The following is a 576,716-nucleotide window of genomic DNA, read 5'->3' on the forward strand; positions in this document are numbered from 1 at the left end:
GTCAGAATATGTGATGTTTGTACTTCTGTCCCTGGCTTATTTCACTTAACATAATGATCTTCAGTTCCATCCATGTTGTTGCAAATGACAGAATCTTATTATTTTTTATGACTGAATAGTACTCCATTGTCTATAGGTATCAATTAATCTGATGATAGGCCTTTATGTTGCTTCCAAATCTTAGGTATTGTGAACAGTGCTGCAACAGACATGGGAGTGCAGCTATCTCTTCGATATACTGATTTCCTTTCTTTTGGGTATATACCCAGCAGCATTGGGATTTCTGAATCATATGGTAGCTCTATTTTTAGTATTTTTCAGGAACCTCCAAACTGTTCTCCACAATGGCTATACCAATTTACATTCCCACCAACATGGTGCCATGGGTTCCTTTTTTCCAGATCCTTGCCAGCATTTGCTATTACCTATCTTTTGGATAAAAGCCATTTTAGCTGGGGTGAGATGACATCTCATTGCAGTGTGATGCTCTTTTCTCTGATTATCAGTGGCGTTGAGCACCTTTTCATATGCGTGTTTGCCATTTGTATGTCTTCTTTTCAGAAGTATCTATTCAGATAGTTTTCCTATTTTATTCTGATTATTACACTGTTTTCCTATAGAGTTGTTTGAGCTCCTTGTATTCTGGTTATAAATGAATTGTCAGATGAATAGTTTGCAAATATTTTCCCCCATTTTGTGGTTTCTCTCTTCACTTTGTTGATTGTTTCCTTTGGCTATGCAAAAGCTTTTTAACTAGATGTGATCCCATTTGTCCATTTTTGCTTTGGTTGCCTATGCTTGCTTTGGTTGCCTATGCTTGCTTTGGTTGCCTATGCTTGCTTTGGTTCCCTATGCTTGTGGAGTGTTGCTCAAGACATTTTTGCCCAGATCAATGTCCTGGAGAGTTTCCCCAAAGTTTTCTTGTAGTAGTTTTATAGTTTGAGGTCTTACATTTAAATCTTTCATCCATTTTGATTTGATTTTTGTATGTGGCAAGAGATGGGGCCTAGTTTCTTTCTTCTGCGTATGGATATCCAGTTTTCCCAGTACCATTTATTGAAGATACTGTCTTTTCCCCAGTGTGTTTTCTTGGCACCTTTGTTGAAAATTAGTTCACGGTAAGTGTGTGAATTTGTTTCTGGGTTCTAGATTCTGTTCCTTGGTCTATGTATCTGTTCTTATGCCAGTACCATGCTGTTTTCGTTACTACAGCTCTGTAGTATAATTTAAAGTAAGGTAATGTCATTCTTTTTGCTTAGAATAGCTTTGGCTATTTTGGGTCTTTTTTGGTTCCATACAAATTTTAAGATTGTTTTTTCTATTTATGTGAAGAACTTCATTAAAATTTTGATAAGGATTGCATTGAATCTGTAGATTGTTTGGGGGAGTATGGGCATTTTAATAATATTGATTCATCCAGTTCATGAACAGGGATATTTTTGCATTTGTTGGTGTCCTCTTTAATTTCTTTCCTCAGTGTTTTACAGTTTTTCCTATAGAAATCTTTCACTTCTTTGGTTAAGTCAATTCTTAGATATTTAACTTTATTTATGTCTACTGTAAATAGGATTACTTTTTAAATTTCCTTTTCAGATTGTTCACTCTCAGCATATGAAAATACTACTGATTTTTGTATGTTGATTTTTGTATCCTGAAACTTTGCTGAACTTGTATATCTAATAGTTTTTTGTGTAGTCTTTAGGTTTTTGCAAATATGATATCATCTACAAGCGAGGATAATTTGACTTCTTCCATTCCAATTTAGATGGCCTCTATTTATTTATTTATTTATTTATTTATTTATTTATTTATTTCTTTCTTTCTTTCTTTTTTTTTTTTTTTTTTTTGTCTGATTGTTCTAGGTAGGACTTGTAGTACTATGTTGAATAGCACGGTAAAAATGGACATCCTTGTCTTGTTCCAGATCTTAGAGGGAAGGCTTTCAGTTTTTCCCCATTCAGTGTGATACTAGATGTGGTTCTGTCCTATATGGCTTTTATTATGTTGACTAAGTCTGATGTTTCTTTGTTGATTTTCTGTCTAGAAGATCTGTCCAATGCTGAAAATGAGTTGTTAAAGTTTCCAGGTATTATTGTATGAGGGTTGATCTCTCCTTTTAGCTCTAATAATATTTGCTTTATATATCTGGGTACTCCAGGTTTAGATGCATATTTAAAATTGTTATATCCTCTTATTGAATTGACCTCTTTATGATTATATAATGACTTTATTTGTCTTTTCTTAAAGTTTTTGTCTTGAAATCTATTTTGTCTCTACACTCTACTGCTCTCCTTTGGTTTCCATTAGCATGGGATATCTTTTTCCATTCTTTTATTTTCAGTCAATGTGTGTCTTTATAGGTGAAGTGTGTTTCTTGTAGGGAACAGATCAATGGGTCTTGTTTTTACATCCATTCAGCCACTCTGTGTTTTTGGAATGGAGAGTTTAGTCAGCTTATGATCAATGTTACTATTGATAAGTAAGGACTTATTCCTGCCATTTTGTTATTTGTCTTCTTGTTGTTTTATGGTCTTCTCTTCCTTCTTTCTTTTTTTCCTGTCTTCCTTTATTGTTCTCTGGTGATATGACTTAGCTTCTTGCTTTGTATTTTTCTGTATCCATTGTATGTTTTTTGGTTTGAGGTTACCATGATGCTTGCAAATACTATTTTGTAACCCATTATTTTAACCTCACAACTACATAACATTGTTTACATAAACAAACAAACAAGCAAAAAGAAAACTCATAAAAAGTCTACACCTTAACTTTGTCTCTCTGGTTTTTAACTTTTTGTTTTTTCTATTTATATCTTACTGTACTGTCTATGGCTTAAAAAGCTGTTGTTATTACTTTTCACTGGTCACTGTTTATCTTTCATATTTAGGATAAGATTAGTTTACACATCACAGTTACAATGCTATCATATTCTGTGTTTTTCTGTATATTTACTATTACCAGTGAGTTTTGTACCTTCAGGTCATTACTCATTAATGTCCCCTTTTTTCTCATTGAAATACTCCCTTTAGCATTGCTTATAGGAAAGCTCTTGTGGTAATGAAATCCCTTAGCTTTTGTTTGTTTGGAAAAGTCTTTATTTCTCCTTCATGTTTGAAGGATATTTTCACCAGATATACTATTCTTAGGTAAAAGTTTTTTCCTTTTGGCCCTTTAAATATGTCATGCCATCCTCTCCTGGCCTGTAAGGTTCCCATTGAAAAGCCTGTTGCCAGACATATTGGAGAGCCACTGTATGTTGTGTCGTTTTTCTTGCTGCTTTTAGGATCCTTTCTTTACCCTTGATCTTTGGGAGCTTGATTATTAAATGCCTTGAGGTAATCTTTTTGTGTTAAATCTGCTTTATGTTCTATAACCTTCTTGTACTTGGACATTAATATCTTTCTATAGGTTTGGGAAGTTCTCTGTTATTATCCCTTTCTATAAACTTTCTACCCCATCTCTTCCTCCACCTACTCCAATAACTCAGATTTGCCCTTTTAAGGCTACTTTTTAGATCCTATGGGTGTGCTTCATTTTTTTATTATTTTTCCTTTTGTCTCCTCTGACTGTGTATTTTCAAATACCCTGTCTTCAAGCTTACTAATTCTTTCTTCTGCTTGGTCAATTCTGCTATTAGAAGACTTTGGTGCATTATTCAATGTAACAGTTGCATTTTTCAGCTCCAGAATTTCTGCTTGATTCTTTTTAATTATTTCAATCTCTTCATTTAATTTACTAATTTATTTAATTTAATAAGTCAGACATAATTTCATTTACTAATTCATTTAATTTAATAATTCAGATATAATTCTGAATTATTTCTTTATGTTTACCTTGAATTTCATAGATTTTTGTCAACACAGCTATTTTAAATTCTTTGTCTGAAAGGTAACATATCTGTTTCTCCAGAATTGGTCTCTGGTACCTTTTTTAGTTCATTTAGTGAGGTCATATTTTCCTGGATGTTTTTGGTGTCTGGACATTGAAAAATTAGCTATTTAATGTGTTCTTCACTCTCTGGGCTTGTTTGCACTCATCATTTTTGAGAAGGCTTTCCACATACTTGAAAAGACTTGGGTGTTGTCATCTATGCTGTATTTGCTTTAGGGGGCACCCTGAGCTCACGAACACTGTGGTTCTTGCAGACTCACAGAGGTGACACTTTGATGGTCTTGGACAAGATCTTGTAGAATTCTCTGGATTACCAGGCAGAGCCTCTTGTTCTCTTATCTTACTTTCTCTCAAACAAATGGAGTCTCTATCTCTTCTGAGCCACCCAAAGCTGGGGGTGGAGTGACACATGCACTACTGTAGCCACCACCACCACTATGACTGAATTGGATCAGATCTGAAATGAGCACAACACTGGGTCTTACCCAAGGTCTACTGTAACAACTCCCTAGTTGCTGCCTACATTCACTCAATGCCCTGGGGCTCTACAATCAGTAAGTGGCAAAGCCAGTCAGGCCTGTGTCCTTCCCTTTAGGGCTGTGAGGTTCCCCAGTCCCTGAGTGGGTCCAGAGGTGCCATCAGGAAACAAGAACTAAGGTCAAAAACCTTAGGAATCTATGTGATATGCTATTGTACTGCAGTTGATCTGGCACTCAAACCACAGACACAGACCTTCCCACTCTTCCCCCCCACTTTCGAAAGGCAGAGGAGCCTCACCCCATAGCTAGCATTACCAACAGGCCATGGGGAGTACCACCAGACTACTGCTGTTGTTCTCTTAAGGCCCAAGGACTCTTAGGTCATCTTGTGGTGAATGCTGCCTGGCCCGGGAATTATTCTTCAGGGCAGTGAGCTCCCTTCTGGTCCAGGGCAGGTCTAGAGATGTCATTCAAGAGTCAAGTCCTGGAATTGGGGACACCAAGAGCCCACTTAGTAGTCTATCCCTCTGTGGCCATTCTGTACCTAACATACAAGATAAAGTCCCCTTTACTTTTTCCTCTGCTTTTCTCAGACAGTAGAAGTTTTGCCCCACAGCCACCACAGCTAGTAATATGCTGAGTCTCACCCAAAGCTGGCAAGTCTCAGAGGCTCACCCAAGGCCCTCGAGGTAGTACCTGAGTATTTCTCCTGGTTATTCAGGGTTCAAGGGCTCTTCAGGTAGCAGTTGATGACGCCAGGACTAGCTCCTTCCCTTCAAGGAAGTGGGTTTCCTTCTCACCAAGGGTGTATGTAGAAATGTCATCCAGGTGATAGGGCCTGGAACAGAAGCCTGTTGACTCTGACTGGTGCCCTATCTTGCTGTGGCTGAGTTGGTATCCAAGTTGCAAGATAAATCTTCCATAATCTTCCCTCTCCTCTCCTCAAATGGAAGAAAGTGGTCTCTTTTGGAGACATGAGGTGTGCAGCCTAGTGAGAGGTGATGCTAGCACTTTTAACTGCCCTAGGTGGTGTCTCAGTAGGTTGCATGCTTCCCAAGTCCACTGTCTCTGGGCTCAGTTCAGCACTAGGACTCACCTATGAGTTGCAGTCCTTATGGCCTAGATTGCCTTTCAAGTTTACTTACAGACTCAGAGAACTTTAGCTCATTATGACAAGGTTTGCAGGAATTTAAATTTGGGACTGGAGATTCCCCTCCAGCTAGAGCTGGTTTAAATTCTACATCAGCTGAGTTTGGTCCGGTTTTCCTTTCTACCCTGACAGAACATCAGTGAGTTTAATGCCTCACAATTGACAGGCTCTCCCGCACCCAGTGCCAAGCAATGCTTTCCACACCATGCAGCCACCACTGCTGGGTGTGGGGGAAGTGTGACATCAATGATTCAAGACAGTTTTTCTATCTCTTCTGTGCCTCTTTCAGTGATGCAGAGCTAACACGAGGTACCACAGGGATTACCTGATTTTTTTATTCCTAGGAAGGAATGTTTTATGCGTAGATTGGTGTTAAATTAGCGTGCTGGTGGTGGGGAGACAACTGGTGGAAACTTCTATTCCACCATCTTGCTCGCCAAGATATTCCTTATTCCCTAATGAATCACCATATTCCTGATTGAATCAGAGGAAAGTTTTAAATCATAACCTAACCTCTCACTTTAAGGCACTAGTAAAAAAAAAAAGGAAAGTACACTTAATGCAAGGATATGAGATGAAATAATAAAGATTGGAGTGAAAAATTAATGAAATAGAGAATAGAAAAAAGTAGAAATCAATGAAACAAAAAATTGGCTGTTTGAAAAAAATTAACAAAATTGACAAAACTTTGGCTAAAAGTCTGAAAGTAAATGAGCAAAGATTTAAATTATTAAAAGCAGGAATGAAAGAGGAGACATCACTACTCACCTTACATAAATAATAAAGATGATAAAGGTATGCTGTAAATAACTGTATGGAAAAAATAGGTTATGATAAAATAGGAAAATTCCTAAAAAGACAGAAACTACTGAAACTGATTCAAGACGACATAGAATATCTGAACAGGTTGATAACAAATAAAGAGGTGGAATTAGTAATAAAAAATTCCCTCAGAGAAAAGCACAGGCCCGCATTGTTCCACTAGTGAATTATACCAAAGTTTTGAAGAAAAGTTTGGTAACAGTATTAATGTTATTTTTCCTGAACAGCAATAAGGTTATGTAAGAGAATGTTTTTTGTTCATAGGATATACATACTGAAGTATTTAAGGATAAAGAGACATAATATAATACTCTGAAATGGTTCCCAAAACTCTCTCTGTGTGTGTATGTGTGTGTGTGTGTATGTGTGTGAAAGAGAGAGTTGGTTTGTGGGGGTAAACAACTCTATGTGTGTGTGTACGGAAAGAGAGAGGGACAAAAATAAACAGAAACAGAGAGAATGATACAAGAATGCAGTAAAATTGTAACAAATTGAAAAATTTAATTAGAAGTAGAAAGATGTTTGCACACTATTTTTACAATAATGCAGAGTAATTTTGAAGTTATTTTCCGATAAAAAGTTATTTTTATCGGAAGTAAATTTTGAAGTAATTTTGAAAAAAATTACTTCAAAAAGTAATTTTGAAGTTATTTCCAATAAAAAGTTATTTTCCGATATATTGTTTTTTTTTTTTTTTAAATACATATGATCAAGTGAGAATTTCATTCTAAGAATACAAGGATTGTCAAATATTAGGAAATCTCTAAAATAATGTATTACAGTAACAGAATTGAGGAAAGCAATTATATGATCACATTCATATGTGGAAATTTGACAAAATTTAAGTCAATCTTGAATAAAGGTTTACTGAAATAAGAGCCAATGGATATTTCTTTAACACAATAAAGAATCTATATAGGACTACCAGCTCTGCCAGATATTAAAACCTAAAGTAAATTTTTAAACATCTATATTTAAAACAGCAAGTAAATATTGTTGAATAAATATATGGAAAGACAAATAGAGAAAAATATACAAATAATAGTGGGAATTAAGTGTTTTCTAAAAATGTCAACATAAATCAGTGCAAGAAAGATGGAAATTTTAATAAATAATATTAGGTTAACTGAATAGTCATTTTGAAAATAAGTAAATATAAAGTAGATGTTATCTCAAATACACATAATGCATACATTTAGATTACAGTATTAAACATAAATTTTGAAACTGTACCAACAATAAAAGAGAATTTTATGATTTAGGAATGGAGAAATTATTTCTATGATTCTATGATTCAAATCTATAAATAACTGAAGATAGGTAAATTTTATTACATTAAATGTTTCTAAAGGCAAAAAATAAAGACAGCAAATATAAAAAACAAAAAGCACTAAAGAAAATTTAGTATGCAATGGGCTCCTAAAACCTGAGGAAGAGAATGAACAACCTAATAAATGAGGAAAGACATGACAGACAGCTTGCAGAATAAGAAGTAAAATCACCTCCTTAAACATATGAAAAGATACTCAACCTCACCTAATCAGGGAAGTTAAAATAAAACTACACGAGGTTCTCCTTCTCACCTACCAGTTTGACAAAAAATAATAATAATAATAATAATAATTGACAACCTACTCCCCTTAGAAAGCTGTGCAAAAATAGCAGTTTTATATTTTGTTGATGGGAATATAAAATGGTAAAAGCCCAATGGGGGGAGAAAAATTACATATAAATTACCTTTCTGATCTTGTAACTCCACTTCTAAAAATCTATTCCTAAGGTAAGCTGGCAAAAACAAGCCTATTTATGCACAAAGTCTTTCCTTGCAGAAAATTTTATAGTAGCAAAAGACTGTAAACAACCCAGATGTCCATCTTTAGGAGACATCTATGCAATAAAGTACTAGGCAGACTTTAAAAAGAATGAGAAAAATAACTATATGTTGAATGATTTTTAGGACATATTTTTAGACTAAAAAAATTAAATATGCCATTTTTGATGTAAAAAAATTGTGCTATATGAATATATCAAATAGAACAAATAAGGAAGAACTGACATCTTTACCATACAAAAGGAAGGTAAGTTGTGACTTCCAGTTAAATCAAAAGGATGTAAAACATAAATACATACATAGACATATATTTTCAGGTGGTCCCCGAGTTACAATGGTTTGACTTACAATTTTTTGACTTTACAATGATGCAAAAGTGATAGGCATTCAGTATGTTCCTCGACTTGTTTTGGAGTTACGTCCCAATAAAACCATCGTAAGTTGACAATATTGTAAGTTATTTGGTTTTATTGGGATGTAACCCTATCATAAGTCAAGAAACATCTGAACGAGACAGAGAAGAAACAGAGAGAGACTTAAGGCATTGGCTAATACACTCGTGGAAGCTGGAGGATACTCCGGCAGGCTGAAGACTCACAAATGAACCAAGGTTGCAGTTTGAGTCTGAAGGCAGTCTACTGGCAGAATTCCTTCTTGAGGGAAGGTCAATCTTTTTTCTTAAGGCCTTTAACTACTTGGATGAGGCCCATGTACTTTACAGAGGGTAATCTACTTAACTCAAAGCCTGCTGACTTAAATGTTAATCTTCTAAAAATACCTTCACAGAAACCTCAGAAACCTAGAAAAGGTTTCTGGGTACCATGGCCTGGAAATGTTGACAAAATTAACCATTACAATATTTATTTCTGCTCCTTCCAAATTAGTACCACATAAAACAATAGTAAAGGAGAAAAATAAAATCTATAAACTCCAAGTAACAAAAAGTATTAAAAGAAAGCAACAATAAAATAGAGATGGCACCACTTAGAAACAACAAATGGAAAGTACATGGAGGAGTTGTGCATTAGTCTGCTTGGACTAACATAACAAAGTATTATCCACTGTAATATAGTTTGGATATTTGTCCCCTCTAAATCTCATGTTGAAATTTGATCCCCAATGTTGAAGGTGGGGCCTGGTGGGAAAAATTTGTGTCATGGGGGTGAATCCCTCATGAATGGCTTGGTGTCCTCCCTTGAGGTAGTGAGTGAGTTCTTGCTCTATTCATTCACAAAAGAGTTGGTTGTTTAAAAGTGTGATACCCCTCCTCCTCACTCTTGCTTTCTCTCTTGCCATGTGACATGCCTTCTCCCCCTTCCCTTTCCACCATGATTGAAAGCTTACTGAGGCTCCCGCCAGAATAATATGCCAGCGCCATGCTTTGTGTACAGCCTGCAGAACAATGAGCCAAATAAACCTCCTTTATTTATCAATAAAGGGATACCAGTTTCAGGTATCCCTTTTTAGCAATGCACAATGGACTAAAACAGACTGGGTGGCTTAAACAACAGAAATGTATTTTCTCACATTTCAGGAGGCTAGAAGTCCAAGATCAAGGTTCTGGGAGATTTGGTTTCTGGTAAGGGCTCTCTTCCTAGCTTATAGGTAAGGGTTTTCTCACTGCATCCTCACATGGTTTTTCCTCAGTGTGTGTGCTCTCTAGTGTTTCCTCTTACAAGGACACTGATCCTACTGGATTAACCCTATGACTTCTTCTAATTCTAATTACTTTCTTAGAGGCTATATCTTCAAATATTTGCTTCATGTATGAATTTTGGGGGTATACAAATAGTCAGTCTACAGCAAGTTGTTATTAATTGAGCAGAGAAAAGAAAAATGAATTCTTCAGGTATAGGAGAATACCAAAGAGAAGCAAACAGTTTTGCCTTGCAGAATCCAACGAAACTCAGATCTGGAGGTATAGGTGAAAGTAAGGTGAGGGACAACACTGAAAATAAGAGAATTGATCCAAAGTCTCAATACTATTCAATGAGATCCCTGGTTGCTCTCTCCCCACCTCATGTAACCAGATGAACACTGTGCAGAAGACGAGAAATTTAATCTGTGAAAAAATCGAGACTGAGAAACTCCAGATTCAAAAACCTATGGGATGAAGCTTAAGAATGAAAATAAAGAGATTAAGATAAACCATAGGCACAAAATCTGTCCACTAGCAACCTTCTCCTACCAGGCACCAGAGTAAAAGCACCTACCCACTACCCAATCCAATGAATGAAAAGTGATCCAAAGCAAGGTACTCACCATAAGGTTCTAGAAAGAACAAGTCACATATCAAAGACGGAAAATCATAATGACTCAGGACTTCTCATTAACAATACTGGAAGCAGAAAGACAATGGTACAATACATTTAAAAACCTGGGGAAAAATAACTCCTAACATAAATTTTGTGCTCTGTCAATCATCAATCAAGTGTCAGAGTAGAATAAGCATGTCATCAGAAATAGAAAAAGTTATAAAATATACTTTCTATATTTCCTTTATACTTCCTCTATTTTCTTCTCCATCAAAACCAAGAGAACACTTGAAAATAGTGCTACATCTAAAACAGAGCAGTACATTCAAGAGAGAAAAAATTTCATTGGATGAGGGTGAAGGGAAGTCCCAGGATGAGTGTGTTGGTACTAAAGAAAAACAAATCAGAATTAGAGAAACATGATGAAAGATTCCCATGAGATAAAGAGAGATAAATATTATATAAACAGAATAAGAAAATTTAAAAAAATCAAAATAGATACAAACACCTGATTCATTTAGCTAATGGAAAAAAGTACTAAGAGTAGTTGTACATTTCCACTGGCATATTGGAAAAGAATTACTGATAGGTACAAGCAAAGCAAGAGTGCGAACACATTATACAATTATTTTCTTGAGAAAATAAACCTGATACAAGTAAGAAAATTGAATTATGTGATACCTTTTGGTCTTGCAGTGAAGAATATTTAGAAAAACACTAGCATGTAATAATTATGAACATTGATTTGATACCTCAATAATGGAGAAAGGAAGCACAGGACATAAATCCTCTTTTATGACAGTATAAACTCAGTAAATAATGTCTAAAATTGAAAAATTGGGAAATATGTATAAACATGTTATCTGAACATATGGAATTAAATGTAAAATAACAACTGTTAAGGGGTGAAAGTGGTTGCCTTTGAGAGCAGGTGTATTGGTAGAGATGAGATAAAAGACTGTTGGCTTTTGTTATGAGTTTTATGGTTTCATTTATCTTTAAAAATTATATGTAAATGTAACAAAGAAAATTTGAGCTGCAGTTTACAGTGACCTCTCAACACTGACTGTGAGGAACCTACACTAAGAGGTTCTTTTCTGCTTGAAATGAAGTCTAAGAAAACCAGGAACATAAGAAATTGCTCCCTTGAATGAAGCCACTTTGAAAATGTTTAGTGCAGTCAGTGGGGTTGTCATCAGGTCTTTGGAAAGGGTGTGTCCAGCATGACTTAGAGGAGAGGAGAGTGAAGCACGGTCAAGACAGAGCCATGAGTCTGCTGGATTTACGAACACCATTTGGTGGTCTTGGTGACAGAGGACTTTAATGTGGCAGTAGAGGTGGGAAGCTGATCACTGTGGATAGACATGCAAATAAGAAGTAACACAACAAGGATAGACTTGTTTAAAATAAAGTGTAGGAATGATCAAGCATGAAATAGAAGAGAATTTAAGGTCAAGTGACATAGTTTTGCTTGCTTGCTCATATATCTTTAATATGGAAGAGGCTTGAGCTTATTTCCATGCTGAGAGGGAGGAAAGATAAAAGGAGATTCTGGAGAGAAGATAACAGAAGGGGCTATTTTACAAGGTAAGAGGTGGTAAAATCCAGAGTTGGGGGAAATGATTCCTTTTTAAGTAGTTTGTAGCCATGGAAGGGTTTGATCGCCTCTCTCTCACACACATTTTCTCTCTCTCATATTTTCTCCTTTAATTTTGATTGTATCTTCAGTTTCCTAATCTGAATTTACCAATAATTTCAGTATCAGTATTGAATAGCCTCAGCCAACAAAAGTGTCTATTCACACTAGTTATGAAGACTTTTGTTTCTGTCCTACCACAATGGAAAAATCTTAATTAAAAAAAAAAAAAAAACTTTTTACTAATGTTGAAATAAAGAAAAGTCCTGTATTTTCTTTGTTATGCAATCAGCAAAAATTCTGAAACAATTCCAGACCTATGTTAGGTACTTACAAATATTATTAGATTATGAGAAGGTTATTAGTAACACAGCCATTTAAAAACAGAAAAGTCTCATCAGAAACAGGAGGTCTACTTGTACTGAGATCTGCAGATGACAAGCCATTTGATTTTGAAATGTGATGAATCAATTTTCAACAAAGATAAAGCAGACATATCCTGGTCGAATACCGGTTGATTTCTACTATAGAGTAATCAAGTTGACAACACCTAAGTCAATGACGCTCAAACTTTTCCTTTTCTGATTGCCCACTACCATCACCATCATTTTGCTGTAAGTCTTTCCTTAGCCTTTCTCCCAATCACAGTTAATGGCATCTCCCAAAAATGCAACCATACAAAAATTTTACTAGATATTACCTCCAAAAGTCCATGGATAACTTCAAAATCCTCATGTATTTTTCATAGCAGATCTTAAGAACTGAGAAGAAGAAAATATAGAAGACAAATGGAACCAGATTGTACTATCCATGCATGGTACCATCTAAAACATTATTTGGCTGCTTTACCCTTGATCTGATGGCCTGCTGAAATTCCCTAATAGGCTCTTAATTTTTCCCTTTAATTATTAAATCTATTCAAATACTAAAACCTTGCAAGCTTCAAATAAAATGTGTCAGGAAGACTCTACTACTCACCTAGTCTGGAATTCAGAATCAAGAACAACATAGGAACAATCCAATGACTATTCTCTGAAAGGTTCAAAAGAATCAGGAACTGGGTTGTGGATGAACAAAACACAGCATATATGCCACTTCAATCCTCACTTTCCACATTATCCAAGTCCCATACATCAAAAAAAAGTATAGCATGCTTATCCTCTGAGTCTGAACAAGAAGTCAGAAACCTTCTCAACTGAAGACTGTAGTCAACTTCTTCCAATTAACTGGAGTTAGTACTTATGATAAAACTTACTTGCCATCACTCGTCTAGAATTTGAAAAGAAATGATTTGTTATTTCCATTTTCAGGTACACAGAAAACTGAGAAAAAGGACTGGCACTTCTGCTGAAAGCAACTAAAGTATGATGAGTGAAGAATAGAAAAGCATCCATGATGTAGCAAAAGTGTGAAAATTCCTGGCTTAAAACTGACAGAAGGGAGACCCCAGAGAGATAAAAAAGGCACCAAAACCAATTTTCTCCTCAAAATCATTTACCAAACCAGACACACTTAACCACTGGCTTTTCACAAGCTAGGATGACCTCAGGGGCAGAAAACGAAGCCTAGAGCCTACCCAAGAGGAGTCGTCCACAAAAAGATTCCCATACTGATTCCACCGAGGCTTAAACACTTAATGTAATAATAATCCCATCTACTTCAAAGCATCTAAAATATTGCCTGTCTTGAATCTTGGTGCTAAGCAGAAAGGAAAATATATTTCCTGAGAATTCATAATCACAAGTCAGCTGCTAAAAGTTTATAGCCTAAATTCTTAGTTACTGGGTAATCTGAAAATTTTTGAGTGAAGATTCAGCTTAAAGTGGTCCCGAACTGGTAATAGCATCAAGCACCTAACAAAAATAAATACAAGTTCTTTACGTAAGATACTATTTTCATCCAAGACCTCAAAACATTTCCAAAGATAAAGTTCCAAGGGAAATGAACAACTTTCAGTCAAAATTTACTAACCCTGCAAGAAAACCAGGCCCATAGCATGAGAATAATAAAAAAAGCTATACAATTATAGAAATATAGAAGCTATAAAGTATAGCATTAGACATAAAAATATGCAATAAATATATTTAATAAGGTTCAAAATAAAAGGAGGCTTATAATATAATAAAACATATAATAGGAAGTAGATTTGTAAAGAGCCAAATATAACTTCAATAAACTGAAAATAAAATTGAAATTATATTTTTAATGGATACATTTAATAGTAGAACCAATAGACCCTGCAGGTGTGTCAAGAGACAAAAGCTAAAAGATAAGGCAAAATATAGTATCCAGAATGCAAACTAGAGAGAAAAATATGCAGAAAAAAGTGCAAACCAGAGAGAAAAATATGGAGAAAAAAAAAGACATTGGCATAAGTGGAAAATAGAGTAATTAATTACATTAATATCAGATGAAACAGACTTCAAAATAAAAAGTATTGCTAGATTTTTTTTTTTTTTTTTTTGGAGACAGAGTCTCGCTCTGTGGCCCAGGCTGGAGTGCAGTGGCCGGATTTCAGCTCACTGCAAGCTCCGCCTCCCGGGTTTACACCATTCTCCTGCCTCAGCCTCCCGAGTAGCTGGGATTACAGGCGCCCGCCACCTCGCCTGGCTAGTTTTTTGTATTTTTTTTAGTAGAGACGGGGTTTCACCGTGTTCGCCAGGATGGTCTCGATCTCCTGACCTCGTGATCCACCCGTCTCGGCCTCCCAAAGCGCTGGGATTACAGGCTTGAGCCACCGCGCCCGGCCGTATTGCTAGATTTTAAAAGGGTCAGATCACAATATTTAAAAGTTTCATTTCACCAAGGCATAGGATGTTAAATATGAAAGGATCTAATATATCACTTAAATAAAAAATCAATAGAAGAGTAAATCCAGCCTCATAGAGAGATATTTCTATACTCCCCTCAGTAAATATAAAGCCATACAGGCAAAAAATAATAATAATTTTGATGAAATAAACATATATTAAGCTCTGCAACCAGCATATGTACTGACTGTATCATTTTTTACCTTATATGACGTTTATAAAATTTGATCATATACTGAACCATAAAGCAGGTATCAACATAGTTCAAAGGACTGAAGTAAAACAGAATATGTTCTCTCACCAATATGCAATTCATCTAGATATCAGTAATCAAAAGATTACTATGAAAATTCCATAAGTTGAAATGTTAAGGAACATACTTCTAAGTAAACCAAGGATCAAAGAAGAAATAACAGTATACATTATAAATTATTAGAAATAAAGAATTTTAAAATACTACCTAATAAAAATTGTGAGATGCAGCACAAGCAGTATTTAGAGGGACTTGTATTGTCTTAAATGCTTATGTCAGAAAATAAGAAAAGTTACAAATTAGCAAGATAAGATTTATTTCAAGAAGTTGACAAACACAAAGAAATTAAAAGAAAAAAGATAAGGTGGAAAATAAATCAGAAAACAAGTGATTTCTAGAATGGAATGGATCACAGCAACCAAAAAAAGTGGTTATATATAAATCATAATACAATGTGAAAATCTCTTTTCAGATTTATTAATAAGAGAAGGCACAAATAAACACTATCAGAAAGGAAAAGGAACACATAACTACATATTCCACAAATATTAAATACGTAATTTATGTCAAAAAGTTAAAAAAACAGGTCAAATTCCTAGAACAATTTAGAAGAATTTGAAAGCCTGAATAATCCCATAATTAGAAATATTAAATTAGTAGTTAAAAATATGCCTATAAAGTAACCCCAGTCCCGGAGTTGTTTTTTATTGGATTTGTTAAGGTATAATTTGTATAGAGTAAAATACATACTTTCTCGGTATAAGTTCAATAAGTTTTGTCATGCACAGGCAGTCATGTAACTATTACCACAATCAAAATACAAATATTTCCATCATCCCCCAAAAGTTCCCTTACATGCCTTTGTAGTACACTCCCTTCTCACTACTCCAGCTCCTAGTAACCACTGACTTGATTTCTGAACCTATAACTTTGTCTTTTTCAGAATTTCATACAAATGGGATCAGACAAATGTAGCCATTAGTCTGGCTTTTTGTCATTTAGCATAAAGGTTTGGAGATTCTTCCATGTCGTTTTGTATATCACTGGTCCATTCCTTTGTAATGCTGAATATGCCACTGTAGGGATGCACAATTTGTTTATCTATGCACCAGCGGATGAACAATTGGATTGTTTCCAGTTTTTTGGCAATTATGAATAAAGCTTCAATAAACATTCTTATACAGCTCTTTGTGTGAACATATGTTTACATTTCTCTTGGGTAAATACTTAGAAGTGGGATTTCTGGGTTACATGGGAAGTGTGAGTTTAACGATGTAAGAAATTGCCAAAGTGTTGCTCCAAGTGGCTGTACCAATTTGAACCCCCACTAGCAGTTCCCGTTGCTCCACATTCCTGTCAGTGCTTAGCATGTCATTTTGTCCAAAAAAAAAAAGTTATTCCTATTCTGATAGGTATGTAGTGGTACGATTTTACTGGTGAATTCTACCAAAGAGTCAAGGAACAATATAATTTCAACAGTAAACAAAATCTTCTAGAGAAGCAATAAATGAAGACACACTCTTTGTTTTATGAAGCTAACGTGACCTTGATGCCCAAACATGACAAGCACAGAATACGGAAGGAAAATTGCATAACAAACTTTCTCATAATGTCAGAGGAAACTACTCTATACCAAATATTAGCAAACTAAATCCAGCAGTACATAAAAGGATAAAACAGATGACTAAGTTACGTTTATGTCAGGCTTATTAAGGTGCTTTAATATTAGAAAATAAACTCACATAAATTAATACAATAACCCAATTTTAAAAAAATAAAGTTTGGAAAACCTTTCCTAAAATTAACATTAATTCATATTAAAAAAAGAAACTTGGCAAACTAAGCATAGAAACGATCTTTTTTTTTTTTAACCAGATAAAAGGTGGTACAAACAAGGTACAGTGAACATCACACTTAATGGTAAATCATTATAGGCAATCTCTTTAAGATTCGGAACAAGAAAAGTGAGCTATCATTATTTCTGTTTGACATTTTACTGGGTTCCTAGCTATTAAAGAAAAGAAGAGAAAAAAATAAGGTTCAGGAAAGAAAAGTGATAACTCTTAATTATCACTTAAATAGTAAATTTTAATTAATTCATTAGTGTGCAAATGGAATGCTTAATCTTTCACTGTCCAAGATTTTACACAAAAAGAATGGGTTCTCATGTATGCTTCTGACACTAGCAGTTGTACCACGATGAAATAGTGATAAGTGATGAATAACACCAGGTTGTGGGATTCTCTGTTCTCTTTTATTCCCTGTAACCATTGCAGCCTGACTTTGCTGCACCATTATTTATTATGAGGCACTCAACAGGTTGCTGGAGGAAATTCATAAATCAGACCATAAAAGTAACATAATAAAGACAAAAGAGGAAATCTTGCACGTAAAAGGTTAACAGAGGAGGTTTTCTTGTTGTTTGCTGTTACAGGTTGAGAATCTCCTATATGAAATTCTTGGGACCAAGAAGTGTTTCAGATTTCAGATTTCTTTTTGGATTACTGGTCGAGCATCCCCAATCCAAATATCTGAAATTAAAAATGATCCTATGAACATTTCCTTTGAGCATCACGTCAGTGCTCAAAAAGTTTAAAATTCTGGAGTGCATTTCAAGTTTGGGATACTCAACCTGTATTTGTTTGCTTGTTTGTTTGCTGTACTTGGGAATTCTTGAATGTCTTAGAAAACATTGAAGTACAAGGAAGTTTATAAAATCTTTAAAAATCATCAATTATTTCATAAACCACAGAAACTGCCTCTTTGCTAATCTGCCCAATTTCAATATCCATGTTAGGATGTTAGAAAGATTCTCAACCTCTAAAATGACGATAAGTTTCCAGCCAGAATTCGGGTTTCCAGGGTCTAATAAATAAAAAAATTGGCTATAAGTACAACCAACTATGTAGCCTTTCATATTTTCTGAATGTGTAGCTATGATTATTTTAACATGTATGGTATTCAGTATCCAAATCTATTCACTTGCTTATTCAACAAATATAGACTGAATGCTTCCTATGTGCCCTAGAAACATAGGTGTGAATAAAACAGACAAAAATCCTTGTCTTCATAGAGCTTACTTCTTGATTAGGGAGACAGACAGTAACAAAATAAAAGAACAACATAGAAAATATCCGCTGCAAACAAGTTCTGTGAATGAAAATGAGATGGGGAGTAGGGAGGACTGAGGATGGTGTGGAATTTAAATTTTTGAAGGTGTTTTCGGAAAAAGTTTCACTAACAAGATCAAATCTGAGCAAAGACCTAAAGAAGAATTTAAGTCGTGCATTTCAGAAAACAGTCAAAATCAGAAAAACTAGATACCAGTCAGTCATGCAAAGTTAACAATGTAACTGTGCTTTTGACACCTCTGTAATTCAATAATTTGTGCCTCTAAAGTATTTAAATTGAAATTGTTGTACCCACTGACCCTCTCAGCCATAACAGCTGTAGCACAGATCAAGGGGAAGGTCTTGGGACCAGAAACAGGACATGGGGTGAGACTGGTAGACTGTATAGTACAATCAGGGTTGGGGGGTGGGTAAGGTGTACTAAAATTGAAACTATGCTCATTACTAGATCTTGTCTTGGACTGAAGATGCTTTATGCATCTCCTTCAGCTTTTTGACAGCAAACTGCTATTAGAATATATTAAAAAAAAGATTTAAGAGACCAAAAAGGCAGAAGCTAATACTGAAGTCTTAATGTCTATGCATGGACACTCCTGTGTACATGTTTTCATTCACTGGCTTCAGTTATTCAGGCTCTTTCTATGAAAAAAAACTCTCTTAGTTTGGATTTTCCTTCAGAAGATATTGAGACATGGATTCAAGTGCAAGTAATTTATTAGGGCAATGATTCCAGGAAAGTTCAGAAGGGAAATGGGGAAAGAGACAAAAGGTAGGTAGCCAATAGAGGGTTATGGAACAAGTTCCCACTAAGTCTATTGGAGCTTAATTCCACTGGGGAATTCTGGGAGCCAATGTGGGACATATCCTCAGAGTTATCCACCAACCTTTGCTGAAGGATGCCTAGAGGGGCATTCATTTCCAAGCACACTTGGTCACCCGACACTCAAGGGGAATGATCTTGACTAAAGAAAGTACTCACACAAATAGTTGCAGCTGCTGGAATTTGGATGTCAGATAGTGGGTCCAGAAATGTGCTGAGGGAATATGTGTACAAACAGCAACTGATAAATTGTTTAAGAGAAAAGACTCTAGGATTAAAATATTATTGGTCACCCTAATTCTTTAACTGATAATCTAATAAGTATGAGAGGAGTAACCATTATGCACAAGGCACTGAGTTTTATTTATTTATTATAAATTATTTTATTTTATTTTATTTTATTTTATTTATTTTTGAGACGGAGTCTCACTCTGTCGCCAGGCTGAAGTGCAGGGGCACAATCTCGGCTCACTACAACCTCTGCCTCCCGAGGTTCAGGCCATTTTCCTGCCTCAGTCTCCTGAGTAGCCGGGACTACAGGCGACTGCCACCACGCCCAGTTAATTTTTTCTATTTTTAGTAGAGACAGGTTTCACAGTGTTAGCCAGGATAGTCCTGATCTCCTGACCTCGTGATCTGCCCGCCTCGGCCTCCCAAAGTGCTGGGATTACAGGCGTGAGCCACTGGGCCGGGCCTATTTTATTTGTTTTTTTTAAGTTCTGGGGACATGTGCAGGATGTGTGGGTTTGTTAAATAGGTAATCATGTGCCATGGTGGTTTGCTGCACCTATCAACCCATCACCTAGGTATTAAGCCCAGCATGCATTATCTCTTTTCCCTAATGCTCTCACCCACCCTGCCCTCCCCTGACAGACCTCAGTGAGTGTTGTTCCCCTCCCTGTGTCCATGTGTTCTCATTGTTCAACTCCCACTTAAAAGTGAGAATATGCGTCCTTTGGTTTTCTCTTCCTGCATTAGTTTCCTGGGGATAATGACTTCCAGCTTTATCCATGTCCCTGCAAAGGACATGATCTTGTTCCTTTTTATGGCTGCATAGTAGTCCATGGTATATATGCACCACATTTTCTTTATCCAGTCTATCATTGATGTGCATTTGGGTTGATTCCATGTCTTTGCTATTTGGAATAGTGCTGCAGTGAACACACACATGCATGTTTCCTTATAATAGAATGATTTATATTCCTTTGGGTATATACCCCAGTAACGGGATTGCTGGGTCAGATGGTATTTTTGGTTCTAAATCTTTGAGGAATCACCACACTGTCCTCCACAGTCGTTGAACTAATTTAAATTCCCACCAACAGTGTTAGTTTTATAATGAGACTAAGAAGAGTTGGCCCCAGTACTCACTGCAATACTGCATATTGGGAAGGCAGACACATAAATGATCTCAGAAATAAATAATTGCAACTGGTGGGTGCTAAATAGAGTAAGACACGAAGAGGATGTATTATAATGTGGCCTCTAGCCTTAGAGAATCAAGGAAAGTAGTCATACAAAGTAATTTGTGGAGAGAGATAGGATAAGGAGTTCATTAAGTAATGGGAGAAGGGGTTAATGAGATAACGACAAAGAGTAATTTCTATCTATACCCAGCAAATGGAAAAGAACAAGGCATTAATTTTGACAAATAGTAAAAATATAACACAGTTTTGTTTGGTTTGTTCATTCACCTTTTAACAGTGATGAAGAATTCCTCTTATCTAATTCCAATGGTCACCTAAAAATCCTATACCTGCATATAATTATCCACCTGTCACCTTCAGCAGACCAGCAGAAAGCAAACACAGACACTGTCTTTCTCAGCGTCTGCCTTTCTTGCCAACAACATGCATCTTTGAAGCATCACTTCCTCTACTTGCCTGGGACAATCCTTCCCATTTCCGCTCCTCTACCATTCCCTCAATCTACTAGTATCATTGACATCCTATCTTCCACCAGTACAGTCTTCATCATTATTTCCCTGGCAATCTTTGAACAGGCTCACTTATTTGACCTATGACATCTTTGTTTAAAAGTTGAGACTCCTGGCAGTTTCCCAAACATCTACTCACTCCGCTTTTTCCCTTAAACCATACCGGGTCTTTCTGAAAACGGAGAGAGAAATGTGGTGTACTCTTTGCAAATGACAACCTTTAACCTCAAACAACTCCTCAGAAAACTGTCTTAATATAACGTGAAAGATAAAAGGCATAAACATTCAATTTCTTACTAAATGTAAGATCATTTGAGGCACTACCACCACATTGCCCTAATAATCTCTGTATTAGGGTCTGTTGTTAATTGAGTCCTCTATATATTTCAGTTGATAAAACACCATATAAATTCCTCATATTTAGGGATATGTGCGTTCCATCTTTCATTCAGCAGCAAATTCCCCCAGGCATCTGGGAGTAAACCTAGTAATTTAAATTTCATTTAATTGTTTTGAATGAAAAATAGTTGTTACTATAAATGTTTGATAAATCTACCAGAAGTGCTTTTAGTATTTGGATGAGTATTGTATCTGATTTGTTAAAATATTACTGGTATACATATACAATGGAATGCTAGTCAGCCATAAAAAGAATGAAATTCTATGGTAACATGAATGAGTTTAGAGGACATTTTGTTAAGTGAAACAAGCCAAGTGCAGAAAGACCAACACCACATAATACCACTCATTTGTGGAAGCTAAGCAAGCTGATCTCATAGATTTACAGAATAGTGGTGATCAGAGGCTGGGGAGGCTATGGGAGAGAGAGGGATGAAAAAAGATATGTCAATGGGTACAACATTACAGTTAGATAGGAGGAATAAGTTCTGGTGTTCTATTGCACAGTAGGGTGACTATAGTAAATAATATCATAGTGTATATTTCAAAATAACTAGAAGAGAGGATTCTGAATCTTCTTGCCACAAATAAATGACAAATATTTAAGGTAATGGATTTGCTAAATACCCTGATTTGATAATTACACAATATGTACACGTATCAAAACATCACACTGTTCCCCATAAATGTGTACAATTATTCTGTGTCAATTAAAAATAAAAAATTTAAATAAAATGATGACAAATATAAATGACAAATGTTACTGAGAACTCTGATTCTTGAGCAGTCATTACATCAATTTTTAATGTCCTATTTTAATGACTGTAGTTCATGTATCATACAATTATTGTTTGTTAGACTTTTGTCTATTAATAACAATATATGATCAATAATGCAACTTCTCTTTTATATATCATCTTTGAGTTTTAATATCAAAGAGGTAAAAAACTACTCAGCAGCATTCTGACAATTTTTAACTACTAATTTGTTAGTTTTGCTTGTATTTTTAAGGTATACTAGTAAAATTGACTCTCAACAATGCTGTATATTTTAACTTAAGATTTGCCATAGTGATCAATATAAAGCAGAAAAATTAGTGAATATGAAAATGTCCAGGGCATAAATGGGCTTTTTTTTTTTCTTCGTCTTCAAGAGATTCAGAAATTGTGGCAGAAAAATAAATGGAATATATAACACTAAAATCTGGGGATCACTCTCCTTTGTAAAGTGGCTGCCTACCCAACACCTGGATAAATCTTACCTGAGAAGCAGTTAGCAAAGGCATGCAGATAATTGATCCAGTCCCTTAAATTACAAGAAGTAGAGACCCACCTTGCCATTGCTTATAACTTTGAATGATCTAAGTCATCAAAGCACTCAGCCCCTTATCTCACAAGGGACTAACATCCAGAATATACAAGGAACTCAAACAACTCGACAAAATAAATAAATACATAAATAAATAAGCCCGTTAAAAAGTGGGCTAATGACATGAACAGACATTTCTCAAAAGGAGATATACAAATGACCAAAAGTTATATGAAAAGTGCTCAACATCACTGAACATTGGGGAAATGCAAATCAAAACCACAGTGAGATATCATTTTACCCCAATTAGAATGGCTTACTATTAGAAAGACCAAAAGTAACAGATGTTGGTGAAGACAGGGAGGAAAGGGAACTCTTACACACTGTTGGTGGGAATGTCAATTAGTACAACCACTATGGAAAACAGTATGAAAATTTCTCAAAAAACTAAAAATAGAACTACCATATGATCCAGCAATCCCACTATTGGGTATTTATCCAAAGGAAAATAAATCTGCATATCAAAGGAATACCTGCACTTGCATGTTTCTCACTGCACGGTTCACAATAGCAAAGATACGGAATCAACCTAGGTGTCTATCAACAGATGAATGGATAAAGAAAATGTGGTCATATGGAATACTATTTGGCCATAAAAATAATGAAATCATATTATTTGCAGCAACATAGATGGAACTGAAGGTTGTTAAGTGAAATGAGCCAGGCACAGAAAGACACATACCATATGTTCTCACTCATAGGTGAGAGCTAAAAAAATTGATTTCATAGATATATAGACTAAAATTGTAGATATTACAGGACTAAGAAGGGTGTTAGTGGGAGGGTGGGGGATAAAGAGAGGTTGGTTAGCGGGTACAAGCATACAGGTATATAGAACAAATTAGTCCCAGTATTTGATAGCAAACTAGGGTGACTATAGTTGGCAACAGCATATGGTATGTTTCCAAGTAGCTAGAAGAGAGGACTTGAAATGATACCAACACATAGTAATAATAAATACTCAAGGTGATGGATACCCCAAATATTCTGACTTGATCCTTAGACATTCTATGCATGTAGCAAATACTCACATGTACCCTACAAATAGGGAAAACATTTTATATCAATAAAAACACACTCTGCCTGCATTTGAATTCACCATCTCATTCAGGGCAGCTGTGAGCTGGTCTGGACATGCTATCTTTTCCCCTCAGTTTCATTCTCCAGCCCCCTCTACCCTGCACTGCATTCCAGGAGGCTGATCTGTATAGATTACATCAACTGATTCCCTTGTCTCCTGGCTTCAAGTTGAGTTTGACCAATAGGAGGCACCACTGGGAGACTGGAGGGCAAAAGAGGAGGTGGGAGTCCCTTGACTTGTGGGTCACCACAGGTTTGTTGCATCCCTTTGTAAAAAGCCACATTTTCTCTCATGTAGACTTCTTACACAGCTACAGGTACTCTCTCTGGATTCTGCTAACCATTTCCTCCATTTGTCCCTTTAGATCAAGGGGTGGCAATAACTCCCTGGTATTGCTAGCCCTTGTATACTCTACCCCTTATTGGTTGCCTTTAACCCTGACCATATTTCAGTAAAGAGTCATTTTATTAAATGATTCTTAATTAGCATGCTTCAGTATGCTATTTCTTTCTTGTCCAGACCCTGATCGAAACACTGCTGTTTCTGTCACACAAAGATTGAGGTCTCAGCCTTTGGTCCAATCCTGCAAGGAAGGGAAGGAAGTCTAATTAGGCAAGGAAGTCTAATGTATTCACTGCCATAGTCCATTACACAATGCTGCCTCCCATCTTGGGCATCACAGTACAAATTATTTACTTTTCATGTTATTATTGTAGGGATATATACTTCTCGAAGTGCTGATTGAAGCCATGACTGGCTACAGTTTATGACTGTGAACAGGTCACCATAAGCCTCCTGAGGTTCATTTATGAGCCTGTATTTTAAGATTGCAGATCTCTCTCATGTTGTTTGAACTCAAGAAGCATCCCACTCATCAACACCCATTTTCTCGGCATTTGTATTTCACCACCTTGTCAGCCCCATACTAAAAGAAAAGACGTGTTTGTCAAGGTAACACTGATATCCAAAAATGAAGAGATTTTAGGCAGCAAATTAATATTCACTGTCCATACTCAGTTAAATTTCTTACAATTACTTAACACTACATATGGTACTTAAGAATAAGCCTTGATAAGAGAAGTTCCCTAATCCTTCCCACATAGGCCAGAAGAGAAAGATATTAAAAACTTTAGTGAGTGAATTAAGATAAATATTAATACAGGCACACCTCATTTTATTTCACTTTGCTTTATTGTGCCTTGCAGTTACTGCACTTTTCACAGATTGAAGGTTTGTGGCAGTGCTGCATTAAGTAAGTCTATAGTACCACTTTTCCAATAGCATGCACTCACTTCCTGTCTCTGTGTCACTTGTTGGTAATTCTAGCAATACTTCAAGCATTTCTATTATTATTATATCTACAGGGGTGATCTGTCATCAGTGATCTTTGATGTTACTGTTGTGATTGTTTTGAGGCACCATGAACCGTGCCTATATAAGACAGCGGACTTAATTGAAAATTTGTGTTTGTGTTCTGACTGCTCCACTAACTGGCTATTCTCTCATCTCTTTCCCTCTACTCAGGCCTTCCTATTTTCTAAAACACAACAATATTGAAATTTGGCCAGTTGATAACCCTACATTGTCCTCTAAGTGTTCACGTAGTAGGAAGGATCACTCATCTGTCATGTTATATCAAAAACTAGAAAAAATTAAACTTGGTGAGGAAAGATTGTCAAAACTGAGATAACTAGACCTCATGGCCAAATAGTTAGACAACTTGTGAATGCAAATAAAACATTCCTGAAGGAAATTAAAATCACTGCTTTAGTGAACACATGAATCATAAGGAAGCAAAAACAGCCTTATTGCTAATCTGGAGAATGTTTTAGTGGTCTTGATAGAAGATTAAACCAACCACAGCATTCCCTTAAGCCAAGGCCTAATCCAGAGCAAAGCTCTAATTCTCTTCAATTATATGAAGGCTGAGAGAGGTAAATAAACTGCAGAAGAAAAGTTAAAGCTGGCAGAGGGTTGGTTCATGAGGTTTAAGGAAAGAAGCTATCTCCATAACATAAAAGTGCAAGGTGAAGCACCAAGTGCTGATGGAGAAGCTGCAGCATGTTATCCAAAAGATAGAGCTAAGATAATTGATGAAAGTGGCTACACTAAGCAACAGATTTTCAATGTAGATGAAACAGCCTTCTAGTTAAAGAAGATGCCATTTAGGACTTTCATAGCTATAAAGGAAAATCCAATGCCTGTCTTCAAAGCTTCAAAGGACAGGCTGACTCTCTTGTCAGGGTCTAAAGCAGCTGGTTACTTCAAGTTGAACCCAGTGTTCATTTGAAATTCCTAAAATCCTAGAGCCCTTAAGAATTATGCCAAATTAACTCTGCCTGTGCTCTATAAATGGAACACTAAAGTCTTAATGATAGCACATCTGCTTAGAGTATGATTTACTAATATTTTAAGTACCCTGTTGAGATCTACTACTACAAAAAAGAGATTCCTTCAAAATATTACTGCTCATTGACAATGCACCTAGTCACTCAAGAGCTCTGATGGAAATATACAAAAATGTTAATGTTTTTCTGCCTACTGACACAATATTTATTCTATAGTCCATGGATCAATGAGTAATTTCAACTTTCAATCTTATTATCGAGGAAATACATTTCATAAGGTTATACCTGCCATAGATTGTGATTTCTCTGATACATCCAAGCAAAGTAAATTAAAAACCTTTTGGAAAGGACTCACCATTCTAGATGCCATTAAGAACATTTGTGGCTGGGTGTGGTGGTTCACGCCTGTAATCCCAGCACTTTGGGAGGCCGAGGTGGGTGGATTGCAATGTCAGGAGATTGAGACCATCCTAGCTAACACGGTGAAACCCCGTCTCTACTAAAAATACAAAAAAAAAAAAAATTAGTTGGGCATGGTGGCAGGTGCTGTAGGTGCAGCTACTCGGGAGGCTGAGGCAAGAGAATGGCATGAACCAGGGAGGCAGAGCTTGCAGTGAGTTGAGATGGCGCCACTGCACTCCAGTGTGGATGACAGAGCAAGCCTCCATCTCAAAAAAAATGAAATAAAAAATAAAATAAAATAAAGAACGTTTGTGATTCATTGAAGGAGGTGAAAATGTCAATATAAACAGGAGTTCGGAAAGTTAATTACAACCATCATGGATGGCTTGAAGGAATTCAAGACTTTGATGGAAAAATTAAGTGCAGATGAGGCAGAAATTGCAAGAGACCTAGAATTAGAAGTTGTATTATTCCTTTCTCACTCTGCTGTAAAGAACTACTTGAGACTGCGTAATTCATGAAGAAAATATATTTAACTGAGTTACAGTTCCACAAGCTGTGCAGAATGCATGGCTGGGAGGCCTCAGGAAACTGATAATCATGGTGGAAGGCGAAGGGGAAGCAGGCACATCTTACCATGGCAGAGCAGGAGAAAGAGAGAGAGCATGGGGATAAGTGCCACACACTTTTAAAACATCAGATCTCATGAGAACTCACTGTCATGAGAGGAGAGCATAGGGGAAATCTTCCCATATGATCCAACCACTTCCTACCAAGTTCTTCCCCCAACATTGAGAATCACAATTCAACATGAGATTTGGGTGGGGACACAGAGCCAAACCACATCATTGCTGCTCTGGTGCCTCAAAAATCTCATGTCCTTCTCACATTTCAAAATCAATCATACCTTCCCAACAGTCCCCCAAAGTCTTAACTCATTCCAGCATTAACTCAAAAGTCCAAGTCCAAAGTCTCATTTGAGACAAGGTAAGTCCCTTCTGCCTATTACCCGTAAAATCAAAAACAAGTTAGTTACATCCAAGATGCAATGGGGGTACAGGCATTGGATAAATGCTTCCATTCTAAAATGGAGAAATCAGCCAACAGAAAGGGGCTAAAGGCCCCATGCAAGTCTGAAACCCAGCAGGGTAATCATTAAATCTTAAAGTTCCAAAACAATCTCCTTGGATTCCATGTCTTATATCCAGGGCATTCTGATGCAAGGAGTAGGATCCCTAGTCCTTGGGCAGCTCTGCCCCTGTGACTCTGCAAGGTAGAGCCCCCTTGGCTGCTTTCATGGGCTAGCATTCAGTGCCTGTGGATTATTCATGCACATGGTGCAAGCTGTTTGTGAATCTACCATTCTGGGGCCTGAAGGATGGTGTCCCTCTTCTCACAGCTCCACTAGCTGGGGCCTCAGTGGCGACTATGTGTGTGGGTTCCAACCCCACCTTTCCTCTGCATACTACCATAGTAGAGGTTCTCCATGAGGCTCTGCCCCTGAAGCAGACATTTGCCTGGACATTCAGACAATTCTATACATCCTCTGAAATCTAGGCAGAGCACTTCCCAAATCTCAACTCTTGCCTTCTGCACACCTGCAGGCCCATCACCATGTGGAAGCTACCAAGGCTTGGGGCTTGCACCCTCTGAGGTCATGGCCTGAGACAAACCTTGGCCTCTTTTAGTCACAGCTGTAGCTTGTGCAGCTGGGATGCAAGGCACCATGTCCTGAGGCTTCATAGAGCAGCTGAGCCCTGGGCCTGGCCCATGAAACCATTTTTCCCTCCTAGGCCTCTAGGCCTGTGGTGGGAGGGGCTACTATGAAGGTCTCTGAAATGCCCTGGGAACAGTTTTCTCATTGTCTTGGCTATTAACATTTGGCTTCTCTTTACCTATGCAAATTTCTGCAGCAGGCTTGACTTTCTCCCCAGAAAATGGGTTTTTCTTTTCGGCCACATGGCTGAGCTCCAAATTTTCCAAGCTTTTATGCTCTGCTTCTTTTCTAGATGTAAATTCCAGTTTCAAATGATATGTTTGTTCACACATATGAGCATACACTTTCAGAAACAGCCAAGTCACATGCTGCTTAGAAATTTCTTCTATCAGATACCCTAAATCATCTCTCTCAAGTTCAAAGTTCCACAGATTTCTAGGGCAGGGGCACAATGCCACCAATCTCTTTGCTAAAGTGTAACAAGAGTGACCTTTACTCCAGTTCTCAATAAGTTATTCATCCCCATCAGAGACCACCTCAACCTGAACCACATTGCCCATATCACTATCAGCATTTTGGTCAAAACCATTCAACAAGTCTCTAGGAAGTTCCAAACTTTCCCACATATTTCTGTCTTTTGAACAGTCCAAATTGTTCCAACGTCCGCCAGTTACCCAGTTTCAAAGTCACTTCCACATTTTCAGGTGTCTTTATAGCCATGCCCCACTTTCCTGGTACCAATTTTCTGCACTAGCCTATTTTCATACTGCTATGAAGAACTACCCGAGACTGGGTAATTCATGAAGAGAAGAGATTTAATTCTCCACAGGCCGTACAGAAAGCATGGCTGGGAGGCCTCAGGAAACTAACAATCATGATGGAAAGCAAAGGAGAAGCAGGCACGTTTTACCATGATGGAGCAGGATATAGAGAAAAAGCATGGGGGAAGGGGCCACATATCTTAAAACCATCACATTTCATGAGAGCTCACTATCATGATAGAACAGCACGGGAGAAATCTGCCCCCACGATCCAGCCACCTCCCACCAGTTCCCTCCCTCAACACCGGGAATCACAATTCGACGTGAGATTTGGGTGGGAACACAGAGCCAGACTGTATCTGAAGTGGAGCCTGAAGATGTGGCTGAATTGCTGCAATCTCATGATAAAACTTGAACAGATGAAGAGTCACTTCTTATGGATGAGCAAATAAAGTGGTTTCTTGAGATGAAATCTACTCCTGGTGAAGATGTTGTGTACATTGTTGAAATGACAGCAAAGGAGTTAGGATGCTACAAAAACTTAATAGATGAAGCAGCAGGAGGGTTTGAGAAGACTGACTCCAATTTTGAAAGAAGTTGTACTGTTTAAAAACCTATCAAACAGTACCACTTGCTACAGAGAAGTCTTGCATAAAAGGAAGAGTCAATCGATATGACACATTTTATTATTGTCTTATTTTAAGGAATTGCAACAGCCAAGCCAAGCTTCAGCTACTATCACCCTCATCATTCAGCAGCCATGCACATTGAGGCAAGATCCTTCACCAGCACAAAGATTACAACTTGCTGAAGGCTCAGATGTGTGTTAGCATTTTTTAGCTGCTAAGTGTTTTTTAATTAAGATACATATATTGTTTCTGTAGGTATAATCATTGGTAAACGTAATGGATTACAGTATAGTTTAAATGTAATTTTATATGCACTGGGAAGCAAAAAAATTCATGTTATTTGATTCATTTCAATATTCATTTTATCGTGGTGGTCTTGAACTGAGCCCTCTATTTCTCTGAGGTTCATGCCTGTAGTTCCAAATGTGGGTTCAAAACTTTAACCAATAGAAATTTGGAGCTGGGAATTTGGTTTGTCATAAAGTTACACAGAATTAAGTATTAGCATTATTATAAAATTGCTGTTGTTATGCCTTGGACATCTACAGGGTTCTTGGTGATGAATGAAACATCTAGAAAGGTGTGATATCTGATTACAAAGAACTACCATTCTAAAAAGCCACAGACCAAATAAGAAGGGAAACAAAAGAAAAAAAATATTATTTTCACTGTTCATTTTCTCATTTCCTTTTATCTTTTCTTATTACTAAGAACAGAGGTGGTGGGCAAAGAGCAAGTAACTGGCATATGCACACACAAATCCAAAGTGTCAACAATTCTTCAGCATCTATTGAGATTTGCATCCATCTAAAATGGTATCTCCAAATATGATGAAAACAGGCAATATATTCTGCTCAGAAATGCAATTGAACTGAGAAACAAAAATCTCAACAGAGACGTTCATTTGAGAAATTTTGCTATAGCAAAAATTACCAGTAGTCAGAAAGATTCCTCTAGATCATTGTCTAAACAATGCCTAAAAGCTAGTGAGAAAAAAAACAAAAAAAGTACTACTGTTTTTCTCCTTCCAATCTTTGGGCTTCCTTTTTGAAAAAACTCAAGGATTCAGAATTGATTTTTAATTGCAAACTTAATAAAGGGGAAACTTTAAAAATATATCTAGTGAACTTATGTAGTATAGAGTTGAATGCCTGGAGATTGTAGGCTCACATGAGGATGTGAGTTTTGGTTTTACTAAGAGACACAGGCACAAATAAAAGAGAGAGAATAAAGCATCATAATATGAAGCAATTTATAGTGTTTGTGAAACATACATTTATCTATAAACTATAATGTCAAATTACATACCAGTTAGAGTAAAGAAGAATGACTAAACATGATGGAAAGTAGAGGGATAACATTTGTTCTTTTTCTAATTTTTAAAAATAAGCCATGAAGAAGAAATATTATATCCCAGGAACAATTAATGTAGCTGAACAGGCATTGAATTTTGCTCCTAGGTTTACCAAGAAGTCGTTGGAAGGACTTTCCCTGAGGCCTTATTTTCTTCAACCTAGAATTTGGGGGAAGGGCGGTGAGGGGGTGGACCAGATGATCTTTAAGATCGCTTACTGTGCCAGAATCAAATGTATTCTAAATCTATCATAAGTTCCATTTTATACACATACGAATACACAAAAGAGATAAAAATGCCAGTTGTTATCTTTTTCCCAAGGCTTTGGTTTTGTTTCAGACCTTATTTTGGAAGGGGAAAAAATCACAGATGAATCACTGCAAATTATGATACCAGTCATGGATCTTATCAAAATTGACGACTCATCCATTTTCAGCAGTTTTGCTAGCCATAGGAAAAATGCAATTTTTTTCCCTTCCTCCTCCAAAGGCCAAAGGAACATGATTGCATCTTTTCTCCAATCTGTAAAAAAACAGCTATGATCATTTTTTATATTGTTTTGTACACTTTAATGTTTAATTCATAGAAAGCAAATTGTTTAAGTTAATTTTGAAGCCAGTCTTTTCAAAAGACTAATGTTTATGTTTTGATTTTCTGGCTTGTAGTCATAATATTTAATATAATGATTATTAATATTTATTATAATTTATTATTATTCATTTAAAGTTGTTTGATTTTAGTTTATGAAGTCCTAGTATTATATAATAGTAAGAACATTTAATTTGAGTCAAGGGCATACATATTTGTGTATATCTTTTCTACTTACAGTGTTGTGACCTTTTAGGTTTTTTTATTTACTCATTTATTCCTAATTTCCTCACTGGTAAAATGAAGAAACTGATAAAAACATGTCAAATTTACTATCTAAGGATATTGAAAAATCAAGTAAAATAATTATGTGAAACCATTTAAAAATTGCTGAGCATGATGCAACTAATATTTATCCTAATTATTATTCTCCTACTTGTTTTTGTACTCTACACAGTAATGGAATTCTACACATATTTCAAGTTGGGATTCACAATTAATTTTATAATTTCTGTGTACTTTTGAATTTATGGTTGTCCAGTTCTGCATACATAAATTCTTAAAAATTCAAAACATGTTCGGCTAATGCAGAACCACTATTAACATAAAAAGTGAAGAAGTAGTCCAACTGGCTCAGACAGCATGCTGATAGCTCCTGTGTATTCAGCACGACTAAATGTTCACAACTGGTGGTTTGTTCAAATATACGATATGGAAATATCCTCGTAGAGTAAAATCTTAAAGCAGCCAGAAGTACTACAACTGTGATGGCAAAATTTACAGACAGGGCAAATTTCCAAATGTAACCTTTCACTCAGTTCTGTCCAAAATGTAATTCTTTTCCATTCAGTGAAGTGACTATTTTTGCAGTTTTCCTGGGATCCCACAATGGAAGGAGTTTTTGATTATTGAGGTCACTATCAGGAAAATAAACTAAGAGTTGTGATTGCCATATACAGACCTATGGAGATCCTGAGAGTTCATAAAGATGGAAGATGCTATAAAGTGTCCATTCTATGTGATGTGCAGAAACATGGTGAGAAGGTTTGTTTTGGATTTCTCAAAGAAAATCATTTTAGCAACCTGGAAATTTAGTGTGGTTCCTTGAATTTAAGCAGTCTGGGGAATTATTGGTTTTGAATTACTGGCAATAGTGAAGAGGGCTAAATACAGTTTCAAAATGAAAATTAGTATTATGTTGTCAGGAAGTGAATGAGCAAAATGGTGCAAAGGCAAAAAAAAAAAAAAAAAAACACACACACACAAGAAAAAAGAGAGAGAGAAAGAGAAAGAGAGAAGATCACTGGGGCTGATACCAAAAAGTGCAACATAAATTCAGAGATGACAGAGCAGGTGGAGATTTTCAGTGTGGCCACGACAATGTCACCTACAGCTGAGAATCAAAGAAAGAAGGAGAGAGACAAAGCAAGGAAGCCACAGTGCAAATGTGAAGCAAGTTCACTTTACTACATTACCACTTGAGATCTAAATGAGATCTGATATTTTCTCTCCCGTCCCCTTTAATGCCCTCGTTAGAAATAGTTGAAAGGGCTAGAACCTCCAAAATTTCTGGAGAAAGCATAGCTGCAGTTCAGTTTTTTAACAAAAAGACTTAACTCCAAACTGCCTTGCCTGCAACATTGAAGCCTGGCTCTCAACAAATCGCAACATAACTTTTTTGATTTTGGTTTTTATTAAGCTTATGTCCACCCTCCAGCCAGGGCTCACAATTTTCCCTCTGGCTCAATAGAAGCTTCAGGGAGAAGGCTTCACATTTTTCATTCCTTGAAGTATTTCTGATTCTTTGCAATTCAGATATCCTGTCCCACAATTTTATTTTACAGGTTCGTAAATTGGAAATGACCCGTGGTAGTGTATTGGAATCAAAATCCTGAACTCAAAATGCTATCCTATGAATAGAGTGGCAATATACAGGTCATTTAATTTTTTAAGTTCTTTGAACTTCAGATTTTTCTCTGCAAATGGAATAAGCTCATAATTTGAAGAGATATTTTGGGGATTAACTGAGATATAATAATTAAATTTAAGAAAAGATACTAGACTAAATGTTGGCTAGCTTCTCCTCTGCCTGCTTCTTCTTAAACAATCCTTGGAGAGAACCGCATCAAGAAGTGAGTAAAAGAAAATCTTTCTGAATAAAAGCAAGGACTTTAGAGATACATAAACCTGTTTAGAATCCCAGCTCCACACTTAGTAGCTCTGTGAACTTTCTGGATTCTTAATCTCTCCGAATCTAAGTCTCCTCTTTTGTAACACGAGGATGGTACTTCATGTCCACCAGGATTTCTTTAAGTTGAAATCATTTATTCGATGTATTTGTTTTATTCATGCAACAAAATATTTTGGATTGTCCCAGGCACCATTCTAGGCACATGGGAATACATTAGTGAACAAAACAAATAGAAATCTCTTCCCCATGGAGTTTTGAGTTGTGGTGGGAGAAGACAAATGATAGATAATAAATACAATAAATAATTTGAATGGCACACTAAATGGTTGTAAAGGCTATAACAAAAAAGAAAAAGGAAGGGGTTTGAAAGTTTGGCAGGAAGTTTTATGAGTTGAAAGGAAGGAAGACCATGTTTCAGTGTGAAATGTGATGATCAGGGTGGGGCTCACTGAGACGTGAGATTAATGCAAAATCCTGAGGAGGGTCAGCAACTCAGTCAAGTGGGAATAGGAGGGGAAGAGCATTACAAGCATCAGGATCAGATAAGTAAAAATTCCAACATCAAGGAGGCCAGCGTGGCTGGAAATAAGTAAGTAATGAAGAAACTAGTAGGAAAAAAGTGAGAAGGGCAATAGGAACCAGATAACATAGGGTCTTAAAGGCCATTGTGAAGACTTTGATTCTGAAGGAAATGGAGACCCTTTGTAGGGTTTTAAGCAACGCAGTGATGTAATCCAATTGATGCTTTTGGAAAATCCTTGGACTGCTGTGTTGAAATTTTTTTAACTGGGAGGACACAGGACAGTAGTGGAACAACGGGTTTAGAGGCAGAATATGGAAGACAAGCAAAGCAAGCAAAAAATGGTAGAATGATGAGATGTTGTAAAAATGTAGATCTAAGTCAAAAGTAAAGCTCATAAGATTTCCTGATGTATTGAATATTACATGTAAAAGATAGGGAAGTGAATGAAGACCTCTAGATTTTGTGGCTGGGCAACTGGAAGAATGGAATTGCCATTAGCTTGGATGAAAAAGACTATGGGTTGAGCAAGTTTCAGGGCAGAGAGATTAGGAATTAAGTCAGGCGTAACCAGTTTCAGAGGTCTATTAAACACTCAAGAAAAGATGTCCAATGTACAATTGGATCTATGAGTCTAGGGCTCAACAAAGAGGTCTGAATTGGGTATTTCAATTCAGGAGTCATCAGCATTCAGAAATATCTAAAGCCATGGGACTGGATAAAATCAACAGGCAAGTGAGTAGAGCTAAAGAGAGAAGAGGACCACAGATCAGGAGAACAGATAAGTAACCAGTGAAGCAGGAAAGAATTCAAGGGAACACCCCTGGAAGCCAAATCAAGAAAGCATATCTAAAAGAAAGGAGGAAGCAGTGACCACAAATGCTGCCAGTAGGTTGTATAGGAAAAAAGGACTGAGAACTGCTTTGGATACATAAAGATCATTGTTAATTTGATAAGAGCAATTTTGGCAGAATGGTGATGGGGGTGGAGGATGCCTAATTATGCCAAGTTTGAAAGATAATAATAAGAGAAATGTTTGAGAAAATGAGAATAGATGCCTTTATCAAGAAGTTTTGCTGAAAATGAAAAAAAAAAAAATGGAATGACAAATGCTGTGAAAAGTAGAGTCAAAGGAAGGCTTTTTGAGGTGGATGAAATTAAAACATGATTCAGTGTTGATATTATATATGTCAAGCCCCTGTAAAAAGACTTGTCCCATGGCAGTTAGTATTATCTATATTTCCTATGTACCAGTTCTTTTTTTTTTTTTTTTTTGAGACAGAGTCTACCCTGTTTCCCAGGCTGGAGTGCAGTGGCACTATCTCAGCTCACTGCAAGATCTGCCTCCCGAGGTCACACCATTCTCCTGCCTTAGCTTCCCAATTAGCTGGGACCGCAGGCACCTGCCACCATGCCCGGCTAATTTTTTTTTTTTGTATTTTTTAGTAGAGACGGGGTTTCACCGTGTTAGCCAGGATGGTCTCGGTCTCCTGATGTCGTGATCCACCTGCCTTGGCCTCCCAAAGTGCTGGGATTACAGGTGTGAGCCCCCGTGCCCAGCCTGTACCGGTTCTTAAACTGAATAACCCTGGCTATCCAAAAATATTTATGTATTTATACTTTCCAGCACACAAGTACCTGTGAATATAAGTGACAAGATTGGCCTATACCTGAAAGGATAGGAAAGAAAAGTCTTTTCCTGATTTGGAAATCTCTATCCTATGTTCAAGACAGTCACACTATTTCAAGGAAAAATACTAAAAAGAGTTACTGTGTTTATTTGTAACCATTTTGGAGCCATCACTTTTGCATCAGGAGACATGTGATCTTCCTGAAACATCTCATTCTCTTATTTATAAAACAAAACACATTTTCTCAGAGATACAATGTCATAGTGATGCTTATATCCTTAGCTTAAGACTTCTAGCACTCTTCCAATCTATTCAATTCACAGTATAGTTGGAACACTATGGAAAGAAGAAGAAGAGAAAGAGTAGAAGAAAGGTTAGATCAAGAGGAAAAATAAAGTGATTAAGTAAGGTGAAGAGCTCCATATGAGTGACAGTAAGTGCTTCAGCTACATGGGTAACACCAAGTAATTTCCATTACAATTATTGAAGTTTATATAGGATTTGGTGGTGTTTGTTTTGTCCAATCTCAGTTTTCTGATAGTTGCGCCTTGATTTTTCCCTTGAAAACTATCATTCCATTATCGCCAACAGATTTGGTGGAATGTAGATCTAGTTGCCATGTCCTCTCCTTGACAAGCTGTAAGCAAAAACCCAAGCTGAAATATTAAACTCTTCATCTTGAAGGAAGTGGCATCAGGAAAGAAGAGTCGTCATTGTCTCCTTTCCATGAAAATTCCCTTAAGAGATAGTCTGTTGGGTCCAACTTCCCAAATGCAGGGCTCATCTTGAGTCAATATGCTCTGCTATGACTTTACTCATTGTTCACATAGGTATCCATTCCATTTGGTCAGTATCTGCACTGTACCTGCTGTTAAGTATTTTGTGTATAACATCTACATTGCCCTGGTCTCTGTCAATTTCAAGGCTCAGTTCTTCAGCTCTTCCTTTATATCTGTGAGTTATCACACATCTTACAAATCAATTCCTTCCACTACTTTTTTCCTTTTGAAGTCAGGTACAGCTACTTGCAACCAAAGAATGCTAGAAATAGAGTGGACTAGTCTGGAAACCTGACTGTTACTGAAGACTTTCAAAATGACCTATTTTTAACACACCCTTTCCTAGGCTTATACCTGTCCTTGTGTGCAACTTTACTCCTTTCACTACTTTTACACACTGACTTGATAAGATCTCTTACTATCTGATAACAGTTGGAATTTCTGCTTCTCCTACTCACCAAGTCCTCAATGGCACAAGAACAGATTAATGCTTAAAACTCTGTTCCCTTATTTTCCTTGGAATCAAGTAATGAAACAGCTAATGTGAACACAGAAGAATTCTTGAAATCATTTGTGCATTCTAGACCACCATTTTGGGAAAAAACAAGATCCTATGTCTATTAAAAATTCTTTTAAATATATAAAATGAAAATTAGTTATCTAATTTCATTAGATGCCACTCTCAAAAGCCTTTGCTCCTGGCTATGAAACCTTCATTTGAAAGCCTTTTCCTTTGAATTCTCTGGCACAGTTTTATGGGATGCTCAATGTAAACAGATGCCTCATATAAATTTCATTTTTATAGGTAGCTAATATACTAATATCCTACAGGGATAATTTAAACTCCCAGGTGTCCAGGTTTTAACTAGGCTACAAAGAAAATTTAGCCAAGGACAATAGGACAAACCACCTAAGCTGGAAATGTCATGGCTCTTTCACGAGGCATAAGGATTTTAGCAAACTTTAAAATAGTGTCACACAAAGAACAATCTGGATAGGGAAGAGACTCATTAACTGAGGTGAATCAAATTTAGAGATTTTTTGGAGCCATTTAGAAGCATGAAATCCTTGTATATATTATTTATATACAGAGTTCCACATTGGAACTTGGAGTAGTAAAATGTCTCATAATGAGATGGCATCAAAACATTAACTCTCCCTACCAGGCTGACTGTTCTGCGGTGATAGAAAAGGATCTATGCTATTTGAGATTGTAAAATACAAAAATATAAAGTAGATCAATAATATTCGTCACATATATACATATGTGTCTGCATGTAGTAAAGTTCCTGTTGAGATGAAATTTAAGAGGTCTGCAGGCACAGCTACCAGTCAAGCTTTGTATTGAGAAGTTAGCTGGAAGCAGATCTTTGTCTCTTCCCTAAACACAAAAGTGGTCTTTGTTATTACTCAAATATAAGTTTGGGAGTCATTCCTTGCCCTGTTGTAACATTCTTTTTTAGCTTCCTCCTCAATGTGACATGGAATACTGAGCTCAGAACTGGAAAGGAAGCTGGTACTCTGACTTGAAGGGCAAGAAGCTTATTGGAGGAAAGCAATCCCTTCCCTTTGAAGAGTAGCTATTCTAAGAAACTCTGGAAATTGTTAGCTTAGTAACAACAGTTTTACAAAAAGAATAGTAATGGAAATGGGGTGCTGGACTAAGGGCCAACGTAATACCTGGGATTTGCTGGTCCATGGGGTTTCTGCAGCATCTGTCCAGAGCCGCAGATTCCTTAGGCATAAAAGTGATGCCTTTGGGCTATGGTCCAGTATTAGAGTGTGAATGAACTAAAAGAGCTGTAATGCTAGTATGCAAACATAACACAATAATGCTACCTGTGCAGCAGCTGGACATCTGCACTGCAATGGGGAGCCAGTGAGTGAGAAGTGTTCAACCAACTGACCAAAAGGCTGCAACAGAATGAACAGCTGCTTAAAAGTGGACTGGATAAGTCCAACAGTCCTCTCCAGTATCCTCCAAGGTGCACTTGGAAAGCAAGATGAATTATTTCAGGAATGGAAATCCCTGGAGGTCTTGACAATTTGGGGGTACAGTTGGCCTGAACAAACAATTGCTGAATTTTCTCCTAATCTAATATGATGGTTAATCTTAGGTGTCAACATGGCTAGACTATGGTGCCCAGTTGTTTGGTTAAACACCAGTGTAGATGTTGCTATAAAGTTATTTTGTAGTTGTGATTAACATGCATAATCAGTTGACTTTAAGTAAATGAGATTATCCTCAATAATATGTGTGTGGTCTCCTCCAATTGGCTGAAGGCCTTAGAGAAAAAAATAAGGTTTGAAGAAGAAAAAATGTTGCCTCAAGACTGTAACATGGTACTCCTGCCTGAGTTTCCAGGATGCCAGTCTATGGATTTCGGACTTGCCAGTCCCCACTATTGCATGAGCTGATTACTTAAATAAATTCTTTCTCTCTCCCCCAACCCCCATAGACAGACATACAGAAGATACATACATATATTTTTATATATATATACACATATATAAATATACATGCATTTATAATATGTGTATATTCATATGTACATGCACACACACATATATATCTGGAAAAGTGAGTGTTTGAATCATTATTTGGGAAAATGCAAAATATATGACCTTGGGTATACCTCCAGGCTGGTAAGGCAGTCTATTTTGTTTACATACATATACACAGTTTATAAACATAGATTTATATTGTTCTATCACTATAATGCTCAAACTCTCACATGGAGTTAAAATGATTTATTTAGAGCTGCACATTTTGCCAATATAAGAATCACTCCTCTTTTGAAACATCCTTCATCTCTTCCTTTTAAAGTACATTTTCTGTAAATTATCTTTCTAACATTACACTCTACTCGAAACGAAACTACAAGAAAGGGGAATCTCAGGCAGGCTCTTTTTGTAACCATAAATTCAAATAACCCCAGAGCTTTGGCAGAATTCCTAAATTCTCTTTAGGTTGCAGAGACAAATAGGCAGAGACTGAACAAATGCTGGGAAAGAAGAGACCCAGTGCAGAAACTGAGAACACTAAGACCAAAAGAGAAAAGACAGAGGGCTATTGACCCGAAGAAAGGGAAAAGCCAAAGTTCAAACCTAAATAGAGCAGAGACCTTAACTCAAATTCATTCATTCATTTACTCATTCATTCAGAATGTATTAACCAGTTACCATAAACAAGACTATATGCTTGGTATTATGAAGTGGTTGGGGGAAGGATAGTACATGGGCTATGCCCTCAAGGGCTGTAAAGTCTTCATTCTGGTCCCAGTTTATACATGAAGAAACAGAGTATGAGAAAGTTGAAGAAATTTGTTCTTCCTAGAATGTATCCTTTAAAGTAAGACAAATGTAACAATAACTGTAATACAAGATAGAAACTATGAGATCTCATTGGTGCAGAAGGGAGGTAGTTGATGAGTCTATAGAGGAGCAATAATAAGGTGCGCTAGGATCGCAAGATGTAATGATGCCTTGCAAACAGAAGGTGGGTATCCGGAATTCAGAGTCAGGTTAAGATCTTTAGAGGCCCTAATCACCAAAGAGATTTATGGTGGTACCTATCTTCCTTCATCACTGCCACATGTAATTCTAAACAAAATAGTACTTAATGATTTTTAAATTAAAGAAATCCAGCCATGTCCAGATTTTTTTCTCCATGGTGATCACTTTATTGCTTTTCTTGCAGTAACACATTCTTGCAAAAAAATTTGGGGGGTGCTCCTATTTTGCTGTTCAACAAATTCATTCCTAGTCTGTCGATATCAGGATGCATAAAGTTTTATTGCTACACAGTCATGCCCGTTCATTTATGTATTATCTATGGCTGCTTTGCCACTATAATTGCAGAGTTCAGTAGCTGCAATAGAGACTGATGACCTGCAAAGCCTAAGATATTTACCATTTACTATCTGGACATGCACAGAAAAAGTTTGCCGACTCTTTTGATTCATAGAGTAATTCAACACAGGTAGAAATGCAGAAAGGTATGCAAGTAGTATTCGTTCACCTGGGAAGTTAGGCTAGCAACCTTATAAGAAGCCTCACAGGATGGTAATTAGGTAGTTAGTTAGGGAGGTACTTTACCTTCATGGACAGAACCTCCCAATTCAGTCTACTCCTGGGAGTAGATCACCCAAGGTTGAACTGAAAATTGATTAAACATCATGAAATTAATGTGTATGCAAAGTACATCACATTTATCAGACCATCGTGGCCACATGACTATCCCATCCTCACTTCACCCCAGTAAAGGCAATCATAGTCAAACTCACAGCCAGAAGATTGCTTGATCACCACAGATTCAGAGGGAAGGGCTGAACTGACTTGTAATGGAGCCATAATTCCAGAGCCCACAGGTTCCTCCACAGTGTGTGGATAGGCATTGCTAGGGTTTGCCTTTGTAATCTTCCTTTTACTATGTTGTTATCTTCCCTTCCTGTGAACACAGTCTTTCTTTGGAAATCTAAGTCTATTTAATAAGGCCACATTCGAGTTTTGCAAGCCTACTCTACAGTCCATGCAATCCCTTTAGGCCAAGATTTGCTCTCATCTATTGCTTTTCTTTCTTAATTTTCAAGGGCACCTCAATGTAGACTTGAAGTTCAACTCAGAGAGATTGATGGCTTTTTTTCTCTTCATTCACACAAGTTTAGAGGCGATTCAGCCATTCTCATTGTCATGCACCTCACTATGTGAGTAATTACTTCCTCAGGAACTCATTTGATGCCACGAGCATGTGTTCACCTATTCAAGAATGTAGACAAAGAGCTCATTTAAAGACCCTCAAACCTTATCAAATCCTGATTTATACAGGTAACCACATCAATAAACACATCAAAATCCTGCTGGGTAAGTGACAGTCACTAAATAAACCTGAATGTGTCTTTCCTGACTCTGATTCCGAAGATACAGTTCTCTCTCTCTCTCCAACCCCTTTTGGACTGTAGCACCTCTGCACTGGTGGAAAAGTCCCACTGACCACACTGTTCTACTCTGTAAGGCATATGACACCAGAGCTATTTGGAGTTTTTAGTCATTTCCTTGTGATGTGGTCAATAACTCAGGATAACACTTAATTATCAATTATCAGTTGCCTACTTCTTTTCATTATGTTGACATGGAGCGGTCTAGACTAACGGTTGCTCATTGAAGAAATGTTTGAAAGGAAAAAACGTTAACCTTCTTTAACCCTTTGAAAGATGGAGAAAAAAGAGAAATAACATATTTAAAGTCAGTCACTGTGTTAGATAATTTCCACGTAAAGTATTTACTTCAAAGCTCAAATCACATACCCATTTCATAGACTAAATTTGAGGGTCAGATAAATTAAGTAACTCACCCGAGTTTTCATCGCTAGTAAGTGGTAAATGCAGGAATACAAACCAAAATTTTGTTCCAAAGTCTAACCTCATTCCGTCGATGTGTTGCCTTTTTCCAACATCAATTAGTTGGTAGAATTGTTAGCTCTTGAAGCCACTAATGTGTTGTTACGAAAAGCATCTGGTTTAGAACTCATTCTTGGTTTTAGATTTCACAAACTTACCATCACACTCACAGCTCTGTTAATTACTTTCTGAAATAAGGTGGAGATCAACAACATAAATAAAATGATATTTGCATTATCTTTCCACAATATGAACTTCCTACTAGTCACCAAGGAACATCAGCTACCATCAATAGTCATTTAAATAGCTCAGCAGATATTTGTCTAGTACCTACTGTGGACCGGCCACTTGTATGGAGCTTTTAAACAGATTCTTGCCACAGATAGACCTAATGGCTGAACATAAAAACTAAAGAAAAGACAATGAGTGCCATATAGGCTTAAACAAACTAGAGTTCTGAAGATGTTGAAAAAGAAACATGTTTTTAAATCACTGAGATCTTTTAAATGTATAGAAAAAGCAGCAAGGTACCAGGGTATGATTAAAACTCTGTTAACTGCACAGTTAATCTGCCCCAAAACTCTGTTAACTGCACAGTTAATCTGCCCTCTACTCAGAGCAGTTGACACCAAACCTGCCCTGTCAAGAGATCCTGTTTGGTAGTGAATGTTCATGCTTACTAAATCACAGTCAACCATTTCCAGTCAAAAGAGTCAAGCAGACCCTGGCAATGACATCAGCACTTGATGATATCTCAGCTGCCCTTCTTGGAAGCTTTCTTTCTGTCTTCTGATATGTTTGGTGTGTGGTAGCCAGTGCTAACCTACAACATACCAGGATATTAAACAAATTAGATATGAAAGCAGGTTGAGGGGGCATGCACTAACTAGAAAGAAACTAGAAAGTTATTTGCTCTTTGAACTTCAGTATGTTTTTCTATAAAGTGGTATGGTACCCTTGTCTCACAAGGGCATCGAAACATAAATAAAATAATGTTTATTCATTTAACAAAAAATAACCAGACGCTTACTATAAACCAAATACTGTGCCAGGCACTGGGGATACAAGAGTAAACAAAACAGACACTGCTATGTGCTCATAGGTTTTTGTGTGTAGACAGACATTAGATGGATAGTCACAGAATGAGCTAAGTAATTAACATTTATCAAATAATATAAAGGATACAAAGTTCAGAATGCTAGAGGAGTATATAATAAACTCGCCCTATAACAGACTGAATGACAGCCACCCCCAAAATATCCATGTCCTAATCCCCAGAACCTGTGAATGTGTTACCTTACGTGGCAAAAGAGACTTTGCAGATGTAATCAGGTTAAGGATCTGGAGATGGGAAGATTAGCCTGGATATCTAGGTGAACTCAGTATAATTACAAGAGTCCTTAAAAATGGAAGAGGAAGGCAGAAGAACATTTGACTATAGGAAGAAGAGGTTGGAGGGATGATATAAGGGGGACTTAACCTGCCATTGCTGATTTTGAAGATGAAGGGAGAGGGCTACGAGCCAAGAAATGCAGGTGGCTTCTAGAAGCTGAAAAAAGAAAGAAAATGTTCCACTAGAGTCTCCAGAAAGGAAAGCAGACTGCAGACACTTTGATTTTAGCCCAGTGAAACCCCCATCTGATTTCTGACCTATAGAACTGTAAGATAATAAATTTCTGTCTGTTATTTTAAGGTACTTACTTTGCGATAATTTATTAATAATATGGCAGCCATAGAAAACTCACACAGTCCTAAACTTAGTGGGGCAGGAAGAGGAGAGGGACAGAAAAAGCCTCTGATGAATTTAACTGAAACTTATCAGGTGAGTTGGAGTTAGTCAGACAGAGTGCCATGCCCATGAATCCCCATCCCTCCCTCCTCACTTGATACCCCACAGCCTGGCATCAAGGTCCATGGCTTCCTCACTGATGGCTGCTGTAGGTTTTCCTGAAATAGCTGGTCCAGGAGGTCATATTCCTGACAGGGTCCATGGGGCTAGGTAGTTCTGAGACTGAGACCACTTGCCACCATAATCCCACAGTATATGCTTTATTCTTTCAGCAAGTATTTATTGAGCACTTGCTCTGTGCCAATATCTGTTCTAGATGCTGGGGGTATAGCAGTGAACAAAAGAAAAAGTTAATTTAATGTTCCTGTTGGTGAAATATAACTGAAGTTCATCTTTATGCAAAAGATTAACTCTATTTGATCATAAATATTTTTGAAAAGCAGAACCACACATGGAAAAATTGGTGTAATCTTAGAAAGTGCTCTAGTTTGGAAAGTGCCAAGATAAAATAAGTTTAGTTCAATAGAGACCTCATGAAAAAAAAAAAAATACAAGCCCTGGTAATTTAGTCTCAACAGCTAGAAGAATCAATTGACTTTTCTGTTTCCCAGTTTTTACCTGAATGTTTGAGCAATGTGAACTGCAGCAAGCCACAACTCTGGCTCTTGGAAGTGCCAGCGTTTACACAGGATCAGCCACTGGATTTACAATTGGAGTAGGCTCCTCCTGAAATCCTAGTGTTAAGACTTAACAATAGGTTTTATTCTAAATCTCAAAAGTGTGAAACTCACAGATAGTTGAAGAGATAACAGAAACAAATGTCACCACACAAAAGAGCTTGGCATAAACACTATTAAGATTCTGTGCAAACACCTACAAGAATTTTTTTTTGAGATGGAGTCTTGCTCTGTCACCCAGGCTGGAGTGCAGTGACATGATCTTGGCTCACTGCAACCTCCGCCTCCCGGGTTCAAAAGATTCTCCTGCCTCAGCCTCCTGAGTAGCTGAGACTACAGGTGCTTGCCACCATGCCTGGCTAATTTTTGTATTTTTAGTAGAGATGGGGTTTCACCATGTTGGTCAGGCTGGTCTCAAACTCCTGACCTCATGATCCACCCACCTTGGCCTCCCAAAGTACTGGGATTACAGGCGTGAACCACTGCACCCAGCAAGAATTTATTAATTCAATTATTTTGTAGCCAAAAAATTCATTGGAATTTTCAATACCTAACAATATTGAAGGGCAAGATTGTTTTAATTTTTATTAACTTGTTTCACTCATTAATATAACACTGGTCTAGCATAGTTGTGTGTCCTACGAAATGGACCCCCCAAAATGCCTACAAAATATGGAAGAGAGCATCTCACCCCAGTCCAGAAAACTGAGGAAACCGACTGAGATCTTGGTGAAGCATGTCCTCGTCAGACAGTTTAAAGCCTGTTGCAAGCATGCATAATGAAAGAAAATTCTGAAGTAGCTTCAACTGCCTATTGGTTTGAGAAGGTGACCTGCCAGTCCCCGGATACTTGGGTGGGAGACATTAATCAAGCATTCCTTTGTCAGTGTTCGTTAAATATAGTTAAATGATCCTATCTGCCTGGGCTGTTTAGACCTGTCAGAAGTAATCTGCCCCTTCCCGAGGATTGCCAAACAGGTTTTCATCCCAAGTGACTCAGTCATTTATTCCTGTTTAAATACAAATCATACTTACCTCTGTAAGTCCTGGCTCACCCTTAAAAATGCCACATGTGCTTTACATGCCACACCATATAAAGTGACTAGAATTGTTAGAGATTCTTCTCATTTCTTTGAATACTACAAAGAATGTGGCCAAATTTTTCCTCAGGGTTTGGGGAAAAGTAGAAAGTAAATTGGGGGCAAACGACAGAGGCAGTAAATGGGGATTCTCAAGCAAGACTTGGAAGGATAAATTTGCATGATTTTATACTTGTTGACCCAGAACCTAGATCAGGAAAGCAGGTGCTATCCAAGCAATGCACAAATAACAGGTAAAAAAAGCATGGTTAGGAAATTTCTGTTTGTACTACACGATGAAGATTTACAATATGGAAGAAAAAAATGAAATTCTTCTTCAGTGGGACAAGTACTCTTAATATTGGAACAATGAAAGAAGAGCTGTTCCGTTCATTCTTACAGGGGTACTGTTTCGTTTTGTTAAAGCCACCAAAGTGATTTATATTTCCTCCTCTTTGGCTCCAGGATATTTGCATAATGGGACTGCAGCAAGAGACATCATGGGTCAAGAAGCAGGCATTGACAATTCTTTACCCAGAATCGGCTTCTGGATACAAGAGCCTTAGCAAAGTTCATATGGAGCATCCAAAGAAGAGGAATATTCTGTAGACATCAAAAAATGTTTATAAGAAGTTTTAAAAACAGAAAACCAATTTGTTTTTACCCATTCATACTTTTCTGTACTTCTTTCCAGTTTTTCTATAAAGATCATGATTGGTCCTGGTTAACAGGAGACAAAAGGCATGAAGATAGCTGTGAGAGTTCTGACGTATAACATGAAGGACAATTCTGAACAAGGCTTCTCTTTAAAGCAGTTATGTGCAAGACTCAGTATTTATTCTTAGCCAACCAATTCTTTTGTTGTTGTTGTTGTCATTATTGTGTTTATATTTTATTTTAATTTATTTTATTATTTTTGGCAGGGATGTCTGTCTGTCACATAGGCTGGAATGCAGTAGCGTGGTCTCAGCCCACTGCAACCTCTGCCTCTCAGTTTCAAGTGATCCTCCAGCCTCAGCCTCCCAAGCAGCTGGGATTACAAGCATGTGCCACCATGCCTGGCTAATATTTGTATTTTTAGTAGAGATGGGGTTTTACCATGTTGGCCAGGCTGGTCTCGAACTCCTGGCCTCAAGTGATCCACTCACCTCGGCCTCCCAAAGTGCTGGGGTTACAGGCGTGAGACACTGCACCCAGTCTAGCCAACCAATTCTTAATCGCTCAATCATCTTTTATATGTGGCCATATTTAAGAGCTACCAGCTGATTTTGCCTCACCCATTATTTTACTTGTTTTCTGTCAGAAAAGCCTGATTGATAATTTATGTTACCCTCTTGGGGGGAGAAAATGTTGAAGGTATGATCTTCCACAATTATTTTGTTAAACAAGTCCTTTACTTCATGTGATACAATTGAAGAGGTCTTTTTGTTAGTTGGTACTTAAATAAAAGGAAAATTTGCATTTATATACCCACAAGAGTGGACTGAACTGAGAATCTTCAGATAAATACACTTTCCCTTTACTATAGCGGTTTTCATGCCTTTCTTAGTAGATTATAAACTTATGTTTGAATTGCTCATATTGCCCCAAACAAGATTTTGAATTCTTATGCTTCAACAAATCCTGCTAAACAAATAAATGAAGCCCCTGTTTCAGTGGGCGTCCATATTTTGGGGGGCTTCAAAAGTCATTGTTTAAATTTTATGCTGAATTCTTAATATTGTGTGTAAGTCAAAGAGAAATTCATGTGATTGAAGTGGAGGTGGGAGAGGACAGAAACTGAGGGTGACCATATAACTTATCATGCAAGCTAGGATACTCTTGGGAGGCAATATAAATAATTGCTTTGGGGCAACATATTTACAAATCATTCCTTTGTGCTCTAGGAAGACCACAAGTTCAGATTGACCAGAAGTAGTAAAGGAAGTAATTGAGAATTGTCTACATAAAATAAACATCCCAGTATTGGGGGCAGAGGATGAGCAGAGATACTATAACTGAAATGCAGAACCAAACAAGAAACTGAACAAAAGTTACACTTGGAATACAGAGATGGAAGGCTAATTTGGTCAATTTAGAAAGTGCTTGAACAAAACAATGAGGAAAAAAATGAACCGCCCCCAAATTAGCAAAGGATAGCTGCATAGGCAGCTTATAGGGGAGGAAAATACAAATGGCAATGGTCAATAAAAACACAAAAAGATGTGCAATTTTACTCATAATTAAAGAAATCTAAATCAAAACAAGAAATTATTTTTCACCTAAATAGATGGGCAAATGTTTAAGTGTGAAGATGTCTGATATTAGTTAGCCTGCAGAAAAGCAGTCTTTCTTAGCACTGATGATAAGAATATCCACAAGTTTAAATTTTTTAGATGGCCATTAGGCAACAGCTATTAAGATAAAAACATATTATCTTTGACCTCACATTAACATAGCTAGAAATTGACCTGATAGATACATGTGCAAAAGCAAATATATATATACAAGAAATACGAACCATAGTTTTTCATAGCAAAAAGAAACATGGAAACAACCTAAATGTCTACTATTTGGGGAAGGATTAAATATATTATAGAATAGAATGTCCACATAGTAAAATACTGTGTGGCCAATAAAATAAAAACTGAGGAAGTTTTATATGTGCTGGTGTGGAAAAATCTCAGATATCAGTAAGACAAAAAAACAAAAGCGGGCTCAGAACACTGTGTTTACCATGGTTTTTATTCTGTATATTATTAAGAAGGTACTAACAGGTATTATGTATGGGTTTTTAAGATCACACCAGAGAGCATTACCAGTGGTTGTCTTTGTTAGAGGGATTGGGTGAAGGAGTGAGGGAACCGGGGGTGGGGGAGACTTTTACTCTCTGTTTTGTACCTTTCTGCCTTGTTTGAATTTTCTAAATATGTTCACGTGCTCCTATCATAAATTTTTAAAATGTCAACAAAGGTTATCTGTGCAGTGGGATTACTCTAATAAATATTATAAAAGGTAGAGAAAGCTATGTGTGGAGAAAACAAAATGTTAAGCCCAAGTCAAGACGAATTCCATGCTTTCAAAACCATACTGCCTCCATTAACTGTGAAAGAGTTTGAAACAGAAATCCCTTCCTTTGCAAAGTATTTAGCACTTGAGCCATCCATTGGCCCAAATGTTTATTACCATACTGAAGTTACAAAGATGCCGTTTGTTGCCCTTTACTGAAAGAATGACAGAAATATGCATTAGGGGTTGTGGAAGCAGAGAACATTCCATGATCGATGTCAACGTATTCAAAACAGAGCCTGGAATATCAATTTCACCTCTATCTTTAGACCTGGCCCTCAGTAAACAGGAGAGACCACTATTTCTATGGAGACTTACCTAGTATCATTCCTTTAAAGCATAAAAGCCACTGTTATCCATAAGACCAAATTATTTGATCTATAGTACCTTTCTGAAAAGGTAGCTGCGAGAGATTGAAGTTAGAACTGGCAAATAGAGGCCTTCTCCAGTGACACAGTGAAGATCTTCTAGAAATCTACCAAAAGGACAGCTGCCTTCCAGAAGCCAGCCAGTGTAGATCACCAGCAGAACTAAGGATATTCTGTTCTTAACTAGGTCAAGAATCCAATGTGAGAGTGAGGGGAGGTCTAAATATGTTAACTTTTCCTTTGGTGAGAGAAGGGCATCTCCTCCTCTCTAGCCCGAACCCTTCATACTGAGCTGGGGCTACTGATGAGGAGATACCCCAAGCATTAAAGGGTAAAACTAAAGGGACTACGCCTTTTTAGATGTCCAGTTCTCCTTCATCTGTCACAGGAGACATATGACTTTTGACACCCTTCCATTTAATTTTTTTCAAACTAACATTCCTATCAGAAGCAAAATACTTGTATTTATAACATTTTTCTACAAGTCTTATTCCCAATTCAGTATTTTTTAACAAACAACAGTTCCTCAGCAGTCCAGTGATGAGGCTTTGTTATTCCATGAAATGAATGTTAAAAGTAATAGTCTTTGGGCATCTACTATTGCCCAGCACTGTGACAAGTGCTTTACATAAAATCACCCTGCATGCTCATGGATAGGAAAAATCAATATTGTCAAAATGGACATACTGTCCAAAGTAATTTATTGATTCAGTGCTATCCCCATCAAGCTATCATTGTCTTTCTTCCCAGAGTTAGAAAAACTTCTTTAAATTTTATATGGAACCAAAAAAGAGCCCAATTAGCCAAGAAAATCCTAAGCAAAAAGAACAAAGCTGGAGTCATCACACTACCTGACTTCAAACTATACAAGGCTGTAGTAACCAAAACAGCATGGTACTGGCATCAAAACAGATACATAGACCAACGGAACAGAACAGAGTCCTGAGAAATAACATCAAACTTCTACAGCCATCTGATCTTTGACAAACCTGACAAAAACAAGCAATGAGGAAAGGGTTCCCTATTTAATAAGCAGTGTTGGGAAAACTGGCTAGCCACATGCAGAAAACTGAAACTGGACCCTTCCTTACACATTATACAAAAATTAACTCAAGATGGATTAAAGACTTAAACATAAAACCTAAAACCATGAAGACCCTAGAAGAAAACCTAGGCAATACCATTTAGGACGTAGGCATGGGCAAAGAATTCATGACTAAAACACCAAAAGCAATGGCAACAAAAGCCAAAATTGACGAATGGAATCTAATTAAACTAAAGAGTTTCTGCACAGCAAAAGAAACTATCATCAGAATGAACAAGCAACCTACAGAATAGGAGAATATTTTTGCAACCCATCCATCTGACAAAGGGATTATAACCGGAATCTACAAAGACCTTAAACAAATTTACAAGAAAAAAAAAAACATAAAAAAGTGGGCAAAGGATATGAATAGACACTTCTCAAAAGAAGGCATTTATACAGCCAACAAACATGAAAAAAAAATCTCATCACTGGTCATTAGAGAAATGCAAATCAAAACCACAATGAGATACCATCTCACACCAGTTAGAATGATGATCATTAAAAAGTCAGGAAACAACAGATGCTGGAGAGGATGTGGAGAAATAGGAACACTTTTACACTGCTGGTAGGAGCGTAAATTAGTTCAACCATTGTGGGAGACAGTGTGACGATCCCTCAAGGATCCAGAACCAGAAATACCATCTGACCCAGCAATCCCATTACTGGGTATATACCCAAAGGACTATAAATCATTGTGTATAAAGACACATGCACATGTATGTTTATTGCGGCACTGTTCACAATAGCAAAGACTTGGAAGCAACCCAAATGTCCATCAATGATAGACTGGATAAAGAAAATGTGGCACATGTACACCATGGAATACTATGCAGCCATCAGAAAGATGAGTTCACGTCCTTTGCAGGGACATGGATGAAGCTGGAAACTATCAGTCTCAGCAAACTAACAAAAGAACAGAAAACCAAACACTGCACGTTATCACTCATAGGTAGGAGTTGAGCAATTAGAACACCTGGACACAGGGAGGGGAACGTCATACAGTGGGGCCTGTTGAGGGGTGGGGATTAGGGGAGAGATAACATTAGGAGAAGTACCTAAGGTAGATGACAGGTTGATGGGTGCACCAAACTACCATGGCATGTGTATACCTATGGAACAAACTTGCACGTTCTGCACATGTATCCCAGAACTTAAAGCATAATAATAATGTAAAAAGCACCCTGCAGAATAGGTACTATTACACCTATTTTACTGGTAGAAAAACTGAGGCTCAGAAGGGCTGAACCATTTGCACAAGATTTTACAGCTAGTAAGCAGCTGAGTGTCTAGTTAAATGCCTTATGGATGTGACAGAATGTCTCTAAAATTAAACTGAATAAAGATGAATTTTCCATAAGAGTCTGGCTTCCCTTGTCATACATAAACAAAAGACTGGACATTACACAACCAAGCAAATGTGAAAATCTAAGAAAAGAGACATTTCAGGTTCATTCAGCACGTAGGACTTTCTGCATTGATCTAAATGTTCTACATCTGTGCTGTACAATAAAATAACCATTAGTCACATGTGGCTACTGAGAACTTGATATGTGACTAGTATGATTTAAAAACTGAATTTTTAATTTAATTTAACTTTAAATAAACAAATGGCTATCGTTCATATTAGACAATGCAGTTCTAACCAAAGTCATTCAAGGAGTATTTATTTTTGATGAAATGGAATCAAAAGAAGAGGAAGTCGAGGGAGAAGTAATCATATAACATCACAAAGTATTTAGAGCTGGAAAAAACCTTTATGAGACCATCTCATCCAACCCACTCATTTACACAGATGAGTAAACTGAGACCCAGCAAGATCACACAATTTGCTAAGGTCACTCAAGTTAGTGAAGAGTCAGTCATAAACCCTGCCTTTTAATGAATTTTAAGCTATGCTGTTAAATTTCCAGATGTGGTGTTAATTGCATAGGATTGAGCTAAACTAAAAAAAAAATGATAAAATGATTTTCTCTTTACTCTTTTGGAAGTTTTTATGAAGTAAGGAACAAATGATAAACAGAGTCTTGGGCAGAATGACTTTCCTTGCCTCTTGCCAAATCTCTGTCAGTAAAAAACAATTTAAGGTAAAATTCCCACAAGGCAGGGAAGCATAAGTAAGTATAAAACTAACCTGCTGCCTAATTCCATGACCTTCTGTGAGGGAAACACTAAGCACTTTGGAATTGTATTTTGATGCCCCAATTCTGTTACCAAAAATCGGACTTCAAATTATAATATTCCCTAAACCATGCCCTCTTTCCCACCCTCTACCCACAAATGGGTAGAGTCCTGCATATCTTTCTCACTGAGAAGTTCTTCTATTTAATTAGGTTAATAGGTTACAGATAGGTTAATTGGGTTAAATCCTGGGCAGAGCAAAAGTGCTTTCTAATTGCTGCTGCCATTCCATTACCTGGAACTGAGATGGATCTTTAGCATATGCTAGTCTATATTCCACTCACAGGAGGCCTATTTAAGCACAGTACATGGTGGAGACTTACAGGGCAGTATCACTCCCCTAAACTCCTTGCAAAGGCATTTTTGAAAAGAGTGCTTTCTGCCTAATAAATTATTTCTTCCAGGTTTCCAGCGAAACAAGTCATTAAATTTTTTTTTTTTTTTTTTTTTTTTTTTTTGACAAATGAAAGGGGGAAAAATGCCTTTTCAAATCCAGGGCACTTGAAAGTTTCATTTTCCTGTTTTAATTTGTTTCAGCGTTTCAAGGGAATAATAATAGTTTTTTAATGCCAAAGGTGGCTTTCATCACTCAAAGCCTTCTAATTTCCTCCCTTATTGCAAGTAATGTGTTAATAGTTCCAAAATGAAATATTACCTAAAACACAACTTGGTAATTTTCCTCACAGTTCAAAGTTATTTGAAAAAGAAGCATCACCTTTTACAAATATTTACTTTGAGACAACGGAAGACGCTGCAAATTATCTGCAATAGCTCCTATTCTCTTCTTTTTTCGTGCTGTCTTTGAGTCTTTTGTTGGGAAGAAAGAAATAACTGGGAAAAAGGAAAAGAAAATCTCTCCCTTCCCTTTCATGTTCTGATACCAGGTTCCACCTAAGGACCTAAATTCTACCTTTACAATTAAATAATGTGTGTGTGTGTATATATATATACACATATACATATGAGAGAGAAAAGCTTGGTATTCATGGTCTCATTATAGAATATGCACACCAAAGAAAGGATGTACATAGAGGCCATAGAGAATTTAAAAGATTTATTTATGATGTATTACTGTAATTTTTAATTTAGACATGCAAATTTTTTAATTTGCACCGACTGCTTTGCCTTAATGGTTTTGATTAATACTTGGAGGTAGTGTTTGTGAAAGAGATTTATACTGTGATTCATCTGCAAAATAATCAAATCATTACCAGCTAATGACAAAGCTGTGAAAAATGATATAGATATTGTGTAACTTCCAGCTATGGCTGAGCACGTGGAGGTACCCAATCCTTCCAGCAAATGTGGACTTGTGTTAATAACTGCTGGGAAGTTCGCTCTAGGTCCACTCTAATTTGGCAACAAAAAACATTGATCTTAATAAAGCTGTCTGATAAAAGAAGCAGTGATTAACATCCCAAACCCTCCATTCTGCTACTCATGCCAAGGCCCCCCCCCGCCTTTTTTTTTTTCCAGGAATGAAATTCCACTGCACTTCCTGCTTATCGCTTCATCTCACCTCAGCCTTCTCTGACTCTCCAGATAAGGCTGCAGACAGCCCAAGGAGGGGGTAGGGAGCAGGGAGTACCAGTGGGAGCCCACACTGATGGCTGCAGGTGGCAGTTGCTGAGAAAAAAAAGCACAGCACAGTGAATTCCCAGAGTCTGAACCCCTCCAGAGCCAACACCCATTCCTTCCAGAACTCAGCAGCATCGCCTTTTCTAGCGGGTCTTGAAAGACTGAGTGACTCTTGCTAATCCTGACAGCATCATCAAAGGTGTGGAGGACGCTCCAGAGCATATACCCAAAGTCAGCAGAACCACTCTCCAACAGGTATCAGGAAGCAGAAGAGGGCAGGAAGCAGAAACCCACAGATAATCCCCAAAACTCGTGACAGCCGCTCCTGTGACAAGCTGCTCCACCCCATCTCTCATCCAAGCGACTAACAGGCAAATGGGCAGATTGGGATTTTACCTCCCTTCTGCCTTCCTCTGCACCACTACCACCAAACGATAAAAATTAACATTTCTTGAGGTACTTTTTTAAAATGACGATTAAAACTTGTATATGTTTTTCATGTACAACATGTTATTTTAAAATATGTATATATTGTGGAATGGCTAAATCAAGCTAACTATCTTGAGGTCTTACTATGTGCCAGACATTAGACCACTTCATACCTACTTTTTCATTAGTCCTCACCACAAACCTATGAAGTAGGTAACACTATTCCCATTTTACAGTTAAATAGTTCTCTTAATGTTAATTTTAAAAATTGCAATATGATGGAGGCAAGACTGATTTCTGGTACATTCTAGCATCATACACCCTGCCCCTCAAACCATGTCGTTATCTGTCTGAAGCTCTTAATAAAGAATAAAAATACCCGAAATGAGGGCACTCAGAAGAGAGACGGAACGAGGTAGAATAAGGGGGGGGGGGGGAAGGCACGTATCAGCCACAGTTAATACTGAAGCAATCATATTTTAACTAATTATCAAGAAATCTAGCTCCTTTTTTATTTCAGTATTCATAAAGGAAAGCCCCAGTAAGTTGATAATCATTAATATTTCATTGAATACCAATCCATATTTTCCACAATCATGACATAGACATTCCACTTCATCAGGAAGCCATTTTACAAAATTAGAAAAAGCAAGGCACCATTCTGGAAAGCACAAGTCGAGACTACTTATCATTATTATTTATTACTTACTGGGTGCCAACTGGGTCCCTACTGTAGAGAAAAGTTATAAAAGCCTCACGCAGAGGCAAACGGTCCCTGTTCACCAGGTTCACAATTCAATTCTCATTTCATGACTACAACAGACCCTGCATCTTTAATTACTGGTAACTGTGACTGCCTTGGAACCACAAAAGGAAGATCAAAACTTTCTATCACTTTCTAGACATAAAGATAAATGAGAAGGGAAGCAATAAGTATAATTAATTTTAACCATAGCTGGGAGAGGAAAACTTTCGGCTGTGGTACATAGAGTTTTATCAGGAGAGCCACTCTCCTAACAGAGCCCCTACCACTGATTCCCAGATATGAAACAGGCTGCCATTTCAAAAAGAGCCAGGAGAGGAAAACCAATGTCACATGGCTTTCATGGCATTAGTTCAGCTCCAGAGTCAGAAATAAGCATGTGATTTAACTGTACATGTTGCCCAGGAAAAGCAGGAGGAGTAAAGCTAGTAAGTTCAAAGCAAAGTTCCAATTGAAGCCATTCAGAGTGAGGCCACATTGTAAGTCTTTGGACAGATGAGCATCTTGTGTGATTCAAGCAAAAGATGTAGTGTAAGTAATGAGACTGAAGTGATGCAGGAAGGGGAAATACTCTCTCAGAGGTAAACTTGCAGTCAAGTCTTTGGGACTTAGCTGAATAATTTCCCCTAATGCTTAGACAAATAATGCTGCTAAATTCTTGGGAATCAGACCATGTCTCTACCCTCAGCTTCCAGGAGCTTCTGAAAACGGACTGAGCTAGCTGTAGGAAAAAATTAAATCCAAAATATATTCTTCATGATCATTTCAGAGAAGGGAGATACCCCCTATCTGTCCATACTGTGATAAAAGGGGCGAAATTTGACTCTATTTTCCAAATCTGGACAGCAATCTCAGATGTTTTTAAGGAAGGCCAGAGCTCTTCCTCAGGAAAAGTTTTACTGGCTTCACTTCTGCCACCAACTAACAGCAAATATTCTGAAATCCAGTCCCTGTCCTAGTTCCTCAGCTACCCTCCTCCAATATCATCAGCAGTTGGAGACTTTGCCATTGCCAAGGATTTCAGTTGTCTTTTATGTAATGTTTTCTACTTCCACCAACTCTTACGCAAGATTCTGCAAATCCTCAACTTTATCTAAAGAGTGCTGTCCAGCAGGACTTTGTGTGATGATGGAAATGTTCTATATCAACACTGTCCTATATGGTAGCCACCTGTCACATGGGGCTAGTGCTATGGGATAAAGTTTTAAGTTTATTTAATTTTTAATGATTTAAATTTAAATTGCCACATGTGATTATTGACTGCTATACTGTGCAGTACAGTTCTAAAGAGAGCAATATGGATTTTATCAGAGATGTGAATAGCATAAATGGAAGAAGTTTATATTGCACATACCACAGAACTCTCTTCCCCAAGCTCCCTTGCAGCTAGTTGTGGCCATACAACACAATTCTGTCCAATACAAAGATAGCTGAGGGCTACTGGGAAAGTTTATTTCTTATATGGAATCCAATTTCCTATTCGGCTCTTTGGCTTTTCTTCTTTATGGGTGTGTACATGATAATCTGCCCGTGTAGCAGCCACCTTGAATGCTAATGCCATACATCAAGATTGGCAGGGCAGAAAGTTGGTAAAAGGGCTAGCACACCTGGAACCACTTCACCAATCCTGGACTGCCAACCTGTGAATTTTTGTGCCATGGGACAAATAAAGCTCTTACTCATGTAAACTACTCTTTGCCTGTTTTTCTGTACTTGCAGAAAAATGCACTAATCCTCCTGGATGTAACTAGGTCCCGGTATAAACGTTTACTACATAATGCCTTGATGTCTACAGAACTGGTATAAAGTCAGACTGTAAAAGCTGTCTTATCCACTGCACCTACTCATTATCCTCACTGCTCTCTTTAAGGCCAGCCCAGGGAAGTGCTGTGAAGTAATGGAGCAGATTTTACCAAATTGCCCACCCCTCACTAGGCTTCCCTCCCTTGTGTTCTGTTTCTCTCCTGTGTTTCTCTTCTTAACTAATTCTTTGTATTTTTCCTCTCTCCCTTCAGCAGTGAGTTTATTATTATTCATTACTCTTGTGATACCTCCCTAAAATTGGGGCATGGAGGGAGGACAAGGTAAGCTTGGTCAGAGACTAAAGTCATTTTAGTCACAGAAGGGCAGGGAGAAAAGGGTATTTGGATATTAGGAAGGTGTTCCTTTCCATTAAAAGTACTTTCATGGCCAGGCACAATGGCTCATACCTGTAATCACAGCACTTTGGGAGGCCAAGGTGGGCAGATCACCTTAGGTCAGGAGTTCGAGACCAGCCTGACCAACATGGAGAAACCCCATCTCTACTAAAAATACAAAATTAGCCAGGCATGGTGGCACATGCCTGTAATCCCAGCTACTTGGGAAGCTGAGGCAGGAGAATCGCTTGAACTGAGGAGGCAGAGGTTGTGGTGAACCAAGGTCGTGCCACTGCACTCTAGCCTGGGCAACAAGAGTGAAACTCCATCTCAAAATATGTATATCTTACATTTATCTATTTATTTTTTTTTAACCATCTTTACATCCCTGGGATGAATCCCACTTGATCATGGTGAATGATCTATTTAATTGCTGTTGAATTCAGTTTGCTAGTTTTTGTTGAGAATTTTTGCAATTATGTCGATCAGAAATATTGACCTGTAGTTTTATTTTTTGGTTATATTCTTGCCTGGTTTTGGTATTCACTTCTGGGTACCTATTCGAATAAAATGAAATCAGTATGTTGAAGAGACATCTGCGTTCCCATGTTTATTGCAGCATTATTCACAAGAGCCAAGATATAGAATCAACCTAAGTGTCCATCAGTGAATGAATAGATAATGAAAACATGGATAAAGAATAGTTAAGGAGGCCAGGCGCGGTGGCTCAAGCCTGTAATCCCAGCACTTTGGGAGGCCGAGACGGGCGGATCACGAGGTCAGGAGATCGAGACCATCCTGGCTAACCCGGTGAAACCCCGTCTCTACTAAAAAATACAAAAAACTAGCCGGGCGAGGTGGCGGGCGCCTGTAGTCCCAGCTACTCGGGAGGCTGAGGCAGGAGAATGGCATAAACCCAGGAGGCAGAGCTTTCAGTGAGCCGAGATCCGGCCACTGAACTCCAGCCTGGGCGACAGAGCGAGACTCCGTCTCAAAAAAAAAAAAAGGGGGCCGGGCGCGGTGGCTCAAGCCTGTAATCCCAGCACTTTGGGAGGCCGAGACGGGCGGATCACGAGGTCAGGAGATCGAGACCATCCTGGCTAACACGGTGAAACCCCGTCTGTACTAAAAATACAAAAAAACTAGCCGGGCGAGGTGGCGGGCGCCTGTAGTCCCAGCTACTCAGGAGGCTGAGGCAGGAGAATGGCGTAAACCCGGGAGGCGGAGCTTGCAGTGAGCTGAGATCCGGCCACTGCACTCCAGTCCGGGCGACAGAGCGAGACTCCGCCTCAAAAAAAAAAAAAAAAAAAAAAAAAAAGAATAGTTAAGGACAATATGTGGACAATGGAATACTATTCAGCCATAAAAATATGAAATCCTGTCATTTGCGGCACATGGATGAACCTGGAAGGCATTATACTAAGTGAAATAAACCAAGCACAGAAAGACAAATACCACATGATCTCATTCACTTGTGAAATCTAAAAAAGTTTATCGCATAGAAGTACACAGTAGAATAGTCGCTATCAGAGGCTGGGAAGGGTAGAAGGAAGGGGATAATGAGGAGAAATTGGTCAACGAGTACAAAATTACAGTTAGAGAGGAGGAATACGTCTTAGTGTTCTGTAGCACAGTAGCATGATTATAGTAAACAATATTATAGTGTACATTTCAAGGGTTGAGAATTGGGGTGAGTCGTATTATACCATAGCCACCTAGTTTTAAAAGCACTGCAACTAGAAGAGGGGATTCTGAATGTCCTCTCCACAAGGAAATGTTAAATATTTGAGGTAATATGCTCAATACCCCGATTTGATCATTACATGACGTATACATGTATTGAAACATCACACAGTATCCCATAAATTTGCACAATAATTGTTTCAAATAAAATTAAAAATTAAAAACATTTTAAAACTATTTTTAGTAAGTACATTTCCATCATGTGTCTAGGAAAAGGCTTCCCTCTTCTCACTTCTGAGATCCTGTTCACTCATCTTTTTTTCTGACTGATGACTCTTAGTTGGGTACCTGGCATGTACTAAGACTCTGCTTGGCCTTACATCTATGTTATTTCTTTTTAATCCCCAGAACAATCCCAAGAAGTGAGCCTGCAGAAGAACTTGGGGACGGGGTAGACTTTTAAGGGTTTTTCAAGACCGCACTCTGTGGATACACATACCATGAATAGCCCTTCATCTAATTTCTTCAAAATCCTTCCTCTCATGTGTATGCCAATTGCATTATTGATCCCAGTTTATAGATGAGGAAAGCAGGTTCAGAGAACAAAAGTACTTTGTCTGTAATAGAGTGCCAGGATTTGAACCTGGCATTTCTGACTGCAAGTCCAGGGCTTTTCCACAGGAAGGAATAGGGTACTTGCGGTTTATTTTTTCATGTGAACCTTTCTATGGCAGCCACTGAAAGAAAGGGGTCAGCTTCCCTTCTTAGAAGAGAATGGGAATGCTAGGGTGAGACCTGAATAATCAGAGAAGTCAGGAAGCCAGCTCTGTGCCCTGTAAGAAGGGCATTCAGCCTCTGTGTCCTCCAGGATGTCAAAGGTGTTAATAAGCTTCCTCGCCTCACAGGGAAGTTGTGAGGATTAATCTTATTTAAAAGCAGTTTGCAATCCAGTGATGAAAGATGTTCTTAGTGTGTTTTTTGGTCCTTCTCATTCTTCCTGCATGAATCATGACTTACAAAAAATAATGGAACAATACGTAAGGTGCAGGGAACAATGGGGACAGGTAACTGACAGTGAGTTGAAAGCAGAATAGGACAGAATAAAAACAGCAGTGTCAGTGGTTCTAAAATTCATAGACTATGACCAGGAACCACTAGAAGAATATGCTCAACTAATTCCCCTTTTCAATAGTGGAACAAATATGCTCAACTAAACCTGGGCACTCAAAAGTACAACAACGGTATCTTTCACCCTTTATATCATCCCATCCCAAAGAAGGAAACCCAGTGTCAACTTTTGAGAAGTGCTTTTTAGGGGCAAAGTTTAGGTAATGTCCTGACTTCTGATTTTTTCCTGTTCTTTGCCCATTGGTAGATCTTGCCTGATGAAAATGAAAAAAAAAGACAGGTCATTCCATTCTAGGTCATTTGGTCACTTGGGCTTAGGTGTGTCCCCAAGGCTAAAACATCTTCTTTAAAAGCTTTCAGAAAGTTGAAGCCTTCTCTACATTTTCCCCTCCTTCTCTCTGTCTACCATGGCATCTGATTTTCTCTTTTTCTAATTTAAAAGGATGAGGGTGGAAATAGAAGGGCAAATTCTTTTCAGGGTCAACTTAACATCAAAGTGTCTCAAACTCATGTCTAATGAAGGGATTCAAGAATAGAACCCCAGAGAGAGAGAGAGACCTTTAGGGACAAAGTGGCCTTTGAGAGCTTTTCAAATCCACATACTGTATCTATGAATAGCCCTTCACTAAATTTGCTGATAATTCAACCTCTTATGTTTGAACCAATTGTATTTCTATCCCCAGTAGAAAAGTGTTACCTTGCAGTCATAGACTATGAAACAAATATATCTACCCTCCCAGACACTAGAGAAATGTGAACGGAATGGAAGGAAAAGAAAGGTTGCTTTCCTTCTGCCCACAATATGACAAATGCCATCTCTAGGACCTAAAGTGGACTGTATTCGTTCTTACTGTGATCTTTCAATCCATGTGAGCAAGAAAAATACACAATTAATCATTCAACAGACATTTACCAAAGACATTCTATGTGCTAGCATACATGAGATGCCCAATAAATACAAATTAAGAACAGAGGAGCAGAGAAAAAATATTTTGTTTTAGGATCAAAATACCCTTGACCAATTTGAAGGGAAAGGACAACTAACTCAGAGGCTAAAACTTTAAGAGAGAGAGATCAGGATGCCCAAAGTAGAGGCACCATTCTTATTTGGGCAAAGAAGGGGCACCCCTGGCTTAACTAACATATCCTGTGTCTTGTTCCTCAGTTTGTGCACTGTCCTGAAAGACTAGCCAAGCATGAGCTGGTACCGGGATTCTGCCTGCTCTGGGATTTTGCCAAACAGAGAGCCTATGGGCCACATCTGCCCAGACATGACAACTTTTACTCATTCACACAATGACATAGTATATGGTGTTGGCTTGTTTTCCTAACTAAAAAGAAAATGTCCCTGCTACAGGTTCATTTTTCAGATACAGTAACGATCCTGTATGGACCAGAAGAAAAGAAAATCACTGCAATACATTTCTCAATTGGTGAATTAAACAAGATGTTATATCATTGATTTCTGAGCACTAAACAATCCAGAGATGTTGCCGGTGTCTATTTAATAGAACTGCCAAAAGACATTTAATTTTTCATGTGAAACACACCCAGAAAATTGAGCAAATTTCATCCAAATGCTTAAGCACTAGAAATGATTCAAATCTAATAGAGCATTAAGGCCTTGCTTTGTCTGTATTGCACATGTGGCAGATCTTCCATAAACAACACAGTTGGAACCTAGTTTTTAATTCTTTTACATAAAATTAACAGTTTAGGTTCTGCTGGGAAACCTTTTGGAAGGGTCTCTTTGTAAATAAAGCAACCAATTCCTTAAAATAAAGTTGGCTGGTAGTACGGTTTCTTTGAGGTCTGAGCGGAATCTTTGCTGATCAAATGCTGAGGCAGGCCTGTACAATCAGCTGTTGTAACAGAATCTGTTGGTGTCTGCCGGCGCTCTGAGTGACAGCAGTGTGTAATCAAAGAGACACGCAGATACACATCAGACGGCAAGAACACAGAAATAAGCAGTGGGATGGGAATATTTTGGAACCTAAATGGACCTTGGCACAAAACACTTTGAAACTGCCATTTTGCAGAGTCTGATAATTTTGGTTTGTTGCACTTGGAATCCAGAAAGGGAAGGGAAAGGAAGAGAGGGGGATGAAGGGCTAATTTTTATGGAGCACATCCTACACTCCAGGTGCAGAGGACTTTGCTTATTTCATGGGATCTAATCCTCATACTCACAATATCATGTTAGTTGCTTTATTCCTATTTACGGATAGGAAAATCAAATCTTAAGAAGTGAAATAGCCTGCCTGAGGCAACACTGCTAATAAGTGAGGGAGCCAGAATGCCAATCCTGGTCTGTTAGACTCCCAGGTCCATACTTTTCCACTTCCTTTATTTCCACGTTGTGGTACAAATCGGGGGGAAACACTTCCTTTATCCAGATTTTAGGGTTTCTCTGCATCTGGTGCTTTCTAAGTATTCAAGTGGAGCTGTCCTTCAGCAAGTACTCTTCACCTTGTCTGCCCTACCATACAAGAAGGGGAATGCGTCTTATTCGAAAAGTAAACTCCAGTGAAAAGCTTGGCTAGGTTCAATTGGACAATGATCAAACAGTTTCTCTAATCAACTTTTGTGGAGAGTGGGGGGCAGAACACTACGATATGAAGTTCAAGAGTGTGACCAGTCCCCTGCTCTGGGCAGTTCTCTCAGCATCATCTTCTCTACATTTACATAAGAGGAGAGATTAAAGCAAAATTCTAGCATGCACAACACCTGCAGGTTCTAAGAGTACAAATCAGTCATGAAAGCCAGGTTCCCCCTCTCTGAGCAAAAGAGAAGATTTACAAGAAAGCCAGTGATGTTCTTTGAGGGGAGTCAACCCACTTTATGTAAACCTGAAAGATCGGTTAGAGTTCCCAGAATTCACCCCCAGAGTGTGCCCCTGAAGTCATCAAGTGGGGGACTGTGAGAAACAGTATAAATGGACTCAAAACAAAACAAGACTCACCTGATTACAAGTTTCATTATGAACCTCGGGTTTTTTAGAGCTGGTGACATCACATTGCTTTGAAAGGTTGAAAAGGATGGGGGCTGGTGTCCATGCTCAATGTTCACGTGAACTTAGCATATCTTATAGGCTTCTCCACTGACATCACACAAAGCCTCATCCTCACTCAAGGCCTCATTAGCTTTCTAGGCCACCCCTGCCCTGCTCCCCTATAAGAGGTGGTAAACAATCAAGGGTGGACTTTGTTATTTTCAAAGGCAGCTTCCATTACCTCCTGATAGCATAATCATCCTCAGTGAATGCTCTGACTGTGAGCAGTGGAAAGGAAGCTCCAAAACCCATACCAGTCTCCATCCCCAACACATAATTTGTATTTCAGGTAATATGAGTTTTGCTGCTCAAAGTATGGTCATGGATATGCAGAATTGGCCTCAACTGGGAGCTTGTAAAAAATACAGAATCTGGAGCTCCATTTCAGATCCAGTGGATCAGAATCTGCATTTTTGTAAGATGACCATGTGATTCATATGCATATTAAAGTTAGAAAAGTACTGAGATAGACCAGTGGTTCTCAAAGTGTGTCTCCAGGACCAGCATCAGCATCACCAGCAAGTGTGTTAAAAACACAGACTCTCACATCTACCCAATCAGATTTTTTTTTTTTTTTTTTTTTTTTTTTTTTTTTTTTTTTTTTTTGAGGCAGAGTCTCACTTTGTTGCCCAGACTGGAGTGCAGTGGCACAATCTTGGCTCCCTGCAACCTCTGCTTCTGGAGTTTAAGCAACTCTCATGCCTCAACTTCCTGAGTAGCTGGGACTACAGGCACGCAGCACCACACCTGGCTAGTTTTTTGTATTTTAGTAGAGAGAATGTTTACCATGCTGCCCAGGCTGGTCTCAAACTCCTGAGCTCAGGCAATCCACCCACCTCAGCCTCCCCAATGCTAGGATTACAGGTGTAAGCCACTGCGCCTGGCCCAGAATTTTCATCTTAATGAATCCCCAGGTGTTCTGTACCCACATTAAAGTTGGAAAAGCACTATTTTAGTTTCAGGCAGACCTGGCTTACAGTCTTGGCATCACCTCTTACTAGGGGGAATAATCTTAGGCAAAGTATATAACCTCTTGGAGTTTCAATTTCTTTAACAGTAAAACAAGGCTAATAGAACCTTCTATCAAAAAATTCAAAAGGATTGAATTAGGTCACATAGGTAAAGCTCTTAGCACAAGGCTAATGTATATTAAGCGCTTCGTAAATATTTGTTTTTAGCCTTTGCTGTTTGTTCCTTTTCCGTTTGTCTGTCATTCTCTACCCTAGAAATATTTCCATGAGATCTTCTTGGGTCCCTTCCAGCTTCAACATGGTCTGATTTAACAATTAGTTCTTTAAAAACAAAAAACAAAAACTGCTGAGTAGCCAGTAAACCAAATCCTGTAACTGTAATAGAAACAAAACTGGATTAATAATTAGTTCCTCATATATGTACAGATTTCTTTTCTTGCTGAGTTCGGTTTTCTCCAGTGTAGAATGGAAGCAGCAGGAGGACAGACACCATAGCATGTGTGCTAAGCAGTTACCACACACGAAGCACTCAGATAATCATACAAGAGGGAACAGAGCAGTCATGGCCCCTACCCTTGTGGATTTTCCTTATTTTACCATGGAACTCAACAAACAAACATAATTGCAACTGGAGTAAGTATTGTGAATGAGGACGGTATGAGCCAGGCTAGATGGATATTAAAACTTAGATGGTGAAGGCAAAGTGAAGTGGGTGGAACAGGAGAGATAACCTCTTGGAGGGAATGATATGTGAGCTGATATTTAAAAAGGAAGAGTAAGAGATAATTAGGAGAGAGAAAGAACTACACGCATACGCGACTAGAAGTGAGAAGAGCCTGAGTCAGAGGGTACTTTGGAAAGTCAAAGAGCCCAGGAGAAGGTGGGTTTGACTGGAGGCATTCAGTGAGGGGACTGCTTCCTAGAGAGGCTGGGAAGGTAGATGGAGCCAGATTTTGGCTCTTAGCAAACCAGTTGTGTTATAACGTAGAGAGGAAAGGGCAGGACACTGCAGCAGCAAACTCATGAACATAGGTGGTTGAAACAAATTTCACCACTAACTGCATTAATGAAAGAGCTCCTAGAACCTAGGAGGAGCTCAACAATATTTGTGAAAAAGGAAAAATGAATAAATGGGTGAGATATACAATTCAGAAGGGCCAATGATATAATTTAGGCAAATGTTAAAATGCAGGAAAAGTGTTTTGGGAAAGAACACAAGGCATTGCTCCTCTAAATGTTCCTACTTTCTCCTGCGTTTTAAATTTTTCTTGCTCTGCTGGATTTTCTTATCCACCTACAAACTTGTTGTAATATCTCATGTCTTTAAAAATAACCTTGTACGACTTCCACATTGCACTCCCGTTACTGCTCATTTCTCTTGTATCCTTTGCAGAAAAATCTTGAGTTGGTGATTCTCCCTTTTTCCACTTTCTCTCTTCCTTTTTCTCTCATAGAGAAGCCACATAATATTAGTACACAAAGCAATATATGTGATGTATAGGTATATCATTAGCCTTGATGATAAAAGTGGACACCCCACAGTGTTCCACCTAAGTATTAGAGCCTTACCGATTCCACTGAAATGACTTGTATATCAATCTCCATTCCACTCCCTGCCTCCATTCACCAAAGCAATCACTTGAATTTTGTATTCATCATTCCCTTTCTTTTATACATAGTTTTGTCACAAATGTTTATATTCCTAAACAACATGTATTTAGTTTTACCCCACATTTTGTACTTTATAAAAATGAAAACTCAATCACACAAAATCCGTTCTAACTGGAATTGCCAATGGCAAAATATTCAGATTGTGAGGTGAAAATAAAGGACAGTATCTTTACAACTTGCAATTAGAAAAGGATGTTTTAAACAAGACACCAAAATCACTAATGGTTAAAAGAAAAAATAAAAACTCTCCTCATGCATAAACAATGTCTTCTCCCATTCTCTCTGAGATGTTACACTGCCAAGCAATTGAACCATTAGTAGCTCATTATTTTCAGTTAAACTTAACCCTAACACTATGGTGTCCTCTAGAAATTGATAATATATTACGTCTGTGCTATACATTGGATTTTCTGGGAAGCAGTCTCTAAGACAAAGATTAGCATAGATAAATTATTATTATAATATTATTATTATTATTACTATTATTATTATTTTAAGGAGGATCTTGAGATCAGCAACTACGGAGGAATGACTTTGGCAAGAAGGAAAGGCAATAGGATTAGACAAGGAGAAGTTGAGCTGTGATGCAGTCTCAACGGAGGCCTCACCCTATGCCACAGGTAGTTCAGAAGCTAGAATGGCCCCTCAGAAAATTTCCAAGTTGAAGCACAGGGGCCCTTATCTCCTCATCTACTAGGCATTGGAGGCAGTCGACCATGGGCATGAAGGCTCTCTTCAGTCAAGCCAGGTCCTTTAGGGATTGGCAACTGGGTGATATTTGCTGTCAGTACTTCCAGAAGCTGGGGGTGTGTGTTATTCCTGAAGGTAAATCTGGATGGCACATCACAGCATTCGCCAAAGTTCCTCACTCCTTAGACTGGTTGAGTGTATCAGATATCTTCTTGAGCCCAGAGAGATCTAATGGCAAGAGAACACCAAGAATGGGTGGATTGATAAGGGAATGAGAGAGAAGAAAGCAGCTCTGAAAGCAACTTGGTACATGTTGAGAAGGGAACACTTGCTGGGTCATTGGTATTAAGTCAGGATTATGAGCATACCAGCTTCAAAATATTTCCTGGGATCCACTCTGATCCTTGCCTGTAATTAATACTGAATTACCCAACAATCAGACAAGTATATTCTTAGAGAACCAACCCTACAGGAAAAACTATACACCTCACATACACCCATTCATCTTAAAAAGTCCGCTTTGACAAACTTACCTAGAATTTTGCAATCAGAAAATCTAGAAAGGAGCTATTTTCATTTCAGCATGAACAAAAGTGTTGAATCATTTCAAAACATAAAATTTTGTACTTTGAATTACCAGGTGGGAGAGTGGCACTGAGCCAAGGGAGTAACCTAACCTTTCTAGCACTTTGACTCCTTAGTCTCTTAATCAGAACCATGCCTCAAATGGAAACCCTGAGCTGCAGGTAACAGGGAGCAAGAGCAGCTCTAATGAGGTAGATGCAGGCTTACAGTAGAAGCCATAATAGAATCCAGTGCCCTCTCAACAGATAGCATTGCAATTATCAGCTTCCACAGAACTCTACTTTACAATTTTTGAGAAAGAAGATTCTCAGCAATTTTTAAAGACTGACCCCAAAAAGAGAGCAAGACAAAGCCATCAGGAAATAGCCAGTCCTCCCTTTATGCTTATTTAATGTTGCTTCATTCGGGCTGAATAGGTAGAAACAATTGCAACTGAACGTGAACATGCAGAGGGTAACATGAACTTGTAATTGTTCTCCAGAATGTTAGCGTTCAACAAACAGCGTTTTTGCAAGATAGTAATAGGTTTCTTACTTAAAGCTGGGGGAAGATCTTCCAAGTACATTTGGGAAATTCTGTATATTGCACCTCTCTTCTGCATAGTCACAGTGCCCATTAGCTTATTGAAAGATCTGAGAAGTCCTGCAGCAAATAAACCTTTTCCATCTTGTTGGAATGTGTGGTCCTCAAGAGTTAAGCCCAGAACACGCTTTCCCTGGAACACCCATCAACATCTTGCCAAACTAGCATATGAAGCACTCATTTGGGAAAATGCTGTTCTAACCTACCCAATCTATTTATAGAAAAAGAAGCCCGAGGATTGGAGAGGAAAGGGGTCTTTGCCAAGGTCATCACAATTATTAGAGGTGGAGTTGAGACAATAACCCTGGCTTCATAGCCTTCCAACCAAGGTTCTCTTTCCACTAACTACTGGGAAGAAACTCAGATTTGCTATTTTATAATATGGCTATTGATTTAAGGTTGACCTAAGATGGCTGCAAGGATTCATCTTAAACAGAAAACATTTTCCTTGTTCTGGTTACTATGGGTTTTTATATTCTTAAGAGTACTTTCAACCCTGGTCTGGGAGAGAAAGAGACAAAGAAGGCGTAAACATACTCAGCTTGGTAAGGGGAAAGAGTGTCTTACCTAGGCCATTGAAGTCTATGTGTGTCCTTCAAGGACTTTTTAGATTTCCTCCGGGAGGCTGAATGACCCAGTTGAGATTTAGAGAGGTAGGACCTAGAACGGAGAAAGGTGAAAATAGGAGAAAGCAATGGGACCCCAGTGATGCGACTGCAGAACAGGCTCCTGGGAGAGAAACCACCATGAGAGGCCTCCCTGTGATGGACACTAGGAAAGGAATGTCTGCTTCCCAGTTTGATGTGGCCTCCTGTGGAGCAGTGCCCCTCTTTGATATGCTCCCCACTCCCAAGCTCCATAAGTGAAGGGCAATACGTAGCACAGATAAGTGCCAGCCCTGGAAAATGCTACCTTGATGAATGCAATGTGGGTCAGATCTACATTTGGAGTGCAAAGCATAAAAAAGAAGGCTGAAGCTCCAGAGAGAGTGGGGTACTGGAAGCCACAGGTAGTCAAAGGAGATCCTGGAATAAGAGTTTGGAGCAGGAGTTGGCAGGAAGCAACTGCATCTGTAAGAATTTGCCTCCCAACCAAGGGGTCCCTAGATACATTAGAGAAAGAGCTGAATGTCTTTATTCAAAGCAGGATAGAGCCTCAAATAAATTTATTTCAATATTTAGGTAAAAGGTGAGCCAGAAGGCTAAATGGGACATTTAAGATAAGCAATGAGATAGGCACAAAAAAATATCATACGAGAAAATCTCTCAACATGGCTCCTAATTTATTCAATTGGAAAGATCACTACTAGCTTCCTGTCACCACCTACCCAAGAGGCTTCAGCCGCCTTTGCTGCATTTAATTGTTCAATGTGGAGCCAGCCCCACTACAGTCACTAAAGCAACAAACAGATACTGGGCCAATCCTACATACTCCTTAATCAAATACCCCTAGGATTAAGTAGCAAGATCAGTGGGGAGTGGGCACGGAAAAGACTAAGAAAATGCACACATTCAATTTTTAAGACTGAAATGCTACCAAGATTTCAAAATTAAAAATCTTTAAAATCCTAAGGTGTCATGTCACAATCTTCTAATTGGCCTGATACTACACACTGCTGGCATAACAGTTCTGACTTAAGTTTTAATTCCAAATAGCCCTAGAATACCTTAAATCACAACATGGCTCCTCTACTTTTTTCCTAAAACTTTAGTGAGCTTCATAACAAGTTGTTAAGTTAGATGTTTCCTGGCTGTGACCCACACCTTCCTGGTGGTGACACACATTTAAATCCTTTTTTCCACTTTTTCCTACAAGGTAGGTTTGGCTCACCTGTACATGACAGAGCCAAGTTTCTCCTCCCTATCAAAATTCAACATCCTTGAATGTAATTTCTGGAGCTGCCTGATATTCAGATGTATGCTTTCTCACAATGCAATGAGAAACCTGAGCATTGTTTTCAAAACTACCACTTCTGTTTTGTTCAAGTGGTATATGCTTCCTCCCACGAGAAGCTTACATGAGCCAGTCAGTTGGAACCCAAGGTGGATGAGGTTTCAGAGTTATGTTCATTGCTCTCAACAGGCTTCAGAAGTTCCTGCTTGGGGTAATTTTGATGGTTGTTCCAGCCTATCCCTTTCTAAGCAGCAAGACTTAGAACCCTTCTCCACAGCATTTGCCCAAGCCATTGCCCTTCCAGAAAGTAAATCCAAATGGTATCTTCAAAATCAGATATTAATGCCCCATGCATTCCAACAAGACAGCCCATCTGCAATTAGTTTTGTTTCTACTCCCTCCATAAGCAAAGCTTTTTCAGAGTGCATATCATAGTGTTTAGCCAGGAAGCCAGATGCTTAAATCAGTATTTCCTGTTCCAAGGGCCACTTGTCTGCCACCAGCAAGGCTGGAGGATTTTATCAGATAATGACATTGCTGTCCTCAACCATCCTTCGTGGAAGAATGTCTATTTTTCAAAGAAACAATTCTGAAACATTTGTAGCATGTACACTTTAAAAGAGAAAGGTTAACGCAGTTAACCAGATTAAACACACTCAAAATTTTGAGACCAGAGAGCTGAAATGAGTTGATGATTTCATATTTTAAGTAAATGTGGGTGTCAGATTTTTTTTTTTAGTTATCACTAAGGAATGGATGTGAGGAGAAGTTTCTAGGTGGCACAGCTGAAGGGTGTGTCTGTCAAGGAGTTTGTAATTTAGCCACGTTGAGTAACACGGCATGTTGTTTCTTTTTTCTAGTGAGAAAAGCAAGGACAATATGCAAAGCTATGGGTCTGGAGGATCATCTGGGATTAAATGTTGAGAACAATGCAATAGAGATATGGAGCTATCAGAAACAAAGTCCTGTAGTTGCAAAAAGATATTCTTTCTCTTAGAAAGTTTGGGAAGAAGTTGCATAGGGAAATAATGGAAGCCATAAAGACTAAAACTTCTTCCCATTCTGCAGTAATATTTTATTCATGTCCTAATTAGTCGTTTACTATTAAAGAAAAACATTTCTAGAAAAGTAAGTCATAAATCTACTAGACAAGAGCTTGACAAGCTCTTTTGTAAGGGATCAGATAGTACATTTTTAAGCTTAGTTGTAATCTATACTAACTGCTCAACTCTACCATTGTAGAGGGAAAGAACCACAGATAGTGAATGAAGTTGGCTGTGTTCCAAAAAAAACTTTATTTACAAAGGCAGAAAAAAGGCTGCATTTGTCCAACAGGTGTTTTTTTGTTGACCTCTGCCTTAGACTATAAGTTTTATGAAGGAGAGAGCTTGTATTTCCAAGGCTTAGGACAAACATACCTAATTTTATTGTGCCTCACTTTACCACAGTTACAGATATTCTGTTTTTTTACAAATTGAAGATTTGTGGTAACACGAGTCAAGGAAGTCTACTGGCACCATTTTTCCTATAGCATGTGCTCACTTCCTGTCTCTGTGTCACATTTTTGTAATTCTCACAATATCTCAAACTTCTAAATGATTGTGAAATTTGGTATGGTGATCTGTGATCAGTGATCTTTGATGTTACTACTGTAATTGTTTCAGGGTGCCATGAACTATGTCCATATGAAATAGCAAACAAACTATATATGTTGTGTGTGTTCTGACTGCTCCACCATCAGTTGTTCTACCATCTCTTTCTCTCTCCTTGGGCCTCCCTATTCACTGAGACACAACAATATTGAAATTAGGCAAATTAATAATCCTATAATGGCCTCTAAGTGTTAAAGTAAAAGGAAGAGTTACACAACTCCCACTTTAAATCAAAAGCTAAAAATGATCAAGCTTAGTGAGGAAAGTATGTTGAAATCCAAGACAGGCCAAAAGCTGGGTCTCTTGTACCATAAGGTTAGGCAAGTCGTGAATGCAAGGAAAAAGTTCTTGAAGAAAATTGAAAGTGCTGTACCAGTGAATACGAGAATGATAAGAAGCAAAACAGCCTTACTGTTGCTTCTTATCTGCTAATCTGAGAACATTTTAGTGATACAAATAGAAGATCAAGCCAGCCACAACGTTTCCTTAAGTCAAAGCCTAATCCAAAGCAACATTCAAACTTTCTTTAATTCCTGTAAGGATGAGGAAAACGAGAAAGCTACAGAAGGGTTTAAAGCTCACAGAGGTTGGTTCATAAAGTTTAAGGAAAGAGGCCATCTCTATAACATAAAAGTACAAGACCGAGCAGCAAGTGCTAATGGAGAAGCTGCAGCATGTTATCCAAAAGATGTAGCGAAGATAATTAATGAAGACGGCTGCATTAGACCACAGATTTTCAAAGTAGATGAAACAGCCTTCTATTAGAAGAAGTTGCCATCTAGGACTTTCATAGCTAAAGAGGAGAATTCAATGTCTGACTTCAACGTTTCAGAAGACAGGCTAGCTCTCTTGTTAGGGCCTAATGCAACCGGTGATTTTAAGTTGAATCAAATGCTCATTTACCATTCCTAAAATCATAGGGCACTTAAGAAATATGCTAAATAGGCTCTGCCTGTACTCTATAAATGGAACAACAAAGCCTCTATGATAGCACATCGGTTTACAGCATGGTTTATTGAATATTTTAAGCCCCCTGTTGGGAACTACTGGTCAGAAAAAGGAAGATTCCTTTCAAAATACTACTGCTCATTGACAATGCAGCTAGCCACCCAAAAGCTCTGGTGAAGATGTAGAAGGATTTTAATATAGTTTCCATGCCTGCTAACACAACATCTATTCTGCAGGCCATGGATCAAAAAGTAATTTCAATTTTCAAGTCTTATTATTGAAGAAACACATTTCATAGGGTTCCTTGGGGATGGTTGCTGCAATTTCTTAATATAAGACAATAATAAAGTTTAAATAGGTCCCAAAGACAGTGTTCACCTGATCCATCTGAGCAAAATAAGTTTAAAACTTCTGGAAAGGACTCACCATTCTAGGTACCACTAAGAACATTTGTGATTCAGGAGAGGCAGTCAAAATATCAACATTCACAGGATTTTGAAAAAGTTTATTTCAGTCCTCATGGATGACTTGGAGGGGTTCAAGACCAAGACTTCAATGGAAAAAGAAACTGCATGCAAATGGTGTGGAAATTGCAAGATAACTAGAATTAGAAGTGATGCCTGAAGATGTGACTGAATTGCTACAATCTCATGATAAAACTTAAATAGATGAGGAGTTGCTTCTTATGGATAAGCAAACAAAGTGGTTTCGTGAGATGGGATCTACTCCTGGTGAAGATCCTATGAAGACTGTTGAAATGAAAGCAAAGGATTTAAAATATTATGTAAACTCAGTAGATAAAGCAGCAGCATGGTTTAAGAGGATTGATTCTAATTTTGAAAGAAATTCTACTGTAGGTTAAATGCTACCAAACAGCATTGCATGCTATAGAGAAGTTTTTCATGAAAGGAAGAGTCAATTGATGCAGCACATTTTATTGTTCTCTTAAGAAATTATGACAGTCGCCCCAACCTTCAGCTAACACAACCCTGATTAGTCAGAAGCCATCAACATTAAGGCAAGACCCTCCATAAGCAAAACGATTACAACTTGCTGAAGGATGAGATGATCATTAGCATTTTTTAACAATAAAGTATTTAAAATTAAGGAATGTACATTGATTTTTTAGACATAATGCTATTGCACACTTAACAGACAACAGTACAGAGTAAACATAACTTTTATATGTACTGGGAAGCCAAAAAACTTGTGTGACTCAATTAATGGTAGTATTCACTTTATTGCTGTGGTCTAAAACTGAACCCACAATATTTCTGAGGCATGCCTGTACGTTGTAGACACTCAGTAAATATTTGTGAATGACATCAAAATGTTGGAATATGGCCCTAGCTCTATCATTGTGTGATGTTGACCATTTAATCTTTTAGATCCTCAACTTTTGAAAATATAAAATGGAAAAAGCAATGTTTACGCTGCCTGTTTTAAGGAATGTCTCATAATAATGTAAGATAACAACAAAACACCACATTTACTGAGCTGTTAATAAGTACCATATTAAGCTAAGTGCTTTATGTCCTAATCTTCATTTAATCCTCACAAACCTACATTATTTCTCTTTTGTCAGGTAAGGAAACCGAGCACCTAGAGATCTTAAATAGCTTAGGTCCCATAGTAAATGACAGAAGCAAGATTCAAACTCCCGAGCCTGCTTAGTTAGTTAATCACTACATATGGCTTAATTTTCCCCAAGCTTGGAAATTGAAATGAGTTGTTACAAAATTTGTTTGTTTTTTATGAATCATGGGATAACTTGCTCTGTATGACCAACAACTTCTTTGTACTTAGCTGTCCAATCCTCTTAACCTTCAGCCACCATCACTGGGGAACAGAAAGACACGGCTGATAAATCACTTCAGGTCTTTTGGGTAGTGGATAATTGCTGGTGAACTAATGTAAAGAAGGGGAAATATTTATTAGAAAAGTACTAGATTGCTCCTAGAACTAAGGAAGAGTTAAATAATGCCTTGGGATGAAAGCAGACCTGTGCAACAGGACATTGGTAATGAAACAATAGCTCCAAAGCATCTTCCTCTAAGTAGCTCAACTAACATTTTAAATTTCTTGAAAAAGAATCTCTTTTCTCCTCTTGTAGCAGGCATTTCTGCCTTTATATTAATCATCTATGGTCATGGAACAAAACTAGTGGCAATTGTACAACAACAGATGAAATTAAACCATAAAGCAGGTAGCCACCTCTGTGGACCTACATAAGTGGAATGCTTCATTTCCATGCCATGTTCTGTCTCCAGCTGACTCTACCTGACACACATTGCCCCCTTATGACATGTTGGCTTTAAAATAAGAAAATTTGATATTTAGTGTTTCTTCTAATCCTCTACTATAGCCTCCTAAACACACAAATAAGGGCACTGTTAAAAGTTCCAAATGCCACAACTACCCTCCCACATTCAACTCCATACCCCTTCTACCTATTTCCTTAATACACTGTCTTTTTTTTTTTTTTTTTTTTTTAACTTTTAAGTTCAGGGGTATGTGTGCAAGTTTGTTATATAGGTAAACTTGCCCCATAGGGGTTTGTTGTACAGATTATGTCATCACCAAGGTATTAAGCCTAGTAGCCATTAGTTATTCTCCCTAATCCTCTCCTTCCTTCCACCTTCCACCCTCCAATAGGCCCCAGTGTGTGTTGTTCCCCTCTATGTGTCCATGTATTCTCATCATTTAGCTCCCACTTAAAGTGAGAACATGTATTTGGTTTTCTGCTCCTGTGTTTGGTGAGGTTAATGGCCTCCAGCTCCACCCATGTCTCTGCAAAGGACATGATCTCATTCTTTTTCATGGCTGCATAATATTCCATTGTGCGTATGTACATTTTCTTTATCCAGTCTATCACTGATGGGCATTTAGGTTGATTCCATGTCTTTTCTATTGGGAATAGAATACACTGTCTTGGCCACCCATCTTTAATCTTTTGATCATGTGACCTATTTATGCTCATAATCTTTGATCAGCCCTGCCCACTCCACCTATAATGGCATATAAATATGTTGATAGCAAAATTATCATGCTTGTTTGTTTGTAGGTTAGCCATAGTAATAAAATTCATTCTCATGACTCTAATTTTGTATGTATCTGTTTTACAATTTCCATGACTGAAAATATAGCTTTAGTGTCATGACCCAATTTTAATGCAAAATGGAATAATTATTCTTATTAGTTTTTGTTTTATAAATATATTCTTAATCATATTTCTACAATAATTTTTAGGATGTGAGCACTAATTTCTGGTCATCACAATAACAGAATGCCTGATAAACTTTATCTTCCTTGGTACAGCATGCTTTCTGTTCTCATCACATAGGGAGTCAGAAACTTTGGGATAGTATTTGGATATATATGAACTATGGAATGTTGGGAATTTGAGACTCCACTTTTATGTTTTCCTTAATTTGTAGTTGCATTTCTGCCCCTCTGTTACTTCTACTCCTCAGTCCAGAACAACCTGTTTCTTTCCACAAGCCAAGAACTTACACATTATACCAGAAGACAGGGCCCAGAATCCAGAGAGATCATAAAGCTTTCTGCCACAGAATATCTGGAAGGAGTTTGAAAGGGTCTGGGGCATTTTAACCCATGGTGTTCTGTAAGTTCAGTTTTTGTCGGTATTTTCTTCTTCAGATCTTTAAGTTACTGTGCCAAAAATAAAAACATTCCTAGCTAGTAATAATCACTTCCATTTATTATCCTAAACTAATTTCCAGGTACTTTGTTAAGAACTTAAAAAGCACTATCTTACTGAATTCTTACTAAATTCCCAAATCCATATTATAGATGAAGACATCAAGACTTACAGTGGTCAAGCAGATCGATCGGCCACACAGCTGTGAAGAGGAAGCCGTAGAATTTGGACCCAGGTGTTCTGATTCCAGTTCCTGAGCTCTAAATCCCTTAGAGTTTTTTCACTCTTCCCTTGCGACTTGTTTTGACCATTATACTACTGTTATTATATAATCACATTATATAAGTATATTATAAAAACATATTATAATCTACTATTATAAAATGTTATTTTGTTAAATGACTTGTAATAGTTTTCTATCTTTTCTGTCATTAAATTATTATGATTGATTCTACAGCCTCCAGCCAGAAATCATATCTCTAATTTCATCATGGAAATTAATAAATGGTAAAATTCATTCATTCATTCAATTTGTATATTTTGCTTATTATGTGGCAAACCCTTTGCTAGGCTCTATTATAGAGCTAGAAATTAGTGGTCCCTTTGTTCATGGAGTTTGGAGAGCAAGACACTAGAAAAAAGAGGTGAGACAATGAGAGAGAAAGAGAGAGAAAATGAGAGAAAGAATTGGCAAAAAAATTACAAATATTTGCTACACAATAGGTCAATAGGTAAAATTTAATCAAAATTTACTCTGTAGACAACTTTTCAAGATTGATTCCAGTCTATAAATTTTATTCTGTAAATATGGAAATATCTGACATTCCTCTGATTAAGGCCTGTCTGAGCCGCCGGATTCCGCAGGGAAATTTAGGGTTCTTTTCCACAAAATACCATAGCACATTCTCTGTAACTAATTCATTACTATTAGTCAACTTCAAACTGCCTCCATTGTTATAAATTTTTGGAAATCATGATGAATAAAGGAATGGAATTGATTTATAAACAAAGAAAATATATAGACCATTAAGTACTAAAGAAAATGAATTTTGTCTTCAAGACTGGGCTTATATGTGGGAAATGGCAGTAGTGTTAATCTAAGAAGAAATATCACCTCCTTATCCTCAGAAATAAAGACTACTTTAATACTAACAGAGGGTCAAATTTAATTAACAGCAAACACCACAGTAAAATTTTCAGAATGCCACCAATTCTTTTATTGTTTTTCATTTTCCAACAATAAGAGTACAATAAAATTCTGCTAACAGAATCTAGAATAGAAGTCAGTCCCCTGTATTTTAACCTACGTGACAGAGGAGCAAAATGTGTAAGAATATAAGAAAATCTTATTTTTTCTCTTAGACTTCTTATTGACCAAAATAATGATACAAAATGACCAAGACTAAGTCAACTTGAATTTTTAAGCTTTCTCTCAGAGTTAATTTTAGTTAAAATGATTTTTGAGCTTCTAAATGGGGACTTTCCCCCTCTTGTTTGCTTGATTTTTGTTTTGTTTTCTTAAAATTTACTTTCCCTTTGGACATTCCACTTATGCCAGGTTTGGGAGGAGAAAAGCTTTGATAATTCTGCAAGATGGTTGATTGCTACGTTTTGGTTGATTAGGATGAGGTTCCAATAAAGCAACAAAACGTATTGGTGTGCCTCTCAGTTAAACCTTCAAATCCTTAGAGGTGTTTCTCATCACTAAAACAACAGACCATAAAGTTTGCTTTATGCAAGTAGATTTATTCCTTTATTTGTACTCACACGCAACCATAAAGGTTTATCTTCTGATCAGAGAAAGAAAATAAAGCAACAAAGGTCTTCACAAAAGTGAGTAACAGAGCCAAATGAACAAGTTCTTTGTTCTTTCCAGGTTAACAAGAAATAGGAAGAAAGCAAAAAGTAGAACTAGAACAGAATTCAGGCTCCATGCTTTTTTATGTTACTTTGATTCATGTTAAGCAAACTTCAGTGTGTGTTTAAAATCTTGGGGATTTATATTATTAACCAAACAAGAATTTTTACAATCAGGGAACATTTGTCTGGCTTCCCCCTCGCCTCCTCCCTCCCCACCCATCCCCCCAACCAGCACACACAATTTTTGTAGAATATTTTGTTGGCTATAATTAAACTATGTGTGTTAATTAGGATTAGATTTTAAATGCACTGCTTGGGAAGTTGAAAAATACAGGATCTGAATGAGCCCAAATTGAGATGACACTTGAATTTTCGCAGATGTTTCCATAATCCTAATTTCAAATTGATTGTACTTCCTGAACAGTGAGAAGCCATTTTCAGTTATTTATTCAGACGTGTGCACTAGTTTTCCCTCTGCCAGTGGGTAAAAAATATCTAGTACTTTCGTTAACTCCTTCAAATAAACTGATTTTTTGAGGCAGGTTTTATTGGGAAGGGTGCCAAATAAGTCCCACCTGCTCCCAGGGTCACCCCAGAGCCCATATATAGGCCCAAGAAAAAATCTGGACACCAGCAATTTCTCTTTTGCCTCCCACTCATGATGGGTTCAGCTGGCCTTTGACTATCGTTGCTCAACAGGCCAGGGAAAAAGCAAAGAGAGGGTAAAAGAACTTTGCAAATTGTTGGCCAGCAACAGCCCACAACATGTGACACTTGATTCAGCCGCAAAGATGTGCAGCATACTATGCTACATAAGCCCAGGATTTGGACCCCACAGCAGAGCCACCTGTAAAACATATTCCCAAATAAATGGCCTGTAAAAAAGATAAGCCCCCGCCAAATGTAAGTGTGTCAGTAACAAGCGGCATTTCAGCTAATGCTGAAAGTTCAACACCAGACTTTGCGCCTGAAAAAAAGGGTGGTCTTCTCTTATGTATATGTAGGTTTGTTGCAATTTCTCTCTACATTTTATTTTATGCTCAACCCAGAATCCAGCGAGACTTCAGAAATTCTGTCTTGGAAGCAACCCCATTCCCCCTGACAAGTCTCCTATTTGATTGTAATTCCTTGCAGCTTTCCTGTTAGGGGGGGCCTCTGCTGAATTAGAGGCATCGTGCCTTCTTCCACCTGTAACGATTTCCCACTCAACTGTAAGACAATGGCCATGATTGATCTAATGAGGGACTGGAAAAGCCAGCTGATTGCTATAAATAGTTGAAAGCAAAAACTTGTGCTCGGTTTCCCAAAGAATTTCTCATCAACTCTTGTACCCTAACCTAAATAGGTAAGCAGCCGCATGGCAAATTAGGTGAAACATTTAAGCTTTTTCTTGGTGGGAGTTCGTATAGAGGGCAAGGCAGAATTCAGGGAGCAAGAGATAATTGATGGAATATTCACGTTTTAAAGTAACAATCACATGTAATTCTATATGTCCCATGAAGGCAGAATTCCCTTTTTTAACAGAAAGCAGTTTGGATATTTTATGACTGTTTTAAAAAATATTTGAAGTTCAGTGGAAATAGCTTTTGTGCATTCATTTGTCAAGAAAATAGCAAGCTACAATAGTACATAAAAGCAATTCACATACTGTCACTGAAAATCATGTAATTTTTTTCCTCATTGCATCTTTTAGCATATAATTCATACAATATAAACATATAATTCATAATTTATATGTTCCTTAACCCTGGCTGCACATTAGAATCACCTGATGATGACCATGCTCCTGATCAATTACATCAAAGTATCTAGGCCTGGAATTCAGGAATCAAGTGTTTTAAGCTCCACAGGTGATTCCAATGGGCAGTCAAGATTGAGAATCCGCTATTGTGCTAGGAGGTCTCCAATAATAAGATGGAGAATTTTTTCTCCTGTCCTACATGCAGAAGGAAAAGAGGCAGTAAAATTGTCCCTGACTTCCTTGCCCTGTGACTTATCTGAGGATTAACATTTCATCTCAGGTATGCCTGCACTTGCTCCTGATCTCTCCCAGAGCCGCCTCCTCTTCTGGCGATCACAGCAACCTCTTGGATGTTTTAGTTAAGTAACTTGCTAGGGCTACCAGCTGTTAAGTGGAAGAACTAGATATCAGATCAAACCAGTGTTGGCTCCAGTTCATGCTTTTTACCATTACAAAGGCAAAGGTTAAATACCGTGGACCCATGAGCCAAACCCAGCCCAAGACTTGTTTTGTTTGGCTCGCACAGAAGTATAAAAATATTTAAATTTGTGTGTCCATATGCTGGGATCTCCAGTTTACCTAAATGCCAACCATTCCCTATTGTCTTGACATTGAGCACATTTCAATCATTTACATTAATAATAGCTTGGTTTCTGTAGACATTTGAATTCACATCCCTGTGCTAAGGCAAGAAAGCCCCTTATAAGTATGGGGAAGTCACAAAAGTGTAAATTCTGTCACACATTTATATCCATTACACATTAATAAAGACTAAAATTGACCTGCCTACTCATCTGATGGTAACAATTCTCATATGAGGAAAGTTAAGAAGGAAAGTTCAGATCTAAGGATAGAAGAAACAATTATATATGAAGATGTGAGTTCCTGAACACGAGTTATTTTTTATACTCTTGTAATTCCAAATTTTTATTTTAGATTCAGGGGGTGCATTGCAGGTTTGTTACATGGGTATATTGTATGGTACTGAGGTTTGGGGTACAACTGTTCCTGTTATCCAGGTAGTGAGCATAGTACCCAATAGGAAATTTTTTCAGCCCTTGACCCCTTCACTCACTCCCCACTCTATTAGTTCCCTGTGTCTATTATTACTATATCCATGAGTATTCTGTGTTTGGCTCCTACTTATAAGTGAGAACATACAGTATTTTCTTTCCTGATCCTGCATCAATTCACTTGGGATAACGCAAAGGACATGGTTTCATTCTTTATTTATGGCTGCATAATATTCCATGTGTATATGTACTACTTTTTCTTTATCCAGTTCACCATTGATGGGCACCTAGGTTGATTCCATGTCTTTGCTGTTATGAATAGCGTGGCAATGAGCATATGAGTGCAGGTGACTTTCATAGAATTATTAATTTTCTTGTGGATATATACCCAGTCATGGCATTGATGGGTTGGATGAGAGTTCTAAGTTCTTTGAGAAATCTCCAAATTGTTTTCCATGGTGGCTGAACTAATTTACATTCCCACCAGCAGTGTATAAGCATTCTCTTTTCGCTGCAGCCTCACCAGCATCTGGTTTTGGGTTTTTGTTTGTTTGTTTGTTTTTTCTTTTTTGTTTTGTAATAGCCATTCTGACTGAAGTGAGATGATACCTCATTGTGGTTTGATTTGCATTTCTCTGATTAGTTATGCTGAGCATTTTTTTTCACATGTTTATTAGTTGCTTGTATGTCTTCCTTTGAGAAGTGTCTGTTCATGTCTTTTTCCCACTTTTTCATGGAGTTGTTTGGTTTTTGTTTGTTGATATGTTTAAGTTCCTTATAGCTTCTGGATATTAGGCCTTTGTCAGATGTATACTTTGCAAATATTTTCTCCCATTCTGTAGAATGGAAGAAGGAGGAGTCCAGTTTCATTCCCACATTCTTGTCTTTTATTCTGTTGATAGTTTCTTTTGTTGTGCAGAAGCTCTTTAGTTTAATTAGATTCCACTTGTCAATTTTATTTTTATTGCGATTGCTTTTGAGGACTTAGTAATAAATTATTTCCCAAGGCTGATGTCCAGAATAGTGTTTCTAGGTCTTCTCATAGGATTCTTATAGGTTTTTCTGGTTTTGTTTTTTGTTTCTTTTTGATTTTGCTTTTGTTTTTGCTTGAGACAGGTTCTCCCTGTGTCACCCACGCTAGAGTGTAGTGGCACAATCATTGTTCACTGCAGCCTCTACCTTCCAGGCTCTAGTCATCCTCCCACCTCAGACTCCCAAGTAGCTGGGGCTACAGGCACATGCCACCACACTAGGATGTCTTTTGTTTGTTTGTTTGTTTGGTAGAGACAGGATTTCGTTGTGTTACCCAGGCTAGTCTCAAACTTCTGGGCTCAAGTGATCCTCCTGCTTCAGCCTACCAGAGTGCTGGGATTACAGGTGTGAGCCAGTGCACCCCTCTGTATTCTTATAGTTTGAGGTCTTATATTTAAATTTTTAATTCATTTTGAATTAATTTTTGTATATGGTGAAGGGTAGGAGTCCAGTTTCATTCTTCTGCATATGGTTAGCCAGCTATCCCAGCGTCATTGATTGAATAGGGTGTCCTTTCCCCATTTCTTATTTTTCTCCACTTTGTCAAAGATCAGGTGGTTGTAAGTGTGCAGCCTCATTTCTAAATTCTCTGTTCCACTGAACACAATTTATAACAAGCATGTTCATTTGAAACTGATGCTTTTTACTAATTTCATTCATTCACTCATTTATCCATTCATTCATTCATTCATTCACTTAGTACTTACCTGCTAGATAGAAGGCACTTTAAAGACAAGAGAGAATCCCAAAGGATAAAAATTAACCTGCGAGTTCCATTAAGTGCCAAGCATTTTGGTAGACTTTTTGCAGACATTTTTTTCAGTTAATATTTAAGACATTCAACAACCTACCTACAAGTATGAATATTTTACTAATAGAGTAAACTGCGAGTATAAGGAATATGAGGGACATTCTCATTCATTCCTTTAATAAATATGAATGAGCAACCACCACATGCCAAGTGCTATTCTAGTGTTGATGACCCAGGAGTTTAAACAAGGCTGACGAGTTACCCACCCTCCATCAGCAATGTGTTGGAGCCATCTTGCTGATTATTGGAATTTCAGGAATTTTGCAAGCCTATTGCTAAATCACTGGCAACTTGAATTTTGTCACGTCAAAAGTATTTACACCATGGAAATCAGGAGAAAGTATAAATTAGGGCTTTTTTTTTTTGAGAGTCAATTTACAGCACACCACTATTTGTATGTGTGGTGATAATTTGTCTAAGTCAACTTATGAAGTCTTAGAATTCTAATTCATGTCTGTCTGCCTCTGAAACCAGAGTCATGTCTACTTTGTCACTGAATAAGAAAGTCTTTACCCTCAAGAAGTCTGTAATACAGTCAGAGAGAAATACATCAACACATAAGAGCATGAATTCTAATATAGAGACCTGGATTTAATTCCACCTGCTACTCGCCATCCATATGACCTTGAGGATGTAACTTAACATCTCTTTACCTCAGTTCCACCACTGTAAGTGGAAGAATAATAAGACTTACCTTATTGGATTGTTGTGAAGTAATTAATCAATACTATGTAATGGTTTTAAAATGGTATCTGGCACTTAGTAATGACTATGAAAGTGTTAGTTATTATTATTTAAAAGAATAAGCAAAACAAATGAATGTGTGTGTCTACAAATGTCTGTACCATAGAGAAGAAAAGATATTTTGAGCATATATATTAGAGAATTATGACTCTCATTCCCTTCCATTTTGCTGAATTGTATAAATGCTCTTGCAATTGTTCAAAGGTTGTAGGAATCAACTGATTTAACTGTAACTATTTTCATTGTAGTGGAAGGAAGAAAACTGCTGTCTTAGGCTGGAGATTCATTTGAATTCAAAAGATTATTCAGTCTATATCACTATATCCAATCACAGGCTCACCAAAATTCTCAAAGATTTAAAGTAATCGAGAAGCTTGCACCCTCACTGTGTCTACTGGACTGCCTATACAAATCAGTGCACAGCCAAGTTGTATTCCATTTTTCTGTGATTCTTTAAAAGCAGGCAGCTTGAGTGTTTAAAAATATTTAAAAGCATGTAATCAAGATTAGTTGGGTTTTTTTTCCTTTTTTTTTTTTTTTTTTTTTTTTTGTTATTTGTATTGATTGATTACACCAGCACCTTTTTAAAAAGGTGTTAAATTCCCAGTGAAATACATAAGCATTGTTATTCGAAGCTACTCATCTGATGGGAACAATTCTGATATAATGGAAGTTAAGAAGGGAAGAGAGGATCCATGGATAGGAGAGACATTTAATCATCTATCAAGAGGTGTGTCCCTGAACACAATTTGTAACAATAATGATTATGCTTCAAAGGAAATTAAACAATAAAAGAACTTTTACTTTAAAAATTAGATACAGTTATTGTCAGTTAATAAGATTAACTAGGATTTGAGCAATCTATTTATTTGAGCAATGCAATTCGTAAGCTCAAGATTGAAAGTTTCCTGATTGTTATTAAAGTTATTCAAAGATCTACAAAGATCAGCAAAAATGGAAATTTGGACTGTTTCAGAATTTAAGTCCATAAAGGGCAAGTGTGTCATATTTAGTGTTGCTTATTTTGTCAGATATCAGATTAAGCAGTCATTAGTTCAATCAAATTACTTAATATTATTACTTCATATAAAATGCTCCATAACTTCTGTACATATCAAAGTGTATAATTTATACCAAAATCATTACTTGCCAATATTTGGGGAGCTTAGTAGGAAATTAAAATGCTATCTAGTCTAGCTAGCTAAAATGAAATTTCTTTTCTTCCTTCCATAGGGATTCCTCTTCCTCAGTCACTGTCATAAACTTTGTCAAACTTTTAGGCTAAATAGATATACAGTATACACTAATGGTCTAGAATAAATTACTCTGAATGTTGTAATATTCCAATGCTCTGAAACTTACTGCCTAGACACATAATGATATGTTTCAACTTAACGTTGAAAAGAAGGAAGAGAAGTTACCAAAATGATGTACAAAAGAAAATTAAAGGCCGGGCACGGTGGCTCACGCCTGTAATCCCAGCACTTTGGGAGGCCGAAGCGGGCGGATCACGAGGTCAGGAGATCGAGACCATCCTGGCTAACACAGTGAAACCCCATCTCTACTAAAAATACAACAAAAATTAGCCGGGCGTGGTGGCGGGCGCCTGTAGTCCCAGCTACTAGGGAGGCTGAGGCAGGAGGATGACAGAAGTAAACCCAGGCGGCGGAGATTGCAGTGAGCCGAGATCGCGCCACTGCACTCCAGCCTGGGCGACAGAGCGAGACTCCATCTCAAACAAAAAAAGAAAAAAAAAAAAAAAAAGAAAATTAAAAGTTAAAGAAAGCAACAGAGTATAAGATAAATCTTGAAATGGTGACAAAGCTTGATGGTAACTTTCAAAGAAAGCTGGCAGTCAGTGGTTGGGGGCGCTCACTCTGTCGCTCTCTCTTTCCATTTTCTTATTTTCTGCCACTTGAAATTTTGAGGATTTTTGAGGATTGACATTTTGAGGATTTGTTTTACTTATTTTTTAACCTTATGACAACAAAACTTTGTGTGGTTCCTACTTGCTCCAGAAACATCATCTACATTTAAGTCAATGAACATGATAGAATGTCTAGACTCTGTGTCATGTTATAAGAGTCTGGGTCTCCAGAAGATTCTGACAGATAGACACATACACCATATATTGAGAAATAGTTCACCTCAATGAATTAGATAAAGGGCATTGAGAATAACCAAATTAACAACTCAATAACAGATTTTATTACATTTTTATATTCTTTTATTCTGGTAATAATTAATTGTAAAAATGTTGGAAAATTCAGAAAAGCCCTCCAAAGACAAGAAAAGTCCCCTAGAGAAAATCATTATTACCACCATTTTTATAGATAGACTGCTAGCCTCAAAGACAAATAAAAAAGAATAAGTGTTAGAACTGTTAAAGGTAGAACTGAAAAGTTTTTACACCTGATTAAATGTGGTGGAAGGAAAGTCATCAAAAATAACCATAATTTTCAAAACTAAACAACTTGGTACACAGTGCTACAATAAACTAGATAAGGAGCGTGAGACGAACAGTTGACTTAGTGGGAAAAGACAGATGCTAATTTAAGTATCCAAGCTACAGGTAAACAGCAATAAAGCCACATGGGAATTCTATATATGTATGGTTAGGCCAAGGAGAAACTACCAGTGATACTCTTAAGATATCCATGTTTAAGTTGGGTACTTAAGTTTTTTTTTTCTAATTTTTTTATTTTGTTAAAATACACACAAAATGTACCATCTTAACCATTATTAACTGTACAACTCAATACTATTTAATTTATTCATAATGTGTAACCATTACCACTATCCATCTCAATAATTATTTTCATCTCATAAAACTGGAACTGTATACCCATTAAACAATAACTCCTCATTTCCCCCACCACTTCCTCTGGCAACCGCCATTCTGCTGTCTGTCTCTATAATTTTGACTACTCTAAGCACTTTATGTAAGGAAACCATACACTATTTGTCTTTATGTGCCTGGCTTATTTCACTTAACATAGCGTCATTGAGGTTCATCCTTTTTGTAAGATATGTTATAATTTCCCTCCTTTGTAAGCTAAATAATACTCCATTCTATTTCTATACTATGTTTTGCTTATTTATTCATCCATCAATGAACAATTTGTTGCTTCCACATTTTAGCTATTGCAAATAATGCTGCTATGAACAAGGATGTACAAATATCTCTTCAGGACTCTGTTTTCATTTCTTTGGGGTATATATTCAGAAGTGGAATTGCTGGATCATATGGTAATTACATATTTAATTGAGAAGGCATCATACTCTTTCACACAGAGCGTGTACCATTTTACATCTCAACCAACAGTACACAAGAGTTCTAATTTCTCCACATCCTCACCAACACTTGTGTGTGTGTGTTTTAGTAACAGCCATTCTAATGGGTGTGAGAGGTGGTATCTTGTGGTTTTGACATGCATTTCCCTAATGATTAGTGACATCATGTTCTTGTGCCTATTGGCTATTTGTATATATTCTTTGGAGGAATTTCTATTAAAGTCTTTGCCCAGATCTGAATCAAGTGGGTTGGGGTTTCTTATTGTTCAGTTTTAAGAGTTCTGTATATATTCAGAGAATTCATTCATTATCAGATAAATGATTTGCAAATATTTTCTACCATTCTGAAGATTGTCTTTTCACTCTATTAATATTATATTTGATGCACAAATTTTTAAACTTTATTTTTAAGGATAATTTTAAACTATGTATCACAAGTTATGAATTGTGGTGAGAATTAATGAAACAGACTAGATTTTGATCCTGAGCCTCAGTTCATATGAATATGTTAAATGTACATATATTTTTTATAAGGCACACCTTCCAGGATCTTTAATATAGCTTAAGTCAAAGAGATAGGCACTTAGTCAAGAAATTGATTCACAAACATCTTCCATCAATGTTCACCAATAACTTCTAATCTCAAATACTTACAAAAATGTCAATTTATTAAAACTCCTGTGTCATGAACTTTCTTCCATTCTAAAAACAAGCCAACAATGTCACCAAGAGTTAAATTGTTAATAACAATAAAAATAAGCCACATAGCTAGGACTGAGAGTGAGAAGCTTGGAACCTTGACCACCCAGACATTGGTGACTGGGCCACTGTGGTTGCTACCAGTCCAAACACAAGTGACAGACCCATCCTTGCCTTCCCTATTTTTACAGACACTTAAGTGTCTTCCTTCAGTAGACTTAGCCCACTCAGATCATGAGCAAATAAATAAGTAGTAGATACTATTGGTTATCTACCCAGTTTTTATTTTCCCTTTATTCTTTGCTAGAAAATTCCCTATTCTGTTCATGCTGGTCATGATCCTAGACCTGGACAATTACTTTGATTGTTCTATGCCAACAATGAGACTTCCTTTCCCTTTTCCTAGCTGTTAGTCTAGGAACATGTGGCCAATGAGATTTAAGAGAAATTCTGATTCTGGGTTTTAGATTTGCCTCCTTAATGAAAGAGCAAGCGATGGGAGTAGTAAGCCCTTTGTCCTCCCCTATACCCCCACCTTCCACGATATAATACTTTAAGCTTCTGCAGCCATTTCCAATCACACAGAAACATCAAAAACCTGCTTAGGATAGCAATATAACAAAAACTGGAAACTCATGGACCTTTTATGACATATCTGGAATGCTATGTCAACACTGGACTCCTTACTTCAAAAGTGTCTGTTATATTTAACCATTAATTGACCTTAATTTGCAGTTAAAAGCAATCCCAATACAGTTTATAAGATGCCTAGTATATATTAGGCACTCATCATATTTTAATTTTAGAATAAATTAATAGGCCGTCAAATGATCCCAGCCTCAGACGCCCATTATAAAGCCTAAATTTAGCTGAAAAGTGTGCTTGGCATGGGTACCCACATCCCAAAGTCTTGCATACTTCACCTAACACTACTTTACTCACTATCCATATCTGGGTGTCAAGTTGGTTTCTTGATTTGCATCCCAAAGTGGTCTTCTTGATTTGTGTGCCTTGACACCCAGGCGGCTGAGTTTCTGCAACATCCTGCTTCCTACTTCCCAACCCTGCAGGGCTAGACAGTCTTCATCAGAACAATTTTAACTCCTCTGGGCATTGCTGTGAACCACTGGTCACCATATCTTCTTTTCTTGCTTCTTCTAATGCCCTTGAGAACAGCCAGGTTGGAATGGAATGAACAGGAGCCTGGCAGAGTAAGAGAAATGGAAAAGGAACACAGGCCTGAATAATCCATCAGCTGGCTAATCCATCTCTGAATAATTCATAAACTGACTAATCCAACCCTATCATCCTGTCTATACATCTAGGAAAACAAAAAGGAGCCTTCAGGCAGCTAGCCTGTTAGCTTCTTCCAATGAGCTCCAATATCTCGGGGCAAAGCCAAGAATTGTTCCTGCCACCACCACATCCATGGGGCTTGCAAGGGACAGCTATTCAGTTATATGTTCTCTGTGGTTTTACTAGCACCACAGTAAAATACTTCAGGCAGAGAAAACAAAACATCAAAGAATTCAAAGGAAATGAGATCATCAGAATCAAGTCTCCAGCGTTCCCAGGAAGAGCATCTTAATGGTTAAGTAAAAACAACACAAAAACAGCACGTTTGAAAATCTGATTCTACACCTCTCTTCCTTCTTAAGGACGAAAATACACAGTTCTCCATCCCCTTTATGAACTCACTTGATAAAGATCCCAGATCATTCAAAAGGGAAGACAGACCGTACCTCTTTATTAACCTGGCATGGAGGAATGGGTAAATACCGGTGTTATCCATTATCAATACACTGACAGTCTTTGACATAGGGAGTCCATGCTTTAGGGGAGAAATTGTTTAATCCACAGAATATTCCCCAGCAGCTATTATGGGACAGCTGTGTTATAGACAGATTTTTTTTTTTGTTTTGTTTTAAGTTGATGAAATTGGAAATCAGGTAGCCAATGTCTACATCTGAACTTTGTTGAGGAAGATTGCTGTCATTACACGTCACTATTTGTTGAGTTATAAAAATCCAGAGATGTTTTCCCCACTTGAATGAAAAGGAAAACTACACTGGAATGAAAGCAGATAACTGCCATTAGCTAGCTTGGTGATGGTAGAGTCCTTCATTCTCCACACCTTCTATCTTTTGCTGAGTTCACCTCTATGCTGGTGCTGTTCTGAGCATAGGGACTCATAGGAGAAACAGGCAAAGCTTCTGTCCACAAGAGTTCACAGATTCTGCTGCAGAATCATTCATCTAGAAACCTTGAATTAATCATACTGGATACTAACTAACATACTGGATTTGCCTTAATGTAACCACATATAATTCCATATACTGTTGTAGCCAGAGAAAACCTTAGGGACTGCCAGGAAAGGAGAAGAGATAATGGAAAGTTCCAAAGGCTCATCAACCAATTTGTTCATCTCTGAATAATTAAGAAACTGGCTACTCCAATGTAGCACCTCCAAACTAGAACCTGGCACATAGTAGAGATGTTCAATAATATTTGTTAAATGGATAAATGAACACTCTACACATACAAATATATAAAAAGGCAAATCCATCTCTGAGAGGTGAGAAATCAGATGCAGATATGAAGTGTCCCAATCTCTAGTTCATTACTTTGCCATGCAACATGCCATACAAACGAAAATAAAATCTTTTATGATTGATCTAGACCTTCTTTGTCATTCACACTTTAAGGTTCTTGTTATCATGCTTTGACCTGCTTCATAAATTTTAATAGAGTATTTTTTAAAGTAAATACTTTGTTGACTTACTAGCATACAGACAGAAAAGTGCACAAACTATAAGGGTGCAGCTCAAAGTGTTTTTACCATGTAATCATACCTGGTTAACCACCATCAAGATTAAGAAATAGAGATTACTAGCACTCAGATGCCTCCCTATGCCTCTACCTTTACCGACCGCCACACCATGCACACACAAAGTGCTATTCTGACTTTTATCACTGTAGATTACTTTGGCCTGTTTTTAAAATTTTGTTTAGGTAAATTATTAACTGTGCTTTCTTGCATTTGGTTTCTTTTACTTCAATTTCTATTTATGAGATTCACTCCTATGATTGCATATATTTGTTACTGTAGAGTATTCCATCATATGCATACACACACTTTCACATGCATGCATACATCACAATTTATTCTTTCATTTTACCATTGAGGAACATTGGAGTTTGCTGCTATAAATATTCTAGTTCATATCTCTAGGCGCAGACGTGTACCCATTTTTCCTTGATATATATACCGGGAAGTAAAAATGTTGGCCATAAGTGAATGTTAAACTTGATTAAAAATTGCCAGTTTTCCAAAGTGGTTTCAGTAATTTACATATCCATTAGCAGTGAATGAGAGTTCCAATTGTCCTTGCGAACATTTTCATTGTCAGTTCTTGTTTTGTTTTATTTTGTTTTTATCCATGTGGATGGATATGTGGTATCTCACTGTGGTTTTAATTTGCTTTACCTGATGACAAATTAATGTTGAGCACCCGACCAGTTAGATAATTTTTTATTATGTTCCAATCTTTTGTCATTTTAAAATTAGGTTATGCTACCTTTTTATTGATATATAGGATTTTAAATATATTTGGGTATGATTCTTTACCATATTTTGCATTGCAAATTTGCATTACCTTTGACCTTTGTAATATGTCTTCTAATGAGCAGAAATTCTTCATTTAAAGAAGTCCAGTGTATCAGTCTTTTTCTTTATGGTTAGTCCTCTTTGCAACCTGTTTAAGAGAGCTTTGTCTACCCTAATTTCATGAATATACTGTCCTACATTATCTTCTAGAACTGTGTCATTCACTAGTGTTGCCAGTAGCCACATGGGACTATTTAAATTTAGGTTAATAAAAATTAAATACAACTTAAATCTAACTTTTTCAGTTGCACAAGCTGTATTTCAAGTGGTCCATAGCAGTATGTGGCCAGTGGCTGATGACAGTGATGTTTCCACCGTTGCAACTAAATCCATTGGACAATACTAGTTCTAGAAGCTTTCTTGTTTTAACTATCACATTGGTATCCACAATCCACCTGCAGCTAATGGTTTGTATGATATGAAGTAGGGCCATTAAGTCTTTTGTTGGGCCCATCTATAAGATATTTGATAATTAGGAACATTTGCATGAGACTCCACTGGAGCAAAAAATAAATAAACTTTCATTGTGTTATACCAATGAAATTTTGGTGTCTTTTTTTTAGCAGCGAGTGTTGTATATCATAATGAATAAAGTCTATAATGTCACTATTCTATCTGTTCTGGCTTTTCTTAATCTTCAGTTTCAATGCATGCTTTCTTTTGGGCTAGGGCTTCTAATTTCTATCCTACTTGTCCTTCCTTTTCAGCAATTCAATTTAGATTGCCTTTGGAACCCCATTTGCAGGCTTCCTTCCCATGTCTGAAGCTTTGAAAATTGCTGCACTTATATTCACACATATAGGATAGGCTATACTTTACTGAGAATATGCTATGTGCAGTCTACAGTCAGTCCTCCATATCCATGGATTCTGAATCCGTAGATTCAACCAACTACAAATCAAAAATATTGGGGGGAAAAAAGCATCTCTACTGAACATGCTGAACATGTACAGACTTCTTTTTTCTTTTTGTTATTTCCTTAACAGTATGACAACTATTTACATAGCATTTACATTGCTTTAATTACAATAAGTAATCTAGAGATTATTTAAAATATACAGGAGGACACATACAGGTTATATAATATTATGCCATTTAATATAAGAGACTTGAGCATCTGTGGATTTTGGTATTGGAGCAAATCTTGGAACCAATCCCCTGAGGACACTCGGTGACAACTGTTCTCTTAACAAATGTCTAACTCTCTGTCACCAGATTTTACAAGAATATTATCTCATACTCCCCTAATCTGATGGGTTCCACAAAATATGGCCCAATAATTGTAACATGTTCATGCTTTCTACAGAGGTTACAAGTTTAAAAAGAACAATTCTAAGACATGTCTTTCACAGATACCTCTTTAATTATAACCTGCCATGAACTAAAGAGACACTATCCAGGATTTATAAATGTGGGACTGTATAGAAAGAGAAGTCCTATTTCTCTGTAAGTGGAGCCAGGTCAAATACATCAAGTAATTGGAGACTGGCCATCACAGCCTATGCTAGAGTAGAGTCCTAGGGGCTCTTTGAGATTGCATTATTATATGAAGTTGACACCAGCAGTTGGATCATAAAGGTGAGGTAAAGAAGTGCCATTGATCAAATATGGAAACCTAAATCTGTATTTGTGTGTCTTGGGTCAACTTTCCCTAAGCGGACCTTGAGATGAGGATCTGCATACAAGGGATTTATTAAGAAAATGCTCCGGGGAAGCGTAAGAAAGAAGCAGCAGCCAATCAAAGTGACAGTTTCAAGAAGAGTACCATCTTTAGTCTCATCTCACAGGGCAGTTCTAGAGTATAAATTACCCAGTTCATGGCAAGCAAACTGGGCTATTATGTTCCTATCTTGGTTGATCATTGTTGGTGGAGAAGGAGCAACCAAACGCCAGTGCAGGACAAGTTCCTACATGCACAGCCAGCAGTCTGTTCATGTCGGCAAAATGGCTACAGTAGACTGCAGACAAGCCTCCAATGTGAGTCACTCCCAGGTACAGGTCATTAGAGGCAAAACACACACAGAAGCTGAGGAAGGGGCATCTAGAAATCTGGAAAATATCCGTGGGCTCTGAGAAGAGTAATTTAGTGTCTGCATATCAGCTTCAAGGGGGAAGGTTAATGGTAGGAGACAAAGCCAGAGGTCAGGGTGCAGGTGAATTCAGAAATAGCCCATGATCAGGCCAGATAGTCAAGCCTTCCTTTTTACTGGTTGAGCCTGCTGAGCATGGTTGAGTTTGTCTAAGCCACAGGTACAAAACCAGAACAAACGAATTAGGTGGCTTGATCTGATTGACTTTTTTACATAAATTCCCGGGTAATTTTCCTTCTGCATGAGAGTTCTACAATTCAATAACTGCATCATTCATACTTGCATTCTCAAATATTGTCGAATTTTACCATGTGTTAGACACGGCCTGAGGAGTAAAATGAACAGGACCAACATGGCTCCTGCCACATGAAGCTTATAATCTAATAGGAAGAAGCTAAAGTGCAGAGATGTAAAGGAACTTGTCCTACGTGAGAAAGCTAGGAAGAGGCAGATCCATCATCTCAACCCATATCTCCAGACCCTGTACCTGGTACTCTGCATCCAGTTGCCTCCCTGAAAGAAGTAAACAATCAAGTCACCCATGGCAATATGTACGGAATAACTACAGTTTCCTTCCTCCCAAAAAAGGCTGTTGTGATGGGGGTAGGGGAAGGAGAAAGATCAAATGAGTTTTACTATCTTATTAACAATTTTGAGAGAGGTGTTGATTTTCATTAAAAAGACAATTACAAAAACTGTGCAAAAATTAAAAATCAAATTCAATTTTTGTGTAGAGAGTACAGAGCTAAAAAAAAAAAAAACTATCCTTTCTCTTTTATAAACACCTTTCCCAAGTTATGAAAAGACTCGGTGATAGGTATATAATTTTACTGATCCTTTAGAAACAGCTGAAATGTGGAAAAACCAGAGAGCTGGCTTAGATTAGATCCCCTGCCTTAGCTTCAGCTGCCTAAATGTGGTCATTTCAAGACAGATTCCCAAAGTTAATTATGTTTTCCTGTAAAATGTAGCATTAATTGTAAGTGTAGAGTATTAAAATGGAATGTATAATACACTATTCAGATGGTTTGTTGTATTTTTTTCCCAAATAAGTGTACCGCACATGATGTGCCTGTAATGGTATTAATTATTTATCACTCTATGTGGAGAAAATATCAATTATAATAAAGTGTAAAAGGGTTATTAGCTTTTCTGAACAATAAATAAAGTGGAAGTTGTGAGATCAATATGATGAATATATTAAGTTAAAATTCTCTTTTGCCATCACTGTTGATAGGATTTTATGTACCAGTCTCATGAAAGTGTTATAAACATTTAAAAATGAAATATTTTAAATAAAAATAAAATCTATTAAGGAAGGTAATTTTAAATATTTAATGATATAATTAAGTCTTATTAATGTAACATTCTTTATTTTTCAGATTAAAAATTCAAGGATTGTCATCCCTTTCATCTTCATCAGACACCGTGTTTGTGGTAATTATTTGTTATGTATTTTCATTAACATTTGATGAATATTAACTATTTGAAATAGAACAGTTTTTTTCCTTGTCTGTGATGACTAACATGGACTACTTCACAGCTACCAGATGGAGAGCCAGAAACAACATAGAGAGATATTACCCCCACTCTACTATTTCAAGGGCAGAGAACAATCCAAGGTTCTTCAAGTTTAACCTCCTACTTCCAACTGTGAAGAACCCATGGCTTTGTCATGCCTGAAAAGGCCCATCTCAGCATCCTATGGGAAGCACAGGGTTTAGAGTGATTTAAAACTGGATTCAACTCACTTCTTGTACTTTTCTCTTTAGTTTTTGAAAATTTGCTAGACCTCCTGAGCCTCTGTTTTTTAATCTATAAAGTGGGAATCACAAGAAATTGTTTGCAGAGTAGCCACATAAGTTAGAGTAAATATATAAAGCTTGGCTCAAAATAAATCCTCAATAAGGAAAAAAACTTAGTATACATCCTCAAGTATTTTAAATGATGGTGTGAAAAGCAATAGAGTAGTTTCTGATTCACATTAGCTGGAGAAATAACAAAGGACAGTAATACTGTACATCCAATAACACAGTTCTTTTCAAAGATCATGCATTAAAAATTAGTGAGAACTGTTATGCTTCAAGGGACACCATTAGGAAAATTAAAAGGCAAGCCACAGGATGAAAGAAATATTTTCAAATTTTATCTCTGATAAAATACTTGTATTCAGAATATGTAAAGAACTCTTACAACTCAATAAGAAGACAAAACTCAGATTTTAAAAATGGGCAAATTATTTGAATACAGGTTTCCACCAAGAAAATATATAAATGGCCAATACGCATGTAAAAACATGCACAACATAATTAGTCATTAGGAAAATGCTAATTCAAAGCATAATGAATTATTTACATTCCCACTACTCATCAACTAAAATAGTATAATCAAAAAAAAAAAAAAAAAAAAAAACAATGCCAGGTACTGATGGGGATGTGGAGAAATTGGAAACCTCAGATATTGATAGAGGAAATGTAAAATGGGGCAGCCACTTTGGAAAACAATTTGGCAGTTTATTACAAGGTTAAGCATAAACTAACCATATGACACAGCAATTCCACTCTGAGGATTCTACTCAGGAGAAAGCTGTTTACCTGTCCTTTACAATGCCAGCACCTGTCATCCTACCATTAATATTTTTCACATCTATTCACTCCTAGTTTCCTGTAGCCCCTGAGAAAGAAGTTAAAGGAAATGGGTGAAGGTACATGCTAATCACAAATAAGAAGGCTTCAATGAAAAGCTAAGACTTACAGTTTCAGCCATCAGCAAATTTATTTCCAATTTTTTCTCTTTTCATATGTCAAATATATTTAAGGATTAAATATCAAAAATTTTCTTTTTGACATCTATGATGTACCATCAATGTCTCATATCTAAGAGAGTACACAGTGAACTGACTCAACAACTTTGATAGAACACCATGACACCATACAGAAACCAATTAAGCATGGGCCGTACCCTTCAGGACAGCCGAAAGCCATGGACTGACACTCCAGCTAGCTGTATGTTTAACTTTTGGCAAACTTGACATTTAAACCACAATGGTTTAGTGCCATAAACTTTCTTAAGTACCTTAACTTTCATAATTTCACACTAAGAAAAACTGTATAAGTAAAGCTATTTAGTTGCCTTGCACTTTAGTTTACTTGTAGGAAAAACACATGCCAGAAACTTCAGTGTTCAACCACGTGGCCTTGATTGTTTGAGGTTTGCCATCAGAACTTGTCTAAGTTCCATTAATGAGTTAATGTGTGTAAGAAAAACGTGCATGCATGTATACAAATGCAATCTTCTTTTTGGGGGGAGAGGAAAGATAGGTGTAGTCTTGACATCAACACCCTTGCACTACATTTATCACAGCTTTCCAAGAAATTTTGCACTGAATGAAACTTACAGCAGAGCCCTAAAATGAAAACTTGGTTCAGGGGATTTATGAGAAAATGAGAGAATGACAGAGTAGCTAACACTTCCTGATACCAATAGAGATGGTGTACCAAGGGAGTACAGAAGGTGATAAATGCTATCTAGATAAAAAAGAAAGAAATGTTAAGATTGCCTGTATCATCTTTGAAATGTTGCAATGGTATAATTCTCTATGTGTAATTAGAATTCTACTAATAATTCAACTAATAGCCTCTGTATCACAAGATATTTCTACCCCCTGTGATGCTGTAAAAGACCTCATGGGAGGAAAGCATAACGATGGGGTGAGGGAGAGAAAGAATAGTAATCGACTGTAAAAGTAGACAAACAAACTACATCCAACCAATACTGTTTACACAAAACACAGTGGCATTGGGTCGTTTATTTTGAAGACTTGGTTTTGTCTCCTTTTTAATTATGAAGGATAAAATAAAATTGAGTGACTGAGAGGAATAAATAGATAATGAAGTATCAAGGGTTTTTATATAGAAGCTCCTTATTAAAATGACTGTCTCCTTCAACTGTTTAATCTAATTTCTGCAAGGCAGGTTTTCACTTGTTCGGCTCATATAAATGTACAGGTATTACAGGTATTATTAAGACACCGTGTAGTTCACACCCAAAGCTTGAAGAACTACTTTAACCCCTTAAATGCTCAATGAAGCAACTAATTCACTACTAGCCTTCTACACTTTTTCTGTTCCCTCCCCTCCATGAATGCTTATAAGAGCAACTGATTTCTAGAATGTGTTTTAACACCGTATATATTCAGACTTATGTGCAATATCCACCATGTACTATAAAATTCCAGTCAATAACATATCTTTATTTATCACTTCTATCCAGTGTCTTCATCTGGGTATTAGAAAACATGTGAAAGTTAATTCAAAGTGTATCCTCAGGATGCTTGGAGCCATAGATCTATAACGAGAAAACTTATCTCACACACTTCCTTAGTAGCTCAAGTTACCATACAACTTAATGTACCAGGACATTTCTGAGAATAAAAGGAGGCACTATTAATCATACAAGGACAACAAGCATAAACTAGGAATGTCCTAGTCAAACCTGGGTAAATGATCATCCTAGTTATGGGTGTACAAACCATAAAAGCTATAAAGGTTTAGAGAACAGAAACTTTCCCGTTGTCTGATAGGAAGCCCATTTCCAATCTTGATGTCTTTTTTACATATGACTGCTGAAACAAAAGGTATTCAGATGGAGTCCTCTGTTCAATGCACACAGATTGCAAGTGTGGTTACACTTTTTGTACAGGACCATAGTGTGAGGACCAGGTACACAGGTGTAGTCTGGAGCTCAGACAATTTTTACTGCCTTCCACGAGTACTCTGTTTTTCTTCATCTCATGTTACTCCTACTCCAGCCATGTCTATCCTCGATGTTTTCTTCAAGGCCCAAACAGATACTTCCTCTTATACAAGCATCTACGTGTTAGGTAGAATCACCCTCCCCCCACACACTGCTGGATCTGTTTCTTCATTTGTTGGTTTCATCCATTTCCATCTTTGAGTACATATAGACATATCACTCATCCTAAACTTCTGTTTTGATGATATAGTAGCCAACCTCCAAGATGTCTCCAGTGATTCTCACCTTCTGATATGAATAACTTTAATGTAGTTTTCTCCTTCCCCTACCCTACCAGATACACAATAATAGGGCTGATGTGTATAACCAATGAAGTTTTGTCAAAATGACAGTGTGATTTTTTTTTTTTTTTTTTTTGAGACAAAGTCTCACTCTGTCGCCCAGGCTGGAGTGCAGTGGTGTCATCTCAGCTCACTGCAACCTCCACCTCCCAGGCTCAAGGAATTCTCCTGCCTCAGCCTCCGGAGTGGCTGAGACTACAGGCACACGCCACCATGCCCTGCTGATTTATTGTATTTTTAGTAGAGATGGGCTTTCACCATGTTGGCCGGCTTGTCTCGAATTCCTGACCTCAGGTGATCTGCCTGCCTTGGCCTCCCAAAGTGCTGGATTACAAGTGTGAGCCACCATGCCCAACCCAGACTATGATTTCTGATGCTACTTCATAAAGGGCATTGAGGCTCCCTTCCTGCTCTCTGTTGGCTCTGGGAGAAGCCAGTTTCCATATCATGAGGACAATTAAGCACCCCTGTTCAGAGATCATGTGGCTTCATGATGAGGCTTTCGGCCAATAAACAGCACTAATTTCTCAGGAGTATCGTGTATCGTGAACCACCTTAGAAGTGGATCTTCTAGCCTCAGTTGAGCTTACAGATGAATGCAGAAAGTCTGACTGAAAATTCATGAGACCCTGAGCCAGAAGGACCAACAGCAATGTGGACCCTGAATTTCTGACCCACTGACCCATAGAAACTATGAGATAATAAATGCATACTTGAGCCACTGAGTTTTGGGGTAACTAATTATGCAGCAATAGATAATACGATAAAAGCCAAAATGTTTGGATATTTTCCCAGTACTTGTCTCCAGCACAGAACAAGGACTCTATAAATATTTCTTGGATTGAAATGAGTTAAATTGAATTATACTCTAAGACTGAGCACTGAGTTTACACATGATAATGCCTCTTAGGAAAGTAGGTACATTTCTGACCTGACGGGCAAGCTTTCAGGAACAATTCGCTCATGTAGGAATAGGTAAGAGTAATAAATAATATCTAAGATTTTTTGAACAGTTGTGCAAAGCATTATGCTTCCAATGTATTAATCTCACTTTATCTGCATGAAATTCCTTTGAGTTAGATATTATTGTTTTTATGTGATAGACAAGGGCATTGAGACAAAATAAGTTACGTGCCTTGCTGTGACCACCTAGACTAGCAAATAGTGGGACTAAGAGTTGGACAAATTGATTCAAAGGATTATCCTCTTTACCATTACATAATCTCGCCTATTAAAAAAAGTCAGATGTTCAGAATGTCCTTAGTGACAAACTCAGAATAGTCTCTTTTTTTTTATTTCAATAGTTTTTAGGGAACAGGTAGTGTTTAGTCATGTGAATAACCTCTTTATGGTGATTTCTGAGATTTTGGTGCACTCATCACCCAACCAGTGTACACTGTACCCGATGTAATCTTTCATCCCTCACTCCCTTCCCACTCTTCCCCCTGGATCCCAAAAGTCCATTGTGTTATTCTTATGCCTTTGCATCCTCATAGCTTCGCTCTCACTTATGAGTGAGAACATACAATGTTTGGTTTTCCATTCCTGAGTTACTTCACTTAGAATAATGATCTCCAACTCCTATCCAGGTTGCTGCCAATGCCATTATTTCATTCCTATGTTGAATAGTATTCTATGGTATATATAGATCACATGTTCTTTGTCCACTCATTGATTGATGGGCATTTGGGCTGATTCCGTATTTTGCATGAATTATGCTGCTATAAACATGCATGTGCAAGTGTCTTTTTCATATAATGACTTATTTTTCTCTGTGTAGATACCCAGTAGTGGGATTGCTGGATCAAATGGTGGTTCTATTTTTAGCTCTTTAAGGAATCTCCACACTGTTTTCCATAGTGGTTGTACTAGTTTACATTCCCACCAGCAGTGTAAAAGTATTCCCTTTTCACCATGCCAACATCCTTTTTTTATTACTATTTTTTAAAATTATGGCCATACTTGCAGGAGTCATGTGGTATCACATTGTGATTTTGATTTGCATTTCCCTAATAATTAGTGATGTTGAGCATTTTTTCATATGTTTGACCATATGTATATCTTCTTTTAAGAACTGTCCGTTCATGTCCTTAGCCCACTTTTTGATGGAATTCTTTGATTTTCTCTTCCTGATTTGTTTGAGTTACTTGTAGATTCTCCATATTAGTCCTTTGTTGGATCCACGGTTTCTGAAAACTTTCTCCCACTCTGTGGGTTGTCTGTTTACTCTTCTGATGATTTGTTTTGCTATACAGAAGCTTTTTAGTTTAATTAAATCCTTTCTATTTATCTTTGCTTTTGTTGCACTTGTTTTTGGGTTCTTGGTCATGAACGTTTTGCCTAAGCCATTGTCTAGTAGAGTTTTTCCAATGTTATCTTCTAGAATTGTTACTGTTTCAGGTACTAGATCTAAGTCCTTGATCCATCTTGAGTTGATTTTTATATAAGGTGAGAGTTGTTTCATTCTTCTACGTGTGGCTCACCAATGATCCCAGCACCATTTGTTGAACAGGGTGTCCTTTCCCCACTTTTATGTTTTTGTTTGCTTTGTTAAAGATTGGTTGGCTGTAAGTATTTGGCTTTATTTCTGGTTTCTCTATTCTTTTCCATTGGTCTATGTGCCTATTTTTACACCAGTGCCATGCTGTTTTGGTGACTATCACCTTGTAGTATAGTTTGAAGCTGGGTAGTGTGATGCCTCCAGATTTGTTCTTTTTGCTTAGTCTTGCTTTGGCTATGTGGGCTCTTTTTTGGTTTCACATGATTTTGGATTACTTTTTCTAGTTCTGTGGAGAATTATGATGGTATTTTAATAGGAGTTGCATTGAATTTTAGATTGCTTTTGGAAGTAGGGTCATTTTCTCAATATTGATTCTACCCATTCATAAATATGGGATGTGTTTCCATTTGTTTGTGTCGCCTATGATTTCTTTCAGCAGTGTTTTGTAGTTTTTCTTGTAGAGATCTTTCATTTTTCTTGGTTAGGTGTATTCCTAAGTATTTTATTTATTTATTTTTTTCTGAAGCTATTGTAAAAGGGATTGAGTTCTTGATTTCATTCTCAGCTTAGCTATTGTTGGTATATAGCAGTGTTACCAGTCTGTGTACATTGATTTCGTATCCAGAAACTTTACTGATTTTATTTATCAAATCTAGGAGCTTTTCAGAATAGTCTTTAGGGTTTTCTAGATATACGTTCTTATCATCAGTGAACAGCAACAGTTTAACTTCCACTTTACCAATTAGAATGCCCTTTATTTCTTTTTCTTGTCTGATTGCTAGGGCTAGGACTTTCAGTACTATGTTGAATAGAAGTGGTGAAAGTGGGCATCCTTGCAAGTTCCAGTTCTCAGGTAGAATGCTTTCAACTTTTCCCCACTTCATACAATGTTGGCTGTTTATTTGTCATAGATGGTTTTTATTACCTTAAAGTATGTCCCTTCTATGTGATTTTGCTGAGGGTTTTAATCATAAAAGGATGCTAGACAATGTCAAATGCTTTTTCTGTGTCTAATGAGATGATCATGTGATTTTTGTTTTTAATTCTGTTTATGTGGTGTATCACATTTATTAACTTGCATATGTTAAACCATCCCTGTGTCCATGGGATGAAACCCACTTGATCGTGGTGGATTATCTTTTTGATATGCTGTTGGATTCAGTTCACTGTATTTTGTTGAGGATTTTTGCATCTATGTCCATCAGGGATTATTAGTCTGTAGTTTTCTTTCTCGGAATAGTCTTTCTTAACTTTTTGAGAGTTGTCAATAATCCAAACTCTAGACAAGGTGTTCTCAAATGTGGCACCACAGCATCAGCATTATCTAGTTCTTAGAGGTGCAGTCAAGCCCATCCGGGACCTACTGAATCAGACTGACTGAGGAGACCCAGCAATCTGTGATTTAGCCAGATCTCCATGTGACTCATACAGGCTCAAGTTTGAGAATCACTGGTCTAGACTGCCTGCATTTCAAGGGCGATTTGACCAGAATAGATAGGGAACAGATATACAGCCACTGAGCCTGATTCTAAATTCCAACTTTGGCCCTTCCCCAGCTAGATATCGCCTCCATAAGTCAGTCATTTAACCCTTAACAAGCTGAGTAACTGAGCTGCTAAACACGTGGGCAACTCCCGAAAGTTGGCAGGATACCACTGAGAAAGATATGCAAATAGGGGGTTTATGCAGGCTTTGATAACACTTTCAATATTCCTTCTTGAATTAGCAAAGTCTTTGAGTAGGTAAGGGACTGTACCCAGCCTGGGAATTCCCCAGTGAGTGATAGGATCCTTGGAAAATCCAAATCTTAATCTGATGGAGTTGCTGAAGAGTTTATTCTCAAAGGTTTAGTCCAAAGAAGACTCAGCCTACACACACAGACACGCATGCATGTGCATGTGTGCATACACACACCCCACTAAAATCCAACCCTTTGGTTATAGAAATTCTAACACACCTCTGACTTCACAGGGAAATTGCTCTTTTTATTTGAATAATAATAGTAATTAATATAATAATAACAAGTATACTTAACTTAATGGATTGTCACCTGAAACTCTTGGTTTGAATTATGTTTGTAACATGGAAAATTATTACTTTTGAATGCTTAATAAAGTCATGGTTAAATTAGGTAAGCTTTGTGTCTCTTTCCACACCTTCACATAGCTATGGTTTTGTGTTTTTCTTCTCAGGTTATTATGAATAGCACACTCTCCTGCCTTATTTTTTAATGTGCAAAAGAATAAAAATGGAAAACATTTCCATATGAATTTAAAGGCTAGAAATTATCAACACAAATTTCAGAAAATACAAGGTTTTGCCTACACTGTACACACATTATTCTTTTGTTACTATTTGAATACTTAAAAGTACAGTAAAAGCCTTAAATATTTAAGCATTACGACAATATTTCAGTAACAGACACACCATCATGCTCCACTAAGAAACTTCAGCGAAAAGCCCAGTGTTATTTGTTTTGCTTTTATTTATACTTAGCAAAATCAGAAAAGATGAAACTCAAGTCACGTTGGAAATCTGGTGACAATTCATTAAGAAATGTCATCTCACCTAGAAAAGAGAATGAAGCTACTTCTAAGGCTGACTCTTAAGAGTCACTGGAGTTGGCATTGTAAACGTGCACTCAGAAATGTACTTTAACTGGGTGCGTCGAGGCCTTAATAGGAATAACTGTTCCTATTAAGGAACTTAGGAATTGCCTGAGATCTTATTAAAATGCAGATCTTCATTCAGTAGATTTGGGGCAGGGCCTGAGATTTTGCACTGCTAACCAGCTCCCAGATGATGCTGATGATCCTGGGCCCTGGACCACATTTTGAGTAGCAGGACTCAATTCTGGCTCTCCAATGGCAGACATTTCCCCAGAACAAACCTGACAATGAGAAGGACCACTGCCAAAATTATATCCTGATTGTTGAAAGCCAAAGTAAAGAGATCATTCCATTGTATTAATCATTATTATTAAAAAAGTTGATATAATGTCTTCCTTTCCTGAGGTAAGATCCCCAGGCAGTGCACCTGAGTTTATTTTCTGTGTAATCGTGGGTAAGATTCTCAGCTCTTGGAGCCTCATCCATTTAACTAATATTTAGTGGACTCCTCCCAGGTCTCAAGCACTGCACTATACCCTAGAGATAAAATGGTGGACTCACAATCTGGAGAAGACACACATGGAAACGGGTGATTTCAGAGACTCTGATAAGGACTATAAGAGTAATAGGGCCAGGTGCATTGGCTCACGCCTGTAATCCCAGCACTTTGGGAGACCCAGGCAGGTGGATCACCTGAGGTGAGGAGTTTGAGACCAGCCTGGCCAACATGGTGAAACCCCATCTCTACTAAAAATACAAAAATTAGCCAGGCATGGTGGTGTGTACCTGTAATCCCAGTTACTCTGGAGGCTGAGGCAGGAGAATCGCTTGAACCCAGGAGGGGGAGGTTGAGATGCACTGAGATTACACCACTGAACTCCAGCCTGGGTGACAGAGCAAGACTCCTTCTGAAAAATAAAAAATAAAAAAGAGGAATAGGCCCAGGAGATCACGGGATCCCAGAAGGAACTGGCAAACAAACTGACACCCGTATGACAGATATGAATTAGCCAAATGAAGGGTAACGTTCCTGGTATGGCTACTGTTTTAACAGTGGCCCTCGATACAGGATGAATCTCTGTGTCCATAGCCTTTTGCAATGTGATGTTCTGATCTTCCCAGCATGCGATACATCTATTTCTCCTTTGACTCTCAGCTGCCTTTGTGACTTGCTCTGATGAATAGAAAGTAGAAGTGACACCTGGAAATTCTAGAGCCTAGACCTTAAATGCCTTGTAGCCTCCATTCCCACCTTCTTAGATATAATTGTCATGTAAAGAAGCTTGAGCTTGATGCTTGAATGATGAGAAACCATGTGGAGAGAGATGTCCCAGCTTTCTAGCCATCTTTGCCAAGAGCCCAGATGTGGGTGAGGCCATATTAAAACCTCCATCTCCAGCTGGTCCACCAGACAAATGCATCTGTGTGAGTGTTCCCAGGCAAGAGAGGCCCTGCCCCTAACTTCTTCTTTCCCCATTCTTCATGTCCCTTACTAACTGTGTCTGCCACCCTAGCTTATCCAGATTTTGCTGGAGAGGGTAACATCTCTGGCAAGGAAGAGATGATGTTTGCAATAGCAAGAAAAAGGTGAAAGTGTCAAAGCAGTAGATTTTGAAGGTTCCACTAGGGTACTTGCCACTGGCATATTTTTTTTCTTTTCATTTCTCATGAGATGAATTTTCTGGAAGAAAAGACTATGACCTGAAAGATCTCTTAAATCTTTATCCTCCATTATATATCCCAGGTTTGTCAATTAATAAATTTAACACTGTAGTCAGTGACTGTGTTCTGGAGGATTCTACCTCTCTGGAATGGAAAAATGTTTCCAGTTCTCCATGAATGCCTGGGGAGGTGTTGTAGAGTTGAAGACAGTGTAACAGAGCTCTGCAAAGTTTAGGAGTTGCTTTTCTGAGAAACTTTGCAAAAATATAAACGTTATTTTAAAATGTCTTCAAGAGTTGAGGAAGGTATGAAGATCAGTGGAACCAAAAGCTAGGTTCTCTTATCCCATCCTTGACTTAGGAGACAATTTAGCCCCTATTCCATAAGATACAATGTAAGACACATACTGTTGGCTTTTGCTAATCAGCATAATCCCATCACTGTCTATTAGAACAATCTGACTCTCTCTGGAAACTATTTTTACCAGGGCACAAATACCTCAAGCCTCATGACCAACCCTCAGAGCAGCTTTCCTTGTCCCAGCACAATTGCTAACCTGGAAAATGTCACCAAGAGAAAGTGCCCTCACAGCAGGTTATCTGTATTCTCCTGAGGTTGCATAAAATGCAGCTGATGGGTTTAACTAAAATTACCTCACAGAAAAATCTCAATTTCCCTGCCAACAAGAAACATTATGTGAGACCAGTGGTATTAGAATTTGAAATTCAAGAGGAGAATCCTTTGCAGTCTGGAACATTCTATATAGATAAGCTTCCTCTTTGGGGGAAATGCTTGGCCTGGAACCTCCTGGGGGCTTGACAAGTCTACTCCATGTCACATTTATAAGTAAGAGCTATATGGTCAAAAGGAAAACAGGGAGAGACTTATGAGAGAAAATTATGTAACAAAAAAATAGTTTCAAAGGTTTTGTGGAGGAAGGCGTGGTTTGGGTGATGGAGAAGAGTAAAGTGTATGTTAGAGAGTATAATTTTTTATAGGCTGAATTTATGCACACGGGTATGAAGTTTCTTTCTAATGAGCTAAAAGGACCATCCACTTTTTCCTGAGTAGATTTCTATTCAAGTCCATGCTTGGTAAGAAAGTGCTAACCTCATAGTCCTGACATACTGATATGTTGCATGACTGTGAGGTATATCTCAAGTAATTTTCTACTGATGCTAAAGTATGAAAATGTGAGATTGGGTGATTTTTAATACATATATATTAAACAGATTTAACGTAATTTTATGAATTAAGTCCAAGTAGAATTATAGGTAAGGATTGGGATTAAAGACAGTATAGAACACAAAGAAGGGAGTATGTCACTATTCCTGAGCCACACATCCTGTATATTACGTAAGGAAAAGATTAGAAACTTTTGATCTAATTCTAATATATGCCACCTACCTTTTTCCAGATCCCCAACCTTAAGTGCAACTCAATTGATTCTCTTCCTACTATAGGAGCACATTGATTCACACTTCTAACGGTCCCTAGAGATCAGTGTGTCACATGCCACTGCAATAATTAGTACCAACAACTGAGAGTAAAGCAGTGAAAAACTTTAATAATAACAGTAACTAATACATAAACCACACAAATCTCAAAATTTGTTTTTCATTCACACACTGTCCAAGGTTGGTGTTCAGCTGGTCTTCTACTCTGATTCAGGGCTCCAAGCTCCTTTCCTCTTGGGGGTTATGCTGTCTTCAATACAAGGGCCTACAGAAGGAAAAAGAGAAAGTGAAGAAGGCACACCCATCCTTAACTATATCATTGACACACATAATTTCCATTGCCATTCTACTCAGAAGAATTAGTCACACAGTCACATCTAAATACACAGCAAGCTGGGAAATAGAGACCCTGGCCAGGAAGCCAGCAGAAACAACTCTACACTACAGATGAGAAACATAAATATTTGTGAACCCTACTCCATCTCTACTACATAGGAAGGGAAGTCACCAGGCAATATTTTTTCCAGCTCTCCTGAAAGTAACAGAACCATGGTAAAATTTAAGCCAATTAGATGAACCCAACCAGTATTTTGAATCTGGAGCTGGCGGATTAAGGAAGAAGGAAGGAGGGGGAACTATTTCCGCCTACAGTGAAAGTGGCATCAACATACATAATGCCAATGTCTGCAGCCAGGGCCTATTGCTGATGTTATCAAAAGCAGGTGCTGTGGCAATACACACTTAGATGTGTTCTCATAATACTGCATCAAGGGAATTATTTGGGCAATCCTTCTGATTCCAGATGCCCTTAGAATCTACTTGTTTAAAAAGCCTAGTTTTCCACCCTTCCCGGAAATTCTACGAGCTATCCTGTTTTCAATCAGGAAATTCCTTGTCTACTTGTATCAGTAAGTGTCAGTTTCCGTTGCTTGCAGCTAAAAATCCTGACTGATATAATAATGAATGATGCCATGCTGAGCGGTGGTGGTATAGAAAGATAGAATATTTATTAAAATAGTGATGTTGGTTTATTAGGCATCTCTTAAGTGACGTTAGTGAAATTCCAATTAAAATAAGCTCCAAAAACTTGTCAAGAAATTTGCAGCATTGTTAGAACAAGTGCCAAGACTTCCAAGGTGACTGTATTGAAGGAGATGATGTTGCTTGGATTGACATGTAAAAGGTGACACTTTGTGATGATTTTTAAAACAATTTGTAGCACATAATGATGGATGATTTAACTTATACGAATGAGGCATATTACACTATGGTTTATGCTGGTTTAAGAATTCTCAGCAATGTAACCAGTATATCAATATATGTATATATAGCTTTATAGACATTCAAGTTTTTGTGTTATTACCTTTTCTGATACTTTATATCTTGCCTTTATAGATAAATAAGGCTACATGACTGCAAGAAGTACATATCACTCACAGAATATTTCCAAATGGTTTTCATTTTCACCTCTGTGTAGTAGATAATTTATCTGCTGACAATGAAGATAAAGTGTCCTCTCTTCCATGAAGGTTTTTTGTTTGTTTTGTTTTGTTTTTTGCTTAAAACATCACTGACATAATATTTTTTCTAAACCTATAGTTAATGGTTAGTAGGTTCAAACCTGTTTTTGAAATCCATCTCTACCCTTACACACAGTGGTGTGACCTTGGGCAAGTCATTTGTCCAGCTTCAGATTTCACCCCATGAGAACGGGTTAGTGGGAGAGTGGAGAATTAGATGTAAGTTAACATCAAGGTTTAGCTTTCTTTTGTTTGAAGCTGATTATATATTTTAAATAATTAAACAATGATATAACTTAATTTGTTGCACAAGTATCCCTTATAAGAATGTATCATGAATTAAGGATTATGAGACATCCACTTTTGTGCACCTTAGCCATCTCTCCAAAAAAAATACAGAGTGAAAACCTAACAAACCCGTGAAAAATGTTGTCAAGTAACCAAGCTAAATCAGTCACCTGTCTTCCTGAAAAATACTGAAGAATCATTGGCTTAGAAAATTAATTCACTAAACAGAGTTCTCATTTTTGCTACTTATTCTGATGTACAATAAAGAGTCCATTTCCCACTGCAGATATAAAGAGATCAACTAAGCACAAAAGGTAGTGACTTCACATTTGCTTGTTTAGTTTAGCAATGCATCGTCCATTGCAAAGCAAACATTATTTAGAGGCTTCAATTTACTATTTGAAGTGGAAATAGAATGGATGGTGTTAATTGAAGTATCTGAGTTGTCATTTTATGAATATTTTAGTTCCATTATATATTACTCACTTGTTCAGATACGTCAGCTTTCTTCCCTCCACCCGCCCTTCCATGCCTTAAAACATCTCTACTCTAGTAAATAATTAAAGGATATCCAAAAAAAGTCAAAAGGAATTTGACATCAGGATATCTCATAATGGATAATGTTAAAGTTAGCCACAAATAGCAAGTGTCTCTTAATTAGCTACTGCTAAAGGAATTACCTAGCAGATCCTGTCAGGGAAAACTCAGTCTCAATCACCTCTCCATTTGTAATGTCTTAGAATGGTCAGAGCTGTTTTAATTCTCAAATGACATACAGGATCTCTGCTATGGTTTGAATGTGTCTTCTCCAAACTTCAGTGTTGTCAATATGATAGTAAAGGCCTTAAAAAATGATTAGGCTATATGGGCTTCTCTCTCATGAGTGGAATTATGTACCCTTTTAAAGAGGTGTGACAGAGGTAGTTGGCCCCATCTTGTTCTTCTCCTTCTGCCATGTGAGGACAAAACAAGAAGGCTCTCACCAGATGCCAGCAACTTGATTTTGGAATTCCCAGCCTCCAGAAATGTGAGAAATAAATTTCTGTTCTTCATAAATTACCTAGCTTGGGGTATTCTTTTATAGCAGCACAAATGAACTAACACAGGCTACATAAGGCTTTCATTCAAAGGCTACTTGCTTAGACTGTGTGGGTCTTCTGACTTCCATCCCCAAATCCTCAAGCCTGACACCAAAAATGAGGCCACTAATGAAAATGTTCACCTATCAACACTGATGATCCTAATTTGCCACACCAGTCTTGCCCCTCTAGGCCACCTAAGCTAAAACAAAAAGCAAAAAGTTAAATAAAAAATATTTCAGATGGCAACAAAGGTAGCAAAGGACAAAGGAAGATGGAGGAAAAAATTTCAGACAAGGGAGAAAGAATCCTGGTAGAAAAATGAACCAACACTGAGGTAACTTAAAGGGGAAGTTCTCTAATGTTCATAATTGTATATTGCCATTAATGAAAGCAAGTGGATTGAAGAGAATATTGTGTCATCTCTGATATACATCTCTTGTACAAAAGACAGGTTGAATTATTTTACTAAAAGATATTTCTGAATAAAATGTCTATTGATTTGGTTGTGGTGCTATTGAAAAATAGCGTAGGCAATAATATTGAATCAATATAATATATCAAATCTATAATATATCAGATAAATATAAACCCACTGTTTTCCAAATCATTTAATAGTAATATGTTTTTAGTGAAATGTTACAGAAGAATACAGTGGAAAAATAGTACAGATGAGAACTTTTTATTTATTAATAAGCAATATAAAATGACAAACCACATAGTATTTACTGACTTGTCTCATGGAAAACTCCCTAAAAATACGCGGAATCATAGTCAGAACTATGTATTGAACATGCAGCAACTACTCTCTGCAACAAATTATGGTTTAAAATTAAGAAGTCAGTTTTTCCAAATACATAAGCTCAGTAAAAAATTTAGAAACTGTTAGTACGTAGACAAGGTAATGTAAGGCAAATTTTAAAGCATTTTCTACCCAGTAATTGTTTTAAGAGATAGGTTCTCACTGTATTGCCCAGGCAATAATGCATTAGAACTTCGAATTCCCAGGTTCAAGCAATTCCCCCAACCTCGGCCTCCCATGTAGCTGGAACTACAGGCATACACCACCATGCCTGTCCTTACCCAGCCATTTTTATTTCAAGGTTTAGTCCTTTTTTGTAAGCAGAAGTTGGACATTGTTCAAGATTTATATGTGATTACTTCTAATGGCAATTTCAGTTGACTCCTTAAAGTTTTTAATCTCTGTATCTTGTATTTAAAGTTCTATTTTCTACCTTCTTTTGGGATTCAGTAACTTGGGAAAGAATCTACTCAATCTTGGAAGAAGTTTGAATGATAAGAAATCTGGCGTGGTGGGTCAAGCCTGTAATCCCAGCACTTTGGGAGGCCGAGACGGGCGGATCACGAGGTCAGGAGATCGAGACCATCCTGGCTAACACGGTGAAACCCCGTCTCTACTAAAAAAATACAAAAAAAAAAAAAAAAACAAAAAACTAGCTGGGCCAGGTGGCGGGTGCCTGTAGTCCCAGCTACTCGGGAGGCTGAAGCAGGAGAATGGCGTCAACCCCAGAGGCGGAGCTTGCAGTGAGCTGAGATCCGGCCACTGCACCCCAGCCTGGGCGACAGAGCGAGACTCTGTCTCAAAAAAAAAAAAAAAAAAAAAGAAATCTGAGTCAGCACCAACACTTGAGTGTAAATGTATCAACAGCACTTACATCTACATCTAGTGAACTTAGCCAGGACTTATCTTCATTCATTATGTCCTAGAAGTCAGATTGTGTGGGAACTTTACATACTACTGTGCTCTGTGTCACATTCCCATTCAAAGGTGATATCAAACACGGAGCAAATAGCATTAATGTTCTTTTCCCCCGTACTTGGTCCAATTAGGCAGCATTGCTCCAAAGAATAAATGCTCATGAAAATAAGAAACATTTAGAAAGGAAAGTTATTATTGCCTGTGGCCTAGAAATTGGATTGGTTCGCATATGTTTACAGTAGAATCTTTAATTAAGATGTCTTTCTTATCAATGCGCTTCAGCAATTATTTGTATTGATGATGGACTGTTATTATCATGGCAGGGTAATAGAGAACCTCACAGAGGTGTCTTAACTCATTACTTCTAAAATATTTTCTGCCTTTTGAATTTTTTATTTGACTCATTTACCTAAATGACCTGGCACTTATCAACTCCTTTCTGAACTGAAGATGAATTTGAGTATACACTTGTATAATATTTAAGGATACATTTATTTGGGCTAGAGACTTCTACTCCTTAAGAACTCCATGGAGTAATTCATTGATTCATCAATTCAATCATTTGGCAAATACATATTAAGGGCCTATTAAGTATCAATCATGGTACTCTGATGGAGTTGATAATGAGAGAGATAATTGGTCTGCCCATTTTATACCTCTCACAGTTTAGGTGACAAACATGAATCTTGCATGGAACCCAGACTGAGACCAAAAATTGACAATGGGGAAGATGATTTGTCTGCCCATTTTGTACCTCTCACAGCTGAGGTGAAAAACATGGGCCTGCCTGCATGGAACACAGGCCAAGACCAAAAAAAAAAAAAAAAAAGAAGAAAATGATAACAGAAATTCATTTCCAGTGGACCCCCTTCAGCCATGCTGATGATATGTGGGATATTTGGGGGTTTGGCATGTCCTGCCTATTTTTGTTAAGGAGTCACCCTAGGAAGATATGCTGAGTAAGTTTCACATTAAGGGAATGCCTTCCACACATTTAACTTTTTTTTTTTTTTTTTTTTTTTTTTTTTTTTTTTTTTTTTGGAGACAGGGTCTGGCTCTGTTGCCCAGGCTGGAGTGCAGTGGCATAGTCTTGGCTCAATGCAACCACCACCTCCCAGGTTCAAGTGATTCTCCTGCTACAGCCTCCCGAGTAGTTGGGATTACAAGCATCCGCCACCACACCTGTGTGTGTGTGTGTATATATGTGTGTGTGTGTGTGTGGGTATATATGCATGCCAGTGTGTATATATATACATATATATACACACACACACAGAGACACACACACACACACATATATTTAGTAGAGGTGGGGTTTCTCCATGTTGGCCAGGCTGATCTTGAACTCCTGACCTCAAGTAATCCACCTGCCTCGGCCTCCCAAAATGCTTGGATTACAGGCATGAGCCACCATGCCTGGCCCCACACATTTAACTTTAAAGAACATTTCTCCTCATGTCTTTACCCCATTGACCTCCACCTGACTACCTCTGCTATTATTAGACTCCCTTGCCTCCTGACTTAGTTGCCCCTTTCTGATTTGTACTACCCTCTTCCTTCCAATTTGATATACAATCCAGCCTCTCTCATATCTGACCTTATCTTCCCTCCCGTATCCTCCTTAGCATATTCCAAAATGACCCTAAGGAAACCCTAAAATTTCCTCTTCCCATTCACTGTCCTGTGGAACTCACCCAGCCCTATTTATCCCTGCTGTCTGAACCCCTTTCTCTATCTAGCGATGCTCATTCTGTTTATCATCTCTTAGGGCCTTCAGCCTCCTCTTGCTCTCTCTGCATTTCTTTCTTTCCCAGAATGCTCTCAGGTAATAAACTTGATTGCACACAGTGGACAGAAGGTATCATCTTAGAAAAAGCTTCTTGATCTGTGCCCTTGGTGGGGAAATGTCCCTCCCATAATTTGTCCACCATTAAAACTCAAGCATGAGGGTGTAGTTAGAGAAAAACATAAGGTAGGAAAAAGGTCTAGACAGATAAAAAGGGAAAATAAAAAAGAATCATGTTTCTTTAAGACATGGAATTATGTAGACAAGGAAGAGGTAGAAGTATGAGATTGGAGAACTGCATGGCAATTGTATATCTGTAGGAGTAGGTGGTTGGGAATTAGGGGTAGGTTGGCGTGATAAACAAAGTTGAGAAGAACACAGACATCAAGGGGCTTTCATCCTGATTTACATTTAGTAACCTGGGCTGAGGCTTCTGGCTCATCAATGTGGAGTCTCCCACGTGAAAGTAGTCTTGCTGGTATAGGCTAGCTTAACCAGATGGAGAGTCAGAGATTAGTTCTCCTGAGTCAAACTTGATTCTCACAGGCATGGATGGGACTCAGATGTGTCTACATGGGTTGGAAGGGCACCTGGATGTCAGCTAAGGGTCTGGTATAGCTAAAGACTATAAAGCAGATGTTTGGGCCTGATACATAGGAGTTGTCACTGTCTCTCAGGTGTATCCACAGCACCAGGGAGTGCCAGATGGTATCAAATATACAAGAGTAAACTATTGTGTTCTGACTAATCCAAGAAAGAATGGAGACCCCAAGGACTACCAGGTGCATCCTTCAGCAGTAGATGCCAGCAGGGATGGAATTAGTTATACTTCAGAGCTCACCATTCCAGGAACAGCATAGATTACTACACAAAGATCTGAGAATCTGTTTCCTCAACAACTTAAGAAGACGGTAAGTCTCTTTTCTGTGTTCAGCTGTTCTGTTGAGAAAAAAAAATGGTTTGGGGTCCAGCTATGGGAGAAGATTTTGAAGAAACATGATCTCCATTAGATGATGTTACTTAAAGAGAATGCCCAAATTACGGATCACATAAGGAAAAATCCAAAAGAACTGATATTGGATAGGTGGGTACTTATGAGGAAGATCCAATAATTGATAGAGAAATGTTAAAAACTGCATTCTCCTTGCATACTCAAGATAAAAATCAGTGTGAGTGATTTTTTGACCCAATTTCCTTTGCCTTTTTGTCTTAGCAATTGTAAAAGCAAATCCCTATTGCTTTGAAAATGGGTAGATAGAGGGCATCATAATGTCCCATACCCAATGCCTTTAAGATAGTCAAATAAGGGGGTCTTCCTCTGCTCAAGCTCCACAACTTATTTACATTTTTGTTATTCTTAAAATTTATGCACGTTTCCGTATAAATTTTAAGGTTTATTTAAATTGAAGGTTTCTGCCTAGTAGAGAACCTACTAAACATGTTTTTAAATATTATCTCTTGCCCCTATTCGCACCAGCACCCAAGGGACTATACAAACTTCTTTCCCTGACATTTGAAAGCATTAAAACAGCTTCAAGGCTGAAGGAAACATTTTCCCTATAATCCCTGAAAAGTTCAGTTGCTAAGGAGACAGAGGCCTTAGCGACCAGGTAACAAGGCCTCTGCAGTATATTCATATGGTTATTCAACGCAGGAGCAGAAAGCAAGGAACCATTGGAGAGAAGAAACACAGATTTCCCAGTATCTTAAACCTAAAGACCTCACTTTGCACTTCTTAAAATAATATTGTTTTTGGAAAGATTGCAGTTAGGGCTCTGTGCCACCTTGATTTGTTATCACCCAATTGAAAAACACACATCATCCTCAAAACAGTTACTTTCTAGAGAAGAAAGGGTCCAAGAAGTAAGTTTTAGGTAATGACAGAATAAATGACAACCACCCACCATACACTCTACTTCCAAGGGAGGCCCCCAAAATCATCCCTCTGTCGTGTAGCTAGAAAGGAAGCGAAAAGAATGCAATTCTAAAATAGAAAGAAAAAAAAGTTGATGAATAGATAAAGCAAAAATATAAGAGCAGTTCAAGTTTTTCTAAGTATATCAAACAAATCTTGCTTGTCCATACTGAGTGGCTTTTGTTCATATTCTTTTCAATCATAGTCATAGAGTTGGTGATATGGTTTGGCTCTGTGTCCCCACCCAAATTTCATCCTGTAGCTCCCATAATTCCGTGTGTCGTGGGAGAGACCCTGTGGGAGATGACTGAATCACGGGACAAGTCTTTCACATGCTGTTCTCATGATAGTGAATGGCTCTCAAAAGATCTGATGGTTTTAAAAACGGGAGTATCTCTGCACAAGCCCTCTCTTTGTTTGCTGCCATCCATGTAAGATGTGACTTGCTCTTCCTTGCCTTCCTCCATGATTGTGAGGTCTCCCAGGGATGTGGAACTGTAAGCCCAATAAACCTCTTTCTTTTGTAAATTGCCCAGTCTTGGGTATGTCTTTATTAACAATGTGAAAATGGACTAATACAGTAAATTGCTACTGGGGGTAGGGTGCTGCTGTAGATGCCCACCAATATGAAAGTGACTTTGGAACTGGGTAATAGGCAGGGATTAGAACAGTTTGGAGGACTCAGAAGAAGACAGGAAAATGTGGGAAAGTGTGGAACTTCCTAGAGACTTGCTGAATGGCTTTGCCCAAAATCCTGATAGCAATATGGACAACCAAGTCCAAGCTGAGGTGGTCTCAGATGGAAATGAGAAACTTGTTGGGAACTGGAGCAAAGGTGACTCTTGTTGTTACGTGTGTATTTTGCCCCTGCCCTAGAGATTTGTAGAACTTTGAACTTGAGAGAAATGATTTAGAGTATCTGGCAAAAGAAATTTCTAAGCAGCAAAGCATTCAAGAGGAGACTTGGGTGCTGTTAAAGGCATTCAGTTTTATAAGGGAAGCAGAGCATAAAAGTTTGGAAAATTTGCAGCCTGACAATGTGATAGAAAAGAAAATCCTATTTTCTGAGGAGAAATTCAAGCTGGCTGCAGAAATTTGCATAAGTAATGAACAGCTGAATGTTAATTCCCATGACAACGAGGAAAATGTCTTCAGGGCATGTCAGAGGTCTTCACAGCAGCCCCTCCCATCACAGACCTGGAGGTCTAGGAGGAAAAAGTGGTTTCATGGGCTAGGCCCAGGGTCCCTGTGTGTGCAGCCTAGGGACTTGGTGCCTGCATCCCAGCCACTGTAGCCATGGCTGAAAGGAGCCAATGTAGAGCTTGGGCCATGGCTTCAGAGGATGTGAGCCCTAAGCCTTGGCAGCTTCTACATGGTGTTGAGCCTATGAGTGCACAGAAGTCAAGAATTGGGGTTTGGGAACCTCTACCTAGATTTCAGAACATGTATGTAAATGCCTGGATGCCCAGGCAGAAGTTTGCTGCAGGGGTGGGGCTCTCATGGAGAACTTCTACTAGATCAGTGCAGATGGGAAATGTGGGGTCAGAGCCCCCACACAGGGTCCCTGCTGGGGCACTGCCTAGTAGAGCTGTGAAAAGAGGGGCACCATCCTCCAGACCCCAGAATGGTAGATCCATTGACAGCTTGCACCATGCACCTGGAAAAGCTGCAGACACTTACCACTAGCTGGTGAAAGCAACCAGTAGGGAGGCTGTACCCTGCAAAGTCACAGACAGTGAGCTGCCCAAGGCCATGGGAACCCACCTCTTGCATCAGCGTGACCTGAACATGAGATATGGAGTCAAAGGAGATCATTTTGGAACTTTAAGATTTGACTGCCCCACTGGATTTTGGACTTGCATGGGTCCTGTAGCCCCTGTGTTTTGGTTACTTTCTCCCAATTGGAATGGCTGTATGTATTCAATGCTTGTACCTTCATTGTATCTAGGAAGTAACTAACTTGCTTTTGATTTTACAGGCTCAAAACCAGAAGGGACTTGCCTTGTCTCAGATGAAACTTTGGACTGTGGATTTTTGAGTTAATGCTGAAATGAATTAAGACTTTGGGAGACTGTTGGGAAGGCATGATTGGTTTTGAAATGTGAAGATATGGAATTTGGGAGGGGCCGGGGCAGAATGATATGGTTTGGCTCTGTTTCCCCACCCTAATCTCATCTTGCAGCTCCCATAATTCTTGTGTGTTGTGGGAAGTGGGAGATGACTGAATCATGGGACATGTCTTTCCCATGCTGTTCTGGCAATAGTGAATGGCTCTCACAAGTTCTGATGGTTTTAAAAACGGGAGTTTCTCTGCCCAAGCCCTCTCTTTGCCTGCTGCCATCCACGTAAGATGTGACTTGCTCCTCCTTGCCTTCTGCCATGATTGTGAGGCCTCCCCAGGGATGTGGAACTGTAAGTCCAATAAACCTCTTTCTTTTGTAAATTGCCCAGTCTCAGGTATGTCTTTATCAGCAGCATGAAAACACACTAATACAGTTGGTTAGAGTATGTGAAAGCTCATGAAATCCCCATGCCCCCAGAATGCACCACAAACTGTTCTTAGCTGTTTTCTTCTTGTGATTAGAGGAAGAGAAAGGAGAGTTAAGAAAGGGCTGAGAAAGGATGCACTATCAGGCAATATTCTCAATTAACCTAAACTTTATGCATACTTTAATATAAGATGGAAAAGACTGAATATTTTACTTAACATATTCTAACACATGACAATGAAATAGATAGAATTTTGCATATTCAAACAGGTTGTTTCCTATATCAACCATCAACCAGGTTCTATTACTTCACCCTGTTCATTGAAATTAGCAAACAAAATTTTGAGAGTAGAAGCAACACTTCATCTTGTCTGACCTGTCTGTGATGCCCTCTCGCAATACAGAAAGTACTTTGAATTTAAGAGAAACAAAATGCCAAATCACAAGAAAAGGGAATTCTATCACCTGGCCAAAATTCCACCTAATCAAAGGCCAGAAATAACTGTCCTCATAAAATATGACTGTTTTTACCCCTTTCCTTTCTTTTGACTCCAATTTTCTTATATGATTAGCAAAAAATTATTCTAATAAACTGGCTCATGAGAAGATTTGAGGTTAGGCAACTACATTTATCAAAATACAAAGTACACAATTTGAACAAAGTTTATTGAATGGGCCTGGCACAGTGGCTCATGCCTGTAATCCCAGCACTTTAGGGGGCCAAGGTGAGAGGATCGCTTGAGCCCAGGAGTTTGAGACCAAGCTGGGCAACATGACAAAACCCATCTCTACCAAAAAAAAGTACAAAAAAATAGCTGGGGGTGGTGGCGCACACTTATAATTCCAGCTAATGGGGAGGCTGAGAAGGGAGAATTGTTTGAGCCCAGAAGGTTGAGACTGCAGTGATTATGCCACTGCACTCCAGCCTGGGCAACAATGTGAAACCCTGTCTCAAATATATATATATATAGAGAGAGAGAGAGAGACAGAGAGAGAGAGAATACTAATTTTTGTTCTTTTTAAAACAAAATTCTGTCATAATTCACAAGAACATCATTATTTTTAAGTCAAATTATTAAGCAACAGAACATGTAGTTGGTATAATGCATGTTTTCTTGTCTGTATTACCCTCACCACTGTTTAAATGAGTTCTAAGTTACATGGTTTTGGGGTTCCAAGACAATTGTAGTTGGTTTTTGTGAAAATCTGTGCTCACAAGAGAATTATGTGTACAGTGAACACAGGGAAACCTTGCATGTATTTTTTCTAGTAATAATGGACAAAGAAGAAGTAGGAAATAATATGATAAGCATAGTAGATGCTTAATACATAATTAATTAAGTAATGAGTAATTGCTAAATGTATATAGAGACAGTGCATTATTTTATGGCCATGTAATACTTAGCTTATTATTATATATGCAAAGTTGTTTTGAAAACTTTAAAATGTATTAATTTTTCAAAATTTTACCCCATAACGTTAGCCTGGAAATATATCATTATGCTTTATCTGTTAAGCAAATAAGTTACTAATGGCATTTTCAGAAGGATATAGGCCATGAAAACAGGCACGTTTATTCTAACTTCATAAAGATTCACAGGAAGAAGGTAAAATAGCCCACAAAAGGTGATAGAATGACTAAAGTAGTGACAATATCTTACACTTATATTAAGAATTTATTTGGAGTAGTATTTTTTCCAATAGAATAATTCCAGAATGATACTATTCAAATGAAAGTTCTGAGTAGTGGGTACCTGAAACAATTTTAACGTTTTGACTTCTGACCTGACCTTCCCACTTTTCTGAAAGCTTTTTAGTCATTGGAATTTAAACTTTATTGCCCAAGATGCTGGCCCAGTATTAATGCTCCCATAACAAGTCACTATTCCGTTTTACACAACACTCCATTTCCCTCATATAGATCAGAAATTTTCAATTAAACTCCTATTTAATTTTTCTCTTCCCTTTAGAATACTAAAAGGGATATTGTTTTCTGATTCTTCTTAATTGTTCTCCTTTTTCTGATCCAAATCAATTGAAACATCATAACAGCTTCAAAATTAATTACACGATTTCCCCTCTGCTTGGATAGATATGTACACATCTCAGAATGTGACGGCTGTGTTCGTATTACTAATTACTCACAAAACCCTTTGATGGCTGTGTGTTTGCACTGGCTCAAATGAAATAGCCCACCTTTAATTGGGAGTTGCTTTGTTAAAAAGAAAAAAAAAAGGCAAGATACAGGCATTGATGATTTTAGTTTTCTGTGATTGAATGGAATCTCCTCAGTATTTTTTGTCCTACTGGCTCAATTTCTGTTTTTCTTTTTTTAATCAAGTTTACATAAAAAGGAGCCAACCATTTGACTCAAAGAGAGTAATTTTTGTCTGGCGGGGAGAGCTGAACAGGTTCCATTCAATCAGAGAGAGAAGACCTGCCTTTCCATAGCCCTAATAATATGGGGAAGTCACTAGAAATTGTTTTAAAACTCTTCCTCATTGTTTCATCTTTCTCCCCATGTTAAGAATGAACTTTAAAGAGAAAACACCTTAGAGAATCTGGATTAATTTGGAATTTTTTTGTTGATTTGTTTGTTTTAGAAGTAAGAGGAATTGTGGTTATCATATTAACAAAGAAGAAAAATTTCTAGAGAAATATATTAGAGATAAAGAGTCATTTTTTTATTGCCCCTAAAGTAAGTATCAAAGAGCTGCCTCAGAGGGCTGAGTAAGGTGGGCATTACACAACATCAACAGGGACCTCGTACAGAGGTCCACATGCAGAAGTCACCCTGTAGGATTGTGCAACATGGTGCCCAGATATTTGTGCAAATGGGAAATTGTTGTGTGTGATACTTTAAAAATCTTTTTTCTCACGTAAGGACTTTGTTATTTTAAGATAAATCAGAAATTATTTTTCCTCTCAAATGAGAAAAAATATTATTTGTACTCTCCACAGTACCTAGTCCTTGGTGCTCTATAAATATTTTCTGAGAGAATAAATCAATGAGCAAAAAACTACTATATTTTTGGTTTTCTTCTCTTTAGCCTTTTTTTCTCCACTTCTGCAATCATTTTCTAATATAACAGTTGAATATAAAACTATTATATATTAGAAAAAGCAAAGTCAGAAGGCATTTTTGCAAAGTATAATGTAGTATGATGGCTTTTTGTTTTGAAATTTGAATTATCCTTCTTAAGTTTAGGATGATTTGGGGGTAGAGGTGGGGAAGAGTCCTTAGCAAACTGGAACAATTGCATTGATCATTTGTTATTAATTATAAGTTATGTAAGTCCCAAAGAATTCCTAAGCCAACTGGAAGGGCTATGTTAGTCTTCAGAAAAAATCCCATAACTTACTGTCACCTTGTGTTTAAACCAGAAGCTCTATAACGTTTCTTTCCTCCTAGCAACTCACTACCATCTAATTTCCCAATAAATGTGACATCATTTTTCAATCCATAATCAAAATCAGATTTTAAATATTTTAAATATGTTTGAGAAAAGCAGCATCTATTTATATTTATATTTACACTATCTGATATCAAATTATTCCCTACAAATCTTGCATGAAAGACAGGAAGGAGAAAAGGTAAGGAAATAGATGCCTGTTATCGGGGACGGATAAAAAGAAGGAAGGAGATGGTTCAGAAAAAATGAGTCTCAAACATTAAAAAATAGCCCTTCTTTGCCCACTTTCAGTCCTTGTATCTCTGAAAAAGCTCAAATCTGAAATAAGGTCATACCTACCCTGGGAAAAAATTAATAAACAAGTTTAATTAGAAATGAACCATTGGTACATTGGTATTCTACTTCTGCCAAGTGTTTGGGTGGTTTCCATAGTACACAGCTGTATCATTGCTATGAAATTACTAAGTATAGAAGGAACCCACCATTATCCAACTCACAATAATACACTCTTTTACAGTTCTCCAAAAAAATGGACACAAATATCCTTTGGGCATGACCTTCTAGTTCATCATCGAACCTATAAATGCATTCCTCAGCCCTTGGAATAAACATTTGTACTCACTGCAGAAACTTACTAATCAGCCAAGGGAAAGAATTAATTAAAACTCATCCAATAGATTTCTATCATTCTTAACTGTGAACTAACAATATGGTTCCCAAGTCTGAGATAGAAAATTTTTTGGTAAACTCTAGATTAAAAAAAAAATTAATTTTTTTGATTTTAATTTTTAGATTTTTTTCTATTTTCTGATTTGGGGGGGAACTCTAGATTTTATCAGAGGGATGGAGAACAGGGAGTAACTAAAGTTGTGTGCAAGAGGGAGTAGAAAGGAACAGCTGTAAGAAATAATACTTGCAAAGACCGTGGTAGAAAATCTTCACATCTCAAGTCCTTCAGGGTCTTTCACGTTACTAAGGGTGCATTTTAAGGTATGGAATGTTACATTTTTGTCTTTGTTTGTTTTTACTGATATAGCTTGACATGGCCCTGCTGAACTTTTGAATCTAGGAGGTGCATGATGAAGACCATAGGTGAGAATTAAAAGCCTCCATTAGTGTGGCTCTATAAAAGTTTATCACAGGGAACTGAGGAAGATGAGTCCCTAGGAAGAAAAAAAATTTAAATGTTATGGTGCAAATTAAAATAATTTTTATCAGAATATTTGTGACACATAATAGCATTCAAGGAATACCCTCTCATTTCCCACTAGCCAGCAATAATGTCATACTTTCTGGAGAAAGTGAGTTAATAAAAATAATTTTTCATCTATATCGAGTGCCTACTACGTGCCCAGCACTTTACTAGGTATCTTTGATTCTTTTTAAAAATTCTTTTTGTATATAAGTAGTTGCCACTTTCAACATTCTTGTCTGTTGAACGCAGGCTGCATTTCCTGCTGCACTTCTTCCTCCAGAATGAGGAGGTTAAGCCTCTCTGTGGGATAACTCCTTTGCCTGCTCCCTCAGCTTTTTCCTGATCACCACAGCTATATCCTTTATGTTTATATAATTTCTTATCCATAACACTCTCAACTTCCAGTACTAATTGGGTGCATTAAAATAAAATAGCAAATGTGCTGAGTGAAGTGTACGCTACAAAATGATACTTGTAATATCAAGCACTTTCAAAAGTATATAATATTTGCATCAGGTCATCAAATATATTTCCTACTGCAGGAGAGTGCTTTTGTTCTCTGCTTTCTTCTAACGTGTTCCATCTCTCACAAGTGAAAATATATTTATCTTTACCTAGCCATTATTACATTATCTTCAACTTGCATCTGTTATTATTCAGAGAAGAAAATGTCATCATACTATATGAACAGAGAACAATCCTAAGCAAAATATAGTATACATGCATTTGTCTATAGCAATGTTCCCTTTAAACATGTTGGAAGTAAAAGCCCTCAAATTCCTTCATTGTTTATAAGTCCAAAGCTAGGATTCCTTCAAGAATCTGGATGCTCAAAACTGCAAATTAAAAAGCATACTCTGAATGTAGCTGGATATCTTCCACCATACTACTTTAAAGAATATATTAAAGGGAGGGCGAAGGCAGGTGCTACATTTTTAACTGGCAGCTGAGTATTTGCTTGGCTTAAAGCCAAATGAAATAACACAATCCTAACTGACTGGTACACTTTATCCCTGATCTCTTTAAATTTCTCTTTTTCAAATCCTTTATGACATTTAAATTTCTTAGAATTCATCAATATTATAAAACAATGAGATGGTTATAAACGAAGACAGCTAGTAACAATAATCATAATAAAATGACTATCTTTTACTGAGGATTTAAAATGTTCTTAGACTTTCTGTGATCATTATGTCCCACGAAAACTGCAAGAGGTATACTTCACTGCCATTTTAAAGATGAAGACACTAAGATTAGAAAAAATTACATAGTTTGTTCAAGGTTCTGGAGATAACTAGAGGGAAGACAAGACTCAAACTCAAATTTATTATTTGCTTGTGTATTTGTTTTACTCCAAAGCCCATTTTTCTCTACTCTAGTCCCAATACTCAGGTTGTCTATATTCCCTTCCCTTGATTCCCTATGTTTATAGAGTGCTATCTGAAACTTTTTCAGGTTCTGTTGCTGACTCCAGAGAGAATTCCACTAGAAAGTGACTGTTTCCAACTCTGCTGTTCACAGAATGGCTCCCACGTGGCTGGTACTCAATCAGTGTTAAATAATAACAGCTCAACCCAGTAATGAGAAAGCAGGAAGTGCTCCCTCTTTATACTTTTAATGACTTCATAGGGTTCTTTTTTGTTAATTGTTTAATCACAAATTTCAGTTATTGCTATTTACATGCTCTTTTTCAACTTTTGAATACAGTCTTATTTCTATTTTGCCAAGCTTTTGGAAACACCAAATTAGAAACAAGCCTATTGTCTTTCACACAATTTCTGCGCTGTAAAGAATGAAAAACACCACCAGAGTGCCTGCGTGCCTAATAAGGGAAAAAGAAAGAAAGGAAAAGAAGCCATTGTAAGTTGTCTAAGGAATAATACCTTTAGGTCAAGTGCCTCAAAGGCCGAAAGTCACTCCTTCTGTAACAGAAAATACACCTATGCCACCTTCATAATGCTAACAGACAAACCAAAGAGGCTTAACTTTATACAAGTAGAAAATCAAATGGAAGTAAAAGAGTCATTGAATAAATATAAAACAGATAGGCTTTTGTGGTGGTGGTTTGAGTGATTGACCTCTTCTTCAAAGAAAAACAAAAACAAAAACAAAAAAAAAAAAAAAAAACCCACAGATTTAACACTCAGTCTTGGTGAGTGAAATTAAAGATTAAAAGAAAAAAACAATTACCCTGCCTGGAGAATTAAGAAAAGGGGAAGTACATTAAGTTTGAGCCAGCATTATTACCATTTTATGATAAACCCCCTGCACACACTATATAGTGCTAAATATTAGATGGCCTCCATGCCCTAAAATGTTTGAAATAGATGTGTACCTCAGAGAAGCTGAATTTTTAACCCCACACTGAAAAACGGATATCCTTCTCATAAAACCTTTTTGACATTCAAATACTAAGATGACGGATAATTTAGTCCCATTAATTACCAACTATACAAACTTTCCTACTATTACATACCAACCTTGAAAATGAACAACAGCATATGTACTAGGAGAGTGAAAAGCCTTGAAAGAATGTGTGGGGAAGTCCAACAGAAAGCCTTAAATACATATTGCCTAAAGTGATTACATTTGTTCCTGAGGAATGCCTTTTGATTCCTAAACATAGCAACCATCCAAGGAGTAAAGGGTTTATTGGAAAAGTAAGAAAAGAGAAGATATGAAACAGGTTTCAAACTGGGCAAGCTCCCTGAAAAAATTGACTATACAGTGCTTCTTTAAATTTGTATATTTTTTACACCACACTTAAAATGTGAGTATTCTAAATAAAATCCAGATCATTAGGTTTCCTTTAAATATCGGAAGATCTGGAAAAGTGAGCACGTAGTTGCACAGGGCAGTAAACAGCTGGGCTGAGAAATGGTCACTGCCTTCCATCCCTTTCATGGCAAGGGCTTGTGCTCTTCGGTTTGCTGAACTCTCTATTACTGACACCCCGTCTTCTTGCTTCACTTCCGTCATCTGTATGGCACCTGTGAGCATTTTTAAGGCTTTCACCTTTTTCGTAAATATTGGAGAGGGAATACATGTGCTATGTATTTGAACTTTTCTTACCTAAAGATTTTAGAATATTTATTTGTGGATGTGAATATGTGGAAATAATAATACACCGAAAAGCTTCTATACTCATAGTTGAATGACGTGACTTTCATCTCACTTCAACCCTTAATTAGCTGAGTACTCTGAGGCAAACTATTTTAACCTCTTGGACCTGGATCTCTTCATTAGTAAAATAAAGATATCCTACTAAGTTACGTTTAGTTTCCTTCCAGTTCTAGATGACTGTGCCGCTCATGTGGCTAAACCATGTGGGTTCAGGAGTCGACCTGATGTGTACGTTACCCCGCTTGGCATGAGGGTGAGAGTGGATGGCGAAACCATCCTAATGACATCCTAATGACACCTTGTATGTGATGATAGAAAGGTGATTTTAATCCCCTCTGAACAGTAAAATTCTAAGGGAAAGGAGTAGGAAAGTTCCTTTTAATAGGACAGAAAATTGAGATATTTAATTTCAATTAAATACAAATAATAATTCTGTATGACAAAATCCCCCTGCTGTAGGTTGAATTATATCCCCCTCCAAAAAAAAAATGATGTTATAAGTCCTAGCCCCTAGTATTTCAGAATATGACCCCATTTGGGAGTTGGGTATTCATAGAGAAAATCAAGTTAAAATGAAGTAATTAGAGCGAGCCCTAATCCAGTAGGAGAGGTATCCTTATATATAGGAGAACTGTAGACACTGACAGACACATTCAGACGTAAAGACACAGGGAAGACACCATCTACACGACAATGAATGCCACAGCTACCAGAAGCTAGAAGAGAGGTAGGAGTAAATTCTCCCTCATAACCACAAAGGAACCAACCGTGATCTTGGACTTCTAGCCTCCAGAGCTGCGAGACAATAAATTTCTGTTGTTTAAGGCAACAAGCGTGTGGTACTTTGTTATGACAGCTCTACCGAACTAATATACCATCTTACATCCATTTTCTCCAGCTAGCTAGAGGCGTGGAATTGTTTTAGAGGGAAGGGGGTAGTGAGGGTTAGTATCAGGGCAGAAAGGAAGTAATAGCCTCACGACCCCTACAAGAACATTATGCAGATCATCTTGATTTCTTCAATTGTACATCGCCAGGTAATAAACAAGGGTCAGTGTTTACCAGTTCTTGCTAACTCTTATGAATCTTGAAATAATTTCCTGAACTGAGTACAAGACCAACTATATAGTCTGCAAGACCTAGTGCTAAATGAAAACGCAGATCCCCTTGTTAAAAATTATTAAGAATTTCAAGATGTCAGTAGCAGAATGTTAAATCAACCCTGGAACCCTGTGTGACTGCACAACTTGCATGACCATGAAGCTGGTCCTGACTGGGTCCTACCAGATATTTGAGAAGGCACAATGCCTTCATACCCCATTCTTCATTGGGTAATTCTGGAATGTATCTTCTCTTTGTGGAGCATTCTTGGCTTATTCACAGTTGGTCGGTTCTAAGTTTTCTAGCAACTTCTCACCATCACTTTCTATAGTGCATTTATTTGCCAAATATATTGAATTCAGTGTTCCAGTTGACTATTGAAAAAGTCTGAAATCATGTGTAGGGTAGAGGTGTAAATATCTGCACGCTAAGGAAGTGTGTGAGCAGTGAAATTAAGGAGACATAAACAATGCCCTCTAGGCATTCAAAAGAAAGGCTGTACTTCCAGTTAGGTTGCTCTTGGAAGAAGTAATATTGGGGTAGAACTGTGAAAGGATAGACTGGGCTTTGTTAGGCCTTTATGAAGACAATCCAGATGGGAAAAATTGTATATGCAAAAATGCAGAAATGAGACACAAACAAGCACATTTTAGGAACATGGCACTATTGTATAGGTGAAAATGCATGTCACCATTCTGGAATAAGTTGGAGTAGGAGTAGATCAGAAGGCCTTTTCCTGTCTAGGAGGGTAAGAGCACAAGAGAGCTGGTTTAATTACATTGAATAGATAAAAAGAAGCAGTAAAGACAAGGCTAATTTAACTTCAGATTAATTTTATGTCTGACAATAGATGGCACCATCCTTGCAGATGCAGTAACACTATCTTACCAAATAGTTTAACACTAATAATTATTTTATCCCCATGAGAAAAAAAAAATCTTCACAGAAAATCTTTCTTGAGCAGAGAAAATCCCACCCTCTTTTGGTCCTTTCAACAAACTAGTACCTACCTTGTATTGAGACATATCATACTGAATTTCAACTATTTGTTTTCAAGTCCATCTTCCCCCACAAATGATGAGTCCTCAAAAACAGAGACTATGTCTTAGAATTCTTTCTATCCCTGCATCTGGCATAATGCCTAGTTCATGGTGAGTGTTCAGTAAATATTTGTTGATGACTAAATAGATTGCTATTTTATATTATAAATGCTTCCCTTCTATCAATTCATGAATAAGAAGTATTCAATAAAAAACCCCAGAATATAAAAGGCTTCTCTTGAGCCCTGGTTATTAACAATAGTGAATTTTTCTACTTTCAAATACATTCTATTTCTGGAACCCATGGTGCTTCACCTTCCAGTCTGGTTTCATCATCCCTCAATGTCCTTGGCCTATGGTACCTGGCTGCAAAGTTATAGGGCACCACTGTTTTCTTACCCTTGGCAGTGGGCTCTTTTCTAGCAGATTGGCCCTTACGGAGATGAAGGTGAGGGACCCCAAGATATATTTAGCTAAATCAACAACAGCAATGATGTGGGTGTAACAGCCCCTTCCTGTGCAAAATGGCTCCCTGAAGTTCAATGCAAGGACTGAACTCTAGAAAGCAGTAAGCCTGAAACACAATGTGCAGCAGAGGCAAACTCATCCTTACCCATCACCTCAGGAGTTTCTTTGCCAGTCAGCTTGGAAAGGTACTTTTAATGTTTCCTCCTGCCACCTTGTCTTGTTTATGGTCCTTTTGTTTCTTTATAATTTCTGAGAAATCATTTGATGACACTTCTACTTAAGGGCTTACTTCAGAGCATAAAAATAGAAAGAAAATTCCTCTGTTAGATTGCCTTTTGAAAGGAAGGCACTGTGACATAAAGAGTACTAACTGTTTATACTGATAAAAACTGCCTGCAACACAGGCTGGTAGGTGGGGAGTTTTTAGATGGCATCATGATGTGAAATATTATGTGAAACCCTTACCATGACATCCAGGGACCCAGTGGTGTTCCTACAGCTGCATCCTGGGTATCATGGCACTTACAAAGAACAATTTTAAATCACTTTGATTTCAAAGCAATTGGAATCAGGGTGAACATTAGAACACAGTTTTATCATTTTAAAAATCATATCATGGTGTAGCCCCTGAGTTTAGCAGTAGCAGCAGGAAAAGACACATCTTTGTAAAGACAGTGAGGCGGACTAGGAATTAAGAGTGAAGTCTTAAGATCTATAGATATGGATTTTAGCAAGGTGCTTCCTTTCCAGGGTTTAGTTTTCCCATCAATCAACTGAAGACAGTAAAAATGACAACCTCCCAGGTAGAATAAACAAAATAACACTCTTGAAAATTTAGTAGATTCTATAGCATATATTACTTATTCAAATTATTATTATTATTAGCATGGGTTTGGAGTTAGGCATCTTAAGTAGTTTGAATCCCATTTTGCTCAACAGCTACTTATTATGTAGCCTTCAGTATAACTTCACTTTGCCTCAGTTTCCACATCTATAACATTGGGCAGAATGTCTTCATAAGACTAGTGAAAGTATGAAATGAGAGGATATCTATGCAAAGTATTTGGCAAGGTGGCTGGTGTGTAATAAGCACTCAACAAATGTAAACCACTATTGTTATTATTACTCTGGATGCTAAGATTATTCAAAGGGCAGGATAAGTATTCCCTATGAAAAATAAAATAGTTCCTTGTAGCCGTGTTGATGATCTTGCTGAGGACCAAGAAGCTCTTTGCTCTTTGCTTCTTGGTCCTCAGAAGTGAAAAACTCCAAAGTGTAAACCTTCAAAAATGTTGTAATCCTTTTTTAAAAAATAACTGTTTATTTTGAAATTATTTTTGATTTACAGAGGATGGTAAGGGTGTATATAGAATTCCTGTACACCTTTCACTAAGTTTCTCTTAAGGTTAACATCTTACATAACCATGATACAAGATCAAAAGTAAGAAATTAATATTGGTACAACGCCATTAACTAAATTAGACTTTATCCAGATTCACTAGTAATATGGTTTGGCAGTGTCCCCACCCAAATCTTGAATTGTAGCTCCCATAATTCCCATATGTCATGGGAGGGACCCAGGGGGAGGTAATTGAATCATGGGATTGAGTCTTTCCTGTTCTGTTCTTGTGACGGTGAGTAAGTCTCATGAGATCTGATGGTTTTGTAAAGGGGAGTTCCCCTGCACAAGCTCTCTCTTGCCGAGTAAAACGTCCCTTTGCTCTTCCTTCATCTTCTGCTATGATTGTGAGGCCTCCCCAGCCATGTGGAACTGTGAGTCCTTAAACCTCTTTCCTTTATAAATTACCTAGTCTTAGGTATGTCTTTATTAGCAGTGTGAGAACAGACTAATACAACTAGTTTTCCACTAATGTCCCTTTTTCATTCTACGGTCCAACTCAGGATTCACACAGCACTTTGTTGTTACATTATCTTAGTTTCCTCCAATCTGGCACAGTTCCTCAATTTTTCATTGTTTTTCATGACCTTGAACTTTTTGAAGAATACTGCTCAGAAAGTTTGTAGAATGTACTTCAAGTTGAGTTTGTCTGATGTGTTCCCATGATTAGACTAAGATTATGAGATTTGGAGAAGAATATCACAGAAGTGAGGTGGCCCTCTCAGTGCATCACACCAGGAGGTATATGATATTGTTATGCTTTATTATTGGTGATAGTCACCATGATGGCTTGGTTAAGATAGTTTTCTGCCAGGTTTCTCCACTGTAATGTGATTTTTTTCTTTCTTTTCCTACTCTATTGATTAGAAGTGAGTCACTAGTTCCAGCTCTCACCCAAGGAAAGAAGAAATAAGCTTTCCTTCCTGGAGGAAGGAATTCATGAACATGGTGAAAACCATCATAATAATTAATGAATATTTTGGAGAGATACTTTGGGGTAATGCAAAAGTTTCTCCTTTAACTTTTGCCCACTCATTTTAGCATTCATTAATGTGTCTTGGCTGAATAATTATTACTGTAGTGTTCTAGTGATAATTTTCTATTTCTCTTATTCTGTCTGTATTTATTATTGGGAATTTCCGTGTAAGAAAGTTTCTATTTACTTATTTATATAAATATGCACTCATAAATATCTATTTTCTTCTTTGGGCTATAATCCAGTACTACTGCTATTTATTTTTGGTGCTCAAATTGTTCTAGCTTTGGCCATTGGGGGCTCTTTAAGCTTACTGACTGTTATATTCTTTCAAATTTTTTTTTATCACTTTCTTAACCACAAGGTGCTCCAACCTCATGTTGTATTTTTCCTGCCTCCACTCTTTCTCCAGGAATCCCTAATTCCTTTTACTGGTGAACGGTGTTTAGAAACAATGTTCTGGGCACTAAGTATGTTTCTTGCTACTAAGGTGTCACTGCTGCCTGTCCCTCTCAGGGAATATATGTGCGTGTAGTAACTGATAAACACACACACACACACACACATAATTATTTATGTATATAACTGTATATATATATATATATATATATATATATATATATATATATAAAATAAACAAGTTTATACTGAGATATCGGAATCTAATCTACAACCACAGAGATCTTTGTAACAGACTTCTCCCTATTTATTTGTAAACTTCTTTCACTGGCAATAAAAAGTATGGCATTAGTTTTCCACTGTATGCATATTTTTTGTTCAATCCTAGTATACACGTGAACTAGTTTTAGAATTGCTAATCTACATCACTGTGGGAAGCAATTTCTCAATTAGGGTAAATAGTTTGTGTACAGCCCTTTTGCACAAAGGACTTACAGCATCCAGTTAAAGTAATGTTCTTTAAAAGTTTTGCTCCTTTCCTCTTTACCACTTTTAGTTATTATATCTTACATTTGTTTTTACATTCTGTGTTCCTCTTGGCTTCCCCTGGCATCCTGATTAATTTTTTTAATTTGCATGAGTAAAATTTATTTTTTGTGATGTACAGTTCTATGGGTTTGACAAATGCATAGAGCCTTATACACACCATCACAATACCATTCAGAGCATCACCCCTAAAATTCTCTGGTGTTACTCCTTTGTAGTTCACCTCTGTCCCTACTCCCTCAATTCGGATCTGCTTTCTATGGCTTTAACTTTGCCTTTTCCAGAATGTTATATAAAAGGATGCATATGACATGTATACTTCTGTATCTAGCTTGTTTCATTAAAGAAAATGAATGTAACACTTATTCATGCCATTGCATGAATCAATAATTTATTCCTTACTTTTGCTGAAAGGTATTGCATTCCAAGCATAAACTGCAGTTTGCTAATCCATTCTCCTGTTGCAGGACATCTGAGCTGTTTCCAATTTTTTAGCAATTATATATAAGGCTGTATATATAATTATATATAACATTTACATACATGTTTTTTTGTGTGAAGTTTTCAACCGACTTGGTTAAATACCTAAGAGTAAGATTGGCAAGTCATATGACAGGTGCATGCTTAACTTCATAAGAAACTCCCAAACTGTTTTCCACAGTGACAATATCATTTTGCATTCCACTAGAACTAGAGTTCCTGTTAGTCTGCATCATCATCAGCATTTGGGATTGTCAGTTTTGTTTTGTTTTGTTTTAACTATCTTAATGTAATGGCATCTCCTTGTTATCTTAGATTGCATTTCCCTGAAAACTAATGATTGTTGAGCATATTATTTTATCCTTATTTGTATTTATATATCTTTACTGATAAAGTGTTTGTTCAAATCTTTGCCCATTTTTTAAGCTGGCTGTGTGTTTTTATATTGTTGGGTTTTCTGATTTTTTTTAACATATTCTGGATGCAAGTATCCTATTAGACGTGTCCAGTCTACAGGCATATTAGTTGGGGTTCTCTAGAGGGACAGAACAAATGGATAGATGTATATATAAAGGGGAGTTTATTAAGGTGTATTAACTCACACGATCAGAAGGTGAGGTCCCACAATAGGCTGTCTGCAAGCTGAGGAGCAAGGAAGCCAGCTGAACCCCAAAACTGAAGAACTTTGGAGTCCAATGCTCAAGGGCAGGGAGCATCCAGCATGGGAGAAAGATGTAGGCCAGAAGACTAAACTAGTCTGGTCTTTCCACGTTCTTCTGCCTGCTTTTCTTCTGGCCACACTGGCCCCTGATTAGATTGTGCCCACCCAGATTGAGCAGGTGATTCTGCCTCTTTGAGTCCACTGATTCAAATGTTAATCTCCTTTGGCAACACCCTCACAGACACAGCCAGGATCAATTCTTTGCCTCCTTCTATCCAGCCAAGTTGATACTCAATAGTAACCATCACAATGGGCTTTCTTTTCAATCTCTTAATGGTGTTTTTTGAAAGAATAAAGGTTTATACTTTTAATAAAGCTCAGTTTATCAATATATTTTTCTTTTATAGATTTTGCTTTTGGTTTCATAACTAAACACCTTTTTTCCCAAACCAAAGGTTACATTAATTTTCTTCTAGAGGTTTTATGGTTTTATATTTTACATTTAAGTCAATGATCTATTTTGGTTATTTTGTGTAAAGTTTGAGGTATATGTTGAGCTTCTTTCTATTTTTTTTTTTACATACGGATATCAAGTTTTTCCTCACCATTTGTTGAAAACCATCTTCTCTGCCTTAAATTGCCCTTGCACATTTGCCAAAAAATATGTTGACTGTACTCATGTGGGTCTTTCTTCGAGCTTCGTATTTATTTATCTGGTCTACGTATCTGTCTTTTTGCCAATACCACACTGTCTGTGTCACATCTGAGTCTGTTTCTGATGATTGCTTTGTCTCTTCCAAGTGTGCTTTACTTGCCTTTGCATATGGCACACATATTTTTGTTGAAAGCTGCTCATCTAGTGTAAAACAGTGAATGCTGGGGTAACTATATATTATGCTTGGAGATGAGCATACCTTTCCTTCTGCTGGGCCTTTAGTGCTGAAGGTTTATGTAATCTATTCAGGAGCTGGCTGGTTGCCAGGTTTGTTATTGCTATAGTTACCCTTATTGTACTTCAGACTTCAAATTCTGCTAGTCATACCATCTCTTTAGGCTGGTGCTGGCTTCTAAAAGGTCATTTCCTTGGCATTTACTTCCCAGTTGGATTTGGGTCTTCCCTTTATGCTGCTCTCCAAAGACGATCTGTCTCTTGCAGCTCTCACAGGTCTATTCCACTGCTATTTTTACTTGATGTTTCTTAGCCTGGTGTTGGGAGAGTGGAGGAGGGAAGGCATCATCTGATGCTCTGATTAATCCTCAATTCTAGGTAGGCATGGTGTCCCTGAGTCTGACAAGAGTAGGGGTGGGGGCCTTTGCAAATTCTCCTGCCCCTCTCCTAGCTGAATGCTGAGCTGTCATGCAGGCCCGCCCCTCCCCAGAGGTTGAAGTCTATTTTTTGTTTTTCCCTTCTGTTCTCTTCCCCCACCTGCAGTGTATTTCCACTAGTATATCAAGGCAACACTTTTTCTTGCCTTATTACAGATTAAAATTTTTAGTTTTTTGAGGAGATGGTTCTAGGAGCTTCTGCAGTGGCTGCTATTCCCCTCTCCTGCACAGCACCAGGAAGGAAACTCTGAGCAATGGCGCAAGAACAGTGGGAAGGTTTAAAACAGAGGATCAGTGACAAGATAAAGTTTATGGTTGAAAAACATGTGGAGTCTGGTGTGAAGTAGGACAGGACTTGAAAAGACTGGTTACAAAGCTCTTATGGCCGAGTAAGAGGAAAACCAGTTGTCTTAAGAGCTGGCATGAGACTCCCTCTTAGGGTGGGAACTGTGTCTATTTAACAAAATCTCATGAGGGGCCACTTAGGTGTGAAAAGATAGACCTTCAGAAGAGGAGAGAACAAAAGATCAGTTGCATTTCTCAGTGGAATAGAATGCAATAAATTGGGCTTGTTTTGCTGAGGGAAAAAAAAGGAATAGGAAAGCAGATCAACAGTGTTCAGGCCAGGGCACCGTGTGGGAAGGTATGATCAGAGAAATATCCCAGGGCGGGGAGTATCTAAACTGCCTTTATGTGTAAGGCTGTCTAAACTTTTAATATAAAGTGACTATGTTTCTGTGATGTAAATGTCCTCTGTTGCACCAAATTTTCAGTAAAATCAACCCCATACAACAAAGAGAGTGTTCTAAGAAATTATTATCTGGGTGGAGATGGGGAGTCTTAGAACCAAGAGTAGAGACTGAGTCCATTCTGGATCAATTAAATACACAACAGCAGCAGTGCAAGAGGGTGGGCAAGAGATGCCATTAAAATGAGAAGAGTCAGGGGAAGTAAAAATTGCATGCCTTGCACAAGAATGACACTTGAACCTCTCTCCCAAAAGAGGACACGTTTCGCAAGCCAGATATTCTGGTATTTGAGACAGGGTGGTCTCAGCTAATCCTTTAGTTCATAGTAAGAGTACGAAAACTTAGAACTCTTTGCCAGAAATAGGAAAATGTTCAGGAATAGAGCATATAACTGAGGCATCTGTTGCACACATTATCTAATTTTAACTATATATTTTTAATGCAAATATATGTACTTTAATAAAGGCACAGCAAACAGTGTATCTAAATAAGCCATTTGGTCTCCAATTTATACCATCAAAAGAAAGCAGCAGTGTTAGATTAACTTATTGAAACCACTTGGAATTATTTTAAAACATCATTATATCTCTAGAAAAGAAAAACAGTTGAGGTTACTGTCAGAGAATATTACTCTGGGAGAAGATAATGTACACTTCATAAATTGTTGTTTAAAATTGAATCAGTCTACTCCAGAAGGAAAATTGGACATTTTTATGATGACCTGGATGAAAATATAGGTGGGAAATGAGAAGTCTCACCTCCAGGTGACGGGATTATGAAAGTGTCTTGAACTACTATTCTGAAAATTTGTCCTACAAAGACACTCAAGTCTCACTGCACAACATGCCGCTTGCAAAAGGCAAATTGGGCATAAAATGCCAATTATTTTACACCTGAGACACAAAAGCAAATAAGTGTATTTTGGGAGATTCTTTCAAAACAGTTAATCACTAACTTTGGCTCATAGTCTGCTGTGTGAACTTCAGTACCAAACAAGAGGCAGTTGGAGTTACTGTCAACAACAGAAGCACTACATAAGAAAGTCAAAATTTTTAAAGAAAACCTCCTGTACATTTATATTGTAAGAATACATCTTGTAAACAAGGCAGAAAATGTCACTAAAAACTCAAGGTATTATTCTTAGAAATATTCACATTTATATTATCTTGTGTGTATCTATGCGTGCATGTCTGTGTGCGTGCGTGTGTGTGTGTCTCCAAAATATCTCATGGCCTTTGCTGAAACTAACATGGAGAATTTATATTTCTCTAAACGTGCTTGAATTTGGTCCGTAATAGAGATATCAAAGCAGTGTCAATTTAAGTACATTTCAGACTGAGAATTTTTAAAAATTAATCCTGATAGACTTAATGCCCTTTAGTATCTGTCTTGATTTGGTTCCCAGAAGCAGATCCTGACATAAGGATTTGCGTGCAGGAAGTATATTTGGAACATGATCCCAGGAAACTGGAAAAGGAAAGGGGACATGAGACAAGGAGGAGAAAAATCCTATAAGGCATGCATTATCAAGCAGATAACTTGCTGTGGACAACTGAGACTCAGTCCTCCCAGGGAACTGTAGGAGATAATATAGGAAACACCTCAGAGTTATCCCAGCTGAGGAATATGGACAGCAGATATTTATTCACCAGTTCCCATGTGCCTTTTGAGCACTGCTTCTAGAGGCATTTGCACTCTTCAGCCTGCCTTGTGGTTGGGCCACCCATCCTTCCAGAGAAAAAGCCTCTGTAGAGCACTGAAAGTGCTTTCATAAGCAGCTTTGGAAATGTGTGGAGACCAAAGCTGAGAGAATGTGAGCAGGGCACTCAAAGCTCCTACTACAGTGGCATTTAAATGTCTCACAAACAACCATGGAATGAAAGGATGCCCAACTAGTAAAGGATTGAGTCTTTTCTATAAGTGGTTCTGACATCTTCTTCTTCCTGTTCAAGACCTCTTTGCTTTTGCAGTAAACACCTTAGTCTTTGGGAAGGGAGAAAAGGAAGAATTATGAGTATATTATTTGTGTTCCTGGCTGAGTCTATATAAAATTCATGTAGTTGTATCTTAGGAAATGGGGGAAGGTATCTTATGCTATTCTGGCTGCTATAGCAAATATCTTAGACTGGGTAATTTATAAACAACAGACATTATTTCTCCCAGTTCTGAAGGCTGGGAAGTCCAAGATCAAGGCTCCAGCAGGTTTGGTGAGTGGTCAGGGCCCATTCCTTAAAGATGGCACCAACTAGGTGTCCTCATCTGATAGAATAGATAAAAGGGCAAAAAGGGGCCCTCCCTTCCACCTCTTTTATAAGATTAGTGATCCTATTTACAATGGCTCTGTCCTTATGACTTAATCGCCTCCTAAAGACCCCATTTCTTCATAATATTGCATTGGTGATTAAGTTTCAACACATGAACTTTGGGGAATATGTTCAGATTGCAGCAGAAGGAAAGAGTGGAAAAATAATGACTTCCAGCACAAAGGGCAGCAGAAGTGAGTAGAGAAAACAAAATTGATTGTATGCTGTCTGCTCCCCAGCCCCATCCCAAAGAGTCCTGCCAGAGCTCTATGTCTCATGGGAAGAAACCAAGGAACTCTGGTAGACAACAAAGATAAGAAGTTCTATTTGGTGGATACGTGAGAAGCTGTGACACCATGGGAAGGGGAGTTTTCTTGATCTTTCTGTACAGATCACACTGTGTCCTCAAGGCTGTGAGGACCACAGGGAATTCAGCACTGTTTGATATTCTGAGGGAAGGCATGCAAATTTCAGGACACTGGAGGCAGCACCCTTACAACAGGTAAGTATGACCTCAGGGTGGGTTTGGGACACTGTGGTCCAACTGAGACAGCCCTCTCAAGTGCTTCCCAGGTCACATACCACTGAGAGAGACAGAGTTTAAGATATGGGAGACATGTTCATGGGTACCCTGAGATATTGTCAAAGACTCTTGGAAATAATGAGAAAACCCCTTGGCGAGGGAGGGGAGGTTACCACTGGAGTTGGTGGAAAAACAGATGTCAGTAATGAAGTGAGGAATGGGATGAGGCTCAGATATTGGCTGGGGAATCTGGTGGTGCACACATTCCTGGGACACACATCCTGGTGGTCCAGGATAAGCCAAGTCTGGAGGGAAGTGCATGAATGAAAGAAGCAGGACAGGAGTCAGGCATTTAGTGGGGCTGTGCAATGGCTAAGAAACAAGGATCCCTGTCTTCAACAAATGTTAATTGTACATCCATTACATTTCAGGCATTATTCTCCACACTGGAGATATATCACACAAGAAAGAAAGTTTCTACTCTCATGAAGCTTACAGTTTAATGCAACAATAATATTCTGTGTGCATGATACTATGCAATTTATTCCACTTTTTAATCACCTTTTTTGTTGTCAGATAATAATTTTGTAAGTGAAAATAATTCTCTTAGGATTAGGCCATGCAGTTTTTGCGTATAGAAATGTCCCCAGGATGAAATAGGTTTTGTGGTTTTTTTTGGGGGGGGGGGATTGTTCAAAAACTTAATATGCACAATGACTCAATTAGTATAAGATATTCTTGGTAATTTGATTGATCGTGCAAGAGATTGGCTAAGGTAATGACCTGTGATACAACCCTGGCTAATGAGATTTACAGGGAAGTCTCCTAAGGAATTTCTCCCCAAAAAGTTCCTTCTCTGATAAAAAGAAACGTTTAAGGAGAAATTTCCTTTTTTCTGCCACTCCATATGGTTGTGTGAGGACATGACACCTAGGGTCACAGCCATTACTTTGTGTCCATGAGGAAACAAACTGAGGGGAAATGCCAACAGAGGATGAGAGAACGGATCAGGGAAAGAACCTGGATCACTGGGATCACCTCTGGACACTGAATTAACAAGTCTTGGAAATGTCTATTTCCAGTGCTCCTGTTTTGTAACCATACAAATTCTTCTCATTATTTAATTCTTTTTTTTGAGACGGCGTCTCACTCTGTCACCCAGGCTGGAGTACAGTGGCGTGATCTCGGCTCACTGCAAGCTCCGCCTCCCAGGTTCGCACCATTCTCCTGCCTCAGCCTCCCGAGTAGCTGGGACTACAGGTGCCCACCACCATGTCTGGCTAATTTTTTGTATTTTTAATACAGACGGGGTTTCACCATGTTTGCCAGGATGGTCTCGATCTCCTGACCTTGTGATCTGCCCGCCTCGGTCTCCCAAAGTGCTGGGATTACAGGCATGAGCCGCTATTTAATTCATTTTTAAGTTACTTGCAGCCAAAAGCATGGTAACCGATGGACTGAGTGAGTTTACCAAAGAATCAATCAAGAACACCTTTTAACCATTTGTACCACCTGGGTTATACCACTATATACAAAAGTGTTGTTTCTCGACCTGAAGTAAATCTAGTTATTTCAAGGCATTCTATAGACTGATTTTCTTTGCTTCAGTCTCATTTTTCTTGATATAGAAGCCTTATGTTTTTCTCCATATAGCTAAAAAAGTATACTTAGTATGTTGAATATACTAAATACACCAATTGATATATTTTAATAGCACAGGAGTTACAATTCAAGTTACAGTATTATAGTGAACTATTGTTAGAATTCCAGGTAGAGCGTTTGCTCTTTATAGTAACTCACTTAGCATCATAATCATACATTCTTAAGGTCCAGAGAATAGCCTTTACATGGATCTGCCATCCCTCTCCTTCAGCACTGCTCCTGTCCTGCTCCCCACCTACTCCATGGAAGGATTATCTGCCAAAGTTATTTAACATAAGAAGCATCATTAGACAGTATGATAACTCCCTATTACACCCTGACCTTATTTCTCCTGCAATGTCTTTATGGTCCCCTAAACCAAACCTGGTAAATCTTTAACACCACCTTTGAAAAGTCATATCAAAAAAATAAAGAAAAGAGATAACCAGTTTCCCTCACTGTCAGATTTTACTGTTACATTGTGAAGACCTTTCAAGACTTTTCCAATATAACTATGTCAGGAGGAATCTTGAAATATATCATATGATCTGAATTGTGGATGACAAATGGCTTGAATTTCCCATCATCCCAATGTTGTCAATTTGGCCTTCCTCCTCACTGACTCAGGACAGACAGTGGGACTCCAGCCTCAGGCCTGCATTAAGTATCACATCCAGTAAATGAATTTATTTCTTTTACCAATATCATTGCATTAGAGAGACTTGGGGGAACACTGGCTTGGAAGAACATTCCTGGTAGCTGCAGATAGTTCTATTGTCTTCCTGTAGTCTTAATAACGATGAAAAAAGAAGATAGAACGAGTACAACTTTATCTCAGTTTTATAATTCCCCTCCATGTGTTCACACAAATCCACCACATGATAAAATCCAAACTTGCACAAGAGTGGGACTGTCTGGAGCCAATGAGTTCTCCACCTGCTCACCCTTCTCAGAACCACAGAGTTCACAGGTGAAATGATGGGAGGTGTCTCTGGTGCCGGGTGCCAAAACTCCTGATTCAATTTATTCCCTTCCTGAAGGCTTCCTTCCTCATATGTGGTAATCACACCTCCTCACCTTCCTCCTCCAAGAGCTTTGTTAACTTTCCTGATTTGTTTTCCCCTGCTTAAATAATCCAAAATCTGCTACTGTGTAGTACATTGCAGAAGAACAGATGCAGTTGGGTGCACCTGGGGACAGCTGCAGTCTGGACTCCGGGCCCCCATCAATTATCACCCCCCTTACACTCACCCTCCCCTCCATCACCATCACGTTACCACCTGTGCTTCGTGTGTTCCTGTGACTCCTTGGGAAAAAATGCGATGAGTGGCATTTCAGAGTTTCTCTGATTCCCATATTGTGTACAGGTCTCCCTTCCATCCTTCTTTTTCAACATACTAATTGTAAATGCAGATACAAAGAAATGCCTTCAGAAAGCACAGGCTTTCAAGCTCAACCCAGACAAAGGTGTAGCAGCTGCCAGAACTCAAATACTATCTGATTTCAGTCTGAGGCATGGCTTTAAAATTCCTGCAGGCTCACAATTCCCCTTGTCTTCAAGGGCAGAACTGGGCCCAACCAGGAGGGAACCACTGTGAGTCTGAGGGCCGCCCAGCAGTGTGAGGTTTTTCAATATATTATAATCATTAAAACACCTGTGCTAAATAACCTAATCCAGTATGAAGTGTTCCTGAATCTCTGAAATTACTCATTTCTTAACTAGCCTGGCTCATTGATTGCTTTTCAGTCAGCACTAGAAAACGGAGGTAAAGCCAGGTTCAAAACCTCTTGAAGTACTTGCTCACCTGCATTGTGAGGCATGATACATCTGCTTTGAAACTTCTTGCTCTGTTATCCTCCTGCAGCTCTAGTGAAAACCAACCCAGATTTAAATGGCACTAGGAAGGCAACTATAAGCAGCCTGAAGAAGCCAGCTCAGAGATGAAAAGGTGCTGTTTATTTGGATTAAGAGTGGAGTGGAAACAGTCTTTCTTAGTAACATTTGATGCTCTGATGAAAGATAATACAGGGGTGAGTCATGCAGGAATGAGGGAAATGCAATTTTAAATGAATAAAATCCCTCCTGCTTCTCAAGATGTACTGACTGCCCATGTCGTATGCTTAGTCTATTTTAAAGCAGCTGGTCACTTAAATCAAAAATCACACAGATGGATGAAAAGTTCTCACAGGATTAGAAAATGTCTTTAAAATACCCATGGCCACATGGGCTCTGTGTCCATTGGCAAGGTTGGGACTTAAGCCTCTCTGCCCGCAAGCTTATAGACTCCTATCATTCAAGTAGACTTCTGGCTCTAGCAGTATTTTGCTTTCTTTAAAGGCAATTTCTTCTATGGCCAAGAGTTTCTTTCTGAAACAGCAGGATTCAATTCAGGTATGGATAAGTGTCATAGGGACAGATGAAAGGAAGCCATATGACATTCTTTAAAAATTTATTTTTTGTTTAATCTCTGAAATACAATATGAAAATATGAAATTGGGCCCACCTCATACCAGGGTTCTACTGAACCTGTGGTATGGTTTTAAGACGAGCTATAGTTGTACCCTCACTTGAGCTTCTGAGCATCTATAGACTTACGTACCAGGAACTGTATTAAGGTATTTTACATAAAATATCTCATTTATTCCTCATAGCAAACTGGTGCAGAAGATATTCTTGGTTTCTACATTTTATAAATGAAGAAGCTAAAATACAGGGTGTGAGTCCACAAAACTAGTAAATACCAGTACCAAAACTGGACTCACACATCCTAACTCCAAAGCCTGTACTGCACTCTACTACACAGTTTGCCAAAAAGAAAACTAAGTAGTCACAACACAAAAATTGTTTAACCCCAAGAATAACAGTAGAAATGTAAAAGACAGTAACAATGAGATACACTTTTCTTTCTCAAGCTGGAAAATATTTGCAATGAGAGCATCTGGCTAGTGCAATAGGATGCAAATGTTTTTAATGTATTTTTCATGTTTCTGAATTAATAACATTATCTGTATAATTAAAACAGGTTTTCTTAAAGGTATTGAAAATTGTGACAATAAGATAAAATGATTTTGTAGATCAGCAAATCTCGACTACATTGTATAGGCAGATACAAATTTGGGATTAGTTATAAAAAAATCAACGTTTTCTTATTACAAGTAAAACTGCACTAAAATTGTCAAATGCTTTGTGAATTTAAAGTATTCCCTTTAACAATTTTTTTCTTTCTTTTCTTTCCTTTCCCTTTTTTTTTTTTTTTTTTTTTTTTACTTTACTGAATTCCAACATGTTCCCATGAGTAGAGGAAGATAGAAGGAGCCAGAATTCCCACTAGCCTGGGGAAGTGCATATCATCCACAGCTGATGTTATCCAAGAGGCAACCCATTACTCATACAGCACCAGTTGAGTGAAAAGAGTTTACAGTAGGACATCCCCACCTACAAACTGATGGTTTAGGGGATGATATACAAAGATGGCATCTGGCTATGATAAGGGCAAGGTCAAAGTCTAGCTAGCGTCTGCGTGGGAATCGCTTTCCATCATATAGCCACGGCATTATGCAAAACAAAATTTGAGAGTAAAAGCTACAGAATACTCAGGCTATTTCCAAACTAGATGTCAAAAGTCCACCACTGCCCCCAAACACTTCATACTTACATGCCGAACTACTTCTATTCTTAACTTCTTAGCCTATACCCACAAATTAAAGGATGCTGACTATAATTCCTTCCCTACTTTTGCCTCTTTATCCATCCACTCTAATTTGGCTTTCCAAAAATTAGACTACAATACTCCTGGGGCCAAGGATGTAGGTCCAAGCTCTCTGGGTAACAACCAGTGTGGCTCTGTTCCATGGGCTCATGCTCCAACTCCTGCCAACCTTCTCAAAAAAACTGTGTACAATTTGGCCAAAGAAGCTCAAAAGAAATTATTTAGCTCCATTTTTTTGCCAAGTGGCAACAATCGAAGCACGTACTCTATAAAAGGTAGTTCACTGACATTTTTCTGGACTGCAAAAACAAGTATTATATGGCATTAAACCATCCTGCAACCGGCACACTTTTGCTGTTTGTTTACTTCTTCATCCAACAAATGTGTAAACTGATAGTCAGAGGCACACTCTTTGACAAGTCTGAATATGCTGAAAATATGAGAGCCCAAATGAGTGATTGTTTCCACCACTTACAATAGGATTAAGCATTTATCACATAAGGAAAATACTACAATTCGATTGGGAACATAGGTTACAATTCAAATATAAAATACTTATAATATGTGTCCATATCTGACAAACACTGCAATCTATTTTCATGCTATCATATCAATTTTATCTCATAGAAATTATAAGCTTCTGTTTGTAAACACTGTGTACACATATAAATATTTATATTTGGCTATAAATAACTATATACATATATGTGTACTGTGTCTGTGGGTATATATAAAGGTATATATCATAATGTGCTATAATTCACACCAAAGTTAAGAACGAAGTGATTTTGCATAATAAATCATATGTTATCACTTCAATAAAGATATTTAGTAAACGCCTTATATGTGCAAGGTCTTGTGCTAAGTACTAGCTAGCAAGGAAAATAAAGATTAATAAAAAATTTAATATATCTGCTCTCAAGTTGCTTACAGTTTATCAGGTGGTCAAAAAGTAAACAAACAACCATTAAGTAAATATAGCTAAGTGATAATGATGGAGATGTAAACAAAGTGTTATGGGTATTTCAAAAACTATATGTAGATATAGATGTAAAGATGAATATAGATCAAGGTTTGCCAAACTTTTTCCATAAAAAGCCAGTTTGTAAGTAAATTAGTCTCTGTGGGCTATACTGGACTCTACCAGTTGTAGCCAAAAGCACCCAGAGACAATATGTAAATCAATGGGTATAGCTGCTTTCCAATAAAACTTTATTTATGGACATTGAATTTTTAATTTCTTATAATTTTCACATGATACATTATTTTTCTTTTGATTATTTTTTCAACCATTTAAAAATACAGCAATCATCCTCAGCTGACAAGCAGTACAGAAATGGGAGGTAGGCTAGATTTGGCTTGAGTGCTATGGTTTGCTGATTCCTGATCTAGATATAGACATAGATAAAGAGCTAGAGATCACAAGAAATTGGGGTGTGAAAAGTAAGAACTCAGAAAAAAGCTTCCTGGAGAAAATAGTTTTTAATGAGAACCATGAAGGGAAATGTTTTGGAAGAGTTGGTAGTGTGATGGGAATGGTAATGAATGGCAAAGGAAAAAGTAATTTGAGGTTACAAGAGAGCCAGATTAAGGAGTCTAATGCTGGCATTGAGGAGTGCCAGGCTAAGAAGTCAGTAGGCCCTGAGGAATCAAGGAAATATTTTTAAATATGGGGAAAAAAAGATTGCAGCTGCTACGCAGTAGTGGAAAATTGGAGGATTTGGTGAGAAAAGGGATGGAGCTGTTATAGTCATCCAGCTGAGTTATGATAAAGGCTTGATTTTCTAAAGTAGCCATGGGACTGAGAACGGAAGGTGTGATTCAAGGGACAATAATTAAACCAGCAAAACCTAATGGGCAAATGAATATGACGCATGAGAAAAAGGAAGGAAGCAAAGCTAACTATGCGGTTCCCAGTCTAGAGGACATAGAAAACTAATGTCATGATCAGAGATAGTTCAGGAATAGTTTCAGAGGGATTTCAGAAAGGATGACTAAAATGTCTGGACATACCAAGGAGGTGTAAGCACACAAAAGAGTTGATGTTCCAGTGGTTTTGAAAATAGTTTACCAGGTATAATCTATCTTCTTTAAGCTGAAGGCCATTGCTCTCACATCATGAACAGTCTGCCATGGTTTCGAATCATCATAGTACATTACCTCCCAGTAAAAGTTTTTTGGATGTTATCAAAATCTGGGTTCAAGTGGTTGGCATTCATCTTATATGTCTTAGTAGAGAATGTTAAGTGTCACTGCTGCCAACTATTTCCTTTTTTTTTATTATTATACTTTAAGTTCTAGGGTACATGTGCATAACGTGCAGGTTTGTTACATATGTGTATTTGTGCCATGTTGGTGTGCTGCACCCATCAACTCGTCAGCACCCATCAACTCGTCATTTACATCAGGTATAACTCCCAGCGCAATCCCTCCCCCCTTCCCCCTCCCCATGATAGGACCCGGTGTGTGATGTTCCCCTTCCCGAGTCCAAGTGATCTCATTGTTCAGTTCCCACCTATGAGTGAAAACATGCGGTGTTTGGTTTTCTGTTCTTGCGATAGTTTGCTAAGAATGATGGTTTCCAGCTGCATCCATGTCCCTACAAAGGACACAAACTCATCCTTTTTTATGGCTGCATAGTATTCCATGGTGTATATGTGCCACATTTTCTTAATCCAGTCTGTCACTGACGGACATTTGGGTTGATCCCAAGTCTTTGCTATTGTGAATAGTGCCGCAATGAACATACGTGTGCATGTGTCTTTATAGCAGCATGATTTATAATCCTTTGGGTATATACCCAGTAATGGGATGGCTGGGTCATATGGTACTTCTAGTTCTAGACCCAACTTGAAATTTTAATATCTCATGTTAGCAAAAACATCTGAATAAGTGAATGGTGAACTTCTTTCCCAGCTTACTTCTCTGCTTGCAAACTGTAAGTCTGTTCCTCAAGGGAGTCTGGAATTCAGATGCAATTTGGGAATCAGTAACATATAGAGTGATGCTTTCCTACAGAACACTCTGCAGGGACGAAACTGTTTTGTATCAGTGCTGGCCAATATGGAGGCCATTAGCCTATGTGGCTGCTAGTGAATACTTGGAATGTGGCTAGTCTGACTGAAAAACTGAATTTTAAATTTACTTGATTTTAATTAATTTAAATTTAAATAACCATTATGTTTATGTGACTAGTGGTTATTTTATTGAGCAGCACAGATATAGATGACAATTATAGCTGAGAGAGTGGTAAAATAATTCAGTAGGTAATAGGAAAAGTACATACAAAATTCCAGAAAGAGGTGAGATTTAAGACTGGGAGGAGGCAGAGGAGCTATAAAGGAAAGCATGAGAAAATGTGGGTAAAAAAAACCTCAAAAAAAAAAGTAACTTAAGGAAAGCTAAGGAGGAGAAAAGTTTTAGAAAGGAAGTGTGGTTAACAGTTTCAGCAGAAATGTAATAGACAAGGAAGTGTAAGATGAGGACATTTCCGTGGATGGTGGATATTAGGTGGTCACTGGTGACCTTTGATACCTACCAGAGTGTAATAGCTGAAGAATCAAATCACAATGGGTTTAAGAGTGAACTAAAATTAAAATAACAGTTACAATCACATTCATAGCATCATGTACCAGAGCTATTTCAGAATGTAAATAAACAGAATACATCCTTTTCAAATTATGCGTGGTCTAATTCATAAGTTATCAGGCAAAGCAGACTAGGAAGGATATTGAAATGGCTCTATGTCCTGAATTCTAGCATGCCCCCAATTATAAAGTGTGCCATCAATGTAGCAACAGTTTTCTTTGGAGGGGAAGGGGGAAATTACCACTTACCATGCACATACCAGTTCAAATAGCCAGCCCTCCTAGATTCAAGAGAATATAGTACATACAAAAGAAAAGTGTTTTTCTCTAAAATGTATGGCTTTTTTTCTATCAAAGAAGGAAACTTTGCTATATGGATAGATTCTAATCAATATTATCATAGATTTTCACAGAATTCTGGCTAAGCATTCTTGTGTAGATGGGAACTACAGTAAAAGATGTATGAAAGTTGCCAAGAGAAGTAATAGTTTTAGAAGGACAGAGTATGAGACAAGCAGAGGGGTAAGTTAACTTGGGTTCCAAAAAAAAAAGTGAAGACAGTATTATACTGTCATCACGGGTCTCAAAAGAGATGAGACTAGCATAGGAACCAAAAATCACTAGGAGCACATTTGAAAGACCACATATGCTTAGGTTAACTCTGGTTTCATGTAAAGTCACTCTTGAGTTCTAGTGCCAAAGTACCTTTATCTAAGGTGCTGCCAACATCCTTGGAACTGGCAGAGAGACAGCCAGAGGAGACACAGGCCATTTTTATCTCTCTTCTCCCACCTCATCCCCACTCCTGACTTTCCTGTGCTTCCAGTGGAGAGTCCTACAACTCAGACTTCCTTTACCTTCATCTGTGCAATGAACATCAGCATTGCATCCCGCACATAGCTTCAGTTTTTATATACACACTGAAAAATATTCACTTGTATTAAAGAGTATAGAACAACAGAGCTAGAAAAGACATTTTAAAAACCACTCCCAATCAGATATCTGTCTCAGACAGGTACTTTTTAATCCGTCCCCAAAGATAACTATTTCCTTCTTGCAGATCCCTAGGTACAGACACATGATATTCTGCCTTATTTGTTTGCGGCAGGATTTTATCCAGTTGTTGCTTATCATGAACAGAGACTTGTATCTTCACGGCAAAATGCACCAAACTTGATACAGGAGCCTTTGTTCAAATGTGTACTATATTTGAATAAACACGTCTGGGTCACTAAGTTCTTCCCAACAAATGTTTTAACATCTTCCTGTTTAGTTCTTCCATTTGTTCAATTCACTTCAAAAATAATAATCATTGTTCTTTACCCTTTTGTCCAGTTTGTTACTGTGTCTTGTATTTTTTTTTAATTAGGGAAATTTAGCGCAACATGTTATGCCTCTGATTTTAAATGTCGACAGTAAAGCTCTCCAAACTCATGATTTCCATGGCAAATGTAACTCAGTCTCACTGCCGAGTCACAGAGGCACAAGCATTAACATTTTATGCTATATGACAAAATACTGCACTTTTGGAAAGGGCCAGAATTAATGTTACTATGACAACTCCAAATTTCTGACTTTTATGCATGTAAAATTTCAAGGATATGGCTGCATTATAACACAAGGTTGTTTATAGAATCTCACTTGAGCACTAAGATATTTATTACCAGTTCTCACTGAGACCAATAGAAAGTGTCATACCCCTCCCAATACCAATGCACATTCAGTGAAATAGATGGTAGGGTACATGTGGTTGCAAAATATTATGAAATCGATTAAAATCTTATTTCTTTTCGTAGCTGCTGCACTTATAAACACATATATACAGTATGCAGCACTGGATATAAATACAAATAAAACATAAAGAGAAAACATATAAAACCTCATAAATATACAGTATCCTGCCTTATCAATATTCATTTATGCATATCTCTGCACTCACGCATTAATAAAAGCACATATATTGGATTTGAATGTGTGAGGGATGGATAGTGGAGCTGTAATCAAGATATTCAAGCTCTCCTCTTCATGGAGAAGTATTACATTATCTCTCTCGGTCTATTATGTTTTCTGAAATTTCCAAATGTATGTTTTGGCCTCTTCAACTTTAGTCTTTTGCATTTAAGTAATGAGAAAGTTAAGTGCAATAAATGGATCACTCAAGGGCATTACAAAGAATGTTTTGATCTATTTAGAGCCTTTAACTTCAGAGCAAAGGCCTGGTTTGGTGCGATCTTAGTGAATTCAAACTGTTTTGTTTCACTAACGAGTAAAGCATTTATTTCAATAGAACTAATGTATGACTGGCTTCTCAAAAAAGCTCCATTTCAGGAGGGTTGGGGACCTGATTTCTAAACCCTCTCAGATATATTTTTAAGAAAATGTTTTGGTATAAGGTCAATTGATGAAAATTTGAGAAGTACGTGGTCTTACAATTCCATTTTATTTGTACTAGTGATTACTTGTGAATATGTAGTTTTACTCAACAGTTCAAAGCTCTGAGATGCCTTTGTGAGAAATGTGGATTTTTTCTCAATAGACTCTTACGTTGCTCCCCAGGGGATACAGGTGTGCAGGGTTCTGCACTCTTCTTTTCACTTGGTAACTGATAATATTGGGCCAAATCTAGATCTGAGATAAGATTACTTATTGCTTTCTGACACTTCTTGTCTCTTAGGTGTCTTCCTTTTCTAGGGCTTTTGTCATTCCTTTGGCAACTATACCAACATCCATAGGAAGGACCAGTTGTTCACGGAGCCAGGATAGATAATTAGCAAATTACATCATTACTTTCCTATTATTGAACCAATCATCAGTATAAGTAAAATGTCCATAGTTTATAAAAGATGTTTGCGCGTTTTGAGTTTTTTTCTTTCTAGAAAGAGTTTACAAAGATATTTACATAGCACTTCTCACGTCTTCTTACTGAAACAACTGGAAGAACGTAATGGGGGCCAGCGGCAGCTTAGGACAGAGTGAGCCACAGGGTCCAGCGCAGGACCTAAAACCAAGCCTCAGAAATGGAGCCTTTGACTTAGTGATAGCTCACATTTACTGAGTTCTTACCAAGAATAAGTCACTATTCTAAGTGCTTTACAGTTACATATTTTAATCCTCACAATAACTCCATAAGGATAAGTAATTTTCTCCTCATTGCATGAATGAGGCAGTGATGCAGCAGAGGGCTAAATGGCTTGCCCAAACAACAAGAAAATCCTGAAGTCACAACCTGAACCCAGGCAGTCTTACTCCAGGCCACATTAGATTGCTTTTATTGCCTTAATGTTATCATCCCCCTTAAGGAAATTCACTTTTTCCAGCATGGTTTTGTATCTTCTTGAGGTCCCCCCACTACCATCTTTCATCTGAGGATGGATAGGTCTTGCATAAGAGTGAAAGCTTACAAAGCAGTTCCTCTTACTTCAGATATCTTTGCCTTCCGCATGCTTGATATGCAAATATATTATTACCCTTAAATCCTCCTTGAAAGAAGAGGGGACCAAACTTAAACTTCTTTATGTTTAAGTTTTAACAGTACAATTCTTCTTTACAATTTTATAGCCTTTTTTCTTATTAAAGTGATAATCCCTTGTTGAAAATTTGCAAAACACCAGAACAATTACTCCTAATAGTTATGCTATGTTAATTATCACTCCTAGTAGTAATGCTATGATAATTAACACTTTAACATATTGATTTTCCATCTTTTCCATGCACATTTTTCATACATTGTATATAGTCATTGCTAATGACATTTAATGCCAGTAAGCAATCATTAATATGTCAGACTATTCTAGGTTTCATAGGCAATCATGCATATTTACCTTATATCATAAGCCTTAAGTCATTTACGTTATTTATTACCTGTTCAATGGCTTGGTATTTTATTATGTGTAATATCAAATGTGTTTACAATTGCACATTTGTTCTTTTCTGGTTTTAACTATTATCGATAATACTGCAATGAACACCTTTGGGTGTTCCAGATTATTACTGACATGGATAGGATACATTTCTAGACACAGAATTGCTAGGTCCTTGGGCTGACCCATTTCAGGCTCTTTTTGGGTAATTAATACAAATTTTCTTCCTAGAACCTACCGTAGAATTATTACTAGAAGCCTGAAACATTTAGTGAAACAACTATTGTTTGTGGAATTTAAGTTAAGGGAAATGCCATTTCTGTTATCAAGTTAAATAATAGGAAAGTTCCATGTTTGAAACTCATTAATGTGGACCTTTCAGTACAGCTCTCTTAAAGATACATGTAAAGAGTAAGGCTTTGGCTTTCACTGAGGACAATTAAGACCAAGTTCATGTGGAAAAAAATATTAAAAATATTGTCTATAGTGTTAGTCAATATTCCTTATAAAAGGGTAAAAACAAACTGTCCTATCTGATTAACTGGCATACATTCATCTTTTTCCATAAAAAACCCTGTAATTTTATTTTTGCTTTCACAGTCAGGAAATCCAGAACTAAAACTTAAGTAAACATCATGAAGTTTCCTACCAAATTAAATACAAACTTTTCATTGACAAAATGAAAGATGCCTATCATTTTACCCCAATCATTCTGCCCCGATCTAACATTCTAATTACATCTCCTGTTATGGCCATAAGCTAACTGTGTCCTAGACAATTTTAAGTCCCATCATTTTGGTGATCTCAATTGTCTTCAATATCTTCCTTATATGCACAGTGCCCTCCTTTAAACACTTTATCTGAGTCTTACCTGCTAGCCTATTTCCTTTAGTGGCCTTTTTATGTCCAACTTGGTGACTCAGTTATAGACCCCTAGAGGTCCTCTCTCATGTCAGTATCTTATAGGGAGATAAGGTCTCATATCTTAGATTTATTTAGTGATCTGTATGGAGTTCAATGTGTATTCCTGAGAGAAATACAGTGAGGTAAGAAGAGTCTATTACTACCCTTTTATAACCCTTAAGGACTTGAAATTCTTTTTTATCATAATAACCTCTAATGAAGCCCTAGTCACTTAAGCTAGCAAGTCATTCTTCCATACAATAGAAACATAGACTGCTAAACAGGTCCCACTTTCATTGTTATGACTACAGTTTAGTATAAGATCTCAGCTAGAATTCACTGAGTGCTTAGCAAAAAACAAACGTTGACTCAGTACTCATTGTATGTATCTAACCTCTCTCTGAAAGAAGAGGACATTTCTGAAAAGCCCCTTTTCAGTTTACTGAAAGTTTAGTAAGTTCTTACTGTAACCCTGCACCAGAACACCTTCCTCAGTAGCACTACTTCTACTAGAATAAGTATGTTTTGTAGAAACATCTTTGAAGAGTGCTTGTGTTCTATGTAGAGCCATTATTTTTCAATATGGAAGCTCAAGAAACTAACTAGCTTGTGCCCCTCTGTATCCCCTAATCATTTCCTCTCAAGTTTCCAGAATCACTTGAAGAGGAGTATTCACTTTGTGAACCTTTCTTCCTTTATAACAATTTGACCTGTATGCCTCAGTCAAGAGTAGAGCTGTAAAATGTGGCTAAACAAGGCACTTGAGGAAACAAATTCAGGGTCAGTATTCAAGTCAGCCTGGCAAAGAAAAGAATTCACTGAATGAAGTCACCAGGTAATGAGTAGGTTAGAGGCAATTGAATTTCATCTCTGGAGAAGTCTTAAACTCTTGGGAAGGCTAGGGAAGGAAAACAGACTTGTTGATCCAACAGGCTCTTTAAATCTCTCATGCCTCAAGAGTGAAAATGTCCAAAACTAGCCATTGAGATAAGATGAGGCAGCTTTAAAACAGGCAGTAACAGTTTCCCCTAATCTAATTTTCCATCAAAAACCTGAAACAAAGAAAATGCAGAAACCATCATCCAGATCCTAAAGACCGGGAAGTAGCTAATGGAGCCATATATTCATCATATTGATTGGCCCATTGATTTTTTTCCCCCTTCTTAAGCTCCTGTTTCTTGGTCCTGTGCCAAAGATGCTTTAAAGAGCTTAAACAAAACTTATACCAAATCTTGCCAATGGCTGCCAGGGAACCTACAAACTAACTTTCTCTGTTGTCACAAGTATAGTTGCACAGTTGAATCCTGCCAGAGGAAAATACAGAGTTCTGGATGCAAAAACCTGCTAAATCTATCTAATTAAGAACCCAAATTGAGAAGGGAAGAAAAAAAAAAAAAAAGCCTAAGTAGTGAGCCTGTAATAGTTGAGTCAAGAAGGCATGAAGAAAAAGACATTTTCTTAGGTACCCCAGCTAATAAAGATTGAGGGAATGTGATCTCAGAATCAGAAATATGAATGGAGCATATTCATTTTCCCAGGGCCAATTGCAGAATTTTGGGTACTATCAATTCCTTAATCCATTAGTTTCCAAATTCTACAGAGTTTAAGAATTATCTGAAGCATTGTTTAAAATGCAGATTCCTGGATCTACCTTCAGAGAGCCTAATTCAACAGGGAGCGGGACTTTGGAACCTCTCTTCTAACAAGCAGATTCATAGGAAAAGGGGGTCTTTGGATCAAACTTGGAGAAACACTATGAGTGGGTTTACAGAAAAGCTTTATCTGGGGACCACTGTAGATTAATTGGAGAAGTATACAATGGAAGTTGTTAGATATTTGGATGACTGATAATTATCCCTTCATTCTTTGTGGTCCATTTATTCTTCTACACAAAGTAATCTAGAAAGTCTCTTGCCAATTTTGGAATAAAAGAGATACATAAAAACTGGTGTTAAAAAACCTTTAATTGCAAGTAGCAGAAACTGAGTAAATGCAAGCAAATCAACAAAATTTTTTTTCTGAGGCTACAGTGATGATATCCCATAGAGTTCTGCAGCCTTACAAAGACACAGAGAAGGGGAATTAGAAATTCGTCACAACACTCCACCTCTCTCATCACTGCACTCCTTCTCATGATCTCTCTCGTTATCTCTTTCTCTCTCTCTCTCTCTGTCTCTGTCTCTCTCTCTTGGGACTTTCTCTCCCTGTTTCTCAGTTTACAAGGCAGGAAATGGCTGCCCCAACCACCAATCCCAACCAGCTAATACATACAAGTTCCACACACTGAGACTAAATTCCAAGTCTGTCTTGGGTTGGTTGCTACCTATGATACGATCAATATGGATACATATCGGTCATCTATAAGTCAGGGGCCCATATGAATGATAGAAGGTAATTCTGTGTGGGAACAGTTATGAATTTAAAGTTTCAATCACATGTTTTCAAGGGTCTCCTTCTATCTCAAATCCTCTCTTCCTGATCAGAGATATGTCACAACAAATCATGTAAAATGTAGCCTTATAGCAAGGAACTATAATGGTCCACATCTTGTTCTTTCTTAGAAGGAAAATAAAATAGATGGACAGGATCTGGTCTCAGCACAGGGTCAGCCCAAGTCATGATTATCAAATGGATGAAAAGTATCTGATTCTCCTTAATTTCTTTCCAAGCCCTTACATCCCAGCTGGATGTATGTGCTTATCCCCATTCTTTTCAATGAGCAGGGTCTCTATTATTAGTCATTTGTAGCCAGTATGTATGGGCTAAGTTGATCTGTCCCTTATTCCATGGGAAAAGATGACCACATTAAGCCTAAATACACCCATTTGAATGACAGAACATTAATTTCATCTACCCTAAAGAGATCTCCCTTTCCTGAGGCATTGGATATGTGAGTTATTTCTTGTACTGTGATTTTGGTGACTCACATTTGAACAGTAAAGCAAATCAAAATGGACAAAGCATGATCAGGAGTCCTGATCTCAAAGGCAGACGTATTCTCAGATATATTTTTTGGTACTTTATGACCTATATGCCACTATCAGGAGATTTTTCTGTTTTTAAATATTTAAAAGGGGTGAAAAAGTTCATTTCAGCTTCAGTGACAGGCAAACCCCATGGTACCCTTCCACAGTCTGAACAGAATTTTCTTTCTGAAAAGATTCATCTTCCAAAGGTTGAAGGTAGAAGTATAAGGGGTTGAGGGTGGGGCTGACCTCGATCACAACCTAGTAAACCTTGACCTTCCTTACAAATTCTGTTGTCTACTGCTCAAGGAGCTTCTCATCTGCCCAGGTGTTCTCTACTAGAAGCCAGTTTTGGCAGGGGAGAAGGGTGTGTGATGTGGGGTGTGTGTGTGTGTGTGTGTGTGTGTGTGTGTGTCTGTGTGATGTTTTTTAACCAAGCTACAAACTTCTCTGCTGGGAATTTTATAAGCTCTTCCTGGATTTGTTTTGTGCACTTGAAGAAATAATTACCAATAAGCATCTGGTCTCTTGAAGCTAAAGGTGCTTACAAAGACTCCAATTGGAAATCTGAGGTCAGTTTCAAATGAGTCTCCTTTTGAGTCCAGCAAGTACAACTTTAAGCTTTCAGTCGCGGTGTGGCCCTTTGTTCTTTAAGACAGGGATGAGTTCGTGCTAGTGAAATTCAATCGGGCAGATAAGCTAGTGCCAGTGAAATCCAATAGGACAGGAAACAGCAATTTGTTCCTGTACCTTTTCTACCCTCTGGGAATTCACACTCAGAAGGGAGGTCACTCTACACTGAGCCACCTTGTGGCAAGTGTGGAGAACAACAGCCAGAGGCAAAAGCCATTTTATTCTTGGCTGACAAAACAGTATTTTAAGGACACTCTCTGGGAAGGGTGTAGTGGTGATTCTGTGAGACACCCCAAGAGAATAAGCAATCGTACAGCACAACTTGCTTCTGCTACTCCGTTTGTCTTCTATAACTGAACTCTTCAGAGAGATGATATTATTGTAGTGATTAAGAGAGAAAGCTTCGTAGAGCAACAGAAATGAGCTAAATCCTGACTAGTCAAATCCTGACTCTCCTTCCATCATATAAATGTAGCCTTATACTGGATACATAAACTTAAAAGAAATTATTTAGCCTCTTGAGTCTCTGAAAAATGAAAATGGTAATGGTACCCAACTCATAGGTTTGTGGTAAGAACTAAATGAGATAATGCGTAAGAAGAAATTGGCATAATGTCTGGCACGAAGAATGGACTCAAAATATTTTTAAGTAGGTAACAAGTAAACATTGTCGTCAAACTTCTTTGGGGATTTCTTACAAATGCTTCTTTGAAGTTAGAATCATGCTTTTTTGTATGGTTAAGGAGCTGATGGTAGATTGTCTTTCAAGGAAAGGGACAGAATCCTTTTTAAAATGCTATCAAGTCAGACTACTAGTTGTATGATTGTTAGCTTAGTCGAGTAGAAGCTATTTCTAGCTTTTCACCATTTATGAAGATGATGTCCGCTTGTGTCAAGGTAGGCTTTGAAAACTCCCCTTTTTCTTTGTCTTCACTCGGCCATTTTTGTCCAAGCTAGATATCTTAAAGCAGTAGGAAATATTAGCCAGAGAAAACAGATCTGTTGACCAGTTTCAGGCACCTAACACCATGTCCATTCAGATGAAAACTGTTAGTCACTCCAGATCACACAGAATGACTGCATCTAAAGCCCAGCTAACCCACAACTAGTGAGTCAAATATTCCTTTCCCATTTCCTCTCTCTTACTTATTTCTCTTTATTTTAACTGTGAATGAGCAATTTTAAAGTGCTGATCTTCTGGATATATCCGAGAACTTTGCCCCTACCACAAACCCTTTGACTCTACAATGGACAATCTGTTGAAGACCAAAAAAAACCCCAAAATACAATGGACAATCTGTTGAAGACAAAAAAAGTTAGAGAAAAATATTATCCAAACCGAATAATAGGCTTCAATACTGAGTGATTCCCCCACCACTGTCTGGGCAGTATCTCAATTACAAAAAGTAAGTAAACATAAATACGTAGGTGACGGGGTTGAAATCTCACGTCATTATTGGAAGTCAACAGATACTCAAGGAGATACTTCTCAACAGTATTGAGATAATTCAATACTGTTGGATAACTCAATACTGTTGGATAACTCAACTGTTGGATAATTCAACAGTGAGTTATCCAGTTAACTCACTGAAAGAAGATCTTAGGAAGATGGATTCAGTCGTTATAATAGCCAAAGTCTCAGGTAATGGGGTAAGGTTATTACTTTTCTTATCCACTTGGAATATAATTCAGATGGCATGGAAACCAGAGTCAAGGCATAAAATGAATAACCAAGTGTAGGGATCTCAATATTTCAAGTATTAATGACAGTACACGTTATTTTACCCTCTTCCTACAATATATTCACTTTTATTTCAATATAATGTAGGTAATATGAGTGAGGGAGAAGGTCCGTTGGTTTTCGATCTCTATTAAGGTGCTCAATGTATTTTGTTAATTGTATTTAATTTTGAGAGATACTACATGAATGGGAATTGTACTTAATATCACAGGAGTTTACCATTGTGTAGTATTTCAGAGTTGAAAAATCTTTTTTAAGTGGGTTGCTTGGTTTGATCTTCACACCAATAAAATGTTTTATAAGTTCTTATTAGAATTTGCATTTGATAAATGAGATTCCAAAAGATTAAGTTACTTGTTCAAGTATACTCTGCTAGTAAATGTTCATACGGCGATAAGTTTGTGGTGTTAGGGGCTTAAATGTAATGCCAAGGAAGTTTATGGAACTTCCTTTCCTAAAAATCTTTTTAGAAACCAACAATTCTCTTCTAACTCAAGGGTTTAAGTGTTTTTATATGTGGTCCTGACTAAAGGCAAGCAAAGAGACCAGAAGGCCTCATAAGTATTCTGCTAGCCCTGTAATTGGGACCATTTCTTTCTCTCTAAATGGAAGCACAGTGATGACAATAATTAAGCTTTAGGCTCTCATACTTCCTTTCATCTGAGTTCTTCAGCCGGACAGGAAAGACCCACCCGCTCAGCATGATATGGCTTTTTTCAAACTGGTCCATGTCCATTAACCATCTAGACTTCCATTAACCATCTAGACTTTGTTTTTTGGTAACAGCAAACAACTTATGGAAACCTCAGGAATTTGAACCCCAAATGTGTGGTCAAATCTACTTTTTACGAGGAAGGTATCATAGCTTTACAAAACTTTCTGAATAAAGTTTGTGCTCTTATACATAATAATGAAGTTAAGGAACCATCAAAGTAACTAGTCAGCAACATCTGCAAGTTTAATGGGAAGAGTCTGAAGGCAGAGTGCAGATAGAAATGTGAACACTCCACTCTATCCCGCCTCCTCCGAGCATTCCACCTGCAATAGACTGTATTCATATCTCCCAGAGGAAATATGCTATTACTGATAATATGATCACTGAAACACTGGGAGTGGTTGGATACAGAGCTCTGGCAGTGGGTTAATAAAAGGCCTAATGAAGAACAAAAAATTCTGCCAGTCACTGTAAAAAAATATTGCCCTCGGGAAATTATAAATCAGACACCATGGTGTGAAGTTAAATATATATCTATGTATATATATATTACACACACACACACACACACACACACACACACACACAGCATTGCCTTGCTGATAAATGCTGGAGTGGGCAGACTGGTGACGAAACACATAAGTCACTGGATGCCCTTGAAGTTTCAGTCCGCCTCAGCATGATGCAGTTAAACGCCTCAGCTGTGCAAAGCCAAAACCACATTTGCTCAGCCTTGTCAGATCACACTGCACTGTGTGGTAGAAACAGGATGACTGATCCACAAATTAGTTGTACTTCCCAGAGCCTTACTTACCTTTTCCCTTGTTATTTTTATCTTTTTTTATTTGTTTATTTGCTCAATTTTACAGCACTAATCTCAATAGACTCTTAAATACTGCTTCTGGATGCAGACCTGTATTTAGGGTTTTCTTAATGTATCCACATTGAACTTGTCTGGTGGGCAGCCTCAATAATTCCATCCACCAACATAGGAAATGTGATGAACAAAGCAGGCCCCGACTAACAGTAATACCTTACCTTTCAGCTAAATTACCAGAGGTCTAGGAAAGAAAGAATTGACCTTTCTAACCCTAGAAACAATCACACACCTTGACACATGAACATGGTGACTGCCTGATTAATACTGAGGAGCTATGGTTCACCTCCTTGGTTTTTCACCTTCACTGAGTCATTGAGTTCCTGCGGCCTTGCTCCTTTAAACCGTTGCTTTCTAACACACCATTTTTTCCCCAGAGGGTACTTCTGCCATCTTCTCACCTGGTTGATTGCGTAGGGACTGTTGACTTTACATCTGAGATAGGCATGGCCCCAGGGGATTTGGAGGAAAGATGGCCAAGGAGTACAGTGAGGTCAACGTCGAGGAGAACCCCTCCACCCCCACCAATGAAGCCTGCTTCACATCTTACCTGCTGAAGCTGGTATCTTTCAATCTACCCTTGGAAGAAATGAGGAGAGGCTGAAATGTTTCGTATTTCGGGGACTCCTCTGCAGTATTAGGGTGTGGGAATAAACTGGGATAATTCCTTTCCATTTTCAGGGATCCTAAAAAGACAATTCCAGAAATGTGGGGAAGGTCTATTAGAAAACCATCAGATTCTTTAAATAAATTGAACCACGAACCTCCAACAGATAGGACAATGAAGCCTCTCTACTTGTAATAAGCATCTGGACATTTATCTTAAATTCTCTTCCCTGAGATTTACATTTTCCTAGAAATCTCTGAAATATTATCGCAGTTACCACCACTCTGGTTTCAAAGGGTCTATTGCATTTGTATTTCTTTTTTTATTGAGGTGATGAAAGAATATGTAAACCAAACTTTACCAAGGATTCAGGGATGAGAAAAAATTAGAAAAAAATAGACAATAAAAATAATATACAGTTTGTGAATCTGAATCACACATGGCAGCTTTGTAAAGCTGTCTGATGGAGCATTGATTCCCATATGGCAGAGCAAATCCCTGATGGACTTTTCATTGGTGCACAGTGCAGCAAAATGGAAAGAAAAAAGATACAGTGAGATTTTCATACTCAATTATAATATATATTGTAAATTATACTTATTTATTCTAAGAGTATATCCTTACTTTTATTATCATAAATACTCCTCTCTTTTAATAGTAGATTACATTTTCTCTTTTGATGCCTTTATTTGGTAAAATACAAAGTTAATCATTCCGTGTTACTCTTCCACTTTTAAAATTTTATTCATCCCAGAAATCCAAAAGTCTGGGAAACACCACAACCAACTGGTAAAGCCCTTCCTGTTTCCATTCTGCCTTAACCTTTCCTCCAGAGGCTATCTTTCCTCTGTCAGTATGGAGAACATGACCTCAAGCATATCCAGAGTTCTTAAAGTATTAGCCCAAAACAACAAGGTTTCCCCTCAAAAATATAGGAGTTCCCTTTCACTCTAACATCGAACTATCAAGTTGAAGTTTTATTCTGAGGACTGGTTCCTTTAATCTAGCTTTGAGAGAAAATTAGTTTCTGGGAGGTGCTGCTAAGGTGATATCTATCAAAATTAGACAAAAATGGCACAGTGGCTCTCTACTGCTTTGCACAGATATCCTTGTAGGCAAGCCAAATCCCCCTTCCTCTTCTATGTACATTTATGTACATTTAATAATAGTACTGTAATTATTTAATAATTATTATTACAATAATAATATTGTAATTATCAAATGGAGCTTTGCAGTGCTGCTAAATATACGGCCCACAGACTTATTCGTAGAATAAATCCCTTGAGGGAATCCAGTCATTTTATTTTATGAATGTAAACTTATAATTAATTTTATTCAATACCAAATGAACAACCCAACCAAGTTAGTTGATCTAATATTTAATAACTCAATAGGTTATTTGTAAATAGTTCTTGATCACATATAAAAATGAAAGTTTATTAAATGACACATTGTTTACCCCTGAGAATTAAAAAAAGAATTTGTGTTTTGAGGGTCATTTTCTGCCCAAAGGAGACCCCTCATGTGTAACAGACCACAAACCATTCTTTAAGGATGAGCACTTTGGGAGCCCTACACTGCAGATGAATGAGCCATGCCTGTAGACCAGAATATTGGCTTGCTAAATTCTTTCCGGATTTATTTTCTTTTGTTATTCCTGAGCTTTTAGGTAAGTTTGTTTACTTGTTCCCACTGTGCTGAGAGATCTTAAAGAAGAGCCTACGTCTACATCTGAATTAAGAGTACTGAGAGAGAAGTCCATCACATTTGAACTAGAAGTTAGAGAAGAGAAGGAACAGGGGCTTCTGTGTGGCATATGGTTACTGGGAGGTCTCCCAAGGGAAATAAATATGCATCTTGGGAATGGAGAGAAGTTTACAGGCACAACCACCTCTCTCCCACTTGGAGATTCTTTGCATCAGCCGATTTTACAGAATTGGGTCTCATTTTCTTAAAGATATCACTAGATGTCGATGTCGTTAGATGGCCAATAAAGATAAGGTCAGAAAATTGACCTTTGAAATTGGTACCATGAAGGTTGTTGATGGTCTTACAAAAGCAGTTTTTGTGAAGTGGCAGGAGTAGAAGTCATTCTAGAACTTGTTGAAGAGTGAATTCCGTAAAAATGTAAAAGTAGCATTTGCAAGCCACTCTTGGGAAGCCAGGCTGTGAAAAGGTGGGGACAATGGGGTAATAGCAGGAGTTCCAGAGTCAAGGAATTGTGGAGATGGGAGATAATAAAGCATTTTTGTGTTACAGGAAAGATCATTTAGGAAGATAAAGATTGATGATGAAGTGGGGACAGAGAATGAGCAACTGAGCAAAGACTTTAAGAAAGTGAGAAGTGATAAGGGATGAGATCTGGAGTATGCGTGCAGGTACCAACACTTGAAAGGGGAAGGCATATTTCCTTCATTTTAATAGTAAGAAAGAGAGATAAGTACCCTTGCAGACAGCTTTGGATCACCAATTTTGGTGAAGAAAGTAACAAAGTTTCCATCTTATAGTTTCTATGTTCATAACGACACTAGATTATTAGCTAAAATGAGAGGGAAAGAAATGAGAGTAAAACAAATTTTAAAATACTGATTAATTTTTTAATGTAGAATTATGGAGTAATGTTCAGATGCTATTTGAGGTCTCTGATGTTTTGGTTTATTCCTCAGCTATGAGGAATAAGCTATATCTGCTCCCTTATTCATGAGCAGATATGGAAAGGGCGAGAAAAGTCAAACCAAGATTAGAATTTTACAGAGTTTATACAGCAGAAGGATACAGGGCAAGAGCATTTGAATATTTGGTAGGGAGAAATTAAGTTAATGAATCATGAAATCTAAGCTAGAAAGGAAGGAAAGTGATAAGATAAATGAGTTGAAGGATTATGAGTAAGCAACAGGATCAATGGATTTACTGCCATGAAGTAGGAAGTACCAGAATTATGGGAAGTTGTGGTTGGAGAGAAGAATACATGCATTTGAGATTTTGGAGTGGGTGGAGATGGAAAGGTCACTGCAAAGAGAAGTGAAGAAGCTGAGAAGCCAAGTTCCCAAGAATGATGACAGGAAATAAAGGAAATAAAGATACAGAGGCCAGTTCAGGCACGGTGGCTGTAATCCCAGCACTTGGGAGGCCCGGGCAGGCAGATCACCTGAGGTCAGGAGTTCGAGACGAGCCTGGCCAACATGGTGAAACCCCTTCTCTACTAAAAATACAAAAATTAGCTGGGCGTGGTGTCGTGCACCTGTAATCCCAGATACTTGGGAAGCTGAGGCAAGAGAATTGCTTGAACCTGGGAGGCAGAGGTTGCAGTGAACTGAGATCGCACCACTGCATTGCAGCCTGGGTGACACATCGAGACTCCATCTCAAAACTGAGACTCCATCTCAAAAAAATAAAAAAATAAAAAAAAATACAGAGGCCAAAAGTTAGTGAAAGAGGGAAAATGACTAGGAAAATATCTGTAAATGATCACCATGGGAAAAAGATGATGATCTATCTAGAAGGACTGAGCCTCAAAGATGCAGCATAGGAGGAAGAAGGGAAACTTTGATCTAAAGACAGCATAGTGTAGAGGGGGACATGATGTCTCCTCCCGGCTGTGAAGGGTAGAATGTGCTAAGAAAAGAAGAGAGAGTGAAAGGGTTGCCGAGTAATGAGGTCCTGAGAGGACATCCAGGTTTTAATCCATGTGGTGGTGTACATTTTATTGGAGAATATGAGGCTGTAGTGCTATTTATCTCCCGAAAGAGAGGTCAAGATTTGAAAATGAGGGAAGTGGATGGCTGTACCAAAGTTGTCCAGGGATAAGAGTTCAAAGAATAGAGAATGAGAAAAGAACAAGTAGAATTGTGAGGTATGATGGAATTATTCCTAGTTACTGCATTTTCTGTAAACACAGCCACAATCATGTCTCTTACTGAGTATCCACAATATATGAGGCATGTATTGTATATGCATTATCTCATTTAAACTTTACAACAAACTGTGAGGAAAGTTGCCTCATTGTCCATTTCATAAAGGGTGAAATTCAGATTTAGAGAGACCATGTAACTTGCCCCCAAATATACAGGTTTTAAATGACAGAGCTTAACCACTATTTTATATTGCCCATCACTTAGTAACAGATGCATTCCTGAATGAGTCTATCACAATCTGAATTTTTGTAAACCATGCCAGAGTTGCAATTCACAACATTTCTGGGAATACTACTGCAAATCCTTTGTTAATGCAAAAATAACTGCCCCAAATGGACACCTCCTCAGTAATCTGTTTGTCCAATCTCAATATGCTTGAAGCATGATTAATTTTTATTGAAAGGTGTAGTTACATAGTATTCTAGGTCAGAGATGATCAAAGAATTTTACGGACAATAAGTTTTCTCTCTAAAAAAAAAAAAAAAAAAGAATTCAAAACTCAATAAGGTCAGTGGCAAAAGCAAGAATTACACATTACACCAAGGTATTATGACACTACTCACTATAAAACATTGCAATTCCTTACTCATTAGCAGAGTTTTATTTTTCATGGGGTGTATTTCAAATGAGGATGTGCTATAAGTAGAAAACAATACATACGGGTTCATTAGTCTTGCTCTTTTAAAGATAAATGCTGTATGTGGGATAAATGCTGTGAGCAAGAAATTATAAGCAGGTTCCCATATGCTAGATATCTATTTCCACAGCTCCTATCATCATGGTTTCTGGGCACTTTGACAGATAGATGAAGCTAATTCAGGCAATGCAGTACATTCAGAGAGTAGGTGAAAATCCTCTTTCTCTTTTGCTCCCTGCCTCAAAAAAACAATAATTAATTGGAAAGCTAAAAGAATGAAAGATTTCCTAGAATAGAAAACTAACAGAAAAGCCATGCAGAAGAAGCAGTTTTAATCTTTTTGTTACAAGTAATAATGTTGACTCTATTACCCTTTGATCAAGGTGTTTGGGAATCTATCCTAAGTAAATAATCCTCAATGTGGAAGATGTTGTATGCTAATCAACACAGCATTAGATAAGTGAAAAATACAAGAGCAAACAAGAAAGAAAAGTGTTCGAAAGTAGGAGATAATTGTGAATAATTTATGGTATTTATTCTCTGAATATTGTGTACAGTGAAAATCACATAGTAAAAACTGTGCACAAACCATAAGAATTTCATTCTTTGGAAAAATCCTTAAAATACAATGTTAAATGAAGAAAGTAGACTACAATATTATATAAATAATGGGATTAAAACTGTAAAAAGAAAAATAAAAAGCATAGAGAAAAAATTGGGTTTCAGTGTTGATACAGGAGTAATTGTTTTATTATTTTAATTTTTCTGTATTTTAAAAATTTCCTTTGAGAAAAATATCTTATTTTAAAAAATAATAATGTAGGAATTTGGAGATTTAAGAGCTTGAAATTCTACCAATAATCACATTTTTAAAATCCATTTATATGGATTTTTAACAAGTACCCCATTACCGGCAAACCCTGCAGTATTTTTAATAACATTTTCATCAAATTTTCCCAGTTTTTACATATGTTAAAGTGCATCAAAATGTGGACAGTTTTATGAATTTCGACAATTGTACACACCCATGTAACCACACCACAATCGAGATAGAGGACATGTCCATCATTCCCAAAAGTTTCTTTATGCCCCTTCCCAGTCAAATCTTCCCCCACTTCTTGAACAGGAAACAACTGATCTGTTTTCTATTACTATGATTACTCACTGTTCCTGTTCTAGAATTTTATGTAAGTGGAATTGTACAGTTTTTATTCTTTTCTCTCTGGCCCCATTCACTCGGCATCATGTTTTGAGGTCAATCCACCTTGTTGCATATAACAGTAGTTTGTTCCTTTGTATTGATGTGTATGCATATGCCACATTGTGTGTATGTACCATATATGTTGATCTATTCATTTGTTCATGGTCAGTTAGGTTGTTTTCATTTGGAAAGATGTTTTGGACATTTGTGTTCAAATCATTCTGTGGACATATGTTTTCATTTCTTTTTTTTTAATTTTATTTTTCCATAAGTTATTGGGGTACAGGTGGTATTTGGTTACATGAGTAAGTAACATGAGTAAGTTCTTTAGTGGTGACTTGTGAGATCCTGGTGCACCCATTACCCAAGCAGTATACACTGCACCATATATGTTGTATTTTATCCCTCACCCCCCCCCCAGCACACCCACTCTTTCTTCCAAGTCCCTAAAGTCCGTTGTATCATTCTTATGCCTTTGCATCCTCTTCGGTGCTAAAAGCTAAAAGAATGAAAGGACCCAAGAGGTATGCCTTGCATTCTACCAGTGGAATGCCTATGCTGTATGGTAAGTGCATATTTAACTTAAGGTTTAAACAAACAAACAAAAAAAAACTTCCATGTAGTTTTTTTAAGTGGTTTTAACCATAAAGCTTACAAGCAAAAATCTTTCCAACCTTAGAATAAGCGAAAATTTTTTAGAGGGGATGCAAAAAGCACAAGCCATAAAAGAAAAAAATTATATATAGGACATCATCAAAGTTAAAATTTTCTGTCCTTCTAAAGACAGCACTAAGGAAACAAAAAGACAAGCAGCAGACTGGCAGAAAATATTTACAATACATATATGTGAAAAAGAATTTGCATTTGAATACATAAATAACTTTTACGAGTCAATGGTAAGAACTCAAACATCCAATAAAAACATAGGCAAAAGATCTGAACAGATATTTCTTCAAAGAAGATAAACATGCATCTGAATAAATGCTCAATATCATTAGTCATCAGGAAAATGCAAATTAGAACGATGATGAAATGTTACTACACTTCTACTAAAATGTCTACAATTACAAAGATTGATAATACCAAATGCTAGTGACTATGTGGAGCAACTGGAACTCTCAGACAGTGTGTATTTTTAGCGGAATGATTCATCTCACATTGGTATCTTAAACAAGTGAAGAATTATTCCTTTAAGTCAGGGCCTGAGGTTTAATTAATGTTCATATTTATTCCTTTTCTCATTATACCTTCAGATTTTGCTAATTTCCATGGCTAGATTATTGTATATAACCTAGCTAAATATCAAATGGTCTCTACATCAGGAAAGACACAATTGTTATTGGCCTGGTAAGTTATTTTAAGATATTATCTCTATAACTACAAATTAATACATTCAATACCTCATTATCTTTGTTCTATTTTAATTTTCATAAATCATTTTGGAGGCCATACTGTATCTCCTTATCATGTAAATCTTGTAATGCCTTTGGTCAAAAGTAATAAAATTCAAATCAAACACAATTAGCAATTCATGAGTTATCTTTCAGTTTATACATCAATTCCAAAAGCTGACTCAATTTATAGACTCAATTAGAATGTCAACTGTGCTAGGTTGTGGGGTTTGAACTGTGACACTGGGAAAATTCAAACATGGTTTTATTTACTCTAGAACTTTAATTTCCTGTAATCCTCTCACAATCTATAACAGCACAATGATCTCTTTGAAGTGAAAACAGAGAATCACTCCTGAATTTTACTTTTCTACACGCCTTATTTGCTCTATTTTTATGTTATTGTGATTTTCCAAACCTAAAATAATGATTTGAAGTACAACTGAGAGGAAAAAAATTTAATATGTATTTTTAAATTCCAGAATAATTAAATTCTCACAATATTTTAACGATTTGGGAGATAATTAAACATAACATGTGATATCTAAGCTTAGATATCACATGCATTCTGTGGTTTCCTAAATTTTCTGTGGATTTCACTCTGTATCAACTTACTGTCTCATTTTCAGTACCAATATTGATGGGCTCCACTTCATTGTTCAATCCTTCCCAAATTTATTTAAAATGTAGTCACACATAGATTAAATCATATGTCAGAATTGTTCATGGTACACTCTGTACGTTCCTAAAGAAAGATATTTAATTAATTAAGAAAAAATAGTAGCATTCTGTAGGAAAAGCAAAAAATGCAAGATCAAAACTCCAGGTAGATTCTTTAAGCCATTATGAGTGACCTCTAAACCACAAACAATGGTAAATTCTTGGGAAAACTTTGCTTAACTGGCACTCACAATGCACATTAACTCAGAAGCACAACCCGGCCAAAAATATAAACCACTCAGTGTTTATAAATGTGAAAAGAAAATTAGCACATGAGCAAAAGGAAAAACACATCTTTGGTGTCAACCTTTCTGTGAACTTCTCTGTTGTGATTACAGTTGTTTGCTGGGTTTTGCAAAGGTGTGATGGACAGAGGGAAATGTACACCTGGAGGGAATTGTGCAGCTGTCAATAGTCGCAGACTGAAACTATGTTAGGTATAATTGTGTTCATTGTTTGTATTTCCTGATTCAGAGCCCCTTAAAGTCACTGCAAAGGGAGCAAGTCTTACAAAGGTTCCCAACCATGTCTGCATATGAGACTCACTAGTGTTTTCAAAAATATTCAAATGCTTGATTCTTTCTACAGGTTAATGAAATAAGAACCTCTGGGCATGCAGCCTGGATATCAGTATTTTCTAATAATAGCTGGTGATTCTGATGCATAGTTAGGTTTAAGAAACACTGTATTAAAGCAAACGTTAGTCGCTTTTTCCAGCCCAGGCTTCTAAGATGATAGAGAAAGTAGGGACAAGATTGAAGGGCCCAAAGCTATTTCCAATTTATCAGGAAGTCCAAGAGAATTATACATGCAGTGTACAATATCCAGGTTCCAATATCAACAGATGGTTGATCTGTAGTTATATTGGATCAATATTGTATCGTGAAAGACAGCTGATGAACATAAAATGAAGAAATGAATTATTACATAAGAAAATATTTTTAGTACAACAGTTTAACCGTTGACTCCATTTTGGGAAAAACTAAAAAGAGAATCTCTGAGATAGTTGTGGCTTTCGCCTATACAACATCCATACTCCTTCTTTTGAAAACAATACCTCAATTTTGTAATGGGGAAATATCCCTTCCCCAATGTCAGTCTGAGTCTAATTGAACGTACCATCTGATTCTGAGATGAACATGTGACTCAGACCTGGATAATGCCAATATTACAAACTTTTGGCCAGAATAATGATTCAAACCCATGAAGATGATCTGAGTCAAGCCATGGGAGTGATCAGAAGTCAGCCCTGATACATTCTAGAGTAGTAAGAAGGAAACCTGAGCCACAAATGAAAGAAAAGTCTGTGTTACTAAAAAGGCAATGAGGAGAAAAGCAGAGACTAGTAAAGAAGACAGATGAAACTGGTCTTGTGCTCATAGACTTGTCAGTTATGTAACTGGGTAAATTTAATTTTGTTACATTTGTTCATTCATTCATTTATTTGAGGAAAGCAATTTTGAATAGAAATTCTGTTATCAGAAACCAAACAAGTTCTAATAAATATAAGATCCTGTATTAGTGAAATTATCAGAACTATTAGGACATCTAGAGATACTTTACTATTCTATTTTTCTTTGTTTGATTGTTTGTTCAGACAAACTAAAGCTTTAATTTCCCAGAACTAGAACCTCAAGCAAATTTCTAGTCAATCATTCAATCCATCAACAAGTATTTAATGGGCCCATCTGTGTCTACCACTCTTTTAGGCATGAGAAAATGAAACTAAGTGGAAGGCTTTGTCCCCGCCTCCAGTAAGTTTACAAACTAGTCAGAAAGACATAGTAAGTATATTAGAAATAACTTGGAGAGAAGAAAGCTCATAAGTTTCACTCTAAAGGAATATTAATTAACATGCTTCAAGTGTTTTATGTGAGCCAAACATATGAAACATTGTAGAAGGATCCTAAGAAATAAACAGTACAACCACTGCCCTCAAGGAGCTTATAGTTAAAGACATAAAACACTGATGGCAGAGATGATTTAAGTGCATTATAAAGCAACATGCCATAACATATTAATAAAAACAATACCTCAGTATTAAGGTCTGAATAGGTAGCATGGTAATTACTAATTTACTCTAATAGCTCAATTTCTTCCATGACTCTCAAGGGCCACCAACTTAAATTTCAGAGGTTGGTGTTTACACCTAAACACTGGATCTGTAGGATTGGGGGGTGTTTTCCCAACTCTACCACAAATTCCAGCACTTCTGTGTGGAAATAGATCACCTTCTAAAAAATAAATCCTAACAACTTTTCATAATTCTCCAGTTCTCCATTATTCTACAATTTTTTTATCATTCTCCAATTGGTATCCTTTAACTTTTCTTCATTTTCTAACTCTCTATCAATTCTCTATACTGTTTACAGTTGTTTCCAAAGTTTTTCAAGTGTAGCATAATCTAGTTCTTGTGTTAAAGATACAGGAGGAAGTGAAACAATGACCACAGGAATGTAGAATTGGATCACGTTGACACAATCCATTTCTTTCTTTTTCTTCTTGTTTTCTTCTTCTCTTAAACCTCCAAATCCAGACTTTTTTGAAAACAAACTAATATTGGATGAAGACTAGCTTTTGTACTCCAAAAGAGTAGTCTTTTAATCAAAATGACTCCCAAGCATATGTGCATCTGTGTTTATGTGTACATTTTTCTGTGTATGTGTGTGTATGTGTATGCATTGAGGGTTAAGATTTCAGACTCTGGAGCGAGGAGAGGTACCTGGAAAGACTAGGAACGAAATTTACCAAATATGGGTCCTTATTTACTTTACGTACTTCTTCATCACTTCTTCTTGTGGGGCAGGGGAGGGGTAGATTAGACTAGTATTGCAAATACGTACCAAGAACACAAAGAATATCTCAGTAATGGAATCAGAGAAAATCCAATAATTAAACGTTCCCTAGTGTCTATTCTGCTGCCTTACTTCCTTAATTTTCCTTTTCAATTCTTATTAACCTTTCTGTTAATGCATGGATAGGAGAACATGAGGCACTGAAATGGAAATTACATGATTTGGCTACTTGTAACTCTTATTTTTAAATAAAAAGTTGACATTTAATTGAGAGATGGAATAATAAGGTTAAAATACTAGCCAATGTGATCCCCACCCACACACCCGGAATGGTCTCTTGCCATGTCTTTGGCTTACTCTCTGCTTAGTCAGCTAAGCTGTTCTCATCTGATTGTTTCAGAAAAGGGATTTGACAGCATAAAACAGAAAAAAAGTAAGCACTTCTTGGGTTTTGAATTCAGAAGTCTAAACAATGAGGCAAAAGAGTAGAAAAGAGTCTTCTATGTAAGATTCATAATATAGCAAACAATTTAGGATAAAATATGATGAAGTGCACAGCTTTCCCTAGGTTTCCATGGCCATTTTAGAAAACAGTATTCCCTGCATGTTGATAGAAGTCAAACAAACAAAAAAAAAGCAACACAAACCTAGACCTCGGTGTGTCTCCAAGGGAGGGGCATTGTCCATGCTTCTAGGCCAAGTCCAAGGCAAGGGCCAATTGCCTGAGAAGTTTATGGAATCTAGGTTGAACCAAAGGAGGCAAAACCTAAGAGAAAAAAAAATGACTGCTATGTGCATTTAGGCAGATAGAGCCTTCAACAATATCAGAACTTCCCTCTTCTCAGGGTGGCAGAGGAAAACAAAATTGACTTTTGTTAAGTGTGGCTCAGACATAGCAAGAGAACCACTGAACCTAAAGTGATTGTGCTTACTGGAATAAGGCATATCTCCATGGTGACTCAAGTGGACTAACAGCTGCAGTCCAGATGGGACAATGTCACAGCCATTGTGAACAGAGATCACTGTGGATAAGCAATGGATGTCTTCAAAGACACCTATAAGGGCAAAATACGTTGAAGACCAGATTTGCCTACTGCCACCTCTGCCCATGCAGAGTCAACCATATGCAAGATCTTAACATTAAATCATTTATAAAGACAGATGGTATATCTGTTAAGCTCTATAAAAAACTGACAGGTATAGGTAATCAAAATCTATTATCCACATAAATAATAATGTTCAAGTGACTGTTTGTAATGCAAAAACTTTTCTTTCACATTGATGATCACAAATTTCTGTGAGTGATCTCTTTCTAAACTGAAGCTGATCAAAATTTTACAACTGACAAATATGATCAATAGCCAACACAAACCTTAGAGTAATAAAATCTGAAACTGTTGCACTTCACCCTCTTAAAAACAAAGACATGACTGAAATATTTGCAAGCCAACAGGCACCAATGGCATGGCTTCAAACAAGGCTCAGTAATAGTGCCATTTTCCTTACTCCCAGAGCAATGAGTGGGTGACTTAAGACCAGAGCAGAGAAAACCTCTGAGCTATTATGCTGGGAGTAAATTAAAAAGTATTTATAATGTCACTCATTTGCTACCTCCACATTTGCGTAACATTTACATCATATTGCAGTATGCTGCTTTGAAATGCCTTGTATATTTCCAGGATCTATGCTTACTGCCATCAACCAAAGCTGTTTGAGGACAGGGACTATGTCAAATTCAATGGAAACCTCTGAATTTCGTTAGACTTTTCTCCTGTATTGATATTGTTTCCATTTATTCTTCTTATAGCTCTCTTTGCACTTTGCTCCTTGACTTGAAACATTCAATAAATAATTACTGACCACCCACTATGTGGGATGTAAGGTCCTAGGCCCTGAGAAAAATTATGTAAAGAAGACAGACAAAGTTTTGGCTTGCATTGAGTCTACAATCCAGTGCAGAAATTTAATTTTTAAAAAAGAATATATGAATTAAACAAGTTCAGATTGTGACTGGTGCTAGAAAGAGAGTAAAATAAAATGCTATACTATAGCAGGATAATATGTAAAGCCTATTTTAATTTAGGGATATCAGGAAAGGCTCGTCTGAAGAGATGTCTTGTGAGCTGAGACTTGAAGGATTATAATGAATCATATAATGATCATCTTGTAATGATCTGAAAACAAAAGGGAACTGCAAATGGAAAGGCTCAGACATAGGATCAGTCATGCTTTTTGTCAAGGAGACCAATGTTTCTTAGTCTGAATGATCTAGAGAGGAAGTGATAGAAGGTCCTAGGAAAGCAGAGAGGGATCAGCTTTCATTGGGCTTTGTAGTACATATTGCCACTCTCCCTGTGATTCTTCTCTTTCTGACCATTCCATCTTAATCTCCTTCATGAACTCTTCCTGCTCTGCCTGGCTCTCAAATACTGGTGTTTTTCAGATTTCAACCTTGCCTCTATTTTTCCCCTTCTGGTTTTTCCCAGATTATCAGCACTACCAACCATTTGCTGGAAACTCCAAAATCATTATATCCAGTTGTACAGTGTACTAATTATGACTTTAAAACCCCAATGATGGCTGAAGAACTACACAAATGTCAACATAGAAGAGTTGTCCGAAGCCAGGCATGGTGGTCCACACCTGTAATGCCAGAACTTTCAGAGGCTGAAGCAGAAGGATATCATGGGGCCAGGAGTTCAAGGCCTTGGCCTTCCAAATTTCTGGGATTACAGGTGTGAACCACCATGCCCAGTCCAGAGCAATACTTTTAAATGGCAGTCATATCATGTTTCTTATCCAATGTTTTCTCATTTCTCTTAAGTATCATCCAAATTCTTTACAATGGTTCACCATCTACCACCACGAACATCATATTTCATCTCTCCTCTGTCCCTTTTGCTCACTCTTCTCCAGCCACACGGGCCTCCCTACTTCTCCTTGAGTATGCCATGCAAGCCCTCAATCATGGCTTTGTCACAGGCTGTTCTCTCTGCCTTAAAAGCTCTTCCCCTCCGTATGCACATGGCTCACTCTTTAACTTCCTTCAGATTCCTTCTGTGACAATCTTACATAAAATAGAACACCCACCTCCCCCATCACTTTCTGTGGCCAATATTCTGCTTTATTTTCTCTTTACTACCTTTATTTCTCTATTTTCAGCACAATTCTAAATTAAGCGGGTATTTTTAAAATTTATCTGCCTCCTCCATTGGCATATAAAATTTATGACGACAGGGATTATTTTCTTAGTCATCTTCAGTCTTCTGCTCCCACAACAGTACTTAGCACACGATAGTGGTTCACTAAATATTCCTTGAATGAATTAGCAAATCTCCATGCCCTTATATAGGCTATCATTTTGTGTGTCTGGCATATTACACCTTTTCTCTTGGTGTAATCCACTCTTCTCAGCATGGATACATCTCCTTCATAAGGCCTTTCCAGAAACTTCAGTTTGGGCTAATTGTTCCTCCTCTCTATTCTCATAGCACTGAATGTGTCATCACCCAGCAATTATCTGTCTGTTAAAATTAAATAAATCTATGCCTGCCACTTGCACTAGATTTTAATGTCTATGATAAAAGTAAGCATGTCTTCATTCAACAATTCAATAAGTATGTAGCAAACATACAGTGCTAGGCACTGGGAATACAACATAGAACAGACAGGCAAGGTTCCTATACTCAGATGCATTCAGTCAAATGTCTTACTCTTGGATAGACTCTCGACACTTAACACTGCTTGGCATATTGGGAAGATTAGTGAGTGTCTCTATTTGGACCTATTACATTATATCTTATACTTGAAAAATGGTCTCTCTTCATATCACCTCTCACTTTCATCAGAATAAAGCATATGGAATTTGGAGATACTAACTTAGGTTTCCCTGTGTAGATTCTGCAACTTTGCTCCTGATCACAAAAGTCAAAGGCATTCATGCATTTTTTTTCCCATGGGAGGACCAAAGAGAATAAATAAGTAAATTGAGCTTCTAGTTTATTTTAAAATCAACTCTATTGATATATAATTAACATACACCAAATGTACACATTTGAAGTGTACATTTTGATGAGTTTTGGGTAATTTATTAACTCATGCAACCATCGTCAAATGAAGATATAGAACATTTTCATCACCCCAGAAAGTTTCCCTACCTTTTTCCCAGCCAACCCTATCAACACCTCCAGCCCCAGACAGTCAACGGCTTGCTTTCCGTCCATTTAAATTAGACTTGTTTTCCTAGTTTTATATAAATGGAATCATTTGGTATGTACTTTTTTTGATCTGACTACTTTTGCGCAGTCTAAAGTTTTGAGATTCCATCTATGCTATTGCTTGCATCAGCATTTCATTCTTTTTTATTGCTGAGTAGTATTACATTACATAGCTATAGCATGGTTTGTTTATCCATTTATCAGTTGATATTTAGGTTATTTCAATTTGGGGGTAATTATGAATAAAGTTTCCTGAACAGTTCTAAACAAGTCTTTGTCAGATAATTTTTGTTTTGTTTTAAAACTTTTACTGCGGCCGGGCGCGGTGGCTCACGCCTGTAATCCCAGCACTTTGGGAGGCCGAGGCGGGCGGATCACAAGGTCAGGAGATCGAGACCACGGTGAAACCCCGTCTCTACTAAAAATACAAAAATAACCAGGCGCTGTGGCGGGCGCCTGTAGTCCCAGCTACTCGGGAGGCTGAGGCAGGAGAATGGCGTGAACCCAAGAAGCGGAGCTTGCAGTGAGCCGAGATCGCGCCACTGCACTCCAGCCTGGGTGACAGAGCGAGACTCCGTCTCAAAAAAAAAAAAAAAACTTTTACTGCAATGTAACAATGAAGTAAACAGTAATTAGACACCTACTAATTTTTCCCCAAAACAAACAAAAAATGTAAACAGGAAAATAACTCTGCCTATACTTGTACAGCTTCTCACATCGTGTTAGAAGGGTCTCACATTCAATGATGAAGAAATTTTAAAATAGCAGTAATTATTTTCATTTTCAGAAAAGGTTCCCTTTCTCCCCTCTCACCCCAAGTATTTAACATGAAAGAATGGGCTTCCTTACACATTAATTTTATACGTATTTTTGAAGCAGCAACAATTAACTATCAATAACTTGGCATTTCTATTTACAGTCGCTACAAAATTCTTTCATATTTCACAAAGTCATTATCCAGTGTTGCCATGAAACAGAGACTGTAAATTCTAGGTAGCTAAGATTCTTTCTGAAATGTTAAGTCAAAGAAATATAAAGCAGGGCATTACACTAAGTTTCTGGATCTAGTATACTAAAAAGAGTGAAACCTAGGAAAAGTTACCTACTGTTTTACAGAAGAAATAAAGACCTGCAAAAGCTGATTTAGGGTTGTATAATATTTTACATACTGTGTGGAGTTGCGGCATCTGCTAATTGAAGCAGATATGCACTGTATTTATCCCTGTCCTATATCCTAGATCCCTCCCTCCCCACCCCCAACAGTCTACTACCTTATACCAAGTATTGCAGATATGAGCCCAAGTCATCCCAGACAATCCAGTGAACAAGTTGGGTGTAATGCACTAGTGGGAAGTGTGAGATATAAAAAACTCCCTTTCAATCTTCATCAAAGTTCTGCTGTAGAAGAAAATCGGCAGCCAAATTCTTATTCTTCTCACAAACAAAATATGCTTGTATCACAAGTCCTTCAGGAATTCCTACCTTTCTATAGCTTCTTTTTCCTGAGGCGTTACTTGAATGTAGTTCATAGGACCATTTCCAGGTTCTGCAATTCCTCCACTGCCACCTCCACTTCCTCCTCCTCGACCATCAGCTTCTCAAACTGGTTCATTTAACATCTGAATAAAATGCTCCTTTTGTTGGCTAATTTGCTGAAGTAATTGAGGATTCTCTCGACCTATCTACTGTAGTAACGCTGGAAGCAGGAAAGTATTCTGTCGAATAATTTGTCTCATCTGTTGAAACTGAGGCTGATTCCATAAAAATTCAAGGGGATGTTCCAGAACTTGTTGTTGTCGTTGCTGTCGTAGTTGCTGCAGCTGCAGCCAGTGTTGAAGACTGAGGAACCCCAGTACTAGCTGCTTGGTGGGGGTCAACCACAACCTGACTTTATCTCCAGGGATTCCCATTAAAAGATACTCCACTGCCCTGTCAGGGTTCTTGAAACTGGCTCTCCGGGCTGCAATCTTGCTCTCATTCATAGCCCATTGGCATGATCTCAGTTACCATATTCTCATAAGGCTGACCTGTCACCAGTGCACTCGTTGCATCTTCGAAAAGGTTTGACCAAGAAGAATCTCCCGATGTACAATCAGTTGATGTCGGCTTAGTAGCCACTGGTGTCTCTGCTGGCTTTTCTGCAGATTTCTTTTGTTTAGTTGCACTAGCAGGTGCAGGTTCAGAAGACACTGTCACTGACACTGGAGTGATAAATGTGGGTGTGAAAGTGGGAGCCAAAGCAGGGACAAGGGTTGGAGCCTGAGCCACAGTTGCTGCTGTGGAGGAAGTAAACTGCTGTAGTGCTGGCAGGAGCTGACTGCTGAGTTGTAGCTGGTGCTGGTGTTGACACTGCTTTGGGTTTGGTCACCATAACCATAACCACCACAAAGATTTTCTCATCAATTTTATATTCTTTGAGAGCAGTATCATCATTGAGGATTTTGCCTGCATAAATTAATTTTTGACCTGCTACCGGAGAGGCATCTTTCCCCTCTTCAGATTCTATCTTCTCTCTCAGTGCTTTCACTGTCTCCTCCAGGTCAATGTCTATCTTGAAGGTCTGCGGCTGGAGGGTCTTCAGGGTGACCTGCATGGTGCCACTGCACAGCTCGGCTGCGGGGCCTGCGCCAGGTGCTGGCTGCTGGTGGGGGGGGGGCGGTGGGGGGGGGGGCGGTGGGGGCGGGTCTGTGGCCTCGTTAGATAACTTTTTATTTCTCTTGGAATAATCCTTAGATATGCAAATGATGAGTTGTATAATAAATGTATAGTTATTTTAATAAGAAACTGCCAAAATGTTTCCAATGGGACTGAGTCATTTTGCATTCCCACCAGGAAAGTGTGAGAATTCTAGTTATTTCACATCTTTACTGACACTTGGTATTATCATTCTTTGTTATTTATGCCAATCTATTTCTTATAGACTTCATGGCAGGCTAGTGTCTGGATAACTAGAGCAGAATTCAGGGACACTTAGGCCTTACAGAATAACAAGAACTGATCTGCAAATGTGTTTGCATAGCAGCTTGATGAGGCCCATATAGTCAAGCCTGGGACAAAGAAAATAGCCAAGGCTTTCTGTACCCAAGAGCTCAAAGGGCACAACAAAACAAAAGGACTGTAGGATTTAGAAGACAAGGATGCACAGGATAAGGATGCAGCCAGAGATCACGGTTGGACCACAAATGTTAGTAGTGAACAGCAGCATAAAAATACAGAGAAGTAGTGATCTGATTAATGACTTGGGGGTGACAATATTACAGAGAACAAAAATCCGCCTTCAGACTGATGCCATGTCCTCACAGAACTTAGATATAATCCTAAAGAGCAAAAGAAGAATAAAACTATGCTCTCCTTAAGTTGACAGAGCTTAAATTCTAAATCTACCAAGTTTATGTCCTGAAGTGACTGAATTAACTTAAGAAGAGCAATATTAAGCTGTTGCCCAACAAGCAGTTTGTAGGTAAGGATGGAAATTCAAATTATTTACTAAAAATACATTTGACTTCTGCATACTTGTATTTTCTGTGTGAAAATTCACTCACATCATAACAACATGTTTCTAACTATTCAGATGTCCTTGCTTAAAAAAAACTGTCCATCTTTGAGTTTCATGTGTATTTGGTAGTGATCATGACATATATATTAGAAAAATGTGTAATAAAAGAATATTTCTGTAATCCCAGCACTTTGGGAGGCCAAGACAGGCAGATCCCTTGAGGTCAGGAGTTTGAGACTAGCCTAGCCAACATGGTGAAACCCCATCTCTACTAAAAATATAAAAATTAGCCAAGCCCAGTGGCGTGTGACTGTAATCCCAGCTACTTGGGAAGCTGAGGCAGGAGAATCACTTAACCCAGGAGGCAGAAGTTGTAGTGAACCAAAATTGCACCATTGCACTCCGGCCTGGGAAAGAGAGGGAGACTCTACTAAAAGAAAAAAAAAAAAAAAAAAAAAAGATTTCAATTAAGACTCTAAAACAACAACTTGATATAATTTTTCTGTTTTCTTTTCATTATTATTATACTTCAAGTTCTAGGGTACATGTGCACAATGTGCAAGTTTGTTACATATGTATACATGTGCCATGTTGGTGTGCTGCACCCATTAACTCCTCATTTACATCAGGTATATCTCCTAATGCTATCCCTCCCCATTCCCCTCACCCCATGACAGGCCCCGGTGTGTGATGTTCCCCTTCCTGTGTCCAAGTGTTCTCCTTGTTCAATTCCCACCTATGAGTGAGAACATGCAGTGTTTGGTTTTTGTCCTTGCGATAGTTTGCTGAGAAGGATGATTTCCATCTTCATCCATGTCCCTACAAAGGACATGAACTCATCCTTTTTGATGGCTGCATAGTATTCAATGGTGTATATGTGCCACATTTTCTTAATCCAGTCTATCATTGATGGACATTGGGTTGGTTCCAAGTCTTTGTTATTGTGGATAGTGCTGCAATAAACATATGTGTGCATGTGTCTTTATAGCAGCATAATTTATAATCCCTTGGGTATATACCCAGTAATGGAATGGCTGGGTCAAATGGTATTTCTAGTTCTAGATCCTTGAGGAATTGCCACACTGTCTTCCACAATATGGTTGAACTAGTTTGCAGTCCCACCAACAGTGTTAAAGTGTTCCTATTTCTCCACATCCTCTCCAGCACCTGTTGTTTCCTGACTTTTTAATGATTGCCATTCTAACTGGTGTGAGATGGTATCTCATTGTGGTTTTGATTTGCATTTCTCTGATGGCCAGTGATAATGAGCATTTTTTTCATGTGTCTGTTGGATGCATAAATGTCTTCTTTTGAGAAGTGTCTGTTCATATCCTTCACCCACTTTTTGATGGGGTTGTTTTTTCCTTGTAAGTTTGTTTGAGTTCTTTGTAGATTCTGGATATTAGCCCTTTGTCAGATGAGTAGATTGCAAAAATTTTCTCCCATTCTGTAGGTTGCCTTTTCACTCTGATGGTAGTTTCTTTTGCTGTGCAGAAGCTCTTTAGTTTAATTAGATCCATTTGTCAATTTTGGCTTTTGTTGCCATTGCTTTTGGTGTTTTACACATGAAGTCCTTGCCCATGTCTATGTCCTGAATAGTATTGCCCGGGTTTTCTTCTAGGGTTTTTATGGTTTTAGGTCTAACATTTAAGTCTCTAATCCATCTTAAATTAATTTTTGTATAAGGTGTAAGGAAGGGATCCAGTTTCCACTTTCTACATATGGCTAGCCAGTTTTCCCAGCACCATTTTTTAAATAGGGAATCCTTTCCCCATTTCTTGTTTTTGTCAGGTTTGTCAAAGATCAGGTGGTTGTAGATGTGTGGTATTATTTCTGAGGGCTCAGTTCTGTTCCATTGGTCATATTTCTGTTTTGGTACCAGTACCATGCTGTTTTGGTTACTGTAGCCTTGTAGCATAGTTTGAAATCAGGTAGCATGATGTCTCCAACTTTGTTCTTTTGGCTTAGGATTGTCTTGGCAACGTGGGCTCTTTTTTGGTTCCATGTGAACTTTAAAGTAGTTTTTTCCAATTCTGTGAAGAAAGTCGTTGGTAGCTTGATGGGGATGGCATTGAATCTATAAATTATCTTGCGCAGTATGGCCATTTTCATATTGATTCTTCCCATCCATGAACATGGAATGTTCTTCCATTTGTTTGTGTCCCCTTTTATTTCGTTGAGCAGTGGTTTGTAGTTCTCCTTGAAGAGGTCCTTCACATCCCTTGTAAGTTGTATTCCTAGGTATTTTATTCTCTTTGAAGCAATTGTGAATGACAGTTCACTCATGATTTGGCTCTCTGTCTGTTATTGACGTATAAGAATGCTTGTGATTTTTGCACATTGATTTTGTATCCTGAGACTTTGCTGAAGTTGCTTGTCAGCTTAAGGAGATTTGGGGCCGAGACGATGGGTTTTCTAAATATACAATCATGTTATCTGCAAACAGGGACAATTTGACTTCCTGTTTTCCTAAGTGAATACCCTTTATTTCTTTCTCTTGCTTGATTGCCCTGCCAGACTTCCAACACTATGTTGAATAGGAGTGGTGAGAGAGGGCATCCCTGTCTTCTGCCAGTTTTCAAAGGGAATGCTTCCAGTTTTTGCCCACTCAGTATGATATTCACTGTGGGTTTGTCCTAAAGAACTCCTATTATTTTGAGATACGTCCCATCAATACCTAGTTTATTGAGAGATTTTAGCATGAAGGGCTGTTGAATTTTGTCAAAGGTCTTTTCTGCATCTATTGAGATAATCATATGTGGTTTTTGTCTTTGGTTCTGCTTAAAAACAAAAAAATAAAAAAAAGAAGAAAAAACAAGCTTTCAATTATGACTCTAAAACAACAACTTGATAGAGTTTTTTGTTGTTGTTGTTGTTTTTTGAGATGGAGTCTCGCTCTGTTGCCCAGGCTGGAGTGCAGTTGTGTGATCTCAGCTCACTGCAAGCTCCGCCTCCTGGGTTCATGCCATCCTCCTGCCTCAGCCTCCTGAGAAGCTGGGACTACGGGTGCCCACCACCTCATCCGGCTAATTTTTTGTATTTTTAGTGGAGATGGGGTTTCACCGTGTTAGCCAGGATGGTTTTGATCTCCTAACCTCGTGATCCACCCGTCTCAGCCTCCCAAAGTGCTGGGATTACATGCGTGAGCCACCGTGCCTGGCCAACTTGATACAGTTTTATGGTTTAGAGAGAATTCCTCTGCAGTGGAAATGTTAACAGTTTTTTAAAAAGTAATGAACATAAGCCTGACATTGGTACATATATAGAGTAAAAATATACATCAGTAAAGACTTCTATTTAATATCAAGTATTTTTATGAATATATTTAAAATGAGAGATCATAGTTCGTGTGTATGTGTGTCTTTGTGTGTGTATACATTATTATATTAGTTATAATATATATTATATATTTTTTTCTGGTAGTTATTTTCTATAAAGTCTCCATAAACACTGAATTAGTGAATACTAAGCCATTCACTAATTTCCCTGTGGGAAATACAGAGTTAGGTTCCTGTGAACCTTTGGTCACATTTTCATTAAGTAATCAACATATAACTTTGTTTTATGTGTGTTTCTATTTAAGGAAATCCTATTTAATACATATAGCTGATTCAATAACATTAAACTCACAGTTAACAGCACTATAACTCATGCCTGATATTCATGTTAGATAAATAAAGCTTATTTAACACGTGTAATTATGTCATTTTCTTCATAAGGTACATTACAGACTTCTTCTGCTTGGAAACACTAGATAGCACTTCAGTGCCTCAGCACTATACTTGGGGCCATTTAAAACAGAGAAATCACCAAAAGCACAAAAATGCAAAAATAAAAAGATGTGGCACTAAATAGACAATAAAAAGAATGCTTGTTTAGAGCATGAGAACTGAACAAGTAGGCAGGGTTTTTTCCTGTCCAGCCTCAGCTGGGATGAGGTTGGGTGCAAGAAACTGCATGTCCTCAAATGGCAGTGAAAGTGCAACAAGTACTGATTTTGGAGTAAATTTTAGTGAGTAGGCAATACGCAATCCAAATATGCAATCCACAAATAAGGCTTGACTGTACATGTGTGTGAGTGTTGTGTGTGTGTGTGTGTGTGTCTGTGTGTAGTGGATACTGTGCTCCTTGAAGATGCAAATATTGCTGACATACCTTTAGACAAAAATAGTTATCTATGGATAACTTATATTGAACAATCAGTATTTTCTAAATTTGACATTAGTAGATAAAAGGAATTTAACTAAGGCTGTTTCTCTCTGGAAGTGTGTTAATAACTTATAAATAATCATTTAAACTCAGACTTTCCCTAGACTAGATAAAGTACTTTGCATAGTTGATGTTATCTTTGTGAAACAATTTTCTCTAAAACACGAATACCCCAGAATTCAGAAACCAGTCACCTATTGTTATATGTCCTGTTTGCCAGGCTTAGAAAGCTTATTGCTTGGAGTTGGGTCTTTGTGGCCATTCCTTAGGGAACCTCCCAATTTAGGTCTATAAGATTCCTTGTTATATCATACTTAGCACCCTGATTTATCCTTTCACTTTCTAATTCTTCTCCCAACTCTGTCTGGAAAAAGCCAATACAATATCATCCATATTTTAAATGAACTTATGTAAATTTTTATCAAATACAAAACTCTTTCTATACCTTTTTTTTTTTTTTTTAGACGGAGTCTTGCTCTGTCACTCAAGCTGGAGTGCAATGGCGCGATCTCAGCTCACTCAACCTCCGCCTCCTAGATTCAAGCAATTCTCTAGCTAATTTTCATTTTTTTGTTTGTTTTCTGTTTTTTTTTTTGTTGTTGTTGTTGTTTGTTTTTTTGAGATGGAGTCCCACTCTGTCACCAGGCTGGAGTGCAGTGGTGCAATCTCGGCACACTGCAACCTCTGACTCCCTGGTCCAAGCGATTCTCCTGCCTCAGCCTCCCGAGTAGCTGGGATTACAGGCACTCGCCACCATGCCCAGCTAATTTTTGTATTTTTAGTAGAGACGGGGTTTCACCATGTTGGCCAGGCTGGTCTTGAACTCCTGACCTCACGATCTGCCCACCTCAGCCTCCCAAAGTGCTTGGATTATAGGCATGAGCCGCAGTGCCCAGGCCTATACTTTTAATATATTTTATTGGCTCAGGGAAGATAGGTAATTGGTCATTCATTCACTTGTTTTAAAAAATAATTTAAGAAATGATGATTGAATCACTATTACATCCTAGACCATGATCATCCTCTGTGTAGGAATCCATCGTCAACACAAATGCCATCCATCCAGCCCTCTGCTAAGTCTAATCATCTTGATTTGTATTTCTCCAATCATCTTCAGTTTCTTCGTGTTTCCCTTTTATTATCTTCTTTCTTGTTCTGAAGATCTGCTTTTGGTACAAAAGCTCAGAACTGAATTCAGCAAACATCTGACCTAGTGCAGATAAAACCAATGACCCACAATATATTACCTTGGTATGAAGACAAAAAAAGTGTAAATTTTTCTAATTATAAAACTAATAAATTTTATTGCCCTAAAATACTTGAAATGGTAAATTTACAAGGAAGAGAATAATACAAAATAATAAAAATACCTCTAATCCCAGCACACAGAGATAATCCTCTTTACAATTTGTTGTATTTCCCTCCTACGCATATTGTTCTAAATAGTTCCAGTAGACAACTTATGCATTTTTTCTTTTCCACTATTGATAATTTAAATTTTTAACAAATATCATAATATTCTGTTTTATAATGACATAATTTAATTACTCATTCCCATGATGCCAAACATATTTCTTGCAATTATTTAACATATATATAGTTGATTCATTAATATGGAACTCAAAGCCAAAAGCACTACAACGCATGCCTGATATTCACGTTACATGAATGAGGCTTTTTTACACACATAAGTTTGTCATTTTCCTCATAAGATACATCACAGGGGCTTCTGCTTGGAAACACTAGACAGCACTTAGTGCCTTGGTGCTATACTAAGTAAAATTATACTCAATAATGTTGCAAAAGATTTGCAGACTATTCAAGTAAAGTCTTGGTCATTTTTGTGGTGGTTGAATATGGCCTGTTATTTCTGATTGATATACACAATGTAAAATTTATTCTTGGAAACTATAATACTCTGTGTTTTCTTACTTTCATTTGTGTTTATCAAGGTTGCTTCAAATTTATTTCTATTAAACATGTGAATTTGGCAATGGAACTTTAAATGACTATATTTATAAATAAGTGAAACGAACAGAAAATGCATAGAATAACATCTCTGCTATAAACAAAACAAATAAAAAATATGTTTTTAAAATAAAGAATGTTAGGATAATACCAAAAATGAGCAGGAAGTTTATATATGCTAGAGTTCAAATTAGCCAGTAAAGGTGAGAACATTTGGCCTATTTAGGGCAGTTTATGTAACAATAAATTACATATTTTATATCACACATGATGACTAAAAAAAATTAGAGCTCTTATTACTCAGATCAACATTTTCAAATATTAAGTATTTACTTTATCATTTTAATCAAGGCAAATATTCTCACCCCTTAGTATTTACTGAGCCTCCCACTCACCCTAGGGAACATGGCAGTGTGCTTCAGTTTGCTTTGTATTTGCTGAAAATGACAATTAACAAGTCAAAATAATTTTTATTTTAAACAAAATTGTTAACACACTGCTAATAGGTAAAGTCATGTGTTCTGGGAAGTAATTTGTGGGCAAGTGGTTATGATACAAGCACTTTTAAACAGACGTCAAGGAAGGGACACCTAATTGGAATGTTGAAAAGTATGTAAATGTAGGTAATGTTGCATGGAAGTAAGTCTCATCTATCATTCCTCCGGAAATGCATGTGGTAAGATGGCACTTCCCTACCTCCTTCAAGTGAGATGTGTTCATGTGACTTCCATGGGCCAATGAAATCTAAGGGTCACTTCCGGATGACAATTTGTCACTTCCAGATGACAATTTGAAGAACCACTGCAGAATTTGTCATGACTTTTCCTTTCCAATGTGATTGTGGGTGCACAGTTTGAGACAGAGACTTCATCTACTGAGTTCTTGGGTGACTAGAATGAACAGTACTACTGCTACTTTGCTTTGGAAATGTGGCATGAAATCTCAGTGGTTTCAAACCTAAGAAATAAACTTTTATTGTTTGAAACCACTGAGATTTTGGGCTTGCTACTGTAGCATAACCCTAATTTATCCTAACTACTACAACCTCTATGAAAAAAATCTCCAGTAAAAAGACGAAAACATAAAATGTTTCTTATTCTCTGAGTAACTCTAGCTGCAAATGACCAACTAGAATTGTGGTGGGGATGTGGGTCTTGTGAACTGATAATTTTTTCAAAGCCTATGGATCTGCTAATATTCGACATTTGCCTTTAACACACACGAAACTGCTGGATTTTCCTTATTCTATGAGGTAAAATCCTCCTCTTAGTTAATTTTATATTTTCTTTTTGCCATACTCATTCACTCCACAAACACATATTTGTTACCTAATATGAGCAGGTGATCTGAAGAATTCAAAGATGAGATGAAACTCATACTTGAGGTCTTTATCACCTAAGAATGGGGATAAAATATTCACATACATTAGTGTATAAAATAGGAAGTGAAGTCCCCCGCCCATAATCCTATACTTGGGAACTGATTAATCTGCTGTATAGCTTTTTGGATTGTAATATACATATAAACATCTTTTTTTATATAAATGAAAATGTATTCTACGTGATTTTCTGGAACCTGATATTTTCTCATTGTTTTAGAGTATCTTTCCACATGAATACACATAAATCAACCTCATTATTTTTTAATGGCTGTCTTGTATTACATTTAGAAATATCTCAGTTTATATATCCAAGCTTTCTTTTGTACATCTTTTTAAAAGTGTGATTACAAAGTGGATAGAATCTTCTTATTTACAAAATACTTTTTACTACAAAACTACATACATTTATTCAAACTGAACATAATATTAAATTAAAGGAAAAGAACTCATCTAGGTAGGTCCTAATTCAAAGTTGCCAAAAAGGGAAAAATTGCTTGTTTGTTTGTTTATTTATATATTTATTTATTGTTGTTTTTGTAACTGAAATGTTCAAAGATCTGTTCTGGACATATCAGCCATGCTTCTTCCTCATTGTTTTGTTTCCTCTTTCATAACGTTCATAGGCTGGAGCAGTTCAAGCATACATCCTCCAGACTCACACTCAGAAGAAAAGAGTTTTCTACATTCCCAGGGGCTCACATACCAGTCCCAAAACTCTCTCAGGATTGACCAACTTTCAACTCATAACAAACACCCTTGATGGGTCAATGTGGCTAGTGAAATTGGGTAGGTTTCTTTACCAGGCTTGGGTCTCATCTTCCCTCTCTGGAGTTGAAGTAATGAAGCACCTTCTTCAAAGCATGCTATGTGAGTGAGAAGGGTTTGTTTTTTTTTTTTTTTTATAAAGACAAGGAATGATAAGTGAGCATGGCCAAAAAATAATTAACATCTTCTACAGCCCCTCTGTAGCTCCCTGAACTCCTATCAGCCCTCCCCACAGGCTGCCACTTTTAACACTCTCTCGTGTTCTCTCACAAATTGTCTGTGCATCTGCAAGACACACACAAGTGGAATCACACTATTTTCATCAATATTCTATCCTAGGCTTTATGTTTCAGCCCACAAAAATTTATTTCAGGCTTTTCAATGGCTGTATAATACTTCATTATAAGTATATACTATAAATCATTCAGCTAAACTCCTATTTATGGACATTGGGGGGTGGAGGTGTTATAATGACAAATAATGTTTCACTGAACGTATTAGTATTAGTCTGTTCTTGCGTTGCCATAAAGAAATACGTGAGACTGGGTAATTTATAAAGAAACAAGGTTTAATTGGCTCACAGTTCTACAGGCTGTACAGGAAACATGGCAGCATCTCCTTCTGGGGAGGCCTCAGGGAGTTTCAAATCATGGTGGAAGGCACAGCAGTATCTCACACCTCACATAGCAAAAGCAGGAGCAAGAGAGAGTGAGGCAGGGAGGTGCTGCACACTTTAAATGACCAGATCTCAGAACTCACCTCACTATGCAAGGACAGGGCCGTGGGGGATGATGCTAAACCATTCCTGAGAAATTCACCCCCATGATCCAATCACCTCACACCAGGACCCACCTCTAACACTGGGGATTACATTTCAATATGAGATTTGGGTAGGAACACATATCTAAACTATATTAATACTTATACACAAATCTGGATGCATTTATTCAAGTTTATCTCCAGATTCAAATCTTAGACATAAAATTACTAGGTCAAGAGGACATCAGCATTTAAAATTTTAACACACATTTAAAAATAGAAATAAAATTAGAGGTTAAAGGTCTGTGCCCTCTTATCCACAGTATATGGGAATGCCTGAGTCTCACTGTATCTTTGTAGTTTTGCTCAAGTGATGGCTGAAAAACAGTATTTCATTTTTATTTTATTCTGAATGTCACACATTTTTTATTGGCCAGACGAATGCCATTATCTGTGAATTGCCTATTTCCATGTTCATTTTCTTCTAGATACAAAATTTATCTTATTAAGTTATTAGTACATTAAGAAAAGTAGCACCTAATCTATTGCATTAACATATTTTTAAAAAGCTTTTGACTCTTTCTATGCCATTTTTGTTACATTAAAATTTTTTAAAGCTTTATGTATTTATGTTTGTCAATCTCTTTTCTTATAGTTTCTGGATTTGGTATGTTACTTATAAATCACTTTTAAATTTACACTAAACTCACTATATTTTCTATTCTTTCAATGGCCACATTTTTGTTTAAGTCATTGATTAATCTGCAATTATTGTTAGTCTTGGGATGTGGTCATCATTAATCATTTGTTTCTCTCATCTTCTAGGTACATAGTAGATTGTGTATACACACCCAGTGGTAGATTGGAGCCAGGTAAGTAGCTCTGGCTTATCTGGATTTGTGAGTGGAAGTAGCACAAGTCACTACAGGGTAGACATTTCATTGCCAATGCAAGAGCTTATTTTTCCCTCTGATGCAGCATTACGCCATGTTTGAGATGGTAGCTATTCCACCAGCCATCAGCCTGATTCTTTGAATTATAGAATCCACAGAGGTCTCCTGATAACAAGAAGTGAAAAATAAACTTTCGTGGTATTAAGCCATTAATACTTGGTTGCTTTTTAACTGCAGCATAGCCAGCTGTATCCCATCTTTTCTTTGGGGGACAGCTTTGTAGCAGATGCTGTCAGTGCCTCTCATATTACCTCCCTGTTAGCATCTGTTTGCCTTTGGCCCAACTTCCAACTCCTAGCACCAGTAGTTCTTTGCTAAGGGTATCCTCTCACTGGTGAAACTCACTCTGCCACCTAGGTTTCAACAGGTTGGAAGCTTCTGGAATTAATGTCTCTAGGAGCAACTCTCAAGCAATACCTGAGGAGTTTTGGTGTATAAATACTTAGTTCCCTTACCCCTTGGGTAATGTAACTTTAAGGCAGAATAGCTTGTCTGGGCTTCAAGAGCTTTCCCTGTGGGACTATGCTTCAGTTGCTTCCTGGAACTGAAAGCTGTCTTGATAACACGCTCTTCCAAAATAACCTTTCTTTCATTCTTTCACTTAATCATTCTCCTACCTTCACTCTCTAATAAATTACTCAACCTTAAAAGCTCGTCTCAGTGTCTACATCACAGGTAACCCAAGCTAAGTCAAATTTAAATAGTAACAGTTTGGGGACAGAGAATGTCAGGTAGAGAAAGCAGTATGAAAATAGATGTGGAGGTAGAAAAACAAAGCATTTAAAGAATAGCAAGTTATTTGGTGTATGGATTAAACTATATGCAAAGGGAGATAATATGGGATATCATTGGGAAAACAGATTGGCAAGATCATGAAGGATCTTGAATGATTAAAGTGTTTGGGCATTTAATTATGTAGATTCTTCACCTATTGTGATGTTGCACTTTCCTTTCATTTTCTCTCATATTCTCATTATGGATCAAAAAGAAAAGGTCATCTGCTAAATACAGAAAAGTAAAGAGAAGCAGCAGGCAATTTTCCCAATCATTAATCACTCAATAATATCTATACAAGAATTAGACTATGGCAGCTGTGTATTTCTAACCTCCATCCCACATCCCCTTGCCTTTCAGCTGAAAAAGTGTAAAAGACATTTTTTCTTAACAGAATCATTAACAAGATTTCCTACCCCAAAAAGTCTGATTTAAGAAATTTAGAAACATAGGGTTATTACCTACTCATTAGGTTAAGCAAGCACAAACTCAGGAAGAAAAAAAAGGCCAACTAAGAATTCCTTAGTTTGGCATAACAAAAAGCTGAAACCTCTCTCTGGAGATCACAGGCCTTAAAAAGGCAGCATACGGTAATCATAAAAGCATCTGATACAATACAAAGGATATAGGATTCTAGTTTCTGTGTGAGTTTAACCAAGTCACTTCTCCTCTTTGGGATTCAGTTTTTATATCTCTAAAATAATGGGGTAAAACTAGAAGAACACCTAAAAAATTTTACCCTAAAAAATTATAGGCTTCCAAATAATTGTATTTGGTGTATGCTTTATTAGTAAGCAGAACAAACACCTAACTTTAGCTGATTCTGCAATTCCAAATTTTTGTGGCAGCTTTATATTTTCTGCTCTACTCTCTTAAATCACCTTCCTCCTCTATATTTGCCTTCCCTTCCTGTACATTCCTAAAAATACATTATGCAAATATTTTCCCTAACCACTGTATTTTAAGATTATGCTGTCCCTGACCTTGGGAGAGTAGAAGTTAATTTTTTGGTTGCTAATGATTGAGTCTTAGGGCTTAATAAGCCCTCCAAGTCCCCCAAGAATAAGCCCTCCAAGAACAAGAGGATAATAGCTTTAAGAAGAAAGCAAACACCTCTAAAGACACTCTAGGAGTGGGGTGGTACTGCATAAGTCAGGGAATTACCAGATGAAGCTCCAGGAGTGTAGAAATTGCCAGGAATGCTGAGGGCCTTTTAGTCCAAGAAGAGCTGTGTAACAAGAGCTATCAAATTATTTGGGTGCAGTCCCATGGCAAGGGGAGGGGGTTTCTTGGGCAACAATTGTCAGTATCCAGGGATCACACCATTGGTTCTTCCTATTAACAGGGATGAAAACAATTCTCATCAACCTTGAGCACTTAAGGTGTTGACCATCTGATAGGAAACGCACTTGACCACACATTGCCATAACACTTTGCTTAGTGTTTATCTGATTACAACTTTGGTAACTCCATTCTCACAACAACCCAAGATGTCCATATTCCAAAGAAGATATGGAGGAGGAAAATGGTGTCAGCCAGTAGAACTTAATGTGAATTAAAACCTGGAAGAATTAAAGTCTATGAAGATGGAATTGACTTCTAAAAATATAAAAAGCCATTCAATTATCCCATGCTTACTCACATTTGCTATTAATATTTAACCTTTTTATTGTTGGTATTAAATATACTGAAATTCTCCTCTAACAAGGGCGTCTCAATTTTAAACTAAATGGTTATATTTTAACAAAAAGTATGTTTATATAGAGTAAGAACAACTAGTATGTATATGACTAGAAAATCACTTATGTAATTCAGAGATAATATAGTAATTCTTGATGTGATGATGACTGAATTAAACATTTTTGAATACTTTTATTGGTGAGAAAAATCAAGAAATATTTTTAATGAAACAGAATATAGTGCCATACAAATAATTGAATATTTATTTACTTACAGTTAATTCAAAGCTTATTTAATGTCTCCCATGAGAAGAGCATTTCAAGAATGTAGAGGTCTGGTCTGTGAAAATTGATACCTTTCCATCATGAATTAATCAGCATCCTCCGACTTGAACAGGTGTTGGATGAGAAAGTTCAGGCTTTCCTGACCTAAGGCAGCAGGAAACCAACAAACTAAAATTCCTGTGATCCATTCCCAGACTGCAAATTGAAAATTGAAACACTATTTGAAATTATAGTTTGTAGTGTTTTATCATTAGTCAATATTACTCTGTATTAGAGAAAAGGAGGCTTGAGAAACTCAGAGAATAAAATCCACTTTTGCAGTTTACATGAGATTACAGCTGTGGAAGAAATTTTTCTGCTACTGCTAAAGCCAAGAAAAAAAATCTTTGTTTGTTTTTTGTTTTTTGCAGAATTTGCAAAAACAATAACTTTAAATCAGCCATCCTGATCTACCACAGGCTCTGGGTAATTATCCCCAATAGGTCTCTTTAGTGAGTCAGTTTCTATTTTTTTCTCCAAAAGTAGTTTCTTTCTGACATTTTCACGCAGTCTTTCTGTTTGCTAAAATAATAAAGTCTCTTATTACAAAAACATCAACAACTGTCAAGGATTTTGTTTCTCCAAGGCTCAGCTCTCAAGTCTTCTGACTTAGTAGCTAATATGGCAATCTTAATCATGAATTTCATGCAAATCCTTCTTTTTTTAACAGATTAATGAAACAAATAAAGACTGGCCCACTGCTCTACTTAGTTGTCAAAAACCTGTGCTGCAAACCTGAAGTCTCTTCGTGAATTTCTGGAAGATTCTTTTATTTATTTATTTATTTATTTATTTATTTATTTTTGTTCTGGTCTTACAGAACCCAGTATAAGGCAAGAAGAAAAATCAGCTAAGGAGAATTTCCACTTCCTGTCAAGATGGAGAAATAGGAACAGTTTACTCTTCCACTTGAAACAACAAAAAAATAGACAAAATATATGAACGATAGTTTTTAAGACACTGAGTTACCAGACAATGCAGGATACTGAGCCCTCAGATATGTGAAACAAGTGATGTGGACCCTATGATTCCTCTACCTTACTACCTTAAGGGAATTTCCAGGCCACAGAACAGGGAGGGGAACCCAGGTGGAGTGTAGAAGACTCCACGAGCTGAGGAAATGAAATGGAGGGCCTGAGGAGACCAAAACAGCTTGAGTTCACAGAACAGAGTACCAGAAAGGAAAGAGCTGTGCAGAGAGACAACTTCAGATCTCTGAAAAATACTCATTCTGAGTATGGGTAAATGCATTCATGTAAAGATACTACCTACGACCAGAGAAAGGACCACCCAAAACGGTACCTAGTGAGCACTCACTGGAGAGAATAGTGGCTGCCATTCACCAGGAAGACTGGAAAACCTCAAGATTTACATGGCATTGAGTATAGTATTCAGAAGGGTCTCACTTCAGTAGTAATGAATAATTAGCCCATGACTAAAACTACTCTGGTCTACCTAGCAATTCCTAAAAACAAGGGTAGAAAAGATCAAACTGTTACCAAGTAATTTAACTGTGTCCCAGAACAAAGCTCAAGAATATTTATAGGAACACAAAAATATACAGCATCCCACAAGGTATAATTTACAATGTCTGGCATCCAATCAAAAATTTCCAGACACACAAAAAAACAGAAAAATATGATATAATGAGGAGATAAATCAATCAATTGAATCTGATTAAGAACTAACCACAGATGTTAGAGTTAGCAGAGAAGGATATTAAAATGGTTATTATAATTGTATTCCATATGTTCAAAAAGTTAAGCAAAAACATGAAAAGCATAAAAAGATCCAAATCAAACTTTTAATGATTAAAACTAAAATGTGTAAGATGAAAATTATACTTTCTAGAATTAACAGCAGATTAGACATGGAGGAAGAAAAGATTAGTGAACTTGAAGGCATGGAAATAGAAGCAACTCCAAATGAAACATAGAAGACATAACTGTTAAAAACTGGACAGAGTGTTAGGTGTGGGACAACTCAAACAGCCTAATATATGAGTAACTGAAGTCATAATGGAGGGGAAATATTTGAAGATATTATGAATGAAAATTTTCCAAACTTGACAAAAATGACAAACTCATATATATAAGAAGCTTAGCAAACCCTAAGCAAAAGAAACATAAAGAATACTAAGGCACAGAATAATAAAATTTATCAAAATGGGTAATAAATAGGAAATCTTATAAGCAGTAGAAGAAAAAGATATATATACAGAAACAGAAATAAGGGTCACAGTAAATTTCTGTTGCAAACAATGCGAAAGTAAAAAACAGTAGGGCAATATCTTAAAAGTATTGGGAGGAAAAAACTATTCTAGAATTCTATACCCACTGAAAAAAAATATTTCAAAACTGAAAGCAAAATAAAGACTTGAGACATATAAAGGCAAAATAATATGTCAGTCTCTTTGAGAAAATTGATGAAATTAATAAATCTCTAGCCAGACTGATCAGAGCAAAAGAAGGAAGATACAAATTGTCAGTAGTAGGCATGACAGAAGTGAAACCAGGGTAAATTTTACAAATATCAAAATGATACTAAGGGAATATTATATACAACCTTATTCGAATAAACTCTACAACTTAGATACAGTGGACAAATTCTTTGAAAGATACAAACTACCAAAGCTTACTCAAGAAAAAAAATAGGTAATATAAATAGCCCTCCACTATTAAAGAAATTAAATTAGTAGTTACACAATTTCCCACAAAGAAATGCTGAGGTCCAGATGGCTTCACTTGATAATTCTACCAAAGATTCAAAGAAGAAATAGTGTCCATTCTACACAAATTATTGCATAAAATTGAAAAGGAGAGGACATTCTTCAACTCACTCTATGGAGGCCAGAATTAGATGTCCAAAACAGATAAAGATATTACAGGAAAAGAAAACCGCAGGCCAACATTCCTCATGATCATTGATGAAAAAGTTGTTACTGAAATTTGAGCAAATTAAATCCAATGCCAGGTTAAAGGATAATACATCATGATCAAGTGTGCAAGGTTGGTTTAACAATAGAAAATCAATGAATGTAATCCACAATAATAAAAAACAAAAGAAATGTATGAACTATATGATCATCTCAATAGATGTAGAAGAAAGCATTTGACAAATATCAACGTACATTCTTTATTTGCTTTAAAAAAGGAATTTTACTGCTTTAAAAAAGGAGCTTTCTCAACTTGATGAAGGGCTTCTATGAAAATACAGCTTAAAAAAATAAGGAGTAGCTAAGATCAGTAACAAAGCAAGATATCCACTCTCGCCACTTCTCTTTCACATTATGTTGGAATTTCTTGTCAATGCAATAAAGCAAGAAAAAGAAATAAAAGGTATCCAGGTTGAAAAGAAATAAATAAAACTCTTTATTCACAAATGACATAATTATTCATGTAGAAAATCCACTGGAATCTATATTTTTGAAATAAGCTACTAGAATTATTAAATGAGTTGAGGCAATGCTGCAGGATAAAAGATCAATACATAAAAATCTATTTTGTTTTATGTATTAGCAATGAACCATCAGAAGTTAATATTTTGAAAACAATGCCATTAAAAATGGCCTCAAAAATATGAAATAATTAGAAATAAAACTGTCAAAAGACTGTAAAAGACCTGTGCACTGAAAACTATAAAACATTGCTGAAAGTAATTAAAGATCATCTAAATAAACGGTGAGATATACAGGTTGTGTATTCCTCATCCAAAATGCTTGGGACCAGAAGTGTTCAGGATTGTACATTTTTTTTGGATTTGGAATATCTGCATATGCCTAATGAGATATCTTGGGAATGGGACCCAAGTATAAACACAAAATGCATTTGTTTTATATACACCTTATGTGCACAGACTAAAGGTAATTTTATACAAAATTTTTTATACTTTTGTGCAGAAAACAAAGTTTGTGTACACTGAACCATAAGAAAGCAAAGGTGTCAGATGTGTAATTTTCCACTTGTGGCATCATGTCATTACTCAAAAAGTTTCAGATTTTAGAGCATTTCAAATTTCAGATTTTCAGATTAGTAATGTTCTACCTATATTGTGTTCATTAGTCAAAAGACACAATAATGCTAAGAAAGCACTCTTCCCAAACCAATCCATACATTTAAACCAATCCCAGTTAAAATTCTAGCAGGGTTTTTGTAGAAATTAACTGATTCTAAAATTGATATAAAAATTCAAAGGACTCAGAATAGCCAAAACAACTCTGAAAAAAAAAAAAAGATGAACAAATTTAGAGAACTAACACTTATTACGAAGCTACAATAATCAAGACAGTTTGGTACTGGTGTAAAGATAGACAAATAGACAAATGGAACAGAAGAGAGTCCAGAAATAGACCCACACATATACAGACAAATGATTTTGACAAAGTTTCAAAGGCAATTCAGTAGAGAAAGATTAGTCTTTTCAACAAATGGTGCTGGAATAATTGGATATATATATATATATGCAAGAAAAAAAATAAACTTTGATCTATATCTTGCACCATAAAATTAACTCAACATGAATCATAGACCTAAATGTAAAACTTAAACCTATAAAACTTTTAGGAGAAAACTTCTGCAACTTTGATTAGGTAGAGATTCCTTAGATATGATACCAATATCATAATCTGTAAAAGAAAATATAGATAAATTGGACATTATCATAATTTTAAAACTTCTACTTTTTGAAATACACTGCCAGCAAAATGAAAAGACAAATCAGATATTTGGGAGAAAATACCCGCAAACCACATAACCATAAACCAAAATATATTTATATATATATTTAAAATTCTTAAAATTCAGTAATAAGAAAACAATGGACAAAACATTTGAACAGACACTTCATCAAAGAAAACAACAAACATGAAAAGATTCTCAACACCATTAAGTTAAAATCACAATGAGATAGCATTATAGACCTATTAGAATGGCTAATTAAAAAAAAATACACCATATCTGGTTTTAGCAAGAATTCTGAGCAACTGAAACTCTCATACACTGATGATAGAAATGTAAAATGATTCAACTACTTTGGAAAACCATTTTACAGTTTCTTAAAAAGCAAAACATACACATACATATAATCCATGCAACCTACTTCCAAGTATTTCCCCCAAGATTATTAAAGTGTCTGTCAATATAAAGATTTGTATACAAATGTTCATAGTAAATGTATATGTAACATCCTGGGTTACCCAGGGGCCTCCAGAGGGACAGAACTAATAGGATATATATAAAGGGGAGTTTATTAAGTCTTAACTCACACAATCACAAGGTACCACAATAGGCTGTTTGCAGGCTGAGGAACAAGGAGAGCCAGTCCGAGTTCCAAAACTGAAGAAGTTGGAGTCCGATGTTCGAGATCAGGAAGCATCCAGCACAGGAGAAAGGCTGGGAGGCTGGGCCATCTAGCCTTTTCACATTTTTCCGCCTGCTTTATATTTGCTGGCAGCTGATTAGACGGTGCCCACCCAGGTTAAGAGTGGGTCTGCCTTTCCCAGTTCACTGACTCAAATGTTAATCTCCTTTGACAACACCCTCACAGATACCCAGGATCAATACTTTGCATCCTTCAATGCAATCAAGTTGATACTCAGTATTAACAATCACAAGTCCACCCTTTGTCAACTTGGACCCACACACATCTCCTGAGATCATACATACTCTTCAAATAAAGATACTAAAATAGGTCATAATTATGCTCAAGATAATACAACTATCCTTCATAGTACTACCATTCATAAAGCCAGAAATGCACCAATCCTCAACCCAGATACTATTACCTAAAGTTAACAACACTTAAATGCTGATAGGAAGTCAAAATCTTATGTCACATAATAAAGGAAAAAGAAAATGAAGGTTTTTCTTAGTACAAAGTGTACACGCATAAACATGGTTTTAACAAAATCAAGAGGAAATATTCATGACAATTATAGTCCTCGTTTTTGCAACTGGTCACGTAGTCATAGCTGGTATTGATGATTACCTTCTTCTACTACCCATTCTGTATGCTCTTTGCCTTCAGCAAGCACCTCAACAGATCATAGTTTTTTTTTCCTGGTGGAGTGACCCAAATCTTCATTCCTGAAGAGTCTGGGCCATCTGTAGTCCTGCCTGGATTGGGCTGCTGTAGTTTCCCATTGACTTTAATCACAGGCATGGTAATACTAAGAGATGCCCTAATGGGTCTCCTGTATTCCATGCATACTCTTCCTTGCTTCTGTTGTGGAATAGTAGAATGATTTCATCTTGGGATAGTCCAGGTAAATCACCCCAACCAACACTGTAACTCCCTTCTTAGCCTGTTGACTTAAAGGTAGGAGGAACCCAAAGTGTCCAGGTGGCAATATTAACCTCCAGTTTAATGGAATTGTGTCTCCTGGTGGCAGCATTCTTCCCTCTGGAACTAAGACCTCTAGGCCAGCAGAACGTAATGTTGTGGGAACAGGAAGCAAAAATGTTGCTAGTGGATCCCTAGGGGTGATGGTGAATGCTGATGATCAAGGGGTGCCACTTCCACTTCCACCCCTTGATTCCTGGCTATGGGAGAAAGAGTACCACACATTGGATGCCGATTCAGAGCATACACAGCCTTCTGGAGAACTTTGCCCCAGCCCTGCAAAGTACTGTTGCTTAGTTGGCATTGTAATTGTGACTTCAAAAAGCTATTCTACCGTTCTGTCAATCCATCTTCTTCAGGATGATGTGGAACATAAGAAGACCAGCGAATTCCATGAGCATGAGCCCACTGACACACTTCTTTAGCCGTAAAGTAAGTGCCTTGGTCAGAGACAAAGCTGTGTGGAATACCGTGACATTGGATAAGGCATTCTGTGAGTCCACAGATGGTAGTCTTGGCAGAAGCATTGCATGCAGGATAGGCAAACTTACATCTGGAGTAAGTGTATATTCCAGTAAGGACAAACTTCTGTGCTTTCAATCATGGAAGAGGTCCAATATAATCAACCTGCCACCAGGTGGCTGGCTGATCACCCCAAGGAATGTTGCCATATCAAGGGCCCAGAGTTGGTCTCTGCTGCTGGCAAATTGGGCACTCAGCAGTGGCCGTAGCCAGGTCAGCCTTGGTGAGTGGAAGTCCATGTTGCTAAGCCCATGCGTAACCTCCATCCCTGTCACCATGGCCAATTTGTTCATAGGCCTGTTGGGTAATGACAGGGATGGCTGGGGAAAGAGGCTGGTTGGTGTCCACAGAATGGGTCACTCTAGCCATCTGATTATTAAAATCTTCCTCTGCTGTGGTCACACGTTGGTGAGCACTCACAAGGGATACAAGTATCTTCACAGTTTTTGACCACTCAGAGAGGTCCATCCGCATACCTCTTTCCCAAATTTCTTTGTCACCATTTTTCCAATCATGCTTCTTCCACGTCCCTGACCATCCAGCCAAACCATTGGCTACAGCCCATGACTCAGTATATAATCGCACATCTGGCTATTTCTCCTTCCATGCAAAGTGCACAACCAGGTGCACTGCTCAAAGTTCTGCCCACTAGGAAGATTTTCCTTTAACGCTGTCCTTCAGGGATATCGTAGTAAGGGGTTGTAGTACTGTGCCTCTCCACTTTTGGGTGGTGCCTGCATATCATGCAGAACCATCTGTGAACCAGGCCCTAGTCCTCCCTTCCTCTGTCAACTGATCGTAGGGAACACCCTATGAGACCATTGGTGTAGGCTGAGGGAGAGAAGGCAGGGTGGCAGAAGTGGAGACCATGGGCATTTGAGCCACCTCCTCAAATGCATGTAGGCATGTAACTTACTTGTGCCTTCAGGACCTGCATGTAACTTACTTGTGCCTTCAGGACCTGCTCAAGCCCAATCATGTATATACCACTTCCATTTGATGATGGAATGCTGCTGCGTATGACCCACTTTATGGCTAGATGGATCAGAAAGCACTCAGTTCATGATAGGCAGTTCAGGTCTCATGGTGACTTTATTTCCCATAGTTAAACGTTCAGTTTCCACCAAAGCCCAGTAAGAGTCCAAGAGCTGTCTCTCAAAGGGAGAGTAGTTACCTGCAGAAGACAGCAGGGCCTTGCTCCAAAATCCTAGAGACTTCCACTGTGATTCACCTATGAGGGCCTGCTGAAGGCTCCAAACAGCATCCCTATCCACCACTGACACCTCAAGCACCATTAGATCTGTTGGGTCATATGGCACAAGTGGCAGAGCAGCTTGCACAGTAGCCTGAACCTGTTGCAGAACCTTCTCCTGTTCTGGACCCCACTCAAAACTGGCTTCAGGTCACTGGATAAATGGGATGGAGTAACACACCTAAATGAGGAAGGTGTTGCCTCCCAAATCCAAATAGGCCCACTAGGCATTCCTCTTTCTTGGTTGTAGGAGGGGCCAAATGCAGCAACTTATCCTTCACCTTAGAAGGAATATCTTAACAGGCCCCACACCACTGTACCACTAGAAATTTTGCCAAGGTAGAAGGTCCCTGAATTTTAGTCAAATTTATTTGTCGTCCTCTGGCATGCAAATGTCTCACAAATAAGTCCAGTGTGTTTGCTACTTCTTGCTCACTGGATACAAGCATCATAATGTCATCAGTGTAATGGACCAGTGTGATATCTTGTGGAACCAAAAAGCAATCAAAATCTCTCCAAATAAGATTATGACACAAAGCCAGGGAATTGATATACCCCTGAGGTATGACAGTAAAGGTATATTGCTGGCCTTGCCAGGTGAAGGCAAATTGCTTCTGGTGGGCCTTATGGACAGGAATGGAGAAAAAGGCATTTGCCAAATCAATGGCTGCATACCAGGTACCAAGAGATGTGTTAATTTGCTCAAGCCATGAAACCACATCTGGTACAGATTAGCTGCAATTCAAGTCACCATTTGGTTAAGCTTACAATAATCCACTGTCATTCTCCAAGATCCATCTGTCTTCTACACTGGCCGGAGAGGAGAGTTGAATGGGGATGTGGTGGGAATCACCACCACTGCGTCCTTCAAGTCCTTGATGGTGGCAGTAATCTCCACAATTCCTCCAGGGATGTGATATTGTTTTTGGTTTACTATTTTTCTAGGTAGAGGCAACTCTAATTGTTTCCATTTGGTCTTTCCCACCATAATAGCCTCCACCTTACCAGTAAGGGAACCAGTGTGGGGGTTCTAGCTGCTAAGTATGCCTATGCCAATTATGCATTCTGGCACTGGGAAAATGACCACAGGTTGAGTCCAGGGGCATGCTGTAATTCAGCCCTGAGCTAAAACTCCATTAATTACCTAACCTCCATAAGCCCCTCATTTAACTAGAGGACCACAATAACATTTTGGGCCCCTGGAATCAATGTCAGCCCAGAGCCAGTATCCAGTAGTTTCTGAAATGTCTGATCATTTCCCTTTCTCCAGTGCAGTTTCCCTACTAAAAGGCTGGAGGTCTCCTTGGGGAAGGATGGGAGAAAGATTAGCAACATAAAATTATCAGTAGTGTAGTGAGGTCCTTCCTCAAGGGACCTTCATTCAAGGTCTCTGGGTCTGTAAACTGGCTCAAGTCTGGAAATTGATTGAGGGGCCGTGATTCTCTGTTTTTATAATTCAAATTAGTCTTTTGTCCACTCGACCTAGAAGTTTTCTGCTTATATAAATTAAGTAGGAATGCAGTAGGCTATCAATTTCACTTCTAAGAACACCATGATTAATTAACCAATGCCAGAGCTCTACACGAGTCAGACTATACTGATTGCTGCTTTTCCCCTACTGTCTATTAAAGTAGCTATGCCCACTTTGCCTTTGATGGTGGAGTGCTATCACGTGGCCCCTGACACCTCGTGATCCAATTATTCCCACTGTATTTAAATTCTGTAGTTGAGCAACTGAAGCTCCCACTGTTAGATCTGACATACAGAGAAGAGCAATTACAGGGCTCTTCAAAGACGCAGGTGCTGCCCTCACAAACTATTTTGCAAGGCATTGGTTAAGGGTATACCTTCTGGACCCTCCCAGCTGGGATGAGAAGGCCTAAAGTGACTAATCCTCTCCACCATCCCAATCTCCCTAAGCCTTTGGATCCCTTCCTCTACATTAAACCAAGGGAGATCAGGCATTTCCAGCTTGCTCACAGTGGGCCATCTTTTAATCCATATTTCAGCTAACCAAGCAAATATACTATTAGAACCTTTCTCAACTCCCTGAACTGCAACATTTAATGCAGAATCGCTACCTATTGGGCCCAAATCAAAAAATTCAGCCTGGTCCAACTCTACGTTCCTTCCACCATTATCCCACACACTTAATATCCATTCCCATGCCTGTTCTCCAGATTTCCACTTATATAAATTAGAAAACTCAAGTAGTTCTTTTTGAGTGTAGCACACCTCCTCATGGGTCCCACCCTCAACCTCACCTCTAGCAGGCCACCAGGACTTTAGTCTAGTTATAGGTCTAGAAGCAAAGAGGGGTGTTGGGGGTGGCTCCTGAGGAGAATCAACATTATCTTACAGGGAAACTGCCTCAGGGGAGGCCATCACTGTTGCTTCAGGCAGCACAGGGTTTATCTCCTCAGACAAAGGTGGAAAGTCTGATGGTTTCATGGGTCAGGGAGGGGATATTGCCACTACTGGGAATGGGGAAGCTGTTTCTTCTGGCAAAAAAGGTTCATCAGAGTTTACAAACTCAGTGTCCCCAGCTTCATCAGGGTCCTCCCACACATCCCCATTCCAAGTTGCAGGATCTCTTTCTTTTCTAATCAATGCCCTCACCTTAACAGTAGACACCTGGCAAAGCTGTGCATGTACCTTTCATTGCAGATCAACCACTCTCATGATAAGAGTCTGTGTCTGTTTTTCCACAATTTCAGCTCTCTAAAGGGACAGAGCTAATAGGATACACATACACACACACACACACACACACACACACACACATATGTATGAAGGGGAGATTATTAAGTATTAACTCACAAGGTCCCACAATAGGCCATCTGCAAGCTGAAGAGCAAGGAGAGCCAGTCTGAGTTCCAAAATTGAAGAACTTGGAGTCTGATGTTCGAGGTCAGGAAGCACCCAGCACAGCAGAAAGGTGTAGGGTGGGAGGCTAGGCCAGTGTAGCCTTTTCACGTTTTTCTGCTTGCTTTATATTTGCTGGCAGCTGATTAGATGGTGCCCACCCAGATTAACAGTGGGTCTTCCTTTCCCAGTCCACTGACTCAAATGTTAATCTCCTTTGGCAACACTTTCACAGAGATATGCAGGATCAATAGCTTGCATTCGTCAATCCAATCAAGTTGACACTTACTATTAACCATCACAAATCCCATAACTGTAAATAGCACAGTGTTCAGCATAGGAAAATGGAAAAACAAACTGTCATATAGCCTCACAGTGGAATAATACCCATCAATGGTAAAAGAATGAACTAATGATACATACAACACAGATGAGTCTCAAAATAATTATGCTGCTGAAACATGCCAGACTCTCCTGCCCTCCAAAAATACATACTGTTAGATTCCATTCATATGTTTCTAGAAAACACAAACTAGCATACTGTGATTTAAAAAAATTTCTGTCTCATTGATCTGTCTAATATCAACAGTGGGGTGTTAAAGTCTCCCACTATTATTGTGTGGGAATCTAAGTCTCTTTGTAGGTCTCTAAGAACTTGTTTTATGAATCTGGGTGCTCCTGTATTGGGTGTATATATATTTAGGATAGTTAGTTCTTCTTGTTCATTGATCCCTTTACCATTATGTAATGCACTTCTTTGTCTTCTTTGATCTTTGTTGGTTCAAAGTCTGCTTTACTAGATGCTAGGATTGCAACCCCTGCTTTTTTTTGCTTTTTATTTTCTTGGTAAATATTCCTCCATCCCTTTATTTTGAGCCTGTGTGTGTCTCTGCATGTGAAATGGGTCTCCTGAATACAGCACACTGATGGGTCTTGACTCTATTCAATTTTCCAGTCTGTGTCTTTTAATTGGGGCATTTAGCCCATTTATATTTAAGGTTAATATTGTTATGTGTGAATTTGATCCTGTCATCATGATACTAGCCGGTTATTTTGCATATTAGTTGATTCAGTTTCTTCATTGTATCACTGGTCTTTACATTTTTGAGTGTTTTTGCAGTGGCTGGTGCCAGTTTTTCCTTTCCATATTTAGTACGTCCTTCAGGAGCTCTTGTAAGGCAGGCCTGGTGGTGACAAAATCCCTCAGCATTTGCTTGTCTGGAAAAGATTTTATTTCTCCCTCGCTTATGAAGCTTAGTTTGACTGGGTATGAAATTCTGGGTTGAAAATTCTTTTAAGAATGTTGTGGCCAGGCGCGATGGCTCACGCATGTAATCCCAGCACTTTGGGAGGCCAAGGTGGGCAGATCACAAAGTCAGGAGAGCGAGAGCACCCTGATTAATATGGTGAAATCCCATCTCTACTAAAAATACAAACAATATATATATATATTAGCCGAGCATGTTGGGGGCACCTGTAGTCCCAACTACTCAGGAGGTTGAGCCAGGAGAATGGCGTGAACCCAGGAGGCAGAGCTTGCAGTGAGCTGAGATGGCACTACTGCACTCCAGACTGAGCGACAGAGTGAGACTCCATCTCAAAAAAAAAAAAAAAAGAATGTTTAATATTGGCCCCCACTGTCTTCTGGCTTATAGGGTTTCTGCAGAGAGATTGCTGTTAGTCTGATGAGCTTCCCTTTTTGGGTAACCTGACCTTTCTCTCTGGCTGCCCTTAACATTTTTACCTTCATTTCAACCTTGGAGAATCTGAGGACTATGTGTCTTGGGGTTGCTATTCTCAAGGAGTATCTTAGTGGTGTTCTCTGTATTTCCTGAATTTGAATGTTGGCCTGTCTTGCTAGGTTGGCAAAGTTCTCCTGGATAATAACCTGAAGTGTGTTTACCAGCTTGGTTCCATTCTCCCTGTCACTTTCACATATACAAATCAATCACAGGTTTGGTCTTTCACATATGATCTTTTCCATATCTCTTCAAGGCTTTGTTTGTTCCTTTTCGTTCTTTTTTTTCTAATCTTGTCTTCACGCCTTATTTCAGTAAATTGATCTTCAGTCTCTGATATCATTTCTTCTGCTTGATCAATTCAGCTATTGATACTGGTATATACTTCAAGAAGTTCTCGTGCTGTGTCTTTCAGCTCCATCAGGTCATTTATATTCTTCTCTAAATTGGTTATTCTATTTAGCAGTTCCTGTAACCTTTTATCAAGGTTCTTAGCTTCCTTGCATTGGGTTAGAACATGCTCCTTTAGCTCAAAGGAGTTTGTTATTACCCACCTTCTGAAGCCTACTTCTGTCAATTCATCAAACTCATTCTCCGTCCAGTTTTGTGCCCTTGCTGGACAGGAGTTGTGATCATGTGGAGGAGAAGAGGCATTCTGGTTTTTGGAATTTTCAGCGTTTTTGCACTGTTTTTTCTTCATCTTTGTCGATTTATCTACCTTTGGTCTTTGATGTTGGAGGCTGAAGACCTTTGGATGGGGTTTCTGTAGGGGAGTCCTTTATATTGATGTTGATGTTGTTGCTTTCTGTTTGTTAGTTTTTCTTCTAACAGTCAGGCCCCTCTTCTGCAGGTCTGCTGTGGTTTGCTGGAGGTCCACTCCAGACCCTATTCACCTGGGTATCACCAGTGGAGGCTGCAGAACAGGAAGGATTGCTGCCTGCTCCTTCTTCTGGAAGCATTGTCCCAGAGGGGCACCAGCCTGATGGCAGCTGGAGCTCTGCTGTATGAGGTGTCTGTTGACCCCTGTTGGGAGGTTTCTCCCAGTCAGGAGGCACAGGGATCAGGAACCCACTTGAGGAGGCAGTCTTTCCATTAGCAGAGCTGGTGTGCTGTACTGTGAGAATCTCTCGTCAGGATCAGCTGCTCTCTTCAGGGATGGCAGGCAGGAATGATTAAATCCGCTGAAGCCCACAGCCACCCCTTCCCCCAGGAACTCTGTCCCAGGGAGATGGGGGTTTTGTCTGTAAATCCCTGATGGGCTGTTACCTTTCCTTCAGAGATGCCCTGCCCAGTGAGGAGGAATCTAGAGAAACAGTCTGGCCACAGCTGCTTTGCTGCACCCAGGCCAGACGTCCCAGCCTCCTTAGTTCAGCCATTGTGGAAGACAGTGTGGTGATTCCTGAAGGATCTAGAACCAGAAATACCATTTGATCCAGCAATCATCCCATTACTGGATATATACCCAAAGGATTATAAATCATTCTACTATAAAGACACATGCACACATAGTTTTATTGCAGCACTATTTACAATAGCAAAGACTTGGAACCAACCTGAATGTCCATCAATGATAGACTGGATAAAGAAAATGTGACACATATACACCATGGTATATTATGCAGCCATAAAAAAGAATGAGTTCATACCCTTTGCAGGGACATGGATGAAGCTGGAAGTCATCATTTTCAGCAAACTAACACAAGAACACAAAACGAAACACTGCATGTTCTCACTCATAAGTGGGAGTTGAACAATGAGAACACATGGACTCAGGGAGGGGAGCATCACATACTGGGGCCTGTCAAGGGGCAAGGGAGGGAGAGCATTAGGACAAATACCTAATGCATGCGGGGCTTGAAACCTGGATGACAGGTTGATGGGTGCAGCAAACTACCATGGCACATGTATACCTATGTAACAAACTGTACGTTCTGCACATGCATCCAAGAACTTACAACAAAATTTAAAAATAAAAAATAAAAACTTTACAAGATCTTGGGAAAAAAACAGATCAGTGGTTGACTGGGGCTGGGATGGAGCCACGAGGAGAGACAGAAGAAAAGGATACAAAGGAGCATGAGGAAAGCTCTGGGGGTAATGGAACTTTCCATTATCTTGATTATGTTGACATTTCGTGGGTGTAAACATAGGTCAAAACTTATCAAACTGTACACTTCAAACATGTGCTACTGATGTTATTACAGTTATTCCTCAACAATGCTGATAAAAAGTTTAAATATGAAATAAGTGGAATTGATTCTTCCTTTTATACAAGAATAAAGATTGAAGTAGTGTCTTTGATGACCCAACAAATAATCCTCAGGCAGAAACCTTGAGAGGAAACAAGGTTCATCTAGAAGTACAACTAATTCCTCTTTACCAAAAGCTAAAATAGGTAAGGTTATGTCTAGGTGTTTGGAGCTTGAGTGTTTATTTCAGGGTTCATCTTTAAGAAAAGATATACAAACTGAAAAATATGATATTGAGTACAAAAGTGATTATTAATACAGAATACGAAACCAGAAAATCTTTCAAATGATAAAAGACCAACAAAAACTACACATAACACAAAATTCATGAAAAACAAAATAATATTTTATTACCTAACCACTTAATACACTGTTTTACAGCTTTATTGAAGTACAATGAATAAAAAATAACTGTATCTTATAAAATAGTTGTATATTTAATATATACAATTTGAAGAGTTTGAAAATACACATACACCCATGATACCATTACCACAAGCAAGGTAATATAGCATATCCACTATCTCCAATAGTTTCCTTGTGTCCCTTTGCTTTTCTGCAAGTGATAAGAACACTTCATGTAAGATCTATCCTCTTCACAAATTTTTAAGTGCACAATACCACATTATTAACTGTGGGCACTATGTTGTACAGCAAATCTCTAAAACGTATTTATCTTGTATAACTATAACTTTATACTCACTAAAGAACTCAAAAGCAGAAAACAGAATGGACGGTTCCAGAGGATGAGGAGTTGTTAATCTACTTCTTAACACTTTTTTATGCAAACTCTTTGATAACCTTTTCATATGATGATGATTTTTATAACATTGTCTATAAGAAAATATAAAGATAATTCACTCTTTCTTATATACACACATACACACAGACAGCATCAATAATTGTATATGCGGTATTACTTGTTATGTTCCTGACAGGAAACTTCCTTTTTCACTTCATATTGATCAGAACTGAATCGTCAGCTGGCAGTTTTATATTTCTGATAATTGGAACAATTTCCACAGACTAGCATCTGTCTCTACATTTCACCAGAGGTTTCTCCTCACTATACATATACTTCTAGTGCTAGACACCTTAGTATCCATTCATATCCTGATAAAATCTCTGACCAAGCAGGTTCTTGTCACGATGCCAGGTGAGTTGGCACAGTTGAAAGAATATGTGTTCCTAGAAGGCAATCCTACACTGAGATGTCTACCAATATCTTAAATAAATATGGGAGTGTCTATGACATACATAATATACGCCACCTTAATTGCATTCACAATAGAACTTTCCCTTAGCCAGAGTCCAAAAATTTCTGTAGTCATTCCCCTATTATCCAAACCAAGCAAAAATATAATGGGCCGGGGAGGATTAGAGTGGGGAAAAATACGGTAGTCTTGACCAACTGCAGTTAAAATATTTAGCTTTTCAACTTTTTGAAAAATCATATAACCACATGAACACATTGCTAGGGTCTCTCTGAAAGCCTTGGAAGCGCCCCTCCAACGGAGGGATCCTGAAGCTTAATCTTTCTTAGTTTCACAGTAAAATTACCTTTGAAATGAGTCATTATTACTTCTTCCTACACCTTCTTATTTTGTCTGTACTGTTTACTTTTTTCTTTACAGTGATTCCTCAGTTTCTCAATTTTCTCAGGATACACTGATAGGGATCTGGATTTATATGTGATACATATGACACCTTGAAAACCATAGCTATGTGTTCTTATCACATTTAGGGGAAAGACTGGAGATAACAAGGAATTATCACAATAAAGGAAAATATATTTTGCTTAATCTATGTTAGCATATTTTAATGTCTCACAGGGAAATGAATGTGCACATACATTTTTCTAAATTAAGCATATATAAATAATTTGAAAACTTTACTTATCAAACTTAGACCCCAGTTTTTATTATTCCTACTGGAATTAAAACTTCAATTAACTAGAATTATCAGAGAAAGGCATCATTTAATTAGCATTTTTTTCTGCCTAACTTAAAATCATTAACCAAAACATTCTTGTTTTTATTCTGTATTGTTCAGAATCTTTGTAAATTTTAAGTGGGCAACTTTTCTCACTTAGCAAGAAGAATAGCCTGAATGTAATCTTATTTGATTAATTAGTTGCTGAATTGTTTCAGGAGTGTGATTGTGGAAGTCAAGTCTCATCATACCAGAGATTTGGAAGATATAAATGTTTTTAATGAAGGACCAGTCCTGGGGAGTGCCTGTATTACTTACAACTCCCACATTGAAATTGACATGAACCCCATAAAGTAGCTCAAACTACAAGTTGTTGTTTGAGCAAATATGTTTACAATTGAGTCCAGAAGCAGGTCTTACTTCAGGTAAGGCTTGATCCAGGAGTCCAAAAGTTGTTGTTATGACCCTAAATTCCCTCTGTCTTCTGCCCCAGTGACTTCAAACTAAGGCTCTACACAGTGGTTGCCACACCAGAAACAGGCTCTCTCCTACAGGTAAAAAAAAAATGTTTCCACCATTTCAGAACTCACATTCTTTCGCAAGACAGTTAAAGAAGACAGCTTCTCATTCCAAGGTGACAAGCAAATATCTCCTTCTATCTCATTGGCTCTGATTGAGCTATCTACTTATCTTTGAGCCAGGCAGTATGAGAGGGGGAAATGAGAGAGAGGAATATAATATAGTGGTTGGCCTAAGTCAATCTGGGCTCACTCCTAAGACAGGTGGTGGGGTCAATTCCATACAAACTAAATGTCTGTGATGTGGTGTGATATAGGGGACAGAGAGTGAAGATAAAATTTCCCAAAGGAAAATGATGGTAAGGGAGAATGGATGTCAGGCACACAACCAACAAATGTCCACCACAACATCCATGAAAAGGCTTTGAATTTAAGCTCAGACAGTCCAGAGTTCACAACCTGTCTTAGATTGTTTTGTGCTGCTATAACAGAATACCAGTATCTGAGTAATTTCTAAAGAAAAAAAATGTTTATCACAGTCCCATACGCTAAGTCCAAGATTGAGGGGCTGGCATCTGATTAGAGCCTTCTTGTGGCATCATCCCGTGGTGGAAGTCAGGAGGGCAAGAGAGGGCAAGAGAGAAAGAGGACAAAACTTGGCCTTTTATAATGATCTCACTCCTGTGAAAGCTGGATTAATCCATTCATGAGGGTGAAACTCTCATGGCCTAATCTACCTCCTACCAGTCTTACCTCTTAATATTGTTACAATGGCAATTAAATTTTAACATTAATTTGGGAGGAGACATTCAAACCTCAGCACAACGCAATTCTATCATTTATTATTTATAGGACTTCCAGCAAGCTGACTTGTTTACATCAATTTCCTATTCTGTAGAATGGTCATAATAATATAACATCCCAAGGTTGTTATGGAGGCTACATAAGATAATATACATACAATGAATAATATAGTGTCCAATACATAGTAACAATAATTGTTGCTCTTGTACAAATTCTTCAATCCTATGAAAGCCTGCTATTAAAATGGAAGGAGGGAAATTTATCTTTCACAGAGCACAAGTCACCACTCTGGTTAAAGGAAAAGCAATATCCAGGAGCAATTGACTTTGGACAGTTGGCTTTACCCAGTGTGTAGAAAATCCTCTAACAAACTTCTACTGAGAGGCACATTAGGATGGAAATATTTCTGGAATTGCAAATTCAAAATGGAATTCATTTTTTCCAGAGAATAGTGATCTGATGATCGAGTTCCTCCAGCAACTCAGAACTATTAATTTAGTCCACAGTGTAGCTGAAAAATAGTAACTGCATAGGTAAATTTGGTGTGATTACAATGATATTCTGCCCCCAAATAATTATATCTACACCAGGATTTCTATGGGGAAAACACATTTGTAAGTGACTTCAAAATAAATTTTTAGTGTACACCCCATTATAAAATAATGAGCTAGTTTAAAGTCTGGCTGCAGTACATACCATCTCAACACATCATTGAGCGTGTTTATGTATGTATACCTATATGTATGTGTGTGTATATAGAGATATGTGTATATATGTGTGTGTATGTATATATGTGTATATACACATATCTCTATATACACACACATACATATAGGTATACATACATAAACACGCTCAATGATGTGTTGAGATGGTATGTACTGCAGCCAGACTTTTTTTTTTTTTTTTTTGAGATGGAGTCTCGCTCTGTTGCCCAGGCTGCAGTGCAGTGGCCGGATCTCAGCTCACTGCAAGCTCCGCCTCCCGGGTTTACGCCATTCTCCTGCCTCAGCCTCCCGAGTAGCTGGGACTACAGGCACCCACCACTTCGCCCGTGCAGCCAGACTTTAAACTAGCTCATTATTTTATAATGGGGGGTACACTAAAAATTTATTTTGAAGTCACTTACAAGTGTGCTTTCCCCATAGAAATCCTGGTGTAGATATAATTATTTGGGGGCAGAATATCACTGCAATTTAGATTTATGTATGCATATAGATGTATGTGTATATCTATACACACATACATAAATCTAAATTGAATTATGCAGAAAATTTTCAGGGGCAGGGTCTATGGGTGCATACAGGACATCAAAACAACAGATTATTCAATGATATGCGCCACTTCACAAGGTACTGTCAAAGTCCATTCCCTTTGCTATCTGAACAGTCATTGACTCTGTGCCGCATTGTTACATCACCAAATGTTTTTTCTTGTACTTCTATATAAAATGTTCTTTTACGTATATACAATGGCATTAGAAATGTTTGTCTTTTGGGGAGAAAGGACAAAAGTGAAAAAGAGAGTTCTCATTAAGAAACAAACTACTAAACTAGACCAGGACATATTTCTGCCCTGATACAACAATTAATGTGATAGTTTCTAGAAGGCCATCAGGTTTCCTGGCATCCTCAGCTACAATGAAGTTCGCTGCTTTATTTTTTTAATTCACGGCTCTCCCTCTGTGGAAGGTTGCAGGTGTGAAGCAGCTGTGTTCAAGGTAACATCTCATACATTTGCACAGCGTGACAGACTGGGCTCACATCTTTTCTTTTCTCTTTTCTTTCTAATCTGAGTTTATATGATTTCACTGTAGTGCTCAGTAGCCCTTTTGGCCAAGGAACACTTCCTTCAATCCAACCTAAAATCTTCATACTGTAACAGCAAATAGTTTTCTTTTTAAATTCACTATGTAGAAATTTGAGCACAGCTGGCAAATCTATTCTGTGTTAAATCCTTTCATGAACTTGAAGATCATTATTAAATTTCCTCAGTCTTTCCTTTTCCTGGCCATAGAATAATCCCCACTCATTTGCTATTAACATTTCTTAGTTACAAACTATTTTATCATCTCGTTTTTTTTTTATTTCTGTTTACCATATCCCAAGTTCTCCTATCCTTCCGGCACTGCACCCTTTACTTTGGTTAGGAGGCTGACCAGGAGGTCATGTAATAAGGAGAGAGTAATGTGACTGTGGACATGGCCTTCAGACAGGCCAGGATTTGAATCTTGGCTCTGCTGCAGACCTTTTTTTAAACACTCTTACAAATTACTGAACATTTCAGTTCCTTAGGATGTAAAATAGAGACAATTCTAAGGGCACTGTGAGAACTAAATAGCTTTCTACACACACCGCTACACGCACAGCTTTCTAGGCACCACCAAATGCTCAATAAATGCTTAAAATGATGTAGTAGTCACTGCAGTGACCCACCCAGGTTTCCCTGAATTCCTTTACTGTTTCCTGAATTTCTTCCTAGGTCCAGGACTCTTATTTCCAATGGTCTGTCCATTTGTCTGTTTTTAGAGGATTATCCTATGACTGTGAGAGAAGTAATGGGGAGTTTACATGGCCCTTAGATGTGCTTAGCTATGACTGATAATGCAAGTGTATGAAAACCCAAGTTCCTCCCAGTCGCTTTATGGCAGACAACTCAATTTATGCTCTAAGGTTCCTTTGCAGATTTAGGCCAAAGCTCCCTATTATGAGACTTGGCCAAAAACAGCATACTTTGTTTGACTTCCCCTTTCCTCTCCTCATACCCACTCTCTTACTGGTTTCTTCTGGGGGAACTTTCTTAATAAGTCATTTATTCACAAATTTTCATCTGCTTCTGGGTAATTTTTAAGACATGTACCAATATAATTATTATTCTCACCTCCGCATAGTGCAAGTTGTTCAAATGCTTCTGTTTAAGAGAGAGAATATTGATTTTTGTTCCAGTGGACAAATGTTCTGAAAAAATTCCCAACAAGGCAACTTCAACTTATCACACCACAGATGAAATGTAGAGCATAGTGAATTTAGTGAATTATGAGAAGTAAAGGAGGTTTAGTGAATTATGAGAAGTAAAGCAGGTGGTATGGGCATTTATAAGATAATTCATAATAATTCACTCTTTAGAAATTGTTTTCCTTTCCCCACTTTGTTTCTGTACTGCTAAGCCTACAAGGAATAAAACATTTTCTAGTCTGTGAACTAGATTCTGCTCTACATCAAGAAAGTGTGGTTTCAGTATGTCTCATCTCCTTTCCTTCCTTCCAAGAGAGCTAGGACTAAAGACAGCATGTCGAGATGTTGCAACAAGTCCCCTTACCTGAGCCACTGTGAAAAGGAGACGTGAGAATCCAACACTTGAGAGCCAAGCACGGACACATAGTGCAGCTGGAGCAGGAAGAGAAAAGTGGAGATCCTACAGAGGCAGGTTAAGGGCAAGAACAATGAAGAACCTTCAAGAAGCATCCAGAGTAATTGCCAGCCAGTCCCTTGGGTCATGGCATATGTGGTGGCATATCAGGCTATCTCAAAAGTTCGACCAGAGATTTTAGAGCTAAAGACCACTCAGGATAGGAGGGGGAGGTGTCTATTGAACATCAGTGTCAAGCCAACCACATCACTCCCAGTGGGGTCATTAAAGGACTTAAGTAACTTGTTCTTCTCATGGATTATCTCTTTGTTTCTATTCTCTCCTCTGTACCCCACTCCTAGATAGGTCACAAATTAAAAAGTAAATTTGCTGTCACTAACATCAAAGATGAAATCAAATAACCAACAGGAATCAATATGTTTAATGTTCTCTGCCCTAAGGGGCAGTCTCACACCTATCCTATACTACATAAGTTCTGTGACAGCCTTCTCTAAGCGGCTGCATTTTGGTTAGTTAAGACTACTAAAAATGCAATTCCAAACATGTGGAGCAGCACTATCTTTATTTTTCACCTGTATTCGCCTTTCTTGCATTTCACGGGGGAAAGTTGTATAGTTTTCCAACTTTGATCACTCCCTTCCATCTCTCTTCCCTTTTTCCAATTCTAGTTCAAATCAGATGGACCTTGGGGCATTCTAAAAAATTAAAGGGATATGCTTTTGTTTAGCCAAGATTACTGTCCACTCTGTAGCAAAATTAAACTCCCTACCAAATCCACCCACACAACTGCAACGCCATTCACTCTTTTAAATTGGGGCTTTACCTTTAAATTGACAACTACAGAGAGGACTTTTAACCACTTACATTAGGCCAGTTTTGTTGTTTTACAAAAGAAGAGAAATCAATTATTTATTTTTCTCTGCCTTTTGCTCTTGCCAAGGCCATGACATGATAAATACATTGAGAAAGCAGAGCAGAAGCACACACACAATTTTTTCACAAGGCCTCTTTTCCCTGTTGTCATGGTTTCCATGAAGATTGTTACATATAATACTATTCAGATGATGTTCTATTTGTTTGTTTGCTTGCCAACTTGTTTTGAATATTACATTCTTTCAATGCTTTAGTGTGCAAGAAGGTGGTGGTAAGGAACTTAGAACTCTCAGTATCTAGTTCCCTCACTCCAGCTTGCTTTCAAACAAGTTATTTACACACGAGCACATTCTTTTATTTAATCCATAGAGGTTGATAAGCTGTTTTGGGTTACTTCAGACCTTGTGCTCAACAGATATAAGTTATTCTGAAGGTCACCGATCAACTCTATATTGTTAAATGTGGCCACTAAATTCCATTCAGTGATTTCCATCTTATTTGTCTTTTCAGTGACATGTGACCTTTCAGCAATCAATCACTGCATCTGCTTTGAAACATGTTTTTCACTTGTCTTCTAGGACATGGTACTATTTTTATTGATTGATAGATTGATTGAGATAGAGTCTCGCTCTGTTGCCCAGGCTGGAGTGCAGTGGCACGATCTCGGCTCACTTGCAACCTCTGCCTCCTGGGTTCAAGCGATTCTTCTGCCTTGGCCTCTAGAGTAGCTGGGACTACAGGCACACGCCACCTGTAAAAAAAAATTAGTCCGGCTCATTTTTGTATTTTTTGATAGAGACAAGGTGTCACCGTATTGGTAAGGCTGGTCTCAAACTCCTGGCCTCGTGATCTGCCTGCCTCGGCCTCCCAAAGCGCTGGGATTACAGATGTGAGCCAGCATGCCCGGCTAGTACTTTTTGACCTCCTTCTCAGCTTCGTTGGCTAGTTTCTCCTCATCTCCTTGAACTCCAAGGTTCAGTTCATAGATGCCTTCTCTAAGAGGTGTTCTAAGGGATCTCATCTAGTCTCATGGCTTTAAATGCCATCTATATGCTGACGATACTTAAATTTCTATCTCCAACTTTGCCTCTTTCCTCAACTGCAGACTCATATACCAAGTGCTTACTTGCTACCTCCACTTGAATATCTAATGGACCTCTTACTCTTAACATATCCAAAATCAGTGTCTTTACATACACATGCCACAAAAAAACCTCCTCCAGTCTTCCCCAGCTCAATTCATTAAATCTCCATTCTACCAGTTACTTAGATTCATATCTTGGTGCTAGCCATAACTCTACTCTTACTCTAACAGGCATCATCAAATTCTATTGTTTCTACTAGAAAGATGTATCCAGAACTTGACTACCTACCACCCCTACTACCATCACCCTGGTCCTATCCTCTCTGAATAACTTCTGTAGCCTTCTAACTGATCTCCCGCCATTCACCCTTGCACTCTTTTCATCTATCCTCAGTCAACATAACATTCATTATTCTGCACAAAACCCTCCAATGTTTTGTGCACAAAAAGCTCCAATGGGCCCACAGGACTCAGAGCAAAAGCCAATGTTCCTTTCATGGCTTGTAAGATCCTATGTGGCCTTGTCTTCATTACCTCTGTGATGTCATTTATAACTTTCTTCCTCATTTACTCTACTTCAGTAATACCAGCCTCTTTAGCTTTCCCCACAAAAATGTCAGGCATGTCCCAGCCTCACAGCCTTTGCACTTGCTATTCTCTCTGTCTGGATTGCTAAACCACCAGATATCTGCATGGCCACTTCCCCGACTCTCTTTAGGTCTTTCATCAAAGTCACCTTATCAATGAGACCACCCTTGGCTACTCTATTTCCCTTCTACCCTCCTTTCTTGACTATTAGCCCTTATCCTTTTTTTTTGAGACAGGATCTGAAGTGCTGTGGCAGGATCTTAGCTCACTGCAACTTCTGCCTCCCAGATGCAACCAATTATCCCACGTCAGCCACCCAAGTTGCTGGGTCTACAGGCATGCACCACCATGCCCAGCTAATTTTTGTATTTTTCATAGAGATGCGGTTTCACTATATTACCAGGGCTGGTCTGGAACTCCTGCGCTCAAGCAATTCACCCATTCAGCCTCCCAAAGCGCTGGGGTTACAGGCATGAGCCACTGCACGTGGTCCCTCATCACAATCTTATTTCATTTACTTTGTTTACATGTTTTGTTTATTATTCCTCTCACTCACTAGAATGCAAGGTCCAGGAAGGCAGAAGTTTTTTTCCGTCTTGTTCATTACTAAATCCCAGCTCCTAGTGCCTGACCATTATGGTTCCTCAATAAATACTTGTTGAATGAATAACATTCAATACGGAGATAGTTTTATCGAACCATTGCATTTAACTTAAGCAAAAAGAAAGTAGGCAGCGTAAGAGTTGCTCTGGAAATGGATTCAGGAGTGGTCACCAGGAGACTGGGCCAATCATTAATGAAGCAACATGAGATATCAGACTAGAACTTGTGACCATCCAACTTATTATTGCCACCAAATACATCAGTCATTGGATGCACATGGTTGGGAAGAAAGAGATTTCACCAAAATCATCAGGCTTGTTAGGCTCCTAAGAACTTATTTTGTGCTAAATTATCTGCTAAGGTTTTAACCAAGCCCTCAACTTTCTTCCATGTAGTAGGCTTAGCAAATTTACTAACCAGAAGTGATGGTTTTATTAGGACCTACATCATTGTCCTCTTCTTTGAAGTGTGTGTAAACATGAAGTTTTGGCCTTGATATAGTGAAAAGAATAATGAGAGTTTTGTTTAAAAATTGGTTTTTCATAAACTGATGACAAGATTGGTCCCATAAATTGGAGATTCGAATCTCTCTACCCAATCCTTCTACCCTTTGTTTTTATGATTTTTACAATTCTCCTTTTTGCCAACTATTTTGCCCTCTCTTTTGTTGTTATTATTACTATTATTTTTTAATTTGAAGGTACACAGCTGGTATCCTACATGGTTCATCTGAGAGCTACAGAAAATTAGTCAAGGAGTAAAGAAGCACCTGCAATTTTATTACTCATTAGAGATGAGTTTAGACAACTTTTCAGAATTGTGGCAAGTCTTTCAGTTTTGTTTGGTTCGTTGTTTGGTTGTTTGTCTGTTTTTTCTGCTTCGCTGATTTCATCACACCTAAGGCTGAGGCGAACTTCTCTTCCCATATTATATCACCTACAGGCATGAAGGTACCTATAAGCATTTGTGTGTATTTTCTGTTCATTTGGGGATTTGGTATAGTACTATTAGGGTGTGGAAGATTTGTTTCATACAGGGAGTTATGTAGCATCTTCAGGGGATCTGAGACCTAGAAAACAGCAGTCCTATTCAAGGAAGACCATGTTACCAGGGAGCCCAGTTATCAATCAATGTACCACAAAAATTAAACTGTCTCTTATAACAGCAGTTGAAGCACTGTGGGCAATGAATTCTTAGGGGGTGGCAAAACAGATGAAATCCAGTCATCACATTTTACAACAGATCTGCTGCTTGATAAAGTACAACTGGAGAGCAGACTGTTAGCAATAAGGCCATTTCTAAGAATAAAATGAGTTTGTAAAAGATCTGTTTGAATTATTAACTCCAAAAAGTGGCTGGAGAAGAAAATGATTGCTGATATCACTGGCTTTTCTCCTCACATGTATGATTAGAACAAAGGGAGGCACAGGAGAGCAGGGAAAAGAAGTGAAAGCAAATTTCCCTCCGACATAAGGAGGCACATTTTCACGCAGTGCCTCATCGATACATGGAGAGGCCACCTACCAGGTAAAGAAAAACACTGCGGCCATTGAAAACGCAAGCAGATGCTGGAGCAGGGGAAAACGACACTCATTTTTACCAAATATTGTTTCTTTTTGTGCTTGCAGAAGCATTTCTTTAATACCAAGTGGACACATCTAGCCTTTATTCTGCACCCTGTAGATTTCCACTCCCCACCCCCAGACACCCGTCCAGATTCAATTTTAAATGCAAGCCACGTTGGAGGTCTCAAGAAAACAGCCAAGGTGACCATTAATATCTTTTTCTTGTTCTGAAGTTACAAACAGAAGACGAATCAATATGGAAAGATAATGTTAGTATTTTCCAATTCAATATTTTTCACCACATTAATGATGAGATTTGAAATCTCTCATCCGAAGCAAAGCGGAGAAACATGTTAAACAGGTCACAATACTCAATGTTCTCCTTTGATTTTGTAAGCATGTTTTCTCTATGTTGTAAGAAGACAAACGAATGCATTTTGACTTCCAAATAGAAGACGTTTAGTTATGGAGCCTAGTCCAGTGAAGGAAAACAAAGCCACACTATCACTGCTACTGAAGATTCTGGGGTACTGTTTAGCCTTTTCCTCTATAGAAAGTTGCTCCCAGGACCCTTCCAAGTCTTAATTTTCAAATTCTTTCAGTAGAAAACCCTAAAGTCTTCTTAAAAGAATGTACAATATAAGCTTTCCGAATATGTGGGGCACATCAAACATAAATACTGTTAATAAGTAATGTCAATGTTTGTTGTTTATTTCATTGCTAAAAATGCATTCCTTTACTATATAAAGAAATTGAATGTTAAGATAGTTGAATAATATTTAGGACCACTAAGGATTATGTTGCTCTTCTTTTAAAAAAAAAAAAAAAGTGGGAGTAGATTTTACGTCTCAAGTGTTGCAGACCTGATCAGAGCACTTCAAGGAAGACATAATAAAAGACCCTAGATAAGAAATAAAGAAAAGGTGTTACAGGCATGCTTCCTCTGAAAATCTGGAGAATGAGAAGCATATGATCAAAGGCTACTAAATCATAATGGATAAATAGATTCATTCACCAAATTCTGGAATAATAGAACTAGAATATTTGAAAGAAGTCACTTCAGATTGAATTATTGCTTATTGTTTGTTATTGTTTTTAAGAAAAATTTCCAAATAGGGTAGACATTGATTTAGAAAGCCAGTGTTTTCTATAAAATTGTATATATGATCCAAATATTATTTGGTTTTATTTTATTTGTATACATTCATAGTATGTTAGACATTCTTCTAAAGCCTTTTTAAAAATTAGCACATTAATCCCCACAAAACTTCAGGAAGGTAAGTACTCTTACTATCTTCATTATTCAGATGGAAACTGAGGCTCAGAGAGGGTAAGTAACCTGCTTGATATCACACAGTTGGTAGGTGGAAGAGTCTAGCCCTAGGCTTTGTGTTCTTCACTACTCCATCATCTCTCATTAAATCATACGTTCAATAAATGTTTAGTCAGCACCTACTGGGTGCAAGTGACTGTGCTAAGGTAAATTAGATATTTCCTTTCCTCAAAATGTTTATAGATTAAGAAAAGGATCAGACATGGACACAAATGCCTACAGCCTAAGAACACATGAGATGGAGAAAATTACCTGACAAAGATGCCTGGAATGTATGAAGCAACTCCATAATCCCTACAGGTAGTCTTAAGGAATTGGGAAGTGAAGAAAAAAAAGAGAAGGGCTTAGGAGGAGGGACCAACAAGCACGATGATGATAATGGTGAAGTGAGCCTATAGTAGTTACCACTTAAATCTTGGGAAAACACAATTCTTCATGGGAGAAAAATGGATTCTTACAAAATACTAAGATTTTGCCAATTTCAATGTGCTGTGGACTCAGGAAGTCTAGATTTGTTAGAGCAAAACTTGTCTCTCTTGCCTTTTCCTCCTTTGACAGCAAAGAAATTGACCAAATATTTCAACACTTAAAAAATACAATTCATATACCTTAAATATATACAGTAAAATATACAATTCAGGTACTACACACATATAATAAAGCTAAATTTAAAAATAAGGATTGACAATGCCAAGTGTTGCCGAGAACATATTGAGAAGTTTCTTTTAGAAAAAAACCCGGATGCACATCTACCTTCTGACCCAGCAATTCTACTCCTACGTATTTTCCCAAGAGCAATGAAAACAGATGCCTACAAAAAGACTCATACAAGGTTGTTCATAGTACTAAAAGGTGGAATAAGCTAGGTATCCATCAACAGGAAAATGGATACCTAAACAATCTCTTATACAATGGGAGATAACTCAGCAACAAAAAGAAAATGACTAAAAAACAAAACAACATGGATGAACAGCACAGACATTATGCTGAATGAAAATAGCCAGGCACAAAAGACTGCATGCTGTATGATTCCATTTATATGCAGTTCTAGCCTTGGAAAAACAATTATATTGTGGAATCAAATCAGGACAATGGTTGGCTCTGAGATGGGCAGTTTAGGGACTTAGAAGAAACATGAAGAAATTTCCTGTATTATGGTGATGTTCTATATTTTGTCAAGAGTTTAGGTGACTCAGACACAAGCATTTGTCAAAACTCACTGACTGGTAACTAAAGACTTCAAAATTCCATTGCACATAAATTTCACCCCCAAAGCAAGAAAAAGAAAGTGAAAAACATTGAACTCTTTTAGTTAAAGATATGCATGAAAGAGGATTTAGGTGCAAAGCATACTCATGTCTACTTACTTTGAAATGTATCAAAAAATAAGATGGATTGATGGATGGGTAAATAGGTATGTGAGAAAGCAAAGATACTAAAATGCTAATTATAGAATGTAGCTGATAGGTCTATTGGTAGTATAAACTGTACAATTTTTTAGCTTTTCTGCATGTTCAAAATTTTTCATCATAATAAAATGTTGAAAACATACAACAATATATATATATATATCTCAGACCTATCTATCTATCTACCTACCTACCTACCTACCTAAAGGGTTTTGAAGATTGAATTGCCAACAAGTTAAAGGTACTTTGCAGTGAGGAAAGCTTAGGTCCTTAATTTTCAAACTAGCCTTCTTTATTGAAGCACAAGAGAAAATAACCAGAGAGGTGACACCACTGTACATCATAGCTGAAGGAGCCCATTTTTATGGTACTAGACATTTGCCCTATATGTGTTATAAAAATAATTTGACTATAGACATCAAATGGGTTTTGAATTAAAAAAAAACTGGAATAGATAAACAAAAGATAGTGGAATATAAGTGTAGTCTCTGAAGGCACTGGGAATTTATTGAAAGATATATTTTGCTTGTTGTATAGAAAATTTGGAAAAGCACATAAGTGCACAGAGAAGGAGGAAGAAACCATCCATAATCCCACTACCAAAAGAAAAACAATCACTGTAATAATCGTGACTAATAGTTTGAAAAAATTATTTCCAATCATTTCTCTTTTCATATTTTTAACAGAGTTAAAATGGTAAATACCATACTAAAGTATAGTGTAACTATGTTTCATGAGAATAAAACTTTTTTATTAATAATCTTTAGGAAGGCCAGGAGCAGTGGCTCATGCCCGTAATCCCAGCACTTTGGGAGGCTGAGGAAGGTGGATCACAAGGTCAGGAGATCGAGGCCATCCTGGCTAACACGGTGAAACCCCGTCTCTACTAAAAATAGAAGAAATAAGCCGGGCATGGTGGCACGTGCCTGTAGTCACAGCTACTCAGGAGGCTGAGGCAGGAGAATCACTTGAACCCGGGGGGCAGAGGCTGCAGAGAGCCGAGATCGTGCCACTGCACTCCAGCCTGGGCGACAGAGCGAGACTCTGTCTTAATAATAATAATAATAATAATAATAATCCTAAGGAGTACATAATGTTATTTTTAATGAGTGTGTCACATTTTACCGTGGAAACACGGGCATATAGTTTTGTTGTTTGTTTTTCATATTATTTTGCTATAAAAAGTAATATTGAAAAGAAACATTCTTGGGCGAAAAATTATTTACATTCCTATTATTTTTAGGACAAAGAACTTCTGGAAATGTAATTTTAACAGAGTGTTTAGTTGGCCTGTAAGTTAAGAAGAGTCTTCTTGTACTCTTAACAAAAGTACTCTTATTGCTACAGACAGCTCTATGACATTACAAATAGGTTTAAACGCCATTCCATGGTTTGTCAGTATTCCTCCAGCTCACGAAAACAACTCTGTCTACACTTCGATTCATGCAGACAGACTTATGCACTGGGTAAGGGGAGGAAGGGAAGGCAGGAGATGATGAACTAGATTTGAAAGTGTCCCTGTCTTTCCCAGCATGGAGAGAATGAAATATTTTCTTAAGTGAGGCAGAAGCCTAGCACTGAGGAAAAGAAGGGAAGAGTTGCTCTTTTTCACAGTGTGAGGCTATGCTTGAATCTCTCCCAGACTGAGGCCTGGTGGCCCCTGGGTGGCCTCTGTATTATAAAAAGGAGGCCCTCTTTGAAGGTAGTGGGCAAAAGAGGACAAGGTGTTTTTTATACATAGTTGAAAATGGCGTGAGCTGAAGAGAGACACTCAGAAATGGGGATTCATAGCAAAAGAATTTAATTAAACTCAATGTATCCTGCAAGCCAGAAGACCTGGTGTAAGGTGAGAATATTTGTCTTTTTCTCATTCTCTGTCTCAGCAGATGACTCAGATCTAGCAGTTTGCTGGAGGTGGCAGTTACCAGTCAAAAAGAGCCGACTGATAAACATTCAGGAATTTTGCAATCTGGTTTGGTAACTTGGAATTGGTCATGACGCAGTATTTACAGCATGGAAACCAGCAAATACTACTAGTCACACCTTTCCAGACCCTTCCCATCCCCAGAGATCTGGTGTATCTGTTCACCACACCTCAAATCCAGAGCTCCTTTTCTGATTTCTCTCCCAAATTCAAGACCCATTATTGACACTACATTCAGGACATCCCTATTTGTCTCAAATTCATTTATTATTCTCTCCCAGGTATGATCTTACTAGTGTGCTCTGTATTTCTGTTAACAATTTATAATCTTCCCAAACAGCAGCAACCAAAACCTGACAGCCATATTTGACACTTTATTAAGTAATAAACAAGAAGAAAGAAAAAAAGGAGGAGAATTAGTGAATAAATTAATTTCTTATGTCAGCCCTTGTGACAAGCCTTTTACATACATTCCTATAACATCTCTTAAAGAAGGTATTATTCTAGTTCCGCAAAGAGAAAACAAGTTCAGGGAGGTTATGTTACTTACCAAACTTTGACAGTTAATAAGTTTCAGAACTATGATTTGAGCCTTCTGAGTATAATCCAATATGTAAACCAATATGCCATATTTCTAATCAATTCATTGCAACATCTGCCCTCTAGAACTTTTTCATTGTTTTAAGGAGGTATTATTTGCATACAATGAAATGCACAAATCTTAAATGTACATTCTCCCAGTGTTGATGAAGATAAACTGTTGTAGAACTCACACTCCCATCTATATATATAACATTTCCACTGCCCAAGCACATTTCCTCCTTGTTTGTTCCAGTCAATCCTCCTTTGTTACAGTCAGCATAACACTGCCCTAACAAAATATTACAAATTGAGTGACTTATAAACAACATTTATTACTCACAACTTTGGAGGGTAGAAAGTCCAAGATCAAGGCACTAGCAGATTCAATGTCTGGTGAGGGCCTGTTTTCTGATTTATAGATAGTGCTTTCTGGCTGTTTTCTCACCTGGTAGAAGGGGCAAGACAGATTTCTGGAGTCTTTTAACTGGGATTAAGGGCAGTAAATCCCAATTATGAGGGCCCTGTCCTACTGACCTAATCACCTCCCAAAGTCCCCACCTCCTAATGTCATCACATTGGTAAGTAGATTCAACATATGAATTTGAGGGAGACACAAACATTCAGACCACAAAACCACTGCTTTATTTCATCACAGGTGAGTTTTACCTATTCTGGACCTTCATATAAATGAAATCATATAGCTTTTGTGGAAAACTTCTTTAGTTCAGCATTTTGAGAATAATTTATATTATTTATGTATATCAGTAATTTGTATATTTTTATTGCCAAGTAATATTCTATTATATGAATAAACCAAAGTTTGTTTATCTACTGTTTTACTGATGGACACTGGAGTGACTGGTTATTACGAAAAAGGATGCTTTAAACATTCTCATACAAATATTTTTGTTGACATATGTCTTCATGTCTTTTTAGTAAAACCTAAAAGCATAAGAGCTGAGTCGTAGGTCAGGTGTATGTTTATATGAGAAACTGCCAGACTAATTCCTAAGTCATTTTGTTATTTTATACTCTCATTATCAGCGTATGGTGATTCCACTTGTTTCACACCCTCAACAACACTTAGTACTGTCAGTCTTTTAGTTTTAGCCATTCTAGTCACTGTGTAGTAATAACTCATTGGTTTTAATTCACATCTCTCTAATGATTTATTACGCAGTCCTAGACATCAAAGAAAACACAGGCATATATCTTAGTGACTTAAGAATAACAAAACATTCCTTTTACGAGACACAGAAAGCACTCACTATTAAAGAAAAAGCATAAAGATATAGTAGACTTCATAGAAATTGAAATCGGAATAAAATAGGTTTAAAAGCCACATGTATGTACATACAATATATACATGCGAAGGACTTGTATCTAGACTATGTAACAATTTCTATAATGCAATTTTTTAAAAATCTAGTGGAAAATTATGGGCAAGAGACTTGAACAGGCACTTCACAAAGGAATATATATATACACATGTATATGTACATATATAGGTATGTGTGTGTGTGTATATATATATATATAGAGAGAGAGAGAGAGGGGCCAAATAGCACATAAGAAAATGCCTCATAGCATTTCATCATTACCTTTTATAGGAGGCATCATTTTTTATTTTTGTACCACAGTTTGTGAAAGTATAACTCCCAACCCAAACTGTATAAACCTGAAAGTACAATGAACATTTAAGGCACCTTTGTCCTACCTCCACGTTATACATACATGTGGAGGAGTGAAAAACTCACAAATATTTTTAAATCATTGAGCAAATGAATTAACATTGTATATCTTAAGACATTTTAACAGACATTAATATTGCAAACAAATGAAGCAGTAATAAGGCAGTGACTAGAGAGGAAAAAGAAAACAGATAACAAGAGTAATAAGCCTAAGAGGTGGGGGAGTGGGGGGAGTATTTCTCACAGACAAATGAAGTGACTTTAAAACGCTAGTGTAAAATAAAAGAGGAAATAGGGTTAGTAGAATAAAACAACAAAGATAATGTGAAGCAAGCTTTCCCAAAATAAGACACCTACTCTTTTGCATGGGCAACCCATCTCTGTGTGGGTAATTTTGCATTAACAAAAGCCCAGGGGAAGCTATCAGACCAAAACAGGAAGCCGTGCATGTGTGCTCAGGTGGAAGTTGCCAAGACATGCCCCTTGTGTACTCTGCTGTGCATTCAGCTTGCCAGAAAACTCAGATTCCTTGTCAGAAGTTAGACCCAGAAAATGCAGATAGCATCATTACTGCATTCACAGTAGTGTTTTCAGATTCTGGTGACATCATCTAGGAATTCTCAGCACATCATAATTTAACTCCTATGGGGCATCCTCTTTCTGAGATAAAATTTGTCCACTGAGCCATTTGTGAATGATTTATATGAAACCCATTCATCCCCATGATTCACAGACTACTGTTCAGTATTTACAGTAACTCTGTAAGGAATTTTCTAGAACTATAGGCTTACTCGAACCATCTTTATAATCATTTCAAAATAATAATGCACATTGTTTCAGATCATCACCTCAAGACTCAGTTCTTTTCAGGCTAAATCTCTGAAAATATTTAAATAATCTTATTTCTATCTCAAATTTCAAACTAATTTGTATGAATCATTCATTTTCCAAGTGAAAGACTTTTTTTCTCTCCTGATCAGATACTAAAATATCAGAACTTTGAAATGTGGAAATTCTGACCAATAAAGGCAATTTTCATTATTTTTTCTTTTTGGGATTCCCAGGAGGAAAACAAAAACTAACCTTACTGAATAAGTTACACTTCATGACTAGGGCAGTGGATTAGAGGTAAACCCTGGGTGAGGTATATATGGGTTCTGAGAATAGAAGGGAAAATAGAAGTTTTAAAAAAGAGAGAAAAGTGAAAAAATTTAGAGAATGCTAAAAAATGAAATTCCAGAGGGATATCTTATACTTAACTGTAAAATATGTGTGCGTGTGTGTGTGTGTGTGTGTGTGTGTGTGTTTGTGAGGGTGGGTTGGGAGTGTATGGGAGTCAGGAAATGAAAACTTAAGTGAAAGTTATAGTTTTGCTGGGAAAACCTTCAAGGCTGGATTTTTCTATCATGAAGCGAACATATAAAGCTATTTTATAAAGCAAAGGAGATGGAGACAGTTAACTTATAAATAGATCTAATTCATACACTCATTCATTCATAATTTAAACCCTGCAATAGGAAATACAGAATGTTCTAAACTTAATCTCATCCCCTTCTTCAATGCATTATGAAGCTCAAGACATAGTTTTGAAACAAATTAAAGATACTATCTTTATGTGAAAGATAAAATTTGTTATTCTAAGATATAGTCGGTGGGTTTAGCCAACGTGAATCTTGTGTCTTAGTCCCACCCAAAAGTCCTATAAATGAATCCAACCCAACCTCAGAATGCCCATAACTACATGCACACTGAATTTCTGTCTGACCACCTGGACTTCAGTCCAAACTGTCATGCTTTCCTCAGCTTCCAGGTTCCATATCTCAGCTCCTGACATTGCTCTAAGTTCTTCTGAGTTTGGTGCCCTTGCCTCAGCCCTTCATTCCCACCATGCTCTCAAGATTTCAGTATTCAGTCTCTCACACCAGATCTCCAGGTTAGAGTCACCCACATAGCAACTTGACCCAGGTTGGTGAAACCAATCAAACATTTGCTTACTCCCATTACGGCTCCCTATAGGGAAAGGGTTACATTCAGTAATTCTATTTGCCATCTTTGTTGCAACCGTTTAGGAGATGGCTCGGCAGTTATCAAGAGAAGTCATTGAAATAACTCCTGCAAAGTCATAGACGGTTGAGGAAGCAGAAACTAAGGACTGGCCATTTGCTGTTTTTAAAAACCAAGCTGAACAAATTTTCTAGCTGTTTCTAAGAACTACAAATTGTAATTCATTCCCTTATACCTTGATAAAGTTGGGAGATATGAAACAGTTGACACCAACTTAAAAGAATTAACATGTCTGGGAAGGTTTGAAATGACATTTTGGATTTCAGAGTGAATATGCATGCAGACACATAAATGAGCCGAGTATAACATCAGGGTGTTAATATATTAAAGATTCATAAAACAATAGCAAACTATACAAAAATATTGCTTTCCTTGCACACTCTGCTCAAAGAAAATTTCCCATTTTACTTTTAACATTTGGATCCAACTGTTTTTATAGCCAGATCTTTGGTGTTAAAATGGAGGATAAACATAATTATCTCTAAGCAAAACATACCGAGATAATAAGAACTCCTTTAAAAAAATGACTACGCCTGAGATGCCACCTCAGAAGTATTCTCCAATTGAAGTCAACCATCTAAAACACACACACAACATACACACAGATGTGTGTATGCCGTATCTGAAGCCAGAGACCTAGATAAACATAAGGAAAGGAGAAGCTGCCAATACCAAATGGCAGAGTGCTCTTCAACCTGGGGGATGGACATACTACCTCAAACCACTCTTGAAGCCTCACTTATTTCTCAAAGAATAGCTAAAAAGAGAAAAAGTGCTGTGTCCAGGATTGGGAGAAAACAAAAGTAAATGGTTCAAAATTCTAGAATGACATCAAGGTAAAGGCAAATTGATTACAGTTATCATTTTCTTTGTCCTTTCCAATTGATGGTAAATGGACTCTGATAATACATGCTTGGGGTTCTTCTGCTCTCCTTGACTGCCCTCTCAGGGTAATGATGGCTTAGATTTTCCAATAAAAAATCGGATATAGAATATACACACATCCTATAAAAGACATATGTATATCATTTTTCAGATGTTTTATAATTTTTAAATGCTCAAAGAGGGTCGCTTATTTAAAGGACCCCCCAAAATTATACATATGTAAGTTCTAATTTTGGCATTTGAGACTATAATGTGCATCATATCAGAATAGTATTCCATTTCAGAATCAGTGAATGGGTTTGCTACACCAGAACGTCAGACTTCAGCATGCTATTTTTGTATTTTGTTTTACATCACAATTCAGATCATTTTTGTGACTACCTATCCCTTTCTAATTTGAATTTTGCTGGATGGTTTAAAGCTTTTAAGTTCTTTCTATACATTCCTTAAGATGCTTAGTTAGCATCTTACATTTTCCCCCCAGGGTTTTATTTGTGCATAATTCTTTAGCACCCCAGGCAACAGGCTCTGAAACAGTTGGTGAGCTTTCTGTGGCCCCCAAACCATTCTAAGGAAAATGGGCAACCTGGGAGCATCCTGAAGGACTTGGTGCCTTGGGTAATATGTACTGTTTGTTTAGTGAATTAGCACCTCAGAAAAAGATCATAAAGAAGGTGTTCCTAATGGCATGGCGTGCAAAAATAGGAAGTTGATTCCATCTGTTTCAGCACTATTTGGTGCTCCGTCAGCACTATCTAAATTTTAGACTCTGGTTTAAAATTGATAACCTAGAAGATGTTTTTAGCCATGTTTACAGTATTTGAAGATACTATTTAGAAGATGTCAGCTGGAATCTGTGATCTTGGAGGCACTTTGAACGAGAATGTGGTTTATTTGGTCATGGAGAATTCAACTGCCTATTTTGTTCTCTTGTGCTTCTTTGCTGGAATGTGGTGCAAATTTTCCAGGGATCTCAGTTCCAATGTAGATTTTTGAAATTCTGTACTGTAGCAATAAATTTACAATAACTATTTTAAGATCTAAATATATAAAACAAATGAAAAGGATACCTGCACTATTAGGGTAGTAACAATGATAGCTACTGTTTATGCTGTGCTAACTAGGGCACAGTTATAAGACTAAGCTATTCGTATACATCTAATCTTTATAATAATGCTACCACTTAGGTACTATTATCTGTATTTTTACAGGTAAAGAAACCAAGCCTTTACATTGCTAAAAAAATGTTGCCTTAACTCCAAAGTCTAAGTTTTTGACCTTTGCACTACACTGCCTCCTTCTCTAACGCATTTAAGTATACTTTGAAAATGTGTAACAATCTCTGTAAATGTCAGGTGGTACTCTTATCATGGCTACTGGAAAAGAGTCTTAATCTTGCACTATTCTTATTGCTACCATCTAAAGGAAGCGATACCCTAAAGTGGTATGAATGGTATAGCTATCCTTGTGAGCCATTTAAGTGAGTGTAGTTATACCTTGGGAATTGGGTGCAGTAATACTTCAAAACCAGTGTTTTACACTTTTAAGAACTCAAGATATAGGCCAATGTCACAAGAAGCTGTTACTATTTGTTTCTGAGTGAGAGAAGGAAGAGTCTTGATAAAAAAAAAAAAAAAAAAAAGCAAACAAAACAACTACTTCAAGACTGATGAAGGCCTACCTTGGATGCCTGCATTTTTCTGAGGCAGTTACAAAGAAATGTTTGCATTAGGAGAGCACTTCAAAATGAGTTCATTTATCCGCTCCCCGGAAGATACCCATATGTTAAGTTCCCTAAGGAAAAGATCTTGTTGCTGTGACACCACAAGTTAAAGACGTTTGTTTCCATTATTCATCACTATTATTCTGAAGAGAGATATCAATTGAAAGTCAAAGGTCAATACTTCTGAAGCAGAAAATTCAAACAATATGTTTAGTACTTCAGTAACATTTCCCCAATTTTTGTGGATATGATGTCTCATAGTTTAAGGATTATTGTTGTCTTACATGTTTCTATGAAAAATATATGATTTATCAGTCTTCCCTGAAGTAAAAGTAGGCATTACTATTGAGACGTGAGACTGTTCTTGCCAACAAGTCGATGACACGGAAAGCAATAAGCAATTGCAGGTTATCAATAATTGCTTTGTTAAGCAAACAGAGTTTAACAATTTCTCTCCAGTAAAATATTGCTTTCATGACATCAATATTCTAACTGAAAAGAAGAGTTAATCTGTTGTTGGGGCAACCAAAGTGATCTTAATTACAGCTATTGGTTTGGTCTCATCCACAGATTAGAATAACTATTTTATTGATCTCAATGGATTCTTGGATTTTCAAGAATTATCTTTCTCTCTCTCTTTATTGTGCTCTGTTTCTCTCAAAATTGTGCAAGAATCCTCAGGCCTGAGCTAATGTAATAAACTTCTACTTAGGAATTCAAATTATGTACCCACTCTACCATTATCAGTCAACACTGCTTTGGAACGGGCATAACAACAAACAGCCTCTGTCAGTTGAGAGGGGATGTCACTATATACTGCTTGATAAGGTATGATACCTGTGATCACACACCTTCAGGAAGGAGCAGATGGGGTGTGTTAGGGTGAGAAATGTGAATAACCAAACTTGGTGACCATCCAAGCCAGGAGTAACCCAAAAATTGTAATTGGAATATGGAAAAGGGCTACAATGCATAACTAGTTTCTGCCCATTTCTATTTTTAAAACTCTTATTTTAAAAACAATGGAAAAAAACTGTCCCCAGTATCCCATTTCAGCATTTTTATTTTTCTCTGCCCTAAGGAAATATAATTTATTGTGCATAATTCTTGTTTTGTGTTATCACCAATTTGTCCCATTTTGTTTTAAATTGCACCATGTTTTATTCTGGAGGGGAAACCTTGAAAATTTCAGCCTCTCATAACAACAGTATGGTAGAGAATGTTTAACTTTTATCAGCCCATATCTAAAGATACAAGTAGAAAAATCACAGGGTTCTATGTAAATTGTTATTCCTGATTTAATGAGAGACAATGGCTTTGACCAATTAATACATACTTTTCAACCTTTGAAACAATGTGGAAAAGTCCTTAAAAGATTTCTGACAAAAGTAGCTAAAACAATGTGCATGTGTGCATGTCTGTGTGTTCACACACAAAGGAGTAAAAGCCAGAATGAGAGGTGAAAATTAAAACTAATGGGCAGCGTCTCAAAAGTCTAAGTATTGTGTTCAGTTTGAATTTTAAAGAAGGGTTTGAGTGGTTCATATTCTATCTAAAATGGTTTGCTCATAAATAATGAATGACAGAAAGGCAGCTTCCATAACTAGTCCCTTTCCACCCAAAAAGAAATTTATGATTCCTTCAAAATTTTAAATCATTTCAGACTGCGTAAAAAGAATACCTTTAGGTATTACTTTTGACCAAAGTTTTACTCAGGTAACTTGCTAGCATTATATTCTATATAGGCAGGGTTACTCAACCTCAGCACAATTTGGACCAGATAACTGATTGTAACTGTTCTATAAATTGTAGGATGTGTAGCACCATTCCTGGTCTCTAGCCACTAGACGCCAGTAGTAACTCCCAAGGTTGGCGGAAAATCGAAAATGCCTCCAGTCATTGCCAAATGTCCCTTGAGGAAGACAGGGACAAAACTGCACTCAACTGACAACCACTAATATACGAAATTACTAGTAGTGTCTGTGTATTTTGGGAGAGAAGAACGGGGAGGCAGAGGGTGGAGTTTCTTACTAAAGAAACCTAACTGAAAGATAATTTCTCATTTAAGATGCAACTGTACATTGAAAGACATGGCCACAGCACCTGGCATCTCCTCTCATAAGATGTGAAATGTATCTCCCCCTCTCCTCAAATTTGACCTTGCCTCGTGAAGAACTTTGACAAAAAGAATGTGCAGAAGTGACATTGTGTGACACCTGAAGCTAGGCCTTAAAAGGTCTTCAAGTTTCCAATTTGTTGTATTGGGGTGCTGTCCTGAGACCACTATAAAAGGAGGCCAGTCTAGCCTCCTAGAAGATGAGAGAGCACACAAAAGCAAAACAAGATGCCCCCAGGAACAGCAAGCACCAACTGCCAGACATATGAATGAGGCCATCTTGGACTTTGCAGGTTAGCCTATCCTTCAGCCAACTCACACTCATGAGTGAATCTGGATGAAACCAGCAGAGGAAGCAGCCAACCAACCCATAGAATCAGGAGAAATAAGGAGTTGCTATTGTTTTAAGCCTCCAAGTTTTAGGGTGGTTTGTTATACAGCAAGGACTAATAAACAAATTATTCCTCAGCTTGGGCTCAAAGTATGCCGCTATCAAAAGACTCCTACATGTGCTATGCAATGTGGTGGATCAGATCCAGAGAGGTGAATGACTTATGGCTCAAGTCATGAAGACAAAGGTCCTAGTGTCTTCAGAGATTTCATACAACTTCTCAATAGCAGATTTGTCAATTATTTGTCAACAAGGAAAAAATACATTTATCAAATACAATATCAACAATGTAGGAAGTGTATAAAAGGAGGAGGGGGAGGCTATAGTTTTCTACCTGTTTTAAAGCAGATTAAAACAAAATCTTGGCTATAATGGAAAAAGAAATAAAACATGGTGCTCTAGAAAAATACAGCAGTATATGAATTAAACTGATAAAGATTCTAAAGTTTTCCTGTTGATAATTTATCAAATTGGCTATGCTGGAAGAATTTTCCCAAAGTTTCCTTTCACTTTCAGTTCCAGATTACAGCTGATCAAAATCGAAATTCACATGAGGTTTTTAAAAGTTGGAGGTGGGCCAGGCACAGTGGCTCACACCTGTAATCCCAGCACTTTGGGAGGCTGAGAAGGGTGGATCACCTGAGGTCAGGAGTTCGAGACGAGCCTGGCCAACATGGTGAAACCCAGTCTCTACTGAAAAAAAAATTAGCCAGGTGTGGTGGCATATGCCTGTAATCCCAGCTACTTGGGATGCTGAGGCAGGAGAGTCACTTGAACCCACAAGGCAAAGGTTGCAGTGAGCCGAGATCACATCACTGCCCCCCAGCCAGGAAAACTCTATCTCAAAAAAAAAAAAAGTTGGAGGTGAAGCTGTAGTCATAATACTCTGAAGTGTGTCATGGCTAGATGCAGAGATGCCTATGGATTCCAGCTTGTCCTTACTTCACTTCTGTTCCATGTCCAGTTCTGCTTCTCATCTGTGGCACTGCTGAACAACTGCTACCCCAGACACACCACCTGACACAGAGGCAACAGCTTTCCATGTACTTTTCTACTCTTTCCCCTTCATAGTACAACTTCAGCACCTGGATATGCTTAGCTTCCCAGATTTTCCTGTAAGCTACTGGCTCTCTCATACCAGTGTGTCAAAAAGATCACTGAATGGTCCTTTTATTTGATTCTTCAACTACTCCTTTTGGACATTTCTTCAACCTTGCCCTCACATTTGTATAAGGTCTTTCTATTATGGACTCTGTATATCATAATACTTTTGTTCCCCAATTGAACGCTGACAGACACAGTAACATAACTGTTCAGAAATAAGATGCTAAGGATGAGATTTTGCTCTGGCATTCTATGTGATCACAGTTTTATTTTGAGGATCCCATATTAGTTTGCTTTTCTAGCATCAGTGATGCTGGAAAATGTCCTTACATTATAAGGTACACACAGCTCACTCATTCTTCAGCTGGCATGGAGAAACAGAGGGTAAGAAAAAACATTAAAATCATTCCTGTCCCTCACTTGCTCCAGTTATAAACCCAAGAGGACTCAGAAGGTATTTTTACAGAATAGCATGGGGGATTTTGATACTATCTGAAAAGATAAAGATCTCCTATGCAAAAATTGTATTGAAGAGTAGTAATGTTGGATATTTTTTAAAACCAGAAATAGAGAAAACTAATACTAGACATCTTGGTGAGACAAGAAAATGTTTATGGCATTTGAAGGAAAATGTACATCAGAAATAACTTAAATAGGTTTCAGTGCTCATCATAAATACCAAAATAGCAAAAGAAGAGTCTGTAGGCAAATGTAACCTTGAGAAGTATAAATTAGTAAAGAAGAAAAAATTTTCTGTAAGACAAATTCAAATGTGTCAGGAAGAAATAAATGCCAGGTAGTCCATGCTTCATAAAATTGAGCTTTGGACTTCTGAAAGTATTAGGTGCACAAAAAGTTATGTTTGTGGTGTATTTCATGGTGGCAAGAAGGAGTTTTGAAACTATATAAAAAGGCTACAAGACTGCAATTCTGAAATATATATATATATATATTTAAGTTTGATGGATCGAGTCAAACATATGCCATTGGTTTTCACTTATTTTGGGCCCTAAATACTTAACCCAAGGCCAAAGCAGTTGCAAAATCTATACTAGTGGTTCTCTAACTACAGTGACAAGAAATCACCTGGGGACTTGCTAAAAATAAACCATCTGTACTTAGCCAGATATTCTGATTCAATAGATCTTGAGCAGAACCAGGGAATTTGTACCTTCTGAAAATGTTCTAGGTTATTCTGACCTAGACAGTCCAAGGTCGCACCTCGGGAAACAGTTATCCAGGCCCAACAGAACTGAATTCCACTTATGTAGGAAAATACATAAATGTTATTTAAAAGTTTTAAAATAAAACATAATGTCCATCATGCCACTTTGCTGAAGACGAAGAAAACTCAACCATACCATTTGCTTTTTTCCCCAAGGAAAATGCATGTAAGTTTATTATTTGTGTGAGTGTGTGCATCGACATCTTGTGCTGATGACCTTGATGTGGTTGCAGCTGTGCCTCAGGCGTGAAAGCATGAGGGTCTCAGGTTTGCTAGCAGGCCCAGGGAGGTGGCTCCAGACAAAAGCAAAATCTTCTTTCATTGTGTATGGCTCATTCCAAAAAATGCATAAAATTGATCATGTGAATTTCCTGATGCAATGAAAATCTATATTTTCTTTCTAATAGAGTATATTTAGGAAAATCAAAGAAAACTTTGGTTCACTATAAAGTGTTTACTTTCAGCAGAAGAGGTAATGTTCAAACATTCAGTTTTGAAAAACAGCAGAGGAACGAACATTTTGTGTTTAAGGATTTCTCAATAATTCAGATGTGAAATGGGATATCAATTTTCCAAACTTGGCATCTCAATTTTGCTTATTTTTCTCTGAGTGAAAATGGCATATCTGAAATGTCACTGCATTTAACAACTACACGTGTTTCAAATGTTCTCTCTTGCATCCCTTTGTAGACTGTTTTCCCTGACTGAAATGCCTTCCCTATACCTTCTTCACCTAACTAAATCCTGCTTTCCCTAGACACTCAGCTCAGACTCCATCTCCTCCAGGGGCCTTTCTCTGAAATGCTCCTCCCCGCAACTGCCTCACCCCCTAAATTAGACATTTCTTTTGACACGACCTCATAGTAGCCATAGCTTCCCTTAGTGCAGTATGATACTGACTTCTGTAGCCCCTTTGAGTTTGCCAATAACCTGGGAATTCACTGAGGTCAAAAGTCTCGCCCTATTTGTTTCTGTGCATTTCTGGGGCTAAGCAAATAGGAGTTTAAAAAAAAATCTGCCTAATAAGAGGACGTTAAAAATTGAACATTATTTGTCGTACATTAAATCCTAATAAAGCATAACATTAGTGTTTCAGCATTAGTGTCATATATGTACATTTTAAAAAACCAGGTCATTAGTTGTAAGATGTGTGACAACATCAAGAAAAGCAAACATTGTATCACACAACCACAGCAGCAAACCCATACATCATCACATAACTAAGAAAGTAGCATCATATGTTATGTTTAACTGCTGCAAAGTTAGCATGATTAGTAGGTGTTTTCCTCCTCACACTGAAAAATACAAACACACACACTCAAAAGCAATACAGTTTTCTGACCCTTTTTGTTGGCTCCACATATACCACCAAGCTGTGCAAATATTGATCTTGCTACTTTCTTTGGTCTTATAATAGGAATAATCCAGAACTATTCTTTGAGTTATCCTTACCAAATTGTCCTAACCAAAAATAAGAACACAGAAAAGTGTGTAATTTTCAAAGAAAAGGCATAAGATATTTTCTTTCATTGATTTAATCATTTAAAATACAACTCCACCACTTAATTAGCATTGCTTACTTGAGTACAATTTTACATTTGTTTTTACTGTCCAAAACTTTTTTCAGTACAGATTGCTTATTTGTTTTGTATTCTTTTCTCTGACTGAAACTTGAGCTGTGCAACGCCAAGCAAACTGCGATTAAGAAAATTAGTTTGCTTTTAATCAATTAAAAAGTTGGCACATGAAACTCATAGCTCCTTAAAAGAATGACTAAATAAAGAAGAGGTAGTTTAATATTAAGCACAGTGAGACAATAGTCAGAAGGTAATAAAACAGAAATTTTTAAATAGACAGAAGTGATAAATCTATATAATGTATAGGGTTTACTCCAATAATCTCCAAAATTAATATCTTACGAAAGAGTGAGTGCAAATCACTGCACTTTATTCAGTGCAATCAGGTTGAACCTACTGTCTGCCTATAAAGCTATCATTGCACAGGCATTTATATCCTCAGCAAACAAATATTGTTCAGGTAGGAAGATGAACACATATGGAAAGGCAAAACGTGAATATTTCAAATGGAAAACTATTTATTGAACTCAAAAAGAATAAAGACCTCAAACAGTTGTACCCTACATTCACTCAAAAATTCCTATATCACTTGATATCATCTTAGAAATCAAAAAGCTTTATGATTTCAAATATAGTCCAGGTTGAGATGTGAGTGAAGACGCATTTATATTTTTAGAAGCAAAATACCTGGTTTGTTTATATATATATATATATTATATATATATTTTATATATAAAATTTGTTTATATATATATAAATTTTATACATATATATATAATTTCTTTTTAAAAGAGGGGCACCTACATTTTGGATTCTGAGATAGGCATGAACAAATATATTGATAGAAATTATTCCAAAAGAAGTAGACATTGATGTAAAATAACTTCAGTACATTTTAGGGAACAATGCTGGGGTAATGCGAATTTGGAATTTTGACTAATCAAAATAATTTGGCAATTTAAGTAAAAGATAAATGCAAATTTACCTATGAAAACAAATTTCCTTTTTTTTTGAGTGCTTAAGGCAGCACTTCAGAATCCTTTTCTACTGTTTCACCTCCTTCATGTCTTCACAGAAATGTTTCTTGCTCAATGAGTCCCACCTTGAAGATGCTATTTAAAATTTAAAATTAAAATATCTCACCCACATTTCTGATCCCCTTTACCTTGGTTTCTTTTTCCTTTTCTGCTTTACTTTTTTCATAATACTTTTTACTAAGTATTTAACTTATATAATATGTTTATTGCTCAGTCTTTCTCCCCACACAAGAAAATAAATACCTCAAGAAAGGGATGTTTCATTTGATTTGTTCAGTTGTGTATCCAAGTATCTAGAACAGTGGCAGGTGCTTGAGGGACACACAGTAAATTAGGTGACTTTCAGTGAATTTTTATATTGTTTCATAAAATCAAAAATATATGGGTTTTAGTAAAAGCCACTTTATCAATATATAGAAATTATATTTATGTATTATTTGACATCAATTCATGGTATAAATTTCAAGCAATTTTTAAATTTTACATAATCAAAATATTTTCATATAAACTTTTGTTAATATAAATATGCATGAAACTTCTATACATTAGACTATAAAACTATTTTGTTTACCAGTGTATAGACTTAAAGATATGCCTCTATGGGGAAACTGACTTTTACAAGAACAGGTTAACAAAACACAGAATTCTGAAAAAACTGAAGACATGGCTTCACTTTCTACCCAAAATTTTGAACCTGAAAACTCTGCCTTAAATCTGACATAAGAAAAATTTTGAAAGAAAACAACCGAAAGGCATTTTCATAATACATTGTTTTATACCCATTTCCTTGATGATCTAATCCATCTCCATTACCGATCTACTGCATCTATATTACTTATCCATTAAATTGCAACACCTGCTCCACATCTGTCTTGCTGGAATAACCTCAATGCTTTGTTATACATAGGACTATGAGTAAAACAAGTACTTTTTTTTTTTTACTTTTATTATTACACTTTTATTAAATTTTCCCAATGCCAACTTTTCTAGTCAGAGAAATGTGACCTTATTGTAAATTCTACTAGAAAGAGAGTTATCCTTGACCTAAGAATGCCTCTACTCTTCCAGGGAACATTGTAATCTTCAACCATGCAGTAATATTTGGAAAGAAAATTTAGTATCTGCCTTGGAGTTTAGGGATGAATTGCCTCATCCTCTCAATATCACATCTGGCTACTTGGGCTCACAATTTAGAATTACACGTGATTCCCCACTACCAATACTCAAGTAACCATACAATTCTAATACAATTTCATTTTGTAGCAGCCCATGATCTACCTATTATGCATAAAATATATGATGTAAAATTTGCACAACATATAATAGTACTAAAATTATAAAACTTTACTGACACTACTCCTCCTGACTACAGTGTGGATAAGGAAAATATAACAAGCAAAATAAATTACAAAAAGATGACCATTGTGGTTGTTGGTTAATGATGTAGCTCGTTACATGAGATGTAATGCCAGCTTCTAATAAAAGTGCATTTAGGGAAGGTATTGGGTCAAGTATTTTATGCTCCTCTTCCAGTCTCTAATGCCACTGCAAAAGGTTAGATGATGATCCTTCTAGACTACAGGAATTACCTCCTAAAAGATTTTCCCTTTCCAGTCCTGTCTTCTTTCTTTTCATCCTTCATGGTACTAAAAAAATTTTTTTCCTAAAATCTTTTCATCCTAGCCAGACAGGGTGGTCACACTCTTAATCCCAGTACTTTGGGAGGCCAAGATGGGAGTATTACTTGAGGCCAGGAGTTCGCGACCAGAGTGAGAAACATAGCAAGACCCCATATCTACAAAAATAAAATGAAAAATAATAAACCAGTGGGGTGTGATGGGATGCATTTGTAGTCTCAGCTACTCGGGAGGCTGAGTCAGAAGGATTGCTTGAGGCCTGGAAATCAAGACCAGCATGGTTTACATAGCAAGATGCCATCTCTATCTAAAACAGATAAACACAAAATTTAACCCCTTTTCAGCTACCTACTATGTATATAATAAAATCCAAACACCTTAAGAAAGTACACAGAATGAGAGGTCCCAACTTGCTGTTCAGATCACCTCTCTCTCTGCTTTCTCTCACCTTTTCCTGTGTGCCTCAGAAGAAAATGCTTTAGTGTTTGCAATGTTCATGATATTCCATTTGATTGAGATCTCTATGCCTGCATTGTCTATCCAGTGATTAACATGGAACCTGACACATACTAGATAGCAATCAGGAGATTCCAGATTCAAGATGGTTGGTTAAAACATTTAACCAGCACTCTCCCTTCCAAATCACAGAAAAAAAAAATGAAGGTAAAAATATGTTCATAGCAGCACTTTAGGAATCTGTGACCCGATATATGTTCAAGAGAAAGCCCTTGCCAATTTTGTTGATTTTCAATTTTTAAGAAAAATATGTTTTTTGTTTTTGTGTTTGTTTTTTGCATGGACACAATAATGAACAGATTAGCAAACTCAAAGACCAAGCAAACCATTCTGTCAGAATGCATTAAGAAGGGTAAAGGTGTAGAAAGTGGGAAGAAACAGAAAAAATAAAGTCTAGATTTAAAAGTTTCAATTTCTATTTCTATTTAATAGAGACTCTATAAAGACAGAATTAATAAGGCATAAGGTTGGAAGAATGAAAGAATAATAAAAAAATTTCCCTGAGCTGGAAAAAACAGATGCAAATCTTTAATCTGACAGGACTATCAACTCCCAAGCAGAAATGTTCGTAACCTGTGAAAATGCAGAACTTCAAATATAAAGAAAAAAATCACAAAATCTTCACAAAAATATGAAAAGAGTTATTTTCAGCTTCAAAAGCATGAAATTAGAATGAGAATACAAAAGTATCATCTGCAATCTGGATCCCAGAAGACAATGAAAAAATGTCTTCTTGGGTTCTGAGATTACATTATTTTGAACCAAGAATTCTATGTCCAGAAAAATTATCGATCATGTATAAGAGTAAAAGAAAACATTCATGGGCATAAAAAGACTCTGATAGCTTAAAATCCACAAACTTTTTATACAAGAATTACTCAATTCAGTACTCAAATGAAGCAAAAATATATATATATATGTATATATGTGTGTGTGTACATATGCACATACACATGCAATAAAGAAAAAAGTGTAAGATTTAAAAAGTAGAAAAAACAGAAAGCCATTAAAATCTTGATTCTATTTAAATTATCATTATTTATTAAGTAACAGGCATTTAAGGCAACTGTATAATTCTTATTCTCTACAAATAATTTTTTTAAATAGCAAATACATACCCATAAAAAAGGAGAATATTATATTACGTACTCCTTTATACCAATACACTGGTAAATCTAGTAATCAAGATTCCAGAATCCTGGATTCTAGGTTACAATAGGTCCATAATCTTAGATGTTAAAATAAATTATGTTTTTATTTCCACTCACCTCTAACTGAAGTTTAGTATGGCCTTCAATTATGAATTTAGGTTACAAACACAGAGATATTAGCAATATTTGTGACCTTCATCAGTAACAGTCACAGAAATGTTGACAGATACTCCTCGACTTATGTTGGGATTACCTCCTGATAAACCCATCGTAAATTAAAAAGATCTTAAGGTCGAAAATGCATTTAATAAACGCAAGTGATTGAACATCATAGCTTAGTCTAAACTGTCTTAAATGTGCTCAGAACACTTACATTAGCCTACAGTTGATCAAAATCCTCTAGTACAAGGCTTATTTTATAACAAAATGTTGAATATCTCATGGAATTTATTGAATACTGTACTGAAAGTGAAAAACAGAATGATTTTATAGGTACTCTAAGTACAGTTTCTACTGAATGTTTATTGTTTTCACACCATTGTAAAGTCGAAAAATCTTAAGTTGAACCATCGTAAATTGGGGACCATCTGTATGTCACTTTTCAGTTGGTGTATCTATGTGAAACTATCATTCATGACAGTCATTAGATCAGCCTATAGATGGCACATAATCTCCAAGTTTCTGTCTGCAGATGCCCCTGCAAATGATCTGACCACCCACCAGGCAAATGTGCCTACTTATCTACGTTCTCATATTGGTGACCCAGCCCCTATTTTGCTCTCTAAAATTTTTATCTACCTGTATTCATCAATACGTGAAAGATGGTGAGTTTTTTTCATTACTTATTAAAGCTTTGCAGAAGACAGAAGAGAATTTTTAACTCTCCATAAGGCAGTACGGTATGTTATAATACAGATAACTGTTGAGCTAAAAGTATTAGCCTTGGAAGTTCAAACAAGTCACATGATTGAGATAACTGTTGAAGTATTATTTAAAGTAACTTATTATTCACAGATTGTGTGGTGATACAGGCCATACGTGTTGCAAGTTGCAGGAGTAGTAGTTTCTTTTCTTTGACTTGCTCTTCAATTCCCTTTTTGTACACTGTGTTATGAGGTAAAGGAGGCACGCACACAGAACACATATTATTCAAGCAGGGTTTATACATTTTTATTCCATAAAATTACTGAGCATATTGAGATAGCATTGTGCGAAAATTGTGTATGTAAACAGAAAACACACACACACACACATTTTTGTAGGAAGGCACAGAAAGTCATGTGCCTCCACTCCCAAGTAGGATTTTTTTTAATGATTCTAAGAAGAGGTCTTTATCAACTTCATCAACTTGATCAACTGCCAGAGAGTTCCACAGGGAAGAAACAAATCCCTAATCTAGATGAAGGACAAAGTAGATGTTTTCTGAAGATAAAAATTACCAAAACAAACTTAGGAAGTAGAAGAAAATTGAGATAGACCAATAATTATAGAAGAAACTAAAGAAAAGGATAATCAAAGATTGACATACAGGCATACACACAGGTACACACACACATACACTAATATCACCCTTACCACTACTCAAAGACTTGTACCAAAATGCTGCTACCAAACTTTCAAGGAACAAATTTCTTTGAGCACCGAGTAAAAGGAAAAAGCGAAGAAACAAAAGAAAGTTACCCAAGTCATTCTACAAGTCAAGCAGAATAAACCCTGATATTGAAACCAAAAAAAGCAAATGTACATAGGAAAACTGTTAAAATATTACATAAAAATATATACAAAATTCCCAAATGAAATAACAGCAAAGCGAATACATTTCTTCCATATAAAAAGAAGAGAGAGAAAAGATACACAATTGAGAAGGTTTATAAATTGGTATATGGAAGTCAAGGCTTCAGTTTTCTCTATATTATGAGACATCATCAACCTCTGAGAGGGAAAGTTGGAGGAGATTCAGGGAAATCTGACTTTTGAGGGGAATGGAGACCATTTGAAATAATAGTGGCAGACAGTGCTAAGGTGACCTAGCCAGAGAAACTAGCAGGATTGCCAGGTAGTATTGAGTGTCTTAAAAGGTGGGACATAACTGCCCTATGGCAGGATTTCCTTCAACAGTGCTTGTCTGCTTAGTTACCCAGGGAATTCAGAGTTGTGGTTTTGCAGATGGGGCAAAAAAAAAGACAGCGTCAAATGAAATAATAACTATATAAGCTGGAAAAGGAGAGAAGTGAAAAGCAGACAGGAAATGAAGAAAAAGGTCAATAATCTATAAATCCTGCTGTTGGAACAGAATGGTAAGAGTAGTTGATAAGTAGTTGATACGAATAATCAGAGTAGTTGATAAGAAAGGGTATTACATAATCACATTATGCAATACTACGTAGCAATTTAAAGAATGAAGTAGATCTATATGCACTGACATGTAAAATTCTCCAAGATAAACTGTTGAATAAAAAACCAAAACAGAAGTTAGCATGTGTGTGTGCGTGTGTGTGTGTGTCTCCTATCAAATTATGAAATTAGAAGGAAAAGGGCTTACGATTTTTATTTTACTTTCCTATGGTTTGAGACTTTTACACCTACTATATATTTTAATTTTAAGAATATTTTAAAAAGCTATTTTCATGTTGGAAAAATGGCATTCATAATTCCTTTATATGCAGATTCTACTGTTAACATTCATTTGTTTTTATCCACTATTTTTTGATGCAAATTTTTTTCTTACAAAGGGGAATCACATTGTGCGTACTGTTTTTAATCAGCTTTTTTAACCATTTCCATGGCATTAAATACTTTTCTAGTATCATTTTTAATGGCTGAATAGAGCCTGGTTGTTAAATATTTATGCTTTATCCAGTTCTTGTTTCTAACAAAAATACTTACATAAAAATCTTGTAGCTATAATTTTGCAAACATCTAACACTATTTTCTTAGCATGAATCCCCTAAAGTAAAAATGCTGGTTTAAAGGTTTTATGCAAAATTTGGAGGCATTCAACAGATATGGCCAAACTGCCTTCCAGAAAGATTTTAAAAATTTACACTCTCAACAACAGCATACAACAGTGGCTCTTTCCATGCCATTTTGCCAACACTGAGACTGTGATTTCTTTAAAATGTTGAAAATCTAGTTTCAGGATCATGTCGCTAAAACTAGATTTATCTTGAAGATAAGCATTTTTTAAATTCTAACTCTATATTAAATTATATTTGCAAACTCAAATACTGTAGTGATGACCTCAAAGCAGTCAGTTTGATTCTGTGGGATGAAGAAATCCGGGTAGTATTTGTGTGCCTATCCAGACGTTTTCCTAAGCTTCTGTTCTTTGCCAAGCAGTTGCACTAAAAGACTGAGGATTAGGTTTTCAAAGTCTCGTTCTAGCCTCCAATGAGTACAATTATTAAAATTTAAATATAGCTTTAAAAACTGCGCGTTGGACCTTTGTGCCATTGAAGAAGGTCAAGTTCAAGCCCCTTATTTAAAAAGACCTCTCCCTAAGAGATCACAAAAGGAAGCCTATTAACATTACATTTTTCCTTTTTCTTTTCTTCTTTGTTCATTTTAAAACACAGCTAATACGGACTGAAAGCTAAAATTGTAGAAAACAGTCATGGTTTATACTTGGTTGATGCAGCATCAAAATTGAGTGTGCTCCCACTGAACGAACTGGACATGATTATTAGTGGAAATCCTTGTTGAATTATCCATCTAAACAAAGCCTAGCTGTTTTGTTTTCTAAACAGAACTACTAGAAAGGACACATTAAATATTGCCATCTTGGGCATTTGGGGAAATTCAAAGTTTGGTATGGCTAAAGTTTGTTAGCCATTCCTGTAAAAGACAGTGGTAAGTTTTCAAATAGGAATGCTGTTTGAAATGGTTTAGCACTAAACTTCAAGACAATGAAATGGTCTAATTTAAAAAAATTATTTCTTTTGGAAAGACAAAAAGATATTTGCTGCTATTGCTACAGTTATGCTGTATATATGCAAATAAAAAATAATCTACTGAGAAAAAGATGAAGATGATGGTTGCAAATGGTTTTATTGTGTAAACACAGCCATACTCTTCAAATTAATTATGACAGTGTTAACTTTTATTGTTCATTCCCATGTAAAAATTTCAAAAATGCTACAATGCTGAAAAAGAGTAGCTGAGGGAGATCAAAGAGGATCAAAAACAATGGAAACCTCTGGTGTCTTCGCAGTTATCAAAGAAAATCACATATCTCCCAAGACATTCAATACTTATTTATTTCACTAAGAACACACAGCTGAAGCCAAAAAAAGAAAAAAGATACCACAGTAAAACGCTATTTTTGTTCTGTAGTTTCACCCAGGATCTTTTCAAATGTGTAAAGAGCTGCTTATCTTATTTAAAAAATTATTACAGAACTCTAAAACTAAACTTTTACTTTTCCTACTAATTACCTATTTTTGTCATTGTCGAGCTCCAATTATAAAAGGTCCATGTTAGCCACATTTATTTCATTGTATTTCCAGCACAAATTTTTGTAATAGCCCTATCAAAATATTAAGTTGTTAGTTTCAGTTGAGTTACCACATAAGAGTGGTGCCATGTGATAAAGGAGGTGCTAGACCACATGGAAATTTACCAAAGGGGATGTGCTGAAACCTGGTTACAAATTTCCCAGAAGCCCTCACCCACCTCAAGGATATAAAAGTGTCAGGTTTGAGAGATGAAAGAGGAATTTCTGAGGAGGATCACTTAGAAAAGAACTGCTCTTGAGTCCAGTTCCCAAGGGGGAGAGGGGACACTGCTACCTCCTGCACTATGAAGTCAGATTCATTTCTCAAAATCCTGTACTTGACATGACAAAATTTGCAGTGTAGAACAAAGACTGGTGAACTTCAACTGGAAATGACCAGAAAGTGCATATTTTAGCCATTGTGCACCACATATTCTCTGTTGGAGCTACTCAACTCTGTTATAGCATGGAAGCAGCTATAGACAATATGTAAATAAGTGGAAATGACTGTGTTTCAATAAACTTTATTGGACACTGAGAGGGCACCAAAATTTGAATTTCATATAATTTCTAATATGCCATGAAACATTATTCTTCTCTTTATTTTTTTTCAACCACTTAAAAATGTAAACATCATTCTTAGCTTCTGGATCATACAAAAACAGTCAGCGGGCAGGATTTGTTTGGCTTTCATAGTTTCCCAACTGTTAGTGTAGAATAGGGGCGTCCAATCTTTTGACTTCCCTGGGACACACTGGAAAAAGCAGCATTGTTTTGGGCCACACATAAAATACACTAACACTACCGACAGCTGATGAGCTTAGAAAAATCACTAAAAAAAATCTCGTAATGTTTTAAGAAACTTTAAAAATTTGTATTGAGCTGCATTCAAAGCTGTCCTGGGCGACATGCAGCCCCAGAGCCATCGGTTGGATGAGCTTGGTGTAGAACACAATTTAGTACTGAGTGGTTCAGATGTAACAATAACAGAAGTGTAAGGAAAAGAGATACATCACTGAGATCCCTTCACAGAAAAGTCAAAACTTAAATTGAATCTGGAAGACAGTAAAATAATTTGGATGAAAGGAAAAAGGGATATTTCCAGTCAGCAATAGCATGATGAGTTCAGTGTGGTATTTAATAAATAATGAGATTATGCTGAGTAGAGCAGACAGCCCTTATCCACCAGCTATTGGGTATCTGTTGAGTATATATGTATATGTATACACTCAACATGTAGTATTGCATATATATACACACACACACACACACACACACATAAACGTGTGTGACCATAAAGTAGGTAAAATGTAAATATTGCTTCTCCATCTCTCTCTTCTATTCCTGTAGAACTGCTTTTAGAAAAATATTGAACCTTTACCTTCTAGCCTTCATGACTCAAATTTTCTTCCAAAATTTTCTTCTCTGTACTTCTTTGATCTTTATTCTGGATTATTTCCTCAGATCTGTTTTCTAGTATCTAATTCTTATTCTTAATTGTGTCTAATCTCGTGTGTAACACTTCCATTGAGGTTTTAATATCAATGGCTTACATGGGTTATTCTAAAATTCCATTTTTTCCAAAATCTTCCTTTTCTAGTTTCATACTGTCATTTTTTTCTTAAACAAATTAAACATACTTATTTCAAACCATATTTTAGATTTTTAAATTATCTTTAGTTTTTAGAGTGTTAATTTTCTGGGTTCATTGCTGATGAGGATTTGTTTCTTTGCTTTATAATTTTTGATAGTAAACTGACATTCAATAGCTTTTGACCTGAGAGACTCTCATGCTCAGGCTTATGAAAGCTTCCCTGCAAAGTGGTTTTGCATTTGGCCCTGCCAAGCCCACAGGAGTGTTACCCATTTCATAATCATTTCTACATTCATTTCTTAGCTTCTGTACCATATAGATAGTATGAATTTGGATCCCGCAACTACAGAGTGCAGGTTTGAGTCTGATAATTTATGAGTGATTATTTTCGTGGCCCCTAGCATAACCAACAGGTCTTTGACACCTCCCTGGCCAATGATCGGTCTTTCCTACACCCTGTGTTGTCGAGGATGCAGGGTTCAGTTCTAGCTCCTTACCTTATCCAGGCCTGAAGCTTTCTTTACTGTCCCAGTAATGGCATTACAACTTCAGTCCTGCCCTCAGGTCCAGGGTTTCGAATGTCTACAGACCATCACTTTCTGTGCTGGCATCAGGGAATTTTCCGTTTGAGTTTACCTATACATTTCATACATTTTTAAAACAATATTTTATCTAGGATTACTTGGAGGGTAAAAGGAGACTTGCCATTCACTTCCATCTGAGAAATTATCCAGAAGACCCAGTGGCTTTTATTTTCAAGGTGACAAGATAAACCCATGTGAGGACCAAGAGGGTGAAGATTTTAAATGTGGAAAGTAAGAAAGCAAAGATTTGAAAAAGGCAGAAAAATAAGATCCCATTAGAGAAACAGAGGACTGAGAGGTCTCTGTAGGTAGATATTTTATATGTTTAACTTTTTATTTTGAAATAATTTTACATATACAGAAGATTTGTAAAGATAGCAACAAACTCCCATATACCCTTCCCTCAGCTTCTTCTAATGTTAGCATCTCACATGACCAGGGTACAATGATCAAAAGTAAGAAATTAACATTGGTACAATATCATTAGCTGAATTACAGACTTTATTCAGATTTTGCCACTTTTCCACTAATGTCCTTTTTCTGTTCCTGGGTCCAATCTGGGATTCCACATTGTATTTAATTCTTCATCATCTTAGTCTCCTCCAATCTGGGAGAATTCCTTGTCTTTCATGACACTCTTGAGAAATATTTGTCAAGTATTTTGTAAAATACTCCTCAATTTGCATTTGTTTGGTTTTTTTCTCATGATCAGATCGAGGCTATGTATTCACGGGAAAGACACCCCAGAAGTGAGGTGCTCTTTTCTTTTCTTTCTTTTTTTTTTTTTTTTTTTTTTTTTGAGACGGAGTCTCGCTCTGTCGCCCAGGCTGGAGTGCAGTGGCTTGATCTGGGCTTACTGCAACCTCTGCCTCTGGGGTTCACGCCATTCTCCTGCCTCAGCCTCCCTGGTAGCTGGGATTAGAGGCGCCTGCCACCATGCGCGGCTAATTTTTTGTGTGTTTTTAGCAGAGATGGGGTTTCATCGTGTTAGCCAGGATGGTCTTGATCGCCTGACCTCGTGATCTGCCCGCCTCAGTCTCCTAAAGTGCTAGGATTACAGGTGTGAGCCACTGCACCCGGCTGAGGTGCCCTTTTCAGTGCATCATATTCGCGGTACCTGTTGTCAGTATGTCTTATTACTGGTGATGTTGACCTTGATCATTTGGTTAATGTGCTGTTTACCATGCTTTTTAATTATTGTAAAGGTTTTGTTTTGTTTTTGTTGTTGTTGTTGTTGTTGTTTTTGAGACAGAGTCTTGCTCTGTCGCCCAGGCTGGAGTGCAGTGGCACAATTTTGGTTCACTGCAACCTCTGCCTCCTGGGTTCAAGTAATTCTCCTGCCTCAGCCTCCCAAGTAGCTGGGATTACAGGTGCCCACCACCATGCCCGGCTAATTTTTTGTATTTGTAGTAGAGATGGGGTTTCACCATGGTGGCCAGGCTGGTCTTGAACTCCTGACCTCGTGATCCGCCCACCTCAGCCTTCCAAAGTGCTAGGATTACAGGTGTAAGCCACCGCACCTGGCCCCAAATAACCATTTTCTCCCAAAACATTGTCCATTAATTTATGCATACATAGGCAGATCCTCCCTGCAGCGATGTTTCACCAGTGTTCTAGTGTTCTCACAATGATTTTCTATTTCCTCCTTTTCTTTGACATCTATTATTTGGAATTATTCTGTAAGAAGTTGTCCTTTCTCTACCATTTACTTTTATTCAATCATTTATTTATATCAGTATGGACTAAATTGTGTTTATTTTATTCTGCTTCATAATTCAGTGTTTTATTTTGTCTTCGAAATTGTTCTAGCTTTGGCCATTGGAAGCTCTTTTAGGTTGGCTTCTGTGTCCTCTCAATGTGCTCCCACCCTTTTCTTGAGTACTTACTTTGGTACCATGACATCCTCCAAGCTCATCTTCTTTTAGCCCTGCCCCAGTCCTAGACAAATCACTTTTCCAAGAAGCTCTATAATTGTATTAAACCACAGTGGTAGATAGTTTGAACCCTCTCCTTTCATTCAGGGAATGAGAACAGAGTCAGAAAAGCAGCTAAGGAACTTTAGGTAAGTCCAACATTCAGAGACTGAGTAGAGAAGGGGTCGGGAGCCAACAAAGGAAAAGAGAAGGAACCACCAAAGAAATGGGAGCAAACTCAGAGCATGGTATCAGAGAAGCTGAGAAGACATCCTCAGCTCTAACTTCAGGGTCCCCCATCATTTCCTACCTGATCCCTGCCACCTTTATCTATTCCCTCTCCAGGAAAACAGGAATTTTCCAGGCAGATATCCTTACTGTCCTGGCCTAACCACATCCCTAACTCTGCTGGAACTGCAGTAAACATAGCCACAACCAGCAAATTCAGCCCTAAGGACTTTAGACCTTCATCTCACAAGCTGAAATGTTTTCCCCTCCTCTCTCCTAACAAACCTCTCTCCTAACCAAATATCACTCATCTTTCCAAAGCCAGGCAAGTCACAACTTTTCTTGAACCTTTTTCCAAACTCTCAGCCTACATTTATCCAGTTTTTTATAAATATCATGGTTCTTATCTCTTCAGTCATTTCAGTACTTGCATTATATTCTCTAAAAATTTTTTGTTTCATATAATTTATTACCCAACAATACTGTAGTTCCTTTAGGTGACAGCCCACACTTTATGCTGTCTGGTATGCATAGTAGTTAGTAATATCTAACTAATAATAGACATTTAGTAAATATATGTCAGTTTAACATTTATATCAACAAATCAACCACTATAGATAGTCATCAAAGAAACAGTTGAAAACTGGGAAGATTCCAGCAGCTATCTTATCTATTCAGGAATGTTAAAAAGTACTCCTTAAGAAACAAAGTTGGAATAGCTATCAAATTCCTTATGGCCTTAGTCATATTATAAGAAAATGTAACCCTGAGCCATAGCAATTCTTATTTCTCATCAGAAAATAATTTGTCAGGATATTTATGGCTTATCTATTAATAAAGTAAGTCATTATGGTATTTTACACAACCTTTCTTGCTTTGTTTTAGAACAACTCCCTAATTTTCTATTTTCAAAATCAACTACTTGTTATGGAATAACTAATATGTAAAGCTATTAAATATTAAAAGGACAAATGGAACCATATTAATGGAATTCATTTTTTAATGGTGAATGATTATTTTCCATATTAAAAACATAATGCTTGTTTGCTGAACGGTCAAAGAAAATACGTATGAGAAAAAAATGTATTTCATAATCCCATACCCCAAATCAGAGACCATTAACATTTCATTGTATAATATACCATATGTACATATATGGGGGTGGTGTATGAGATGATTTTATGCAAATTATTTTGTAACTTACCTTTTTCACTTAATGTTTAGTATTTTCTCACATTACTAAATAAGTTTCTACATTATCTCTTTGTGGTAGTGAATGGAATGTCAGATTGAATGTATCTTCATTTACTAAACTTCCAATATGTGCCACACTGTGATAAACATTCTTATGCTAAATTGGGAGCAAAACTGGGAACATAACCATAATTATTTCATTAGTATAAATTTATAAAAGTAAATCTCTCTGTATGAATAGCTTTATACAGCTTAAGGGTTTTTGTGTTTTGTTTTCTAATGACCAGTGCCCACCTGCCCATCAGAAAGGTTGTGCCAATTTACTATTATTAGTAGTTAAAGCAACTTTCAGATACTATATCATTTCATATTTCTAAAAACACCATATATCTTTCTGAAGAGTCTCTATAAAGATGATGAAGTAATGCTACATTTTCTTTTATCTACTATGGGAGTGTCCTTTTTCCCTTCAACTTTTATAAATTTTTAAGTATTTTGCTTCCTAATATAAAAAATGCAAAACAACACACATTATTTAGCATGAGTAGCAAAGAAAGCACAAGGTCATCTGAGCAATATGGTCCAAGAGAACATGGGTGCAGCTAAGGAACAATAATAAAATTGATTAATCAAGCTCCTATCTATAAATATCTTATCAAGAAAAATTATTTTAAAGTAAGTTTTTCTGCTTTCTTTGGTATTATTAGTGTATTTGCATGAAAGATAATATTTTGCACTTTTATTTGAGATTTACCATTTTTTCTTATAAAAGAGAATCAAGCTTAGCCAACACCTGCAAGTGCACAAACACATCGTGGAAAGATAGCTGACACATTTGAAGTAAGAAATAATGATGTTTCCCAGTAGAAATGTGATCATTAGTTATTTATTTGTATTTATATTCATTTATACACTAACCTTTACACAAAAAATTTTAGACAGCAAATTTATATTTTAAATAACAGAATAACAAAATAATTGGTTAAACTTATTATTTTAAACAAACCAATAATTCCAAGACAAAGAGAAATACAAATATGTCAATATGATAGCTCTGCTTGAATTTAAAATTTGATTCCATGAATTGTCTGCTCCTATTTGAGCCACAGGTCTTCACTGCTAAGAAACATATCAAACTTAACTTAATAAAAAACATTTAAATGACAATTGAATAATTTTCAATTATTAATACTTATTGCAAGAGAAAAATGTACACAAGTACTTAAAAGAAACAAATGGTTAATATATAAACTTTTCCATTTCTATAGATAAAAGTCAGAAGAGCAGTGTTGGACTAAGATTACTTTTGAACAACTTTTGAAACATTTGATCAGGCTGCAGTTAAAAACCAGCCCACTTTCCCCTTCAAAGATCTGAAAGGCAGAGGATAAAATCAACATTTTCCTTTCTACTCGCCCAGCATCAATCATGGGTGACAATCTCTACAAGATTGCTTTAAGTTGAACAATCTATTAAACTAATATCGTATTCTTAAAGAGAGATGAAGTTGGCATCTAAGAAAAAAAGAAACACTTTATCGATCCCTAAAGAGACGTTAAGAAAGCCAAAGATCACATAAGCAGTCTGTTTGGCAGTGGCAACAACATAAGGAAAAGCTATTACTAAACATGACAGGGCCTACCAGGATGCAGAGATCTGCACATACAATCCCATTTTGCTATTTGTAATATTATTTATATTTCCTGCAAACTGGACAATACACATTTGGTAAGTCAAACAAAGTTGCTTCTAAAACAAAGAAATACTGGGCAAAAGAACTGATAAGTGATTAGCAAAGTCAGGTCTACTCCCATCAAGCACACAAAATATTTATAAGACATGTACCGTGTGAGATTGCTAGAGTGGCTACAGGACCGCTGAGCAAGACTCATGCTTCCCGAAAAACACCTCCCATTTAAATGCTAAGAGAGTGGCTCCGTAAATGCATGTTACACTTTGGAAGCTCCTAATATTGTGGAGTAAAAATACACACATTTGCATGCGAAATGCTTTATTCTCTCATTTTAATTTTCCAAATTATAAAACGTATTTTTTATTGGTATGAGTTATCTCTATGATTTGAGCAAGTTACCTGTTTTTCTAGCTTACATGTTTGGAAGAGTGTTTTTTTGGTAGACTAAGAGTATGAATTGAAAAAATGAAATATTATTTTCCAGGAACCATAGTCATTACAAACTTTTGGAGGAAGAAAAAAATTCATGTAAATTGGTACTGTGCAACTCAGTAATTCTGAGAGCATTAGTTCCTTCTTAGTAGAGAATGAATTTTGTGTGTGTAATGATGTGACTAAACACGGTGAGTCTTACTGAGAACTTAAAATTAAACTCCAAAAGCAGCTTCACTTATACGCAGTGAATGCCTAAGTAGTCCATCTTTTACTGCATCTCATAGTGTGCAATAATGTCATATTTTGATTAATGTGTTTCTTCTTTCTTTGTTTTTGTTTCTGGTCTTATAGAAGTATGGTACATCTCCTATGTCTTTTAAATCTCTGATCAGTAAGCACTTTCCTTTTCTGACTGTATAGAGGAGAGAGGAAATACTTTAGAAAGGACCCCAGACTCTTGCTTCTCAGAGACCAGCAGCATGACATCATTTAGTAACTTTTTATAAAATCAGATTAATAGGCCCCTCCCCAAACATACTGAATCTCAACCTACTTTAAACAAGATCCCCAAGAGATGCAAACACAAATCCAAGTTTAAGAAGCACTGTCTTGAAGCACCTTTACTCCTCCCAGTTCTGGTATTTCCCCCCCAACCCCACCCACTCCCGATTATTCTTCCATTTAGAAAGAGAGGCAACTATGTGAACAATGGCCCATTTGCAAATAGACATGAAATAAAGGTAATTACATTAATCTACTCTCTGTTTATGATCTCCTTCGTCATCTAGAAACATCCACCCTCAGGGTGGAGGGGATTTGAACTATTACAGAAAGACTATAAAGAAAAGGAGAAAGAGAAAGTTAATGCTCAACCTATAACATCCTAAGTGGAATGTTTTATGCTGTGAAAAGATAAAAGATTTTAAAATCCAAGTTTATTAAGAGAAATAATGTTTCTATCATCCCTTCCTTCCCCCTTTTACGATATCACAAAGCAAGCGAATGTAGGACACAGGGTTTTTCATAGACCCCAGAAGATATCCATTCTACCTATTATGCAGGCCATGTTTTTTTCTTAGTTTTATTTTGAAATAATTTTATATTTACAGAAAAGTTGTATAGATAGTAGAGTTCCTGTATATCCTTTACCCAACTTTGCCTAATGTTTATATTTTCTATAACCATGCTATCAAGTTGGAGATTAAAAACTTCACATTAGTACTATACTCAGACTGTATTCTCATATCCGTTTTTCTACTGTCCTTTTCTTTTCAGCCCAACTTATGAAACCGTATTAAATTTAGTGCATTAATGTCCTCCAAGTTGTGATTGTTTCTTGTTCTCTCCTCGCCTTTCAGGACCTTAACTGTTCTGAAGAGAATTGGTTAGGTATTTTATAGACTGTCCCCATTTTGAGTTTGTTTAATGTTTTTTCATGATTAGACTATCCTTATAGCTTTGGTGGGAGAAAACAAGAGAGGTGATGGTAGGTCATGAATGTTTATCCTTGATGTATAAGAATAAACTCCGGAGGAAATAAAAAGCTTCTCCTTCTGGACCCCAGAGATGGCAGGGAGAGAAAAGAGGCAAAAACAGGGCAAGTAAATAAGATGATCTCAGGGTTTCAGTTTTTATTCTCCTCTGCACACACACCTTTTTGGGGCTGACCCTTATGGGAAGGGCAGCTTAGTAACAGCTAGGTATGTATAGGGTTATCACAGGTCATCGGGTTAGTGGCTCACTTTCCCAGATGCAGGCTCTGGGTGGTTGTGTGCTGGTAAATGTTTAATAGCTGGCTGGGGGGTGGGGAGGTAAGGGAGGGTGGAATCCTGATCTGTAATATTTGCCAATTTCTAAGACATACATATTTCTATCATGGCTGATTTCAAGCTACCAAAGTGATGTCACTGAATGCAGAGGTGGGAAGAGCTGTGTGGTGGTACACCATTAAATATAATTATGTGGTATTTCCACCATACACATATGAAGGCATAGATAGTAGTAAAGTGTAAAACAATAAATAGGAAGTGATGAGTTGGAGACATTAATTCTTTATTTTTAATATAATATATTTGATTATAAGTTTATATTGTTTAATTTCCAACAATGGCCATGTTTAAAAACTGGCTCACAAAATTCCTGAAAATTTAAGAATCAGCTAAGGTATAAGCTGCCTTCAATATTCCACTGCTTCTAGAAGACTGACAATTTGGCTCAGCACAACATTCCATGTGACTCAGGAGGTACAGAGGTGACAGCAGAAGGTGGGTAGATATATGGGACTTAGAAAGCATCTGTCTCATCATGACCTTTGTGTGGGAAGCAGGATCCACCAGGCTTCTTACTTCCCCACTGAGAGTGTTGGTGGACTGGCAGAGGTCTAGGGAAAAAGAGGTCATGGGGCCTTTTTGATGCTTGGGGAAACATTCAGAACTATGGCAGTAGCGGTAAGAGCAAGCACACAACATCCCAAAAGATCAGTTGGCTTCTAGTTATATTTCAGTGGTCCCAATTCCAGGGGAAAAGATAAACTGAGCCTCTCCATAGTAGAAACTATTGATTATTTGGAGGATAGTGCATGATCCCAGGGTGTCACAAGATTATAATAAGACCCCACTCATGTACCCAGATCTATGTTGGGAATGAGATGGAAGAGGAAGATAGAGAATCTAAGAAAGACTGTGCATTTTCCTATAAGAGACTATGTCATCTATAACAATGTCACTCGAAGTGTGGTCCAAGGAACAGTTTGTGCAGTCCACAAACTGTTCCTGTTCGGGGGTGATATAAATACAGATGAAAGTTCATGTTTAGAAACGTATATCATAAATTGACATTGCCGTGACATCCTAGTATGTGATCAGTGGACTGATCTTGTTAAACAGGATATAACCAGTTCAGGTGTGTGGAACTGGCATGGTGAGTTGCTTGTGGCAAAAGCTGAATACTGGTCATGCGCAATAGAATTATGTATTTGGTACATGATTGGAAAAAATCAATCAGTTTGAGGAGCATTAATCTAAAATAATTTTTAAATAATCACTTTTGGATATGAAATAAACTCTGAATAGTTTGAATCGGAGGTTCTTAAAGTGTGGCCTGTGGACTAAAACTGTCCGCATCACCTGGGAACTCATTAGAAATGCAAATTCTAGGGCTCCACCTCAGATGTGCTGAATCAGAAACCTTGAGGGCAGACCCAGTAATCTGTGTTTTAACAAGCCCTCCAGGTGACTGATGCATGTTTGCATGTTTGATTTTAAGAACTACTGGCTTCAATGTTGAAAGTGAAAGAAATACGTTCAAGCTAGAGGAGAATGAAACACTATAATTAAGTGTCAATTATCCCTGCTAGACTGCAGAGCTGGAAACCATGAAGAGGATCAGACCAGGCAGAAAAAAGAAAGACAACTAAACTTTCTTTGCACACTATATTTGAATGACATGCAAGTAGATGAGGCCAAGATCTAGAGTTGAACACTTATAGTGGACGATCATTTTGGATTTTTCTCTACAAGCTTACTACTACAAGCTTACTACTTGCAGCTCCACATTCTTTCTCTCTTTTTTTTTTTTTTTTTTTTTTGTGGTATTGATGGAGTTTCACTCTTGTTGCCCAAGCTAGAGTTCAATGGTGTGATCTCAGCTCACCGCTACCTCCGCCTCCTGGGTTCAAGCGATTCTCCTGCCTCAGCCTCCTGAGCAGCTGGGATGACAGGCATGCACCACCACCAGGCTAATTTTGTATTTTTAGTAGAGACGGGGTTTCTCCATGTTGGTTAGGCTGGTCTTGAACTCCTGACCTCAGGTTATCCACCCGCCTCGGCCTCCCAAAGTACTAGGATTACAGGTGTGAGCCATCACATCTGGCAAGTTCCACATTTCTAAGCATAACCTGTTTCCCAACCCACATCAGCCTAGAAGGGTCACAGTACTGGCAACAGAAGAGTATTTCTCTAGCTTTATTCTTACCATACAATTGCTGGCTTTTCTCACATTCCCTACAAATACTACTACTATTAACAGTTGAATTAATAGTTCAATGACCCTCTTGGCTAATTTGTGTCAGCCATCTTTCTCCCTCTCTGCCTGGGTTGCTCTCCATTCCTAGATTGCCTCCTTCCCAGGCAAGGTTGATCTGGTTTTAGTTTAGTACCTGATCAACCTGGATATTAGCCATATTACAGCCCAGAGGAAATTATTTCTGCTCTCTATTTTGCTCCATTATTTACCGAGGGTGCCACAGGATCTTTTAAGACCAACTCTAATGTGCATACAAATCACTCAGGGCTCTTGTCAATGTGCAGATTCTGATTCAGTAGGTCTAGGATGCCTGAATATCTGCATTTCTAACAAGCTCCCAGGTAAAGCCTATGCTGCTAGTTTCTGGACAATATTTTGAGAAGTGACGTTGAGAGCAGTGATTTTTTCTATTTTTATTATGCCTTCTCCCCAGGTCTTGAACACAGGTGAAAGGGCAGTCTTAAGGTGATCAATTGTCCTGGTTTGACAAGGATTGTCCTGGAAATCCTACATTGTGGGATTTCCCTAACTCTTGGGCAAACCAGGATGACTGGTCATCCTAGCCATCTGGATTGGTCATGCTCGCAATCTGAACAGCTCACCTCCTGCCTCTCCCCTCCATCTCCTTTCCAGCTGACCCATGATATCTCTGCCTTGACTCTCCCCTTTAGGATAAATGTTTCCCTGAGGCTCTTCGTATCTCCTCCATGTAATGTGCTCGTCTTTGGCAGATTTGTATTCATCAGCCCTGACGACATAGGTGTGTTTGTAGCCAGTGCAGTTGGCTTAGTCCTTGGCATAGGCTTAGCTGCCTACTTTAAACCAGTTTGGAAGGTTCCATTTAATGTTTCCTCACAGTTGGTCAGGACCAAAGGCTCACTTACTCCTCTGTCTGCAGAAAGGTTGGGGCCATATTTGACAGTCTGCTCTCATTTTTGTTTTCACATAAACATTCCCATCCTGCCTGGTCTCTGTAGACCAAGTGAGTTCCCCCAGTGCCTGGAAGCAATGCTTGTTCTGCTTCATCATCTTAGGTAAGTATGGGGATATTATTTGGAAATAGGAAAAAGCAAAATCTTCATCTCTGGAGCTTGGCAAATACAGTGTGTTTTCCAGTACTTCTAATTGTCCTTTTAATGTTAAAGTCACAGACATTGTAGGTACAACCTCCCGCCTCATCATCCTAGAAATACGGCTGTGATTATGTCCACCTACAGTTGAAAATCTTCATTAGCACTGAACTTACAGAAAAATAATTTCCAAACTCCTCACCTTAATACAAAGTCATGGTTCTCAAAACTTCGCTATGCATCAGATGACCTAGAGAGAATCAGATTGCTGGCTCCCACCCTGAGTTTCAAATTCATAATTATTTTGCATTTCTAACAAGTTAACCGCTGATATTGACACTGCTGGTCAACAGATCACACTGTGAGAACCACAGACCCATCCCAGCTAGCCACATTCACATCCCTAACATCCAGTTCTAGTGCATGCTTCCAGAAAGAACCCCTTATTCTCTGCTCATATTGTGTGCTTTCCTACTCCATACCTTTGTTTAATTCATTTACTCACTTATAAACTCATTCATTCAACCAATAACTAATTATTTCACCAAACATTTTTTAAATACCAAAATGACTGGCTCTGTTAAGTGCCATCATGAAATTCATGGTACAAGGGAGAAAAGGAAAAACGATACCCTTTTCATTTGCAGAGTGTTTCTTGGTTTCCAAAGAGCTTCCACATCCAAGCTCCCATTTGATCTTCTCCACAGTCCTGAAAGACCAACAGGGCAGGGATTATTCTACATCTCTCACAAGTGAAGAAGCTGAAGGCTAGCGGGGAGAAGTGGTTCATCCAAGGTAATGCCAACCTATCTTTCCAATCCTGGGACAATGGTTTTTCTCTCAATTATACTACAGTTGTCCCTCCCCTTGGCATGCGCAGGGGATTGGTTCCAGGCCACCCCACAGCATACCAAAATCCTGGTATACTCAAGTGGACCCTGCTGAATCCACATAGAGGAAAAGTCGGTCCTCGCTATACATGGCTTTTTGTATCCTGCAAATACCATATTTTTGATCCACTTCTGGATGACAAGAATCCACTATACGTGGACCCACACAGTTCAAACTTGTGTTGTTCAAGGGTCAACTGTGCTTCAGTCATGACTCATTGTATTTCCTCTCTCCTTGCTTTCCAAACTATACCCATTCTTTAAAGCCCAAACACTACCTATTCCATGAAACCTTCCCTGGCAACCCCGGTTAAAATGATTTTTCCTGCTTAAAACTAGGACAGTGCTTTATTTTGTCTCTCTAATGGCATTAAAAAATATCTTCCTTTCTAGATGCTAATGTCCTTGAGAACAGAACAATACCTGACTCTTCTTTGTGTCTCCGATAGCACTCAGTTCTTAGTTCATAGTAGAAATTTGATAAAGCACTGAGAAATGAAGGATGAAGAGATGAGAATTTTGCCTGTTTTTAAGTTTACTCATAAGATAATCAATGAAGGATATATGTAAAAATAAAAGTAGGGCTGTCTGTTATCTTTTTTCTTTCTACCTCCATAAATAGGGGTGGGAAGGACTAGCATTAATTGCTTGCTGGGTGCCAGGTGTTTCATGTTACAACATTTTTGCTCTCACAACCTAATAGACAAATAATAGATAAATACAACTGTTCTCATTTTCAAGCAGAGGTAGTGAAGCTCAGAATTGTTTAGAAATTTGCCCAAGTTCAGACACTGAACTCATGTTAGAGAGGGAACCAAATCCAATTCCGTTTAAACTCATGTGGCAAAATGAACACACGAAATTGCTTCTAATTATACTATGATAATAAGAAATGATCCAGTATTTTCCTACATAAAAAAGCAATTCATATGCGTCAGTAATCTTGAGGTCTTTTGGTAACATTTTTTCTATTTTACTGCTTTTTATTGATTCACCACTTGTTGGTTGAATCCTTTGATCCACTTTTTCAAGAAGGAAAATGAATTTCACTAGACTCTGGTTCTTCATGTGACCAGTTATTTATGGTCGTGAAATGCTGTCCTGAGACTTAGATGGTAAATCTGTCTTAATAAGTACTATTGTGTTATAACAGAACTTTCCTGTTAAAAAACAGTGTGGAAGGTTTGGGGTAAATCCTGGAATGGGTCGCGGGAGGCATAAATCCAGAAATGCATTCATGAATAAGCCTGAGAGGAATCATAACTCCAGCAAAAATGAAAAACTCAAACATTAAAGCAATGTGTTAAACATTTACCATATGATAGAGCTGAGAATTATTAGGAAGTTTAACCAAAGGACTTTGCCAATGAATGTCAGATGGATTTAATTGAGGGAATTAAAATACAGACAGTATTAGTGAAATGGTGGACTCACCTACAAGGATTCACATGTGGGTTCTGCAGCTAACTTCTTACAAGAGCAGAGGCCTGCAATATCATGAAAACCAAACAGACACATTAAAGGGGATTGTTCTCACAAATGTATGAAATGCCAATTTGTATCCTTCCTCTTACAGGGACTGCAATATCCTCCCTGGTAAAATCCTGTCAGTTCCATTGGTAGGGTTTGTTACAAAGGTCCTATATCACTAGCCATTAAGATAGCTAACCATAAGCCTTGGTAACCTAACAGATATATATATTCAATGTTAATGAAACAACTTCAAGTAATGAGGGAGTTCAACCAAAAGCTTCCAAATTTTTTTGGATCTGCCAGGTGGAACAAAAAGTTTTAAAGCACATCCTAGTCTCTCTGGGGCACTTAATTCAGAAAAATCCCTTCATAACAACTCTTCTATTTTTTTTAAAAAAAACTTTCTATTGTTATTTACCCTGTCAGGTAAAAAGTCATGCATCAAGAGACAGGTGGAATTGGTGACATTGATAGATATTTTCTCTAATTCAGTACTGATAATGTTAATGTAACATTGCTTTCAATAGACAGTTTCAATCACGCATGTATGTATGTTTAGAGATGTGACACAAGCAGGGAAACTGAGCTTACTGAAAGTTAAAGAATACATCAGATATTTGATTTTTGTCACTGCCTCTGGGAAAGAATTCAGTAGCAGCCCTTCAGCCAATGGCAGGTAGGTTCCTAGAAACTTCAGTATTGGGGAATTCATAGTAAGGATGAATAAAGATCCACATACAGAAACGAAACTTACTAATAGATGTGCCCATCTGAGGACCAGCTGGAGGGAACTGTTTTTTGCCTGGTCACCGAGGGACTCTGAAACAATAAGCTTTGGTAGTAAAATAACAATAACAACAAAATAGCTTATGCTTGCATATTTTCCAAGTAACAAATAGTGTTCTAAGTAATTTAATCCTTACAATCACATTATTAGGTAGTTACTACAATTATCTTCATTTTGCAGGATAACTTAGAAACTTAGAAACAAAAGGTCAATAACTTGTCCCTGGTCACACATCTAATAAGAGATGACACAGGCAGTCTGAGCCCATGTTCTGATCCAATACATGCTACTACTTTTTCATAGTTGTTTTTTTAATATAGGCAACCAACACACATTACTAAAAATGTGAGAAAATGAGAAAAGAAACTATTGTGCTACTAACCTCACTTAACTGTCATTAACCTTTTGGGATATTTCCTTTTGATCATATTTATATGCATACATCATATCAGAAGTATTTGCCATGTTGCTAAAAGGGTTCAGAACGTTCATTTTTTAATACCTGCAAAATATCACTCAGACCATGTATACTGCACTTATTTAGCAAATGTTAGCTATTTAGGTTGCTTCCAAAAGCCTAAATAGAGCAGGTTAAAGTGCATGTGGAGCCACGCAACCTGGTTCAAATCCTTGCCTCTCTATGCACTAGCTATATAATCTTGAGCAAGTTACTTGACTTCTCAATGTTTCAGTTTTCTTATCTGTAAAACGAAGATAGTAATGTTAACTAGCACCATAGATTGTTGTGAGGATTAACCTGCATTAATTGAAATAAAGTATTTAAACATTGTCTGTAGATAGTTATTACTATCATTAAGTAAGTCTGTAGTATCTTCATACATGAGGCATGTGCATCTAACAACTTACTTCCTATGGCACATTCCCAGAGATAAGATTACTGGGTTAAAAGACATAAACAATTTTTGTTCAAATAATGAATTCACATTGTCAAAATATTTCCAAAAAGTGGTATATAGGTTTAAATGTCACCAGTTACATGACAGAAATCATTTTCCAATACACCTTTTCTGACTTTGTTAGGTATTAACATCAAACTTTCTACTGCTCATAAGTATGTTCCTCAACAATTTCTAATCTGCTCGTATATCCACCTATTGAGTTTTTAATTTCAGTTAATTTTTCAGTTCTGGAATTTCCACTTGATTCTTTATCACAGTTAATAGTAATCTGCTGAAATTTTCTATCTCCTTATATAATTTTTAAGAGATATCATAGATATTTTAAAATTTATTACTCCTATATCTGGATCTCCTTTAGCTCTGTTTTCAGTCATTTTATCTTGTCTTCTGGTATGCCTGGTAATTTTATTGACTGCCACACATTGTGTATGAAAAATTGTAGAGATAATTTGGACCTCTGGAAGATCATCTCTTCTTTAAGTGATGTTTTACTTTAGTTTCTGACAGGCAGTTAGGATTTCTCTTAAATTCTTTGCTCTCAAGCCCTCTCCACTGTGGAGCTCTCCAGTGCTTTTAAACAAATGTTTGGTAGATTTTATTCAACTTTTCTATTTGTTCTACTTGTCCTTATAGGATGAACTGATCTAAATGTAACAGCTGAAAGTGTAAGTCCTTGACATCAATTTTTAAATGATTAAACCTAAATATAACACATTTTTTCGTTCTATTATATATTCGATTATTATTAAGTCTGGATTTTTATGTGCTTGCAAATTTGTTATATTTCATATTTTATGAAATGTGATTTCATTCTTATCTCATATATTAGGTATGAGTTTGTATGAGCTCTTGCGAAATAATCATATCAACCCTTTCTTATTATGTTCAAATAATTGCAATTGCACCTAGGCGACTGTTTGCTTGTTACACTGTTGTTTTAACATAATCCAGTGTTTAATACAATCAAATCTATTTTACTGTTCACTTAGCAATTTTGTTACAATGTTTTAAGCCTATAAAATAAAGCCTCATTAGACTTCCTAAGGTTTGAGTTTGCGTAATGCATTTTATGTATATAATGAGTGTAAAAGCCGATTTTTTTCCAAACTGTTAGTCCATATATTGCAAAACATTTTCCCTCTCCTTTAATTTATGGTCCGGCCATTACCAAATATTTCATTTTTATATATAATTTATTTGCCCACATGTTTTGCCTAATTAATATATTTATTTTGGTGCCAATATGGTTTTATTATAACTTTATATTTTAATATTTGATAAGAATAGTCACTCATTATTCTGCTTTCTCAAAAGCTGTACTTCGCTATTCTTGACTACTCTTTCTTCTAGAGTTATAATAAAATCAAATTCCTCTCACCGCTACCTCAAAAAGTAAAAAATGAAAGGGATATTGTTATTATATTTCCATTAAACTTGGGAAATAATTAACAATATAAAAATTTTATCCTTCACACTTGAAACCAATCTATGAATTTGTTTTTTATCTCTTTTAAAAGTTTATGTGTGAGTTAATGATTGCTGACATTTACACTGTTGATTTATGTTAATGTTTGTATGTTTTAATATTTGACTAATTATTGTTTATTTAGGTTTTCATTGACTACTTTGGGGTTTTACACTATAAAAATATTTTTTCAATACATAATGTTGTATCTCTTTTTTTCATTCTACGTAGCTTTTCTTTCTTTGGTATGTTTTATTACATTGATCAGAGTTTTATAAATACTATTAAATGATATTATTAAGGCAAAACCATTATAGCAACTTCCATCCCATCCTGTTATAAATATGTACATTTTTAGTATTCTGAACTAATTTTGATATTAATAATTAGGATACAGTATTTATTATGTTGAAAAATATTTTATTTTTTCTATTTTCACCATTTTATCAGGAACAGATAGTAAATTTTCTCTTCTGCTTTCAAAAAACCTATTAAATTAATAATTTATTTCTTATTTAACCTACTGATATAAAGTACTTCAGTTGTGTAGCTCCTAAATTTGCAAACTTTTGTACTGCTTGGATATATATTATTTTGTTGTGGTAAATAATACTGTATTTTTAAAACAGAATGTATAAATCATTTTTTATTTGAAGTTATTTAATGCATAATCTTTCAGCACTATTATTCCTTCAGTAGAATGACATTAGCAACAAGTATAAAATAGTCCCTTTTGTCATGTTTACTGTTTTGGAGTTTTTTTGCCAAAAATTCTGTCCTGTTTGATATTCATATTGTATTTTTGATTTGGACGTGAACATGTTAGGCTGGAAAAAACTTTGCCATTAAAAAATATTTCTGTGTCCTTTTTCTTTAAGTATGACTTTTTTAAGCACCACCAAATCATTAGACTTTCATTTTAATTTAATCTAAGGATCTTTCCATTTGAATAGGAAAATTTAAGCCATTTATACTTGTCATAATTTTTAAGCTTGATTGAACTTAAACTTTCTTCTCTTAAATCGTTCCTTATTGTTGTCTTTCCATTTTGTCTTTTGAATGGACAATGTTTGTCTTTTTATCTTTGATAATTATTTAGAAAATAGATATCCTGCTTTCAACTAGTGCCAACACTAAATTGTCTACAACTATACTTACATGCATTCTTATTCAATGACTTGAAAATAAAGCAACAATGCTGCTTCTTCTAATGCTTTTATTTTCTTCCTCTCCTCTTTCCACATTGTGATCACTAGGTACAGATGCTTTATTTAAAAATGTAAAACCCTCCAGGATTATTTTATTGAAAACATTGCTCCCTTAGTAAAAAATATCTAGCTATCAGCATCAATTCCCAATTCACTTTGATTTCACTGTATTTCACTTGTTTTGTCTTTTCCTTCAATGCTTAGTATTAATCTTTTTTACTGGAATTTCTTATTCTTGAATTTTTATACTATCTCACCTCTCAGTGATCTGGACAATATTTCTCTGCAATTTTTGCAGAAAAGACTTTTGGTTGTTAAATTCTCTGATACCTGGAAGATTTTGTTATTCTGTTGCTTCTATGCATAAGTTGATAATTGAGTAGGCATAAAACGTTTTATGGAACAACTCCATTTCTACATAAATAGCTGTAGTTCCAAATATACCATCGTGTTAAAACTAATACTAGCTGGTACAATGAAAATGATGTAGCTTAGTGCATCAGTGGTGTCATCTCCAATTCCATTTGTAAAATGTCAGCAAGTAGAAGTGATTGAACTCTCATAAGGAAACGACCAGACTTTCTAGCATACTTCAAAGTTGTTTCTCTTAAAATTATGTGGACATTTACCTGTGTTCTTTAAAAAGCTCTTGTTCTATAAAGATGAAGGCAATCTACAAAAGCATATATGTTTTTCCTTCACATGTGATTTTCTTTGTCCCAGAAATTTAAAAATTTATTTATTTATGTCTTGCATTCCTTAATTTTGCTCAAAAGAAACCCAATAATGTCAGTGTATTTGTTACATATGGAAAGTTTTCTTTTATTATAACTGAAGTTTTTACTTCTGATCCATCTGCTCTATTTTTAAAACACTCATTATTTTATCTATAAATTCAAGAAAAGAATGTTTATTTAACAATAATAGTAAATACTATATGTTAAGGTATCTCTTTGGGGTTGGGTAACAACAAGATGTGTATTGCCATTAAGTAGCTTACATTCTAAATTAGAGCTCCATAATTGGTCATCTAATTACCTCTTATCCATTTAACTCTATTCATTTCCTTGGATGTTTAGACTAGTTATGAAATTTTTCCTCTATATCTTTGATTTCTATTTCTGCAGAAGTTTCATCTAGTGCATTTTTTCATTTGGTTATAATATATTCTTATTTTCATCTGTTCTTGTTTAATTAAAAACAATATAGTCTCTCCTACTATATTGTTATAATTACATTCCTAAGAACATTCATATTATCAAATTGGTATTATAAAAACAATTATTTCCAGAGGAAATGGGGCTAGGGGCCAAAGAGCTTCAAATGCATAAAAATAAAATAATTTTACTACAATCTCAACAATAAGTGTGTTTCTGTATCTCTAAATGTTTTTTAACTGAAATTACAACTAATGAATTGGTCTATAAAAACAAGTATATACAATTCTAAACATTACCGATCAAGTAATGGAATACCTACAACATAAAATAAGATCAGACCTTAGATAAGAAGTTTCCAGGACCATAAAATAAAGTACATCAGTTTGTGACTGCCCATGGTAAAGACTATAACAGTAATTGAGCAACTAGCCACTCAAATAAATGTATTCCCATTTTATTTTTTTATGGAATAACTTCATTTCTACATGGATAATTCTAGTTCTAAATATGTCATCATGTTAAAACTAATAATAACTGGTAAAATGCAAATGATGTATCTAAATGTATCAATGGTGTTATCTCCAATTTCATCTATAAAATCCTCAGGAAGTAGAAGTGATTGAACTCTCATTTGAAAACAACCACAGTTTCTGGTACACTTCATGGACTGGGAGATGTTAATTGCTCCACCTCCAAAAGCTGCAAGGAGACCCCATGAAGTGGGAACCCAAAAGGAAAAGAACCCATGCTTTCACAGTGCTTCCATGAAATTCTCCTTTTCCTGTAAGCTCACAGAGTCAGCTTCTGGCACTTACAACTAGAAAACAAAGGAGAAAACAGAAAAGATCAAAGAAAAAAATACCTGTTTGGTGCTAACATACTTCAAGTCACCCATGCACTAGGCTCAAGAAGCCATCAGAGGTGAAGTTTTTTATGTTTGACCATTAAAATGCAGAAATAAAGTTCTGGCCAGGAGCAACTTTGACTCCGTTAGCAGAGGAAACTCTCAAGATACTTCAAGGTCAGCAATACAGAAGACCATATGATAGGGTTTGGCTGTGTCCCCACCCAAATCTCATCTTGAATTTTCACATGTTGTGGGAGGAACCTGGTAGGAGGGAATTGAATCACTGGGGCAAGTCTTTCCCATGCTGTTCTCATGATAGTGAATAAGTCTCACAAAAAAGAGGAGTTCCCCTGCACAAGTTCTTTCTCTTTGCTGGCTGCCATCCATGCAAGCCATGACTTGCTCTTCCTTGCCTTCTACCACAATTGTGAGGCTTCCCTAGCCACGTGGAACTGTAAGTTCAATTAAACCTCTCTTTCGTAAATTGCCCAGTCTCAGGTATCTTTATCAGCAGTGTGAAAACAGACTAACACACCATAGGACCATGTCAGCAAGCAAACTGGAATTGAAGAAGCAAACCCTCCATCCCTTCCAATAACTAAAATAGTCTTATTTCTTATATTTTTATTGTTGATAGTTTTCTTTTCAGATGATTCTGAAGCTTTTAAAAAGTAATTCAGTAGAAGAGAGTTCATCTACTGAAACTCACTTTGTGTCTTTCTAGAGTCCCCTAAATTGGAATCTTAAAACATGCATATTAGGATAAAAAAGCAGCTTAAAAACAGTTTTGTTAAATAAGTCTATTTTTTAATTCAATGAATGATTTTAAAAATTAGCTTCATTGTTTTTTAATTTACCATCTGTTAACTCAATAAATATGAGTTCTTAAAGTTATCCTAATTGTCTTGGAATTTGCTGTTTTTGAAGTTGATTAAAATTATTTAAATTAATTTTATTGTATATCCAGACTAGAACAAATCATGTCTGGATTTGAATAGATCTTGGCTAATAATTTATAAATAAATGGGCCCATTTCTACAATGAACCATCTTTGTTTATGCCCCTTAATATGTATTAGTCAATATGTAGACATGCAGAGAAGAAATGCTGATATTAGATAAAGAAGTAAAAAACCAACACAACAATAATTGTTGCCATTAAAAACTGTGACCAAATGCAAAATTTTTGTGAACTCTGTCTCATGTCTAATGAAGAGGAAATGTGGAGTGGTCATCAACTGTGATGCAATTTCTTTTCACTCCACATTACAAGAGATGAAAGAACATGCTATGTTTCTTTAAACATCATCCTGCCTCTGGTCAGTTTATTGGAATAAGGGTGGTCACTGGACTCAAGCAGGCCAATCAGACTCTTCCCCGAGAATTGTGAAAGACAAGAAGATGGTCCTTTCTCAGGGTGGATTGACTGAAGATGGCTCAAGAACAATTGGAAACCATGATTCACTGTGTGAACTGAGGAGGCGGGGAGCTGGACTACTGTGAGGAAGAAAGACAAAGATGAGATACGGAGAGAAAGAACTGACTTGGTTCCCTACAGCACTTCAATAGTTCTTCTATTCCTTTTGTTTGTTTGTTTGTTTGTTTGTTTTTGAGACAGAGTCTCTCTCTCTCACCCAGGCTGGAGTGCAATGGCACAATCTCGGCTCACTGTAACCTCCGCCTCCCAGGTTCAAGTGATTCTCCTGCCGCAGCCTCCCAAGTAGCTGGGACTACAGGTGTGTGCCACCATGCCCAGCTGAGTTTTGTATTTTTAGTAGAGACAGGGTTTCACCATGTTGGCTGGGATGGTCTCGATCTCCTGACCTCATGTTCCGCCCACCTCAGCCTCCCAAAGTGCTGAGATTACAGGCATGAGCCACTGTGCCCGGCCAGTTCTTCTATTCTTAAGGCTCCATTGCGCCCCTGATTTTGGATTGCATGAAAATTCCCAATGTGCTTTGCTTAAGCTCACAGAGTGAGCTTCTATCACAGCACTCCAGCCTGGGTGATAAGAGTGGGGCCCTGTCTCAAAAACAACAAAACAAAACAAACAAAAAACTTGAACTAAATGCACAAGAGAGGAAATCCTTCTAGTAGTAATGTTTGTTTAAACAGGAATTTCCAGACATCACTTCTCACTCTGCTTTTTAGATAAACATAACTTTTAAATTTAATGAATCATAGAAACGTGGTCTTGCTATGCTGCCCAGGCTTGACTTGAACTCCTGAGCTAAAGGGGTCCTCCTGCCTCAGCCTCCTGAGTAGCTGGAACTATAGGCACATGCCACTGTGCTGAGTTTTACATTTTAACATGTTTTCTATGGCTCATCTAAGAAATTTTTGTCTATCTACAACTTACCTTATGTTTCCCTATAAAAGCTTCATACTTGCAGCTTCTACACTTGGATCTATAATCGATTGCAAATGAATTTTGCATATGGTATGATATGGATAAATGTTGTTTTGGTTTCCCAAGTGGGTATCTATTTATTCCAGCATTATTTGTTGAAAACACTTCTCGCTGCACATTGGATTACTTTGGTGAAGGTAACAGTGGGGCGAGCGTATGGAAAAGCCATCTGAAACTAAACTAATGACTTAATACTAAAATGAAGAGGTAGACATTTTATTTTTATTAATTGTATTAATGAGCTTAAGGAAATGATAGCAGCTTCTTCACTCAATAAAAATGGGGGTTAATAATTCATTCACCAGAATTTGCTTCCATGAACTCACATGTAATACACCTAAGACCTACCTGATAACTAAGTCAACTCATTTTTTTGTTCCATACTGTTGCCTGCTTACCCCTTTTCATTATCTGTAAAGTGTGTATCCATTTATGTTTCAAACATTAATGGGAACGAGGCATGCTGGGATCCAGACTGGGGCTGTATTCGTTAGGTGAATACATTTGTCCAAGATTATTAAATAAACACAAACTGATAACCAAATCAAGGCAAGATTCAATTGCTGGTCCTGCTTGTTTCTTTGTCCCATTTTGTTTTGTACTAGGGTTTTGTCTTTTCAATTGCCATCAACCAACTTCCAGGTTATCTCATGAAGATCCTAGAGTAGTAATATTATTGTATGTCTGAGATGACTTCAAAGTGTCACCTCAAACATACAATAATGCTTTTGACTAATTCTCAAAATCCACTGATTCCCATAGCACAAGTCACAGATCACCTGCACATACATTACCTTAATAGCTGATATGGTTTTGCTCTGTGTCCCCACCCAAATCTCATGTCAAATTGTAATCCCCACGAGTTGAAGGTGGGACATGGTGGGAGGTGACTGGATCATGGGGGTGATTTTAATGGTTTAGCACCACCCTCCTAGTGCTGTCTCAAGATTTGATGATATCTGATGGTTTAAAAGTATGTGGCGGTTCCTTGCTTGCTTATTCTCTTGCTCTCTCTCTCTCTATCTCTCTTAGTGCTGCCATGTAAGACATATCTTGCTTTCCCTTCAACTTTTGCCATGATTGTAAGTTTCCTGAGGCCTCTCCAGCCATGTGGAACTTTGAGTCAATTAAACCTCTGTTCTTTATAAATTACCCAGTCTCAGGTAGTTCTTCATAGCAGTGTGAAAACGCACTAATACAATAACACACATGGAAAATACTTAATATTTGCCCCAAACACTGAGGTAAATAGGTGAGGCACCTGGCACTGGGGCTGTGACCATCTTAGGTTCTTCTCAGACCCTGCTTTGTCACCTTGAGGGCTGAATGTCTCAGTGTCTTAGAATACTGGTTATATTTTTGTAACATTTTTGGATCATTCATCTTTAAATACGTCTTAAAAATGCTCAGTAGTGGTAGGAGATCTATAGTTTTGGCCAAAAAACCTCGATTTTCCTTATTTCTAAAAAAATTAATTCCAATTTGTCTTTGAGAACCATCCCACCTTCACGTCCAAGCCCACATGGTTTGAGTAGAGTGACTGTACTCCCAAATCCAATGTGGGCATTTGACTCAAGGCTGCTGAGGAGTGAATCATAGGTGCTGACCATGGTGATGAGTGCAGGTTTGGGTACCTGACATTATCTAATACAGTCAAGTTGGGCATAGTTCTTTAGCTTGAAAATCTGAGAAAAAGGAATACTCTTTGTGCTGGGGTTTCATGTCAGAAGAATGGAAGCTAGGAGAAAAGGCAGATTAAGAATGAAGTTCTTAAAAATGAACTCCTTAAAGGAAAAACCAGACTAAGAATAAAGTTAAAAGAGAAGAAAGTATAACCAAAAGATAGCTGATGACATTATTTGAACAGCTAGATCTAATTATGCCTTAAGTAGTTCTTGCATTGTATTTTCCAATTTATGTGCAGGGAGGGGAAGAGAGGGTGACAAAAAATGAAACAAAATAAAAAATAAAACCTTCCTTTTTAAATTGGATTTTTGCTCCTTACAACCCAAGCCCCAAATCCATGTGGATTGCTGAGTAGCATCTGGTTCTACCAAATCTGAATTTCTGGGCATGGACTCAAAGAACCTGCATTTTAAACAAACACTCTATTTAATTCCATACACACTAAAGTTTAAGTTTAAGATCACATCTTTGTTTTGTGGCTGAGGAAACTGAGACTTTAACAAAGTGTCTTTCCCAAGATCATTCAACATTATCTATTTATTCAAGGTGTGGAGGATTATCAGTGAAAAGGACAAAAATCTCTCCCTTTATGGACATTAATAAGCCAGCTGGTTAGTAACAGAATGGGAAATAGAATTCAGTTCAGCCATTTTCTTTTTTATGACTTGATTTCCCTAAGGTCATGCTCTAATAATTTTCTTCTTTAACCCAACACATTTCTGGTTTAAAATCTGAACACTTAAATGGCAAAGATTCTACACTTGGGCAGCATTCATAGCACATAAAAACAGGAGGTACTTTCACAGTTTTGAGGTAAATGTAACTAGTGTATATGGTCTGGTAATCATAAGCATTTCCACCAACCTGATAAAGGAGAGAGCACAGCAGAAGGAAGAAAACGCAGTTCCCACTCCTCCCCCAAAAGTCCCAAGTGGCTGAAAGATCTTTTAAGACTCTTGTTTTTCTTTAAAATTCATGCAAAATGCTACAGTTAATTCCATTATATGTGTGACTGTTTCCATAAGAAAATAATTTCTAAAATCCTCAAGTAAAAAATAAATATTCCAGAAATAGAAGCCATAATTCTCCTTTGGCTTGTGTACCCCCAGCACAACATCATGTCATCCAGGAGTAAGTACTTATACCCCACTTACATCCTAGTAAATTCATTTTTCTATTCTGAAGCACTGTGCATCTACTAACCCCATCTACTATTAGCATCCCTGTAACATGGGTGAGGAAACTGAGGCATAAAGAAATTAGGAGATTTGCTCTAGGTCACATAGGTAGCAACTAATTGAACCAGGATTAGAATCCAGACAGTTGGACACCTAAAGTGGTTTTGCCTAGATGTATTTATTTACTCCAAAGTTCACGTAAAATATAATTTGCTCATGCTGCCCCTTCATATTCAAAATTCACAGAACACATAAAATGGATGATTTTTATTGGTTATAAGTTAGACAAGAAAACTCAAGAACGTTGACTTTCTTTTAGTCAAGATTAAATAAAATTTGTAATCTGTAGAGCCAAGTTGTCAAGAACTTAAAGACCTGATGGCCCAGTGAATTGAATGACTTTTACGAATATGGATGTACCCATGGGACCAAATCTACAAGAAAATGGTCAGCATGTGTTATGAAAGGATACCTAGTATTTCTAACATTTTAATGGTTATAGGAAAGTGTGGTGTGGTGTTGCATATTTCTGACTATTGAGTGGAAGGCAAGTCTGGCATCAAAGCAAGAGAGCAGCTAGTAAGAGTAAGCAATTAGTGGACTCAATTAAAAAATAAAAATTAAATATCCTCAAGACAGTCCTTAGGCGCATGGCTATGGGATAGGTTGAGATAAAACAGACAATAGTCTTCCTTTATTTGAGGTTTATCTTCTGGAGTTTCAGTTACCTGAGGTCAACTGCAGTCTGAAAATAGGTGAATACAGGTTAATAAGTTAACTTTGAGAGAGAGAGAGAGACCATAGTCTCTTTCATTACAGTGTATCATAACTATTCAATTTTATTATTAGCTATTGTTAGTAAAATCTTACTGTGCCTAATTTATAAATTAAACTTCATCACAGGTATGTATGTATAGGACAAAACAGTATACATAGGGTTCAGTACTACCCAGTTTCAGGTATCCACTGGGGATCTTGGAACATATAACTTGCAGATAAAGAGTGGCTAGTGTTCTCTAATGGGTATAAACACTTTGACCTTCAGTAGAAATATACATGCAAAAGCTATACAAAATTTGTCTGCAGGTCAAAACTAGCTTAAGGAATAACAGTGTACTTTAAAATATGGATAAGTTGACAACATTTAATATTCAATTTTTCATATAAATCTAAATTTCCTGCTTTTCTTTGGAGAATGGAAGATCTGACATTTGGCATCAATGGCATTTATTATCCCATTTTGACAGAGGATATATTCTTCACATTGCCATAGCCGCACCACTGCTTACGGTCTTAACTTGGCCTGCTTTAGTCAAGTACATCCATGCATGGCCCAAGGTAGACATAAGAGTTTGCAATTCCTGATGTATGGGATAATGTCCAAACTCCAGAGAATGTCTGCAAGGCCCTTCAGAATTTTTAGCCTTTACAAAGACCCCATGTGTCAGCCTCACTGAATTCCTTACAGTTCCATAAACAATAAGCTTTGTCATGTTCAGTGTCTTTGTCCATGCTAGTCTCCCTGCTTGAAATATCCTCTCTCTACCTCCTCTTTCTGCCTAGAGAAATCTCACTTATCCTCAAGACTTAGTTTAAGTGTCAATTCCTTTACTTTTCTAAATCCTGCCAGCTAGCTATTTGCTTCTTTCTAAGTGTTCACATAACACTTTGTGATTCTATTAGCATCATAATGACTTCTTATTCTGTCTGCCCAATCGGAAAATGTGCCTCTTGAAGAGGAGAACTCTTAATCATCTCCACATCCCCAGTCCTTAAAAGAGTTCCTGGCTTCTACTAGGTAAAAAATGAATATTTACTGAATGAACAACAGTAGGATAAATGAATGAATGAAGGATTTTTAAAATTTGTGTTACAAGATCATATAAGACATTTGACGTTCACAACAAGGGAAGTAGCTACTCAAGACCAAATTTCAAATTTTAATAATGATCATGACATTTTCAGATAACAGTTGTTTAAAATGCCTATTTATTATACCCTTGCCAGGAAAATAAGTCCTGAGAAAACAGAATGTATATAATATTAGTAAATATAAAAGAGTGACATAAAAACAAACCACACTTTGTTAGCGGTTCTAAGGGTACAAGAGGTTGTAGTGGTGCATTCAAAGAGACAGTAGAGAGTAAAAGAAGTCACACAATGTGTTGCGGGAAGTCAGGGACCCTGAGCAGACGGACCAGCTGGAGCCGCGGCAGAGGAATGTAAATTGTGAAGCTTTCATTTTAATATGGACACATATAAGTTCCCAAAATTAAAATTTTTATAATTTCTTACACCTGTCTTTACTGCAATCTCTGAACATAAACTGTGAAGATTTCATGGACATTTATCAGTTCCCAAAATTAATACTTTTACAATTCTTATGCCCATCTTTAATCTCTTAATCCTGTTATCTTTGTAAGCTGAGAATGTCCGTCACCTCAGGATGACTATTGTGTTAAACTGTACAAATTGATTATAAAACATGTGGGTTTGAACAACATGAAATCAGTGCACCTTGAAAAAGAACAAAATAACAGCGATTTTCAGGGAACAAGGGAAGACAACCATCAGGTCTGACTGCCTGCGGGATCGGGCAAAAAGAGCCATACTTTTTCTTCTTGCAGAGAGCCTATAAATGGACATGCAAGTAGGAGAGATATCACTAAATTCTTTTCCTAGCAAGGAATATAATATTAAGACCCTAGGAAAAGAATTGCATTCCTTGGGGGAGGTCTATAAATGGCCACTCTGGGAGTATCTGTCCCATGCAGTTGAGGTAAGGACTGAGATACACCCTGGTCTCCTGCAGTACCCTCAGTCTTACTAGGATTGGGAAACCTCAGCCCTGGTAAATTTGAGGTCAGACCGGTTCTCTGCTCTCGAACCCTGTTTTCTATTAAGATGTTTATCAAGACAATACGTGCACCACTGAACATAGACCCTTATCAGGAGTTTCTGATTTTGCTTTGGTCCTGTTTCCTCAGAAGCATGTGATCTTTGCTCTGCCTTTTGCCCTTTGAAGCATGTGATCTTTGTGACCTACTCCCTGTTCATACACTCCCTTCCCTTTGGAAATCCCTAATAAAAACTTGCAAGTTTTGCGGCTCAGGTGGGCGTCACGGACCTACTGATATGTGATGTCACCCCTGGCGGCCCAGCTGTAAAATTCCTCTTTGTACTTTTTCTCTTTATTTCTCAGACTGGCCGACATTTAGGGAAAAGAGAAAGAACCAATGTTGAAATACTGGGGGTGGGTTCCCCCAATAACAATGTTTCCCTCTAAGCTGGTGGCTACTCTGGCAGTGTTTGCCCTAAAAAAAGGAAGACTTGGGCCATAAACAGGCAGGAAGAGACTGTTTAGCTGGCAGGTAATCATATGGACAAGGATTACTACCAGAATAGTAGTCCGCAGAATTGTGTACCACAGCTGTCTACTCTTGGGTACAAGATAGGCTGCACTATCTGACCTCCTTGTAATGATTCCTTGGAGCCACACAACTAATCCTGGTTAATTCTTTGTGAGGCCATATGATGTGTGCCATTTCTGGGCCATAGCATTTAAATGTCAGCATGAAACCCCCCAGAGTGATCTTTATTTTTGCCATAACAACATGAAACATTCAAGATGGCGACTATTCTATTAGCCAGGGATCTGGAGTGACAGACATGGAACAGACCAGCTAAACTGCAATGAATTCAAAGCATAACCAAGAAAACAACGTTTGCTGTTATAGGCTACTAAAAAATTGGAATTGTTACTCCAGTACAACAATGCCTATCTTGACTGATAAACAGATTTGTTCTGTTTGGTTGCCACTGGCAGGACGAAGACTAATTGTTGGAAGTTTTAGGAAGACTAATTCTGTGCAATATAAGGTAAAAACATAATAAAGTATACAAAGATAGAATGAAATACTTTTGAAATTATCCATTCACTTGCACAATATATAGTGAACTCTACTCTCTGGTAAGTAATGTATAGGTAAAAATCCTTGCTTTAATGGTGGTAAGTAGAAAGTTCCCCTTCACACCCAAAATGTCTGCATTGAATGGCCTCTGAAGATTTGACGGAACAAATTAACTTTAAAAATACCTTCCAACCTAGAGCTTTAGGATCTCTAACTCCTCTGGTCTTAAAATAATAGAAAAATACATATATATATATATATTTTTTTTCCTCAAGTATTTCTTCAATTCAAACCACGAATTAATCCATTGTCTTTTCACATTTTGATGTCATTTTTCCAGCAAATAAGTTCCTTCAAGGCCAGTGCTGTTTTATCCTTTCTCTTGATGTTTCTTCTAATGTTTAGTAGGCAATATTTTATTGTCTATTCTTTTAAGGAAAATAACCAGTGTAGCTTTTGATACCAGCTACTGTTACTGGCCATTTGATATGTTCCAGATTTGTCTTTCAGTCATTTAAGTTAGATTTGGACTTGCCAAAAAAATCTAGTAGCACAACTATATTATTGCGTTAGCTCATTTGAGGTGCTATAACAAAGTATCTTGGACTGGGTAATTTATAAGCAACAGAAATTTATTGCTCACAGTTCTGGAAGCTGGGGAGTCCAAGATTACAGCACCAGCATGTTCAGCGTCTGGTGAAGGCTCACTCCTTGCTTCACAGATGGCACTTTTATTGCTGTGTCCTCACACAATGGAAGGGGCAAGGTAGCTAGATTCAGCCTGTCTTATAAAGGCACACCTCCCACTCACGAAGGTTGGAGCCTTCATGACTTAATCACTTCCCAAAGGCCCTACTTCTCAATACTATCACTTTTGATATTAGGTTCTAACACATGAACCCTAATATTGGGGGAACACTAACATTCAGACCATAGCAACTAACCAAATAACTTCCAGATTAAATGCCCCTTTCTTCTGAAAAATGGTCTTAGCCTTGTGCTATGAAATCTGTGGCCAACTACAATATTTTATTAACATCTTAATATTTAATAAATTCCTACTATGTGGAGGTGTAACGTTTAAGAGCTTATCAAACTATGTTATTTAATGTACTGCACTCAGAATTACATAATTCTGTATTCTAATAGAGCCCATGAGCTCTCTGTACAAGACTACTTGGAGGAAAAAGCAAATTCAAAAAATGAGGGGCAAAATGGTCTCTTGGTTCAACTCGGGGAGCATATCATACTTTCAGTTATAGGGGCTTGGCTGATAACTTGGGGAAGCAGATGAGTATATAAGAGTGTAAGAAAGAAAAAAAAAACAAATCTTTTTTAAAAATTTCAAATTTCTGTTCAGCTTCGTATCAGGCTTTCAGAATTGGAAAATCAACTGCCTGCTACCATAAATTACTGTTATGCAGTAATTAAATACTGAGAATGTATTTTTTTCCATTCCAAACCCTGATGTCTTTCTCAGATACAGATATTGTTACTGGTTAGGAAATTTAGCATTTTGATAAATTAAGGCAGGAGGATTTAATGTCTCCTGGGACCTGTGGGGGCAGAAAGTGATCCTAGAAAGAAAACATTTTACTGTTTTCCTCATTATAATCATTTATATCTTTTTGCTTTGCTTTACAGAACTAGAAGTTGTGGTGGGCACTTGTGTCTTTAAAAAGGAGGGTTGGTTCACTAAAAGAACCGTAATTCATAATTTTAAAAAAATCCTATATGTTTGGAATTATGGTCTCAGCATAAACTGGTGATCAACTGAAAAAAGATGAATAAATTCCAGGGAATTCAATAACCATGGATACGGGGAAAAAGCAGCATGAATACATGCTGTATTCTCCTTTATTTAGAAAAACCACACAAAAATACAGCACAGTTGATGTGTTTGTTACCAGGGCTTGAAAGTCGAATCAACCACTGTGTAAAAGATAAAATAAGACTGCACGGATATCAGGATTTTCCCAGCGTGCTTTATTCATAGCCATCTGACACAACAGGACCTAACAGAGCTTTTAGGAAAAACTGAATTCTCAGCCCACAATCACTTTCCAGGAACTTCCCTGCAAACAGTGCTGTGCGCTGGCAGGATGGAAATCTTAGCAATCTCCCTCCTGCTTCCACAGTTCCCTCCTCTCTAAATAAAATTATTTATGGGGACTTAATGAGAGAGCAAGCCTTGTGTGAAAGGAATTCAAGAAAGTGCGGCTTCTAAAAATACACCTAGGCAGCTCTACAGTCCTTATTGTTACAACCTGACGTTTTGCAGTTCATGCCATGAACCTAACTACACTTCTTGCCAAATACACACACGCGTACAAAAAGGAGGAAAAGTAAAAACTATGTTTTCTCTTTCTGCAATCCCTTTAACTTTGAGTAAACATTAGTAATTTTCTGTTGACATACTCAATGCAAATTTCCCAAAGGCTACACAATACAAAACAAAAGACCTGTTAGCTTCCTCAGAGCTGAGGGGAGGAGAGGCAGGGGGAGAGAAATAAAGTTATGAAGGTCCAGTCTCTCCTAAGCCTGCGGTCCTGAGCCTCCTCCAGTCACCCTAGTCTTTTTGTAGAGATATTTTGAGTTTCAGTCTCCACTTGGGAAGGTTCCTTGACCCCTTCTCTCCCAAGTCCCCTGTCAATAAAATCCTCATCTCTCCCGCTTTGCCGCCAGCTTTCTGGGGAAACTGGACCTTGCTTAGGCGTCTTGTTCCAGTGGGCTGAAAAGTACAGCTGGTGACGTGAGGATAAATATTTAAACAAATGGGCTGGGTCACAGCGTGGGGGTCTTCAAGAGAGGGCCTGCTCCTCCTTCCGCCACGTGCTCCTCACTTGGGGTGCAAGGCTCCTGGATAGGGGGCTAAGAGGGACGAGGGTGGGATGAAGGGAGATGGACAGACCAGGCTGTAAGTGAAGGAGGCCCTCTAGGAAACATCGTCTCGACCGAACATTGACAGAGAAAAAAAAAAATTGGCCCACATGCCCCTAGTGGGGAAGCATACACCCCACGCAGGCTGGGTTGAGGTGGGGGTGCTTCGAGGCCTCTCACCTGACTTCCTCCTCCGCCTGCACACACACTACAGTAACCCCCTCTACTCACCCCCCAAAACCCAGCCAAAGAACGAACAACAAGAGGAAGCCGCAGGCGACAATAGGAGGGGTGCGCGTGGTGGGGGCCCCGGAGAGGTGAGGGGGCAGGGTTGGCGGGCGACGAGAACCGCGCCGCGCACCCCAAGCGCACCCCCAAGCGCCCACACTTACCCCTCGAGGCTGAGGGTCCTGTCTTCCGCGCCAACCCCCGTGCGCGCCCCCTCGCCCGCCCTCGCCCCTCCGGCCCGCCGCCCCCCACAACCCGGCCGGCGCGCTGGGAGGGAGCCCGGGAGCCGCGCGCAGCGGCGGCGGCGGCGGCTCGGGCTCGGCTCGGCTCGGGCTTCAGTGCGCCTAGTGTAGCCAGCGGCCGCCGAGGCTCCCACCGCCAGGGGGAGAAGCCGGGCGGGCGCTAGGGAGGCGGGCCGGGCCCTGGCCGCCCCACTGGCCAGCCCGCGCCGCACGAGCTCCGAAGCGGCGGCTGCGCGGGGTCTGCCGAGCCCCCGGGCGCAGCGTGCCCGGTCCGAAGCGCCACGGCTGGATGCGCGTCCCGGGTGGCTGCGGGCTCCCGCGGGGGGCGCTCCGGCCGCTCCGGTGCGCCTCCAGACTGCAGGCGCCGCGACCGCCGAGCCGAGAGCAGCTCCCGCCGGCCCCTTCCCCCTCCCACCCCCGCCGCCGCCCCCTCCCCCTTCTTCCCCCCCACCCCGCCCGTTAACATCTCCTCCCTCCCCCTCCTTCTCTTCCTTCCCTTGGCCCCGCGCGCTCGCTCGCTCGCTTCTCGCCTCGCTCTCCCCTTTAAACGCCCACTTCGGATGGGGAAAGAGGACAACTTGAAGTCAAGTTGCAATTAACTTCCGCGGCAGCCGCAGCTCCGGCGGCGGCGGCGGCGGCGGCAGGAGAGGCAGAAGCCGCCGCCTCGGAAGTCCGACGCCGGCGCGCCCGCCCGGGGAGCCGTTCCTGGTTTCAGGCCCGCACTCGACAGCCACCGCCGCCCCCAACGTCCATGCCTGAGTGAGTTCTGCTCTTTTGCCTCCCTTTTCCCCTTGCTACTCTTACTGTTTTATCTCTGTCTCTAATTTTCCGGAATCAAACCAAACTTCTCTGTAGCACCCACCCCGCGTCCCCTGTTGGGGCGGCTGGGCTCCCCTCTCGTGGGCGCAGGGTTTCAAGGGTCTTCTGAGCCCCTTTTCTCACGCAGTCGGACCTCAGAGGGGTGGGCTGGTAAAGTAGGGGAGAGTGATCGGGATAAGGGACTTGAAGATGCCATTCGTTCTCTGTCTGGGTGTGGACACATCACCACACCTGCCCAACAGACCCTGGCTGAACAAACTCCTTCAGGTCACCGGTATGGCCCGTTTTAGAAGAGGAAAGGGGAGTGGAAAAGACCGAAGGAAGCAAATGGGGAAAGGGGGAGCCTCTCTGTGCGTTCTGGAGCCGGGCGGGCAGTAAGGTGCCTGGAGGAGTGGGCTGCGGGAGTGGTAATGTTCCCCCGCTGGATCGCGAGTCTGCTCAGCATCCTTTCCCGGTCCATCTCCGCCTCCCTCCGCTCCCTGCCGGCGCGACTGATGGTAAGCATCGGCGAAGAGGGGCCTGGGAAGTTTGTGGCAACTTCTGCATCCCGGGAGCTACTTGGGCGCCGGGGCGCTCAAGTTGGAGCCCGGAGTTTGAAAGCGGCGGCACTCCCCATTTCAAGCCCTCGCTGGCTGTAGCGAGGCTGGTCCGGGAGAGGCTGCTGGCGTGAATGTGGGTTTGGAGTTGGGCAAGAGGCAGAAGAAAGGGCCACCCTCTTAGCTGGGGCCGGGACATCACAGGTGCAGCCTCGGAGTCCACACCGTGTCTCCCTCCTGCTCTCCAGACCCGAGCGCGGTGGCCTTTTCCTATTGCTCCAGTGCCAAGGCTCCTGGGGCGGCAGAACTGGGGTTTGGGAAACCACGACGAGAAGGACGAAGCAGGCAGGTGGCAGGTCTGGGGAGTGCCACGTGCGTACCGGGGAAACACAGGTTCCTCTTGGGATGACCTCAGAAGACCAACAGGAGAAAGGGGCATAGGGATCTCCTTGAAGGTTTTGGCCTTGGCCTCCACTGGGGTGTTGCAAATTTCACTAACAAATGTCAACCACAGGGTCCTCTCTCAAAGTGTCCTGGTTGGCAACTTTGACCTCTGCGCCCTTCCTTGGTGAACTTTCTCAGCGGCATTCCGGACTTACAAGCAAATATTCTAAGACTTGGACTCCACATGGTTATAAAAGAGACAGGGAAAACAGAAAGATGCCCTATTCCCCCAGAGAACCTTACTGCTCTGACTGACTGGGGTTCCATGTTTGCATACTTGGAGGCCAGGGGACCTGACTTTCTCAAGGGGGAGGGTGTAGGGTAAGAAGGAGTAAAATGTGACCACTCGCTGTCAGGTTTTGTCCTAAGCAATCTCTGATATTTACGGTGTTTGTACTGCTGACAGAGTAACTCATCCCGTTGAAACTTAGTTGAAATTTACACTCTAAAGTGGATTTTTCTGAGATGTCAGTAATGTGAGATTTATTCTGTGGTCAAATGTAGCTGCAAAAATCAAAAACAAAAACCCATGCTTTAAGTCTGAAGAAAACCAAGGTTGAGGTGTTTGCTCTAAAAACCTCTCATCTCCTGTATGGTACTAGTGCTATGATTTAGCAGTAGTCCTTTATTTCTATTGCATATTATTTTCGTAGAACAGTAGTACATTCATATACTGGCTGCTCCAGTCTGCTGGCAAACATTAGCATTCAAGCTTACATTTTTGACAAATGTGCAGACAGGAATAGCATGAATAGGCATCTTAAATATTAACAACCTAAGCATCTGTTGTGAAACAAATTTAATATATTTACTCTGTTTTTCTCACATTGTTAGAAAAGGTTATAATAAGTGCATAATTTCAACTTTAGTTAGCAGAAGTAACTGGCTGTATCTTTCACTACCTCTCCAAGTGTTTAACACAATCACCAGACATAAATACTTTAATTAACTTGGTTAAGCACATTATTAAATACACTGTAGACAATGTGTATACTATATTAAATGTAACAGTAGCAAACTGTTTATTCTATTTATACACATTTTAAATGACTATGCATTTTATAAATATACCAAATATGCTTATTCTTCATCTTTATTTGACACTTATTCATTTTTTTCTAATGAAAACAGTATTTTAAATGTAGAGTTGTTCAGTCATATGCAATACATAATATGTAAACAGTAGCTATAAAATACAAGGCATTGTCAAATTTGGATAATACTACATCTAACATTATACAAGGGAAATAAAATCATGATCCAATTTTGTATTTCTTTCTGAATAATGAATATAAATGATGTATGAAAAAAGAAGAAATAGGGATTTCCCTCCTAAAGTACTAGCTCCTTAAAATTTGGTAGGAGGGCAGGATGGGGTGAGAAAAAAGAGAGAGAAGACCTAAATAACTTCCAAAAGTCTGAATAGTTATTTCCAGAATCAATGCATTCCTCACTTTCCCACAAGCTGAAATATGTAATAAATAATAGTTCTTTGTATGTAAAAGTATTCAAAAGGAATGTTTTTTGTTCAGATTTGTAAGAAATTAATATATTCTTTGGTCAATAATCTACAAAAGTAGTTCTTTTGTCTCCCAGCATCTTAAGGACGACAACAAAATGAATATTGGTTTATTTCTGCAAAGAAATCTGTTGCCAGCTATATGAACTTGTGATTAAATAAGACATGATATGCTGAGTGATGGTAAAGAAATACTGCATTAACTTAGTAAAGACTAAAATATCTGGAGGAGAATTTTCAGTTCTTTTTCATATGACAGGTTGTGGATTGTAAATTAGGCCTAAAAGGTCAGGTGACAGGCACCTGTTCCTCATTATTGTAAAAATATTTTGGTTACAAACACTATTAAGCTAAACACAACATGGATATACAGCAGGGACACTATAAAGCACTCTAGTGGGTTTTCATCTGCTCTGTAAATTTCCAAAAGGACTATACATAGATATACCCTTTACACACATCGTTTCTTCCATACATGTTGTCTTGGATGACTGTAATTAATATATTAGTACTTGGAATTGATGAAGCATATAAAATAAATGCATATGACTAAAGCAATCTTCAGACTATTTCTAGATGATGTAGTTGAATGCAAAAATGTTTTTTAATCTCTTTTTCCTTTTCAATATATTGATTATCAGAATTCTGTTCATGTTATAGATAGAAACCTCCCCAAATTGCCTTTTACACTTTTTAGATAAGATAGGTTCTTATTTTAAATGATGCCACGAAGTATTTTGCTCAGTACTCATATAAAAAGAAAATTAGTTGCTATATACTGTCATAGCTTTATGGCATACATAAAATAGAGAAAACATGTTTTACATGAATGCTGTTAGGAAGGGTATCATCATTTGATCTTCAAACTTGCCACTTCTCTCAGGAGAGTTCAGCAATATTTCTATTGGAATTAAGGAATGGGGTTTGATTTTTATGAATGGTTTATCTTCAGATATTTCAGAGAGCAGAATAAGCATACATATTGAAAAGACTAAAGTGGCACAAGGTTGCAAAAGATTAAAGGTGCCAGGTGCTTTTAATTAACAAATGGGGACTACCTCGAGTAAATCAGATAACTCAGATTAAGTTCTATGATATTTCAAAATGTTTTCTGTCTTTTTCGGTTTTGTATGGTTTGTGCTTATTATATTAAGTATTCATTTTTAGCATTTGTGATCAGATTACAGAACAGTCATTACTCTTGCTTTTCAAATTGATTTGGTTTTCAAACTCTAAAACTCTGTGATGATTTTTACAAATTGGTTTACATTTTGACAGAACAGAGTTAAGTTAATTAATAGATCAGGCACGAAAAATCATCCACAGTAGGGTATATTTTCTGGTAAAATGAAAGTTATGTTTCAGCATGATGAGCATCAGGCTTCAGTAATCTGTTCCTCGTGTGGAATGAACACTTCCTACTTCGAGCTAGCAGGCACCTACTGTTTATTTACGCTGCATTAAACTGACAGTGCAGCAATCAGAGGAAAAATATTACTTACCTTCCTGAAGTAAATACCAGTTTATAGGTTAGTGCACGTATTTATATTCCTGTCACCACTAAATAACGGCTCTGTCTCCATTTTAATATCTACCTATGCTATAATCCAGGGCTTCAGACTCTTCCTAGTTGGGGATAGGGGTCGAGAGGAGTTTTTCTTATTTCCCTATGGCAAAACTTTAAAGACAAGTAATTTCATCTTCTCATTTCTGTCATGTGAGAACCAGTTGAAAGAAATGTTACGCACTTTTACTTTGCATACCTCAACTATAACATCAAAACCCCAAAAGAATCTGCATGCCACTTAAAATAGTTATCTTAAAGCAACCTCAGGATAAATATGTTCAAACACATTCAAATGTGTTTTGCTAAATTAACTTTCTACAAAGTTCCAAAAAGATTAAACTATTTGATTCCTCAGATAATAACTTCAATAAAATGTCTCCTCTTCCAAGTCTTACATGGAATGTTTGAGTTTTTAATGGAGTTCTGAAAATATGAATACAAAGTGGGGCTCATTGATTGATTTATTGATTGACTCTCTGAGCTTTTCTCTGAAAATAGTCTTACCTCCTTCATTTGACTTCTTGTTAATCTGCCATCCTTAAAATAAGGGCGATTTCTACCTTGTTATAATACTAAATGTATTTGTTGTTTTCTTTTAAGTTAAAAATCCTTTCTCTTTCAAGACCCCTTTGAAACATCAAAATACTGTTAAAGTTGAATTCCAGAACTCACAATTAATTTGAGAAAAGGCTTATTTTCATTTAAATTATCTAAGAAGCGGTTACACTTAACTGTCTATACACAATTATCAATACCTAATCACATATTCCACTGACATCAGGGTAGAATATAGTCTTAATACAACATATAAATCAAATCTGTTACAGAAGATTCTTCTCCACTATACCGAAGAAAAAGTGTCTACTATAGTAATTTATATATCGTTCCTAAATGATGTTCTCAATGGTAAGTCTATTTAAACTTGATGTCTTCATAGAGTGTGATCAACACATTAACACACATTATTTCATACTTTTGAACTTAAGCCAGTGGTACCTTTTGCTGTTTATTTTTTTAAGTCTTTTTTGAGATTAGATATTTCAGAGTAAATAGATACAGATTGTGTGTATATCTATTCAGGGTGAGATTTAGTAGTGTAGCATTTCTCCAACATATTGACCTATTTTTATGCTTTCAAGTTATTTTGTATCACTTCTACAGTTGTTGCAGTTTGAAAGTTCATAATCGAAATTCTAATAACCTCTTTCAATGGAATTTCAAGGATGTAATTCAGTTTATGTGGTGATGTAGTTTAGTTGCAAGAGATGAAAATTAGTTAACTGGTACCTCAGGATTTATGTCCCTGGTTTCTGCTGAAATTTATTCAATCCAGTTATTTGACATTTGGTAGAGAAGTGGCTTGTAATCAAAAATTAAGAGTTGGTTCAGTTTCCAGTGGAGGAAAGATTTTGCTGGATAAAACATTTAACTGTGCAATATTTTATTACACTCATCACTCATTTTAGAGCCTGCTTATTGTTGCACACATTTTTGAATACCTAGGGGTGCACATCCCCAGATGAGGCTGAAATGCTTGCAGAAGAAGCAGATGTCAGACTGTACCTGGCTGTGCCTTTACTAGTACCTATGTGAACTTGAGCTGGCCCCCCCTCTTCTACACCCCTTCCCCCCCAGGTGTGCAGGAAGTAGAGGGCGTTATACTGGGTGAAGTGGGTGGACTCTACCCAGAGCTATGACCTGATTTGTGACGCACCCTCAGAACTGCAGTAATGGTCCAGCTGCTTCACAGGCAACTGGTAACCACCTCATTTGGGGATGTTTCTGCCTTGCTAGCAGTGCCAGAGAAAACTTCATCATTGTCACCTCATCAAAGACTACTTTTTCAGACATCTCCTGTAGGGCTAGATTCGGAGAACAGCTTCTGATATTTGGAGGGTAAGTGCCAGAAAAGTTACTATAATGTTACATATGGAGAATCAGGACTCCAGCCACAGTGACAGATAGGCATTGAGTGTTCGGGGGAGGGCTTTCTGTTGGGATGTTGCTTTTTCTCAGCTCTAGAAAATTTGGGGCCAGATACTAAGAAAAATTCTTCAGTGGGCATTCTTTTTTGGGTGGTGAGATGTAGTAGCAAGTTCCCAGGGAGAATTATTAGACCTTCTTGAAATATTTAAAGAAAAGGTAGTCAGTAATCTGTGTGAGGGGGCAATTCTTTAGATTCAGTTTTCCTGGAAGCTAGGCATGTAGTAGAGTTGATTGCTAGAGATTCCTCTATAGTCTTATTCAATGGTTCCTGATATGCCATTAAGAGCATGTAAGTGACAATTTGGCCTTTTAATGTTTATAATGTTAAGGACTTTAAGGCAAAAGAGGTTTTATGTTATAAATATTTTATTGTAATAATTATTGTAAATAAAATAGAACCTAGTGTATGCAGATACCTTTGAAATGGAGATAGTCTTGAATATAGCATATCCATAATTAGCTGTTTGATATTGAATGCAATTGAGTTTTCCTGTTCCAGTGAAACAGACAATGGAAATCATTGGGGACTAACAACAGGGCTATGTGATTCTTGATATAGCAAGCCTTTCTTTCCCCCAGAAAATATTTTATCAGTGAATAAAGTACTAAATTAAAATGCATACAGTTTTAATTTTTTTAAAAATCTATAGAATTTGTAAAATAATCCAAATGCTTCCCATTGTATTTTCACCAACTGAAATGATACTTGGATAGATGTTCTGTTTAATAGTAGACAGTTATCTCTAGACTGTGAGAGGAAAAAACAATATTTTAATAACTACGTTTTAAAATTTTTCTTAGAGTTCCATTTCCCTTTGGGTGGTTTAAGAGGACTCAGAAACAATTTAGTACATTATCTTAAAAGTTTAACAATGACAGCTTGTATAAAATCACTGTATTTTAATAATACTGTATGCTTATTAGTGTTATTAGAGGAGTAGACAGTTAATTACAGCCTTTTCTGAGGCATGTTAACTATATATTAACAACCATGTTAAAAAAGAATGATGTATACCCTTAACATACAAGCGGCTGCTTGCTTGATTCTTTAAAAAAATTCTTTTAGAATGTATGAGTCAGGGTTTTGGTTCAGAATTATGAAAGGTTTTCTATTAAAGCAACTTAATTTTAAAACTTTTCACTGGATTATAAAATTTTTCTCCTTTTTTTTCTTTTTATAGTGTTGACCTGATAGTTTTTGCCAGTGTCATTAGAAATTATTGCCCCTCAGTGGTTTTAGTTTTTCCAAATTGTATTTTGAGATACCCATGTTTTCTGGTTTTTTGATGACTTTGGCCAACATAATCCATTAAAAGCTTATTCAATTGATTTTGCTCCTCTTAATACTTCTTTTTGTGTTATAATTTTAATCACTTTTTCTTTAGCCAAATTGTGATTACTTCCAACTCTGTATAATCTAATGTTTTACATACATTTCAGCAGTCAATCACAGAGGTAGTTCTAAGATTATTTCATTGTCTAAATCTCAAACCTGGATTTTCACTATGGCTTCCGGCATGACAAAACAATGGGTGACTGAAACTAGAGGGATTTAAAGCTAGACTTAGCCTTACTTAGACAATTCTATCAAATTGGTTAACTATTTGAATTATCTTGGTTGATTTGAATTTGTAGATCTCGTAACCTCGTAATATGCCTCTTAAAAACGCACTAGTATTCCCACTTTTTGAAGTTTATAGAAGCTGCTATATATTTCTGTAAGTATTAAACTACAAAAAGTAAGTAATAAGGTACGTCTGTGTTATATAAAATAGAAAGTTCATAGTTAGCATTCTGTGCCTTGTACATATTGAGCACTCATTAAAGAATTGCTAAATTAAAAATAAAATATAAAATGTAGCTTGTGCCGATAAAGATTTATTGGCGAAGAGACTTTTCTTTCTAATTTTCTGTTTTTACTGGGGTTATGTGAACACTTAATCTGCATATGCCTCATTTTCTGTATAATTGGATGATTTTTTTTTTTTTTTTTTTTTTTGGTAGCACCTGGGTCTCTGTTCTATCCTCATTGTCTGACCTTCAGTATTAGGTTAAGTATCCCTGCTCAGCTTCATTCTTTGGGGTTTGGTTGTGGTAACAAACAATACTGGAGTCAAACAGAGCACTCCCCTGAATTCCTTGCAATTTGAGCCACCAAGTAGCCATCCTTCTGATATTCCAGAACCAAAAATACTATGGACTAGTGCCTCAAGGCTGATTGACCTTCTATCTGTTCTTTCCTACAATAATGATTTTTTTCAAGCTCCCACTGAATAAATGCTACTGTAATTATTGCATAAAGAGATATTTTTCATTGCAGCTTAAATACATTGTTTGAAAAGCATTCTAAGATTTGGGGTGTTTATATATGAATATTTTACTCCATTCCTTAAAACTAGTTCTGAAATTGCAGTAGGGTTGTGTTAGCTGCATCTAAAATATTCTGAAAAGTTCTAGGCATTCTATGAAAGTTATCTAAAAAAGACACTTCCTTTTAAAATTTATTTTCATTTTAAAATATGAGTGGGGCTGCTTGTAAGACAGTCCTATTTAGTTACACAAAAGACAGTTTCTTAAGTGGTGCACTGCTGTGTGACCTATTACATTATCATGCACATTCTGTCTCTTTAAAAACACAGTCTCCTCTATTTGCCCTATTAATTGTTGATATGTTGCCATCCACGAGACAAAAATTAGAGCTGTAATTAAATAATCATGTGATGCTCCTTAGTGCCAATGAGAGCAAACTCATTTTTCCAGGCCCTGATGGTCACTGATTATTGTATTACTACTGGCTTGCTTTATTTTTTTTAATGATTCTCTATCTGTAGATTACCTAACTACTGTCCTTTTCAAAATTAAAAAAAGTAGAAAACATTCAGCCAGTTAATTGGCTAGAGGTCCTCAGGGACATAAGGTAGACATACCTTTTTTGCTTTTGGTCACCTGGTAGGTTCTTTGGGGAGGCTACATCAATGGTGTGGTTGCCTGCCATTTAATTTACACTGGTGTTTTGGCTGGGATGGAGGCATATGGGGAATGCCAGGAGAATTACAAAAGGAGCCGGGTATTAAAATTCAGAAATGATTAAAATTGAAATAAAAGGATGCTGCTTCTTTGCCAGTACTCTGGCAGTCATAATGACACATAGAGATTAGTTTCCACCTTCATCTTTTCCTTCTTTCTCATTTCCTCTTGTTTATTGTTGACACATTTTCCTTATGTCTGTCTCCTGTCTCTGTATCTTTTTGCACCATTATGCATTCCTACTTCTCCCTCTTTCTTTAAGCATGGAGAAGCCTACTTAACTGTATTATAACAATAACAGAATAGGTTATTAATATTTAATATGCACATGATTAAAATTTCTCTCCCTTAAACATAGGTCAGCTGTATTATTACTAACCGGCATGTAATTTTTCATTTAAAATATTCTTATTCTGCCCCATGCCATTTCTGAAATGCAGTCTACTTTAGTAGTGATTTAATACACAACGTTTAGAAAATTGTGGTCGGCTAGTGAGAAAAGAATTTACCAGTCATGGATAATCAATTATGCATGAATTCAAATGTAACAGATGGAATCTGGTGAGTTAAAGTTTCTCTTTGCCTTAGCGGTTTTTTTTTTTTATTTGTTTGTTTGACACCTGTCTCTTATATAGAGATAAACATCTAACATAGCATGTGAGAAATTTATTTATATTTGTATTTTCTCTTTCAAGTGAACTTAATTTTTTAAATTAAAGAAAGAGATTTTGTATGTGGTCTTAAAGGTTATCAGACTCTCTCCATTCATTTTATAGATACAAAACCTGATCCTGCTTAACTAATGAAGGATCACTCAGCTAGTGAGTAGAGTAAGAAGCAAGACCCAAATCTAGTTTCTCTATCTTTTCTCCACTACTTTTCCCACTATGCCATTTATGCTCCTTTTTTGGGGAGTTACTTAATAATAGGGATATTATACTAACTCTGAGTTCTCAAGGCTTTCTGATGAAAACTGTGGTAGACTAGTTTTAAATTGTGAAATACTCTCTTGTATGACAGGCAAATATTATCTGTGTACATATAAAAATATTATGCTATGTGTATATTTTATACATATATATATACTTATTCATACTTGGATGTTGGCCAAACAATTGGATTTTTCAAATCTATTGAGAATGCCACAAGATTTGGTTTTACATCCTAAACCGGCATATGCCAACCTTGAAGATACATTTACACTTGGTTGCAGTGTTGTAAATTTTTAGTGACAAAACCCCTTTTTGCAAAACAAACTAAAAAGTTATTTTTGAGAGCCTTGTTACCTCAAAGAAGAGATAAAAGGTTAATTTTTATTAAATATAATGTGAATATGTAGTGTTTCTTCAACTGTAGAAGTAATAGAAGAATAGTGGATATTGACCTTTAAAGCGGTCTAGTCTCAAAACAGAAAGCTGGCTCCCATCAAAATTTTTCATAATGTGCTATTTGTTTCTCTCCCAAGTGTATTTATGTATTAAATAATACAAATGAAAAGTCTTTGCAAAATAAATAAAAATAAATGATTAAAAAACAGCCTCAAGGCTCTCTAGTTCTTTTTTTAAAGTTCTACTGTGGCATTATTTGTCAACTTTTTCTTCATGTTGGCTCAAAATGTCCATGTATAGTCCATGCTAGTTATCTAATAAATTTTTAAATGAACTCATTAATAAAGAAAAAGGCACCTACAAGATAGGTAACTGGATATGCTTTAACTATAGCTATACTGTGAAGCTGTTTTTTAGTATTTTATTTAATGCTTTTATACATAATAAATACATCTTTGTAAGTTGGTTTCACTATATTAGCATTCCTTAATTATGCATATAAGAAAAATATAGATACGAACTTCAATAAAATGATTTACACACGAATTTCCAAATCATTAAAAACTCCATCAATACAAGAGTTCTTAATATAAAATCAGTAGGAATAGATGATATAAAAACTGTGGAACAGTATAGGAAAAGATATTTCAAATTATTATATGTAGAAATACTTTCATCCTTATTACTGTCACTAAAAAAGTGACCTGATTAAATTTGAAAGCCTTTTTTTAAACAAAATTTTCTTTTATTAAAAAAGTAGAATCTAAAGTCCTTATATGTAGACAATTTGCAAATTAGTACTTTATACAATTGTTACAGTTGCAGCTGTGCTGCATACATGAGCATGACACTCAAAGTACTGTTTAACTGACAAAATCTATTTCATGCATATAGGTAATTTTTACTGTTTTGAAAAACATTCCAAAAGAATTTTTTGGACTTAAGGAACTCTTGTTTGTTTTTGTCTATGCTCCTTTCTCTTTTTTTGGCTAAGATATTGTATTGAATAAAACCTTAAAAGAGAACGATTTTCTTACACTGAAGGAACCTCAAAGTGGGTGGATCTTGGTCTCTAATTACCAATCCATGTTAATTATCCTTGGGTCAGGTATTCGTCATATTAATTATGTAGCATAGACTGGACTGTAGCTGTTAGCAGGTAAGGACAAAGCAATGTAAGATTGGGGGGTGGGGATGGGATTGTTCAATGTCATATAGCTCATTGTTTCTCTGAGGCTTGGCATGATATTTTCATGATATTGGAAATACTGGAAATATATCTGCCAATGTTAGGCATACACGAAATATTGTTTTGCTTTTGTGTTTTTCTGAAAGTGTTTATGTGGTAATATATATATATAACAAAATATGCCATTTTGACTCTTTCTAGGTGTACAATTCAGTGACATTAATTACATTCACACCGTTGTGCAACCATCACCACAGTTTGTTTCCAACTCTTTTTCTATCAGCCCAAATACAATGTGCTTTAGTTTTGAATATAATTTCTCCTTCACGTCAACAAATTTCAAGTGTTATAGTAGTATTTAATTACTGTCCAGGTGTGAAGCATTTGTTGCTGATGGTGGCTTTCCTTCCCAATGGACAATGCCTCATCCAGTGCCTTATGGTGGTGGGCATAGCAGTACAATATCAAATATTGCCTTTGGCTGATATTGCCACAAAAATGACCTGGACAAGGATTCAGGACCATTGTAACCTCAAATTCTTTCTCCCTCCAATTAAGCTAGGAAAGATTAGAAATAACATTCACATCAACTAAGGAAATTTGGTTGATATGTACATCTTGGTTAAAAGTTGATTGGGAACAGTTGCTGTTTGATTTCACTGGAATTAAATATTGGAGGATTTTACCTCGAGCTTTCTGAGAATATTAAAGGCACAGCAGCTAGGTCTAGGATGCTTTGCAGTTGGCTCCTTGACATGGACAATCTAAATACTTTGGTTCTGTTCAAGTGCAGTGACAGTCTGGAAATAAGTTGAACAGTTTTCAGCCCTTCAAAGAGAAGCCCACTCAAGGTTGAACAGTTGTCTGGGAGAAAAATCATGTTATATTGAAAAAAGAATTAGAGGAAACTTGGATGGTTCTGGCTCCAGTAAATAATAGACTGGTTTGAGAACTGTACTTCCATGTATAATTTTGTGGTTAGTCACTTATGTCTATGATGGTAAATCATATACCTGCACAGGATTTCTGGCACCCCAGTAAATCTCAAACAAGTGCCCAAATGCTAGTTTATTATGGTTCCTCAAATAGCATGTATTTATTTGCCAAATCAATGATCCAATAGCTTCCTGACCCCACTTTTATTGCCTTTTTAGAATTTGAAACAAGTAGCTTGCCCACACATACATTTCTCAAATTTTGGTCTACTGCTGGTTCCTACAACAGCTTTAGCTTTTCCAAGTGACTCCAGGAGTGAGTTAAAAACCACCTCAGAGATGTCCTGGCAGGCATATTTGATTCTTTATCTCTAAAACATCACCTAACCTGGTAGATGCCAAACCTGGCTGTACATCAGAATCACCTTGAGAGCTTTAAAAAACTGAATGTCTTTTCCTCACCCTCAGCCATTCTGATTTAATTGCAGTGGGGTTTAGCCTGGACATCTGGATTGTGATCTCAGTACCTGGTTTTACTTCCTAAGATTGTCAAAGAGAATCCAGAAATATGTACATAACTAAACCTTAAAGATGCTTAGAGTCTTGCAGTTTGGAGAGGCAGACATATAGAGAGATATGAAATGTCACATTGCATTCAGGACAGGCAGTGTGATGGAGCACGGAGAAGGAAATAACTAACAGCTGGAGAAGGCTTCGGACTGAAAAGGCGAAATCAAGCTGCACATTAAAGGAGATAGCAGAAATGAGGTCCTCAAGTGAGAAGGGTCAGGAAGGGTACTCCACGAGCTATAGGAAAAAAATGAAGCATCTTTGTGGACTCTAGGGCAATTTCAAGGATGCTTCCTTCTTCTTACTCGATTTTGGATCTGGGTCTAGATAAAGGTACCAGTTTTGATGACATTATTACCATTGTGCCTTGTCAAATAAGTGATCCATACTGACATCCATGGAAGGAAAGGTAGCTAAAAAATTTTTTTCCAATAAAGTTCCCGATAAAACAGTATTATTTCTGAGTAAAAGGCCCAGATATCCTGTCAGTTTCCAGAGGCCAGCTGCAATGGCTGCTCATTTTCCCTCTCCAGATCTCCTAAAACAAACATAAACATTGGTTTTTTTCCCCCTCAACTATAATGACCTTGGTCTATTAAAACTGTATCATGAATTACCACTCTGTATTTACATCTATGCCAAGTAATTAGGAAACAACTTTTGATCGCTATCAGTCTAGCTAAAATTGAAACCCAACTTCTTAGGGGAAGAAAACAAAACCAAAAAATCCTTAAAACCTATATTTAGAGTTCATTATCATCACTCCTTTAACTCCCCTGCAACATTTTGAAGCTTTTTGCCATTATTCTCTGCAGTGCATCATTATTTGTTATCTGGATGCCCTCCCAGTTCTAGTAGGAAAAGAGCCATTTCTAAGGGTAGCTATGCTTATATAATGTAGGTACAGGGTTAAGGGTGGGAATGACTGCGGTTTTTAACTTCACCTATGAGATATTTAAATGTTCATGGAAAGCAGCTTTTGGAGTAAACACATTATTTAAAATGTATTACAGAACCCTTTCAAGTACAGACATGTCTAGAAAGTTCTTAAATTTGTGTTTAGCAGTATACAGGTCTCATTTCATGCAACTTTACAGATCTATAGGCTAATTCTAAAATGGAGAATTATCTTTATTCAGACGTCATTGGAATGTCTGAAAGCCATTTAGCACCTCTAAGACTCCTCCTGGCTAGGTCTTGGATTCCCTTAGTTGTCTTTTAAAGGAGTTCTCTAGGGTAAGCACTGTCCAGTGGAACTTTCACAATGGGGAAGTTCTATAATCTACACTGTCCACTATTAGAGTATTAGTCACATGGGGCTATTGAGCACCTGAAATGTGAATGAGGAATTAAAATTTTATTTAAATTAATTCAAATTTAAATGATATAGCCACCTTCTTCAATGTTCCCTCTTCCTACAATCTCTCTAAAAAATTGTCAATGCAATTTATAGTGGAAATTGGTTGCAAGTGACACTGTGAGCTTTTGTTGCCATGTATTCATTTATAAAATAAATATTACAAGGACACTGTCCAAATTCCTAGTAATATGGCAGCGAGCAAGACACCCAGTCTCTGCTCTCATAGGGCTTACAGTCTAGTAATGGAGACATTTATGAAGCCAATAATTACCCAAATTGTTAATCAATTAAGACTGTGATGACTGTTTCAAAGGAGAGATACAAGATTCTGTGAGGGTATATAATGGGGGCCAGAACTTCTTGCATAATTTACTCAGTGAGTTTAATCAGAGTTCTGATTATTAACTAGACAAGAAAAGCATGAGGCAGCTTCCTTTCCCCAAGTTCAAGGCTGGGTCAGGTTGGCTGCAGGAGGCACAGCTCTCAGAGTAGGGCAGCTAGCATGTGCCATGCCATGACCTCCAAAGAAGTGGGATCTGTTTAAGACGTAGGATCTTAATCTGATTAAGCTGTGTGCACACACATACTGCAAACTTCTGAACTTGAACAAGTAGATTTTTCCCAATCTATGCAGTTGTAATGATGTCAGTCACAGATAATATGTGAGAAGAAGGGTGCAATGTTTACAGGATATTGCATTTCTTCTCCAATATATATTTTGACAAAGTTGTTTGGGCTGCAGCTCCAGCTTTTTCCTCGCTGCTCTTTCAAATTGGTATTTGGTCCATTCAGGAAACGGTGCAGAAATCTGTCCTGACATCCCAGACAGACAAAATGAGACACATGACAGCAAAACATATGGCTCAGATACACATCCTTATATGGCCAACATAGACCATATTCCCAGAAATTCATATATGGAAAACACCACCTGCAGCTAAAGCCAAAAAACAAAGAGTTGACACGACAAAAAGAGCAATATGCTACATAAATTGTGCTGCTTTAAAAGTGTAGAGATAGCCAACTGTATTTGAATTTAAAAAGATGGGAAAAAAAAGAGAAAAAACCATGTCCTTAGAAAGTGTTATGGTGGTAAGCATTGCTTTGCTAACACAGCCACTGGCGGAGTTGCTATATCTTAAAAGCATTCGAATTCTAAATGCTTTCTCTGTTTATTACAAATGTATGTGCTATTCAGAACTCTGAATGTGTTTTAATGCATTCGGATATCTGCCTGCATATTTATCTTAATACATTGCCATCTGAAACATGCAGTAGTCCTTTCATTAAGTTTTTAAAAATTTTGTGTGTAGCCAGGATAATGCCTTCTCGTGATAGAAAAATTGATGCACTCTATTTTAAATGTGCATCCACATGTTAAATAGTTCATGTATTTGAATTGCAATATTTTATGTTCTTGAGGTTTTCTATTTTGATGGCCAGATTTATAACGTTTATTTTAACTTTTTTCAATACTTTCTTGCATCATAATTGCTTAATATAAGATCCCTGTGTTGATGTTTTTTCCTCCCACTGTGATAGTTTATGTTCACATATGCCTAGGAAGGTGGTATTTTCTTAATTATTGCTATGATTTGAATACTTGTCCTCTCCAAAACTCATGTTGAAATTTAATCCCCAATGTGGCAATATTGAGAGGTGGGGCCTTTAAGAGGTGTTTGGATCATGTGGGCTTTGCTCTTGTGAATGGATTAATCCATTCGTGGATTAATGGGTTAATGGATTAATGGGTTATCATGGGAGTGGGACTGGTGGCTTTGTAAGAAAAGGAAGAGAGCCCTGAGCTAGCATACTCAGGCCCCTTGCCATGTAATATCCAGTGCCACCACGGGACTCTGCAGAGAACTCCCACAAGGAAGAAGGCCCTCACCAGATGAGGCCCCTCCACCTGGAATTTCTCAGCCTCCACAGTGTAAGAAATAAATTCATTACCTTTATAAATTGCCCAACTTCAGGTATTCTGTTATAAGGAACAGAAAACAGACTAAGACAAATTTCTTTCTTTTTTTGTTCTTTATTTTTATCTGGCTTTACACTGACCAATACTCAGTGGCTTATAATGAAATATTCTAAAGGGTAGTTAATATATAGTAATTAATTTCATCAGTGATGTATACCACTAGTACATAAACTTCTATGTGCCATTTTACTTATGTCATTTCTTATAATATAGTTGGGGAATAAAAAATGTGCTTGAGGGAAAGTTTATTGTGCTATATTGTTATTCATTATAATATAGTCATTATTAGATGCCTTTATGCTCCTTTGTTCTTTTTATCATTTTCCAAGGCCATGTCAATCCTTATTACATACTTCTGTGTTTTGTGTTTATGAATAGATTTGTGACTCCTAGATAAAAGGTGCTATTCAAATTTAAGGATTGCTGTGTTAATTCCCATATTATATTAGCATTGACCAGGTCATCAGGAGGGTAAGGCAAAGAGATGGCATTTTGTCTTATTTGTTTCTGTAAAATGATGTAATAAGCATATTTACAACATTTTGTTTCAGTCTATCTTAATATTGATATTTCCAGTGATCTTTGTTTAGTGGTGTTTTCTTAGTTTAAATTTTATTTTGCCCAACAGCTTTCTCATTTCTTATACTTCAGCTAACACATCTTCCTTCAGATTTCCCCACATTTTAACTTTTAAAAATTTACTATCATTTGGGCTTTTTACTAAAAATTTGCCTTAAATTTCTTTTCATATTTTTGATGCTGTGTTTTCTGTTTGATTATCACGTTCATTCTTTTGCTCAAGGCTTGGGTTTGTGTGCCAAGATTCATGGTTGCTTTCCCAGATTTTGACTAACCTTTCTGGTTTGTGGGTGAAACTTGGGTGCTATTAGAGTGATATATTTTCATTGTGTTTCTCCTAAACTTACTCTCCCCCAGGAGGTCATCATTTCCTACACTTTTCTGCTTTACCTTTTGGCTTTTCTTTAGATTTGTAATGTAAACAGTGTGCCTTAAGTGTATTGGTGGCTTTACAGAGCTTAATTTGCATGTTTCCCTCTTATCTCAGTACTTGTGCTAACTTGTTGCTTTTTTAGGTGTAACAAAATGTTTATCTGACTAATTTTTCTCTTTTCCCTACCAGCATATTCTGAAAAATAATTCTTAATTTTGTTGTTGAATGATTAACTGCCTTCAGGGTGCTAAAGTGGTAGAACTAAAACCTAAGCGATAAATGATGCATTTCTATTTTGGGTTAGATTGTAACATTCTTTATTTTTACATGAACTATATTTAATAGATTGTCTAAATAAGAAGATCGTACTTATGTGGTAATGACCATTTATCTAACTGGGTAACCTACCCTAGATTACAGCAGAAGTGTTTATTGCTACAACAGATGTATTTACCAACCCAAACTTTCCTTTTTTGCCCAGGATAAATTATTTGAAGAATGATAGCATATTTTCCTTTATAATAACAAGTCAGGCCTCTTTCAAGTGACCCAAATTTTGTTTAACTCGGCCACGTATTTCTTCTTCCAAAGTATTCTATGGCTCAGAAGTGAGAGCGATTTGAACCAACGTCTGACTAGTACAGAAAGCTCTTCCTCAGTTCTTTCTAATGTTGGCTCTTCGTAGTTTAAGGACCACCCTCCTTAGAGGATAAACACTCGGAGCCTTTCCAGGCTCCTGGCCTTTATTGCTCTACAAATGTTTCTGTACCCTCCGCGCTTCTCCGGAGAGATCTGCCTTCCGTCTGTACCCCTCCAGCCACTTCCTAATGTCTCCCTACCTCAGTCCTCAGCGCCTGTCACCTGCGTACCCGCGCCCTTCTCCCGCGGGGCCGGTGCGTCCCCCTGTCCCCCCACCCCGCCTGTCCCTCTGCGACGCTCCAGGCGTACTCCTTTTTGTGGCTTTTGTGGCGTGTGGGTGGCTGGTTAGTTTTCTCCCCTGGCCCTCGCCCCCTCCTCCCCGTCATTTTCCTTCCCCCCGCCCCCCGTGCCCGTCCTGCCCCTCCTCCCTCCTCGCTCCCACTCACACACCTGCCCCTGCCGCCCGCGCGTCGCGCGCTCCCCTCCCCGCTCCAGCGGACGCTGCCAGGGAAGCCCCCTCTCCTCCTCCCCTCTGCGCCCTCCCTGGCGCGTCTGGCGGCGGCCGGCGCTAGCCCTCGCGCAGCGCCCTGTTATTCTGGGTATTGTGTGTAATAAATGTCGGGCCGCCTCACTCTAATCAAGCTCATTACAAATTCTTGCGCGCCCAGGGCCGGAAATCGTGCGCTCCCCCCCTTCCCTCACTCATTCACTAGTTACTTGTCTTTCGGCTTTTTAACTCGCCGCCCCCGCCCCCTCCCCCAATCCCGGCCCTCCAGCCCGGGTTTTAATCCCCATCCCTTTTCCGCCCGCTCCGTGCACCCTGCCCCCCCACGCCGCCTTCCTCCTCGGCTCCGCACCCCCTTCCTCCTCTCCTCCCCCCTCCTCCTCCGCCGCCGCCGCCGCCGCCGCCGCCGCCGCCGCCACTTTCTCGCTCGCTCCCGTTCCCCGGACGCGGCGGATGAGCCGGCCCCGCTGGGGAAGGCTCCGGGCGGCGGCGGGCGGCCGGGAGGAGGCTGCGTGCTCGGGGCTGGGGCTGCGAGCGGGGTGATTTTGTATTAAAATGAGGAGGAGGAAGAAGAGGCACCCACAGCGGCAGCGGCGTCGGCGGCGGCAGCAGCAGCAGGAGCAGCGGCGGAGAGGGCTGCAGCCCGGGCGGACGCGCGGAGCCGAGCGGGGCACGGCGGCGGCGGCGACAGCGGCCGGGATGAGTCAACTAATAATTTAATGGGGGCAGAGACGGCAGCGAGGGGGAGAGCGAGCGAGGGAGAGAGCGAGAGAAGCAGCCCCGTCCGGGGACTCGCGCTCACACTCACGCACACACACACAAACACACACACACCTCTCCCTGTGCCACCCAGCAACACCCGGCCTCGTCACAACAACAACAGCCGCGGCCGCCCTCTAGCCTGCCTGGGGGCCCAGCCGAAAGCCAGGGCGACTCCAGAGGACGCTGCCCGCCCCTCTCTTTCATTTCAGGAAACTCCTGATCAGTTTTGTTGGGGTTTCTGGGTTTCTTTCCCCCCCAAGTCCTAGTGCCATTGTGGTGCTCGTTGTTTACCTCGGACTCTGGACGAGTGAGAGCTTGGCGACTTTTTGGGGGGAGGGGGCGGGGAGTTTGTCGCTGCCTAGGCGGTGGAGGTGGCCGGGGGTACCTTCTGATCTTCCTCCTCCTCCCCCTCCCCCCGAACCTCTTTCCTCACTTGCTGGGATCCCAGACGCTCACAGCCCCGCGTCAATGGGCAGGGAGAGGGTCCTTGGGGCTGTTGTCAGCGAGGGCAGAATCAAAAGTGGCATTTTAGTGCCTTTCCGGGGCTTTTCTCGCGACCCTCTGCCCCCCACCCTCGCTGTCCCCCGCTAGATGCCCTCGTTGGGGGTGCGAGGCTGTGGGGAAAAGTTTAAGGTTTGTTAATATTAGTCGCGATTGTTGGGGAGGGGGGTGGGGGTGATTGGAAGGGAGGCAAGGTGGCCTTCCCAGTGCGCGTTCTTCGGGTTTGTTGGAGAATAATATTGCAAGTGACAGCCAGAAGTAGACTTTCAGTCCTCACACCGAAGAACCCGAGCGAGCAGGAGGGAGTGAGAGACGCGAAGGGCCTTTTTTTCCTTTTTGGAGACATTGTCCGCAGTGATTTTTTTTTTTTTTTTTTTTTTTTTTTTTTTTTTTTAAAGAGAATCCTCAGTCACCACCTCGTTTCCCCAGCACCATCACAGTGTACAGCTCATAACGGGTTTTGCTTTGTTTTTACGATTTCCCCCCCAACGAATCACTTGTCAGATCAATTTTATCTTCTTCCTCCTCCCTGCTTCCCACTCTGCCCTCCTCCCCATCGCAAACCCTGTTCTCTGAGGTTAGACATTTTACAAACGCATATATGTTGGTTTTCGAATTGTGATTTTTTTTAAAACCCCTTTCTCATGGCCACTCTTCTAGACGTTTATTTCTGCCCTTCCCCCGCTTAGGGGGGCGGGGGTAGGGGAAAGGAAAAATAATACAATTTCAGGGGAAGTCGCCTTCAGGTCTGCTGCTTTTTTTTTTTTTTTTAATTAAAAAAAAAAAGGACATAGAAAACATCAGTCTTGAACTTCTCTTCAAGAACCCGGTCTGCAAAGGAAATCTCCTTTGTTTTTGTTATTTATATGCTGTCAAGTTTTGAAGTGGTGAGTTTCAGGTCGGTTTTGCTAATTTCACTCAGTAAAACTGCAGTGTTTCTGTTTCTAGATAGTACTTTGCTTCTTTGTCTCTTTAAAAGGTCACAGTGAAAGCTTGGCCTGGATCGTGCCGGCCATATGGAATGGATAAGGGCACAATCTTAAAATGTTATTATGGGGTTGTGTGGGGACGAAGGAAGCGATCCAGCTAGAAACTCATTGAAAAGGATCTCACTTTGCAAAAAAATCGGTTCTTAAAAAACTAGAATTTTGTGCTTTTCTTTCTTTTTAAAGGAAATAATTGTTACTGAGTTCACTGTTTTATTAAGTAATTATCATATATGGTCTTAGTTTATGGGCAGATAAATGGGATTTTCAGAAAGTAGCTTGCTTTTTGTGTGGCAACCAGACATTACACTAAAATGGGTTGTAACATGTGTAACTCAAGAAACTCTTCAGCCTGGCATCTGTTGAGACCATAGTTAGTTCCTGCTGCTGTCATCCAGGCAGGCCTGTTGGAGATTGCTCTTTTCAATTCCAAACTGTGGTTTGGTGAACTTTAGCCCGGGCATAGAGTTTAAATGGTAAATTGGGTGTTTTATGCGCATTTAATTTTGGTTTGTAATGTGAAGCTTTTTACACCATGACTTAGTGTTTAATAGATGCTTATAGGTGGGTATTCAAAGGACAGTTTTTCATGACCTATATGATACTTTGATTGTCAATACATTAACTAAATTATAACATATCACTTTCATTTGCTGTACAGTTTATAGTGTTGTTAAGCTTCATGATTACTTAATATGTTTTATAGCATTAACTTTGATGCTGTTGTCTACACCCCCTCCCTTTTTTTCCTCTTTAATTGCCCCAAGGGCTAAACATTTTTCTTTTCAAATCATATGTTTTAAAATTCATCTTCTGCTCTAGGATGAGGCAACCAATTTCAGAAAAAGCAGCTCTGTATTATCCACATGAAACATTATAAAGAGTGTTTTGAATAAGTTAATAATCATTGCTTTCTAATTTTGGCTTTAGACTGCAGTTTAATATAATGGAAAAGAGTAATCTTGATAAAAAGTGGTTTAAAAAGGCACATTTATTGTTAATGAACCTCATAACCAAAAACAGATGGGACCTCGATCAACGGTAAACCTTTAGTTCTCAGTGTGCCACTCTGGAGTACAAAGATAAATAGCCATTAATTTTTCTCAAACTTTATAGTTCTTCAGTTGGCATTCTTAAGGTTGCTTTTAAACTTCCAGATTAACCTTGCTGCCCCCCTTTTCTTGATTATATGGTAAGAAGTAGGCTATGGTTAAACAGAAGAAAAAAAAGTTTGCAGAAAAGCCATGCTAACACAAACTGGCTTTCAACAAATCCAGATTTAAATAGCTTCAGTGTAACAATTTACAACAAAAACAAGCCATGTCAAATTACTAGACAGCTAGGAAAAATGGTAATTATTCTCTCTGGTTTTCCTAAATATGATGCCTTAGTTTTATAAGCTCAATATTTCAAATACCATCAAAGTTAATAAAATAATTCTACTTATTCTTATCAATTCTAATTAAAACTATGCTTTAAAAATGACTTTGATATTATCTAATCACTTTACTATAAATGATGTGAAAATTGATGTCTAATATATAACTGAAAATAATTATCTGTTAATTTTTTTGAAGTTAATTACAATGTTAGCGCCATTGCATGCTGAGGTTATTTCTGAATACTGGATATTTTGTTTTACCAGTATCATCAAGGTTTTGTGTGTGTGTGTGTGTTTTTTAATTGAGCTTGGCACTTCAACCTAATGTGCATATCACAAAGTGTATTCTAAATTTTTAAAAAATATTTATTGTTAACAGCCCTCTATTACTAATGGACACCTAAATACTACAAAACACATGAGTTTTAATGCATCAGTACATTGGATATTTGAAAACCCTTCACTTCTTCCTGTTTCCTTAGGGGTAAACTGATCCAATCACATGTTTGACCCAAAACTTGACTAGATCTGTCACATAACTCTTGAAACTTTGATAGTAGAAAACTTTTTCTGTGCATTAACTTATAAAAGCCAATGGGGAGTTTAAAAAGCAGTTAGATGTTTGTTACCTTCTTTTGAGATGGTTTATGATTTTTCTCATAAGAATTTATATCATATACATATAAAACATTTTATATGTATATGTATATTACATGTACATACACATAAACATACACATTAGATTTCTAATATGTTGAACTGTGATCATCTTTCCATCATTTATTAAAGTGTTTCTGCTGTATTTTGTAATGAATTTCTAATTGTTAGAAATTGGGACTACATAAATACAATTTGCTGTTTTCTTTTTAGCTATACTTGTGATAATTCTTGTTCTAAAAGTAAACCCATTTCTCCCCACTTAGTTTTTTTTTTTTATAGGCCAATTGCCTTTTTATTCGTGTGTATTGGTACAGTTTCCACAGATCATTTTGTTAATTTAAATAAGAATGTAAGGCTATTATCTAGAAATATAGTAACATCTGTATCATATCTAGATAGGCCATTTTACCAATACATTATATTTGTGGAGAGATATCTAGAGCTAAAACATTTACATAGGACACATGTATACACGTAGGTCCCCACCCAATTATAACATGTCTTCTTTTTAAATTCTGGCAGGTGATCTTTAGACAGTGACTGAGTATGGATCATTTGAACGAGGCAACTCAGGGGAAAGAACATTCAGAAATGTCTAACAATGTGAGTGATCCGAAGGGTCCACCAGCCAAGATTGCCCGCCTGGAGCAGAACGGGAGCCCACTAGGAAGAGGAAGGCTTGGGAGTACAGGTGCAAAAATGCAGGGAGTGCCTTTAAAACACTCGGGCCATCTGATGAAAACCAACCTTAGGAAAGGTAAATACTTTCAAGCCAAATCCTGGAAAGCTGAAAGCCCTATTGTCTACACAAGGCCACACTGGGGGGAGCGGGGGGTGGGGAGTGGCAGAACATGTTTTGTATACCCTGCCTTTATTCTCTTTATGATCTTAAATTAGTTACATTCTGGGTCCTTAGTATCAATCATGTTGGAAAGTATAGGCTCCATGCTTGGGTGGAACGTTTTACTATAGACTGGAATCATTGAACATTTTGGATAATAAGGACTGAATTAAATATAATGGTTTTAGTTTACGCCAGGGTCCATTCAAAAGGTGTTACAGTAGAGGATCGTAGGCGGCTGTTGCTTTAAACTAACCTGATTAAGAATAAAACACTTAGGTGGTTTGAGAGCTACTCTAGCTTCTTCCTAAGATTTTTAGTTGTAAGGCAGTTTCAGAGATCTTGCAAATCTTATGTAGACGTTTGGTAATGTTATTTTTTGTGGCTTATTTTCTTAAGAGCAAATTCATTAGCAGTAAAAGTTCTGATGATCCTGGTTTTTAATTTTTGTTTTAATTGGGTATTTTTGATGAAGAAAGAGCAGATTTAGGAAAGTTTATAAGGGGAAGATGTGTAACTGTGTGAATCTTTTCTACCGATATTAAATTGATGCAGTTTAACAACTTTGACTGTGTTTAACAGTGTTGTTCCTGTAAAGCAGTGCCTACCTAGGTGTAATGCATGTGCCTCATAAGGAGCTTCATTTTGTGTCTGAATAACGTGTAGGAATCAGATTTTCCTTACATTTGCTAAGCAATGGATAAAAATGCTATATTTTAGCAACCAAGAATATTAAGTAGATAAAGTTAGAAGGCAGAGGAATTTCATTGTGTTTGATGCATAACATTTATCATACAATCATTTATTTTTTCCTTGGTTTGGCGAAAACAAAGAATATATTGATCCTGAAATGAACAGACACAGCAGTCCGTATTGTTAGATCTTTATCTATTAAAAATGGAAAAACAGCACTTCAGCAAATTCTTTGGCCTCTACTCATGATTACCCTATTTATTGATTGTTTGCCAAGAATGTATGCATCTTAAGAAAGCCAGGGTAAGAGCATTAAAAATATAATTTATTACGGCTTTTCAAACAGAGTGCATTAATATTGTACTGTGAAGCACTGGGGCTCTATAAAAAAGACTTTCTGACGCCTGCAAACATGTAAGTTCCATAAATTCCTAAATAGGAGATTTCAGCTGTCTCTGGTATTATGTGATATTTGCACAGCAAACTTTAATGCCAGGACAGTTTTAGACAAGGATTCTACAGACTTCACTGCTCCTTATGGCAGACGTGCTGTTTACACAGGCTCATAAACCTTCAGCAAAAGCTTCTGAGACTGCCTTCAGGTTTAAATCATGTGGTATTTTTAGTATTCAGCAGTGACCAGTGCGCTCCCCTTTAAATGCTGGAAGGTTATGAAGTTGCAGTAGTTGGAACTCTTGCCAAACACTAGCATGAATAATCAGACAGTTCAGAAAAGTCTTGTGTTCAGCATTACTCCCAGGAACGGGAGGGTAACCGCAACAGTTTGCTAGAAGGTCTGTAATTAGATGGTACTATTGTCACTTTATAGCCATCTTTATTATTTTAGGGTACCTCTAAACATGATCAATAAAATCCACAATAAATCTAATATATTTCAATAGTTTGAAAACCCCGCAGTTGTTTTATAGATCTAAGGAAAAGCGTATTGTGGAATCCATCTGTTTCATCCTACAAAAGGAAAAATCAATGTGTATGTTTTTGTTGTACTTACCCAACTCTTTGAAGATATCAGGACAGGAGGAGGAAGAACTAAGAGTACAGTAAATTCACTACCTGCTCAAATGCTTTTTTGTTTTGTTTTGCTTCAGATGTATTCTAAAAATGCAATTTAATTGTAGGAGGATCTCAGATACTCCAAATAACAAAATTGCTAAAGTCTTTTTGTGGGTTTTTATTAACATTTTCATCTTATTTTTCATGTGGATGGTTTCTGTCTGACAGGTGCTAGATGAAAATTATGGCTGAGATGAGAAAACACTACTAAGAAAAAAGGATTGAATGCTTTTATTTGTTTAGGCGATTTTGCCAAAATACCTTCAAGCCAAGGAAGGAATCACCAGTTTGCATATTGCTATTTTTGCTGTGGTCTCCCCAAGTTGTCTTCTGATCCCTGACGGGTTCTCTCTCTCGTATAAAACAGCTGAATGAATGACAAAAATATTGGCAAGCTCTGCAGCTTGTTTTTCATGCCTAGCCTGTTGGTACCTCCGAATGAGTTTGTGAGGTTTTCTAAGTAAACCTAAAGGGGTTTATTTGTCTGACCTAGAATCTCTTGTGAACAGTTCACTAAAGCTTTGGTGAAGACTCACATGTAGAAGGATGTAGCTGTTGATTGCCGGCTTTTGTTCAGCAGAAACAAGCAAATAGAGATTCTTTGAAGGGCCTCTCTGGTGTCAGTAGGAAATCCTGATTTTTTTTTAGCTACGGTTGGTGTGCACTAAGACATCTTCAGAAGTTGGTAGGATTCCGTGAGTCCAGAGGACAGAGCTTATAGAGGCATTAGTATTGTAGGACTAATTGTGGATCCTGGGTGCCCTGTTAAAGTAACCCTTGTCATCATTTATGTTAAAGATGATACCGTTCTGGCAGTTTGCCACAGTACAATTCAGATGCATCTGCTTTTAACCCTTTTCCGTTGTCATTGGAAGTCTGACAGTGCGCTGCGTAAACACCTTGAGTACCACAGCATTCCGTAATACCAATTTCTAGAAGCAGCCTCTTTCTAATAGTGGTGTGGCCTGTGCTTATTAATCATCTGGCTACTGAGTTACTATATTGGATTAAAATTATATAAAAAGAGAGCACACCAAATCTATGCAGATTCCTTTTTCCTAGTGTGTCCTGATAAGGTCAGTTTCCTTTTCTCTCTCTCATTTTTACCTTATTTGCTATAACAAAGATTGTTGATTTTAAAGACTTAAGGGTACCGTGCTATCTTTTTAGGTAGGTTAAATGAGTATTCATAAAGCAAATGTTATTTGTCTAGATTATGCACATATTGAAATTCTGTATTATGATGACTGGTTTGGTTAAGTACTTTTTGTGGAACCAGTTAGAGTTAATATCTAAAAAAGGAAGAAAATGAAAATTTCTTGGTCAAAGATAATTTGTTTGGACACAAACAGGAAAAGTTTATTATTAACAAAATCATGTAGGCAGTAGAAAGGTGGGTTCTTCTGAAGATAGACAGTGAGTTGTGTTTGCATACTGTATACTACTCATAGCAAATTAGGGAAGACACATTTTTCTTTCGTCACCATTATTATTTGATCAGAAAGGTAATTCTGCATTCATTGCTTTTGGAAAATGCATCGTTAATTTAGAGCACAACTTACCTTAGGACCAAGTTCACATTCTACTTAAATATTTCTGTTACAACTTTAAATAATATGAGAATGTATATATTTGTGTGCATGTGCCTGTAGTTCTGTACTCAGTCTGCCTTGGAAGCACAGTGAATCTCTTGTGATTATTTTCATGGCTAATTTTTCCTCCCCCTACCAAGCTATATTTCTGAAGACTGTTGGTTTTCCATCCCTCTTTCTTCATCTTTTTGATAGGAACCATGCTGCCAGTTTTCTGTGTGGTGGAACATTATGAAAACGCCATTGAATATGATTGCAAGGAGGAGCATGCAGAATTTGTGCTGGTGAGAAAGGATATGCTTTTCAACCAGCTGATCGAAATGGCATTGCTGTCTCTAGGTTATTCACATAGCTCTGCTGCCCAGGCCAAAGGTAAATAATGTGTACGTGGGGTTGGAAAAATTGCTTGGCATTCTTTGTTTACCTTGCAGAGAAAGCACTGAATATTTTTATTCAAAGAACTGTAGCCTGTGTATTACATTGGTTCCTTTTAGGCTGTGGCTTTAAAAAATTGGCTTAATTCAGTTTAGTTTAGTTAACACACATTTTGCTCATGTGGAATGTCGAGGTAGTTTTTTTTTTAAATTACTTCAGCTGAATCATTAGTATGCTTATTGACCTTAATAATCTGCTCCACTGAGGACCCACAAGGAAGTGAGGAGCGTATTTGAGCAGATGGACTGTTGAGAGTCAATTTGCATTTATGACTGAATATCTAGTTCTGTTTCTTTTATTCTGTTTCTGATGGTTTTATGGGCTGTAAAGTATTTTTCAATGCTGATTCCCACTGCAATAGAGAATCTTATCTAAATCGTAAAGCCATTTAGAACTGGTTCAGCTATGTCTTATTAGAACTTCCTGTAAGTTAGGAAAATGTGGCCTTATGCATAGGTTTTATTGATGGGGTTTTATTTCCAAAATAATAAACAACCCTACAGTCATTTACATAATTTTACAATTTGGAAAGCTAAGCTGTGAATATTTTCATTGACCTGCCTTTTAGAGGGAAGGGACTCATTCAGACAGAAATAACGGTATTGCTTGTGGTAGGGGTAGTAGGAAAGAACACCCTTCTACTAGATACATTATTTGAGGGTAAAATATTTAGTGACATATCCTCTTTATCTGAAATAGGGCTAATCCAGGTTGGAAAGTGGAATCCAGTTCCACTGTCTTACGTGACAGATGCCCCTGATGCTACGGTAGCAGACATGCTTCAAGATGTGTATCATGTGGTCACATTGAAAATTCAGTTACACAGGTGAGTCAAGACAGCAAATCTAGGGTGAAACATTCTTCTTACCTGATCTTTTGAAATGAAGCATCTCTCTCTGGTCAACCTTCAATTTTTTTTAATTCTGTGTTTCAGAAAGGTTAATACAGATTGATTCGATTTTGTTACCCTATCCTTCTGCCTTTTTTCCTAACTTCAATGTATAATTTAAAAGCAACCCCCCCACACACACACACACAAAATGTGTGGGTTTGTGCAGGTTATCAAAAGAGAAGACTTTTTACGTTTAGTCAATTAAATAATGCATTACAAGAAGGCATTTTACATAAAGTTTATTTAAGAAAAAAATATTTTTGCATATCATGAACAGTGCCATCTGTGTACATTTTGTGAAAGACTCTTATTCACTATTACCACAATCTTATTTATTTATTTTTTTATGATTTTAATTCGTATGTACAGAGTAATGAAAGGAAATCGGTTAATACGTTAAAGCTTTTCACGATGGCTCAGGAGAAAGCAGTACACCTTAAATTGTCTTCCCAAGTGCATCAGAGCAGGAAGGTAGAAGTAACATGAAAAAATAGCCACCACAGGCAGCTGATGTATAATTCATGCATCGATACAGCAGATGTGTTGTATAAAGTAATTAACTAATCGGAACAATCAGGAGACCGAGAGCAATCTCCAGATGCATCTGTTTGATGCGCAAAATGAAATCTGTCTGTCTTAAAGGAATGTTCTGCAGCGGGATGCAATCTTGTAATAATCCCCTTTCTAATCTATGTCTCAAATAGTTGCCCCAAACTAGAAGACTTGCCTCCCGAACAATGGTCGCACACCACAGTGAGGAATGCTCTGAAGGACTTACTGAAAGATATGAATCAGAGTTCGTTGGCCAAGGAGTGCCCCCTTTCACAGGTACTTAGCATAGCATGTAATAAATAATAAGACATCATGGGCAACCCTGATTTGAGGTTTGATGGAGCTCCCTGGTTTAAAGCAACTGGTATCTGAAGCAATAATCTGCCAAAAATGTAAAGTGACTTGACCACTGGTGACCTTTTAAAATACGCCTGATTTGTTGTGAACAGAGCCTATACGCTTTTTCTCCCTTGGGGAAAAGAGCCAAAGGACTGTTTACAGGAAAAACAGTTCAGTGGAAGACTCCGCTGGCTAATTTTTAGATTTGTCTTCTGAGTGCTATGAGCATGATGGCTACATTCTCCTGATGCCCTTATTTAAGAAAGAGTCAAGGTGGTACTAATCCCACAAAGCTTCGGTGAGAGGGAATGGCAGTGGCAGTGTTAATGCGTAAAACCTCACCGTGCTATCTGAATAAAATAACACTACAATTCTTGGATATTCATTACCAAAAAATTAAAAGTATTTTAGTACAAATAATTATGAAAATAATTACCCTTAACTAAAGGTTGAATAGTGGTTAATTCATTAGGATTTTGTGACCAGTTTTGTGGCTTTGGTTTACTACTTTTTTGGTTTTTTTTTTTCAGTGGAATTTTCTTTTTTCCCTCTGAGATACCTGTCATACCATCAGGGATATTTGAAATGAAATAAAGATTTTAAAATTATTTTCCTTGATTTCTTTGTTTAGAATAAATTTGGGGGAGGGCAGCTAAAACTCTAGATAGAGGCCACCTACCTGCTTATAGACAGAAAATCAAACATCATTTTTGATGAAACTCAACTGATTTCAAATAAAAAAGAAAAAGGATGCCATGAATCTATTCTTAAAGGGCTGCTTAAAATGGGTTTGGGTACTGAGGGGATGACTATAACACATGTAAATATATGATATGTTATAGTCATCCCCTCAGTACCCAAACCCATTTTAAGGCCATTCCATGATACAGTATTACTAAAATGTTGGTCCAACTAGATTTTTACCAAATTTTTAATGTTTTCTTTTAATTTGAGTTTTAATTCTGAATATTAGTCTCAGCCATTTGAACTTGAACTGTATGACGCTGCTGTAAACATTTATGCAACTGAGAGATCTCAAAGTGTGTTTCTGCTATATTCTGAGTAGCAGATATTCTCAAAATGTATTTCTAATATGAGGCTCATGAAGATTATTGGGCACCTTTGAAGGGAATCTTGTGGGCTTTGTGCTTCTCTTTCATAGAAACTCCATGCATTTCAGAGTTACATCCCAACATTTTTACTTTGATATTTGCTACAGATCTTAGGAATGAAGCAAATGAATTAAGTTTATATTTAATAGCTTTCTATATTCTTCTAAAATAAGCTATAGCCACAGTTTACATATTCTCTGTATTGCTAAGTGTCCATTTCTTGCAATTCAGAGAAAACTCTTTTTTGTCATTTCAGTTACTCCTTCAGCTAATCTCCTATCTTCCCTCTCTCACCTTTGGAATGGAGAGGATAGGAATTTATAACCATCAAATAAAAATAATTTAAATTAATTAAACACAATTAAATCAATAGGATGATAGAATAAAGGGGTGACTCTTACTTCTGGGACTTTGTTTCGCAGACAACTCCAGATAACCTGTTACATGGTTGCTAACATTTGAAAATTTGAAATGATCTAGAAATAAACTTGTTAAAAACTCGGTTAAAACATAATATAAACACCCAGTACTGGAATCGCATGTGTCTCTATGTTACTAAATGTCCCATTGATCGTGGAAGCATATTCAGACGAAGACTTAAGGCATTTACTATGAGCTGAAGAAGAGGATGTCGGTACAAATATTTATTGATGCAGTCAGTGAGAACTAATTGTTAAATGACATCAACATTCAGCCAATAAACTCCACCTCACTGTAACTTATGAATAGAATTGTGAATTTACTTAATGTTATCATAGAAAATGAATTGCATACAGACAATTATAACATTAAGTAGAACGACAAAATGTAATTCAGGACTTGGTTTTGGAGTCATACATTGATGAATTTCTGTAGAGAGAGGTTTGCAGATACATGGCCTCCTGTGGCTGGATACCTCACTGTAATCATTAAGTGATGGAACTAGGCTACAATTTCGACATCAGTTATAATTACAATATTCTTTTCCTTAAAAAAACTTCTAAAAATTATGCATAGTTTAGCAGTGAAAGCAAATATTTGAAATTAATCTAATATTTAACAGTATGAAAAAATGTAAATTGTTCTCTAAATGAGGGAGTTATTTTATATTTTGCCGAACCATCTTCTCTTTTTCTACGAATCTGATACTCCAGTCAGAATGTTTTCAATATAGACCATTTTCTGTGTGCTTCTTTATTATGTTTTTCTGTCTAGAGTTATTAAGATGAGAGATGCAAGTTCCCTAAAGCCTATGTCCAAAGTATATGCCGAGTTTGACAAAACTACTCTTTTTCCTATGGTTAAGATTTGGTGATGAAGATGGCCGTGATGAAAAAAGCCTAGCAAATAAATATGGTCTCAGTCTTGTGCAAAATGGGACCTAACACCAAGAAATGCCAAGTGTTAAGCCCTTTCTTCCCCTGTGGAGTGTTGATTCATTCATGCGAGAGAACCTTTAGCGTGCAATTCAGCATACACGTTACTGTACAGTAAGGGTTTTATTTTGTAGAACAGGGTAAAGTACTCCAGTAGCAAGTATGACTACAGGGTCCCTAAATATTATGGTTAGTAGAAAGTTCACCCTGTGGAAAGGTAAATTCTTTTTATAGAGCAGGGGCTAGGAGGAGTGGAACTGGGGAACCACCAGGATTTTGCCTGGGGTGTTGAATAAGCCCTACCTCCTGTGCTCTTAGGACGATTGTCTAATACTTGGTAAGCAAATGTCCATTTGAACTTGGATTCTTAGAACCAGAAGGGATTATCTTTCCTAGGCTCCTCCCTTTGACAGTTGAAGGAGCCAGTGTCCCTGGAGATTAAAGTCACGGTGCCGGTTAATGACTAACACAAGTCCTGACTTGCTAAGCCTATGTCGTTGCCTGTGATAAATGTTAAAGGGCTGATTTAGCTACTTGGGAAGCCCAGGCAGGAGAATCACTTGAACCCAGGAGGTGGAGGTTGCAGTGAGCCAAGATCGCACCACTGCACTCTTGTCTGGTGACAGAGTAAGACTCCAGCTCAAAAAAAAAAAAAAAAAAGGAATATTTACATTTGAGTACAATAATGTTTTCTTTGATAATATTCATAAGGTGTTCTCCAGCTGCAGAAATTCCATAAGTGGGCTTGGTTTGATTTACAACTCATACCTTTATTTCTGTTATCACTTTCCTATCATAAATCTGCCCAAATAGATTGACACTAATTTATTAAATTCTTTGTACCACGTGTTTTTTTGTTTTTGTAAAATGTTCTAAGACATAAGAAACGCTTAGCTCATTATAGGTCTGAGGTTAGATGTTTTGTTGTTGCTTTTGTTTTTTTCGGTGGATGTGGTTAGATAAGTTGAATGTTGCATTCTAAACTGCAGCTAAGGAGAGAATAAACTCTGATTTGGGGACCAGAAAGCCTGTAGTCATAAAACTTTTGAGGATATGGATTTGGGAGGAAAATTGGGAATTTAAAAAGTAAACATTTTTATTTATAATAAAACATTACATTTTGATGCTTATTTTCCCTGGAGTTTTAGAAATTGCATTTAAATACTAGATAAATATATATACATTCTGATACAGAGTAGATCCATTTTGTTAAGTAAAAGGTCAGCTATTCTACCAGCATAATGTCTTCGTTCTAAAAATGTTTAGGTCAAGTATTTCATGGAGGTTTTGATCTGATTTGCACATTTTTACCTTTCCTCTGTCACCACACACATGGGCATATATACACACACGCGCGTGCACACACACACAACTTTCACATTTTTAAGGCATTGGATTATTTTCTATCTTATTTCTCACCTGGAAAAGATATCTTTAAGCCAAGTCATATAAAATGGGTGAGAAGTGTTATTTTTATTTTCAAGTAGCTCATATAAAATGGGTGAGAAGTGTTATTTTTATTTTCAAGTAGCAAAATACATATAAAATAAATTTAAATTTGAACATTCCGTTTAGAAGTAATATTGAGAAAGATGATTTTCCAATTTTCCTTTTATTCACAGCATCCTAGGATCTCAAATATGTTGGACAATTTATTTATTAATGGCAAAATAGATTTTAAAAAGAAACTACCCCATACTCCTGAAGCTTAGCTTCAGTACTGCTCTCCTGAAACATGACAGTCATTTCCATAGGAATTAAATACACGTACGTGTTTAGTTGATTTTCAGTCTGTATTATAAATGATACTGGAGCAACAATTACAAATCTATCATGTTATATAAATGTGTTTTTAATAAACTGTATTTCAGTTTTTGGACTGAAATGACATGTTTCTTAAAATTTTAAGTCAGCTTTAGTAGTCACATTCTTAAGAGAATAGCCAGGATCAGTGTTCATATATTGCATTTCACGTGAGAGTCTAACCTATGAAATTTGTTCACTTTCATATATTCAAAAGTATGTATTGACAATCTGCCATATGCCAGGCATTCCATTTCCTATGTAGTGTTAAGGATATAACATCTTATTAGTTGAAATAATAGTATTACACTTTCATTTAGTGCTTTTGATGTATCGAGAGTGCCTTTGGCCCCCTAAGTAGGATATAGTCTTATATCCCCATTTTTAAATGAGGAACCTGAGGCACAGAATGTTGACATGAGTGTCCATGGCTGCATTGCTGGTGAAGCAGAAGAGTAAGACTTCATACCCAGAGCCTGTGAGCTTCACCAAGTAGCCCTTTCATCACATACCATAGATGAAGTTTAAAAAAGACAAAATGAAAGCCTCTCGGATGAATTGGATAGGTTTTATAATACACTTTGATTTTTCTAAAGTACTGGTAACTACTTGTAGTTTTCCAAGTGTATTTATTCTCATTGCAGAAAATTTTCTTTAACGTGTTTTGGTTTTGTGTCTTTGATTTTTTGTTTGTATATTGTCGTGTTTTAAAAGTACATTGCTGTCATTTCAAGCCCCTAATCACGGGTGATCTAGACAGGAGCTGACTTTTGGTATAACTTGGCATTTGGGACGTTCTAGAAGATTTGCCAGTATAGTTCTGTGCAGTTATTTCTCTTTCCTATTCTTTCGTATCCTCAAGACCAGTAGGCATAATTATGCTAATAGCCCTTTGTTTTGAACCCCAAGATAACATTAGGCATTTTCATTAGAAATAGTGGGCAGATGAATTTCTTTGGTCTGTTTGAAAATACAGACTCCAGTCATCAGACTGGCCTGATCCAATGAACGAGTCTTTTCCGAGCAGCTCCATTTTAAAATAAAATGATTCCTGTTTGAGATGAGCTGGAACGATTTTATACTTGCCCCTTCTCAGTATAAAATTATCTTACGTTAAAACATCATATGTTTTGAAGAAAAGCTCTACAGGGTATCTTCTTTCCTTTTTAAAATTACAAAACTTTCCTTAGTTTTTACCATGCTGACCATGAGAAGCTCAGATTATAAATGTCTGCCTTGCCAGGCACTGAAGTACTTGATACTAATTGGATATTATGACCACTTTTCAGCAATTGTATTACTGTAATGGTGGGATCCATAAAGGAAATGGTAAACCTGTCTTATATGGGTAGTTGTGTGAATTGCAAAACTTATATCAAATAATTTTTTTGCCTCGTCTTTTGAACCAGTCATGACATCATTCTAGTTCCTTTTTCAGCTTACTGAGATGTCTGCTCTGTGTTAATATTATAATATGTATAATCTGCAACAGAATTGTCCTCCAAATTGCAAGTTTTCCTTTTTGAATCTAATATATCAGGCTCATTTTTAGATGACTTAGATACATAAGGATTTTATTGTAGCTTGATGTTAGCTCTCTGTAACCTTTCAGATATATTAATCAAAAAAGCCAAACTTAATAAAGCATCTAACTTAAAATGGATTGATCTCAAATATTTTATAGCCACTATCTTTTCACAATAGTAAAACATAAAAGAGTTTAAGCCATGCCAATTTAGAGAGTGCTTAACAATGTGTAACTACTTTATTTTCACTTAATAGATTTTTTACCTGTGCCTTGTTTCAGATCTGAACAGGTTTCCTTTGACCTCAAAATCACTAATGCAAGGAAAATTACCATATCATGAGAGTATTTTTCCTCTTTTTTTGCCTGATGCTTAGAATAATAAATACTCCCAAGGCTTAGGAGTAGACATGGCCTGAGAGAAAGCCTATTAAATGCTATTTTCTAATGGTTTTAAAAAACAGCTTAGGCAAATCATGCTAACCAAACTGATTTTCTTGCTAAAACAGAACTAGTTTTAGCGCATATTTTAGACATCTTTTTTGCTCAATTACTACTGAAACTTCAAATTGGGCTCTATCTGGATTTGCTTTATAGATCTGCTTCATTTCATGCCAGATTTGGGCAAACTCATAAACAACCCCCGACTCCAAAAAAAAAAAAAAATCCAGATAATCAAAACAAACAGATACACGAACTCAATTTCCCCGTCTTTCGTTGGAAACTGCTTGATTATAACGTGCTCTGAGTATAAAAAACATAAGAGAGCCTTTAATATAACAGAGGAGAGCCTCAGTCCTGGTTCTGCAGCTCATTGCCAATTGAAGTAAGGAACGCTCTGGCTGTTGGGACTTTTAAATCTAGACTTAAAAGTTATTTGTTCTGTTTAGCATTTTTAAAATGATTCTATTAGGAATTGTGTGTGCTTCAGTTTTAATTTTAACTCATAATGATTGTAAAGCACCCTGGGATGCTTGCTTGAAGGGCGCTACAGAAATATAAGATTGTATTGTGTTTTAATATGCAGTCTTATGGGGTGCTGGAGTTTCACCATGGACAGTTCATAAGGTTGCAGAATTCCTCATGGCAGAGAAGGTGACTCGCTGACTTCTTTAGCAGTCTTTTTCTCTCATTTTTACTCTGAAACTTTGTTCTCTTTAGTCATCATCTTTCTCTCTTAAAAAAAAATTGATATTTTCTATTGTAATATTTTCCCATAGAAATGCTAATCTAATTTAGTTGACTCAGGTTGAAGATGCAAACCAGTTGATAGGTTGGAAGTTAAGAAAAGAGTAAAGTTTTTAATCGCTAGCAGTATTTGAGGTCACATTCTTATCTGAATAACAAGACATGATACTTCATTACTGGATACCACCGTCTCAGGCTTGTCCCATTTTACTGTCCACCTGGTATTTGTTCCAAGGCAGTTCAGAAATGTAACAAGTATTAACTTTGTGAAATGTCGCAATGAGACTCTTCTCTGTATTGAAACTCCTGGGTTATGATAACATATGACACAGCTTCATCTAGTTTTCTTTTTACTTTTTAATGGGACTATTTCTTTAGAGTAATGGCATTTCTTCAACAACTTCATTCTGTTACTTTTTGTGTGTTTTTGTTTGTCATTGCTCTCTAGCATCCCTTTAATTAGCTCCCAGCATTGTAGGAATCAGGAATGTGAGTTCTGTTGTGGCCAGCTATATGAGCTTGGGCAGCTGACTCCATGACTCAATATTCTCATCTGTAAAGTAGGAAGATAATAGTACCAATTTCTCAGCCTTGTTTTGAGAATTAAATGAGCTAGTACTTAGAAAACATTTAGAACAGTTTTCAGTCCTAAAGTATGCCATTAACTAGTTGTTTTTCTAAAATGTGGGCATTGAGAGTTTGAAATCACACTTGCACATGCCACATGGTCTAAGTAACTCTCTGGCTACATGGAAGATTTTGGTGCAATCTTCATTTTTAGTGAAAACAACCAAATACTTTTCATTTGTGAAAAAATTAAAGGACTATATTATAACTCAATCTCAACGTTAAGGAACACTTGCAATCATTATAAAGTTATGATGTATTTTTAAATGGAAGTGGAAGACTGAAGCTTGTACTTTAAATAAATCGATTTGGAAGTTTAGCAAATACGATACCCTAGACTAGACAATGTCAAATAGAATAAAGATGGGACCGTTATCAAGAGGTGAGCTTTTGCCAGTATCTTTTCCATTAACTAACCTCACCTGTATTCCCAGCACCCAAGGTTCTGTCCTCTCCTTATGCGCCCATCGTAGCATTTTCCACATTGTTCTGAAATAGTCTGTGGACTAACTAGGCTGTCTGTGTGCACTGTAATTGACTGTCCCAAGGGAACTAAGTTGTATTCATCACTGTCATAGATCCTGACACACAGTAGGAACTCGGGAATATTCGTCAGACTTAACCTTGTAGGATTTGCACATGTTTATTTCATAAACCAATATAGCACATCAGTGGTTGTATTAATAGTACTCTATAGATACTTTTATCTACAGTATCCTATCTTATGAAATATTTTTCTATTATACTTAATTCTGTATTTTTACCTAACAAAGAACAAATCGCTTCTGAATTTTTCTCTGAAGAAAACCTACTGACATTCCAAGCTGTCTCATGCTTTTATATATTTGATAATGTTCATGAATATGTGTACTAAACTTACACATTTGTAAGCACAACAGTAGCCTTGGAGTTACAGGGAACTCAGAGGTCTGAATGCTTAAAAAGACCTAATTATACATCACAGTTAAGGACAAACTTTAAAAGCATATGCAGCATTTTTAAATTTTTAAATTTTTCTTCCACAATGGTACATGTATTTCCGCCTGGCTAATAATTTTCATTTTGTCTCAGTTGCATTATATTTGAGACCCATACTTCTTTACTGTTATTTTCATTTGTTCATTTTCTTCTCATATTCAAGAGTAAAATAGGAAATTTTCAGTAACAGATAATTTATAGACAAAGATGCTGACATTGCCAGTACAGAAATGTTAACAGTATCACCCCATGTTCGCTTACAGTGTCCATTCCTCAGTTGTGTTCTAAAGTCTACATTTGGCATAAGAGACTCCATTTAAGGCTATCAACATACAGTGTTTTAAAGTCATCTGTGTAAAGGTCTAGAGTCACCTGAATTTAGAGAGAGCTGCAAGTGTAGATAACTGTTCAGCCATTCCATAATGGGCCTTAGGGACTTGGTTTGTCCACCTTCTAAGCATGATCACCAGCTCAGCCTGGAAAACACATGTTTAGTGATGGATGGAGCTCTTTATTATATGGTTTACAACCCATTCCAACACATTTTTATCATTTCACCATAACTTCTAATGAGATGATTACCAGAGGATGGCATTTTCCTGCACTGTGAAGGATTTTCATAATATTGATTGAGATGAAGCCAGATTAATTTGATTTTTCTTTGTGATCTAATCCAGAGGTGACATTGGTTTATATTTATCTGGTAGACATGGGAAGTCTTATCTAAAAGCTAACAACGATGAATAAAACACAGAAATCAAAGCTGTGGTTTAGCCCTCAGTCATCTGAGTGGGGTCCATGGACTCCACAATCTGCTCCAAGGTTTTATGCAGACCCTGAAATTATAAGCCAGTTTTGGGAATGCATGGGGCACAGGTTTCATAGGTTTTATGTGATTTTCAAAGTTAGTTCTGTGACCCCATAAATAGCTAAAAGCCAGGAGATATTTTACCCCCAATTTTTGGGCAGTATGGCTTAAAAATCTAATATGCTCATGTACAGAAGGAATGCAAAGAGGTAATATAAAGTCTCCTGTGAAGAGTTACAGAACCTAATTCTAATATTTACTTTTGGAAAATGAATTACTCGAAGTACTTTAGTTCTTGTTTTCGCTCTGTGGTTTAAGGTTTTTTGTTTGTTTGTTTTTTTAAAAAGGTTCTAGTTAGGACCTCTGGAACTCAACACAAATTTGGTATCTTTTTTTCTTCTATTTCTAAGTGCAGGTACTAGAAATTTTAATCTCTAGAGAGGATGAGAGATTTAACCACACAAGGGCATCAGAGAAAGAGATTTCTCAAATGGGTACATTGGTATACTATAGTGCCTAAGGTTCAGAATCAGGAAACAGGTTTTGCAATAAAATAAAATAAAACTCTTTGGATTCATATTTATCTAATGAAAAACTTGTGAAAATTCTATTTGGATGTGGCATAATATTTAACTTAATAATGAGTATATTTTAAATAGTCATAAGCAGGATGCCAGTGGGGTCGTAACCTTCCTAAAAAATAAGACTCTAGTTGGAGACATTTGCACAGTGAGTACCTGAGAATGAATAATGTGCGTTACAATTGAATCTTCTTTAGTCCCTCTGTTTGAGAAGACATACAGATTTCATAGACTTTTAAAGCTGTTAAGGGGAGACATTGGAGATTATCTAGTTCAGTTCCCTTCCTGTTACAGTTCCTGTGTGCAGTTAATTTGGAATATTACATGCACTTAATATACCTTTTAAAAATATTTTATAGTTTAAGCTCTTTACCAATATATTCATTTGGTTTGAGTAAGGTTTCAGTGTGATAAGAAAGGTCTGGCTAGGTACTTATACAAAAGGGCAGAATAGAGAATCTGGTCAGAACATATTATCTGGGCATTATATAAGTTACTTTATGGGAAGAGCCATGTAAACTGTGAACCAACATTTTCTTTAAAAGTTATGAATCGAGTATTTAAATCAATAAAATTTCTGTGCTTTGATATGATCACATTTTCATCTTTAGAAAATATAGTAGGAAAATTAAAATAGAATTGGATGTGTTCTCTTTGTGCTTCCTTTTGTATTCCTTTAGAGCTTTGTACTGAGTTTCCAATTTTAGCAATGTGCCAGGGTTACTTTGTATGAAAATGCCATTTTCAGGCACTAGGATTGATCAAGATGGCAAGAGCCATAACTATGACAACTGGAGTTTAAGTAAAATTTAGAAGTGATTAGTCTCTTCTCAACAAATTGAGATTCCAAATATGCCCCAGTTGTATCTCCCAAGAGAATAGCTTAGAAAGCAATAGAGGATCCAGAGGGAAAGATTTGGGAAACAGAAGCTAACAAGCACAAACAGAATATTTCACTTAGAAATCCTGCCATTCGCTCTCATAAACTGAAGCCCATTTCCCGTCCTTCCCACCCCCAAAATACCAGATGGGAGCTACCTGTTAATTTTCAACAAATTCATTTCTTGTCAATACATCATATCTCATACGATGCCTCTTAAAGCTTGTTTGTAGTATTTGGTGTCCTTTGAGATTAAAAGAAAACCTCATTTACGAGGAATCCCTGTGAAAATTGTATTTGAATGTGGAGTTGATGTGAAGTTAAAGTTTGACCTTTGAATTTTCCACGGCCAGATAAAAAGCTGCTGTAAAAAATCAGGCCATAGGTAGTCAGGACATGCACAAAAGGGTGGGAGATTAGAATGTATGAAGTTGCACTTCTCAAAAAATAAAAATATAAAATAATAAAAGCCAGTAGTTTGACAGAGTGTTCAGTAAATGCTCATTTTACTGAAAATTACAAAAAGGTGCTTAATGCCTTTGCGCCATTAATACAATACATTAAAAGGTTACTGTCAAGATTAGTGTTCCATCCCTGAAAATTAACTATAGGGTTTTACACATCACCATGCACAGACTGAGAAGTTAAAGGTTTTTTAAAGACACATTTTGCATTGTGCAGCCATTTATTTCAGAAAACAATTATTTTAGACTTTGCCAAAGACATTAGGAATGATGTGCTTTCATTTAAAGCACGGGCATAACAGATACGTATTATAAACAAGGTAGAACCATGAAATTCTCCTTATAGAATAAAACCTGTGCAAGATTATTTCCCTTGCTGTCTCTCTAGAGTATTCCAATTCAAAACATACATTCCTTCCTACAGAAAAAAGATATTCAGATTCCTTAGTTGAAATTAATTAGCATTCAGAAACCAGATAGCATGTTTTTGGGTATTCATGAGATCTCTGTTTGAAAAAAATGTTTTTAACTTGTAGAAATGTGTTGCAACACACAGATGGGAAGAAAAAGAAAAAAAAATCTCTTTAGCAAGCACTGTGTGTAAAAGGAATATTACATTTTGCACGCTCCTGATTGCTCTGTGTAAACAGTTTTTGACATCTGTCTTTATAGTTTTCGAGGAGAGGAAGACTTTGTTAAAAGAATCATTTTTATACAGCAGTCACCATTTCAGTCTTGCTTTACCTGTATTATGAAAGCAGATGGTCTGCATGTCTTTTGAATATTTATAACTATCAAAAACAATCTCTTGCTATTCACCCTTAGGCTTATGAGATGTCAGGACTGTTCTGGTTGAAAAAAATCATCTTGGGTGTTTACAGAAAGAGGATTACATTAAGCTAAAATGACTATACATTTTCCAGTTTAATATTTGTCCATCAGCTGTTTAATCGTATTTAGATAATTGTGTAAATAAGATGTTGTAGCCCTTGCCCTCTCTGCTGATGGAGCCTGAAAGCTTTAAACATGGGTGAACCACCATTTTGTAGATGCTTTTGCTACCTCCTCCCCACCTCAGCTAAGCCATCAGCTAGTCCTTGGTTAAGTTTTGATCATGATATCACAGTCCTGGTTTTTTTTTTTTAAAGTAGTGCACAAAAAGCAAGTATGTAGATCATATGAAATACTAGGAAGCTGCTGGCTTCCTGTACAGGCTGTTTAGTTTATTAGGGTATATTGTAATATGCAAATACGGTACAGCACTCCAATTACCCTTTAAAGCTGACATGGTTTTCTCTTTATTTTCTATGAGCATACAGAGCTCTGAGGGTATTTTGGAAAACTTTTGGTATAGTGGGGGTTAACTGTTTTTTGACTGGAAGCTGAGCAATCAGAGATAACAGATTTTGCTGTGGTTGGTTGATTTGGCAGAAAAGCATGAACAGTTTTGGTTTAAATGATTGAATAACCTGATTAGCATTGTTTTGGGGTGGTTTTTTTTGGTTGTTGTTAAAGGCACAACAAAGCAATTTTAAGGGTAATCAGATCACTGCCTTTCCCCAGCTGATGAATCTTTTTTTGAGAAGGGCTCACCTCTCTCAAAACTCCTTCGTTGGCTACTAAGATGAACAAGTAAAAAAATAAAACAATCTTCCTTCATTTTTTAAACGTGTTAAAAATATATACCTACAGTACATATGATGTTGTAGCAGGGGTTTAAAAGAATATAATTTTTTGAAAAATTATGTAACCTCAACCGATTCCTTGTGGTTTTTGTTTTTCAAATTTGAAAGAGCTAGAGTATTTTAGAGCAAAGGTTCAGAATGTTCTATCTATCTTTAAGTTAGGCTTTAGAAAAATTCCACCCTTACCTTTTCACAATTAGAAAGGTTATAAATAATGTATTTGGCTGAAAAGGAAGCTCAGCCTGTGGCAGATGGTATCATTCTAGAGTACTGGGGTTTCTGTGAAGATGGCATTCTTTCAGATCGGAACTTCAGCAGACTCTCAGAAAGAACCGAAGCTCCTCATAGGGAGTAGACATGTGCTTTATGGATCTTAGAAAAGCTTACAACTTGGCTCCTAGGATGAGAATATTGTGTCACACTGGGGTTATGAGACCCACAGCCAATTTCTGCCAACTTTGAAATTGTATTTCCCAACACTGGAAGCTGTGGCCTGTTTATTGGTTGGTACACCGTGTAACATTTGAACTTGGGATTTCAACCGACTGAGTTTTGTTGGTTGGTTTATTTTATTCTGTGAACATTGATGTTTTATACAGACCAGCCACTGAATAGGAAACTTGCCATACAAGTTGTGTCTTTTTCAAAGTGCTTTGGATAGCTCATATAAATAGACACTGAGAGAGAACTGGAATAACATAACCACCGAGCACTGCAACTTCCGAGACATCTGTGTGGATGTATTTTGAAAAACCTGGGAAGGGATCTCTTGCAAATTAGTGAACAAAGGTTCTTGAAACTATGATTTCTATCACGACAGCCAAAGCGATGGATTTGAAAGATTCGTGTCACAGTTAAGCTGCCATTATCTTTGACCTTTAAGGGGAAAAAAGGGGAAGAGGATTTCTGGTGGCTTGTTTCAGTGACCATTTTTATTGATCACCTAGTTTGTGTCCAGCCCTCTGATGAATCCAGGATGTATTGAGATGAGACCTAAGGCCCACAGTCCAGTGCAAAATAAACAGCAGGATGAGTGCTCTAGTGCAGGAGGTTTGGGAAGTTAGGAAAGGCCTCATGGAAGCAAGGATGCCCAGGATGTATCCTGAAGGATGAGCAGCTGTTAGCTAGAGATTGAAGAGGGTCATGGGTCTCATGACCCATGGGTCATGCATCCAAGCCAGAGGAGTGGTATGCCTTCTTAATGCTTTCTACCAGATATAGGCCAGCTTCAGAAAATACCACCAAATTGGAGTATGAGAAGAAATGAAATATTTCCCTTTGGTGTTCTGCCTTACTATTCCTTGACCCAACTTGGAGCTTAATAATTTAATCAGTATTCTACATTAAAAAGACTCAAAAATACTGTATATCATTTAAAACTTTTATCTGATACTCCTTTGATATTTAAACATAGTCACCTGATGTGAAATGTGATCATATAATGAAAGCCCAGTGATGAGGAGGAGGCAGAGGGTTGTCATAGTAATTAATATCTCTTCAGTTTATACATAATATGTTACAGGCTCTGTGCTAATTGTATCACATCTATTATTTATTGTCTGTCCAAGGGCAGATAGTATGTCTCTTCAAGTCATTATTTTCCTAGTGAGTTGCCCAGTGCTTGGCACATGGTAGAATATAAGTATATGCTAAATGAATTTTAAAAATACCTGAATGGATGGATTCTCAGAACAACTCCATGAGGTGTATGCTATTACCATTCCCATTTAGCATGGGAAATTGTGATGGAATGGTCAACTGTTTGACCCAAGGTCATGCTACCAGTGTGTGACACATCCTCACTTGAATGTGTGTTTATTTCTGTTCTGTTTTGTCAGATAAACATTTAGTGTTTATTTTATTATGTGCCAGGTATTAAGCTAGAAAATAATATAGTGCCTCAGACCTGTGTGAACTCACAGCTTAGTGCAGTCTTTTTAAACCAGTATCTCCTTTTAAGTGACGCAAGAGTCCCAAGCCTTTCTGACGTGGAACTTGGCCTACTATCTGTACATCCCACCACCTAGGAAAATATTACCAATCATGACTTTCTTTTGTTTGTGTTATCAAAACAATAGGTGTTTTATTCCTGATATTCTAAATTTAAGATTACACTATTGAATACGATTTTTCAATGCCGTGTGCACCACAAAATTCTGCAGTCTCTTTCCTGCCATTGAAACCGGCTGACTGGTCTATTCCAATGCTATGCCTAAGCCTTTAGTAGGAATTTTACCACCTGAAACACACACACACACACACACACGCCCACACATACTCCTCATGAAGTTACTATATGAGCAATCTAATTGGACAGACTATTGCATATTGTCCAATAAAATCAGACATGACTCCAAGTTACCTGAATTCGGAAATATTTCCTAGTCACTCAAAAGCACAGAAAGATAGGGAATCCAAAAAGTTGCTTTGTCATGCATTATTAATTATGAATTAGCTTTTTTATTTAAGTCTTGCTTAGGCTATTATTTACATTAATCAGAGTTTCCTAAGCATACACTATGTTACAGAAAAGCACTTAAGCCCAGAACCGACCAATTTAGGGTTAAATAGGGTAGGGGGAAGTTTTGACAATGATGCATGTATGGATATTATTTTCCATGTATGGATAATAATAAACTGTATAGCACTATTACATATAGGGTCTGGTTTTATAATATGTAAGACATTTTTTCACACACACACCATGGATTCTTCTTCCTTCTATCATCCCCTACATTTTCCACTGTTGATATACCAAATCACATTAAATTGAGATGATCTATTTACATATCTGTGTTCTTAATGGATAGTAAACTTCTTGTAGGCAGAGGCTGTCTGCCGTCTTTGGATGACAGGTGCCTCATCTTTGTAGGCAGATGCCTCTGCCATCTTTGCATCCTTAGTACCAGCCAGGCATATAGTAGGTGTGCAGCAGAGAGCAAATTTCATATATAGAACTGTTGGCAAACTGAAGTAGACTGGATGTTTTTCAAAAACCTCAGCAAAATTTGGATATTCTATACACTTCTAAAAAGTAAAACATAAACCACATCTAAAACTTATGTGTATTATTATATTAACATTTAAGAAACTGCCAGATACCTAGATAAAGAGTAATAATTTTTTTAAAAAATTGGACCAGAGTGGAAGAACATCAACTGTCATCCATTTGCAGAAGAATCATCATTATCCATCAGCGATCTCAATAGTTTTTATTAGTGTCTGACTTTATTGATCCCTTATTACAAGAGAGTAAGTGAGATTGAAGCTGACAGATCAGGTAATCTTCTGACTCTGGTTTTGGCAACTTTGCTAAGTGTCTTTTTACACTGTGGACTGTGGGAGGCTCTTAGTGAAATTGCAAGCTATTGGATTAATGGCAGAGCATCATGAACACATTAAGAATGTCTTTTTAGAGATATAAAATGTGAAAATGACTATAAAGTAGAAAGTGTCAAAAAAAAAAAAAAGATATCACAGTGCCTCTTAGGAAAGATAGCTGTGTTTTACATAAATAATGCGATTCCAGCTTATCCTTCACTGGAAGTTCTTTAGAGATCCCCCAAATTTACATATTCCGGAAATGTGTGCATGCTACAGAATTAACACTGATGGTGGATGTCAGGAGAATGCATAATAACCAAAAGAGCTTTACATTAGAGGTAACTTAAAGAAGATAATTATGTAAAAATACTTTTGTCCCCAAACTGGCTTTTCTGGTTGCTCACTGCCTTCTGAACAGTGCTGCGTTCTATAAACTATTTCACAATAGACCAACTGATGTCTAAAATGTGAGTTCTCCTGTTTCTGCACATAGGGTTGAGGGATAGATTGGTGCTGCAAAATCTTACTCCTAAGACTCGGTAGGAAGTTGTTAGCTGTTACTAGAGAATATGGGTAACGGGTTAAAATGGACCATGAATTTAGTCATTGAAATTAACATAACCAAAATTTGCTGGGAAGATTGAAAATGATTTTTTAAAAAATCCTCCTAGTAATACATTAAAATCATGTTTTTCTTCATTTTTTTTAAAAAAAAACCCTACTTAGTAATACATTAAAATCATGTCTTTCTTCATTTTTGTATGTTAAAGAGCTGACACTGTTTTCAGGGCATTTATTAAAAGCAGGATAAAGAAAAGTCACAGTAGGTCATGTTTTTGTGATATCCTTGAGAAATTGAGAAGCATGAAATGTATAAATTTAAAATTTTTATGATCAGTTTGAAATTCAGAACTTAAGCTTTACTATTCATGAAGCCAGTAATAAGATTGCAGAATGTTTTTCTCTTGATAAAGGATCTCTGTGAATAGTTTGTTTCTTCTTAAATACGATCCGTTAACCTTTGATCAGTGTTAATGCACCTCCACTTTAAATCCAAATAATAGAGTGGAAAGCACAAGTGCTGTTTCTCAAATTTTAATATACATGCGAATCCCCTGGGGACCTTGGTAAAATGCAGGTGCTGAGTGCACTGGTCTGGGGTAGGGCCCAAGATTCTGCTATTCTTTTTTTTTTTTTTTTTTTTTGAGACGGAGTCTCGCTCTGTCACCCAGGCTGGAGTGCAGTGGCCGGATCTCAGCTCACTGCAAGCTCCGCCTCCTGGGTTCACGCCATTCTCCTGCCTCAGCCTCCCAAGTAGCTGGGACTGCAGGTGCCCGCCACCTTGCCCAGCTAGTTTTTTGTATTTTTTAGTAGAGACGGGGTTTCACCATGTTAGCCAGGATGGTCTCGATCTCCTGACCTCGTGATCCGCCCGTCTCGGCCTCCCAAAGTGCTGGGAGATTCTGCATTTCTAACAAGCTTCCAAGTGATGCCCATATTGCTGGTCCCTGGTCTGTACTTTTGAGTAGAAAGGATGTAGAGTCCAGTCAAAAATCGCAAAGTCGCATATATTTATGAATCACAATTATGAAGTCATCTTCATGTGTTTGGATTTACTGGGACCAGTGAAAGTGTGACAGCCTAGGAATAGATGACATTGATGGAGATTCAATAAATGCTAAAGCAAAGTCTGTGGATTTGATAGCTCTGTACTGGTCTCAGTGGCCTGTTGCTTTCTACTTAAATAAGCATTTGATGATCTACTTAATGAATTTTAAGAAGTCGAAGCTTTCGGCTAAAGTGTGAAACCAAAATGTATTGGTACTCAGTTGATTAAAAAAAATACAGTTGCCACAATTGAGATCATTTCTGTGTTCCATCTTGTGCCGCTGTGTATTACAAATGTTCTCCCCCTTCTTCATGCAGAGTATGATTTCTTCCATTGTGAACAGTACTTACTATGCAAATGTCTCAGCAGCAAAATGTCAAGAATTTGGAAGGTGGTACAAACATTTCAAGAAGACAAAAGATATGATGGGTAAGCAAAAAAACGTTGCAGCAGTGGCTACATACCATTACGTGTCATTTGGGGGTTTATCAAAGTCACATCTAAAGCCAGGTCTTTTGATTGCCCAATTAGAGATCAATTTAGAATGTTTCTTTGGGGGTGGGAAGTGGGTATGAGTATAATGAGATAATTAAATTCAATAAATGTTTGTGTTTAAATCAGCCAAACTGACTTGGTTGTCAGACATGCAGAAAATCGAGGCATTAGGAGGGGAGCTGTCATTTTTTAACATCTCAGTGAAGACCTAACCAGGCCTTGAATAACTAATATTAGCTGTGATTTCTTTCAGTGATAAGTCATGCTTTTAGGTTTTTTGTTTTTGTCTGGTTGAATGAGAAAGTCCCTACTTTTACACCCAATTTTTAAGGAAATTAAACTTCTTAAATTAAACTATATTTATAGTTTCCACAATAGAGATCAAGTGATTTTTATAGCTGTAACCCCCAGCCCCCATGGATGGGCACTTTGATAAGCATACTGCTTTACCATCCATACCAGAACAATTATTGCATCATTTCTAAACTTTTAATTCCAAGAGAGCATTCTGTCTTAACACATAACTTTAGGTGAATATTTGTTATACAAGAAGTACACTAAAATTATCTGCAGTGTAAAACGACAGATAAAAGTTGTGTATGGTACCTAAGCATTTAGATGATGGCATTTTTCTCCCTGTTGAGTTTGTTAATGTTCACAAAAGCAAACACTGTGATTAAGGTTAATGTTTTAATTTTTATTAATGTTCTCTTTCACTTACTTGTACCCTCCAAAACATTTATTTTAAAATAATACAGGAATGGGCATTATGTCCTGTTTTAAATCTATTTCTGTTTATTTCTTTACATTCATTTAATAACTTTTTTCTAAAAATTTTTTAAGCAATAAGAAACCCAAATTTTGAGCATGTTTTAGCTCTTAATATTTGAAGAAAAACCATCCATCTACCAAAATGGATTCTTTGCCTTTTATAGCTTAAGGCTGTAATGAAGACAATGCATCATTTTTGGAATAATTGCTTGAATTACTATTCTTTGTGAATGGCCCACTTGGGCTGATATCACTGGTAGAAACTGAAGGTTTCTTCCCCAATTCTTAGTTATATTTTGCATATATCAGGAGCTATAGCACTATGATAAAGTTCCTCTAAATGTAAAACCTGCATATTTAATGAAAAGAGAATTGATAATTAAAATCAAACTAGAGTCTATACATGGGAAGTCTGTGTACAATTTGGAAACTCCTGTTTACGTACAGCTTCATGCTCAGCCCTTCCAGCCAAGAGCATCGAACCAGTCTCCTCCTCGTACAGAAAAGCATTTACACACTTAGAGATGATGCTCAGCCAATCCATATGAGGAACCTAGCCAAGGGAGAAGCATTCATCCTGGGTAGGTGGGAATAAATTGCAAAATCATGACAGCATCACCATTGTACCAGAACGATTCCCTGCAAGATTGTCTTTAGCATCTGGTGATGGCCATAGCTTCCTGAAGAAAAACATTTGGATCTTAGCAACACTGGGTATGCTGGCTTGATATACAATAAATCACTTGCTTTATTCTAAAAAGTATTTCCAGGTATACCTACTGCCCATGATGGTTAGAATTAAAATGAAACAAGGCATATACGATATTCAGCGAGCATTCAATATACACTTACTCTTATGCCCATTTTCATTTATTACATTAACTACTTCTATTCACTGCTAGGTAAAAATTGAAAGTAGGTAACATTTTACGTCATATTTTTTCTTCTACACCTTTTTCCTAGAGTACTAAAGTTAATGAATACCGTGAGAATATATTTGTAAAATTTTTAGTTGCTTATGATAGTTTATTTTCTCAGCTCAGCTTACTGTTTTTAGTTGTCATTAAGCAAATGACATTCTTTTAGAAGCCATTTTTAAAAAAATGTTGCTTATACGCGTTCTTGGGGTAATAAGTGAGAGTGAACAACTAGTCGGAAAGAATTTGGATATAATTGATTTTATGCCTTAAATCTAAACCACTTTTTAAAAATGAGATTAGGAGTGCTGTCCCACTTCCAAAGTTTGTAGAATTGTTCAGAAAAGGAGAGCAAAAACACAGCCTGGTAAGTTGCAACTTGAAATTTTCTTGTTTTTTTTCGGATTTGGGGTGTGCCCTGTGCCTACCCTTTTTTAATTTAGGAAATGATTAGAAATCTTTATCAATGCCAGTCATTGTTGGCTAAATGTGATTTTACTTTTTGTCCACTTTAGTTGAAATGGATAGTCTTTCTGAGCTATCCCAGCAAGGCGCCAATCATGTCAATTTTGGACAGCAACCAGTTCCAGGGAACACAGCCGAGCAGCCTCCATCCCCTGCGCAGCTCTCCCATGGCAGCCAGCCCTCTGTCCGGACCCCTCTTCCAAACCTGCACCCTGGGCTTGTATCAACGCCTATCAGTCCTCAGTTGGTCAACCAGCAGCTGGTGATGGCTCAGCTGCTGAACCAGCAGTATGCAGTGAATAGACTTTTAGCCCAGCAGTCCTTAAACCAACAATACTTGAACCACCCTCCCCCTGTCAGTAGATCTATGAATAAGCCTTTGGAGCAACAGGTTTCGACCAACACAGAGGTGTCTTCCGAAATCTACCAGTGGGTACGCGATGAACTGAAACGAGCAGGAATCTCCCAGGCAGTATTTGCACGTGTGGCTTTTAACAGAACTCAGGTCAGTTGTGTTTGGTAAACGGTTCTGTATTGTCTCCTCTTTTCTCTTTCTTTAGTCCCATCTATAACTGAAGTTTATTCTTTTACTTCTGTACTAACATTTTCTCTCTCTCTTCATGTGATCATATTACCTATTCCTGGTTGAGCCTCAATTTTGTCACTCCTTTTCCTATGATACACTTCTGAATCAAGGGAAACCTATGTGCAGATTGATCCCAATTCAGGGGCTTTGAAAGACTAATTAAATGTCAAACATGTTTTAAACTGGCATTACTTGTGCTTTTATATAATGGAATCATAAACTATAGTAGATAGTTAAGAAAAGTTTCATGACTCGGTCAAGGCCATTGGCAGGATTCCAGGCTTCTAGCCTATCGTCTTTCCCATTTATGTTACGTTACTGCCCATATCAAACTTAGGTATATAAATGTTCCCTGTTAAAGTTCCACAGCAGTGTTGTCATCGTCGTCGTTGTTGTTAACACCTTGGAAGCAATAATCCACTTAATTCTAAGCAGCCATTTTGAAAAAATATTATATGATGTATTAACATAATATGTTGGTAAGCTTTGTGCTCTCCCTCATGCTGTTGTCTTCCAAACTTCATTGTCTAGACCAGGCATTGTCAAGACCAAACTTCATTCTAGACCAGAATAAAGCAAACTTTATTCTGTTATCGACCAGATAGTAAATATTTTAGGTTTTGAAACACGTAAAATCTCAGTCACACTGTAGAGTAATAAAGCAGCCACAGACAATAAATGAATGGCACCGGTTATGGTAGTAGTTCAGTAAAACTATTTACAAAACAGGCCATGGAGTAAGTGTGGCTGGCAGGCCTTAGTTTGCAGATCCATTTGTAGAGATCTCACTGCCTGCTTATTTATACCCCTAATGTGCACAACTTTTTCTTCCTGGCCCAATTCCTGTGAAGATACTGTCTGTCAGCATGGAAGATGTTTAAGAGGGTCATGGAAAAAAAGTGATGTATATGAGAGGTGACAAGATAAAGATATTTGAGAAGCCCTAAACAAATGCATTCTATTGAACTGTGAATGAGAATAATTTTTTTCCTTGTTTTGAAACTAGTATGATACATTATATATATGTTTATTTTTGGCCCAGGTACACTAAAACAAAACAAAAAACAAAACCAAAAAAAAACAAAAAAAATGAAAAACCATATAACTTTGATTAGAATGAGGATATTATGCCTTTTCAATCTTTTTGTTTTACCGCTGTTCTTTCTTTTGTCAATTTTTCTTATTTTTTGGCCTGACTCCCATTTTCCTTTCATATTTAAGTTATTTTGTTTATTGTGTGATTATGATTATAAGAATAAAATTCTGGTACAGAAATAATCTAGTATTAATTCCTAGTTGGCAGAGTTTCCATACCTAGGAGAATCCCAGCTGTGACTTATTTTTGGCTTGCCTTAACTAGATGGGGAGTTAGGAGACCTGACAAAGCCTCTAATTCAGTGTTTGTTTTCAGTTGATTGATCTTTTTTTTTTTTATACATTTGTCTATTTTTAAAAGGGCAGTTGCACAAGGCTATGTCTCAGGTTAAAGTTGTGTGGTTTTACCTAGTTCCATATCCTTATAGCTTAAAAAACTGTGTTCATTATTAGCTGGTAAAATTAGTATGACACCTATATTCGTTGTGGGGTAATTATTGAAAATGAATGAAAAGTCAACCCTCTTAAGTATTCCTGTTTCTGGTAGCATTCTTTATTTTAGTAAATATTATAAGTACTAATAATTCTCCATCTAGGCCAAAAAAAGTAGGTCTCTACATAACAGTTCAATAATGCTTTTTTGAATTGAGTTAAAAACCCCCAAAGACATCGTGACATAGACACAAATTATATATACGTGTGTGTGTATATATGTAAGTGTGTATATGTGTGTGTATATATATGGATATATGTTTATATATATAGTTACTGGTGTCTTAAAAATTGAGCAAATAGTTATTTCTTAAAGCACTAAGTGTCCTTCATATAGTGAAGAATGCTAAGATAGTAGAACTCAGAGAAGTGAGGATAAAGTTGCCACCCATCATTACAGCTTTTCTTTTCTTGGGTTTATGATGTTATAGCCATTACTATGAGGAGTTGGCCATTTCTTCTGCCTTTTGTCCTTAAAAGGACAAATTCTACAATATCTACAGGATTTGTTACTGGAAGAAAGGCAAAATTTTCTCTTTTATACCATATTAATCTCTTTGAAGAGGTAATCATCTCTGTGGTTAATGTCAAAAACAGTGACTTTATTTTTCTGAGAGTGAGAGGAGAATGAAAACCTTGTATAGCTTGATTACAGATACCTCCTTATTAATAATAGCCAATTTAGAAAAAGAAGTCATTACCCAAAAAATATTTAGTGCCCTGGATTATGAAGGAGGTTTTAAAGCTTTATATTGATAATTGATACACTTCAGTCAAAGTAGATATAGGACCATATTTGAAGATGTTTGACTTAAGAGGAAATTTTTATATATATTTCAATATTAATTCCTTGAGAACTAGCTTTTGCACATGCAGGCATGAATGTATTTTCATTGGTCATTCTTAAAAACCACACATACATACACAGCTGCATTTATTTTTTAATGATTATGCATTCGTACGACTGGATGTAGTGTGTTTATTTCAAAGTGTATGCATTTCAATAAAAGCAGGTGCAGAGTGAGGGTATGGTGTGAGTGTGGAGTATGAAAATACACACGCTAATGCATATGTATAGACAAGGAGCTCTGCAGAGTTAAATCGCACATCACACATTTGTGTGCACCTAGTACAATGTGCAATTCCAACTCTGACTTTTAAAAAATTAATGTAAAATATGTACATACAAATACAAAGTTATATGATAGGGTCAGATAAAGACACTGTTCCTTAAAAACAGCATTAAGACCTTAATATGATAGATAACACTTTTATGAATTGAGGATTATTTTAGTCATTGACAGCTCTGTATAACTTTAAAATCCTGGGTCTTATGTTTTAACTCTTGAGAATTTTCTCATCATCTTAATAGGGTTCCCTATATTAACACATTACCCTCTCTTAAGACTTTCACACATGGCTATTTTTTTAAGCCTACCTTTTCTGAAAATTTATGGTAAACTTATATAATTACTTGTTTTAAGGAATTTTTCCCCTTCTGAATTGATGGGCATATGTTCTTTAATTGCTGTTGAAGGTATCAGCTTTTCGCATATGTCATTCATTCAGTTATGTCTATTTGATGTCTTTTTAATGGAAACCTATGGCTAAAAGTAATTGCCAAAGCGTCTAGATTTATACTTTTCAATTCACTTCTCTATCTTATTGCTATTTAATGGTTCTGACACATGGGAATACATTCTTTAATATCCTTTGATTTTTTTAAAATAATAAAATCCAGAGTTTAACTCTGATCCCACTCTGTGGCTTTTTCCCCCTTTTTCTTCCCCCCCCCCCTGTCTTTGACACACTTTATTTTCCAGTAAAATAAACAATGAAGATGGATTATTCAAAACTGATAACAGTAATGGACCATCATGTAATGTTTTATTAAATTTGAGTTCTGTAAATTATGTGGTGGAGAGAAATTTGCCTGCTTTAGTATAACAGAAATTGCTACTGTGTTTCTATAATTCTTCACAGTGTAATTTAAGAAAAGTCCACTATCCATATCACTATTGAATAAAAGGTAAAAAGGTGCTGTTACCCGAACGTGACAGTTCTCTGGTTAGTCTGCCAAAGGACAGAGATAAATGTATCTACTAAAACTTACTTGGCATGAGTCCATGGTAGTAGGTGGAGTTTGAAAATAGTCTTTTACCTGGACATGTGATTAAAAATTCACCAAACAACAGAGGCAGGTAGCCTTGAAGAATATTCTATGTATTTTCTTTTTAGGAGGGAGGTTTCATCAAATCATATTTTCTTTCTGAGAGCTTTGAAGTTCCATGAAGCTGATAAAATCTATTTGAATCAGTGATTATGTTCAAAGAGGAGACAAACGGGAGGCCAGACAGGCTTTTTGTTCCGATTGGCAGTCTCTTTCGCTTATCTGCTGTTTTAAAGAATTCATAATTAGCTTTTGGAAATACTGATAATATTTATTGGAGGTTTTTTCTTTCTTTTACAACTACTAATGAATTTTACTTGTAATAACTTGTAAACTGTTTTTGGAATGTAAAAACAGGTTTAGGAATTCAGCAGTAAATTCACTCTTTAGTTGAAAAAATTAGAACTCTGACTTAACCACTATGTAATGACAATGCAAAATAATTTTATGTTTTCATAGATACAGCTCACATCTAATTATTGGTAAGATGTGAAGTCCCAATGAAAGGCAGCTTCTGATTTTCAATAAAATTAATATTTACGAGGTGCTGGTAATGGCCTACATAACATACAAGTTCTCAGGTTCTTTTCAGACATAAGAATGACTAATGATTTTGTTTAATTTACTTCAACAAATTTATTGAGCGCCAGTGATTCTTGATACTGATGACATATTTTAGTTTTGATGTTTCAGCATATTCTGTGACATAATAAGTATGGTACATGATGGCCTTGGCATACTATTTTTTAGCATGAAAAATTTTTGGTAGAAGGTCGCTCTTACTGTCCACTATGTGGGGCATTAATACAAATGACCTTGGCAAGTCTATACTATATATTCAATTAGAGGAAGTGGGAACTGGTGGCCACATATATCTTGAATTCAGCATATAAATATGAATGCAGCTATTCAAGTAACAACAACCAGAACAGGACCAAAACATGCATTCCCATATCTGGGATCTGATAGCAGTCATTTTGCATCCAAAATTATTCTAAAGTGACTTTTCTTTTTTAAGTAATTATCACTAATCAAAATGTTTTCTGACAATATTTTCAAGCATTTCCACCAGGGGGCACTCCCCTCATTGAAAGCTCTGGGCCAAAAAAAAAAAAAACCAAAAAAACCCAAAGGTTTCTGAAACACCTGAGACTGTCTACACTGGCTGCTTTAAAGCTCCTTGAGTGTTTCAGGGCTTGAAACATCACTTTACACCATCATCATATTTCGTACAAACAAAAAACTTTGTTCCAGTAGAATAATTAAGTGGAAGTAAAATGTTTTGCCCCTGAAAACACGTGTATGCTCAAATAGGAAGTCACACCAACATCAAAATATAGGTAGAGATCTTTTAAAATTTTCTCCCAGGTAACATACTATCTTCCAGTCTCAGCCATATGGAAATGACTTAGTCTTATGTTAGCAAGACTTGAGAAAGAATATTATTTTGTATGTTTTCCTGTATTTGACTTTCTCACTATAGATTTCTGCTGCCTCAGGAAATATTTTTGATGGAAATATGTGATATAGTACTTGTTTTTTGGGATATTTATGTATCTAATTTCAAGCTTCCCAAATAACATCCTAAATATTTATAACTATCTTTTTGCCCTAATCTAATTTTTAAAATTATTACACAATTAGGAAAAACATCCCACCAAATGCCACAGAACTTTTCACTGTAGGCCCAACATGAGTGCCAATAACTACCGCTAGAATTTACTTATAAACACATCTTATTCTTAAGTTTCTATCACCTATTTATGATTGTTTTCTCCATTGTGGTCTTTATACACATGATTAGTCCATTTAGTAAATATTTATCAGACATTTACATGAGAGGCATTGTGCTGGGATGATGAAAGCGAATATTAGATTATTATGCTCAAGGAATTTGTAGCATATTGTGTTTATACTGTGTATGTTTGCCTGTATCCATATCTGTGTAGTTGAGAATATATTGCTATATCAAGTACATTTGTTAAGACATAACATTTGGTGGACAGGAGTAAAGAGCAAGGGTTATTTCATTACACCTGTTTTCAAACTTTTTTTTTTGAGACCTGAATGTTTTACTTTCAATATGACATATCAGAAACACAGTCAAACTAATTAGTTGGCCTTGTGCAAATTAAATAGCTGGATGATTGACTGCCTGTTTGACTGAATTTTAGTTAAATTAACTAGATGTTTTGCTCTTGTGTAGACACAGTTACAGCATTACTCATTAGTATCCTAAGTAAAAGGACATGTGCCCTTCATTCTTCAGTCACATTTCTTAGGGTAAAACCGAAAGTTCAGGTCCAATTTCCAGGCTTTAGCTGTAAGAGACTTAAGTGAGGGACAACTTTAAAATGGACTCTGAAGCCCTCTGCACCTGTTTAAAGTTCTTTTTAAATACCAGCTTATAAATCATTTTAAGAAGTATCAGTACTTTTGTATTGTCTGCACCCAACTGTTACATTTAGGCAATGTGGTACATTATCTCTAAATCTGGGAACAAAACCAGGTTTGTACTTCTAATAAACCATGAAAAAAACAAATGTTTTAACCTTGGGGTTTCATTGTTTTGACATGACACGTTACCTTCTTTCCCCCAATATACCTTTAACCATTTCTGCAGAATCTTGGAAAGCAGATTTGCAACTTCTATAGAAATCTTGACGAAATTTTATTCTGAAGCTGATACTCTGCTAAGTGAAGAAACCAAATATGTCTTACTCTTCCAAGCATTATTTCATGTACAAGATTAAAGAGAGAAGGGTTGCTTAGCCCTTATGAAATGAACAAAAAATTTTTCCAATACTTTTGTTTCATATTGTCCCATCAATGCAATGGGGAGAACCACCCATTTTTGAAAGAGTTCTTCCAAAAGTTAAAAAAAATAGTTGAAAATTGATGTTCTGTTATTTAGGGGGTAAAGACACCTTAAGAGTTTTCTAATGGTTTATAAATTTCTTCTATCACTAATAGCAATTTTTATTCCCCAAGAAATTTGATAATTACAGAATTTGATACTCTCTTCCTTGGCATGCTATGATGAATTTTCACAATGTTGAAAAGTGGTTAATATATTTCAATTCTTATATATGGTTTTTAAAGTTCAAAATATAAACCTGTTACCCAGTGGTATAATATAGCAAGATAGTATTTAGAATCATTTGTGATAGTCAGTGAGGTTCTCTGTAAATGGTAAATTGAAAGGGTCATCTAGTGTCGTGTACTTTGATAAGTTGGAGTTTAAGGAATAATTTTAAACATTGCCTGTGAAAATACAGCATAAACCTTAGGTGATGCTTTAGTAATAACCTTTGTTCTAATATGTTAAAATTCATTTTCTGGTATTTTCTTGGAAAGTTCTACTTCTCTAGGAATGGCTTTGTATCTTTACATATTAGGCTGTAGGCATTAGACTGCCTTTGTCTAGGCAGCTTGAGAACTATACAGTTCAATGCTGTTGCATTATAAGGATTTCATTTATTCTTAACTTCCCTGGATCGTCTCTCTGTGAAAGATTTCATGGCAAGTTAAGCTACTCAAAGGCAGGAGACCAATTAGGCAGTTTCAGTTTATGTTATATGTAAAGCAGATGCTTAATAAAATTAAGAATACAATTGAGGCTCTCTTCTCTACCACTTCAATTGTAACTAATATATTCCTATGCAGAATTAATGCCTCTGACTGTTCATTTTCTAAACAGAGTGGAGAAGAAAAGGGAAGGATCACTGCTGGCCAGGCAGAGCACGGGAGCAGGCTCACCCTGTGCCTTTCATTTCTTGCAGGGCTTGCTTTCAGAAATCCTCCGAAAGGAAGAGGACCCCAAGACTGCATCCCAGTCTTTGCTGGTAAACCTTCGGGCTATGCAGAATTTCTTGCAGTTACCGGAAGCTGAAAGAGACCGAATATACCAGGACGAAAGGGAAAGGAGCTTGAATGCTGCCTCAGCCATGGGTCCCGCCCCCCTGATAAGCACACCACCCAGCCGCCCTCCCCAGGTGCAGTCTCCTTTGCCTCCTTGCCCTTCTTTGTTTAGCACTTTTTTTTAATGCTTGAGGAAGAATCTCAATAAGAAATTCGATAGATAGATAGATAGATAGATAGATAGATAGATAGATAGATAGATGATTGATTTAGATGTTTTTAAATTCGTATAGTTGCTTGAGGAGAATTTGTTCCCAAATCATTAATTCTCATATAAAAACAATAAGCTGCTAATTAGAAGGAAGAAAATTGCTTTGTGTTCCTTCATTCTTTGGGTTATTTGGGGGTGAAAGTAGTCTTTAAATGAGATATTTGTCTCTACTGTTGTTATTAAGTAAAGAAGTATTTTAAACTCAATAGAAAAAGAATAAAGTCAGTTTTTTCCCAACTAGTTTTAGAATCGCCGTTTGAATAGTAAATAAAAATAAATAATTTCATTTGTATTTATACTTTCCAATACGAACTGCAGCTGGTACCAATTACACACCATCTCATTTGTAATCTTTCATAATTAAGTTTAATAAAATCCTTGAAGGCAGCTTTAAATGGGGCTGATAAGGAATTCTATCCATATTCCAAAATATGGGCATGTTTTCTCTTTTTTAAATTTTTGGAGTTTCAGGAAAGAAAGTTGCCTTCCAGGTAACTTTGGGTATGTGAATCTGTATTGTTTTTTAAACTTAGTTTAAAAAGTAACCTCATAACTGTTATGATTCAGTAAATCAATTTGCATTACAAATCCTTAGATACAAATTTGCTAGTTAGTGTATTAGACTCAAAAATCACAAGCAATTTTTTTTTTTTTTTTTTTTTGAGACGGGGTCTCACTCTGTTATCCAGGCTGGAGTGCAGTGGCGTGATCTTCACTCACTGCAAGCTCTGCCTCCTGGGTTCACGCCATTCTCCTGCCTCAGACTCCCAAGTAGCTGAGACCACAAGCACCTACCACGACGCCCAGCTAATTTTTTTGTATTTTTAGTAGAGACAGGGTTTCACCGTGTTAGTCAGGATGGTCTCAATCTCCTGACCTCATGATCCACCCACCTCGGCCTCCCAAAGTGCTGGGATTACAGGTGTAAGTCACCGTGCCTGGCTGCAAATGTATTTTCTTACATGTTTAACTTGTGACATTTACAGCTCTTAAAAGTAAGGTCAGCTAAAATTGGATAAAAATTGAATGGGGAAGAATAAGTCAAAATATTCCTATGACAATGTCATAGTGAAATTGTATCTTGATGTTACTTTATTCTCATTAATAGTAGAAAGTAGGCATACATTTTCATGTATAGAAATCTAGAAAAAGCTCATTCAGCACTAAAGACTGAAAGTACTACAGGTACTCCATAAATAAAACATAAATATTTAGCCACTTGTTGAGTGGCTAAATAATAAACTGCTTATCATAAGATTCTGAAACAATTGTTTTTTAGAAATGTCACAAAATCCATTTTCGCTATTTTATTTAATGAAAATCAATCTGGTCTTGATGTCTATAGGAACAGACTATAAGGAAATCATTGCTATAATTGTGAATAAAAAAGCCATGCTTCTTTAGGAGAAAAGCATGGCATCTATATACATATGTACACACCCACCTGCCCACACACACAGAGTTACTGAATTTGATCTCTAAATGCTTCTATAAAATATTTCCTAAGATAAAGAATGAGGAACTCGTTATATATAAAAAATACAACTTCTAAGAATAGTTAAAGAGAAAAGATAAACTATGACTTCTAGGAATGATTAAAGAGAAAAAATGTACGAAACGAAATAATTTGGTTTGATACTTTTTCTGTAGTGTTTAGTGTTAATACACACACTTTTATTAGTTAACTTTGCTCCTAAAGCAAAGTTGACAGGACTCTGAGCAGAGAATTACTTTACTTGTCACTTAATCTGCAATACTAATAAAAGAATGGCTTACTTAAGACCAATATGAACTTCAACATTGAACTGCTTTAAAAAAAAAAAAAAAAGTCTAGCCAGATACTTGATTTTGTGGTTCCTTAATACAGCTTTTGTTTCTTAATTTTTCTAGGACTCTTATGATTTTACTTATTTTCCAAATGTGATTTTGGTATCCTTATTCAAGTTTTTTCTTGAGCTAAAGTTATACCAATTCTTATTAAGTGATATTTCTTTTATTATGCTGTTAAATTACTATAGGATAACTTTCCTATATGTATGTTTAAAGGCTTTATCTGCTGATAAGTTGGGATAGACTATATGTTTAATTTATTTTTGCCTGAATTATTGGTTAACTGGTTGAGCCACCCTTAGCTGTATTTGTTTGTTCTAAAGAGGAGTTGAGACCAAGCCCATAGCTAGGGTATTCAGCCAATGATGAAAATATACAGTATATACATACTGTAGATGCTTAGTGAAACTCTTTCAAATAAAACATTTCTATTAATGCAGCATTACTGACCATCTAACCAAACTCCAAAATGATTAACTGACATGTGTATGGGTGTGTATAATTTTATTTTGTTGCTACAATATAAATCTTTAAATTATTAATATTATTATAATGGAGATCACTACCAGTTTGTTCACATTCTTCCGTTTAACCATGATTCAGGGAATTAAATTTTAAGAAATTCTTAAGGTATTAAAGGTATTATCAATGCAAAATTAGTACTTTAGATTTGGAAAAACACGTTATAGAGCACTTGAATTAGTACTGTCTTGTAGCAGCAGTCGACATAATGAAATAATGCTTAAACTGGAACCAGTTATGCATATTTAAAATGATTTAAAATAAAGGATAAAATGGAGAAAACCACAGATAAACAGACGGCAAAATTTTGTCTTTTTAAATTTTACATTTTGCCAAAGAGGAGTCCATGTGAAATCAGTATACATTTCATTTCCCCCAAAATGAAGAGATTTGAAACATATTTTGAGACAAATCTTGGGTTTGGGTTGCACCTGAAACCTGATTTCTTTCTAAAGAACCACATGTTAAAAGCAGAGGCCCTCAGTGGTTCACAGAAGACCCAGCCCCCATTAAGGCCTGGGAAACTGGATTCTCTTCCAGCTCCTTATAGAGTGTAAAACATACAGAAGATGATTTTGGAGTGCCCTTAGGGCATACCATAAGAAGGACCTAAACTATTGAGGGACTTGAATTCTAAGTCATCTTCGAGAAAGGACTTCCCTGGCTAGTCAGGCCCCACCTGGGGACACCTAGCCTCAGGAAACACCAGAGCTCCTTGGTGGCCTGGTCCAGGTGAGATGCCTCCCTGCAGAGGTATCCCTTGTGCTCCAGGAGGGGCAGTTATGCCCTGTGCTTCATCCTCGGCCTGGGCTATAGGCTCTGGGCCAGACCTGGTTTCTGCAAGCATATTTTCGCAACTTACATGCTCTAATTCAACAAATAAGAATATCTTGCACCTGATAATGATTCACACCCTAACTTGATAAAAGCCATTCTGAAAGCAACAGAATACATCAGTTCATTGAATCTTCATACCAACCTTTTGCTAGAAGAAAAATGAGAAAACCAAGTTTAAGGTTTAGTCAGTTTTCAAATCCTCTGCTAAGTCTCTTGCTCCTTCCTCTACTTCAACCCACGTCCTCAGAATACAGGCAAACTTATTTTAGAAAGGGAAAAGTGAAACTTGGAGATCTTTTTGTTTGTCATAGAGGATGGGAGGTTTTATTGTTAGAATGGGAAGAGGAGCATGTGCGAAAGCATTGTCCTAATAAAATAACTTGTTTCACAAATTATCTACTTGGGAAGACGAGGCAGTGGCATTTCTGGGATTGTGGGGAAAACGGCCTGTTTTAAATTTTGGTCTTACGAAAATATCTGGGAGAACCCAGTCCTCCCAAGTTCCTTGGTCTTAAGGTTTCTTTTCACTATAAGCTTTGCAAATTTTCCTGAGTTTATTACAGGAATTTTATCAACAATGATAATTCATAATTATTATCTGAGAATTATATATTTTACAGAATTTTAAGTGATAATTTCTACCGTAGGAGTATTTTTTTTTTTTTTAAGTTTTGTTTGTACATTTTACTATGTGTGACTTTTGGAGTTAAATTAATTTAGCAGTTTGTTTCCATGAAGGCTGTTTGAAAGCATATAATTATCGAGTTACAACTTTTACATGAATTACACAAGTCTTCTTTTCTTCATTTTTTACATCTCTTTATGTAATTCTTTAGTTTCTACTAAAGGTGTGCTGTTTTATAGCAATGCTTTAGAAAATTTATGAAGTTAATGTAAAGAGTATATAATTAATCTGGTAGTTGCACTGTTCTCTTTACAAGAAATCCCTCTATGATATAATGAAACGTAGGTTCATCTTGATCTCAGGTTAAGTTACAGGCAGGAACTTATGTAGTTAGAAAATGCATTCCATTAATTGTCATCTTTTAAAAGCTGGGAGACTTTTAAAGTCTCGATTTGGAAATAATACTGTTCCTGGAAAGAAACAAATATCTAAAAGTGTTAAATCATGGTGCTAAAGACAGTGTTAATAAAGTTTGAGAGTGGGAAATATTTTCCATCACTAATAAGCATCCATAAAATAGGATATTTCTTATTTTCATTAGTAAGAAAACATAATTTTTATACCCTGAAAATAAATTCAGATTGGATGTTAATATTAAAATCAATAGCTATTAAAAAATTAGACATTAATGAGCTAAATTTATCAAAGGACCACCAAAAAGCAAGTCCAGCCTGCTCTAAAAATTAAGAATTTTTTCAAGTAAAGAAGGCGCATGTAATGTCTAAATAACTTACTCTAAATAACTTTGTGGTTTCTAGTTAAGTGTAGATCTCAGCATCGCCCTACCAACAAATTGTTTAACATGTTTGATTTAACGGAATTTTCTCAATTTTAAGATGGGACAATCATAATACCTCCTCCGGGCTGCTAGGCAGGTTAAGAAGTTAACATACGTTAACACAACGTCCAGCACATAATAAACAACTAATAAATGTCAGTGTTTATTATCACCATTATTAAAACTACATATAACTTTAATTTTGTTTGTGTAAAAGCAGTGTGCTTGCAGGCAATTCCTCATCTATCAGAGTAGGATGTTCACCAATCAAGGCCAAAGTAGAGTTCATTTTCTGTAATCTAAAAGCGTGATTTGATGCATTTAGCAATCCATGAAGAAGCAAAATAGAGTTTTCATGGAAAATTTGTGTCCTGCCACACAATTTTAGTTAAATAAAAAGCAGACCCTAGTGCTACACCCTATCCCCACATGGGAGGGTAAATAGTAGAAGCTCCAATTCTTAACGACTTCCCCGGCGCCGCCTTAATAATGGAGTAGTACACCCTACCTTGATAAAAGCTATTCTGAAAGCAACTGCATTTATTTTACCTCCTGTGCTATTTGCGGAGAAGAGCTGAACAGTAGTTTGTTTTGCCTGGAATGAACTACTTTATGAATTTTAATGTGTGATATAATATTAAAAGCTAAACCAGGATTAAAGAAGATTTTTTTTGTACTGAGCTAAAATAGTACTTAGTAGAGTGAGGTATAAAAGATTTTTGTTTCCATTTTTACCTGGGGAAAAATTCAGCTTTCATATTTCTGAAAAGCTGTCCAAGTCAGTTTCCCTTAAGCAATAGCTTGTGTTTAGGAAAAAAAATGTGATTCTAGAATTCTAATAGCTTATCTATGATAAAATGCCTATCTGGGCCAACTAGATGGTAAAGAAGAGCTTTCCTAAATATTTTAAAGTGAGTAATACAGAGATACTTTCTAATTTTGTAATCATTAAAGTTTTACCCTCACATTCATTTAAAAAAAAAAAAAACATTTCTTGTATATTTCTTTTTCACTTTTGATTGTGTTGGCTGCTAGGAAATGATTTTTTTAAAATAATTTAGAATTGGTGCTTGATTGTAATTGCTTTATAGTAAAAAAAATTAACCAAAGAAGTTTTTAGAAACAAAGTCACAGGGTTGAAACAAATGATTATAACACACCTCAAAGATAAATTCTTAAAACATCATTTTTACAAAATAATGAAAATTATTGTAAAAACAGATCGAAAGACCAACTTTCCAAAGTCTGTTCTTTTAACTATTGCTTAGCAGATCACTACCAAGGATACGTTTCTTCAGTGCACTGGACTTGGTGCCCCCATTTCCATAACATTCAATTTTCAAAATGATTGAAATGGCTTTTCTTTTCCCTTTCATTTAAGCAGTGAGAAAAATAGGTATTAAAAGGGACCCCATGGGGTGATCAAATCTATCCCTTTGCCTCAAAGCAAGACCACCCCAGAGCAAAGTTTCCAATCTCACCAAAGCAACTTTGTAGGCAATTTATGGTAATGCGTTAACTCTTCTGGCTCTTAAAGTGGTGTTTAGCAGATTATTGCTTCAAAGCCCTGTATGTGTTCTAGTGGCCTCCAGTCATTAATACATCTCTATGAGTGCCCTTGCTTACTAGAGTGGCAAAGCTAGAAGGGGAACTCGGGAGAGGAAGCGGATGAGGCCCCACCTTTGGTCACCTGTCCTGCCTTACCTGCTGTGTCCTCTTCAGGCCTGCGGGCCAACTATTTCCCAGCATTATCTTTTCAATGCTTGGAAAGGTGGTATCGTGGTGGAAGCATCTACCAACTGTCTCAAGATAAGCAAGAGGTGAATTATTTTGCTAATTGGCTAGAACTTAGGATTCAGCAGGCACATTTTAAAGGGGTCTCCTATTTATGCTTTAAGTACGGAGAATTGAATCACTGAATATTTTAGGAACAGAGTAAAATAAATCTCAAAGTCCTGCAGCTTGACTCAAAGGCTATATCATTTAATGCCAAAAAAAAAAAAAAAATCCTTTGTTTATTCTACAGGGTACTTCATTTTCTGTTTTCATGGTTTATGTGAGAAATTGTCCAGGATGATAAGTTTCTAGAGGATAGAAACCTGAGTTCTGTTAAGTAACCAAAGAGATGAGGTCCTTAAGGGATTAGTTTGCTGGAAGAAACATGGTTTTGTATCTGTAGTAATTTTTCATTTATATTGTCATCAGTTTCCCAGTAAAAAATCAGCTACATGGTTTTTATGTAAATTTTCCAGGCTAGTTCATACTACTGTGTAATAAAAAATAAATTTGGAGTTTTAAAAATGAGTGATAGTATCAGTACATTTTGAAGTTGAGATTTGATTTCACCTCCTGAAATTTTGTGGCATTTTACTGCAGATATCTGCTTATTACTAAAGGCATTGATACTGATTTTTCACTCAAGATTGTACTTTTTGAATATATTAGTAAAGTCACTGATTATATATTTTGTGATGCTTACAGTAATATTTTATTAAATATTGTGAAACATTATCTTATTGTGTGGTTTCACAAGTCAAAAGGAAATAGTTATATACAGGGGTGCCAGGAAAAGATGAAATAATTACACAGAACAGCTTGGACATGCACGTGTAAAATGCAACCAGCCTTTATGATAATTAAGCAAGGCACTCTACCTGCTTCATGGATGGATAGAAGATTTAAATATGCAGTTCTGCAAATGGCTTTGTTATGGAAGATTTTTAAAATGAAACATAAGAGGAAAATGCATAAAAATAGTCTAAAATTAAAAAGGCCATAGTATGTAATAGCTATTAGTGATGCAATTGTCTATTAGGCACCGGGCACCCAGTGAAGATACAGCACTGTGCATTATGATTTTAATTGTGAATTTCCTTTGTTAGGATCGCAATGGAAGGTAATTGGGAGACAATTAGTTTAGGGTTTTCAAGTCTTTGAAACTATTTCGTTTTCCAGAAAACTTACTTTATGGCATTATAATTCCTGGTTGTCAGCTGGCAGTTGCTGTCATATTACAGATGCAATCACCTGTGACAGTGTGACTTCCTTAACTTAAACAATCTGATCTCAGGGCAATAACTAATGTTGAATGACTGCACTGTTGATCACCTTGATCATAAAAGGAGCAACAGTGTCCAGTTTGGATGCTGAGCCTGAGAAGCTTCAAAACAATTTAGCCAATGAAAAATGACAGCCATGTTCAAAATGTTTTGTAGGTGAAAACAGCTACTATTGCCACTGAGAGGAATGGGAAACCAGAGAACAATACCATGAACATTAATGCTTCCATTTATGATGAGATTCAGCAGGAAATGAAGCGCGCTAAAGTGTCTCAAGCACTGTTTGCAAAGGTTGCAGCAACCAAAAGCCAGGTAAGACCCTCTGTTAGGCATTGAGAATGTTTATCTGTGTTGCCTGTGGAGTTTTCATTAAAAGGAGTGTCTATTTTCAATATGAACTTCATCACGGAGAGGCCTCTATGTCTAGGATTATTTCTAGAGCTCTAAAATGAAACAATATTCAAATTTAGGTTATAGGCACTTGGTTTTTTTTTTTTTTTTCCAGTAGCCACTCCCCAGACCAAGGATTTTACGGTAAATCCCCAAGTCAGCTAATAGGTATTTTCAGAAGGATATCATAATGGATAGTCAGTTTCTCAGTCCGGTCTATTGTATAGAATACATAACCTGAATTACTATTATTTCATTATTGCTTAGATGATCTTGATGTTTTTTCCTACTAAAATGCTACAAAACTCTATACAGTTTGTTCTGTTCCAATTCAGCCATCTAATGTGACATTGGTGGACTAGTGGTGAGAATAGTTGCCTCTTAACTCAGCTGTCTGCAACTATTAAATGCACTTATTAAGACAAACTGACACACAAACATATCTCTTTGCATATTAATGATTTTAATTTTTCTGTGGAGTATACAAGACACACAGATTGATTACAAGTTGTCCAACTCTGAATTACAGCTGAATAGACTTGAATTGGAAAAGTTGTAAATTTCTACCAAACTAAATAAAAAAGGATAGATTGTATAGTCTTTTATCAGGATAATTGTCATATATTAATAATTCATATTAATCAAAAGTGGAATCATCTACATGAACAAACTTAGTTATCTATTAACCCTTCTCCAAAGCCAAGAATACTTTTTAAAGGACGAGAAGAACACTAAACTCTTTTCCCCTTTGAAAAAGGATTTGATAACACTGTCAAGGTGAGATTTAGAGGCAAATAGGGACTCCAGGTAAGATTTTAACAACTTTAAATTTTACACAAGTATATTTTCATTATCATTAATGAATCCTAAAACAGCCTGGCTGTTGTCAACTTCTGATAAAATGCACAATTGTGGGAGTGTTTATAATCCGATATATTTGTAACATAATAATCTTTTCAGATTTTCCTGAAGTTTTACCCTATTGACATTTATAGTGTTACTTGACAGGAGTTTTGCTTTAGAAGAATGTTGTTCTTGTTTAAGTTATAGGCTTGATGAAATACTTAAGGGATATCTTGGAAATGTTATACAAAAATGATTAAACTCAAGCTGTGGACTGTAAAAATTATAGCTTTATAGGCCACATGCCTGCCTACCCTTCAATCACTGTCAAAGTGATAATTTCTACAATAATATGTTTCTTTTATTGTGAGATTCTAAACATCAAGTGCTGTTTAAACATTAAACTGAATTGTTTATGTTAGTGCTGTACTCAGCGTGTCATACATCAGGCCACCGTAATCTCTCATGGAATGTAAAATTCTATCATGAATCATGGCTTGTATATCGGAAATTACTGTAATTTTGATTGGAAATTACAGGGCTCTTGAAATGTTTCTAATTATGATAGAATGTTAGAGCCGCTTTAAACCTGTGTGCTTCTTCCGACGTCTTCATTTACATGCCAAGACTATGCGTGAAAGAGAAATGTCCTGGTCTCACTTTACCCCCCCTCCACCTACTTGCTCACCCCACACATTCTTGTTTTGGCTCTTTAGCCTAATTATGATGAGGATCTCATATTTAAATATATATTATCTTGCCTTTCTTTCTGATTCTACATTTTTTTTTCTGACCTGTCCAGTCATCAGTAATAATCAGACTGCATTTCTACAAAAGCCACTTTCCCTAAATCTCCAAAATGGAGAAACTGGACATGTATCATTATAGTAAAGGTTAGCTTTAAAACAAAAATTAATATTATAACTTTTTAATAACCATATTTAGTTGTCTATCACCTGTCATTTAATTCAGTCTACCCCCACCCCCTGCCATCATTTTCCTTTCTGATTCCTTTTGATTCATAGTTCCTTTGCTATCTTTGACTTCATCCTTTTAAATGATACCCCAGGTTCTCCCCAACTTGGGCTCAGTACTGATTTTGCAGCTATTTGGACAGTAGCAGCAATTGGCTAATAATGTCATGTAGGTGATGTTCTAAGCCGTTTTAAACAGCCCTGCTCTTTGTACCCTCTCCTACACAGCTCCTCATGGGTCTCTATGTCAGCAATGTAAATAAGCAAATTCCAAGCATCTTCTGTGATGGTGTGTTTCCCAAAACCCCCAAAGCTTTTAGCTGATTACTCATTACTGTTTGAGAGAAAATCAAAGGGGCCAATTGTGGGCTATGGGAATCAAGCAAACTATTAACTTTATTCCCTTGGATAGTTATTCTCAACTTCTCATTTGCTCTAACGTCCTAGTACAGCATTTTTGTAGTCTTGTCTTAGTTGTTCAGTTTAATGTTAGCACTACCCTGTTTATGAAAATATGTTGATTGATGATTGCTTAAAAAATTAGTCCTAAACCTGTGTGTATCACTAACAAACCCGATTTAATAAGGAAAAGTGGCCGTTTGCTTAGGTTCTGTTCTCATGCTATGATATTTTGTGAAGGAAACAGAAAAACGAACAACAACAACAAAAACTTCAAATCAGACTGACATTTTTAATGGTCAAAATGTTGCACTTCTAAAATAGATATTTAGACCTCACGTGTGTGCCAGGGCTTGCCAAAATGAGGCAGCAGTTCCCCAAGACAAAATGTGTGTGAAGCCAGAAGAACACAAGAGTCTCTTCTGTCTCAGCCCATCTACCTCTGCTTCTGTGTCTTGCCCTGGTTGTCTGGGTTGACTTAACCGTCATGTTCTTTGTGCTAGACCCTATCATACATTATAGATTATCTGCATTAATTTAGTAACCCTGTGAGCTCTTATTTTCTTAATTTTACACATGAGAGTTTCTTAACTAATAAATGTACAACCAACTCCAAATTCTCTTCATTTCTCCTATTTTAGATTGTCTTCAGGGTTCAAGGCAGCAGCATCATCACTGAAATACTACCCTGATCTGGGGAAGAGGAATTAGGGATAGTGGTCTTATTGATAGTGCAGACAATGAGGGCTTTCCTTTCTTCATTGACATATTCGTTGAACACAAGGTTCTTACCACACAAGGTTCTTACACAGAGCCTTGAGAATCCAGGCTCTATCATACCTTATGGAGGTGGGTGTACAGGGTGGAGGAGTCAAAGGAGGCCAACTCTGATCCAGATTGTGTCATAGGTGCTATAATATTGGGAAATTTTAACTTTTTAGCCCAGGATTATTTTAACATAGAAGGCACATACTAGAGCTTTTAAATTATATAGCACTGTACCCAAATGGTAATGTTTCATAATGTGCTAAGCAAGAGGTTCAGTCCTCCACATGGATAAGAGATTTATTTATCATGTATTTATGTATCATAAATACCTTCAATTTTAAAAGGTAAAGCGTGCTCTGTAGTGACTAATGCACAAAGTATTTTCTGTAAAAGAAACCAGCTCATGTGGATTCCGCCATTTCACATGTATTGTCTCTTCTCTTCAATGAATAATAGATATGGAATTGTTTTTAACTCTAATAGAAATGTCTGAATAAAATATGCAAGTAAAAACTGAAGGTAGGCTACTTTTTGTGCTTGGTTAGGAAAGCAGGCTAATGCAAACTTTAAAAAGATGATATGCTTTAAACATAATGTGAATAGCTACAAATGAATACACTTTATATTCTGGTTATTCAAATAAGCAGCAGTTTTTCCAAGTGAATCATATTGGAATTTTATCAAACATTTAGTCTGATAACATTCAAATAATTATGAGAGCAGAATTTGCTAATTTTACTGTTTAAAAAAAATAGTTGATTTGGGTAATAACTATCACGGTATCAAGGTTCAGTTACTGTTCATTGGTTATAGTGTTTTCATATGGGAGATGGAAATGGAATTTTTTCCTTAATGGTGGCAGATGTTGGAATCTAATTTTATTCCACAGCAAACCCCTTGAGAGCTCTGAGACTTAAGGTGTGTGTCCAGCAAGGGGACATTAGCAGCACCGTAGGCCTTGCCTTGTACACTGAATTGTTACATTGATTTTCATGTTTGCATAGGTGGAGCTTGCAGATACATAGTGCGGTAAGACAGTAAAGGGCTTTCACAGAACCACACTGCGTCATCACTTGTGCTTAGAAAATAATTTCCTTTAGTGTTTTATTGAACAGTGTATTTATTTTGGGTAAAGCAACTAGCCGATGAAAATTCTATTTGACTAATACACTTTTGATATAATATTTTGCAGTCTGTGAGTTGTAGTACTTTCTGGCTGCTACAACTTTGGCTGATTAATAGGTATGTTTTTAATACTAAAAAAAAAGGCATTTCTGACTTTGCAAAAATAACATGGCTAGTAGAAGAGACCAAATAATTTAAAGCCTTTTCTTTCATCTACTTTTCAGTCGCTTTTGTTTCTCATTGAGATTCATGGCCCCTAGGATGAGAGAGAGGGGAAAACAAGGAAGAAAGAGAGAAAAAGAATACCTCCGTTTTCCTTAGGTTTATAGGTGAAGAAAACATCATTCTGACCTTTTGGTTTGGAAATTCTCACACAGTAATGGATATCTTAAATGCAAGTAAGACATATATAACAAATCACTGGGGCTAGAAATAGGGCTAAAAATGTAATTTTCATTGCTGAAAATAGAGCTATAGTGACAAAATCCAGGAATAAAATCATGGAACCATTGACATTGCATTCTGTATGCTAGCGTGCTAGTAAAGGCATCTTTTATTCTTGTTAGAATTAAATTACACTTCAGTTTTTAACTCTGTGCTGATTCATTCTTTTGGAATGTTCACGTAACAGACTTTGCTGCGACAGGAGTTCACCTGTGTGGCCTCCTATTTAAGGCACACAGCAGGCCCTGCAGATTTGAGAATCATGGTTTCTTTTATTCCCAGTGCTACATCCTTTTGTAGCAGTCTGTGGGATCTTCACATTGTGGCCTAAGAGCCCCTTCTCTTGGGCAAACGAAGCCTTCTTCATTCGCTTGCTAAGGAGAGAACTGCCCCTTTGCATGTTCTCCATCTAAATGTGTAGTGGACACCCTGAGGTGGATACAGCTTCTGTTTCCCTGGACCCACTTGCCTGGAAGAGGAGGAGGCAAGAGAAGTATTTGTGGGGAGAACAAGAAGACACGTAAGACAGTCCAGAGTGTGGTCCCTGCATCTCAGCAGTCTGCCGGTGTTAAGTTTAACACAGATCTTTGGAGGTCCCTGTGCTCCATTCTTGAGTAAGAAGGATATGGAATTCATCAGTCTCCTATTTAAGGTGTTCTATATTAGTAGCCATTTATAAAAATCTCTTACATCTTAATGTTGGGAATTCATATGGATTCAGTTTTCTAAAACGTTGACGTATTTTTGTATTTCTAGTTGAATGCCAAACAGGTCTATTAAAATTAATGGCTTTAAATATTGACATAATCTAATAGTTTGAAGGTACGTGATTGTATATGATTTTTTAAGAGCTAATTGAGTTTGTGGATCTGAATATGCGTTCTTTTCAGATTTCTGCCTTCTACAAATAAGTATGTATGTTTTAGTATATCTAGGATTTGATCAACGAGGTCCAGAATTCTTAAATAGAACAGTTGCTTACCTATCATATTTTTGGCTAAAAAGTTGTATCAAGGGGTGATTTATCCCCTAGATACTTGTTGGTATTATCTACTTTTTAAAAAATGAACCAGAAGATCGTGTTGCTTCTTTGAAATAATTTAAAATTTTCACCTTTTTCCCATAAATTTAGAATTAACTGAAAGTCAAATTTATTTTCTCTTCGACCCACTTAATAAGCTTAACTGTTACAAATATAGACATAACTCATTAAGCCTCATTTCTCCATCTTTAGAAGATGTCATAAGAAAATTTTTAGACCAGATTTGAAGAGAATTAATTTGTGAATATTGAGCCAGCTTTAAGGAGGTTCATCATGTGAGGAATCACAAAGAAGGTCACTGCAAGAGTGGTCCCTTTACAGCAATCCAGCATACATGTTCTGAAGCACGGCTATGCCAACTATATATTCATAGAACCTGCTTTAATATGAGAGCACTTTTTGTCCTAAAATGTTAGTGTAAGCTGAAAAGTGTAAACTAAGAATATTCTCTAACGTTTTCTCTTTTTGGAAGCTCTTCTATTTTCAGCTTTGTCAGTTGAAGAGTTAGTTCTTCAGGACAGGTTCGGGTGGGTACTCCTGAAAGTAGGGGAAACAGCAAATCAACAAGGTTTCACTCCTATCAGGAATTAATCTTAAAACTGAGTGTCATTCAGTTAAACTTATCACACAACTATAACACTGATAGAATCCTTTAACAATCTACCAAGTTAGAAGACAGAAGTGTTTTTTCTTAAAAGTCTCAGTAGTTGTCTTTTATGTTTTTGATAATGAAGGTAGGTTTTATTTTAACTTTATCTTCCTTTTCTCCTCACATGAGAAATGAAAATAAACACCCTGTGAAATGAATGAGCTATGAAAATGCATTTATACTAAATGACAATAGAAAAATAGCTCTGGAAGAAACTGTACCATTAAAATTTCACATCAATGAAAGGTGCTGAGAGAGGAATGGAAGAACTTATGTTAGTAAAATGAATCTAATGTAGAAATTTTCTGCCCTGCCAATAATATCGATGGTATCTTAAAAAGTAACCTTAGAGATTACTCATTTTTCTAAGTATACTTGTTATGCTTTTAGATATGCAACCCATTTGCTTGGCAGAATGACACAAACCATAGACCACCCATTTAAAAATATGTATCTATATTTTAGAGATTAGTAGACATACAAGTACTCTATAATTTATAATTACATACCACGTAAAAATAGAAGTTCCGAACCATTTATGGAATCAGCAGGCAATTGTCAAATTGATGATTTTTTTTCCCTCAGTCTTAATCTACTTCTGTTGTATGTTAATAGAAAACCTCTTATCCTTTGATTTTGTGATTCAACTATTCCAGTTGCCTTTGTGTATTTTTTTGTAACAATTCCCTTTTCAACCAGGATGCTTCAGGAATTGGGTTTAAACACACTGTTTCATAAACTGCCAGCCTCCTCGGCCGCCTCAGTGCCTCTGATTCCGTAAATCAGATCATAGGCAGCATGCTGTCATATAATAAGGTGTCTGATCCTTATTACCAGTTTGTTGATGCACAGACTCCTTCAAATTGACCATTGCAACACATGGTTTCCCCTGAAACTAGCTGTGATAATTAGCGTGGTTCTAATGAGACAGAATGTCACTGATCTTGTGCTGAACTGTCGAGTATCGACGCTACGGATGGGAACTGTCAGAGCCTGCCATCTGTGACAGTGCTTGGCATATTCCAGTGGCAAGGTAGAGCATGCTCAATAGAGTATTTTCAAACAAATGGCCCTTTTCTTGATGAGGCCTCTGTTTGCTGTTCAGCAGGAAGAATGCATGCCCCAACTTTGTCCTATGCTAAACCCATTTTGAGGTCCAAATTTGAATAAATATTTAAATCTGTTATGTGTTACGTAAGAGAGGAATCTTTTGTGTAGCAGGTGAATCTTAAGTGGTATTCCTTTCCCTGTTTGGGTTTTTTTTTTTTTTCTTATTCTTTTTTTTTTTTTTTTGCCTCTCTCAGTTGTCCCATATTGTCAGTTAACAGTACAGCAGTCATTTAAGATACTTTTTCCCAATTTTAAAATTGCCTTGTTTAGAAGAGATTTGTTGGGGAGTTGGGGATGGCTCTTAGTGGTAAAGCAGTCTGATTTAACAGAGGGAAAGGGGAAATGAAAGAAGTAGTTCAGAACGTGTATAAGAATACACAAGTTGGATAGAAGAATTAAAATGGACAAGAGAGTTAGATCTGTCGGCTCCAGAGAAAAGTAGAGATTTTTTGCTATAGTAAAAGTCCAGCGCTGCTTATCATTCCAAAATATGCTTTGTTGCTTTTTATTTCCTCCTCTCTGGCAGACCACACAGGGCTTGTTCTGAAGAACATTTTCACTAATCTGATCAGGCAGCCAAATACGCCGGGAAAACTGCTTTAATGATCCCACTAATTACCTCAAGTCAATATGAACTGTATTATTAGACTGAGGGAAAATATTCCATTAGGTCTCCCCCTTGGGAGTTTCTCCGCTTTGTGATGTCACTGAAGCCTTCACCCTCTCGCTTGTAATTAATTTTATTTACACACGCAGGCACGCACAAGGTCACACCTGCACAACCGGCGCTGGCCAGGGAGCTTGTGGCACTCCGGCTTAATCAGATCTGTCATAATTACCATTCTGCATGTTTCTGACACACGCTGTGAAATATTTCAATTTAACTGCCGCTACCAGCACAACCAGATGTAGTGCAAGTGTGGCTGCATTGGAAATATTATTCCTCAGGATAAACTCTCTCCTCCTCCTTTTTCCTCCCCCCCCCCCCCTTTACAGCTAATGTGGCACAGAAGCTGATGTATCCTGTAAATCTTGAATGCAGTGCTAGATTGATAACAGGCGATTAGACAGTTTAACCACAAACAGCTTGTTCATTTTTCACAAATGAAAACCACATGTGGTGTAACTAAAATTTCAGGCCCCCCTTTTTTTTAAGGGTTGGGATATGTATGTGTGTGTAAGATATTCTTAAATAAAAATAAAATACGATCAGAAGAAATTGTGTCTAGAAAAATGGAGTTGTCTAGTTTTTTCTAGGTTATTTTATGAAAATCTTCATCAAATTCCATTTTTATACTTTTACCAAGATTCAAATGGGTAAAAGATTGTATTCAGTATTGGGCTTTTCATTTTTTTCCGTAAGTTTTTTTGGGGGGGATGGGTAGGGTGCCTAATGTCCCTCGATTCTATGCCCTATTATGTTTTCAGTGTTAAACTGTTTATTTGAACCTAAATTCTCAAAGAATTTCTAAGACTGGACATAAGTAGTTTTCTAAAGGACAGTTTTTCTTATTTTCTTTTAATGCAAAGTTGTTACTTTAGGCTTTATAGTCAGATACCAGACAATCAAAAAGCAAAAATGGCCCCAGTTAGGAACTTTATTTCATGGAGACATTTGCGGATTTGTGTAATTGATTTGAAAGGCAGAGTTGGAAACCCTGAGGATTCTGTTTTTATAGAAATTGGAGATAACCTGGCAAAATGCAGGCACAGTAGGTAACTGTTTAAGGCTAAAGTTATCACCAGTCTCAGAAGAATCCCCCTGTAAAAAATTGGATCCGTAAGAAGGCAGATAAGCTGGTGGAAAACTAAGGCTAAGAGCGGAGGAGGAAATAGGATAAGTAGTGCTTTACAATCATACCTCTCGGAGCCAGATCACAGCAATCTACTTTAGAGACCATTTAAAACATAGATAGAACCTACTTAAGTATCTTTTAACTCCAAATAAAATACACTCTTTTTCTTTGTATCTTTATTTTTGTTTCATGACTTCAGTTATGAACCTAGCTTGGAAACTTCTTAGAATGGTGGTGGTGGTGATTCCTGTTATCCAACTGAGAGGTGTACTTTCCCAAAGAATAGTGGGTTTTGGGTTTTTTTTTTTGCTTACTCATTTTCCCTCTTGCTTAGTAGTTTCCTCATGTTGTGTTTCTTTTTCTTCCTTGTATAATTTTTGCTTCCTAGTTTTTTTTTTGAATTTTCTTCCCACTTAGTCTGGCTATTTATTTTCCATGTGTTTTGGGTTTACTCCATGATAACTTTCAACTTTAAAATCTGATATTTTTTCTTCCTATTCATAGTTTCTTTTGGCCTAAATATCACTTTAAAGGGAAGATAAAGTACTGACTTTGCCTTTTAGTTAGAACTCTTCTTCCATCTAATTTAGGTCATTTGTTTCCCCAATCTTAATCTACCTCTGTAATCATTTTACAAGATGTGCAGTTATTGTAGAAGATTTGATTCAATTCCATATCACAGCACTCTCCTGATGAGTACAGATATCAACTCAGAATCCTTCTTAACACAGAAGTAAAAATACCCATTGCTAATCAGTGAGATGAACCCATCCCTGCTGTAGTCACTTGTATTTTAGGATTCCCAAATGGGGGTTTGCTATTCAAAGCATAGTTGTGTGGGATGAGTCTCAAGAAATAAGAAAATTGGAGGTAAATAAAGTTTATGGTTTCATTGCTAATGCCCTTGCTTTAATAAGCCTGAAGGATTTTTGCACAGCTACTTGAAGGTATGTTAGGGATAAGCCAGCATGCAAATTGAATCACATTTTGCAGTCACTGGTGGAGCTCACCATTAAAAGGAGTCCTGAATTGTTCCTTTGCTAATGAAAGATTTCACTTGCAAGATAAAAAATTATCCCCTAGTTTTTCATGTTTGCAAACATTTTTGTGTATTTGTTTTCTTTGCCTGGCATACCTGTTGATACAAAAGGGAACAGAAAAGAGAGGGAGAAAAAAGTTGCTTCATTACGGATGCTGTTGTGTATATGGAGCTTAACAAGATCAATATTCTGAGTACAAAGAAAGAGCACATCTTTTCATTAAATTTCATTAGACTACAAGAATCCCGCGTTTCAAAGAAAATTGTTTATTTATGGACCCTTCTAGGTCCCTGTCTAATAAGGAGACATTTTCCATTTGTCTGTTAACAAGTCACAGCTGAAGAGTCAATAGAAGTGTTACAAGCTTTATCTTGCCCCAACTCAACCCACCACCCTCAGTCACTCTGCAATCGCTATTCTCTGGTGGTCTCATATCCTCATGAAAACGTACAGAAAGGAAAACTGATTCCTTTTAATGTTCTTTGTTATTTTCTTCTGGACTCACTTCATCATTGCTGAAGTCATCAATATCATGTACAGGGTAGCCCAAGCTGAAAGGAATTAAAGGGCATGGCTCCTGATTTTCTACATATTATAGAAATAAGGTAATAGTAGCTAATTTGTAAACTCACTGATGTTTTACCTAACAACTTGTACATGAATTGCGTCATTCATGGAAAACATTGGGAATTGGAAAGAGTGGTAGTCCCAGTTCCACTGCTAACCTGCTGTGTAGCCCCAGGCAAGTCGTTTAACCTCTCAGACATTGAACTTCCCCTTCAGGAAAGTAAAATAGGTTGGGTCGTATTATATCTAATGTCCCTTGAAGTTCTAGGTCTGTGTGTTTGTGACTGAAACAGGTACACAAATATGACAGAGGATGCTATTTTGATTGAAGACTGCTGACAGGTGTTCCAGTCTGGGAAACAGAAGGTAAGATTTTGAATAATGGAAGGGCTTAGTTTGAGGGATAGGCAGAAAAGTGATATTTTGGGGTCTAGAGCCAAGAAGGGTTATTTACGGGTGGCATATAATGGGTAGAATCAATTGTTAGAATCCAGTATATGAACTCCATGTTATATGGTGTGAGTTGAACTCATGATTGATATACTTTCTTCATCTGAGACTTGTTGATAGATGACAGAGCACTCTCCCTTTTGTCATACAGAGACCTAGCAGAGTGTGAGATGAGCTGAATTCCATTGGGGAATGGGCTTGGTTTAATATGTGGTGGGGTGGTGATTGCTAGCATGATATGATTTGAAGGTTGCTAAAGACTTTCCTCTTTAAATATGTCTGTTTTTTTGTTTGCTTTTCAATTGATGCCTGAAGGTCTACCCTTAGCTGGTCTTTTGATTGATTGATTGATGAATAGAAGTTTTTTTCTGGCACATTAAAAACTTGAATAGCACATTAAAGAGGGAAAAACAGGGCAATGTGAGAATACTCAGTTGATGAGAAATCACAGATTTGGAAGAGATTAGGGAGATAGAGAGTAAACACAAAGGAAAAGGAAGCAGGGAGTGACAGTTCATTTGAGAGAATAACTTGAAATCCATTTTTGCAAGTTTATAAATTGGTACCTGTAGCATTTAATAGCTGCTGAGATGTGTCCATCCCCAAATGTCTCCTTTAAATGTTTACCCATTTTACTTATGGTACCACCAGGAGTGCTACTTGTCATGGGTGTTACTTGACTGGTTCATTGATGAAGTATTTGGTTGTTTAAATGAAATGCAGATTAGGTAAAAATAAATTACTTTTAACAAGGTCAAGGAAGTGAAGGTTGTAAATAAAATATACATTCACAAACAGACAAATGCTATTTGGAAATCTAGCTCAGTCCATGCCAAGCTGTTACTGTCTAAATTACCTTCTTTCTTCCTGGCTTGCAATTAATTTTTGCTTGTATGTTTGGAGATTGGGGGAAGGGTAATAGCCTAATGGGTAGTGATTTTATTTTAGTATTTTGATTAAAGAGACTAAATAGCTTGGACCCTGGATAACCATAAGGACGAAAGCCGTATCCATCAAGCTTAATTTCTAAACAGAAGTTTATGCTTGTATTTCTGAGCAAATTAGCGCTGAGCCACATATAATATAAAGTTATGAGATGGTTATGTGCTCAATTATTTTCTACCTGTCTCCCCCCTTACCATCTTTTCTACTCGCCTTCTTTGATCTTCTATTAGACTGGAGGACAAGGCAGAAGGCATCTAGTTAGACAGACAAAAACTGTAAAGCCATGTGCTTTTTGAGAAGCAGTGATGAGAGAGCAGGGACTGGTGTTTGATCACTGCTGGTTTTCTAGCATTTGCAGAGTCACTCCCCTCCCCCACCCTACCCACCCACACATCCAGTGCTCATGCCACTCTTCCATTCCGTATCCTGTCTCTATCCTGTATCTGTCCTACTACCTTATCTCCTTCTATTTGGAAAACCCTTGTGTCTTTGGAAAAACTTGGTGTTCTCCTGGCAGATAGACATTTCTGAAAGGATACTCTGCTAATCTTATTTACCTTTAAAATTACTTGGATGATATGATGCTAATAACCCCGTAAGAATTTAGATGCTTTATTCAGAAATCGTAAGCCCAATCTCTGCATTTGTAACAGGACCAAGAAAACAATGAGGTATATATGTGCTAGTGCAATTGTAAACCAAAAAATTGTAAGCTGTAGAACCATCATTTAATTAATCTCATTCAGAACTGAATTACATAAATCAGATGAAAGTTTTCTCCATTTTGATCTGAGGATTGAATGGGGGCAGGGACCTTCTCATCAGCCCTTTACTCTACACATACACAACGCGGTACTTGTGAAACACCTGTAATGGAAATCTGGGGCTGCTAAGGACACAGTCTAGGAACCCCTGTGGTAGTGACTGTTTTTCTCTAACCCATCTCTAAGAGGCATGGTCCTTTAGTGGCCAAAAAAAAAAAAAAAAGAAAGAAATTTGTTTCACAAATCCGTAAATACTAAGATTTTCTAACATATTAAGAACTTACAGGAGATAGTTCTGGAACAGTATTTGAAGTGTGTCTATACATACATGTGTACATATATACATACATATATATATTTGATAGCTATGTTTGTATACACACACACACACGTTTGTGTGGGTAAGAGGAAGGGCCTCCCATTTAGGGGTTCTTAACCTTGGCCCACCTTCTCCCCCAGGGAACCATGAACTTGGATGAAAAAAATGACTTTATTTTCTCTAACCTCTTCTTACTGAAAGTTGGCATTTTACTCAATTATCAATATAGGCGACAAATCACAGTAGCAATACCTATGAATTTGTCACCATTAAAAAAAATCACAAAATATTTTCATATCCTATTATGTTGTTCTAGATATCTTAAAATATCATTTATGCCCATCACTATAAAATTACAGTAGTTATTAGATCTGTTGCTAACCCTCGTTATTTAGTGTGTTAATAAAGAAGTATATATATTACTGTATCACAAATTTTTGATAGCTGTATTTCAGTATAATTGGTTTTGTTTGTAATCTTATGTATTTTATTTCAGGCACATAAAAACGCTGTTCTGAAAAGGCATCCATGGGCTTTACCAGACTCCTGGAAGGGTCCATGGCACAAAAGAGATAAGATCAATGATTAGATAAGTTTTGTAGAGGAAAAATATATATATGTATTTTATCACATGAGCCAAGGGATTCTCAAATTAACCTGAGAAACATTTACTTTTTTGTTTATTGCTTTTTGGTATGCTTGCTTTTCAAGCATCCTTCACTCCAAAGCATGTAAACAGAGGTAACAATGATGCAGTGACATTTAAAACAACCACCAAAACAGAAATCTTACAAACTTTTCTCTGATATTCGCATGCCCATATACAGTGCTGTAGGACTTTGTGAGAGAATGCTTTTGCCTTTAGATTAGACATTTTTTTTGCAATTGAACTAACTATACCTTTAGTATCTACTTAAACTTGAAGTTTAAGTGGTTCTTACCTCACTGGACAAGAAGTTTTGTCCCCACATTTCCTGTTAGCCTACACAATGACTAGCATATAGATGGCACTCAGGAATTCTTTGTAGAAGGATAGAATGATTCAGAAGTAAATTTTAATCAGCTCCCAATATTACTCTCACAAATGCCAAACGATTCCAAAGGGAGTCAGTGTGGGACAGTGGGAAGAGGCACTGGAGTGGGCTCATAAGGACGGAAAAGGGTCATGCTTCACTGCTGCCATTCTCCCCTGGAGCCTTCTCTGAGCTTGCTTTCCCCAGATGTAAAATGTGATCAGAGGAGTGATTGAGACAGTCTGTGCAAAGCCCCAGTCTCCCTTGTCTCCTTTTATTGGTAAAATTATAACCCGGTCATTGTCACTGAGACCCACATGATGCTTCTAGAAATATTTATGCTTGCCTTTTTTAATGCCTACTTGTGAATCACAAGATTTGGGTCTTTCAAATTAAGCCAGCTTCTGATTAGCAGGTTTGTATAATGGATAAAATGATGGGGTTTCGGCCACAAAATGGGTGTTACTTTATCAGCAAAATCATAGGCAAGTTGGGAGCTCATAGTGACCCTGCTTGCTTGTTCCTTTTAGGATGTGATTCCTAACTTCTACAGTCCCAAATTGCCTTCCCCTGCTTTTAAAAATGTTTTGTTATCTCTCCTAAAACATCAAAGAGGGAATATTTAAATTTTTAATTCCCAGCCCCTAAATATGCATAATAGGGAGTGTAGCTCATTTTAGGATATACGTGCGGTGTTGAAAAGTTTTACATAAATCAATTTAAAATGCAGTGGCAGAAATATTTATCTAAATCAACCTGGTAGTAAATTATTTTTGTAAGCAAACAAACTACCCTGTCAGGTAATTGTCACCTTAAAATTATTCATTTTATGATTTCTTATATTTATGTGGGGTTTGGGGTTTGGAGTTTTTTGTTTTTTGTTTTTCTTTTTATTTCTTGCACATGGCATATTTGAATATTCAGCAATATTTTTTCCTAATGACCTTCATTATTTTGAATAGGAAAATAAATACTGTAAATTTTTAATAGTGACTTTAGGAAGCAACATAATAAATTTGCTTCATAACATTGCAGTATGAAAACACATACTCATTTGGGTTAAGAAATTTAGGAAACGTAAAGTTTCGTAGCATAAATTCTTCTTTTTAAAGAAAATAATGTTATTTGCCTTTGACAGGGGTTTTTATGGTGCTGTCCTGTCTTAAACCTATTATGCTGAGTTCAGTTTGAACCTTATTTTTATTTTTTTTAAATACAGAAACATGATTATGAATACAAATTGTTGGACTTTGCTACTATACATGAGCCCTCAGAAATTGTAGAGGTGTACACAGTATTTTACCACTAAATGGCCCAGATTGGGCTATTTTTGTACCTTTCTGTGCACCCCCATTTGCTGCCATTTGAATTTGTTGTGGTGACTCTTTTGCTGTATTTTTATGTTTCACTCACTGAAGTGTGAGCCTCAGGGTGTTTCCAGGCTCTTTGGGTGAAGGAAAGTGAGGATTTTGCCACTCAAAGGGCTATTTGTGTTCACATTTGTTTGTGATAAATGTTAAATAGCAGGGTTGGGGGTGGGCTGGAATAAAGAAACCCATCAGAATTAGATTATTGAAGAAATGCTGTGGGACTGAACCATAGCAGGAGGAATGGAAAAGAAGGAACAAATTCAAGAGATGTTTGAGGGAGTATTGACAGGAATTCATCAGTTATGGAAGAGACAGACAAGAAAAGTTACATTTTTAGTTAAAGCCACTTGCTGTATGTTTTTATTACAAAACTAATACCTAGCTACTACAGAAAAAGTAGAAGATACAGGCATAAGGAAAAACATAAAGTTATCCATAAATTTAATCACCTAGAGATGACCACCTTAAGGATCCTGATTGTCCCTCTTTATACATACACATATGCATGCACATGTGTCTGTATGTATATATGTGTGTATGCATGTATGTCTTACATTTATTCATGTGCTGAACATAGCATTTAATTCCCTATTGAGGTGTATTTAGGCTTTATACAACTTTTGCTAGTACAAATAATATGAATGTAAACATTATTATAGTTAAATAGTTGTACATATCCTTATTTCCTAAAATCCTTAAAAGTGAAATTACTGGATCAAAAAAGACATTTGTGTTTTACAGATGATTGCTAGATATTTCCACATTCTGCAATTCACAATGTCCTTAAGAAAGACTATGCCAATTTATGCTTCAAATAACAGCCTTTCAGCCTAGGTGATTAGGTATGTGGTAATACTATTAACTGAGTGAAACTTCCTAGGAGGAGAACCTGGCTTAGGGGAAGATGCTTGGTTCAGATTGGAATATTATAACTGAATTATTTTCTTTAGCTCCTTTGATACTCAAATCCCTTGTGTGATAATGACAACAACAATAAAATAATAATAGCTTACATTCATCATACTGTTATTGTGTGCCAAGACCTTCTCATGAATTATTTTACTTAATCCTCACAACCCTGTGAATTAAGTGGTAAAATTAGACCCCATTTTATAGAGCAGAAAATTGAGGTTTAACGAACTTCAGTAATCTGCCCAACGTTACAAGGCTGATAAACGGTAGAATAGATATTCAAATTAAAACCCAGACTTCTTAACAAATAGATCTTAAAAGTCCAGTGGAGGAAATGAGGTTACAGTAACTAAGTAGTATTCTCAAGAAAATATGGTAAAGAGCTATTAAAAAAGGGTCGTAGACAGTCAGTTCAAAAGCAGTTGGTCTGTTTTCCCAGCCTCCTACTAATTCATCTTGTTCTGTTATTTATTATTTTTCCTATTTTAAATATTGTCCCCTTTTCAAATCCAAACCAGTATTTCTCTTCATCAATGAAGAATTCCTTGACAACCCTACTTCAACTCTTGTTCTCCACGTGGATCCCACTTGATGTCTGCCCGTCAATGACCTTTATCACGTGCTATTTTGCACTAATAGTTATTTTTGGATACCAGGTTTTCCCAAATGTGCTTGGAGACATTTAAGGCAAGTGCTTTCAATAAAGTTTATAAGACCTTTTGGTAGTTACCATGGAGCAGGCATTGGGCTGAATGTATTCTGTTTCACTTGTACTGCCTACTGTCCTGTGAGATTAATACCATTATTACCTGCAGTTTGTAGAGGAAGAATCTTGAGGCTCAGAAACTTAATTCAAGTTCACATAGATAAATGCCTATACGGGATATAATCATTTTATTGGTATACAGAAGTGCTTGAGCGTGTCTTGAAAGACAAGTAGTATTTGAATGGGCACCAAAAAAAAAATAGGAGAAAGGACTTTCCCATTAGAGAGAATTGTATAAGGAATGGAGAATAGAATGTAGGGCAGTGCTCAGCAATAGCTAATAAATAGTCCAACAGATTTGGTCATCAGTGTCATTGGGAGGAACCTTGAAAGCAGCCCCTGGGAATGTGAACTTTTCTCCTACCTTGGGAAGCCACTGAAGGTCATGGTGCATGGTAGGGTAACTATGGGCAGTTTGAAAGTGGAAGACTAATGTAATGATTCTCACTTTGGGATCCGATTTACAAGGATATCACAGAGATGGTTAAGAGGATTCAAGAAAGCTTAGTGAAGCCCATTTCTTCACCTATCAGTAAGTTTCACAGGCGAAATGAAACATCAGATTAATATGCTTTTTTGTAGGAATCACATCAACTCTGTATGATAACACTGGTTCTCTGTTCTTCTTCAAAACTCTGGTCATCATTGACTGACTTTTCAACCCTAACTTAAGAGAGGGAAAGGAATGATTACTTAAAAGCTTTTTTTTGTTCAGAAATCAAAATAATTGCCCATTGGAAGTAATTAAAAAAGAATGTTGTTGTCTAACAGAGTAATTCAAGGAAGAGTTGCTCCAATTCTGACAAGTCAATAGTGGCAGAATGGAAAGGAGTAGATGGTTCTTAATGATGGAAAGAAAGACTAAAATTGATGAAAATGTTACAGCATGAACCTTGGGAGTATTGAGTTTTGTATTTTTTTAATGACACCAGCCATGAAGAATGAGGAGAAAATTAAAAGTTAACATTTGAAGAGAAAGTGCATAAATGTTAAATAGGAGCCAGATCATATCACTGAAATTTATGTTATGTCAAAAAATATATCTTAGGCTGAGGGGAAAAAACAGGAACCTTTTTTTCAGAGTCCTTATTCAAGTATCAGATACATAAGCCAGAATTTTATTTGTTTTGTTTCAGCTTTGACTGAACTACCCTAAAAGCAGGTTTGACGTATATATGAAAATTAAACTTTCAAATTAGGTATATTTCAAATCTAATGTTTTAAAAATAAATTCAGACCTTTTTTGGGAAATTCTCTATTTCAATTAAGAGCTCATCTTTTTGCTAACTGGTTTAATGGGTTGTCTAGAATTTTATACTTTTATCTTCATTCCTGTTTTACTTTTCTGCCCCCTTCTCAAATTCTCCTTCTGAAAATATTTTTTCAAATGTGAGATCTCCTTGCTCAACAACCTATTTAAGTCAGAACCATTTGTATCTACTCTGGCCAGGTTGTCATTTGATAATCTTGTTATGGACCAAATGATTGGTAGCCTAAGAAAAACCACCAAATCCACGTGTGCCCTAAAGTTAGTGGCTTTGAAAAAGCAGAAAAGAGGTAAACATAAAAACCACTACAAACAAATGATTTGCACTTTTTTATCTGATTAAATTATAAACAAAATTGAAAAATAAAGATCATTTACCAGTAATTTGAGTATTCCTTCCAAGTTCAGAAAATTTTAATGGAAACTTTTCTCCAGGTTTAGGCAAATAATTTTCTTTATGTGTAACCTTTAGAAACTCTGGTAGAGGTGTGTAACTTCTTAATGACTAAGTGGCAAAAATTTACTCAAGCAAAAAATTTCTTGATAGCCATTTTATGTCCTATTATTACCCCAGTATTGGAATGCACAAATTTTTGGCTAAGTTATTGAGTCTGTTAAATAAACTGGAGCCTCTAGAGAGAATTCAAAAGCAGTAACAGTTTGGAAGTTAGGAATAGTAACATTTAAAAAGATTATTATTTTTTTTTTCTTTCAGCAAATGTAAGTATCAGAAACCACACTTTGAAAAATAAACATATTGGGGGATACATACGTGCACACACATATGTCTTTTAAAATATATTTCTTTTTTAAAACCCGTCTTTGAATCAAGTGGATGTAATGTGCTACTTTTAGAATGGAAAATGCATTTACTGGCACGTCTCTGTTCAAATTTATTTTCCATGTTTTCTTTAATAAGACCAATGTTAACTTAGCAGGAAAAGTTACTTACAGTGCCAGCTGAGGTTCTTTTCACTTTACACAAAGTAGATGTTATTAAGCTGGGGAGAAAGATTAATGCATTTCCTGCTAATTCCATAGAGGAGAACATGTATCTTTATTAATGTTAATGGTGGGGGCCTCTCATAATGTTATAGAATAATCTGCTTTAGCAAAGGTTTTTCTTCTAAAGAACTTCATAACATTTAAAGGTTAATATGTTAGGTAAAGAACAATATCTTAAGACAAGTGTTTTTATTACAGGACATGATGGGATGGTTTATATTAAATTATATGATGATTTGAATGGGAAAGAAGAAAAAGTGCATCGCTTCTTGCCCTCAACTTTAATGCCTTTAATCAAATAATGACCTTCTGGAAAATAGTTAATTTTAAGCATTTGGAAAGATCAATACCACTTTGCCACCAAAAAATGGTCTAGATGATGACATTTGATGTATTTAAAGTATCATTTCACCCTTTTAACCTAGTAAATAATTTAAAATGCTTTCAGTATTGCTTTGCCACTGTTTTGTTTCTCACTGCACAGTGTTATGATTCTTCATAAAAAAAGGTCACAAGTGGGTGTGTGAAGCATTTAGACCTCACACCTAGAAATGGGGTTGTATCTCCATTAGGTCTTGGGTGTTTCTGCATTAGGACCCCTGCCCCAAAAGTTATATGTTTAAATAGTACCTTTGAGGCAGAGTGTGCATAAAACATATGAAAATAGAACCCTTCTGTAACTATACTGTTGTAATGTTGTTTTAGTTGTTTTTTTCAGACAGAAAAAGGGGTGGTTTAAAACATTATTAGTCACTTTGCATCTTTGGGATATCTTTAAACCGTTATGCTAAAGGTGAAGGATTTGGTAGCTCTGACAATTAGAACCCATTTTCCCCCAGCTTGTAGAACACACTGGTATGAAATTACCCTTGAGTGCCGACAGCTTTGTTTAAAAAAAAAAAAAAAAAAAAAAAAAAAAAAAAAAATGCCCTCTATATTAGCATGTTTGTGGGCAGATTAAAAACTGTCTTCATTAGCATAAGTAACACTTACAGATTCTTTTAAAAGTAGAAAATTATTTGCTGAATGATAAATTGCTAGCTTTATAGTTAGTTGTTGTTGAAAATGTACTCATTCAAATGCCTGGTGTAGTTTAGTCTACAATACTGAATTTTTTGTTAGAAGTACTATTTAATGGATTATGTACTTAATCCTTGTTCCTACTACTTGCTTAAATGTAATTCATGCTTTCCACTAAAATGTTTGTATCAAATACTTTCCTATTTAGATTGATTTCTTTTAATATCATAAATTATTATACTATATGCCCCAGAGATTGGAACAAAATATTCCTGCAAATAACACATAAAAGATGAGGGTGAGGGGGAATAAATACAGACTATAAAATGTTTTGCTTTTTAGAACTCAAATTACCATTCTATTTTTTCAGATGTATTTTTCCTTCTTAGTTGGAGTAAGAATTATTTGTCATTTTCTTTCTCTTTTTACAGCTCTTAGTTTTAAAATGTATATGTACATAATGATAATATATACATATATGTATATTGCATTAAATGACTTTTTTTCTCAAAAAATACCAAAGTCTGTTTCCTCCTGGAAAAGTAGTTATGTTACATACTCCCAGCTTTGTCACAGAACAGGCCTTGTTAGGGGTTCTCTTTTTATGCATGTGAGGCTTTATAAAGTACAATAAATTCATTTATGAAAGGAGGTTACTTTCTTGACTCAATTAAAATCATTGTGCACCCCTTATCTGTTAAAATGTTAGAAGCGAATTGACTTGAATTAAATGTTCTAAAAAGAGTGGAGTGGAAATCAGAGATTGCGTTTGGTTGGAAATTAGCAGCTGAGAGATGAAGGTGCCAGGATTTTTATTTAAATGTGGTACAACAAGATTTTGTCAGTAAAGCACATCATTAGAATATTGAGTTGAGAACTGCTAATTTTTCCTTTAAAATGAGCATACAGTCATGTGTTTCATGGACCATAATAAATTTCCATTGTGTTATCATTGAGTTTGTTTTGCATTTTTGCAGTACTGATTTGGCAGTTATTCTGCATTTTTTTTCCTTTTTTTTTTTTTCAATCTTACATTTCTTTAATAGTTCCCTAACCAAAACCAGTCAAAAGAATGTTACTTATTTCATGCAGTCTTAGGTTTAGCATCTTTTGCACCATTTTCTTGCTTACGGTAGCAAGACATTTGCAGATGGTTCTTGGTTACTATAAAGTACATAACAGTATTTCCTTTGTGGCAGATGGAGTTAAGACTTTTAGTTCTCAATAAATGTAGGTTTACAATACATAACTTTACAGGATTTGTGTTGTATATAACAGGTTTGAACATATTATCTCAGAATTCATCTGCATGGCATTTTCAGCTTATTCAGGGTCCATGCCAGTTTTTTTAAGTAATACGGGGAGCACTGTGATTGATCGCAACAGCTCAAGGCGTGATTTTGAATAGAAACAAAGGGTTTAGAACAAAAGGTGTCAAATTAAACTTTGTCAGTTTGAAAAGTAGTAACATCCTGAAAGTTTTACTAATTTATTTACATGTGGCTACTGTTTATATTTTGCCCTCTTTATATGCAGTGTAATGTTGCTTGGCAAATTTACTACATTTAAAGTTTAGGTTGTTCCTTATACCATTTTAGTTTTCTGAGAATGAATCGGTCTCATTATTTTAAGGCTGTTAGTCCCCTGTCTTTTCTACTGTTCAAAATAGTTGTGAGCTAATTTAATTTAGAGAACAGTTCCCTGTTCCTTCCTATGGTCTTATGTATATCAAGTCCCAGAGACCTCTCTTAAAAATGTGATTATGTTTTGTTTTGTTTTTTGTTGGTGTTTTTTTTTTCTTTTTGCAACAAAGCACTGCATTTCATTCTTCATCTCTGCTCCCCCACATAAGTCTATGCAGTTATCACTTACAAACTAGTACAGTACTTTGGGGAATCATTAGTTTTGTCAGATATTAAAAATATTGTGACATATTCATTTTCTTCCCTAGTTTATTTGTTCTAACAATATCACTTGTGGAAAACTGACCTAGAAAAAGGTATTGAAGTATTAGAAAGCATTTGGCTTCTTTAGTCATTTTCTGCAAAACATAAATCAGATTACTGTCATTATTAATAGAGTAACAATCAATAGGATTTGAGGTAGTCAAAATATTCCAAGGTATTTAAATAGCATTAGAATAAATTATCTTATTTTTGCCAGTGTAAATTGGGAATGAGCCAATTTATTTCTACACTGACAGAGAGCTAATGTGTCAAAATGTCTGTTTTCCATTATTTTTTAAGAGCAATGCACATCAAGAGAAGCAACGCCCCCCCCCCCCTTTACGTTTTTTTGGAATACCCTTTAGAGCTAACAGTTCCCAGCTGCACCGTTAAATATTTTTCTAAGAAGCATCTGATTTCAGTCTCTTAAAATCATCGCATTTCTTGAAAGGCTAGTGGAGACCGGCTTCAACTTATAATTCATCAAATTATTTTTAGATAAGGAATTAGAAGTATTATTTAAGGGCAGAGGTTAATAGCAAACTACTGGAAATGTTATGTTAGTCATGGGCAATTAATAAAAATAAGGATCCGTCTCGTAAGTCTAGAGACACGGAAGTGACAATAAGAGCAAAATATTTGTTGAATGAGTCGGGGCTCTTTTTCTGAAATATTTGTTAAACCAGCATGAGTGTGATTGTTTAGGAATTAGCTATCATTATTAGCCATTTTAAAAGAACTAATGATTTTCTTTTCCAAAGAACATCTGTGATCCCCATGTTTTTTCACATATATCCAAGTGCTAACTGATCTCTGCATTACTTTAAAAAGTTTCTAAAGGATGTGAAAAATCACTGGAGTTTTTCAGCTCTCTCCAAGAAGCTTTTCTTACATGAATCATTCTTAATTTAACTTTTAGCAATTTTTAGTTACAAGCATTTATTTCTAAAAAAAATTCTTAGATGCTCAATGTGTAGTATTTATTGCAATAGTAGAATACTAGCCAAGTTTAAAAAAAAAAAATCTGCTCTGCTCTTCGTGAACCTCTAACTTCTTTTGAAAGGTATATAAAACCGTGTGATCTGCTGTGTTCGGGTAGAGGGGTCCTGTCAATTATGATAGCTAAAGGAGGCAGACAAGGGAGAGAGGGAAAGTAATCTCACCCACAGTTAATATTCAAGCCTACCGGAAGATAATATATCTAAAACCTACATAGCAACAAAATTTAAAGGTAAAATATAAAGAATAGCTTAGTTGTAGGAAAATGTATATTTTCAGAGCTTAATTCAGATGGCAAATATTTACCAGTAAGAGCTAAGTAAACATCTCCAGGGCACCATATGCACGTGGGTCTCAGATACTTCAAATGTTCACATACAGTTTTATAGTTAATATATTCACATAAATAGAACTGAAATATGTCATATTATAGTATTCTGGAAATAAACATAGAATTGCCATGGTTAGAAGAGAAGCAAGTTCAGTGACACTGCAGTCACAATGATTTTTATGTTTTATTTAGCTAACAGTCTTTCAGGTAAATCTTCAGTTTACTGCCTGCTGTCTTAACCTTGAATTATGCATTCAGTGGCATCAAATGAGTGCATGGTTACAAGACCATCCCATGCATATATTTACTTAATTAAAAGACCTGTTGAGTAGGAATACTAGTAGATGTCATGAGATATAGCAGTCGTCACGATGAGCTGGTTAACAGATAGGCCTTGGGAAGCGAATAAGTCAGTTTTCTACCTTTTCTTTTAAAATATTTCAAGTAGGCCACTTTTGGGAGAACAGACCATGCTGCTTTCCACTACATATTGCAGTCAAAGAAGAATCTTCTCTCTGATGGTTTCAGTTTGAGAAGGGAAGGAAAGTTATGCCATCCTCTGGCCTCACGCCTGGTAACATAAGAAACAAAACCTTCCTTGGCTAGATCTAAAAATTTCATAATAAAAAAAAATTGTACTTCCATTTTCATCCAATTAATTTATTTAAAATTTCCAAGAAATGTCTTTGTCTTAGATCGAGTTCCCTAAATGCAGAGCCTACGATGGGGAGTCAGGTGGTGATGATTTAGTGGGGGCCCTAGGAAGAAAGGAGGAGGATAGGGAAGAGAAAGAGGTCCCGTAAGGATGTGGTCTCAGGCAAAATCTAGCCCTAGATTGATGGGGGAGGGAGCAAGAATGGGGATGACTGTCTCTGGAGAGTAAATTGAAGGGTAGAGTAAGTTGTCGGTTTTCAGAAACAGGGGCAGGGACTTTGTGCCACTGGGTCAGCCAGTCACTGGCCACCCGGAGTGAGGAGATCAGTGAAGAAGTGTAGAGATGGCTTCAAGACATTTTTCCAGAGCAGAGTGCAGGTGAGAGGTATTAGCAGGCAGCAGAACGGCTGAGGGATAGCTGCCTTGGCTGGTGGGGGTCTGGATGGGACACCTTCACTCTCCCCCTTCATTCCATTGTTTAGTGTCCATCATTGCAGCCAAGGTGAAGACTTGAGATGACTGGAAAATGTATTCTCATGATCATTCAGTACTTGATAGATAACCTCAGGGTAAAAACTGGGCCTTGGAAACATCAGAGAGGTTCAGATTTTGGCAGTCATTGGACATTTCCTTCTCTCTTAGTCTAAGAAACCTATTAAATTCTTGCCTGACAAATCATATGCTCCCACTGCAGCAGGCAGAAAAATAGGACTCCAGTGTCTCTTTTTGGAGAGTTCTTTCATGGCAAATTCCTTTAATGCCCATTCTTTTTTTTTTTTTTTTTTTTTTTTTTTTTTTTTGAGACAGAGTCTCGCTCTGTCGCCCAGGCTGGAGTGCAGTGGCCGGATCTCAGCTCACTGCAAGCTCCGCCTCCCGGGTTCACGCCATTCTCCTGCCTCAGCCTCCCGAGTAGCTGGGACTACAGGCGCCCGCCAGGTCACCCGGCTAGTTTTTTGTATTTTTAGTAGAGACGGGGTTTCACCATGTTAGCCAGGATGGTCTTGATCTCCTGACCTCGTGATCCGCCCGTCTCGGCCTCCCAAAGTGCTGGGATTACAGGCTTGAGCCACCGCGCCCGGCTTTAATGCCCATTCTAATCATTATGCCTTATACTGGACAACATTCTTGGTGGTACAATTGCACATGTCCTTTCTGTTTCATACGTGTACACACACATAAATGTTCACACATGGTTTTCTTTCAAATCTAAAAACTGCAAACTTAGGAAATCCTTTTAGAAAAAAAATATTTCTAAAATCTGTCCTGCCCCTTAAGCACTTCAGTATCTTCAAATGGTCAGCCACTCATCAGACAGGAAAGTTGTGTAAGACTGAAGCACATCAACTTTGTTTTTCTCCTATTTCATATATTAAAAAATCTGTGATAAATGCTCTCTTACCCTCAAAGAGTCGGAAAAAATATGTCCCTCCTTTGAGATGCAAATCTGATTAGAAACAGAGTCTGCCTCCTTGACAGCCACAGATAACCCCTCTTAACAAGTTAAAAAAAAAAAAATTTAAGCAGATTGGCATGTTCTGAGCTTATGAAAAAGTTAATTCAGAGGGTTTTTCCTTTTTAGCTCCTAAAGGAAAATGCCAGCCCCCTTCATAGGCACAAACTGACCTATTATGCCCTTGTCTCTAAGGGATGGTTATGCGAGCTGTTACGCTGGAAAGAAGATCCTTCTCCAGAAAACAGAACCCTGTGGGAGAACCTCTCCATGATCCGAAGGTTCCTCAGTCTTCCTCAGCCAGAACGTGATGCCATATATGAACAGGAGAGCAACGCAGTGCATCACCATGGCGACAGGCCGCCCCACATTATCCATGTTCCAGCAGAGCAGATTCAGGTTCGTTTACTTTGGCCAATTCAATATAGCAATAAGTAAATAAAGCTTTAAACTTACCAGGGAAATTAGCGTTTCTCTTCCTCCTGCCAGTCTAAACATAGGCTTTTTTGCAAGAGATAACAATACACTGCCATCTTGCTCAGGGGAATAAAATGAAAATGAACGTACTTTTTCCAACATATGTATTGTGTTCCTCTTTCCTCATCCCCCAACCCCCAAAGCAACAGGAACGCCCTTTTTACACTCCTTGTTTGGCAAATGTCTCTTTGTTGGTATTGGGTTTTGTGTTAAGAGCTTAAAATTTTTGTACGTTTTTCAAAAATCACAATTTAAACCACCACCTATTTTTTAATTAATACCACAGTGCCCCTGAGGAAAAGAGCTACCGCTGTTGCTGTAAAGGAAGTTTGTAGAATCACAGTTTTATACATTGGATTCTGTCCAGAAAGAGGGGAGGGAGGCTTAATTGGAATCTTGCTTTACAGTCCTTGGGCCTTCCTTCACCTTGTATTTAATAGCTGTCTCCCCACACTTTACAGAATGTAGGTTAGGGGTGAGTCATATCTGTTTGTCTTTCCTTTAGAGCCCCTCTCCCACCACCCTTGGGAAAGGAGAGTCTAGAGGCGTTTTCTTACCAGGCCTGCCGACCCCTGCACCATGGCTCGGTGCTGCTCCTCAGGTGAGCGGGCACAGTTACCTATGCCAGCAAGGGACACAGGGGGTGACCTAAAGACCTGCTCCCCAGGTCAGGATTTTCAGACCTGCAGAGGCCATACTGACCATGGTCATGGCCAGAGCTGACTGTGCCAGCAGATGCAGCCTTATGCTTTATCATGTCATGGGACTTGTCACCATTCATCTCCTGAAGACACTCTCCTGTGAATTTAGATGGAAAAGTTCTGGGATCAGGTAGTCGTTGGAGCTCTTAGGGCCCCAGTTGCTTAGGAAGCGTGTTGTCATTGAACTTGAGCTGTATAGCTTATTTTTGTTAAAGGGGATGATTTTAGCTTTCTCTTTCAAAAAAAAATGCCATTGCCTTCCAGAGTCCTAAAATTCTACCACTGTTGAATCACCTGCATTCTGCAAATTTTTAATATTTCTGTGAGAAATTATATATGTGTGTGTATAGATATATACGTATAACTAAAAACAATAATGGAGTTGTTTATCTCCCAGGACAAAAAACTTCTCAAGTATGTGTTAAAGATAAAACAAGTTGACAAAGAGCTTCCCTTTAGGATATCAAGCACTAAAATAATCGTGAAAGCCTGAAAAACTTTCTGTTTAGCAAAAACGAAAAAGAGAAAGATATATGTTAATTAATTTAAAAACTACTTATTTGAAAATGCAAATTGTTAATAAAATTGCTTCTTAGGGGTATGAAAGGAAATGCATAGAAATGTTATCAGCATTCTAATATTTTGCCACTTAGGTTGATTTGCTTTGCTGATAAGAATTATGGATATCGAGTGTACAGTATGTGCATGTGTGACATATTTATGTATAATTGTGCATGGAAATTATAGCACATATACATATACTAATTATGAAAAAGTGTCTATACACTAAATTTAAATCCTAATCACATCTGAGTTCACTATAGACAAAACAATTCGCTAGCCGTCGTATGGTGGACTGAACCTTTGGAGGTAAGGAAAAAGCTTGCAGTGTCAGCCTAGTGCAATTTGGTAAGAAATTGTGTGTGTATTAAATTGGAACTGTCTGATAGAAAATTCACAAATGTGAGAATATCAGAAATCCTTCAGTCTCATGACAGATAACACTGAGTAAGAGCATAAGCTCATCTTCTTCCTGGCCATCCGATGAGACGGAGCAGAGCACAAATTTCTTTCCCCACTGCTCTGTAGCTCACCTTTCTAAAATGTCTTTGAAATCCTTGCCTCTCAATCTTCATTTTAAATCTTTGTTAATTATTTACATCATCATGTGATGTGCTGTCTTCGCCTTTGATGCGTATCCTTCTAGTGAAGTTTATGGCTACATTTTCAGAGCACTGAGCTTTCACTTCCTCCTCTGATCTGTGATAAGGAAGTGCAGTAGCCCCCAAAGCTCTATTAATTCATCCCTTCCTAGTTCATACCATTTTGATTTTTTTTGTAAATGCTGTGGGCCATTTAGCTGGCCTACCTTTTCATTCTAAATCTTCATCCCTATCAAAAAAGCTATATGTAGGACCCTGGATCACATGTTTCCTGATTCTAGACGGCTTTGTGTGGAACTCCACGATAGCAGAGCTCTGATTGTCTCCTTGTTTCTTTCCAGCAACAGCAGCAGCAACAGCAACAGCAGCAGCAGCAGCAGCAGGCGCCGCCGCCTCCACAGCCACAGCAGCAGCCACAGGCGGGCCCTCGGCTCCCCCCACGGCAACCCACGGTGGCCTCTCCAGCAGAGTCAGATGAGGAGAACCGGCAGAAGACGCGGCCACGAACAAAAATTTCAGTGGAAGCCTTGGGAATCCTCCAGAGTTTCATACAAGACGTAGGCCTGTACCCTGACGAAGAGGCCATCCAGACTCTGTCTGCCCAGCTCGACCTTCCCAAGTACACCATCATCAAGTTCTTTCAGAACCAGCGGTACTATCTCAAGCACCACGGCAAACTGAAGGACAATTCCGGTTTAGAGGTTGATGTGGCAGAATATAAAGAAGAGGAGCTGCTGAAGGATTTGGAAGAGAGTGTCCAAGATAAAACTACTAACACCCTTTTTTCAGTGAAACTAGAAGAAGAGCTGTCAGTGGAAGGAAACACAGACATTAATGCTGATTTGAAAGACTGAGATACAAGTATTTGTTTCATTCAACAGTGCCACTGGTATTTACTAACAAAACGAAAAGTCCACCTTGTATTCTCTCAGAAAACCTTTGTTGTTCATTGTTTGGCCAATGAATCTTCAAAAACTTGCACAAACAGAAGAGTTGGAAAAGGATAATGCAGACTGCACTAAATGTTTTACTCTGTTTTACAAACTGCTTGGCAGCCCCAGGTGAAGCATCAAGGATTGTTTGGTATTAAAATTTGTGTTCACGGGATGCACCAAAGTGTGGACCCCGTAAGCATGAAACCAGTGATTTTTTTTTTCTTTTTTTTTTTTTTTAGTTCTTATTCTGGAGCCTCAAACAAGCATTATACCTTCTGTGATTATGATTTCCTCTCCTATAATTATTTCTGTAGCACTCCACACTGATCTTTGGAAACTCGTCCCTTATTTAAAAAAAAAAAAGAAAAAAAAAGAGTTTGTTACTCTATTGTATGTTACAAAAGAACTATAGACTGTGGAATGCAGTTTAAAGATGACATATGCCAACAAATGCCTTGTATTATATGGCACTGCCGTAATTCAAATTTGTTTTTATTTTGGAAATAAAAGTTCACTGTAATTTTTTTTCATTCTCATTATTACATGATTTTTTTAAAAAAAGGAAAAGAAAATGTGAAACACAATTTAGTCCTCATTATTTATTTGTAGATCCTGCAGCATCATGTTGTAATTAATTTTTTGGAAGTTTCCGTTAAATGTAATATTGCTTCTCTTGTTACCATACTGATTCTTTTCTATTTATAAATGTATTTTGATGGGCAGTAAAACAAAGTGTCTTAAAAGTTTTAAATAGAGAAAATGTGCTTTACACAGTTGCCTATAAAAAGTGCTCTATGTTATCCAAGCAATTCATACTATAAGCTTCACTCTTATTGTTGTATGCAATTTTTACTATCATGCAAATAAGCTTAGGTAAATAAAACTAATAGATCACCTTAGAAAATTATGCAATTAATGTGAAAATAATTGATGTTTGCAATGTGTCTTCCTTTGGTTTACAATCAATTTTAAAGCTACATCTGTATAAAATTTCTGTATAAAGGTGTATTTCTTTTTTATGAGTTTATGGCTATGAAAACACCAGCTATTTTGTTACAGCTGGCTGTTTTTATAAGTGTATCACAATTTTCTTTATGCAGAAATGTTCTGACTAGGAGTGGTTATTGACTGTAACTACACAATTAAAATTGTTTGTATCGTATGACATGGTAGGGTTTGTCTGCTTATGTGAAGTAACTTTAAAGAAGAGTCAAAGGATGGCCCTCTCATTTAGGTGCATGTTAATACTTGATATTTTACTGATTTTAAAAAGAGCAATTGACAAGTTACTTGAAACACTGTAAATTGAAATCACAAACACATGCTCATTTTTAAATAGGTATGAAATTTCACAATGAAAATAACCTGTTTTGGTTAACATTTTGCTTAATAGAGATAGGATGGTCAAAAGACTGTCCAACAAAAACATAAATCCAGTCTCTAGCAGTTATGTTCTTAGAATGGATTCATCTATGCTTATTTCACAATACTTCATTTATAGCAATGCTTTTCCTTAACCTTATGTACAAATATTTCTAAAGGCCATTAATAGTAACAAAATGGAAAAAATGGACCTTCTGTATAAAAACCCCTTAGTGAGCTTTTTTTTCACAAGTTATAAATGGAATAAGTTAATAACTGAGCTCATAAGTGTATGTCATAACTGTAAGAGCCACATGAAGAAAATAGGAATGACACACCTGGTATTTAAACACAATCTTCAAAATTCTTGCAACATTAAACATAGTAAAATGCCAGAATATAAAATGAGGTGTGCTAATGGTCACAGGATTGAGGCCAGCATTACAGTTTGGGGTGATTTTTCTTTCATTTGCTTCCTCGCTTTGTTTCCTAGATGCTAGTAGGGGTGTCTGGGTTGCTTGAGATACCATTCTGCAATTGCCCCTTCTCTCTCTGCCTACCATTTTCTCAGGCCCTGATGAGCTTATTGGTAGGCAACTGGGCTGCTTTACTGTTGACTGAACTTGTACTTTAGAAACTGAAATGGAATCATTGAAAATAAAGCTTTAAAGTTCCATTTACTTTAGAAGCACAACTAAGCTCCTGTGAAGGCAGCTGGTTTGTTGCAAACTTAAAATTGTACTGAAAAGTTGCCACTTTTTATTAAGTAAGAAAACACAAACATTCTTGCTCACTAGAGTTCAGAAAAGTAATAATTTGAGCCAAAGGAATTTCAATTAAGAAAATACAAACTAGATTTCATGTATTTAAAAAATAGAAAATAAAATAGAAACTCGGATGCCATTAAGTTATCCTCTTCTTCTTTATATCCCCTAAGTTAAAGGGAAAAGGCTGGATATAGCAGAGAGTAGAATTGATATCCTTAATTTTTAACCAGCCCAACCCTTAGCACAAGGTGTCAAATAGGTATGAGATTTAGTAATTTTTTTGGAAGGAGAAATTGGGTTGCAAATAACTTTCCCATTCCTAATAACCTGAATTATTTTGAAATAATGTTTTCAGTGAAATGATGAATGTGTGTTTGATAATCAACATAACAATGCTAACGAAATTCCCACTTAGATTTTTTTAACTTTCAAAAGTCAGCATGGTTTTGATAATTCGATATTTTAAATGCCCCCCCCCCCCCCCCCCCACACACACACACACACAAGCACATGTTAAACAATGATAGATGGAGTGAGCAGAAGTGTTTTCAGGGAGGATGGCACATTTAAGACTTGCCCAGATGATCTTCCATATTGCTCCCCCAATGTCATTTACCACTCATGCCAGTCCTCTTGTTACCTGTAGCTATGGCAAAATTCCTTTAACAAGCTTCATTGTGTTCAAGTATTTCAGAGACTTTTAAAAGCTGGGCATGACGTAGCGTTTTGTGCTGTTAAGACCTTAGCAGAGTCAGGTAGTTTACGGGTAATATTCAACCTTGTGCATCTGAATCTGTCATGGATTCCCTTCACTCAGCACTTTGCCACTAATTTGTATTACACTCTGTGGCCATATAATACTTGCACATTATGCAAAAAATAAAATGTTGATAGTATCTCCTTGCCACACAGTATGCAGAGTTGACACAGAACCTTTGAAAACCAAGGTAACTAATATGTATGTCCTGGTTGTGTGGCGCTTGGTAACAAAGTCTGTACATATTATGTATAAAGTGTGTATTGGTTAGCATTTAGTACTAAGAAATTCTGAGTTTAAGTGGTTTTTTTTTTTCAAAGTAGCGATATCTATATCTGTGTTTATCTAAAAATACTAGCTTGAATAGAAAACATTCTCAAATGGTTCAAGATTGAGTAAAAATGAGAATCCCATACATTCCATTATTAAATTCCGCCCTATTCCCAATTGTTAGCATCTGGCTGATATTAAGGTTTTTGATTGTCACAGTATTCTCAATAAATGAGACATTCTGAACTGCCTGGTGATATTTTCAAAAAGCAATTAAAATGTGTATTCCCTATAATACAACTGATAGAACTGTTGTGTTAAAGCAAGTTGGAAATTTGCATGATAGTGTGGGAAACCAATGGAGGTCCAAAATATTAATCATATCTAAAATATCAGAAAATAATACTAGTCTTCCTTATGCATATTTTTGTTAAGAGGGCTTATGAATTCAATGTTTCTTCTGAGGCAATCATTTTAATGTAAATACTAAATACTTGCATGTCTTTTGACAAAGGCTAAACTACAATCTATTAATATGCACATTTTTGATAAAATATAAAGTACCCTAATTAAAGAAATTGTGGTAGAAGGTGTATGTCCTGAATACTATACCTGTTTAACAATACCAAATGTTAAATAAAAATAGTTTGAAATTAATGTTTAAAAGATGAGCAACATTTTTAAGACTTTTTCACATTACCCTACTTATAGGGAGCATATATCTCCAAATTTAATCCCATCGAAAGAACACCACCAAAATTACAGCTTCTTGCCTTGTACCACGGTTGTGTGGTTATCTTTTCCCAACAATTATTTTCAGTTGATCATACACTTACTGTGATCAAAAGCACTTGACTTGGGCCCTGTTCTCTATGATAGTGGTTGATGAGCGAATGCAGTAGAGCAGTATGTTATGCAAAGTAAACACTTGCAAAGAAACTCCAAAGTGACATATTTTGCAACAAATGTTGAACATTATTTACTCTGAGTTGAATCAGAAATATTTGCTTTTTGTGGTACTCAAATACAAAATTTTCATTACAATGCCACTTTAATGCATGCCTTTACACCACCACCCCCACCTGACACAATGATGTCCCTTGTGCTGCTCTGATTTTCCTTTCACGGGAGAAATAACAATACCTTTTAGATGAGAATGTTGAAGAATATTCAAATATTTAAATATGCTTATTCGTTAGTCTGTGGCAATGTGATGCAAAATGAGCATTTGTCCAGAGCACAAACCTGTTGAACAGAATCTTAATGTGGGGACAGGTTTCATCTACTCTACCTTTGTTTCCAAAGGGAATTGGCAAACATTTGTTTCGCTAGATCTAGTACAAAGGCTTTCTCCTTCTGAGGCCCCCTTCCTAGCACCATCCTCACACATGTTTTAAATATAGAAAAAACATTTGTAGAATGCTTCGTTTTATTAGGCACTGCCACAAACATATCTTGTTTAAACCTCTGCATTCCACTATGAGGTATTTAAGGCAGGCACTGATATTCTCACTTCAAAGACAAGGGAAGGGAAACTCAAATAGGTTAACTGATTTGTTCAGCTGTTAAGTGGCCACATTTCTCTCAAACTCAAGTCTATCTTCACATTTCTCTCTCTCTCTCTTTTCCCTAATAAAAGCTTTCTCAAATGCAGAAAATGCACACACAAAAACCTAATGGCAATTCAAAATTTTCAGAAATATATTGTAATGCATATTTTGCTAATATGAAGACTTTGATCACTAATTGAAATCAAGTGTGTGGAATATTTCATCATGAAATAGTGACCTCCAAAGACCTATACACACCAAATGTTATGGAAAATTTCAGACACACACACCAAAGTAGAGACAAGGAACTCCCATGAATTTATCACCTAATTCAACAATTGTAACATTTTTCCATCAATAAATACTTCACGAAACTCATTAAGATAAAACTTCTACAAAAATCTTTACACTGTTCAATGGATTTTACCCACAATATCGTTATGACATCATCTTTTTGTAAGATATGAATTTTCTGATTTCTAGAGAAAACATTAAAACTTGAAGTTTTTCTCAGCTCTCTGAGCATTTTCAAAAAGCCAAGTTTTAGAAGGAGAACATGTGAGAATTCCACAAATATTTGTAATATAAAAAAAGAGAGACAAACCAGTCTCTCTTTATTTATAAACAATACATGCTTTCATATCATTGTTGAAACTAAAGTACATAATTTTCAGTTATGCATAATAAAATATGTAATTAAGCAACATTCCATGGTGGATTAAAGAATTAAAAGCTTCAGGTGCAGAAAAGAATTTGTTGGCATTTTCCTTTTCAAGGTGGTATTTTGAGGTGTTACTTTTCATTTTCCTTTGACATCTTACACACAAATAAATAGACAAAAACAGGTGAGAAGCAGAGAAAATGAAGAATTGGCTCTATTACAATAGACCTGAAAAACATAACTAAGTAGAATATTTGCAACATGCCCAAGAAGGCTAAATAAAAAAGAACAGAAATCTTAGCTTGGAGAGAAAAATCCCTAAACAGGAGTATATGCCTCAAGAAATAGAAATAGCATAATAAAAACTTAACTGGATTTGGTAATTCCTATATTTCAAACTACATTAAATTAATCCACACTCCAGTTGGTACAGTCCAGCAAACTTATTTTTCAAATGAAGAGCTAAATTTAATTAATAATTCTGTGCTGTAAACACTGAAGTTGATACAGCCATTTGGCATTTGTCCTATTTTTTTAAAGGATAATACATCATATAAAATCAAACTACTTAAATGTCAGAATGTGTCAGGATGATTCTGAAAATAAATTATTCTACCAAGCATCTAAGAAGAAAATAATGTTATAGAAATGAAACTGCATCTAACATCAGTAGGACTTGCTATGTAGTGTCTAAAATTGTTCATGTAATGCTTAAACTACAGTTATAATCAACCATATAAGATCAAGTAAATTCAATATCATGTACTTATATCACTCAAATCCTGCCACAGAAATATGTTCAGTGAACAAATGAATGAATGAAATTAGACAAATTAGAAAAACCATTGAACAGATTGCATGGGGATGAGAACTACATCCTATCGACAGTCCTCTTAGTGGGGTATTCTAAATTGACATGCAAAGAGGCATTTGTTGGCCTTTAAAATATCACATCTCATGGTCCTCTTGAAATATAACATTGTTGTACATCTTATTACAAAAAGAATTTGCCAAGACTTTCATATATACTACAATGAAATAGTATCTAAAAGAAAAAAATACAACAAAATTAATGCAAACTTGAAAATAACACAAATTGGAAGGAAAGTTTGACACACAGAAATGAATATCATGAGATCCTATACAATTTATTAGAGGGGTCTATCAAAATTATTGATGTATGATTAACATAAACTTTACTGATTTACAGTATACAATTGTTTTGACATATATATGAAAAATATACATGAAATGTTTGTATGTATATACAAATACATACATACACACAACTTGGAAACATATTGAACATATCCATCACCCCAGTAGTTTCCTTGTGCCCCTAATCCCTCCCTCCTATCCTTTCCGTTAGCATCAATCACCATCCCCATGAAATCATTGATCTGCTTTATAATGAAAATTAAACTCAAGTACCTTAAGTCTTCTATATTTCTTCTTCTTCTTCTAACTTGTTTCAGTGATTCTGGGTACTTTCATTATGAATTTTAGATTCAGATTGTCAATTTCTAAAAAAAAAAAAAAATACAGGATTTTGATTGAGATTGCTTTCACTCCATAGATCATTTTGGGGAGAACTACCATGTTAACAATATTGAATCTTTAGATCGATCCATAAACACAATACATTTCTCCATCTATTTAAATCTTTACTTTCTCTCAGCAATGTTTTATAGTTTCCATGTACGGTTCCAGCACATCTTTGTCAGATTTATTTCATATTATTAGCAATACTAAATTATCTCATTTTTCTATTTGATTGTAAGTGATACTTTTATACATTTTCATTTCTAATTGTTTGTTTTTAGTATAGGGAGATACAACTGATTTTCTTTTGTATATTAAGCTTTTATCCTACAACGTAGTCTGAACTCACTCAATAGTTCTAATAGCTTTTAGATTTCACCATCAGATTTTCTACATAGACAACCATGTCACCTCTGAATAAAGACAATTTTACTTCTTCTGTCCAATCAAAATCCTTCTTTCTTTTTAGTTCCTACAATGTCTAGTAAAATGTTGAGTACAGATAGATAGTAAGAACAGATATCCTTGCTTTGTTCCTGAAGCTAAGTGCTAGCTCTGTTCTAAGCCCTTTACAATACAAATTCACTTATTCTGTAAAAAGACCATGGAAGGTAGCTACATTATGATCACTACAGAAAGGTTATGTAACTGGCCCCAGTGGATATGCTGTTCAACCCTCAAAATGCAGTTGTACTTTTCGCCCTACACTCACTGGTCTATCCTGACTTACCACAAGGAATCAGCTTCTGATTAGGTTGTCAGGCTAATCCATAAAATCCTATTTAATCAAAATTAAGATGAAATATGGTAAGGGGAGTAGCAGGAAAATTGTGCAAAAGAATAAAACTAAGAGAAGAATAGGAGAGCCAGGAGAAGGGAGAGGGACACAGGAAGAGAAGGATGAAGGGTGTGTTGGAGAGATGATAGGAAGACTTGGGCTGGTAAGTGCAATTACTCAAAGGGGAAGCATACCTGCTGCATGTGTTCACATTATGAGTGAAAAACAAATTCTAGGAACCACACAGACATTTACTTTGTAATGATTCTAAAGAGATTACCTATTTATAAGTTTGGTGCTTTCTATAAAATGACTTAATTTTGGAAAAAGAATGTATTTATACACATAATTGACCCTGGAACAATGACAGAGTTAGGAGCACCAACACCCCACACAGCCACTCATAACTTCTGACCCCCCCAAAACTTAACTACTAATAACCTACTTTTGACTTGAAGCCTTATCAATAACAGTCTTTAACATGCATTTTGCATGTTATGTGTGTTATATAATGGATTCTTACAATAAAGTAACCTAGAGAAAAGAAAATGTTATTAAGAAAATCATAAGGAACAGAAAATACATTTGTAGTGATGTACTGTATTTATCAATGTCATAAGTTTACAATTTATTCACAAGATGAATACTCTGTCTGAAATGCTGGGCCACCATGGCTGCAGACCTCAATCTATGATACATATCAAGCAATTTAACTTTTTCTTGTAATGTCATCACTTTGCTCTGTTTCTTGGAAGCACTTCCAGTATCACTAATGACACTTTGTATGTGTCCCATGTTACTCAAGATTTACAATATTCCACTAAACATCATGAAAAAGACGCAGTAACTACGAAAGATCACTTTTTACTGAGATGCAATTTACTGGAGAGAGGAACAGATCACATGAAGGTGATTAATTAGTGTCACATGGTGTTTTAAGCAGACACTTGAAGCATGTAAGCTCAACACAATGGCTACAGAGGTACAGTATGGACTGCCGTTAATTTTATGCAGTTATGGTTTAACACTGCACCTTTACATTTGTTTACATTTCTCTAGACTGTGAATGGCACATGTACAGTCTATGTTTGTGTTCCTAGGTTCTGATAATTTTAACTTTTTAAAATAGATTTATATATATTTTATGGTAGGGAATGATAAAAATAGACTGGTATCTACATATATTTTATGCATTCACAACATACTTAACTTTTTCTTAATGTTTTCATTATTTCTAGGCTATGTGGTTCTTCTTCAAGTTTTTTCAAATTGTTGCAAATATCAAAAAAAAACCAGTATCTTTATTGAAAAAAAAATTCATGTGTAAGTGGACCTGCACAGTTCAAACCCATGTTTTCAGCATAACTATATAATGTTAGAGGAGATAAAATGATAATGCCCTAGATCAAAGATCAGCAAGCTCTGGTTCATGTGCCCAGTTTGACCTGCCACCTGTTTTATAAAGTTTTGTTGGAACACAGCCACACCCATTCATTTACCTATCTCTATGGCTGCTCTTGTGCTACGACAGCCAAGAGTGGTTGTAAAACAGACCATATGACCCACCAAGCCTAAAATATTCACTCTCTGGTCCTTTACACAAAATATTTGTCAACCTCTGCCCTAGATCACTAAGCTGTGCCTAAGTTTGCAAAGGTCAAACATTAAAGCAATTTTCTGGATAACTTGTATCAAAACAAAATAATCATTTCAGTGTTTTTCAGAAGAGTTGGAGCATATATTAACCAGAAAACTCTTTCACTCCCAGTTCTACATTTCACTTGATGTGTATGAAGAACCTAATTTTTGTGTTTCTATTAATTACATTGGCCTACACAAGAGCATGAGATCAGAGATCCTACACCCTGTTGCTCACCCGTAAATATTCTATAAATTTAGAAAATTATTGAGTAGAAACTTCACCCCTTCTTGATAAACTCTAGAAGTGTTAATATTCTTGGCAAAATTGTTTTTGCACTAATTGCTGTATCCATCTGCTCTGTGAGATTGATTAGACTGTGAGAGCATTTGCTCTCTCCTGCAATCAATGCTTCCTGGCCCAGCAGAAAGCTAGAGCTGTTTTATTTCCATCCTGAGAAGGACGCGCCACTGACAACTGTAAGCTTTCCCTTTGAGGATTTGAGATTAAATTGGCACTTGGCTTGATGGTCCTTTGGGAAATGATTCAGTCTAGAGAGAGTTCCATTGAAGTAAACCAAGACCACGAGGATTTAAATGATTCCTTCTTACACAAAGAACCCTCCCCCCGCCCCAATTTCAGAAAGGCTGTTTTTTGACACCCAGTTGTTTGGTGCTATATCCTGAAGAAATGTTCTACTGACCACTGGAGAGCCAATGTAGAACAAAGGGCTCTACCCTCATCTCTCTTAACTATCTGGCTCATGAAACCTGCAGAGACTGAGTAATGCTGTCAGTGTGTCTAGGAGAAAGCAGCTGCAAGGACTAATTCTGTCTGGATTGGCTGATATTTATCTGAATTTTATTTATTTATTTGCTAAAAATACACTCATCACGATAGCCTCTGGTAAAAAAAAAATGAGGAAAACATGAGAAAGACATAATAAAATTTTATGCAAAAATAGCAACAAATTGTAATCCCCCTCGTGGATCTTAATGTAACACCATATTGGACAATCATTCCAGAATCTGGGAGTATGTGGTATAGTGTACTACACAGAATAAGCAACTTGATTTTACAGATCAAGTGTGAAAAGATACTCTTCTCTGTAAGCCTCACAAAATGAATCTGGAGAGTATTTCATTTAACAAAATTGTATACTCTCCTTACTTCGAGCCAGGCAGTGTTAGTTTAAAATTCCCATTTCCAGAAAGGCCAGCTACAACAGGAGTTCCCACACACTTGACTCTTCACACACGTCTAAGGAAAGCCGGGTTTCCACTGGACCAGAGAGAACTGAGAAAAATAAAAAGACAATGGAGCTCACTTTTTTTACAGTGCTAAATTTGTGCATCTGAAAGGACTGAACCTTCTGAGCCTTTAGTCTTTTACTTCTGGCAGTAAAACACCTCTTCTGTGAAAAGATGGTGATAAGTTATAAGAAGGTCATTTGTTTTCTACTGTCTTTATGTGGTGCAATGAGTAGAAGGCATTCTTACTGAGACCACCTTCAAAGATTTGGTTTGTTTGTTTGTTTTACATATTTACAACATTTAATACCTAAGAACCTTTGAATTTGGCCAGCAGTTGTCAAACCTTTTAGACTCAGGATTTCTTCACATTCTTAAAAACTATTGAGACTCCCGCTTCTGGGGAAATGGAGCAGATATACTTTTCCTTATTCCTTCTGCTGAGTACAATTAAAAATCCCTGAACATTATACATAAAACATGCACTGAAAGACTCTGAAAGTGGACAAGAAGAAGGAAGACCAGGTAGGGACCTCAGGACCGAAGGAACAACATAGTGATATGTGCCCTGGATTTTCTTTTTGCCTCATCCATACCAGACTTGAAGCTGAAGAGGCTAGCAACCCAGAAATAGCAATGGATATGACAAAGGAAGTCTCCCAAAGCCTGTTCTCTCTAACTGAAGGAAAAGAGAAAGGACAGCTTAGCAAGACAGAAAACTTTCAGACCATAACTATATTACTCCAGCCAAACACTATAGAAAAACTGTGGCCCTACCTCCACCCAGGCCAAAAATATTGAACGGGGAGCCCAGATTTCTACCCACAAGAGGCTATAAAAAGGTTCCCCAGTGTCCCCAGGGAGTGGTGTCTGAAGAGAGCCTACTGGACAGTCAAGACTTTTATCACTGCCCAGTGGTGACAAAGTCACCCGAACCACCACCCAATTATGTCAGTGGAAGGTGCAAAAGGAGTAGTAACAAGGTACTCCCACTTCTCCCAGCCAAGGAGATAGCACTGGAGTCCTAGTGGGGAGCTGGAACTCCTATCCCCACTTGGCAGTAAAAAGGTGGCATCCCTACTTTCCTTGCCAAAGCAATGTCAAAAAAAGACAGCTAAAATAGAGGATTTAAATAAGATCCAGAGTCTCATAACATAATACCCAAAATATCCAGGTTTTAAGAAAAAAATAAGAAATTATACTGCAACCCAAAAAAATCTCAAACTGGATATAAAAAAGGAATCAATAGGGGTAAAGGGAGAGGGGAGGATAAATATGTGGCACACAGATGATTCTTAGGGCAGTAAAACTACTCCCTATGATACCATAAGGGTGGGAACATGTCATTGTAAATTTGCCCAAACCCATAACATGTACAACACCTTGTAATGAACCCTAATGTAAACTATGGACTCTAGGGGATGGTGATCTGTCAGTGTAGGTTCATTGACTGTAACAAATGTACCACTGTGGTGGGGGATGTCACAATGGGCAGCTATGCATGTGTGATCATGGGGGCAGGGATGTATGAAAATCTCTGTACCTTCTGCTCAATTTTGCTGTGAACCTAAAACTTCTAGTTTCTTATTTTTGTTGGTAAAACACCTCTTTTGTATTCTGTCTGTTAGAACTAAAAATGCATTTTTTGCTCTAAAAAATGAAGCTTATTTAAAAATGCTAAAACCTAAGTATCACTTATACTAGTTTGAATTAATATGTTATGAGAAGATGAGGTTTTTAATGTTGTTCATGACTGTGGGGAGCAATGAACATTATTTCAGATTAAAAAAATAGACTTAGGTTGGGCACAGTGGTTCACACCTGTAGTCCCAGAACTTTGGGAGGCCAAGGCAGGCAGAGTTTTTGAGCCCAGGAGTTCAAGACCAGGTTGAGCAACATGGCAAAACCTCATCTCTACAGAAAATACAAAGGCAGGCATGGTAGTGTGCACCTGCAGTCCCAGCTACTTGGGAGGCTGAGGTAGGAAGATCATGTGAGCCCAGAAAGGCAAGGCTGCAGTGAGCCATGATTGTGCCACTGCACTCCAGCCTGGGCAACAGGAGGGAGACCTGTCTCAAAAAAGAAGAAATAAAAAGAAAGAAACATAGACCTATTATGATTGCTTTGCTCCACAATGAAATAGAGAAATACGGGATGTATTCATTTTACCCACTTTTAGAAAAAAGATCAACATAGAAAAGAATTTATATGTGTGGATTTTTAAAAGATCATCTCTATAAAATAAACATATTAAGCATTAAAAATACAATATGTGCAGACATGGAGATTACAGAAATGTTAGAATTATCCAATACAGATTTTAAAGCAGTCACATAAATTGCTTCAATGAGCAAGTACAAACATGTTGAAAACAAATGAAGAAATACAAAGTCTCAGCAAACGAATAGAAGATATAAACAAGAACCAAATAGAAATTTTAGAACTGAAAAGTACGAAAACTAAAATAAAAAAAAACTGAGGGGATGGGCTGAACAGCAGACTACAGACAGAAGAGAAAAGATCAGTGTATGGAGGGTAGAACAATGTATATTACCAAGTCCGAACAACACGGAGGAAAAACGCCACCCCCAAACCCAATGAGCAAACAAAGCTTCAGAGATCTGTGAGATGATCAGTAAAGATCTAACACTGATGTCTTCTGAATCTTAGAAAGAGAAAGAAAGCAAAGCTGAAGAAGTACTTACGTATTATATATTTTACTTTTTTAGTGTATTTACTACTATATCCCACTTCAAACCTCTATGGATTCCAATTTCATTGAGTTTGGCTATTATAAATATATCATCTGGAAAATTAAAAAACAAAGAAAAAGAAATAATATCTGAAAACTTCCCAAATCTAGCAAAAGACATATAGTCAAACTGATGAAAAGTAAAGACTAAGAAATTATCTGGAAAAAGCAAGAGAGAAACAACAAATCACAAACAGGGGAAAAACAATGTGAAAAACAGCACATTTCTCATCAGAAACCATGGAGAACAGCAGAAAGTGACATACCATTTTTTAAGTACAGGAAGAAAACAACTGTCAATGCACAGGTTAAGAAGGGGATGGGAGGAGAAGTGGGTCTGACTTTATAGTCAGGAACCATGAGAGCTCACTGCGACGATGAAAATGTTTAGTATCTTTATTGTATCAGTGTCAATGTCCTCTTTATGATATTGTGCTATCATTTCCAAGATGTTTCTCTTGGGGATAACTAGGTAAAGGATGCATAGATCTCTCTGTATTAATTCTTAAACTGCATGTGAATCTACAATTATCTCAAAATAAAAAGTTTAGTTAAAAATAAATTGTTGAATCAAAAATAGAAATACCATATGATCCAGCAATCCCACTTCTGGGTATATATCCAAAAGAATTGAAAACAGGATCTTGAAGAGCTATTTGCACACCCATATTCATAGCAGCACTATTCACAGTAGCCAAGAGGTGGAAGCAAATCAAATGTTCATTGACAGATGAATGGATAAACAAAATGTGGTATATACATACAGTGGAACATTTTTCAGCTTTAAAAAGGAAGGAAATCCTGTCACATGTTACAACATGGATGAACCTTGAGGACATTATGCTAAGTGAAATAATCCAGTCACAAAAAAATAAATACTATATGATTACACTTATGTGAGGTATCTAAAGCAGTCAAATTCATAGAAACAGAAAGCAGAATGGGTTTTCCAGGGGCTGGAGGGAGGAGGAAAAGGGGAGTTGTTGTTTAATGGGTATAGAGTTTCAGACTAACGAGGTGAAAAAGTTCTGGAGATCTGTTTCATCATAATGTGAATTTACTTAACACTACTGAACTGTACACTTAAAAATGTTTAAGATAATAAATTTTATGTTATTTGTTTTATTTGACACAATTAAAAAGAAGGAAAAAATTACTAAAAATCCCAAAGAGTTTTTGTTTATAAAGATGGTATCTATTAATATTTACCATATTTGAAATTAAAACAGAAATTTTAAAACTATGTATTTGTAAATTCATTTAAAATGATAATTATAAAGCCATTACTTATTAACATAAATACATTTTTATAAAAATTGCCATATTTCTGGAAATAATTTACAAGAACAGTGGTATTGTTTTACATTCTGCAAACTTCTTTTTTTGTTTGTTTGGTTTCTTCGAGACAGGATCTCACTCTATCACCCAGGCTGGAGTACAGTGGTGCAGTTGATCATGGCTCACTGCAGCCTTAATCTCCCAGGCCCAAGTGATCCTCCTACTTCAGCCTCCTGAGTTGCTGGGACCACAGATGTGCGCTACCATGCCAGGCTGATTTTTTTTGTTTGTTTTACTTTTTGTAGAGATGAGGTCTTACTTTGTTGCCCAGGCCATCTCAAATTCTTGGGCTGAACCAATCCTCTTGCTTTAGCCTCCCAAAGTGCTAGCATTACAGGTGTGAATCACTGTTCCTGGCTTGCAAATCTCTTTAATGTCTGCCCCCTCAGAAGAGAGCTGGATTTTTACATCTGCTTCTGCATTCAATTGCTATCATGTTACACATTTTGTAGACTCTGGAAAACTACACTGTACATTCATGAAGGAATAAGAATAAACAGGTCAAATAACTCCTCATTATTATTATTGTGAACATAGTTTTAACCTTGCAGATCCCAAAAATATTCTTGGGGATCCCAACATGTTTCAAGATTACACTTTGAGAACCACTAAACAAGACCATTTATCACCCCAACAGAAAGAGCACTGTAGTGCATTGAGCTATTGGTCACATAGTTCTTGACTCCCATGTGGTAGTGTTTACATCCTCATTCCTGCCATGGAGAAGTGCATTCTCCCACCCCTTAATTTTGGGCTTGGCAATGTGATTTGCTTTGGCCAATGAAATGTTAGCTGATTTGAGAAAAGTGCGGGTGTTAAATGTCTGGGTAGCTACTTTCCCTTCAGCTGAAACCCCATAATAAACATGGAGCAGACCTGAGTTCAACTTACAGTAAGGAAACAAACTCAACCAAATACCCAGATTAAAGCAGAACTCAACTGAGCCCACCTTGATTAGCTTAATCCACATACTGCAGATTCATGACTGTAAGAATAAATATTTATCATTGGATGCCACTGAGTTTTGGGTTGGTTTATTATACAGTATTACTGTGACAATGATTTACTAACTAAAGCCTAAATCTTGTCAATAGAATAACTGAGTAGAAACAGCAGGATTATTCAGATAAAAGAAAGATAAAGGTAAAGGGCAAAATTATAATCTTATCAAAAGAATTCTGATCACGAATCTTGTCTTAAATGAGGTCAGAACAAAAGAAAATTCATTAAAAACACAACTAAAGTTCAGTGAAATGAAAGACAAATTCTTGATGAGAGTAGCCATGAAATATTACTGAAGCTGACCCAGACAGGACGAAGCTCTCTTTCCTTGCATAGGGAAGCTACTAAAGGTGAATTCCAGTAGAGAATTTTAGAAACCATGTAGAATGAAGCCCAAAGTTGCTCTTCTGGGAATAGGAAGGCTTGGATATTTATCCACTGAGTTCTACCTCTCATTGATGGTAAGATGCCACTCAATCTATTAAATCTAGTAGGTTTGAATTGTTATCATGATAGTTATTCTTAATATAATATTGTTGACAAAGAGTTGCCAACTATAGCAGGAAATACTAGAAATGTGATTGTGGTGGAACAGGCAAACTGAACATATTCCAGATAACCACTTACCTGGGAATATTAACAATTCACACGTTGATTACGCCAGGCCTTTCATAATGTGGCCCAGAGAGAAATGCCCTTGGTTCTTTTTAGAAATGCCGATTCCTAAATATCTGAGGGTGACTCTTATATCCATGAAATGTCAGACTTATTTAGACTGAAATTTAGGATCTATGGATTAGGAAGTAAGAATCCGTTGATAGGGAAACCACAGGACACTGGAGAAAGATTTTTTTTTTTCACTCTAGAAAAAAGCATACTACAGTCTATTAATTTCTAGATTCAAATCTCACCTACACATATCATTATATATTTTATTCTATTCTGTTGTCCCCAACAACTCAGTAGGTTTCGAAACAGTGTGGAGGACATACGAGGATATCTAAAACTGGTGACAAATCAATCATAAGTAGAAAATCCTGCAATGAGGAAAATGCTACCAAAATACAGAGAAAAATCTCTCTCTGGGACATTCCCCACAGATCTTTATTCCTGAAAATGTTTCAAGTTTGTTTAATTGTTTTAAAAATGTTATCATGAAGTTCCTCTTCCTACTAGCTAAAATGGGTAGGGTGACAGTGAGGTGAAATGGGAATTCAATTTACAACCAAAAACAGTATCATCCATATGATTCTCCAATCAATAGGCCTCTAATACATGAAAATTTACTTTCCAGTTTTTCAGTTAGAGATTGAAATACAAAACAAATTCACTTTCACTATAAATATATGTTAGAAAAAAATCTTTATCAACAAGACTTAGGTCTTATTGACCTGGTTTTAATTTATTCCAGTATACCTTTCCATGTTCAGAACAGTTGTTTCACTGGAGTAGAGATTGCTGGCTAGATGACAATTCAAAAAGTTAAGATGGGGTAAATTTAAGAGAATCAAAGTCACAGAGTGTATCTTCAGACATAATGGAATTAAACCAGTAACAAAAACATGGGAGTCTCCAAACACAAGTTAAACAATATACTTGCAAATAATCCATGGGTGAATGAGGAAATCCAAAAAGATGTTTTAAGATATTTTGAAGTGAACAAAAATTAAAATACACTACAAAAAGCAGTGCTTTGAAAGAAATTTATAGCATTAAGGGCTTGTACTAGAGAAGAAAAAAGTCTCAAAGAAATAACTTAGTTTATCATCCTTATAAATTAGCAAAAGTAGACCAAAATAAAGCCAATTAGGCAGAAGGAAGAAAATAATGAGCAGAAATTTTAGAAATAAAAACAGAAAAACAATTAGAAAATAAAACCAAAAGCTGATTCTTTGAAAATATCAATAAAATTGATAAACCTCTAACAGGATGACAAAGGGAAAAAAAAGACTCAAATTGTGCATATCAGAAATGAAAGAGGAGATATCACTACAAATCCAGCAAATGGTAAAAAGAAAATAATAAAAGAACACTATGAACAATTCTGCATACATACATTTGCAAACCAAGATGAAGGGGACTAATTACCCCAAATCCACAAACTACCAAAACTCACCCTAAATGAAATGTGTAACCCAAATATCTCTATAATTATTAAATAAATTAATTTTAGAGTTAAGAAAAAATATTTTTTTAAAATTTCCAGGTTCAGGTGATTTCACTGGTGAATTCTACCAAACATTAAAATGAGAAATGATACTAAGTGTGCACAGAATAGAATTTTCACAGAATAGAAAAGGAAGAGACATTTCTCATTCATTTTATGAGACTATTATCTGCATACAACACCAAACACATTAAAAGAAAACTAAAAACCAATATCTCTCTCAAAAACAAAGTTACAAAAATACTTTTAAAATAGAGCAAATTGAATCTAGCAACATATAAACAGAATAATACACCACAAACAAGGGGGATTTGTCCAGAGAATGCAACACTTGTTCAATGTTTGGGAATCAATCAATGCAATCTACCATATTAGCAACTGAAAGAAGAAACCCCACATGATAATATCAGTGCAGAAAAGCATTCGAAAAAATTCTACTTACAGCAAACTAGAAATAGAAGTAAACTTCCTCCACCTGATAAAGGGCACCTACAAAGAAAAAAAGAAAGAAAGAAAAAACCCTACAACTAACATCAAAATGTGGAAAGGCTGAATGCTTTCTACTTAAGATCAAGGGAAAGACAAGGATGTCCACTCTCACCAACCTATTTTGTACAAAAGGGTGAGAAAAAAAAAAAAAAGGCAAATGGTCTGGAAAGAAGGTTAAACTAGCCCTATCTGCAGATAATATAATATATTTTTATGTAGAAAATCCCAAGAAATCTGCCCAAAATAATCTTCAGGAGATAATAAGTAAATTTAGAAAGGTCATGGAAATCAAGGTCAACAAATAAAAATAAGTTACATTTCTATAAACAAGCAATGTAAAATTAAAAACTGAAATTTAAAAACAATACCATTTACAAAAGCTTCAAAAAATTAAAGACTTAGGTATACTTCTATCAAAACATGAACAAGATCTATGTATTAAAGCTATAAAACACTGCTGAAAGAAATCAAAGAAGTTATAAATAAATATCACATTGATGGATTAGAAAACAGCAAAATGAAAATATCAATTCTCCCCACATAATATGTAGATTTAATGCAATAGTGATCAAAATTCCAAAATGATTTTTTGTATATTTATGCAATGTTCTAAAATTTATACAGAAATACGAAGTAAAAAGAATTAGCTAACACAATTTTGAAAAAAAAAGTTGAAAGGAATCATATTATCCACTTTTCACACTTACTATAAAGTTACAATAATCAAGGTAGTACTGCATTGGCAAAATGATAGACATAGATCCATGCAACAGAACAGAGAAGACACAACCAGACTTGCACAAATGTGCCCAACTGATTTTTGACACTGTGCAAAGGAATTCAATGAAGGAAGCATTATCTTTTCAGCAAAGGGTGTTAGAACAATTGAATGTCCATAGGCAAAAATATTAACCTCTTCTGCATCTGTTGAAATAATCATGTGGTTTTTGTTTTTAGTTTTGTTTATGTGATGAATCACATACATTGATTTGCACATGTTAAACCAACCTTGCATCCTAAGGATAAAGCCAACTTGATAGTGGTGGATGAGCTTTTCCATATGCTGTTGGATACAGTTTGCTAGTATTTTGTTGAGGATTTTTGCATCTGTGTTCATTAAGGGTATTAGCCTGAAGTTTATTTTTGCTGTTGTTGTTGTTGTTGTGTCTCTGCCAGATTTTGGTATTATAATGTTGCTGGCCTCATAGAATGAGTTAGGGAGGAGCCCCTCCTCCTCAATTTCTTGGAATAGTTTCAATAGGGGTACCAGCTCTTCTTTATACATCTGGTAGAATTTGGCTTTGAATCCATCTGGTCCTGGGCTTCCTTTGATTGGTTGTTTTTTTAGTATAGATTCACCTCTGGAACTCGTTTATCAGTCTGTTCAGGGATTCACTTTCCTCCTGGTTCAGTCTTTGAAGGTTACATGTGTCTGGGAATTTATTCATTTTTTTTCTATATTTTCTAGTTTGTGTGTATAGAGGTATTCACAGTAATCCCTTATGGTTTTTTGTATTTCTGTGGGTTCAGTGGTAATGTCCTCTTTCTCATTTCTAACTGTGTTTACTTGGCTTTTATATCTTTTCTATTAGTACTGCTAGCAGTCTATCTATCCTATTGAAAAAAAAAAAAACTCCTGGATTTGTTGACCTTTTGTATGGTTTCTCATGCTAAAGTTTTTTCAGCTCAGTTCTGATGCTGGTTATTTCTTGTCTTCTGCTAGCTTTGGGGTTGGTTTGCTCTTGCTTATTTAGTACTTGTAGTTATGATGTTAGGTTGTTATTTTGAGATCTTTCTAACTCTTTGATGTGGGCATTTAACACTATCAACTTCCCTCTTAACACTGTCTCAGCTGTGTCCTAGAAATTCTGGTATGTCGTGTCTTTGGTCTCTTTAGTTTCAAAAAATTTCCTGATATCTGCCTTAATTTCATTATTTACCCAAAAGTTATTCAGGAGCAGTTTGTGCAATTTCCATGTAATTATATAGCTTTGTGCAATTTTATTGCACTCTGGTCTGAGAATGTGGTTGTTACTATTTTAGTTTTTTTTTTTTTTTGAAAGGCTTTCAATAAAATACAACATCCCTTCATGTTAAAAACCCTCAACAAACTAGACATTGAAGGAACATATTTCAAAATAATACAATCTATCCCACAGCCAACATCTTACTGAATGGGCAAAAGCTGGAAACATTCTCCTTGAAAACTGGCACAAAACAAGGAAGTTCTCTCTCACCACACCTATTCAACATAGTACTTGAATTCCGGCCAGAGTGATCAGGCAAGAGAGAAATAAAAGGCAAACAAATAGGAAAAGAGGAAGTCGAACTATCCCTGTTTGCAGATGACATGATTCTATACCTCTGGCCCAAAGCTCCTGGATTTAATAAACAATTTAAGCAAAGTTTCAGGATGCAAAATCTATTTGCAAAAATTAGTAGCATTCTTGTACAACAACAACATCTAAGCCAAGAACCAAATCAGAAATGCAATCCCATTTACAATTACAATTGCCACAAGAAGAATAAAATTCTTATGAATACAGCTAACCAGGGAAATGAAAGATCTCTACAACAAGAATTACAAAACACTGATGAAAGAAATCAGAGGTCACACAAACAAGTGGAAAAACATTACATGCTCATTGGATAGGAAGAATCAATATCATTAAAATGGTCATACTGCCCAAAGCAATTTACAGATTCAATGCTATTCCTATCAAACTACTAATGACATTCTTCACAGAACTAGAGAAAACTATTTTAAAATTCATATGGAACCCAAAAAGAGTCTGAATAGCCAAGGCAATTCTAAGCAAAAAGAACAAAGCTGGAGACATCACATTATCTGACTTCAAACTATATTACAGGGCTACAGTAACCAAAACAGAATGGTACTGGTATAAATACAAAAATATAGGCCAAAGGAACAGAACAGACAGCCCAGAAATAAGGCCACACACCTAAAACCACCTGATCTTCAACAAAGCTGACAAAACAAGCAATGAGGAAAAGAGTCGCCATTCAATAAATGGGGCTGAGATAACAGGCTAGCTATAGGCAGACAATTGAAACTAGATTCCTACCTTACACCACATATAAAAATCAACTCAAGATAAATTAAAGACGTACATGTAAAACCTAAAACTATAAAACCCTGGAAGACAACCTACGCAATACCATTTTGGACATAAAACTTGCCAAGAATTTTATGATGAAACCCCAAAAGCAATTGTAACAAAAGCAAAAATTGAAAAATGGGATCTAATTAAACTTAAGAACTTCTGTACAACAAAAGAAACTATCAGCAAAGGAAAGAGACAATCTACTGAATGGGAGAAACTATTTGCAAACTACACATACAACAAAGGTCAATATCCAAATCTATAAGATACTAAAATAAATTTATAAGCAATAAACAGCTCCACTAATAAGAGAGCAAAGGACATGAACAGACATTTTTCAAAAGACACATATGTGGCCAAAAAGCCATATGAAAAAATGCTTAATTAACATCACTAATCATTAGAGAAATGCAAATCAAAACCACAATGAGATACTATCTTACAATAGTCAGAATGGCTATTATTAAAAAGTCTAAAAACAACAGATGCTGGAGAGGTTGTGGAGAAAAGGGAACACTTATACACTGTTGTTGAGAGTGCAAATTAATTCACGCATTGTGGAAAGCAGTGTGGCAATTCTCAAAGAATTTAAAACAGAATTACCATTTAACCCAACAATCCCATTACTGGGTATATACCCAAAGGAATATAAATCATCCTACCATGAAGACACATACAGGTGTATGTTCATTGCAGTACTATTCACAACAGCAAAGACCTGGTGGAATCAACCTGAATGCCCATCAATGGCAGGCTGGATAAAGAAAATATGGTACATGTATATCAGGGAATACTATGCAGCCATAGAAACAAATGAGATCATGTCCTTTGTAGCAACATGGATGTAACTGAAGGCCATTATTCTAAGTTAACTAACACTGGAACAGAAAAGCAAACACTGCATATTCTCACTCATTAATGGGATCTAAATGATGAGAACACATGGACACTAGGAGGAAAACAACAGATACTCGGGCCTACTCAAGGGTGGAGGGTGGGAAGAGGGAGATCAGGAAAATTATCTATCAAGTTCTATGCTTATTACCCAGGTGACAAAATTATCTGTACACCACAACCCCATGACATGCAGTTTACCTATATTACAAACGTGCACATGTACCCTTGAACCTAAAATAAAAGTTTAAAAAATTAACCTCAACCTAAACTTCACATCTTTTATAAAATAAATATATAAATAAGCCAGGAATAGTGACACATGCCTGTAATCCCAGCACTTAGGGAGGCTGAGGTGGGAGAATTGCATGAGGCCAAGAGTTTGAAACTAAACTGGTCTACATAGCAAGACCCTGTTTCCAAAAACATAAAAATGAAAAAAAATAGCTGGGTGTAGTGTCATGTACCTGTAGTCTCAGCTACTCAGGAGGCTGGGGAGAAGGATTGCTTGAGCCAAGGAATTCCAGGTTGCAGTAAGCCATGATCACACCACTGCACTGCAGCCTGAGTGACAGAGTAAGACCTTGTCTTAAAGAAAAAATTAACCTAAAATGAAACATGGGTCTAAATGTAAAAGTATAAAAATTTTAGAATAAAAAGAGAAGGCCGGGTGTGGTGGCTGATGCCTGTAATCCCAGCACTTTGGGAGGCCGAAGAGGGTGGAACACCTGAGGTCAGGAGTTTGAGACCAGCCTGACCAACATGGTGAAACCCTGTCTCTACAAAAAATGAAAAAAAAAAAAAAAAAAAGCTGGGCATGGTGGCAGGCACCTGTAATCTCAGCTACTTGGGAGGCTGAGGCAGTAGAATCACTGGAACCCAGAAGGCAGAGGTTGCAGTGAGCCGAGATGGCGCCATTGCACTCCAACCTGGGTGACAGAGGGAGACTCCATCTCCAAATAAAAAAGAGAGAGAGAGAAAATCCATGTGATCTTGGATTTGGCAATGAGTTCTTGAACATGACACCAAAACCATAAGCCATAAAACAAAAACATCAATAAATGGGACATACAAATTAAAAATGTTTGCTCTGCAAAAGACACTGTTCAGAAAAGAAAAGCTACAGAAAATATTCACACATCTTATATTCAACAAAAGATTTATATCCAGGATATATGAATTCTCAAAGCCAACAAATAAGCCCATTTTTTACACAGAGCAAAAGCTATCAACAGACACTTCAACAAAGAGTGTATCAGAATGTTGAAAAGATGTTCAACATCATTATCCGTCAGGGAAATACTGATTAAAACCACAAGGAGAGACCACTACACACCCATTAGGTGTAAAGTATACTGAAAATACCAAGTTTTGGAGAGGATGTGGAGTAACTGGAACTCTAATACACTGATTATGGAAACGCAAAATAAGACAGCCACTGTGGAAAATTGGTTATCGGTTTCTTACAAATTTCAAGATATGCATGCTTTTTAATCCCACAATACTACTACTGAATATTTGCCCTAATGAAATGAAAACTTACATCCACACAAAAATCTGTACACAAGTTTATAGTAGTTCTATTCACAGTTGTCAAAAACTAGAAACACTCTAGATGTCCTTCAAACAAACAAACTGCAGGAAATTCATACAATAAACTACTATTGAGCAATAAAAAGGAATGAAATTTTGATAAATGAAACAAGTTAAATCACAAAAGCATTCTGCTGAGTAAAAAAAGCCAACCTCAGAAAGGTTACATTTTATATGATTCTATTTACCGTTGAACCTCATTATTCATGAATTCTAAATTTACACATTCACCTACACACTAAAATTTATTTGTAACTCCAAAATGTATACTTGGGGCATTTTCATGGCCGTTTGTAGACATCTGCAGAGAGCACATTCCCAGCTGAGCTAGAATAAGACAATACTCTGCTTTCTTGTTTCAGCTCTCATCCTAAAGAAGTGCCCTTTTCAAAGTATTTTTTTTTTTGCATTTTTGTGCATTCTGTTGGTGATTTTGCTGTTTAAATTGGCCCCCAAGCTTAGTGTTGAAATGCTATCTGTGTTCCTAAGTGCAAGAAGGCTGTGATGTGCCTTACGGAGAAAACATGTGTGTTAGATAAGCTTCATTCAGGCATGAGTTACAGTGCTACTGGCTTGAGTTCAATGTTAATGAATCAACAATCTACAGCAGACCCTTTGTATCTGTGGGTTCCACATCCATTGATTGAACCAATCACTGATCAAAAATATTTGGAAAAAAAATTGCATCTGTATTGAACATATAAAGACTTTTTTGGTCATTATTCCCTAAACAAGAGAGAATAACAACTATTTACATAGCATTTATATTGTATTAGGTATTATAAGTAACCTAGAGATGGTTTAAGCCATACAGGAGGATGTGCAGTAGGTTATATGCAAATGCTGCATCATTTTATGGTAGAGACTTAGGCATTCACAGATTTTGGTGTCCATGGGAGGTACTGAAACGAATCCCTCAAAGATACTGAGGGACAACTGTATACTGAATAAGATATCTAAACAGAAACACATATAAAACAAGATTATGTATTGATAAGTTGATGAAGATGTTGTGATGAGAGGCTCACTGTTTAGCCCCAAGTCAACAGTTTAGTATTTGCTAATTCAGTATTCATAGCAGTTTCACAGAAGATAACAACTGAGAATCAACTGCATATGATATTCCAAAAAGGCCAAACTATAGGGATGGAAAATAGATCAGTGGTTTTGTGGAAGTGTGGAAGGGGAGTGTGAAATAGGTGTGATGACAAAGGAATGGCACAAGGGATATCCTGGTGGTGAGAGAAATGTTCTGTGTCTTCATTATGGTGGTGGATACACAAATGTATACATGTATTAGAATTTATGGACTTGCATATTAAAAGAGAAAAAGTCATTTCACTATATGACAACGTAAAAATAAAATTTTTGAAAGCTTAGGAAGGCTATGTTATTGCAATGGGCTTCCCTGCACGGATTATAAAATACAAAACTTACATTCTATGTTTCTCCTTACACTGACTAATAACTGATGACTTCTATACCTTTGAATGATTATGAATTTGAACTCACATAGCTACAATCTACAGATTAAAATATTTGGAACATTTCACTTTGCTGAATCTTTTTACAATTTGTATTCTTCAAAATCAACATACAAGAATCACTAGCATTCCTATGCAACAACATCCAAGGTGAATACCAAATCTGGAATGTAATTCCATTCACAATTGCCACAAAAAGAATAAAATTCCTAGGAATACAGCTAACCAGAGAAGTAAAAGATCTCTACAAAACAAAACACTGATGAAAGAAATCAGAGAGCATACAAACAAGTGGAAAAACATTCCATGCTCAGGGAGACGAAGAATCAACATCATTAAAATGGCCATACTGCCCAAAGCGATTTACAGATTCAATGCTATTCCTATCAAACTACCAATGACATTCTTCACAGAACTAGAGAAAACTATTTTAAAATTCATATGGAACCCAGAAAGAGTCTGAATAGCCAAGGCAATCCTAAGCAAAAAGAATAAAGCTGGAGGCATCACATTATCTGACTTCAAACTATATTATAGGGTTACAGTAACCAAAACAGTATGGTACTTGTATAAAAACAGAAACATAAACCAATGGAACAGAATGACAGCACAGAAACAATGCTGCACACCTAAAACCATCTGATCTTCAACACAGCAGACAAAAACAAGCAATAGGGAAAGGACTCTCCATTTAATAGATGGTGCTGGGAAAACTGGCTACCCATATGCAGAAGATTAAAATGGACTTCTTTAAACTGTGCACAAAAATCAACTTAAGTTGGATTAAATACCTAAATGTAAAACTTAAAGCTATAAAAACCCTGGAAAACAAGCTAGGCAATAACATTCTGGACATAAAACTTGCCAAGAATTTTATGATGACGATCCCAAAAGCAATTACAACAAAGGCTAAAACTGAGAAACGGGATCTAATTAAACTTAAAAGCTTCTGCAGAACAAAAGAAACTATCAACAAAACAAACAGACAACCTACAGAATGGTAGAAACTATTTGTAAACTTTGCATCAAACAAAGATCTAATATCCAAGGCTGGGCACAGTGGCTCACGCCTGTAATCCCAGCACTTTGGGAGGCAGAGGCAGTTGGATCACTTGAATTCAGGAGTTTGAGACCAGCCTGGCCAACATGATGAAATCCCGTCTCTACTAAAAATACAAAAACTAGCCAAGTGTGTAGTGCATGCCTGTAGTCCCAGCTAGTCCGGAAGCTGAGGCAGGAGAATTGCCTGAACCCAGGAGGCGGAGGCTGCAGTAAGCCAAGATTGTGCCACTGTGCCACTGCCCTCCAGATTGGGTGACAGAGTCAGACTCTATCTAAAAAAAAAAAAAAACCTAATATCTAGCATCTATAAGAAAATCAATTGTACAACCCCATTAAAAAGTGGGCAAAGAACATGAACCAGACACTTTTCAAAAAAAAGACATACATGTGGCCAAAAATCATATGAAAAAAGCTCAATATCATTGATCACCAGAGAAATGCAAATCAAAACCACAATGAGTTACCATCTCATGCCAGTCAGAACAGTTATTATTAAAAAGTCAAAAAACAACAAATGCTGAAGAGGTTGTGGAGAAAAGGGAACGCTTATACATCGTTGGTGGGAGTGTAAATTAATTCAGCCATTGTGGAAAGCAATGTGATGATCCCTCGAGGAGCTACAAACAGAACTACTATGTGACTCAGCAATCCCATTACTGAGTATGCACTCGAAGGAATATAAATCATTCTATCGTAAAGACACATGCTTGTGTATGTTTATTGTAACACTATTCACAATAGCAAAGACACAGAATCAATGTAAATGCCCATCAATGGCAGATTCAATAAAGAAAATTTGGTACATATACCTCATGCAATACTATGCAGCCATGTAAAAGAAAGAGACCATGTGCTTTGCAGGACCATGGATGGAACTGGAGGCCATTATCCTTAGCAAACTAATGCAGGAACAGAAAACAAAATACTGCATATTCTAACTTGTAAGTGGGAACTAAATGATAAAAACACATGGACATCAGGAGGGGAAAAACAGACACTGGGGCCTACCAGAGGGTGAAGACTGTCAGGAGGGAGAGGAGCAGAAAGCATAGCTATGGAGTACTAGGCTTAGTACCTGGGCGATAAAATAATCTCTACAACAAATCCCTGTAACATGAGTCTACCTACGTAACAAACCTACACATGTACCCCTGAAAGTAAAATAGAAGTTAAAAAAAATCAATCAAAAAATGGACAAAGGATTTGAATAGACAGTTCTCAAAAGAAGACATACACATGGCAAACAGGCATATGAAAAGATGCTCCACATCACTGATCATCAGAGAAATGCAAATCAAAACTATGATGAGATATCCTCTTTCCCCTGTTAAAATAGCTTTTACCCAAAAGATGGACAATCACAAAGGCTGGTGATGATGTCATTGATCATCAGAGAAATGCAAAGCAAAACTATGATAAGATATTGTCTTACCCCAGTTAAAATAGCTTTTATCCAAAAGACAGACAATAACAAAGGCTGGTGATGATAAGAAAAGGGAACCCGGGTATCTCCTGGTGAAAATGTAACTTAGTACAAGCACTATGTAGAACAGTTTGGAGCTTCCTCAAAAAACTACAAGTAGAGCAACCATATGATCCAGCAATTCTACTTCTAGGTATATATGCAAAAAAAGAGTGGAAATAAGTTTGTCAAAGAGATATCTGCACTCTTATGTTTGTTGCAGCACTATTTACAATAGGCAAGATTTGGAAGCAAGCTAGGTGTCTACCAACAGATGAATGGATAAAGAAAATTTGGTACTTATAGACATGGACTATTCAGCCTTTAAAAGACTGAGATTCTGTCATTTGCAATAACATGGATGGAAGTGGAGGTCATTATGTTAAGTGAAATAAGCCAGGCACAAAAAAACAAACATCGTATATTCTCACTTATTTGTGGGAACTAAAAATCAAAATAATTGAACTCACAGAGATAGAGAGTAGAGGGATAGTTACCAAAGGCTGGGAAGACTACTGGGGGCTCAAGGAGGTGGAAGATAGGGATGATTAATGCATCCAAGAAATAGTTAGAAAGAGTAAGACCTACTATTGATAGCACAACAGGGTGACTACAGTCAATAATAATTTAATTATACATTACAAAATAAATAAAAGAGTAAAACTGGATTTTTTGTAACACAAAGGATATACTTCAGGAGATGAATTCCCCATTCTTTATGTGATTACTACACATTGCATGCCTAAATCAAAACATCTCATGTACCATATAAATACCTGCTATGTACCCACAAAAAATAAAAATTAAAAAAATTTACAAAATAATAAAAAAATTATCCTTGTTCCTAGGACTCTTCTGAAAACCACATTTATTTTACTTAAAGTCAACTGTTTTGAAGTGAGCTAAAAAGTTCAACATTCTTCATTCATGTGATGTGAGATTTTCAAAGTAGCAGTAAAGGCCAGTGTCTTACCAACTGCCTCCTAACTTGCCCACAACCACCATCACCACCAAAAACTGGAAATGTTAGAAACATTGAACTGAACTAAGCTACTAGTACTGCATAATTAAAATGCAAATATTAAACCTTAATATCTCATTACTGACCAAATTAGTGAGTATCTTACCTTCCAGAAATAAGATGTCAGGGTTTGCTATGGGTATTTAAAATCTGTATGTACATACAATAACAGAACTAACTGATGTTTAGAATTTTTTCACTGTTTGTTAACTTAAAAATATGTGATAGAAGTGTTAGAATATAAACATCTATTTCTATTTTTCATTAACTTAACTTGGTATAACACATAGATGACATTTTATACACTAAAACCACCAAAGACAGTAGACGTGTTTTTATTTAAGATCTCTGTGTGATTAGGGAAATGTTTAGAAAAAACACAGCATTTCTTTTTAGGAGATGCAAAGTGGTTTTAGGCCTATGAGACTGTAAACCCAGAAGAAATCATTCTGCCCTACGAGGCCAAATGTTGGGAGCGAATATAGCATAAACACATGAAAAGGAAATGGGATTGTTGCACTAATGAAGGAGTAGTTGAGATGAACAGACTCTTTGGGATATTCTGAGGCTTTCTCCTGGACGGGTGGGTCAGGACCAACCTGAGCAGAAAATGTTGATAGGATAAACTTCTGTTTTGCTTCCTTCCTCCTTTCTTCATGGAGTTCTGTTCATGTTCTTTGAAGGCAGATACTTTTTGGGGGAGTTGAGGAATCTCAATGACAATATAAAACATAAAAAAGAAAGATTACAAGAACATTAATTGGCTTTTTAAAAGTCAGGACCATATGATCCAGCCATTGTATGCCTAGATATTCACCAAGAGAAATGAAAGCATATGTCCACACAAAGACTTGTATACAAATGTTTGTAGCAGCTTCAGTCATAGTAGTCCCAAACTGTAATGTCCATCAATTCCATCAATTGGTGAATGGGTAAACAAATTGTGGCCTATTCACACTATGGAATATAACTTAGCAATAAAAGGGTTAAATTACTGATCTATACTACAGTGTAGATTAATTGCAAAACAATATACTGAATGAAAGAAGCCAGATACGAGAGAGTGTATACTGTATTATTCCGTTTAAAGATAATTCTACAAGAAGCAAAACTGATCTATAGTGATAGAAAGCAGATTAATGGTTGCCTGGGGCAGGGGTGGGGAAGATTATAATGGGACATGAGGGAACCTTTTGGGGTGAGGGAAGTGTTTTGTCAATTGTGGTGGTGGATATGCCAATAAATAAATTTGTCAAGACTTACAGAAATTGTTTCACTTAAAATGGGTGAATTTTAATTTATGTAATTTATATGTCATTACGGTTGGTTTTTAAAGAAGACAATCACTTTTCTTTACTTCTTTCTACCAACTATCTGGCTCTGAATTATTATCTTTCCCTTCCTCCCTCCCTTCGTTCCTTCTTTCCTTCCTTCCCTATCTGTCTTTTTCTTTCTTTCCTTTATTATTACTATTATTATTTTAAAACTCAAATACTCTTCAAGCTACAGATAGTTCCACTGATCCTGGGATAAGAAGAAAATCAATATCCTCTGGTCAACACCCCAAAATATTAAAAAAGGCATTGACAGAATGCTGGAATTATTTGGAATCAGGTGTGATAAAAACATATGCGGCCAACTGGTAGAAGGCATAAAGCATACCTGCATATGTATTTCTGAAACAAGCCCAAGCTTAGCATAAAATATGGTGGACAAATTCTCTGAAGTGGCCCGCCTAGCAGAAGGCAAGGCTTTCAGGCTGTCAAAGAATTCAGGGGAAGAAAAATGTTTTGGAGGCTAAGATATTGCCAATGGTGACCCAAGCTGACTGAATTACTCTAACAGAAAAGACAAAGATGGCACTTTCTCTTATTGTCAGATTTGGGCTCACTACCAAGATGGATGAAAGAAATTGTTAGGGAGAATTTCTCTTCTGGGACACTATGGTCACAAAATAGGGCATTTAACTCTTGTTTTATATTATTCTAATGTTTGGAGTCTAATTCCTATCTTCACATAAATTTTATTTGGATCAACAAAGAATTCCTTCAAAGAGGAAAATCTTCGCTTGGTTCACTGAGACAATAGTTTTCCTTTAGTTTTTAATTCATAGAAATCAGGGTTCTTCCTAAGGACAATTTATTAAACAGCTAAAATTTTAGTCAAGGAAATATCTTGATATCATTTAAAACAAAAATTAAGCTGATGTAAACTTTTTTCACTTTCAATATCTTATATTTGAAAGCACAATCTAAAACCCATTTCTCTGCCTAAAGTTCACCAAGCAAAAAAGAACCAGTAAGATTGTATCAGCACATACATGTGAATACACAAATCAATTTGGCCAGACAAGACAGAATACGAATATGGGTAAGATCAGCACTGTTCTTTTCCAGTTCAGTGGACAAAGCCACATAGTGGTCAAATGGTTTGATCAAACATCTTGCGCTATTGGTATAAGTGCAAGAGACACACACAAGTGTGTGTGTGTAATGGTTTCCTGTTCCCACAGGTTAATGGCTATATCTTGAACCAATAATCACTGAAAGTTTGAAATGTGACTACACCCCACCAAAAAACAACCAAAAGTTCGTTAGTGAAAGAATGTTCTAAAATTAACAGCATGATACTATTGGCTAGAATGACATTATCTGCCAGATACATAGAGAAAAATGTCACTTCTGTACAGTATTATTTTTAATTATAAAAACAACATATTGACACAAAAGATATTTTGAAAGATAAAAGCCTAATGTCATCATCTTAATAGGACTTTTTGTTTTGTGCTTTTAATATTGGCCCATTAAAAATAAATATCTGCTTACTTTATTGAAGTCTTATGTTACTTACAATTGTGTTTTGAGAACCTATACCAAGAACACTTTGAAGAAACAGTTCCGTTTTTTGCTGTTGTTTCTAAATGTTCTAAAATAAAACTGTTAAAAATTTCTGCAATAGAACATAACTCACAAGGAAATGAACTCTTTTAGTGAAAGAACAGGTTTTTTTCTTAGTTCCATAGTACCTTAATTTTGATTCTGAAACTTTAGAAAATACCTACTCTGCTTGCCAGAATGGTTGATGAAATCCTGCTATGCTATAAAAGAATGAATTATTGGTATCACATGTAGTTCTTTAGCAAACGTTCTACTAGCTCACATACTAATGTTATTTAAGGCACACTGTATTAGTAATGTCTTAGTTCAAAGCACTGCTTCTAGATGATATGAGTTAAGCGTTCTTTCTGCTTGTTAAAAAAAAAAAGAAGTATCCTTTCCCTCATCCTCAGGATGGCAGCTGATATTCCCAAGGTACCTGTATTTCTTTCATTTTAAGACTTGATCCATATGTAATACTAATATAACCTCATCAGTTTGTATATGCAAATGAATTTTCAAGAACGCAAAGTTCTTGTCCTTGTCTCTGTCTGCCCAGACCAGAACCTTCCTTTCTTTCAAAATCTCCTCAGAAAGTTTCTGGGACTCTCCAAAGGGCTAGACTTTATCTGGCATATGCTGGTCTACCAGTTATTTTTCGCAGGTTTTCAGTCAGATTGGCTGTCACGGTATCATGCTGTACAGGTTGTTAAATATTTTACATTGAACCCCCTGTATGTGCTGACAAACTAGGCTATGTGCTATGGACAACTATTGGCTCCTGTTGCTTCTCCTATCTGCTTTGCACAGAGAGCGACCTGTTTCACAAATAAGCCACTCTCTAATTTCACTCCTGCCATTGCCAATGGAACTTACTGTGAAAAAGTCTGCCATCTACGCTCCTAAAGCCACCAGTCTCGGATGTGTCATGACAGACTGTGCAAAGAGAAGGAGAATGACTCTTGCCCACACTCCAGCCACACTTTATCACCTATAACCTAAAGCAAACTTGCTCCTGCCCAGAGCTTCATGAAGTCCCTCATGAAAGGAATCACGCTGTCCTCAGACAATTCACCCGATAGACCCAAACCCAGCCCATAACAACTGGGTCAGTCTTAGCTGTTTCACCAGAGTACTCATCACTTCTCCACGTTTTGTGAGTTCTGCCCTCAACGATACTCTTCCCTTTTCAAACAGTCTCAAAAAGAAAGTTCTCATGAATATCAGTAAATGCTACCAGATAGGTGGTAGTATGGGAATGAGTATAGATCTCATCAATTGCTACCTGGATCCCAAGTCAAGTCAAAAACATACCCCTTCAAACTTATTAAAAGGTATCAGGCCTTGGAGGGATAAATGTACACACTCGTGTACATTAAAAGACTTGCATAAGGGATAAGGGAGAACACGGAGGAGCGGGAAACTGATGAAGCCATTTGTAGCACTTATATTCAAACAGCGATTTCTTGGGTATTTATTGCAAGCGTTGACTGTTGACAACATAGACTATTCTTCTTAACTCCACAAGAAAAAAAATGCATCAGAATATTTTATTTTCGTGTCAAATGGCAGGAATTTAAGGTATAGGCCTATACCTTCAGATTTAGAACTGCAACAAATATCTGGCGTTTAAAGTTTCCAGTTTCAAAACACAGATTCTGTGAAAGAATGAAAACACTGATGGTTAAGCAGCCATGGGCAGGTGAAAACTTTGATGATGTTGGCTAGATTCTATTCCAAGCAGCCTCTTTAAACAATCAGACATGGTGCAGTCTTTCAAAGAACATATGAAGTCCCAATCAGTGGAGACGGAATATTTCCAAAATTAAAAAATGGTGACATTCCAAAGCTGATTTCACAAATTAAATCAATGCATCAGTGTAACTGTGGCATCTCATACTACTGTTGCTTTTTTTAAGTTATGACTCTAAAAGAAATGTTCAAAAAGTTAGTACATGGTCATGTAATACAGTAATGTTATTATTTAATGAGAATTATCTTCAATATAAACTTATATCATGATTCCAACTTTGCACACAGAAAGGAAGGTAACATTAAGTGCTGAATATTCTTAGTGCCTAGATTATATTCTCATTCAATATGGTAGAGGCTGTTTACCAAAATCTTGGTGCTTTTCTTCCTGAGCACACAGTTATGTTAATTTTCCAGACTTCCTTGTAGTTGGTTATGATCATGTGACCCAGCTGTAGCCATGGTGTGCATATAAAAGTGATGTAAGCCATTTCTAGGCCAAGGCTTTTAAGAAATGGCAATTTTTTCTACATGCTCACTTTCCTTTTCTAGGCTGAATGTAGATAACGGCAAGTGCTGGAGGGGAATGTGATATTCAATGATTCATGGGTGTAAATGAGTATAGTGGATAAAGAGGATTGCAACTGTATGTGTCGCAGAAACATACACACACAGAACTGTCATGGTAAGGGTTAGATCATGAGGACTATTTTTGTCTTACCAACATGTACTGGCTATGGAGCTATCGAAGGGTTCTAAAAAAAAAAAAAAAGAAGAAGCTACTTGTAAGCTACATGTATTTAGAAAAATCAGTCCAGCAACATTAGAGAGGATGGACTAATGGCTCAGAAGTCTGGAGGTAGAGAGTCAAATAAAGAGATGATTGCATAAGGCTTTACATAGAAGACAAGAACTTGGTCGATGAGAAAAAAGAGCAACTGAGCATTCAGGAAATGCCTCAGAAACACAATTCGTAAGGCATGTGATTAGATGGATGTAGATAATGATGAAGAGAGATAAGTTTAAAATAATTCCTGTTTTGTGTGTGTGGTTTAGTTTTGCCTTGAAGGCAGAGTGGATTATAATACCATTTACAAAGGAAGGGATTTTTTTAAAGGAGCATAATGTGAGGCAAAGCTGAGGAATGTGGTTCTGGATGTCAAAAATGTACGATGTTATCACAGATGTAGTAGGCAGTTATATATCTGTGCATCTGGATTGCAAGAGAAGTCAGGGAGTGAACGGGATTTACAGACCATCAGCAGAATTAGGAATTGAAACATTGAACGAGGATGTGGCAATGTACAAATGAAGAAAAGACAAGGCCAGAGAGACGAGTGTTGAAGAGCACCGATTTCAGAATCAGGGGAAGTAAAGCCTGAAAGAATGAAGAATGTTATAGACGCAAGTGATTTGACAGATGTTGATGAGGAGAGAATTTCTGAGAAAAGAGAAAAAGTTGATACTGTTGTTTTGACTGTCAGGCCTCCCATTCTCCATGCTCCTTTCCTTCACTGCGAGTAGTGTTGGTCAGAGGGCTGGCCTATTCTCTGCGATGAAACCAAATGAGGCCAGGTCCCTCCTTTTCCTACCCTGAGCCAATACAGATCTAGGCTGGGTCAGAGGGAACATTCTCTGTCATGACTTTCTGTTTTGAATGTAAACAGCAAGAAGGTAGGGAACAATGGAGAGTTAAACCACCTCAGTGACAATGTGGACAAGTCTGAACCTGTTATGTGCTCACAGGAGTAGTTCTTTTACCAAGTTCACCTGAGTAGATTTGTCCCTCCTAATTTCCCAGTTTCCTAATCATTTTCCCAATAAATTCACTTTTACTTAAGATGGATAAAGTAGAGTTAAATGAGTGACACCTAAACACTCTATAATAGTTTCACTATATAAATAGAGTAGTAAACGCAGGTTCAGTAAAACTAAAATCACCCAGAATCATAGTTAATTATGATGTAGATGGGACTAGAATTTATGTCTCTTAACTTCTAGGTTAATTTAAAAAATAATTTTAGTTATGATAAAATACACAGAACATAAAATTTATCATTTCAGTCTTTTTTAAGTGTAGAGTTCTATAGTGTTAAGTACACTTACATTGTTTTGCATCTAATCTCTAGAACTCTTTCCCCTTGGGCTAAGATACGTTTGGTCATACTACTTGGGTAGGTACTTTTGTATATCCCCTCAGTATTCATTCTCTGCTTTGCTTTTATGGTAAAAGGACTCCTCCAACCTCTGCAAGTTTAACCTGGGCACATGGCCACCCAATACAAATCTACTTTCCGAGTATTCCTTGTAGCTAGGTCTGGTGGATGGATGTGAGAGGATATGACTTGTGCAACCTCTAGATTGTATCCTTCAAAAGAAACAGCAACCCTTCTTTTTTCCCTCCTATTAAAAGAAACGTGGACTATGGGCCAAGATGTTGAAGGCAATATGTAGAGACGAAGGCAGAACAAGATTGAAGAACACCCTAACAACCGACAACTCATCAAGCAGAGAGCCCATGATAGCTCAGCCTATTATATGCTAAAAACAACAACAAAATCCTCCTATACCCTTTAAACCACTATTATTTGGGTGCATCTGCTACAAAAGCTAAACTAATTGCACCTCATACAACCATACTGAGCCCTACTTTCCTTACTCTTCTCAAGCCCCACAAGAAAAACGGAAATAGTTTAGGTTCTTTCCTTCTGAAATGTCGAATAGACAGACTCACATTTAATATCTTTGAACTGAAAATCCAAGAATGACATTTACTTTATCTGGTTAGCAAAGTCAAGTTGATGGAGACACACATGCATATAATGCTACAATTGAGTGGATGGGGAAGCCGGGAGGAAATCTATTTTAGACAATGTGTTTGAAGTGAGACCTTGGTACCAAAGCTTACCAGATAAATAAAGAGGGGGAAAAAATCTCTTTTATTCAGGTTTATTTCCAGAAGATAAGTGTGTGAGGGTGGGGCGGGGGGTGAACAACAAGAATAATGCACAAACATTTAACGTATTCTTACACATGTGAAAACTAGGAATATTCACTCAGGAGCCAGTAGTTCCACCAAGTGGTAAAATGCTGGATAAATAATACAGAAAAGAACGTTTTGTATTTTAGCAAACCATGGAGAGCACTATAAACGTCATTGATTCTAATTCACAAAAGCCTATAATTCTTATGAAACACTCCTTTATATAAAGATGAATTATAACGCTTAACACTCTTCTTCTAGAGACTTCTTAGATAAATCAATCATGTACTACTTCAAATAACGACAACAAAGCTACTTAATTTTCCTCCAGTAAGGTCATTTAGTATATTCAGTATAGATGCTCAGTACCTTAAACTCTCTCATCAAGGAATCAGAAAGACTGTGGTATGAACTCTGCCTCAACCACATGGTAGTACACGATTTGGAGAAAGCTACTTAGCTTTTCTGAGCCTCAGTTTCCTCACCTGAAATTTTAGATAATTATGTTTTTACTACAGGGTTGCTATGTTCTTTAGAGAATATAATTATGTAAAGTGTTCCATAAATAGTGCATACTGCTATTGTTTATTATTGTTATTACTATTTCTAAATTGTAATTTCATTATAATAAAGCTTGATAGTTGGAAGCACCCCCTTCATGTGTCTTTTTAAAAATTTTTCTTGGCCCTGGTGATGTTTTTGAATATGAATATTGAGTTTTAAATTAGAGAAATTATAATTCAAAAACTTTAAGGAAATATTTTACCTGAATTAAAATCAGGATGAATATTTTCTTAAAAGAGGAGAGAGAATGAATGAGAGAGAGAGAGAGAGAAATAGAGAGAGAGAGAGAGAGAAAGAATTCAGTCATATATAAAAGTGCAGAAAACAAAAGAGTAAAAAATAAATTGAAATAGCAAAAAACTAAGATGTCGCCAGGCATGGTGGCCCATTCCTGCAATCCTAGTACTTTGGGAGGCTGAGCTGGGAGGATTGTCTGAGCTCAGCAGTTCGAGACCAGCCTGGGCAATATGGCAAAACCCTGTCTCTACAAAAATACAAAAAATTAGCCGGACATGGTGTTGCACACCTGTAATACAAGCTACTCAGAAGGCTGAAGCAGGAGAATCACTTGAACCTGGGAGGCAAAGGTTGCAGTGAGTGGGGATCGCACCACTGCACTCCAGCCTGGGTGATAGAGCAAGACTCTGTTTCCAAAAACAACAATAACACAACAACAACAGTAACAACTAAGATGTCTAGTATTTTGTTGGTGCTCAATAAATATTAAGTATCACTAGTGTGAAGTTTATTATTGAAAAACATCGCATCAACATACATAGACCAAAAGCTTTTGGAAATACAAGGAACAATACACAGCATATTATTTTACCAAATTACTTGATAATACAGGTAAAAAGTAAATAATGACATATAGAACCAAAGTAATACAAGTTTTCTAATTGAATAAAATACACACACACACACACATGCACGCACACGCACACATTAGTCTTTAGACCCTCCGAAAATAAAAATAATATATATAATTTTAGGCAAGTATAGAACATGTACAAATTTTATTTGTCAGAAAGAATCTCCACTACTTCTAAAAAGCTAGATTTATATAGGCTATGAATGCCAATGCAAAGAAAAAATAAATTAGTACTTCAAGCTAAAATTTAAAGGCCAAATTACAAAAAAAAAAAAAAAAAAAAAAAAATTTAAACTTAACTTTTGTGTCAAAAGGGACAAAAACATTACAATTACAAAAATATTTAGAAAATAGCAATAACAATGCTATGCATCTGTAACCGTGCATTGTGGCCAAAGATATACTTCGAGGAAAGTTCATAAACTTTCACTTTTTAATAAGAAAGAATTTTAAAAAACAAAGCACAGGTTTAACCCAGGGAGGGGGATTTGCTGAGATCCCAAATAGCTTTAATCAGATAATATTCACTTTAACCAGATAATGTGTAGCCTGTATCAACTATCTTGAATTAAGATACATTGAGGTAACAAATGACTCAAAAATTATAGTGGTTTATAATAACAAAGGTTTATTTTGAGATGACTGCATATGCTCATCATGAATTGGCTGCAGCTCCATGCTTTCACTCCCATCTCTAGGGTGATAGAGTAAGACCTTAGGGAGCTGGCTCATGGCACAGGGAAAAGAGAGCATGTCCATGCTTCTTCAAAGTTCTTCTCAGTTGTGGTACATGTGTTTTCTGCTCACATATCATAGCCAAAACTGACTTCAATCAACATAGTGTAAATACATAATTCAATCACAGGAAAGGACAGCAAATGATTTGAATAGTAATGCAATCTTACCACCCTTCTCCCTGTTGGTCACAAATATTTTTTCCTTCCCTTCTGCATGTAAAATACACTCAGTTCATCCCTAAAGGACACAACACAAACAACTCCTCCAATCATAGTATCAAGTCTTTAATAACAGAATTGTGATAGTTTATACCAGGTGTGAATAGGCCTCCATCTGGTTTGGAGATGTATGAACTAAAAAGAAATCAGGGGCAGGATAATCACAATAAACACACCCTCTTGGAAAGGGAAAGAGTGAGAGGTTATTGCAGTCACTGATGCATAACAATGTCAAAAGCCCTTTCAACAGAGCCAGGACTCTAAACCGTGGCACTGGAAAATATATCTTTAATAAGTTCTGGTTTTGCCCCTGCAGTTACTGCCCAGTCCATTATTCTTCATGGATCTTGTCCATTTCTGTGAGGTCCTGCCTTTTCCATGTTCCCTCTTGACCACATATAAAACCTAGGAGAACACTTCCTCCTTGAGGACTGAGGAGCTCTCTTGACCTGCTTCTTGGCTACAGAAACATGACGGTCTGTGTATAATCTTCCTGATGTGTTAGTGAAGAAAATATAAAATACTTTCTACCATAATACAATCTACCACACATACTTATTTTTGTTTCTGTTGAAACCTTCCATGGAAAAACAGTGTTACCAACTTGGGACCATATTGGATTTCCTTTCAAACATGTATTTCAGGTTCTAGGTTTTTTTTGTTTAGTTTCGTTTTGGTCTCTACTTTTTTTTGTTTTTTTAAATGAGGCTCACAACTTGCCTCAGAGAGACATTCTTTTGGTTCATCAGCTTATTGTTTGATATGCCTATATAGTTATCTTGACTTGGGGCGATTAGTTCTCAACTGGGTCAGTAGTTTCTAGGAACTTATTCTGCATTTTTGCAGCTGTCCACCAGGTCAGAGGAAAATGAAATTTATCAAGGTATGATGGTTTTTCTTATCTCGCTGTAATGGCCTTCGAATATTTCACCTGCAATAAAAACAATAGCTACCTATTGAGCTACTGCAGTCTTTTCCCCGAATTAATCTCAATACTAAATCCTGTTCCTCAAAATTAGGAAATATGAGTTAGGGTTTTTAAATTCTTTTAAGTATTTCTTTTACATTATGGTGTTTTCTTGAAGGTCATTGTGAGTTGTTTCATAGTTTCATGTTTCAATTTGGTTCCAATTTTACATTTTAGTTTCAAAATGGAAATATATTTATTCTCTTTTCCGGTTACTGAAGTAATACATGCTCATTGTTTAAAAAAAAAAAAAAAAAAAGCGCAAAATGAAATTAGCGAACTCTAACCTGATCACATCATCTGCTGGAAAGTGAGAATTTCCATTTGGACACCTCATATATGAAACAGAAGCAGTTGGATGGCACAATCCCAAAATGGGCTCCATATGTGTAGTAGATCATCTCCACCCACCTGTACTTATGCAACCAAATCCAGTTTATCACCAGCTAATCAGCAGCACTCAGAGACTTTGCTTTCTTAAGATGGGACAGAAACATGTGCAATGTTCTGGCTTTGCAAGACCTACTTCATTTTCTCTACCATGAACCTCATTCTCCAGTGCCTAGACTGTGTAATTGGGTTTTGTGTTTGGCACTAAAATTATTTCACTCAGTGCTCAGCATTTGAAGTCTGAATCTTTTATTTTCTTTAATAAGACATTTTTATGAGCTTCTTGCCAATTTTAATCTCTGCCTCTTGTCATTACAGGATTTTTCCTATATTTTTATTTTCATCATTTTATGTGTTCATCTTTTAATTTTTTATTTGTAGGAGTACTATCCTTTTGTGAAATATGTTCAAGCTTTTATTTCAATTTGTTATGTTTGCTGTGTATATTTTCATACATAATATTTTACATATTTATGGAGTGTATTACTCCATTTTCATACTGCTATGAAGAAATACCCGAGACTGGGTAATTTATAAAGAAAAACAAATTTAATGGACTCACAGTTCTATATTGCTGGGAAGGCCTCATAATCATGGTGGAAGGCGAAAAAGGAGCAAAGTCACATCTTACATAGCAGTAGGCAAGACAGTGAGTGCAGGGACACTGCCCTTTACAAAACCATCAGATCTCATGATTACTCACTACCACAAGAACAGCATGGAAAAACCCTCCCCCATTATTCAATTACCTCCCACCAGCTCCCTCCCATGACATGTGGTAATTATGGGAGCTATAATTCTAGATGATACTTGGATGGGAACAGAGTGAAACCATACCATGAAGTAAATGTGATATTTTGTTACATGCATAAAATGTGTAATGATCGAGCCAGCATATTTGAGGTGTCCATCACATTGAGTATTTATCATTTCCATGTGTTGAAAACAATTCAAGTCCTTTCTTCTAGCTACTTCAAAATATAAAATACATTGTTGTTAACTACAGTCACTGTCATCTGCTGTCAAATAACAGAACTTACACCTTTTATCTGGTATGTTTATATCTGTTAACCTACCTCTTTTTATACGCTCTTCCTATCCACCCATTCCTCCTAACCTCTAGTATCTATCATTCTACTTTATACCTTTATGAGATTAACATTTTCTTAGCTCCTACATACGAGTACATGTGATATTTGTCTTTCTATGCCTGAGTTAGTTCACCTAACATCATGGCTTCCAGTTCCATCCATATTGCAGCAAATGACATGATTTCATTATTTTTATGGTGGAATATTATTCTGTTGTATAGACATACCACATTTTCCTTATCTATTTGTCCATTGATGGACACTTATGTTGACTTCATATTTTTGCTATTGTGAATAGTACTGCAATAACTATTTGAATGCAGGTATTCCTTTGTTATACTGATTTCTTTTCCTCTGGATAGATACCATGCTGGATTGCATGGTACTTCTATTTTTAGTTTGTTGAGAAATCTCCACACTGGCTGAACTAGTTTACATTCCCATCAACAGTGTGTAAGAGTTCCTTTTTCTCCACAGCCTTGCCAACATGTTATTTTTTTATCATTTAGATAATCATTCTAACTGGGGTAAGATGGGTATCTTATTGTGGTTTATTTACATTTCCCTGATGATTAGTGATGTTGAGCATTTTTTCGTATACCTGCTAGCCGTATGCATGTTTTATTTTGAGAAATGTCCATTCTTGTCTTTTGCCCACTTTTTAATGGGATTATTTGTTTTTATATTGTTCAATTGTTTGAATTCCTTGTATAATCTAGATATTAGTCCCTTGTCAGATGAATAGTTTTCAAATATTTTCTACCATTCAACAGGTTGTCTCTTCACTGTTAATTGCTTTCTTTGCTGTGCAGAAGCTTTGTAGTTTAATACAGTCCCAGTTGTCTATTTTTGTTTTAGTTGTTTGCACTTTTGAAGTCTTAGCCATAACATCATTGCCTAGACCAATGTGTTGAAGTGTTTTCCTCATGTTTTCTTCTAGTAATTTTATAGTTTTAGGCATTACATTTAGGTATTTAATCCATCTTCAGTTGATTTTTTATGTGATGAGAGATAGGAGTCCAGTTTCATTCTTCTGCATATGGATATCCAATTTTCCCAGAACCATTTATTGAAAAGGGTATACATTCCCCATTGTGTGTTCTTGGCACCTTTGTCAAAAATCAGTTGGCTCTAAACATGTGGATTTACATATACTGATCCATTGGTCTAATTTTAGATACATATGCTGTTTTGGTTACTATAACCTTATATTTTGAAGTCAGGTAGTGTGATGCCTCCAGGTTTGTTCTTTTTGCTCAGGACTGCTTTGGTTATTCTGGCTCTCTATTGGTTCTAAGTGAATTTTAATATCATTTTTTCTATCTCTGTGAAAAATGACATTGGCATTTTGATATGGATTTCATTGGATCTGTATATTGCTTTGGGCAATATGCTCATTTTAACAATATTGACTCTTCCAATCTATGAGCATGGGATGCCTTTCCATTTGTTTGTGTCCTCTTCAATTTCTTTCATCAGTGTTTTGTAGTTTTCCTTGTAGAGATCTTTCACCTCCTTGGTTAAGTTTTCCCAGATTTTTTGTAGCTATTCTAAAGTGCCTTCTTGGTTACCTTTTCACCTATTTCATTATTAGTGTCTAGAAATGCTACTGATTTTCATATGTTGATTTTGTATCCTAGAACTTTACTAAATTTCTTTGTCACCTCTGAGTTTTTTTGGTGAAGTCTTATGGTTTCTCTAAATATAAGATCCTGTCATCTGCAAAGAGGGACAAATTAACTTCCTGCTTTCCAATTTGAATGTATTAATTTCTTTCTCTTGCCTGATTGCTCTGACTAGGACTTGAATTCATAGTCATATCACATGAATTCTTTTCCTGATCAATTTTTTGGAATAGCTTGAGGAGGATTGGTATTAGTTCTCAGTATGTTTGGTAGAGTCTGACAGTGAATACATTCAGTCCTGGGCTTTTCTTCATTGGAAGACTTTTATTACAAATTCAATCTTGCTACTCATTATTATTCTGTTCAGATTTTCTATTTCTTCCTGATTCAATCTTAGTAGGTTGTATGTTTCCAGGATGTTATCCATTTTCTCTAGGTTTCTCAGCTTGTCAGTGCATAGTTATTCACAACGTTTCTGATTATCTTTCATATTTCAGTGGCATTAATCGTAATGTCTCCTTTTTACTTCTTATTTTATTTCAGTCTTCTCTCTTTTGTTCTTGGTTAGTCTAACTAGTGATTTATCAACTTTGTTTACTTTTGAAGAACCAATCTTTTGTTTCATTGATTCTTTGTGTATATATATATATATATATATTTTTTTTAGTTTCCATTTCATTTAGTTCTGTTCTGGTCTTTATTCTTTCTCTCTTCCTGCTGTCACTTATTTCCTTCTTCTCATTTTGGATTTGGTTTGTTCTTGCTTTTCTGGTTCCTTGGGGTGCATCATTAGATAAGTTTATTTGAAATTTTTCTAATTTTTTATGTAGACATTTATTGATATCAATTTCCCTTTTAGTACTGCTTTTGCTGTATCCAGGAGGTTTTGGTATGTTATGTCTCCATTTTCATTTGTTCAAAGAAATTTTTTTATTTCCATTTTAATTTCTTCATTGACTCAACTATAGTTCAGGAGTGTGTTATTTAATTTCCATGTATTTGTATTGTTTCCAAATTTCCTTTTAGTAATGATTTATAGTTTTATTCTATTGTGGCTTGAGAAAGTAGTTGACATGATATATATGTTTTAAAATTTGTTGAGACTTCTTTGTGGTCTAACAGACGGTCTGTCCTGGGAAACATTCCATGTGCTAAGGAGAAGAATGTGTATTCTGCCATTGTTAGATAAAACGCTCTTTAAATGCCTGTTAGGTCTATTTGGTCTAAATGCCGGTTTAAATGCAATGTTTCTTTACTGATTATCTGTGTAGATAATCTGACTAATGCTGAGAGTGGGTTGTTGACATCCCTATTATTAGATTGGAATCCATCCCTCTCTTTAAATCTAGTAATATTTGCTTTATAAATCTAGGTGCTACAGTGTTGGGTATATATATTTAGAATTGTCATTTCCTCTCTCTGGATTGCTCATTTTATCATTATATAATGATCTCCTTTGTCTTTTTTTTTTTTTTTAAACTGTTTTTGGCTTAATGTCTGTTTTATCTAAGTATAGCCACTCCTGCTTGTTTTTGGTTTCTGTTTGTATGGAACAGCATTCTCCATCTTTTTACTTTCAGTCATTACATGTCTTTACAGGGAAAGTGCACATTTTGTAGGCAGCATATAGTTGAATCATGCTTGTTATCCATTCAGTCAGTCTATAGCTTTTAAGTGGAGAGTTTACTCCATTTATGTTCAAGATTATTATTGATATGTGAGGTTTTGTTCCTGTCATATTGTTTTCTGGTTGTTTTGTATAGTCTTTGTTCCTTTCCTTTTCTCTTATTGTTTGTTATTGTGGTTTGGCACTTATTTGTGGATGTGTCATTTGAGTCCTTTCTATTTCTCATTTGTGTGTTTGCTTTACCATTTTTATACTCTTACGTGTTTTTATAATGGTAAATCTCATTATTTCACATGCAGGTTTAGGACTCCCTTGAACATTTTTTATAGGGCTGGTTTAGTGGTGATGAATTCTCTCAGCTTTTGCTTGTCTGGGAAAGACTATTTCTCCTTCATTTGTGAAAGATATTTTTTGCTGGGTATAGTATCCTTGGCTGGCAGTTTTTTCCTTCCATTTCAGCACTTTAAATATATCATCTCATTCTCTCGTGGCCTGTAAGATTTCTGATAATAAGCCCACTGTTAGTCAGTTAGGGGTTTCCTTATAGGTGACTAGATGCTTGCCTCTTGCTGTTTTTAGGATTCTCTCTTTGTCATTGACTTTAGACATCTTGTCTGTAAAGTGCTGTGGAGAAGACCTTTTTGCATTGTATCTGTTTGGGTATCATTGGGCCTCCTGTATCTGGATGTCTAAATCTCTTGTTAGACTTGCAAAATTTTCTTATATTATTTCATTAAATAGGTTTTTGTATCTTTTTGTTTTCTCTTCACCTTCTAGGATACCAATAATTCATGTATTTTGTTGCTTTATGGTGTTCCACATATCATAAAGGCTTTATTCATTCCTTTTTTATTCTTTTTTTTTAAATTTTTGTCTGAGTATGTTATTTCAAAAGACCTACATTCAAGTTCTGAGATTCTTCTTTTTGATCTAGTCTATTGTTGGAGCTTTTGAATGTATTTTGTCATTGAGTCAATGAATTCTTCAGTTGCAGAATTTGTTTGGTTCTTTTTTGTGACATCTATCTCTTTGGTAAATTTCACATTCATATTCTGAATTTTTTTTTTGTACTTTTTTTTTTTTTTTTTTTGAGATAGAGTTTTACTCTTGTTGCCCAGGCTGGAGTGCAATGGCACAATCTCGACTTACTGCAACCTGTGCCTCCTGGGTTAAAGCAATTCTCCTGTCTCAGCCTACCAAGTAGCTGGGATTATAATCCTGCCACCACACCTGGCTAATTTTTGTATTTTTAGTAGAGACCAGGTTTCATCATATTGGTTAGGCAAGTCTTGAACTCCTGACCTCAGGTGACCCATCCACCTCAGCCTCCCAAAGTGCTGGGATTACAGGTGTGAGCCACTGTATCTGGCCTGTACTGTTTTTAAAGTTCTTTTGTATCTCACTGAGCTTCTTTAAAATCAATAATTTGAATTCTTTTTTCAGGATTTTGTGGATTTATTTTTGATTGGGATGTGTTTCTGAAAAATTATTGTGTTCCTTTGGATGTGTCATATTTTTTGCTTTTACATTTTTCCTGTATCCTTATGTTGATATATATGCGTCTGGCATGTAAGTCGCTTCTTCCAGTTTTCTGAATTTGCTTTTGTAAGGAAGGACTTTTTCCTAAGGATGAATCTAGGGTGTTAGTTGGCTAAGGCACTTTGGCTTTGATTCTTGGTGTATACAGGAGAGTTTTCGCTGCGTATTTGTTTGTCTGTAAACAGCATCAGTGGTATTTGATATTTCCTTGGTGGCTTAGAGTGTAGTTATTAGTAGATGCGTGTCCGGTTTTCCTGGGAACTGGGATGCCAGATAGGTCAGCCTTTGGGCCCCAGTGGTGGGCTGGGTGGGTAGAATGTGCCTGTCTTAAAAGAGAAGCTGGCATGGCATGGGCAATGGCAGTGGCAGTTGTGGGGCAACCCTCTGGTTCCTGATCACTGTGTGCCGGTGCTGGCAGTGGCTGCAATGGCTGAGCAAGTCAGTCTCCAGGCCCACAGGTGGCAGTGCAACTAGGTGCCAGCTGTGGTGATAGTGGCCCAGTGGTTAGGCCCAACCTCAGGTCCCTGGGAGGAGTGTTCAGGTACCATTGGTGGTGGACTGGGCTGGGCAATTCCCCGGTCCCTGAACTGTGTGTTGTTCTGTCATGGCAGGGGAAGGAGGAATGAAGCTGGGGCAGGCTGTCTTGCCCTCAGGCCTCTTGATAATGTGTATAGGAACTAGCCATGGTATGCAGGGGTAGGGTAATTCCTAGGCAATCAGTGGAATGTTCAGGTAGGGGGTGGCAGTGACCATGCTGTTGCTGTGCCACTGGGGGGCAGTGCTATCTTCAGTGATGCCATCCTAGACTGGCAGGTGGGGAGTGTGCATGCTACTCATGCCTCAGATCTGGCTGTGGTAGCCTGCAGTTACTCATGCCTAAGCCAGCTCTTCTCTTGCACCTCAGCCTCAGTGCTGCTGGGCTTCAGGATAGTATGCAGCCTGTTGGGGATGGAGCTCTAAAATGGCACCTTGCCATTGCTGCTTAGGTCTCAAAGAATGTGAGGGACCCAGCACAAGCTTTCCTCCCTGGCACAGTGCTTGTGTTACTATTTCTTGTCAGCTCCCTACATTAGTTTCAGGGCCTGTGAGGGTTGAGGGGCTCTTCCATGGCTAGGATTGAAGGAATCCAAGGTGAGAATGTGGACTGCTGATCCCACCTAATCCCAGCCAAGTAGGCTGCCTTGATTCTTTCTCCTTGCTTGCTTTAGGTATTGCCTGTCACTTATATGTTGAATTCCAGTGTTTTCTCTTGGATGATCTATTTAAAGTGTGATTATCTACTTGCTATTTTGGTTCTTCTTAGTGGAGGAAGCAAGTATAAAATGCCCCTAGTTAGCCAACTTGGAGCCTCTTATTGTGTACTTTTTACATAAAAGCTCAACTTTGAAAAAAATAGTTAAAACTGCCAATTCTTTCCAAAGTATACTATTTTTTTGTATTTTTCTTTTTTTCAACTTTAAGGAAAATGTTTTGAAAATTTGCACTTAGTATACCTGAAATTCCATTTAATTTATAATAATTTTCACTTTATATGTGTGGTTATAACTGGAATTGGTACAGGGAGGTTTATAATTTTTACATTTTCTTTGCCAAATATACCCTATATTGACGTAAAATGACCCTCTAAGACAAGGACATCCTTTATGTGTTACACTGAATTCTACTTTGCCTAATATTAATTAAACAACATGGTTTCCTTGATCAGCACTTATTAAACCTACTTTAATCTGTACTTTAATGTTTAGTGGTACAGCTTTGTGTCCATTTTTGGTGTACGCCATTGTCAGCAGATAGTGGGATTTTGGTTTGATCAAATATAAATCTTGGCTTTTAATGTGGTATTTTAATCGATTAATTTTTTTACAAAATAAATATTTGCTTTTAACTATCATTTTATCTGTGAGATCTATTTTATGCTTCCTCATTTTTTCACTTTTTTCTGACTTTTGCTATCAAAACTGTATTTCCATGTTTCAAATTGTCCAAGCTTTGTAAAGATAGCTTCTGATTTTTAATTCCATTAATAGTTATAATTAACAATTTCAAAATAATATTTAATCTCTATTTCTCTAATTTTCAAAATCTTAGAAAAACAACAAATTTTGAGTTTTTTTCCCACCTCACATAAATCAAAGTTCAGTACACTTTTTCAGATATACCTCACTTTTCAGTCTTTCTTAGTATAAGATTTTAGATGCCCATTATTGTAGTATATGTATACACACTATATATATCTACAGTTATAAGTCTATATATACACATTATATATACTATCTTACTATGGATATATACCAATTATATCTTTGATTTTGAAAATAATTATTGACAATTACCATTATTTAATAGCTAGTTTTCAATAACATCATAATGCTTTACACTTACTGTTACAGTTAATTGGCAGTACTTACTACTTTTTGTATCCATCCTTTTTCTTAAGTGTTGTTTCTTTACTAAGTTATTTTTAAAATATCAGTTTTTTCCAACAAGGGCATATGTGGGGTGTATTTTAAGAACTCTTGAGTATCTAAGAATGTCTTAAATCTATACAAAATCATTGAGTCAGAACATTTTCTCCAAACTCAGTAGATATTCATTTACAGATATCTGCCATTTAGTGTTGTGGAAGAGAAGTCTGATCTATTTTTATTTTTGTTCTCTTAAGTAACTTTTAGATAGAATGTTTATTATCAGCACATAACTTTTTTATTTATTTTATATATAATAATTTTTGCATCAACATAACATATAGGTAGTTTTAAAATGATGACAAGGTATGTCAGCTATCTATTTCAGCATTTTAAAATTACCCCCAAATTTGGGGGCTTAAAAAAAACAGACATTTGTTATCACTTCTATGGGTCAGAATCCAGTAGAGGCTTAGCTGAGTAATTTTGACTTAGCATCTCTGATGAGGTTGCAGTCAAGGTATTAGCTAGAGCTATAGTCATCTGAAGGCCTGCATGGAGCTGAAGAATCCACTTCTAAGATGGTTCACTAACATTGGCTATTGGCTGGAGGCCTCAGTTCCTTGCTGGTTCTTATCTGGATGCTTTCGCTCCTTACCACATAGAACTATTTTATAAAGCAGCTGACTCCCCTCAAAGCAAGTGGAAAGAGAAAGAGAGAAAGAGAGAGACAGACAGAGAGAGAGAGAGAGAGAGAGAGAGAGAGAGAGAGCGCGAGCGAGCGAGCTGTGGGTTCTTTTATGTTCTAGTCTGTAAGTCACACACTGTCATTTCCAGAAGCAAGTTAGAAGCAAGTCACTACTAAATCTGGTCCATTCTCAAGGGAAGAGAAACTAAGCTCTTGAAGGGAAAAATATAAAAGAATGTGTGGCCATGTTTTCTTAAAGCATCACACAGAATAAGTTCAGTTGTGGGTATGAATTCACTGAATTTTTTTCCCTGCAAATTATTAGCTCATGAAATCTTCTCTTTAGTTTGAAAGGCTTTTTTCAATAATGTTTTTGGTGTTTTTTTCTGTTGTATTTGCTTAAGATTTTCTTAAGGAATTCTAATTATTCTAATTATTATCAGCTTTCTGTTCTTTATAGTTATATCTTTTTGGTAACTTTCATATCTGTGTTCTTTTCCTCTAAAATCTGATAAAGGATCCCAAGTTTGTGTTCTACACCAATTCTGCCCTTTCTGACCTCAAATATCATTTTAAATTCCCTGTTGCATTTTTAAATTTATCTGCAATATTTTCACATCTCATCCACATCTGTTTTTCCCTAATACTTTTACCTTTTTGTGTCAACTTGTTGGCTTTCTTCCTGGATTATTCTCACCATGCACATTTCAGCTCTTCTTCACCAAAATAATTTTTCCTTGTATGAATTAAAGATGCCAAAGAGTTTCATGATTTTCTTCTGTACTAGAAGTTGGTAATTTTTATAGTCACACTTGTCATTTGAACCCTCCAGATCGGCATTATTTTCTATAGGCCAACTGGTGCTTTCTTTTCACTTTCTTTATAATCTTGTCATATGTCAACACATAAGATGTATGGGTTCCTTGGTTCTGTCCACTTGCAAACAGATGGTAAAATTCCTTGTTCACCATAACAACTAAAGGGCAGGTTGATGAGCTTACTCCAAGTTCAATATGTACCTCCTAGAAGGTGCTCATCTACTGCAGCTTTACTTTATTGATATGGCATCTTCTGCTGCTACTATCTGGCTTTATGATACTGTGAACAGGTAGAATGACAAGAACACAGCACTTTTTGATGCACATTTCCCAGCATTCTTCCTATCTCTGCCCCTAACTTTACAGATTTCTTTATGGGGCTACGTATCCTAGGATGGGAGGTATTACCACCAGCATCCCATTTGTTTCATCAGTTGCATCTTGGGTATAGCTGTTTATGTAGAAGTGTGCAAAAAAAGAGGTATTGAAAGGAAGGAGTGGCACTCTTAAGAAGAAACAGCTGTATTGCAAAGAATAGCTTCTAATGTTCCATTAAGTGAAGATCTTGAATTCCGAGTAGGAGAAAGAGAGTGGGAATGCATATAGTGTCTATTTTTCTTCTCAGAGGGCTTTTGTATTAAATACAGGAGATAAAGGTTGGGCATCTCATGAGGTAAAACTTAAATAGTTTTGTTACTTGCCCAGTTTTTTTTTTTTTTTTTTTTTTGCTTTGTAATTAGTAGTCCTTTGAGAATCTAACGTTAAATTATTAATAAATCAAAATTTTTAGAGTTTCTATGAGCTTTCATTATTTTCTAGTTTTTATAGTTGTTTTAGTTGGAAATTAGATAAAGCTGTATTTTCGTGATCAGCCAGAATGGAATTTTAACCTGGAACTATCTCATGGTATTATTTACATTAGCAAAAAATAAAATACTTTGAATGCCCAACAATAGAGGATAAACCAAATAAATTAAAGCATCTCTTTGTGAAAGAACACCTTGTAGTCACTAGAAATCATACTGCTGAAGCATATTTAGTGGTATAGGAAAATACTCACAATTTATCATTTGGTGAAAAAAAATTACAGAACAGTATGTACAATGTGGTTCCAATTTCATAACGTGAAAAAGGAGAAGAAAAGAGGCAGGAGAGATACTATAACATTCACAGAGGTTGTCTGGAGTGTGGGGTTTGTGGTAATCTTCATGTGTTATTTTGAACTTTTTTCTTTAAAATTTTTAAAATTTATATATTTTTAAAACTTTTTAATTAACATATGCATAACTTATCCAAATAATTCTATTTAAATTATCAGTGTATATCTGCAAGTTAATTCATTTGCAAAGATTTTATCTTCTCTAAGTATTAATTATATATAGTGGTTTGGGAGTCAAAAGGGAAATATATTCCTAGGTATAGAGAGAAATTTCTATGTCCAGTTAAGGGCAAACATATGAGAAACACAGTGTTCTATATTTAACGTAACACTAATGAGATACAGATTTATTGTCTTTTAAAGTAATTGATATATAAATATTCTAATGTGTGCATGCACCCATACATGTGTGTGTGTCTTCTAAAATTGATTTGAGGGTATTCAATGACCACCTTATTAGGATACTGGTATCCTATAGCTGTAATAAGGCAACATCTGGCCACAATAAGAAAGACTAATCAATAGCCACAGTGTAGTCCCTGGACCAGCAGCAACAGCATCACTTGGGCTCATATTACAAATGCAAGTCCTCAAGCTTCACCCTAGACCAACTGAATCAGAAACACTGCATTTTAACAAGTCCTCCAGATGATTCTAACACGTGTCAATCTGACAGACACTGCCATGGTCATGGTAATGTGAACACTATCAAAAGAGCAAAAGCCTTTAACAGGTGTGGTCACAAATAAACAAGAACACTCTACTGGCAGAAACCTGATACTCAGCTAGATGACTATTCAAAAGACCTGATTGATTGTGAGTGCCAGATTGAACAACAGGAAAGTGAGAACTTGATCTTATTTCCTCTGTAGTTCTGGTAAGCCATATGTATTTATTGTGGAAAATAAAGAACAACAAAAAATACAATGTGTATTATAAAGTTCTTGTGAGCCCATCACTTTAATTTGTATACCAAATCATAATGTAAAAAATAGCGGGGGCCCAGAAGTATGTTGCCCTGTGCTTCGCTAGAAATGATTTGCCAGCACTCCTGCCCTGTGGAAGAAAGGTGCTTATGTCAAGGAGCCACATCTAAGGTCATTTGTTGGACCGCACTGCTTAGTGTTGGAAGGACTGAAGGTATGAGAGCTCAGAGACCTTAAAGCAGGACGGACGTTCCTAGTCTCCCTTTCTTCTTTCTTCTTAACATGTGGTTGGCATGGTAGAGGGGCACTGGGCTACCTCACATTTGCGAAGAGGCATCTTTATGGTGAAGCCTGAGCTAAAAAGGTTAGACTCATCTGCTATAGACTTTAGAAAGAAAATCTCTTTCTTCCACTTTCTTATTTGTGATGTCCTTTGCTAGCTAGTGGGCTAGTGATGATGTATGTGACTGGGATGTGGATGTAGGTCCAGGTGAAAGGGGCCAAAAAGGGCACTTGCCTTAGGGTTACAGGTAATTCCGGTACTGGGAGTCTTCATCTCTTTAACAGGTTTTCCAGATTTAGAAAAAAACAAAACAAACAACAAAACCCCTAATGCCCAGCGAAAGGTAAATTTTAAATAAACAACAAATAATCCTTTAGTATAAATATGTCCCATGCAGTATTTAGGACTTCCTATATACAATAACTATAGAGTATGAGTTTTTCTTACGTAAAATATAAGCAATATTTTACATGTATAATATGTTATTTTAGTATAATTACAATTTCGTAATTATGCTTGCATATCCTATGTCACTAGATTGGATATTTTTTGGGGGGTGGACTATACATTATACCTCTAGCATGCAATATTTGGGACACACTAATACCACTTATTTGTTGTTCATCTGAAATTTGAATTAATGGGGTGTCCTGTATTTTATCTGGCAGCCCTACCAGGTACACTTTGCTCACTGGGAGACTCCATTGGGATCGAGACAAAAGCCTTATGAGAAAAAAAATATATTTAACCTGAATATTCATCCTCCTTCAGGAAGGTGGCCTAGTAATAGGCAGATGGCTAGAGATTTAAGTGTTTAGTGCTCCTGTAACCCAAAAACCCTGAAGCTATCTTAATATGATTCAACCAGTAGTGGAACACCCAACCAGCTATAGATTTAAAGTCATTTTTTTTCTTGAGTAATTTCCTAATTTCTCATGAATGTTGACCCTCAAGGTGAGGTTGGGGTGGAGCTAGTTCTTTTTCATGACCCATTATCAATTTCTTGTGATAAATATATTTTTTTGGTTCACTAACTGCAGAAAATACAAACATAGTTCTTCTGCATACAATTTCCAAGTAGGAGTAACAGCATTGCTGATAAATGGGTCCATCACTAGGACTAGCAGTCAAATTCAGCCAGGAACTCAGGAAAGCAATTGTGATTTAGACTTGATTTTTACATTCCTATGTCGGTGACCATTTACCTAAAACAACAGCAAAAAAGACTTTCCAAAACAGAAAAACGACATTTTATGAAAAAAATATCAAGTCCAAAGCTCATCAAAGAAGGCTAAAGGAATTTATTTCATGTTCTCCAACTTGGCCTATTTGTCAGTTTGGAGGCACAGTTCTATGCAAAGGTTTTGTGTACTGCTGGTTTTCAGCTGGGGAAGTTGTGTATGAGCTATTGCTCCTCTCCCAGGTGAGAACAGGTGTACACCACTTTAAATTTCCCGTGGATCTGATTGCATCATTTGTTATATTATCCAACATAATGACATGAAATACGTAAATAATAAAATGCCAGTTGCCTGCTGAAAATTTAAAGTGGCAGATCCTCTTTCTTCCACTGGAGAGGCTGCTATCTGTTGATGGAGCTTTCACCACTGAAAAATGATGATCAAGCCGAAGGGAGCCACAGGGAAAAGCTTATTCCTCTGGGTGATAAAGTGAATACAAAAAGGAACAGCAGGACATTGCCCCGTCTCCACTCCACACAACTGGCATATCTTCCTGCAGTTATATGCTTGACAGAACAGGTTAACTTTAAAGAATGCATTTAAATTGTAAGACTGTGGAAGGGAGTATATGCAAAGGTTAAATGCTCTGCTCTAAAGAAAGGGTAAAAGAAGTTGCAGCCTTTTCCACTGTTTGTTTGTTTAAATATATATGGTTCCTTTGGCTTGCTTTTTCATCCAAGCGTCAATTTGATAGTTAAGTGTTCATCTTGGGTAGAATCTATAGTTCCAGGGGTGAGGTGCAGCAACATAATATGTTGATTAAAGTATTTCCCACAGATTTGGGAATACAAGGCAAAACTCTTCCAAGTTGATTCTACATACTGTTTGTTTTGCTACCTAAGTTCTTTAAAAGTCCAGAAAATTTCCCTAAACTTGGGTAACATCATCATCAGATTCCCATCTGTAGCATTAACAAAATGGGCCAGGCATGGCAGCTCATGCCTGTAATCTTAACAATTTGGGAGGCTGAGGCAGGAGGACTGCTTGAGCTTAGGAGTTCAAGACAAGCCTGGTCAACAGAGTGAGACCCTGCAATGTAAAAACTGCATTTTTAACTAACCTTAGCTAATTTTTTAAAAAATGAGCTAAGTGTGCTGGCACACACCTGTAGTTTCAGCGCTTCAGGAGGCTGAGGTGGGGCAACGACTTGAGCACAAGAGGTTGAGGCTGCAGTGAGCCATGATTGGGCTGTTGCACTCTAGCCTGGGCAGCAGAACGAGGCCCTGTCTCAAACAAAAAACCAAAATGAACCACCAAGTTTTATTCAGTTGCATTCAACACAAACATACGAAGCACCCATTTTAGAAGTTTTGTGTGAAGTGCAAGGAGTACGATCAGAGTTGAGTGAATAAAATAGTTTCTGCTCCCAAAGGCCTTACAGCCCTGTCGATCATTCTAATATGAATTCAGGATTTCAAATCTATGATGTGATTTGCAGCCAAGAGATAAAGAAGCTTCATAAAACTATCATTATTCACCTCTGGTTTTCTTTTAAAAAGAGCAAAAGATATAATTTTCAGCTAGTGTTTAAAACATTGGTACAGAAATGACGAAGTCTAACTCAGCAAATGTCTCTAGATGCTAATACCAGGTCAAGAATTGTAAGGGATAAACATACATATGGAATATGAAAATAAATAATCCATTAACAAAGTAATGTTTGTCCTAACCAATACTGTTGGGCTTTTGTTCTGGACCAGAAAAAAATAGATATACAAAATATATTCTGGAGACCCTACAGGAGACAGAAACAGTGTGGTGCAGGACTTAACGGGGGATTTGGCTATGGAGCAATTGCTGGTGTGTTGGATAAGGAATGGATGCCAGCACTGTACACAGTTATGAGAATTGCCAGCTCAAAGTATTGTCTGCTTATGAATTAAGAATGCATTTTGATGGAGCTCTGCTAATTTGCCTAAAGGAATGAGAGTGAGGGCCATAGGAATAGAAAAAGCTTCCAGATTGGTGAGATACTGATGACCTCAACTCTATGTCAGTTGTAGTTGAATATGTATGTGGGAGGAGAAAACATTATGTATTTATATTGTTACCATTCTGGGCAGTGTTTTGGATGGTGCGCCATCTGACTATAACTATAACTATTCTGACTTAAAACTTGTCATTTACAACAAAAGTGAAAATGAGGTTTTGAGATATTTATTCGGAACTATCATGATGTCTTATGCGCTTTTCTTCATATACATTAGCATCCCTTCTACGCCCTGTTTACCCTTCCCATCCCTCCACTTTCAACTTATTCCTTCTTCCTCTAGGTAGGAGAGTAAAAATCTATGATGAACTGTTGATGGCTTAAAAGTGGAAATCTGGATTAATGAAATGTAAATGGTATTTCTCCTAAAATTGAATGCTTACACCAAGTTTCATTATGATTATATATGTACATGTCTTATCTCACTTATGTTTGTTTTTGAGGACAATGATTTTACTTTACACCTCCATGACCCCTCTACTATACCTTAAGCAGAATAGAGGCTCACTAAGTGTTTACTGGATAAATAAATAAATGAATAATTCTAGAGAATCATTCACAGTCCTATTGCAAAAGAATACATAATACCATATGCTTCTACGGATTGGAGATTTTTTTAAAAAACAACAACTAAGGAACAAAAGTACCAAAATTTGTGCACCCACAGCAAATAGTGCTTTCTAGTTCCAAACCTGCCCAATTAATCACTGTTGTTGTTATAACAGATCTCAATCTTACCATCAACATAGTAGAGCATCAACTCAAGTTTGTAGAATGAGCTGGTCTTTTTCCTCAAGTCCTGGCTCCACTTGATCATAGTCCTTCTCTATTCAAAGAGTTCACATTTCACTCTATATATAGAGCTCTATATAACTAGTTCTGATATGCTTAGACAGTAGAGGCCAGATACTAGAAAATAAAATAGTTAAGCTATGGTCCTTGGAATCAGATGTTCATAGATTTGAATCTCAGCTCTGCTAATTGCTAGCAACTTGACCTTGGCTTTAATTCCCCTTGTTTGTAAATGAGACAAAATAATTGTGAGAATTAAGTTAGATAGGCATATAGAGTACATGACACACAGTAAAAGCTTTTATGTGTTAATGCTATAGAATATTGGGAAAGATATGATCAATTTTTCTGAAGAAAATTGGATGTAAAATTTGGGCAAGGCCTTAAAAGATGAGCAGGGATTTGTTTTATTTTATTTTGTTTTAGACATAGAAATAAGAGAACAAGATTCCAGACACAGGAAACCACGCAAGCAGAGGCACTCAGGTTAGAAAATATATATGTTCAGAGGTCAAAAGGCCATCCACATACAGTGTCTAGAACACAGTGAAGAGTACACAGGGATGGCCGGGAGGATATTCAAAGCCATGGCTTGTTCATAGCATAGATAATGCTTAGAACCTATCTCCTGACTTTCAATGAATGAGTTCTTTAATAAATACCAGTCTTCCTGAACCTAAAATTTAAATTTCCAACAGATTTTAGTATCGCCAAGGAAGTTTAAATTCAGTCAACGCAGATTGCTGGGTAGAGGATCTTTATCCAACCCCCTGAAAGCCAAGAGCCTACCTGTTCTGGGTGAATATTAAAGCCTTCTCAGCATACGCCGACAATAAGGACAGATGTTGCCGCCAATATTTTTAGACAGAATTCAGAGACCTGCTAAGAATTCTGAGCAGCTGAGCATTTCACTCTCCATATAGGCTATTAGTCATCCCACAGACATATCTTTAAATGCCCTAGTATGAAGTTTGCTCATCTTGATCCTGCAATTCCAACATCAGCTGTTTGTGGATGGTTACTTAGTAATTGTGATTTAAAGAAGTGCAGTGGGGTCCATTTAGAGTGGACCAACCTATTTATAGACAGGAAGCCCAGAATTACTGCCATGCTTTGGGAAAATTATAGTGCTACTTATAATGACTTCTTACTTTCCATTACATTTGGCTTGGGGAAAATAACAACTGTAAGTTTTTAACTTGGTTTTTTTGATTCTCTATGTAGGAGTGCAGTGATTAGCATAAAATGTTCAATGGTATATAGATGCTTAGCATAGTAGGTGTTCCATGGCATATGACAGGCATATTTTCAATAAACATTTGTTGAATAAATGAATGAATGAATAAAATCGGCTAACCTATACTTTTAAACTGTATCTCAGGATGTGTGAATCATTGGTTAAAAATGACACCTATGGTTATGCTACTCTATGGAAAAATGAACCATGATACATTCTAGAGAGATTCATGGGCTGGTGTCAGTTTACTGACCTTGAACTACTCATCTAACTTCTTTTATTTCCTCTTCAGAAAAAAGAACGATCTGAACTCAATGGCAACTCATATCCCTTGTAGCTCCAAAACCCTATGAGCCAAATTCTGGTTTGGCTGACACCAGAAGATATAAAATGGTCCCCTGTAACACTGTCCAAAGTTGAATTATTTTGTTTCACATTTGAAGCATTGCAATCCATCTTAATTTTTTAACAAAAATAATGTTTCCTTTCATGGTTTGCTGCCTTATTTGAATTTTTTCTTTTACACTCCCCTTGCGCTTAGTACATATTTTTCTTATACTGAGTCATTTTTAATTCTGATGTTTCCCTCTTTAGCCAGGGAATCCTGAGAGGCAGAGTCCATGCCTTATTCATCTTCGTATGCTATAAGCACCTAGCACAATGCCATGCATAACGGAATCCCTTTTTTACAATCCCAGTGTTATTTGTTTAGCAGTCATCCTGGAATAATGGTTCCACCCTAATTTGTGGGTTTAATAAAATGCAGCTGCTGCAGCAGCCAACCCATTTTATCTCTCCCTCCTTCATTAGGTTCTAGCCACGTGGCTGCCTTTTGATTCCTCAAAAATGCCAGTTTGTTCTGGCTTCTGGGACTATGTCCTGTCTGACATGCTTTTTCCTGAGGTCCTCATTCAGGCTTCAGGACTAAAGGCACCAACTCAGAGAAAAATTTCCTGGCCACCCACTCTAGGTTGCCACTCAGCAAATGCTGCCTCCTCCTTATCACTCCACTACCTGAAATGACCATCACTTAAAAACTTACTGTGTTTGTCTTTCCCACTAGAATATAAGACTCACAAAAGCAAAACAGTGTGTCTGTCTTGTTTTTCATTCTATTGTTAAAGATTTGTGAAATAACTTGAATGCCGTCTTCCTCCCAAGCACCACCAGGTCCCAATCACCTGCTGCTCCTTTTCTCACCCTCTTTTCACTGCTCCCCACCACCCTTTATGGCACACCTTTGCCTATGGCACACCTTCATCAAGGACCATTACTCAACACTTCCATGAAATATCATTCACCATGTTTTCTTTTTGCTACCTTCAGCACTATCAACCAGAGACTTTCTTACATCGGCCCCATTTTATGACTAAAAATAGAAAATGTAATCTGTAAGCAAGTACAGATTTTGTCAGAGAACAGAGAAAAATTCTTTGAAATTTTAATGCGATGTTACTGCTAGACATTACATGATTATAATAATGGGAATGGAGTTGAAGGCATACCGGAAACTTGCCAGTTTATGGAATAAGAGCATGCTAATAATAATTGTTATAAGACTTCATTAGCACTGATACTATCTTGGGTTCTATATATAGAGGAAAGAAAAATAAATAGCTCATCATAAGGAAAGCAAATAAACTAATATTTAAAAAATAACTATAGTTTAGTGACATAAGATAGTATTTTGTGTGTATTTTCAGAACAGTTTTCGGTACAATGAAATCCCTCACAGAACAGTTGCCTACAGAAAGCCCTGTTAAATAACTTATAGGCAGAAGAGTAGGTGGAAGCAGTTTCAGACATAATCCTGCTGCAGTTGCAAACTTTCCCTGAGGTTGCTGTGGCAGCCATTGGACTGTTGCTTCTCCGTTTATTTTCCACCCTTCCCTTGCTCTGCAGTGTATCACAAAAGGACTGAGACGTAGATTTCCCAGTTCCTTTGCCAACTGACTTTCGGTCAGATTCTATCAGTGGGAGTTCCTGGCAGGAAACTGGATGTGAAAGGAGGGTAAAATCCATTGCATTTCTTCCCGTTTCTTTGCTTTTGGCTATATCTCCAGCAGTGGCTGTCTCTCCTCCCTGGTTCCAGCTCTCTGGAGGGAAGCCCTGGCACCTGAACTTGGGCTACACCACCTCTTCCACTTGTTCTTCCAGTGTTAGAGACAAGAACAACGTTTTGCTGTTGTTAGTATCTCAGCTCTCTAGGCATCTTCCATCTTCCTTTTTGTTCTTCCAATATCTTTCTAATTATTTCCTCTCAACATAAACTTCCCTCTATTAGATGATCTGGAGTGAGTTCTCTTGTCCTGAGTAAATACTGATGAATACAAAGTTTAGTAGTCAGTTCCAAAACTACTAGGCTATTGTATCAATTTAAATTTTTAAATTTAAATTTATGAACCCATGGTCTTTATAAAGACCTTAAGAAAGAGAAAAATGATCTCCGCTAACTTGGACCATATTCTCTTCAAGTACTTTATACAATGCTTAGTCTCTATTGAAAAGAAAGTAATTGAAGTTTAAGAATGAAGGATAATTCATACATAATAATAATGAAAGCATGATTTAAATATAATAATGGGAACTTTAGCTTTTAAAAGACCCACTTAAGCATCTAATTAATAAAGGAACAAGGAAGGGCAATAGAAGGTTTTCAACACAAAGTGATTCGACTGAGAGCAAAAACAAAAATAGCTTTCTCAGAAGCCAAGAATATTTGCCTATTAAAAGGACATGGACATCTTGAAACTCATTTTACTGAATTTGAGAGTAAGATAACTGAAAAATCAAATGACATTCAACAAAACACTTCTAGAGAAAAGTTATAAAACTCTATACAATATGTAGGGAAGGTAAACAAGAAGGGATTCAAAGGTTTTACTAATGACCCCATCCAAGAGTATTCATGATACTGAAACACAAGGCTGTGTGTTCTAACAGTAGACACAAGCTGTAATGGCAGACGGGGACAGGAATATTGTTAGAAAACTGGAAACAAACTAGACAAAACATTATTTTAAAAGTCTAATATGCCTAACCCAAATAATGTAAGATGTAAACCTTCATTCCTTTCATGAAGATACAGCAGATTTGGCAGTTTTTATATCACCTACCATGGAATTTTCTCATTTTCAGACTACACTTTGCAAAAGACATGATCTGAATGAATATGCCTCAAACTGAACTTTCTAAAAAATAGTTCAACCTGAAAAACATTGCTTGTACACATTTACTATCCTTCTTCTAACCCTCCCCAGGCTATTTCAAATCTTTCCTTTCTTCTCTGACTTTGCAGTATAACTCCTGAGATCTATGAAAACACTTTCTTTTTTTTTTTTTTTATGAATTCTTTTCTCTTTTCACAACATATCATGTTCTCATGATCTAAAAAGTTGTCATTAAAAAAAGATCAGGAGGCCGGGCGCGGTGGCTCAAGCCTGTAATCCCAGCACTTTGGGAGGCCGAGACGGGTGGATCACGAGGTCAGGAGATCGAGACCATCCTGGCTAACACGGTGAAACCCCGTCTCTACTAAAAATACAAAAACTAGCCGGGCGAGGTGGCGGGCGCCTGTAGTCCCAGCTACTCCGGAGGCTGAGGCAGGAGAATGGTGTAAACCCGGGAGGCGGAGCTTGCAGTGAGCCGAGATCCGGCCACTGCACTCCAGTCCGGGTGACAGAGCGAGACTCCGCCTCAAAAAAAAAAAAAAAAAAAAGAAAAAAAAAAAAAAGATCAGGCACAAATACATTCTGAGGAATACATGATTGTTAACAATTTAAAATGCTGCCTACTCTAGAGAGAGAAGTTAAAGGTATGAAGTATTAAAAAGTCACTCACTTCAGTTCTAGCTCCAACACTTCATTTACTTTTTGATAGGTATTAGACGAATTAATTAACTTCAATATACCTCCATTTATTTTGCTCTTTAGGAGGATAACACGGGCATGCATCACTTAACAATAGGGATACCACCTATGAAATGTGCTGTTAGGCAATTTTGTCATTGGCGAAAATCATAAGAGTGTACTCACACAAATGTAGATTGTACAGCCTGCCACACACCTAGGCTATATGATATTGAGAGGTGACAATGTGCTAGCAGCCCTCACTCTTTCAGTGCCTCCTCAGCCTTCTGCCTCAGCGTCCACTCTGGTGGCGCTTAAGGAGCCCTTCAGCCCGCCACGGCACCGTGGGAGCCCCTCTCTGGGCTGGCCGAGGCCGGAGCCCCCTCCCTCTGCTTGCCAGGAGGTGTGCAGGGAGAGGCGTGGGCGGGAACAGGGGCTCTGCGCTGCACTCGCGGGCCAGTGTGAGTTCCAGCAGGGCACCGGCTCGGGCTCCGCAGCCCCGCACACGGAGTGGCCTGCCGGCGGGGGCCCAGGGCAGTAAGGGGCTTAGCATCCGGGCCAGCAGCTGCGGAGGTTGCCCTGGGTCCCCCAGCAGTGCCGGGCTGCCCGGCGCACTCAAATTCTTGTAGGGCCCTAGCTGCCTCCCATGGGGCTGGGCTCAGGACCTGCCTCCCACCATGTCTGAGCTCTTCCGCCTGCGGTGGCCTCCCGGACGGCCTGAGCCTCCCCGATGAGCACTGCCCCCTGCTCCATGGCGCCCAGTCCCATCGACAGCCCAAGGGCTGAAAAGTGCAGGCGTGCCTCGGGACTGGTGGGCAGCTCCGCCTGCAGCCCTGGTGCAGTATCCACTAGGTGAAGCCAGATGGACTTCTGAACTGGATGGGGACTTGGAGAACGTTTACATCTAGCCGGAGGATTGGATGTGCACCAATCAGCACTCTGTGTCTAGCTCAGGGTTTATAAATACACCAATCAGCACCCTGTGTCTAGCTCAGGGTTTGTGAATACACCAATTGGTACTCTGTATCTAGCTAACTCTGTATCTAGCTAACTAGCACTCTGTGACTCTGTGTCTAGCTCAAGGGTTGTAAAGGTACCAATCAGCACTCTGTCAAATCGGACCAATCAGTTCTCTGTAAAATGGACCAATCAGCTCTCTGTAAAATGGACCAATCAGCAGGATGTGGATGGGACCAGATAAGGAAATAAAAGCAGGCTGCCGGAGCTTGTAGTGGCAACCTGCTTGGGTGCGCTTCAACACGGAAAGTTTTGTTGTTTTGCTCTTTGCAATAAATCTTGCTGCTGCTGCTCTGTCTTTGGGTCCATACTGCCTTTATGAGCTGTAACACTCACTGCAGGGGTCTGTGGCTTCATTTTTGAAGTCAGTGAGACCAAGAGCCCACCAATTCCGGACACAGTGTGGCCTATTGTTCCTAGGCTACAAACTTGTAAAGTATGTTACCGTATGGAATATTGTAGGCAATTTTAACACAATGGTATATATTTGTGTACCTAAACACAGGAAAAGTGCAATAAAAGTATGATACAATCTTACAGGACAAGGGTCCACCATTGTATATGCAGTCAATCGTTGACTGAAACGTTATAATAATGGGTATGACTGTCCTAGCAGTACTGTATTAGTCATATTTCTTAGCTGCAAACAACAAAATCTACTTTGGCTGTATTAAGGTGATATCAAAAATTTTGAAGGATATTAGGCTTGTTACAGAATCTGTAGGAGTAATGAAAGAACAGGCTCAACTCTAAAGTTTCAGAAGCAATGAACAATGCCCTAAACCGTGAAGAATTAGATGGATGAGAAAGGTAATACAACTGTATCCTGAATCCAATTGGACAGGAATTCTTCTGCATTCACCACTGCTACCCGCTGCTTCTGCCACCCACGTGCGAAAAATGGTTGTCTTTCCCCACCCATTGAGAGCCTTTTACTTCAGGCTGTTCAAATCTGAATGAAGCATGAGCAGATCATGAAATGATGGCACATCTGCACCCTAGCTGCAAGGGAGTGTGTGGGAAGTGAATGTTTGTGTACACCTTGGGAAGGTGGGACTCATACAGGGAATTACAAAAACAACAGATGCCCATTGTTAAGGGCTCACCTCATATAATTGGAGTAAGGCATGCTTGTGATAATCCACATAAAATGTTTAGTAGGTGTTCCGTCCAGAAGACCTCTTTACCACATAGATTTTATCAATAGTTGTAATGAGAAGCTGGGAATGAACTTGTTACCCAAACCAAGGACCAACTAAAAGTTTGTCAGAAAAAACTAGCTCAGCCACTATAAGCTCTCACGTGATTAATTCCATAATTGCTTTAATGAGATCAAGAACAAGGCCTCAGCCGTTGAATATGGGGACCACAGGCTAGATATAAGGTAAGGACTTAGAAAGCAAATGAGAGGATTCTGTAGGTTTATGTGAATAGATACAAGGGAAGCCTGGGAAGCAGAAATTTGAACAGATATGAGAGAAATCAGGAGAGATTTAATTGTAAATAAAATCCTACTTACAAAGACATCTTGGCCTTGTACAACTGCTTTTGTTCATTTATTTCTGGATGAAGGATATTTGTGATTGTTTATACTTTGGTTGAATGGTACTTATGAAAAGAGGCTATTGTTTTAATGGCAGTCACTGAAATACAAAACACAGAACATGTAACAAAGGAAACTTAGGACCCTTATATTACTTTCCTTTCCTTTTTCAAATTCTACTTTGAATTGCACACCATTGTGTAACACAAATGATGTTATTTTTCCAACATCAAATAAGGTAAATGGTGGTTTGCAAGAAAGCCTGGATGTTGTACAACCATTTCCTTAGCTCCTAGAAGATGTGCATATATCCTGCTTCCCTTTAGCATATGAGGCAACTTCGGTTTAAAATGCAGATGTTCTTGGTTACAGTTGCTATGTGAAATGTTATGAGATAGAAATTACTGTCATAATTAATAATAGGTAAAGGTTTTACCTTTGATGTGCTGCATTCTACATTTGATTGAGTCTTTTTGATTGTATTTATTGTATATCTCTGTCATCCCATTGGTTTTCTGGCTGTTTGTGTACTTAACTTGATGTCTGTTTCTATTTAGTCAAGGCTATTAATGCCTTTCAGAGTTATTTTCAACTGCTTTGTAAACCCATATGGTTTACGTTTAAAGGGAGATTTACACTATTACACTCCTGGATATTAAAACTCACTTGTGTCTTTCTACATTTTGTTATCCTTAGAAAGATGCTGTGATTTATTGAGAAGGTGCACATAATTTTGTACTCACAGTAGCTGAAATAAGAACAAAGACAGTTCAGAAAATAGGCTCTCCCAAAGCCAGAAATTTTAGCAAAATAAAACTCCTATCGGGTATATGTGAATGGGGAATAATTCCATTGGTAACTTACAAACCCCATATATATATTCTGGGGAGGTATTTAATATAATATCTTGGTGCTATATTAAATTGGATTTTATGATTGAAATGGACATGGTTTGCTTTTACTTGTCCAGCATATTTTATCCTTCCTTCTGGATATAGCATCCTAATTTTGCTTTGGAAAATGTCTCATCCCCAGTTGAAAACAACATTGATAAAACTGTTCATCAAGGAGATCTGACCTCTCCTGGCAAGAGGGTGGGCACATGGTTGAAGAGACATTAGTATCCTTCCTGGAATATGAATGTTGAGTATAATTCCCCAGGCTGAAAATAGTTGAAGGTGATGTATTCTGACCATGTACACCTAAAGAGACTGTTAAGTTTTGCTACTCACCCCTTCAGTGCTGTTTGGCTTCCAAAACTTGAAATTTAGCTTTTCTTCCAATTCTAAGGGTTCTCTGATATCCATTTTATAAGATCATGCACATTTTTTTTTCTTAGCACATTTTTTTTTCTTAGCACCTTTTATTTGCAACCAAAGAACCCTGATGCAAACACTGGGAGGTGGCGTAAGGGGGCAGCTAACACCATCAGGATAACACGCAGTATTTGGAATTGGTAATTAGGCAAAATACACAATGGAAAAACAACGAAGTTATTGCCTCTGGATACTCAGCCTCACACGCCCATTGGAAACAAAAGTCTGGAGTACATGTTTCAGTCCCACAGAACAACATGAGGAAACTGGAGTGAAGTTGGCATTGACCATCTTTAAGGGGAGAGGATGGTAAACTGGAATAGGGAAATTCTTTTATCAAGGCCCCAAATGAAATTCAGAGACTGTCCTGACCATGCTGAAAGAAATCTCATGCCTCATATAGACAAAGGTTAAAATCACCAAAAATCAAAGCCCAGAGTAAGATTCACAAGTTGCTGAATTGTAATGATGGTTGAATTCACAGTCACAAAAGTCTTTTACGTGAAAGGTGGTAATCTAGCCTGTGACAACAGCAAGGGTGGCATCTGGAGAGAGTTCAGGGTGTTTGTAATACCTTGGACCCAACAAAACCCTCTGAAAATTTCCCATGAAATACTCCCTTATCTCATGAGATATTCTCTTCATTGCCTGATGAAGCAGAGATTTTGTGCAGGATGGGAGAACTGATAGAAGCTCCCCCAAATCCCCCACCATTATTCTAGGCCAGAATCTGTTCTCAACATAGAATGGGGTGAGGAATTTGGAGTCAGAGCAAAGAAAAGAGTTACAAAATTTTGCTAATGTATATTATAAAAATATGTGTGTTGTGAAGATGGACTCTCAAGGCAGTTGATAAAAAGGCATAGATTGGTCTGAATTCTTTGATATGAGTGTACCTTGAAAATGTCTGCCCTCAATGTGTTAGTTCAGACAGCTGGCTGTGGTTCTGAAACTTTCTAGGTCAGTTAATACAAACATGGATTAAATGTTTTCCTCAGTAAATTGAATTGACAGGCCAGAAATTCTGTGGCATAATGTAGAACAGTGGTTCTCAAACTGTGGTTCCTGGACCAGCAGCATCAGCCTCCTTTGGGACTGTCTAGAAATAAAGACTTCCAGGCTCCACTCAGACCTGCAGAATCAAACTCTAGGGTTAGGGCACAACAAACTGTGTTTGTAACAAAACTTTCAGGTGATTCATATGCATGTTCAAGTTTAAGAACCACAAATGTAGGGGAACAATTTAAGGAGTGGGAGGCCACAGAGCTGGCTGTTTCTGTCAGGTACTTCCTGCCGACTCACCCCAAACCTATGCCCTTCTAGAGGGCCTGAAAAATTATCTTGTTCAGGAAGGCCTTGAACAGAGAGCCATAAAAATAACTGTGTTGGCCCCTTTCTCGGAGGGCAACACTCATGGAAAGGACTGCAACAGAAACTTCCCTGACTCTAGTGGGCATGATCTCATAGCAGCAGAGGGAACAGATGCCAACCATAATAGGCATCAAGGCTGGTGGGGTAGCCCAAATATTCGAGGCTTATTCCGACCTGCAGATAGTTCTGAGTGTTCTTAATTAAATGTGAACACGAAAGGATTAAAATTAATAAGCAACCACCCCTAAGTCTTCTCTTGATTTATTTAATGAACAAACCAACAAAACACTCTGGGTCTGGTGAAGAGAAGTCCAACTTGAGTCATCATCCTTGAGACCCACAGCCCTTCACCAGGTCCCAGATCTGAACTGTATAGCCCCAGAGTCCCAGCCATGAAGGAACAGTACGATCCTGGGAAGAGAAAGTCCATAGCTATACTATTGGTGTTTATTTCATGCTTTCTGTGTGCAATAAGCACAGGTCCCTGGAAGGGACCTGCAAACATGTATCAAGGTAACTGTGTACTGGAAAAAGGTAACATCTAGAGAGAGTTTCACTTAATTCTGCCTCGTGGTATGTCTAATATCATCTTGAATATTTTCAAGAGTTATTTTCCCAGATATCCAATATGTCGTTGGAATAGATGTTTCTGTAAACCTTCAGAATTCCTTCTTTAGATTATTCAGTAAGTTGTGACTATTACAGAAAGGGACTAGTCAAACTGATGCTGCCCCTTTTCCATCTCAAAGAGGTAAATCAAAAGTCACTGAGCCTCACTGAAGGGAGTATGGTGATCAGAGTCTATGTAAGAGACTTCATAAGAATAGGGTATCTTAGTCCATTTGGGCTATGACAAAAACCATAAACTGGGTAGCTTATAAAAACAGAAATTTATTTCTCACAGTTTTGGAGGGAGGAAATTCAAGATTAGAGGACCAGCAGGTTCGGTTTCTGGTGAAGGCCTGCTTTCTGGTTCAAAGATGGCACCTTCTTGCTGTGTTCTCATATGCTGGAAGGAGCAGGACAGCTCCCTAGGGCTCAGATCCCATAAGGGCTCTGTCTTCCTGACCAAATCACTTCCCAAAGGTCCCCACCTCCTAATTTCATCACATTGGTGATTTTCTATGTATGAATTTGGGGAGACACAAACATTCAAAGCATAGCATATGGGAAGCGTATCATTCACATACAAATCACTAAAACTAAAGGTGGAGTTAGAGCACTGATGATAAATGAGGTGCATCCTAAGGTGCATGGCATAGTTGTCAAAAACATCAAATCCAGCACCAGACTACCTGGGGTGAGCCCAGCTTTGCCGCTTACTAGCTGTGTGACTATAAGTGTCACTTGATCTCCATGTGCCTAAATTTCTCCCTGTGTAAAATGGAGATGGTAGTATTAATTTCCAATAAGTAGGGTTAGAGTGAGGAATGTATGTGTTAATATAACTTTATTTAACAAGTTAAATAAATCTCTTGGACAATATTTAGAACATAAATGCTCTATAAGTGGTTATATACAATCAGAGAAGTTCAGAACTATGGCTTAGTTTGCTTTTATTTATTCATACTCAATGACCATATTTGTCCTGTAGATCACTGTGTCAGGGGTTTAAATTGGTTCACATCAACTATATTTGATATATTCATCTAGACAATGGATAGTCCTTTCAGTGTATATGTTTAGTTTTCTAAGGCTTACATAACAAAGTACCACAAATTGGGTGGTATAAAATAAAATAAGTTTATTCTCTCACAGTTCTGGAGACCAGAAGTCCAAAATCAGGGTAGTCAGTAGGGTCATTCTCCTCCTGAAACTTGTAAGAAATCTTTCCTTGCCTTTTCCTAGCTTATGGTTGTATGTTGGCAATATTTGGCATTTCCTGGTTTGTAGATGCATCGCTCCAATCCTCTGTCTTCATATGGTGTTGTCCCTGCGTCTCTTCTCCTATAAATAAACCTGCCATATTGGATTAGGGGCCTACCACCTTCCAGTATCACCTATTTTTAATTTATGTTTGCAGCATACCTATTTCCAAATAAGGTCACCTTCTGAGGTACAGGAGTCAGGACTTTAACATACCTCTTTTGCAGAGACAAATTGAACCCATAATGGTATTTTTAAATGAATTGTAATAACTTTGGATAGGCATATGTTCTTGATTTTGCCACAGATCCTACAACTCCATATTGTCTCACACCTAACTTGCCTTATTTATTCATATGACTTGCTTTCCATTTGCTCTACACCATGAATATTAACAGACAATTGGATGAGAAAAAGAGAAACAACTTTATTAAAATGTCATATTCAAAGTTGGATTATATTCCACATACCTAGAAACTTCCATGCGTCTACACTTGAATGCTGTAGAGAATACCAGATTTCAGACTTTTTTCTTTTTAAGGGCATGAGCTTTAGAGTTGAATTTACTTGGGGTCAGAATGCAACTCCACTACTCACAAGCAATGAGTCTAAACTGAGCTTGTTTCATCATCTACAAAGTAAAGGAATTAGCATTAATCAAATAGAATTGATCTACAAAATGAGGAAAATAACATCTATCAATGTGAAGTATTTAATATAGTTCTTGGAACTTAGTAGGCCCTCAAAAATGGTAGCACAGCAATAGCAGCAGTAGGAGTAATAAGAATGGCAGTTATTCTTGGGTAGGTATTAATATCAAAATGGGCAAATATTTACTTTAACCATGCATTGTGTTTTTTAATTATAGTTTTGCTTATATATTCTTATTCCTCTTTTTTGCTGATTGCATGTTTAATTTTGCATCTTATTCTAAGAAAATAAGTCCTTGTACCACAGGGTCTCTTGCTTGCTGTTGGCACAGATTGACCCTGTCTGTGCCCAGTGACATTAGTACACCTCTTGAAAATTAATTCCCTATATTTTTTATATTCAGCTATATCTTCTGCATGCTTTTAGCATTCAGACTTCATGTATCCTTGGGTCTATGTTTGCATTATTTGTTCACCTCTAGATTAATTCATAAAAAATGAATGATTGTTGAAACTCTTCAAAACCTTGATTTACTGCATAATTAGTAGACAACACAAGAAAACAGAATCTCTTTCTGCCTGTGAATTAAGTAAATTGATTAATTCATTAATTACGTATGATAACTCCATAGATAGCATAATTGTATCACTGGTTAACAAAGCACAGCAGAAGAATCAAGCATGTTTTCAACATGGTCAAAAATTTAATTTACAATATTGGATCTCTCTCTCAGAATCCTAATTAAAGATCTCAGGCTCTGGCACGGTGGCTCACGCCTGTAATCCCAGCACTTTGGGAGGCTGACGTGGGCAGATCACGAGGTCAGGAGATGAAGACCATCCTGGCCAATATGGTGAAACCTCATCTCTACTAAAAATAAAAAATTAGCTGGGTGTGGCAGTGCATGCCTGTCGTCTCAGCTACTTGGGAGACCTGGGAGGTGGAGGCTGCAGTGAGCTGAGATCATGCCACTGCACTCCAGCCAGGACGACAGACTGAGACTCTGTCTCAAAAAAAAAAAAAAAAAAAAAAAAAATTTAGAAGAGCCATATATAGTCCAAACATATTACTGGAAGGAGAGTTGTGCTACTTATAAAGTATGCTACAATTAACAACGATCCTCTTTTCTCCCAGAATTTCTTCTCAACAAGAAATAACCCATTCATTTGGCTCGTTAAACAAATGTTGCTGAGCACACAGGATACAGCAGTGAAAAAATTAGACAAAAATCTCATCCCTCATGGAGCATACATTTGAGCACTGTTCTGTTCATTATGGTAGCCGCTAGACACGTGTGACTGTTTACACTTTAAATTAATTAAAACTAAAAATTCGGCTCCTCACTTTGACTAGTTAAATTTCACGTGATCAGTAACCATATGTGACTAGTAGTTGTCATATATATCTAATATTTTTTTGAGACGGAATCTTGCTCTGTTGCCAGACTGGAGTGCAGTATCACTGCAACCTCTGCCTCCTGGGTTCAAGTGATTCCCCTGACTCAGTCTCCCAAGTAGCTGGGACTACAGATGCCCACACCCTGCTAATTTTTTTGTATTTCAGTAGAGACGGGTTTCACCATGTTGGCCAGGATGGTCTCGATCTCCTGACCTCGTGATCCATCCGCCTCAGCCTCCCAAAGTGCTGGGATTACAGGCGTGAGCCACCATACCCAGCCTAGTTATCATATTTGACAGCACAGAAGAACATTTTCAACATTGCAGGGAGTTCTCTCAAACAGTGTAATTCTACAAAGTGGAGATAGAGAACAAAAATTAATTAAGTAAAGAAGATACTTTTAGACTATCATAAAAACTCTGACAGAAACAAACAGGGAAATGTGATAGAGACCATTTGGGGACTGGGACAGACATCTCTAATGAGAACACATTTTAACTAAAACTTAAAAGAATTCAACTACACGAAAAGCTGTCAAAACAAAGGATCAGCACGTGCAAAGGCCACAAGGCATGAATGAACCAGATGTATTTGAGGAAAAGAAAAGGGGTCAATGTGAAATGTAAATGCAAGGAAGAAATAGAGTTGAGTACAGAATCTTTTGAAAATAGAGTTGAATACAGAAACTTTTCAGAAATAGGGTCAGAAGCTGCAATAGAATAGGGTCTCAAGAAAGGACCTCTTTTATAATGGGAGAAAGAAGAGCACACTTGCATGCTTAGGAAGCTGATGCAGTAGACAGGGAAACAATGATGGATCTAGGAAAAAGAAGGAAAGATCTTAAGAAAGTAACACTATAGCGATACAGAGCATAAATAAAAAGAGTTGGTCTTCTATTGTACTAGAAAAAAAAAAAACAGAAAATGAGAGTGGAGATACAGATAGGTTTGCAGATTAAGTGGCTGGGTTGGAAGATAAGAGAGTTCCAGTAATGTTGCTTGTGGCTTCACAACACAGTTTTTTAAAAAAATTGTTGAAGCCACAGTCATAAGATGCAATGAAGTAAGTCATTTTTCTTCGCCTTGGGCTGAGAAGAAACCATTTCAGTGTCCTCTGAGTTCGTTAGCTGAAGACTGTACCAGATAGGACTTTGGAGTTAGACCTGGTATCGACTCTTGGCTCTGTCAGTTAGGATGTATGTGCCTTTGAACAAATCATTTAAATTATCCTAGCCTCTGCCTCTTCATATGTAAAATTGCAATTATCACAAATTTAGCCCATTAAAGTTGTGTATAATATGTAAGAAGCAATATACATATAAAGTATATTTGAAAAGACAAACAAAGAAAATATAAAAGCAGCAAATAGAGATTGAAGAACAAGAGGGGCACACTATTATTAATGTCAAGGGAGGAGATAATTCAAGACTAGGAAGTGGTCCATAGACTCACATGATACAAAACAATGCAAGGAGATTCAAGCTGAGGGAAGGCTGCTGTACTTACTTGTGAAAATGCCACTGATGATCTTCAACATAATAGTTTCTGTGAAAAGGTAGTCACCAAAATCAAAATGTATGGGCTTTGTACATAAGTAAGCTGTGAGAAAACAGGCAGATACTATAAAGTTTGAGTGGTAAGTAAGGAGAAATAGATACTATTGATAGTAACACAAGAGTAGAGTTGGAACAAGAGAAGGCCCTCCTTTGGTATGAAGGAAATGGAGCTATGCTTTAGGCAGATGAGAAGGAGTTATGCTAAGGGAGAGAAGATGCAGGACAGAGTGCCCATGTTAGCAAAGAGCGAAGTACCTCAAGGACTCCATAGAGCTGGGACTTTAGAAAAGCAAATGAATTTCTGTTCTTATAGACAGAAAAAAAGGAAGGATGAAAGCTGAAGGAATCAGGTTGATATGATCTCCAATAGAGAAAAAACAAAGGAGTAGAATATCAAATGAAAACCAGAGTCACCAGGAAATCAGAAAAATGGAATGAACAGGTTTAAGAGCATCAGATTTGGGTAGACTGAGAAGTCTTCAAAATTAGTATTTACCTGTCTGGAAGATGGACTTTCCCAATAGCCTAATAGGAGTCACCCTTCTTGGCTTCCAAGACACAAAAATGGCAACTTCTTTTTTTTAAATTAGTCTTTTTTCATGATCTGTTCTCAAATACGTTCCATGATAGCAGATCAAGTCTCTCCTTCCTAGATTGCAAATGAGTTTCTTACCCATCATTACAAGATGTCTTTCACTTCATTCTGTCACTCTGAGATTTCCTTAGATAGTTCCAAAACACTGAGTCACAAACTTGTAGATACTCTTACAGTAGCTAATCAAATGTACTGTGAGTGGAACTTATTCATTGAATTCTTGATAGAAAACCTTAGTCTGTTGCTTCTATGAAGATCACTAACAGAACATAGCTAAAAATCAACCAATTCACAGATTGATGTAACAGATACTCATACTGGAATGAACTGCTCATCAGAGTTCTCATCTTATTCTCTCTCTGTCTCTCTCTCTCTCTCCATTTTCTGTACCCCACAGAAGGCCTGAGCTGTACAATGGAAATGATCATAAGACAGGTTCTCTCCACTATGGCCTCCAAGCACATATACCATTTCATTAATCAGCTGGTATTCCCAAAACCTCCAGGTTGTAAAAGGAGTCTATTTGTGAAATATCTCGCTACGGCGTATAATAAACAATGCCAGAGTGAACTGAAAACAGACTAATTTAATAAGCAATTCCTTTCCCCTACACTGTTTGAATTTACATAATCAACTGGCTATAATATTTAGCATACTTTTAATGTTTCTCATTTGTTTACACTACAATTCTGTGCTTCAGACTTCTCCATTCACCAAAATATTCATTGGTCTACTAAGGGTACAGAACAGCAAATATTCCACTGGTAATCATTACGTGAATATGGAGGAAGTGAGAAGTGGAGCTACTGTATTTTTCTTGTTAATTACAAACCTAATATTCTATTAAAATGTATGAGATGACAAAATCTCAACAAACTCTTTAAAGCTATTACTAGCAGATAAAGTATTCTACCAAAGTATTAATATTAGCATCATTAAAATAGTTTTATCAAGTGTGCGTTTATCTCCAGATTGGAAACAATAGCAGCCTGAAGGCGAGAAATGCCCTTGAGTATTGTGGTATGAAAACCAACAGCAGTTTTGGAGTCACATAAAATCTTCTTGCGGCTTCACAACTAAAGAAAAAAAATCTTGAAGCCACAGTTATAAGATGTAATAGAGTAAATGAGTCTATTTTTCATCACCTTGGGCTCTGAGAAGAAAACATGGCAGAGTTATATCGATAAGGGAAAAGCTCAGATATTAAAATACATTAACTTTACTTTAATTGATTTAAACAGATCCAGAGCTTTCTTAATGCACATGATGTTATTTCTGCATTAGTGGACAAAATAGATCTGCGTTAGATTGCAAAGCTCCATCTCTGTATCTCTGTCTGGTATGGAGAGAAAAACCTCTCCATTTCTTAGTCTCTCTTAAAAAACAAAACAACACAGGAAACCATGCATATTTATTAGCTCTAGCCAAATAATTTCTTCCTTTATCTTCTCCTTGAAATGTCTTTTGATAACATCAATACAGTGTTCTCCTATAGCTCAGAAAGCTATAATCAGGGAAAACAACAACAGATAGCCAAAGTTTCTTCTATACTCCATAAGAATAAAACCTTCACTTAGACCCCTCCAAATCTCTAACTGAAATAGTTTATATCATAAGTTTCTTCCTCTCTGTTATTCTCTTTGTTTCTGTAGCACGGTTTGAAAAATGTCAGATGAATCACTGAAGGGCAGAACCAACTAGAAAGGCTCACCAGACACGACATCCAATCTCGCATTCACGGATGAGGAAACTGAAGCTCAAAGAAGGAAAGTGACATCACAGAACTTGTTTATGACAGAGTCGACTCTAAACTCTTGATCTCCTTTATGTTATTTGAAACATTTGTATGGGGTCCCAGAGAAAAAGTGAAACGTGTAAGTATAGGCTTCCATTTCAACTCACTCCTTTTAAATTCAGAAAATTTTATTTTTTGGTCAAAAATCTATAACAATCACTTGTTCTGATATGAGAAGAATGTGAAAAATGTGTAGATGTTTCTCTAGCAGTCAAATTAAATGATGAAGCTTCCTCTTTGTTTTTTGGTTCATAGAAAGTATTTTCTTCTAGAGTCTGCAGACTGGAGTACTGCTTTTAATCTTGGGTTTACTGAAGCACCAGTCAGGGCCATAAAAAAGTTAGAAACCTATGTTGATTCTCAGAAAGGTAAAGTCCAAGGTGATGTAGAAATATGCTGCCACCACCCCCACTTTCAACATTCCACTGCACATACAAGGATCAGCAAATTAAAGAATAATCCATGTTAGCACACTCTGTGGAAGCCAAAACTCTGTATTTCTTTAATAATCCTAAAACAAATGCTATTGAATGGACTGATTTAAGTGCTTTGTTTATTTTATGGAAATATTTCCAAAGAAAGCCCTTCTATGTGGTGCATGAAAAGACTTTTATAAAAGTATATTAATTATATGCTGAAAGTTGAATGTATCATTGAGCAAGAGTACTTGCTGGATAAAATACCAATATACTATCACATAGATCTACTAATTTAGGCTAGTCCTGATCCTACATTCCAGCTGGGATCTGGAATTATTTAGCAATTATTGAGTTGAGCATAAATATTTAGAGACAGTTTTTGCTAACAAATCTTGCCTCTAGGAGCCAGGCCCATAACAATATTCTTGGCACTAGCTTTCCACACATAAATCAAGGTTCTAACTTCATACCTTCTCTATTTCATTTTTATTATTTTGTGTAGTACCATCACTCCTTTTTAAATTTCTGTTCTCTTTTTGCAGTATCCTGTAGAACAGAAATCTAACTGACCTCATGGGGCCTGTAATGAGAGTCTGAAAAGTTGCTCAAGAGAAACAGGTTGAGTTCTTTTTGAATATTCCATTTTGAATTTGTAAAATTTTTGAGAGTTTGGGATTTTCCAGACCTGGGATCTCACTTTTGTAAAATGTGCTCCTGTTAAGCATTCTCTCCCTTTTTTTGTGTCTGTGCACACATGTGCACAAGCATGTACCCCTGATCCGTGACATGGAAGGCTATGAAAAGCACTAGAACATGTCTCAACCTGCAGGAGATTCATCTGCTTTGAATAACTGACCAACTGTTAATATGAAATCAAGTGTTCAAAGCAAGACATGCTTTGGGGACACCTCTGGGGATGGGGCACAGATAAAAAACAACAAAAAAGCAGCAGAACCTCTGCAGACACAAACGACTCTGTCTGACAGCTTTGAAGAGAGCAGTGGATCTCCCAACACGGAGGTTGAGATCTGAGAACGGACAGACTGCCTGCTCAAGCGGGTCCCTGACCCCTGAGTAGCCTCACTGGGAGACATCCCCCACTAGGGGGAGTCTGACACCCCACACCTCACAGGGTGGAGTACACCCCTGAGAGGAAGCTTCCAAAGTAAGAATCAGTCAGGTACACTCGCTGTTCAGCAATATTCTATCTTCCACAACCTCTGCTGCTGATACCCAGGCAAACAGGGTCTGGAGTGGACCTCAAGCAATCTCCAACAGACCTACAGCTAAGGGTCCTGTCAGAAGGAAAACTATCAAACAGGAAGGACACCTATACCAAAACCCCATCAGTACGTCACCATCATCAAAGACCAGAGACAGATAAAACCACAAAGATGGGGAAAAAGCAGGGCAGAAAAGCTGGAAATTCAAAAAATAAGAGCGCATCTCCCCCTGCAAAGGAGCGCAGCCCATCGCCAGCAACGGATCAAAGCTGGTCAGAGAATGACTTTGACGAGATGAGAGAAGAAGGCTTCAGTCCATCAAACTTCTCAGAGCTAAAGGAGGAATTACGTACCCAGCGCAAAGAAACTAAAAATCTTGAAAAAAGAGTGGAAGAATTGACAGCTAGACTAATTAATGCAGAGAAGGTCATAAACAAAATGACAGAGATGAAAACCATGACATGAGAAATACATGACAAATGCACAACCTTCAGTAACCGACTCGATCAACTGGAGGAAAGAGTATCAGCGATTGAGGATCAAATGAATGAAATGAAGCGAGAAGAGAAACCAAAAGAGAAAAGAAGAAAAAGAAATGAACAAAGCCTGCAAGAAGTATGGGATTATGTAAAAAGACCAAATCTACGTCTGATTGGGGTGCCTGAAAGTGAGGGGGAAAATGGAACCAAGTTGGAAAACACTCTTCAGGATATCATCCAGGAGAACTTCCCCAACCTAGTAGGGCAGGCCAACATTCAAATTCAGGAAATACACAGAATGCCACAAAGATACTCCTCCAGAAGAGCAACTCCAAAACACATAATTGCCAGATTCACCAAAGTTGAAATGAAGGAAAAAATCTTAAGGGCAGCCAGAGAGAAAGGTCGGGTTACCACAAAGGGAAGCCCATCAGACTAACAGCAGATCTCTCAGCAGAAACTCTACAACCCAGAAGAGAGTGGGGGCCAATATTCAACGTTCTTAAAGAAAAGAATTTTAAACCCAGAATTTCATATCCAGCCAAACTAAGTTTCATAAGTGAAGGAGAAATAAAATCCTTTACAGATAAGCAAATGCTTAGAGATTTTGTCACCACCAGGCCTGCCTTACAAGAGACCCTGAAGGAAGCACTAAACATGGAAAGGAACAACCGGTACCAGCCATTGCAAAAACATGCCAAAATGTAAACACCATCGAGGCTAGGAAGAAACTACATCAACTAACAAGCAAAATAACCAGTTAATATTATAATGGCAGGATCAAGTTCACACATAACAATATTAACCTTAAATGTAAATGGACTAAATGGTCCAATTAAAAGACACAGACTGGCAAACTGGATAAAGAGTCAAGACCCATCAGTCTGCTGTATTCAGGAGACCCATCTCACATGCAGAGACATACATAGGCTCAAAATAAAGGGATGGAGGAAGATCTACCAAGCAAATGGAGAACAAAAAAAAGCGGGGGTTGCAATCCTAGTCTCTGATAAAACAGACTTTAAACCATCAAAGATCAAAAGAGACAAAGAAGGCCATTACATAATGGTAAAGGGATCAATTCAACAGGAAGAGCTAACTCTCCTAAATATATATGCACCCAATACAGGAGCACCCAGATTCATAAAGCAAGTCCTTAGAGACTTACAAAGAGACTTAGACTCCCATACAATAATAATGGGAGACTTCAACACTCCACTGTCAACATTAGACACATCAACGAGACAGAAAGTTAACAAGGATATCCAGGAATTGAACTCATCTCTGCACCAAGCGGACCTAATAGACATCTATAGAACTCTCCACCCCAAATCAACAGAATATACATTCTTCTCAGCACCACATCACACTTATTCCAAAATTAACCACATAATTGGAAGTAAAGCACTCCTCAGCAAATGTAAAAGAACAGAAATTATAACAAACTGTCTCTCAGACCACAGTGCAATCAAACTAGAACTTAGGACTAAGAAATTCAATCAAAACCGTTCAACTACATGGAAACTGAACAACCTGCTCCTGAATGACTACTGGGAACATAACGAAATGAAAGCAGAAATAAAGATGTTCTTTGAAACCAATGAGAACAAAGATACAACATACCAGAATCTCTGGGACACATTTAAAGCAGTGTGTAGAGGGAAATTTATAGCACTAAATGCCCACAAGAGAAAGCAGGAAAGATCTAAAATGGACACTCTAACATCACAATTAAAAGAACTAGAGAGGCAAGAGCAAACACATTCAAAAGCTAGCAGAAGGCAAGAAATCACTAAGATCAGAGCAGAACTGCAGGAGATAGAGACACAAAAAACCCTCCAAAAAATCAATGAATCCAGGAGTTGGTTTTTTGAAAAGATCAACAAAATTGACAGACTGCTAGCAAGACTAATAAAGAAGAAAAGACAGAATAATCAAATAGACGCAATAAAAAATGATAAAGGGGATATCACCACCGACCCCACGGAAATACAAACTACCATCAGAGAATACTATAAACACCTCTACGCAAATAAACTAGAAAATCTAGAAGAAATGGATAATTTCCTGGACATTTACACTCTCCCAAGACTAAACCAGGAAGAAGTTGAATCCCTGAATAGACCAATAGCAGACTCTGAAATTGAGGCAATAATTAATAGCCTACCAACCAAAAAAAGTCCAGGACCAGATGGATTCACAGCTGAATTCTACCAGAGGTACAAGGAGGAGCTGGTACCATTCCTTCTGAAACTATTCCAATCAATAGAAAAAGAGGGAATCCTCCCTAACTCTTTTTATGAGGCCAACATCATCCTGATACCAAAGCCTGGCAGAGACACAACAAAAAAAGAGAATTTTAGACCAATATCCCTGATGAACATCGATGCAAAAATTCTCAATAAAATACTGGCAAACTGGATTCAGCAGCACATCAAAAAGCCTATCCACCATGATCAGGTGGGCTTCATCCCTGGGATGCAAGGCTGGTTCAACATACGCAAATCAATAAACGTAATCCAGCATATAAACAGAACCAAAGACAAGAACCACATGATTATCTCAATAGATGCAGAAAAGGCTTTTGACAAAATTCAACAGCCCTTCATGCTAAAAACGCTCAATAAATTCGGTATTGATGGAACGTACCTCAAAATAATAAGAGCTATTTATGACAAACACACAGCTAATATCATACTGAATGGGCAAAAACTGGAAAAATTCCCTTTGAAAACTGGCACAAGACAGGGATGCCCTCTCTCACCACTCCTATTCAACACAGTGTTGGAAGTTCTGGCGAGGGCAATCAGGCAAGAGAAAGAAACAAAGGGTATTCAGTTAGGAAAAGAAGAAGTAAAATTGTCCCTGTTTGCAGATGACATGACTGTATATTTAGAAAACCCCATTGTCTCAGCCCAAAATCTCCTTAAGCTGATAAGCAACTTCAGCAAAGTCTCAGGATACAAAATTAATATGCAAAAATCAAAAGCATTCTTATACACCAGTAACAGACAAACAGAGAGCCAAATCATGAATGAACTTCCATTCACAATTGCTTCAAAGAGAATAAAATACCTAGGAATCCAACTTACAAGGGATGTAAAGGACCTCTTCAAGGAGAACTACAAACCACTGCTCAGTGAAATCAAAGAGGACACAAACAAATGGAAGAACATACCATGCTCATGGATAGGAAGAATCAATATCGTGAAAATGGCCATACTGCCCAAGGTTATTTATAGATTCAATGCCATCCCCATCAAGCTACCAATGAGTTTCTTTACAGAATTGGAAAAAACTGCTTTAAAGTTCATATGGAACCAAAAAAGAGCCCGCATTGCCAAGACAATCCTAAGTCAAAAGGACAAAGCTGGAGGCGTCACGCTACCTGACTTCAAACTATACTACAAGGCTACAGTAACCAAAACAGCATGGTACTGGTACCAAAACAGAGATATAGACCAATGGAACAGAACAGAGTCCTCAGAAATAATACCACACATCTACAGCCATCTGATCTTTGACAAACCTGAGAGAAACAAGAAATGGGGAAAGGATTCCCTATTTAATAAATGGTGCTGGGAAAATTGGCTAGCCATAAGTAGAAAGCTGAAACTGGATCCTTTCCTTACTCCTTATACGAAGATTAATTCAAGATGGATTAGAGACTTAAATGTTAGACCTAATACCATAAAAACCCTAGAAGAAAATCTAGGTAGTACCATTCAGGAAATAGGCATGGGCAAGGACTTCATGTCTAAAACACCAAAAGCAACGGCAACAAAAGCCAAAATTGACAAATGGGATCTAATTAAACTAAAGAGCTTCTGCACAGCAAAAGAAACTACCATCAGAGTGAACAGGCAACCTACAGAATGGGAGAAAATTTTTGTAATCTACTCATCTGACAAAGGGCTAATATCCAGAATCTACAAAGAACTCAAACAAATTTACAAGAAAAAAACAAACAACCCCATCAAAAAGTGGGGAAAGGATATGAACAGACATTTCTCAAAAGAAGACATTCATACAGCCAACAGACACACGAAAAAATGCTCATCATCACTCGCCATCAGAGAAATGCAAATCAAAACCACAATGAGATACCATCTCACACCAGTTAGAATGGCAATCATTAAAAAGTCAGGAAACAACAGTTGTTGGAGAGGATGTGGAGAAATAGGAACACTTTTACACTGTTGGTGGGATTGTAAACTAGTTCAACCATTATGGAAAACAGTATGGCAATTCCTCAAGGATCTAGAACTAGATGTACCATATGACCCAGCCATCCCACTACTGGGTATATACCCAAAGGATTATAAATTATTCTACTACAAAGACACATGCACACGTATGTTTATTGCAGCACTATTCACAATAGCAAAGACTTGGAATCAACCCAAATGTCCATCTGTGACAGACTGGATTAAGAAAATGTGGCACATATACACCATGGAATACTATGCAGCCATAAAAAAGGATGAGTTTGCGTCCTTTGTAGGGACATGGATGCAGCTGGAAACCATCATTCTTAGCAAAGTGTCACAAGAACTGAAAACCAAACACTGCATGTTCTCATTCATAGGTGGGAATTGAACAATGAGATCACTTGGACTCGGGAAGGGGAACATCACACACTGGGGCCTATCATGGGGGGGGGAGGGGGGAGGGATTGCATTAGGAGTTATACATGATATAAATAATGAATTGATGGGTGCTGACGAGTTGATGGGTGCAGCACACCAACATGGCACAAGTATACATATGTAAGAAACCTGCATGTTATGCACATGTACCCTAGAACTTAAAGTATAAAAAAAAAAAAAAAAAGATCTTACACTGAAATAAAAAAAAAAAAATGAAATCAAGTGTTCAAAGCAAGACATGCCCTTTGGTGGAGTGGAGTAGGTTCTCCTATATTATGTGGTTTTCGAGCACTATGACTCCTGTTAACTTTTATCCTTTGAAAATGTAATTCCTTTTTGCAAATAAACAGTTTGCTGATTTTCCAACTCTCTGCTGAAATTTCATTGGGAGCATCATTGACAGCAGCACTCCAGCTGAGTTCTCTATATATGGTAAATAAATCATGTGAACAACAGTACCCAATTTCACATTAATTGTTTGAAAATCTCCACAACATCAAACATTTTGTTAAAAGTCTAGAAAGAAATAAGTGTGGCTCTTTTGTTGTTGTCGTCGTTGTTTTGCTTCGGAGTGATTTGTTCTAAATACAGCTTAACAGGCAGATGACTGGTTTGTGACTAGAGTATCTTTTCTGAGATGAAAAAGCAATACAAATGCTTCCCAAAAGGATGCCAACCAGGCTCAGAGCAACACAGGGACTATGGAATGGGTGCACCTGGGGAAATCCTTATCACAAATTGGATTGACAGGGAGGACTCAGTGCCTTTCCCAGCACATGTGCCTCTGAAAAGCTGAAAGGGAATCACAATGCTTTAGGAATGAGATCTGGGAATTGCCTAAATGTGAGAGCTTCAAATTGCTCAGGCATTAAGAGAATAAAAACATGAAATGCAAATATTACAGGAATAAAGGGGGAGAAGATATGGCACAAAACTCATAATCATTGAGAAATGGGAGCAGAATCTGAAGCCATACTCTAGGACTGGTTTTAGGGAGAGCACTTGTTCCTTATGAAGGGCATCCTTCACTTGCTTTCATCCCTCCTTTTCACAGCTGACTTTTGCACACCATTCCTGAACAGAAAGAGAAAACGGGGATTCCTTCAGAATTCAGTTGAGCATGAAAGAGGAACATCTATTTAGACCTTTGTTGGTCAAGGCCTTTTTCACTTGTGAAAAAAGATTACCAGACTACAGAACTAGGTGAAAACCAAGCCATAGTTGTCTGCAAGAGTTGCTATAAGGGCTAGAAATTAAAGGCTTTGATTTTTTATGTGATGCCTTCTTGACTCTTCTAGAAAGTTAAGATGCCAATGCCTCTATTACTACAAGGGATTAAACAGCATAAAGTAAAACAATGAACAAAACTCCACAAAACTTCCACAAAACTCACCCAAAAATGTTGAAATGTTGTCATATTTCTATATGGTTCCTTAAATTCTACTTCTATTTCCATTTAGAGTTTGCTTTGCAGGAGATCATGGCAAATTATGCTTACATTTTTACTTTTATAAGATGGAATCCAAAATCCCTGCTTTAACGGGTTTCTATCTAATCAATCATGCTCCCCAAAATAAAACAATACACTTCTTTTATTCTGATGAGCCCACTCATGTAAATTATGAGCATGGGCATTGGCATTAAGGCATTCAGTTCCAAAGCTATATGAATCCTTAGACATTATTTCACATGAAGACTTCTGGAAATAAGAACACCTGACCCCACTGAGGTAAAGGAACTGACTGAAAATCACAAAAGCAATTTTAAGCTAAAGGGCAGAAAGAGCAGCCTAGATTCTCCCAACATTACTTTTTTCGCTCCGTGCTCTTGGGATTGAGGCAGACTTGAGATTTTGCATAACTCAGTATCAATGGAAGCTTAAATGTTGGGGTATTAGGATGAAAGAAATCAATCCTGTTGACTCTTCTCAACAGAAAATAAGAAGACTTTGTTCATAAAATGAACAATGTGAGATCGTAGAGTTTCCCCAAAAGTATTAGCTCCTATATTTTCTCTTCCTCCTCACTCTATAGAGCATATTAAATAGTCTTATGAGGGGGCAAAATGTTCCTTTGACAGAGGTGTGGTTGATACATTTATGAGCACAAGAGAGTGGGAGGCAGGAGAATGGAATCAGGAGGTTAAACTCTACCCAGGGCTTTTAGGAAGCATGGGCTGGCTCATTACCTTGTATTGAGACCTAAACTGTTGCTTTCTAGAATGGGAACAACTCTAACCCACTGTATTGCTGACTTGACTTCCTTTCTTTATAATAGTGTTACCTATAAATCCCACAGAACTCTTTCCAAGGGGCTCCTTCTGCACACAATGTACACAGTGCCTTCTGGGCTATCATGCTACATAGCAAAAAAGGAATATGCTATTCTTATTAAGAGTGAGGACTCTGCTACCCGTTATACCTGAGTTGGCTCTTGAGTAATTTGCTGAAGTTTTCTAAACCTCAGTTGCCTAATTTGTAACATGGAGCTACTGGAACCTCCAAAGGTGATTAGGAATATTTAATGACAGAGTGTGTTTAGCATAATCTGAAAAAATGCCTGTTTTATAATAAACTTGCAGTAATGCTTGCTATTGGTATTATTATTATTATTAAAAGATGCTCAATAGTATTTCTGGAATCATTTCATGACCAAACAGGGAACAACTGAAAGTGCTTTTCCTTAAAAGCTTAACCTATGTTTCCACCCGTGGCTCCGTAACATTTGTATATCCCCTAAGGTTCTAATGTTGTACATGCAGCTGGCCCTTAAGTGAGATGGGCTCCTACCCTGGAATTCTTTGTCTTTTTACCGGAAGCTAAAAATGTAAAGGCTCAGATATGCTAGTGATCCCTGGAAGAGGAAAGCAAAAACAGTAATACTAATTAGTAGCTACCAGAGCTGTTCAGCATGGCAATAAGCTGTGAATTTATGGTTTTGTTAAGAGTCAGGATACATTTGAAATCTTTTATATAATATTAGATATGAAAATACACACCATCTGGACCTCTTGCTGGTAGCCTTGAAATGTCTACATCTCACAGGAATCAAACCCATTTTACCTGCTAGGGAATAAAACACCTGTTTCACATATTACTTCACACTGGGTGATGAACATTTCCACTATCTCCAGCCAGAAAGAAAAAAATGAAACTGTGGCTTCACATTGTTTAGTAGATTTTAAAAAGCTAGCAGGGCTGGGGGCTGTTTTACTGTCTTGTTGGAAGAAGGCTCTGCAAATCGCCCCTGTAACAACCCCTAATAATTTGGAGGAGTTCTCTGTAGCCCTGGTTACTATCAATAAAATGCATTTTCCTCTCATTATAAATCTGCTTATGAAAACACTTAGTGAGATGAGCCAACTGCATCTTGGCTGCTGGTTGTATCTTGTAATGGATGGTCCCAAAGTGGATAGAGGACTGTAATTCACTGGAGGAACTCTGCTGATGACATAAAATAGTTGAACAGTTTATGAATAGTCCTAGAATCTTGAAAGAGAATGAGGTTTTGCATTCTTTCCTAGGACATCTGTTGTTATTCTATAGATATCCTTATGCAAACTTGGGGAAGTGGGGGCGGTGGCAGGGGAGCTTCCTTAGCATGTCTTTCCTTTTCACTTGCCATAAATCCTTTTGTTCTTCAGCTGAAACCAAACTGCCCTGGTAGGAAATCAGGTTGCTTTTTTTTCTTTAATATAATCACACTACCATTATCTCCCTTGAAAAATATCACAATAATTCCTTAATATTTTCAAATATCTAATCACTGTTCAACTTTCCAGTTGTCTCATCATTTTTAAAGTTTATTTGTTTGAGTCAGGATCCAAATAAGATCTCTACATTGCTATTTCCTTGCAATGTATTGCCTGCCATTTATTCTTGCATAACTATTTGTCTTATAAAGGTTCCCATAGTCTGGATTTTGCTGATTGCATCCCTGTGGTGTCATTTAACATGTTCTTATGTCCTCCATATTTTTGTATATTAAGATAAGATATAGTACATACAGTATATTCTGTATGTTAAACACTTAATTGAATTCAGGTTAATTTATCTGGCAAGAGAGTTTGATTGGCAGTATTTCTTCTCCTACCAGGAGGCATGTATTAACTGGCAACTTGTGTTCTTGTCACATCAGCAGTCATTGATGATCAATATTGAGATTCACTAGTTCACTAATTGAAACAGCATTGCTAAAAGCATTGCTATTTTAGTCCTATCACACCTTTCCTGTGTATTAATTGTAATAAGAGGAAACTTGTTCCTGATCCACTCTTGATTATTCAGTGAAGCATTTCATATAGGAAAGGGAGACCAAATACAGTATTTTTCTCTTTCTGTATCAATTTCAAAATAGTGATGTGGTTTTCTAGCCTACCCAAAATTACCTATTTTCCAAAGTATCACTATAAACTCATATATTTAAACATATTTGAAATGTTTCAATCAATTGAAGTTTTACACATTTTTATGTTTTTTTCTTGAAGAGGAGATTTTTTGACATGGCTCTAGTAAACTTTAGTAGCTTCCTTACCATCTGCTACAAGATGTTCCAGACTCATTTTGTACATATGCTGCCTCAAACCTGGAGTCGACAATTTGGTAAAGGTGTCCAGGCTCCTCTTAGTGGGAAATGGTATTTGGATACTATCATCTGGATACTAGGATGAATCATTGTTACTGGATTGGTCAATGTTTCTAGAATTTTTCAGTGGAAAGAACTCAGTGATACATACCCATACCATTAATTAGTGGTAATGATGCTTTCAATTCTAACTCAAGACCACAAAACTCTTCAATCTCAAATGTGTCTCTTCTCTTTCCCTTGCCAAGAATCCCAGTTCTCAACAGTGACAACAACAATGATAGAAATGGAATATCCCATAATTATTTGGCTGCTTTATCACATAGTATACGCACAGCAGGGTCAGAATAGCAATACCTACCCTAGCAATGTAATATGATTACTGAAAATAGTTTATGATTTTTTAAATTTTTCTGTACATAAGATACATCACATTAGAAATGTCAAAGTACAGAGTTTTGATAGCAAATAGAATTGTTTCTCTCTGTTGTTATGCCACCAACTGTAAATGCATTAGGTCCATTTGTTTCTTTTAATTTCATTTCTTTCTCTCTCTTTTTTTGAGACAAGGTCTCTGTCCTTCACCTAGGCTGGAATGCAGTGGCGCCATCTCAACTGGATGAAAACTCTGCCTCCTGGGCTCAAGCCATCCTTCCACCTCAGCCTCCCGAGTAGCTGGAACTAAAGGCACACACCAACAGGTTCAACTTTTTTTTTTTTTTTTTTTAATTTTGTGTAGACACGGGGGGTTTACCACATTGCACAGGGCTGGTCTCAAACTCCTGAGCTTAAGCAATCCACGTGACTCAGCCTCCCAAAGTGCTGGGATTACAGGCATGAGCCACCACACGTGGCCTTATTTTATTTTTCTTTCTAAAACTTACTTTTTAAATTTTGTTTTTATTTTGTAATTGTGTAAAATATTTACATGATGTGAAAATCAAATCTACAAATAAGGCAAATTAAACAAAGTCTAGCATCTATTCCTATCCCCTAATGGCGCCCTCTTTCCATAAACCACAGGTAATTTTTTAAATTACTTCCTCCAAAGATTATTATATAGTATTTTAAAAACCAAATTATGGCTTAACCATTCAGTAGTTCATTTCTTAAATATAAGTAGATATATTTTATATCTGTCTCTATATAGATATATCTTTTTAGATAAACAGTAACTCGCTATACGAACTTTTATCAACTTTGCTTTTTTGAGTTCAGGTACAACTTGAAAATCTCATAGTGGTATACAAAAGAATTTCCTGTTCCTTTTAATTGTCTAACACCCCATTCTATGGCTACACTATAGTTTATTCAATCAGTCTCCTATTGTTAACTATTTGGGTTGATTTTGGACCTTTGTTATTAAAAATAGTTCTGTAATGAGTATCTTAGTGCATGTATTTTTTCATAGTTTTATCAGGTATCTGGCTGAAGTAGATACCTAGAAATGGGATTACTGGGTCAAAGAGTAAATGCCTATTTACTCTTTGATTCAGCAATTTTTGCCAAATTCCCTTCCTGTAGATATTATACTATTTTGCACTCCCAGAGACAATATAAGAGAGTAAGGCCCTGTTTTCATGGCCAACATCTTCCTTTCTGGGTAGAGTAGCAATTGGTATTTTACCTTATTCCCTTTATTTCAGGAGCAAGATAAAATGACAGTCATTTCTCTAAGGGACATTTGCGGAAAAAACATCTTTCAACATAGCAAAAATTGAGAGAGATTTATAATGATATCTTGCTCTATTCCAGTCAGTCAAGAAGTAGGAGTATGAAACTTACACAAAGAAGTTATCAACTTATGAAAATGGTCACATTCCTTATTCCTTTAATTTAATTCCTTATTCCTGTAATGTTTGTTGACTAAGTTATTTCTTCCTTTTAATTCTTTCTTCATGTGATTTTAAATGCTTTGGCCCTCTCTGTGTCCTACTAATCATCAGAATGAGTTAGTGTGTCTTCTTGTTTACCTATTTTAAAATATTCTGGGTTGAAAAAAATGATGCACCAGATTTATATCCTCAACTTACTATCCTCTATGGCAGTGTTACTCAAAGTGCACTCCATAGGCAGTGCCAGTCCACAAATTGTTTGCTACCACAGTGAGATAAGCACACAAATTAGAATAGGTATAGCAAAACTCTTATAGTAATTTGACATCGTGTCAACACCGAGAGCATGATCAGTAGGCTTTACAAAGGTATTGATCTATGATGGAACAGATACATTTAAAAAATGTCCATTTGCCACAGATAGTTTAAGTAGCACTGCTCTGTGGTCCTGTGTTTTCTTTCATCATTATCCTGAGATCCTGAGCCAATAGTTCTACATCTTATGTGTTTGCAGAATCTCTTTTCATTTGATATAATCTTCTAATACAATTTCTCCATTGCTTTGGTTCAGGGTTTTCCAAAGTAGGCTGTGCTGTAGAGTTATACAGATGTCATTTATGTCTTCGCTGCAGAACTTCTCAGGGCCTTTTTATGCTAATGTGTATTGTCAGTCTCTCTGAGATAATATCCTAGAGGTAGTTGCCTATGGAAGGCTTGTTTGTAAGTGTTTTATAGAATTAGGTTTGCAGAGGAGACACAGGGAAATTCTGGTATAAGCTCATAATTTTCTTTCTACAAAAATGACAGAAAAATTGGATAGTTCTATCAAATCAGGCACGAAATTAAGGCAGGGCAAAAACAAACAAGCAAAAACCATCCCAAGACTTTAGATCACCAGATATGTCTTAACCTCTAAAATTAACCTTTATTCCACACCTTCAGAATATCTGATTATTTATTTGATGCTGAAAGATTAGTTAGAAACAAGGTCCTGTAAATTTTTTAATAGCTTGCTGTAATGTTTAATAATTTCTATTTTCTGGAAGTTCTCCTATGTGACTGCTATAAATCTGATTGGCTTTATTACAATCAAAATTATCTTCTCTGTGTTTCTAAAGTACTTCAAATTTCCTTTTCCATGTTTAATAATTCCAAGGCTAGAACTCTATACATTCAATCTTTGCCTCCCAAGAGCAGAATATTTCTACAGTAGCTTTCAATCCATGTGATAGAGATGTAAGGGGCCTATGTTCTGGAAGCAAACACACTTGGACACAGGAGTAGTTGTAAGATGTCTAAGGAGACACTGGTTACTTCAAGAAGATTTTTGCTTTGGTGAGTTGAAATTCTGTGATTGACCCTTATTCCCCATCTCTTTATCTCTAGTTGCATTCAGTTATGTTGTATTCTCAAAATGAATTCCAGAGGTCAGTTCCCTCTTCTCTCAGTGAATTTTTTCAGTTAATATTTATTATTATTCTTCCTCATTACCAAAGACTTATTCATTGCAGAAACTTAAGAAATATAGAAAAGTAAATATTTAGAAACAAAAATAATCCCAAATACCATCACCTGACATTAAAAACATTGTGGCATCCCTCCATCTGATGCTTTCCCCAAGAATACATATTATCTGCATATACAATAGGTATTCAATGTATACAACACTGTATATCTATTACATATACATAGCAACATATGATACATATATTAGATGACAAGTATAATAAAAAATAGGTTTGTATATTGCAAATATCAGTTCTCATTACTATATTTTATTTTATGAATCATTTTTAGTGACTGCATAGCTCTTCATTTCATGGATTTGCCATACTTTCTTTACATTAACTGCTGTTGTGTAACACTCAGCACTATGTTCTAAGCAAAAGGTAACACTTAATATTATGTTCTGTGATTCTCCATTTTGTTGTATATAGTGGGGGTAGATTTATTTTTATTTTCACTGTTGTATAATATCCTATTGTGTTAATATACAAACATTTATTTATGTAATCTCCTCTCAATGGGCTTATGTTTTGATATTTTTGCTATTATTTTCTGGTGCATACTCAAGAATGTCTTTATTATTCTGGGTCAAATGCATATTCAGTTTTATAAGACAATGACAAATTGTTTTCCCAAGTGGTTATATCAATTTATACTTCTATTAAAAGAATATGAGAATTCCATTTCATCCAGATTCTGACCAATATTTGGTTTTGTAGACATTTTAATTTTTCATTCTGAGATATTTATAAAGTTCATCAGCCTATTAAGGACTCTGAGAAGTTCTACAAAAGAAAGTTGTTTTATTTCATTTTATTCCAGATTTCTCAAATTCTTTGACCATGGAAGCCTTATTTTGTAATTTCCCCATGAAACTTATGCATCGGAGCCCACTTTTGGGAGCCTTGACCTGAACTGATGATGAAAACTAGATGAGGGTATGAAATTCGGTGAGTAGAAACTTCGAGCCCACAGTTGGAAAACTACTGGTTCAGTACAATCGTAGGCAAAGAAATAGGGTCATAGAATAATGCTTCTCGAAGGTACAAATTTATAGTTAAGAAGCAGTTCTTACTACCAAATCATTCACGAATCGATAATTTTATAAAAGTCCACTGATTACATATTTGAACGTTACCACTGTAGAAGTTTCTAAAAGCTGAGTTTCAGTTTCTGTACTGATCTCATTGTGAAACGGTGACACGTGTTCATGGAGTGGCATCATCCACGGACCACACCTTAAGGAACACTAACATAAAGGATAGTAATTGAAGATGAAAATCTAATACATCATTTTATTTAATGGAGACTATTTTTAAAAAAAATAAATAACGGTATGTCCTTTCCCTGGTGACTAGTCAATGCCTGAGTAAAAAGGCCAGGCTTGGGCGTGGTGGCGGGCGCCTGTAATTCCCGCTACTCGGGAGGCGAAGGCAAGATTATCGCTTGAACCTGGGAGTCGGAGCTTGCAGTGAGCCGAGATAGTGCCAGAGCGAGATGGTGTCACTCTGAGCGACAGAGCGAGACTGTGTCTCAACAAGAAAAAAAAAAAAAAAAAGGCCAGCCTTTCTTGCCTCCATTAGGTATAACGTTGATGAGTGATGCCGGCTCCAGGGCTCCCTGCGGGATGGGCTGAGGCTTCTATTACAAATGACTTGAAGTTCACACGTTCCGGAACAACTTTCCCTCCACCCAATTATGTTTGCTTCACTTCCTTATAGACCTTCATCTTGTCCATGAGAACATTTCGTAATAATTCTTCTGCAAGTAAAGCTCAATCTCAGTGTCTGTTTCCTGATTAGCTCACCTAAGACACCATATTTTATATGCTTATGTGTCAGTTGTGTTTCCTTTTATAGGATATTTGTTTATATTTTTCTCTATTTTTTAATTTACTGGGTTTGATTTTTTCTTGTTGATTTGTGAAAGTTATTAATATGTTCTTTTTAAATTTTGTGGCAACTGTCTTTTTTCATTTTGTGTCTTGTCTTTTCATTATCTTTATGGTGACTCTTGATGAGCAGGTAATCTTATTTTTATGGCAGTTTAATTTGTCAGTCTTTTCTTACATAGTTAATTATTTTTGTGTTTTATTTAGGAAAGACTTCCATACTCTGAGATCAGAACTATATTCTCCATATTGACTTTAAAATGTTTTCTATTTTGTCTTTCACACAAATCTTTAATTTATAGGGAATTATATTTACGAGGAGTGTTAGGTAAAGATTTTATTTACTTCTACAAGGATCTCATATCTATCCATATTGCTAAACTCTTCTTTCTAATAAATATTTTGGAAAATTTTTTTATATTAAAAACCACTTCCTCTTTGGAAAATGACAATTTTGTTTCTTTCTCTCTCTCATATTTTTTAAACCTTTTTTCTTGTTTTATTCCAATGGCTGGGAATTCAAATTCAGTCTTGAATGTAAGTAGTAGGTAGTGGGCATTTTTGTCTTGCTCCTGCCTTCACAGGATCATTCTTACCATTAAGAAAGATATTTGCTTTACCTTTTGGTGATAATTTGTACAGGCTAAAATACATGTTTATTTCTAAGGGAATTTTTAAAAATCATTATCAAATGGCTAAATTCATCAGATGTTTATTTTGCCTATATCCTGAATATCATGAAGATCATATGTATTTTTATTTAGTCTTCTTTAAATTTTTTTTTTTAATTTTTTAGAGATTGGGTCTTGCTATGTTGCCCATGCTGGTCTCAAACTCCTGAGCTGAAGTGATTCCCCCCTCCCACCTTGGCCTCCCAAATTGTTGGGATTACAGGCCAGAGCCACAGCACCTGGCCTTATTTAATCTTTTAATAGTATAACTGATATTTATAAATATTTCTAACACACTGTCCTTGTAGAAGTGTGATAAATCCAACTTAGTCATGACATATTATCTCTTTTATTTGCTTCTTGAATCATTTGGTCCATATATTGTTTTAAAAGTTTGTTACTATGTTCATATATAATGGTGACTTCTCTTATACTCTCCCTTGTCTGGCTTTAATATTAAAGTCTTATAACATTCAAAAATTGAATTAGAAAATTTTTTTGTTTCCTGTATTGTAGAAATTTTATGAAAGTTTAGAGTGATTTGGGTTTTTTGAAAGTTTTGTAGAACTCCTTAAAAAGCCATCTGGAACTGGTGTATTCTTTGTAGAAAGTTTTAAGCTACTGATTAAATTTTTTAGAACTTACAGAGTTATGCAAGCTTTGCAATTCTTGAGAAAGTTTAGTGTCTTAATCTGTTTTGTGCTGCTATCACAGAATTCCACAGATTGGGTAATTCAAAATGAACAAAAATTTACTGGCTCATGGTTCTAGAGGCTGGGAAGTCTAAGACTGAGGTACCAACATTTGACAAAGGGCGTTCTTACTGCATTACCCCATGGCAGAAGGCAGAAGGGGTCAGGAGAGAGTATATATAGAAAAGGGGGCCTAACTCCTCTTTTTACGATAAACCTATTCCCATGATAACACCATTAGTCAGTCCATTCATGAGAGTGGAGCCCTTATGACTTAAATACAACTTAGAGGTCCCACCTCCGAATACCATTACATTGGTAAAGAAATTCTAATGCATTCTTTCTGGAGGGCCACATTCAAACCATAGCATTTGGTAAGTGACATTTTTCTAGGAATTCTTGCATTTTGACTATGGTTTAAATTTATTGCTACAATTGTTTATAATATTGTCTTATTTTCAAAATATCTGCTGGATATGCGTTTTCTACTTTTTACCATGATTTTAGTGTCATCTCTTTTTATTTATCATTCTTGAACAGATTTCTCTATTTTATTCTTCTTTTCAATGGACCAACTTTTGGCTTTCTGGTCCTTCTCTATTTTGTTCTCTTTTCTATTTTTTAATTTTTCTACTTTCTTTCTTTCTTATCTTGTTGAAGTTTTTTCTAACTTCTTAAGTTGGACATCTTCATTTCCAGCCTTTCTTTTTTTTTAACATAAACACTCAATGGTACAGGTTTTACTCTAGGTACCACTTTGGCAAAATTCTATGTTTTGATCTTAATATTTTCATTATTGTTTAGTTTTTGTGTATTGTTATATTCCATACAAGTTCATCTTTGGCCACTTACTTGAATTTATGTCATTTTGTTTCCAAATATATGTTTTTGTCTTTTGTTATTGACTTCTAATTTAATTCTATTTACAAAGAATGTGGTCTTTATAAATAACGACTCTTTGAAATTAGTTTAAAAACATATTTTGTAACCCAGCACATAGTGCTTCCATGTTTATTTGAAAAGAATGAGCTTTCTTTTTTGGAATATTCCATAAATGTCCCGTATCACAAGTTTCTTAGTTTTGCCCTTGCAATAGTCTTGCTTTATTAAATTTTTGGCCATTTGGAAGAGGTATATTGAAATGTCTCACTATGATCATGGACATGTAATTTTCTTCCTGATTTCTACCAACTACTGATTTACTTATTTTGAGATATTTTAATGACACATAGACATTTAGATTTTTATGTTTTTCTGGCAAATTTCCCCTTTTAGTCTAAGATTAGATTTCTTCCCTAACACAGCCCATATTCAATTATTATAGTGCCCTTTGTGGTAAGCAGAATTCCACAAATGTGCCCCCAAATTTCCTGTCTCCTTGCTATACCCACACTACACAATCCCTGGGACTATGATTTTGATGACCTCTTCCCCGTGGTTATGTTGTGGTACTGTTGACTTTAAGAAAGGGAGATGACCAGGGTGGGCATAAAAGGCTCACATGAACCTTTATGCAGACAGTTTTGCTGGCCAGGGGCAGAAACAGAAGCCAGAGAGATTTGAAGCATGAAGAAAGACTGGATGCAAGAGAGGTCTCTGTTGCTGAGATGGCAAGGATCCAGTGTGAAGACCTGTTAGTAGCCTGTAAGAGCTGAAGACAGTCCCTGATTAACAGCTAGCAAGACAATGGAGACCTCAATCATACAGCAGCAAGGAAATATTTTCAACCAACAACCAGAAGGTGTTCAAAGCAAATCTCTCCCTCCTTAAGCCTCCAGGTAAGAATACAGCCTGCCAACACTTTGATATCATCTTTATGAGATCCTATGCATGGAGTCTAGCCATGTTGTACCCGTCTTCTGGACTATGTTTACTGTGAGATAATAAACTGGTGTTTTTTAAGCCCAAGTTTGTGATAATTTCTTACAGAGCAATAGAAAGCTTATACAATCTCCTTACCCTTAAGAATTCTTTTTGTTGGGGCAGAGCACAGTGGCTCACGCCTGTAATCCCAGTACTTTGGGAGGCTAAGGCAGGTGGATCATGAGGTCAGGAGTTTGAGACCAGCCTGGCCAGCATGGTGAAACTCCGTCTTTGCTAAAAATATAAAAAATTAGCCGGGCAGGTGGCATGCGCCTGCAGTACCAGCTACTCAGGAGGCTGAGGCAGGAGAATTACTTGAATCCTGCAGGCGGAGACTGCAGTGAGCTGAGATCACACCACTGCACTGCAGCCTGGTTGACAGAGCGAGACTCATGTCTCAAAAAAAAAAAAAAAGAAAAAAAAATTCTTTTTAACATCTATTTTGTTGGTTATGATTACAGTTATAACATTTCCCTTTTGTTAGTATTTTGGACGTTTTCCATCCCTCTGTTTTTAGGTTTTCCATATTATTATTTTTTAGACATTGTCTTATAAGCAGCATATACCAAACTGTAAAAATCCAAACTGAAAATCTCTGTGTTTTAATTTAAGAATTTTGTCTCAATGCATTTAGTGCAATTACTAATGTGTTTAAATTTGGATCTACCATGTTTTTTCCTGTGCTTTTTTCTTCTGTGCTTTCTTCTACTTTCTTGCCTTTAAAAAATTGGCGTTTTCTTTTTTATTGAATGTTTCCCTTTTCATTAGTTTGGAAGTTATACATTCTAACTCTATTTTAGGGTTTACACTTAAATTTTACTATGCATATTCAATAAAAATATGGGAAATTTTGTGAATTTATATGTCATTCTTGTCCCTGGAACCATCAAAATGTTCCTACATTATTTAAATTTACTAAATATGTAACTAAAGAGAGAAGTTGCTCAGTGATTCTTTGCTTTCTCGCTTCACCTTCTCTGAAAAAAGGGAGGAAGGATGTCTTCCTATTCTTCCCACCTTTGTCCTGTCCGTGTTGATATCATCTATATACAACAGCGTTCAGATTCCAGAACTCCTGCAACTCTTGACAAGTTACCTGTTTTGAGTTTTACTTTGCTAATCTATAAAGTGGGGATAGCAAAACCAAGCTTGTTGGAGTTTTTGAGATTAATAAATTAGATAATATATGTATAGCAGGTAAATGCCTAATGCTCAATAAAATCATTATTTTTATCCATTAAATATATTGATTTTATTTTTCATATCATAACTTCCTTTGATTAGCAACTTCTCTCTTCTCAAGGATATGAATATCTTTATGTATGTCTGTGTTTACATTATATCCCATTTTGTTTCACTGAATTACACTCCCATATTGACACAGTAGTCTGTTAAAGGCCTTTTCATATAAGGTTTGGAGTGTAAAGACTATCAAGTCAAAAGCAGTCCCTAGGAGCACCATTCTGTAGGTTCTCATAATACTTTTGAATATGCAATGAGCGACCAGCAATAATTATAACCCTAAAAAACATTATCACCTTTACAGCCAAGAAGGACAGGGCAACTTCAGTAAGTTTATGTAAATTGAAAAGCGTATAATTTTTAACCTATGTATTTGGACTTCAGTAAAAGCCAAGTGGAGAGCATTGCTCCAAATAGGCTTTCAAAAAGAGTTCATGAGATTTTAGTAGCTTTCTAAATTTGACCATGGATGCTTATACCTTTTAATTTAGTGGATTTGAAATGCTTGGCTTCAAGTAGCATGTTGTAAGAAGGTTATTTCTGGACCTTCTCCATGTGTAATGTATAAAATTAGCATCCTTCTTTGGCAATTGAACCTCTTCCTTTCAAAGCTAACCCAACTCATCAGATTGTTATAAATGAAGACTAATTAACTGTTCTTCTGCTTTAAGTTTAAATCCTTTATTGGCACAGATGCCTAGAGGTCAAGTTTGTGTGGCATGAGTCAAACAAATGATCATCAGTATTACAATTACACTGAAGCACAAATAATTGAAAAAAAAAAAAAACCAGAATTACCTCTGTGATCATATTAAAGTCAAAATGTAATTTTAAGTGTTGATCTTCAAAGAGTCAACCCAAGGGTGAAAAAAAGGAAGTCTACTTAAAGCACGTCTCTCGGACCTTCACATTTCTTTCTTTTCTGAAGTTGAGCAGCTGCAATGGAAACTGCCAACACGTCTGCCTTGCACATGAACAATGAAAAATATACCCATGATTGCCAAGTTAGCTAGAACCCACGATGGTAGAGAGGCCAATGCTGTTAAAAAGGATGCAGATCTTCACTAAATAACAGTATAAAAAGACATGTCCTAGATCACTACTGCCAAGGGAAGGGAGGAGAGTCCTTTGGAGACCAAAAGACACAGAACACTATGTTGTTCTATTTTTCAAGGAACTGGGAACATTACAGGCAGGAAAATGTTAAATATGGGTATAGACAGGCAATATAACAAGGTCTCATTGTGTTTCTACTTTCAAAAAGTTTCAACAAAATGAGAAGATTGAATCATTCTGCAGCAAGACCTCATGAAAAACAATCTATAGGGCATTTGAGGAAGAGAATGCATGTAGACACTATGTTTATCTCTGGGTTGGCTGAGGCCAGAGCCGGCTCCCTCTGCTTGTTGGGAGGTGTGGAGGGAGAGGCGCCGGCGGGAACCGGGCCAGCGTGAGTTCCGGGCGGGAGCGGGCTCGGCGGGCGCAGGCTCGGTGGGCCCCGCACTCAGAGCAATCGGCCGGCGCGGGAAGTAAGGGGCTTAGTACCCAGGCCAGCAACTGCAGAAGGTGCACCAGGTCCCCCCAACAGTGCCGGCCCGCTGGCGCTGTGCTCGTGGCGTCTCAGCTGCCTCCCGGCGGGGCAGGGGCCGGACCTGCAGCCTGCCATGCGGGAGCTTCCCCCTCCGCCCCACTCCCCGTGGGTTCCTGCGCAGCGGGAGCCTCCCTGAGAAACGCCGCTCCTTGGGACGGGGCGCCCGGTCCCATCGACTGCGCAAGGGCTGAGGAGTGTGGGTGCAGGGCGTGGGACTGGCGGGCAACTCAGGCCCGGTGGATCCACTAGGTGAAGCCAGCTGGGCTCTTTTGAGTCTAATGGGGACTTAGAGAACCTTAATGTCTAGCTAAGGGATTGTAAATACACTAATCAGCCCCTGTGTCTAGCTCAAGCTTTGTAAATACACCAATCAGTACTCTGTATCTAGCTAACCTAGTGGGGACTTGGAGAACTTTTCTGTCTAGCACTCTGTGTCTAGCTAAAGGATTGCAAACGCACCAATCAGCACTGTGTCTAGCTCAGGATTTGTAAATACACCAATCAGTACACTCTCAAAATGGACCAATCAGCTCTCTGTAAAATGGACCAATCAACTCTCTGTAAAATGGACCAATCAGCAGGATGTGGGTGGGGTCAGATAAGGGAATAAAAGCAGGCTGTCCAAACACATGGGCAAGCCATTTGCTGCCCTTTCAGTGTTGTGCAAGGTCTGTGGTTTGACTGTTTATAATAAATCTTGTTGCTGCTCACTGTTGGGGTTCACCCAAGTTTTATGAGCTGTAACACTCACCACAAAGGTTTGCAGCTCAACTCTTGAAGCCAGCGAAACCACGAGCCTACTGGGAAGAACAAACAACTCCAGACGTACTGCATTTAAGAGCTGTAACACTCACCCTGGAGGTCTACAGTTTCATATCTGAAGTCAGCGAGATCATGAAGCCACCAGAAGGAAGAAACTGTGCACACATCTGAACATCTGAAGGAACAAACTCTGAATACACCATCTTTAAGAACTGTAACACTCATCACGAGGGTTGGCAGCTTCTTTCTTGAAGTCAGTGAGACCAAGAACCCACCAAATGTGGACACACCAACAAATCCTTTCTTTGTGGCTGCTACCACAAGTACCACAGCCCATGGTGTGGCCCACCACAGTGAGCTTTAGCCTCCTGCCTTGGTTGTGGTAGCTGCTGCTGATACGTATTTATATCCAGGCCGACATGTGCCTTTCAAGATGCGAGAGAGGACAATACCCAGCTTAAAACACTTGCTGGGAACTCTAGGGCATTTTATATTTATTCACCTTGCTCTTTCTCCAAGATGCAAGCCTTCCCCCAGCAGGGCAGGTTAAATGTAAGCTTCAGGGACTATGCTCCTTGAATCACTCAACTCAGCACCAACTCTTCCTACTCTCATGGTGATTTCTCAGAGACTGTCTTGCCTGAATCTGGACCTTAGAGACATGTGTTTCTCGCAAACAACAATTTTCTGAGGAATTCACCGGTAGACTGCAGTGCTGGTGAATTTTTTTGTGCTACAGTTTTATCAGAGATGAAACGCAGTACCTTCTTTCTCTCTAGTCAGAGCCAGCATTATGTTCCTACAGAATTGACTTGCCCTTGGTGAGGTAGACTATTGATACGGGAAGTTGATAACATTGTGTTTTGTAACATTCCAGATGCAACATTTAACATGATAACATTTCAGAGCATGTAGAGAATTTGAATCATGGTTCTACCACTGTTTGATCTTGCAAAAGTTACTAAAGCTTTGTGCGCCTCAGTTTTTTGCATCTGTCAAATGGAGATAAAATGGTACCTACCTCACAGGATTATGTGGAGGATTAAGTGACTTGAAACATACAAAGCGATTAGAAAAGATGTTGACTAGTGACTCTAGCTCATAGAGGCAGGCAAGAAGGTCCCTGAGGGAAATCACCATGGGACTAGGAAGAGCTGGGTTTGAGGAGAGTGGGTCAAGGAGCATAGTCTCTGAAGCTTATGTTCATTTAACCAGCTGTGCTGTAGGCAGGCTTGTGTCTGGAGAAAAAGCTCCATCAGGGTGTTTCTGCCATCCTGCCATAAAGGAGGCTGTATATTTCAAACACTAATAAGAACATTAGCCTGAATCTGGATAACTCTAGAGACTAGAAGGAAGATAGAAAATTGTGAGTAATACAAGGGGCGGAAAGTGGATTGCCGTATGACCCACCACATGAGGTTGACTACATGGTACCCATGTAGGCTGGGCCTTCGGGCATCATGGCCTGAAAGGTTCCAGAGGCTGAACTTGGTATGCAAGGAGTGAAATGACAACAGAGCTGGAATTTTAAATAATCCGTTTAGGCTTGAGCAAAAAACTACACTGTGGCCTGAGAACCTAGATCCTCCTCTAGTACTTTGGATTGTGTAAACCACTAAGATACTATATAAGCAAAGATAGGGGAAGATAGCCCTTGAAATGGAAATTTTACCAATGATGGATCTATCATAATTTTGAGTGATAGCTAGAGCTAGATATAATTTGATTTAGTTAAAACAAACCAAAAAAATGGACTATAAGCTTTTTTGCTGTTAAATCTGTCAGTTACATAGATCTTTTCTATTCTTTAGCTGCTTTGCAGGTATTAAGGATGACTGCAATGTTTGGACAATTTTGCCAAGCACTTAGGGGCTCTATCATGAATTGTGGGAAGCAGGAAATGTGCAAGCAGCATAGGAGTGCACCACTGAGGAGAGAGTGACTATTTTACAGCAAAGTTTTTCTTTCTGGTGATATAAAAAGCAGTAGGACATTCACTGCTAATCTCCTTGTGATGACATAAGGAAGAATCCTTATAAAGGTTTAGGACTCTCAGGGAGAGATGTATTTCCCTTTTGAAAGGATATTTCTATCACTGTGGAGCACTGAATTTGGTTTCTGTCACACATATCTAATATGATGGGTGTTGCATGTGAAACACAGCACCTGTGACAACCTACTGAGGGACTGCTCAGAGACTGCTACTTCTAGGAATTCACTGAAAGCCTTGGAAAACGTGGAGAATCTCCATTTTCAGAGTTAATGGACTTAGGTATAATTGTTTCAATTGTCTGAAATACCATAGTTGATTTTCCTTAGAATATCACAGTGGTGAAAGGGCAGGTTCTGGTTCTGAAGTTGGTTCAAATCCTAGCCCTGACACTTTGGCCGTGAGACCTTGAGCAAGTTGTTTAGTTTTTCTATACCTCAGTTTCCCCCTTATTAAAAAGCAATAATAATAACCACTTAATTTCAATGAGGTTAAATATACGATACATTTGGAATCAATGAATTCAATACACCTGTAATCAAACTGGCATGTATTAAGGACTCAAGAAATGTTGGCTTTCAGTCTTTTACTAATACTATTATATTTATACGCTGGAGAATGCCTGATGCAGTCATTTGTGCTCATACAAGTATGCATACTTGAGGTCCAGCCCACTGGATTGTTTGGTTTCTACATTGGATAAGCACTGGGGAGTCCCAGCTGGAGTTGAAGCTCTGCTCACAAGTAGAAATTTTAAAAGGCTAGACATTCTGGGGGACTGGTGGTTTGTACTACCAGGGTCTATTGTATCAGAAGATAGAAGACCTTCATGGAAGACCAGTAAGGAACCAGCTGAGACACAAGCTCACCTTGGGGAAAGAGCCATCAGGTACACAGCATAGTTGATGAGCAGTGGCCAAGTCATTGAAAAGAAGGGGAAGGGTGATTTCAAATACATCGGGGAGACTATTTTGCTCTTCCTATATTCCTTTGTTATTGAATACTAAAAAATTAGGGGCTATTAGAAAACCCACAAGCACTATTTTCATGAAAACCTGTACTAGATTGTCATGAGAAATCCTTAAGAAAATCCTTAATGTAATGGTTTCTCTTCCTCTAGGAATAAAGGATTGTGACCAAGTTTGCCAAGCAAAGGAGGCTTGGGAAATACCAATCGGATTCCTACCAGCTCTCCATTGGGGAATCTGAATGTTTTTACTGTGGGCAGGAAACTTCTGTTCCTTTCTTTTGGTGATGAAGAGAGTCTGAAAGATTGGTGAGGACTAAAAGAAATAGAGGTGGATTGTGCTCACTCTGGCTGGTCAAGGTAAGCTGAGCAACCTCGTTCTCTAAAGCTGATGATATTTCAGGATGGACCTGGCTGAGTTGCATTCAAATTTCAAAATTCTTCTGTTTGGTTGAATTTTTTCTTTTTTCCATTTCCATATGTTGTTACATGGACGTCTTTGCCTCTAGCCCAAGTAAACTATGATGCCAGAGTCCTCTGAATACAACCATGCATACTGTTTTGCTTTTAGACTGTATTTCAAATAGGTTCTTATCTCCAAAGGTACATCTAACAGTAAATATACTCTTCTCCTCCACTCAAACTTCTACTCTGCTCCAGCCTCCCCTCTGTGCTTTCCTGTCAAAAGAGGTGAGGTTTTGTTGACAAAGACCTGTTTTAAAATAGAGACATTCATCTTAAGGATAATACACTCCACCTCTCCAAAAAGAATGAGGCAAAGAAACAGTTACTGTTGGAATGAGAATAGGAAACCGATGCTACACACCATATCTGCTCCAGGCATGGGATCTGGCTTCCATGGAACTCTGGCCTGCTTTTGCATTGTGACTGGCCAGGGGACCAGAAACCAAAGGCGGCCTGGTCAGGATGCAGCCATGAATAGAGTGGGCATAGATCATTTACAGAAGATTAGCTCACAATACCCCTGGAAATAAAGAAGTCTAATAGGATCTGGGGTCAGAAAGCCTTCACCTTGGTTACCCTCTGAAGCTTTGGGTTTTGTCTCAGGCATATTCCTTTATTGTAATTTTCTAAAATCCAGTAAAACCTCTTGTTCCAATGACTTACTGATGAATTTCTCTACAGGCCACCTCCCTGGGAGCTATTGAGAACTTCCACATATCAAAGCTGTTGAATTATACATCCCTTACACAGAATACTTCAATGTATTGTTAAATGTCTTGACAGTGGCCCTATTTATCTGATATTGCTAATCTGACTTAATCTACTCCAACCCCCCACCCCCAAAAATGTCTGCTAGGTGCCACAAAATGCAAAGGAACTCTCTTCTTTCTAACTACAAAGCTTGCTGTTTAATTGTACAAATATTTGTGGTTTTGGCAAAGGTGAATGCTAATTTGCTGTTTTAGTATAAATCTGGAAAGGTTAGGAGAGTGCTAAGAAAATAGGACCTACATACATGTGATGTGCTAAATACTTGGGAGATGCTGAGGCTCTGCAAATAGGACTCTACAAGTAAAAGCTTGCAAAAAATCTGAAAGGAAACATTTTTGGTAGTTATCGGATACACAGAAGAGACAACAGAAAAAAAAAACAGTCAAGAACTTGCCCTAGGGGTAAAAAGGAATTTTTTTTTTTCTCTACAGATGTGTCTTGCCTTCATTTGGTTGCTTACTGCATTTGATTTTTACTTTAGAAATTGGTTTAGGGATTATAAGGGAGGGAATGATTTAACGAGTCATAATGCTTCAGCCTGGAAATTAGACTATTCAACAATGAGAGATAATCAAATAATTAAAATTACAAATATGCCTTTCTTTATGCATCTCTAAAATAGGTGTAGTGTCCTGTTAGGAAGATGAATTAGCTAATGATTAGGAAGCACTTAGAGACCCTCAGGTGAAAGTTTGATTGCTTTGCTGGATTTATTTGTCTGAGTTAAATGTTCTGTGGTCTAAGGCAGTGCTTCTCAAACTTCAGTGTGCATACGAAACCCAGGGGGGCTCTTGTTAAAATGTGGATTCTGATTCAGTAGTTTTGGGGTGCTGCTCAAGAGTTTGCATTTCTGGTCAGCTCCCAGTGTCAATCTGCCATACCACACTTTGAACGAGGATCTAAAATCTCTGTTTCTCAAAGCTGGCTATAAATTGGAATCAGCTGTTGATCTTTGTAAAAACTTTCCAAAGATTCCAATTTAATTAGCCTGGGGCCTCTGCCGGGCACTGGGATTTTTTAAGTCCCTCATTTTCTTGAATCTAATGTGCATCCAAGTATAAGAACCACACTGGTCCAAGGACCTGGTATTCTGGCCCAGTCTAACAGGTTGTGTGAGAACTAAATGAGATAATGCAGCAAAGTACTTGGCCCAGCCCCTGTCACATAATGGTCCCTCGATAAACCTTAATTGTTACAGGCAGCCTTGGCTGTGACAAGAGATACCACCCAAGGTGCAGACAACGCTAACTCACAGAGTATCAGGCAGATGTCAAGGATATTGGCAGACGTCAAGGTCAGCGATAGGGCAGGGGAAACTTTGGCCCTTAGTAGCTGCACAGCAGGTATCTCTGTGTAAGCAGAGCAAGGGAGGAGATGTGACAGCTGTGTAGCTGCATGTCATGGCCTCTGTGTGAACTTGAGAAGGACCCTTGAAAGGGTGGTTTACACTATGGAAAATAATAGGTCAGGTCCTCAAAAAATTAAAAATAGAATCACCATATGATGCAGCAATTCCACTTCTGGGGATATACATAAAAGAACTGAAAACAGGGTCTTGAGGAAGTATTTGTCCACCCATGCTGATAGCAGCATTGTTCACAATAGTCAAGAAGTGGAAGCAACCCAAGCGTCCATTGGCAAATAAATGGATCAACAAAATGTGACGTATGGGCACAATGGGATAGTATTCAGCCTCTAATAGGAAGGAAATTCTGACACACTGCTGCAACATGGATGAATCTTGATGATTGTGCTAAGTAAAATAAACCAGACACAAAAGGACCAATAGTGTATAATTCAGCTTACATGAGATACCTATATTAGTCAAATTCACAGAGACGGAAAGTAGAATGGTGGTTTCCAGGCGATGGGGGGAGAAGGGAATGAGAAGGTTGTGTTTCATGGGTACAGAGTTTCAGTTTTACAAGATGAAAAATGTTTTGGAGGTTGGTTGCACAACCATATCAGTGTACTTAATGCCACTTAACTGTACACTTCAAAACAATTAAGATGGAAAACTATGTTATGCATATTTTACTATAACTTAAAAAATAAGATATATTTAAAAATAACTAGAAAAGTGGATTTGGAATATTCCCAATGCAAAGAAATGATAAATGTTTGAGGTGATGGAAATCCCAGTTACTCTGATTGGGTCATTCATTACACATTGTATGCTTGTATCAAAATATCACATGCACCCCCAAAAATATGTACAATTATTATGTATCCATAAAACTAAAAAGAAAAGTTTTTTAAAAGATGTGACTCGAGTGTCCTCAGCATGAGTGAACAAGGAATCAGAAAAATGTAGGCTGTTATATAACTTGCCTTTTCCTGTAGACCTCTGGGATATGGAAATTTCTAGGTCCATAAATAGAATATATTTGAAAGTATCCAGTAGAACAGTTGGGCTATTAAAATGATAACTTTATCAATAGACTAACAGTTAAGAACTTACTGTGAAGATAAGGGGGGGTGCCCAAGATGGCCGAATAGGAACAGCTCCAGCCTCCTGCTCCCAGTGTGAGTGACACAGAAGATGGGTGACTTCTGCATTTTCAACTGAGGTACCAGGTTCATCTCACTGGGGCGTGTCAGACAGTCGATGCTGGTCTGCGGGTGCAGCCCAATCAGCGAGAGCTGAAGCAGGGCAAGACATTGCCTCACCTGGGAAGCTCAAGGGGGAAGGGAATTCCTTTTCCTAGCCAAGGGAAATCGAGACACACAACACCTCGAAAATAGGGTAACTCCCACCCTAATACTGTGCTTTACCAAGGGTCTTAGCAAATGGCACACCAGGAGATTATATCCCACACCTGGCCCAGAGGGTCCCACACCCACGGAGCCTCCCTCACTGCTAGCACAGCAGTCTGAGATCTAACTGCAAGGCGGTAGCAAGGCTGGGGGAGGGGCGCCCCCACCATTGCTGAGGCTTAAGTAGGTAAACAAAGCCTCCGGGAAGCTCGAATTGGGTGGAGCCCACCGCAGCTCAAGGAGGCCTGCCTGCCTCTGTAGACTCCACCTCTGGGGACAGGGCATAGCTAAACAAAAAGCAACAGAAACCTCTGCAGATGTAAAAGTCCCTGTCTGACAGCTTTGAAGACAGCAGTGATTCTCCCAGTATGGAGGTTGAGATCTGAGAACGGAGAGACTGTCTGCTCAAGTTGGTCCCTGACCTCTGAGTAGCCTAACTGGGAGACATCACCCACTAGGTGCAGACCGACACCTCACACTGCACACACCCCTGAGACAAAGCTTCCAGAGCAAGCATCAGACAGCAACACTCACTGTTCAGCAATATTCTATCTTCTGCAGCTTCCACTGCTGATACCCAGGCAAACAGGGTCTGGAGTGGACCTCAAGCAAACTCCAACAGACCTGCAGCTGAGGGTCCTGACTGTTAGCAGGAAAACTAACAAACAGAAAGGACACCCACACCAAAACCCCATCAGTATGTCACCATCATCAAAGACCAAAGGCAGATAAAACCACAAAGATGGGGAAAAAGCAGTGCAGAAAAGCTGGAAATTCAAAAAATCAGAGCACATCTCCCTCTCCAAAGGAATGCAGCTCATCAACAGCAATGGAGCAAACCTAGATGGAGAATGACTTTGACGAGTTGAGAGAAGAAGGCTTCAGTCAATCAGACTTCTCAGAGCTAAAGGAGGAACTACGTAACCAGCACAAAGAAACTAAAAACCTTGAAAAAAGAATGGATGAATGGATAATTAGAATAATCAATGCAGAGAAGACCTTAAAAGAACTGATAGAGATGAAAATCATGACACGAGAAATATGTGACAAATGCACAAGCTTCAGTAACCAACTCGACCAACTGGAAGAAAGAGTATCAGTGATTGAAGATCAAATGAATGAAATGAAGCGAGAAGAGAAGTGTAGAGAAAAAAGAGTAAAAAGAAATGAACAAAGGCTCCAAGAAATATGGGATTATGTGAAAAGACCAAATCTACATCTGATTGGTGTGCCTGAAAGTGATGGGGAAAATGGAATCAAGTTGGAAAACACTCTGCAGGATATCATCCAGGAGAACTTCCCCAACCTAATAACGCGGCCAACATTCAAATTCAGGAAATACAGAGAACACCACAAAGATACTCCTCAAGAAGAGCAACTCCAAAACACATAATTGTCAGATTCACCAAAGTTGAAATGAAGGAAAAAATGTTAAAGGCAGCCAGAGAGAAAGGTCGGGTTATCCACAAAGGGAACCCATCAGACTAACAGCAGATCTCTCGGCAGAAACTCTCCAAGCCAGAAGAGAGTGGGGGCCAATATTCAACATTCTTAAAGAAAAGAATTTTCAACCCAGAATTTCATATCCAGCCAAACTAAGTTTCATAAGTGAAAGAAAAATAAAATTCTTTACAGACAAGCAAATGCTTAGAGATTTTGTCACCACCAGGCTTGCCCTACAAGAGATCCTGAAGGAAGCACTAAACATGGAAAGGAACAACCAGCACCAGCCATTGCAAAAGCATGCCAAAATGTAAAGTCCATCGATGCTAGGAAGAAACTGCATCAACTAACGAGCAAAATAACCAGCTAATATCATAATGACAGGATCAAGTTCACACATAACAATATTAGCCTTAAATGTAAATAGACTAACTGGTCCAATTAAAAGGCACAGACTGGCAAATTGGTTAAAGAGTCAAGACCCATCAGTTTGCTGTATTCAGGAGACCCATCTCACGTGCAGAGACACACGTAGGCTCAAAATAAAGGGATGGAGGAAGATCTACCAAGCAAAAGGAAAAAAAAAAAAAAAAAAAAAAAAAAAAAAGCAGGGGTTGCAATCCTAGTCTCTGATAAAACAGATTTTAAACCATCAAAGATCAAAAGAGACAAAGAAGGCCATTACCTAATGGTAAAGGGATCAATTCATCAGGAAAAGCTAACTATCCTAAATATATATGCACCCAATACAGGAGCACCCAGATTCATAAAGCAAGTCCTTAGAGACTTACAAAGAGACTTAGACTCCCATACAATAATAATGGGAGACTTTAACACCCCACTGTCAACATTAGACAGATCAACGAGACAGAAAGTTAACAAGGATATCCAGGAATCGAACTCAACTCTGCACCAAGCGGACCTAATAGATATCTACAGAACTCTCCACCCCAAATCAACAAAATATACATTCTTCTCAGCACCACATTGCACTTATTCCAAAATTGACCACATAGTTGGAAGTAAAGCACTCCTCAGCAAATGTAAAAGAACAGAAATTATAACAAACTGTCTCTCAGACCACAGTGCAATCAAACTAGAACTCAGGACTAAGAAACTCAATCAAAACCGCTCAACTACATGGAAACCGAACAACCTGCTCCTGAATGACTACTGGGTACATAATGAAATGAAGGCAGAAATAAAGATGTTCTTTGAAACCAATGAGAACAAAGATACAACATACCAGAATCTCTGGGACACATTTAAAGCAGTGTGTAGAGGGAAATTTATAGCACTAAATGCCCACAAGAGAAAGCAGGAAAGATCTAAAATTGACACCCTAACATCACAATTTATAAAACTAGAGAAGAAAAAGCAAACACATTCAAAAGCTAGCAGAAGGCAAGAAATAACTAAGATCAGAGCATAAGAGAAGGAGATAGAGACACAAAAAACCCTCCAAAAAATCAATGAATCCAGGAGCTGGTTTTTTGGAAAGATCAACAAAATTGGTAGGCCTCTAGCAAGACTAATAAAGAAGAAAAGAGAAGAATCAAATAGATGCAATAAAAAATGATAAAGGGGATATCAACACTGACCCCACAGAAATGCAAACTACCATCAGAGAATACTATAAACACCTCTATGCAAATAAACTAGAAAATCTAGAAGAAATGGATAATTTCCTGGACATTTACACTCTCCCAAGACTAAACCAGGAAGAAGTTGAATCCCTGAATAGACCAATAGTAGGCTCTGAAATTGTTGCAATAATTAATAGCCTACCCACCAAAAAAAGTCCAGGACCAGATGGATTCACAGCTGAATTCTACCAGAGGTACAAGGAGGAGCTGGTACCATTCCTTCTGAAATTATTCTGATCAATAGAAAAAGAGGGAATCCTCCCTAACTCATTTTAGGAGGCCAACATCATCCTGATACCAAAGACTGGCAGAGACACAACAAAAAAAGAGAATTTTAGACTAATATCCCTGATGAACATCGATGCAAAAATCCTCAATAAAATACTGGCAAACTGAATCCAGCAGCACATCAAAAAGCTCATCCACCATGATCAAGTGGGCTTCATCCCTGGGATTCAAGGCTGGTTCAACATACGCAAATCAATAAATGTAATCCAACATATAAACAGAACCAAAGACAAAAACCACATGATTATCTCAATAGATGCAGAAAAGACCTTTGACAACATTCAACAGCCATTCATACTAAAAACTCTCAATAAATTCGGTATTGATGGAATGTATCTCAAAATAATAAGAGCTATTTAAGACAAACACACAGCCAATATCATACTGAATTGGCCAAAACTGGAAGCATTCCCTTTGAAAACTGGCACAAGACAGGGATGCCCTCTCTCACCACTCCTATTCAACATAGTGTTGGAAGTTCTGGCGAGGGCAATCAGGCAAGAGAAAGAAACAAAGGGTATTCAGTTAGGAAAAGAAGAAGTAAAATTGTCCCTGTTTACAGATGACATGACTGTATATTTAGAAAACCCCATCATCTCACCCCAAAATCTCCTTAAGTTGATAAGCAACTTCAGAAAAGTCTCAGGATACAAAATCAATATGCAAAAATCGCAAGCATTCTTATACACTAGTAACAGACAAACAGAGAGCCAAATCATGAATGAACTCCCATTCACAATAGCTTCAAAGAGAATAAAATACCTAGGAATCCAACTTACAAGGGATGTAAAGGACCTCTTCAAGGAGATCTACAAACCACTGCCCAGTGAAATAAAAGAGGACACAAACAAATGGAAGAACATGCCATGCTCATGGATAGGAAGAATCAATATTGTGAAAATGGCCATACTGCCCAAGGTAATTTATAGATTCAGTACCATCCCCATTAAGCTACCAATGACTTTCTTCACAGAATTGGAAAAAAATGTTTTAAAGTTCATATGAAACCAAAAAAGACTCTGCATTGCCAAGGCAATCCTAAGCCAAAAGAACAAAGCTGGAGGCATCACGCTACTTGACTTCAAACTATACTACAAGGCTACAGTAACCAAAACAGCATGGTACTGGTACCAAAACAGATATATAGACCAATGGAACAGAACAGAGCCCTCAGAAATAATGCCACACATCTACAGCCATCTGATCTTTGACAAATCTGACAAAAACAAGAAATGGGGAAAGGATTCCCTATTTAATAAATGGTGCTGGGAAAATTAGCTAGCCATAAGTAGAAAGCTGAAACTGGATCCTTTCCTTACTCCTTATACGAAAATTAATTCAAGATGGATTAGAGACTTAAATGTTAGACCTAAAACCATAAAAACCCTAGAAGAAAACCTAGGTAATACCATTCAGGACATAGGCATGGGCAAGGACTTCATGTCTAAAACACCAAAAGTAACGGCAACAAAAGCCAAAATTGACAAATGGGATCTAATTAAACTAAAGAGCTTCTGCACAGCAAAAGAAACTACCATCAGAGTGAACAGGCAACCTACAGAATGGGAGAAAATTTTTGCAATCTACTCATCTGACAAAGGGCTAGTATCCAGAACCTACAAAGAACGCAAACAAATTTACAAGAAAAAAAAAACAACCCCATCAAAAAGTGGGCAAAGGATACGAGCAGACACTTCTCAAAAGAAGACATTCATACAGCCAGCGGACACATGAAAAAAATGCTCATCATCACTTGTCATCACAGAAACGCAAATCAAAACCACAATGAGATACCATCTCACACCAGTTAGAATGGCAATCATGAAAAAATTAGGAAACAATAGTTGCTGGAGAGGATGTGGAGAAATAGGAACACTTTTACACTGTTAGTGGGACTGTAAACTAGTTCAACCATTGTGATAAACAGTGTGGCGATTCCTCAAGGATCTAGAACTAGAAATACCATTTGACCCCGCCATCCCATTATTGGGTATATACCTAAAGGATTATAAATCATGCTGCTATAAAGACACATGCACACGTATGTTTATTGCAGCACTATTCACAATAGCAAAGACTTGAAATCAACCCAAATGTCCATCAGTGACAGGCTGGATTAAGAAAATGTGGCACATATACACCATGGAATACTATGCAGCCATAAAAAAGGATGAGTTTGTGTCCTTTGTAGGGACATGGATGCAGCTGGAAACCATCATTCTCAGCAAACTATCGCAAGAACAGGAAAACAAACACCGCATGTTCTCACTCATAGGTGGGAATTGAACAATGAGATCACTTGGACATAGGAAGGGGAACATCACACACTGGGGCCTATTGTGGGGAGGGGGGTGGAGGGAGGGATAGCTTAGGAGATATACCTAATGTAAATGACGAGTTAATGGGTGCAGCACACCAACATGGCACATGTATACATATGTAACAAACCTGCACGTTGTGCACATGTACCCTAGAACTTAAAGTATAACAATAATAATAATAATAAAAGAACTGACTGTGTGGCAGATACCATGCTAATCCCTTCATGTTGATTATTTCCATTTACCCTCATTTTAACTCTGTGCGATAGGTTCAAGTATTATTCCATTTCCAGATGAGGAAAAAGGCTAAGGGAGCTTAAGGTTTCTAAGAAAGCAAGAGCTGGGCTTCTAACTGGACCTAAAATTATGCTTTTAACTACCACATCATCATATATATATATATATATATATATATCTCCTACATATAATATACTACTAGTGAACATTTCTTTAGTTTTCAGTCCTAAAGACTCATATTACATAATGGTTAGAATATGAGACCTACTTAGCACTTGCCACAGGAAAATATTGGTGGCTAAATTACTCAGCTATTTAGAAAGATTGAATACTTTTTCACAAAAGAGAAGAAAGCATTTGGATTGCAACAAGAATGTGTGTAGAAGCACTCTGACTTCATAAAAGTCTTTATGTTGGTGTAGTATGTTACTAGAGATCTTTTCAGTTAAAAAAAGTCTAGGCAATGGTATTTTGGGCAGACTAAGTGACCTCTTGAGCTTTGACTCTTTATATAGATTTATACTACCTAAAGGCTAAAAGTAAACTAGAAGGTAATTATTTTTTTTTAAAATGCTTTTTTTAAAGACATAAGCCTTATGGAATATCTTATGAAATGATATGGGGAAAAATAAATATATATAAATACACACACACAAATAAGGGAACCACTATAATTTTGAACAAAACATAAGGAAAAATAAGTCTCTATCTTTGAGAACAGTTTGGGGAGATGCAGCATGCATTCATGTCATTAGTCAAAGGCAGGGCTTCATGTGGTGATCTGTTACCTCTGCATTTACTTTTTACTACGTGCTAGACACTGTTGCTAGGTACTTTGCATATCTTATTTCATCAGACCCTCTTAACCACTCCACAAGCTAAATATTATGATCCCCAGTGTACAGAAGAGAAAACTGAGACCCAGAGAGTTTGAGTGACTTGCCCAAAGTCACACATTTAATCAATAGATGAGCCAGGACTGAGATCCAGGTCTTTCAACTCCTAAATCTGTGTGCCTCCAGGGATGCTGTGCCAGGGAAGACTTGGGACACATATCACAGAGGGGTAAGGGAACGTTTTAGCAGACAATGAGTGGGAGCTTACAAAGAGTGATGTCAAGGACTTTGGGATAATGTTCCTGTGTACTCCCCTTACCTCCATTATATGTCCCTTTCCATTTGTGTCACATTCTCTACTATTAGTAATTGTTGGGCTATTGCATTATGTCTCAGGTTACCCCATTTTAAAATGAGATATTTGTGACAGGAGTCAAATGTGTGAATTTGTTTATTTCATAATATGAATTAGTTTATCAAGTCAAGTTCCTAAACGATCTGAAAATCGAGAAAATGGAAATGTAGATTGACTGGTCAAGGGAAGGGATCAGTTTGAAGCCCGCTTGGGGGAAGCCTTACTAGAAACCCAGATTCATGGGGCATTGGGTGTCTATGAAAATGGACAGATTGAGGAGCACAGAGGGACCAAGGACAATCCTCCTTCTAATTCACCATTGACAAAAACAGTCTTGAGATGATGCTTGAAGAAAACATTCAAAAATACATGAGGGTCTTCCTGACATAAACTAAGATTGAGCCAAGAATGAGTGGACAGGAAAGGGGGTAATCTCATTGGAGAAGGGGATCTATGTTGGGGAAACGTGAGATGAGAACCTACTGGGTGAGACGGGATAGTGAAAGAAGAGGTGCTAGTGAGCCACTGCATGTTTTCGACAGTGAAAAATGATGGGTCAGGACGTAATCTGAAGGATAATAAAAGGGAGAAGCAAGACAAAAGGTTGCTGACATAAACTCAGCTACTGATGACATGGAGCAAAGAAGAGAACCTGGGGAATATGTTAAAAGGCAAATAGGCAAGATTTGGGGATGAATTTCAGCCTCAAGGACTTAAGAAAGGTCTTTAAACAAGTGGGCAAGCTAAAAGTTTGGGAGAGAGGATAATAAGTTCAATTCAAAATTGTAGTAAACATAAATTTGTACTGGTAATAATTCAACACAGACTCTCTGATTTTAAAATAAGCCATCATTTAAAAATTTTTTTAAAACACTGTAGAATTATTGAATTATAATCATACCAGCCAGTATGCATAGAGAACTTTATGAATCCCCAGACACTGTTGCATATTACTTCATTGGATTATTGGAGTTGGAATTCAAATCTATGACTTCCAGCTCCTCTTAGAATCTGTGTTGACTCCTCTATCCTGCTTGCTAAGCTCCTCTTCTCAATGACAGGAGGGTGTAAACATGGCCAAATTAATCCGACAGAAGAGTTTCAGCCATGGGTGAGGAGAAGGAAGTATCTGTCTACAAAAATGTCCACAGCACTTACCCAGGCCTCTTTAAATAACTATATAGGTTGGCAGCTATTTTTCGAGCAAGTTGAATTTTCTCGGAATTGTAACCATTATATGAAAGCGTAGGCATCTTTGTTATCTGATCTGCCCTTTACTATTTCAGTACTCTGTCTTGAAAATTATACAGAATACTAGTCAATCCCTGAAGTGAATAATGAACTTCCCTGAGCACAGAAGGTCTTGCTTAATGTGGCTAGCAAATAACAAAGATAGTATTAGAGTGATAGATCAAATGACCGTGCCCAGGTCAAGCACATGGGGATACTATTAGTTGTGTTCATTTTATTATTTATTTATTTTTATTTATTTATTTCAGACAGAGTCTTGCTGTGTCACCCAGGCTGGAGTGCAGTGGAACGATCTTGGCTCACCGCGAACTCCACCTCCCAGGTTCAAGCAATTCTCCTGCCTTAGCCTTCTGAGTAGCCGGGACTACAGGCACCTGCCACCACGCCTGTCTTATTTATTTATTTATTTATTTATTTATTTATTTATTTATTTAGTATTTTTAGTAGAAACAGAGTTTCGCCATGTTGGCCAGGCCAGTCTCAAACTCCTGACCTCAAGTGGTCCACCTGCCTTGGCCTCCTACAATGCTGGGATTAAGGCGTGAGCCACCACACCAGTCCATTAGTTGTTTTTAAACAGCTTTATTGAAGTGTAATTTGCATACCATAAAATTCACCAGTTGTAAGTATATAGTCCACTCATTTTTAGTAAATTTATGCTCTAATTTTAGAGCATTTCCATTCTCCCAAAAAACTCCCTCATGCCTATTTCCAATTAATCCCTGCTGTCACCCCCAACCCTAGGCAACCTCTGATCTGCCTTCTGTCTGTATCAATTTGCCTCTTCTAGACACTTCATATAAATGGAATCATGTAATATGTAATCTTTTATATCTGAATTCTTTCACCTGGCTCTTATATTGAGGTCCATTCATGTTGTGGCAAGTATCAGTACTTTATTTCTTTTTCTTGTTAAGTAACATTCCACTGTATTGATATACAATATTTTGTTGTCTACTCACCAGTTAAACTTTTAGATTGTTTCCAGTTTTGGGTCATTATAAATACTGCTACTGTGAACATTTGTATACATGTCTTTGTGTGGACATTACATTTTCTCTTGCACAGATTCCTAGAAGTGGAATTGCTGAGTGGTATAGAAGGTTTAATTTGAAAAAAACAAAAACAAAAAAACGATCTAACTGCTTCCAGAATAGCTGTACCATTTAACATTCCCACCAGCAATGCCTGAAGTTTCTAGCTTCTCCATACACATCATTCCCAACATTTGGTAATGTCTGTCTGTCTTTTTAATTAGGGCCATTCTGTAGGTGTACAGAAGTATATCATTGATTTTAATTTGCATTTCTCAAACAACGAATGATACTGAGCATTTTAATATGCTTATTAGCCATTTATATTTCTTTTTTGGTAAAATGTCTATCAAATATTTTGTCATTTTACAATTGGGTTGTTTGTTTTCTTACAACTTGTAGCACTTTGTTATATGTATTCTGCATAGTCCTTTGTCAGATATATGATTTGCAAATATTTTCTACCAGTGTGTGACTTATCTAATCATTGTCTTAGTGGTATCTTTTGAAGCACAAAAGTTTTCAAATTTGATAAAGTTCAATTTATCCATTTTTTTTTTCCTTTAAGGACCATGCTTTTCATATAGTAGCTAAGAACTCTTTGCCCCACCCAAGATCACAAAGTTTTTCTCCTATATTCAGAAGTTTTATTGTTTTCACTCTCATAGGTCTATAATTCCTCCTTATAATGCCTACATAAGGAATATAGAAACAAGACTGTTCATTGAGGTTACACAGAATATAATATCTTTTTTTTAATCTTCAGTGTATTCTGGAGGTCAAGCAGAAAAAGAATCCCTGAAATTTGAATCCTAGAGGACAAACATGCTTTTGGTGGGGAAAGTGTTTTTTTGTAAGACTTTGATGTAAGTGTGGAGGAGGAGAGGACAGGGCTGGGATATGCTGCAAGCATGTCCTTTTCCAGGTCAGCCAATCAGAATGTGCTAGATGCAATAGCAAGTAGAACTGGCCATCTGGTTTCAGCCTAAAAATGAAAAGGAACTATTTAAATCTGCTGTCTATATGCTCTAGGCATTACTTAGTACATCTGCATGTTCAATAAATAAAAATCAATTATAAATTCTATTTCTTTTTACAAATCTATGTTCATTTGATTACAGGAGTGGTTTGGGCACAGGTAGAGGGAAATGTGAGGACAGGTGATTAACCAGGAGGAATTTGATATAAGAGGCAAAATCATTTTGATTTTCCAGGAAAATTGAAGATTTTATGTTAGACCTACCAGAGAATAGATAATTTCAAGAATGTAAAGATCTTCCTAAATATTCTCTTTCCTCCTCCATCAACTACTTTAAAGTATGCAGTATCCACTAGACTCTTAGCCTCTCTCAAATGAAAGTTTTCATATTCTTCTCAATTATAACAGAAACATTCATAAACAACCATCACAGGGCTACTAAATAACATCTTAAGAAAAGATAAACAAATAGTGATGATGATGATAATGACAAAGGAAAGGAAATGTGCTCAGAGGATGGCTTTCTGCAAATGCCAGATGGAGCAGGAAGGGAAGGATTTGGCCAAAAGGGAATGCAGTAGATGTCTCAGTTCTTTTCAGGGAGCAGAGCCATCAGTGTAGGACTAAGAACTGATATCATGAATTAATATTTTAAAATTAATGTTAATTACAAAATAATACATTAGCATCTAATCCTTCCAAAAATAAAAAGAATTGCAAATAAAAGTAAAAATGCTCTTTGTACCACCCCCATGATCTCCAGAGCCACTCCCTTTCCTTTTTCAGAGATAACCCTGAGTAAGTGGTTTGTTGTGGCACCTTCTAGAACTTTTCACTGGATTTACATGCATACATGAGTTTCCATAAAGTATGTAACTGTTTAGGGTTTATTTTTTTCTTACATAGATGGTGTTAGATTATATGACTCATTGTGCAACTTGCTTTTTTCATTTATCAATACTTCATAGAGATCTCTTCACACCAAGACAGGGAGACCACCCCATTCTAGTTGTCTAGATGTGGTAGCTTGAAATAGGTAAGGGTTTTTCCTATGCAGCTGGACTACATGGGTTCACATCTCATCGCTGTCCCGGCTGAGTGACTTTCAGCAAGATACTTAACCTATCTGTGCCTTACTTTCTGCATCTCTAAAATGGGAATTCGGATGATACCTACATCAGAGAGTTCTTATGCACATGGAAAGCACTTATAACAGGATCTGTGACATTATAAGTAGTCAATAAATGTTACTGATGCACATTTAGATTGTCAACATTTTTTTTGCTATTGCTAGTAATGAATAGTTCAATGAATTTCCCTAACATGCTTCTTTATGCATCCATGTAAGTGATTCTGTAGAGTAGATACCAGGAGATGGAATTCCACAGATGTAGGAATTAGATATCTCAGATATAGCAGTAAGGCAAAATTGACCTCCAATTTCTATTCCTGTCCATGAATGACGAGTACCCATTTCTCCCCACTCATGCCATCAATTAATGTCTTAAATGTTTATTCCTCTAGAAAGCAAGAAATGATCATGCTTTAATGTTTTAATTTGAATTTCTCCAGTTATAATGGGAACAAAAATATTTTCATATGCTTATTAGTCATTAAGGTTTCCTCCTAGGTGAATTCCCTTTTCATAACCTTTGGCTATTTTTATATTGAGTCATTTGATTTGCAGAATTTCTTTATATGTTCTGCATGCTAATACTTGGTTTATTACATATGCTGAAAATATTTTCCCCCAGTCTAGGTATTAATTTATTAAAGTACTCCAAGAAAAACTTAACCCATCCTCAAGTAGTCCTGTAATCAGTGGGGTCCCAGGAGAACTGAACCACACAGAGACCACCATGGCCACACTCAGACCACAGCTCTAACAGATTGAAAAATGACACAGATGAGCTGAGGGCTGTGGACACAGCTTAGAAAACAACTTCTGTGCCAGACACCCTTTAGCTCCCCTGGTCTAGACATGAATGGTTCTGAGGGCCTATGTGTTTTGTTAATTTGATTATTCGTATGCCTTTAACCCCTGAAATATGGTTCCAGGCAAGGAAGTGGTGACCAGCAAGCCTCTGGGAAGAAGTACAATAGATGTGAGAAACAAGAATAAGAATAAACTGTCATGAAATTCCTCCAGGACCTTGCTACTCGAAATAGCAGCAGTAGCATCACTAGGAACTGGCTAGAAATACAGAATCTCAGCACCCACCCTAGACTGACTGAATCAAAATATGCATTTTAGCAAGATCCTCAGGTGATTCGTGTATACATTACAGTGTGTGAAGTGCTGCCCCAGGCCTGTTGAAACAACAGAACTAGCTTCTTAGTGGACCTAGAGTTTCTCTCGCCATCTGTTATGAGTTGAATTGTGTCTCCTTCCCTTAAATTCATCTGTTGAAGTCCTGACCCTCAATACCTCTGAGTGTGACCTTATTCGGAAATAAGGTCATTGAGGATGTTAGTCATTAAAATGAGGTCATACTGGAATAGAATGCGCCCCTTAATCCAGTATGACTAGAATTCTTAGAAAAGGGAGAAATTTGGACATGGGCACTCACACAGGGAGAACATGTGAAGGTGAAGGCAGAGATGTAGTGATGCAGTAGAAGCTGGGGATGCCAAAGATTGTCAACAAACTACCAGAAGCTTGAAGAGAGGCAGGGAATAAGTTCTCCTTCACAACCAACAGCCCACACCTTGATCTTGGACTTCTGCCTCCAGTAATGTGAGACAATACAATTCTGTTGTTTAAGCCACTTCATGTGGTACTTGTTACTGCAGCCAAGCAAAAGAACACATCATCCCTTAGGTTTCCCATGGCGGAGGGATGGACCATGCAATGCCCTAGAAAAGACCCCTGGGTTTACCCTCTGCATGATAAAACAATCTAAGGGCACAGATGAATAGGGCACAGACGCCACCTCCCTCTCAGGCAGTCACGGTGCTCCAGCAGTGCCTGCTGCATGCTCTGCACTTTTTGCAGGGTCAAGCGATGCCTCCCAAGGCTTTTAGCAGTTGGTTCTCTGACGCTGCTCACACTGCGGAGCACTGGAGCTTTTTTTGCCTTTAAACAGAAGTGGGAAGCAGTTAGGTAAGGAGAGGAAAGGCTGGCTGATGAACAAACCCCATTGTCATTGCTTTTGTGTTTCTACTCAAGTATTTTAACTAATGGGCTGTTTAGAGAGAGTTTGCCTTGGTGAAATTAAAAGCAAAAAATGGAATTGAAAGAGTATCCATTTCTTTCTTTACCACGTGTTAGTGACTCAGAGCAGTTAAGTCCACAGTTTCTCATTTACTCACAGCCTGTTTAGGCAGAGTCTATGGCCTTTATTGAATCACAGAGTAGACAAATCACCATCTTCCGGATTAAGGTTAGTTTCCTCCTACTTGGGCTTTTCTGAAATGCGCAGTACCTGGAAACAAGGTACTTTAGCCACTGACTGCTGTCTGTACATTACCTAGGTTTATCTCTGTGCATTAGAATATAGCATTTTTTGTCCTAAATAGTTCTTCTAGAATGATGCTCAATTCTTCCAGAAAAGGTTTTCTTCCCCCCCTAATAATAATAGCAAATGTTTATTGTGTAGTTAAATGTGTTAAGCACAGAGCTCATACCTCACACATGGATTGTCGTACTTAATCTTCATTGCTTCCATCCCAGGTAGCTGATATGATTATCTTCATTGCACAGCAGAGAACACTGAGGCACAGAAAAGTTAACTCAGTTGCCCACACACAGCTAATAAGATCTGAGGCATTATCTTCCTGGACACCTCCAATCTCCAATGGAATGTAGATAACAATAGCTCTGCAAGGAAGGCTCACTTGTGACACATTTTACTCCTAAAGGGTCTTTTGTTCCTGGCACCACATAGCCATGAGTAGGAAGGGCGTAAACAATGGAAGGCCAAAGGAATGGGATGTTGAGATTTTGTTCTGGATAGCCAGATGCAAAGGCTGAATCCAACTGAAAAGATCAAATCAATTCAATAGGCTAGGCTCACCAAGCCTAAAGTGCCTCCATGAAGGGAAACAATAGTGTCTAGGGCATGGTTCTCAAACTTGAGCATGCATCAGAATCCCTTGGAGGGCCTGTTCAAACATTGAACTCTGGTGCTAGACTCTGCTCCAGACTTCCTGATTCAGTAGGTCTTGGGTGGGACCTGAGAAGTTATCTTTCTTATAAATTCCCAGGTAATGCCGATGCCGTTTCCGAGGACCACACTGAAAATTACTGGGCTAGAGGCTAAGAGCAGAGTCTTTTAAAGAGAAGGGAGAACATCAACAAGAGCTAAATTTAAGTCCCAGTGCCACCACTGACCAGCTGTGTGACGTTGGGCAAGTTTTAATCTTCTCTCTTCTTCCGTTTTGTTTAGTAAAAAAATTGGGCTTAAAATTGTACCTTATTTCTCACATTAATTATAAGACATGAACAAGATACTACATACTAAAATAATTAGCACAAGACCTGGTACTTATTGAGCATTCTGTACCACCACCGCCGCCATCATCATCATACTTTTTGTTGTTACACACAGTTTATTCTTACACCTCTCCTCTCATCTCTAACACGCCAGACCTCTTTGTGTTTCTGTGTGAACAATGGATCTTCATAATAGGTCTTATGTCATAGGTCATAATAGGTCAATAGGTCTGTTGTGAGGATTAAATGAGTTACTCTTTATAAATAATTTAGCACTTTGCCTAATACATAGAGCTCATTATAATTACTTCCTCTTCTTGCTATCAAATGCATTGTACTAATTGTTTTATATACATTACGTTATTTAATCCTCAAAGTAACCTTGAGAGGTAGGAAATGTTATGATCATTTTATAAATGACAAAACTAAAGCATCAGAGGTTAAGTAACCTGCTCAGACTACGCAGTGGTTAAGATTTCAACACAGATCTGTTTGACCTAATAAATACTACCCCTTTATTATTTAATAAGAGGCAGTATCTTGCTCAAACTTATAACTCGTTTCAGAATGAATTGGGACCTCCTGGATTGGGGACTGTGAATTTTAACAGAAAGCAAGTTTTGATTTAGAAATGTAGGTTTGGAAAAGTAGTTTCACTTATTGGTCCACAAGATAGACGAAGGCTTGTTGCCATCATAACCCCCTTTGCTTTTTAGACAATCAAGGTGACTTCCACCTTGTAAAAATTTGCTGAGAAAGAAAGCAGAACAGCTATGAGCTAGGCTCATGCATATTTTCCGTGTCACCAGCTGAAAAGCATTAATCTTATTCCTGATTCTACACCTTGTTCCCTTGCTGGGTCACCGTCTATCCACACAGCCAGACTTGGGAATGTTGAAATCATAGTTATAATAATTTGAAACTGGCCAATGTAATGTCACAACGTTAGACTCAGATTTCCCTGAAGAAAGAGGTATATCAAGAAAATCTAGGCACTAGCTTTGAATCTACCCGAGTTAGTTACAAGATGAAAATGATTTTTCTTTCTGTAATTACGGAGGTAGTCCCCAAAGATGTTTATTATGTTAAACTGGCACCAAGTGTCAAGGAGTGTTCATAGGTAGCTTTCAAGGTTACAGAGGAGGGCCAGATATTTACAGAGGCTGGAGCCACAGGCTTGACCTAGGAGAGGAATGCCTTCCAACTGATGCATGTGGTTAATGTTTCTAGGAAGTAGAAGCCTCTAGCAGTGGAAGATCAAATTTCCATTTACCTGGAGGCAAAAAATAATCATAAACAGGTGCTCTTGAATGTTCAACCATGCTGTCTGAGTTCTTAACCAAACACCTCCTCATCTACCTCAGGCTTCAGTGAGGAGAAGGCAGTTTTAATTTGCTTCCCTTTTACCTCTGGCTCCCTTAAAAAATATAAAATAAAATCTTTTAGGATAACAGAACATGTGTACAGAATGTGGTTGTAGCCAGAAGTTATCCCATAGCTCTGGCCTGTGACCAGTTTGCCTGGGAGGATTTATTTTAAGCTATTCTTATCTGAATTCGTCTGGCTGCGCCAGCATGGGAGCTAATTCTCTGACAATAAGCCTGCTGGGGTGTGTTTGGGTCTCTGTTTGTTTGTTTTGATGTGCACAAAGACTGCAAAATGGATAGCGGCATCACACTCCTCTCTAAATGAGAGGCGCAGGCTGGCACAACAGGGGAGGCTTGACGATATTTGGGAATCTGGGTAGCGAACAAACAAGCACTTCAGGGAAAATGCAGGTAGGCACATTCTCTCCCTGCAGGGAAACCCAGAAGCACAGGGTCTCTTGAGATGAATAGGACTACCAGGATTAGAAAATTCCAGCCTGTCAAGATCACGGGGAGACATCCAAAGTCTCTGTGCAGGCAATGAAGTGAGCAGAAATGCCGAGTTCTGAGCTGCAGTTGCTTGAAGGAGCCCCTGACTTGGCATTTTATACCATTTACACACCCAACTGAGGGGTACTCTTGCTCAGTCTTCTGCTATCATCCAGTCTTTGCTAGCAATAACAGACTATTAAAGCGTCTGGCTTCAGTTCCTTAACCTCCTCAGTTCCAAACCCCCGAGTCTTTGCCTCTCTTCACCTCAGCCACAAACCTCACACATCACCTCTCAAAACTGTTCCACTGCCAGAAAGTCACTCACTGGAATTTTCCCCAGCTCCTACTACCTCATGTCCACCGAGCACACTCCTTTTATCTTTGACCAGCGGGCACTACCTCTTTTCCATTCCATCATCATCATTCTGCTAAAACCTCTCAATACAGCCTAGACCTTCTTGCTTCCTTGATGTTGCCAGAACTCCACTCTTGGGAATACTGTGGTCTGTCAAATCCTAGGAGGTCAAGATGTTGATGTTGGGGTGACGGGGTCTACTGCACAGTCATGCTGTTTGACCTCAGGTGGCCCGTTAGCCTATGCCAACATATTTGTGTTGCTCTCTAATTGACTGTCAAAGTTCCCCATGGTTCTTGTTCCAAATGTTTCATTTCTCCCTAATACTGCCACCTTAGCCCTGAATCTTCATTTGAGAGAAATAGCGTGACAGTTAAATTCACCCTGAAGACTGAGTGCGTGCAATAGCTAAGCATCCTCCCTTTCTTTTCTCTTCACCTCAAGATCCCTCTACCCTCAGCTTCTCTACCCTCAGAGGAGGAGATACTTCTCCTTTCTGCCAACAGTCATTCAACCTTATCCTATAGTTGGATCTTATTCCTTATAACTTCAACGATTATTTAATCTCATCTTCCATACTTCTTTCTGTTACGTCAATCTCTTCTTGCCAATAAACATGCTCAGATCTTCTCTATATTTAAAAGTAAAACCTTTCCTTGACCTTACAACCATCTTAAATTACTAATCAATCCCCTTCCTTCTTTAACAACCACATTTAGTAAACAGGTATTTCAAGACATGCATACACCCTCATTTTATTTTATTATTTTATTTCTTGGCATCTGGATTCTGTTTCTTACTCAGCAAAAACTGTTTGTTCCAAGATTACCAATGAAAATGCCAAACCCAACGTCTGCTGCTCCCTTGGTTTCTGTGACTTTCCACCAGCCTGGTTCTTTTGTCTTTTTAGCTGGTTTTTCATCTATCTTCTAAACATTTAATATTGTTTTACTCCCCTCAGTGCTTCTCCCATCTCTACACTCACTGTCAGCAATCTCACCTGCTTTCCTGGCTCCAGATGCTATCACCAAGCAGAGGACTCCTGAGACAAGGTCTAGCCTCTCTTCCAAATTCTACCCTATAAATCCAACTGTTAGCTGGATCTCCGAGGAATAATACTAGTAATGATAATATCCACAACTTATTCAACACATACTATGTTCCAGACACAGTACTAAGTTAAATTATCTTGTTTAATTTCTTCCACAACTCAACAAGTAGACATTATTGTGCACTTTTTACAGAGAAAACCATCAGGGCTCAGGGGGATTAATTAACTTGCTCAAGATTATATACTGTATGGCAAAGGACTAGTACATGAATCTGATCCTGGAAAGAGCATTAGGCTAAGGGTTAGAGGATCTGAAATCAGGGTCCTGGCTTTGACACTAACTGGGTTTGAGTTTTGAATGAATCATTTAGCCTTACGGGGCCACGGCTCTCTTATCTATATGATGATGGTAAAAAAATCCTACTAGTGTTACCCAACTCTGAACGTGCAAGTTCTCAAAGTTCTATTGTAATGTATTTCTATGACATCTGAACTCCAACAAGATTAAAATCAGTTACTCAATCATACAAGTTCAAATCTATTATACTTCCTCTGGGCATAATCATTTCAGAATGTCTGGCAAGTGCCCCTACAAGAGTTTCTTTCCTTGATGGGTGTAGGATGTGCTGTTCCAAGACCATTATTACAATAGAAACGGCAGCTGTTTGTACAGGATGATCACTGTACCAACCAACTACAAATAGTGAGTTTGGAACATGTTTGAAAAGCTCTGCAGTGAGCTGAGATTGCGCCACTGCATTCCAGCCTGGGCGACAGAGTTAAACCCAGTTTCAAAAAAAAAAAAAAAAAAGTATTTGAACTTGATAATAAGGCCTTATAAAAAGTCATTTTAAAAATCTAGTGGTTTCAAAAAATGTTACATTCAAATTGGTCTGTGAAAAATATCCTGGATGACAAAATGAAAAAATACATGAAATCATCCAGAACAAATCACTATGTAACCAATTAGGACCTCCTAAATGAAATGTCTGATTTTTTTTTTTAAACTTCTACTTTTTTTCTTTACAAAAGTAATAGAAACAACATGAAAATTATAGAAACTATGTTAGGAAAAAGAAAAAAAATCATTCATAAAGCTAAGTCCCAGGAACATCCACTATTAACATTTTGTGTATAATTTTCTAGCCTTTTTTTTTTCCCTTCATGTGCCTTTTTTTTTTTTTTTTTTTTTTTTTTTTTTCTGACGGAGTTTTACTCCATCACCCTGGCTAAAGTACAGTGGCATGATCTCGGCTCACTGCAACCTCCATCGCCCGGATTCAAGCAATTCTCCTGCCTCAGATTCCCAAGTAGCTGAGATTACAGGTGTGTACCACCACAGCCACCTAATTTTGTATTTTTAGGAGAGACGGGGTTTCACCATGTTTGCCAGGCTGGTCTCGAACTCCTGACCTCAGGTAATCTGCCCACCTTGGCGTCCCAAAGTACTGGGATTATAGGCGTGAACCACCACGCCTGACCTACATGTACTTTTAAAAAATAGTGGAATCCTATTCTAAATACTGTTTTTGATTGGATTTTTTTATTTTAAAGTACATCTTGAATATCTTTCTATAGTATTATGTATTTTTACTTCAACTTCTTTCTTAAATGAATGGATACACAATAATCCAGAGTCAGGATGTTCCATCATGTATTTATCTTTTAATATTGGCTATTTAGGTTACTGTCAAATTTTTACTCTTCAAAACAATGTTCATTGAACAGTCATATAATTAAGCCTTTGCACAAATTCTTAAATATTCCAAATAGATTTATAAATATTGAATTGGAAAGTTAAAGGGTATGCAATTTAAAAAAATTTTTGATATATTATTACCAAACTGTTTCCAAAAAGGTTGTACTAATACATTGTCTACCAGCAGTATATGATATTTTCTGCTTTCTTCCAACCAGTGCATCATATTATTGTTTCAGTTTTTGCCAAATTGAAAATTGTTTTAATTTGTATCAAATAAAATGCATATCAAATATTGTGTCCAAATTGATATTAATTGGACAACTGTAACTGATAACTATATAGTTACAAATAAATTGGACACTACATAGTACTCTCTATAACAAGAAAAATTTATTAGTGTTATTAATAGCACTTCATTATTGATAGCACTAAGAGTTTATTAGTGCTATCAATAACAAAGTTATCGATAAATTATTTTTCTTGTTATACAGAGCATATATATATATATATATATATATATATATATATATATACGCGTGTGTGCAGTGTGTGTGTGTGTCTGTGTGGTTCTCTATAAAAAGCAAAACAGCTCAAGAAAAGAGAAAAGCAACTCCAAAAGTGTTATGGATATGGAGTAAAATGTATTTCTTGAAGCAGTTGGTGTAACAAACCATGCCAGGACTGGTTGTACAAAATCAAATGAAAGAATAGACCAAAACAAACAAAAACAAAACACAAAAAAGTCCTGATGAAATAGACTTTAAAGGAAAAAATAAATCGATCATAGGAGAAACTACTACTCTTGGGGAAAAATATTTCCTTGTGATTCTATGAGAAATAGGTAGTCACATTACACATGATAATAGTTAATGCAAAGAAGTCTGTGACACAAGATACAAGAACTGATTCATACATTACGCTAGAATAAAGCATTCTGTAAAATGTTACAAGGCTTAGGCAATGAAAAGAGAAAACTCTTGGGTACATCATTGGGAAAATGTCCAGCAGCCCAGTTAATAGAATGACCAACTCATTTATCATTTAGTCCTCAACAGCCAAAAGGTTTAGACCTGATAATCTTGGCTCTCACTAAAAAGGAGGCAGAACAGTGGGGTGTGAAAGGTTTCTAAGACTGGAGTTTACATCCTAATACCATCAATTCCTAGCTGTGTGACCTCCATTGGGTAAATTGTCCAGAGCTTCAGTTCCCACTTTGGTGAAATAGGGCTAATACTATTATCTCACTTACGTTAAAGAATTGTCATAAGGCTCAAGTAGGATGACAGATGCAAAAAAATCTTTGTAAACAGTTAGGACTAGGGAATACAAAGTTAAATATGGTAGGATATTGAAATCCATAAATCTCACATGACTAAGTTGAAAAGATATCCATAATATTTTCCAAATCCAAAATGTTAGTCACATTCTTAAATCCCAAAATCTAGAAAGGCTGTAGGGTCTAGTTTTGCAAACTATTTAAATAACTATCAAGATCAAATAAACGTATGTCTTTCTGTGGGCTGGGAAGCCTAACTTTCTCAATCTTGTCTTGGCAAACCCATATCACAATTTGAAAAATATGTTGTTTCCAACCCATCTGACTCTGTCTCCAATATTACATTATGTTCTACATCCCACCAGGTGCTCGGCCTAAAACTCCGGAGTCTTTTGATGTTTGTCACTTTCGTCTCCTCCCACCCTATTAAAGTAACTCAAAAAAAATCATTTCATGAAGATATATGTAATACTATATATATATATATATAAATTCTTTTTTTCAATTATACTTTAAGTTCTAGGGTACATGTGCACAACATGCAGGTTACATATGTATACATGTGCCATGTTGGTGTGCTGCACCCATTAACTCGTCATTTACATTAGGTATATCTCCTAATGCTATCCCTCCCCCCTACTCACTTCCCACAATAGAACCTAGTGTGTGATGTTTCCCTTCCTGTGTCCAAGTGATCTCATTGTTCAGTTCCCACCTATGAGTGAGAACATGCGGTGTTTGGTTTTATGTTCCTGTGATAGTTTGCTGAGAATGATGGTTTCCAGCTGCATCCATGTCCCTACAAAGGACATGAACTCATCCTTTTTTATGGTTGCATAGTATTCCATGGTGTATATGTGCCACATTTTCTTAATCAAGTGTGTCACTGATGGACATTTGGGTTGCTTCCAAGTCTTTGCTATTGTGAATAGTGCTGCAATAAACATACGTGTGCATGTGTCTTTATAGCAGCGTGATTTATAATCCTTTGGGTATATCCCCAGTAATGGGGTGACTGGGTCAAATGGTATTTCTAGTTCTAGATCCTTGAGGAATCGCCACACTGTTTTTTACAATGGTTGAACTAGTTTACAGTCCCACTAACAGTGTAAAAGTGTTCCTATTTCTCCACATCCTCTCCAGCACCTTTTGTTTCCTGATTTTTTTAATGATTGCCATTCTAACTGGTGTGAGATGGTATCTCATTGTGGTTTTGATTTGCATTTCTGTGATGGTGAGTGATGATGAGCATTTTTTCATGTGTCTGTTGGCTGTATGAATGTCTTCTTTTGAGAAATGTCTGTTCAAATACTTTGCCCACTTTTTGATGGGGTTGTTTTTTTCTTGTAAATTTGATTGAGTTCTTTATGGGTTCTGGATATGAGCCCTTTGTCAGATGAGTAGATTGCAAAATTTTTCTCCTATTCTGTAGGTTGCCTGTTCACTCTGATGGTAGTTTCTTTTGCTGTGCAGAAGCTCTTTAGTTTAATTAGATCCCATTTGTCAATTTTGGCTTTTGTTGCCGTTACTTTTGGTGTTTTAGACATGAAGTCCTTGCCCATGCCTATGTCCTGAATGGTATTACCTAGGTTTTCTTCTAGGGTTTTTATGGTTTTAGGTCTAACATTTAAGTCTCTAATCCATCTTGAATTAATTTTCGTATAAGGAGTAAGGAAAGGATCCAGTTTCAGCTTTCTACTTATGGTTAGCCAATTTTCCCAGTACCATTTATTAAATGGGGAATGCTTTCCCCATTTCTTGTTTTTGTCAGGTTTGTCAAAGATCAGATGGCTGTAGACGTGTGGCATTATTTCTGAGGGCTCTCTTCTGTTCCAAAGCTACTCTAACAAAACTATAAAATTAGTCCTCAAAACTCAAAGTTAAAGTTATAACTTAAGTAGGTGAGTAGATATCTTGATTGCTATATTTTTATTCTGAATTATTTCCTATACAATTTGTTTATTACTTTGCAAAACACAAAAATAACTTCCAACATGAGTTTTCTTCTCCTATGTGCAAATTAAATACTTGCTATTGGAATTATACATTGGTTGGCTGAAATTGGCTCTTTCTTATCAGTGGTCAGCGTTTCCTGTCTCAGAATTGACAATTATCATGTCTCCTACTCAGCCTGAGAATTTTAACAAGTACATATTAGCACATCTGAAGGGCTATTGTCTATCACTTCTTGGTAGTTGATATATCTTTGCTGAATGGCCGCACTATCAAAATACTGTCTGTGACTCTTTGTTCTAAAGAGGTTATTTCATGTAAGACAAGAAAGAAGTCAGATTTATTCACTTATCTAGTGTTTACTGTGTGCCAGGTACTATTATAGGCACTGGAATATGGTGTTGAACCAGTCTTCTTGCTGTCGTGGCCTTTGCATTCTAGTGAAGGAGACTTATTACAAACAAATAAATCAATGCCTCTCTAATGGCACAAGGTGATAAGTACTGTGATGGTTACATTTTATGCGACAATTTGGCTAAGTAATGATGCCCGGTTTTTTTGTCAAACAGTAGTCTAGATATTGATATGAAGAAATTTCATAAATATGATTAATATCTTCAATTGGTTGTTCATAAATAAGGGATTTACATTTGATTATGTGGGTGGGCTTCATTCAATTAGTTGAAGGTGTTAAGAACAAAAACTGTGGTGTCGCCAGAAGAAAAAGGAACTCTGTCTTAAGACCGTAACACAGAAATCCCCTGCGTTTACAGCCTACCAGCCTGCCTTACAAATTGCAAACTTGTCAAATCCCTCCATTGCATAAGCTGATTTCCTAAAATAAATTTATATATTCATACATAGATTACTCTACTGGTTTTCTGTCTCTGGAACACCCTGACTATTATAAGTACTATGAGAAAAATGAAACAGGTGAAATGGAGAGACAATGTGGAAATCAGGGGGAGACAGCTTGGAAAGGTTGCTGAGGGAAGGCTCGATGGGGAAATGACATTTCAACAGAAGCCTGAATCAAGTGATGGAATGAACCAGGCAAAGAGAGAGAAGATATTTCAGCCTAAAGGAATGGTAAGTGCAAAGGCACTGAGGTGGAACTAATCTCAGCGTGTCTAAAGAACAAGAAGTGAGACTGGGTAGAGCAGAGTAAATGGGGAGAGGAGTGAAAGGCAATGAGTTTAGGGAAATGGGCAGGGAAAAATCTTGTAGGGTACAGTAGATATAAATGTGACAAGAAAGCACTGGAGAGTTTTGATCAGGGAAGCAATATAATCTGGTACACACTATGAAATAATGGACACTCCAGTGCTGTGTAGAGAACTGACTAACAATGAGAAATGGAAGGCAGAGAGATCAGTTAGGAGACCTTGCATGCCAGCTGTGAGATAATGATGACTTGGATGAGGGTGAAAGGAATGGAGGTATTGAGAAGTGTTCAGATTTGGTATATATTTTGAAGGTAGAACTGATGTCACCTTATGCTTTCCTATCTCTTTAACAGGGAATATGGTAAAAAAAAAAAAAAAAAAGAGAGAGAGAGAGAATCAAGAATGATACCCAAGTTGTAGCCCAAGTATCTCAACATAAATGATGCCATCAAAGAGATGCAAAGCCTAAGATTTAGTAAGTTTTGGAGTAACTGAGAACTTAAGAATTCTGTTGTGAACATGATCCATTTGAAAGATCTATTGGATAGTTAAGTGAAGGTGTCATGTAGACAGTTGTCTATCCTGAAAAATTGCCCTAAATCATGGTAATCCATTTTGCATCCTGGGCATCAGTTATGCACCAGTGATCAGCCAGTGGGTATATTGTTTATAGATTGCTCTCAATAGTCTCAATCTGATAGAATGTTTACTTAAAGGTGGTTGCTCTCCTTATTAGCTATCCAAATACTGAAACAGGTAGTTTAGGAAACAGGATAAATTATTATTACTTTTTTCCCAAAGCAAATTTTTTAGGGGTTTTCACATATCTTTTTAATGTGATAAAATCCCAATCTGATATAATAAAAGTGCAGTTATTAAACAAATAGTCATTAAGTAAAAAGAGAAGAGGCAATATCTATTAATTTGTTAATCTCTGATAGATCCAGTTAATGCATATACCTATCCGTAAGCAGGTGATTCTAAAATTTCTATAAAGTAGTATTAGACCTAGATTCCAGCAGAATGTGATTATAATTGATTCAAAAGAAGATATGCCGCTAAAGTGTTACCCAAATGTAAGTTTCAGTCATAAGCTAGATCCTGCTTCAGTTGAGCAATACCTTTCTTTACAAATATTGGTCCCATGAAAATTCCCAGTAAAGCAAACTGCCTACCTAATTGATAGAGCTTTAAGTTCAAGAAAAAGTTGCACTTTAATCCCCCAAATTACCATAAGTTGTCCTTTACATGTTCTTAGGGAACAGGACCTGTATTAAGCATTTCCGTTTCTGTCATGCCTGCTCTGGACAAAGGGCCATCATCGGAGCTTGTCACATGAAATCCAGCCAATTCCATCATACTTTGCAAGAGTCCAGATCTCTCTCACTGCTGACGCCTTTGGAGCCACAAAGTGACAGTCAGCCCGGCTGTTATGGATGCCCAACACATGGCAAACCTGAAAATAAATGTTATGAAAAAGGCCACAGGGCCATAATAGAGTTGTTATTAGAGCCGAGATGAGTGCTGCAAAATGACTGAACATCCACTATCCAGAGAGGAACAGAAATTTCAGAGACTGTTTGGGGGTAGATGACTGATGGAGTTGGCTAATTCCAACTTCCATTTCTACAACTGACACACAGAAGCAGAAAAAGCTGAATGTATTCTAAAGCCTTTAAAAAAATGAAAATCCAAACAAACCATGAGTGGGGCTAGTTTACAGTCATCAAATGGTGACTTTCATTTGATTTGGAAAGATTTGCAATGCTTTTCTGGTGTGTTCTATCTTTTCTATAAGGAATTCAGAGCTTATTAAACTCAGAAATCTGAGAGCCAAATAAAAGAGACATCTTGCCTCAACTTCTCTGACAAGGAGATAGGAAGGAATAGTGTGGGCCCAAAACTTCAGGGCTCAGATCCCGCAAAAAGTCATCATTCTTCATCTCTTCAACTTCCTGTTTTTGTAAGTATTAATTTTGAAAAGAATGTGTAAGTTGAAGCTTTTCTTTAAGATTGACTATACTTTGTCAAATGATGCAAAATGCTTTTAGCCAAAAAAAAAATCTATCCTTTATCATAGGCACTCTTCATAATGGCTTTTTAAATTCAATGTAATTTGCTTTTGGAGTATAGACAGGTTCTGCTGCTCCATTGATAATTCAGGATTCAGTTTTCAAAATAAACTAAAGACACATTCAGGATTATCACACATTTTACTGAATGTCTATCCAAACATCTAACACAAAAGTTTGAAAAGTTAATTTTCTGACCATTCCTCTGGTGTCATTCTTAATTCTGTCACCTTGACATCATGTTGACTTCTTCAGGAAGCAGTGTTAAGAAGAGTGAAAATGTGTCATCAGGCAGTGTTCTGGGTGAATGTACTACTCTGAAGGCATTAAACTTTTATGGATGTGTTTATGTATTATACATGTACAAGTCAGCAAATCTGTATTAGAAATAATCTGCAGAAGCAATAAATAAATGCTGTATTATTAATATTAGTTTACATGTTCATCAAATGGCTCCATGTTTGTGACCAAAATCCCCCTCCACATGAGCTATCCAGCCCGCTCCTGCCCTGAAGCTGGCATGTGCCCTTTTCAGCTCTGAAAAACCTCAATTTGCATAAAGATCCTCAGCCATCTGAATTAGCTTTGTTTCTGTGTGGAGCTGTAAAGGTTGAGTGGTAAGGGCTTAAAGAATCCTCTTAAATAATTAAATGGAGTAAACAAAGTAACATCTTGAAGAGTGAAGTTTTTTTTTTCCTCCTGGGAGAAAAAAATAGCAAATTCCTTAAGATAAAACATTAGATGGAAAGGGGCAAATATTTTTAATGAATAGAGTAGGGTTTGGAGGAGTGTTGAAGAAGCAATGCAGGTTTTTGGTTAGCTACTTCTGTTGCCAGAGATGGTTTCTGGGGTCTTCTTTATCAACGTGTCGGCAAGATCTATGAAAAGTGAAGATTTAAAGAACAACATTGCAGGCGGTTATAGAAGATACTAAACATGCATCACTAATGACATAGAAGGGTGTGTGTGTCTACACAGGAGAAAATGGAGTTACCTCTCTCAAAAGTGTTTCATGAAAGAACAAAGACAACTGTAGGACATAAGGGATTTTTTGAGGTTTCACACTGTTCTGCCCACCAGCTGATGATGAAGCTATAGATAATTTTCAAAAAACATAAAAATTAACAAAAAGTGAAAACAGGAACATTTTCTGATGCTATTGATAATTTAATGAAACTGTAAAAACACTTAGGTGAAACTGAATTTCATTTTCCAAGAGATAAAGGAGAAATGTAGTAGACTTCCAGAGCAGGTTCATTTTTGCTATCAGAAGTATAGCTGAATAAGGTAGCCTCAAATGAAACCTAGAGTCAAAGGTTTTCTTCATTCCTTTCTAGTGTGTCCATAACTCTCCTGGAATCTGTGAGCTTGCAAAACAGTCTAGCACACATTTGAGCTTTCAAGATGCATGGCACATTCAGACCTGATGTGGTGTTAGCAGCTCCTGTCATGAGTAAATTCCTTTGCACAGTGGCTTCAAACTACCTGTCCATCAATTGATTTCTGTTATTTGGTTCCCCTTACTTCTTGATTTTCTGAAAGTCAGAACTTAGCTAAACAAAATGAAATACAACTTTCTACAAGTAACCCTTTTACTTCCTCATTTCCACATGGCAACATATCTTCTTACTCTGCAATCTTCAACACTGCAGTCTTCAAAATCCTACTCAAAACCTCTTTCTTCTACAAACTTCATTCAGTTTCTTTTCATTTATTACAGTATCCTTTCAGAATTCATTCATTCATTCAGTCATAAAACTTTTTTGGAGGACTTACTATACATAATGCAAGAAAAAAAAAAGGATTGGAGACTACAGAGATGAATAAGTTGCATTCTCTACTCTCAAAGAATAAATAGTCCAACTGGCTAGACAGGCAATAGACTGTGGTAACTGCAGTGTGAGAAATGTCTAGGAACAGGGGAGTGCACCTGAGGGGGTGTCAGTAGAGAGGCTAATGCAGAAGTTTCCTGAAAGATATGATGTCTATGATGAGTCTTAGAAGATAAGTAGAAGTCAGCCAGGCTGGACATCCCAAGTATGAAGGGTAGTACCAAGCCTGGAAACAGTATACTAGAACTTCTCTTCACATTGACGCTTTTGCTGCCTAAGTGTTCATAATAGTCTGTCTTGGTTCCACCTTCAGGCTGACTTCAGACCATCTGAGGGAGGAATTAAGTGAGATAATGTGTTTATCACAAAGTAGTGGGAGATGGCTTCTAGAATTCTTATGATGATTATTAAACCTGGTTTCTGCTTTATCTCTTATTTTCCTGAAGTACCATTAAAGTGCTCTAAGTACTCAAATCTTGCTACTGGTTTCTTTACTCCTCTCCTGTCACTCTGGTAGTAGGCAGGGCAGGAGGTGGCTACCAAAGTGAGAATGTGGACTCAAGGAGGAAGTGAAAGATGGTCACAGAATCAAAAAGCGTCCCCAGACTTCCTGTTAGGAGCTCTCTGCTAATGTCCCCAGGGTGTTGACAGTAACTGTTCTGGGGGATGAGGCGAGGGAGGAGTGCAGTGGGCTGTAGAAAGACACAGCAGCTGGCTTCATTACTACATCCCTAACAAAGGGTCTCTATAAATCAGACAGGAGGGAAGTGTATGTTAGGTGGGGGGAGGGAAGTTGGTGGGTGCTTGCTCTTTGGCAAATGGTTTAGAACTCATTGGGGCTTACAACCGTAATCTACTGATTTGGGAGCCATGGCCAAAATCGCTTACTTCTTTTCTAAGCGTTATACTAACAGTGAATATAGGTTTTGCTTTCTGGTTTAAATGTGAAGCAAAAAGGCACATGATATGATTTTTAAGTAATATGTTCTCAAGTCTATTTCGTTTTAAGAAACTGATCTTCACCAAAATTGCATCATTAAAACTGGTGGAAAATATATGTATACAATTTTTAATATAAATCTGTCTCTCAATCAGTTTCCACATCGCCTGTACATTTATATCAGATCTCAGAAGCCCACTGAACATTAGCAAGAGAAGTGTGAAAAGACAGAAATAGTATCCAGTCCTTGCAGAATGTCTCTTTTAGTGGAGTGGGGAAGCTGAGGGGAAGAAATAGTAGTAATATTTTTTGTGTGTAGCCCCATTACTTTTCAAAGCATTTTCCACCTTTAATTCAGTTGTGACTTCCAGTTGTTTTCGACAGATGGGAACACAAAAACAAGTAGCAGCCAATCAAGTGACACCCAAGCCACATTTCCTATAGCTGCTGTATCCCAGGTTTAATCTTTGCTTTCCTCTGCCAAATCCCTCTGCTTTCTTCACAATGAATGCAAGTCTCTGATCACATCTCAAAATAGCCAGCACATTCCTCAATCTAGCTTTGTGACCAACGTCAGGCACCCAGAAAAGCTCTAGGCAGAAGTCACGAATTCCAGCAGCCCACTGGGACCAAAGAGGTGATTTAAGAGAGGAAAGTGGGCAGGGTGGAAGACACCATGAAAAGGTGGGAACCCAGGAGAATGCAGGCCTCCCTGAAACACAGTGCTGTGATGGAGTGGACTTCAGAGGGCCGATTATACACATGTCTTCCCAAAGCTCTTTTCGGTGTCCTCATCTTGGTAACTCAAAATTGACCATTTACGCCATTGGAATTGTCAAACTTTGCAAATCAGGGCTTCCACTCCACTCCCAGAGAGTTGGTTATTAAACATTTACTTGCACACCAATTCAAATCCAATTTTTAATTACTGGTATATGAGCCAAACAAAACTCATTTGCTCCTGTGTCTGCCCTACGTCTCCAGGTTTGAGACCTCTGCTCTAGAGGTTAGGCTGTCTTTGGCACGGTGACAAATTTGAATATTTGTTGGTTCTCCTACTCCTTCTTTTCTCCCCTCCCCTCAACTTTCTGACTTCTGAAGGAAAAGACCAATAAAGTGGTTCTAAAAAATTATTATAAAGGAAACAAACTAAAGGAAAGAATACAACTTGCCAACAGGTGTTTGGATAACTTCAGTCTCAGAATTACCTTCTCTCCGTTGAAACTCTTCAGCCCACCTCTATTGTTAACACCTGTGAAATTGTTCAGTCAAACAATCCCACAAGCCCTCTTCTGTCTCTCAAATGTGTAGTCTGTTACATTTCTTGTCAATGAGGCAGCACATAATTCATTTAGAGGGCCACGTGAAGTGTTTGTAAATAACAAATTAAGATTTAGTTCAAATATCCCTGATGGGGTCTTGGTATGCTTACCAGGTTTATGGATCTGTTTCATGGGAATGCACTTTACAAAGTTGCATTTGTGGGTTGTTTATTCAGTTAATAAAGGTATACATTATATATTTGTCACTGTTGTAGATATGAATGGAAGAAAGGGAAATAATCACTGGAAAAAGTTTTTTCAGATTTTTGCAAGTTAAAGTACTGTGTTAAAGAAAATGGAATAATTTGACAAGTATTAGATACTTCGTTAGATAACAAAATAATCATAAGTATTACTCTGTTGTTTTTGTTTTTATGAAATGATTTTCAACCAACTTTGGAAAAGCTCGGTAAACAAAACTCGTGGATCATCTAAAATCAGGTTCTTACGCTGGGGTTCACAGACCCAAGAGGGCATGGATAGAATTCAGGATGTCTGTGAACTTGAATGTAAAAACAATTACAACATTGTTTTCATCACTTCCAACTGAAATTTAGCATATCCTTCCATTATGAATAGAGTCAACAACCTATGGTACTATTAGCAATACCTGTCTGTCACTAATAGAAAGCACAGATTTTTTTTTCTATGAAATTACAGTTGTTGTAGATATCTGAAAACATTCTTTATACTCTTCATTTCTTCAAAATTATAGTAATTATTAGATCCATTGCAAGATTTTATTTTTTAAAAGCACATACATTATTACATAACACATTTGACTTATATATATTTTGATAACTATGATTTCATATAATTGGTTTCCTTTGTAATCCCTATACATTCTATTCTATTCACTTAAAAATATTTTCCTGAGAAAGGGTCCACAGACTTCACCAGATTACCAAAAAGGATAGGATCCATGGCACTAAAAAGACTTAAGAACCCCTGTTCTAAAATTTGCCCCAAATTTCATTTATTCATTTATTCAACAACAATCAATAACATTTAAGTGCCTTCAAATGCCCTGCAGTGTTCAATGAACTAGGGATATAAGAACAGACAAAATTTCTACCTCAAAGACCTTATATTATATAGAAGATAATTTATTTTCCCAAAAAGGGTAATTCTTTAAACATTTAATCTCAAAAGCAACAAGAAAAAAACTCACAAGTAGCACTATCCAAAACATGGTCCATGAAACATCAGCTTGGGCATTGTCTGGGGTTTTGTTAGAAGTGTAGAATTTCAGGCCTCATTCCAGAATATGTATTTTAATAAGATCTCCAGAAATTAGAAAGTTTGAGATGTGCTGGCCTAGACTTTAGTCATTCATACTACAATCCTTACCACTTCCTTCTTCCCATTTGGCCTGAACAATGATCTAAAACAATGACAAAAGTCCCAAGGAATCAGGAGACCACTAATAAAGTCAAGTGTAGACCAAACTGATTTTTCCAAGGCTTGTGAAAGAGAGCATGGCTCTTTTGAGAATTCTATTTCTAGCAGTACCGAAGAGTACAAATCCAAGCTGGGAAAAAAAAAAAAAAAGAAAAGAAAAACACGATTGGAAATCTTGTCACATTTTCTCGTGCCTAATTTGGTCATTCCTTTGTATGAAGTAAAACAAGCTCATCTTGTTTAGTGTTACCTCAATGGAGTGAAATTGGCTACACCGTTCTTTCACTCAAAGAACTATTCATAGATTTCTATTCTCAAGCATGTTATTTATATTCTGCCTAAAAGTAGGTTTCACAGTTATTCAGAATCATGCAGCATCAACTGAATACTTCTTTAATTTTGATCTGAAAAGTGAAACACATTTGAATTTCCTAATATAATATTTGGGGAGAACCCCAAAGTGTGAACATTGAGAAAACAATGATAAATAAAATATATTATAATCCAGTGATTACTTAAATCTTGAAATCAGTTGAATTCTGTGTATGGTGGAGGCTTCTGAAATTATATGCAAACTGCAGTGATGTGGTTTGGTAATCTAAATCTTATTAATGATCCAGGGGCAGTGCTCTCTGTCCATTGCAATCTCTGTCCCTGTCTTTATTTAAAATTCCAACTTTTTTTCATCATTAATTTTTTGCATTAACTTTTATTTTTAAAAATATTGCATTAAAATATTTATCTTGATTACTGAGATTTTGGACACTCCTTAAATTTTGTACTCGAGATTCTGGTCCTCACCCTGTTGGACATACAAGGTCAGAGATGAAGAAATAATTACTATTAGAGCAAATTCTAAAACTGACAAATAAATATTCATTTTTTGCCTAGCAATTGTATTACTCTTAAAATACTACCAGTGTCATTAGAATAATTTTTTAAACAAACATAATACTTGTGTCACACTGCATATATATGCCAGTCATAAACATAAAGATCTGTTTTTTTCAACACACATTACAGGCAAGAAATTCTTTCACTTAACAGGCAAACTGAGGCTTGGATCATTAACTTGTAGATTCATGATTTCTCCTAACTGTTCCCAAGTAAAATATTTACCAAAAGATAACCCCACTGTCCTGTAAGAAGCAGAGTTTTATGTTTGTACATTGTGTGAAATGCTATTGTCATCAAAGTTAATCACCAAGAAAGCCAAGGCCAATAAATGGCTTAGATGAATCGGAAAATTTGATCTTTACTTGGATTTAAATTAATGAAATTATACGGTATCAAAGACAGCACCTCGCTAGGGCAGTTTAATGTTAACAACTTTCATAATAGTCTCAGAGGGCATTGTTAAGAGGAACTCTCTGAATTGCCTGATTAAAAAAACTGCATTGTACTAGGATTTTTGCAAACAAAATGTAATGTCAAATAGAAAGGGGTACATCATAGGAAAACTAACCTTAAACCCTATCGTCCCATAAAGCACAAATAATTCCAAACTTCCCCAATGGCAATAGCTGAATAAAAATTGCCTAGTGCCATACTGAATAACGCCTGAAAGATAGAAAATAAGTAAATAAGACACAGTGATCAAACCTTTCACTTGCTACTATGTTAGCTTTGTTTGGTTTTAAGAAGCAGAGCCCAACTCAAGATGGTTCAAGTTAAGAGAGATTCATGTTAAGGATGCATAGAGAGCAATAAGGATGATAGAATCGAATGGAATGTGGCTAGTTTTGAGATTTTCTGCAAGTGTATAACACATAGTGAACTTTGAACAGTTAGTATGAAAAAAATGTTAAAAAAAATTACATTACTGATAGATTGATATTGGGGGAAACATCCCCAATATTTCAACATACATTCTGTTTTCCCTAAGTGTCAGCTGGCTGAAAAATAAAGAGAAAGAGTACAAAGAGAGGAATTTTACAGCTGGGCCTCTGGGGATGACATCACATATTGGTGACCATGATGCCCACCTGAACCACAAAACCAGCAGGTTTTTATTAAGTACTTCAAAAGGGGGGGAGGATACGAACAGGGAGTAGGTCACAAAGATCACATGCTTCAAAGGGCAAAGGGGAGAACAAAGATCACATGCTTCTGAGGCCAATAAAGATCACAAGGCAAAGGGGGAAATCAAAAACTCCTGATAAGGGTCTATGTTCAGCTGTGCATGTATTGTCTTGATAAACATCTTAAACAGCAGAAAACAGGGTTTGAAAGCAGAGAGCCGGTCTGACCTCAAATTCATCAGGGTGGGGTTTCTTCCCCACCCTAATAAGCCTGAGGGTACTGCAGGAAACCAGGGCATATTTCAGTCCTTATCTCAACCATATAAGACAGACACTCCCAGAGCAGCCATTTATAGACCTCCCCCAAGGAATGCATTCCTGTCTCGGGTCTTAATTATTAATATTCCTTGCTAGGAAAAGAATTCAGTGATATATTCCATCCTTGCACATCCATTTATAGGCTCTCTGCAAGAAAAAAAATATGGCTCTATTCTGCCCGACGCCACAGGCAGTCAGACTTTATGGTTGTCTTCTCTTGTTCCCTAAAATCAGTTATTCTGTTCTTTTTCAAGGTGCACTGATTTCATATTGTTCAAACACATATGTTTTACAATCAATTTGTACAACAGTGGTCCTAAGGTGATGTACATTCTCAGCTTACGAAGATAACAGGATTAAGATATTAAAGTAAAGACAGGCATAAGAAATTATAAGAGTATTATCTGGGAACAGATAAATGTCCATGAACTCTTCACAATTTATGTTCCTCTGCCAGGGCTCCAGCCGGTCCCTCCGTTCGGGGTCCCTGACTTCATGCAACAGATTGATAATATTTTGGATATATTAGGTTACATAACATATTGTTAAAATTAATTTCATCTGTTGCTTTTTACTCTTCTTAATACAGTTGATAGAAAATATAAAGTTGCATATGTGGCTTGCATTTGTGGCTCCCATTCTATTTCCACTGGACAGTGTAGCTCTAGAGATACTGGTCTTGGGTTTATGTTAGGGGAAGGAATTCTCTTTATATAAAACAGGGAAGGCAGGTGGAGCTGAGAGTGAAGTTTCCTTTAGAAAAGAGTGAGGGCCTGACAAGAATAATGTACTGCTAACCCACTGAAGGATAGGAGAAACCAGTGTGTAGACACTAGATACCACAAGTCTGTAAGAGAAAACACTCTCCTTCCTTCTTCTCCTCCCTCCTTTTCTTCCTCCCTTCCTTGTTCCTTTCTTCCTCTTTCCTTTCCCTCCTCTCTTTCATCCTCCTTCCTTCTTTCTTTTCTATTATTTTTTAAGAAAATAAAAGAAATCTTTATGATCGTTAGTGGGTCATACAAGAAAGCAAGTCATGACTAACCACTTAACTATAATCCTTGCTAGAAAATCAGAAAGGGAAATGAGCAAAATTTCGAAATTAAACATTTATTAAGCTAAAAACTGAAACTGAATTTCTAATTGTTTCCTATGGATGACAATGTCTTGTTTGCAATGGAGAGCTCGTTGCCCATCCCTTACTGAATTTTACTTCCTAATCAGCTTCACAGCATTTGAGGTGATCCTTGAAGGTTTGCGCAGACCATCGTTTATGTGTATGTCAAACAGATTGCATTTGTAACATTTAATGCCCACAATAACAATAATAAAACATGCTGGCATGCGCTCTATGTGTAAACACTTTCTTCTGAATATAGAGCCAGTGAAATGTTTTAGGAACTTTGACATTTATAGCTGTATTTATAATCTTTTTTGGATCATTTCCTCACAGAGTGACATGTTTGTATATTTTAAATTCTCTGGAGAAATAAAAATGTTTAAACATAATATAATGATGTGATATGCATTTTATGAGCCCTTGCTTACCATCTAAGCATGAGCGAAGAGAGTTGTATAGTGAACCCTGGGAAGGGTTTCTATATAAATGTCGAATTTTCTAGACATATGTGACAATGCCAGAGATTAGAAAGAGAAGGAGGAGGTATGTATTCAACTCAGGCAGAGATTTTTTTCATTTTCTTTTCTTTTTTTTCTCTGCTTAAAACCATACTATCCTAAAAGTATGAAACTAGACAATTACGTATTTGGGAATATACACTGTGGAGAGTTCCCTGCGTGTTACATGCACTTTTTTCCGACTTTCTATGAGGGTAAAGGAAACCCAGGAGTTTTACTGTCATGGTAAACTCACACATCATAGGAATTTACCTACTGTTTATTTCTTGAAATTTCTTAGTCTGTAGCACAGCAGCACAAGGTGTATTCATTATGGTCATAGAAAAGGTTAATGATTATTCAAACAAACAAATTACAATCCCTTTATTTTTAGCTACAGCAACGAAGTTATGTATAAGAAACATTTAATTTGATAATGCCAAGTATCTTACATGTGCTAATTTATTAAATATTCACAAATCTAAACAGTAAGTGACCAAAATGGTATTCAAGCCAGGATATATCTCACACTGAAAGCTGTGAGGTGTACCACTCTTGAATGAGAGTGTATGGTTATTTAAAAACATATTTTCAAATTCTTTGGCATTCCTAATGAGAGGTGAGGTCTATTTGTATTCCCCTTGAATCCAGACAAACCTTAGTGATTGGTTGACCAACAGAGTATGGTGGAAGTGACTCTGTTAGCTTTAGAGGTTAAACCATTAGTAGAAGGTCATTCAACTTCTATCCCATTCATTTTGGACATTCATTTTTGGGGCCCTAAACTGTATTGTGAGAAGCATGAAACTGCCATGTTGTGAGGAAGCTCCGACTACAGTTTGGGGATGATTCCTTATGTAACTTTATGTAAAGATTTAAAAAATATTATCATTGTATTTTTAAATTTCAGGAAACACTTCACAGCTTTTTAAATGCATACGGAATTTTCTTTTAGTGCAGCACATGTGTTAGACATCTAGATTTCCTTTTTTGGTCCTCTCATTGATTCTCATCTTCTGGCCAATATCACATTCTGCTAGTAACTATAGATTATAATTTGTTTTCTTGTTTGGCGGGATAAGTTCTCCCTCATTGTTCTTTTCCAGAAATATCTTGGCTTTTATTTTCTCTTCCAAAGTCTGCAGATGCATTGTTGAGTTTCTCTAGAATTGTAAATTAATATTTAATTGAGTTATTGATAATTTATAAGGAAGTAATATCCTTAAAATCTAGGAACATGGTCTTCTCTTCATTTATTCAGGATTTCCCTAAGTTTTATAACATTTTTTTTTTCATCTAAGTCTTGCTTCTCTTGTTTCATCCCAAAGAATTTTATTATTTTGTTAAAATTGTGAATGAGACAATTATTTAATTTTGTTTAGTTATTTCTAGGACATGAGTCTTGGAGTTGGTCTCTTGATTTTTCTGTCTTAGTCTGCTTGGGCTGCTGTAACAAAATACTGGCTGGCTTAAACAATAAACATTTATATCTTACAGTTCTGGAGGCTGGAAGTCTGAGATTAAGATGCCAGCATGGTCTGGTCCTGGTGAGGGCCCACTTCCTGGCTTATAAACAGTCACCTTCTTGCTGTTTCCTCACATGACAGAAAGAGAAAGGAAGCTATCTCTCCCTTGTCTCTAGTGAGGGTACCAGTGTCATCATGAGGTCTCTACTCTAATGACCTACTCACTTCCCTAAGGCCTCCATCTTCATATACCACCCAACTGGGGATTAAGATTTTAACATACAAATTTGGGAGGGAAGGACACAAACATTCAGTGATTAGCGTTATTTATTCTCACTTCTGACTCTTCTATTTTCTGAGTATAAGATGGTATCATCTGTGAATAATTACTATGTTGTCTCTTAGTTCCCCCCAATTTACAGTTCTTATTTTTCTTTATTGTTATATTGATTGAGACTTCCAGTAAAGTTTTAATAAGTTGAGGTGATATTAAGCACATTTTCCCTGCTCCTGAATCTAATGTTTCATTACCAAGCATAATACTTGCTGTTTTCTAATAAAAAACATTAATGAGATAAAAGGGTTCATTCTATTTCTAGCTTTCTTAGAGTGATAAAAAGGGGATATTGAATTTTATGAAATACTTTTTTGGCTCAATTAAGATATGTTGTAGATTTTCTCCTTTAATCTGTTAATGTAGCAAAATAAATTAAAAGATTACATCATATTTGTTCAGTCAACACATATTTATTGAGCACCTATTATATGCCAAGAACTATGATAAATACAAGGAATAAAAATGAGAATAAGATGAACAAGTTCTATGCTCTAAGGCTGATTAATCTTTACATTCTTAGGATAAACTCTTTTTGCTCTAGATGTGTTACTTTCTTCATATGCTGCTGGACTTGATTTGATATTGTTTAGCTTCAGATTTTTGCATGTATGTTCATTAGTGGGATGAGATTATGGTGTTCAAAGCCCCATTCAAAACTGACAGCCTTACAATTTCTCAGCAAACAAATAGATCAAAGTATAGTGTTTCTCCCTATTGATTCAGGTCTTCTTTCAAATCTATGACATTTTGTAATTTTCTTCCTTTAGATCTTAAACATTTCTTATTAAATATAGTCTTAGATAATTTATTTATTTTCTTATGAGTGGAATGTTTAAATTAAATCTTCTAGTTAATTATTGCTTGTATATATAGAACCGATTGATTTTTGTACACTTGGCTGATGATTTGTTGCCTAGATAAAAATCTCTCATTAAGGCTATTAGTTTTTTAATTGCTTTCTTCCTGTTTTTGAGATTTCTGTATAGATAATCACAATGTCAGTAAAAAATAACATTTGTCCTCCTCCTCTAAAACTGAACTTTGTTTTTTCTTTTGCCTGGTCTTATTTTCTGGCTAATAAATTACAGAACAATGTTGAATAACATTCATCACAAGGAACTTTCTTGTATTTTCTTATTTTATCTTTTAAAGTGAATATTTCTAGAGTCTTATTTTTAGATATCATGTATTGAGATAAGTATGCTGGATCAACTTGAGAAAGAAGACTTCATTCCTATCCTTGTACTAGTTATCAGGTGTTCCACTAGAAATAGATGTTGCATTTTTTTTTCAACTTAATTTTCGGTATACTTTTGGATGTTCATGTCCATTTCTCTCCCATGACATATTCATGTGAAAATTACAATAATGAATTACCTAATATTAATTATCTCTTCATTTCTGAAACAAAATCTTCTTCCAGGAGTTTCTTTGCATTCTTTCATAAACAGCTAGATAAATTTAATATTACATTTCAGATTTTGATGTTCATATTTCTGAAAGTCTCTTATCTCTTCCCCTTTTGTATTAGTTTTGTCAGTTTTGCTTTGCTTTTATTTATTTTATTTATTTATTTTTTTTTGAGATAGAGTCTCGCTCTGTCACCCAGACTGGAGTGCAGTGGTGTGATCCCGGCTCACTGAAACCTCCAACCCTCAGATCAAGTGATTGTCGTGCCTCAGCCTCTCGAGTAGCTGGGACTACAGGTGCCCACCATCATGCCTGGCTAATTTTTGTATTTTTAGTAGAGACAGGGTTCACCATGTTGGCCAGGCTGGTCTGGAACTCCTGACCTCAGGTGATCCACTGGCCAAGGCCTCCCAAAGTGCTGGAAATTACAGATGTAAGCCACCTCACCCAGCCTGTTTTATCAATTTTTGATGTTAGGGTTTTGCCAGTAATTTAATTAGAACTTTTTCCCCACATATTTTAATGCCCAGAAAAAGTTGATAGAGTCAGAAAATTGTTTGTTGTTTAAAATTGAAATACTTTTTTCTTTAAATGCCCTGCACAGGTTAACTTTTACATTTGTTTTTCAGTTTCTTCTTGAGAATGTTTTCTGCTCCTTCATCAGTTAATAATCATATTTGATATAAATGAGAATGATTCATTATATAAAGATTTTCAAATGTTTTTATATCTGAGATGACCTCTCCTTTCATATCTGCAATTTTTGTCTCTTCTCATTATTTCCTTGATTAGAATAAATAGAGGTTTCTACGTTTTATTCGTTTTGTTCTATTTATTGTTTGCTTTTTTTTAAAGAACCAATTCAAGATTTATTTATTCTATTCATTTTTGTACACTAAATTTTTGCTTTCATTTGTAATAATTTCTTCTCCTTTTTTCCTTAGGCATGTCTTCTTTTGCTCTTAGCTTCTTAAGTTAATGGTTTAATTCATTTGTGTCTTTTATTATTTAAAAATAATAAAAGTATGTTTTATAAATTTTCCCTAGCTTATAGCTTTTACCAAACACCAGGTTTGATTCAATAGTGTTTTTATTATTGTAATTTTTAAGTATTTTGTAATTATATGTGTAATCTCTCCTTTTTGACCCACAGTTACATAACATGAGACCCTATCTCTTAAAAAAAATTGTTATTCAACTCTTTTGTTGCATTTTGATCAAAAAATTTGGTCTGTATAGATCTGCTTTTTATAAAATTCTGTGCTTTTCTTTGTGATTCAATGTATATAAAATTTTTGGTGTTTCACAAATATTTAAAAAGAGAACTATCATCTATTTGAAGTTATTGAATTTCCATGAATTCAATACATTTTCTTATGCATTCATTTCAGTCTACTTCTTTTTCCAGTTCTAACAGTTTTTGCTTTACGCTTATTATATACTCTGTTGTTTGGCACATAAAAGTTGAATTCTGATACATTTTCATTTGGGATCTTCCTACCAACAAAGAAAAAAAAATCTATGAGACATTTAATTATTTTTTCTTGAAAATCTATTTCATCTTATATGATTGTAATTCTAACTTCTGTTGGGAAGGGTAGCTCTAACATATTTGAATGCAATCTTAACGTTTTTTACTTTTCTGAGTTACTCTTTCTTAGGTATCTTTGGTAGAGAACTATTGTTGATTGGGACCTAATCTTTGCCATTTAATATAATAAAATCATTACATTTATTATAAATTACATGTTTGTGCTTACTCAAATACATTTGTGTATATTCATGTATTATTGTGTTTCAGTTTCTTGGCTATATCCTTTGATATTTATCCTTAATTATCATATATGTTTTCTTTTCCCCTTTCTCTCTTCTAATGTAAAGGCATCGTACTTTGAAGTCTGCTAAATCTTACTTTAAAAAAAAACAACACTATTTGTCTGTCTACATCAAGGGGAATCATTGTCTACCACTTTCCTCCAATGTACCATGAAGACATTATCATCTCATGCTATTCCTTCCTACTACCTCTCTTCCAATGCTGGGAATATAGAACGAACTTCTTATCTCTTCAAGATTATTATGTACATTCTATATCATCTCATTCAAGAATCATTGATCAGGTTTGCAAACTCGGTAGAACTACCGTATATTTACAGCAATTTAGACTTTACCTCATATTAAAATAATTCAGTGCTTACTGCCGGTCCTTTCATAGCACACCTTCCTTGTCCATCAGGGTTTTTTTTTTTTTTTTTTTTTTTTTTGCTGATTTCAAATGTGAGTAACAACATGTCCAGATATAGTGTTCTTAGATCTCATTTTTTGCCTCAAGTTAGGCCTCTGTAGAGATTGTTATATTAATTCCTGGTCTTGATTTGTCTTTATTTGTTGCTAACTTGTTTGTTGCTTTTGTTTGTTTTATTTTGTTTTCTTTTTCCCCTTCCAGTATATATTTTTGGAATTAAAATTTTGGACTTCTATAGAAATTGGTCTCTTTATATTAATTTTACCTAACTCACATCAAACCCATTTGATCTGAACATTGACTTGCTTCTTAAGTTTGGGAATGTTGTTATTTTCTATACACTCTAGAACCACTGCTAGTTTTTGATTTGTTCAGGTGTCTTCTTTAGGGATAGTGGTTGTCTTCATGTCTACTTCATTTCTACTCTTTGCCCACGAATTCTAGCATTTCCTTTCTCAGTGTTTTCACCTCTTTTACATATTCCTTTAGTTCTGGAAGAATATGCCTCAAATTTGTCCTTTCTATTATGTGATTATAAGTTTTGCTAATTAAGTACTTAATTCTAAAGTACTTTTAATTTTCATATTTCATATTTAGTTTTGTAACATTGCCCTCATTTTATCTTCCTCTATATTCCAGTTTCTCAACCAGTTTTCTTCTCACTTCAGTATGCTTTCTTGTCTCATTATTCATCTCTTTCTTCATGGGGTCCTTCAGTGTTATTTAGATCACAAAGCATATGCTGTTTAAAATTTATTCCCATTTCCTGTAGTAAATCTTTTTCAAAGTATGCTCTTCCTCTGCCTCTTGAGTGCTATATTTTCATTTCTTAAAGTTGCAAAATTTTTCACATGCCTCATAATGAGGTTTTATTTGCTTGTTTATTCATCCTTGAATGATAACTATTTTATCTGGCCTGTTATTTTTCTGAAAAATACAGTGAATAGATTTCTCTTGAATCCCTTCATATTTTATGTTTTTTTTTTTCTAATCCTCTCTTAGATTTTATGCTATATAATGTTTTGCCCATTCAGAGATTAAACATTCTGTTGGAAGATTTACTCAGACTTTAAACGAGTTGAGGTCATTTTTCTCTCTGTGTATGGCACAGCCATTGTGCCAGGGGCTGGATCTGACATGGCTTGCCCTTGTTTTTTTGCTACCATGAAACAGATTGAAAAAGAGCCTTTGACCTTTGTGGAGAATCCCCTACTCTGTAATCCAGCCACAAGCCATATGGTGCACCCAGAAAGGCCTGGCCTTGACTTGCGGCTACCCTCAGGTTCAGTAGGACCTTCAAGCAGAAGGAGCAACAGTGTCTCTTTTGCTGTTGCTGTTGTTCTATAAAATTTTCATCTTTAACCACCCCTCTAAAATCAAGCCAAAATGATTTCTGGCCTCCAGATTGTGAGATTACATAAACATGTTTTGTGCTTATTTTTCACCTTCTGCTGCATTAGACCCTACTGACCACCTGCTTCATAAACTTTTCTCCTATCTTAATTTCCATGACTCCACTCTCCACTTTCTATCTCCTTGCTCTATTTTCCCATCTCTTTTCTGTTTTTATACTTTCCATTCACCCAAATGTTAGCTCAAAGGTCCCAGCATTCCTTTTTTGGGGTCTTTGTTTTTTTTTTTTTTTAATCACAAAACAATCTCATCCATATCCAGAGCTTCAACTGACATCTGAATGCTGATTTCTTTCAAATCTATGTCCACAGTCTGGCCCTTTCCCGTATGCTACACTTCTAGCTGAGATAGAGCAGCCGTGTGAAGATATTCCATGGACACCTCAAAGGTTTTCTCTTTCCTCCATTGCTTTGTATTTCTGTTTAGAGATACTAGTAACCCCATCCTCAAAATCTTCCGGCGCTCCCTGCTTTTCCTCAAGCCCTGCATTCAACCAGTCACCAAATTCTGCATGTTCTACCATTTTGTCATTTTTTTTTTTTTCTTTTTTGAGACGGAGCCTCGCTCTGTCGCCCAGGCTGAAGTGCAGTGGCCAGATCTCAGCTCACTGCAAGCTCCGCCTCCCGGGTTTACGCCATTCTCCTGCCTCAGCCTCCCGAGTGGCTGGGACTACAGATGCCCGCCACCTCGCCCGGCTAGTTTTTCGTATTTTTTTGGTAGAGACGGGGTTTCACCGTGTTAGCCAGGATGGTCTCGATTTCCTGACCTCGTGATCCGCCCATCTCGGCCTCCCAAAGTGCTGGGATTACAGGCTTAAGCCACCGCACCCAGCCTTGTCATTTTTTTAAATTAATAACTTTTCTTCATCCATTCAGGCCTGTATCCTCCTTGCCTAAAATAATTTCATAACTTCCTTATATGTTTCCTAGCTTATCCATAATTCTAAAAGAATGATTATATTTACATGTAAATATAATAATTTTACTTCCTTCCTAGAACGCTGTCATCTTCAGGACATAGTCCATATATCTTATGATTCATATTGAACTTCCCAAAATGTCCAGAATGCCCACTCATTATCTCTTTCCCTCCATTTGCACATGCTGTTCCTTATTCTGGAATTTATCCTCCTCCCTTGCAACCTTGTCTTCTTGGGAAATTCCCAGTCATTCATCAAGACTCATCGCAAGCATCATTTCCATTTTGAATTTTGACTTTTCCATCCAGAAATATTAATACCGCACAGTTTGTCATTTCTCTATGCTCTCACAGCACGAGGTATACACACTTCTATGCCAGCAGTCAGCATATGGATTTACAGTGGGTTTGTTCACTTTTCAGTCTCCCATATGAAGCCATAAGCTCTTTGAAGACTAAGACACTGTTTTCAATGGTCCACTTAAGTCTCCAGGGTCCATTGCTGCAGCTAGATCAGGTGTTTTAGCTATTCTGTTTTGTCGTGCCGACCTTGAGCAGTGTTGCTATGAATAAACCCATAATGCTCTGTGCCTGTGTCCAAGTAACGTCACAGCCAAATGCGGGAAGTGAATAGAAATGCTGCTATCATGTGGTATTCAAGCACCAACTCCTAAAAGGGACAACTTATTTCTCAGGATAGTAGACACTCATGCTGACTGTGATAAGACAAAACATAGGGAGAAAATAAGGTGTTGCTAGAAACCAACATGATCTAATAATGAAACTTTCCTAGACATAAATGATTGTTTTTCCAATTTGCCTTTATCCATAAGTAGAATTGTGGGGATAACATAATTCATGAAGATGTATAGTCCAAAGAAGTTAAAAAAAGGTTTGTCATATGCCAATGAGGGATTGACATTTGATTGAATCTGGTGACCTCCAAGAGGAACCTGCTGTGGGACTGGGTTTTCAACAATTCTAATTTGGTATTCTAATGGGTAGCTATCTCCATTTTCAAAGTGTTTGTTCTTATTGACATGTATTTGCCTTCTTGTTTACATTCTCTTATTTGTATTAGTCTCTTTGATTGCCATTTCTCTTTCTGGGTTCTGAGTTTCAAAATTCAACCAATTCTACGATAAGCATTTGGTCATGTTTTGACATCTCTGAAATTGGAGTGTGTTAGTACAATTGTTAACATCTTATTGTCATGGGTTGGCCAGGACCATTTGTAACTTTGCCACCATTGTCTGTGCAAACTTGGTCATTAATTATTGGTGGCCTGACAGACTAACTGTAACCCCTTGCCCCAGAGGAGAATTTTTTGTATCCCCCACTGGTGTGAGGGCAGGACAGGATTTTCTCCACTCTGTATCTTCACTAGAGTGATCTGGACTCTCCATTTCTTTCATCTGTTGCCAGGAAGCTTCTTTGCCAGGGCTACAATGCCCAGTAGTCCAGAAGAGATGTGAGCTGAGGGAAACATGAGGTCCCATCCTGCTTACCATTATCTCAGTGTAAAGATAGATGTCTTTCCATGCAAAAGGAAGAACAGTCAACCTCAGAGTTCTTCCTCTGTACCACAGGGATTAGGAGCAAACACTTCTGCATTTCACTAAGGTAATGTGTCAGCCTCTCCACATCCTAGCATTACTAGATGTGTTTGTAGGAAAAGAGTGCTCACTCCTGGTGGCATTCCAAAAGTCACGTGGTAGTTTCTGTTCTACACTGCCTGCTTCTGCTCTTTACTCTCAGCTCTACCACTGGTCTGTCAGTGTTCATTCAAGAAAATAGACACGTGCCAGATATTCAGATGGAGAGGATTTAATACAAGCAATTGGTTACACAGATTTTGAAGACTAATGGCAAAAAGAAGACCTAGAAACAATAGTAGCCACAGGAAGCAGCTACAATTCCGAGGTTTGAGGGAACCAAAGCTCACCAAAACCTAGGAGTCAAGAGGAAGGGCCCAATGTTGCCAGTGCTCAGGGATGGAGGTGCCACACACTGATAATTAGGTCTCCGAGGGACTGCAGACACAGGGCTGGTGATAGTTCCTCCAAGGGCTGGGTCTGAAAGGTTTTTAAAAGCTGGAGACTGGAGCCATAGCTGCTCTCTGCTGCTAAAGAGATGTGCCAGGAGCTGCAAACAGGAAGATGTTGTCCAAGAACTCTTTCTCTCATCCTCCCATCTTGCAGTCTCCTGTCAGTGCTGCTCCATGGCAGAATTTAATGGGAATCTATCCAGCCAAGGAATCTGAGAAATGTGGCTTGCAGACTCCTAGTAGAATATAGAGAAAATGTGGTCTTGATGCTCAGAGACAAGAAGGAAATAAATGGCACAATAGGCCACTGAGTTCTTTGTAGCTGGCTACCGCCTGGAACTGGAAACTTTTTCCTCCCAGGTGTGATGCGTCCACCAAGGGATACACCTCAAAAGAGGGGTGATTTGAGGAAGACCACGTTTCCCCATGTTGTCCCCTTGTGATCATCTTCCATAGCACCATGAGCACCAAATAACATGCACACAACATATTCCACTGATGGGAATTAAAACTGTAAGGAAAAGAACTTAAGTTAGGGTACACAATGTGGCTATTCTTAAGTCTAAAATAGGGATTCTCAACCTCGGCTCTACTGACATTTAGAGGTGGATAATCCTTTGCTGTAAGGAGCTGTCCTGTGCATTGTAATATGCTTAGCAGCATCCCTGGCCTCTACCCACCAGATGCCAGCAGCACTCTGCCCTAAGTTGTAACGATAAAAAATGTCCCCCAACATTGCCGAATGGTTGGAAAGAGGCAAAATCACCCCCAGTTGACAGCCATTGGTCTAAGAGAGAAGAACAAAAATTAAACCTTAAGCATTTCCCTGTGAGTATTTTCCAATTACCAGATTTACTTCTCTTCAAAAAGAGCCCTTCTAATGTCTTTCTATTACAACTATATCCCTCTTCCTGGAACATTCTATATCTTTCCCATAGGACAGTTGGTTACATCATGAAGAGATCCCTTCTCATAAGAAGGAGGGGTGGATATTATAACTCACAACTCACATTTCTCAAAGTGGAAATTATTTGGTCTAAAATAGCCTCAAGAGCCAGGATGCATTATGGCACTCAATGCCTGGCCCATCTCAAGGTCTCTCCATTAATGTGTGGTGGTAATGCTGTAATATTCAGAAGCTAACTGCCTTCACCTCACACACATCCCATGCAACATGAAACTATACTTCTCAGAAACCATGCAGTTGACGCTCATATTAAAGGAGGAAAATTTTCATATATACAATATAATCTTCCTCTTGCTCCAGCAGAAATAATGTTTCATGTTATGGTATGGTGCATCATCAGCTTCTCTTTATTCATTCGCTGACAACCAGACCATGCCTACACATCTGCTGATAAATGAGAATCTCTTTAAGCAACAGAGCCATATAGCCCTCTATAGCTACACACAAACACTTTGAAATGACATCTTGCTTTACAATGTAATCTTATTTTTAGGTAAGGTAAACCACTACAACCGTAAGTGGAAAGCAATAAGAATAAAGATATATTTTCATCTTTTTCAGGTTTGGAAATCGGAGTGGGAGGATGGAAGACTGTTCTTTTAATTATACTTTCACTGGCTTAATGATCTCTCACTGACAGTAGTGCCCTAGATGTTTAAATGGACATTCTAGAACATCAGCTTTTGGTGGTAGTTATGAACAACTAGAAAAAAACAAAGACTTGTCATAAACATAATTGGTTTGTTAATCTTTACCACATTCTGGTGTTATTACAAATAAAAGGGAAATAACTCTCAGTCAAATATCAAGTAAACACTGAGAGCTGACATCCTTTCCCATTTTGAAAATAAAAAGCCCTACGTTTCACATATAACTTGAGCATTCTACCATATTTTAACTGGCATATATCTATTTCAGAGAGCAATGTCATAACACTTGTTTTTGGGTTACAGAAAATACTAATGTTATTATCTTTAATAGCATAGATCAGTTGAAAAGATACTGGCTCTGGAATTACAAGGCATGAGTTCTAGACAACACTTTGCCATTAGCCTAACATGTCTCATTTAATGCCTCTAGATTCAATTTTCTCATGAGGTAAACACTAAGTATATTTTCCAGTTCCATGATTCTGTAAACCAAAGATCACCTTCTGTAAAACATGGATAAGATAAAAAATACCTCCACTAAGATAGGTACAGCATTAGTCACTGTCATTATCCAAATGAAGTCGACTCACTGTGGTAAACCATATAAATCTTTGTCAGTGGCTTTGGTGCAAAAGTTACCCAGATCTGCCTTTATTTCAGACAATGCATTACTGTGAATAGTCAGATAGTGAACAGAACGTGGACAATTGTCTGCTCGTTAGACTCATTCATTCATGAAGAGATTGATAATGGTACAATATTTGCTTTCAAATAGGCTGTTTTATTGTGATGGTAAAAATAAGAGATGATGAGATGAAGCAGTAATCTAATGCATTAATGGAATACACCTTTTTTTCCCAAATCAGTTAGAAATCTCTATTACAAAGTATCCTTTGTGGGTATGAATAAAAACTGATCAAATGGTATTTCTAGTTCTAGATCCTTGAGGAATTGCCACACTGTCTTCCACAATGGTTGGACTAATTTACACTCCCACCAACAGTGTGAAGGCGTTCTTATTTCTCCGCATCCTCTCCAGCATCTGTTGTTTCCTGACTTTTTAATGATTGCCATTCTAACTGGTATGAGATGGTATCTCATTGTGGTTTTGATTTGCATTTATACACCGGGGCCTGTCAGGGGTTGGGGGCCTAGGGGAGGGATAACATTAGGAGAAATACCTAATGTAGATGACAGGTTGATGGGTGCAGCAAACCACCATGGCACGTGTATACCTATGTAACAAAACTGTACGTTCTGCACATGTACCCCAGAACTTAAAGTATAATTTTTTTAAAAAGCTGATCAATATGTAAATATTGAGATTTCTTTCCATAAATTGTGAATTTTGCAGAAATAATTGGTGTATGCCTAAGTAGTATTTTTTACTCTAGCTCATAATTACTCAATTTATTTTCCCATTCTTTCTTCATCAGTTTGATCATTTTTTCTTCCTTTTGAGGCCCCAAAATACAGTTACAGTAAGTTTGTGAAAGCTGCTTTATATGAGGAAATGGTTATATCTTCAATCACCAACAAAGAAATAAAAAAAGGATTTGAGTACTGGAAGAGCCATCATGCATCACTCATTCAATATCTACTTGTCCATCAGTTGTTTCCTAAAATTGAGAGTGGTCTTAAATTTAATGTTTTCTTATCTCCTTCGCTCTTCTTTAAGCACTAGGAACTCTCCATTCTTATAATTATTTCAAATATGCCATAACATTAATTACAATCAAACAATTCTGTATGCTAATCAGATCTTGAACTCAGAGCACTCATAAAACTATTTTTGTTTGTATACGTAATAATATTCAGTTTGAACTATTCTTGGCTGACGTTCCAAGACAATAAAGGCCACAATTCAAATCAAGTTGTGAGGTATCTATGCAGGACATGTAAAGGTAGTCTTTAATAACCATTTTTTGTAATTCTTAGTTGAACATCCACCTTTATCCTATGAAAGGAATTTGGAGAAGATAAGAGAAAAAGGGTCAAATTAAAAGTTAATATTCTGGAGAGAGCTGTTGTGATGCTATGAATCCTGCCTTGCCCTCAAAGTGGAGGTCATAATGGGCAGGCAATAAGTTTTGAGGCAACCACTTGGAGAGCTTAATATGAGTCCTTTGAGTCTGGCTGCGACAGTGGCTTTGTGTCTTCCCCATTCCTGAAAAAATTAACATAAGAGAGGCTGACTGGTAGTAGAACAAAGAAAGATGGGTGTGTTGGAGTCAGCCTGCATGGCCAGTTTTTGTCACTTAGGATTTGTACGTGCTCTATGAACCAGAAATGGGCTTCTTTGCAAAGAGAGTGCTGAAATAGACACCATCTTAAGTGCTGTCCAAAAGACTCTGCAGGCACAAAAAGACTAGGAGAGAGAAGTTGTAAGTAAACCATGGACTGCCCACAGACTGAAGAAGTAGTTTGGGATCAGCTGAATGGGTGCATTTACTCATATCAAGGGAACTGATTGCATGATTTTGTATGGATTATCCCTAGAAAGCAGAACCTGAGACAAGAGTTTGAATATAGATAGGCTATTTTGTAAAGTGAATGAAAAGGAGTGGGAAACAGGCAAGAAATAACAGGAACAGAGGAAAGCTTATACAAGTGTGTTATTGAGCTGGGAGCAAGGAAGAATGTGTCTCAAAATTGTCTACATGACAAACTTCACATGTTCTCACTCATTTGTGGGAGATAATGACTGAAACAATTGAACTCATGGAGACGGAGAGTAGAATGATGGTTACCAAAGGCTGGGAATGGTAGTGGGGTGGCAGGAGTGAGGATGGCTAATGGCTACAAAAATGCAGTTAGATAGAATGACTAAGATCTAGTATTTGATAGCACAATGGGGGGATTACAGTCAACTATAATTTATTGTACATTTTAAAATAACTAAAAGTATAATTGGAATGTTTGTAACGAAAAGAAATGGTAAATACTTGAACTGATGGATACTCAATTTACCCTGGTGTGATTATTATACATTGTATGCTTGTATCAAAATATCTCATGTGCCTCATAAATATATACATCTACTATGTGCTAATAAAAATTAAAAATTAAAATTTTAAAAAATGTCCACTTTTCTTCCGGAGAGACAGGGGAAAAAAGCATTTATCTACGGAGCATCAACTACCTCATACTTGCCTGTGTGTTTCAAGTGGGTTCCCAGAGGTGTCATACACAGCAGCATCAGAAAATCCACACTGCAGAAAGAAAGAAATGTGTGGTGCACCAGAGATGAGATGCCACCAGGTACTTCTGAAGTCTGTGGTTCCCAGAGCAGTGAGGAAACAAAAAGTATTTAGTCAAGAAGATGGGAGGTAAGGCATAGAGATGTCTGATACATATGATGTCTTCAAAGAATTCAAAAAAGTATTGTCAAAGAATGTGTCAGATTTTAAACTTGACAAACCCAAAGAGAGTGGAAACTAGACAATAGCAGGTATTTGTCAAGTTCCTGCTGCTTTCCTCTAAGCCCTTCTCTCTTATAACTATGTTACAATACTAATTATTATTATATTTAAATTATATGTTATAATAACATGTATTATTATTATTATAACAGTGGACTGGAGATGTTAAACAGCTGTTATTCCTTTAAAGGAATAGTAGATAAAAAATGAAGTAACTTTATGATTATATCCAACATGGCATTTCTGTTAAAAAAAAAAAAAAAAAAAGCAGTTAAACAGCTGCATATGCAATAAAGTTTTGGCTTGGCCCTGCCATTAGTCATAAGTTTATGCATCTGTGGAAGTCTGCTTTTTCATGTGTGGAGGATAAATCAGAGAAAGGACAAGAATCCATTTTGTATTTGATGCATTTGTTTTAGCATAATGAATGCCTGGGAATTTTCAAAACCATGACCCCATGCTGCTATGGACACCACCATTCCACTGAGTGAAGACTTTCCATATAGCCTTATAGAACTCTAGCAAGCACAATCCCAGAAGCTGCTATTCAGTGGAGAAAAATATTAGGGATTAATGCTATGATCATTTGCTACCATCCTCCAGGATTTACTCTGACCAGGCCTTATATCCCATTTATTGCAGATATCACCAAATGCTGAGCCTATGAAATTAAAATAGAGGTCTCCTAAAAAAGAAGAAGAATCAGACTGGCATCAGATGACCCAGCAAAAATGGAGGGAGAAGACAACAGTGCAAGACCTTCAAAGTTATGAAAGGAATACTATATCCAGCCAAACTGTCAATTAAAGAAGAAAACAAAAATAACCCATTTTGAGATATGTGAAGACTACAGAGGTTTACCTCTCATGCAGCCCTTTCCATAAATTTTTCTGAGGATATACTCCAGTAAAATAAAGAGGAAGATGTAGATTGTACAAAATCATAGATCTACCATAACTCAGAAAAGATCCTCTGATCACCCATTCTAGGTCAATTCTGACCTTTCTTTATCACACCACCTTGGTCATTTCCTTCTTGGGCTTATAAAAATCTATATTTATTTCCTGTAAGTTTATTTAAAATGTATTTGTTAACTTCCTTATTCTTGGCCTCACCCATTAGAAGGTAAGCTCCATAAAAGGGGACTATGCTGTATCAAGGAATCTTGCGTAGTGTCTGGTATTTAGGTAACAGACAATAAATATTAAAGAATGAATAGCATGTCTCTATTTTTTAACTTGAGTTAAACCAAACTCCATAGGTGAGACTTCTAAGAGCCTTTAAAATGCTTTTTGAATTTTCATAATGGAGGCATAGTAAGAATTATAGCCTAAATATAGAATCCTGGTAGCATCTTAGAGGGTTGTTCATGCTTTGTGTAACACACCCTGGCACTTTTAAAATTGTAAATCAGTTTAATTTTTATCACAAATGTCCAACACTTTTCTCTTATGATGAAGTAAGTCATAAATTAATTTATTAATTTAGAGATTTCTCCCAGTACCTGTTTTTGTTTGTTTGTTTGTTTGTTTTCCTTAAGAGTTGGGGCCCAGCACAGTGGCTCACGCCTGTAATCCAGCACTTTGGGAGGCAGAGGTGGGTAGATTACCTGAGGTCAGGAGTTCGAGACCAGCCCACTTAACATGGTGAAACCCCGTCTCTACTAAAAATACAAAACTTAGCTAGGTGTAGTGGCAGGCATCTGTAATCCCAGCTACTCGGGAGGCTGAACCAGGAGAATCGCTTGAACCTGGGAGGCAGAGATTGCAGTGAGCCGAGATTGTGCCCTTGCATTCCAGCCTGGGCAACAGAGTGAGACTCCATCTCCAAAAAAAAAAGAGTTGGAAGGTTCCTTTAGTATTACCTCAACTCACCACCACAATTACATTGAGACATGTGTTGAGAGGTAAACTTACTTTTTTGAAATAGATAATCTTCATAAGGTTGATTTTCTCTTTGTAATTTGGTGATCCACTCAATTTCTAACTTATTAGACAAGGACAAAATGTGGGGGTCACCTCTCTGCCCTTCACACCACAGAGCACAGCTGTAACATAAGGGTACACAAAGGAGCCTATCTACCACCCATTGCTCTCAAGTGTTATCTACTGGATTGCAGTCCAAACTACACCACCAAAAACACTTTGCTAATTCCCCCCACTGAGAAACTAATATGGTTTGGTTGTGTCCCCACCCAAATCTCATATTAAACTGTAGTTCCCAAAATCCCCATGTGTCATGGGGGGGACCTGGTAAGAGGTAACTGAATCATGAGGGCAATTATCCTAATGCTGTTCTAGTGATAGTGAGTTCTTATAAGATTTGATGGTTTTATAACAGGATTTTCCCCCTTTGCTTGGCACTTCTCTCTTCTGCTGCCATGTGAAGAAGGACATGTTTGCTTCCCCTTCTGCCATAATTGTAAGTTTCCTGAGGCCTCCCCAGCCATATGGAACTGTGAGTCACTTAAACGTCTTTCCTTTATAAATTACCCAGTCTCGAGTATGTCCTTATAGCAGCATGAGAATGGACTAATACAGAAACCAAAGATAAGAATTTAATATTAAAAAAAAAACCTGTACAGAGTCTTACCCCTCTGAAAACTTCCAGAACAGAAGGCACTAACTATACTCAATATACACCACAGTTCAAGGAACACCAGCCTTCTCATATGAGAAAGAATTAATGCAAGAACTGTAGCAATTCAAAAAGATGGAGTGTCCCCTTGCTTCCAAACAAGCCCACTAGCTGCCAGCAATGGTTCTTAGCCAGTCTGAAATGGCAAACATAGAATTCAGAATCTGAATGGCAAGGAAGCTCATCAAGATCCAGGAGATATCTCAAACCCAATCCAAGGAAGCCAAACAATCCAGTGATTAAAGAGCTGAAAGATGAAATAATCATTATAAGAAAGACCCAAAATAAGCTTTTTGAGCTGAAATATTCACTACAAGTATTTCATAATACAATTGGAAGTATTCACAGCAGAATAAACCAAGCTGAGGGAAGAATCTCAGAGCTCAAAGACTGGTTCTTTGAATCAACTCAGTCTGACACAAATTTTTTAAAAATTAATGAACAAAATCTCTGAGAAATATGAAATTATGTAAAGAAAACAAATCTATAACTTATGGGCATCCCCGAGACAGAAGGAAAGAAAATAAGCAACTTGGAAAATATATTTAAGGTTGTAGTCCAGGAAAATTTCCTAAATCTCATTAGAGAGATTAATAGTCAAATTCAAGAAATATAGAGAACTCTGGCTAGATACTATACAAGACAATCATCTCTGAGGCACACAGTCATCAGATTTACCAAGATCAAAGGAAAAAAAATCTTAAAAGCAGCCAGAGAAAAGAGTCAGATCATGTACAGAGGGAATTCAATCAGGCTGGCAGTAGACCTCTCAACAGAAACCTTACAACACAGAAGATACTTGAGGCCTATTTTCAGCATCCTTAAAGATAATTCCAATCAAGAATTTCAAACCCTGCCAAACTAAGCTTCATAAGTGAAGGAGAAATAAAATCCTTTTCAGACAAGCAAATGCTGAGAGAATTCATTTCAACTAGACCAGCCTTACAAGAGGTCCATCAGGGAGTGCTGAACATGGGATCAAAAGAATAACACCTGCTATCACAAATACTCACTTAAGCACATAGCCCACAGACACTATAAAGCAACTGCATAACCAAGTCTACATAACAACCAGCTAATGACAATCTCATATCTCATATCATAAAATATCTCAAAATCTCATATCAAAATCTCAATCTCAAAATCTCATATCAATACTAACCCTGAATGTAAATAAGCTAAATGCCCCCACTTAAAAGACATAGGGTGGCTAGCTGGATAAAAAGATAAGACACAATCATCTGCTGTTTTCAAAAGACCCATCTTATATGTAATGACATCCACAGGGTCAACGAATTGGAGAAAGATCTACCATACAAATGGTGGAAAAAAGAACAAGAGTCACTATTCTTACATTAAATAAAACAGACTTTAAACAAATGGGAAACAAAAAGCAGTTGTCACTATTCTTACATTAGATAAAACAGACATTAAACCTTTAACAAGATAGAAGGGCATTATATAATGATAATGAGTACTATCCCAAAAGAAGACTTAACTATAGTAAATATATGCACCCAACATTGGTGCACCTAGATTTAAAAAAGTTCTTGACCTATGAAAATGTTTACATAGCTGCATACTACTACAGAATATACATTCTTCTCATCTGCATGTGGAACATATTCTAAGATCAACCACATGCTAGGTCATAAAGCAAGTCTCAAAAAGTTTAAAAAATTGAAATTATACCAAGCACACTCTCAGAGCAGAGTGCAACAAAAACAAAAATCAATATCAAGATGATTTCTCAAAAGTACACAAATAAATGGAAATAACTCTTTTCGTTTCAATAGTTTTTAGGGTACAGGTGATCTTTTGTTGCATAGATAAGTTCTTTAGTGATGCTTTCTGGAATTTTGCAGAAAGCAAAATTTTGACTGCACCTGTCACCCGAGCAGTGTACAGTGTATCCAATATGTAGCTTTTATCCCTCACCCCACTCCTGCTCTTCCACCCTCATGAGTCCCCAAAGTCTACGATATCATTCTTGTGCCTTTGCATCCTCATAGCTTAGCTCCCACTTATAATTGAGAACATACAATATTTGGTTTTCCATTCCTGAGTTACTTCATTTAGAATAATGGCCACCAGCTCCATCCAAGTTGCTGCAAAAGACATTATTTTATTTCTCTCTCTCTCTCTCTATATATATATATATGTGTATGTGTGTATATATACACACACATATATACATATATACATGCATATATTTACTATAGTTAAGTCTTTTGGGATAGTACTCACATATATCTGTGTGTATGTATATATATATATACGTATATATGTGTATATATACGTACATACATACACACATATATATAACATTTTTTATCCACTCATTGGTTGATGGGCACTAAGGTTGGTTTCATACTTTCCAATTGTGAGTTGTGCTGCTATAAACACGCATGTGCATGTGTCTTTTCCATATAATGACTTCTTTTATTTTGAGTAGATACCCAGTAGTGGGATTGCTGGGCCAAATGGTAGTTCCACTTTTAGTTCTTCAATAACTCTCCTTACTGTTTTCCATCGTGGTTGTACTAGTTTACATTCCCACCAGCAGTGTAAAGTGTTCCCTTTTCACCACATCCATGCCAACATATATATATATAGCTTTTAAATTATGGTCATTCTTGCAGGAGTAAGGTGGTATCTCATTGTAGTTTTAATTTGCATTTCCCTGATAATTAGTGATGTTGAGCATTTTTTTAATGTCACTGGTACAAAAACAGACACATAGACCAACAGAATAGAATAGAAACCCTATAAACAAAGCTACACATCTACAACCACTGGATCTTTGACAAGACCAGCAAAAGCAAATAGAGAAAGAACTCCCTAAATAAATAGTGCTGAGATAACTGGCTAGCCATATGCAGAAGATTGCAGTTGAACCCCTACCTTTCACCATATACAAAATTAACTCAAAACGGACCAGAGATTTAAATGTAAGACCTCAAACTATGAAAATTCTAGAAGGCAACCTAGGAAATACTCATCTCAGCATTCGTCTTGGCAAAGAATTTTTGGCTAAGCCCTCAAAAGCAATTGCAACAAAAACAAAAATACTCAAGTGGGATCCAATTAAAGATCTTCTGCACAGCAAAAGAAATTATCAAGAAGTAAACAGACAACCTACAAAAAGGGAGAAGATTTTCACAAACTATGTGTTCAACAATGGCCTAATATCCAGACTCTATAGAAAACTTAAAGGAAACAACAAGCAAAAAAATATAACCCCATTAAAAATGGGCAAAGGACATGAACAGACAGTTCTAAAAATGCAAAGTAAAAGAAAAATGCTTTATTTTAAAAATCAACTAAATACAAAAGCAGACAGTAATGCAGAAAGCACATGACAAAAAAACTATAAGGTACATAGAAAAAAATTAGCAGAATCAAAGAAATAAGTCTTTTTTATGAGTAATTACTTTAAATGTAAATGGATTAAACTCTCTATTCTAAAGACAGAGATTTGAGGAATAGATTTTAAAATATATGATCCAACTCTTTGCTGTCTACAACGGATTCACTTTAGATCTAAATACACAAATAGATTGAAAATGAAAGGATAGAAAGGGATACTTTACGAAAATAATAGACAAAAGAGATCATGGGTAATTATACTACTTTCAGACAAAATAGACTTTAAATAATACAAGACTGCAAGACACAAAGAAAGGTATTATATATTCATGTTTGCTAGTACAACTAGACAGTAGATAATTAAGAAAACTAGAGGACTTGAAAACAATACCACAAATTAACTGGATGTAACAGACATATACAGAAATCTCTATCCAACAACAATAGAATGTACAGTCTGCTCAAGTGAAAGTGAAAGTGGGACATTTCCTAGGATAGGCTATATTTTAGGCCCTAAATTAAGTCCCAATAGATTTATAAAGACAGATATTATACAAAGTATCTTCTTTGACCACAACAGGATGAAGTTAGAAATCAATAACAAAAGGAAAATTGGAAAGTTGACACATTTGTGGAAATTAGAGAGATAAATAATGGTTACCAGCATCTGAGAAGGGTAGGAGAGTGGGGGAATAGAGAGAGGTTGCTTAATGTGTACAAAATTACAGTTAGAGCAGAGAAATAAGTTCTAGTGTTCTATAGCATATTAAGGTGATTACAGCTAACAACAATTTATTGTCTATTTCAAAATAGCTAAAAGACAAGAATTAGAATACTCCCAACACAAAGAAATAATAAATGTTTGAGCTGATAGACATCCCAACTGCCCTGATATGATTGCTACACTTGTATACATGTATTGAACTATTACATGTATCCCATAAATAGATATAATATTAGATATCAATTAAAAATTAAAAATAAGTTTAACAAAACAAAAATAATTATTGCCAAGAATGTGAAGAAGTTGGGGAACCCCTATGCATTATCGGTGGGAATGTAAAATGATATAACCACTGTAGAAAATTAAAAATAGAATCAAAATATGAGTCAGCAATTCCACTTCTGAGTACATATTCAAAAGAATTGAAATCAGAGTCTGGAAGATATATTCATACACACATGTTCATAGCTGCATTATTCATGATTAGTTGAAATGTAAGCAACCCAAGAGTCCATTGAGGAATGAAGGAATAAGTAAAATGTGGTATACATTTATCATATCAGTCAGGGTTCTCCAGAGAAACAAAACCAAGAGGATATACATAAAGGAAGAGATTTATTGTGAATAACTTGACTTACACAGTTACGGAAGCTGAGATGTCACACAACCTGCTTTCTGCAAGCCAGACATAGAGCAGGCAAGCCAATACTGTAACTCCAGACTGAGTCTGAAGGTCTGAAAACCAAGGGAGTGAATGGTGTCAATTCCAGTGAAAGGACAGAAGAAATCTGATGTACCAGCTCAACAGGTAGGCAGGAAGCAAAGAGGGGTAAATTTCTTCTTCCTCTGCTTTTTACTACACTTAGGTCCTCAGTGGATTGGATGACACCCAATTGGGGAGGGCGCTTTACTTTACTAAATCCATCCATTCAAATGCTAAACTCATCTGAAAACACCCTCACAGATACACCCAGATATAATGTTTAATTTGGGCACCCTTTGGCCCAGTCAAGTTCACGCATAGAATTAACCATCACACATCTAATGGAACATTATTTTAGCCTTCAGAATGAAGGAAATTCTGACAAAGGCTACGACATGATTGAACTATGCCAACATAATAAAAGTGATTTGTTTTAATTTAATAAAATGGGGAAATAATTTATATAAACAATACAAATGAAATTTTTAATTTTTTAATTCAACTATTATGCACCCTGAAAATGTCCTCAACACACACATTCATGACTATGGTATATAGTTATGTATGCATATATATATCCATACATTTATTCAATATACAAGGCCTGTGTCAAAATATTCATTTATTAAATAATATTTAAAATATTTTTACTCCTAAAGTCATTGCTACATCATGCTTCTTAGATTTAAGCTATGAGTGAAACCTATGAGTCAAGAACAAGGGCAAGAATTCTTAGCAAGAAAGTTTATAGGCTTTTCTAACATCACTGCTCACCTACACAATAGCCATTCTTTCTTTTTCCTCCGTAACAGAATCCCACTTCTATTCAGGTACTAGACATCCTTGTGCTTCAGAAGGTTGTCCAATGGGATGAACAATCCCAGGTCCAAAAGATGAATACTGATCCATTTAAGTCAATCACGGTAATTTTATTCCTGTTGTCAGTTATTAGTTTAAGAATAAACACTTGGGGGCGGAGCAAGATGGCCGAATAGGAACAGCTCCAGTCTCCAACTCCCAGCGTGAGCGACACAGAAGACCGGTGATTTCTGCATTTGCAACTGAGGTACTGGGGTCATCTCACTGGGGAGTGCCAGACAATCGGTGCTGGTCAGCTGCTGCAGCCTGACCAGCGAGAGCTGAAGCAGGGCAAGGCATCGCCTCACCTGGAAGTGCAAGGGGGAAGGGAATCCGTTTTCCGAGCCAGGGGAACTGAGACACACAACACCTGGAAAATCGGGTAACTCCCACCCCAATACGGCGCTTTAAGCAAAGAGGCAAACCAGGAGAATATACCCCACACCTGCCGGGAGGGTCCCACGCCCACGGAGCCTCCCTCACTGCTAACACAGCAGTCTGCGGCGATCTATCCGCAAGGCAGCAGCGAGGCTGGGGGAGGGGCGCCCGCCATTGCTGAGGCTTAAGTAGGTAAACAAAGCTGCTGGGAAGCTCCAATTGGGTGGAGCTCACAGCAGCTCAAGGAAGCCTGCCTGTCTCTGTAGACTCCACCTCTGGGGACAGCGCACAGCTGAAGACCAACAGGGGAAACAGCGGGGGCCGGTGCAGACCCGAATGACTCTGTCTGACAGCTTTGGGGAGAGCTGTGGATCTCCCAACGCGGAGGTTGAGATCTGAGAACGGACAGACTGCCTGCTCAGGTGTGTCCCTGACCCCTGAGTAGCCTAGCTGGGAGAAATCCCCCACTAGGGGCAGTCTGACACCCCACACCTCACAGGGTGGAGTACACCCCTGAGAGGAAACTTCCAAAGGAAGAATCAGACAGGTACACTCGCTGTTCAGCAATATTCTATCTTCGGCAACCTCTGCTGCTGATACCCAGGCAAACAGGGTCTGGAGTGGACCTCAAGCAATCTCCAACAGACCAACAGACAGTCCTTCTGACTGTCAGAAGGAAAACTATCAAACAGGAAGGACACCTATACCAAAACCCCATCAGTACGTCACCATCATCAAAGACCAGAGACAGATAAAACCACAAAGATGGGAAAGAAGCAGGGCAGAAAAGCTGGAAATTCAAAAAATAAGAGCGCATCTCCCCCTGCAAAGGAGCGCAGCCCATCGCCAGCAACGGATCAAAGCTGGTCAGAGAATGACTTGGACGAGAGGAGAGAAGAAGGCTTCAGTCCATCAAACTTATCAGAGCTAAAGGAGGAATTATGTACCCAGCGCAAAGAAACTAAAAATCTTGAAAAAAGAGTGGAAGAATTGACAGCTAGACTAATTAATGCAGAGAAGATCATAAACGAAATGACAGAGATGAAAACCATGACACGAGAAATACGTGACAAATGCACAAGCTTCAGTAACCGACTCGATCAACTGGAAGAAAGAGTATCAGCGATTGAAGATCAAATGAATGAAATGAAGCGAGAAGAGAAACCAAAAGAAAAAAGAAGAAAAAGAAATGAACAAAGCCTGCAAGAAGTATGGGATTACGTAAAAAGACCAAATCTACGTCTGATTGGGGTGCCTGAAAGTGAGGGGGAAAATGGAACCAAGTTGGAAAACACTCTTCAGGATATCATCCAGGAGAACTTCCCCAACCTAGTAGGGCAGGCCAACATTCAAATTCAGGAAATACAGAGAACACCACAAAGATACTCCTCCAGAAGAGCAACTCCAAGACACATAATTGCCAGATTCACCAAAGTTGAAATGAAGGAAAAAATCTTAAGGGCAGCCAGAGAGTAAGGTCGGGTTACCCACAAAGGGAAGCCCATCAGACTAACAGCAGATCTCTCGGCAGAAACTCTACAAGCCAGAAGAGAGTGGGGGCCAATATTCAACGTTCTGAAAGAAAAGAATTTTAAACCCAGAATTTCATATCCAGCCAAACTAAGTTTCATCAGTGAAGGAGAAATAAAATCCTTTACAGATAAGCAAATGCTTAGAGATTTTGTCACCACCAGGCCTGCCTTACAAGAGACCCTGAAGGAAGCCCTAAACATGGAAAGGAACAACCGGTACCAGCCATTGCAAAAACATGCCAAAATGTAAAGACCATCGAGGCTAGGAAGAAACTGCATCAACTAACGAGCAAAATAACCAGTTAATATCATAATGGCAGGATCAAGTTCACACATAACAATATTAACCTTAAATGTTAATGGACTAAATGCTCCAATTAAAAGACACAGACTGGCAAACTGGATAAAGAGGCAAGACCCATCAGTCTGCTGTATTCAGGAGACCCATCTCACATGCAGAGACATACATAGGCTCAAAATAAAGGGATGGAGGAAGATCTACCAAGCAAATGGAGAACAAAAAAAAGCAGGGGTTGCAATCCTTGTCTCTGATAAAACAGACTTTAAACCATCAAAGATCAAAAGAGACAAAGAAGGCCATTACATAATGGTAAAGGGATCAATTCAACAGGAAGAGCTAACTCTCCTAAATATATATGCACCCAACACAGGAGCACCCAGATTCATAAAGCAAGTCCTTAGAGACTTACAAAGAGACTTAGACTCCCATACAATAATAATGGGAGACTTCAACACTCCACTGTCAACATTAGACAGATCAACGAGACAGAAAGTTAACAAGGATATCCAGGAATTGAACTCATCTCTGCACCAAGCGGACCTAATAGACATCTATAGAACTCTCCACCCCAAATCAACAGAATATACATTCTTCTCAGCACCACATCGCACTTATTCCAAAATTGACCACATAATTGGAAGTAAAGCACTCCTCAGCAAATGTACAAGAACAGAAATTATAACAAACTGTCTCTCAGACCACAGTGCAATCAAACTAGAACTCAGGACTAAGAAACTCAATCAAAACCACTCAACTACATGGAAACTGAACAACCTGCTCCTGAATGACTACTGGGTACATAACGAAATGAAAGCGGAAATAAAGATGTTCTTTGAAACCAATGAGAACAAAGATACAACATACCAGAATCTCTGGGACACATTTAAAGCAGTGTGTAGAGGGAAATTTATAGCACTAAATGCCCACAAGAGAAAGCAGGAAAGATCTAAAATTGACACTCTAACATCACAATTAAAAGAACTAGAGAGGCAAGAGCAAACACATTCAAAAGCTAGCAGAAGGCAAGAAATAACTAAGATCAGAGCAGAGCTGAAGGAGATAGAGACACAAAAAACCCTCCAAAAAATCAATGAATCCAGGAGTTGGTTTTTTGAAAAGATCAACAAAATTGACAGACCGTTAGCAAGGCTAATAAAGAAGAAAAGAGAGAGGAATCAAATAGATGCAATAAAAAATGATAAAGGGGATATCACCACTGACCCCACAGAAATACAAACTACCATCAGAGAATAGTATAAACGCCTCTACGCAAATCAACTAGAAAATCTAGAAGAAATGGATAATTTCCTGGACACTTACACTCTCCCAAGGCTAAACCAGGAAGAAGTTGAATCCCTGAATAGACCAAAAGCAGGCTCTGAAATTGAGGCAACAATTAATAGCCTACCCACCAAAAAAAGTCCAGGACCAGATGGATTCACAGCTGAATTCTACCAGAGGTACAAGGAGGAGCTGGTACCATTCCTTCTGAAACTATTCCAATCAATAGAAAAAGAGGGAATCCTCCCTAACTCATTTTATGAAGCCAACATCATCCTGATACCAAAGCCTGGCAGAGACACAACAAAAAAAGAGAATTTTAGACCAATATCCCTGATGAACATCGATGCAAAAATTCTCAATAAAATACTGGCAAACCGGATTCAGCAGCACATCAAAAAGCTTATCCACCATGATCAAGTGGGCTTCATCCCTGGGATGCAAGGCTGGTTCAACATTCGCAAATCAATAAACGTAATCCAGCATATAAACAGAACCAAAGACAAGAACCACATGATTGTCTCAATAGATGCAGAAAAGGCTTTTGACAAAATTCAACAGCCCTTCATGCTAAAAACGCTCAATAAATTCGGTATTGATGGAACGTACCTCAAAATAATAAGAGCTATTTATGACAAACCCACAGCTAATATCATACTGAATGGGCAAAAACTGGAAAAATTACCTTTGAAAACTGGCACAAGACAGGGATGCCCTCTCTCACCACTCCTATTCAACATAGTGTTGGAAGTTCTGGCTAGGGCAATCAGGCAAGAGAAAGAAATCAAGGGTATCCAGTTAGGAAAAGAAGAAGTCAAATTGTCCCTGTTTGCAGATGACATGATTGTATATTTAGAAAACCCCATTGTCTCAGCCCAAAATCTCCTTAAGCTGATAAGCAACTTCAGCAAAGTCTCAGGATACAAAATTAATGTGCAAAAATCACAAGCATTCTTATACACCAGTAACAGACAAACAGAGAGCCAAATCAGGAATGAACTTCCATTCACAATTGCTTCAAAGAGAATAAAATACCTAGGAATCCAGCTTACAAGGGATGTAAAGGACCTCTTCAAGGAGAACTACAAACCACTGCTCAGTGAAATCAAAGAGGACACAAACAAATGGAAGAACATACCATGCTCATGGATAGGAAGAATCAATATCGTGAAAATGGCCATACTCCCCAAGGTTATTTATAGATTCAATGCCATCCCCATCAAGCTACCAATGAGTTTCTTCACAGAATTGGAAAAAACTGCTTTAAAGTTCATATGGAACCAAAAAAGAGCCCGCATTGCCAAGACAATCCTAAGTCAAAAGGACAAAGCTGGAGGCGTCACGCTACCTGACTTCAAACTATACTACAAGGCTACAGTAACCAAAACAGCATGGTACTGGTACCAAAACAGAGATATAGACCAATGGAACAGAACAGAGTCCTCAGAAATAATACCACACATCTACAGCCATCTGATCTTTGACAAACCTGAGAGAAACAAGAAATGGGGAAAGGATTCTCTATTTAATAAATGGTGCTGGGACAACTGGCTAGCAATAAGTAGAAAGCTGAAACTGGATCCTTTCCTTACCCCTTATACGAAGATTAATTCAAGATGGATTAGAGACTTAAATGTTAGACCTAATACCATAAAAACCCTAGAAGAAAATCTAGGTAGTACCATTCAGGACATAGGCATGGGCAAGGACTTCATGTCTAAAACACCAAAAGCAACGGCAGCAAAAGTCAAAATTGACAAATGGGATCTAATTAAACTAAAGAGCTTTTGCACAGCAAAAGAAACTACCATCAGAGTGAACAGGCAACCTACAGAATGGGAGAAAATTTTTGCAACCTACTCATCTGACAAAGGGCTAATATCCAGAATCTACAAAGAACTCAAACAAATATACGAGAAAAAAACAAACAACCCCATCAAAAAGTGGGGAAAGGATATGAACAGACATTTCTCAAAAGAAGATATTCATACAGCCAACAGACACATGAAAAAATGCTCATCATCATTCGCCATCAGAGAAATGCAAATCAAAACCACAATGAGATACCATCTCACACCAGTTAGAATGGCAATCATTAAGAAGTCAGGAAACAACAGGTGTTGGAGAGGATGTGGAGAAATAGGAACACTTTTACACTGTTGGTGGGATTGTAAACTAGTTCAACCATTATGGAAAACAGTATGGCAATTCCTCAAGGATCTAGAACTAGATGTACCATATGACCCAGCCATCCCACTACTGGGTATATACCCAAAGGATTATAAATTATTCTACTACAAAGACACATGCACACGTATGTTTATTGCGGCACTATTCACAATAGCAAAGACTTGGAATCAACCCAAATGTCCATCTGTGACAGACTGGATTAAGAAAATGTGGCACATATACACCATGGAATACTATGCAGCCATAAAAAAGGATGAGTTTGCGTCCTTTGTAGGGACATGGATGCAGCTGGAAACCATCATTCTTAGCAAACTATCACAAGAACAGAAAACCAAACACCGCATGTTCTCACTCATAGGTGGGAACTGAACAATGAGATCACTTGGACTCGGGAAGGGGAACATCACGCACTGGGGCCTATTATGGGGAGGGGGGAGGAGGGAGGGAGTGCATTGGGGAGTTATACATGATATAAATGATGAATTGATGGGTGCTGACGAGTTGATGGGTGCAGCACACCAACATGGCATAAGTTTACATATGTAACAAACCTGCACGTTATGCACATGTACCCTAGAACTTAAAATATAATAAAAAAAAAATAAAAAAAATAAAAAACAAACGTAAAAAAAAAAAAAGAAAATGACAAATACATATATTTTGCTATTAAAATGTATTTGGCATTTAGTAAGACAGTGCATATATATCCATGTAGTTGAGGAAGGCAAAAAACATCTTTTTATTGTACATTTATTTTGATGTTGTTTACACTTTGCAGAAGCTTAAATATTAGCTCCTTTTCCTTACCTATATATGTATATCTTTTGAGATGGAGTCTCACACTGTTGCCAGGATGGAGTACAGTGGCGCCATCTCAGTTCACTGAACCCTCCGCCTACCAGGTTCAAGCGATTCTCTTGCCTCAGTCTCCAGAGTAGCTGGGACTACAGGCGTGCACTACCACGCCCAGCTAATTTTTTTGTATTTTTAGTAGAGACGGGGTTTCACCGTGTTGGCCAGGATGATCTCGATCTCTTGACCTTATGATCTGCCTGTCTCGGCCTCCCAAAGTGCTGAGATTACAGGCATAAGTCACTGTGCCAGGCCTACCTATTTTTAAAATAACAAGAATTCAATCAATGGAACGCTGAAATGCCTGTGGAGGACATAAGATTAATCAGCAGAATTATATTTGCATACAACTCCATTAATTCAATTCCAGACCCTACTTATGGGTCTAATGTCCTTTATTAGGCAATGCAGGAGATTCCTATACTTCTAATAAAGTAATCTTTTTCCATTTAAATAGTCTTTGCTTTTTATCAGGCAGTATGTATTTCCACAAAGTTAATTCAATGAAATACACCTAAAGCTGAGAGTCTTATCTCGCTAACGAACGAAAAATAGAAATCAATTATTCTGAGATGAGATTCTTCCTGTAATTTTTATTAGTTGTTGTGAAATGGTACATGGGCTTGTCTTGACAATATGATGATGTATTAATTCTTAATACTGAAATAAATGCTTCTGAAATAAAAAAAATAAAAATAAATAAATAAATAAACACTTGACAAAATTCTTGCCAGAGACACATAAGTGAAGTCTAATAAGAGAGCTTTAGGGGAAGACTTTCTTGTTCTCAAAGATGGACCCCCACGAAGGGTCACGTTCCTTTTCCCTCTTCTGGCCTTTCAATGTTGTTGCCTATTGTGATGGCCACCACCTTGGGACCATGAAGTGTAGCTGATATATTAAGCATGAAGGAATGGAAAGATGGAAGGAAGCTAGGTCCGTAATCACATTATTGAATTCTTGAATTATTAAGCTCTGGAACTTTCCTACCTTTGAACTTCCTACCAACCGAGAGAATATTTTTTCCTTATTGTTTAAGTCACAGTGGGTTAGATCTTCTGTTAAATGCAGGTGAGACCACTCTGACTGACACAACCTCTCATAGCATCTATACCTCATTTAACAACTTTAATTTTTCCAAAAGTCTTGCTGCTGTATTTAAGTAAAATAATACTCTCATTAATTTTAATGAGGAAAATTATGATGCATTCCATCCCAAACCAATGCATCCAAATAATTTCACAGATTGAAAAATCTATCAATCAAACAATGAGAACAAGTTCATACAAGTAACAATATGACAGTAAATAAACATAGTTTGTACACAACATAAAGATAATGAAGGTTTGTTGTACTCATCAAGGATGATAACCAGTGGTGATTATTAGAAAGAGATGTAAAGTTGTTACAGGTAGAGTCTCCTGAAACAGAGGTTAGCATGCCAAAAGTTTGTTAAGGAGTGGTCTCAAGATCAGTATACTGTGAAACGGAAGAAAAGATAGCAAGATTGGGCAGAGTGGTCTCAACAAAGTCCTCAGCCAACTCCATTCATAGCTCTGACGTTGGGGCAGCCTTTCCAAATTGTTCTAAATTGAAATGAAGAGGCCAGAATTTTACAGGCTCACTTTGACCAGTTCTGGGATTCGGGCTGCCCCTGAAAATGCCAAGGTAGTTCTCTTAATCTTAGGGCAATTCCCAGAGAGGACTGCACCTTGAGAGCTGTCAGTGGATTGTACTTCTAAATACTGAGTAATAATGCTTTGGTACTAAAAGGAAACCTAGTCTGTGTATCACTGCATCAACTCTCTACAGTGGAGCCTTTTTTGGAAGGTGGTGGAAAGGCAGGTGACTGATTTTCATGTGCACAATGAATATTAGAATCACACAGCCTTGTCTTTTTCTTTGAAGCTTTGACCAAAAAAAGTAAAGTTGACTTTTGAAATACACAGAAATAGCATCATAGAAATGCTTCGTCTTCCTCCCTTTTACTTGGCTTACATACACAAAGCAAAACTTGGGGACTCATTCAAGCATGGCAGGAAATTCAAATTTGTTTCACATGATATTCTTTGATTAGAAGCTATTGTGCTGACTAAATTAGAAGTATGTCCTTACCTGAAACAGTAATGTGAAAAATGATTTCTTATGATATGTTTATCTAGTGGATTTGGGGAATTAAATGTCATTATACAAAAAAATTGTTTGATAAATAGCATAAGTTTTCAAGTGTTGTTATATTCATTAAATGAACAATTGTTATATGCAGTAAGCTTATGTATAATATATCCTAACCATGTATCCAAAAAACGTACCTCCCAATTGTCAGGTATTTGAATTTTCTTTACTTTTCTACAGCTGTCCATAAATCATTACTCACTTTCATGCTGATGGTATTAAAGGTACAGAGGAAGGCACTATCTTGAAAATGGTCACTTTAGTTGACCATTTATAGAGTTGTCATTCTGTGGGATTTTTAAGCAGCATAGATACATTCAAATATAACACCATTAGGGTCAGTTTGTGATGAAACCCATATCTTTATATCATCTTGATACTAAACATTGTAAATACTCCCAAATTATCCAAAAAGAGGGCCATGCAAGGCCAACAAAAGGATTTTTTTAAAAAAGAGTCACTTACCTAGCCACAAATATCTCTCTTCTGCTATCACAGACACAGGCTCTGGGTGAACCACTATACCCAAAATGCTTCCCAGAAGCAGACTTTGGTGGTGACCTACCCACTTCTTGACATAGATCAAATGGTATCTATTCTGTGGGAAAGGGCTGGCTGAGACAGCAACATGAAGACCAGAGTCTAGACACCAAGATTGCAAAGAATGTTGGAAAGAGAATTTACATAACAGCCCTGTAACCCAAAAATCCTGTCTCTCTTTCATAAGACTTAGTCAAGCTCATTATGGAAGCAACCTCCAGCAGCTAATTGGTATTGCAGTGCTTCTGAGCTGTGACCTAAAAAAGGGGGGAGATGTAAAAGCCAAATAAAGTGACATAAAGAAATTCCCATCCTGGTCCTACGGTTGTCTTGTGAGCTATTTCTATACTGTATGTACATAAACAGCTCTTCTTGGGTGGTGGTTTAATGTCCCTATACCTTCCATTGCAATTACACTGAATGGAGCCACAACAAATCTTCGTAATGCCAATCTCATCTTTCCACCTCATTGACAGCTCAGGAAATGCATCTGAAATTCATAGTAGCCTCATAGCCTATGGCAAGAGAAATCCATGCTGCTAAAATTTTATTTTAGAAGTCAAGCTGGTTTTCCTCAGTTTAGGATGCTCCGTTTTTTAATCTTTTGCTGCCTACCACACTGTATCAAAATAACCAGCCAATATTGCTCAACTGTCAGGGGCCTCAGCTGCCTTTGAATTTTATCAGTACAAATAAATACTGGAACATGTTAAAAATAACCCCAATAGATTAGCATTTACGTTAATAGAATTAAGAACAGAGGGGAAAATGTGTATAAACTTTAACTTCACTGCTCTCTCCCTTCCTTGCTGACTTAAAAAAAAAAAAAAAAAAAGGTTGAATAGATATTCAGACTGATTTCATGTTTAGGCTGATAGGGATGCTAGGCTGGGTCCCAAATTTGTGCAATGTTCAGAGAGAGAGAGATTTTAAAATCCCAGAAAAAGAGATATTTCCAAATTAATGGCATTGCCCGAATGCCTTGGCTCCCTGCACCCCACCAGGAAGGTTTATTATTTTCTGGTAAAATGTTGCTCGAATGGGGAGTGGTAGTCAGCGATGCGTCAGAGCTGCTCTTTGAACACATTAAAAAGCTGAATGCACAACAAAGAACAGATGTTCCAGCATGCCTTATTTATGCACCCATCAGCAATCTTCCAGTGACCACAAAACACAGCCTTTTTTCCCTCCTCCTCTACATAATATTATTTTCTGATAAACTCACCCTCTTTATTAATTTATTTATTTTTGGCCCCAACTGAACTCCTGGGTAATTGTCTATGTGTGTGTGCACAAGTGTGTTCGTGTGTGCATATGTGTGTGTGTTATTTGAAAGTCTGCCTCCATCAAAGCTGAATTCTATTGAACTGTGGAACAGGTGTGGATTCTGCAATTAGATCACATTTCAGAGAGAGAGACACTGAGGGTAATAATGGCGGTGCATTCTTCACAGTCGAATGCAGCACCATAGCGACCAGCAACAATGAAGAAGAGGTATTAGTATTAGAGGTGATTATTTTTAGTTTATGGGATCATCTGATTGAATACAGCCATAAGGCGCTGCGTACATGTATTTGGGGCTCACCAGCTGTAAGACAAACTTGTTTTACTGGGACTTATCTGAAATGCCCTACTCGCCCACCCTCTGCTCATGATTGGAATGGAAGTAGCGATTAGGAAGTGAGATATAAGGCAGATTAAATATTATGATGGACCAAGATACTGTTGGATTATTAAACTCCATTTGCTTTCACTGGTTTTAAAGGCGTAGCACTTTTATATAAACCTCCGGCTGTAGATCTCTGAGCTTTAAAAGGTGGGAGGTGGAGGAGTGCTAGGGAGGGTTAGGTAGAGAAAAATAATTTAGAATCCAAAGAGAAGCAAGAATATTTCCTCTTCCTACACAAGAGAGCTGTATTTTTCAGTGAGTGAATCTAATCTGTGACCTCAATTTGAGCTTCAGAAAAACATGATACATTAATACAGAAAATACTCACCCCCACAAATTGATTTAATAGACTGAAAGTAAATAATGCAGCCAATTCTCACAACACTATTTGGTCAGTTTTGGGAATTCTAGCTCTAGGTGGCATTTCCTTAATATATATTTTCACGAAGTGGGAAATATTTGGGACCGAACTCGGTGTAAAATCAGCCCTTGGGAGAGTTCCAGCTGTTCCCTGGGGCATCTCAGAATGGTGCTATGGGCTGGCTGGCAGCAGCTGCTATCCCTGAAAGAATAAAGGAAGTCAGACAACAGAGGGAGGGGTTTGCACAAAATGAAGTCGTGGGCATTCTGTGGACACATCAGAAATCTGGGCTCAAAAGAACGAGATGTGGGTAGCTTGGTAGGGTACAGATTACACATCCCATGGGCACAGGCCTAGGAGCTCAGAATGAGAACTTCTGCTCTTTGTCCAGTGGTCTTTGAACCCAGGATGGCTCAGGATCTGGGGTCTGCATCATGGGATATGAGGCCACAGCCAACATATTGCCAAGACCAGTATTCTTTTTCTGGTGCCAAAATAAGCTCTTCTGATGAAAGATCTGAGGGATGGAAAATGTTCTATTGTCCACAATGCTAGTTCATACTGAGAAATCTGTTACGATGACAGGAATTTTCTGTTTTGTATAGGTGGCCTAACCAAGATTCCTGGCAGAAAAAAAACACATTTTCTGGCTAAGAAGCAGTAAAGCAGGAGTGGTAGCAGATGAATACCAATCAAAACGTGTAGCTTTTCTGTTACTAGCCAATCCACTAGTTCTCCAGCTACCAAATTCTTTTCAGCATTTGTTATTTCTCTCAATCAGACAAAATAAAGTTCTCATATTATAAATAAACTGAATCTAGCCATATGGTCTTGACTTTGGGTAAATCGCTTTCCCTTTCTGGACTAGGTTTCTGTGAAATGAGGGTTGGAATTCAAATTGTAGTTTCACAAACATTAGCACTAGAACCCTTTTACAAACAAAGAGTTAGCTAAGAATTGGAGGTGCTATATTCAAAAGTGGCATTGGGGTCCCCATGCTTCTCCTTTCTTGCAAATGAGTTGTCTCTACTGAAGTCCAAGGTTGCTCAGAACCAGGTACAACATGTCTTATTTAGATAGTATTGCACATCTCTTCCAAGAGAAACTGTGATTGAATATCTGGGTCTTCCCCATAGTTTTCCTACACAGGGTTAGTGACAAGGAGATGCTATGTCAGCAATCTCACCCGCCACACCCAAGATGGCATCTGCATCCTCTGTGGGTACAAGTTAATAGTCTCAGCTGTGAGGATTGTCTCCATGAGATCAGGCACCCAGTTGGTTAGTTCTTTTTCACTATATAGTTTGAAGTCACTGTCTGTTCCAGTTGTCATAAAGTCACAGGTTTTTGCTTCAGTTTTCTTTCTCTCTTGCTGGCGATGGAACAGAAGTTTTCAATGAGAGAGGACCCTTTCATTTGTCTTGGCAGTCACTTGCCATCACTCATTTTAATAGTCATTATCAAGAGCATAAAGATTAAGTGGGGTTTTGTACAATATTAGTTTTCCATTTTTTCTCATTCAAGCTCCAGATAACTCTGGTTTCATTCTGTGTCTTGTCCAATCATCACACTGAGTGTTTACCTTTAAATATTTGAATATATTTTCTTACATTTTCGTTTGTTTTGCAAACAGCCTTTTACAAAAATACATAATAAAACATAGTCTAATTTTTCCCATGCTGCCTCAGTAACAGTGTCTTTCTTAGCTGAAGCAACAGGAAAGAAATGGCAATATTACTTATTGTTATTGACATGATGATGACTCCTTTGCAGATGTTACAATGTCAATGTTTTGTGGCAAATTTGCATTGTAGTTTAGCATGCATTAACACACCTTGCCATTTAGTCATCTCAATGAACACTGACAAGAGCCATGGGTACCCTGCGTTGGCATAATGCAGGAGCCTGCAAGCTGTGGAAATGAAGTCAGACCATAGAATTCTGGTTGAAAGCTTTACATCATGGTACCAAGTGATCCAAACAAAATGTAAATCATAGCCTATGAAACAGAAGAATTCAGTAGCTCTCTGGTAATTGGTGTAGTAATAAATCAGGATTGAATTTAGCTTAAAATTATATATTCTTTGCCTGGTTAAAAAAGTCAGATTTATGAAAGAGTTGGTGGTTTGTTTGAAAAGCAAAGAAACATCTTCTTAATTTTTTCATCTAAATTTTACAAAGCCTACTCACCTCTTCAAAAAAAATTAAGACATAATGATAAAGCAACATTGAAATTTTGCTGTCGATGCCAACTTAATGAATAACAAAGTTAATGGCTAGCTATAGACACCTATCTTTCAAATATACCCAAATTGGAATTTCTGAATGTTGTTGTTGCTACTATACTTTATTTCTTTCAAGCCTGGGAGAGAGAGCCTCAGCTCTAACATGTTCTGCATTTGGCCAAATACAATACATCCAACCTAAATACAAGGTATAAATAACAGGAAATTAGACTTTGACCCCAAATTCTTAAATTGGAGTAAGCCATTTCATTCATATACACTGAGACAAAATCAACAAAATAGGTGGCAGGGCATTTGGTCAAATGGTATGTAAATAAATGTAAATTTTTTCTCTAGCTTTTAGTGTGTTTAATAAATTATGTTGGTGACCCTCATGGCAGAAACCTGACCACATGGGTCATGCTTATCTTCTAGCCCTTATTTCCAATCACTGACATTATAGTTAGTAAGAAGCTATTTTTCTCTTAAAATATATGTAGAGGAAAAAATGAGAATTTTCTGTATTAATGACACAATAATGGCATTGTGAAAATAAAATGGTGATGACATATCCACTGTGGGAATAACATGTCCTCAGGCTGACAAAAGCTGCTTACCTGTTTAACTTATTAGAGTATTTTATAAACATATTTGAAATGAGCAGCTCAGTTCATCCTGAAATAAAACAATGCTACATTTTTTTATGCATATGAAAAGAGAAGATGCTAATTGCTCACCTACAATCCACCTAAAAAGCTGATGGAAATACATCTACAATAAAATCAGAACAATATCATTTCCAGTACCTGCATGATACTAATTTTGGTGAGTCATCCCAAAAGACTTTTTAAAAGAAAATAGAGTCCTGATTCTATGTTTGCCATTAACCTGCTACGGAGTTGGGCAACCATTTGGTTCCTCAGCTCCCTTCCATCAAAAAAAGTCAAGACCAATTATTTGAGTAGAGTGTAAAGTGGATAGGTGTGAGTTAAAGAACTTTGGAATTGCAGAGATAAAAAGGTTTTCTCTCATGGAATGCCATTATTATTAATATTATTGCCATCATCATTATTTATGCTCCCAGCACACGTATTGTGAAAATGTGTTATTCACGTAACTGCTATGCCCTCACCATGTCATTTGCAAAATCACCATGTTCTTCTCACAGAAATGTCACTGAAATGTCATTTTTACAATAGCTGCATTATGAATCTGCTATAACTTGAATTGCTTTACAATGAAAATGCAATTTCTTAGCAATTAAAATTATTCCACCCACCCCAGTCAAATAATAGAAAATCGCCTCCCTGTCCAATGTTGCTTATAGTGCACTTCAGAATGCTGCAAATTGAACAGAGCATGGTTTCCCACATGCCAGGGAAGGTCTACATCTTGGCCATACCAGTGGTTGCATTATACTCTCTGTGATTATCTGCTAAACCTAATGCAAAATACTGTAGCATATTACTAAAACTCTTACAAGATTGAAAGACTGCACTCACTTAGAGTCTTTGAGTTTTCCCAGGACCCTAACCACATCTACGTTTGCTGTAACAATGCTAAAGCAAGGTATGTAAAAAACTAATATCACTTTTCATTATAGGAAGAAATTCCTTTTATAAATGCAAGTCATTATCATTAGGTCTACTTATATCCCCTTCTGTTATTAATTGAAAATTTTATTCTTCGTAACTGCCTCTCAGAAACTGTTGACTTGACATGCATTAGTATCATCACTAATAAGAATGTAGCAATGTACAAAGCATAATACAAGTTATCAGCATGCTGCTCATGAAGTGAAATTATTAATGGATATAGGGTCATGTTTGAAGAGATTTTTAAAGGCTCACTTTAAAGGCTCATTCACTTGTTTTCAAATGAAATCTTACATAGAAACCCAAGATGTAAAAGGCTAAAATGTGTAGCAACAGAGATTGTTCAAGATGAGTCTGTACCTAGACCTCTAGAAATAGTAGAAAATATGTATTTACAAATATACCTACAAACTGCAATACAGTTACGATGAAAAATAAAGAACAAGAGCTGCCATGGGATAAATACAAGTGTTACTAGCCAAGAAAATGTGTGTGAGACAATATGGTATTTCTAGACTTCCTCTAGAAGTGCAGGTGGTATGTGTGCTTGAGCCAAAGAGTCAGGACAATGCTTTTAATAGCTGACAAATTAGGAGAAATAGGGCAGCCTCCATGCATGAAACATGTTACAGGTATACCCCATCTTGAAGCACATCCAATCCATACCCAAAGACCAGAGAAACTATACTTATATATTGAAGCCAGAATCCTCATGGAAGCAAAGAGGTAGTTTCAAACAGAAAAATGAACAGACAATCAAAAATTCACAAACATTTAAGGAAATCCAAAAACATAGGAAAAATAAACAGGATTATGCCTGCAATCCCAGCACTTTGGGAGGCTGAGGCGGGTGGATCACTTGAGCTCAAAAGTTAGAGACCAGCCTGGAAACATGATGAAACCCTGTCTCTACCAAAAATACAAAAATTAGCTGGGCTCGATGTCGCACGCCTGTAGCCTCAGCTACTCAGGAGGCTGAGGCATGAGAATTGCTTGAACTTGGGAGGCAGAGGTCGCAGTAAGTTGAGAGCACACCACTGCACTCCAACCTGGGTGACAAAGTGAGACTCTGTCAAAAACAAACAAACAAACAAAACCAACAACATACGAGAGATAAATAGAAGAACTAACTCTTGAAGAAATAAAGCTAACGAAATAAGGAAAAAAGCTGGGGGGTGCACTTTAAAATAAAGATATTGGATATTATTAGAGAGATTGTAAGTGATGCTACAAATATGAAAAGTGAATATTTACTGCACTATTCTGTTCTCATGCTGCTAATAAAGACATACCAGAGACTGGTAATTTATAAAGGAAATAGGTTTAATGGACTCACTGTTCCACAGATCTCTAGGACAGGGGCAAAATGCCGCCAGTCTCTTTGCTAAAGCATAATAAGAGTCATCTTCACTCCAGTTACCAATAAGTTCCTCATCTCAATCTAAGACCACCTCAGCCTGGACTTTAATGTCCATATCACAATCGCGTTTAGGTCAAAGCCATTCAACAAGTCTCTAGGAAGTTCCAAACTTTCCCACATCTTCCTGTCTTCTTCTGAGCTCTCCAAACTCTTCTAATCTCTGCCTGTTACCAGTTCCAAAGTCGCTTCCACATTTTCAGGTATCTTTACAGGGGCACTCCACTCCCAGTACCAAAATCTGTATTAGTCAGGGTTCTATAGAGAGACGGAACTAATAGGATAGATTCATATATGAAAAGAAGTTTATTAAGGAGTATTGACTCACACACTCACAAGATGAAGTCCCACAATAGGCCCTCTGCAAGCTAAGGAGCAAGGAAGCCAGTTCGAGACCCAAAACCTCAAAAGCAGGGAAGCTGTCAGTGTAGTCTTCAGTCTGTGGCCGAAGGCCTGAGAGTCCCTGGCAAACCACTGGTGTAGATCCTAGAGTCCAAAAGCTGAAGAACTTGGAGTCTGATGTTTGGGGGCAGGAAGTGTCCAGCATGGGAGAAAGAGAGAGGCCAGAAGACTTAGTCTAGTCCTTCCACATTTCTTTGCCTGCTTTTATCCTGGCTGTGCTGGCAGCTGATTAGATGGTACCAACCCAGACTGAGGGTGGATCTGCCTCGCCTAGTCCACTGACTCAAGTGTTAATCTCCTTTGGCAACACCCTACAGACACACCCAGGAACAATACTTTGCATCCTTCAATCCAATCAGGTTCAAGTTGACACTCAATATTAACCATCACAATGAACAACCCCCAAAATCAAAAGTATTATTATCAAAATTAAAATGTTAGTATATGAACTGAAGAGCAGAATCAACATGGACGAAGAGCACATGAATGAACAGTAAGATTAGAATTAAAGAAAAAGTTGAGACTTCGGACTAAAAGATCTCATTGAATGCCAAACAGAATAAATTACAATAAATTATTTTATATACCTACAGAGAGTGAAACTTTAGATCACAAGAATGAGAATAAAGCTTATCAACAAATATTGCATGATGTCACCTATATGCAAAATCTTAAGTGTCAAATTTATAGAAGTAGAGAATACAATGGTGGTTACAAGAGGCTGGGGCTGGGCTGTGGAGTGGGAAAGGGGAGATGTTGGTCAAAGGGTACAAAGTTTCAATTAGACAGGAGTTCCAAGTTCTGGTGATCTATTGTACTACAAGGTGACTACAGTTAATAATAATGTGGTATACATTTCAAAATTACTGAAAGAGTGGATTTGAAATATTCTCACCACAAAGAAATTATAAGTATGTGAGACAATGGATATGTTAGTCGACATGCTCATTTCACAAGGTACACATGCATTGAAACAGCACATTGTACCCTATGAATATATGCAATTATTATTTATCAATTTAAGAAAATACAGATTTGAAAGGGGTTTGGGCGATATAAAAATAAAAAATAAAATCAGATTTAGAGTCTGAGTTCTCACTGGCAAAAGTGGATAGTAGAAGAGCATACAGGATTAATGTTTTGAGAGGAGATTGTTTTGTAGAAAAGTCCTATATCCAGCAAAACTAGCATTCAGTAGAAAGACAAAATTAAAATAACTATCATTCTAGACCACTTTGGAAGAAAAATGCATTCTTGAAAAATAAAACATGAGCCCCAGAAAGAGTAAAATGTTAGACATAAGAAATGGTAGTGAGCAAAGAAAACAATCACACTTACTATTTAAATCAAAAAATGTTTTGATATACATTGAAAAAGTAATTAAAAATCTGGAACTAAAATCCCAAATGATCTCAACATTGAAAGAATTGTAATAAAGAGTGTGACTCCATTTCTGATATTTTGATACAACAGTCCTACCGTTTCCTCTTTTCCTTCTTCCCAGCATCTGAGCAGGCTGAAAACAAAACTCTGATTGTCCCTCCCTTGGTGCCAGCTGAAGTGCAAACCACATAAGCCTCTGCCAGTGTTCAAGAACCCTCACTGCAGCCCCAACCCCAGTCCAAGCTGAGGTTGTCTCTTTTCCCTCCTCTCTCAAGCCAGATTTGGACCAGCTAGAAAGTCCATGCTGCTCTCCCCCAGAAAGCCTTAGGATGTGCATAACAAACCTTTTCATAACATGTTGGTAGATATGTGCTATCATCAGTCTTTATACACACACAAAATTTTTTATGGGAGAGCCATGCCACTTCTATAAGATGATCACAATGGCTGTAAAAAGAGGTATGGGAATATCATGAAGGAAATTAAATAGAGCCTGGTTAACTTTAGAGACTGACTTTTTAAATCAGCACATTTAAACTGTAAGTATTACTAAAGTAAATCCTAGAAAGTAAAATACATAAATTCAAAACAATTAAATAATTGAATAAAGAAAATGTGTCCAATTCAAATAGGAAAGAAAGCAAAAAGAAACAAGAAAGACTTGTAAAATTAAAAAAAAAAATTTAAAGAGTGTTCAAAAATAAGTTCATAAGGCAATAAATGTGAATGAATCAAAACCCGTATAAACAGCTAAGGACTCAGACTGGAGTCAAAAGGAAATTGACCTCCATTAACAACTAAGTGACATTTAAGCTGGGATAAAAAGAAAATAAAAACATATTAAAAACTAAATAGCTCTTAGGTTTGGGCACAAAGGAAATCTATCTTTATGCTGACAATAAGACCAAATTTTATTTAACAGGCCAAAGATACATTCTGGAAATAGATGTGCCATGGCAAATATCAAGAAGAAGAAAATAATGTGACACATTAATATTAGATGCAACTTTTATCGCAACTTAATAGCAGCTTAATAGCAAAGGCCTTATAGAGGATACTTAATTTTGAGAGAAGCTGTAATATACCAAAAAATAACAGTCACGCATGTTTATGAACAAAATTTCACAATAAATTTCAAAGATATCGTTTCAAGAAGTAAAGAGCACACACACTGGAGTCAATACACCTGAGTTAAAAATGCCAGCCCCAAAGCTTAGTAGCTTCAGATTTGGGGAAACGATCTCATATACAGTGCCTCATTTTCTGTTTTGGAAAATGAGGTAATAATAGTACTACTTCATATAGTTATTATGAGGATGAGTTAAAATATATTAAGTGGATAGATGGATGAATAGAGATAGCTAGAATGTTACAGCAAATTGTTATCAGGGGTTACCCACAGGGTGTGAAGTAAGAAGGGGTAAGGAACAGGGATATTTACCTTTCTTACTTCACACATTTGCATTTTTATTTTATAGAGCACTTGCTATTTATTTATTTTTAAAACAATACAAATTTACAAGAAGTAGCACAGTACATACATCAGGAGGAAGAGGCTCAAAGTTCCCAATCCTTTATCTCCTCTTGCCTCTGCTCATCCTAAGTGGGGGGTCCTTAGCCTTTGGGTAAGTGAAAGAGAAGTCAGCACCACCAATAATGAACACACCGCCCTTAAGACCATAAGATTTGAAGGACCGAAACACCAATCTGGGTAACTGGGACAAACGTTTGGTTTTATTGTTGTTGTTGTTGCTGTAACTCATATATAGTATACAGTGAAGAAAAAAGTACTTACTGTTACTTTTCGCTTGAATGCTCTGACTAAAAACCCTCTCTCCCTATGTCACTCTGATGGTGAAGCTTTTGCAGTGGTGATCCCTAGGTTTTGAGGAAAGAGAGAGGTGAAATCAAAATTGTTTTATATGAAATGAAGGAAATTTTGACATGACACAAAGGAATCTAAATGAAACATCTTTCTTTAGAAGTAGGTAAGATGTGTGAAATGACAGCAGAACTGGAGGTGGAAGAAACTGCTCTAAAAGAACTGAAAATCTGAAAGAAAATTCTCATGTTTGTGGATGTAAGAGAACAGTGATTTAAGATTCCATGGAAGCAAAAATAACTGATCCAAAATCAATAGTGGAGGGCAATCCAACAACCAAGATTTTGGAGAATTTAAAGGAAGAAACAGAAAAAAACTGTGTAGGCTCCAAAATTTGTATAAAGGAAGACTGAGGATATTTAGGGATGACAATCTGGTTGAAAGGGGAGGCCAAGAGATTTATCATGAAGCTGTGTTTGTAGAGCAAGCACATGGTTTTTAATTGGATTTATGTTTATTTTTAGTGGCTGAGAGAGTGGGTTTGATGGTGTGTGTGTGTGTGTGTGTGTGTGTGTGTGTGTGTGTGCATGCATGTGTGTGTGTGTTTGATGAGGGGAGATTGTAGTGGTCACTGCTTTCCCCAGCCAACATTTGGTTTTGCAAATGAAATGGAAGGTACAGTGAAAGTAATACATTACTAAGACAAACACTTTTGCTATTTTTTCACATACACTACGTCTGGTATATACTGAAGAAAACTAAATGAAGAAGCCAGTGGTAACAAGTTACCCTAGATGTCCAAATATAAGGCAATTTTTTCCCAAAATGTAGAGAAAAAGGAATCATTTGATATTCAAATGACAATAAAGATTCTCAGGTTAGAAGTTTCTACTATTACTGTACTTTGAACAACAAAGTCCAGTTTGTGCAAGGACATCATCCACAACATAGCTAAATCCAGGGAGGAGAGTCAGTATAATCTCCCCACAGGTCTCTACCAATCCCTGGTGGCCCATTGCCTGGACTTCATGAGCCAAGCACATGGCAGGCAGAAGACAAATCCTGTCAAGTCACACCAGAGAGCATCACTTAAAGTTTAGGCCACTGAAGGTTGAATTAGGAAAAATCTATCCCATTACAGAAGACAGAGGGGGTAATTGCCAGTCTTGGCTTTGGATTTTTGCTAAATAGAAAAATGAAAATGTGTCTCCTGAGAATGGTCAACTACAACACTGTGCTTATGCATGCTTGAGAACCTTTCTAAAAATGACTGGAAAATTCTTTTAAAGTTGTCCCAGATTAGTAGTGTCTATAGGCACCAAGCATAAGCAAATACACATACTCCATTAAAGACATTTTAAACCCAGATGTAAAAAAAAATCCAAGAAACGTTAATTGATAAACAAAAATTACAACACATATGAGAAGACAAAATACCTTGAGTAAAAGTAAGAAAAAAACAAACAAAATGGCATAATCAGACATCTAAAGACAATAGATACTGAAATTGTCATACACACAATATAAAATAAATTTATTTTATATGTTTAAAGAAATTTCTAAAAGGTGAGAAAAACATAACAAAGTAGTAACAGTTTCTCAAAAAATAACCAAGCAGGTTTTAAAAAAAAGAAAACACAAAAACAAAACAGCCAAGTACAGTGGTTCATGCCTGTAATCCCAGCAGTTTGGGAGGCCAAGGCAGACAGATCACCTGAGGTCAGGAGTTCGAGACCAATCTGCCCCACATGGCGAAACCCCATCTCTACTAAAAATAAAAAAAAATTAGCTGGGCATGTTGGTAGGTGCCTGTAATCCCAGATGCTCAGGAGGCTGAAGCAGTAGAACCAACTGAACCCAGGAAATGGAGGCTGCAGTGAGCTGAGCTCACTGTACTCCAGCCTGGGCGACAAGAGCAAAATTCTGTCTCAAAAAAAAAGAAAAAAGAAATTCTTGAAGTTAAAAATATAGCAACTGAAATTGAAAACAATTTCTAACTAACAATGAAATTTAGTTTTGATGGAGTGGATTTAGTATGGCTGAAAAGAGATTAAAGAACTGCAGGACAGTTTGGAAGACATTGTCCTGGATGTAGCAGAGACAGAGTGGAGGATAGAATAAGATAGTGTATCATCATGATATCTAACTAGAGTACTGAGAAGAACTAATATTGAAAATGGGGAGAGATAGTTTTCCAAGGCCCAAGGGCAGAGTATTTTCTAATATAGATGAAAGATATCAGAATCAGATTTGAGAGCACGTAGACTCTCAATAGAATACATGAAAAGAAACGTCCACTTAGATCCCCCTAAACTGAATGAACAAAACCCTAAGATAAAGAGAAGATAATGAAAGCAGCCTAAAAGATTCTACAGAAGCACAATTGTATATTTAGAAAACCCCATCGTCTCAGCCCCAAATCTCCTTAAGCTGATAAGCAACTTCAGAAAAGTCTCAGGATACAAAATCAATGTGCAGAAATCACAAGCATTCTTATACACCAATAACAGACAAACAGAGAGCCAAATCATGAATGAACTCCCATTCACAACTGCTTCAAAGAGAATAAAATACCTAGGAATCCAACTTACAAGGGATGTAAAGGATCTCTTCAAAGAGAACTACAAACCACTGCTCAATGAAATAAAAGAGGACACAAACAAATGGAAGAGCGTTCCATGCTCATGGATAGGAAGAATCAATATTGTGAAAATTGCCATACTGCCCAAGGTAATTTATAGATTTCAATGCCATCCCCATCAAGCTACCAATGAGTTTCTTCACAGAATTGGAAAAAAACTACTTTAAAATTCATATGGAACCAAAAAAGACCCTGCATTGCCAAGACAATCCTAAGCCAAAAGAACAAAGCCGGAGGCATCACGCTACCTGATTTCAAACTATACTACAAGGCTACAGTAACCAAAATAGCATGGTACTGGTACCAAAATAGAAATATAGACCAATGGAACAGAACTGAGCCCTCAGAAATAATACCACACAACTTCAACCATCTGATCTTTGACAAACCTGACAAAAACAAGAAATGGAGAAACAATTCCCTATTTAATAAATGGTGCTGGGAAAACTGGCTAGCCATATGTAGAAAGCTGAAACTAGATCCCTTCCTTACACCTTACACAAAAATTAATTCCAGATGGATTACAGACTTAAATGTTTGACCTAAAACCATAAAAAACCTTAGAAGAAAACCTAGGCAATACCATTCAGGACATAGGCATGGGCAAGGACTTCACGTCTAAAACACCAAAAGCAACGGCAACAAAAGCCAAAATTAACAAACGGGATCTAATTAAACTGAAGAGCTTCTGCACAGCAAAAGAAACTACCATCAGAGTGAACAGGCAACCTACAGAATGGGAGAAAATTTTTGCAATCTACTCATCTGACAAAAGGACTAATATCTGGACTCTACAAAGAACTCAAACAAACTTACAAGGAAAAAACAACTCCCTCAAAAAGTGGGTGAAGGATATGAACTTCTCAAAAGAAGACATTTATGCAGCCAACAGACACATGAAAAAGTGCTCATCATCACTGGCCATCAGAGAAATGCAAATCAAAACCACAAAGAGATACCATCTCACACCAGTTAGAATGGCGATCATTAAAAAGTCAGGAAACAGCAGGTGCTGGAGAGGATGTGGAGAAATAGGAACACTTTTACACTGTTGATGGGACTGTAAACTAGTTCAACCATTGTGGAAAACAGTGTGGTGATTCCTCAAGGATCTAGAACTAGAAATACCATTTGACCCAGCCATCCCATTACTGGGTATATACCCAAGGGATTATAAATCATGCTGCGATAAAGACACATGCACACATATATTTATTGCAGCACTATCCACAATAGCAAAGACTTGGAACCAACCCAAAGGTTTATCAATGATAGACTGGATTAAGAAAATGTAGCACATATACACCATGGAATACTATGCAGCCATAAAAAAGGATAAGTTCATGTCCTTTGTAGGGACATGGATGAAAATGGAAATCATCATTCTCAGCAAACTATTGCAAGGACAAAAAACCAAACACTGCATGTTCTTACTCATAGGTGGAAATTGAATAATGAGAACATATGGACACAGGAAGGTGAACATCACACACCGGGGCCTGTCATGGGGTGGGGTGAGTAGGGAGGGATAGCATTAGGAGATATACCTAATGTAAATAACGAGTTAATGGCTGCAGCACACCAACATGGCACATGTATACATATATAACAAACCTGCACATTGTGCACATGTACCCTAGAACCTAGAGTATATATATAAAAAAAGAACAACAGAGGACTTCTCGACAATAGCAATGGAAGTCCAAAAACAGTGGAAAAATATCTCCAAAGTGCTGGGTGCAAACCAACCTTTAACTCAAAATTGTATACCTAGTTAAATCAACCTTCAAAAACGACAGTTAAAAAAGACGTTTTCAGACATTAAAAAATGTATTAACTTTAAGTGTACAATTTGATGAGTTTTCAGAGTTGTAATTTAAACCCTTATCAAGATATGGAACATTACAACACCCCTAGAAAATTCTATCATGTCCTTTCCCTGTCAATCCCTACTCCCCCACCCCACTCAATGGCAACCTGATACATTTTCCATGATAGACTAGTTATACCAGTTCTCAAACTTCATATAAATGGAATCCTACTCTTTTGCACTTTTTATGTAAGGCTTCTTTCAGCATAATGTTTTGAGATTCATTCACATTACTGCATGAATTATATGTCATGTCTTGTTCTTGTTGAGTGTTATTGAATAGTGTTCCATTGTATGAATAATAAACTCTTTATCCATTTTTCTACTGATGAGCTATTTCCAGTATGGGGCTATTATGAGTAAATAGATATAAACATTTTTACACAAGTCTTTTTGTGGATGCTTATTATTTATAATCTCACATGAAACATTTACAAAAAATGATTCTGTTTTTTGAACCCAGCCTGAAAGAGCAGCTTATATTTGATGCAAATATAAGTTAATCCTTTTTGTACTTGCTGCAAATCAAGATTCAACATAATTCACTATCAAACATATGTATTCTCTGAATAACACAATTGAAATATAAACCAGTAATTTAAAAACACATATACAGGTTGAGCATCCCTGATCTGAAAATCCAAAATCTAAAACGTTCCAAAATTCAAAAGTGTTTGAGCACCAATATGTCACAACTAGTGAAAAATTCTAGATCTGACCTCGTGTGATGGGTTAAAACTTTGTTTCATGCACAAAATTATTTAAAATGTTACATAAAATTACCTCTAGTCTATGTGTATAAAGTGTATATGAAACAGTTCATGTTTAGACTTGTGTCATACCCTCAAGATATTTTAAATTTATATGCAATAATCTAAACTTTAAAAAAATCTGAAATCAGAAATACTTCTGGTCTCAAGCATATCAGATATGGGTTACTCAACCTGTGCTTGTACATTTAAATATACTTCTAAATAATTCATACAGGAAAAACCATAATGAATATAAGAAAAAAACTAAACAATTTTTAAAACTATATATTATAGTATTAGGTTCAGCTAAAATTGGTCATAGAAGAAAATTTGTAGACTTAGATGTATGTATTAGTAAAAACAAAAAGCTGAACGGACAAGGCATCCAGCTTAAGAAAGAAGATGAGAATAACAGAATTAAGTCAAAGAAAGTAAAAGAAATAAAATCGTAAAAATACGCACAAAAGTTAACGAAACAGAAAGCAAACATACACTAGAGAGATACTACAAAAGCGAAGCTGGCATTTAGGAAAGATTAGTAACACTGACAGACTTCTAGCCAGATTAAGGAAAAAGAAGAAAAAAGCATAAATAAGTATTGTTAGCAGTAAAAAGTGAGCATAATTACCAAAGATATTAAGTTTTTAATATAAGTATAATAAAATTTCATAAAAGTAAAATTTAAATGTAAGTAAAAAATACATTCCATACATAAATATACACACACTCAATATGTAAAACTTATGACACGACCTAAATTTTCTGTCTAGAGACATGCTTTCTTTAAAAAGTCTCTGCCCAAGTCACAACTTTATTAGATATATTGAGTTTTCCAGTTATTGCAGAGGTGAAATAAAAAGTAACTATCCAGAAATTTCAGGAATTGAAGGGTTGAAAGTTACAGCTATTGCTCATCTACAGATGGTAAAACATTTTCAAATTTGCACATGGTCACAGGGATAAGACTGTGGATATTAAAGCACAGTTTGGGATCAAACATTCAATCAAAGCCTTGGCTACACACCTTTGTTGACAGCTCTGATTGAATCAACACAGCTCTCTATAAACTCTTTCAATTGGACAAAATGGCTCAGTAACTAAGACTAAGGCAAAATACAACAGAATCCCAATAAGTTCAAATGACTCATCATTATGTGTTTAGTGTTAAGTCTCTAAAAGAAAATTGAATTTTTTTTTCTTTTTTGAAATAGTCTTGCTTTCTCTCCCAGGCTGGAGTGCAGTGGCTATAGCCTTGACCTCCAGACTCAAGTGATCCACCCGTCTCAGCCTCCCAAGTAGCTGGGACTACATGTGTGAGCTACCATGCCCAGCTAATTTTCTTTTTTAATTTTTTGTAGACACAGTGTTTCCTATGCTGCCCAGGCTGGACTTGAACTGGTGGTCTCAAACTATCCTTCCACATAGCTGGGACTACAGGTGTGGGCTACTGCAATGGCTCGAATTGTTTTCTAAAAGTGTTTTCACTTCATTTCCAAAAGTGCCAACAGCCTGAATTAAAAGAGACTATGACTGTTCATTAAAGAAGATTGTAACTGTTCAATCCAGCTGGGCTGCAAACATTTTATTGGCAGGAAGCAGACTGAGAAAGCCTTGCTTTGGATTTGGCTGAGGAAAATGATGGAATATGAAGGATGATCTAAAGAGTACAGTTGAGAGTCAAGGAGAACAATTGACAAGAACAACTCCCAGAAACCATGACCAGAGTCTAATAAAAAAAAAAAAAACAAAAACCTGCTACCCCCCAAATAAGAGGGCTTACCATATTTTCCCAGAGGAATTTCAGAATCTCTATGAACTAGTAACAATAAAAAACCTCCCATTCTTACCCTTTCTAATGAGGTGTTTGTTTCAGTTCTACTGACTCTGTTTCACCATCATAGATGGAAGATGGGGACAGAAGCACCTAAGTTGTCCTTTTTGTACTTAGATTTCAGAAGTAAGAGAAGTTGAATTCAGACATGATGTAGATCACTTGATCTTGGGGTTAGAACCTAATGCCATAGTCAAATGTGACATTGAATGCTGTGGTAAGCAGGTTAGTGTATCTTACTTGCAGAAGAAAGACAATTTTTGTGACCAAAATGGATCACTATGGTAGGCTGCTATTTATTACTATTCATTATCACTCTATAAGTGTCAAGATCTGCAGGATACAGTGTAATGTCTCACATCATTGACTTTAAGCTTGTCCATGTAACTTGCTTTGGTCAATGAAAATATGTGATGTTTGTCACATTTGGCTTGCATCATGCTCTTATGTTCCTACCCCCAGTCACAAAAACTACATGTGCCAAATATAAGCTGCTCTTTCAGGCTGGGTTCTAGAAGGAAAAGTCATCTGGAACAGAGCCCACCTGAATCCAGCCAAAGCAATAATAATTACAATATAACATGTAATATGACCAAAAAATAAAAGATATTGCAAGCCACTAAGAAACTAGTTATTAATGCAGCAATAGCTGAATAAAATACTCCCAACTTATGTTATAAGATTAGTATAACCTTATTATCAAAAATTAAGAAAGAAAAAGAAAAAAAAAAGTGTAGATTTTCTTACTCACTGATATGGTTTGGCTCTGTTTCCCCACCCAAATCTCATCTTGAATTGTACTCCCATAATTCCCACATGTTGTGGGAGGGACCTGCTGAGAGATCATTTGAATCATGGGGGCGGTTTCTCCCACACTGTTCTCATGGTAGTGAATAAGTCTCACGAGATCTGATGGTTTTATACGGGGTTTCCACTTTTGCATCTTCCTCATTCTTACCTTGCCGCCACTATGTAAGTAGTGCCTTTCACCTCCTGCCATGATACTGAGGCCTCCCCAGTTATGTGGAACTATAAGTCCAATTAAACCTCTTTTTCTTCCCAGTCTCAGGTATGTCTTTATCAGCAGTGTGAAAACACAATAATACAGTAAATTGGTACCAGTAGAGTGAGGTGTTGCTGAAAAGATACCTGAAAAGATGGAAGTGTCTTTGGAACTAGGTATCAGGCAGAGGCTGGAACAGTTTGGAGGGCTCAGAAGAAGGCAGGAAAATGTGGGGAAGTTTGGAACTTCCTAGAGACTTGTTGAATGGCTTTGAAAAAAAATGCTGATAGTGATATGAACAATAAGGTCGACTGAGGTGGTCTCAGATGGATATGAGCAACTTGCTGGGAACTGGAGCAAAGGTGACTCCTGTTATGTTTTAGTAAAGAGACTGGAGGCATTTTGCCCCTGTCCTGGAGATTTGTGGAACTTTGAACTTGAAAGAGATAATTTAGGGTATCTGGAGGAAGAAATTTCTAAGCAGTAAAGCAATCAAGATGTGACTTGGGTGCTGGTAAAAGCATTCCATTTTAAAAGGGAAACAGTACATAAAAGCTCAGAAAATTTGCAGCCTGACAATGCAGTAGAAAAGAAAAACCCGGCCGGGCGCTGTGGCTCAAGCCTGTAATCCCAGCACTTTGGGAGGCCGAGATGGGCGGATCACGAAGTCAGGAGATCGAGACCATCCTGGCTAACACGGTGAAACCCTGTCTCTACTAAAAAATACAAAAAATCAGCCGGGCGTGGTGGCGGGCGCCTGTAGTCCCAGTCACTTAGGAGGCCGAGGTAGGAGAATGGCATAAACCCGGGAGGTAGAGGTTGCAGTGAGCTGAGATCTGGCCACTGCACTCCAGCCCAGGTGACAGAGCAAGACTCCGTCTCAAAAAAAAAAAAAAAGAAAGAAAGAAAAGAAAAACCCATTTTTTGAGGAGAAATTCAAGCTGGCTGGAAAAATTTGCATAAGTAACAAGGAGCCAAATGTTAATCCCCAAGACAATGGGGAAAATGTCACCAGGGCATGTTATAGGTCTTCATGGCATCCCCTCCCATTACAGACCTGGAAGCCTAGGAGGAAAAAATGGTTTTGTGGGGTCCCCATGCTGTGTGGAGCCTAGGGACTTGGTGCCCTTCATCCCAGCTGCTCCAGCCGTTGTTAAAAGGGGCAAAGGTACAGCTTGGCTCATGGTTTCAGAGGGCACAAGCCCCAAACCTTGGCAGCTTCCATGTGGTGTTGAGCCTGCGGCTACACAGAAGTCAAGAATTGAGGTTTGGGAACCTCCACCTAGATTTCAGCAGATGTATAGAAATACCTGGATGCCCAGGCAACAGTTTGCTGCAACGGCAGGGCCCTCATGGAGAACCTCTGCTAGGGCAGTGCAGAAGGGAAATGTGGGCTCGGAGCCCCAACACAGAGTCCCTATTGGGGCACCCCCACGTGGGGCTGTGATAACAGGGTCACCACACTCCAGACCCCAGAATGGTAGATCCACCAACAGTTTGCACCATGCACCTGGAAAAGCCACAGAAACTCAACACCAGCATGTGAAAGCACCCAGGAGGGGAGATATATCCTATAAAGCCAAAGGGGCAGACCTGCCCAAGACTATGGGAACCCACCTCTTGCATCAGCATGACCTTGATGTAAGACATGGAGTCAAAGGATATCATTTTGGAACTTTAGAATTTGACTGCCCCGATGGATTTCAGACTTCCATGGGCCCTGTAACCCCTTTCTTTTGGCCAATTTCTCCCATTTGGAATGATTGTATTTACCCGCATTGTATCTAGGAAGTAACTAGCTTGCTTTTGATTTTACAGGCTCATAGGTGAAAGGGATTTTCCTCATTTCAGATGAGACTTTGGACTGTGGAGTTTTGGGTTAATGCTGAAATGAGTTAAGACTTTGGGGGAGTGTTGGGAAGGCATGATTGGTTTTGAAATGTGAGGACATGAGATTCAGAAGGGCCAGGGGCAGAATGATATGGTTTGGCTCTGTCCCCACCCAAATCTCATTTTGAATTGTACTCCCAAAATTCCCACATATTGTGGGAGGGACCTGATGGTAAATAATTTGAATCACGGGGGTGGACTTCCCCCACACTGTTTTCATGGTAGTGAATAAGTCTCAAGAGATCTGATGGTCTTATCAGGGGTTTCCTCTTTTGCCTCTTCCTCACCTTCTCTTGCTACCACCATATAAGAAGTGCCTTTCACCTCCCGCCATGATTCTGAGGCCTCTCCAGCCATGTGGAACTGTAAGTCCAATTAAACCTCTTTTTCTTCCCAGTCTCAGATATGTCTTTATCAGCAGCATGAAAATGGACTAATATACTCACAAACATACATTTTAAAAACTAAACAGAATATTGTCAAAGTAAATATTGTACTCAAGAAATAATACTTGGTGACTAAGTTTGGTTTACTCCAGGAATACAAGGTTGGTGCAACAATAGAAAATGTATTGACACAACTTATAACATTAAAAGAATACAGAAGAAAAGTCATGTGATCTCCATAGATGTAGAAAAAACATTTTTAAAAATTCAACAATTATCTATATTTGTAAAAATCCTCTCAGAAAAGAGGATGTCCTTAATCTGATAAAATATTCTGTGATAAACCTCAGCAAACACCTGCTTAATAGTAAAATATTAAAATAAGCTTCTGATATCAGAAAAATATCAAATTTAGTGGATGATCTAGTAGACTATACACAAAGACAAAAAAGAAAATAATTAACAATGGAAATTAAAAAACAAAAATATCCTGTTTCATAGATGAATGACAAACTGCCATTTGAGAGAAAGTAAAAATACTGTGTTCCTTCTAATTCTTGTCTGTTCTCTCATATCTTTGTGTGCTAAGAATGTACACATAAAAATCTTAAGAAATTTTCTAATAATATATCTAAAAAGAGAATTAAGCAGGTTTGCTAAATATAAGATTAACAAACATAAGCCAATTGCATTTTACATACCAGTAACAAACACAAAATATAATTTTAAAAAGATTCAATTTAAGATAACAAAAAATAAGATATACAAAAGTCTAACACATGTATACATGGGTGAATTTATAAAATAGAAAGCTCTAAAGGAGATCAAATAAGTGAAAAAGCTAGTTATGTTCATAGATACGAAAAAATATTTTAAAGATGGCAATTCTCCCCAAATTAATCTCTAGATTTAGTATGGTTCCAATTAGAATCCCAAGAAGGATTTAGGTGGAACTTGGCAAGTAATTCTAAAATTAGAATTAATTAGGAATAAGGAATAGTGAATGGCCAAGAATAATCAAGATGCTACTAAATAAACTAGTACTACTATATATCAAGAATTTTTATAAAATTCTAGTAATAAAGACAGGGTGGTGGTAGTGCAGAGATACATATGGAGCAGAACAATATGAAGCCCAGACCCAGAATTCTACATATATAACAATTTGATCTTAGAGCTTCAATGTATCTCATGAGGGGAAAGAATGAACTACTCATCAGATACCAGAATAATTGGCTCTTCATTGGAAAAAATAATTTGTAGTCTCACTTCATATCATTCCCTCAAATCAGTTTCAATTGGATTAATGTGACAAGTAAAATTATAATTTTTATATGAAATACAGTAATATAACCATAATATAAAAGCAAAGATCTCTTAAGACACACAAAAATGCACATTTAAAGAAAAGAATCAACAAATTCTACCACCTTAAAATTTAGAATTTCTATTTATTAAAAAAAAAGAAGGATATGAAAAAGCAACTCACAAACTGAGTAAAATATTGGAACACAAAAATACAACAAAGGATGTGATTCCAAAATATGTAATGCAAATATAGATATATTTATAAATATTTTATATTTGTAAAATATAAATAAGCTTTCATAGAAGAAAAATCATGCCTTTCCCATTAACATGCAAAAAAAGATCGACACCCTTAATAGTCAGAAAACTCTGATTTGAAATCTCAAAATAACATTTTACACACAACAGGTTAGTAATAATAATAAAGTCTTACGATACCAAATTTTAGCTGGAACATGAAGCAATGTTGTCCCTTATACACTACTGGTTGGGTTACTAAACAGTGCAGTTATTATAGAAACACACATGGAGTTATTTCTGAAGCTGAAGATGTTCTTCTCCTATAACCCAGCTATTGCTCTCCTAGGTAAGGACTTCAGAGACACTTACACACATGCCCCCAGCTGACATTGTGTGTAACAGCAAAAAATTAGAAACCATCTAAATGTCCATCAACAGTAAAATGCATAAGTCAACTATTGTATATTCATAAATGGTGCAGATACAGTAGTGAAAAATGAATGCACTTTACCTATATATATCAACGTAAATGAGTCTCAAAATGCAATGTTGAACAACAAAAGCAAGTAATAGAATCTATTCTGTATGAGTTCATTTATACAACAAGTTAAAATTGCCGAATTAAAAATCGTATTGCTTAGGAATACATAAATATACGATAATATATTAAAGAAAAATTAGAGAAGAGTGGTTATTTTTGGAAGGGAGGAAAGAGATACATATATCAAAGGGCACATGGGAAGTTCAAAGGCACTGAGATTGTTCTTGTTCTTAGGCTTGAAGCAAGTGTGTTCATTTTATTATTATTTATTACTATCTTTAAAATTATATTGATACATTTTACATGTATACATTATATCTATGCCGTAGTCTCACATTTAAAAAAAAAAGGCAAAAGGAAATGGATGACTTGTGGATATCACAATATATTCCAATTGGAAAAATGAGCAAAATCAACTCTTTCAATGTGATATAAATAGGTATTTAGGGGTTTGGTATTTAAAAAATAAAAATCCAGTGTCAACATTATACATGGATTCAAGAAGTGCTCAACAGCTTCCATGGATGGCCCTGCATATGCCATGCTTTCTGGCAATAAAACTATTAATTGTACTATTTAGGATCTTCTGGTTTTAAGTGTCCACAACCTAAAAACCTAATTGTCTTAAGCTAAATAGTGAAATACAACTCTTTGGTTCTATATGGTAGAAGCCTGATCTCTGGCTGACTATACTACCCCTACCTACTTTTCCCACTATCTCATGAATCTTCCAATAAATATCAATTTTGTTTAAGAAAGATAGGTTTTACATTTCTAACAATGCCAAAAGAATCCTAAATAATACAATTCTTAATTTTACTTTGAACAAAAGACTCGTTTGCTGTCTTTTGCCTCTGTTTAACTCTATGTGCCTACTGTCTTCTTTTATGTCAACGTCCTCTACAAGGCAAGAACATTGTTGATGACTACTCCAGGACTTCGTATTTACAAGCTTCATCACATATAGAATAGAAACATGTTCCCTGAAAAACATGTTTAAAAATCTAACGGAAGTCCTCTGATTGGCCCAGCCTAAGTCAGGTGCCCATGCCTGGGCTAATCACTATAAGCAGAGGGACAGGATCTGTAAGAAGATAATGGCACCAAGTCAATCCCCATTGATTTAATGAAGGAAGCATCCTTCTCATCCTTCATTGCTCAGCTTGAATATCACCTTCTCTAAAATGTCTCTTCTAACTACACTATCTAAAGTGGGTGCCCCACTCTCACCTCTCTCATAGCACTCTCTTTATGTCTTTTTCAGCATGCGCCACAATATGCTATTTTATTGTATTTGCTTGTTAACCTGATGTGGTAGGTAAAATAATGGCCCCCAAAAGATGTTCATGCTCTGAGCCCCTGCACCTGTGAATATGTTATCTTACATGGCAAAAAAGGGACTTTGCAAATGTGAGTAAGGATATTGGATTTTGAGATGGGGAGACCATCATGGTGAGTCCAATCTCATCACATGAGTCTTTTAAGGCAGACCTTTCTCAGCTATTCTCAGGGAGAGATGTGATGACAAAAGAATAAGGATCACAGAGATGTGACACAAGGACTTGCCCTGCCATTTCTCGCTTTGATAATGGAGGAAGTGAACCACTAGCCAACGTAGCCTCTAAAAGCTGGCAAAAGCAAAATAAGTGAATGAATTTGGCCCTATTTCTCTCTTCTTTTCTAGAGGAAGAAATGAATTCTTTCGTCCAGAGAGAAACGTGCTTTTATTTTATACAAGTGTTACCCTGTTGGATTTCTGACCTACAGAATTGTAAGATAATAAACTTGTGTGGTTGCAAGCCACTAAACTCCTGGCAATTTGTTACAGTGGCAATATGAAACTGCTACCTCTGGCTATCATCTTTTACTGAAGGTAATCTTCAAGTGAGAGGGAATATGCCTGTCTTTTTCATTGTATCTCCAATTTGTAGCACAATGCCTGGCTATTTGGCTATTCAACCTATTTGTTGAATGAATAAGTAGACAAACAAATGAACTAGGACACCTGTGACTTATATCCAAAAGTTCATATTGCAGTCTTCATATGAAGTGTTCATCTTCCCTTTTCCAGAGTCACAAATGTAGAGAATCAAATAGAAAACGAAGCAGATGATCTCACGTTTCTCTCTATGGGTCAGAAGGGAAAACTTTAGCTGAGAGAAGGTGAAAAATGAGCCCTCTTCTGCAAAGCAAGAAGAATTATGCCAAGCCAAGAGAACAATCAAATATGCTAGCAAATCATAGAACTGAGACAGCACTTACTATCTATTTGAGCCTTTAGATGGAATGTGTTTTCAGCCAGCTGACATTTCCTATTCAATTTCCAGAAACATCCTACTGTCAGAAGTTTGGTAAAATACTGGGTCATGCACATCCACTCCAAAATGGCTTCTTTTCTGGTGAAGTTAGATTTTATGATTTACACCCATTAATGGGAACTAGTAACTTTTCCAGAAGAAAAATGATAGCATATTCTGAAGAATGTATCCTTTTTCAGGTAATTTGTTTTTGAATAGAAAGTTCAAATTATTCATCAGATAATTCAATCTGTCTCCACAGGTTCAGTAATAGAATACCTTTAGAAATCAGAACCAACTAGTTAAAACTGGCAGCTCTCTTCACCTGGAATAGTAAGATAAGAGTTGTACCAGAAAATTAGCAAGTCTCTATAAGGAAAGGGTTAAGCAATATCATCTGAGACAGACTTAGAACCACTGAAATACTATAAAGTATAGGCAACAGAAAATATTGTCAGAGGAATAAAAGAATGGTCCTTGACTATTTTCCTACAAAAGTTGTGCTTCTACACCATATTCTTGACCAAACCTTATATGCAGCACCTATACTGCATATATATATGCAGTAGCTCACTTTTTTTTTACTCAAACATTTATTATGGAATGGCTTTTCATTGGTGGTTCAGCCAACTCAGTTTCCAGGATAGAGAAACACTATCTTTGCACAGAGTCCAGGAGCATCCACTGGCAGTAAACCAGTATCCTCATTTGCAGATGAACCGCACATGTAACTAGAGGCCTTACTCTCACTTCCTTCCTCCCTTCTCCCCCACAAAATATTCCTAAATCCTTGAATTTCTGTTTTTCTTCATAGTAACTATGAAGGAAATTATTTTGGAGGGAATTAAGTGGGCACAGGTGGTACTGTAGCACATACTAGCTCCCAGCATAACATCTGCTTCAGATTCTTCAAAGCTTCTTATTTTTACGACAGTCTTGTTTGTCTTTTCTCTCTTTTTTTGTCATTTTGTGAGGTTTTTTTTTTTCTCCTATTTTAAGTCTCCGAAAGAGAGTGGAAATGGAGGCAGAGGACAGAGGAATTTCCATATGCTTCATCAGATGATAGCATGTAGTTATGTCTGTTGGTATATGATGCCAAAGTGCTCAAACTTTCTACACCAGCACTGTTCAGGAGAGCTTTCAATGATGGAAATGTCCTACATCTTCCACAGGTCTGTCCAGTACAGTAGCCACTAGCCTCATGAGTCTGTTGAGCACTTAAATTGTGGCTAATCTACTAACGGCATTTTTTATTTTGTTTGAAAATAATGTAATTTCAAATAGCCACTCCTGTCTAGTAGCCAACATATTGGGTAGCAGCATTCCAGACACTTGAACATTACAATTCCAGTTCACTTGTTTCTATACTTTGCATTCTATTCAAATTATTTATGATAAAATCCTTGAACCTTAAAGTTTGCACCTCAAAAGGGAACATTAATGTGTTTTAAGAATAATCACTCTCTCTCTCTCTTTCTGTTCACTCTACCTTGCTTCTGCTAAACGCTTATTCTTTTCCTACAGTCATATACAATTAATTACAGACACCCCTGGAAGACAAGATATCACCAAGAAAGAGACATCTGTCATTTCTATTTGATGCTTGCTTATGAAACAAAAATATGAGTGAATAGAAATGGGAAAAATGTGTGATGGCTAGTCTCATAACACTTTCAAATGTAAATATTAGGGAAAATTTATAAATACAGTGTCATGTCTACATGCAGAGGCATGCACTTCCACAATGACAATGTTTTGCCCAAAGTGAACTGTGTGATGAAGTGTTATAATTAAAAGAGCAGGCAAAGTAAAACAGCATTGGAGATTTTTGAGAGGTTTAACAACTTTGGAGTTTTGTGAAACTTTTTTTTCTCTCAAGCGATATTTTTTCCCTTTAGCCATTATTGGTCAAGTGAATGTTGATAAATAACTTGCTTTTATTTCTAAGTGGAAGACTGAACTGTGTGAGTAATAAAGCCTATTAGACAGACTTGCTGGCTGTCTTTCTGTCATAGAGCTAAATATAGTGATGCAGCATTCCAAATCCCACCAGATCCAAAACTTTCCATCAAAAGTTAAGGTTTGGTTTCTACATTTAGTATCCATAATTTCTCAAATGTGACCACTAACAAGAACAACTTTATTACAACAAAATTTTTCTTAGAGGAACATAAGAACTAGCATGCTTTTCCAGTGGTCCCTTCCTATCAAATGCTGTCTCCAACAACAAATAGTGACATGAAGGGCAAAGCTGCTTGGAATCATGGCAAATATTTGCCATGATCCTTTAGAAGGTGGGCCATAATCTTAATATCCTTTTTGGTAATCTTCTGGTTCCCTAAGGAAGCAGATGTGACGTAAGTATGGATGCACATGGTTTATTTGGGAGGTGCAGGGACATTAGTTTGCCAGTAGGCAGGTAATACAGGGAAGGGAAGGCGACAAATAGGAGTGCATCATTAAGCCAGCTACTACAGTGAATAACTGAAGCTTCATGCCAGAGATTCAGCAGGATACACTGTAAAATACTGGTCAAGGGAACAGGGATATGTGTACCCTTATAGCTGCCAGTTATTGGTTAAATAATGCCCACAAATGGTACAAGAATTGTAGACATTATCACCTGGATGAAATGGATTCTGTAAAGCCAAGGGCAGCCCTCTGACAAAGACACAGGTGCTAACAATCAGAAGCAAGACTGGCATGCACCAATATGGTGAGCTGTTCCAAGGGCATATGGACAGGGCATTGGCAGAAACTGCTGCGTACATATTATATGAGATGGAATCCTTCTTAGGATAAAGAATAATAATTTTATAGCATTCTCTAGTTATTCCAAACATTCCATTTTCTAGCTGTAAAAGGAAGTCTACACTTTGAGAGGGTGAGGTGGGTGATCACTTGAGGTCTGGAGTTCGAGAGCAGCGCAGCCTGCCCAACATGGTAAAACCCCATCTTTACTAAAAATACAAAATTAGTTGGGCATGGTGGTATGCGTCTGTAATCCCAGCTGCTTGGGAGGCCAAGGCATGAGAATCCCTTGAACCTGGGAGGCGGAGGTTGCAGTGAGCTGAGATCCCAGAGCCTGGGTAACAGGGCAAAACTCCATCTCAAAAAGAAAAAAAGAGGGAGAGGTCTAGAATTTGGTAAATTTTGCCATCTTTATTTCAGGATTTAATAAATTTTAATAATGACATCCCTACATATCTAAAATTAAGAAGGACTAGTCTTTTGGTTTCATACAAAAGCCACTCTGTCTTTGATCATTTCAGTTACACAATTTTCCTAACTCACTTAAATTTTTCTTTATATAGAATTATCTGAATTTCTGAAATATGCCAGGTTTGGAGCCACAGACAGATGTGTCCGTATAGAAAAGGCACAGAATTCTATGAAACTCCACTTGTAGATCTCCCAGATTTATGAGACATATCACAAAAAAGGAAGGGAAGAGCATAGAGCTTTCATCTAATTGTGTGTATATGCTGAGTTAGTGTAGTTGAAACTTGAAATGATTAAACAGGAAAACCCCACATGGCTTCATTCATGCACATGAAAAATTATAATAGAATCTACCTGTCATGCATCATACTCAAATGAGAAGTTTCTTTCTCTCCCTCTCAGAGAAATCCAGGAGTTTATATAATATACAAAGTAAATGCTATAAAGCAGACCACCCAAGCCCACCCCCCCCCCCCCATGAAACTGATGCAGATTTGGTGGAGGGTGGCTTGTGACGGTGAGGTATGGAGGGAAGAGGAGAGGGGCTGGGCTGAGCTCAGGGGAGTTTCCATGAAGACCACCCACAGAATGGCAGAGCAGAAAAGATGGGTATAAACAGGAGTCAAAAAACAGAGCCAAAATAAAGATGATGAGACAAAACCAGGCATCCAACTGGACACAGGCATTACTGGAGGCACAGTCAGGAACACAGGAAAGGCAGAAGCCAGAGGAAGGAATTTCCTGAGGAACAAGAAGGCAAAGAAGGGTAGAAGGGGAAAGAACTAGGAAGGGTACATTCTGAGGAGAGTGGCTCAAAGTGGTCCAGGGTCTCCCCTGGGAATGCTGGCAGCCATCAGGGGCATCAGGGGTTCATGGGACCTTGGTACATCCTTCAAGCCAGAGTCTGTTCGAGAACTCTACTGAGAGGAAGACATTGGCATATGTGTAAACAGCAATCTACACAGCAAGGCTTATTTACTTTGTAGTTACTTACTTATAAGTGGCATATGACTTAATGTATGTTTAGACTTTTGTTCATTTGGCTAATAATTTTAAAATGTTTATTGACCAATATAATACATATTTATTGTAGAGAGTGTAGAGCATGTGAAAAAAGCAAAGAAGAAAATTTGTCTCTAACAATCTACCTTCTCAGAAATGCTTACATGTATTCTGTAGTTTCAACAAAAAACAATATCATACATACTGTTTTATACTTTTTAACTTCCTATTTCAGAATATATTTCCACTGAATCAACACTTGGTACACTTGTGAGAAATACTTCTAAGAATATGTATTTGTAGAGGCAAAAATATCACCACCACCACCACCACATCATCATCATCATCATACACAAAACATACGAAGGAGCAAAATGTTGGTTTGTGTTGGGAAACTCACTTCTCACACTTCAGTGGTACCATGTAGCCCACAATGTTAACACTTTAGTGTATGTGTCAGTCAGTGTCCCAGCAGGACACAGATTGCACACTCAAATGAGAACCATTTGAGGAGGATTTAGTAAATGGTGTAGGGAAACTGTCAGTAGCCAGCAAGTGGCAACAGCAGAGCTACTGTCACCCCTAGACCTGAAGAGCAGAGAGGAGGGAGCAGTTACAGAACATGGGAGAACAGTCCCATGAGGTGACCACCTTGGTAGAAGCTGTAATCTGAGTCAAAGGACATAGCCAGTCCAAGGTAAGCCTGCAGGAAAGGAGCCTAGAGAAAATACTCACCAATCCTCCCCTTCTCTTCCTTTGACCTTGACCAGTGTTTTCACCCACCCTTGCTGAACCCATCCAGAAATCAGAGGTCAAGGAAGGAAGTCTTGATATAGCCCACACAGGCAAGAAGCTGGACTATATCATTCCTTTAACTATGTATTTATTCAATAAAGATATTAAAACATCACATTAATACTAACAAAAAATTGGAGTAGGAGGATAACCTCAATATCCAGTGACAGTGGATTGTTAAACAAATTTTGGTACAATAAAAGGTGGGATTC

General features: G+C 37.2%; 1 protein-coding gene, 1 long non-coding RNA gene and 1 pseudogene across 11 annotated transcripts; 1 reads left to right on the plus strand and 2 right to left on the minus strand.

Moving 5' to 3' along the window:
• Window positions 1–106,208: 106,208 nt before the first annotated feature.
• Window positions 106,209–276,176, minus strand: LOC115898424. 5 transcript variants are annotated; one of them, XR_004058169.1, is made up of 10 exons: window positions 276,125–276,176; window positions 258,036–258,100; window positions 257,243–257,295; window positions 255,551–255,627; window positions 188,977–189,130; window positions 188,187–188,357; window positions 183,719–183,785; window positions 169,148–169,266; window positions 157,786–157,921; window positions 106,209–106,368 (listed from the first exon to the last, which is right to left on the minus strand). It is a non-coding gene; the product is annotated as an uncharacterized LOC115898424 (long non-coding RNA). The 5 variants fall into 5 exon arrangements; XR_004058164.1 differs by lacking the exon at window positions 169,148–169,266; XR_004058174.1 differs by lacking the exons at window positions 169,148–169,266; window positions 188,187–188,357.
• On the minus strand, window positions 173,988–175,350 carry LOC104673177 (annotated as a pseudogene).
• A 510-nt stretch (window positions 276,177–276,686) lies between the features above and the next one.
• SATB1 (SATB homeobox 1) lies at window positions 276,687–376,484 on the plus strand. 6 transcript variants are annotated; one of them, XM_030933413.1, is made up of 11 exons: window positions 276,687–276,961; window positions 300,372–300,606; window positions 304,245–304,421; window positions 305,184–305,310; window positions 306,081–306,204; window positions 324,524–324,635; window positions 326,905–327,359; window positions 334,980–335,192; window positions 343,197–343,352; window positions 369,594–369,797; window positions 372,081–376,484. In XM_030933413.1, exons 2-11 carry the CDS (start codon window positions 300,396–300,398, stop codon window positions 372,591–372,593), a joined length of 2,292 nt encoding a protein of 763 aa, XP_030789273.1. In that variant the 5' UTR covers window positions 276,687–276,961; window positions 300,372–300,395; the 3' UTR covers window positions 372,594–376,484. The 6 variants fall into 6 exon arrangements, with proteins under 6 accessions (XP_030789273.1, XP_030789281.1, XP_030789278.1 ...); XM_030933421.1 differs by lacking the exon at window positions 372,081–376,484 and adding an exon at window positions 370,381–372,060; XM_030933418.1 differs by lacking the exon at window positions 276,687–276,961 and adding an exon at window positions 282,780–282,983 and having other exon boundaries at window positions 372,081–373,025.
• Window positions 376,485–576,716: the final 200,232 nt, after the last annotated feature.

The sequence above is a fragment of the Rhinopithecus roxellana genome, chromosome 1 (genome assembly GCF_007565055.1).
Source record: "Rhinopithecus roxellana isolate Shanxi Qingling chromosome 1, ASM756505v1, whole genome shotgun sequence".
NCBI lineage: Eukaryota > Metazoa > Chordata > Mammalia > Primates > Cercopithecidae > Rhinopithecus > Rhinopithecus roxellana.

Excerpts from the sequence above, each read along its gene's own strand:
- SATB1 (XM_030933425.1), top strand. The coding sequence starts at position 300,396 with ATGGATCATTTGAACGAGGCAACTCAGGGGAAAGAACATTCAGAAATG. Across the intron at positions 304,422-305,183 it reads CTCTGCTGCCCAGGCCAAAG|GGCTAATCCAGGTTGGAAAG; the intron begins GTAAATAATGTG and ends TATCTGAAATAG. Across the intron at positions 335,193-343,196 it reads CACCCAGCCGCCCTCCCCAG|GTGAAAACAGCTACTATTGC; the intron begins GTGCAGTCTCCT and ends AATGTTTTGTAG.